The sequence below is a fragment of the Homo sapiens genome, chromosome 5, assembly GCF_000001405.40.
Source record: "Homo sapiens chromosome 5, GRCh38.p14 Primary Assembly".
NCBI lineage: Eukaryota > Metazoa > Chordata > Mammalia > Primates > Hominidae > Homo > Homo sapiens.
The window spans coordinates 83,933,164-84,509,879 of record NC_000005.10 but is presented as its reverse complement, the minus strand read 5'-3'; the positions used below and the strand labels follow the sequence as shown (position 1 = coordinate 84,509,879).

The following is a 576,716-nucleotide window of genomic DNA, read 5'->3' as shown; positions in this document are numbered from 1 at the left end:
TCCTATCAATCCAGAGGGACAAATTCCCTAGGATCTCAAGCAAGAGACACAAGGAAATGACATGGCAATGATGCTCATAATAGGCATGCAGAAACATGAGGTGGAAAAGGAATATACCTCTTTAGCCTCACAGAAGAGAAATCTACTTCTCCTAACTCTGCTGTGCAAAATGGGCCAATTTAAAGCAACTGGAATTTTTCCACAGCCATCCTCAAGACGGCAACCTTAGAGGAGTCACCTCTAAGAAATATGTTTTGATTTCTTTGGCTTCATGCTAAATAAGGTCCTTGCTTGCAAAGAATTCAGGTCATTTTCAGCAAATGCATCATGTTCTAGCTGACTTACCCTGAACTAAGGAAGAAGTGGTCTGTACCTCTTTAAAGGGAACATTACAAGAGGAATTTTAAGAAAAATGGCAGAGGTAGGAGATTAGATGGTGGAATAGATTTTGAAGCCCCTTTCCTAAAAAAAAGTAGCTATGTGACAAGCATCAAGATTTTCCTGGACTTGGCATTCCATCATTCTGTACACATTTAGTGGGAGAATACAAAGCAGGTTTGCTAACCGTCAATCCCAAAAGATGGCTCCCACTGTGGTAAAGACCATCACTATGCCAACCGCCATCACTATGCCCATTACTACCCAAGATGGATGGTGTCTTGACTGCACATGCTCCACTTTGCACCACAGCTGAAGGATCCCAGAAGGCAGCCCACCCCAGATTATGTATCTCAGGGGCCATGTGACACACTGGGCACAGCTTTGAAGAAGAACCTGCTTCTAGGGGAGAGAGGAACAAAGACCAGGCTATTCCCCCAAGACGTTACATTTCCTAGGAGGGACAGAAACAAAGCATGCACTGTTTGAGGCAGTTCCTCCCTGTCTCAGAATATCATATTCTCAGTAGGTTCTACAGTATTCTTAAGAATTACAAGCAAGAAAAGGGGAGAACTGGGTTGGTCCAAGGCTGCCAGGAAAGCTGTCTTCCAGACAGGGTGGGACACTTCTACATCTATTTTGCTATACCTATATTAAACCTATTGTTAAATCACAAGCCATGGAAAACCAGACTATTCAGGGTTTAAGATACCACTATTTTAAAGCAAAGTAATATGGTATAGTTCATTTCCACAAAACTTTAAGAAAATATCTTAAAGGCTATACACTTTTGCAAGTTTCTGAAAAGCAACCTTCTGGTAAGTTTAAATTTCCAAATCCTAAGTTTAAAATCTACTCAGTCATATATATATTCTCTGCAAAATAACTTATTTTACCTAAAGAGGTGTTACTGACATTAACAGAACAGCGAATCAAATTCTCAAGAAATATAAAAATTAGAAAAAAAGGCTTACATTGTCAAAGGGTATAGAATCCTAAAATATACAAAGTAAGCCTGCAATACTAAAAAGTATCCAATTTGCAGCATTTAAAAAGCATATATAATATGAAAGACACTTTCTGCCATCTCAAAAAAGATAAAGACTTTATCCACAAGAAGTGAGTTCTACTTTAGGGGGATCTTTTATATTTTGTAGAGGCAGGAGCTCAAATCTTTAACTCCTTTATATCATTAGGGAATAACTGATTTCTCAGATAAAGATTAATAACTCCCATTATAACTTTTTTAATGGGTAACAGTTTATTATCACATTTTAGAAGATTCTATTTATGTTTTATTATTTTATTTTCATTTTCCCCTGCAATTGTTTCTTGTCAACTATATCTCAGATATTATCCAGCGTGCTACTCACCCCTATAATTTGAATAGTTGAACTCAAGGTCTTTTCCAGGTGATTAGAACTGTTGAAGGATACTGAAATTTGAACTTGTAAGCTGTAATCCATTTGCTACCACTAAGTCTACAATTTATATGCAAACCATTCTACATAATTCCTAGTGGGAGATTTAATGACATCCTGGACTCCTCACCAAGTCACCTTTGTGAGCACAATGGCTCTTTACTGTATGCTAGTAATTAAATGTGCTGCCTCTGTAGTTATTCAATGTATGATGTTGAGTGCCATGCATGTTGCAAACATGCTACTAATGTTACAGGGGCTTAAAAATGATGATAATAGAACCTTTAACTCTAGTGACCAACCCTGAGAAGGAGATTGCCACATGTATTTTCATACCTTCACACCACAACCACCCCACCAGTGACGCCAACATATACACATCTAAGTAATTCAGACTTCCAAAGATGAAAAGAAATACCATCATTTTAAAAATGGGAATGCCTATCTCATGTTTATTGTTTACAACTATATTTAGAAATTAATTTGAATAGGAAATACATTAACTGTTAAAATTTGGAAAAAATGTAAGAAATAATTAATTAGAAAGCCTTGCTCCTTTCTTTGCTTCCAGGTACCCTGTTCCTTTCCTTACAGGCAGCTGACATTACTAATACCTTATGCATCTTCCTAGGGATATTCTGCATGTATACAAATAAGTCACTTTTTCTTACTCCAGTGGAAATGCTCTTCCCACACTGTTATGACACTTGTATCAGTCAGGCACCATACAAGTTTTGCTAAGAACTTCTTCATTCTTATTCTTTCTAGTGGATGTACTATGATTTAATTAAATAGTCTCTTACTGATGAGCATTTAGATGTTTTGGGTTCCTTTACCCCAACTTGTTACTATTAGAAATAATACTGAAAAAAATAAGTTTGTAAACACCTTATTTCACAAATACACTATCAGAATTACTACATTCAGGACATGTGTGTTAATAATTTTGATAGATATTGTCAAATTCCCCTCAGTGGAGGCTATACCCATTTAAATTTCTACCAGCAATGTAAGAAAATTAGTTTTCCCCACAACTTAGCCAAAGCAGTACATTATCAAATTTTTGATATTTGCAAATAAAGTAGGTGAAAAATGGATCATAAATGTAGTCTGAGTGTGCATTTTTCTTGAGTGAAGTTGAGTTTCTGTAACAGTGCTTTACAGCTACTGATATTCCTTTGCCAGTGAATTGTGTATTCATATCTTCTGCTCAGTTTTATTGAGTGGTATGTCTATTTTTTATTTCTTTGTAAATTTAGGTTGGGGAATCCAAACTCATTATAATATGTATTATGGAATATGTATATTCATATTCAAATTATGTGTATTCATAAGCCAGATAGATTTGTATTCAACTTTTTTTCCAGATGGCTACACAATTATACAAATGAGTGATTGAAAAATCCTTTTTCCACATTTAGTTCTTGGATGTATTAGTGTCTATTTCTGGACACCTGTTCTGATTTAGCAGATTAAATCATGATTTTAGTTATTGATAGTTTATAATTTATTTTAGTATTTGTAGAGTTAGTCCATTTTCATTATACCTTTTTTAATTTTCCTCATTTCCCTGGCTAATCTTGCTCTTTATTTATTTCTTAAAGTAAATTTTAGAATGAACTTGTTCAAAATAAAAATATAGTGATATTATATTTATTGAACTCACATTACCTTTGGAACTTAACTCGGAGATGATATCCTGATAATGTTAAAAATATCATATTCCTTTGCAACTAAATATCATATTCCTTTGCAATTGTTTGAATCTTCTAAGTCCCTTAATATGTTTTAGTGTTTTTTTTTCAGTTAATTATTTAATGGATTTCCATGTATCCTACCATACACTCTGCAAATAATTATAGTAATTTTCCTTTTATAAATAATTGTTATGCATTTAATTTTTTTCTTCTCTGATTATATTGGATATTACTTCCAGAACAGTTCTAAATCAATAATGGTGATAATGGAAACACTGGTCTTGGTCTAATTATACATTTTGGAAGATACTAGTTGTAGGTTAAGATAGATTTTTATTTTTATTATCATGTTATAAAATAGTCTTTAATAACTGCTTTATTAAAGATTTTAAAGAAAAGCAAACAAACATAAAAATAAAATGCCAAGAGCACTTTAAAATGAAATACATGAAAAATTGTAATAAGTTTATATCTCCCATCTTTTCTCCTTCTGATCCAAAGTTCATGTAGTTTTATAAATTTTTCCCAAAACACAAAAATCAATACACATCACTAGACAGTGATATCTCCAGTGGCTTCAATTATTGCAGAAAACTATCCAAACACTTCAGCACTTGAAGTACAATACCCTTCAAAATAAATATGTCCCCAATTAATCTTTACCCCTTATTTTCTAAATTTACATGCAAAAACTCCACAGTCTTGCTATGCCAGAGACTTCACCTTCCATTAGGTATTCTTACCACTGTTATGATTTTAAACCTGTGCTTTTTTTGTTTCTCCTGTCATAAAGCCTCTCTCATCCTTAAACCTATCAAACTTCTTCTTGGCTTGATTTCCTAGACAACCTTCAAAAATATACATACTTCTCTAGGATTCTACATTATTTCCATTTTCATACACTTATCCATAGAAAATGACTCATTCTCTTAGATATACTTTTATACCAGTTTTCCATCCTGCTGTAGTTTTTATAAAACTATAATGAGATATCATATTTAGCATATTTATCTTAGAATTGTGTTATATGCAAAAAATGATAATTGTTTTAGTCGTCTTTGTAATTCTAGTGCCTAGTACACTCCCTGGAACAGAGAAGGTACTCATTAAATAACAGTTTCGGCTTCAAAAATGGATTTCACAAAAGGTAATAATTGTAATGATTGAATATTGCCAAAAAGTTTCTCTAATTAAAAAAATTAAAGGTCAATTCAACCAATATTTATAATATATTATAATAATCAAACATATATTTTATGGAATAATTATAATGAATTTAGTTATATATTTTGAGAATCTTGATATACACTATCATTAACTGTTATGTGTGGATGAAAGGCTTTCTAAAATTGTATTTATAGACCATATATAGTCAAAACTAAATGCTTTAATTATTTTATATGTATGTGCTGTTAAAAGACTTTTAAAATGCATTTTGAATTTAATTTCTAAAATAGATAACTACTATCTCTGTTTTATCAATTTGCCTAGAAAAGTTTCTTAATAGATTTTACAAAGGCAAACTTTGTAAAACTATCAAGAATAGGCACCTGAAGTCTGAATAAGTGCAGCTTCCCTAAATTATGAAATATTGTTGTAGTGACTTATTGGAGTCGCCAATACACATATTAGATAGAATGTAGAAACATTGAAAAATGCACATACTAAGATAGAGTGTACAAATATTGAAAAGATACAGATGTGTCTTAGATACTCAAAGAAAGAAAAAATACAGATTTTATTTCATCTTGTGAACGCAAATACTCCTAGAGTTGAATGACATAAAATCACTCAGGGCTAAATATTTTTAATGCTGAAAAGTTCTATGACTAAGTTGACTAACCCTTGTTTTCGTCTTACCGTTAACTGAGAAACATGTTGGCATGATTATTATTTTAACTTATGACCTAGTTCTTAGCACAGGGCATGTTACAGTAGATTTTCAAAAAAGTTTACTGATGACATTTTAGCCAATCATATATTTTCTTTTTATTTTAGCCACTTGTGGTTAATAGCTTTCAATTCCAAATGCAACTTTAACTGCTAAATAAGTTTCAGCATCAATACAGAGTGTAAAGTTGCTAGAGAAAATAATTCAGCATCTTCATAATCACAAAAAGACAAATAGATGCTTAAATGCAGTGACCAGACAAAGTGAAAATGGAATAGTTTAGTCCCTTCCTGCCTTTCACGCATACCAGATATATTTTCCAAATCTACTAGCAACTGACCTAGACTAATAGGTAGCTGGTTTTTGGATAAAGTTTAATTTTCTTTCCTTTCCAATTTTCTGAATGAGTATGAATACATTACTTTATGTTTTTGTCTATATCTAGGAATTAAAAAAACCCTCTTTTTTATTGCTATGATAAAGTGAAGATTATTGTATTGCAGTGTAGGACTTTCAAGTGCTTATATATGAAAACAGCATGAAGGAATCCATACCCAAACTGATTAGCTTCTCCTATGCAGCGTAAATAGGTATCTGAGTTTGTTCAAAAGGCTAAATGTAGAATAAGAGATAAAAGTGAAGTGACAAAGTGGAAGATGAGCTGCAAGCAACAACCTTTAAAAATATATTTAAATGAATGCCTCCACAACTGAAAAAATAAAAATAAAACACAGTATCAAGTATCCTAGGAAAACTGAGAAACCAGCCTCCCTCTCCAAATCCTGTTTTGTGGGGAAAAAAGCAAGTATCTAGTAAAGTTAGACAGGGCCAACCTGTCCTACACATTAGTATTTAATGTAATTTGAGAAGCTCAATGTCAAGAATGGTGAAAGGTCTGACATTTTAGGCTACTTGCAAGCTAAAAACTCTCAATTTAATAAATACTGTCTGTGATCATTAATTTTATGTCAACTTGATTGAGCTAAGAGATGCCCAAATTACTGGTAAAACATGATTTTGGGGTGTGTCTGTGAGGGTGTTTTGGAAGAGATTAGTATTTGAATCAGTAAACTCAGTAAAGACTATCACCCTCATCAATGTGGTGGGCATCATTCACTCTATTTGTTCTAGTAGGTAATTAGGCAGACATGAGCAGAGTAGGAGAGGCCCCGACCTCCACCAACCAGGAATGTCAGGTGACAATCAGGTGATGGTCAGGTGGTTGTTAACTGTCTCTCTAAAATAAAAATTGGTCGCAGGTAGGGCCAGGAAAAGGTAGTCTTTCTACAGACAGTAAAACACTGAAACTGGTGTGATCAGTAGCTTCCTGATAAGATCTCAGGAGTTGCGTGAGTGGACTTGAGCATGTACACTAAGAGGCAAAATAGCGGAGTTTACTGTTACATGACCTATTAGGGACACTCAGCTGCTAAGTGGGGAAGGCCTCAACTGAGTATGCATACGACTCCAGTAAACACACTGGGCATGCTCACTTCCCAAGGGCTGGCAGGCCACTGTGCATTTGGACAGCTCACCCCAAGGATAAAATCCGAGAAGAGATGCAAGACCCCAAAAGTATGCCAGCATATAAAACTCCAGGTCTGAAGGTCAAACTGTGCACTTGTCTTTCTAGTCACCCGCTTGGCCTCTTCCCAGTGTACTTGCCTTCCTTTTGTTCCTACCTTAAAGCTTTTTAATAAACTATCACTCCTGCTCTAATAACTTGCCTCAGTCTGTACTTCTGCCTTCTGCCCCTCAGTCAAATTGTTTCTTCTGAGGAGGCAAGAATTGAGGTTGCTGACGACCCATATGGATTCACCACCACTAACATATTTTGGTGCCATGTGACTCAGATAACTTCCACCACTAACATACTTTGCTGCGTGACTTGGATACATTCCCTAGTGGTAAGAGATATCTATGCCTCACCTTTGGATAAATTTACTCTTTCTTCTTCAGCTAGGACATCCGTCTTCTTGTCTCTTGGACATTGGTGCTCCTGGTTCTTGGGCCTTTGGACTTAGACTGGGTCTCACAACATTGGCTCCCCTAGTCTTCAGGCATTTGGGCTTATATTAGAACTACACCACTGGCTTTCCTAGGCCTTCAGTTTGCAAACCTCTCAGCCTCCATAATCATGTGAGCCAGTCCCTCATAATGCATCTCTTTCTATATATCTATAGATATCCTATTGGCTCTGTTTCTCTGGAGAACCCTAACTATACGTTGGCAAAAGACAGGTTCCTGAGTCATGGGCAAATGTGTATTTCTCTCAAACAGTAAGCAGTGTATGTATTAGCATATTTGGCATCTATTATTTGAGTCCAAATCTTGAGGTGATAGAGAAAGAGACAGGTGACACCTGCATATGCAGTGGATGGTGTTATAGGAGAGGAACTCTGCACTTAAGGAACCTGAATCTTATCCTGAATAGTAAGCCCTACTTGCCCTTTGTTCCAGAGAGAGGTACCATTTATCTTTGTCTTCCAAGACATTTTGCTACAAAAATAGCCCTGAAAAGAAATTCTGGAACAAAGACATTCAGTCCTTCGTGTAAGACATCCAGAAGCACATGAGCCCCATGAAGAATTGTCTACCAATCTTTGGTATTAATAATTGACATATATATATTCATAGCATATTTAATGAATATATATGGAACTGTTTGACATTGAACTCTTACATATTACAACCTTTTAAAAATGTTGGCCGGGTGTAGTGGTTCACATCTGTAATCCCAGCATTTTGGGAGGCCGAGGCAGGTGGATCACCTGAAGTCAGGAATTTGAGATCAGCATGGCCAACACAGTGAAACCCCATCTCTACTAAAAATGCAAAAATTAGCTAGGCGTGCTGGTGCTTGCCTGTAATGCCAGCCTGCCAGCCACTTGGGAGGCTGAGGCAGGAGAATCGCTTGAACCCAGGAGTCGGAGGTTGCAGTGAGCTGAGATTGCACCACTGAGCTCCAGCCAGGGCGACAGAGCGAGACTCTGTCTCAAAAAAAAAAAAAGTTATCATACCGTATTCAACTTTTGTTAAAATACTATATTTCTTTTAATATTTATCTTGTTATATAGAAGGAACCAGTTTTTCCCAATTCCATGTCTGTATCATTTATTCACCTTTTTTCTTCCTCTTGTTATTAAAGAACATGAAATTCCTCCTGCTAAATAATATCCCAGATTTATTTATTTAGATCTGTTTTATTTTGCTTCTTGTTTCAAAAGTGTTAACTTTAAGGTCATCTGAACCCAGATTATTTCAATTTACAAATGAGAAAACTAAAACGAGAAATTCCTTCCCTAAGTCACTAATTTCTCATATTCTGAGCCACCATTGTAAATAAATATTCTAAAAGTTTAAAAAATGTTAGAATATATGCTCTTTAAAGCCTAAGGAAGAGAGATAAAATAAGGACAATGAAATTCTGTAAAAAATACCACATACGTATTTAACTCATATATTGTATTTATATAATTAAACACAAAACACATACACAGAGAAATATATGTACAAATTTATACATCTGGTAGAGTGGTTATGTATTTGGGTTCTGGAGTCAGATTACCCATGTTCATACCCGGGCTCTGCCACTCAGAGCAGAGGAAGCTCAGTTTCCTCCCATATAGTAATAGAAATAGTAGCAGTGATATATACCCATCATAGGATTGCTGTGAAAGTACATTAAATTAAATTACTGGTTTTTTTATTCCATTACTTAGACCTAGTAAGTGCACAATAAATTCTAGGTATTATTATAATGCAGAGTGATGTAGAAAAGAACTAGGTTTCCCGTCACCAATGGGTAGGTAGCACAGCCTTTCTTAATATCAGTATCTGTGTAAAATTGGTATTGCAGTAACTTGATTTTTGTGCTTAATCTAACAGCAATATTCTGTTGTTCTGTGGCTATAATTACATTTTATGTTTGCTCTAAAATGTCAGCAATATAGTGGCATTCAATCATGAACAAATATAAAAATTATTATTGTAATTTTATTATTATTGTGATTGCTATTATTCAGACAACTGTAATTATTACACACACAACTGTGTGATTGCTAGTGCTTATTTAGCTTTTTCTCACAACTAGGCCGTGGTGTTTCACAATCATCTTATTTCTTCCTCAGGAAAATTATTAAGTACTGTTATTATTTCTGCTTTACAAATGAGAAAACTGAAGCTTGGATAGCTTAATGAATTGACTAAGGTCACATAACTGGAAAGTGCAAAGAATGAAGCCTGAAGAGTGAAGGAACAGGAATGCAATCAAAGAAAAATTAAGATAATTTGGATGATGGGCATGAATTTAAAATCATGTTATTTATAGACCCTTGATCATAAATTTATGAACAAAATTTTAAGTTTTCAAAGACAAGGACCATTTATTTTGTTCCCCAGTTTTCTTTAGAACTTGTGTAAAAAGAATGTTATTGTAATGTTCTCAATAACAACATATTGGCTGAATCAATGAGCTAATCAGCCTATTCTCCTAAGCATATCTCAATAATATATTTGTTTCTTTAGGTGAGATATAAGCAGTCTCAAGTCATAAAGAGGCAGTATTTTTTTCTTTGTATCACTGAGTAAATATATAATAGCTACTCAGAATCTGGTATGTTGGAGGCAAAGGACACCTCAAGATCCCAGTGTATTGGTTTTGGAACCCAGAATAGTATGTGGATTTCTAGTTGAAACTGTTATTTTTTTAAAGGAAATTTTGGCATAGTGATCATTGACTTCCCATGTGAACATCAAGTGGTTGGCAAAAGATAGGCAAAATGAGATCAGCACTTAGTTCAGGAGATGGGTAGGCATTTGTCTTTACTAAAGACATACCATGTTTTGATAACATGTGGCAGGTAGAATGTCAACATCTCCCAGAGTTAAAAATCTAGCAATTATAGGTGATCTCTACCTTGGATAGAGGGATTTTTTTTATTATTATACTTTAAGTTTTAGGGTACTTGTGCACAACATGCAGGCTAGTTACGTATGTATACATGTGCCATGTTGGTGTGCTGCACCCATTAACGTGTCATCTAACATTAGGTATATCTCCTAATGCTATCCCTCCCCCCTCCCCCGACCCCACAACAGGCCCCGGTGTGTGATGTTCCCCTTCCTGTGTCCATGTGTTCTCATTGTTCAATTCCCACCTGTGAGTGAGAACATGCGATGTTTGGTTTTTTGTCCTTGCGATAGTTTGCTGAGAATGTTGGATTTTTTTTTTTTATTTGAAGTGATTAATTCTAAACAGTCTCAAAACCTCAATTACATGTAACTTTTTTTGTTGTTGTTGTTCCTCAAGCTTATAAAAAAAAAACACAAGTACTACTAAAATTAAAGGTTCACGAATCAGGAGTAGGTCATGTTGACATAATATAATTTTCCTTCCAGCTTTTAACATGAAGCTTTTGAAATGATGCCTATGCTTTCCAAATGACAGAAACAATGTAGAATATTATCAATATGGGGCTGACATGCAGATAGTTAAATAACACAGACCTTCACCTGTTTAACCAAGAGCATATCATGCCAAAACATGAACTCTTGTGTTGTTTTGTTTACACTGTTGTTACAATCTCTTCCAATGCTTCGTAAGGCAAGAGTAAAATTAGAGTCAAAAATTTCATTTTGATATTATCAGAAAATATAGGATGCTCATATTTTAATAAAAATATTAACCACTGCTTGCTCAGAATGTAATTTGTGTCTGATAATATGCTAATAATTTTTCATACCTCATTTCTATATTATATTACTTGAGTGACAAACTGACCTTCTGAAAGAGTAAATAACAAGCCAAGGTCACACCGTTGGCAAGAGGCTGTGCCTTTAAGTTCTGTCTGACTCCAAAGTCTGTGCTCAGACAGTATCATGTGGCTTTCTGCAAATTCATATTCATTTCAATAAACACTACTGCAAAAGGGGTTATGTACCTGGGGAAGAATTTTCTAAATAGTATTTGTTAATCTGATACAGCATGAAAATAATTTCTTACAGCCAGCCTTTACAAACTCTTGTACACATTTGATTCAGTAGAAATGTTAGAAGTCATTCCTAAAACATGAAAAGTTGTAAAAGTAAATAAATATAAAAGGTGCTAGAAATATCTTTCTTCTAAAGTTACTTTAGATAAATTTAAGAAAAGACTAATCTCATTATTTATTAATTGTTTGTTAATAGGTCTTAAAAAATAAGCAAACTGGAAGTTAAATGTTACATATAATTCATGAACAGAAGCCCCTGATGCTCTATTTGTGTATGGATGCAAGGGAACAATTCTAAATATCAAAATTATATATATGTATATATATATAATCTAATTATTGTTAATCTGTGTTATGTATATTTTTGTCATTTCAACATTTGTGAGTTTTATTATTGTATATTTTGTATTTATGTATAAAATTATATATATTTTTTGATCCAAGGCCCTACGTATTTTAAATGTAAAGTCTTATGGTTCTAAAACTGTATTTAAATAAAAAATACAGAAGTCAGAATATTTCAAATAAAACATGCAACTTTACACCCTCTGATTTTCTTTTTCTTTCTTTCTTTCTTTTTTTTTTTTTGAGAGGGAGTCTCGCTCTGTTGCCCAGGCTGGAGTGCAGTGGTGCGATCTTGGCTCACTGCAATCTCCTCCTCCAGATTCAAGTGATTCTCCTGCCTCAGCATCCCGAGTAGCTGGGATTACAGGCACCCACCACCATGCGTGGCTAATTTTTTGTATTTTTTTTAATAGAGATGGGGTTTCACCATGTTGGCCAGGTTGGTCTCAAACTCCTGACCTCAGGATCTGCCTGCCTTGGCCTCCCAAAATGCTAGGATTACAGGCATGAGCCACCACACCCAGCCTTTCCTCTTGATTTTCAATAAATGGGAGGTAAGAAGCCAAAGGTGAAACAATTAATGACTTTGGGAGTGGCTTAATTTCTGGCCATTGTAAGTTTCAGTTAAGAATGAAATTTGTTTCTTCCTACTGTGAAAATGTATTCATATGAAACAATTTTTGTTTTACTCCACAATGAAAGGAAAATATAAGAATAGTCTACTTTGGGAGGCTGAGGTGGACAGTTCACTTGAGCCCAGGAATCTGAGACCAGCCTGGGTAGCATGGCAAAACCCTGTCTCTATAAAAAATACAAAAATTAGCTGGGCATGGTGGCATTTGCTTGTAGTCCCAGCTACTCTGGAGGCTGAGGAGCACTTGAACTAGGGAGGTGGAGGTTGCAGTGAACCAAGATCATGCCACTGCACTCCAGCCTGGGAAAAAGAGCGACATCCTGTCTCAAAAAAAAAATAGTCTTACTGCTGTGCCTAAAAATTCAATTCACCAATGTTTTGCTACTTTAAAATAGGTATGTGAATAGGATATAACACATAAATACCTTTTCATAAAAATATTGTCATATTTTAATTTTTATACCAAAAATATAAAATGCATAATGTTGCAATATATTTTGACACTTTTTTCTAATTAAATGTCAATTGATTTAGTTTTTATATTTCTGAAGTTATAAAGTTTACTAAAAGTTTATTTTTAATATCAACTAATTTATCAGAGACGTATCAATTACTGTATAATTCTCTCCTGATGGTATTCTCTGTATCTATTAGTATTTGAAAATGATCCAGGTGGCAATAATCCTGGGGAAACCTTCTGTGTTAGGTAGAATTCTCCCTTTCCCTTGAGTGTGGGTGGGCCCAGTGAAAATGATGGGATATCATGCCCATGATTAGTTTATATGGCAAAGATGAAGAGATTTTGAAGATGTAATTGAGATGCTTAGACAGATGGCTTTAAGTTAATCAAAAGAGGGATTATCCTTACCTGATCAGGTGAGCCCACTGAAAGAGAGTCTAGAGATCAGGGACAGAAAAATAGATTCAAAATGGCAGAGTTGCTTTCCTATTGGTCTTGAAGAAGTAAACTGCCAAGCTTACTTCTAGAGTGTAACTTGTAGTGTAACTTGTACTTACTTGCAGAGTGGGCCACGAGACAGGGAACCACGGGAAACCTCTAGCAGTTGAGGGCCTCAGTCCTACAGCTCCGAGGAACTGAATTCTGCCAACAGCCAGTGAGCTTGGAAGAGAATCTCAAGCATTAGCTGAGATTGCAAACCTGGCTGACAACTTGATTTCAGCCTAGTGAAAACCCTGAGCAGAGGACCTAGTTAGCCTAGGCATAGATTCCTAATTCACGGAAACTGAGGGATAATACATTTATACTGACTTTAACCAATAAGTTTGTGATCATTTGTTACACAGCATTAAAAAGATCAATAGAGCTAACTATTATTTTTTTTCTGTTCTTAAACCATTAAGAATTATTGCTATGTTGATTGCGTTATATTAGGGAGAAAGTACAGATAAGCATTCATACTTCCTGTATTGCTATTAAATAGCCACCTTTTCTACCCATCAATACTACTTATTCTTTCTCAGTTCAAGCAGCAAAATTGAATAATCAAAACTTTGTTAACTTCCAATCAAGGCCTGAAGCAGCACAGAAAATAAATAAACAAATAACCATAAATTCAGTGGTTGTAAATCAGTAATACATCTGAGTTCTCTATCCTGCAGATTCAAGTCACAGTCCAATTTTCTTCTAAGAAATTGAACTTGAGTTTTATTTCATTTCCAAATTTTTTAAATTATGAAATATAATATCTAGAAATGCATTAATTTCCAACAATCCCATTTCAACTGGACCAACCAATTTAAATGTCCCATGGGACTGATTATATAGAGATATGTGATAAGCAAATGTGATAAGCAAAATATATGATGAAAATATGACTTATTTGCTGTCCTGAGAAAATTCTCTTGTCCTTTCAGTTTTTCCAATTATAGTATCTGTGACTTAGTCAACAGCATAATGAGGACTATTTCATTTATGATGATTTTCATGTTCCAAGGCAACTTCCAAAGTATTTTTAAATTATGCAACAGGATGTGTTTCTGAAAAGATTTCTTTTGTATGGTTGAATTTTATAAATCAAGTATTATTTCTTCATTGCTTTTCTAGAAGTGCATTTCCAAAGGGAAAAATGGCTATAAAATAATCGTACACTCTGTAAAGTTTAGATAGTATTCCTTTAAAACTATGTCTTAATTTTAATATAAATCAAAAATTTGAATGCAACTTTAAAATGACATTAGGTAAGTAGAATGTAATATGTAAATCATCATTTCAAAGTCATATTAAATTATCTAACATTAAAATTGAATCTCTGACAGAATCAACAAAATTAATTTAGCCAAGTGTAATTATAGCTCTATATATTAAATTATTTAACCTGAGAAAAAGTCCCTAGCCTAGGTCAGGCCCTCTGTTACAAATTCTCAAGCATCTTCCTCTATTTTCACAATTGGTTAATTGTATTTTAATGACTTTAATGCTTACCTCCTGATATAGTTTGCCTCTGTGTCCCCACCCAAATCTCATCTCCAATTGTAATCCCTACATGTTGAGGGGAGGAACCTGGCGGGAGGTGATTGGATTATGGGGGCTGCTTCCCACATGGTATTCTTGTGATAGTGAGTTCTCCTGAGAGCTGATAGTTTTAAAGTGTGGCACTTCCTTGCTCTTGCTCTCTCTCCTGCTGCCTTGTGAAAACGGTGCTTTCTTCTCCTTCACCTTCCTCCATAACTGTGAGTTTCCTGAGACTTCCCCAGCTATGCAGAACTGTGATTCAATTAAACCTCTTTTCTTTATAAATTACCCAGTCTCAGATAAAATCTTTATAGCAGTGTGAGAACAGACTAACACAGCTCCTCAATTCCCCACCACAAGCCCATGAGCTCACTAGGGAAAAACTGTATCTCTTATTCACCACATGATTTTCACTGGGATGACTAACACAGTGTGTAGTCCCACAGAAATACTTACTGGGATGACTATCTGACCAAAGGAAGGATAAAGGGAATGAGGGAAGAGAAGAAGAGACAAAGGGAGCCAGGGAGGCAAAGGCTGCAGAATAGGGAAGAAAGTCTGGAAGGTAAGGGAGTCAGGAAGGCAAGGAAGCAAGAGGGAGGAAAGATGATAGGAAAGAAGGAAGGGAAGAAAGGGGAGGAGGGAAGAAAGGGGAGGGAGGAAGGAAGGAGGGGAGGAAGGCAGGCAGGCAGGCAGGCAGGCTATTATTATGAATTTAAAGAACAATCTGTTTCCCTACAGTAATAAAATTATACCTACCTTTTAATAAATACCTACTAAGAGAGATTTATCTCTTCAAGATACCCATGATATACATTTTACATATTTACATAGTGTGTAATTAAAAATATATTCAAGAAATTCTAATATACAAATAGTTCTTGGGGACTATTATTAAAAAATTGGTGACAATTTTTTTCTGTAAAATGAGGATATTAATAATACTTATCTCATTGGATTTTGTGAGAATTAAAGGAATATAGAAAAGAACTTAGAATGATGCCTGGAACACAGTAAATGCTCAATAAATACTATTATTACTGTTTTGACTGTGCTACTACTACAAATTACTATTAAAGTGAAATAAAAAATTTTTGTCCAGCATTGTATGCCTGTGTTAAAAAGTCTCGTGTACTCCGTAAGTATATATCTATATATAGTATATAGATATATATCTATTATGTACCCATAAACATTAAAAATGAAAAAAAAATTTTTTTGCTTAAAGACTCACTCAAAGTGGCAGCACCTGAATTTGAATACAAGTAAGTCTGCCCCAAAGCCCACATTCATTTTATTACAATAAAATGTGACTGCTCTGATGTTGTAATGCTTCAAATTCTAACTGGCCATGTTCATAATATTATTTCTATAATTGACATGTATATTTAAGACATTTAAATATCAAATCCAGACTATTTGGAGACTATCTCTGCTCCCAGTCATTCTGTGCTGTGGCCATTCTCTAATAGCCAAGGATACTGAATGACATACAGTCAATATATGACTATAAAAAGAGAATGACGAGTTCCATTACTAACTTCTTCATATGGAAACATTTCTTTCATTTTCACCTGCATAAATATTTCACAAACAGCAAAGGATTTGGAGAAGGGATTCTTCTTTGCTGAAGCACTCTGTGTTCAAACTTCTAAAACATAAAGACTTGAAGGTTTTTCTTTTCTATATAACTACTTCAAAAGTTCACAATTTAAACCCATATAACTATTTTCTCCAGTGACTATTGATTAGAGCTAATATTAATTGAAATTTTGTATTTTAGCTTTTTCTACATAAGCTCTTAGATTACCTTATGATATCCTGGTTTGGTTTTACATTATTCCAAGTCAGTCTGCCCTGAGTTAAAGCTGGTTACTTTTCTAACATCAGTGAATTGACAGATCCTCCCCAGAAGGTCACAGTCTTCTATAGGACCCAGATGAAACAATTGCTAGCGTTTCTGCATGTAGTCATAGAGTCTGCTTAAATAAAAATGAAAATTAGATTCTCTCTAGCACCAAAACTAAAATATTCAGTTATTTTCCATAACATTGCTTTTTATTCCACTTTTTTTTCTTCTGAGATAGTAGTTAGAATAAAATATCCTGTAATAAGCAGCATTTACACCCTATAAACCATACCCAGTCCTGCCCTTCTTTTGGGTTCATCAAATATGATGTATAATCTAAGTTTTGTTCACATGATATTTTCTGATTTTAAAAAGTAGTATAAACTTAATTAGTACACTTTATATCAGCCTAAATGCATAATATTGAAATATTGCTTTTTATACTCTACTTATTTGATGTGTTATGGGGTTAAAAATTATAGTACAAAATTTAACTATTGTCTGAAAAAGGGATAACTTTTTAAGAACTTGTACAATAAATCAAGATTAACTGAACTGTGAATTGAGATAAGTCCCTTTAAACTAGAATAATAGCAAAATCTACAACATACAAAATAAAATCTGCCTAGAAAATAAAGATGATCAGTATCTACCTTATTGTGGCTTTTCTTACTCTGTGTTGTAGTACTTGCTTACAACTCCATGTTGGGTTGATCTCCTTCTAGGAGCTCCTTCTCAGTGCCTGAAAGCCTTCTCACAGTTCTCTGAGGCTGCAGTTTCTAAATGCTAATTCTCTTCTGAGACAACGAATGCCAAACTATGGTATGAAGTTAGTTGCTTTGGTGTCAAAACCTTTTAATCACTTGAATTTCACATTTAGTAACTTACCTGTTTCCAAAAGCTCTACCTCCAGTCGCTGAGTGAATTGATGTGCAGCCAGTCTTCAGTTTCTTACTGGAAGTGCCCGTTCTGTCACTGTTTCACCTCCAGCATGATTCTGGGGTCCCTTGTAACCACTTAGCACTTAGGACTTAGCACTTGCCCTTGAATAGTAACATTTATATTTGAGTAATTATTTGCTGATATTCTTTCAAACATCTCTAGAATTTTGAATTTTATTCTTTTCTTTAGAAGGATCACGCCTTGTTTCTTTAATTTTCTCAAGACATAAACAATACCAAAATGATACAATAATCTCTAGGTAATCATAGTTTATTAATTTCTTGACACTGTCACATACATTTCTCAGAATTCTATAGTGATCCTTTTATCTGTCTTGCATTTTCTCTTTTTGAGATTCCCCTCTATTTAGCAAGAACTTAGTTCGGTTGCCAAGGCTATCATAATCATATTCATCTTATTAATTCTTCTTCACTTGTTAGTGTTTCCATAAAAATCTTGATGAGCATATGCATGTATCCACAGTCACGCACCCACAGATGTGAAAGCTGCAATTAATGAGTTTTTTCCTATCTCCTCAGGAAAATGATCAACCATATTTTATTAAATATAACCTTATGGGCCTTCTATTTGGATATTTTTAGTGGTTATAAGTATCAGCTATTTCTCAACCCTCTTTACCCCATGCTTAATCCTAACACTGGTTCATCCCTGGTTCTGACCTCTTTTGGTCAGATGAGGGTGCTGATTTCCAGGAAACTGAGGGGTCTTTTAGGTTAATGTATACACTTAGCATTATCTCCTTTGTAAGCTATTTGAAAACAACGTGCACATTGTTTTGGATCGTTTATTCTGTACAAGGCATGGCAGTAGGCACTGTATATAATGACTTATCTGGATCATGAATATTTCCTCAAAACCCTCATGACTAAATCCTGTTTTATTAGCTCTGACTTTCCCCTGTCCATCTGGGAAAGATGAACAATGGAAGACGCAAACAATCTCTAGCACTCTGCCTTGCGTTCATTTTTTCATCAGGACATGCTTTGATGCAGAGAGGTAATCATTCTCTCAGTTACCTGCACTGTCACAAAGGAAAAGCATTCTTCAAACCACTCGTATCACTGATGCAGAAAGAAATCACTGGATTTCCACCCATGTTAAGACACTATACAGATACTATGCAGTTACTTCTGATGGGAGCACAATTCTGCCATTCCACATGAAACAAAAATGTATTTAGTAACTTATTAATGGATTTACTAATTTGCTGCAGAATTAGATTTGAGTGCCCTGAAGTAACAACCTGAACTAAAGAGGCAAGGTCACAATTTGTATTAAACTTTCTTGAAAGTGACAGCCAATAATTTTTTAAATAAATGAATGAATGAACAAATAAAAATAACTAGAAAATAAATATATCAGATGAGGGTGAGTGAGTTATGGAGAATTTAAACAAAGTTATGTGACAGGGTTGTGACTTCTGATTGTGTGGGAAGGGAAACCTTTCTGTGGGAGTGATATTTTACCTGGAATCTGAAGAATGAGAATCAGCCAGACTTTAAGGTTTCGTGACAGATCAATCTAAGCACAGGGCAGAGCTGCTGCAAAGGTCCTGAGGTAAAGTGAGCTTATTATCTCCTAGGAATAAAAAGAAAGTCAGTGTGTCCAAAGCCTAATGGTGGAGACAGGAAAATATGCAGTATAAGTTTGGAGCATGTGAGGAGTCATATGGTGCTCCCCCATAAACGATATGTCCATGTCTAAAGCCTTGAAATCTGAGAATATTACTTTATTGGGAAAAAGGATCTTTGCAGATACAAAGAATGAATGTCGAGATGAGATCATCCTGGATTATTCAGGTAGATTCTAAATCTAATGACAAGTATCCTTATAAAAGGCAGAAGAGGAGAAGACACAAACAAGGAAAGAGAAGACACAAACAAGAAAAGAGAAAACACACACAGAAAAGGAGAAGATAAAAGAAAACAGAGGCAGAGATTGAAAAGAGCTAGCCATAAGCCAAGGAGACCAAGGAATGTGAAGCAACTAAGATTTATCCCCTAGAGTCAGAGGGAGTGAGAACCTGCCATCAGGTTAATTTCAGAGTTCTGGCCTCCAGAACTGCTAGAGGAAAGTTTGTTATTTTAATCCACCTAGCTTGGGGTAATTTGTTGTGGCAGCTTTAGGAAACTAATACAGAGAGATAAGCAGAGGGCTGATCATTTGGAACATTGAAAGCAAGTATAAGAAGTTTGAAATTTTATCTACAAAGAACAACTTGGGGGCTTATGGGGGGATGGAGAATGAGGGGCTTAGTGTTAGAGGAACAAGATGGTCTGATTTTCCTGGAGGCAGATCAGTAATGGTTATCAGATTATGGTCAGGTACAATACACCTTTGGGCTGAATCTTGGATTCTCTCATATTAGCTATTGGCTATGTGACAAAGGATGATGTCTCTCAAGCATCTACACCTTAGTTTTCTCAAGTTAATGTGGATAATAATAATGCCCTAATTCATAGATTTGCTGTGAGAATTCAATGAGTTTAAAATTTAAAGTACTCTGGAACAGTTTGGCCCTTAATAAGTACTTAAAAAGCATTAGATATTGCATTTTGGAAAGTTTGGAAAATAGATTTTAAGAGGGCAAAAGGTGAGTCAGGGAGAAAACAGGGATGTAGAAGTCCCAATCAAGAGACTGGTTAAAGGTGGTCATCTGAGAAGTAAATGGATTTGAGAAATATTTTGAAAATAGAATCTACTCTACTTGGATCTGGGTGGTAAGGGGAAGAGAAATGAAGGAAGATGTGTAGCTTTTCAGTTTGAGTAACTCAGGACCTTGTAATATCATGAACTAATAAGGATAAGATACAGGGCTCTAAAAGGCACAGACTTTTTATAGGGAGAGTTCTGTTTTGAATATATTAAGTTTCAATGCCTCTTAAATGTTGAAGCCAAGAAGGCAATTATATAGATGATTGTGGGTGTAGAGAGATTTTTTTTTTTTTTTTTTTAGTTTGGAGCTTAAGGCTAGAGATATAGATTTTCAAATCCTTACTCTACTGATGGTGTTTAAACTGTGGACCTGAATTGGATCACCTATACAGAATGTTTAAAAATTTCAATGAATCTATTATTTAAAAATAAGAAGAAAAGGGGAAAACAATGGTAATAAGCTCAAAATTTATCATTTTCTAATAATTTATAACACTTAACTATTATTTATGCTGTATTATTCCACTCAGTTTCCTAAAACAGATCACCATAAATGGTATGACTTAAACAATAGACATTTCTTTCTCACCATTTTCAAAATTGGGAAGTTCAAGATCAAGGTGTCACGTTCTTGCTGTGTCCTCACATCGCAGAGAGAGAGCATGTGAGCACTCTGTCTATAAGAACATGAATATTCCATTGGGAGGGTCCTACCCTCATGCCCTCATCTAAACCTAATTACCTCTTAAAGGCCTGTCTCCAAATATTATCACATTAAGGGGTATGGCTTCAATATATGAATTTGGAGGTACACAAACATCCAGTCTGTCACATTTGCCCTTGTGGTCATCTACATCTATCGTTTCTGTATGGTGGGAAGATATAATGGTGTGCTACTGCACATTTCTTCCCAACTCTGTATTCAAAGACAGTGCACCAGTAACTTGAAATAGCCATCATTAGATAATTATAACATGGACATTGGAAAATGCTATAAACCAGCCTCCTTCCCTTCAAACCCCTGGAAAACTGGTGAGTTAACATTTGCTAGCAAACCATACCACTGAGTCTGGGGAGGTTTCGTTTGTTTGTTTTTAGGATTAAAAAATACTTTTTATTTATATGCCGATACTTGTAGAATAAGACTTTTCACATCACTGGAATAATTATATTTCTTAACAGTGTATTTATGTTAAGATACAACATAAGTTAATTCTCTGAGGATAAGATCTTTGAGAGGAAAAATCCATGGAAGTGAGGATTATTGCAAAAGCAGTAAAGCAGAGTTTTTAAAAAGGAAAGAGGGAATAGGATCCAGAACCCAAGAGAAAAAAATGGCCTGAGATAGATAAGAGTCATCTGTAATGACATCAGAAAATACCAATGCCAGTAGTTGTGTGTGCTGATGTGGGAGATGATGAGGACATTGCTTCTTTTCCTGCCAGAAGGAGAAGGAGAAGGCATCCTGCCAAGCCTGTGTCTGAGAAAGAAGTCTCATTTCACCCAGTTGCAACTACCACATCTGCCTCTAACTGGAATGAACACAGCCAACAACTTGCCAACCATTTTCTCTTATTTCACTGGGTCTGCAAAGATAAAACTATAAAAATTAAAAACTTAATTTCCAATTGTTTATGAAAGACCTATAAGTCTTAGAAATGAAATTCTAACCAACTGTATTTACCTGTACTACTTGCTTATACAAATTAACCTCTGGAATTATATACAAATCACAAGTCTCACAAATCCTTGAAATATCCGTAAGAAATAAACCCATGGTAAATTTCTAGAGTTTACATAAATCTCAAAATGCCTTCATTAGCTTATGGGTGGAATGTTTAGCCCTCAGTGCAGTCAACACTAAGATGTTCCATTAGTGTGTAGAGCACTTGATAAAATATTCTATTTCTAGTACCTAAATATAAAAATTAGAACTTGTTATCTCTAAAATAGAGCAATCTTCAGCCACTGTGTGGTCACTGAGAGGATACGTAATTTCTGAGATAATAAACCTCCAAATTCCTTAGAGTTTTAGCCTCATAACTATAACCAATTGTCAGTTGCCAATAACTCAATTGAGCTGAATATCTAGGGTAGCCGAAAAGCTTTTCTATTTCATTAAATTGCTTCCTCTTGCTGATGATTGAGACCTAACTTGTGTGTTGTGGTTTTATGATTGTGATATAAATTGCTACCAGGAAATATTCTGATGTTTCCAGATTGCACAGAAGATAATCAACATAGTCTGAACTGATTTTAAACTACTGGACTAGGGTAAATCTTTTCACATCACTAGAAAAATTTCATTTCTTTCTGGTTTAATACTGGGAAGAAAAATATCTCAGTTCTCTGAGGAGAAAGTTTTTTTAAGTGATCCTGTATCACAGATATTGTGACACAAGCCTCTAAGGGAGCAACTCATAAATTAAATAAGGTATTTCCAGTAGATAAGTTATGTTATTTGACTGAGTCTCATCCAGGTTAGCTGAAGAGGGAGAGATTACTATAGAGATTTATATGGAGCAAAAATGGAGGCAGAATCTCACAGAAATCAAGTACAAAATGGGTAATCAGTTTGAGTCTCATGCAAAAATAGTGTTCTGGGTTTTTTGCTAAGAGTATTTTTTTGTTAAGAACAGGAAATTATAAGCTCTCTTTCTTATGCACTAGCTTTAACCTGGGTCACATTTTCTTTGTATGTCCACGGAGTTCTCCACTCACTACCTACAGTCTTCTTCATCCTTCCATATATCTCTTAAATGTTTCATAGCCTGCTTTATTCATTAGTTACAGAGATTCTTTTATATGCCAGACACTGTGCTTGGTAACAGTAAAAAGATGGATATGGATTTTGCTCTCAGAAAGCATACCTTCTAGTAGAGGAGATGGACAGTAAACCAGGAACTCAAAGCAAGTCAGGTAAGCAGACTGGGAAAAGTACTAGGAAAGAATAAAAAAAGCCTTGGGATTAAGAGGGATCTGGGTGAGGTAAGGCAGGAGATGAGTGGTGGGCATGGACAGTACGTTGGATATAGTAATTCAAAAAAAGTTGGTCATTTAGAGAGTTGGAGAATGACTGATGAGGCCAAGGGTTTGAAGTGAGAAGAGTTTTGGTTAAATAATTGTAGCAATGGCTTAGTCGTAACTTCCAGCTAACAGATTGCCCATACTGGCAAAGTATATTGACCATTCATTCATTTTCCCTTTCATGTTTGGCAATGTGCTAGCTGACCCAGCCAGGGAGGCTCTACCCATTCCACTTAATTCCTTTTTAATTCTGCAATTTGCAGCTCCATAACAGATGAGGTTTTATGAAAGTGGAGACTTGTGTCTGTTTTGTTCACTGTGTATCTCTAATACCTAAAGCAGTGCTGAGCACACAGTAGGAACTCAAGAAACATTTATGGAATGAGGTAATTAATAAACGGGCCGTTGAAAAATAAGCAGATTAGAGGATGGATGAGGATTTTATTGATCTAGGATTTTATCAGTAATGCATTAGAATGTAACTCAAGAGCTTTTCACCTGAGCAAAATTTGCTAGAATTCTTAAAAATGGAAGTACTACTAACCTGTATCTTGCATGTCTTGGGTATGAAGTTTAGATTTGCATTTTCTTAAAGAAAAAAAATTGTTGCTTATATTTATTTAGGTACACATCTATGAAGCCATTAGGAGTCAAAAAAATACTATTAACATATAATCCATATTGATACCTCCCAAACACAAAATACAATGCCTATACTTCACTGACACTTTGTAAGTAGCTGTTGAGTAATTGAATTAATGTGCCTATACATTTTTATTTTCTCTATTTTAACGTTGTCTTGGGAAAAGTTATAATATGTGTATCTTTTCTACTAAAAATATATAGAAACATGAGATTATTTAATATTAAACATACAAAATGTCTTTACCCATAGAATTAGCAATGTTATTCAGTTTTAGAATATTTTTCCCTCAAACCATAACTTTTTAATGTAGCCTTCAAAACTTTTTGCAAAGTCATGTGTTCTATGAAATGAAAAATTAATTATTTTCACAAATGTCACCCACAGAAAAGCAGTCACAGAGCAGATGAACATTAATTAGGTTTTTAATATATTTCTTGCAACATATTTTTTATTCATTAATCAGTTAAAAATAGCTTTTTAATGCTACTCAAACCTTCACACAGTCAAATTGTGGTGGGGATTTATTTTTTTAGATTGAATCAGAAACAGACATCTATTATAAATATATAAAAAAATGATTTCCAACTCCAACAAATCAGATTTTCATTTCACAAGTTGGTATAGGTTTTCTCTACAGAATTTGAATTTTTTCAGGTTGTAAGTTGTAATAATATGAGGCAACTTCCTTCTCATTCTCTGGAGACATTGATGCTAATTGGACTAATGATATCCAGCATCTAATCACAAATAAGTTTGGGACTAAATGTGTATCATTGCAGCCACTGAGGGGGAAAGAGAAGATAGGAGCAAACAACAGCTCCTGTCTGAACAAAACCTTACTTTCTGGATTGTTGAACTGTAAGCACTTTGATACACGCTGCAGCTCCGAAAAGGGCACAACTGCATATTAACAGCTTAACCAGCATCAATCTCTGCCTAAAATGTCAGACTTTCAGCAGATTGTTTTAATAATAATTGAGATGATTTATATTCACTCATTTACTTTACAAACCTCTGTTTGGTGTTCACTCAATGTCAGACCCTGTTCTAGGGGCTAACTGGTTTATTTAGCAAAACAAAACAAAAAGTTGTGTTACATAGAACAGAACATTATGCAGTTATCATGTTTTAATATAAATTACAATAAACATGAATTTTGAATGTTATTATGTTAAATGTTATTGAACCTCAGATGAGAAAATAAATTGAGTCTAATAACGTGCTTACATCATTTGACTAAAGGTATGCTGAGGAACAAATTGCAGAGCAAGTGAGGACCAGTACTCTGGAGATAACCTCAGTTTTCCAGGACAGTCAAAATTTTATATAATTTTATCATTTAAAGTGAAAGCTTTTTCTTTTTTATTTTATTATAAATCTATGTTTCAAAAATAAAATTATGAAAAGATTCACATTTGAAAAATGTTCCTCTTCTATCTTAGTGGGACTGGTAAACAGCGAAAATTGTCAGTCTACTATCCCACCTGGCATTTTCCCTATCCAGAGGCAGCCAGTCTTCCCTGCTTGTCGAATATCTTTCCAGGAATACTTCTGTGAACACATAAGCATGTATCAATATGTAGGGTAATTCTTTTTTATTCTGAAATTTTGTGTTTTCTTTCTTATCGTAGCCTAAAGGAAACAGAAGGCTCTTGCAGAGATATTGATTAGCAGAAAGACACTAGGTTTTAGTGTAACCAGCAGGTTAGAAACATGTGTATTCACTGTTCTGTGATTCAATTTCAGATATACATAATCTATATAATAATAATTCCACTGACTTATATTAGGTCGACAGATAATGATTTCTTCCCTCTCCCTGTCTACAAATTGTTGAACTTACTCTAAACGAAACAAGTTTACCTTTATACCTGGACACAGAAATGATCCCAGGATGCACTAACATCACACCATCATCCAGAAATTTTCTTCTCCTATCTTCAGCATGAGATCTGCTTCTGGTATATAATGTCTCTCTCTCTCTCTCTCTCTCTCCACCCCCACCCCTGCCCCCCCACCCCACTTCCTCCCTCTCTCTTTTTTTTTTTTTTCTCTCTTTCCTTCTTTCTTCTTTTTGTCTTATTCCCTTAATGGTGGATCATATCCTTGGATAACTTCCTAAGAAAGTGCATGAGAGAAGCAGATTTTTTAAAATTCTAAATGTCTCATGTGGTTGGTAGTTTGTATGAGTATAGAAATCTAGGTTGCAAATATTTTCCTTCAAAATGTAAATGGCATTGCTCCTTTATCTTCTTGCTTCTGCTGTGGCTATTAAAAAATTCAGTCATTCTGATTTTGATCCTTTTGTTGTAGATCTTTTTATTTTTCATCTTGGAGAACTTTTCTTTGACTCCAGTAATCGAAAAGTCACAGTAATTTTTGTCTCATCAGGGTCTATTTTTAACTGTTTTGGTATACATGATATTTTGCATTTGCCATTTCTAATGCCCAGGTTGGTACATAAACTCTGCCCATGTTCCTTGCCCCAATGATCCTGGTTCTTGACTAAATGAGATACCAGAGAGAAATCTTAACAGACTGTAGAAGCAGAAAATTTTCCTTGGTCCCCAACCACTGTTCATTTCTATTTCTCATATCATGTGGGATGCTCACAGAGAACACAAAAAGGCAGCAATCAATTCCAGATTGTCTGATGCTACATGCAATTCAACCAATAGTTCATGTTATTATTAATAGCACTATGGCAGATTGCAAAAATGCCCACCAATCTTCACTCTCCCATAGAGGCAAAGTCTGTTTTCCTAACACTTGAATCTGAGCTGGCCAATAGATTGCTATGGAAGTAACCACATATCAGGTCTCAGGCCTTCCTCCTTTCTGTTCCTTTTCAGAACTGTACCATGCCATGTGAATTAAGACAAGAGCTGGCCTCCTGGAGCATGAGACAAGTGTGGCCATTTATTCCCCACCCCTTAAGCCAGACAGCCACTCACCAAACCCCAGAAGTGGAGCCACCTAACTTGCCTAACGCTGTGATGGAAAATAAAACTGATTTTAATATCTAGTTTCCACAATGTATAAAATATTCTTAAACATGGTCTGAGGCAATGTCAAAACCAAGGATATGGCTGTAAGATGCCTTCTTAGAACAACAGAGAGAATTCAGACAGTGTGTATTAGACCCTCTCAACTAGACAAAAGGGTTTCTAAAAATCGTAAGGGTATCCCACAGCAGCCTGGCATACCCAAGCAAAGTAGACAGTACTGTGGGTATGACTTTTGATGAATGGAATTGATATAATCAAATTTATTGAAAGCTATAAAATTTTAAAGGGAATTAGACTAACAAAGGCACTGCTTGCAAGGATGAAACGAGTACTTCAAAATTTAAAAAAAGATCTATGGGTCCCTATGTTTCTTTCAACAGGAATTGGAAGAAACATCCTAAAAGGTATATTTTCCAATAACATTTTCAGAAGTGGCCAAAAGAGTGGAAATAAAAGGACATCCAAGAGGATGGAGATGAAAGGCAAGAAATGCAATGAACCGTGGACTGATTTCTAGGGAGCAGAACTAAACCCTGACCAAGAAAATTCTCTGTTCCTAGAATAAGTAGACCTGGTGGCATTTACCTCACTGGATTTCAGAATTGTCATGAAGCAGTGACTGCAATGTTTCTCGGCTTTCCCCTCAAGATGAGAGTGTTTCTGCAGTTTTTCTGGTTCTGTCTCACAATTATCTGTTGGGATACAGAAGAAAGATAACTTTTCTTTCCTCCGTTTTTCAAAGGTCTCTGGAGCAAAGGGAGTGTATCCAAAGACCTGCATCTAGTGTTGATACAGATTCTCAATTTCATGGCTTTCAGCCTGGTGCCATGATTGGATGACGTTTTGCAAGATCCTGGGATGGATGTACCATATATTGCCTTTGGAGGTATGTAACTAAGTTCAGTTAGCTTTCCAGAAGATGAGAAACACATGACTCCATTGTTCTTGTCACCCCGGAGAACCTCCTAGCTGACGTGTAGACCACAGATGCATGAGGAAGTCAAGCTGAATTCAGAAGAACTTACCAGCAGACTATATCTAAAATTGTTAACCTATAACTTTTATCCGTGTGTTAGGCAAAATATTTTTGTATTAACCTATCATAATGCCCTGGTTGGCACATAAAACCTAGGCTGTGTTTTAATATGTGAGCCCCTTAACCCTGGAAGTCAATCTGATTGTCAGTCTTATGAGATAATAGGGAGGAATATTTTCAGTCAATACAGAACAAGGACCAGTGGTCCCAAATCAGTGTTTTGTTGTTGTTGTTGTTGTTTGTTTGTTGTTGTTGTTTCCTGTTCTCATAGGGTTAGCCTCTAAGATTAGAAAATGGCAGACAATTCTGGACTTTCTGACAGACAATCCCCGACTTTCTGAGCTTCATGAAGCTCAACGAATAGCTAATGTCACCTCTTTTGATATGTATTACCCCCTACCAATATCAGCCACTGTGTGAGAGGTGAAAGCCATTCTGAGTGCTAGCTCTTCATTGTATTGTAACCCTAAAGCTGCTCTTGTGTGTAGGTCCCTGTAATCAGGGGAAATGACTATGCTTGCTTATCTTAATAAAACAGTAAGGAAGAATCCAGGATATAATAAGGAAAACACATCATTTATCTAAACTCTTCTTCTCTGGATTATCGATAAAACCTCAATTTGATGGGGGAATGAAGAGGAGAAAGTGTTTGAAACTCACCTTCTGAACCATTAACAATGCCTGGAAGGGTTACTAAGAATGTAAGACTTAAGGTATTCCAACCTGTGCTTCACCGGAGCTTCTCATCTGATTCATTTGTAAATATTGCTATTGTTTTCTTAGTGGTAAAAGCTATGCTTCAGACTGCGCAAGCATTGTCTTACTTAATCTTCACAGCTACTCCATGAGGTAAGCTATTATTTGCACCATTTTACAAGTGAAGAGTCTCTAGTCTGGGGAACTGAATTACTAAGTCTTGCAGTTAGCAATTGGCAGGGCCCTTACTCAAACACAAACACATATTATGACATAAAAGAGAATGCTATTAAAACTACATTTCACCCCAAATTTATAAGTTGTATTAATTTTTTTTATTAAAAACTGCTAATAAAATGTTTGAGGACCACTGGATTTCCCATTATGGAAACTCTAACACAACTTTCATTCTATGTTGTTTCAAGGGTATGCAAAGTATTTTAAAAACACAATTTTTAGGGAAAGAATTAGAAGTAATGATTCACCCACACTTTATGTTCTAACATTTTTTTTGGTAACATGACAGGTTTTTGATATGTAGAACATACCACCAGATACCAACTCTTCTGGGGAGTGGAATATATATTTCCTGGCATCACTATAGAAAATTAAAGATTGCTGGTTATGTTATTAAGACATAAATATGTCAAAGTGAGATTTCCCAAAATAAAATCTTGAAGCACAGATGCTTCAAGCTTTCTTATAGTAAAATATCTTGAAACATCAATTCTTTTTTTTTTTTTTTTTTTTTTTGAGACGGAGTCTCGCTCTGTTGCCCAGGCTGGAGTGCAGTGGCACCATCCCGGCTCACTGCAAGCTCCACCTCCCAGGTTCACGCCATTCTCCCACCACGCCCGGCTAATTTTTGTATTTTTAGTAGAAACGGGGTTTCACCATGTTAGCCAGGATGGTCTCGATCTCCTGACTTCGTGATCCACCTGCCTTGGCCTCCAGAAATGCTGGGATTACAGGCATTAGTCACCCAGCCCGGCCCAAACATCAGTTCTTTAGAGCATCCTAAAGTGCTGATTTAAAATAAAATAGTGATAGTGATTGTATGCCAATGTAATAAAGTGCTAGGTTAACAGACAAAATTACTGGATATGGAAACACACTTTGTTCTTTATTTAAATGTGAGGTACACCTGTCAATTGTGTATAGAAAAACATGATCTAGCTAGATTTAGTGTTAATGGAAAGCATTTAAAATTTAATTTGCTGAAAATGTTTTAGGAAAAACCCTGGAAGAATGATGAAATAAGGGATAAAGCATATTCTCAGTAGGCATCAGACCATCTTAGATTTCTCATAACAGTTGGGGCTTTGCAACTACCTCATTAAATCACCTGGAGTAACTTACTTGCATTTTGTCATAGTTTTCAAATCTTTGCAATGTAATTGTAAGTTAGATCATGTTTATGAAGATGCTAGGTTAAAATCTAAGAAACTAATTTTTAAATTTGTAGAGAAACAGTATAATATGTAGTACAAATACAGTGCTGTAGTGAGAAATACATTCTCATATACTTTTCATTAACTGTACCTTTTTTGTTGCATTATAACCCAGTCAAAAAATGATTATATTCAAAAAAATCATCATCTATAGTCACTGGATTTTTTTCTAGAAGATGAGACAACCATCAGGCCAGAGGAGGAGTGATAAAGCTATGCCTTTTGATGGAACAATCCCTGGGGCTTTTAAGTTCTTAAAGCTATGAGTCAAAACTAATAATGATGATAATGGAAATAAATGATAATGATGATGATAATAAATGTATTATGTGAAAGAGACATTTAAAATATAAATAGACATTAGAAGTCTCTCTTCTAAGACTCTTCCTTGGCAAGAAATGAAACTGAGACCATGGAAGCTATTCAGATGTTGACACAGGGCAAGTTTAAAGTTGACACTTTCTTAGCTTTCTTTCTAAATTTCATGTTAATGTTATTTACAGTTATGTTAAAAATTGTGCAATCTATCATCCTCACCTTGAGTGGCTGCATTTAGTTATGTTGGAGTTACAATGACCATATTTTATGAGAAACAAAACCCCAGGAGGAATTTAATAGTAATTAAATTGACAAAATAATAGAGGTAATGTACTCTTTTACTAAACTACGAATAAATACAAGTCAAGAATGATAACACTTCAGTTTATATCACGTATGCTTTTTAATTCATTTTATCATGTATTTCTATTAAGAATTTCTTATGGTCAGGGATGTGAGTTTAGAAACCCTAAACTCATCTAAGAGTATATTTTTTTCATTTCTGCATTACCTGGTAAGTACATAGCCTATACAGGAATTATTTTGGTTAGCAGGAAATAGTGCCCATCTTAGGGAAAATGAGTCATAAACATAACTTAAGACCTACTCATATTTATGTGGGAATATAGCATGGTTATCAAAACCTCTGGTGAGCTGTATGTGGCAGGGATATGCATGTCATTACGCCTTGTAAAATTATGTTATCTAAATTATAAATCCAAAAAGTTACTGAATTTATTAATCAAAAGAGCTTTCAAAATTCTGGTTTTACATCAAATGAATGATGTAACATTATTGCGCCAAAACACTTTGTATATCTAATGAGATAATGTGCACTACATTTATGAATTGTAAATTCCTCAGGCCACTTGTATACAAATTCATCCATTCATGTGGTAAGCATTTACAGAGCTCCTGCTATCTGACAGACACAGGGACACAAAGCTAATCAAATGACATTGTCTTTTAAGGCATTAACCATCCTATTTAAGACACTTGTTTCAATTTGTATGTACCTGAAACAACCTGATTCATTATTGGTAGACAGCACAAAATATAATGTTTTTATATTTTATATATATAATGTTATATATAAATGTTATATTTTATATATATGTTTTTATATTTTATGCTACCAATAATGAATCATAACATAGTATAATTCTATCACAAGAAAGTTGTCCTTTCTCTGCATATTTGTATGTACTAAGCAATTATTATAGATTTATGTATGAAACCCTAGATTATGAATCATAATATATTTTTGGCTTTAACGTTGTTAAAATTTCAAGACTCAATTATATTGATTTTCTTATTAAGATAGAGATATATCGCTATGAAGAAATAAGCTGGAATTCCACCACTCACTATACTTCAAACCTAATAACTTAGTTTCAAGTAAAATTAAACATTCGTCATAGACTAAAAAATGTTTTTGCTCCAAATTTATTCAACCATAATTTTTTAAAAAACACATTCAATTATTTCAAAACATAAAAAGCAATAAGCATTCATTCAATCTTAAGAGTTCCACATTTTCTGAATTTTTACTGTAAACAAGACCAAATAAGTTCATATACTTATTTTACCATTTCTTGGTATTGTTTATGACTGCATGCCCATAAAGGTATGAAAACAGTATTCAGCAAAATGCCTAGAGCAGCAGAAACTAACCATAGCACATTGTCAAGGACACCCAGTTACTCCCGGGGACCCATTACCGAATGTAAAACTGAAAGTTTCTGAATTTCTTTTGAGTCTTGTGCACCTCATGTTTTGATGTTTGACAGGTGATATCATAACCTTGAACAATCCCTCAACTATAGCAAATCTTTTTAATGTGGCCCTTTGGTGACTAGGAGATTAACAAGTTCATGTTTTTTTCTTATGTTAAAAATGCTTCAAAGTGATCCTGCCAGATTTTCCCATAAGATAGTCATTCCAATGAACTTGACTCTTGTGGTAGGTTTATAGGGCTGCTGGGCTTGCCACTCGATGCCCTGGAATAGTTATTTCTTCTCATGGTAGTATTAAAATGATCATTTATCATTTCCTAGGGAACATATCTTAGTTCAACTGTTCTCAAACATTTATGGAGTAACATGTTAAAACTCATTCCAAATTAATATTGAGGACAATTGCAACAAAAAAGTCTGACAAAAAAGTAAGTGTGACCTGCTTTGAAAAGAAAACTGGAAATAATCATAACTGTCTCTAGACCAAATTTCAAATATCAACCTGCTACTAACCTAGAGAACACCAAGAAGTTAGCAGAAACCTGTCTTGCCTTTCACTGAACTGTCTTAAAGGCATACATAGATTGACTATGCCTCTGATTACCCACTGGGTATTGAAGTTGTTTTAGATTAATACTGTAATGATTTCCATTGGATTGCACTCATTCCTTTGAGAGCTAAGTATTATTCTAAGACTAGTTGGGAAAATAAGAAACAAATATGTAGAATACCCTTTGTTCTGGTTGATTAAACATAAAATGCTAGATTTTCCTGAGTGTCATAATCTAATACTCTTTCATGTGCTTAGGGAAGCACATCAACTCTGCTAGGTCACTTGGGTGTCGTTTAATGCACTGTAGCAGTAATGATTTAGGAAGATTTAAAAGTCATAACCTGGAAGTTAAAAAGGCCTCTGTTCCTATGGGCTATCTTTTTATCAGCCCTATAGATGATTCATTTTAGTTAAAATAAACTGTATCATAATGAACATAAATCACTGGCATCACATGTATAACAAATCATGGTATAAATGACTTTCTAACATCTGCATTGCAAGTATAATTTTATAGAGGAACCTGTTGTAAATGTATATAAAGAAATGTTTAGTGTTTGAAGGCATAGAAATGTGTGAAATCTAGACGTATCTTATTTACTTTAATGTCATTGGAAATTTTGTGTCATCAGATATTTCATTATGTGATAAAATATTTCCAGTGTTCTAAAATTTATTTTAACAAAAAATGCATAAACTGTGTATAGTTCCAGGATCAGTTGCTAGAACACAGCTCTTTCCTTTTTCCATATAGGCTGGCTTTGAAATCCTTTTCATAGTCAAAGAAAACATTAAGTTATTGCAAATTAGAGATGAAAGGGAAGTCATTAGATTATGAAGTAATATTTTTTGTTAGCTGACTTTTTTATTTGGTTTGGGTTTTATCAACTGCATCTTAGTAATGAAATAATGACCAAATCTAGGAAACAAAAACATTAATCTCAATAAACATGAATCAGATGAATAGCTTGAGCTCTCTATTTATTTTAGCCATAATTTCCTGGATTAAATTCTTTAAGACAGATAAGTCCTTACCTCATTAATGAATCTAGCGATGTTTGATGGATATCCCTAAACTTTTAAAGTTCTTTCTTAAATATTAACCCTGGAACAGAATGATGGGATACCTCAAAAATCAGTCTGATCTACTATTGCTTTCTCTACTATTCTATAAATGGATGATTTTCAGATATTTCTTTTCATATACGTATATAAAGAATATTTGAAAAACTGAAGTATTCTCAGAAAATGCTATAGTATTTCAAAGTAAAAATCAAAATCATAATTAAGCTAATTCAGTTGAGAATATACATGTTGTATTAAAACTTTTCAAGGATAATGAACACATTCTTATGTCATTATATTTATCATTGAGCAGCCCACTAATATAAAAGAATCCAGTTTGCCTAAATATGCAACAATCAGTTAAAATTGCCTCCCTCCCTTCCACTTCTTCCTTCTCTTCCATGTCATTCTCCTTAATCTCTAACCAAGTTAATGGCACAAAATATATAATCACTCAAAAGAAAAACCCAAGAATAATTATTCTTAATTCCTCAATCTGTCTCTATGCAACAGTTTTGCTAAATTTGTCTTCTAAATATTTTTTAAAATCTTTTCCCATACTTTCATCATTACTATCAGTGTTTTCATTTAGATTCAAAACACCTCTCTCTTAGACTACTTCAATAATCTCTTAACTACTTGATCTTCAGGCTCATAATTTTATCCTCTCAAATCTATTCTACACACCACTGCCAAGGTGTTCTATTTCAAACACAAAGCATCTCTTCAAACTCTTCAATGAGTCTTTTCTGTAGGATGAAGTTCAAACTGCCCTGTATGCCACAGCTAATATAACTTGACCAGGACTCTTTCTGTCTCTACAGGTGTATCTTTCCTCTTCTCTGTTTGAACTTTATAATCTAACAACACTGAGTTGCTTATAGCTTTTTATAGGCTTGGCTGTCTCTCCACCCAGATCTCATCTTGAAATGTAGTTCCCATAATCCCTACATGTCATGGGAGGTACCCAGTGGGAGGTAATTGAATCAGGGGGGAAGTTACCACCATGTTGTTCTCATGACAGTGAGTTCTCATGAGATCTGATGATTTTATAAGGGGCTTTTGTCTTTGTTCAGCACCTCTCTCTCCTGCTACCATGTGAAAGAAGGATATGTTTGTTTTCCTTTATGCCTTGATTATAAGTTTCCTGAGGCTCTCCCAGCCATGTAGAACTATAAGTCAATTAAACCTCTTTCCTTTATAAATTACCCAGTCATGGGCAGTTCTTTACAGCAGTGTGAGAACAGACTAATACAGCTCTCCACCCACACTATGTTGTTTTCTGTCTTCCTGGCTCTTCAAATGAAGTTCCCTATGATGGGAATGCCTTTACTCACACTCTTCACCTTGAAAATTCCTATATGGTTTTCTGTTTGTGTTTAAGATTCAAGTTACTTACGTCTCTCCATCCTTTTCCATTATTTAATAATGACTTGTATATGTGTTTTCTTTCCCACTGTATCTTATCTAACTTTAGCTCTGTAGACTCTAGCACAGCGACTAGAATACAGATTCTCTATACATTGTTATGAATAAATTGTAGATTTCAAATGAGTATAGCAATTTTAAAATGTTTATCCATGTTAACAGACAATATCAATAACTCAGCCTAATCTTCACAATTCAACCAGATCTTCCCTTAGTCATCTGTTGACATGCCAAAGTGGAGCCCAGGTATTATCATAACTCACTTAAAGCAATTCAAAATGTGGTTACCCTAGGATGGATAAAGGAAATATATTCCAAGAATGCGATGCTAATTTATTTACTTACGCATGAGAGCGTGCTCTTCTGTGCACCAAAACACAGTCCTTAAAAACTGTGGATCCTTTCGGGGATGAAAGCAAAGACCCTCACCCCTCTCAGTGGTCAAATGGTACATTGCTAGAGTCTTTTTAAACTCCATAAACATGGTTCTATACATGATTCTCATGTTTTAAAAAGTGCTGCAACTTTAATCATATTTATAAGCAAGAAAATTATATTCATTGAATTGTAGCTGAAGTATTTGCCATTTGCTTTCATTCTTGTATTTTTTATTGAAATTTAAGCTCTTTCCAAGATGAGCTTTAACATGTAAGAGAAAAATATTTATATATTTGAAGTTTCATTATACATTTAATTAATAGTCAATATTATTTTTAACATGTACAGCCTATCAATTCTCTGATTTCACCTCTTCACCTCTCCTGTGGCCTGGTAATGTGTAAAGCCTAATGCAATATTTGTTAACTGCCTGTGAATGTATCTTCCAGATAACGGTGATTTTTTTTTTTTTTTTAATGGCAGATGTCTTATCTTTTTAGATCTTAAAGGTAGTGGAGTTTTCATCAATAGAAAAATGAGGTTACATAAAATCTTCCTACCACTGTAACGGCTCAGATTCTATTCAAATTAAATAGCTCTTCAACAAGAAGTTAATATGTCAGCTGAAGTGTTAGCGAGACACAGTTTCAGCACAGAGCCTTTCTTTTCAGTTCACAGAATACCCTGTAGTGAAGGTGTTGATGTTGAAAATAAACTTATTTCAATTCAAAGAAAGATGTTTAATTCATATGGAATTTCTTTCCAAATTGTTAAGTTATGCTTTGTAGGAAACATGAATTGGAAGTCAAAGAACTAAACTCTATTCTCAGCTATGTCACTTTCTTGTTGCTTTAGGTTACGGGAAGTCACCAAAGCAATTATCTCTCTGTATTCCCACAGGTACAAATAGAGACTATTTTTCCCATAAATAACTGGAGAGAATCAGATTTCAAATGTATCTTTATTAGATGTCTGTTTTAAGAAGATAAAGGACATCCCACTGAAGTGCAGGGTTTTAAAGGAGTTGTAAGCAATATTTCATTTGATCAGTATATTTAATAACTTTGTTTTTTCTAGGGGTCAAGATGGGAGAATATAAATCTGAATGAAGCATATATCCTGTCCCAATGAGTTTACAAGTCTGAGAAGAGACACATGCAAAGGAGCGCATACTAAGACAGAAAGGAGACATTTTCAAGAAACCAAGATGAGTTCAACATGACTACAGCATAAAGCTAATTGGGACTGGGAAAGAGTTAAGGCTAGAAGTTTGAAGGAGTTGACATGAGAGAGCTGGTGTATGCCATGCTAAAATAATTCTTTTAGGGAATAGTGGGCACTTATCTGTGAAGGTGGTTTGGGTCTAGATTATGGAGAGTCTTGCACAGCAAACTAAAAGGTTTAGACTTTTCCTTGTGGAAATCAGGGAGCATATTTTGAAAAATTGTATATGAGAATGATTCATCTTGAATAAACTAGCAAATTTAGAGAATGAAGGCAAGTGGCTCAACTGACATTCTTATCAGTTTTCCCAGAATGTAATTATACCAGCCTCATATCTTGGGTTGAAAAAGGAAATTGTTAGTAGTGAGAAGTATTGAGAATAGGATTTGATGACTCACTGGATGAGGTAAAGAATTACCTTCTGACAGTAGGTAAATTTTCTGAAAGATGTAACTGAATAGGTAGCTTGAAATTGAGTCTGGAGAAATGTCTATATTTACAGGAGGTATAGTAGAAGGATATGAGCCTAGCTTAAATGATAGAGAAAATTTAGAGAAACCTAGGCAGTACCATTCAGGACATAGGCATGGGCAAGGACTTCATGTCTAAAACACCAAAAGCAATGGCAACAAAAGACAAAATTGACAAATGGGATCTAATTAAACTAAAGAGCTTCTGCACAGCAAAAGAAACTACCATCAGAGTGAACAGGTAACCTACAAAATGGGAGAAAATTTTTGCAACCTACTCATCTGACAAAGGGCTAATATCCAGAATCTACAATGAACTCAAACAAATCTACAAGAAAAAAACAAACCCATCAAAAAGTGGGCGAAGGACATGAACAGACACTTCTCAAAAGAAGACATTTATGCAGCCAAAAAACACATGAAAAAATGCTCATCATCACTGGCGATCAGAGAAATGCAAATCAAAACCACAATGAGATACCATCTCACACCAGTTAGAATGGCAATCATTAAAAAGTCAGGAAACAACAGGTGCTGGAGAGGATGTGGAGAAATAGGAACACTTTTACACTGTTGGTGGGACTGTAAACTAGTTCAACCATTGTGGAAGTCAGTGTGGCGATTCCTCAGGGATCTAGAACTAGAAATACCATTTGACCCAGCCATCCCATTACTGGGTATATACCCAAAGGACTATAAATCATGCTGCTATAAAGACACATGCACACGTTTGTTTATTGTGGCATTATTCACAATAGCAAAGACTTGGAACCAAGCCAAATGTCCAACAATGATAGACTGGATTAAGAAAATGTGGCACATATACACCATGGAATACTATGCAGCCATAAAAAATGATGAGTTCATGTCCTTTGTAGGGACATGGATGAAATTGGAAATCATCATTCTCAGTAAACTATCGCAAGAACAAAAAGCCAAACACCGCATATTCTCACTCATAGGTGGGAATTGAACAATGAGATCACATGGACACAGGAAGGGGAATATCACACTCTGGGGACTGTGGTGGGGTGGGGGGAGGGGGGAGGGATAGCATTGGGAGATATACCTAATGCTAGATGATGAGTTAGTGGGTGCAGCGCACCAGCATGGCACATGTATACATATGTAACTAACCTGCACAATGTGCACATGTACCCTAAAACTTAAAGTATAATAAAAAAAAATAATAAATAAAAAAATAAATAAAAAAAAGAAAAAGAAAAAAAAAAGAAAATTTAGAAGGCTAAAACTAGAAAACAGAATGCCAAGTGTGGCAGACACCAAGGAAACTGTCTTCTAAGAAACCCAGCCTCTCCCTTATGAGCTTCTTTTCCTCTCCCAGACCCAGTTCCAGAATAATCTCCTTTGAGGAACCTCCTTTGAATCTCCCTGCAGCCACCACTGTTCCACTTTTATAGAGGCGGTCAATCTCCTCTTTTAAGCCAACATACTACTTTTGCATATGTCTAGCATGTGTTTAGTAAAGCATGAATCTCATTCTGTTGTCATATTCATTTTCATGCCTAATGTACATATTAGGCTATGAGGTCATGAGGGCTGGCCTCAATTTTCTTATAGGAATAGTCAGAACATGAGGAAAATTACATGGGAAGATTCAAGCATTCATTGTTAACTGGAGAAATGAATGGACTGGGGGAGTTTGGAACTTGCAACCAGGGAAGTATGCTAGAAATCAGTAAGATAAAATAAGTAGTATGGGTAGTGGGCACAAGGTAGATTATCTGATTTTCTACAACCACATTCAGGTAATAAGGAAAAGAACTAAACCAAATACAGTTTCAGGGGATAATTCACAGTTGAATATTGCAATGGTTAAAATCAGTTTTTTTCAAAAGATTAGAGATTATGATATAGAAATTTCCAGTCAAGGAGAGATGGCTGGATATGGCTCAAGAACAAACAGAAGAGGGTTAGTGGTCTCTGTAAAGTTGGGTGAAAAGTATCATTAAAGGATTCTATGCTCCAGTGAAGATAAACAGTAGAGTCACAGTTAGGAGTGATAGAATAGAAAGGCAAGAAAACCATGTATGGAGAGAGAGAATATAAAGTTTAAAGCCTTGAAAAAAAAATCTTGCTGGCTAGAAAGATTCAAAGTGAGGTAATGCTTTTTGAAGACTGATATAAAGTAAGAATAAATACCACCAGATTATGTTGTGGATGCTAAAGACCACCTGTATTAGGGTTCTTTAGAGAAACAGAATCAATAGGTTTGTGTGTGTTTGTGTGCGTATGTGTGAAATAGAATCAATAGGGGTGTGTGTGTGTGTGTATGTGTACAGAGAGAGAGAGAGAGAGGAGAGAGATTTATTATAAAGAATTGGCTCATGCAATTATGGAGGCTGACTAGTTCAAAATCTGCTGTGTGTGCCAGTAGGCTGGAGATGCAGGGGAGTGAATGATGTAGTTCCAGTCCTAAGGACCGGCAGCCTGGAGACCTAGGAGAATTGATGGTGCAGATTAAGTCTCAAAACAGTCTGATGAAAAAATTTCACCCTTCTTGGAGAAGTTAGTCTTTTTGTTCTATTCAGGCCTTCAGCTGATTGGGTAAGACTCACCTACACAATGAAAGGCAGTCTGCTCTCCCCAGGGTTTACTAATTTAAATGTTAATCTTACCTGAAATCACCCTTCTAATTGACCACAGTCCCCATGCCAGAATGGCACCCAAGTCTGTTTCATGCACTGTGGTAATGTGCTTCATAATTTCTTCTTTCCTCCTTTGCTGTCACTACTTATATTTCACACATACTCAGTTACAAAGTGGGCTGCAGTATCAGCAGAGATCAAGAAGGATCTCCAAGAGAAAGTCAGAAATGAGTTGAGTCAAGGAGTATCCTGACCTAATAATTACCTTCCAAAGGGAGTGATCATCAGTTCAAATTACAGAAGACAGGAGAAGGATAAGCACAGACTTCAAAGATTGCATATTGTAATCCTAACAACCTGTGAATACTTCAGGTTGTAGAGCAAAGGAGACTTAATGTTTCATGTGGAATTAAGGCTACTAATCAGCTGATCTTAAAATAGGGAAATTAGTCTGGATTATCCAGGTGGGTTCAATGTAATGATAATAGTCTTTAAAAGTGGAAGAAAATGAGAAGGAGATGTGAGGATGGAAGTAGAGATTGGAGATGAAAGGTGACTTTAAAGCAAAGTTATTGGGCAGCCTTTACAAGCTGGAAGAGTCAAGTAAGTGAATTTTCCCCTAATGCCTCTAGAAAGAAACACCACCTGCCAACACCTTGATTTTAGCCCAATGAGACCTGCATTACACATCTGACTTTCAGAACTGTAAGATAACAAATTTGTTGCAATTTATCGTAGCAACAATAGAAAAATAACACAAATACTTCCAATGCAACAAAATTCCAGTTTCCTTGGCACATTGATCAAACTGAGTTTTAAAATGGAAACACTTTGGTATAGTGGAAATAGTATTTATCTTGAAGTCAAGAAAACCCGATTTTAGTCTTGACTTTTACAAAATAACCAAACAAATGAACTTGAGCAAGCCCTTCAATCTCTGCAAAGTACTTTGTTCCCCTACAAAACAAAGAGTGAGATTAGATTATGTCTAAGGCTCTTTGTAATTATAAATTATTATAAGCAGATAAATGGGTCCATTCAAACAAACATGTATTTTTTCACAGTTGTTTTATCAGTTGTTACCATCCTCTAAGGTTTTTGAAATTGTGTTTTCCCCCAGAAGAAATGGATTTCTGAATAGGAAATTCTAGGGAATTCTACAGGCAACTGTACAAGGGTGCATGGAATAAGGAACTTTCTTGACTTTTCTAAAATAGAAATAAATGGGAATTTTAACCGTCTGTATCACTGGTCTTAAATGGGAATTTTAACAATCTGTATCACTGATCCAAGAAAGTATGCTCCCAGGGTTATCTACCACTTTACCGAATTCTGTGTACCCCTTTCCATGTCATAATTCACTGGTGCTGGGGTGCTCAGCTAATGAAAGTGGCTGAATTTGCAACTCAGTTTCTACTTTGGCATTGCTAGGTCCTTAAACTAGAAGCTGTGTAAAAGACTTCACCAAGACAGCCATATTTGGGACATTGATGAGTAAATTTAAATGAGTTTATCTAGAAAGAGAAAGTAAAAGAGGCAGATATGCAGTGGTAACCAGAAATAAGACAGTATTTAGCCCAAGATAGGGTTGCAGAGGCAGGTGCGCCCCAGAGGAGGCGGGTGGGAGAGAAAGAGAGAAAGAGAATATGAATGAATGGCAATGAATGGCAACTGTCTAACTCTGGGCCTTAGGGAGACTCAGCTGCTTTTACTTGAGTAATATGGTATGCACCTGTCAAGTATCTTCCCTATTTCAGGAGCTAACTTGTGTTGCTTCTTTTCTTTGAAATCACATAATTTCTGCCTACAGTAATAGATATTCACCAATACAGTACTATTTTTTTCATGAAAATACCAAACTATTTCTAAAAGCTCAATTTAGAAAGATCTTATATCATTCAGTGAACAGAGCACCTAATTATAAACTAATGGATATTCAAGTATATAAACTAATAAAATTTAAGCTCACAGCATTTGAATTGAAAATTGACATGTGCTTCAAGCATTTTTTTCTCCTCTCTGCCTATTTCTTATTTATCATTTCCTATTGAGAAACCTAAGAAGGTATGGGAGAAAATACTAGCATTATTTATTATGGATTTAACCCTGTTTAGGAAAAAGTAAAAAGCAACATATGGCCTACTAAAATCCTCTGGGCTTCACAAGTACTTTTTATTTAAAAAAAATTTGTATGGACTTCTGAAGGTTATTTTGTTTATACCTAAAAATGATGAATGAGAGTATACCGCCCTGTGTTTTACATTATATTCAAATACATGAATGCTTTAAACATTAATATTCTCTCTTGGTTCTATAAGAGATTGTGTCCATTTCTATTGTACCCAGAGACTTTTTCATAGTTTTAGGTATAAATATACAAAAACTCATGAAAGGTGGAATTTACTGATGTATTGCTAGTGTTGTGGCATATGCTCAACAACATATGCCACAGTTTGTCATATGCTCTGCAAAGAAAGTCATTAGCCAAATGGAAATTTAGGTCAGCTAACATTTCTGAATGTTATTTAAGGGATCACTGAAATTATTGAAAATGTGTTTCATATTTCATCATGCAAATGTCAAACTCAATTTCTCATTTATTTATTTACAGTAATCTTCCCAATGTTACTTGAATATCTGTCATTTAATAAAGTTTTACTCCCCTCACATTTCTGGTTCTCAACAATTGAGGTAAATCACTATATCTCATGTCCTTGAATAAACTCTCACACACACAAATATGTATGCACATTATATATACATAAACACATATCGTGGGGACTAAATACATGTAAGTCTAAGTATTTATGACTTTTTTTCCCTCTCATGCCTTTTTAAAAAAATGTATGATCTACAATGCATTATGGGTGAAGATACAAATGGCAGAAGTACCGGAGCCCCCAACTGCCTTACAGCTTTGTCAGGGTGACCAAAGAGCAAAAGATGTTATACAATAAGAAAAAGGAGTGAACTAGCATAGATGGGAAAGGCAGTTAAGGGAAAAAAAATGAACAAAAATGTAATTTAAGGGAACTTTTAGAAACTTTTGATGAAGGTTGTGTGCTGTACTTCCTTTGATATAATATTCTTCAAGAAAACCTGGATTTAAAAGTTTCTGCATTCTTCAATGTTTTCAGAGTCAGAGTTTCTTTGCATGTGTCACCATGCTGACATTGGACATGGCATAAGAAAAAGACCATCTAGTATTATCTTGAATTCACACCTAAGTATATGCCCATGTATTAATATATTTGAATATCTAGTATGTTAGAATAGTCTTAAGTGCTTTAATTTTAAGGAAAAAGAATAATAAGCAAGATTATTTGAATATTCTCTCAAACTTTGGCCTTGGACCAGTGCGAATACCTTCTGATTAATTCAATTTCTCTGTAACCGACCTTCACAAAATTCTGGGTTTTGCTTTCTGATTCTCCTCATTTCTAATAATCTTAGTCTCCTTTCACAGCCAACCAATTATCATAATCAGTCTTTAGAGCTTGTTATTCCTAATAATTGTTCCCTGTCTATACTTAAAATTGTAAGCATCCAACTCTCCATTTATAACTTTGTGTCTTTTCAGCTCACTCTCTCTAGTATCCTAATTCAATAATTCCTTGACTCCACAAAAACCTTCAATTCATTGATCCTACCACATTCTCATTCTCCTGCAACTCCATCTTTGCCTCAGTCCCCTCCTTATCTGGCTTAGATTCCATGAGAACAATTATAATTATTTCTGCATAGATCCTCCCACCTTCCTTTATCTGCTCCATTAAATTTGCTGAGGAAAATCCCAACTAACTTTATATTTCACATCTGCTTTAAGAAATACATACAAGCAGCCTGGCATGGTGGCTCATGCCTGTAATTCCAGCACCTTGGGAGGCCGAGGCAGGCGGATCAACTGAGGTCAGGATTTCAAGACCAGCCTGGCCAACATGGCAAAACCACATCTCTACTAAAAATACAAAAATTAGCCAGGCGTGGTGGTGGCTGCCTGCAATCCCAGCTACTCAGGAGGCTGACGCAGGAGAATGGCGCGAACCCGGGAGGCGGAGGTTGCAGTGAGCCATGATCGCGCCACTGCACTCCAGCCTGGACCACAGAGCAAGACTCTGTCTCAAAAAAAATAAATAAAAAAAATAAAAAATAAAAATACAAGCATGCTCAAAGTCAATTTATGGTGACAGAGCTTTAATAGGTCTTTAGTGCTGTCAGTCAATCCTACAACCCTCTCTCCTACATCAGTATTTTGTACCTTTCTCTCTCTCTTCACACCACCAACAATCTTCTTCTACCACGTTCTCTTCTGATTATCTTAATTACTATTTCTCTGATAAAATAGAAGTGACTACAGGTGATATCCTTTATCTTCTCACTGTCAAATTAAGTCCTTTTCATGTAATGTCCTCTGATTCTTCCCTCAGCAATAGCTTTTGTCAAGGTAGTTTGTTCTGTTTTGCCTTTTTATATTGTTTCCTGCTATGCTTCCAGCACCCAGAATAATAACGAGCAAATAGTAGCTCATACATAATTGTGGAATGAATTCAGTCTAATTTCTGATGCCTTCTACTATATGCCTTCTACTACTATAGCACTGTCCTTCATTATCTGATAGTTTGTTCTTTATCTTGTTTTTTTAATACCTGGAACAGTACCAGCACATACTGCTTCTTCCCTAAATTTATAGAATATAAGCATGTTTCAAACTAAGGATATTTAATCTGAGTTACTTCAATAAAATCAACTACAGACAAATGTAATTATGCTTTGCCCATCTTATTAAGGTATTTTCTAATCATAGCTTAGGAAATTTGCAAAACATTAAGTTCATCTTCAATTAATCAGAAAACTCAAACCACAGCTTTCTCTTAGAATTCTAACACATTCTAGTTTAAAAATTACATGTTTGCTTATAATTGGTATTTATAGGAAAGCACTCTTTTTTCCAAGAGCTATATTATTTCATTTTTCATTTCTTATACCATAGACTTTGAAGTCTTTGTAGCATAGACAAACACAAAGCATATTTAATAAATTCCATTTAAACCTGCATATGTTCCTAAAGGGTTTGCTTCCTCATAATGGGTTCTTCTTATCTTAATGTAAACTCTATTTTTTCAGATTGAAGAATCACAAATGGAAGCTCAAAACACTTATCCAAATTCCTGAATTCAAACTTGGACTCGTAACTCAAGCTTTAAAGATAGTATGTAAACTTTTATCTGTTTGTGAGCATCACAACACAGATTAAAGTTTTGTTGTTGATTTCTTGTTGTTGTAAACTTTCTCATTTCTACAGTTGAAAGTTTCTGACTCTGATTGTTTCTGTATTAAGTTCATTGATGAAAATAGCAGAAAGAGAACAATCTCTGAGACTCTTCACATTTATCAACATAAATTATTCAACAGATTTTACTCAGTAACAATTTCCAATTTTCTAGTTTTCCTCATCTGTTCAGTCTGTAATGTTACAGACAATTGGCATCATGTTACTTTGCACATAAAACTAAGATCAAAGATGCACATTTTTAAGACACATATTAAACTGAGGTGGGCTTGATTTAAATTATGTGTATGTATATGTAAGAGCAACCTGTATTTTGATGGCAAATAATTCCTAAAAACTGTGTCAAAAAGTGGTATTCATAAAATGGCTCATTTCTCCAATAGCAATATAGTGTTTTAAAGTTTTGTATCTTACCAAAGCATTGGAATAAATCACAGACATAACCAACAATAGGTGATTTTAAAAAGAGAGATATGCCCTAGTCCTGCTGCCTAAAGCAACATAGCGTATCTATTTCCTCTTCTATATTATAGTCAGACACATATTTGAAGGGCACTAAAATGTGGTGTCATCTGAGTATTTCTTCTCCACATTAAAAATCCATGTATTCTTTCTATGCTGCTCTATCCTTTTTTATGCTAAGATTTATTCATCGTTAAATATTCAGGTTAATATTGCTATTTAAAAAAAAATCCTTAAAAGTCACTTCCCAAAAGAAAAATAAAAAGTAATAATGGTCTATCTGTAGTTTAATTGTACACCTCTAGAGTAGGGCTCATCCTAGACCAACTCTCTCTTTCACTTTCATTAAAATTTGTCATATCTCTATTGCTGCCTCCAGGATAGAAATTGCATCTCTCCATCTTTATTCAGGGCCTAGCATGGTACCTAGGACACATAATAGATGCTCACCAGGGTGTTCTAAGTTGAATCAAGTTAAGTTCAAGTAAATTCTAAAATCAATGAAATTTAAATGTTGACTTTAATAGAAAGAGGCAGCTCAGGTCTAATTCTGACTTGTTTGCATATGTTATTATCATAAGCAATTCTTGAACATTCTGAGATTTTTGACTATTTTTTAATTTTACATGAAACATACATACATTGTAGATAAAAATCAGAAATGCAAATGAACCAAAAGAAAAATAATAGAACCATGTAAAATTCTACCACCCAAGGGTAACTACTATTAAAATTCAGTGTATGTCTTTCCAGATGTTCTTCCCAAGGTATATTACACATGTGTTCTCAATGGAGAGAACAAGAGAAATGCTACCAGGTCAAGGTAGCTAAAGGAAAACTGTGATCAATTAGTCTAGAACTATTGTCTAGGTAGCACTATAGAAGGAGGATCTTAAAAATTTAATCTTTATTTTATCTTGTCTCCTACCAATTTTCCATCGATCATATATAGCAGTAAAAACAGTCAGCACAAGATTCTAATTTACTTTTATATTATTCTTATGATTATTCTAAAAATCCAATTACAGATATAGAATAATTTAGCTAAATGTTTTAAAATGTAAGTTATCTAGTTAATTTAGTAACATCAATATCATCAAATAATATTAATTATGAGTTGGCGTTTTATTTTCATTTTTATAATTAGTTTTTTATTTTGTTTAAGTAAGAAAATTTAATAGAATTATACATAATAGAATTAAAACTAGTGAAACTCATTTATGCAATCTTATCTATGATTTTTAACTATTTTACATTTTTCAAGTAGTATATAAAATTTATCTACAATTTTATATCTTGTCAGGTTTCTAGGGTAAAAACTATGTCATAATTAATGAGGTTAAATGATATATATTTTAGTAAAGTAACTAATTTCTCCATTGATAAGCTATGGTATAGCCAAGCATTGATGTTTAAGGAACATGCTGTTAGAATATAGAGAAATGCTTGGCATCCAACTAAAATCTGTAGTATGGAAGCCTTAGATTGTTTCAAATTACTTGACCATTTTTGCATCGCTTTCCTCTGATTAAAAAAAAAATAACAGCTTAATCATTCACTGATATTGTGCCATAGGCTTATGGCCTGTTTCTAGTCTAAAGCTTTCATTCACCAACTCACAGAAGTCCTCGTATCAAGCATCATTTTTCTTAAAGAAGAGTATTTGGGTTGGACTCGATTTTCAGAGTTCTATCTGTCATCATTGTTATGTAGCAATAAATTACCTTACTAAAGAGAAAAGAAGGCAATTCAGGTTGTATAGAGTTAAGAAAGAAATTCATGTTGTGAAAATATGCACAGTAGTATCCTAGTATCCCATCAGGTTTTAAAAGGGTTTATTTACAGGAAGAATAATTACAACTGCAGGAGCAGGTTTTGGGGAGCCATGACGAAACTCTTACCACTCCAAGAGGCTAAAGGCTGAGAGAACAGTAAAGAACCCTGGATGGATGTCAGAAAAACCAGGTTGCCTTGAAAGATGCAGTGAACCATAGTCAAAAGACATAGTAGCCTAAATTGACTTATCAAGATTTGAGGTAACGAATATTCCACTCCAATTTCTGTTTTCGTTATAATCTCCTTTTGACCAAACCTAAGTGACACCTGAGGGCTTGCAAACCCATTGGTATAATCCATTCATAGTGGAGAAGATTGAAGACTTGATCTGAAGAGGAAACAAAAAATAAGCAGAACAGTTGATGAATGTAAGATTTTAGAAAAACCACGAAACTAAAAAGCAAAATAATATCAAAAGAAAAAATGGTTGATTTTACTGTAAGAGAGCTGAGTACCTACTTAAGAACAAAGAAGTCAGAAATTGACAGAGATTAAAGACTATATGGAGAAAGAATAGCTGAGAAAACAAAGATCTAGAGTCAGGGCTGCCATATCAATGACAAATGTAACACCAAAATGACCAAGGGAATAAGGAATATACATACTTCATGTCAGCTCTTGAAAAAATTTAGGGATAACTCCCACTGTACTTCCTGTGGACCCTGCCTGGCTGTTCCCAAATTAATTCTTTCATTATGTTATTTATAAAAGCAGGTTGTCTCCCCTACCAAACATTAAATTTCTTTACAGTGTAGCTTATATATTTAATTCTAAAAATATATTAAATAACTATTATATACCAGGTACTGATATGTGACACAAAAATAAATAGAATAAGTTCCTGATCTCTGATAGTTAAAAACATCCTGGAGAAAGACAATATGTGAAACTCATGTAATTTGCATTACTCTGGATAGGCACTGTATGATAAGAAGAAAATATTTAGGAGAATAGAAAAGAGAGTAAAGAATTTTGAGGAAGAAGATGAAAAATGTTTTATAGAGAAGGTGTGGAGATGTACCTTCAAAAACAGTTGTGATTTCAACTGGTAGTAAATAGGACAGGCACATTTTAGTCTCAGGAAAGAGCAAAAAAGAAGCAAAGGCAGTGAAATATGAACATAATAGTGTACAAATGGTGAGAAACTCCAGTGCAATGAGCATGGAGTACATACGTAGAGGATGTAGTATGGACCTTTTCATTGCTTAGCTAATATCTGTTCTTGTTCGCTTCCTTATTAACTGGATTCCAATTTTATTTGCAGTGGAAATGCTCCCCAGTTAAAAACAATATTTCTTAGCCACCTTGAAGTAAGGATGGTTATGTGATATAGTTTAAATATTTGGCCCCTCCAAATTTCATGTTTAAATTTGATCCCCAATGTTGGGGTTGAGGCCTGACAGGAGGTTTGTGTCATGGGAGCAGATCCCTCATGAATGACTTGATGCTGTCCTCAAGGTAAAGAGTGAGTTCTTGCTCTATTAGTCCCCATGAGAATTGATTGTTAAAAAGAGCCTGCACCTCACTCCCCTTTCTCTCTCTCTTGCCTTCTCCTCTCTACCCATGTGATCTCTACACATACCAGCTCCTCTTCTCTTTCTACCACAAGTGGAAGAAGCTTCAGGCCCTCACCAGATGCTGCTGTCATGATTTTTGTACAATCTGCAAAAGTATGAGCCAAATAAACCTCTTTTCTTTATAAATTACCCAGCCTCAGGTATTCATTTATAGCAACACAAACAGATTAAGACACCATGTGATTATGTTCTGGCCAAATTTATTGAGTAGGCTCTAGGCAAAAGTTCTTTAAAAAGAGGCTGACATCTGGCAGGCAATTTTTGTCCTTTGCCATTTACCTTCCTCCTCCCTTGAATATAGCTGTGAAGAGTGTAGCTTCAGCTGCTCTCTTATAACTAAGAGGCAATAAGTATATCCTTAAAAAGGCTAAGTGTAAGAATAGAAGGATCCTGAGTCCTGATGATACAATAGACATGCTGTACCACTATGGGGAGCCTATTCCCAGATTTCACAGCATGCTTTCATATATTCTTTTGAAAAACTATTCCATCTTGTTAAGCTAATGTTGTGGGACTTTGTTCTCAGAGCTGACTGCAATTTTTTTTTCTTAATGTCATAACAATTTTTTATTTAAAAAGAATATCAAGCCAGTCACAGTGGCTCAGACTGTAATCCCAGCATTTTAAGAGGCCAAAGCAGGTGGATCTCTTGAGCCCAAGAGGTCAAGACCAGCCTGGGTAACATGGCAAAACCCCATCTCTACTAAAAATAAAGAAAAATTAGCTGTGCATGGTGGTGCACACCTATAGCCCCAGCTATTCGGGAGGCTGAGGTGAAAGGATGACTTGTGCCCAGGAGGCAGAGATTGTGAGCTGAGATCATGCCACTAAACTCCAGCCTGGATGTCAGATTGAGACCTTGTCTCAAAAAAAAAAAAAATCTGAAATTATTACCACAACATAATGGCAGAATTAAAATCCTATTGTAGCTCTGATTACTTAATTTTTAAAATGTATTATTCATATAATTTTAATTGACAAATCTATAATTATATATATTTGGGGGTAAAATATGATGTTTTGATATATATATATAATGTGGAATTATTAAATCAAGCTAGTTAACATGTCTATCCCCTCACTTACCTATCATTTTTTATGGTGAGATGTTTCAAAATACTCTTAGTTATTTTGAAATATACATTACTGTTGACTATAGCCACCCTGCTGTGATATAAATATTAAAACCAATTTCTCCTGTCAGTGGTAACTATCATTGTACTCTCTACTTCTATGAGTTCGACTTTATTACATTTCACATATAAGGGAGATCATAAAGTATTTGTCTTTCTGTGCCTGTCTTATTTCACTTTGCATAATTTCTTCCATATTCATCCATGTTCAGGATTTCCTCATTTTTAAAAGTGAAATAGCATTTTATTGTGTATATATATCACATTTTCTCTATCCATTCATCCACTGATAAACACTTGAGTCGACAGCATATCTTGGACATTGTGAATATGGCTACAATAAACAAGGGAGTGCAGTTATCCCTTCAATTTTCTGGTTTCAGTTGTTTGTGATATATACCCAGAAGTGAGATTACTAGATCATATGGTAGTTCTATTTTTAGTTTTTTCAGAAACCTCCATAGAGTTTTTCATAATAACTATACTAATTTGCATTCCCACTAACGATACACAGGGCTCCATTTTCTCCACACCCTTGCCAACACTTGCTATCTTTCATCATTTTTACAATAGCTATTCTAACAGATGTGAGGAACTATCTTTTTGTGGTTTTAATGTACATTTCAACGATTATCAATGATGATCATTTTTCTAAATATATTTGTTGGCTATTTGTATGTCTTATTTTGAGAGGTGTCTATTTAGGTAAATTATTCATTAGTTGATCGAGTTATTTGTTTTCTTGCTGTTCAGTTGTTTTAAATTCCTTGTATGTTTTGGATATTAGCTTCTTATCAGATGTATTATTTTCAAATATTTTCTCCCAATCCATGAATTATCTCCTCATTCTATTAATTGTTTCCTTTGCTGTGAAGAAGCTTTTTTAGTTTGATACAATTCCATTTGTTTGTTTTTGCCTTTGTTGCCTATGCTTTTGGGATTATAACCAAAAAATCTTTGCCCAGGCCAATGTTGTAGAGCACTTCCCCTATGTTTTCTTCTAGTAGTTATACAGTTACAGGGATTACATTTAACTCTTTAATCCATTTTGAGTTGATTATAATATATGGTGAGAGGTAAGGGTCCAGTTACATTCTTCTGCTTGTGGATATCCAGTTTTCCCAATGACATTTATTGAAGAGACTTTCCTTTCTCCAAGGGTATCAAAAACACTTCCATCAAAAATCAATTTACTAGAATTCTATGGGTTTATTTCTGGTATCTCTATCCTGTTTCACTGATCAATATGTTGGTTATTATGCCACTACCATTCATGCTGTTTTGATTGCAATTACTTTATAATATGTTTTTAAATGAGGGAGTGTGATGCCTTCAGTTTTATTGTTTTGGCTCACGACTCTTTACTATTTGGGGTCTTTTATAATTCCATACAAATGTAAAGATTGCTTTTTCTATTTCTGTGAATAAGGACATTGGCATTTTGATAGGAATTTCATTGAATCTGTATATTGCTTTGGATTTTTATACATATTTTCAAAATATTAATGTTTTCAACCCATGAACATTGGATATCTTTCTGTTTATTTGTGTTTTCTTCAGTGTCTTTCATCAATGTTTTGTAATTTTCAGTATACAAGTTTTTTTTATGTTATGATAAATCAGTTTGCAATTTCTTTTTTTTTTCATTATACTTTATGTTCTGGGGTACATGTGTAAAACGTGCAGGTTTGTTACACAGGTATACATGTGCCATGTTGGTTTGCTGCACCCATCAACTCATCATTTATACTAGGTATTTCTCCTAGTGCTATCCCTCCCCCAGCCCTCCACCCGCGACAGGCGCACCCAGCGGTGTGTGATGTTCCCCTCCCTGTGTCCATGTGTTCTCATTGTTCAGTATACAAGTTTTTTACCTCCTTGATTACATTTATACCAAAGTATTTAATTTTTTGTTGCTATTATAAATGGGATATTTTAAAAATTTCCTTTACAGATAAGATTCAACATGTAGAAATACTAATTTTTGTATGTTGATTTTGTGTTCTACTGAATTATTTTGTCAGCTCTAACAGTTTTCTGGTGGAGTCTTTAGAATTTTTTACATATGTGATCATGCCATCAGCAAATAAAGATGATCTCACTTCTTTTTATTAGGATGCCTCTTATTTCTTTCTTATCTAATTGCTCTAGCTAGAATTTTCAGTACTATATTGAAAAAAAAGTGGTGAGATTAAGCATCTTTCTTTTGTTCTTGGCCTTGAAATAAAAACTTTCAACTTTTCACCATTAGGAGTGTTAGCTACAGGTTTGTGATATATCTCCTTTATTGGGTTCAGGGACATTCCCTTTATACCTAATCTATTGAGTTTTTATTATGAAATGGTCCTAAATTTTGTCAAATGCTTTTTCTGCATCTGTTGAGATAATCATATGGTTTTTATCTTTTGTTTTTTAAAGGTATTACATCACATTTATTGATTTGCATGTGTTGAGCCATTCTTGCATCCAGGGACAAATTCCACTTAATCATGGTGAGTGATCCTGTAACTGTGTTCTTAAATTTGATTTGCTAATGTTATTTTAAGGAATTTTACATCTATGTTCAACAGAGATATTGGCCTATAACTTGTTTTTCTTGTGGATTTGCCTGGATTTGGTATTAGGGTAATGCTTGTTTCATAATATGCATTTGGAAATATTCCCTACACTTCAATTTTTTGAAAGAGTTTACAAAGAATTAATATTAGTTTTTCTTTAAATATTTGGTATAATTCAGCACTGAAGTCTGGGTTCTGGGCTTTTCTTTGATGGAAGACATTTTAAATTATTTAATCAATCACCTTACTTGTTATTGGTCTGTTCAGATATTCTGTGTATTCATAATTCATTCCTGGTAAATTATATGTGTCTAGATAATCATTTCTTCTGGACTGTACAATTTTTTGGTGTATACTTATTCGTGGTCATTTCTTAGAATTTTAGATTTCAGAGATATCAGTTGTAATGTCTCCTCATTCATTTCTGGTATCATTTATTTGAGTAGTTTCTCTTTTTTCCTAGTTTGTCTAGCTAAGGCTTTGTGAATTTTGTTTACCTTTTTAAAATCTCTTAGTTTTATTGATTTTCTTCTATTGTTTTTCTATTCTCCCTTTTATTTGTTTCTGTCATTTGTTATTTTCTTCCTTCTGCTAACTTTGGGTTCAGTTTGTTATTTTTTAGTTATTTGAGGTGTAACATTAGATTGTTTATTTGTTATCTTTTTTTGGATCTAGGCACCTGTTATTATAAATTTCTCTCAGGAATATTTTTGCACATACCATCAATTTTAGTATGTTGTGTTTCCATTTTCATTTGTCTCAATATAATTTTTATTCCTTTTTAATTTATTCTGTGACCCATTAGTTATTTAGGAATATGTGGTTTAATATCCAGATATTTTTGTATTTTCCTAGATTTCTCCTTTCGTTGATTTTTAGTTTCATGTCATTATTATCCAAAATGATACCTGATATAATTTCAATTCTTATAAATTTGTTAACCATTGTTTTGTAATCTAACATAAAGTCTACCCTATAAAATGTTCCCTATGCCCTTGAAAAGAATGTGTATTCTGCTGTTATTGTATGGAATGTCTTGTATATGCCTGTTAGGTCAATTTGGTCTAAAGCGTAATTCAAGCCCAACACTTCCTTACTGGTTTTCTATCTAGATGATCTGTTTATTGTTGAAAGTGGAGTACTGAAGTCCCCGGCTACTATGGTATTGCAGTCTATCCCTCCATTCAGATCACTTAATAATTGCTTTATTTATTTAGGTGCTCCAGTTTTGGGTCCATATATGAGGGTATTTAAAAAGTTCATGGAAATGTCTATTATGAAAAAACTGCAGGAGTTTCAAGGTGTTTTTTTCTCATTTTTATTTACTTTTTCCCATACTGCACAAAGAGGTTTCTAAGCTTTTTTTTTACACTAAAGTAAACTCATACTAATTTCTTATAACATGTCTGAACAGGATGTAGTTTGAGGCACTAAGTAAACATTAGGTATACATGGGCATAAAGATGGGAATAGACACTGGGGACTCCAAAAGGTGGGAGGACAGGAGGGGAGCAAGGGTTGAAAATCTACCCATTGGGTAATATGTTCACTATTTTAGTGACAGGTTCACTCAAAGTCCAAACCTCTGCACAATGCAATATGTCCATGGAACAAACATGCACATGTTCCCCTTGAAGCAAAATTTTTTTGTAAGTTATATGTTTTTGTAATATTGAAAACAAACTGTCAAAGTCATTAAAAATAAGTCTGAGAAACTGTCAAAGTCTACAGGAGCCTAGGGAGATACAATGATTAAAAGTAATATGGTATCCCGGATAGGATCCTGGAAGAGAAAAAGGACATTAAGTGAAAACTAGGAAAATTAAGTGAAAAAAGGACATTAAGTGAAAACTAGGAAACTAGGAAACTATGGGCTTCAGTTAATAATAATGCATTATTATTGGCTCATTAACCATGAAAAATATACCATACTAATGTAAGATGTTAATAATACAATACACTGAATGTGAGGTATATGAGAATCCTATGTACTATATTCTCAAATTTTCTGTAAATCTAAAACTCTTCTAAAATTTAAAATATATTTAAAAGGAAAAAAAAAGAAAAACAAATAATGCCAAAGAAAGCCTCACCAGAGTGCTTCTCCAACATGACAATGCTCCTGTTCATTTTTCTCTTTACAGAAGGAAAATTTTACAAGAGTTTCAGTGGGAAATAATCAGACATTTTCCCACAGTCCTGATTTCACAACTTCTGACTTGTGTTTGTTCCCTAATCTCAATAGTATTTAAAGGGCACCCATTTTTCTTCAGTTAATAATAACAAAAGACTGCATTAACTAGGTTAAATTTCCAGGACGCTCAGTTCTTTAGGGATGAATTAAATGGCTGGTATCATTGCTTACAAAAGTATTTTGAAGTTGATGAAGTTTATGTTGAGAAATAAAGTTTATATGTCATATTTTTATCTTCAATTCCCATTTTCCCATGAACTTGTTGAAGTCCCCTCATATTTACAATTATTATATCGTTTTGGTGAATTAACCCTTTTGTGATTATGTAATGACCTTCTTTGTCTTTTTTCATAATTTGTAGCTTCAAGACTGATATATGCATTATATTTTATCTGAGATACACATAGCTTTTCCTGTTTTCTTTCAGTTTCTGTTTGCATAGAATATCTTTCACTATGCCTCCATTTTCAGTCCATGTGTGTCCTTACTAGTAAAATGAGTTTTTTGTGTGCCACATATGGTTGGATCATGTTTTGTCATCCATTCAAATACTCTATGACTTTTTATTGGAGAATATAATCATGTACATCAAGGTAATTATTGATAGATAAGGACTTGCTACTGCCATGTTGTAATTTATTTTTTCATTGTTTTGTAGGTCCTGTCTATTTTTCTTGCTGTTTTCCTTTTTAGTCTGATGGGTTTATGTGGTGAAATGCTTTGACTCCATCCTTTTTATGTTTTGTGCAACTACTATATATTTTTGCTTTGTGGTTATTATGAGGTTTACATAAAATATCTTATTCTTAGGCTACTGTAAGCTGATAATAACTTACTTTAATCATGTACAAAACCTCTGCACTTTCATTCTCTATCCCCCATCTTTTATAATTTCCATGTCAAATTCTACATTTGCTTTTCTTTTGAACTTATATCCTTTACATTGTATTGTAAATGTATTTATTTTTAATAGTTTTGTCTTTTAATCCTCCTAGTATGCATAAAATTGATTTGTAACACTCATAAATATTTGATAATCCTATGACTGTGTATTACTTACACCAAACATAAAAAATTGTTTTTTCACTTTCTTTTTTGTTATTAATTAGCAGTCTTTTGTTTTATCTGAAAGACTTTCCTTTAACAATACTTGTGAAGCTAGCCCTAGTGGTGACAAACTCCCTTAGCTTTTGTTTGTCAGGGGAAGTTTTTATCTATCCTTCATTTCTGAATGACAGCATTGACAGGTAAAGTATTCTTGGTTGGCAGTATTTTTGGTTTTGTTTTTGTTCTTTAGCACTTTGAATATATCATCCCCCTATCCTCTGGCATGCAAGATTTCTGCTGAGAAATCTACTGAAATTGTATTGGGATACCCTTGAATGTGACTTTGCAAATTTCTTGTTACTTTTAATATTCTTTTTTTGCCTGTCATTTTTGATTATTTGATTATGCTGCACCTTGATGAACCCTTTTTGGGGCTGGATTGGCAACCTCTGAGCTCCCTGTATCTGGATATTGTCATCTTTCCCCAGATTTGGAAAATTTTTCAGCCATTATTCCCTTAAATGTACATGCTAGTGCTTTTTCTCCCTCTTCTCTTTCAGAAATTCCTGTTATGCAAAAGTTAGTTAATTTCATGGTACCTCATAATTTCTGTAGGATTTCTTTCTTTTTTATTTTGTTTTATTTTTGCTCATCTAATTAGATAATTTAAAATTTTCTAATTTCAAGCTCACTGATTCTGTTTAGTCATGTCTTCTGTTGAAGCTTTCTACTGAATTTTTCAAATCACTTATTACAGTCTTTATCATTATAAATTCTTATTCTTTTTTGGCCAGACTTTTCATTTTGTTCATAAATTGTTTCACAAATTTTATGTAATTTTCTCTCTGCATTTTCTTGGCTTTCTCTAAAACTCTTTAAGAGAGTTATTCAGAATTAATTGTCAGTCATTTCCTAGATCCCCATTTATTCTGGTTCTGTTATTGGAGCTTGATTAACTTCCTTTGGTAGTGTTACATTTCCCTGATTTTAAATAATCCTGTATACTTACATTGATACCTGTGCACTTGATAAGACAGGTACCTTTTCCAATATTTGCAGGTATTTTTTGGTGGTGAGAGAACTTTATTATTTTGTCTAGCCTATAATTGCAGGTAATTCCAGCTAGTAGCAGCTATAGACAGGCAGACTTTGGTGTCAGGTTCTTCCACTGGGCTGGGTCACTTCCTGTGCTCTGAGGTTGAATGGTAATGCTGGCTGAGCTCTGTGGTCTAGTAAGACCACTGAATGGACTCTGCCATCAAATTTGGCTGCTGCCTGGGCTCTGCAAATAATCTCTGGTTGGGCAAAGTTGCAGATTACCACTCTTGGCCTAGTGGAGATGTTGTTGTTTCGAACCTGTAGTTGGGCAAGGCCATGTGCTAAACTCCAAGGCTGAGTGAAGTATCTTGGGTTGCTGCTCGACCACACGGGATGGACAGGGCAGAGGCTATGTGGCACAGATATGCATGAACTTGAGTTTGTTTCCCAGCCTGGCATATGCTTAAGCAGAGCACCGAAGTTTGGTGAAGTCACCACTCAGCAACTGAGGTTGGGCAGAACAAGACACCCTCTCCCCTGGTAATCACTGACCTGCAATTGCCTTCAAGCATGGAGAATATTTACTAAGAAAACCAGGGCTTAGTTGGATCACTTCCTGCCTGCAGTGGCTGGTCAGGGCCAGATGCTGTATCCACTGGTAATATTTGAGTCTGGCTCTGTGGCCCAGGCTGGAGTGCAGTGGCGCGATCTCGGCTCACTGCAAGCTCCGCCTCCCGGGTTCACACCATTCTCCTGCCTCAGCCGCCCAAGTAGCTGGGACTACAAGCGCCCGCCACCATGCCCGGCTAATTTCTTTTGGTATTTTTAGTAGAGACGGGGCTTCACCGCGTTAGCAAGGATGGTCTCGATTTCCTGACCTCGTGATCCGCTCCCCTCGGCCTCCCAAAGTGCTGGGATTACAGGTGTGAGCCACTGTGCCTGGCACAGTTGCTTCTTAACTAAGAAAACCAACGAAAACATCCAGGATGTGTGAGGAAGCTGGCTAGAGATCCAAATCAGGAAGTCCCATGGACTGTGTTTCCTGCAGCATGGCACTGTTGGTTAGTCTCTCTGGTGTGGTACTTCCATTGACCAGAATGCAGAACAACTACCAAGATCCACATGCTAGTTGATGTGAGCCCCAGCCTCATTCTTTGTTTCTAACTGACCTCAGGTAATCTAGCTCTGCCAGTACTACCAGTGTTTCCCATGGGACAAGATGGAGGTGAGCCTCCTGTAGAGTCCCAGAATAGTAGGGAAGCTGAATGTCTACCTCCAAATCACTTTTTCCACAATAGAAATCATAGATATAGGGGCATTCTCCATGTCTGGTGCTGTGCCAGCTTGGGGAGGGGCAGCATGGTCAAAGAACTGTTATTACCATTAAATTACAGCTTTTTTCAGTTATGCGGTCCAAAGAGGTGTCTCAGCCTTATTCCCAGGTTCTGGGATATTCATGATAGTATTTTTGCCTGTGGATAATTGCTAGTTTAATTTTCACTGTAGGGGAAGAGTGAAGCCTAAGAACTCCTATTATGCCAGCTTGCTCTGAGTGCAATTCTTAACTGATACCTCTAGAGGTCAGATTAAAATATATCATTTATGTTGCATTCATATAATGCCTAAGTCAGTTTCTTCAATATTGTATATTCTGATATTTCAAATGATATTTATCAGTTGTATGAATGAATATATTAATTCATTAATGGTGGACTTTCCAAAAAGTCTGAATGGCTTAGGTATAAAAATCATAAAGAAAATTATTCTCGATATCCAAAAAGAGTTTGTACTGTATAAAAAGATGAACAGGCTTAAGGTAGATTAAATTCACTTCTCAGGAACATATTAAAGTGAAACTAAGAATACTTGAGTTACATTATTGTAAGGTGACTGTTGGGGAAGGAAACTACTACATTCTAGATATTTAGGTTACAGAAAAAGTAGCAGCTGAATAGACCACTGTTCTGATCTTGAATGACATTTCCTATGTTGCTTTTATGCTGTTATTAAGATGATGATTCATCTCATTTTTAAAGCCCTCTAATCTTCCCCTGTTATAACTTATTCCAATGTTTAACAGCTAACACTGTCAAGAACATTTTCATTATATCTAACTCACATTCATTGTACTGCTCTTAGAAGACACAGAGAAAAATATATACCTATTCTCTGAATAAAAATTCAAGCAGAGGCCAAAGTTATATTAACTTTCTTAGAAAAAGAGCCAAAAATTATGGTGGGACATTCAGGTGATATGCCTAAGAATTCCCCCCAAATACCTTAAAGAGCATAGGAAATGACTGGAAGAGGAGAACCGATCACCTTAATGATAAACTGATCACAGTATAATTCTACTCTCTTTAATGACTTTCCTTATTAAATTCTCCTTGTGCAAAAAGTATGGTAACGCACTAACATTATCCAATTAAGCATCTATTAACTGCCTAAAATGGATATATGGACTATTACCTTAGAAAATTGGCAGATCTATACTAATTCAGTGTAACTCTATACTCTTGACAACTTTTAAATATGTAATATACAGAATAGATACTTCACTTTATTATGTTTATATGCATATATGCACACACATAAATATATACATGCAGTAACATAAACCCAATGATTTACTCAGAAAACACATGTTAAATGCCCTCAAAACATGCTCAAATATGGAACCCTCTAGTAGGAAATATGCTTGGTTTAAAGAAAAAAACAGGTGTAAATTAATATTATCAGTGTAGTTGGTGCAATTTCATAAAACATTGAAATATATTGGAGAACTCAACAGACCATATCTACAAAAGTAATAGGTTATGAAATGAGTTCTAATTTTGCCTGTAAGAGTGGGAGGCTAATGTACTTTGCGCTGAAAAAGTCATTCTATTGCATGATTACTTTTTAGTTAAGTTAAATATTTAAAGCATGCAGGACACAAACTGGCATGAAGTGGTTACTAAAAATTATTAACTCAATTTTCTGTTAGTACACCATATATATCAAATTATAAGTAGCAAGTGATGATAAGACCTTAATCTTTCTTTAACATCTTTATCATTCTATTTCCCTAATCAAGAGCTTATTTGCTTATTTATTTCTTTTCTAAGATCAAAGTGTTTTGGTCAGAGCCCTCAGCCATTCATTCTGGCTCCTCCCTGGCTAACTAATATTGTCTCTACTCTGTCCTTCAATCCTGTCTTCTTGCTGCCTTCCTGAATGCCATACTAATTTCTACTTCTCCACATGTCTCTAGTTCTCCACATTTTGTTATTTTCCCCATCTAGAACCTGTTCATCAAATCTTAACTTTTACTCTTGCCAAATACAGCTATCATCACAATGGGAGAGCTTTTATTAACTGTCACACTACACAAACTTTTCATCCTAGACTCAATATTTTACTTGTAATCACCACCATATCATTTTTAAAATTTATCTTTAAATACATTCAAATGTTTGGGAAAGTAGAGAAAAGTAGATTAAATTGTTTACAGATCATCAAACATGATTTTTAAAGTTTTCATAAACAGAAGAAAATGGATGAGATACTCAGCCATCCATTCACTTATCAAGTATTGATTGAGTACCGGTTTGTATTCAGTTACTATTGTAGAGACTGGGGATTAAAATATATGTGGAAACCAAGATCTTTGCTTGTGTAAACTTACATCTAATGGGAGGAGACAGATATTAATCAAGAAATATGAAAATGATTGTATCGTCTAGTAGGTTCCAAATGAGAAGTACTATGCAAAAGAAAAAACAAGTAAAGTAGAATATAAATAATGGCTTTCTCAAAAAGAGAAAGCATGTGATTTTTTGAGAAATTTGAGCAATGAATGACAGTTATTTTTTAAAAAAAATTGAAGATAGAACAAACAGCTTTCTTGAAGAGTTATAAAGGCAGAGAGAATAAGATACTAGTTAGGAAAAAATAAAGCATACCTAGAACAAATCTAGTAGTAGTTTGGCAAGCTGTGAAATAACTGAAAGAACAGACTATATGCTCCATTGTCAATTGGAAACAGAGAGGAAATTATTTTTAGCAGTTGACAATGGGCTCTGAGACCATAATGGGAGCTAATCACATTTGAGTAAATGACTATTTGAGATTCCTTGGAGATAATCAAAGTCTGAGGACTCCATCTTGATTTGATCTTATCAACATCTGTCCATATACCTGAAAATTGTAGTTGTTTTCCTCCTTTGTTATGCTATAACAGGTTACAAAAGATAAATGAAGGAAATGGGTCTATGCACCACTACTCTGGTTTGCTGGCTTCAGGTAAAGGTAAAGAGGAACTACATGGACATGAATATTTCTCTCAAAGTGGTGATTTGAACACTGAAAAGCCTATAATGTATGAGATAACTGGGAGACAAAACTGACTCCTTTGACTATACTAAATGATGTGAACACAAGTTTGTCTAGAAGGAAAAAGTGCGATGCTTGAATCACTGTGGTGACTAGGGTCATGACTCTAACGGGAGGGTTCTTATGCTAATAGCTAGGTGTTACCAGATTAGCAAAAAGTCACCTATGATCCAAAGTTCAAGTGCCAAGAATATAAATATGTGTTGCTTCAAAAATATTTTTCAACCATGGCTGAAGAACCATGGCCCACTGAAAGCCTAATGAGGTACTAGATGAGCAATTACACATATTGTTAAAAAATCAATCAGCAATGAATATTTCTGCAATTTGAGTGGAAAATTCAAATTAAATTTAATGAATATCTTAATCTTTTTCTGGGAGCTGAAAGGAGGCTTACATCTGTTTAATGTTAAGAAGAAAGCCTACATGGGGAAAAGAATAGAGACTACACTGTTCTTAAAATATTCAGAAGTGGTTTCAAAAAGACTGTAGTGCATTCTATTTGTTACAATCAGACAGATTTGAAAACCAGTTCTGATTCTGCCACTTCACTGTAAGACATTGAATGAGTTAGTTGGTGTCTTTGAGCATCAGTTTCTTCATCTTATAATAGATGCCGATAGTAATGGCAATATATATTTATTGTGATAATTTAATGCAGATAAAATGAGTTATCTTTGTCTTTGACATAAAATACAAATACTGATACTTTAATTGTATTTTGTGCTGTCATTGGTATTGGTATCGTTACTGATGTCAATATTGCTATTCATGTTTGTAATGGTATATCAATATTAGTTATGTTAGTGTTCATATTGTTACTGATGTTGTACTAGCATTGGTGTTGATATTGATATCACCATAAGGTATAGTCTGAAGGCAAATATTAGCATAATAGGAAAAGAAATATTTGGACCAAATTTTAGTCAACTACAAGAGCTGGATCTACTAAGAAACAATATAAGAACAATCTCTCTTCAGTAACTTGTAAATTGAAGACCTTTACAGTGAAAGAGAAATAAGAGTTCCCAAAGTGTGGCAATAAACCTATATCAGATTGTTGCATGAATAAGCTGCTACCTGCTGTGTCAGGATGGGAGTATTATCTAAAAATTAGTCACTTATAAACACTGCTTAAAAGGATCACAGTGTAGATTAAATGAAAGACATGTCTACAATAATGCCCAGAATATGGTAGATAACTAAGAATTATTACTTCCCCATCAATCCACTTCTGCCCATATAAATTCATGTACTTTTGTCCCACCTACTTTTAAAGAAAAGAAATCAACTGCAGACCTTTCTTTTCTGAAACTCTTTCATTTTCTATGGAAAAAAGATTTTATTCATCCTTTTAAAACTAAAAAGAAGCCAATATATATGAACAAAGAATATGACAAATTCTGAAGTCAAGATAATTTTAGATATTTCTTTTAATATAAGTGAGTGGTCTTATAATAGGTACAGTCAGGAGAAATGGCTACTACAAAAATTCCACTTAATCTCCTTTCCTTCACTGGGATGCTGAGAAATAAGAGCATCTGTTAATTTTATAGCACCTTAAAACAAATTTGAAAGATGCAGAATAAAAATTGCAGCTGCTCAAAGATAAGTTGATTTCTATAAAAATATGGACTTAATGTTTTATATTTTTAGAAATTGGGAAAACAAGCTCATGGATTAAAACTTTAACGGATGTGTTCATTTCCTCCTGAAAGCTGAAAAAAGGATTATGGCTATGTAGTCCTGAGAAGAGAGCCCAAAAAGAAAACTGAAGTCATCTATTTGGCTAATATAGAATAACTGATAATTTTAGCAGCAGTTCTGCATAATTGATGTAAAAATTTTGACTATCAAATTTCTCAAGACCCATAAATTTCTGATTTCATCATGTCCCTTTTACTTTCATACATTTAATAGTTTACAACTGTTCATATGTGTTTGTATTAGTTGTTTATACCATCTAGATTATAAGTTTGGGCAGCAACAATGTTATTATTCATCTTTTTTTCTCTTGAGTGCTTAGAAAATAGTTGATATCAATATATATTTTTAATGAACTAATTGTGCAGATGGACTATGAAAATGAACTTGATCAACTTTTCCATTTATTATAATTTAAGCCCAAGTTCTATAACTTCTGTTTTAAATTTTCATTTATTGTTTTGAAAAATTGAATACAAAAAGTCTTTGTAATCCCAGCACTTTGGGAGGCCAAGGCAGGTGGATCACAAGGTCAGGAGTTCAAGACCAGCCTGTCCAATATGGTGAAACCCCGTCTCTACTAAAAATACAAAAATTAGCCAGTCATGGTGGCACTCACCTGTAGTCTCAGCTACTCAGGCGGCTGAGTCAGGAGAATCACTTGAACCCAGGAGGCGGAGGTTGCAGGGAGCTGAGATCGCGCCACTGCACTCCAGACTGGGAGACAGAACGAGACTCCATCAAAAAAAAAAAAAAAAAAAAAAAAACCTAAAAAAACCAAAACGGGTAACTTGTGGAATGAGTTTTGTGGAAAATTTTAAAAGAAAATAGATCAATTGCTTAAAGGAAAAAAGGAAGTTTTTGTTTGGTTTGTTTTGTTGTTTTAACAAGTGGCATGGCTGGAATAATGTTTGGAAATTCAGTAAAGATGGTAAGAAATAGGGAGTGCTGAGAATGTCTTCAGATAGGAAGTTACATCAAGGAAGATAACTGAATGATTTCATTGTGGAATGTGCAGTAAGCTGAAAACATCAGGACAAAGAATCAATGTTCAATGATTGCTATTGACTGCCACTATTCCTAAAAAGATTGCCAGGATGTGAAGGTATGTGGAAATGTGAATAGCTACTATTGACAGTATCCTTATACCTTAGTTACCCTACTCAGTTGTAGAAGTGTGGTAATAAAGGATAAAGAGATTTGTGAATCACTATGAAATCCCGGGTTCATGAACTACTTTTACTGGCACTATAAGTAGATGAGTGTCATTGGAATTTAGACACTGAAGTTTAGAGTAACTTTATTTGTAAGTTCCTTGCTCATAAGATTTATGAGAAGTGTCATATGCAACCTGGTTTTTAAGGAAAACAATTACAACATATTATTCATAATCATTAGTTGCCTCCCCACCCCACTGCCCCTCACATACACACATACTTTCTCTCTCTCTCTCTGTCTCTCTCTCTCTCTCATCTCTCTCTCTCTCTCATCTCTCTCTCTCTCTCTTTTTGAGGGTAGAATTCTGAGATTAGATCGTTAAGAAACCAAATAATAATTATGTGCTTGGAATTTCCTAGAATTCAAGGCAATATGCATCATTTACTGCATCTGCCAAATCCTCATCCAGGTACTAATCAATTTGACTTAGCTTGGTAAGTATACATATGAAATAAAATAGAGAGATTATTTTAGACTGCCTTCAAGTTAATAAATTCATAAAACAAGGAATTTTATAGAATTTCTAATGTATGCTAAATAAATACTAATGTGTCATTCGCTCTGACACAAACAGACCTGGAATTAATGTCTTAATTTGGATCGCAGGTATCAGTAGATTTCATGATCCCTTGCTCTCTCTCCGTTTCCCTATGCTAACATAACCTAGGCTACAAGGAGACTCTCTTCAGGTTAAGATATTAACAAAAGACAAAAGAAAAAGGTTTTGCTCTGCCTTTCTCATAGTGATATATTAATGCTTCTGATGGGCTGCACACTCAGATTTGTTAGATTTCTTTTGAAAGCGCATTATCAGTGTATCCATTGTTTTCATCTTTTAAAATAAAAGATTCAGCCAGAATTAAACTTTTATCATCTATAACAGAGATAAATATTCATTTTTGTTCAACTTTATAAATACATTTTTTCACTAATGGACTTTATTCTTTTCTTTCTTCCTTTCTTTTTTTTGTTTTTTCTTTTCTTGAGGCAGAGTTTTGCTCTTGTTGCCCAGGCTGGAGTGCAAGGCTGTGATGTTGGCTCACTGCAACCTCCACCTCCCGGGTTCAAGTGATTTTCCTGCCTCAGCCTCCCAAGTAGCTGGGATTACAGGCACCCACCACCATGCCCGGCTAATTTTTTGTATTTTTAGTAGAGATGGGGTTTCACTATGTTGGCCAGGCTGGCCTCGAACCCCTGGCCTTAAGTGATCCACCCACCTCGGCCTCCCAAAGTGCTTGGATTACAAGCGTGAGCCACCGCGCCTGGCTGACTTTAGAAGAGTTTAGATGTACATAAAATTTCTTTAGAAGAGTTTAGATGTACATAAAATTGGGCAGATAGAACAGAGATCTCAGATACCTGACCCTGATACACAGACAATTTTCCTTATTTTAACATCTTGCTTTAGTATAGTACATTTGTTACAATTAATGAACTAATATTGACATGTCATTAACTGAAGTCCATGGCTTAAATGGAGATTCACTCTTTGTTCCCTTGTACACTATTTGTATAGTTCTGTGGGGTTTGACCAATATATAATGTCATATATCTGCTAGTAGACCATTACACAAATCAGTTTTACTGCCCTAAAAGTTCTCTATGCTCCACCTATTATCTCTCCCATCACCACCACCATCGCCAGCAACAACTGACTTTTATTGTCTCTACTCTTTATCTTATCCAGACTCAAATAGTTGGAATCATACAGAATGTATTATTTTCAGACTGTTTTTTTTTTTTCACTTAAATGCCATATGCATTTAAAGCTCCTTCCTGTCATCTAATTGTCTTGATAGCTCCTTTCTTTTTGCTGCAGAACAACATTACATTTTATGGATATAGCATAATTTATCCATTCACTTATTGATGGATATCTTGGTTACTTCCAGTTCTGTGAAATTATGAATACATCTGCTATCAAGATGTTTGCAGGTTTTTATGTAGCTATAAGTTTCAACCCAACTGTGTAAATACTTAGGAACACCACTGCTGGATCATGTGGTAAGACCATGTTTAGCTTTGTAAGAAATTACCAAGCTGTCTTCCAAAGTGGCTGTATCATTTTTTAAAATTTTTCTTATCAATGGATGAGAGTTTCTGTTGTTCTACATCCTAGTCAGCATTTGATATACTCAGTGTATTTTTTTGGATTTTAGCCATTTTAATAGGTGTGTGGTATTATAGTGTTTTAATATGCAATTACCTTATGACATACAATGTTGGGCATCTTTTCATAGGCTTATTTGCAATTTGTATATCTTCTTTGGTGAAATGCCTGTTCAGATCTTTTGCTCAGTTTTTGTTTTTTTCTCATTATTAAGTTTTAAGGGATCCTTGTATTTTTAGACACACCTTCTTTATCAGAAATGTGTTTGGCAAACATTTTCTCCTAGTCTATGGCTTGCCTTTTTATTTTATTAACAGTGTTTTCCAAAGAGCAGAACTTTTTAATTTTGCTAAAGTCAAACTTACGATTTTTTTTTTCTTTCATGAATCGTACTTTTGGTGTTCAGTCTGAAAACTCATTGCCTAACCGATGGTTACCTACATTTTCTCCTTATGTTAGCACCTAGGAGTTTTAAACTTTGCATTTTACCTTTAGATCTATGACCCCTTTCAATTTTTGCAAAAAGTCTGTGTCTAGAGTTATATTTTTGCATAGAGATGTCCAATTTTCCAGGACATTTGTTGAAAAGATTATCATTTCTCCACTGAATTGCCTTTATTCTTTTATCAAAGATCACTTCACTGTATTTCTGAATCTATTTCTGGGCTCTCTATTCTGTTCCATTGATCTATTTGTCTTTTCTTTCATCAATATTACAATGTCTTGACACTGTAGTTTCATAGGAAATCTTAAAGTTCTGTAGTGTCAGTCCATGAACTTTTCTTATTCAGTATTGTGCTCTCTGTTCTGGGTCTTTAGAATTTTCATACAAATTTTAGAATCAGTTCGTCAATATCCACAAAATAACTTGCCTTGATTTTTACTGGGATTGAGTTGAATTTATAGATAAAGATGGGAATGCTTGACATCTTAATTATATTGAGTATTGTTATAAAAGAACATGAATTATCTTTCCATTTATTTATATCATCTTTGATTTTCTTCATAAGAGTTTAGTTTTCTTCATATTGATTCTATACATATTTTATTAGATTTATATCTAAGCATTTCATTTCTTTGGTGCTAATATAAATGGTACTGTGTTTTTAATTTCAAATTTCATTAATTTATTACTACCATATAGGAAACAACTGATTTTTGTTTTAACATTGTATCTGCAATCTTGCCATACATACTTATTAGTTCCAGGATATTTTTTGAGGAATGGTTGGTATTTTCTACACAGAAAATCAAGTTATCTATGAATATACACAGTTTTATTTTTCTTTCCAATCTATATAGTTTTATTTTCTTTCCTTGTCTTATTGAATTAGTTAGCTCTATTTCCAGTACAATATTTAATAAGAATGGGAAAAGAGGACATCTTTACTGTTCCCAGTTTTAGGGGAAAGCATCTAGCTTCTCACAATTAGTGAGGTAAACTTGTAAGATTTTTGTATATGGTCTTCATCAAATTGCAAATATTCCCCTCAACTCCTAGTGTACTGAGAGTTTTTAATCACAAATGAGTGTTGGGTTTTGTCAAAAGTTTTTATGTATCTATTGAAGTGTATAATTTTTATTCATTAGCTTGTTATTGTGATGGAATATCTTAATAATTTTTTAAAATGTTGAATCAGCATTGCATGCCTGGAATAAATCCCACTTTGTCATAGTATATAATGCTTTGCATACATTATTGAACTTGATTTGCAAATATTTGGTTAAAGTTCTTAAAAACTCTCTTGATGAGAATATTGGTCTGTAGTTTCCCTTTCTTGTAATATTTTGTTGGATTTTGGTATTAAGGTAATGCTGGCCTCACTGAATGAATTAGAAGGTGTTCTCTGCTCTCCATAAATGTTTACAGAATTTATCAGTGAACCATGTGGGCCTGGTGGTTTGGGATTTTTTGTAAGATTATTAATTATTTTTTAATTCCTTCTTAGATATAGGTCTATTCTTATTATCTGTCTCCTTATGTGAGTTTTGGTAGTTTATGTCTTTCAATGAATTAACCCATTTCATCTAGGTTATCAAATTTATAGACATAGAGTTTTTCATAACATCAACCCCCAAGGACCTTGAAAGGATTATAATGATGACTCCTCTTTCATTTCTGATAGTAGTAAATTGTATCTTCCCTTTTTATTTTGTCTTGGTTATCCTGGCAAGAGTTTTATCAATTGTATTTATTTTTTCAATGAATCAGCTTTTTGTTTTATGGATTTTCTTTATGGATTTTTTGTCTTCAATGTCAAGTTATACACTATTTTCTCCTTCTTTTATTCTGCTTCCTTTAGAATTATGTTTCTCTTATTACAGGTTTAAGGTGGAGGCTTAGATTAATGAGGCTTAGATCTTCATTTCTAATATATGAATTCAATGTTATTAATTTCCTGCTTAGCACTGCTTTTACTAAGTCCTACAAATTTTGATAAGTGGCATTTTAATTTTTATTTAATTGACAGTATTTTAAAATTTCTCTTGAGACTTCTTCTTTGATCTTATTTTTTAATTCACTCTGACAGTCTTTATTTTTTAATTGGTGTATTTTGACCATTTATGTTTATAGTGATTACTAGTGTACATAGTTGAATTAATATTTATCATGTTTGCAACAATTTTTTATTCTTTGTCATTTTTCTTGAATTTTTTACAGCTCCTTTTTCCTCCTTCTTTAGTTTTAATTGGGTAGTTTATATGATTCCATCTCATCTCCTCTCAGCATTTCCACCATACATTTTTAAATTGTTTTAGTGCTGACCCTAAGGTTTACAACATACATTTATGATTATTCTAAATCCACTTTCAAATAACACTATACCAATTCCTGAGTAGTGCAGATACCATATAGCAGAGTATTTTCAATTCCTTCTTGCTGTTTCTTAATTTCACTTATCCACACACTGTAATCACTCCATATATTATTGCTATAATTACTTTGAACAAACATTATCTATTTGGTTAATTATGAATCATAAAAATACATCATTTTATTTTATCTTCATACATTTCTTCTCTGATGCTCTTCCTTAATGTAGATCTCAGTTTATGACACATATTATTTTTCTTCTCTTTAAATAATTTCTTTTAAAATTTTTTGCAAAGTATGTCTACTTGTGACAAATTATCTCATTTTCTTTGTCTCAGAAAGTCTTTATTTCTCTGTGACTTATGAAGGGTAATTTCACTGGAGACAGATTTCTAGATGTTTGCAGCAGTTGTAGGTCCAAGAGACTTCAGTTTTCTCAAGTTTCCTCGTTTTGTTTACTTTAGTTTTTTCCATCTTCCTATCTTTGGATTTCCTAAGAATGACTTCTTTAATAGAATCTGCCTTCAGGTTCTCTCAGTTGTAATTCACTGTTGTTATTCTAGAGCTGTATTAATGTGCCAGTAAGATATTGAGGAGGGAAGCATTCTATAAACTTATGATTAAATCTTTCTTTTAGTGGCCAAAATCCCCCTTCTGTGACCTTCAGAAGTGCTTCTTAGACTTTTTTGCTCTTTACCTTATGAAAGACAAGAAGGCTAGAGGGTACTGGAGTTGGGTACTTGTCCCTTCCTCAGATTTCACAAGGCTCTGGTAAAGTAGTTTCCCTTGAAGGATGGGCCTTTGTTACAGAGAATAATCCAAGTTTATTTCAGTATAGTCACTTTTCACCTGAGCATTTTCGAAATGACTATTTCCCTCTAGACTACATAATCTGAACATAACTTTTATATGCACTGGGAAACAAAAAATTTATGTGAATCACTTTATTATGATATTTGTTTTCTTAAGGTGATCTGGAACAAAATTCACAATATTTCTAAGGTATGCCTGTTTAGTTGTGTCTCAGGGGATAGGGAGAGCTGAGAAGGAGAGAAATGAGTGAATAGCTGTTCAGTTGAGCAAATCAGAACACACACAGCACTTACCAATTACATATGCCTCCTTATATGGGTGTGAGTCGTGGTGGCCCAATACAATTACATTGGTAACATCAAAGATCATTGATCACAGAGCACCATGACAGACATGATACTAATAAAAAAGTTCCTGGAGGAAATTAAAAATGCTACTTCAGTAAACAAAGGAATGGTAAAAGAGTGAAACAGCCTTATTACTGATATGGAGAAAGTGTTAGCTGTCTGGATAGATCAAACCAGTCACAATATACCCTTAAACCAAACCCTAATTCAGAACAATGGTCTAACTCTCTTCAATTATATGAAGGCTGAGAGAGGTAAGGAAGCTGCAGAAGAAAAGTTTGAAGCTAGCAGAGGATGGTCCCTGAGGTTTAAGGAAAGAAGCCATATCCATAACTAAAAAGGCAAAGTGAAACAGTAAGTGCTAATATATAAGCTGTAGGAAGTTGTACAGAAGATCTAAGATCATTGATAAGGGTGGCTACGCTAAACAACAGATATTTCAGTGTAGACCAAACAGCCTTATATTGGAAGAAGATGCCATCTAGGGCTTTCACTGGTCACCCAAGAGCTCCAATGGAGATGTACAAGGACATGAATGTTTTCATACCCGCTAACACAACATCCAACATCCACTCTGTAGCCCTTGGATCAAGGAACCACTTCAGATTGGAGTCTTATTATTTAAGAAATACATTTTGTAAGGCTATAGCTGCCTTAGACAGTGATTTATCTGATGGAACTGGGCAAAGGAAATTGAAAACCTTCAGGAAAGGAGTCACCATTCTAGATACCACTAAGACCATTCTGGAGTCATGGTAGGAGGTTAAAATATCAACATTATCAGGAGTTTGAAAGAAGTTGATGCCAACCCTCATGAGTAACTTTGAGGAGTTCAAGACCTTCGGTGGAGGACATAACTGCAGATGTGATGAAAATAGCAAGAGAAAAAGAATTAGAAGTGGAGCTTACTGATGTGACTTAACTGCTGCAATCTGATTATAAAACTGGAATGGGTGAGGATTTGCATCTTGGAGATTAACAAAGATAGTGGTTTCTTGATGTGGAATCCACTCCTGGTAAAGATGCTGTGAGCATTGTTGAAATGACAACAAAGAGAATATTATATAATATTACATAATCTCAGAATACTACATAATATTAGAATATTACATAAAAGTTGGTAAAGGCAGCAGCAGGGTTTGAGAGCACTGACTCCAATTTTGAAAGAAATTATACTATGAGTAAAATGCTATCAAATAGCATTTCATGCCACAGAGAAATCATGCATGAAAGCATGAGTCAATCAATGCGGCAAATTTCATTGTTGTCTTATTTTTAAAACCACCACAACCACCCCAATCTTCACCATACACCACTCTGATCAGTCAGCAGCCATCAATATTGAGCAAGACCCTCCAGCAGCAAAAAGATTAAGGCTCACTGAGGGTTCTGATGATGATAAGCATTTCTAAGCAATAAAGTATTTTTAAATTAAGATATGCTCATTTTTTTTACCATAATGCTGTTGCACACTTAATAGACTACATTATAGTGTGAACATAACTTTTATATGTGTAGGGAAACCAAAATATTCATATGAGTCACCTTATTATGATATTCACTTTATTGTGGGTGGTCTGGAATCAAACCCACAATATCTCTGAGTCATGCTTGTAGTTAGTTACTGACTCTAACAGTTTATGATTCACATCAGTTGACCTGGGCTGTGCCTCTCTGTATTTAACTCTCTCTTCAGATTTTGGTATGGCCATTTGCCCCGTGACCTCAATTTTCTAATGAACCTAAGAAAAATTGTTGGTTTTCAGTTTGTACAACTGTTTTTTTTTTTTTTTTCTTTTGAGGATAGGATTGATAATCTCCAAACTTTGCTGAAACCTGAAGTGTTTCAAAAAATCTGAAGTCTTTATAATATATTTGAAAGTATTAAAATTATGTGCATACCAGTATTTAAAGAAAGAACTACAAATATATGCAGAAAAAATTTGTCTAGCTCATGCTTATTTTTAAATCAAAAATATATATTTTTTATTTTTAAAAAACATTGGAAAAATTTTTAGTGTTTCTCAAAATGTATATTTCTTCCACTTTTTAGGTCTATAAATGTTTATCAGTGAAACCTAAACATTTTTGTAAAAAGTTTTAGCCTGTTAAAAGATAGGTTTTTACTCATTTTTGGAACAGTTAATAACCTTTATATTAAAGTCTGTGGTCTCTTCAGTAGCCAAGGACATTTTACAGTGAAATAATTTTCTGGTTTCTGTATAAAAGAACTAAGAAGTCCTTGAAATGAAGTATTTTCATTTTTGTCTTCATGCAACTTACCCTGTCTGGATCTTTTTACATAGTCCTGGCTCACAGGTTTCCTTTCCTTTCATTACAGTTATTTGCATGTCTGACTAATCTGTAGCCTTATAAGCCTTTGGAGGTACAGAAGAAAGGACTTTATCATCAATGTCTCACTCATACACCGAGCATAAGCTTTTTGCCATAAACATAGAATCTTGAAATCTTAGATCATGCAAAAACAATTTTCTCTTCATTTTCCAGGGAGAAAATTAAAATAGAGCATAATCAAATTGATTAAATATATTAAATAAGCAAAATGGCAAGAACAATGGTGAAAGAATAAGTGTACTTTCCACTCACTCCCTACTGAAGCCATCATATTCTATATATTATACTTAAATTGCCATATTTATGAATTATTGAGTAATTCTCTTAATTGATTCCAGACTCAGAAAATAAAAAAGAAGTATTATTTTTTGACTTCTAAATTCTCAGCAGTGAATAACATCTGAGATAACAGGAGTCAGTTCACAGATGGGTAATTTCTTAAATAAATATATTTTATATTAATCGCTCTTGGGAAGATGTAATGCTACAGAAAGTGTTATTTTGGTTATTTAATTTAAAGATAAATTTATATAGGCCACTGTCTTAGCCCATTATAGCTTCTGTAACAAAATACTATAAACTGAGTAGCATATAAACAACAGACATTTATTTGGCACTGCTCTGTATCAAGGGAACCAGCCCCTAATATTTCAATGTAGGTTCTTTTCTATTTTCCCTAAGTGTCGGCCAGTCTGAGAAATAAAGAGAAAGAGTACAAAGAGAGAAATTTTACAGCTGGGCCTCCGGGGGTGACATCACATATTGGTAGGACCGTGATGCTGACTCCAAGCTGCAAAACCAGCAAGTTTTTATTAGGAGTTTTAAAAGCGGGGGAAGGTTTACCAACAGGGAGTAGGTCACAAGGATCACATGCTTCAAAGGGCAATAAAGATTACAAGGTGAAGGCAAAATTAGAATTACTGATGAGGGTCTATGTCCCGTTGTGTACGCATTGTCTTGATAAACATCTTAACAGGAGACAGGGTTCAAGAGCAGACAACCGGTCTGACTAGAATTTACCAGGCTGGAATTTCCCAATCCTAGCAAGCCTGAGGGTACTGCAGGAGACCAGGGCGTATTTCAGTCCTTATCTCAACCACATAAGATAGACACCTCCAGAGCAGCCCTCTATAGACCTACCCACAGGAATGCATTCCTTCCCTAGGGTTATTCCTTGCTGGGAAAAGAATTCAGCGATATTTCTTCTACTCACACATCTGTCTATAGGCTTTCTGCAAGAAGAAAAATATGGCTCTATTCTGCCCAACCCTGCAGGCAGTCAGACCTTAAGGTTATCTTCCCTTGTTCCCTGAAAAATCACTGTTATTCTGTTCTTTTTCAGGGTACACTGATTTCAAACACATATGTTTTACAATCCATTTGTACAATAGTGGTCCTGAGGTGATGTACATTCTCAGCTTACGAAGATAACAGGATTAAGAGATTAAAGTAAAGACAAGCATAAGAAATTATAAGAGTGTTAATTCGGGAAGAAGTGATAAATGTCCATGAAATCTTCACAGTTTATGTTCAGAGAATGCAGTAAAGAGAGGTGTAAGAAATTATAAAAGTATTAATTTTGGGAACTGATAAATGTCCATGAAATCTTCACAATTTATGTTCTTCTGCCTCGGCTCCAGCCGGTCCCTCTGTTCAGGGTCCCTGACTTCCCGCAACAGTTCTGGAGGCTAGGAAGTCCAAGATTAACGTGCCAGCAGATTTGGTGTCTGATGAGGGTCTGCTTCTTGGTTTGTAAATATCCATCTTCTCACTGCATGCTCACACAGTAGAAAGCACACAGCAGCTCTCTAGGACTTCTTTTATAAGGCCAATAATTCCATTCATTAGGGGTCTGCCTTCTTGGCCTAACTACCTCTCAACAACCCCAACTCCTAATACCATCACATTGATGATTAGATTTCAACATATGAATTTGGGGGAACAAAAACATTCAGAATATAACAGTAATCAAGTTATTGCCATTAAAATATTTGGTATATAGCTTTATTGACATTATTGGCTTTATATCTCCAAATTGTTCAGGCTATAGTATTGATGTTTCCTCTTTTGAATTGACCATAGGATTCAATGAGAAAGAAGCCACTACATCTGAAGTGACAGCACTGGTGGAAAAGGAGCAGAATGGGGAAAACCCTCTTTCTGATTCTTTGTGCAATCTGTTACCATTACATTGTTTAGGCCTTCACATAAATGTTGCCTCATAAGAGAAGCTGGCTCCAATAATATAACATAAAGTAGACTTCCAGTTTCTATATCTAACTGTTGAATTGTTACTGATGCTTCATAAATCCTGACTGATAATTTTGAACCCTAATACAATTCTTTAGAAGGTAAAACTCACTGACTTTGTGTTGGTTTGAAATTATAGAAAATATTGGGTACTTAATGAGTATTAGTCCTGTAAGAATGTTCTCCTTCCTTCTTCTGTACAATATATTCAGTTTCAGTACTAGTTCTTGGTGCTAGACAAAAAAGACCAAGACAGACAAAATTCTTGATTGCATAAAGCTTACATTATAAAAACGTGACTGAAACCTAACAACAAAAAATGATTTTTGGATAAGCAGAACGAGTACAGGGAGAAATGAGTAATTTAGGAATTTTTCCCCTTTCCCTTTGAAACATCTTCTCTATCCAATAAACACATATGGTACCAAGGTTAAAAGTCAGGTGTTGAGAGTTAGGGGTTTTTAATATCAACCCACATTATGGTAGACAAGAAATGAGACACATTATCCCCCCTACCTTTAGTTTCAATGCCAACTAACAAAGCATGTCCAAAGCATATGAAGAAGCAGAAATCCTAGGTGCAATCAAAGAGTTAGAAAATAATCATTTCTGAAATTCCTTCGAATTTGATGATTGACTATTGGACAGAGGTAAGTAGAAACCTGGAAAGTAAAAACTGACCACTTTCTTTTTACTTCATGGAAAAGGCACGAGAAATTTATGATGATGCCAAGCATCAAAAAATAGAAGATTTCCATATAAGTATATTTTTTATGTCAAAGAAAAATGAAACTACTTTAAAGTGAACATTTGACTGCATCCAAATGATATTTATGAGAAATCATAGTAATGTAATTTTAAAACTCATACTTTTAAAATCATTTATGTGCATTTAAGTAGCTTAAAATCCAATTATTTCCAAGTTAATTTTATGAATTTACCCATAATTTGGCCTTAAACATAACTAATTACAATATTTTCTAGACTTATAACTAGAGTTGAACCTCACGTATGGAGGATTATAGTCATTGCATAATTTATGAATAGTGATGCTGGCAAGCCTAGTTGTAGATATGTGAGGTCTCCCTCCAATAGAGATCCAGGGTCCATTGTCCAGTTTCCTAATCAGCTGTGGCATCAGCAATAGCAGCAGTAACTCCTACAACTTCCTAATTCCTGACTCATAATTATGGTGTTTCTTTCTCAAATCTACAGGGAGGTCAGGGGCAGAGACAGCAAAAACTAAAATAGGTTCTTATTCCAGTGTAACTCTAAGTACACTGATGGGATCTGAAGTAGTAGTTCTCATGATTGGACAGCTTTTCATTATTCTGGGAATCATTCTACATTTCAGCAGTGTTTCAAAAGATCCTATTCTGTTTTAAATATCTAAGAGTCTTTTGTTGCCTACACTGAACCTTGAACAGATAGCAATGGCAAAAAAAAAAAAACAAAAAACTCACTATTTTCTTTCAAATTTTTAAGTTATAGGAAAATAAATGTCATTTTCATAGACATTAAAATATTTGCTATATTGATAAGTATTGATAGGACATTTGAACATGAATGGATGTAGAAAAGATGCACAAATGTAGAGACAAAAGAAAAAAAGATGTATGTGATGTGAAAAGAAGTAAACTTTTATAAAACATACTAGAAAAAATTATTCTGCTAAAGCACACATTATAAATCAAGTCTCTGACATTATCTGCCAAAAATAGAAAGAAAAATACAATATACGCCCACATCATCCTTTTTAATAGATAAATGGCTTCCTATTTTGAGAAGTGAATATATCCTTCTCCTAAAAGAGTATTTTGAAAGCTTGAATTGCTTTTTTCTTTAACAAAAATACCAACCATCTAAAACTAAAAGTGGCCAAAAATATCTTTTCTTAGTAGTCCATTAGTACGTTTTCAGATATTAATTGTTCATATATTCTCAGCAACCCTTCATATGCTATAGATTATCAAGTGGATCACTCCTTCTTTAAGAGGTCAATTTAAGTATAACCTTTCTACATGTAAAGAAAACCTAGAGGATAAACTCAAATAATTAAACTGAATTATCAACCGGATACAACCACCAGAAAGAAAATATTGTGAATTATGTAGGGATAATCATTTAGGGCACAGCAGCCCCAAAATGTTATGTACAGAATGAGTTTACCAGCATGGCAAAGCAGGTGGTATATAGGTAGTCTCCACAAAGGCACTGTGCCATTTGATGTACGGGATGGCAGGTGACTGAGGATTTATTGTAGCCCAAGTACTTCTGATCTGGAGAATCAAGCAATTCTGACACAAAGAAAAATATGTTAGAGAACTAATCTGATAAGGAAAAGAATTTATGTCTGGTTTTTTAACAAGGAATCAGAACGACCTTACTTGCCTAAATATCTTAAGTTGAAAATCCGCAAGAGAGATATTTAAATATTAATATTTTACATCTGGCCAGGCACAGTGGTGCGTGCTTGTAGTTTCTGCTACTCAAGAGGCTGAGGTGGAAGAGTCACTTGAGCCCAGGAGTTTGAGTCAGCCTGGGCAACATAGAGAGACCCTGTCTCTAAAAACAATAAATATTTTTAGCCTCTAAGCCCTTTGAACTAAGTTAAGATGAAAATAAAATTTGTCAAAACTTACAGAATCCCTTTTTTTCCCCTAAGATGGTGGGTTAGAGGGATTATTAGCATGCCTCTACCACTTGGAAAGACAAAATAGTGTGTAGAGATTCACACTGTAAACTTTTTTTTTTTACGAAGAAGCAACACAAGAACTTAACAGAAAAGCTTAAAGAAACCACAGACTCTGAAAAAAGCAGTGGGAAACTGTCTATACCAGGAACCAGGAAGAAAACTGTGAGTTTCCAGAGCATGAGAGAAAGAAAGACTGCTTCTGTGACATAAACTCCCACTGGGGAGCCAGGCAATCTAGGCCATGGGGGAATGCCTAACCCTATCTAGTTCTGAGGCTGATTTAGTGAGTGGTGAAGAATATATGAGAAGGAGCAGCATCAGGATGTTCTTTGTGGAGACAGAGGGATGTCATTCCTGATTCTACCTCACAGATAACCTGGTGGAAGTCAACGAGGGAACTCAGACAGTGGTCACAGGTTGAAAGAAGTGCCTGAGATTTGCAATATAATCTTGAGTGGGAATAACCCCCTTGGCCAGAACCAAGGGGTGAGCAGGAGGTGTGTTATAGCCACAGGCACAGAAGCTGGATGCTCATGCTTTGCAGGTGGACCAGGAGGGGCATGGCCAGAAATTTGTGGTTTGTATCTTGGTTGGGAAGGCTTATGGCCTCAGGCAGTTTTGGATCTGAGCACAGGCTGCCTAGATCACAGCTTTCTGCTTCTAGCAGAACACTGTGGGTGTAAGACCGGCCTTGCCAAGTACATGGGAACTGAGTGGGGTTTACTGCCACCTGCTACCTCCTTTTCCCATGCAGAGTCTTTTGTGCTGCAGATACAGCTGTGCCCCTTCCTGGAACATTATTCTAGTGGCCAAGGAACTACCCTGAGATCCCTATTGGGGCTGCCTGCACTTGCTTGTGGGGAGCCAAGTGCAGACTTGCCTGACCCAGACCTCACTGGGCTTTGCCTCTCCATCCACCCTGGTAGCATTACACAACGCACAAGGACTTCTGAAAGGTCCACGGCCCAATCCACTGCCTGAGACACTAGAGTATCTCCCCTGGGTAACATAAGGCAAGCACAAACACCATTGCTACCATTGCAGCTGGTGCTCTTTTGTAAAAGCCACCTCCTGGCTGGAGGCCAATTGGCATAACCCATTAAGACATCTGCAAGTAGAATCATACAGTGCTCAGGAAGGAGAAAACTTTTGCACAACCTCACCTATCACCATTTCCTGCATCACCCTGGCTATCCATGGGGTCTTGACTTTGTCCATGTGACTAGTACATTACTACTACAGCTAGCATTTGAGAAAGCCAACACATTAAGGCTATTTATAACCAAGGAAATCTCAGATTCTACATTACTGTCCCTCCACTCTCACCAGAACTAGCGCTTGTACCCACTGCTTGGAGACTAGAGGACAGGTCACATAACTTGATCCCTTAGAGACATTCCCCAACACCAGCCTGGGGTACGGCATCCCTACTTAGTGGCTAGACCCAGAGAAGCAGAAGTATTTACAACATTCTGGCCCTCAGGGATAGTTACTTTTAGGGAAAAGGGGAGTGTACCACATGAAGGAAATGCCTTATGGACAAAAGCAAAATAAAACCAAAAGTAGCACAGACTATAGGCCCTGAGTTCCTGAACTTTCCACTTGTAGAAATTTTCTTTCAGTAGAGACACGTGCAGTACTAGGCTCAATGGGGAAAGTCTGCAGTTCTACCCCAACAGTCAGACAGCCCAAGTGCTTACAAAGGGTCTTGGAGAAGGGGACTTCTCCTTCTCAACCACCATTGCAGACACAGGTAGGGCTTCTCCAATGAGTGCTCCACATGGGTACATCTGTACACAGCCTCTCTGGAACACTTCATGGTGAATGCATCCCCATAGGAGGAATGCCCCACAGGTTTAGGCTTGCATGAGAGGTAGAGTCAAAATCCTTCTCTCCTTGGAACATTAGCATTCCTGCAGATAAAAAGAGGTGCCTGTCTGGTCTCAATAGCTGGCACACCAGGTCAGGAGAGTGAATAGGAAGCAGATTGCTTTCCTGCTGGCATGAAAGGAGACCTGTGGTAATTGCCTCCCTTTCCCCTGAAAAGACCTCAGCACATTTCACTGGCAGCTTCCTCAGCTGCCTCTGTCAAGGCTGGGACCTCTGCCCACAATTAGCGTATTGCATTTACCCACCTGCTTCAGCTACAGCAAGTTTTTGCACATGGGTATCTCCTACTGGCCTGAGGCCTGAACCGTTCAACCCAGTGAATAAAATACTGGGAAATAAATGTAAAGTGAACACCACTGGGGAATGAGATAAGCTTCATAAGATCTCTGCCATTCCAGCCCCACAGGAGAAAGTGATCCTGCTACTACAATCAGCATCTGAGAAAGCCATCACACAAAGATTCCCTAGAACCAAAGAACTTACACAAAGTCTTCACCACTGGAAGCACCCAGAGCCAAAGCTAGGTAACAATAAACTATAAACATTAAAGTCACATCCTCAAGGGGAAAGAAAGACATTTTTAAAAAATCTCAAATAAATAAATTAATTAAAAATAATTAATAAACGGTGCTGGGAAAACTGGCTAGCCATATGTAGAAAGCTGAAACTGGATCCCTTTCTTACACCTTATACAAAAATTAACTCAAGATGGATTAAAGACTTAAATGTAAGACCTAAAACCATAAAAACCCTGGAAAAAAACCTAGGCAATACCATTTAGGACATAGGCATGGGCAAGGACTTCATGACTAAAACACCAAAAGCAATGGCAACAAAAGCCAAAATAGACAAATGTGATCTATTTAAACTAAAGAGTTTCTGCACAGCAAAATAAACTATCAGCAGAATGAACAGGCAACCTACAGAATGGGAGAAATTTTTTGCAATCTACCCATCTGACAAAGGGCTAATATCCAGAATCTACAAAGAACTTAAACAAATTTACAAGAAAAAAACAAACAACCCCATCAAAAAGTGGGTGAAGGATATGAACAGACACTTCTCAAAAGAAGACATTTATGCAGCCAACAGACGAAAAAAATGCTCATCATCACTGGTCATCAGAGAAATGCAAATCAAAACCACAATGAGATACCATCTCATGCCACTTAGAATGGTAATCATTAAAAAGTCAGGAAATAGCAGATGCTGGAGAGGATGTGGAGAAATAGGAAAGCTTTTACACTGTTGGTGGAAGTGTAAATTAATTCAACCGTTGTGGAAGACAGCGTGGTGATTCCTCAAGGATCTAGAACTAGAAATACCATTTGACCCAGCCATTCCATTACTGGCTATATCCCAAAGGATTATAAATCATGCTACTAAAAAGACACATGCACACGTATGTTTATTGAGGCACTATTCACAATAGCAAAGACTTGGAACCAACCCAAATGTCATCAATGATAGACTGGATTAAGAAAATGTGGCACATATACACCATGGAATACTATGCAGTCATAAAAAAGGATGAGTTCTTGTCCTTTGCAGGCACATGGATGAAGCTGGAAACCATCATTCTCAGCAAACTATCACAAGGACAGAAAACCAAACACCGCATGTTCTCACTAATAAGTGGGAGTTGAACAATGAGAACACATGGACATAGGGAGGGAAACATCACACACTGGTGCCTGTCAGGGGGTGGGGGACTGGGAGAGGGATAGCATTAGGAGAAATACCTAAGGTAAATGACGAGTTAATGGGTGCAGCAAACCAACATGGCACATGTATACCTATGTAACAAACCTGCACGTTGTGCACATGTACCCTAGAACTTAAAGTATAACAAAAAAAAATTAGAATAGTCTAATCAAATGAGAGGGAACCAGAAAAATAATACTTGCAATATGAAAAAACAAGTTTCTATAACACTCCCAAAGATCCCACTTAATCTCTAGCAGTGGATCCAAACCAAGATGAAATCTTTTAAGTATCGGATAAAGAATTCAAAGAGTTGGTTATTAAGTTACTCAAGGAGATACAAGAGGAAGGTGAAAACCAACAAAGAAATTAAAAAACAATTCAGGATATGCATGAAAAATTTTCTAAGGAGATGGATACTTTAAAGAGAAACAATCATAATTTCTGGAAACAATAAAACACATTTAGGGAACTATAAAATTTCGTGGAAAGTTTTAATGGACTAGACCAAGTAGAAGAAAGAATTTCAGAGGTCAAAGACATCATACTGATCAGGCAAAATAAAGAAACAAAAGAAACAAAGTCTCCAGGAAATATGGGATTATGTAAAATGGCCAAACCTAAGAATTATATGTGTTCCCAAAGGAGAAGAAAAAGCAAAATGTTTGTAAAACCTATTTCAGAAATAATTGACAAAGTCTTCATTGGCATTGCTAGAGATTTAGACATTCAAAGCAAGAAGATAAAAGAACTCCTGGGAGATCCATTGCAAAAAAGGACAGCACCAAGGCATGTAGTCATCAGGCAATTGTCAACATGATGGAAAAAGTTATAAGAGCAGTAAGACAAAAGCATTAGATAACATATAAAGGAAAACCTATGAGACTAAAAGCAGACTTCTCAGCAGAAACCTACAGGCCTGAAGGGATTGAGGTCCTGTCTTCAGTCTCTTTAAACTGAATAACTGTCAGCTAAGCATTTTGTATTCAGCAAAACTAAATTTTATAAATGAAGGAGATATAAATGTTTCTCAGATAAGTAATTGCTGAGGGAATTTGTCAATACTGTACCAATATTGTGAGAAATTCTAAAAAGAGTTTTATAGGTCTTAAAAGGTCAATACACACTAGAACTTTTAGATAGATAAAGAAATGAAAGTTATTAATTTTAACATAACTTTTTATACTTTGATGTTATAATGTATTAAAATATATAATATCCTGTTATATTTGATTATGTAGCAATGATATTTTTGTATCTGCTTGGAATAAAACTGCTTATTTGATGACATTAATATGTGTACTATGCTCACTACCTGAGTGACAGGATCAATCATACCCCAAACCTCAGCATCATTCAATATACTCATGTAACAAACCTGCATGTTCCCTAAGCTGAGGGTTCCTCTCCTATAATGCAACCTACTGAAATCCTAAGAACTTGATCTGATTTCTTTTTCTCTTACTTTTTCCATCTTTTCAGTGAGAAATGCATATATAATGAATCTCTATTGATTCCAAAGTTCAGTTATACCATAATGATTTTGATTTATCAAAGTATTATATATCATGTATATCACATATACATGTGTATCATAATACTATGATAATATGTATCACAATAATAGCACATGTTAATAAACTTCTGCTTGTTTTTCTTTTGTTCATTTGACTTTTGTTTTCAGGAGACTATCTCAATAAAGAACCGAAAAATAGAATAATAGTATAAGATACTATGACACTACATATCATATTATTATGCTATCATGGTTTTGTTATTTCAACACAAGACCAAAGGATGTCCTCTAATTAATATGTAGGAAAATTACATATTTTCCTATACAAGAAAGCCACAAGTAACCCACATTCTTGTATGTTATTTTCAATTTACTATATTTTAATTTAAAAAATTCATAACGTGTGTTTGTTTTCCAATGTTAACTTTATTTGAAAGTACATATCTTGGCAAAAAGTCTTTGTTTCCTGGGATCCAATATAGATCATTACTGATGTAAAAGAATTTTATTTATTTATTTATTTATTTGAGACAGTCTCTGTCACCCAGGCTGGAGTGCAGTGAAAGTATCTCAGCTCACTGCAAACTCCGCTTCCCTGATTCGAGTGATTCTCCTGCCTCAGACTCCTGAGTAGCTGGGATTACAGGTACATGCCACCGCGCCCAGCTAATTTTTGTATTTTTAGTACAGATAGGGTTTCGTCCTGTTGGCCAGCTTGATCTTGAACTCCTGAACTCTGGTGATCCACCCACCTTGGCTTGCCAAAGTGCTGGGATTACAGGTGTGAGCCACTGTGCCCAACCCAAGAATTTTAAATATTAGATTCTCTTTATATATCTTTAGTTTGAAGAGATCATGCTTTTCTCTACATTTATAATTCCTCATTAGGCTCTGTGTTAATTAGTAAATAATACTATCTCTTACAAAGTTAACAGGTATTTGGAGACCTGAGAATTCCATCGTTAGGAAACAGCTAAAGTTTAAGTATCAAAATAGGAGTACCTTTTAATGTATATTATTCATTGAAAGAGTATTTTATTTGGGAACACCTTGGTGGGAAAATTCCTTGCTATGTTTTGTCTAATCAATTAACTCCAGGCAGAATTAGTCATTTAGGATTAAGTAGTGCTGGAGGGAGAAAACTTTTTCCTTTTCTTTTTTTTTTTTTCTCTCTTTTTAGGTTCTAAGTTGAGATACCCTCCTGAAAACAAAATTCAAATTAACAAAAGAAAAAACAGCAGAAGTTTATTAACATGCACTATACCCATCACAAGGGAGAGGCCTCAGTACAAAAGTATTTCTCTCTCAAGACAGTGGCTTAGGGGCCTTGTTTAAATAGTGTTTTAACAAAAAGCCATACATTCTATGTGACAAGACAAAAGAGAGAGCTGTTTTCAGTCTTTTAAGGGGTGGGAAAATAGTAAATCTGTTCCCAGTTTCCTCCAGTGCCGGCTGGTGCCTTCTCTGCACTGATAAGCAAGTTCTGTCTCTAGGAAGAAAGGATTTATGTGCTACCATAAGGCAAATAGAGGCTGAGGCAGAGTATTCCCTTGTGTGTTCACTGTCTTAACAATCCCCAATACTTTGGGAATAAGTATTTTGTTTTCCTTCAAGTGGTTTCTTCTTTCATGAACTAAACAGCATTCTTTGGTAAAGAATTTTCATAAAGATTGGATACTTGTTCCAAGTGTGTTTTGTTTTTGTCATAATTGCTATTGTTGATTTACTTTTTTGAACAAGAAATCTTCCTGAATGTTTTCAGCTTTGTCAATATCTCAAGTAAACATCTTTGTAGTTTGAACCCACTCAAATATAAGCAATCTTCATCTTGGAAATAATAGTCATTTTCCAAAGAGAAAATATGTCAGAGATTTTTAAAGTTAAAATAATAAATATAAGTTAAAAACACACAGAATCAGGCATGTGAAACTACACGCACAAAATCATAGAGATTAGAATGCAGGAACAGTGAAGAAACCAATTTGAGCAGAGGTTGTGTGCTATAGAACAGTTACATATAGGGCTGTAAAGATAATGTATGGAAATGGAATCATATTGGAGTTGTATGTTTCAGCCAATGGAATATTTGAACACTGGACATTCTGAGCAGGAAAGGCACAGGATAACTCATAAAAAGATGAGTTAGTGAAGGAAGAGAGAATGCAGATTTCCTGAGGGCAGATGCTGCATCTTACTTATCTTTTTATCTCTATAGCACAGTATAGTGCCAAGAATGCAATATGTTTTAAGAAATAGTGAATGACGTGCAGGAAAGAGATGGGAGCCAGTTGAATAAACTAAATATTGGTTGAAATGGCCTAATCCAAAATCAGAGTAGTATTTAGAATCTCAAGACAAAGTATCAGAAAAATAAGGAATCAAAAATGACATTGAGTTTTTAACCTAAAAAAGCACTGAAAGAAACAGGAATGTCAAAAAATTAGCTAGTTTGGGAAAAAGTACTTTAGAAGTTTCAAATTTGATAATGGAAATAAATCCAAGAAAAGCCATAATCAGCAGGAAATACAGAAGAGAATCCCTAATGAGAGGGGTCAGTCATGAAAATATGGATGTGGAGCTCGTCTTCCTAGAAGTCACAACTAAAATCCGGGACAACATGGATTGGTTCTTGATAGCTTCTTTCTTCTCTATAGCTCTGCTCTACAATATGGTAGCCATTAACCACATGTGGCTTTTGGGCACTTGAAATATGACCAGTCCAAATTGAGATGGATGGCAGGTATAAATTACAAACTAATTTATACTATACCTTAGTATGAAAACAAAGAATGTAAAAGAGCTCATTAATAATGTTTCTACTGATTACATGTTAAAATGATATTTTAGCTATATTTGGATAAATAAGATATATTATTACAATTGATTTTACTTATTTATTCTTCTTTAATATGGCTACTAGAATATTTAAAATTGTATTTTTGGCTCATATCCTATTTCTTTTGGACAGTACTTCTCTAGAAGGTCAAAGATTTTATCCTCATGATGGAAAATTAGGTTAAAAGCTTTGTCTAGATTTGATAGTCCTGATGCACATAGATTTTGTCTTTTTTAACCCTGTAATCTCTGATGCTGCAAGGCATGAGGGCTATATCTTTACTTCTACTTCCAGACAAATTTTTGTCTTTTTTGATTCATATTCGCCTTTGTTAAAACCGGCAGTGGCCGTAAGCAAATTATAAGTTGTTGGACTTTCCCCTTAGGGGGCAGTATGTTTACAATCATACTTATATCGAATTATATATAGTCAATAGCAGTATTCTCAATGTGTGTTGCTCCTATTGGCGTCATCAAAATCATCTGAGAGCATTTTAGAAATGTAAATTTTCAAGCCTCAACACAGACCTACTGAATTCAGAATAACACTGTAATCTCTGTCCCTAACATAATGCCTAAGAGATGATTAGTGAACAGATTCTGGTTGGTTAAGTTTTTGAATTACCAAAACTTTACATATAATCAGTAGTAGTGTTCTCAATGTGTGGTGTTCCTATTGGCATTATCAGAATCTTCTGAGAACATGTTAGAAATGTAAGTTTTCAAGCCTGAACACAGACCTACTGAATGAGAAATTGAGATTGCAGAGCAGCAATATCTGTTTTAACAAGCTCTCCAGTGATTCTAATTCTCTCTCAAGTCTGAGAACCATTGGACTAGAAAAAGTAAGCAAATTGAAAATATTGGGATAATTTGTTGGTTATCCCTAAGAAAAAATTAAAAATATTCATTTCAGTGAGAGATACTCAGAGATAAATCAGTATTATAGGTGACATCCGAGCAACGAAAGGAGGAGTGGGGTTTCAGTAGAAGAAACCTGAGAATTTAAAGCCTAGATTTTTGCCTATTGAGTTCTTAAAAATAAATATAACTTTCACAAAGTAAAGTAGACTTGTGTAAAAGTTTAAAACAGAAATAAAATAAAAATAAGATTTTTTACATTTATTATAATGTATAAAATGTATAAAGTTGTAAAGTCTATTGTCAGCATCCTGTTAAATTAAGGAACACTGTTATATTATCCACACATTCCCCACTTTTTAATCAGAACTTATGGATCTATCCAGGTACATCAAGGCTTCAGTTCACCCAGTGACTATCTTCATCATGCTTTTATCAAATCCTTACTATTCCACAGAAAGACTCAATCTTCAGAAAAATATTTTACTGGTGTATTGATGGATATACCCAAAGACAATTTCATATTTATCTATGACCTTCACTTCTTAAATAAGCTTTTGCTCTCTGCCATTGTGGATATTTTTTTTCTTTTTCCCATGATTATTATAAACCATTGTATATACTTGATTAAACAGTCTATTTTAATTTTATCACTATCTCTGAAGAAAAAAACACCCTTATTCCCACCTCTTTATCCTTGGTTTTACATAAAATACAAAATAAAACTATTTAGAACTATAGTTAACTTGTAGATTTACCCAAAAAAAGACTTCTTATATTAAAATTTGTGTTTTGACCATCATTAGTTATATCTCCAGCCCACCTTGCTTAAAATTCGGAATAACACTGTTTACTGCCTAATAGAAATGAAAATTAATTTATTTTTCTTATTATGAATATTAAGCTGTATTAGATTATTGAATATAATACTTAAAACCAATGATTGTAAACATACTTAGGGGAAAGTCCAACAATTTATAATTAACTTATGGCCACTGCTGGTTTTAATAAGAGTGAATATGAATCAAGACAGAAATAAATTTGTCTGAAAATAGAAGTCTCATGCCTTGCAACTTTAGGCAGTCAATAAATATGTCTTGAAAGGATAAATTCCAAAATTAAAATTTACAAAATAAAGATGAATTCACAATAAACTTCTCATTAGATCTGCCTTGAGGCAAATATTACTCTCTTATAGCATGTAAGAGAGAGGATTTTATTTTATATAACTTAATTTTATTTTTCAATGTTATTTGTATACATAGTATGAGGAATAAAATATTTACCTCACATGCATAATGAAAGACAGGAATCCCATGCACTCTACCATTCACTCTTTCTCACCCACATTTCCCATTGGCCAGCATAGTCAAACCTTTCACCAATCTGTTTGTGTATTATTCCGTCTCTCCATGGAAAATAATATTCTTTTTCTTTTCTTTTTTTTTTTTTTTTGAGACGGAGTCTTGTTTTGTCTCCCAGGCTGGAGTGCAGTGGCGCGATCTCAGCTCACTGCAAGCTCCGCCTCCCGGGTTCACGCCATTCTCCTGCCTCAGCCTCCCGAGTAGCTGGGACTACAGGCGCCCGCCACCAAGCCCGGCTAATTTTTTTGTATTTTTAGTAGAGATGGGGTTTCACTGTGTTAGCCAGGATGGTCTCGATCTCCTGACCTCGTGATCCACCCGCCTTGGCCTCCCAAAGTGCTGGTATTACAGGCGTAAGCCACCGTGTCCGGCTGGAAAATAATATTCTTATATTATTATTTTCTTCATTTACCAGTTTAGGGGTTATCTATTTCCACTAGAAAAGATAAGAATTTAGCTTTCTTTAAGGACCCTCGTCTCTTCTCACACAGCATTTATATAAACACCTTCTACTTTTCTATCATCCTAATATAGTTAAATAAAACATTTGGTTAAACCAATACTCAGTGTGTATATTATTAATATTATTTAAACTATTTTCATAACAAAGCATATAATAATCCACAGTCATTTTCCTACATAATTTTTGTATTTATAGATTAATAATTGCTTCATTTTGTCTTTGTTTTTAATCACTAATTCAATCTGCAACCCTCCCCCAGTTGTATAAATCTCCATCCAATATTTCTATAGATTAAGTATTCTTTTTTTTATCTTTTTGAGGAAATATCTCCTACCCATTTTTATTTGACCCAATTTAAATAAATTGATCTGTAGGTTTATTTCACAGGTATTATTTGACATTACTTCTTCACTATCATTTTGCAGAGTCCCATTACCTCTCTTAGATTAAAGCCATGATTTCTTGAATATCAGAATACTCCCTTTTCTTAGATTACTCCCTTATTTTAGTGAAGTATATTTTCTTATAATTTTCTTTAAAATGATGCATGGGAGATACATCTTTGAAACCAAGAATGTTCAGAAGTTATCTTTATTCTAGATTCACATGTATTCATAATTTTGCTGGGCATATAATTCTAAGTAGAAAATAATTTCTCCTCAGATTTTTGAAGGCATTTTTCTGTTCTTTTCAAGTTTAAATTATTTCTGTTAAGAACTCTAGTAGTCTCCTAATTCTCAGTTTGTTTGTATGAAATTATGTGATATCTTTTCTTCTTATTTTATAGAATGTTCTTATTGTTCCCAGTAATAAAATATGCCACAGTGATGTGTTGTGGTGAGTCCACTTCTTTCTTTCTCCTAGACCCTCGTGAGTACTAATAATTTGAAAATTGCTGACCTGAAGATTTGGAAATTTTCTTATAATTTTAAAATATTTTTCTCCTCTCTCTTCTCTTAAACTGCTGGAATTTTTAAAATTTAGATATGGAGAGAGTAACAAAGCAAGATGGTGGAATAGGAGATTTCACCAATTGCCCCTTCTACAAGGACACCAATTTAACAACTATCTACAAAAAAAAAAAAAAAAAAAAAAAACAAAGAGAAAAAAGTATTTAGAACCAAAAATCAGGTGAGCACTCATAGTACTCGGCTATAAGTTCGTATGATTGAAAAAGGCACTGAAGAAGTAGGACAAACAGTTTTGAATTGCCAATGCCATCCCTTTTTCATCCTCCAACAGTGGCCATGTGGCACAGAGAGATAATCTGTGCACTTGGGAGAGGGAGAATACTGTAATTGTGACATAGTGCATTGAATTTAGTACTTAGTGCTGCCTTGTTACAGAAGAAAGCAAAACTGGAACAAACTCAGCTGATGCCTGCCCATGGAGAGAGCATTTAAGCCAGTACTAGCAAGAAGGGAATCATCCATCCCAGCAGTCAGAATTTGAGTTCTGACAAGCCTCACCACCTTGGGCTGGAGTGCTCTGTGAAAGTGCTGAATAAACTGAAAGGCAGTCTAGGGCCACAACGACTGCATCTCCTAGGCAATTCCTAGGGCTGAACTGGGCTTAGAGCCAGTGGATTGTGTGGGGGATGGGGAGGAGCGGGCATGTGAGCTACTGAAACACCAACCAGGATGGCTGAGGAAGTGCTGGTGCCACCCCTCCATTAATCCCGGGCTGCATATCTTGCAGCTCCAAAGAAGACACCTTTTTTTTCCCACTTGATAGGAGAGTGAAGAGTGGAGAGGACTTTGTCTTGCATCTTGGATACCAGCTCAGCCATAGCAGGGTAAAGCACGCACTTGCTGCTCAATATATCCCCGTGTGGCAGAGCTGATAGCTATGGTGCAAGACAAAGTCCCCTATTCTTTTCCCTCTGCTTTTCTCAAGTAGAAGGAGTCTGTCTCCATAGCCACCACTGCTGGGAATGTACTGAGTTTCACCTGAAGCCAACAAGTTTCAGAGTCTCACCCAAAACCTGTGATACTTACCTATCACTGCTGGTTATTCAGGGTCAATAACACAAAAAGCTGGTTTTTTGAACAAACAACCCCATCATGAAGTGGGCGAAGGATATGAACAGACGCTTCTCAAAAGAAGACATTTATGAAGCCAACAGACACATGAAAAAATGCTCATCATCACTGGCCATTAGAGAAATGCAAATCAAAACCACAATGAGATAACCATCTCACACCAGTTAGAATGGTGATCATTAAAAAGTCAGGAAACAACAGGTGCTGGAGAGGATGTGGAGAAATAGGAACACTTTTACATTGTTGGTGGGACTGTAAACTAGTTCAGCCATCGTGGAAGACAGTGTGGCGATTCCTCAAGGATCTAGAACTAGAAATACCATTTGACCCAGCCATTCCATTACTGGATATATACCCAAAGGATTATAAATCATGCTGCTATAAAGACACATGCACACGTATGTTTATTGCGGCACTATTCACAATAGCAAAGACTTGGAACCAACCCAAATGTCCATCAATGATAGACTAGATTAAGAAAATGTGGCACATATACACCATGGAATACTATGCAGCCATAAAAAAGGATGAGTTCATGTCCTTTGTAGGGACATGGGTGAAGTTGGAAACCATCATTCTCAGCAAACTATCGCAAGGACAGAGAACCAAACACTGCGTGTTCTCACTCATAAGTGGGAATTGAACAATGAGAACACTTGGACACAGGAAGGGGAACATCACACACTGGGGCCTGTCATGGGGAGGGGGGAAGGGAGAGGGATAGCATTAGGAGATATACCTAATGTAAATGACGAGCTGCATGTATACATATGTAACAAACCTGTACGTTGTGCACATGTACCCTAGAACTTAAACTATAATAATAATAAAAAAGCTGGTTTTTTGAAAAGTTAAACAAAATTGAGAAAGCTAACTAACAAAAAAGAGAATACCCAAATAAATAAAATCAGAGATGAAAAATGAGTCTTTACAACTGATACTGTAGAAACTCAGAAGATCATTAGTGGATACTATGAGGAATTATACAGGCCAAAGAATTAGAAAATCTAGAAGAAATGAACAAATTCCTAGACACATACAACCTATCAACATTGAACCATGAAGAAATCCAAAGCCTGAGCAGACCAATAACAAGTAACAAGATTGAAGCTGTAATAAAATGTCTTCCAGTCAAGGAAAGCTGTGATTCCATGGCTTCACTGCTAAGTTCTACCAAACATTTAAAGAAGAATTAATCCCAATCCTATGCAAACTATCTCAAAAAATAGAGGAGGATGGCATACTTTCAAGCTCATTCTTCTATGAGGCCTGTATTACCCTGGTACCAAAACCAGTCAAAAACATATCAAAAAAGGGAAACTACAGGCCAATATCACTGATGAATATGGATCCAAAAATTCTCAACAAAATACTAGCAAACAAATTCAACAACATATTAAAAGTTTGATTCATCATGATGAAGTGACATTTATCTCAGGGGTGCAAGAATGGTTAAACATATGCAAATCAGTCAATGTGATAAATCATATCAACAGAATGAAGGACAAAAACCATATGATCATTTCAATTGATTCAACATCCCCCCATGATAAAAAAAAACAAAACCTAAGAAAACTAGGTATAGAAGTAACATACCTCAACATAATAAAAGCCATATATTACAGGTCCACAGCTCATATACTAAATGGGGAAAAAAACTGAAAGTCTTTTCTCTAAGATCTGGAACACAGCAAGGATGCCCACTGGTCATCACTGTTATTCAACATATTACCGGAAGCTCTAGCTAAAGCAATCATACAGGTGAAAGAAATAAAGGGAATCCAAATTGGAAAAGAAGAAGTTAAATTATTTATATTTCCGTTTACAGATAATACAATTTTTTTTTTAGACAGAGTCCCACTCTGTCACCCAGGCTGGAGTGCAGTGGCATGATCTCAGCTCACTGTAACCTCCACCTCCTGGGCTCAAGTCGTCCTCCCACCTCAGGCTCCCATGTAGCTGGGACTACTGGCACATGCCACCATACCCAGCTAATTTTTCTATTTATTTTGTAGAGATGGGGTTTCATCATGTTGCCCAGGCTGGTCTCAAACTTCTGGGCTCAAGTGATCCACCTGCCTTGGCCTCCCAAAGTGCTGGGATTCCAGGCATGAGCCACTATGTCTGGCCAATCAGTAGTACTTCTATATGTCAACAGTGAACAATCTGAAAAAAATCAAGAAAATAATCCCATTTACAATAGCTACCAATAAAATAAAATATTTAGGACTTAACCAAAGAAATGAAGTTTTTCTACAATGAAAACTATACAACATTGATGCAAGAAACTGAAGAGGACACAAAAAAATGAAAAGATAACCCATATTCATGGTTTCAAAAAATAATATTGTTAAAATATCCATACTTCTCAAAGGAATCTACAGATTGAATGCAATTTTTATCAAAATAGCAATGACATTCTTCACAGAAGTAGAAAAAACATTCCTAAAATTTACATGGAACCACAAAAGACCCAGAATATCCAAAACTGTTCTAAGGAAAAAGAACAAAACTGGAGAGATCACATTGCCTGACTTCAAATTATATTATAGAATTATAGGAACCAAAACAACATGGTACTGACACAAAATCAAACACACACACCAGTGGAACAGAATAAAGAACCTGGAAATAAATCCTTACATCTATGGTGAACTCATTTTTGATAAAAGTTCTAAGAACATACATTGGAAAAGGACAGCCACTTCAATAAATGGTACTAGGAAAACTGGATATCCATATGTGGAAGAATGAAACTTGAAATCTATCTCTTATCATATAAAAAAATCAAAATGGATTAAAGACTTAAATCTAAGACCTCAAACTATAAAACTACTAAAAGAAAACTGTGACAAAACTTTCTAGGACATCGGACTGGGCAATAATTTCTTGAGTAATACTCAACAGAAATAGGCAACCAAAGCAAAAATAGATGAATGAGATCACATCAAGTTAAACAGTTTCTTCACAGTTAAGGAAACAATCAACAAAGTGAAGAAATAACCACAGAATGGGAGAAAATATTTTCAAACTATCCATCTGACAAGGGATTAATAACCAGAATATATGTGTAGCTCAAACAACTCTATAGAAAAAAATCTAATAATCTGATTTAAAAATGGGCAGAAGATTTGAATAAACATTTCTCAATGGATGACATGCAGATGTCAAACAGGTATATGAAAAGTTGCTCAAAGTCATTGATAATCAGAGAAATGAAAGTCAAAACTACAATGAGATACCATCTCACTGCAGTTAAAATGGCTTATATCCAAAAGACAGGCAATAAAAAATGCTGTCAATAACATGGAGAAAAAGGAACCCTCATATACTGTTGGTGGGAATAAAAGTTAGTGCAACCACTATGGAGAACACTTTGTGAGTTCCTCAAGAAACTAAAAATAGAGGTATCCTATGATCCAGCAATCTCACTGCGGGATATATACCCAAAAGAAAGGAAGTCAGTTTGGAACCAACCCAAATGTCCATCGGTGATAGCCTGGGTTAAGAAAATGTGGCACATATACACCATGGAATACTATGCAGCCATAAAAAGGATGAGTTCATGTCCTTTGTAGGGACATGGATGAAGCTAGAAACCATCATTCTCAGCAAACTATCACAAGGACAGAAAACCAAACACCGCATGTTCTCACTCACAGGTGGGAACTGAACAATAAGAATACTTGGACACAGGGTGGGGAACATCACGCACTGGGGCCTGTCGTGGGGTGGGGGCAGGGGGGAGGGGTAGCATTAGGAGATATACCTAATGTAAATGAGTTAATGGGTACAGCACACCAACATGGCACATGTATACATATGTAACAACCCTGCATATTGTGCACATGTACTCTAGACTTAAAGTATAATTTAAAAAAAATAAAAAAAAATAGAAAAGAAGTCAGTATACCAAAGAGATATCTACACTCCTGTGTTTGTTGCATCACTGTACACAGAAGCCAAAATTTGGAAGCAACCTAACTATCCATCAAAGGATGAATGGATAAAGAAAATATGGTACTTATACACAATGGAGTACTATTCAGCCATAAAAAGAATGAGATCCTGTCATTTACAACAAAATGGATGGAACTAGAGGTCATTATGTTAAGTGAAATAAGCCAAGCACAGAAAGACAAACATCACGTGTTCTCACTTATCTGTGGGAGCTAAAAATTAAAATGGTTGGAACTCTTAGCAACAGAGAATAGAAGGATGGTTCAGCCCCTGGAAGGGTAGTCAGTGGGTGAAGTCTGGGAGAGGGGAGTGGAAATGGTTAATGGGTACAAACAATAGTCAGAAAGAATAAATAAGACCTACTATTTGATAGCACAGTGGGAGGATTCTAGTAAAAATAATTATTTTAAAATAACTAAAAGAGTATAACTGAATTGTTTTAAACACAAAGAATAAATGCTTGAGGTGATGGATATTCCATTTACCCAGATGTGATTATTATGCATTGCATGCCTGTATCAAAACATTTCATGTAATCACTAAATATATACATGCATTATGTACCAACAATTTTTTAAATTAGATATTGGAGCACTGGGCTAGTCCTTTCATTGTCTTGCCCTTTCTCTCCAATTTTTTTTTTTTTAATTCTTGGGTCTTATGTTCTATGGTCCAAGATTTATAATAAACTTTTCTGTTTCAATTTTCTTCCTTTCACTATTGCATTTTTTTTGCAGTTCAATTTTTTGTTCACTTCTTGTTCTTTATTTTATATAGCATCTTATTCTTCATTTATGGCTAGAATAAGTTACTTTGTCTTTTCAAATAATAATTATAGTTCTTTAAGAAGTTTTATTCTCTCTGCGTATTCTTTGTTTCTTAAACTGTCTTTTCTCTGTTTGCTATCTTGGTTTCTACCTCTCACAAGATAAGCTTTTCTCTCAAATTCCAATCATTGGATGGATGGCCCTTATGAGATATTTAAGAGTATTCCAGTATAAAACTGATTGAAAAATTTAGGGCCTTTGTGTGTGCTTTAGCACCATAAGCTTCACTTTAGAATGACCTGACTTCCATTTAATTTGGGGAAACCATGTTTTGAATTAGATACTTTATTTTACTCTGATCAGGTTCCCCAAAAAACACTTTTCCAATATTCTTCTTGAAAGCTTATAATTCTAAATGCCAGGGCTTGGGAAGCTGATAGAATAGGTCTAAGAGGTCTCATATGAACTTTCACCATGTTTTTGACATGGTATGTTTACTACTAACTATACGTGATGTCTTTCAAAGCAGAATCTTTATATTTATTCTCTCCAAAGGAAAACTTTTTAACCTGTAAGTAAGTGGTTATAGTATAGATATTTGGAGTTCTCCCACAAGTTTTGTGGTTTATTTATTTGATTTAGTAAAATCTACTTGCCAAAAGCCACATCCATAGCTTTTGCTAGACGTAGCTTATTAGACTTTTCCAGAGAAACAGAATTAACGTGGTGGGGCGGGGAGAAAAATTATTTTAAGAAACTGGTTCATATGATTGGGGAGGCTGGGTAAGCCCAAAATCTGCAGAGTAGTACAGCAAGCTGGAGACCCAAGAAAGAAGTACAATTCAAGTCCACAGGCGGTCGGCCAGCAGAATTCTTTCTTGCTCAGAGGAGGTCAGTCTTTGTTCTATGATGCCCTCAAATGATCTGATGAGACCCACTCATGTTATGGAGTGTAATTTGTTTTACTCGAAGTCCACAGGCATAAATGTTACTCTCATTTTTAAAAAAAAACCCTCACAGAAACATTCAGAATGATAATTGACTAAATATTTTGATCCCATGGTTCACCCAAGTTGACACATAAAATTAATCTTTATATATACCTACCTCTTTTGACTTATTTACAGGTACTTTGACCACATCAGCCTTCTCTGGGGCCATAACCTTAACCATTTTAGCCTTTTGGCCTAGCTTAAAAAATTAACTAGATATGACCTAAATATTTTTAGCAATCTTAGCAAACCTGCTACAACCACAGCCTTGATTTGGTATTTACCCTAAGGTCTTACTGGTAGCATCCTGGACTTGGTCTTTTTTTCTAGGACTCTGTTCTAATGGGTGGAGTGCAGTACATCCTTGATTTTGTAAGAAATAGCTCATATGTTCTAATCATGCAAGTTGGAAATTTGGGGCTGCCTATATTCCTTCTTTTTTGTTTGTTTGTTTGTTTGTTTGTTTGTTTTTAGATGGAGTCTTGCTCTGTTTCCAGGCTGAAATGCAGTGGTGTGATCTCCGCTGACTGCAACCTCCGCCTCCCAGGCTGAAGCGTTTCTCCTGCCTCAGCCTCCCAAGTACCTGGGACTACAGGTGTACGCCACCATGCCCAGCTAATTTTTGCATTTTTTAGTAGAGACAGGGTTTCACCATGTTAGCCAGGATGGTCTCGATCTCTTGACCTCGTGATCCGCCTGCCTCGGCCTCCCGAAGTGCTGGGATTACAGGCGTGAGCTACCACACCCGGCCATTCCTTCTTAATTCTGTTTGCAAAGTGACCTTTCTTTTTCTGATTTTGTCTCTTTTTTGTAATACCATAATTAACAATAACCAGCTCATACTTTCAACATTTTGACTTGAAATATCTTCATATTGCTCTAAAATTCATTAGGTATATTTTCTGTCTTTCTATCACGAAAGCGATGGAATGTACACCATTACATACAGTTTACCATCTTTCCAGCACCTATAACAGTTTCCTTAAAAATTTTCCAGGTTCCTGTAACTATTTTCTCACTGACCACCCATCCCCAAATACTTTTGTGGTATCACATCAGTGCTAATTTTGTGGTACTAACTATTTCTGTGCATTTTATAACATTTCATACTTTTGCTATAACAAATTACTGTTAACTGAATGTCTTAAAACAACACAAATGTATTGTCTTGTAACTCTAAAGGTCAGAAGTTTAAAATAAGTATCACTGGGCTAAAATCAGGTGTTATTAGGGCTCAATTCCTTCTGGAAGCTCCTGAGGATAATCCGTTTCCTTCTCCCAGAGACTGCCCACCCTCCTTGGCTCATGACTGCCTTTCTACACATTAAAATCCAGCAACAGCAGGCTGACTCTTTCTCAAGCTGCCATCTCGATGGTTCTCGATAATCAAATCTTTTTTTTTTTTCTTTAAGTGCCCTTGTGATTATATTGGGCCCAGCTGGAAAATCCAGATTAATCTCCCTATTTTAAGGTTAAATGATTAGTAATCTTAATTCCATCTACAAGCCTTAATTCCCATTTGCTATGTCATGTAACATTCACAGGTTCCAGGGATATGGAAATGAACCTCTTTGGTGGGCCATATGCTGCCTACCACACTGTGTCATAAGCAATTGCAAAATCTCACTGGTTTAAAACAACACACATTTATTTCTAGCTCCCACATATGCCAACTGGCTGGGGTTCAGCTAATGTAGGCTGGGTTTGTTGATCTTAGGTCTAAGCCTCAGGTCAAGTTGAGACATGCTTTACAAGCTTCTCATCTTCCTTGGGCTATAAGCGGTCCAAGACATGTTCTTATGGCAGAAGGTAGAAGCACAAGAGAGCAAGCCCAATCTTACAAACATTTTTCACACCATTACTTGCATCACATCCACTAACATCCTACTAACGAAAGAAAGTTGTGGATGGGCACAGTGGCTCACGCCTGTAATCCCAAATTTTACGAGGCCAACACAGGAAGACTGCTTGAGCCCAGGAGTTCCAGGCCCCCCTGGGTAACATAGTGAGAGCTCATCTCTACAAATACAAAAAATTAGCCAGGCATGGTGGTTCATGCCTGTAGTCGTGGCTACTTGGGAGGCTGAGGAGGGAGGATTAATTGAGTCTGGAAGATCTAGGCTGCAGTGAGCTGTGATGGTGCCACTGCACTAACAGCCTGGGTGATAAGGCAAGATCCCAGTTTCCTAACAGAAGGGAAGGAAGGAAGGAAGGAAGGAAGGAAGGAAGGAAGGAAGGAAGGAAGGAAGGGAGGGAGGGAGGGAGGGAGGGGGAGAGGGGAGGGAGGGACGGAGGGATTGTGTAGCCAAGCCCAGCATCGTTAGGATAGAAACATATACTCTCCCATGTAAATGTGGAGAAAAGGCATTGAATATTTACTAAAACAAACAAAACACTAACTTACCTTACTAAGCAGGGAATTACAGAAAATGGAAACAAACAGCTTAAAACTTCCCATTCACTTCACTTACATATATGAATGCTATTTAAATCCATAGTGTTGATTACATGCTTTAGCACAAATTTTATAATTCATCTCTTTTTACTCTCAGGTTAATTTCTTCGAGCAAATAATAAAGCTAAAAGCACTTTCGAAAAATAAGTTATTAAGCTCCCTACCAATTACTATATACATAAAACCATTTTAACTCTGAAAAAATATAAAATCCATAAGTAGGTTCATAACAAAAGTATAAGTAAGTGGTCAGACTCCTATGAAACTGCCTCATTTTTAGAAAGATTATAGAGTCGAGTTTACTTGTGAGGATAACTTCTTCTCAAATAAATACTGATATAGAAGTAAGATGCTTTTGTTCCTATAATACTTCAAAGTCAAGAGAAGATTATCCATGCTAAATACTCATTTTTGTAATTCATTTCACTGAAGACCATCATTTCACAGTACAATGATCTACTTTAAGCCATCTCTTAAGTCTTTAATCATTCTAACAGTTTTATTTCTGCATACAAAACACAAAGTGACTGTTAGAGAAAATAAGACTATCTAAAAGAAATAAACTTCTAAGCCAAAGGTTATCATTAGAATTTTCTCCCAAAAGATTGTGCCCTAACTAGACTTCTGAGTTGTGTTTTACATATTGAAAGTTAATAGTTTATGGTGTTCAGTAGGTCAGTATTTATTTGAACTGTTTACCAATCTTACTGTACAAGGATACAGAAAAATCCACAATCAATAGTGATTTCTGTCATCTTCACAGTATCTAAACAAGAATTTGTAACAGATTTTGAAAAAAATCACTTTGATGAGAAGTTTTATTGAGCGTATCCAATCTACAATCTAGGTAATAACTTGAAATTTTAAAATTTGATTGTTTTTTATTTTACTGTTATTAAAAAAGCACAAGTTTCTTTGCAATATTGTTTCTTCATTTTGAAACAATCTCAAACTTATAGAAGAGTTGCCAAGTACAGTACAAGGAACTTTCTTTTTCTGAAATATTTCAGTGTAAGCATGTTGTCCCCAGTACAGACAGCTTTATTACCTCGATTGAGCTTTGGTTCCCCCTATCAGGCTTCCCCTCCACAAGTAAACCTACCTTGCTCAGTCCATGTAATTACTGTAAGAATGAATTACCCAGGAAAAGAAGTAGAAGGAACAACCGTAATTATACTTCTGTATTTCTTCCACAGTCAGGTTGATTAAGGAGTACATGCTGTGTGATCAGGTATAGCATGATACTAAGGAATCTTAGAAAGCATTAATCCAGAAAATGGCAATTCAAAATGCCTTTGCTTTGCCTTATATATTTCAATACCCGATGCTGAAATTTCCTATATAAAAATGTTATATCTAACAAAAAACAAAATTAATCACATAACAGCAGACTCAATCACATTTGGCTGCTGTATATTTTTATTTTACTAAAATATGTAATAACATAAATATTTTAGATATTTGGCAATAAAATAAACTGATAAAGTCTACACAATAATCAAAGACTTTTTTTTTTTCTTTTTGAGATGGAGTTTTGCTCTTTGTTGCCCAGGCTGGAGTGCAATGGCGTGATCTCAGCTCACTGCAACCTCCGCCTCCCGGGTTCAAGCGATTCTCCTGCTTCAGCCTCCCGAGTGGCTAGGATTACAGGCATGTGCCACCAAGCCTGGCTGATTTTTTTGTATTTTTAGTAGAGATGGGTTTTCACCATGTTGGTCAGGCTGTTCTCAAACTCCTGACCTCCGGTGATCTGTTTGTCTTGGCCTCCCAAAATGCTGGGATTACAGGCATGAGCCACCACGCCCAGCCTTGAAGACATTTTGAATGCATATTTCAACTATCCTATGTCCAAATATTTGAAGATAATTTTTATATTTTTTGTTACAATTATCAATTATACTTAGTAATTTTCATTTTTACTACTATTATTCTTTTTGTTTATTTATTTTTAGTTTTTTAGCTTACAGGCTACTTTATTTTAAATAATAAAATGTAAAAGGTGGTAAGCCTCTAGCCAAAAATAAACACATGGGGAAAAAAAGAGAGCCTATTCTAAAATAAAAATATGTCTGTCTTTATTTCTGGAAAAAATGGTCTGTTTCTGTAACATCAGAGGCAAAGTTTAAGCATGCTATTAGTACTAAGTGCATTTTCTACAAGGAAACCACAAAGTACTTTTGAAAATCAATACACTCTGAAAAAAATATTTTAAAACTTATCCATTGGAGAAATCATTTCAAAGTCAAAGAACAGTGCAAGATAATGGGTTCCGTAAAGTTCTTCTTTCTCTCTGTTCAGTATGCCCCTGTGTTCTCTCATGCTGAAGACAAAGGAGTTAGGTACATGGACCATGCAAAGGAGGAATAAGAGCTCAGTAATCCTGAGACAGTGAGCATGGCCATGGAAAGTGCCACAGTAGTGGAAAAATATCTGGCTTCCCTTTAATCCGTTCCAGACTTTTTGCAAAGATTTTTCCACTGCAATGTAAGTGTTATACTTTACACACAATTTTCTACCATTTTTCTACTGATTCTCCTTTAATAATATAATTGTATGTCAGAATTTTGATAAACATAATGAGCACATGTACTTTGAAAATAATTTTTTCTTCAATGATTTTTATACAAAGGCAGTCATGTAATACATTCAACTTTGCCTAGGCAAACTGTGGGAGTCAACATTTTTCTTGTTATGCTATGGAAAAGACATAGGAGAGGACAGATCACATTAGTCCAGAATCATATAGCTACTAAGAATCTGAATTATAAAGATTCAGATTTACTACAGTCTTATAATCATTCATTCAACAGGACAACATTTATTGAAAAACTACCTTCTTCTACAGAACTGCAAAATGTTGGCCCCAAGGAACACAGTGATAAATGAGATTGCATCTGGACCTTAGAAATATTCAGTCTAATGGATGCTTCCATAGAGCAGCCTTCAAAATGTCTAGAAAATTGAAAGTGAAAGTCATTCTATCATGTTCTGTTAATATCCATGAGAAGAGAACACTTGAACACTTGCTTTAGAAAGAAGTAAATTGTAGGAGTCAATGTACCTGTAAAATATTGATTAAATATAAATAGTTTTCTATAATGCATGGAAAACAATAAATAGGAATCCACATTTGTTGTATTCAATCATCTAAGGACCTAAAATCTTCTAAAAGGGGGGTTATAAATTGTATTAGTATGGAGTTCTGTGCTTTAACCTAAGTCATTACAGTCCAGTTGTCAAAGAATTAGAGGATTAATTATGCTGTGATTGCAATCTTGACTCATTCTACACCTCTTCTCTTTCCTTAATTAAGGAGGTTTTGAACTATCTGTTTTAAAAGGATAATTGCCTTCACTCTTCAAATTTACTTTTTTTGTAGACATCCTGCACAGTTGTGTAAGATAATGGAATACTTCATTATATGTTTTATTCATTCAAGTATACCAACTAAATATATACGTTCAACAAGTCATAAAACTGTTCACATTCCATTTTGCTGATGGATAGCCTCTTTTTCACTTTTGCTATTGTGCATCTCAGTAGAGTTATATGTTTATGGTGTCATTCTAAAAATCAATAAATTCTGCATTTATTTTCAATGACTACAACTTCTTGTGCCCTATTATATGATCTAGTAAAATAAGGAAATGATCTAGTAAAATAAGGAAAATCAGTCATCTAATGCGATACAACTAACCACTCAAAGTTTTGGTGCCTTAAATCAATGATAATTTACTATTTCAACCAAATCTGTGGGTTGGTTGAGTAACTCCTCTTTTGGTTTTGCCTGGGCTCACCATGGGACTCCACTCAGCTGAAGGGGGCCTGGGCTGGATGGCCCATATGCCTAGAAATTAGTACAACTTCTCAGCTGGGGAATTTTGATTTTCCTGTCAACCTCACATAGGCCTGATTGAACTCCATTCCAACATGGTAGCCTTGAGGTTCTAAGATGTAGAGAGGAGAAGCTCCAAGGCTTCTTGTGCTAAACTCCAGAAATAACCCAACATCACATCTGTCACATTCTGTTCACTAAAGGAAGAAATCAAGATCATCCCAGGTACAAGAAGGTGAATAAATAGAATTCACTCCATTATGGCTGTATCAGCAAGGTCACATTGCAGAGTCATTAACCCAGGAAGGTCTTCTTCATTGTTGAATATTTTTAAAATTTTCTACTACAATATATAATAACTATATATTACCAGGTGTGAAAATATCTTTTGTGAGCATAAAGGCCATGAATTCATATGATTTGAATACATATTTAGGTCAAGTTAAACAATTGTTTTAATGCACACATTTCAAACTAAAATGGTTTTCAAGCCCAGAGATTGCATTATCAGTTAAAACATTGGTATCCAGTTATTTATCTTTTGGAAAAAGCTGGTATAAAATTAAGTCAGGGGACCCAATGAAGGAAAGCTCTATGAGGTCAGGAAGCTGGCTGTTTTGTTGTTGTCATTCATTTTTGTTATCTTTTAAAAAAATCACCGTATCCTCAGCACCAAGACACCAGACACATAGGATGAATTGAATTGACATAATAAGTACAGGAAGCTTTTTTGTTGTTTTGTTGTGACACATATAGTATATATTGATTTGGTATAATAAATATAGTAGACTTTTTTGTTTATTGTAAGATTTTCAGTTGTTTTGCTTTGGTTTATTTTTGTTTGTTGTTTGTTAGCTTGAAATTTCATCTGAAGGTTGAACATACTTGTTATAAAAATGAGGACACTGAACCCCAGAGAACTTATATTAATCATCCAGGTTTAAACATTTCAAGCACTACAACAATTTGATCTAAGCTCTCAGTATGTTATCTTACAGGGAAGTTATGTGTCCTGAATTTCCTTTCAAAATCCACTCCTGACTTCACTCCTCTTCATGTAATAATAATATGTTTTATAAGCAATATATGCAAATATTTTAATAAATATCAATTTAAATATTATTGTTTTTATTATTTTACTATTTTAAACCATTATTTTAATTGACAGAATTTTTCTGGAAATAATACAGTTAATTAAATAAGTATGCATCACAATTCTGTTTTATTACATTTTCCTTCTCTAAATCCTGTCATTATCTATGGAGCATTTCTTATATTTATTCAGTATCCAACTGCAAAATACACGTGCATGCATATATGTGCTCAACACAGAAAGATAAACATAAAGACTTGCATTGGATTTATTGGGCTTGCCACTAATTTAAGAAATTAGTTAAAGCTAATCTAATTAGCTAAAACTAAGAAATTAACAAACCTAAGAAATTAGTTAAAATATTATAATTGCTTTAATTGATTTAATTTTAAAATGTAATGGTTATTTTAATTTTAACACAATATCAGGTTAATGTCTACAAAAATCATGGTTTTAAAGATCATTGCACAGTCAAACTTAAAGCTATTTATTTTCTTGTACTAAATCAATAGCTGATTTTTGAAATACACGTTAAACAGTATTATATTTTAACATTGCAAATTACTTTTAATATCATAGTAAAGAGGATTTCAAAGTTCTTGTAATCTAAGAATCACTTTTAATACTATATTTTGTCATTTTTCCCTAAAATAAATTGAATAAGGAAATTTTTCATATTTTAGGGAAATGATGGAGCAGGTTTAAATATACCAATCTTTTCATGAAGAGCTGCGTGCCAAAGAATTCACCATTTCCTTGGCAGCGTTAAAAAGTTCTGAATATTTAAGTGTTCTTCATTTTACAGGCTGAAATCTGTTTCCTGGTAGCTTCTACTCAGTATTTCCCATCTAAGCACTTCCTAGAATGATCTATTCACAATGGAACCCACAGCTTTTTTCATCCCATTAAGTACTTCCCTTTCTATGCTAAAAGGGTACTCTTGGTGCTAAGGGGTTATTCTGGTGGTTTTTGAAAACCCTGATGATGGAACCTCATTATGATTTATTGGACTGTTGAAAATGCCTTTTGCTTTCAGCATTGTACTTTTAAGGTCTCTCTGAGGTTGTGTTCCATTTCCTTGATTCTAATGGGATATACAACCCTGAGGTGGTGGTTGGAGCCTGAGAGATACTACCTAAGCTATATAATAAACTTTTACTGATCAAAATGAGATCTTAAAATAGTTTAATCTCAAGAAATAGTATAAATAAGTCTCCCCAGATATTAATAATGATTAATCGCCTCTATAAGTAGAATATTACTATTAATTTATGTGTAGTTTTAAATAACGACAGTGAAACATACATTGTAGATAAACCGTCTTGAAGCAAATAGAAATTAAGCTAATTTAAATGATTAGGAAACCTGGCCGGGCATGGTGGCTTACACCTGTAAATCCCAGCACTTTGGAAGGCCGAGGTGGGCAGATCACTTGAGGTCAGGAGTTCAAGACCAGCCTGGCCAACATGGTGAAACCTTATCTCTACCAAAAATGCAAAAATTAGCCAGGCATGGTAGTGAGTGCCTGTAGTCCCAGCTACTTGGGAGGCTGAGGCAACAGAATCACTTGAACTGGGGAGGCAGAGGTTGTGGTGAGCCATGATTGCACCACCACACTCCAGCCTGGGTGACAGAGCGAGATTCTGTCTCAGAAAAAAGAAAAAAGAAAAAAGAAAAAAGATTCTGAAGCCTAATAAAAGAAATGCCCACATACATTATCTTCTAGAGTGAAAAGATGAAATGCACACTCTGGAAATTTAGACAAAACATGGTTGAAAGAATGTCTATGTTATCTCCCTTCCCATTGTAATAAAAAGTCAGATTGTCTTAAATAAAATAAAAGAGGCGACTAAATACAGTAAATGGAGAATTAAGAATCAGTTTCTTGTATCCTAGACAAAATTTAAGGGCCATCTAAAAAAGAATGCTGAAGGCAATTAGCTTATTAGTATTCTTAAGCTGACAGGTTGATCAGTTTTAGTTCTGTGCAAGATTGTCTGGTAAGACTGGAAATTGGCCAATCTGCTTTAAACCTGGTATATATGAGGTTCTCTTCATACATGTAATCTCCAAAACATAAAGGTTTCACAATATTTTTATGGAGATATTATTTAAATATTTAAAACATGAGGAAAGTGAGGCTCAGAGAGCTTAACTAATGTGTCCAAAGTTACATAGTTAATAAACTGTGAGAAAAGTAGTTTACTTGACTCAAAGGCTGTATCTATTATTTGACAGCACAAGCCAAATCATTGTTTCTCCAGACCCACAGGGAGGAAAATCCAAGGAGTACTGAGCTCATCTGTGGTTGCTTTAGCAGTGTAGCTTAACAACAAAACCAAAGACTGTGAGTCAGGCAATCTGGTCTTGAATTTTCCCTCAATGAGCTGCAGAACTTCAGGTGAGTCATTTTGCATCATGGTTTCCAGCTTGTCATATTTATAAAATGTAAGATTAAAACTAGATGATCTTTAGGACATTCCAGATTTGACATTCTGTGATTCCCTCATGCACCTCTTTATGTTTTCCTTTTAAATCAAAAGTTATTTGGATTTAGATAGTTGTATTCATTTTGTATGTCAGTTATTATAAATATTTGGAAACATGGTAGATTTTATTCCACAAGATACTGGCAATATCTTCCAATAAACCTTTCAAAGTCTTATTTTGCTTTCTTCAAGTGCTATATTTCAAAATGAGTGATGTGTGTTCAAGGGTCTTTTGAGACTAGCACTGTAATTCTCTTCTCACTCGGAACTGCAAGGTTCTTTGGCTCATGTATATTCCGGACGCACTATAGCTATGCTCCATTTTATACTTTTTATGTAATTCAGTGGCTTGGTAATTGGGAAAAAAGCTGGCATTTAGTTAAAACTAACTATAATGTAAAATCTGAAAAAAAACAAGGGGAGAGTTGTACACATACAATGTATATGTAAATATATGTGTATTCACATACATACACAAGCCTACACACACAGGTCACTTTTTTTTTCTTTTTCTAACTGATGTGTCATATTTTGCATATATTTTAAAGAAATAAACCTAAATTACTCAAACTATGCTAACACCCATTTATTTTTTACGTCACTGAAATTGTCTTTTACTTTGAAATGGAAAATCAAGAAATTTTCATTTCCCTCTATTATTAATTTTAAAATTACAATTTTTTATTTCGCAAAATAGAAAATGTAACTAAGCAAAAACAAAAATTGCCTCTAGCCCCACAATATAGACATAATCAATTTTAAAATATCTTAGTAAACAACCTTCCAAACTTTCTCTAAGAATTCATACATGTAAATATGATCATATTACATATACTATTTTTTAACTTTTTTTTGTGCAATAGTTTATTTTATAAAAACTCATTATAATATTTGCTTGTAATCCCAGCACTTTGGGAGGCCAAGATGGTCAGATCTCCTGAGGACAGGAATTCAAGACCAGCATGGCCAACATGGTGAGACCCCATCTCTACTGAAAAAATACAAAAATTACCCAGGCATGGTGGTGCATGCCTGTAATTCCAGTTACTCTGGAGACTGAGGCAGGAGAATCGCTTGAACCTCGGAGGCAGAGGTTGCAGTGAGCCGAGATCATGCCGCTGCACTTGAGCCCAAGTGACAGAGCAAGACTCTGTCTCAAAACAAACAGACAAGCAAACAAAAAACTAATTATAATATTCAATGCTTCCAAAGTATTTCAGTATGCGGGTTATTCAATTAATTCTTTATTTTTCATCATTTAGTGGTTTTCCCATGTTGATATTAAGCATATGCAATAAACATATATATTCATTTTTGCTTGACCAATTTTTCCCTTATGATGAATTTCAAGATATGACTGTGGGTAATATGTTGAAACAGTTATAAAAGTGTTGATATTTACTGTTAAATTTGCCTACTGATTTCTTTTAACACTTTACCTGTGTGCTTATTCCCCAACACTCCACCTAACATTGAAATTCTCTTTTTTAAACAACATTTAGATATGTTGGCCACCTTGTTAACATTCTATTCATATGTTCATACAAAACATACAAGTATGTGAACTATAAGTGTTAAAGATGAAGCCCCACAATCCCCTAACTGATAGTTATGTTGCTTCATAACATCATGCCTCCTGCTTGTAGATCATCTACAAACCATTTTGTTTTTTAAATTTTCCTTTCAGAAGTGGCAAACCCCACTTTCAGTGTGCTTGTTTTGGTGGAGCTGGTTAAATCCCCTATTTCAGCGGTATATATTTGACTCAGGCTTTAGCCATTTAGTGCATTCTGTTTTCCCATCAACAGAGGTTGGCTCAGAGATAGTCATGCTCCTCGATTTGAAGCATTGAATTGGGCTTTTTTCAACTTGACTTTAAAAAGATATCATCTATATATACTAAAACCCAGAATGATAGGAGGCTGAAACTTCCATAGCCTTCTTTGCACCACAATGGGGCATGCTTGTCTGGCCAGAGCCAAAACAGGGGCAGAGAGAACCAAGAGATGGAGAAAAGTCACTGCTTGTACCAATCTTTGGTCCTCTGAATCCAGCCATCGCTGAATCATGAAAGATCTCCATGTTCAATCACATAAACAATAATTTCCCATTTAGTTTTTGGAAACAACAATTTCCCAATTGAGTTTTTGGCTACCTGCAATTAAAGAGACCAATGCTAAATAATATATTTTAAATCAATTATTGGCATTTCAATAGCTTAGGCTTCACCAAATAGTTTCAGTAACAGATTTATTTCTGAGTCTTTCAGAATTTGTTTTTTTCTTCTTATTTTTCTATATACAGTCTATACCTACAACCATATTATAGACACACATATTATGTTATTCACTGCCCTATCACCTCTCTTATCTATGGGCACTAAAACATTTATATTTTATTCCAGGTAAAAACCTGTAAACAAGTAACAAAATGAAAACAAAATCTTCAATGTTAATTGTTGAAACACTTCTTATTAAATTATCTTAATTCTCTTTAAATATTATAGTCCTTCCACTCCCACACAGACTATGAGCTTTTAAAGGGCAGGTTGTAATTCCTATAATTCTTTGCCTTTTCCTTAGAGTCTTGCCTTTAACAAAACAGGAACTCAATAAAAGATGTGCTGATGGATTGGAAACAAGAAGTAAATGACAAAGGAGCAACAAAAGAGGACCTTTTCGTAGTATAGCTGATGGCTGTAAGAGCCCACAAATCCATATTAAAGATAAGATAAATTGAACAGCAAAACTCTGCAGGCTACCTTGGATACAATATCCCAAAGATTAGTAAAATGATGTTTCTAAACAACCACACATAACATAAACCATACAACAGAGAGAGATAATCAGCACTATACTAGCCCAATTCTATTTGAGATGTTATTTTTTTCTCTATTAATTTCAAAAGTGTATTGCTTTTCTTTATCTTTGAAAACAAACAAAATTCTTTTTCTAGAAGCCTTAATGTATACTTTACATTAAAATAAAGAAATGAGTAATTCACACAAATAATTAGTGTAATATGGTATTTTCCATTTAAAAAAGAGTTCCATTTATACACTCGACACATACTTTAGGTCTTGTGGAGATGAAGCCTTTATTACAAGCACAGAGGGATTTTCACAATATAGCAGGCGAGCCTCAGATTATCATCTGCTTCATCACGATTTAGCTCAAAAAAGTAGAAAACCTGTGGACTTATCAAGACATACAGAAATGCTGTATGAGTGATGCTGGAGTCAAATAACTGGTATAAAAATGAGCCTTGAATTACAGGAGGTTTATAAGAATAAAAATGGGTTTCTATTATATGGAATCTTTATATTGTTTTGTGACATACATGCTGATCATCATATCCTTTATTGCCTTTTAAGTAAAATTGTTATATAATTTTATAGCATAAAAAAGATACACGTATAAAATTTTAAATGAAAAAAATTTAAAATTCAATCTTAAAATACTCATTGTAATATTCCTTAGAAATAATCTTTCCTAACATTTTGATTACAACTTTCTGTGAAATTATGTAAAAAACAAATATTACAATAAAAAATGGGCATGGAATGTAAATAGATAATTCAGGTTGGACACAATGGCTCATGCCTGTAATCCCAGCACTTTGGGAGGCCAGGGTGGGCAGAGAGCTTGAGCCCAGGAGTTCATGACGAGCCTGGGCAACATGGTGAAATCTCTTCTCTATTAAAAAAAAACACAAAAATTAGCCAGGTATGGTGGTGCATGCCAGTACTCCCAGCTACTCGGGAAGCTGAGGTGGGAAAATCACTTGAGCCTAGGAGGTTGAGGCTGCAGTGAGCCATGATGGCACCACTGCTCTCCAGCCTGGGAGGAGTGAAACTGTCTCAAAAAAAAAAAAAAAAATTCATTTAAGATGAAAGTTATTGTCAAAAAGCAAAAGAAAAAAAAGAAGGTGTAACCTCACTAGCAGTCAAGATAACACAGTTACAATAATGAGGTTTTTTTGACTATCAGGTTTGCATAATTCAAAAAACTTTGCTAATATTTAGTATTGGGGAAAACATGTACTGTGGTACACTACTTGTAAAAATTTAACTTGGTCCTAACTTTACAGAAAATCTAAGAATATCTAGTAGAATTTTATACGTGTCTGCTTTTTGCCCAGTAACCTCTCAACTAGGAAACATTACAGAAAAAGTTGCTGGAGTTTATACAGGTATACTTACTAGTCTGTTTGTTACAGCATTGTCTATGACAGGAAGATCATCAACAACAACAAAAAACTGCAGATGACCTAAAAAGCAATAAATAAGGGATTAGATGCTTATGTTTGTAGTTGTTATACGAAGGAATGTTGCATACTCATCTCAAATTACACCAAAAAATGTAATGAACCACGAATGTATCTATGATACATTGCTTAGTGTATAATGAGAAAGAGAGATGAGGATCAAGGTAGGAAGGGAGGGATAAACAAAAGTGGTAAGATATACATATTCATGTGCTATGCTCGGAGGCATTCAGGAACATTACCAAAAGTTATACTCTAATCTGCAAACAGTCATTAAAAACCAGTGGTAGATTATAGGTGATTTTATATGATATTTTAAAAAGCTAAGTTAAACATCAGCATTTGCCTAATATCTTAAAAATTATTTAAAACCATCATGTTATGAAGATTATAAAATAATTTCTATTGAATTGGTTATGATTATTTATCCTTTTTAATGTTGGACATTAGCCTATTTCCAATATTTGATGTAATAAATAACATGAGAAATAATTTATGTGATATAATCAATATTCTAGAATAATCACCCACGTAACTAAAATTTTAATCATACATGAAACTATTTCAAGCAGTCTCCTTAGTATAAATTCTTAGAAATTGGTTCACTAGGTCAAAGCTTATATTATTTTTATCCTTCTTGATATATATTGTCAAATTGTTTCTTAGAAAGGTGGAGGCAATCAATAGTCTCACTGGTGGTGTATGAGAGTCAGATATCACTGGGAAATATTCTTTCTGCTTTGAAGTTTACCTTTTAATTCATGATTTTCTGACATACAGAAGTTTTGTGTTCATTTTATGTAGACAGAGAAATTAGTCACTAACTTATCTTATTATTTTCATTTTTAAAATGTTCTTATCCAAATTAGCTTAAAATATTGACATAAGTTTTTCTATTTTGTGCTATTTGATAGTAAGGATAATAGGCTTGTTGATCAATTTTTAATTTATTTTAGTCAATTATTGAAATGAAAGTTCTTTTTATGTAAAAAATACAATTACTATAAGTATATATACTTTATTTAATTTGTAGATGTATTGAATTATACCTGCACATTAAAAATTGAGAAATTATAAGTTAAATTTTGGGTTTCAAAAAACAAATCTGACCACGCTGCTTCCATAATCCTACAAGACAACAATTTGTCTACCTAACCGGGTAGCTTGCTGTTCCCTTTAAAGTGGGCGTGCATTTTCCAGTTTGCCGCCATCCATTATTATAGTCTACTAGGTCCACTTCTCTGCTGTATGTGGCTTGCCTGAGCACAGTAGGCATTTAGTGAGCATTTTTGTTTTAAATAATAGATAACACAGACGTTCACAGAGAAGGCTTAAAAGGATTGATCTGGGGTCTGGTTTCCTTATGATACTCTGTTGTCCCAGTTGTGTAAAGCTAAATAGATTCCCATATTTTTTTTAGTTTAAGTGGATGTGCAGTCCTGGGAGACCAGGATTTTTGGTATACGTATGGAGAATAAGGTTGTATGCAGGTGAATTTACTGAAGACTAGGAAATTACTGAAATGCTTGGGCTGCACAATAACACCACTGAAGAAAAATATTATCTTAGCATTTCGCAGACCTTGAATTTAGTGGCTTAAAACAAACAACTTTGTACAATTCCTGAGACATAGTATATGGTAAATGTACATTTTTGTAATGCATGAAAGAGTAGGTGAATGATTGAATGTCTCATGATAAGGTTTCATTACTAGTGAGTTGGAGATTAACTGAGAGTAAGGATCAAACTGCCTGAGAAAACTTAAATAGAGCTGAATATACAAAGAGGAAAACAGTATAAGATGACAGGAGCTGGCGGTGCTTATCATGGGTTTAACTTCACAGGTAAGACAAAATTCACTGTCAAACTGACCAAAGAGAATCACTGATCAGGAGATTTAGTTGATAAAAATGTTATCAGGTGATGTTCCCAGTAGAAACATAGGATATAATATTTAGACACTTATGTCATTCTAATACTGTGAGGTAGCTCAAGTCAAAGTGAAAACAGCTCCCTACTCATCATCTTGTCTATCTTTTCTTAAATGAAAGAAGCAAACTTTACTTGACACATTGACAATAAAGTTCAATAAAACAAATTGTACTAGACAGCCATCACTCCTGCTTGCAGAAATTCTTGAGATTTATTTCATAGAATGTTTAATAATAACAACACAGAATAATAAATAAAATCTTACATTTTCAGAAAGCAAGTAAAAATCAGACAATACTCACAACCTCACAACATCCCTTTTTGTTTTTGAGATGGAGTCTCGGTTTGTGCCCCAGGCTGGAGTGCAGTGGTGCAATCTTAGCTCACTGCAAGCTCCACCTTCCAGGCTCACGCCATTTTCCTGCCTCAGCCTCCCGAGTAGCTGGGACTACAGGCACCCTCCACCACGCCCAGGTAATTTTTTGTATTTTTAGTTGAGACGGGGTTTCACTGTGTTAGCCAGGGTGGTCTCGATCTCCTGACCTCGTGATCTGCCCGCCTTGGCCTCCCAAAGACAATTTCCCATTTTTTAAAGTTCTCTGCTGGTTGTAGAAGTGCCAGGGAGACTGAGGTCTCTACTTGTAATACTTTATCCAGGTGTTTGGCTTCCTGGTGGCTGCTGTGTTCCACTTCCAGCCTTTTCTAGGACCATGCCATCCATTCTTCCCAGCTTTCCAACCTCTTCCATTCCAAGTGTGTACTCTGAGCTCCAGTTAGCACTTATCCATCTAGATATCCTTAGCCTAAGTGAGAAACACTTCTCGCTCTCTTTCCTGGGAAGACATTGCTGCATTTTATGCCATCTACCTTTCTTTTCTACTTTGCCTATTTTTAAAGAGACAAAAATCAATCAGGCAACTAACCTTTTTGTTAGACCTTTTTAATCACAAAATTGTTTAAATGGTTCAGTATTCTTTTTTAGAAATATATACAAAAAGATACAATATAGTATATATTTCTTTGCAGCTCAGTACTTAGGAGAGTCCTGCTGGAGGCAGACACAAGCCTGCACATGATATGTTTCCATATGTTGCTCACATTTGCACACTTCTGAACTGTAGCCTGGAAACAACACCACAGAAGTCCACACCACTGAGAGTTACTTAGATTTGTTTCAGAAGTGCAACTAATAAAGTATACTTTATTAGAATTATAAATAAAATACTTTATTAGTTGCAACATTATGCAACTAATTGTAAAAGTAGTTGTTGTCACATTATACAACTAACAAAACAAAGTAAAATATAGATAAGGGAAAAGCAAAGGAGCCCACATTATTTGCATATATAATTATTTGCAAGAAAAAAAAGCAAGGACTCAGAAAATTTGGTAGAACTAAAGAACTTTGAATGGGGGTGATGCTATGATTTCAATGTTTGTCCACTCCAAAACTCATTTTGAAACTTAATCCCCAACGTGTCAGTATTGAAAGGTGGAGCCTTTAAGAGGTGATTGGGTCCTGATGGCTCTGCCCTCATGAATGGATTAATCCACTCATGGATTAATGGGTTATCATGAGAATAGGACTGGTGACTTTATAAGAAGGGTGAGAGAGACCTGAGCTAACACACAGCCCCCTCATCATGTGATACTCTAGGCAGCTTCGGAACTCTGTTGAAATTCCCCACCAGCAAGAAGGCTCTCACCATGCATGGCCCCTTAACTTTGGAGTACTTAGCCTCTATAACCGTAAAAAAGAAATTCTTTTTACTCATAAATTTCAGGTATTCTGTTCTGAGCAACAGAAAACAGAGTAAGACAAGTGACAAATTCTTTAATACAACAAAGAGTCACTTAGAAACATAATGGCAAAAAATGATATAATTCATAACAGAAACAAAAGAACATAATATTTTGAACAAACATAATGAAAAGCATTTAAGACAGAGAGACAGAGTAAGAAAGAGACATCTGCAAAATTTCATTAAAGGACATTCAAGAAGCTAATAGGCAGAGACGCATATTTAAGAACAAATAAAATAGTTCTATAAAGATAGAAGCTATTTTCAAATTGACCTGCATAATTGAAGCAAACCCAAGTTTCAATGGGATATATTTTAATGAAAAAAAAAGGCATCTAAGTTTATCAAGTACAATATATACTAGAAATTCATAAAAGTCAAACTATGAGGTCTTGGTACCAGAAAACACAAAAGAGAAAATGGAACTGTATGCAAGGGATCATGTTTGTATGAAAAGTAATATTTGAAAAAGGTGACATTTTAAGTCAGTAGATTTATTAAATATTTGGCCAGGGAAAATTAATTTGATATGTCTTGAAGAAAGAAAAAATATAAGAAAAATAACTAATAATAAAAAATTCAAAATAAAATAGAAATTACATTAGAATATTTGTAGCTTACAAAACATTTTATGGAGTGGTTATTTTTACATACATATATACAAAGGAATTATGATGGCTTCTGATTTTATTTTTACCCCATGCTATAGGCTAAATGGAAGGCTTAGCCACTGTCAGAAAATTACCTTAAATTTATGAACTCATTTACCAAGAACTGAACGGGCTTAGAAATTAGAAAGCAACAATACTCTAGTCTTTACCCTAAGCTGTCTGCGAGTTGGTGCTTATTGCTCCTGTGGGAAGAAATCCTTAGCCAAAAGTCTCAGTGACTGCCAGGAACAGTGATTTAGGGTCTATGCCATCCATTTCCTCCATAAGACTGTGTTTTAGGACAAAGGTGCCATTTGAGACCCAAAAAAGGATATCTGTTTCAAAGCATTAAAAGGATTTTACAGAACTAATTAGAAGCAAAGGGCTGTCTGTCTTCCTTATTAAAAATGCAAGTTATTCAGAGAATTCATAAGAGTATTCTTCTACATTTGAAAAAACTGAAATTAAGTATTAAAGAGCTAAAAGAAATATAATAATTAAAACTAAGTTCAGTAGAATGTAAAACAGATAAAACAATAAAACATTTTGCTGTGGCTAAAAAATATAAAAGGTAAAAGGCCTAGAAGCTCCTTTTAATTAAAGTAAACTGGCTAAAAGTTGTGGATCAATAGTCTCTGCATTTAGTTATCAAAACCATGGCTTTTCTTTTTCTTTTTATTTTTTATTTCACAATGGAGACTCACTTTGTCACCCAGTCTGGAGGGCTATGGTGCGATCTCAGCTCACTGCAACCTCCACCTTCCAGGTTCAAGCAATTCTCCTGCCTCAGCCTCCTGAGTAGCTGAGATTACAGGTGTCTGCCACGGTGCCTGGCTAATTTTTTGTAGTTTTAGTAGAGACAGGGTTTCACTGTGTTAGGATGGTGTCGATCTCATGACCTCGTGATCTGCCGGCCTCGGCCTCCCAAAGTGCTGTGATAACAGGTGTGAGCCACTGCGCCCAGCCAACCAGGGCTTTTCTAAGGGGAAAACTTCCTGTATTTTCAATCATTGCTTAAGATCCCTAGGCAGCGTCTTAGACAGAACTGAGTCACCACCTCAGGGCATAGCCAGAGTGACACATTATTTAGTAGAGGAAAGGAAAATGTTAAAATAATACAAGGATATTTTCAGCTGATGCTGAGTCAGATAGTTACAGGAAAAACTGCAAAAGTTTCCACCACTTACCCTAAATGCTATTATATCTCCTACTTATAAATAGAAAGACTAGAGGCCAGGTGTGGTAGCTCAGGCCTACAATCCCAGCACTTTTGGGAGGCTGAGGCAGGTGGAATGCTTGAGGCCGAGTTTGAGACCCCATCTCTACAAAAAAAAAAAAAAAAGGACTAGAAAATAGTTCATATATTAAATTCAATGTGGGATTTATTTTTAAAAGTAGACGAATGCAATTAAAAATTTTTTTAGCAGGGTCATCTATCTTCCATTTTGACGCCTTTTTAATTTATTCATCTCCACTATGAATGTTAAAGGGATTGGCCAGATTTATCAATTAAATATCATGCTTTTAAATTGACTTGTAGTATGTAGTTTCAATTTTATGTCTGATTATGTTTTGGAAAACATTCAAGAATGCATGCCTCATAATAAAAGATTAAATAATAATTCAGTTAAAGAATTTTTTTCAATTTTATTTGTTGATGACTGAGTGAAGGCTCTCAATTCAATTGGCTTTTACTATACAGTTTACAACTTGTCACATCAAAATGTACAGTTTTAAATATCTCAGGTCACAAATTGCTTTTCAAATCAAGTTGCATCCATATAAATGTTCTTGAGAAAAAAATGATTATGTGAATCAAACTAAAATCTCTGAATTTTAAAAATTAAGACAGGCAATTGTGCAATTTTGCATCATTGTCTGTTTTACATATGCTTTATAATTTTGTTTTTGAAACTAGAAGTTTACTAGAATTAAAGTCCCAGGATCATTAAGTAAATCAAGAAAGGAAAGATGTCCTTGTGTTTTCAAAAGGTTATACCTGGTTTGAATTCTTACTTTTGTATGAATCATCTCAAAAGCAAAAGATTAAGTTGTTATAATTTTCTTTTTTAATAATATCATCATCATGTATAAATGTAGGTTTTTGAGACGGACCAAAACAAAAATAAGAATTCAAACCAGGTGATTCTTTCTATACAATGTTTTGAAAACATAATGACATCATGCCTTTCTTAATTTATTTAATGTTTCTGGGACCTTAGCTTCGTATTGAAATCATGATATTTTCTTAATTTTTCCAATTTTAATATTAGCATTATGGTTTTTGAAGAAATGTATATATTTAAAATCTCTAATAAATTATTTTATATTATATTAATATAGTGATAAATTTAAGACAAATTACAATTGTGCTATGAGACATGCATGGGTATTTTATCTTATTTTAAGGAAATATATTAATTACTGTATATTTTAGGGAGAATGTACTACTAGACCCATTTTATCTACAGACAGAAAGAACAGAATCTGTATCAATATAAAACACATAAAATTAAATGATATTCTCCAATGGCTGAGAAACAAGCTATATTTTAAATTGCGGTTGCCCAAAATAACATATATTAAAATATATTCCATTTCCGTTTTATTTTTTAAATAAAACAGTGATTGTGAAAACAAATAATTTTTTATTGACAGATTTTTCTCTTTAAGTTGTAGCCCATGTTGGAACAAAGAAAACCCAAGAGGATCTTCTCTATTCATAACCCTTGACATTTATTTATAGATGGTGTACACATTATTTCTTTAGATTTCCTTTAGTTTCATATTTGGTCCAATTACTATGCTTGATGTATCAGGTATCTTTTATATCTTAAATAAATAAATCTCTGACTCAATTTTCAGCAATGTGATAAACGGAGGAAAAGAGAAGAATATGGCAATGAAAACTAGATAAAAGGGGAAATAGTCTAAGACGGTCCTTTGGCCTATTATAATACGTTTTTCCCTAGATAACCACATAACTCCTGCTATGGTGGGTGTGGAAGATTTTATCATCCCTTTCTTTTAAATCAAAAGACAATGAGTTCCAATTTTCTGTCAAATGCAACGTCAAAGCTTAAGACATCCAATTCTACCAATTCTTGATAAGCCTCTTTTTATTTACTGTAGAGAAAAGATAATTTCCCTCCTTTATCCTATCCTGCATATTCATGGACACTTATTTCCTTCCTACACTGATGTTAATGTCTTACTCTTTTTTTTTTTTTCTGAGCAAATGCTGGTATAGAGAAAATGGCTGTAGTGCATGCACTGGAAATGGGAGACAAGAGTCCTTGTGCTGTGCCTTGGAGGTCATTAGAGTGGTCCCATTAGAGTGAAAAATAGTCCAAGTGTGTCCATTTATTTAAAATCTATTACATAATACCAGTTATAACAATTTGATGGAAAAAATAAGCATGAAAATTCGAAGAGGAGGTAAGGAGGTAAAACTAAAGTTCTTTTCAGATGTGATGATTTTATGTCTAGAAAACCCAAAATAATAAACGAAAAAGCTAATAATGTAAATTATAAAAGACAATTTACAATTTATAAAGTAACTGGGTTTAACATTAGTGCACATATATAGACACACATACACACACACACACACACACACACACACACAAAGATAGCCTTCCTATAAATGTAGAAGAGCCAGTTACAAAATATAATGAAGAAATTTGCATTTAGGTAGGCATATAAAAATATAAAATATCTAAATAGAAACTTAACAAGAGAAACACAGAAGAAAATTGGATATATACATAGGTATACTAATACTATAAATATATTTATTATGTTTTTTTCAACTAGACAAGCTCACTCTAAAGTTCATGTAGGAAAAAAAATAAATGTACATTAGTCAGGGAGTATTTTTTAAAAAAGAAGTAGATGATGTTTACCCTAGTAGTTATTAAAAAAAAATTAAAACAACAATTAGGCATGTAGTACTGGCACACGAATAGATAACCCAATGGAACAGTCTATAAAAGCAAGCAGTAGAGCCAAATATATAGTGACTAAGTGAGTGAGTTGGCATGTCATATTAATTTGAAATATATGGATTTATTCAATATATGGTTTTGTTATTACTGGTAGTTTTTGAGAGAACAAGTAAGATAGTAACAAATACTATCTCTCAAATTTTAATTTGGTAAGAATTGTAAAAACACACATGAAATATTCATAAAACTACTATAAGACACTGTAAGATATGTTTATAAATTCAGAATACTGAAAGCCTATCTTAGCAAATATCAAAACCTAGAAATCTTAAAGCAAAGGTGGATAAATTTCATCACCCAAATATAAAATATTTTAGCAATTTTAGCACAATAAAATCAAACAAATAGGTGTAAACTAGGTTAAAGGACAAGAACCAGCTGGATAAATTTTTTGACATTAATGTGACCCCAAATGGATGAATTTCCTTATACAGATCTCCTACCAATCAATAAAAAGGTTAGCAAATCAGTAGAAATAAAAGCAAAATACATGAAATGCCAGTTCACATAAAGAAAATAATTATTTTTAAATATGCGAAAAGTTGCTCAAACCCAGTAAAAATAATAGGTGTTCAAAACCATGAGATACCTTTTTTTGTCTTTCAAAGACTGTTAAGAATCATATCAGCCACACTAAAGAGAGACAAGCTGTCTGATACAGTACAGGTGGAAGGGTGAACTCATAGATACCTTATGAATGGCAAATTGGTAATATCTATCACAATTTTATATGAACATTCCCCCCACCAACAATGTTACTTCAACAAATCTATTCTAATATGTTTATCTTGCACACATGTGCAAAATGTGTATTCATGTAATATTGCTTGCAATAGCAAAAGATTGGAAGCAACTTAAATGTCTATCAAAAAGGATTTACATATACAGATACTATGCAGTCCTTGATACAATTTCAAAACACAGAACGTTTGTGAAGAAAAGCAAGATCCATGATTGTATAATTTAGTAACTTTTGTAAAAAGTATGTGTGTACACATATACACACTATATATACACACATGTATGCACAAGTACATATAAACACACATATATAGGGGGGTGTGTTTGTGTATCTTTAGAAGGATACACAAGCATAGCTACTAGATATCAGCAGTAGGCCCTGAGGGAATAACCTTGTGTAAGAAGGGAATGTCATTAGGAGGAAAACTTTTATTTTCCTGCACACTCTTTTGTACCTTTGAACTTTTATTGTGTGTATATATTAATTATTCAAACATATTTCAGGAAGCTAAAAACCAAGTCACTGAAATGAGTTTGACTGGGAAACTGGAGGGAAAGAATTAGAAGCACCAGAAATTTCTCCTACCAGGGTCAAATTCTGAAAGCAAAGGTACACTCTTGCTTAATGACCCTACACATTTTCTGGAAAGAGCATCCATTAGGGAATCAGGCAGTGAAATATTAGGAAGTAGGGATTTGGTATCAAATCTGTAGTCTTAAAAATTAATTTTCCTTAGTGTTCACAGTGGAAAGACTGAAGAAATTTAAAACATAACACTCAGCTATGTCTAAGACATGCAGTTATCTAAATGGTAAGAACCATATAATTCTTTGGAAAGATAAGATTAACACAAGTGAAACAACTAGAAAAAAAATTAAAAGCACTGTTAATTCTAAGAAATGATGGTTCTCTGGTGCTAGAATAATTCGGGGAGGTCTTAAATGGAAACTGTAATTCAGCTAGTAGGATTTGTAAGAGGGCATTTCAGGTGGGGATAACAGCATGAGCAGAGGGTTGGAGGAAAGAATTATCTTGGTGCTTGTGGGAGCAATGAAGAAAAGTGTTATGAGTTATGCAAATATTGTAGAGAATTTAAAATGTGCTTGAAATTCTACATTTCAGCAATGTATATTCTAAAATGATGCATCAAGAAGATCAGGGAGAAATGCAAACTGTACTAAAAAATGACAATTATAATTATAACCATTGAAATTGAAAATGTCAATAAATAAAGTAAGTTAGACCACTGTCTAAATAGGCATTTTAACACAATGGCTGTGAAAATCACTACTGGAACCAGAGCAGGGCTCTGATACTAGCTCTTGGCTCCATTCCTCACCGCCACCTTGATCCTGGGCAATGTACTTAAAGGTTTTGATTCTTGGTTTCCTCAGTAGTCAAATGCAAATAATAATAATATTTACCTCATAAAGGTTGTTGAGGTAACCTATTTAGTAAAGCAATATATGTAAAAATGCATTAGAGCTTAGCATACAGTCGACCCTTCATAATTGTTGGCAGAAGTATGCAGTGGGCTTTAGATTCACGCTGTTTAGATTCACTTATCGGCTCCAACACTTACTAACTTGAGAGGATGGACAATTAACCTAACCGCTCCATGACTTATTCCTTCTCCCTGAAATTAGAATAACAATAGTAACCAACTATATTAGTCTTCATAGCAAACTACCACAGACTCAGCAGTTTAAAACAACACCAATTATTAACTCCCAGTTCTGTAGGTCAGAATTTGAGATGGTCTTGGCTGGGTTTTCTGCTTTGAGTCTCAGACGGTGAGAGCAAAATTTTAGTAGAAAGACATTTTAGATATTAAATAAAAAGTTTTGGAAATTCAAAACAAAGTTTTAAAATGCAAAATAATAAAAAATTCCATAATTACACGATAATAAAAAAGACTACCTTTAGTGTTATTCGTTGCTTGACAAACTGAAAGATGGACTAAAAAATTCCAGGTAATTTAATGGGGATGGGAGACGGGGAGTGAAGAGGATCACGTATTAAGAAAAATTCTTTTGGAATTATGTATATTAGTATTGTCTTCTTATTTATCAGTATCATTATCTTTCATCATCATCACCATGTGTCCAGTGCTGGACTAGGCCCTTTTGTGCACCACCACAACCTACCACTATCAGTTTGATACTATCACTACCTTCATTTTACAGATGAGAATACTGAGGTTTGGCACTTAACAGACTTTAACTTAGTTAAAGGAGTTAGAATGATAGAGACCATATTCCAGTTCAGATATGCCCAAATCCAATGTATACCTGAATCCAGGTATGCTCCAGAATCCAAATTGATAGTCAATGAGATTAATTTTTTTAAATTGTCTTAGTCAATTTCAGCTGCTATAACAAATTACTGTAGACTGGGTGGCTTCAACAATAAACATTTATTTCTCACAGTCCTGGAGGCTGAGAAGTCCAAGATCAATGCACCAGCAGATTTGGTGTCTGGTAAGGGCCTGCTTCTTGGTTCATAGCTGTCTTCTTACCTTGTCTTCACATAGCAGAGGGCAGAGAAAGATCACTTCCTTGGTGTCTCTTCTTATAAGGGAACTAATCCCATTCATGAGGGCTCTTCTCATGGCCCAATTCCTTCCAAAGGCTCTACATCAAAACATATCACAGTAGGTTCTTAGGCCTCAACAAATAAATTTGGGCGCAGGGGAGGGGGGTTGTGCAGAAACATTCAGCCCATAGCAAAACCCAGTGAACTTTTTACAGTCTTTTTTTTGTTTTGTTTTGCTGCTACTTTATTCTGCTTTGTTTCAAAGCATCATTTTCAAGTTATTTCCTTTGCAGCACTAAGTATTTAGTATACTAACAGGTGTTCTAAGAAAAAGTTTGTCATAGTACAAAAAAGAAAGTCTGCAAAATGCTGAATTAAATATTTTTGAAAAAAATTCTTAACCACAGGACCTTTCAAAGTATTTAATATACTAACATTCACCATGAATCTCTAAGAGGCTGCTTTGATATGCAATGTCTCCCCAAATTATTTTACCATGGATTTTTTCCTCCCAGAAACCTATTAACATCTTGGGGAAAAGGAGGCCTGCAGAAAATAACTTGAAAAGCACTGTCTTTGAGTGATGTACAGATTCATTTTTGGCACTGTAGGCTCCTATTAAGAGAAGCTATAAAACTGTAGGCTGGATCACAGTGATTAGTAAAGGTCCCTTAGCACTTTGTGTGAAGTACAAGCTTCACAATAGAGTTTCATCCTTTTACTTTTTAAATTTTATTTTATTTTAAATAATTCAATTTCTGCAGTCTTCTAACATATCTTATATTCCACTTCTGAAGAGGCTATGTGTGAGTGCAGTAACAGTGAAATGAGTCCTATCAAGGTAAATTAGGTAAAGTGCCTAGAATCTTCAAAATGAAAGGCTTATTGGTAGATGATCATTATCAATTAGTGGTTCAAAAAGAGGGGATGATTATGAATATGGAGCTGTGGATTTAAGACTATCAATTTTTTATTGGAAATGAGACGAGAAAGTAGAGATATTAAACTGGCAACATCTTTCATAAGTTGTCTATCAGGTAATACAGAATGTCATTTACTGTCTCCGCACCAAGTATTTGGGCATAGAATGTGCATTGTAATGTACTTTTATGCCCACTAGTTTTTAAAAACCCTTCTTTAAATTAAAAGAAAGATACATGTTTAGAAACACACACTGTTGGCAAAAATAATTTAACTTCTTAATATGCTCATTAAGGTCAAATACTATCAAAAAAGTGGAAATAAACAGGGAATAACATACAAAACTACACAAAATTCTTAACCCACTCTTTTTTTTCCCTTAAATATCACATCCCAGAGAGACTGGTTTCCAACTTTACATTTTTAGGATTTAGTACTATCCTTTAGAAATAAAACCTAAAACTAATATTAGACATCTCATTTCAAAAGTTAAAGTGTATTTTAGGATGAACATGCCACAGGGTGACTGAAAACATAGTTTCACAAGGAAGTAATGATGATGCACCAGAAAATTAGAATTTGATTGCTTGAAACATCTTTGCTACAACTCTGGACAATACTGTCTTATTCTAACATCTGTGACTTTAGGCATATAAATAGACAGTAAATAAATGAATCTCTCTCATTCTCTTAGCAAGGTGATTTTTTAAAAAATGTGTTTTAACCCTCCCACCAATCGTGAGATATGAACAAACCCTTTCTGAAAGGTGTTCTTTTTTTTCTTTCTTTCTTTCTTTTTTCCGTTGTTTGCTTGTCAGTTATACAATACCTTAAACCCTCCCTAGCAGTATTCAGCATTACGGTTCCATTCACCTCGCATTCTTCATTTCACTTAAAATTTGAAAAGGAAGGTAGAAATTTAAGTTTAAAGGACTCATCTCACCTTTAAAGGACTCATCCTTTAAAGGAGGCAGATGGAGATGTAGTTCCATGGCTAATTGCACTCTGTTATTCTTTTCTTAGTAGATTCACCTTTCAACTCTTTGCCTTCGAGAATGTTTCTCTTTCAATTTCTCTAGCTCTGTGTTTGTCTCTCTCCCTACCTCCCTCTCTAGAAGACAAAAAAAAAAAAAAAAGAAAAGAAAAAAGGAAAAGAAAAAAAAAAGAAAAAAAAGAAAAAAGAAGCCCTGTTTCATTTTGGTACCTGTAACTGCTGGAATTGGATCCATGTACAATAAGCAATCATTCTAACCGAAAAACAGAGAAGAAAGCACAATTGTAAGCCATGAGCTGTATTTTTGGTTCAATCACTTCCACTGCAAAAACCAGTCCATTTATTTTGGCGGATAGAAAGAAAATTTGATCCACCTTAGTGATGCTTCAAGGGTCTGTCTTTGCCTTTATGTTCTTGCACAGTTCCCAAACTTGCCCCACTTCTTCTCTGAAACAGATGTCCTGCTTAACGAGATGCATGTCTCCTACTCACTTCCACCCTTTTGCCCCCGTGAACAGATGAGCCCACAACCCTCTCTCCCCAGCCCTGGAGCTAACTAAATTGTAGACAGAGCAGCAGAGCAGCCCTGTCTTAGCTGATTAGGGTCTGGTTGCTGACTACGTTGCAGTTCCTGAGAAATACGGGGCAATTCACTTTGCAGGGTTCTGTCTCTCATGCAGTTTTGTGCCCCAAGAGTCACTTTTCAAAATCTCTTAACTTCTGTTCCTGGTTATACTGAGAAAGGAAGTTCAGGGGAATCCTTAACGTGGTTAATTATAAAGTCAGTGCTGGAATCCAAGGGACTCTCAGGCAGCAAGGGTGCAGCTCTTAACCCCACAGTCTCCAGCATGTGCGGAGAAGGTACAGGCAATGCAGGAACTTCAGAGGTGGTGGCAGGTGCTAGGTGCTAGGGTGTGGCTGCAGTTGTCTCCCTTTTCTCTTATAGCAGAAGGAGCTGAAAGAGGAGGGGAGGAGGGAGGAAGGAGAGAGAGAGCAAAAGAGAGACAGAGAGAGAGAGCAAAAGAGAGAGAGAGGAGGGGGAGACCCGGGGAGTGAATAACAGGGCGGGCGGAGGGCGGGCGGGCGCCGGGGGAGTGGGGAGCGCGCCTGCCAGGCTCAGACTCACACGCACGCCGCCTCTGTTTGTACACAGTGCGCTCCCGGCGGCCCGCTCGCTCCCCTCCAGCTCACGCTTCATTGTTCTCCAAGTCAGAAGCCCCGCAGCCGCCGCGCGGAGAACAGCGACAGCCGAGCGCCCGGTCCGCCTGTCTGCCGGTGGGTCTGCCTGCCCGCGCAGCAGACCCGGGGCGGCCGCGGGAGCCCGCGCCCCGCCCGCCGCGCCTCTGCCGGGACCCACCCGCAGCGGAGGGCTGAGCCCGCCGGCGGCTCCCCGGAGCTCACCCACCTCCGCGCGCCGGAGCGCAGGCAAAAGGGGAGGAAAGGCTCCTCTCTTTAGTCACCACTCTCGCCCTCTCCAAGAATTTGTTTAACAAAGCGCTGAGGAAAGAGAACGTCTTCTTGAATTCTTTAGTAGGGGCGGAGTCTGCTGCTGCCCTGCGCTGCCACCTCGGCTACACTGCCCTCCGCGACGACCCCTGACCAGCCGGGGTCACGTCCGGGAGACGGGATCATGAAGCGCTCGGTAGCCGTCTGGCTCTTGGTCGGGCTCAGCCTCGGTGTCCCCCAGTTCGGCAAAGGTAAGGCGTCGGGACCCGGACAGCTGGGTGAGGGATGGGCTGGGAGTCCCCTGAGAAACGCCGCGCAGGGGGCCGGAGGCGGTCCCTCCGGCGTGCCAAGGGTGGCGAGCGCCGCTGGCGGCGCGGAGGAGGCGTCGAGTCCTGGGTGCCCCGAGAAAGTGCTTGTAAAGTCTGAGCAGAGTGCGCGGGGCCGAGCGGGGAGAAGGGTGCGGGGTACCGGGGTGAGATACAGGAAAGAGGAGGACGGTGGGGAGCGGTAGAAGACAGCGTCCCCAGGACCAGCGACTCTGTGGCTCACTCGGCCACTGGGTCTCGGCGCAAACCCTCCCTAGGCAGTGCGGGCGATGCTGACTGCAGACGTCGGGCAGGGCTTTCGTGCGGGCGGGAGCGGGGGAAGCCAGTGCGCCCGGGCGTCAGCTAGTTGATGCGGGAAGAGGCTGGGGAGCTGCAGGGCCGTCCGCCCCCGGGTGCGGTGCTCTGGCGCAGGGCCTGGGCTGAGCCGTTCGCAAACCCAGACCCGGCGCTGGGCGTTTTGGCCGCGGGTGAGGTGGAGAGGAGTCTCACAGGTCACTTCAGCTTTCTCCTGCCTCCCCATCCCAGAGGAGCAGCATCGATTACAGCAAACCCCAGGAACCCGCCTCTCCTAGTCTGACCCCAGGGGCCTGGAGCTTAGCTGCGCACCCCCTCCGAGTACCAGTGTTAACTCTTGGTAATGGGGAATAGTGCGGGGCAAGCCACCCCTCGCGTCCCCGCACAGGAGCGGAAAAGTTGTGAGAGCTTGTAGGGTGATGCCTTCTGTGAATTGCACGAAAAAATAAAAACAGAAAAATAAAAATCAAATTAAATTAAAAAGAAAAAAGCATTTAAAAGAAAACGCAGGACTTCGACGAGTGTCCTGCTGGAGTAGTTTAGGCGACTTCCAGGTCCCCTGCGAGGTGCAGCTTGTCCATACAAACCCTTGTGCTGACCTGGGTCTCACCGCTGGCCGGGGCTGAAGTAGTCGCCGGAAAAGGGCAGCGGGGGCAGCAGGGTGTGTGGGGAGGCGAGTGGGAGCTGTGCCTGGGGGAGCTGTGCCACTCCTGCGCTCACAGATGCGGGCGGCCCCTTGTGAGGGATCCGCGGGTAATAGAATCCTCTGCAGGCAGCTTCAAGTGGAAAGCTGAGTGAACTACAGGGTTTTAAATGCTGTGCCTCTAAAAAAGGTAGATGGATTTAAAAATGCGTTGACTCCAGTCCACTTGAGATTAGACAGAGTATGAATATTCTGCACCATCCATCCATGCACCTATCCATCTATTTGAGTCACAAGAAAATTGTGGACTCTTGGGCGACTGTTCGCCCAAGAAGCCGGGTGTTGCTGGCCAGATGCCCTCGCAGCTCTGGCAGTAGAGATCCATGGCCGCGCCTTGCCTGGGCCTCCCTCCGTCCCCCAGAATGTGGTTATTTTCCCCCAGCGTGTAGGCGTGTGTGTAGGTGTGTGCCTCGCCTGCGTTTACAAAGTGCCCTTCCAGTTAATAGGCAAAGGCAGCCACTCCACTAAAGGTTAAGAAATGGTAATGGTTCCAGTAGTTGCTCGGCCGAGTCTCCAGCGATATAAAAAAGAGAGTGCTTCCACGGCTGCTGTTTTTCCTTTCTCTCATTTCCCGTCTGGATTTCCTCTGCACTTTGATCTCTTAGCAGGAAGGGAAGGGGGAAGGACTGCAGGCACTCCCCTCTCCTCCTTCTCTTCCCCGCCTACGTTTCCACCCCAAACACGAAAACACACTCACCCACTCACTCGCATTGTGTCACCGCCACCACCGTACGTCCCCGCTCCGAGGTGGAGGGCGGCGCGGGGTAGAGGAGAAGATAGTGCGTCTAGCCTATGTGGCCGCGCTTGCCTATGTGGCCGCGCTTGCCTGGCTGGGTCTGATTGAGGGAGCCCCGGGGCGCGGCAAGTCCCGGCTCGCTGCAGCCAGGAGCTCTGTCTCCTGAAGATACCCGCGCCGAGGGCACAGCTTACTCCGCCAGACAAGCCAACCATGGAGATGTTGCCTGGACTCTCCATCCTGGTTCTCTTAGACAATGCTCGGGAAGCTGGATGCTCCATATTCTTCAGGAGATTTCTCCCTTTTTCCCCCAGCTAGCTTGTGAGGACAGGGGAAAGGCTTGAGGAAAAATAAATAGACCATTTTGCATTAGCCCTTTCTGTTAAAACTTGCACCTCTCTAATTTTTTCTCCCTCACCTCTGCAGAAGGCAGAGTACAGCTTCCGTGACAGCTCCAAACAATTAAACTTCCGGCAAACTTATTGAAGCCAGTGCTAACACAGAATTTTCCTTGCACTCCTTCCCGCCCCCAATCATTAATCTCATGTCTCTTAGAAATTGGTGTTTTCCCTACGTATGGGTTGCAATTTACTTGCATTAATGCCTGGGATTTGATAAGGATATGTAACTCCTTTTATTAGTCGTCTTTATTTTAAAATTAAACCAATGGATCAGTCAGATTGAATATTTTATTAACTATTAAATTATTCACGGTATGGGTTGCTCTAAAAAATTCAATAACATGCATACAGTTGCAGCAAGCACGTGACATCTTATGCAATCTGTCCCTGTGCCTGCAGTTTGTGCCTGAAGTCTTTAAGCAAATGGCACTGTCTAAAAATGTCTAGACATGTCCTAAATACTATGAATCATTGGCATTTGCATTTTCTTTTTTTAATCAATGGCGATTTTTAGTTAATTTTACATGAGAATAAATTAATACCTGAACAGTCTCACTCCAGATAACAACACTAACCTTTTATGATTAGTATAGTTACATTTATACAGAAATAAGGAGTTTCTTTTATCTTATTATATTATTATTACACATTGATGTCTTCGTTGCCTAATTTACCTGACCATTAAATTTTATACCTTAAAAATAAATGCTAACTTCAGAGTCAAGGTAAAACATACAAAAATAATTCTGAAATATCAAATTAAAATAAGAATTAAGTGAAAATGAAGTATTCTCATGTGAAAGTTTGACAGTATTGCAATATTTTGGCCACTGTGGTGATACAACACACAATTTTTTCCTCTGGTTCTGAAAATGTTTTTCTGATTTTTCCTGAAATGTTTCCTTAGAATTAAAATGTATTTGTTTTAAATGTATATGGTTTTGGGAAAAGACTTAAAATAATTTTTAAAAATCAGGAAAAAATTGAGATGGTCTATTTTTCCTTCTTTGATCTTGAAGTTGCAAAAATCTTCAAAAGTAGGCAAATGTATTTCTGAATACTTTTCTAAATTAAAACTATGTCATAATTTTCTCAAATATATTGACATCAATGTTCATATAAATCATGTATTCAAAATCTAGGGTATTTTAAATAAATATTTAATAAAGTTTGCTTTTCTCTCTAGATACATGTGATTTTTTTCTTCTAATAAAATTATAGCAATGTAAAGGGAAGGAATAAGATATACATGACTAAAATAAAGTAGCATGGTCACTCGATACCATTAAAAGTAAAAGCTTGACAGTTTTTAGAGTTAAATTAGTAGTACCAGCTGTTAATTTTATTAATTTCAAGATAAAGTTTTAATTAGCTAAAACTTTTCATTTTTGAAGGATTTTGCATAATGGGATGAACTGTATATATTATCATTTAGTGTATAATTTTTTAAAAGTTGCCTCCTTTGAGAGTTTCTTGAAGCCTAAAAAAGTAATTCTGATATTTGTTGTTTACTGCACACACTTGCAGGTGCAATAGCTTTGAGTAAGATTAGGATGTAATAGGTTCATTGTATCTCTTCCAAAGAAACAGTGCAGGCTTCAGAACTCAGTTCAAGTCAGAAGTAAATCATAACATTTGGATACTGAGTAAAAAATAGCAAATTTTGCAAATATGTGTTGAGTGTTAATGGCTTCTGTCATAGTTAATCATTTACTTTTTATTTGCTAAGTAGGTTGAAAATTAACATTATTATTTTAAAAAGCAGAAAACCAAAGCTAAGCCATTCCTATTATTCAGTTCTTCTCTGTGTTTTAAGGAAGACGCTTAGCATCTTCCTTAGATGTTCTATAGTTATAGACTATATAAATATTCTTCTAAAATGATTTTTTTATTTTTATCATAGTCCATGTAATGATTATAATGTTGTTTGCTTAATCAAAGCAAACATGTATTTATAGACAGAGTCAAATGACTGCCAATGTGAAGTAATTATTAAAATATTTCTCATGGTTTCCTATGTGATACAGCAAGAATTTAAGTACTATAAATACTTAAACTGAATGTATTACCACTTGTCACTGAAAATACCCCTAAAAATCTTTGATTTGAGCAAGTTGTTGAAGGGAAAAGTAGACTAGAATCAACTGTGCCCTCACCAGCAGATGTCAGGATAATCAACGAAGATCTTTTAAAGGAAAAAATAAAATAAAAGGAAAAATAAAAGAAGTCAAGTCATAAATGTGAATCTGCAGATCCACATAAAGTAACTTTCTACTCTTTACGAAACTAATGTTATTAGTTAGTTTTCATTGCTTCCCTGAGGAAGAAAAAAAGAGGGCATTGTAAGGTAGAATCCTTCTACCATAGGATTTTAACTTGGAAACACAGACATTCAAGTGCACACTTAGGTTGAACTATTACTTTAGAGGGAGTCTTCTAAGTACCTTCCAAGGAAAAACACAGAGAGCTATGAGGTGTTTGTAGTAAAACAATTATTAATGAAATTTATACCACGATTTCTAAGCTTATTCTTCATATGAACTATAAGTTTCATAAATAGCAGTTCTGTTATATTGATTTACACAGACATACACACTCAACTATTCCTATGCATCTACTGCACTGGAAAGAGATGAATGCTTTTATTTACTCTTTTTGTCATTATGGTAAAGTGTATGTTTTTTAGATCTTGCAAGATTCTACATAAAACAAGTCATGTGGCCAAAAGAGACAAATGTCATGATAAATAAAGCTTTGTTATATCCCATTTAAGCCAGTTATTAATTTCTATATATGTGACTCCTCTGCATCAATTGATGTCAGGGACTTGAACTAATTTATTTTGATTGCAATTGACCTTTAACTGATAACTTGTAGTTCCAGCATCTGCTGATGTAGCCCTCAAAACTATGTTACAGATTCACCATTATACCCTTTTAAGGAGCTTTTTTATACAGTCACTGACATTGTGCCAAATAGTCGGTTTCCAGTGGCATTCTTTCTGTGTCAGAGTTCTCCTAGGATAAAAATTTCTCTCTCCTTCATTCCGTCTCTTTCTCCTCCTCTCCCCTCCTCCCTCATTTCCTTGTTATATGGCAAATAGGACACAACATCTACTGTAAAATTGATAGTGATATTTTGTCATCATTATTAAAAGATTGCAAACCTTTGAAACGTTGTGAAACTTGTAACTTATCTTTTTGTGAGGAAAGAAAAGGAAGATGATAATGTCAAACCTCTGCCTACCAAACCTGAAGTTTAAAACATAAGTGGAAATAAATTGGGATCTAAATCATGGAGCAACTCAGGATTTTACACCTTGATTTGATCACACTGTCCTGCCTAAAGCTATCAAGTATACAGTAATTTATATCCACTTCACTTGTGGAGAAGCCACTTGCCTTGAAGCTTCATCCACATACCACATAGCTGAGAACCTAGGATAAAGAATCAGAAACTTCTGACCACAAAAATAGATGTCATAGTTAGGTCTTAGATCATGTATCATAGAAAAGCTTATTTCTCTTGGCTTTCAAGTTTCTGGGTCCTCTATAAACTGAATCCAGAAAGTGAAAAGCATATGAAGTAATAGGTCAGGCTTAATCAGAGCAGTAAAACATGCCAACTTTTAGACAAAGAGGAGACTCGAATAGTATATGTAAAAGCAGTGATACTTTGCAGTACAAAAAACTGGGTACATGCAGTTGGGAGGGTTTGGGGTGGGGAGTGGTAAGTGTATCACCATATAAGAGAATGCAATAACTGGTGATAATGCTGGTTTTGCGACCTAGAGAAAGCCTCACTGCAAGATGTTCAACATTTTTTGGGTGCAAATGCAGTGAAATGTATACATTATTTAAAAAAAGACTTGGTCAAAAATGTTTAAGCTTGAAAACCTGCTTAATGGTGAAATAGCTAGATATCTGAACAATGTACTTATTTAAGACTTTTCCCGTTGTGTCAAATAAAATGTTGGTATTTTAAAATTATTTTTCTTCTAAGGTAATAAAGTTTTAGAAGACACAAAACTGAATTTTGTAAAAAAGAAGTAGACCTTACAATGTAGATAAAATGTCCTGCAATTATTTGGTTATATTTTAGAAAATGTGCTGCTATTTTGTTTTAAAATATGCATTATTATAGTGATAGTAACTGTGTAGGAATTGTTCAGATTTATAGTGTGTGACTTAGAATGGAGGATTTAAGTACAAGAATTTAGGTGACGGCTTTTTAAGCACTAAAGCACTTTTGAATGTGGTTGTTACTATGGAGAAAGAAGATTGACTTAGCTTTGCCTTTTATCTTTTCCAAAACAGGTTTGTATCAAAATGATTGATCTCTTAAAATAATTTAATATGATATAATATTTCATAAATGGGAAGACCAAGGTTTTAATCTCTTGTTAGATGATATATGCTTGATTTGAAGATGATAATCTCTAAATGGGGTTAGGCCACCATGCATTCCTTAAGGTTTGTGCTTGGTATTTAACAAAGTGGTATATTTTGGGAATGCAAAATAATCCTTTAAATCCCCTCTTGTATTTTAGGTCAGGGGAACCATTTAGATTTTACTGATTCTGGGGATTATTTGAGGTCAGCCAGGATGAAATGGGCTCATGACACAATCAGGAAAGTCCAAAACAATTGAGTGGAAACATTGGAGAATATTTTTTATTTGAAATAAATGGACAGATCCCTCTCTGTAATGTAGAGCAGTCTCCCACCTACAGGCCTGAGCCTTAGGTCTGTGCTCACATCTCTGCTTCACTCTTTTTTTTTTTTTTTTTTTGAGACGGAGTCTCGCTACCCAGGCTGCAGTGCAGTGGCGCGATCTCAACTCACTGCAAGCTCCGCCTCCCGGGTTCACACCATTCTCCTGCCTCAGCCTCCTGAATAGCTGGGACTACAGGCTCGGCTAATTTTTCTGTATTTTTAGTAGAGACGGGGTTTCACCGTGTTAGCCAGGGTGGTCTCAATCTCCTGACCTCGTGATCCACCCGCCTTGGCCTCCCAAAGTGCTGGGATTACAGGCGTGAGCCACCGCGCCCGGCCTCTGCTGCACTCTTTATCACATTTTCTTTCCAAATACTATATGAACTTTAATTTTAACTATGCTATTTTTTCTGTTTATTTATCTTTCTATAGTTTAACTTCTGTATTATAAACGCTAACTTTTCTGGAATGTTGTTTACAGACAAACAAAAACCAAATTACCATTCGCAGTGCTTTAATGTTTATATACCAAGTTCTTGTTTCATGTTTTGTGCTTTCTACTGAGCTAGGGCTTAGAATAGTACCAGGCAAAACAAACAAGAAGACCCAAACAGACACTTAATATATACTGAATTGAATGTAGCTACCCACCCCCATCAGTTTGCCTGTAAACGTACTTGCACATTTTAAACAGCAGTGTGTCTCTTATATATAAAAATAGGTCAAAGTAGTTTCAGGAACTTTAAAAGCTGTGTTTTTCACTTTCTTACATAACTATTCCTTATAATGTGTGTTGTAGAATGAGCCTACTTTGAAAATATTTCTCAACACTCCTGCAAGAGCACTGTTGATAATATAATATTCAAGTGCAGGCAGGATATAAAGTACTTAACTGTGTTTGTTATGAACCTTCAATTAAAAGAAAAGCTGCTTCTAAGTGATTTTTCCCTTTTTTAGGTGCAAGGTTCTGACATTTCTGACTAAATTTGATTTTGGCCTAGAAACAGTAATTTTTCAGGCATCATTTTGTGTTTTTATTTTTTTTGCTTTCTTTTCATTACTTAGGGACCACCATCATGTCAGCATTAAGAGTCTTAGATAAGTTAACAAGGTACATTCTTTCTAATATCTTTCAAGTCTAACATGTATTGACTGCATACTATGTGTTCCACTGTTCTAATTATCATCTTTAATTCTCAAAACTATTGAGGCAGGTGCTATTATTATTGAAATATAAATGAGAAAATGGAGATATAGAGATCATAGAGCTACTAAGTAGCATGTTAAAATTAGGATCTAGAGCTTGTCCTCTTAACTATTAGGCGATGCTCTGTCTCAGTGAGTGACACATCTTGTATATCATGGAGATATTTTGTTAAATGATTTTATTATTTGTAAAACACACATTATGTCTAACCATTATTTCACTAGTAATTATTTTAGAAGGATTAAATTATACTTATTCTCTTGGGACAATAATTTAAAAATTTCAAATTTAGGTTGGTAAAGTGTAAAGTTCTTTTTTCACATTCAGAAATAAAAGAGTATGCTCATTCATTTGGTCAGAAAGTGTTAATGTGTTAGAATGCATCACTGGTAAGAAGATGAGCACTTGGGAAGTGGTTTGAAATACATTTTCTTTAAATCTTGCCATTTAGTTTGATTTCAGCACAATTTTTTGATTTATTTTAATTTTCTAGGATTTCATTGCTCCTCTACATTGTTTCATTGCTATTCAATGTGATGTGTAGAAGCATGCTTTCTCTGTAATTTTCAGATACATCAGGTAGTACAAAGTGACTTTAGAGGTTAACAAGGTTTTTATTTCTCCTAGTGTAATGAAGATATTTAATTTGCCTTACATCTCATCCTCATTTAATTTTATTTCCACATAACCCCATTAAGAAGTTTTAGCCAAACAAAAGCACCAAATAATCTCAAACCACATCAATTAGAATATTTTTTTTTCTGGTTTATGTGAAGAATTATTCAACCAAAATATGGTTTATTTTTTTAAAAAAACTTCAAACTGCAATCATTTTAAGTATTTTACAAAACAATGAGAATTATGCTGTATTATTCCATTTTCACACTGCTATAAAGAAATACTCGAAGGCTGGGCGCAGTGGCACATGCCTGTAATCCCAGCACTTTGGGAGACTGAAGTGGGCGGGTCACGAGGTCAAGAGATCGAGACCATCCTGGCCAACATGATGAAACCCTTTCTCTACTAAAAATACAAAAAATAGCTGGGCGTGGTGGTGTGTGCCTGTAGTCCCAGCTACTCAGGAGGCTGAGGCAGCAGAATTGCTTGAACCTGGGAGGCAGAAGTTGCAGTGAGCCGAGATCATGCCATTGCACTTCAGCTTGGTGACAGAGAGAGACTCCGTCTGAAAAAAAGAAAAAAAAAAAAAAGAAATACCCGAGACTGGGTAATTTATAAAGGAAGGAGGTTTAATTTAATTGACTCACAGTTCCACATGGCTGGAGAGGCCTCAGGAATTTACAATCATGGTGGAAGCCGAAGGGGAAGCAAGGACCTTCTTCACGTGGCAGCAAGAGAGGGAATAGGGAAGGAGGAACTTCCAAACACTTATAAAACCATCTAATCTCCTGAGAACTTACTCACTATTCAAGAACAACACAGGGGAAACCACCTCCATGATTCAGTCACCTCCCTCCTTGGACACTTGGGGATTACAGGTCCCTCCCTCAACACATGGGGATTGCAATTTGGGATAATATTTGGGTGGGGACCCAGAGCCAAACCATATCATATGCCATCTAACATGAGCTCATCCTCGTCATTTTCTTCCTTGGTATAGCTGTAAATTGTTTAACTGTTGAAATTTACCTCCACATGCATTATTATATTTATTCCCCCAAAATAATAAAAGAGTGGTTAAAATTTCGTAAGCATTTTCCACTTTAGGAAACATAAGTATTTTCCACTTTAGGAAACATTTCTACTTTAGGGAACATAAGCAGAGAACATATTCTTAATCTAATTTAACAGATAAGGACTTGAGATTCAAAAAAGTTGTATGACCTGGAATTCAAGGAGTAAGTAGTTTCAATTTGAATCTATATGTTCTGATTCCAACTTATTTTTTACTCCTTTCTTCTGTACTACTTTACTTGAGGTAATTATAGTTGTGCTTTTTTTTTTTTTTCCAGTTCTTGGACTCAAGAGATAAAAAGGAGAGGTTGGCATACTGCTTGCTTTTTCAAAAACTATTTCAAATTGCTTCTCAACATTAACACTTTCTTTCTTTCCATTAGCACATAACACTTTCTTTCCCCTTTGGAGCCCATTACTAACCTTCATAACATGCTTTACTTCCTCAGTGGCTTCAGAACCTTGTTTCTTCTCCATCATTCGTCCCCTTAAAAACTTTCACATATGAGCTTGTAGCCCTTTTAACATTCTGATATTAAACTTCCTGGAAGATCCCAACATTAATGATTCCCATCTCTGTTTTTAAGTACCTACTGGCAATGCTATTTATTAGATTTTCGCATCACATGAAATTACTCAGCTACCAGTATTTTAAATTTCTCAGAGTTTCTGTCTCTTACCAGAATTTTCTAGCTTTTACCTTTCCTCACCCTTCATTCCTACTGACCCTACTCTTGGTCACTACTCTAATTTCTAATCCTTCTTATGTGTTTTTCCCAACCTGGTCTCTGTGGTTATGCATTTCCAGAAGTATTTACCCACTTACAAATTTCTCTGTTGATTACACCCATTTTTGCTTTATCTGGATGATTTCACCATTGTTGCTTTATGAAATCTCGAACTAAGATAATTTCTAAAGTCTTTTTTCCATCTCTGGCACTAAGAAAATGAGTACTATCAAAAAGTGATAGCATCTATAGATCCTGGAAGGGCTGAAAGGTTGAATTGGGTTTTAAAGGGAATGAATAAGAAGACAGGAAGTGATGGTTGGAGGAAAAAGATTTTGGAGGCATCGTAATAATTCCAATGTAATTAAAATTTTGGTAATTACAAACATGAGAGTATGGCTATAGAAGTTATGATTCAGGGAGGGTAGAAGACATGATGATTGGAAGAAAATTGGCACCGAATGGCCAGGTGTTGGAAAAATCATCTTTGTGGTTATTAAAATCCCAAAATCTTGTGCCCCAAGAAATGTTGGGGAGGATGACAGCAAACCAAAAACAGAAATCTTTAAGGAATGACGGGGTGTAGTTCAGAGATCAGGAGTACTTATACTAAGGAATGGTAGAGGAGCAAAGATGACATGAAATTAAAACTGGGCGTTTTTAGAGAGAGAGGAGGGAAAATGTTCTGGACATGGCCTGGAGCAGCAAAGGAACTGGTACCACATGTTCAGACCCAGAAGTTATATGAGGAAAAACAGTATCCAGTTAAGAGGGCTGCAAGGTATCCTGGAGGAGAGCCGATTTACTCTAAGCAGAATGCAGATATATAATTGCCTAGTCTCAGGCATTATTCTCTTTGACTGTCTTCATCCTACAGCTTTTGACACATTACAATCTTAATAATAATTGATGTATCTCATTAAGATCAATGCTTTTAAGTACATATAATATGTGTTCATAGAAACAGCTCTTTTAAAACCCACAACAACCTAAGGCGTTTTTATTATCCCTGTTGACAGATGAGGACATGGACTGAGAATAGAATAAGTAATCAGCACTCAAAACTAGGTCTTATAGATCCAAATCGAGGAATCTTTTCACTGTAGCACACTTACAGAGAAAAGCCCCAAATCCACGGAAGAATTCCTTCTAAATTTAAAACACAGCTGGGGGATAGGAAGATTTCTGCAGTTGTTCCCTGACCTACTTTATCTTGTTCAGATGGCCCTCTACGTATTTTGAAGTCTGCATAGTTTAGGTTACTAGGAATGTCGAATATGTCTGCTTGGCGGTTTTAATTCTTGCCCATCCATGGGTCATTTGTCCAAATGTTCTCACTGTAAAACAATTAACATTATTACCAGGGGAATAGTTTCATCTCTCCTTTTAATATACTCATAATTGTGTACCTTGTACACAAAGTTCTTGTTTTTCCTCAAGTTTACATGTTTCAAATATTTGTAAACCATAATGTTTCTTTTTTAGTTTCTGACATGCTGAAGTCGTACATATTTTTTCCTTTAATCTGTCCTTGTAAGCCATTCCTTTCATCATTTTAGTTGTTTCATTTGGAATCCGTCCAAGTAGCCTACATATTTATTCAACAGGCTTGCCAAAAACTCAAGAGAATTCCAAGGATGTGCTTCCCTAAAATACCGCCACATACGTTAGTCTGTATTTTTTAATTTTTGAAGCTACATTCTGAATTTTTAATCTTTAAATTAACATTAAATCTCAAACTAAGATAGTCTCTAAAGTTCTTTTCCCATCTCTGGCACTAATAAAATGAGTACTATCAAAAAGTGATGGGATCCATAGATCGTGGTGGGACTGAAAGTTTGAATTGGGGTTCTAAAGGGAATGAATAAGAAGATAGGAAGTGATGGTTTATTGTTTAATTTATTGTTTTGCTAGTTAATTTTTTCTGTCAGGCCACACATTTTCAAATGATATGTAGGTAGAATATATATTATTTTTCATAATTTTATGCTGCATTTGCCTTCACTGGAATTTTACTTATTTTTTTCATTCTTTATTTAGTATAATTCTTACTTCTATTATATGAGATATGCTTTCCCCTCAGATATGGAGTAACCTAACTTCATTTCTTACACATAATATTATTATGCTATTTATTGTTATTTTTTATCATGTACATATGTACTAAATAATAATGCAACACACAAATTTCTGCCCTTAGCTTTTTTTATTTCATATTGGTAGGGGGTCTTTAAGTATTCATGATCTTCTTGAAATTATTTTCTCTCTCTCTCTCTCTTTCTCTCTCTCTCTCTCTCTCTCTCTCTATATATATATATATATACACACACATATATATACACATATACACACATATATATACACACATATATATACACACATACATATATACACACATATATATACACACACACATATATATATATATATATATATACTTTTTATCTATATGTATCTCTTGCTATATGTTGCAGATTTTCTGTTTCTAACTCATCCCTCAGCTTAAACTGCACAGCCTGGGAGAATCTCTCTCTGGTCATCTTATCCAAGTAACTCATGCTCACACACACACTTACATACACATCATATTTCCCTGTTATTATTCTGTCACTGTACCATTATTAAATATATTATAACACTTTTCAAAAATCATAGTTATATAATCATTTATTTGCTCATTTATTTTTTATCTTATTTCCAATAGACTGTAAGCTTGATGAAGGCAGGAAGAATATCTCTGTTCCTTAATGTATACCCAGCTCCAAACGTGGTACCTTACATATAGTAGGCACTCAGTTAATATTTATTTTCTGACTTTATGCATGCATGCATGCATGCATGAAGAACAACTCTGCTGGTATATACATCTTTTTATCGTTAAAAATGTGTTCCTTTGATAGACCCATTAAGTTATTTAATAAATTGTTATCTACTTGATGCACTGATGCATTGACTTGTGAATCATGGTACAAATGGTACATTATTAAAAAGCAATAAATACTTTAGTAGTGGCAAACTCTAAGAGCTGAATAGATTAAGTGACCTACTGTTTCCATAGCTGTCTAATTTATAAACAGTTTAAAAGGAAGATTCAGGTTTTATCTGTGGTTGCCAAATTACAATAAAATACTTTTAATACTATATGGGAGCTAGACAGTAAACTTTATTTATTTTATTATCCAGGTTTGACAGGAAAAGTATGTGCAACAAAAACAAAGTACTTAGTGGTGTTTTTAATTATCATATGGAGGAGCTGCAGGTAGCCCTCTGATCTACTAATTGCCGCAGTGCCCTGACAGTTACTCCCATCAGCTCCAGCAGCAATAACTTTCCTCCAAGCATAACTTCTTTCCCTCCTCCCACCATGCAGTCACACCTGCTAAAAGCAGAAGTACTTGGCAGAGGGGAAGAGACAACACCTGGGAACTGTGTCTGCCGAGGAGCTGAGAACCTTCTAAACAGCTCTGTTTAGAGTTGTTTGTGTAATGACAATCTGTATGTCACTGCAAACTGCTATTTATTCCCCTTTAGGCAACTGTATTTCTACCTTTCTTAAATGCCTCAATAGTTCTGAAACAATTTACATGTTTGAGACCCTGGTAATTGTGTGATTTCCACTTCTAAATCTAAAAGTCTAAAATAGACATATCTTTCTAAAAAGGTATAGAATGGAAAAAGGTGTATAAAATAAAAACTGTAAAATCTAATACTTTGCTCCTGTTTATGTGTTAAGAAAAAGGCTTTGGCAATTATCGTTGTTTGGTTTGAGGAAAGGCAGTTAATTTCTAGTCTTTGTTTTAAAATTTCAAGTATTTTGTAACCCATAAGCAAGTATACACTCATTGATGAAAAGGTATAATGATGACATATTGGCGTCTGTACTTTGAGACTTGTTTAGCTAAATAAGTATCTTTAAGTATATGTTTAACCATAAAATGGATCATATCATACAGCGTTTGGGGGTTTAATTTTCAATTTAATTATTATAGTAAAATGCACATAACATGAAATTTACTATGTCAATCATGTTTTTAGGTGTACAGTTTAGTGATATTAAATACATTTATAATGTTGTGCAATCATTATGACCATCCATCTCCATAATTCTCTTTATATTGTAATGCAGAAACCCCATCCATACTCATTAAACAATAATTCCCCATTTCTCCCTCTTCCCAGCCCCTGACAACCACCATCCTACTTTCTGTTTCTGTGATTTTGACTACTCTAAGTCTCTAAGTACCTCATGTAAATGGAATCATACCTTATTTGTGAGACTGGCTTATTTCACTTAGCATAATGTCTTCAAGGTTCATTTGTTTTGTAGCATACGTTAGAATGTTCTTCCCTTTTAAGGCAAAATAGAATTCCTTTGTTTATATATGTATGTATGTGTATGTTGTGTTGTCGTTCCTTTTTAAGGCAAAATAGTATACTATTCCCTTGTGGTATGTATGTATATATGTATGCATATGTTGTGTGTGTATATTTATATGTGTGTGTATATTTATATGTGTGTGTATGTTTATATATATTATATATACATATATATTCTAAGTTTTTGCTATTGTGAATAATGCTGCTATGAACATGGCTTCACAAGTATCCCTTTCAGAGTCTGTTTTCAATTCCTTTGTTATATACCCAGAAATGTAATTGCTGGATTCTATGGTAATTCTATTTTTAATTTTTGGAGGAACTTTCATAGTGTTTTTCACAGCAGCTATAGCATTCTACATCCCCACCAAGAGTGCACATACTCTACAACACTTTTTATTTTATGCTTTTTAGGTTTTTATTTTTTCAGTAGTCATCTTAATTAGTGTAAAATGGTATCTCATTTTAGTTTTGACTTGCATTTTCCCAACTATTAGTGATGTTGAGCATCTTTTCATGTGTTTATTGGCCATTTGTATATCTTCTATGGGAAAACATCTGTTCAATTCCTTTGCCCATTTTTGAATCGAGTTGTTTTTGTTGTTGTTGAGTTTTAAAGTTCTCTATATATTCTGGATATTAATTCCTTATCAGATATGTTTTGCAAATTTTTTTTCTCATTCCGTGGGTTGCCTTTTTATTCTGTGGTAGTTTATTTGGATATACAAAACTTTTTAATGTTTATAAGTCCAATTTGCTTATTTTTTCTTTTGTTGCCTGTGCCTTTCGTGTCATATCAAAGAAATCATTGCCAAATCTAATGTTGTGAAATTTTTACCCTATTTTGTCTTCTCAGAGTTTTGAAGTTTTAGATCTTAGATTTATATTTGATCTATTTTGAGTTCATTTTTGTATACGATGTAGGTAAGTGCTCAACTTCATTCTTTTATATATGGATATTCAGTTCTACCAGCAACATTTGTTGAAGAACCTGTCCTTTCCCCATTGACAATCCATATCGAATGGCTTTGGCACGCTTGTCAAAAATCCTCTCACCATATATGTGAAACTTTATTTCTGAGCTTTCTATTCTATTCCATTTGTTTCTATGTCTCTCTTCGTGTCAGACCACACTGTTTTGATTACTGTAGCATTGCAGTAAGTTTTAAAATAAGGAAGTGTGAGTCCTCCAGATTGGTTCTTCTTTTTCAAGATTTCATATGGTCTTAGGATGGTCTTTAAAATTTTTTTGTAAAAAAGCATCCTCTGAAAGTTTCAAGCCCTCAATAGATTCCAGAGTTTCAAAATAGTTACATCAGACAAATTCTGCCAGTGCAATTTTTGCCTAGGTAGGGAGGCAGATTCTTGGTGCTTCCTACTTCAGAATCTTCTGGGAATCCATTCACCTTATAGTTGTACTTATTCAACAACATTTTATTAAACTCAGACAGATGTAAGAAGTGTTTTGAGTGCCAAAATTACAGTGATCAAAAAGCTGAAAATCTTTTCTCACATAGAGCTTATATTGTAATGGAGAGAAACGGAAAATAAACAAGCAAATTATCTAGTTGGTTGAAAGGATGGGGTAGAAATTTTTAGACAGAGTCTCGCTCCATCATCTACGGCTGGAGTGCACTGGAGCCATCTCGGCTCACTGAAATGTCTGCCTCCTGGATTCAAGGGATTCGCCTGTCTCAGCCTCCCAAGTAGCTCAGATTATAGGCATGTGCCACCATGCCCAGCTAATTTTTTGTATTCTTGGTAGAAACAGGGTTTCACCATGTTGGCCAGGCTAGTCTTGTACTCCTGACCATAAGTGATCCTCCTGCCTCAGCCTCCCAAAGTGCTGGGATTACAGGCATGAGCCACCGCTCCTAGCTCAGATTCCCTTTTTATATTGAGTGCTGAGATTCAGTCTCATTGCTCAAAAATATTAAGGAAGTGAGGTATTGCAAATATGTTTTCTCACATTTTATTTGCCTTTATATTGCACTTACTATGTTTGTTAAAAGTTGTTAAAGTTGGCTGCAATGAGCTGTGATCACACCACTGCATTCCAGCTTGGGAGGTGACAGAGCAAGACCCTGTCTCAAAAAAAAAAAGTCATTAAATTTAAAACAGATTTATTTTATAAAATATGCTTGTGTTTCCCTTTATGATTTCTGCTGTTGGCATTATATTTAAGAGTATAAGAAATGCTATTTGTTTTTCCTACCAAACTGTTATCTGTGCTTCCCCACATGACTTAAAACAACTGTTAGAAAAAGAAACATGTATTATACACTAAATGCTATGATATAATTTGCATCTTTTCAGGGACTTATTTATTAAGCTACTTCTCTATTAGTGTGTCAGTAGTACTTGGTTTTAACTATTGTATTTTGTTATATGTTTGTGCCATTGTGGATAATTATTTAAAATATATCTGAATGTAATTTGCTAATATTTTTGTTGGGACATTTGCATCTATTTTCATAAATGACATGTTATACTAACTTTATTAAGCTTGGTATTGGAAAAAATGCCAGACGGATAGAATTACTTGGGGAGCTTTTCTTCTCTGAAACACTTTAAATACTGCATGAGTTTTCTGTTCCTTAAGTTTTGAAATAACTCACCTACTAGCAGTCTGATCTGTTTGGTGGGTACTTTTGTGTATACTGTTTCTAGAGTCTTTCGTAGTTAGTGGAATACTTTCTTGTTATCCCCTTTCCGTTTTTGATAATTTATCATTTCTGATACAATAGAACAGTTTAACAATATTTTCTAATTTATTAGCACATATTATATGTACCATTAAAATGTTCATAGAGAGTTACATATTTATAGAATAATGTGAAAGAAAAATGTACAAAACAGATCACAGAAATCTACATAGAGAATGGTAACTATGAAGTAAAGAAGTAAGCATTAGACAAAGTAAAGCTCCTAGGTTTCAAGAGTCACATTTTCTGCTTCAACGGATTACTAACTTTGGTTTTCTCATGTGTAAAACGGGGATAATAATAGAGCCTGACTTGTAAGGTTATTTTAAGGGTTTAATAGAGGTTAAGTGCATAGAACCATATCTGTGGCCCATGATGGATATGATGATGATCATGATGATGATGGTGATGGTGACGGTGGTGGTGGTGCTGGTGGCGACAGTATAGTATCTCCAGTGCTGTAGCACAATACTTGGTACACATTCTGATTTTAGAAAAATAATTGGTTAATAAACTGTTGTTTTTCTTTATTTTATTTTATATATATTTTTTTACTTTTTGGCAAAATACTTATCAAAAAGACTTCAGTCTTTGAGCTATAACTTTCTGGCATGTTGGTGTATTGTATTGGTTAAGAGAAAGATTTTTCTAATCAGATAGACTAGGAATTGGATCCTGGATGAAACATTTATTTGCCCTGATACCTTTTAGAGGTTATATACATAACCTGTTTCCTCATTCCTCGAGTGTGGATAAAGCAATAGCAATCTAATAGAGCTGTTGTAGAGATTAAAAGAAATAACCCATGTAATGTGCTTACAAATGCTGGCACAATACAGGTCCTCAATAAACATCTGGTATTATTATTTTCTTAATTGTGGTCTGGCTGTTAAAAGGGGAAAGTTATTCTGAGACACAATCCAAAAGAGAATGGTATAGGCAAGATATAGGAACCTGGAATGTTCTGAAAAATTCACTGATTGGCAAAGGTTAGCAATCCTAGAATTGATATGATATATGTTTTTATTATGTTTCTGACTTTAAATTATTGCATTTGGGGAGTACTTGACTGTAACAGAATATTAATTAATGTCTCCTAAGTCATCAGGTGGTCTCTGCTTTCTTTTTACTCTTTCCACCTAGATGTGCTTACTTTCCATTCTGAAGATAGACTATAAGTTGTGTCTTGATTTATAACTTATAACAGAAACTACTAAAATATCTAAGGTTGTTTTTATTTTACATTTTGCTTTAGAGGTCTTAATTGTAAATATGGTATAAAAGGAAGATTTTTTAAAGGTGGAACTCAGGATGTTAAAATGAAAAACAATTGGAATATGTTCTTGTTTTAGAGCTAAGTTTCTATGCAACAGAACTGGATTTTAAAATGAAGGTGGCCATGAGCATGAAAGTTTTTTGTAATCTACTAGTTCATGGCTGGTTGTTTCTGTGTTCAGTACTTAGTATTCAGAAAACTCTTTACTACTTCCTATCTTTTAGCAGTTCAAATTTATTTAAATATCATATATACCTCAAAAATGAATAAAAAATAAGTGCATATTGCACTTAAGATTTTAATATACAATAATTGTTTGCATTTTAAATAATTTATTTTTGCTACCTCCTCCTCTCAAAACAAGCGAACAGCAACAACCCCTCAAAACCCAATACTTTCCATTAGAGAAGATATTTAAGTTAAGTATAAGACATAAATATACAAACATGTTTTAAGGATTGGTATAACACTCTATGGTTTCCCAAAGAACAGACCAAAAATATATATGAGATTAATTAAGTGGTTTGGATGAATTAAAAAATAGGTATTAAAGTTTCGGGTTAGAAAATTGCTAGGCTAATTTGTATCAATTTGTACCTATTTCTAAAGTAACAACATTTATAACTAAAATTAACCTGTTGCAGGATTCCATATGAAATTTATGTAGTGTGAGATTTATCATGTATATATAATATATTAATTTTTAAAAATAAAGTCATAATTTAAAACATTATTTGGGGTACTATATAAATGGCCCCATAAAAGAACAATTGTAATGTGCAGATTTAGGATTATCTTCTCATTTTAAGGTTAGCTGATTAGGAGTCTTACCTGTATTTGCTAAATCCCTTTTGCCAGGTAATGTGACATATTTAATGGGTATAACATCAAGGGATGAAGATCATGGAGATCTGGAATGCTACCTACTGCAATTGTTTATATACACAATCTCATGTAGGTATAGGATTGTATAACTCTGCATCTGTAGCATGTATCTGTGTAACAATTTCCAAAGCAATATGAATTCGTTTAGGTATCAAAAGACAATTCTGGCTCTAACAAGTACTTGCCTTGTGACTGGGCAAATTCTGAATTCCAAGCCTCAATTCCCTTATTTGGCAAAAATAGAGACCGTAGCTTCTCCACTACTTGTCTTTTTGGCATATGTAATGATCAAGATAAAAATGAAGCAATACACAGGAAATGATTTCAGAACCTGAAAACTGCCTTACATTGTCTGTTTTGGTTGTAGCTTCAAAATCTTAATTTGTCTTTTATACCTTTATAGAATCAGGCAAAATTGGAAGTAGTGACAATTTCACTTCTTCTATAATCTTCCCTTGGTTGTGTTTGTATATTTTACTGTACCCATTAAGATGTCATGAAAACGCTTGATGACAATTATTTTGAAAATGAACACAAGCACACTAAGAATTGATGACAAACCTGATATATAGTCAGTGATTTGTGAGAACCCAAGCGATGATCAAAATATGAACAATGCTTATATATTAAAATGAGTATATTTATATCTGATGTCCCCATATTTCCCTGATTTCTCCAATTTTTTTTATCTCCAGTTGAGATCTAGAAGTTGTTGGCTTAGAAAATTAATTTTTATCCATACAAATTTATACAGTCAAGAAGTTAAATTAGTCACTCACCATCATGAAAAAATTGTCACCTCTAAAAGAATAAGGCATCTTACCTCTTGCTATGTTTCTGTGACCCAAAATTTCAATTTTTTCAGGTTCCAATGCCTGTGCACAAAAATGAGATTAACTTAAATTTCCTTTAATACAGTATCAGTTGCACTATTTAAAATATTTTAGCCAATATTATGGAATTGTTTCTAGAAAAAACATGTTTGACTTTGTTTCTAAAAAGCTCAATTTCAAAATCATATATGGACTATAACTTATTTTTGAATTAGCTCTTTTTTTTTTTTTTTTGACAGAGTCTTGCTCAGTCACCAGGCTAGAGTGCAGTGGCGCGATCTCGGCTCACTGCAACCTCCACTTCCCGAGTTCAAGCGATTCTCCTGCCTCAGCCTCCCGAGTAGCTGGGACTACAGGCACACACCACAGCTAATTTTTGTATTTTTAGTAGAGACAGAGTTTCACCATGTTGGCCATGATGGTCTCAATCTCTTGACCTCCTGATCGACCTGCCTCAGCCTGAATTAGCAATTTTTTGGTTATACCTTTCAATACAAGAATTAACTAAGATTCCAACCCAAAATGCAATGACATTATTGAGATTTTCCCTCTAGGAACTGTAAATATATATTTATACAAAAGTTATTAATACTTTATTATAAAGGTATATACTTAAAGTAGAATAAATACATTAAATTACCTCTTCAGTTAGTAATATAGGTTACATACTCATTGCTATCAAAAAATAAATGCATTTGGAAGTCAAATTTACAAACAGAAAAACAAAAACATAAAATTGTTGCTAAAATAATTTCTGTCTGTTCTTTGGGAAGTGACATAGATCATCTTAAACTAATTTTTTATTATTATTTCTAAGCAAGTTATTTATTTTGTTTTGTATTTCCCATAATTCAAGAGTATCTTTTGAAATATTTAAAATGTTGCTACTGATAACAGCTACATAGTAAACCAATCTAGAGTTGGAGGTTTCAGGTTTCTGATTTAACTTTAATTGAGAATATGTTATAAATTATGTCAATTGATTTGGGGATAATAAGAGGCATGAAGAACTCTTCCAGGATGAATTGTTTGTGCAGTCAATTACTATGCACAAAGCCTTGAATATAAGCCCAGGCAATTGGAACATACCAACTTTAACAGGGACTTCTCAGGTTTGTTTATGTTGGCATTATCAATGTGAAAATATGCATTTTAATATGTAATTGCATTATAAAAATGATATTGAAGTCATTTGGACATATTAGGAATGTAAACCATCAGTCCATGCTAGTTAATAGGAGAACTTCATATTCATGCAATGTAGCATGAATCAGCCATTTTATTTGATTCAGAAAATCTTAGAAAGATACTGACAATGAGGAAGATACAATTTAAAAATGTAAGCCTTATTCACATGGTGTAATAGTTCCCTGACTCTCCTACTAAAGAAAATTAAAGCAAATTGAATAGATGACTCATTTGGTTGTACTCCAGGAATTTACACACTGTTCTTTCTTTTGTTGCACTAATAACAAAGGTGTGTAATAAAGCAAAAGATGCTGTTACATCTTTTAAATTTGCTATTCCAAAAGTTAAAATGGAAACCACTTTAGGAAACCTGTTAATATATGTTTATAATTAAAACTGGGTTTCTTTGGCATTACTGCTCTTTTGGGAAGTTGGCTTATATGTATTCTACATTAAGTTCATTTTATTATGTATCTGCATAAACTTGTTATTGTTACTCAGACTGCATCTATGAAGCCACATGCAGAAAACTCATGTGTAGTCAAAGAGTATTTATGGCTTGCATTTTGGGTTATTAGACTATTATGTTTAGATAATCGGTTGGTTCTTTTATAAAATATAAAGCATTATCACATTAGTTGTCTCTTTACTCATACATTACTTTGTTTTAAAACACAAAGTAAGTTATAAAGGATATAGATTGTTCAGCACTTTGGTATGCCTCACAGTGCTTACAAAAGTACTTTGTTTATACGGTATACTTGATAGACCAATTGAATTCCCAGAAAACTTTTATTAATGTTTTTATAACACACTAGATAATAGTATAAAAAAAAGTCAACATTTCAAATAATGACATTTACAAACTAAAATAAGTACAGTAAGATATGTAGGTTTCCAGAAAAATAAACAGATTTATAGCAATCTAACCTATTAAATCTAAAATAATAGAATCTTTTAAAGAATGGGCAATAGTTAATGGAATCCAAAAAAATTAGAGTACCTATGATCATCATATTCTTTTTGAAGTAAGGGTTGCACTTCAATCATTTTGCATAAATAAGTGCCTCTTCTATTTATAAAAATATTGATAGTTATAGTTATTCCCAGATTTTTATTGAATAGTCAGTTTCACAGTTCAAGAAAACATTGTATAGCAAGACATTCATCTTGCTTTAGAAATCTGAAGTGTGTGTGTGTGTGTGTGTGTGTGTGTGTGTGTTGTAATGACCTTAACCTAGAATGGTGGTATCATCAGAATCTTTTTGTTTAGACTGATTCCATTTTTGTTCACACTTGAAGCAAATCCAAACTAATGAGATTTTCTTTTAAATAGGTAAAACAAGAATCATCATCACAACCATCGCTTGTCTGTCTTTTTTTTATTAACGCTCACTTGCAGAATCAACTTAGGCAGGTGAATAAGTGACTTAGGGAACAGGCAAGATATATGTTTCTGAGCTACTCATTGCTAGCATCTTTTTAGCACATGGAAAAATATTTAATATGTTATATGGTGTCTAGAACATTTTAAGAAAAAATACCCCCAGAAGAATTTTGCTATATAATTATAAGACATTCTTTGAAAACATTTTTTGGTTATTTTGTAAGATAATTAAACACTTGCTTGGATTATTGGAAATGATATTTGCATTCTTTCTGTTTGAGATGCCAATACTAGCAATATATTTACACCCACTGTCTCCTCAGTTTGGATATATCACATATGATTAGAGTGAAATGAAATCAGAATTTCCTAAAGGACCACTTTTTGCCATGCCAATATGTGATAAGATTTCTTGGATGTATACCAGGTTCTACTTTCATATTTTCCTAGGTCTATTTTCCTTTCCATGTTTACTCCAGTTTTCATTTTGGTAATTACCATACTGGAGGTGATAACCTTCACAAGTGATGGCATTACTTATTCCTTATTTACTAATCTAATAGGAAATGATTGAAAAGGGCATTCAATTTGTTTGCTCACTTTTTATTAAGAGATGTTTTGGGGGGAATTGAATGTATTTCCAGGATTCAAACACCTTGGCCTTTAATTTGTCAAACTTCGGTATTTAAGTAAATGATCTACATTCTGACTGAATTAATTGAACTCAGGGAAGGCTGTACAAAAAGATTGTTCCTATATTTTCTCACATATTTCTGTAAGGTCCAAACTGTTGAAAAGCAATTAGATTCTGAATTACTCAGTGACCGCTGCAATACCTGTTCTTTGACCTCATAAAATCTCTCCTTTTCTCCTCCCACCTTCTCCTACCCTTCTATTCAGCAAACATAATTTTCCCCTTTCTTTAACCACTCTCCTTCAAATCTTCAACTCTCCTGATCCACTGGTTTTGAGCTGCTCCCACTCGGTAGTAGTTTCAGTGTGGTAGTAGTAGTTTAATCTTTAAGTCATAGAAACATGGTTTGGTCAGTGTACTGAGAACAGATTCATATCCTAGGTGTGACCTCCCAGGGATACATAATTCAAAAAGTATGATATGAGAATATAGATTTTTAATTCCATAATGGTAATTATAATCTTTAAGGATATGAAAAGAGACATGAGAATTCTAGTGAATTTATTCATGAATTGGAAAAGAGGAGTTTAGTTGCGTGAGTTGAATGTTGAATGGTAGGGAGCTAAAATGGTCTGACTGCAGTTGGCTACACCTGCCCCATAGACTGTGCTGCAGTTCCTATTCTCTCAGATAGTGTTTTGTCTGGGCAGTGCCATGGTTAGTCTTTCTACTTTTCAGATTTTGGTGCTTTAATGGCTGAATAACCCCGTTTCCTCATCCTGTTCATCCACCAAAACATTTTGATTGGCACATTCTTTCTTTAGATATAGTAATAGATTCCCTTAGTTTCAAGTCAATTCTAGCTAGTCTAAAAGTCAATCTTTTCAGTCTGTAGAGATTTTACAATTTAACCATCATCAGAAGGCAAATTTATTTTCAATTTACAGGTTGTTGGGATTCCCAACCCATTTAAAATTGCAATCATGCATGAACCATGTAAGCCATTAGAGGACCAAACTGTTAAAATTTAAGTCTTGTGTTTGTTATTTATTTCAGAATAAAATTGCATATTTTACAAATATTATTTGTACTTGTACATTTAATATTAGTAATATGTTGTAATAAATCATTTATCTAGTTAAATACTTATCTGACCAAATGTTGGGCAAATTTGGGCACTAGAGATGACATTTATCCAAAATTCTTGCTGTATTGGATATACCTGTTTTGCACAATTTATGACAATGCTATATAGGCAGATACGTGTGGTAATGTTTTCATCAAATAAATGGTTCATTTAAAACATTTCACTCCACATATTTAAACTATCTTAGACTGAAAACACAGACTATAAAATGTTTATCTTGATTTGTGGGTGGGACGGAGCAGTAATAACATTGATATATTGGTTTTTAATAAAACCAAATCCCCATAGCTACATGAGAGCTATCCTTAAAAGTACTTGCCCAGGGAGGCTTGTTACTTTCTTCCCCCCAAATGTACCACAGTTGTTGAAATGGTGTTTTAAATTCTTTTTGGAACTGCTTTTAAAACCATAGGATAGCTGGGTGCGGTGGCTTACGCCTGTAATCCCAGCATTTTGGAAGGCCGAGGTGGGTGGTTCATGAGGTCAGGAGATCAAGACCATCCTGGCTAACATGGAGAAACCCCGTCTCTACTAAAAAATACAAAAAATTAGCCGGGCCTTGTGGCAGGCGCCTGTAGTCCCAGCTACTCGGGAGGCTGAGGCAGGAGAATGGTGTGAACCTGAACCTAGGAGGCAGAGCTTGCAGTGAGCCGAGATTGTGCCACTGCACTCCAGCCTGGGTGATAGAGCAAGACTCTGTCTCAAAAAAAAAAAAAAAAAAAAAAAAAAAAAGGATAAAAATGAATACTGTCTTATGCTGTAGGTATCTTCTATCCCAAAACTGTTTGCTTAGCTTTATCTTTAGTTGACTGGGTATGACACTGAGAGATGTTTTACTCCTTCCAAAAATCATACATAACCTCAAATAACCAAAATCCACCACCATTTAGGTTCTTCAATATATCGTGGCACAATATATGAAAGCAATAGCAAAAAGGAATTTCTTGCTTTCAGGGCAACTTCTGTGTAGGCTGAATTACCTGATGTGGTGCAGGGTGCAGGTGACCTGGATTTAGTTATTTACAATCATGAACAGAACTGTTCTCTGGCCTTATAGATTACATATCCTTAGCAAAAACTGCTGCATTTGGAGTCTAAGGAAAGGAGAAGATGCATTAGTTAGAGAAAACCAGGTGTAATTTCAGAATTCACTGTCTCCATTTGTATTGCATTCACTGGAGCTGACCCTCTAAACCTACAAATTCTGGGGTTCCCATGTATTTTTTGGATGTGCAGAAGACTCCTTGGCTGTGTGGAGGATTCTTGTAATTGGTCTGAGTTTTCTGTGTCTGAGATTTCTGTATAAACCTTCATTTCTTGTGGCGACTACCACTAATTCTCTCCAGCAGCCTGGGAGAGAAAGAAATGGTTGGAGTATTTTACCAGGATTCCTAGCACTTCTGCATTTTGCACTTGCTTTTTTTTTTTTTTTTTTTTGAGACTGAGTCTCACTCCATCACCCAGGCTGGAGTGCAGTGGCACAATCTCAGCTTACAGCAACCTCTGTCTCCTGGGTTCAAGTGATTCTCATGCCTCAGCTTCCCAAGTAGCTGGAATTACAGGCACATGCTACCAAGCCTGGTTAATTTTGTATTTTTAGTAGAGATGGGGTTTCACCATGCCATCCAGGCTGGTTTCGAAGTCCTGACCTCAAGTGATCCACCTGCCTCAGCCTTCCCACGTGCTGGGATTACAGGCGTGAGCCACTGCACCCAGCCCTCGCTTGCATTTGATTCACAGAAAGGTAAGAACCTAATGGAAGTTCTGGGACAGAGATATGGAAAGGGGGTGCAGGGTTAAAAGTATATAGAACCTTAAAGGGTGTCTGTATAATTTCACAGTCCAAAATATCATTATGTTTAATATTGCTAGAGATAAATGGGCCATCTGCTTTGATGTGGGAGAATTTTCTTTCATATGCAGGTCCATATATTCATAGTATTCACTTTAACAGAATTTGAGAGGTTATTTTTAATGAGGTACTTAAAAAATATGAGGCAAACATGGACCACAGGTAGTACAATGGTATACAAATTAAGGAAATGGAAATTGTACAAATTAGAATTAATGTGGGGCAGACATTAGAAAGATTGTTTTCTCTGCCAGGCGTGGTGGCTCATGCCTGTAATCCAAACATTTTGGGAAGCCGAAGCAGGCAGATCACTTGAGGTCAGGTGTTCAACACTAGCCTGGCTAACATGGTGAAACCTTATCTCTGCTAAAAACACAAAAGTTAGCTTGGTGTGGTGGTGGGTGCCTGTAATCCCAGCTACTCAGGAGGCTGAGGCAGGAGAATCACTTGAACCTGGGAGGCAGAGGTTTCAGTGAGCCGAGATCGTGCCACTGTACTCCAGCCTGGGCAAGGAGACTATGTTTAAAAAAAAAAGAAAAGAGAGAGAGAGAGAGACCAAAAAAAAAAAAAAAAAAAAAAAAAAGAAAGAAAGATTGTTTTCTCAAGGTCCTGAAAGCCAAATAAATAGTATTTCAAGAATTAAACTCTGAATCATCAATTTAATGATTAGAAGAAAATGAGTATGGTTTGTTAGACCTAAGATTACATGAAAGAAGAAATAAGAGCACTGCATTTATCTGATTGTGGTAGGCAGAAAAATGGTCCTGCAAAGATGTCCATGTCCTTCCCCGAACCTGTTCTTCCCTGAATAAAAGGGACTGTGTAGATATGATTACGCTACAAATCTTGAAATGGGGAGATTATCCTGGATTATCTGCTGGGCTCAATGTAATTACAAGGATGCTTGTAAGTGAAAGAGGTAGGCAGGAGATTTGAAGGAGATGTGATGGAAGAAGAAGAGTCAGAGTGATCGTTATGCAGAATACTCAGCTGGTCACCACTGGATTTGTGGGCAGCTTCTAGCAGCTGCTGAAGGCAAGGTAACAGATTCTTTCCTAGAGCATCCAGAAAGGAGTGCAGTTCTGGAATAGGACACTGATGGAAAAGCATGTTCCCCACTTAGATAATCCTGGCCGTTCTTTTAATGTGGTTGGTTAAGATTTTTAAAACATTCGTGGAGTTTGTCTGAAAGAACAACTAAATTAGACAGCAATGTGTTTAAGCATATGTTTATCAGTTCATTTAAAAGACATAATAGTGGTGGTGAACTGAATCACAATTTCCTCCCAAAGGTTTGTTTCTTTTGCTGTTTTTTAATGTGAAGCTACACTTCCCAACACTCTTGCAACTTTGTTAAAAATGAACCTTGAAAGGTGCCTATATAATTTCATAGTAGTAAAATACCATTATGTTTAATATTGTTAGAGATAAATCGGCCATCTGCTCTGATTTGGAAGGTTTTTTAAAATAGAGATCCATATATTCATAGCATTCACTTTAACGGAATGAAAGGCAGCAGCCCAAGTCAGGGGCTTATAATTAAAACTCCCATCTCCCTGGGACAGAACAACTAGGGGAAGGGGTGGCTGTGGACACAGCTTTGCAGACTTAAACATTCCTGCCTGCTGGCTCTGAAGAGAGCAGTAGATCTCCCAGCACAGTGCTTGAGCTCTGCAAAGGGACAGACTGCTTCCTCAAGTGGGTCCCTGATGCCTGTGCCTCCTGATTGGAAACCACCTCCTGGCAGGGGTCGACAGACACCTCATACAGGAAAGCTCCAGCTGGCATCTGGTGGGTGGCCCTCTGGGACGAAGCTTCCAGAGGAAGGAACAGGCAGCAATATTTGCTGTTCTGCAGCCTCCGCTGGTGATACCTAGGCAAACAGGGTCTGGAGTGGACCTCCAGCAAACTCCAGCAGACCTGCAGCAGAGGGGCCTGATTGGTAAAAGGAAAACCAACAAACTGGATGGAGAATGAGTTTGACAAATTGTCAGAAGTAGGCTTCAGAAGGTGGGTAATAAACTCTTCTGAGCTAAAGGAGCATGTTGTAACCCAATGCAAGGAAGCTAAGAACCTTTAAAAAAGGTTAGAGGAATTGCTAACTAGAATAACCAGTTTAGAGAAGAACATAAATGACCTGATGGAGCTGAAAAACACAGCACGAGAACTTCGTGAAGCATACACAAGTACCAATAGCCGAATTAATCAAGCGGAAGAAAGGATATCAGAGATTGAAGATTAACTTAATGAAATAAAGCGTGAAGACAAGATTAGAGAAAAAAAATGAAAGGGAATGAACAAAGCCTCAAAGAAATATGGGACTGTGTGAAAAGACCAAACTTACGTTTGATTGGTGTACCTGAAAGTGACAGGGAGAATGGAATCAAGTTGGAAAGCACACTTCAGGATATTATCCAGGAGATCTTCCCTAGCCTAGCAAGACAGGCCAACATTCAAATTCAGGAAATATAGAGAACACCACAAAGATACTCCTCGAGAAGAGCAACCCAAAGACGCATAATCGTCAGATTCACCAAGGGTGAAATGAAGGAAAAAATAATAGGTGATTTTTAATGAGATGCTTAAAAAATATGAAGCAAACATAAACTACAGATACTAAAATGATTCTTATAAGGAAATTCTTATAAGGAAATGAAGATTGTTAAGGTATAAAAATTGTGTAAGATGTCAAATGGAATTTTATAGTACATAGATCTTGAATATATTTCAGTTATACATATTTGTGGAATTGTAACATGTGTAAGCTACAAAAAATTATAAAGTTAATTTTATTTTTTAGTGCTTTTTTTTTTTTTGAGATGGAGTCTCACTCTGTTGCCCAGGCTGGAGTGCAGTGGCGTGATCTCAGCTCAATGCAACCTCCTCCTCCCAGGTTCAAGCAATTCTCCTGCCTCAGCTTCCCGAGTAGCTGGTATTACAGGCATGCACCACCATACCCGGCTAATTTTTGTATTTTTAGTAGAGACAGGGTTTTGCCACATTGGCCAGTCTGGTCTCGAACTCCTGACCTCAAGAGATCTGCTTGCCTCGGCTTCCCAAAGTACTGGTATTAAAGGTGTGAGCCACCGTGCCTGGCCATAAAATGCCTTTGCATAGGATAGCTATTTATGGTCAAATGGCGAGGTATTAAAAAATTATTTTTAGCTGACTCATTGGCAGTTAGAGACATTGTCACCATAGAGAGGGCAAGAGAAGAGACACTCACATGGCTTTCTTCCTAGTGTTACTGTGCATTCTTGGTATTCAAAGACTGGTATCTACACAGTGAAATCAAATGGAAGATTACTAGCATGTGGCTTTTATTGCACTCTTACTGTGTTCTAATTCTAATTGATATTATTTTATTTGGTCCTCACTAGGTTCGCAAGTGATTTATCTACAAGATTCTTATTACATAAGTATTTGTTTTCCACATGCCTAGAGTTATGAAGTTTCTCATGGAGGCAAAAACTTTTAAAAGGATTGAAATGGTAACTAGTGAAGAGAGGACTAATAAAGTTAGTTTTCATTTAAACAGCACTCTCTGTTTAACACAATAGCTTGAACCTGTGTATTGTTGATTTTTCTAACCAATGATCAGATATAGTAAATTTTGAAAAATACAAAATAAATATAATGTTAATCCACAACAATAGGAATTCAAATGAGAATGATAAAAATGACAAAGAATTAAGAGCAGTCCTTGGAATAACTGATGAACATCTATAATACTGTTTTTCAAAATGACCTGTAGGTATGTGCTGTCAGACTCATCACTGAAGTGGAAAATATGTTATTGTACATTTTTGGTGGGCAAAATAACCCAAATTTCTTCCTCTTCAAGCAATCAATTATTTATTCTTTGTTCTGAATACTAGGGAAATTTTAATTTTCCTAAGTATTCGTTGAAATAAATGATTTCAGTTTTTCGTTCAAGATAAGTTCCAACCAAACTTATTTTTACCATAGATATCTTTGGTAGATTTATTGTTTAAAATGTCTTTATCCTAGAATTAGTTATCTTTGGGTAGTATCTATCTTGCAAACATACCCCATTTTACAGATGAGAATGTCACAATGTTGTGAGTTTAAGTTACGGATTCGATGTCACACATGAAATAAGTCTTCAGAGCTCAATCTTTGCCCTACCACCTGCCTTTCTGCCAGTGCTGATACTCATGCTGACACAAAAGTGTGTCTATAATAGGTGGTTCACATGGAACTTCCTTCCCTTTTGATTGGGCACAGCAGCTATTCACATTGGTTGGTGCCCATAATTTAACATGATTCACGTTGGTTGGCACCCATAATTTAACATAATTCACATTGGTTGGTGCTTATAATTTTGATTGGGTGCAGCAGCTATTCACATTGATTGGGTGCAGCAGCTATTCACATTGATTGATGCCCATAATTTAACAGTTGTTAAATATGTTGACTATCATCCCTGACTGTTGCCTCTAAGAAGTACCCTACTCAATGTCTGCCTGATACAAAAACCTGCTGTTCCTGCCCCAATACCTATGCTGTTTGTATACCCATCAAGGAAACAAAACTAACATGCCATCTCCTATGGTGAGAAGTGAGGGAGGAATTGTTAAAATCTTATTTATTTCATTTTTATTATTTTTTGGGCCATTGTATCACATCATATTTCTTTTTTTGAAATCACATTTTTTATTTTTATGGATTTAGGGCTATAAGTGCAGTTGTGTTATGTGGATATACTGTGTAGTGGTGAAATCTGGGCTTTTAGTGCACCTATCACTTGAATAATGTACATTGCTCCCAATAGATGGTATTTCTTCTATCACTCTCCTTCTACCCTCCCACCATTTGGAATCTCTAATATCTATTATTCTACTCTGTATGTCCGTGTGTACCCATTGTTTAGCTCCCAAGTGAGAACATGTGGTTTTTGAATTTTGGTTTGTGAGTCATTTCACTAAGGATAATGGCCCCGAGCTCCATCCATGTTGCTGCAAAGACATTATTTCATTTTTTATGGCTGCATAGAATCCCATGGTGTGTGTGTGTGTAACCTATGCACACCACATTCTGAATCTAATCATCCTCTGGCAGACACTCAGGTTGATTCCATGACTTTGCTATTGTGAATACTGTTGTCATGAACATAACAGGGCAGATGTCTTTTTGGTAAAATGATTTATTTTCCTTTGAGTAAATACCCGGTAATGAGATTGCTGGATCAAATGGTAGTTCTATCTTTGGCTCTTTAAGAAATCTCCATAGTGTCTTCCATAAAGGTTGTACTAATTTACATTTCACCAATGTATAAGAATTCCCCTTTCTCTGCATCCTCACCAACATCTGTTGTTTTTTTAATTTTTTTAATAGAAGTCATGCTGACTGATGTGAGATGTTATATCATTATGGTTTTAATTTGCATTTCTCTGTTGATTAGTGATATTGAGCATTTTTTCATATATTTGTTACCTGTTAGTATGTTTTCTTTTTAGATATGCCTGTTCATGTCCTTTGCCCACTTTTTAATGGGTTTTCTTTTTCTTGTTGAGCTCTGTTTGCATTCTTTATATATTCTGGATGTCAGCCTTCTTTTAGATATATAGATTGAAAATATTTTCTCCCATTCTGTAGGTTGTTGTTTATTGTGCTGATTATTTCTTTTGGTATGCAGAAGCTTTTTAGTTTTTTTTTAGATTAACTTCTATCATCCACATGCTATTGTTTCCATAAATTTTACTAAATTATTTAATGTTTTAATTGGAAAGGATCTTGGAGAGCATTCTAGTTCAAATCCAACACTCACTTTGCAGATGAAGAAATTTGCAGGCAATAATTCATAAATGATAAATGCAACTGAGTGTCCAATACTGAGTAAACATATATACTTCTGTTCTAACATCACCTTTAATAGGTTAGTATCATCTCCTTTTGATAGATGAGGAAAATGAGAACTTCAGTGACTTTCTCAGGGCCACCTAGCTTATCGTCAGCAATGATCCCTGAAAGGATCTTAGGAACTAAAGCCCAATTCACTGTTTTGCTTGGACTATGTATTTCCTACATAGATGAAAACAGGCAGCTTGGGTTGCTCAAGTATACACAGCTGGTTAGTGACATACCTAGGGCCATTACTTAGTGTTTTTCAATGAGAGGTCTTAAAAGAATGCCAAAGCTTGTATATAGATTTTGGAGCAGATAATACTGCAAGAAGAATGATGCTATAAATTTATTATCTCAAAACCCTGCCAAGAGTCAAAATAGATAAAAATGTGCAAACAGCACTAATAAGAGCATACAGTTTCCTGGAAACATCTGTCCTTGCTGACAAATAAACATCTTTTTAATACCCTAAAAAGCTAATTTAAAGGAAAATAATGAGGGATGGATGCTGGAGGTAAAAAGGACTAGAGCTGTGCTGTCCAATGCAATGTGATTGACCATACATGGCTATTGATTACTTAAAATGTGGCTAGTCCAAATAAATATGTGCCATGAGTGTAAAATACACACTGGATCCCAAAGACTCAGTACCAAAGAAGAAAAATATATCATTAATTTACATATTGGTTAAATGTTTATTTAAATAACTTAATTATATTGATTATATGTTTAAATGATAAGTAAATTATTTCATTAAAACTAACTTTACATGTCACTCTTCCTGTTTTTAATGTGGCTACTAGAAAATTTAAAATTGCCTATATAGTTCACTTTATATTTCTATTGAACAATGCTGGGCTAGAGTATGAGTGAACAGGGTGAATATTCAAATTAGAGGTAGAAAACATGTGTCCATGGAATATTTTTGTATGCAGATTTAAAAGTTGCATAATATGAGGATCACTATTTTTAAAAAAGCTAGATAATAGAATGCTATAATTTTAGTAATATTCTTTTTGTTATTTTAAGACTAAACTTTATTCATCTCTGTGGATCATCAAATAAATGATTGGCCTATGGTTGAACTATATGCAAGATTTAGAAGTTTAAGTATAGTTATATGCATATGATTGTACTAAATCTTTTAAGTGGATGCAAAACCATGCTACTGGTGCTCATTTATCTCAACAGCATACCCATCTAAAGTGACTACTAGATATATCAAAGAATACTCAACCTCACTAGAAAGTAAAAAAGTAGAAATTAAAATTGTATGAAGTAGCCTCTGCCACCAGTCAGTATGTCAAGAAATAAAAGTTTCATAATAAATATTAATGTTATTCTGGGCATGGATTGCTGGAGGCATTGTAAATTGGTTCAGATATTCTGGTGGAATGGTTGATAGTAGGCATAAGATTTTTAGGAATTTAATATAATAACTAAATGTAAAGCATAATATTGAGACATAAATACCTTAAGCTAACTTACTACAGTGGGTAAGAGAACAAATCTTGAGGTGAGGATGCCTGGGTTAGACAACAAGATCTTTCATATAGTACATGTGTAACTTTGAATTACTTACCTAGCCTCTCTGCAACTCAGTTTCTTCATTTGTAGAAATAAATAAAGAGTAGTATCTACCTCGTAGAGCTGTTATAAGGATTAAGCAAGTTAATATTGATAAAGTTTTTGGAACAGTTGCTGGCACATAGTAAATTACCTATCTATTTTTAAGTTAATCAAAAGTATTTGCTAAGATATTTGTACCTTTACAAATCTATAATATTGCATGCAATATAAACATCAAAAGTGAACATTTAAATGAATAAGGTATACCTATACTATGAAATAATATGCAGTCATTGAAATGATGTGAGCTGTATTTACTGACATGGAAGAGTGTTGGTGGTGTACGAAGAGAAAAAATTAGGTCAGATAACAACGTGGTGTTTAATATTATTCTATTTATCTATATTCACAGAAAGATGACTGGAGATATGTGAACAGAATTCCATTTAAAAATGGAATTTATATTTAAAGAAATATGCTTGCTTCATTTTTCAAAATGGCCCACAATTATGTTTGTCACCAAAAATGTATTTTAAAATGTGACTCACAAAACATTATTTTCTTCAATAATGAATCGTGTCCTACTTGAGTCAGCAGATGGTTAAGTGGATTACTACTGTTAGATTAGAGGGATAGCTGGTTGATCTATTAATACTTGCTAGATCAATTCATTACAATCCACCATAACCTCTAGCTCTTGGAAGGAGAAACAAGCTGCTTCAGGTCAAGCAGGGCCAGAGAACACACATGGAACGGCTATTGTCAATTAAACTCCTCTAGACCATGAAGTTTCTACAGCACAAGCCTGCGGAAAAATCCGATGCACTGTTGCCTCAAGAAGCCTGCTTGGGAAAGCAAGCTGTTATTCTTTATAAATAATTGTAGCAAGACATGTTTATAAATTTGGCAGTAGAAGTTAAGAATATTATTCAGCTCTTAAAAGGAATGTTACATTATATAGTAAAGAGAAGAGAAAAGGGGGCTATAATATAGTTAAAATGTCAGGCTATTATTAGCAATGTTCATTAGGATTATGGACTAGTGCTGTTAGGTATCTTAAGTAGGAATTATGTTTATTAAAATAATAATTGAATAAACTTCTTTATTTCCATAATCCAAGAGGTAATTAAATATGATTTTTATTTAACAAAGCACGAAAGAGGTTTCAAGTGTAACATTGCTCAACAAACACTAGATGTATGAATCTTGTACAAGTTTTGATGGTACTTTAAATAGTTTGAAAATATTATGATACTTATGCCTTCAGTAGAAATTGGAGACCTTCTGTGTGTTGGTGAATTCTCTGGGTACCATGGACAAGGAGAGAAACCTACCACATTGGAAAGTCACTAATATGTTTCAGTGTATGCTTCTTTAATCCAAACAGACATGCATCTGAAATTCGGTTATTTATTTTCGAACAGGTGTTTTTTTTTTTTTTTGCCACAGAGGAACATAGAAGACAAAAAAAGGATAATCCAGGGAAGATTTTAGATTTCATAAAACCAAAGTGAGACTCATTGAAGGTTTTTGAATAAGGAAGCTTAGTAAGTTAGATTTTTTAATAATTATTTTTTAGAATATTGCACAGCACAGGTGGAAAAAGGAGAGGCAAGATGGATACAGCAGGCCCTCTGTTAGTGCACCACCTGAATCCCTCAGGCCCAAGATTTTGGGGTGCCCAGGCTAATGCCCAGCTCCCATACCATTTCTATACTTAAAGGCTTTTCCTGGAACAAGGAGAGTAGAAATGAGAGGAAATTACCTCCCTATGGATCAGCCCTCAAGCAATGACTGCAGGGACTTGCTGTATAAATACTCTAGCTTCCATGCTTCAAGTGGTAAAATTCCCTGAAATGTATTTACCACCTTTTCCAAAGTTTGGCTCAGTGGAATTAAGCTCAGGTCACCCTCTTCATTAGCTTAATAATCACTCTGTTTACTGACTGTGTTTCCTTTCATGGACCACTTTTCTCCCTCACCATTGCTTTTTTTACATTTTCCTCTGTTTCACCATTGCTTCCAGTACCTGGAATTGAATCTAGACCATCTCTGGTCTATTACTGGGGAAACTGAATGAAACAGCAACATACTGGCAGGAGATAAGGAGGGTGTTTATCTCATTCATTTAAAATGGTTAGTGCTTGCCTTCCAAGTCTTTATAATATGGATGCAGGCAAAAAAAATATGAATGTGTCTCATAAAAAATAATTCAATTAAATGGATGCTGACTCCTTTCTACATGATAGAAACTATGATAGTTCCTGCAAGGGCAAAAACTAGTGATATACCTCTCTACCTTCAAGGAAAATACAGCTTAATATTGGGAAAGAAGATGAATATAATGGTTGTTAAAAGATAGACTTGTATAATATGTGAAATCAAATGCAAGAATTACTCCTATTAGATTTTAGACTTTAATGTGACTAGAATTTTTCTCCAAAATTAATCTTCATCCTGACTTGTCTATAGAAACTAATAGTATGTATCTGAGATTATCAGAGAAAAGCCAAAATATAGTTACGTATATTTATGTTAAGAAGTTCAATAGCAAAGTCAGCTGGGTTTAGTTACTGTAATAATGATGTGAGCACAAAGCATTATAATAAAATTAAAAGCAAAATTTGCTGGAAATGTTAATTAGGTATTCTCAAATGGACCATAGCATTTCTTTCCACTTATACATATTCAGTTTTTGTCTTCTCCTTCATAATGCAAGGTTTGAAATTATTTAGAGCAGTGTGAGATGAGTAACTTTTCCAATGGAAGAACAGATACAAACAGGGCATCATATTTGATGAGATGTGAATAGCTTTACAGTCTTACTGTTTTCCTTTTATTCATATAATTAACTCTGCCTAGGACAGAACATGTGGACAAAAGGACACAATGTTACTATCTCTGGCCTCCTAAATATATAGATGAAGAAGTCAAGGCTTACCTGGGAAGTTTGAATCCCAGAGCTAGGACTTAGAAGGCTTAAGATATTATGGTAATTTCTCAATTTTTTTTTAGTACTTGTTGCATGCAAGAGGCAGAAAAAAATTTAAACTAATTCAGACAAAAAGAGAATGCATTCTTTTATGCAATTGAAATGATTCTGACTTCAAACACAGGTGGATCCAGGAGATTAAGTAATATGCCATCAGGATTGAGTCTCAGTCCATCTCTTGGTTCTGTGTTGGACATTCTCATATAGGCTGTCCTGATACAGAAACATGATGATTATCGGTGGCTCTAGACATACATCTTATTAGTTTCTAGTAGAAAGAGGATGAACTTTTTCTCCAAAGAGTTTCACAAAAATCCTGCAGTTAGCATTACTGGTTCTGATGTCCTGGTTGCTTCATCTTGTCATCCCTGAGTTAACTCCAATAGCTATTTAAAATGGATAAAAGTTGAAAGCAGGATTCCCCAAGGAACATCTATTAACAGAAAAAAAGGAATGAAAGTCAAGCAGGCAAAACTAAAAATGTACACTGTACTCATCTACCTCAGGAGAATACTCAAGAAAATATTATGATAATAAAAATTAAATTGACAAGGTCAGTTGTTCAAAATATAGATCGGGGTGAGCCAGCTGTGACTCTAGGATCTGAACATCTCTCATAGTCCATTTTGTAAATAAAGTTTTATTGGGACACAGCCAAGCCCATTCTTTCATGTATCGTCACTGGCTGCATTTGTGCTATGATGGCAGAGGAGTAATATTAACAGAGACAATAAGAACCTCAAACCTAAAATGTTTATTATTTAAAAAAGTTTGCGGGAGGCTGAGGCAGGGGAATCGCTTGAACCCGGGAGGCGGAGGTTGCAGTGAGCCAAGATCGCAACACTGCACCACTGCACTCCAGCCTGGGAGACAGAGCGAGACTCCATTTCAAAAAAAAAAAAAAAAAAGAAAAAAAAAGTTTGATGACTCCTGATATAGAGATTTAAGGGAAAAGAGTAGAAATAAATGAATGAAATGAATGACTAAAAGAATAAACGAAATTTATATAAGCATCAGTTTTTAAAACAACAGCAAAACAAATATTGTTCTTTTAAAACCTGTGCCGGTAAGCAGTTTTCTTGACTCACCTGCTTCAGTAGTTTGGAAAACATTGTTGTGTTTTCATAGGGATCTACTGAGTGAGAGTCTCCCATATGTTTTATGTTGTTCAATCTGTACCTATTTTTAGAAGTTTTGAATTAGTTTTTGCTAGCATGAAATATATCCATTTCTTTTTGTACTTGCCTTTGACTACGTTTTCTTTTTTGAAAGTTTTGCAAAAATGCTTGGTTAATTTTCTAGACCTTTTAAAAAAACAAATTATCTTGATGCATAAATATACTTTTTCCTGGCATCTGTTCAGCTATTCATATAAATTAAAAATGGAGCATAAGCAATACATCATCTCTTTCTGAACCACCTTGTGTCTTGCCCAACTAGGGAGCAATTAATTGTGACATGAACTTTTTTTAAGGGGACCCTACTAAATCATCTGGAGGAGAGCTCAGATATTTTATTACTCCATTTCTCAAAGTCAGCATCTGGCAACATTGTATTTGGAGAGCTATTGCTATGCTTTAATTCAATTCTTAAATTCAACCTAAGTCATAGCTTTTAGATTGGAAGAGTATCTTATTTTTAAAATTATTGCTATTTATTTTTACCCACTATAAACTAATTTAAGGGTAATGAGTAGTTTGAAAAGAACATTTGAGCAATTTTCCATCTTTCTTTGTGGAAAATAGTGTGTTCAGATGACATTTCCTTGGCAGAATATGCTTAGGATGTCTCAAATCAGGAGGGTTCTATCTTTCTATAGGCAAGAGAACTAATGACATAGGTTACCTGATAATATAATTACAGAAGGATTTAAGTGGTTAAGTATGTCTTCCATGGTGAAATGGGAGATGTTACAAAATAGATTTGTGCTGTAGAGTTTGTAGAATTATGTCTGTGTAAGCCAACAAAATGAGCCATGGGAAAAGATGAGAGAATAACTAGGTCCCCCAAATGTTTATTTGAAAATACGTTAGCCTCCTAAAATGCTTTGTAAGCAATTACAAGAATTTTAGAAATTGAACCACCAATTTGCTTTGGTATAAGTGATCTAACTGACTGGTTGAAAGTGATATTATAATTTTGAACTAACATAAAATGTTTAAATCTGGAACTCTACCATTTGACAGAGTACATGATTTATTATTGTCTAAGGTGGCTCCATTTATTAGAAATATAACATAAACCACATGTTTAGTTTTAAAATTTCTAGTAGCTACACTAAAAAACATAAAAAGGAATTGTTTGGATTAATTTAAAAACATATTTTATTTAATCCAATATGTCAAAATTATTCTCATTTAAATGTTTAACAGTATAAAAACATTAATGACATATTACATTTTTGTTTTATTCTAAATATTTGTAAACTGGTATGTATTTTACATTAATGAACATTTAAATCTACATGCTAAATTGTCATCACAAATACTTTGTTTGTATTTAAATTTCATAAAATTTACATATGAAAAAGGAGACCACATACACAAATTGTTGGTAACGTGTTTAAAATTCTTCCAATAGCTAAATTATTATATTTATATTTAAATTAATTAAAAGTTTAAAAATACAATTTTAGTTCTTCATTCACACTTGCCACAATATATGTGCTCAGTCACATATGACTAGTGGTGAACATTGGACTATGCAGATGGAGGACATTAATAATCATACAGGTCAAAGTTTTCAAATGCTTGTGAGTTATTTGCTTATAATAAAATACATGAAAAGGAATTGGTAAATGGTGCCAATTGTAATAAATTATATAAACATAATTCTTCACAACTAAAAATTGACTGGCAGGTGTTCCGTGGGCATTTTGGATTTTTGCAAACTTTGTGTCTATACTGGGTGCCTTTCCTCTAAGCACTAGGTCCTCTTCCACAGCTACAGAACCTCTGCTACCATCGACTGTGTGTTTTCAGAGATAGGTAGGCAACATTTTTTAAAAGTAGAATTCTTCTATTGAGGGAACATTTCTCAGAAAAGTGGTGTTCTCCTTCACCAGATATTAAAAATATAACAGTTTCATGTCAAAATCCTAATGGGAACTCAACCTGAAACTACCTGAGCCTTGGAGTTTTTACCTAAAACTCCATTACTTTTTGGTAATGCAGACAGGAGTTTCTGAACATTCATGCTCAACCTTACAACTTCTTCTGTAGCAGAGAAGTGCATACTTCTTTCCCAGGTTCTATTCCAAGCCAGGGGATAGGCTTTGCTAGAGGCTATGAGTTAGAGTGAAACCAGAGTCCACAGAGAGCAATCTCTATTTGACGTCTCCTGTAGACACATCAGAATAAATACATGTATAGCCATCATCGAGTATATAAGAAGTATACCTTAATGTTTGTTTGGTTAGATTGGCTTTCTCATGTACCAGGGTAAGGAGTTCTCATGGAGATATTATATCACTCATTAATTCTCAGTTTTCTAAAATTAAGTTCAAGTATATTTCCTGCCCAAATATGGATGAGCTGGCCTGTCTTACAATAGATCAACTAGAAAATTTATTTCTCCCCTAAAAAAAGGCAATTCATTACTGACAAAGCATGAATGTCAAGAAACTATTTTTACTTCAGTTTAAAAGGACTTAAAGACCTGATCCATTGTTACAGAAGTTTGGGGACATAGCCAAGAACAGAAGTTATGCCAAGCACATGAAAAAAAAAGTTGTAAATGTACTGAACTCAGTGAGTATTAAATAAAAGAGAAACAAATAATTTCAAATTGCAGAATTTCAGCAAATGAAAATTTCCTACTTAAAAAAAAAAGGTATTAGCAGCTAAAGAAGGTGCACATTTCAAATCTTAGATGGTCCAAGTTTAAATGACTTCTCAATACTGTTTTCAGTTTCTCTCTAAAGAAGATATATAATGTAGGCACAAATATTTTATTGTCCCTTGACTTTTATCCATTGAAAATTATATTATGTATCCTAGTCTTGCTAAAAAGTACTATCAAAAATTGAAAGAAAACTTGATTACAAATGAATGGATAGATAATTTATAAGTTTACTTTCGGCTCTGAAAGTTAGAAAGTCTCTGAAACAAAGTGGAAACAATGAAAAATGAGTAATAAGGTTCTGGCAAAGAGCTTGATTTTAAGTCAGCATCTAACTTGTAACTGAAATGTAATACTGAGCAATCATGAAGGATAATCCATCAAATAAAGATTGACTTGCTGTTCTGTGTTCAAAAAATAGATGAAACAAACACTTATTCAGTTCCAGAAAACCATAAGTTTTATGGATAAAATTTTTTTCAAAGAAAAGTAATCAATTCACCTCTCATGGCCAAAACAAGACTCCTAGTGATTGTAAATCATCCTCATTTAATAATGAAGAGAAAGGCTGTTACGTTTAAATACTCAAGGATGGTATAAGGAAAAAAGCATGCATTAAGTTTTTTCTTTAATTTGTATAAATCTATGGGGGTACAACTGTAATTTTATTACATGGATATATTGTGTAGTGGTGAAGTCACGGCTTTCAGAGTATCCATCAGTGGAATAATGTATATTATACCTATTAAGGAATTTCCCATCATTCACTCCCTCCCATTCCCCCCACCTTTCTGAGTCTCCATTGTCTGTCATTCTAAATTCTATTAGGTTGGTGCAAACGTATTTGTCATTACAAAAACTGCAGTTACTTTTGCACCAACCAAATATGTCCATGTGTACACATTATTTAACTCCCACTTGTGAGAACATGCAGTATTTGTCTTTCTGTGTCTGACTCATTTTATTTAAAATAATGGCTTCCAATTCCACTCATGTATCTGCAAAAGACAAGATTTTATTCTTTTCCATGGCTGAAAAGCATTCTGTTGTCTATATACACTCTATTTTCTTTATCCAGTTATCCATTGATGGACACTTACATTGATTCCGTATCTTTGTTGTTGTGAATCGTGTGATAAACATCCAAATGTAGGTGTCTTTTTAAATATAATAATTCATTTTCCTTTGCATAGATACCCAGGGGAGGGTTTGTTGGATCAATGGTAGGTCTATGGCCATAGCACAGTGTGCCTGATCTCATGTGATAAGTTATTTAATGTGTATTGAACTTCTGGGAAGAAAGAATCTATATTAAAATAAACTATAATACTTGCATTATACTCCTAGCTAAAACATAGGGACATTCAGGTATATAAAAGAGATATTATATTTAGATAGTTGGGTTTTTGATATGAAATTTGACTGGACCAGTGGCACAAGGGACATTTTTAAAACTCCTCCACTATGAGTTAAAGGGTTTAAAAAAATAGTTGAAATGGGACAGATTTTCAGGTTTAGCCTATTTTAGGTTAGATTAATTTGCTCTGTTCATCAACAGTTTTTAGGGTCTGATCTCAAAAGGATTTGAGATGATTGTATGAAAATCCTGACCTATGAAATAATTACATGGGCAATGCAAGCAGTTCAAAAGTTTAACATTACACAGAAATATTTAACAAAACCTTATAGAAAGATTAGGAACACGTCTTTTTGTGTTAATCAGAAAAAGAATTGTCTTTACTTTTGTTTCTATGGGGCTGAGCTCTGTTTTGATTCTTGTAAATTTTTTCACTTATAGTCAGGCATAGTTGTCTGAGTATAAACTCTTCAACTAGAATGTAGTTCACAGAGCAGGGACTTCTGTGTCTTGTTGACTGCTCTGTTCCTAGTCTAGAACATTGCACACAGTAGGAGCTCATTCAGTGTTTTCTGAAACACGTTGAAAGCATGGTATCATTTGCAAAATATTGAGGATGTAGAAAATAAAAGGTCAGTGTATATCACTCCATAAATATTTGTGAGAGCCTATTTATGCAAAAGTTGTGTTTTGGTACAAAGCCTGATGGATCCATCAGGCAAGATAAACATTATTCAGGCAATAAATACAAGCTGGAAAGGAAATGTAGTTGGATGATTTGAGAGCATAGACCTATGTTGGAGGAGGGATGAGGGCAACTTTCTGTTAAGTCTTCCCTGAGCTGACTTTTAAACCAAGCCATGAAGGGTAAAAGAGTTCACTTAACAGGGATGATGCGGTGGTGGCAGGGGAGGAGTTTGGATTGGAGTTGAGGCATGTATGCAACAAAGCCCTGTGGCAGGAGGAAATACAGTGCCTTTGAGAAACTGAATGAAAATTTGTGAAGCTGGAGAACAGACCTAAACAGTCAGGAAAGCATTGAAATTTGATGGAGAATAGTGCAGGGGCCATATCATTTGATCTTTATCTCACTGGCAATGGAAAGACTGGAGATATTTTATGTTTATGTAATGCCTTTAAAGTATGTGCAGGTGTGAGGGAACAATGCAATGGGCATGCTATTAAAGTGGAATCTAAAAACTAGAGACATGCATTACTTGGTAATAGAGAGTTCAATTTTTATATACATACATACATATATATATGTAGACTAACATATATATATATATATATATATATATATATATATATAGAGAGAGAGAGAGAGAGAGAGAGAGAGAGAGTAATCTTCCCTTTGTGAAATTCCATGGGTAATAATAATAGCTACTAATTAAAATTCCCAGGCTCTGTTCTAATTATTTACATATGTCAACTAATTTAAACCTCATATCCTCCAAATAAGAAATGGATTATTATCATCCCTATTTTAGAGATAACTGAGGTACTGCAGGGTTAAATAACTTTTCAAGGTAGCAGAGCTTATAACTGGCAGAGCTGCTCAGTTCCAGAGTCAGTGCTCTGAGACACTGATTTTTTTTTCTTGTTGTTAATGTAAAAGTTATTTACATTTATGAAGACCATATTATAAATTTAGCAAGATTTGTTGTTCATAATTTACTTTAGAATTGGAAGTAGATGTTCTTTTATTCACAGGCAGTAATACTACCTATGCCATGATATTTGAATAACAAGGCAATAAAAGAAAACGACAACAAAAAAATCCCCTAATAGTCTAGAATGTTATAAAATTTAATATTTTTCTATGTAAAAATTACTATTGAAGAATAGTTTCTTCTATGCTAAAATATGTTTTTATTTTTAATGCTGTGCTTTCTGTTCTCTTCTGTACTTACAGATATTGTGATTATTTAAAACAATTAGAACAAGAATAAAATTCAATAATTAGGTATATTTTAACAGATTAAGGCTACTTAAGAAAGTGTCTCTAGGATAGCCTGCCCCTCATTTCTTTTCTTTTCTGAATTCTTAGACTTATCTTCTAGTGTTAGAGTTAGAAGTCCCTCTACTTATACATGTATTAAAGTATACTTTAGAGAGCATGAATAGGTCCATTTTAGAGTTGAGATTAATTACCATGTATATCAGACAGTAACATGTAGGATTTTTCTAAAGGTAGTTGTTAAAAGCAGCATATATAATGTTTCAAAAATTAAAAAAAAACACAGTATTTTAAAACACAGTATACCTCAGGGAATAAGTCACTCAACTATATAAGTAGATAGGAAAATATCCTTACACAAACTTCCTTAAGAGTTAAGCCAATGCATAGGCAGTGGGAGAACAGCCAGTAAAGAGGGAGAAACTAAATATAAAAAATACAGGATGATGGGTACAGTGCCTGAGAGGAGGTTAAAGGAGATAAAAGTAAGTATATTTTTTGAGAACAAAATAGTAACAATAGTGCTGATAATGCTGTCATTATTTATATTTTGCACACTGTGTGTCCAGCTCTGTATTATATTTATTAATGCATCCAACCCTTACTACTGCCCTATGAAGTAGAGGCTATAATTACATTATCCCTGTTATATTAACAGTAATCTAGAGCACAAAGAAGTTAAGTAAATTTCCCAATGTCACACAGGTGAAGAGTGACAGAAGGAAATTTAATCCCAGACAGCATGGCTCAAGAGTCGTTATTTTATCTGTGATGATAAATAGCATCTGGTACGTATAGAAAAGTGAAGTCCTTGTTAATCATTTTTACCATCTCCCCAGCACCAACCACAGAGCCCAGTACACAAAAGAGAAAGGGTGGACAGAAGGAAGGGGAGGGATGAATAGTGACAGATCTATTTACATTATTTGCAGGACTCAGCCCAAAATGATAAATTTAAGCTCCTTGATAAAAATGTTAAGACTTTAAAAATGGTGACAGCAGAGCATTAAACCAAGTGCAAGGCCCTTGAAAGTATGGGGGCCCTGTGTGATTTCACAGGTCATATGCCCACATATCTGGGCCTGGGGTGCTGCCTTAGCCTTGAAAAATGAGGCACAGTAATTTCTTTTCCTAGTAAAAGGTTTCAGTGGATTGTATGATGTTCTCAGTTATTTACTGCCTCCTATCATGTGACTTCACAATGTATGAAAGTGAGAGTTTCTATTTCCCCATCCCAGTGATGTTGAGTTTTGTTACAAGGCTTATTTAACCAAAGGGTGTAAGTGACAGCATGTTAGTTCCTAGTTAAAGTCCCAAGGCAGTACTAGCTTCAATTTCCACCCTTTTGGTCCATCATTAGAAAAGCACACTCTGATAGCAAAAGGAAGGAAGAGAGGGAGGGAGACAGAGAGGGAGGCAGCTTCTCTTTCTGCTATAGATTGTTTGGGCTTGACCTCAGGCTACAACTTGAGTTTATAGCTGCTTTATGCATTTTTATCTTACAAGGAATGGTCCTCTCATGGCAGATGGCAGAAGTGCAGGAAGTCCACCAAGTCGCATAAGCGCATTTTAAGATCCCTGCTCATATCACACCTGTTTGCATTCTATTGGCCAAAGCAAGTTAGAGGGACAGCCAAATTTAGTCAGGAGTGTGCTTCCTAAAGGATGGTCTCCTTAGTCCTTCTTATATTCCCAAGGATTAGTATAATTTCCAGTGGTGGTTGGTTATGGAGATTCTAGCCTAATTAGTATTAGTAAAGAGTATTAGTATTAGTAAAGAGAATATGAAAAATTTAAAATAGCATAAATCTAAAGTTTACATTTTAGGTGTATTTTTATGCCCAATTATTTGATCACTATGCATATTTATCTATGTGTATAGGTCAGTATTTAATAATAGTCATGAAAATTCGGAGAAACACAGAAGCGTGTCTTAAATAGAAAAGAAGATGCACATTCTTCTATAGTTGCATGACTGATAACCTCGGATTTTATTATGGTACAATAAAGGACAACCTCATAGCTTTTGCATAGTGTTGCATATGATTATGATTTCTTATTCAACATGAAATTGAAGATTATAGTTCTTCAGTAAAAATGAAATATTCACACCATTATAGAAGAAATCACTTTTCTCATTATGATTCATCATTTATCATGATGAAAAAGTTACAGGAAATATTGAAGGTCAGCCTAATATAGTCATTTAGTCATAAATTTATAGTAATATAAAATAAACCCTATATGGTGCCAGAAAAGGATTTTTTATTCTTTGTTATATCTGAATCATATTCTATGTATATGTGCTCTAGAGCCATGCTCTGGGTATGATTTTTTTAAATCTAGTTTCAGAACCAGTCCCCTGAAGATATACATGTATATAGTAATTAATTTTAGTCATACTAGGATGACTACAATTTTTATTATTAGTTACCTATACTCTCTAATTTGAGGATGTAACTACCATTTGTAACAGAGTACAGGAAATTTCTAGCTCAGTAGTCTCCCCACTCCCTCTCTTCACGCTTTCCATTTTGGGACAGTTTTCATTAGCTTTTTACCAAAAGCAGATCAACGTGTACCTAGATACAGCAAGTTCTTAAGATACAACAGATAAAGAGGGCCACCTCAAGATTTGGCTTTGTACCTTTCTACAAATTCTAACAATTCAATTCCTTTAAGGAGACAAAGTTCTGAGGGTGCAGAGCTTGGTTATCAGAGGACTTTTCAATGAATTTGGAAAAGGCACCTCTTCAAATTTTATATACAGACTTGGAACAGTGTTCAGGATGTGTTGGTGGAGCACAGGCTGGAATTTGATCCCCACTTAGTTGCTTGGCCTGGTGTACTCTTGTGCAGTGAACAACTTGTGCAACTCTATAACATCCATATAGTTAAAAGAACTGCCAGACTAGGCAAGAATTAGAATAGATTTTCAGTTTTACTACCTACTAGATAAGTGACTTTAAGCAAGTTCCTTTAACTTTCAAAGCTTTTTCCTTTTTTAAAAATTTGTCTCAGAGTTGTGAGATAAGATCTCACTTTAAGGAAGAACAGAGGAGATATATCCTTGGCATCACATTTTGAAACTCTATTTAATTATCTAAGATAAATAAACTTACCAGAAATTGTTATTTTATAGTGATATTTAGCATTCTCTCAATTATTACTGTAGATTAAATATGTCTTAGTTAAAGACACCACCATTCACCTTGTGGACAATGCCTGAATTCATTATGGATTACCTTCTTCAACCTCTTTCTCCTCCCAGTCATAGTTATTAAATACTGATGCCCTTTCCTAAACAATCTCTAATATTTTACTGTTTTTCCATCAACACTCTCACTGTCTTGGTCCAGAATCCCGTGATTTCTTCCCTGAATTATTGTAATTACTTCCCACTAATCCTGACTCATGTTTCAGCCTCCTCTAATCCATTCTCCATACTGTCTCAATAATTATCTTTACACTGCAGATATCCCCTCGACTTGAAATCTTTCAGTTACAGACCATAACTCACAAGAAGTAACCTAAGTCATAAGTATCTTGCAAGGCTTCTCATGACCTGATCCACATTTACCTTTGCAGTCTCACCTTCCACCCACCCTGTTCTTCAACTACATGTAGACTTGAATACACGCAGGTCTTTATACTTGTCATTGAACATGCTAGTTCCACTGTCATGAATGCTTTACTCACCTTCTATGTTCTCTTACCCATTCATTGTATATCAAGAGCCAGTTCAAATATGCCCTCTGCTATGCTCTGAATGTGTCCTCCTAAAATTCATGCATTGAAATTTAATCACCAATGTGATAGTATTAAGAGGTGGGACATATAGGAAGTGACTTAGTCATGATGGCAAAGCCCTCATAAATGTATTTAAAGATCTTGTGAAAGAGGTGTGAGGGAACTGTTTATCCCTTTTGCTTTTCCACCTTCCTCCATCTGAGGAAACAGTAAGTAGTGCTATCTTTGCAGAAGAGAGTGAGTCTTCACAAGACACTGAATATGCTGACATCTTGATCTTGGACTTCCCAGCCCCCAGAACTGTGACAAAAAAATTTCTGTTCTTTATAAACTACCCAGTCTTAGACGTTAATTATAGCAGCATAAACAGACTGAGACATCCTCCTCTAAGATATCTTCCATAACCCCTCTACCTTTTCTTCACTTCCTTCCCAAGGAATATACTTGTATTGTTTATAAAAATTAATGCCATTTGTATTTTAATTATTTATTTCACAAGCTGGGTTCTCCATTTGCTTATTCATACTTTGAGTTAGAGAATTGGGACGTAGTTTTCTTTATATCCTCAGATTCTTATTTAAGGCATGACTTAAAGTAGTTGCTTCACAAATGTTTTTGAATGAATAGTGCTACTCAACACATTCAGTGCCTAGGTTAGGGCTTGCCTTCCGATACAAATATATAACAAAATAAAAGGAGCAATAACCCTGGGGATAAAAATGGAGGATATGGTAATGCTGGTAAAAGGAGAATGAACAGAAGAAAGGAGATTCTAGTGATAAGAGAGCAGGAAGAGGAATATGTCTGGAAAGCAGGGACAAATTAAAGGGACAGCATGGCTATAAAGCCCTTGTGTCAGAAGATGAAGGGGAAAACTTGTAACAGTTTGAAAAATTGTTAAGGCAGACAAAGAAATATTGAATAGACAAGAAATTTCAGACTAAACCTCTTGAACATATGGTGGTTCAGCCGGGGGAAGGTATAAACAAAATCACAAACCAAAGACATAAGATTAAAAGTGACTTCAGGAATAAGTAATGAGAAGTCATCACTGTGTAAATTAAGACCAGTAATGAAAACATATGTAAAGCGTTTAGTGAAATATGTTAGCACTACAGGCAATTTGGAATTATAAGGAAAATGGGATTCTTTTAAAAAAAATAATATCTGTCTTCTAATTACAATTGCATAATTACTAACAAAATGGAATAAGAAAATAGTAAAGGATTTAAGAGACCTCTGACCCAAATTTAGTTTAAAATTTTATAGCACAAAACAGCACATGAACTAAATGCTCATCAATGTTTATTTAGAAAGTTTTTTTAAAAAATAGTATTTACTGAAAGATAATTTAAAAGAAGATATGACTTTAGGAAGATAGAAGAAAATAATATTTGAGGCAAAAGATGAAGAAAAAAATGTGACTTTGAGGGCATCATTAAAAGTTAATGGTATCTTTTGATGATGATACTTTAAGCTCAAATGAATGCAGAAACCAGGTTTGTTTTTATTGTTTTTGCCTAGCACATAAAATACTTTCAATAAATATCTAACAAAGTCATCAATAGGTATGTATCTCTGAAAGGGAGAATAAGAAATGGAAAGCCAAACACTGAAAAGTCACAATGAATCAAGGCAAATTGACAAAAAATTCTATATGGGGATGATTTGATTGAGTTTAAAATGAAGAATAATTTGATTTCTTGAATTTTAAGACAAACTTTTCATTTTTTCAGTTGCAGTATTTGAAGAATAAAATATTGCATCTCTTCTGGCCAGGCGCGGTGGCTCATGCCTGTAATCCCACCACTTTGGGGGGCCGAGGTGGGTGGATCACCTGAGGTCAGGAGTCTGAGACCAGCCTGCCCAACATGGTGAAACTCTGTCTCTACTAAAAATACAAAAAAATTAGGCGCGTGTGGTGGTGGGTGCCTGTAATCTCAGCTACGCAGGAGGCTAAGGCTCCCGCTTGAACCCGGGAGGCAGAGGTTGCAGTGAGCCGAGATAGCACCACTGCACTCCCACCTGAGTGACAAGAGCAAAATTCCATCTCAAAAAAAAAAAAAAAATCAACTCTTCCACATGGCCCCTGTGTAAGGGCATCGTTCTTACATACAAAGATTCTAGATCAATGAAATTCATTGGCTACTGGTACCTACTTTTGACCTTCTGGACAGGAAGACATATTTTGTACAATTATTGCACTTTTTAAATCATGGCCCTTGCTCTACTTCCCTAATCACCTAAAATGTTACACCCTTCATATCTTTGATTTTTCTCTATTCTGTCAGGCAGCACTAAAATTCTTCCAAATGTGAACTTTGAATATAATAAATTACTTATTTTTATTGATTATATGCTTTAGGAGAAAGTTTGACTCAATTATTTCACCTATTAAGTATGCTATAGTAGGAAATAGAACGTACTCATATAATATTTATGGATATTATTATTCTACTTGATTATTAATTTACTTTAAGGCCTTTTAGTCTAATTAATGAAAAGTGTATGCTTCCAAAATTTAAAAAATGAAAAACAAACTTTAGCATGAGATAATTTTATGCTCTAAAAATATACCTCGTCTCCTGTTATTTATTACTTTTGACATAGAAATTTATCTTTCACTTCCAAGTAACTCTTCCATTATGTTTGTGCTTTTGATCTTGTTAATTTGTTGTTTGTTCAGAAAACCAGGACTAATGACTTTATCATTTTGAATACTTCAGTTTCCCAGAACTATTTTTTAAGAATATTTTTCAGTGAAATGTTAAGAACCTTTCTTTTGTTACTCCCTAGGAAGCTCTGCTTCTTATTTGTATTATTTAATTTATTATTATCTCATTTGTTATATACAAAGTTCAATGTTCTTATGCAAATACTGTTTTACTTAGTGAAATTCGTATGTTCATAATTATTTCACTATTCAATTTTTGTGGTTTATAAATGTATGTAATTATTAATCTTCAAATGTCTCTATAGAAACAGTATTTAGTAGTCCGACTCTAAAAATTATACTTATCTTTTAGTTCTTTATGAAAGGGTGGGCATTTAAGAGTTTTGCACAAGTTTTCTCTTATTTTATCTATCTAGCTGTGTTATTAGCTTATCCATTTGAAATTAAACAAATAGAATGTGTTAGTGCACATTTTTGTTATTTGAGATCATGATTAGTTTTTCATTTAAATCAGTTTTTATTCTGGAATTTTTCCCCTGTCAAAAACTACTAATGTCTCTCAATCTCAATTTCAAAAGGTGGATTATTTGATTTTCAAGTGGGGACCTATTATGATATTAAACAAATGAAATACATTCATTGCTTTTTTTCTTTAATTATAGTTCCAGCTCTTTGTGATCAGCCATATTGTTTGCACCTTAAATATAAGACACTGATTTGCTAATTCACAGCCAGAAGTAAGAAGAAGTACCAAACCACACAACCATAATGTCAGCAGGAGTTTGGCTGCCAGCATAATGACAAATACTAGTAATGCTAATACAACCAGACTTGCCCTGGGCCCTCCTTTTGCAAGACCCTATGTCTCTACTAGTTAAGATCCTGACATGTCTTCTGCATACCTGAAAAGAAGGGAGATTCTTTTAAGTTCCTTAAAGAAAACAGTTACTTGAGTTCATGAAATCTTGCACTGAAAACAATCCTATAATTAGAACGTTATCTTGAAGCCTCTGAAATTGTTTTCAACTGAGTTAGGAAAATCAACCATCGCAGTATTCAGTTCCAATTATCCACCTCCTCAACTTTTTTTGGAGACAGATTTTCACTCTGTTGCCCAGGCTGGAGTGCAGTGGCACTATCATAGCTCACTATGGTTTCCAACCCCCGCGCTCAAGTGATCCTTCTGCCTCAGCCTGCTGAATAGATGTGACTACAAGCATGTGCCACCATGCCTGGCTAATTTTTTGTTTTATTTTTTGTAAAGAGGGGTCTAATTATATTGCCCAGGCTGGTCTCAAACTTCTAGCCTCAAGCGATCCTCCCACCTTGGACTCTCAAAGGGTTGTGATTATAGGCATGAGCCACCATGCCTGACCCACTTTATTTTCCTAGAATGAGTCTGATGTTAGATTTCAGACTGATCTTCCATCAGTCAGAAAATAATCCTTTCATAGATTGGCTGGAGAAGCTTACAGTGTGTTTTCTAACGGGATGAATGTATCCTGCCTCACAACATAATTGCCAATTTGCCCCTAACTCTAGGCACGAATAATTCAGTAGTTCCTTGGGACCATATAATGCATTTACTTCTTTTTTCATGAAGCATTGATTGAGATTATGTTGGTTTTGTTCTGAATATGTACATGAAGTGTTAAAAAGAACATAAATGAATAGGCTCTGTACTAAAGTTGATCCCAGTATTAAATTTAAAAATAGTATACAGAGAAACATTTAAATATTCATATAAAATATATTTTGAAGGTAAATCTCAGTGTATTAGTTCATCTCACGCTGCTGTGAAGAAATACCCGAGACTGGGTAATTTATAAAGGAAAGAGGTTTAATTGACTCGCAGTTCCACAGGGCTGGGGAGGCCTCAGGAAAATTACAGTCATGATGGAAGGGAAAGCAAACATGTCCTTTTACACATTGCAGCAGGAATGAGAAGTGCAGAGCAAAGGCAGGGCAAAGCCCCTTATAAAACCATCAGATCTTGTGAGAACTCACTATCATGAGAAAAGCATGAGGGTAATGTCCCCCATGATTCAATTACCTCCCACCAGGTCCCTCCCACAACATATGGGGATTATGGGAACTACAGTTCAAGATGAAATTCGGGTGGAACACAGCCAAACCATATCAGTCCATCCCTGGGCCCCTCCCAAATCTCATGTCTTCACATTTCAAAACACAATCATGCCTTCCCAACAGTCTCCCAAAGTCTTAACTTATTCCATCATTAACTCAAAAGTCCATGTCCGAAGTCTCAGCTGAGATAAGGCAAGTCCCTTCCACCTATGAGCCTGTAAAATCAAAAGCAAGTTAATTATTTCCTATATACAATGGGGGCACAGGCATTTGGTAAATACGCCCATTTCAAATAGGAGAAATTGGCCAAAACATAGGGGCTAGGGCCCCATGCAAGTCCAATATCCAATAGGACAGTCATTAAACCTTAAAGTTCCAAAATGATCTTCTTTGACTCCATGTCTCACATCCAGGTCACATTGATGCAAGAGGTAAGGTCTCACGGCCTTGGGCACTCAGTACAGAAATAAAAGGGAATAAACAACAGAGAAGTTGCTGTAAGGGCTGGAGTGCCAACCCTTTCCTAATTTGTTTTTCTGTGCCTCACAATATTCTAGGAGCATAGAACTGACAGTGTTCTCTATTGTATTTAGCTGAAGGCAGCACTGCTTGCTTTCCAGGGTGGTGAGTTTGACTGCAGGCATCCTTGCACCCTGCAGGAGCCTCCTTAGTGACCCTATCTACTTAAAAGATAAGCAGAACTGCAGGCTGGATTATAAATAAAACAAAAACAAATAGGGATTTTATTGATCATTTATCTCCCTACTGTAAATATTAACTATATTTTCTTATAAGTTTGTACCTTCATCAAGGTAATGTTTTTATTGACTCTGCTCAAGCTGAGTATGAGAAACCATCAATTAATAAGGATGACATTTCAAATATTTGTCCTTTTCAGTTATTCCTGCTGGGAATGGACATTACCAACTATATGCATATTCTGAATTTATTTTTTAAAAAGATGTTGAGTATACCTTTGAGATCTATAATTATACTAATTCTTCCATAATAATTGCATGGACTAACTTAACTTCATTTCTGTTTTTATTGTCACCTAAATGAAAGCAGGATGTACTCTTGCACATTTCTGAATCCCAAGCATTACAGAACAGTTTCAGAGCTAAACCTTTTCTCTTTACATTGAAAGGAGAAAGCAACCACTTACCTCAGGAGAAACTGGTAGTTTTTCTAAAAAACAATGTTAGTCTCTGTCTTACTTATTTTTCACATTTATTTGAGATGAATTGGTTATTTGAGGGTTATATTCGAACTTAATAACTATCTATAATATATGTCTCTGGAAAATTACATGCACATTTTCTGAAAAATGACTTCAGATATTTAGATATCTAGATATTTAAATTAGGCATTTGGAAATCAATGTGATGGTAATTTGGTGCTTTCTGAAGTGGAATTTCTCCTGCAAATCTGAGTATCCTGTATAAAAATTACAAATTATATAATATTGGACAGGTTGCCTGATAATTCTTAATCTATTTTTTCTTCTGTGCAAGGAAGATAATAGACCTTTCTTCTTATTTGACAGTATTGTTGTGAATACAATATGTGAAAATGCTTTGGAAAATGTTAATTATTATGTTTATCATCTTGTTCATTATTATTTTAAGAATTATCTTTATCATTATTGTAATAAAAGTGGTAAGTGGCATTTACTTAAAGAAATTGCTAAATAATTTATATAGTAGAACGAAGAAGCAAAATACCAATAGTAACTTATTAATTTTGACATAGCAACGAAATATCAAACACAGTAACAGAGATAAACAGTATACACAACAGGTGGTATATTCAACAGACTAACGTCCAACAAAATTGCATAAATTAATGATGTGGCACAGTGTCATATGATGTAGTCAAATGAGCTATACAACTGTGAGAGTCTTTCATAACAAGCACTGTGTAATAGGAACACATTTATTCTTCATAGCAAGGCATCTAAGGAGCATATATCTTACATGTGTAAAATTAGGAAATACAGTTAAATTGTTTATCTTGAAAAAAATCTCAGTATTACAGAAAAATATCAGCACACATTTAATGGAAACTGTCAAACTTTTACTTTACTTTTCCTGTTTTCCAGTCTTCCTTGTGGTATGGGATATTAATAACATTCAGCTATTAGATTTGGCATTAAGGTTTTCAAACCATGCAATTGCAATAGAAGATGAAAATAGTAGTCATTTTCTTTTTCATGCTTTTCTCCCTCAAAATGAGGAAAAACAAAAAAATAACAATTTTTTGTTCTCAAAGCAGATACACACTTTTGCATTTATTATAAGAAATAAATTTATAAAATGGGGATACTTTGCCTAAAATCATTTAATATGCAGATAATGAAGTTTAAGTGGTGGGAGAGATTCAGGGCTGCTTTTCAGCCTTGGTAAGACTGATGGTTCTGTGGCAAAAAACTGTGGTTCTTTTAGAAGATGAACTTTCTCTGAAGGGTCAAACAGACAGAAGAGTAGAAAGTTCCCAGAGAAAAATTGCAAGCGTTTGTAAAAAGCCTTACAAGTATCTTCTGCTACTTCTTTTCCCAATTGAAATAATCTTACAGATGCAGTGAGAGATAATATGAACCGCTGACAGTTACTTGAATTTTACCTCAGTTAGGGAACTGCACTTCTTTTACTGATGGAATGACACTAGGCATTTTACTTAAGCTAAATTCTGGTGTTCTTTGAACTGAAGAAATTTGCCATTTTTTGCATTGAAGCAGAGGCATGGTAAAGAGATAGCAGAGTGAACTTTGTGTTTCTGTAGAGCCATTTATAATAATATATATAAGGACACCCTAGGCATAGGACCCTTCTATCCATTTCAGAAATACTTGATTCAAGTTTTAGCAATCAAAAGTAACCTAAAGCATTATTGTTAGATGAATTATATCACTGAGTGTGGACATGCAAAGGTTTATTCAGATTGCTCATTCTCTCATGGTAAGAGTTAACATCTTTCTAGAGAATGTTGCAACACAGAGATTCAAGGAAGGCAGGTGGTAGTGACGGGGGGAAGCATTTTGGGTATAACCAACATCTTCATGGCCTAAGTGTTCCCAAAATGTGATGCACATAGATTGATTCCATCTTAAGGCACAACTTTAAGAAACAGTTTCCACATATAGAACATCTAGTTATATAGAATAGGATTGTGGACAAAGGCTCACATATTTAACTGCATATGACATGTTTATTTATGTTTCAGAAAATGTTTATGTTATTCAACTTTTTCTAAAAATCTCATTGGCTCCTTTCTTACTCTAATGAAGCAAAAGAAAATGTAACTTCTAAAGACCATTAATAAGCGCTGCTGAAGTGGTCAATTTAATATTGGAAATAACTTCTCTTTGAGAAGCACTTATTTATTCACTTAACAAAATGATACAGACTACCTTCTGTATGCTGGTAAGACTTCCATGGCCTGTCCCCATATAAAACTGAGATGAATTAGGACTGTTCTCTCAAGGGGCGAAGGAGGAAGAAATGTGGCTTTCTTAGTCTCACCAGTCAATAGCAAGAGGTAAATTAATAAAAAGAAAGTGTCTCCCTGGGATTTCCTAATCATGAGTCATCTTCCCTATGGCATTGGGGCGCTCATTCACACTAACTTGTATGGCTCCAAACGTAAACTTTAATGAAAAGTGGTCTTGGGAAGTTGGTGTCCTAAGTGTGTAACTGATGTAAATACCAAACTTCTCTGTGGGGAAAAAAATAAAATACACAACTTTAATTGTTCTCACAGAAAAAACAAACTCCAAAGAACATTAATTTTAACAAACAAATTAATACTACATGTGTAGAAATAAGACATTATAAAAAGGTTTAAAATGCAGATTAAATTTGTGAAGACTACATAGTAAAATCACTATATACAGATTATAAAATAATTACATTAATCTCTTTGAACAAACCAAAAAAGATGGAGTCAAAAGCATGAAAAAGGCACAAATGACTGTAAAAATTGGCCATTTATATTTGAAAGAGAAGAAAAATGAATTTCTGGCAAGGAAAATCATACCAATCAAATTTTTTTTTAAAAGAATGGTTTCATTAAGCTGAAAAAATGAACAGTAGGAACAATTAAAAAGGCATGGTGAGATTTGAGTCAATAGTTACAAAGTTTTGGTTAGTAAGGATGAATAAAGCATGGGATCTATTGTACCTCATTTTGGCTACAATTAATAATGATGTATTATATACTAGAAATTTGCTAGCAGGGTAGATCTTATGAGTTCTCACTACAAAATAATGGTAACTATATGAGATGATGGATATGTTAATTATCTTGATTGTAGTAATCGTTTCACAATGTATACATATATGAAAGCATCACAATGCACACCTTAAATATTTAACATTTTTGTTTGTTAATTATTTCTCAAAGAGCTAGGGAAAAAGACTTTTGCAGTAGAGGAGGGTACATCTAAAAATTAGATTGTAGCACAGAGAGAAAATGAGATGAAAAAATTTTTAAAAGGTTAAAAACAATGAAAGATAAATACAATTCAACATATATCTAATTGTATTTTCTCAAAGAGAGAATGTAGAAGGTGGTAAGAAAAAAAACAATATTAAAGATAAAAGTAGCTGAAATAGTGTATAGAAATGATGAAAGATTTGAGATACATTGGAAACAAAAGCAAGAAAAACAAGAATCACATTTGGATATAGCACAGTGAAAATACAGAATGCTAGAGACAAAGAGATCTCACAGACAGCCAGAGAGAAAATACAGATGATCAACAATGGAATAAAGATGAGATTTACATCCAACTTTTTTTTTCAAAACTTTTTATTGTGGTAAAATATACATACCATAAAAATTACCATCCTAACCATTTTTAAGTGTAGGGCTTGGTGGTATTAAATAATTTCATACTGTTTGTACAACCATGACCACAATCCATCTATAGAATTATTTTCTTCTTGTATGATGGGAACTGTATCTTTATTAAACAATAATTTTCCCTTCTCCCGTCAGCTCCTTGTAATTATAATTCTACTTTCTGTCTCTATCATTTTTGACTACTCTTAAGTACCTCATGTCTTAACCATTTTATATTGCTATAGCAGAATACCACAGTGTAGGTAATTTATAAAGGAAAAAATGTATTTCTTACAGTTTTGGAAGCTAGGAAGCCCAAGGTTGAGAGGACTTCATCTCGTGAGGACCCTCCTGATGGATCATCCCATGGTGGAAGGTGGAAGAGGAAGAGAGATCAAGAGAGGGCCAAACTGGGTTTTATAACAAGCTTACGCCTACAATAACTAACTCAATTCCATGATAATGACATTAAGAATTTCATGCAGGCAGAGCCCTGGTGACCTGGTAACCTAATCAGCCACTTAAAGGTCCCACTTCTGAAAACTGCTGCATTGGAGGTTAATGCAATTAATATCTCACATGAAATTTGTGGGACACATTCAAACCATAGCATCATCTAAGTGGAATCATACAGTAACCTATTTTTTATGACTAGCTTATTTCACTTAGCAAGATGTTCTCAAAGTTTATCCACATTTTAGCATACATTAGACTTTTCTTCCTTTTTAAGGCTGAATAATATTCCATTGTATTTATACACCACATTTTGATACTCATTCATCCAGTAAGGGACTGTTGTGATGCTTCCTAGTTTTAGCCATTGTGAATAATGCTGCTATGAACATGAATGTACACATATGTCTTTGAGAAACTGCCTTCAATATTTTGGGTACATTCTCAGAAGTGGAATTAACAGATCACATGATAAATCTACTTTAAATTTTTTGAGGAGCCACAATACGATTTTCCACAGTGGCAATACTATGTTATATTCCCACCAACAGTACACAAGGGTTGCAGTTACTCCACATCCTCACCAACATGTATTTTATTTTCTGTTTTTTTTATTATAATCATCCTAATGGTTGTGAGGTGATATCTCATTGAAGTTTTTCTTCACATTTTCCCATGGAGTAGCATTGTTGAGCATTGTTTCATGTGTTTGTTGGCCATTTGTATATCTTCTTTGAAGAAATGTCTACCCAGATCATTTGCTCATTTTAAAAATCAGATTATTAGATTTTTGCTGCTGTTGTTATTGAGATTTAAGAATTCACTATACATTCTGGATGTTAATTCCTTTTAGATATATGATTTATAATTATAGACTCCAATTCTGTGGATAAAATTCTCCGCTGATAGAATCTTTTGATGTACAATTAAAAAAAATCATGTAGTTCATTTTGTCTATTTTTTCTTTTGATGTCTGTGCCTTTCATGTCATGTCCAAGAAATCACTGCCAAATCCAATGTTGTGAAGCTTTTCTACTAAGAGTTGCTCCTTCCTCTTCGATTTTTTGGAAAATAATGGAAAATATTTGTATTAGTTTGTCATTAAACATTTGGTGGAAGTCACCAGTGAAGACACCAGGGATTTTTTTTTTTAATCAGGAGAATTTTGACTCCTGATTAAATCTTCTTACCAATTATAGGTCTATTCAGATTTCTTAATTCTCTGTCATTTAGTGATGACAGTGCTTTTGTTTCAAAAATTCATCCATTTTATCTAAGATATGTAATTTGTCGATGTAGAATTCTTAACTATAGTCTCATAAGCTTTATTATTTCTATAGAATTTGTAGTAATGTCACCACTCTGATTTCTGATTTTAATAATTTGATTTTTCTTTTTTTTCTTAGTTTGTCTAGTTAAAAATTCATTAAACTTCTTGATTTTTTTCATGGAATCAACTTTTTATTAGTTTTCTGTAGTGTTTTTCTATTCTCTATTTTGCTTATTTCTGCTATAACCTTTACTGTTTCCTGCTTTCTTCTAGCTTTGGGTTTAGTTTGATCTTCATTTTCTTGTTCCTTAAGTTGTAAAATCAGGTTGCTGATTGGAGATCTTCTTACTTCTAATATAAGCATTTGAAAGTATGTATTTACTCTTTAGCACTATACTCACTGTGTTCCCCAAATTTTGATGTGTGATTTCGTTTTTATTCATATCTAAGTATTTTTAAATTTCCATTGTGTTTGCTTATTTTATCCATTGGTTGTTTAAAAGTATGTTGTTTAATTTTTACAACTTTTTTGAGAATGTCAGTTTTCCTTCTTGTTATTTATTTTTAACTTCATTCCATTGTGGCTGGAGAAGACAGGTTGTATTATCTCTGTCTTTGTTAATCTATTGAGGCTTGATTTTTGTCTTAGCATATGGTCTATCCTGAAAATGTCCCATGTGGATGTGAGGAGAATGTACATGCTGTTGCTGTTGCTGTTGGGTAGAATGTTCTGTATATGTCTGTTAGATCTTTTTGGTGTATTCTGTTGATTAAGTCCTCTGATTTTTTACTAATATTCTGTCTAGTTGTGCTATCTATTATTCAGTATGGTGTATTGAAGTCTCTATTATTGTAGAACTGTCTATTTTTCCCTTCAAATCTGTCATTTTTTGCTTTATATATTTTGATGGTCTGTTATTTGGTTTGCAAATGTTTATAATTATTATACTTTTTTCCTCTATGAAAACTTATTGATATCTAATGTACTTTTGGCTCTTATGCCCTTTTTTAGTTAAAGTATATTTTATCTGATATTTGTGTATCCACCTCTGCTCTCTTTTGGTTACAATGTGCATGGACTATCTTATTTCATGCTTTTTCTTACAATCTATTTGTGTCTTTGGACTAAAGTGAGCATCTTCTAAGATCTCATTTAGTTGGAACATTTTGTTAAAACCCATTCTTCAAATCCCTGCTTTTTGAGTAGAGGATTCAATCCATTTGCATTTAAAGTGGTTACTGATAAAGAGGGATATATTTCTGTAATTTTTCTGTTTGTTTCCTTTATACCTTATACCTTTTGTCCCATATGTCCTGCATTAATATTTTCTTCTTTGTATAATTGATTTTTTATATTGAAACATTTAATTCCTTTCTCATTTCCTTATGTGTATATTCTATAGCTACTCTCTTTGGTTACTATGGGGACAGCATTTTAATGTCCTAAACTTACAGTACTCTAATTTGTTATACTAGCTTAACTTTGATCAACAAAAGCTGCCTATTTACAGTGTAGTCATCACCACTTTAGTTGTTTATGTCACAAAATTACGTCTTAATATATTGTGTGCCCCAAAACATACACTGATAATTCTTTAAATGCATTACTCTATTAAATTCTGTATAAAACAAACTGCTGAGTTACAAACCAAAGTTACAATAATACTAGCTTTTACATTAATAATTTAAAAAAGTGTATTAATATCTTAAATTATGTGGAAACAAATATTAAAGTTACAAACCATTACTAAAATAATAGATTTTATAGGTCTAGTCCTGATGAGGTCCCTCAGGTTTTGTTGATCTGGATATGTGTCAATTTTTCTTTTAGGTTTGAAGACAGTATTGCAGGATACAGGATTCTTGATTGACATTTTTTTTCTTGTAGCATTTTCAATATATCGCCCACTGCCTTCTGGTCTGTATAGTTTCTGATGAGAAATCTGCTGACAATCTTATTGAGAATCCCTTGTACGTGATGAAATGCTTTTTGCTGCCTTAAAAATTTTCTATTTGCCTTTTTCTTTTCAAAGTTTTATTATAATGTGTTTTGAAATTGTTCTCTTTGAATTCATTGTAATTGAAGTTCATCGACCTTTTGGATGTTTACATTTATGTCTGTTATCAAATTTGAGGAATATTCAGCCATTATTTCTTGAAATGTTATTTCTGCCTTCATCTAGGTCTCTTTTACTTCTAAGATTTCCACAATGTGTAAGTTAATATGCTTGACTCTGTTTCATAGGTTCTGTTCACCTTTCTTAAATTTTTTAAAAATTTTATTCAGACTCACTTATTTACATTGTCTTTTCCTCGACTTTGCTGATTCTTTTATCTGCCTACTTAACTCTGCCATTGGATACTTCTAATGAATTTTTCATTTCTGTTATTGTACTTTTCATTTCTAGAATGTATTTTTGGTTCTTTTTAGATTTCCCATCTCCTTGTTGATATTTCCATTTTTTAAATAAATTATTTTCTTGACTCCATATCTTAAAGATGCCATTTAGGATCTTTGAGGCAGTTGTCTTAGTCTTTGTCTAGTATATCTGCCATTAGATCTTTTTCAGGGTCAATTATTGTTGCTTTTTTCTTTTTTTTTGAGTGGGTCATACTTTTCTGCTTCTTTGAATATCTCGTGAAGTTTGTTGAAACTGGACATTTGAATCTAATTATGTAGTAAATTTGGAAATCACATTTCCCCCCTTTTCAGGGTGTTTTGCTTATTATTATTATTATTATTATATCATTATTATTGTTTAATTTTCATGCTGTCTTTATAACGAGAATTACTTCAAAGTGTAAACTTAAGGTCTTCTCAGGTCTTTTCTGAATCTGTGCCTTTTCCTCAGCATACATGGTCACTTTCTAATTTTCTTCATCTATGAAATTGCTTTTCAATGTCCTGTCCTTCTATGTCTTGCTGCAAAAATGGGAAAAATAGAAAAATGAGAAATGAGGAATGGATGGATGATGTTGTGGTCCTTTAAATATTCTGAAAGTCACTTCGTCTCAAGGGGAATTTATTGGCAACAATGGGGAAAGTGCAACAAAATGGCTGCCCATCATTTTTCTGCACCTCTGTGATCAGAAGCAGCAATCACTGACAGGATCACAGATTCCTAATATTTGGAGGACAGAGTGCTTTGAGGGTACCCTGCTTTCCACAAGCTGTGTGCAAGCTGCTCTTCTAATCCCTGCACATTTTTCCGTCAGAAGGATGAGGGTTGAGAATGAGGAGCTGCTATTGTGCTAAGAGCTGAAATTTACCATCGATGCGTTACCAGAATTTGCAAGCCTTTCATAGACTCAATAGTTCCAAAATAGTTCCATCAAACATTCTGAGAGTGCATTTGTTGTTTAAGTACAGAGACAGTTTCTTCATGCTTCCTACTCCACTATCTCCCCAGAATGCTGCTCTGCATCTAACGTTTTAATGGCAACAATTGAAGATGGAAGACACTAACTTGTGTTTTTCAAGAGCTTAGAGTACTTATATCCTGGAATTATATCCAGGAAAATTGCCCCTCACAAATAAAGACAAATGAAAGATATTTTCAAAATAACAGAAGCTGAGATAATTCAACACCAACAGATATACACCAGGGGTACTCCTAAATTATTTATTTCCAGAAGAAAAAAAATAATGTTAGGAAATTCTGCACAAAGGAATAGTGAACAAATAAAAAGGTAAACATGTAGGAAAATATCACTATGATTTCATTTTATGAATACAATGTAGCTCAAACTTTGAAAATCAGATCACAATATTAACATGTTAAAAAGAAAAAACATATCTAAAATCGTTGCAGAAAATCATCTAATAGCATTAAGTAATTATTTATAAACAAAATTCTCAGCACAAAGTAAAATCAAAGGGAATTCTTTCTTAAATTGATAAAGATTCTCTACCAAAATCTTCAGCAAACCTTACACTCACAAGAAATGTTGCAATTGCATATATAAACTGCCTTAACTTTTCTTCCTTTTAGCATCCCTGGGTGGAAGAAAGCTAGGCCCTTTGTTTGTTTGTTTTAGTCCTATATTTAGTATAAGATGGCTTGGAACCAGAACAGTTGCAGCAGTCTGAAGTGTAGATTGCTTTCCCTTCTTATACTATCTGTATGGAGGAACGGATTTGCTCTGGGGCAGTAAGTATCACACAATGCTCTAACATGGTATAGTATAGAGTTGGAATGCCTAAATTCTAACTTAGCCTCAGATCAGCTATGAGATCTTCATTAAGTGTGCAGGTCTCTAACTGACATGTTTGATCAATGAGGCCTGCTGACCAGATTGTATTTAATGTCCCTTTCCTTGGATGGGCTGGAGCTGGCTGCCATACTTCTCAAACTTGAGCGAATATACAGCTTCCCAGGGCTCCTGGGAAGCCGTTAAAATGTAGATACTGTTTAATTGGATTTAAGGTGCACCCTGACTTTCAGCTTTTCTAACAATCTTTTAGTGATGTCAATGCTGCTGGATCAAATATATTTAAGTAATACATTGTAAATAGCAACGTATTTTTCTAAAGCATCTTTAGAATACTTCTCTCAATCAGTATACTTTATTGAACTTAAAGGAGATCCAACCTACAAGAAAATGACTTGCAGGCAACATTTTTTTTGGGGGAGGGGTGTGCAGTATTCTTTTTTTATTATTATACTTTAAGTTCTGGTGTACATTTGCACAATGTGCAGGTTTGTTACATAGGTATACATGTGCCATGTTGGTTTGCTGCACCCATCAACTCGTCATTTACATTAGGTATTTCTCCTAATGCTTTCCCTCCCCCAGGCACCCACCCCCTGACAGGCCCTGGTGTGTGATGTTCCCCTCCCTGTGTCCATGTGTTTTCATTATTCAACTCCCATTTATGAGTGAAAACATGTGGTGTTTGGTTTTCTCTTCTTGTGTTACTTTGCTGAGAATGATGGTTTCCAGTTTGATCCATGTCCCTGCAAGGGACATGAACTCATCCTTTTTTATGGCTGCATAGTATTCTGTGGCATATATGTACCTCATTTTCTTTATCCAGTCTATCATTGATGGACATTTGAGTTGGTTCCAAGACTTTGCTATTGTGAACAGTGCTGCAGTAAACATATGTGTGCAATGTGTCTTTATAGTAGAATGATTTATAATCCTTGGGTATATACTAAATAATGGGATTGCTGGATCAAATGGTATTTCTAGTTCTAGATCATTTAGGAATCGCCACACTGTCTTCCATAATGGTTGAACTAATTTACACTCCCACCAACAGTGTAAAAGCATTCCTATTTCTTTTTTTTTTTTTTTTTTTTTTTTTTTTTGTTGTTTTTTGTTTTTTGTTTTTTTTTTTTTGAGACGGAGTCTCGTTCTGTCGCCCAGGCGGGAGTGCTGTGGCGCGATCTCCGCTCACTGCAAGCTCCGCCTTCTGGGTTCACGCCATTCTCCTGCCTCAGCCTCCCGAGTAGCTGGGACTACAGGCGCCCGCCACTGCGCCCGGCTAATTTTTTTTTTGTATTTTTAGTAGAGACGGGGTTTCACCGTGGTCTCGATCTCCTGACCTCGTGATCCGCCCGCCTCGGCCTCCCAAAGTGCTGGGATTACAGGCGTGAGCCACCGCGCCCGGCCAAGCATTCCTATTTCTTCACATCCTCTGCAGCATCTGTTGTTTCCTGACTTTTTAATGATCGCCATTCTAGCTGGTGTGAGATAGTATCTCATTGTGGTTTTGATTTGCATTTCTCTAATGACCAGTGATGATGAGCATTTCTTCATATGTCTGTTGGCTGCATAAATGTCTTCTTTTGAGTAGTGTCTGTTCATATCATTTGCTCATTTTTTGATGGGGTTGTTTTCTTCTTGTAAATTTTTTTAAGCTCTTTGTAGATTCTGGATATTAGCCTTTGTCAGATGGATAGATTACAAAAATTTTCTCCCAATCTGTAGGTTGTCTGTTCGCTCTGCTGATAGTTTCTTTTCCTGTGCAGAAGTTCTTTAGTTTAATTAGATCCCATTTGTCTATTTTGGCATTTGTTGCTGTTGCTTTTGGTGTTTTAGTCATGAAGTCTTTGCCCATGCCTATGTCCTGAATGGTATTGACTAGGTTTTCTTCTAGGGTTTTTATGGTTTTAGGTCTTACATTTAAATCTTTAATCCATCTTGAGTTAATTTTTGTATACAGTGTAAGGAAGGGGTCCAGTTTCAGCTTTCTGCATGTGGCTAACCAGTTTTCCCAGCACCAGTTATTAAATAGGGAATCTTTCCTGCATTTCTTGTTTTTGTCAGGTTTGTCAAAGATCAGATGGTTGTAGATGTGTGGTGTTTTTTCTGAGGCCTCTGTTCTGTTCCATTGGTCTATATATCTGTTTTGGTACCAGTACCTTGCTGTTTTGGTTTCTGTAGCCTTGTAGTATAGATTGAAGTCAGGTAGCATGATGCCTCCAGCTTTGTTCTTTTTGCTTAGGATTGTCTTGGCTATACAGGCTCTTTTTTGGTTCCATATGAAATTCAAAGTAGTTTTTTCCAATTCTGTGAGGAAAATTGTGGTAGCTTGATGGGGATAGCATTGAAACTGTAAATTAATTTGGGCAGTATGGCCATTTTCATGATATTGATTCTTCCTATCCATGAGCATGGAATATTCTTCCATTTGTTTGTGTCTTCTTTTATTTCCTTGAGCAGTCATTTTAGTCTCCTTGAAGAGGTCCTTCACATACCTTGTAAGTTGTATTCCTAGGTATTTTATTCTCTTAATAGCAATTGTGAATGGTACTTTACTCATGGTTTGGCTCTCTGTCTGTTATTGCTGTATAGGAATGTCTGTGGTTTTTGCACATTGATTTTTTATCCTGAGACTTTGCTGAGGTTGCTTATTAGCTTAAGGAGATTTTGGGCTGAGACGATGGAGTTTTCTAAATATACAGTCATGTCATCTGCAAACAGAGACAATTTGACTTATTCTTTTCCTAATCAAATACTCTTTATTTCTTTCTCTTGCCTGATTACCCTGAGCAGAACTTCCAAAACTATGTTGAATAGGAGTGGTGAGAGAGGGCATCCTTGTCTTGTGCCAGTTTTCGAAGGGAATGCTTCCAGTTTTTGCCCATTCAGTATGATATTGGCTTTGGGTTTGTCATAAATAGCTCTTTTTATTTTGAGATACTTTCTATCAAAATAGAAAGTATCTGGTCCTGGACTTTTTTTGGTTGGTAGGCTATTAATTATTGCCTCAATTTTAGAACCTGTTATTGGTCTATTCAGAGATTCGACTTCTTCCTAGTTTAGTCTTGGGAGGGTGTATGTGTCGAGGAATTTATCCATTTCTTCTAGATTTTCTAGTTTATTTGCTTACAGGTGTTTATAGTATTCTTTCTGTGGGATCAGTGGTAATATCCCCTTTATCATTTTTTATTTCATCCATTTGATTCTTCTCTCTTTCCTTCTTTATTAGTCTTGCTAGCAGTCTATCTATTTTGTTGATCTTTTCAAAAAATCAGCTCCTGGATTCATTGATTTGTTGAAGGGTTTTTTGTGTCTCTATCTCCTTCAGTTCTGCTCTGATCTTAGTTATTTCTTGTCTTCTGCTAGCTTTTGAATGTGTTTGCTCTTGATTTTCTAGTTCTTTTAATTGTGATTTTAGGGTGTCGATTTTAGATCTTTCCTCCTTTCTCTTGTGGGCATTTAGTGCTATAAATTTCCCTCTACACACTGCTTTAAAGGTGTCCCAGAGATTCTGGTATGTTTTGTCTTTGTTCTCATTGGTTTCAAAGAAAATCTTTATTTCTGCTTGCATTTCATTATTTACGCAATAGTCATTCAGGAGCAGGTTGTTCAGTTTCCATGTAGTTGTGCGGTTTTGAGTGAGTTTCTTAATCCTGAGTTCTAGTTTGATTGTACTGTGGTCTGAGAGACAGTTTGTTGTGATTTCTGCTCTTTTACATTTGGTGAGGAGTGTTTTGTTTCCAATTATGTGGTCAGTTTTAGAATAAGTGTGATGTGGTGCTGAGAAGAGTGTATATTCTGTTGATTTAGGGTGGAGAGTTCTGTAGATGTCTAGTAAGTCCACTTGGTCCAGAGCTGAGTTCAAGCCCTGGATATCCTTGTTAATTTTCTGTCTCGTTGATCTGTCTAATATTGACAGTGGGGTCTTAAAGTCTCCCACTATTATTGTGTGGGAGTCTAAGTCTCTTTGTAGGTCTCTAAGAACTTGCTTTATGAATCTGGGTGCTCCTGTATGGGGTGCATATATATTTAGGATAGTTAGCTCTTCTTGTTGCATTGATCCCTTTACCATTATGTAATGCCCTTCTTTGTCTCTTTTGATCTTTGTTGGTTTAAAGTCTGTTTTATCAGAGACTAGGATTGCAACCCCCGCTTTTTTTGCTTTTCATTTGCTTTGTAGATCTTCCTCCATCCCTTAATTTTGAGCCTATATGTGTCTTTGCATGTGAGATGGGTCTGCTCAATACAGCACACTGATGGGTCTTGACTCTTTATCCAGTTTGCCTGTCTGTATCTTTTAACTGGGGCATTTAGCCCAGTTACATTTAAAGTTAATATTGTTATGTGTGAATTTGATCCTGTCTTTATGATGCTAGCTGGCTATTTTGCCCATTAGTTGATGCAGTTTCTTCATAGTGTCTATGGTTATTACAATTTGGCATGTTTTTGTCGTGGATGGTACTGGTTGTATCTTTTCATGTTTAGTGCTTCCTTCAGGAGCTCTTGTAGGGCAGGCCTGGTGGTGACAACATCTCTCAGCATTTCCTTGTCTGTAAAGCCTTTTATTTCTCCTTCACTTATGAAGCTTAGTTTGGCTGGATATGAAATTCTGGGTTGAAAATTCTTTTCTTTAAGAATGTTGAATATTGGCCCCCACTCTCTTCTGGCATGTAGAGTTTCTGTTGAGAGATCTGCTGTTAGTCTGATGGGCTTCCCTTTGTGGGTAACTTGACCTTTCTCTCTGGCTGCCCTTAGCACTTTTTCCTTCATTTCAACCTGGGTGAATCTGACGATTATGTGTGTTGGGATTGCTCTTCTCGAGGAATGTCTTTGTGGTGTTCTCTGTATTTCCTGAATTTGAATATTGGCCTACCTTGCTAGGTTGGGGAAATTCTTCTGGATAGTATCCTGAAGAGTGTTTTCGGTGCTCTACACATTCAGGGAAACTTCCCTAGTAATGAACCATAGAAATGATCCCTGAAAGTATAGTCTTGCAGGCAACTTTTTAAAAAATATTAATTACATTAAATTCCTTTAATTAGCAATGTATCTGTTCAGTTTCACTGATACGCTAAAATCAATGAGGTGTTAAATCTTTTTTAAAAAAATTTTTAGCATGACTGAAGGTATCATGCTATAATATAAGAAACAACCACTGGATTTGTAAGCCTGAGACCTGGGTGCTAATCTCCTCTACCTCTAATTGGTTATGATTGAAAATTTAGGTTATCTAAATCTGTTTTTTCATCTGAGGAATTAAGAGTTGAATGAGCTACATGATTTCTCTGGATTGCTCTAGTTCTAAACTGATATGATTATAAAACTTTCATAATTATAGGAGCTTTGAGGTAGCTTATAGATGACATTTCAAATCATTTATACATAAGCTAAGCAGCAAAGTGCAGAGTTGAGTCCAGGCAATTATCTCAATCATTGAGAAACATAATGAGTATTTTCAATTGGATCATGGGTATTACATGCCTTAGTTCATAAAATTCACTGGAAATAGATCAATTTGTCTTTTATTTTTGTAGTCATCACTGTAACTTCTGTTAAACTAGAAGGATAATAAAATAAAAAATTGCAAAAGAAAAGCATTCATGTATTGTGAACACTTAGTAGCACACATTATGCTTCCTATTACCCTATTCCTACAACTACCATAAAAATAATAAAATTCAAAAAATATTTATATTTTAAATAGTTTTTGGGCTACTTAATAGGGTTAGCATAATAATTTTCTCAAGATTTCTTTGATTCCTGGGATTTATTCATTAAAAAATTGAATAAGCATACATATTTATTAACTTAGGCATGGAATTTAACGTTTGTTGTCTTGAAGATTTTGTAAGAATTTATAGGCTATAATTCTATTTTGGACAGTTTAGAAAAATTATATTTTAAATATTTCACATAATAGAACAGGGGAGCTATAATGGAAAGGATTAAATTATGACAATTTATCTTCAACGTGTTTTGGAAGGAAGATTGATGTTCTTTCCCGCAAAGGTAAATTGGCCCAATAATTTTAGCATGGTGAAATTTATGAAATCTAGGAAACCTTTTAACTTATATTTCTGTACATCTATATTAATAAAAGATTCTCCATAGCCTAAAATAGACTTTCCTTTGCATGCATTCATTTTATGAAAGTCAAATGCTAAATTAGAAAGGAAAAGGAATAAAGCAAATTGGGCATGAAGATAAAGCAGATGTTTCTGACACTGTAAAGACCTAGCAGAGTGATTCAAAGTCATGATGGGAGAGATTTGTCATTGGAGTTACTACATGCTGTTCCTACCCTCTTCTCCATGATCTGAGCCAAGTCATAGTACGGACTGCCTCCTGATTCCCACTGTGGTTTTGTGTTTCTTCTTCTTTCTTTCTTTTTTTCTTTTTTTGAGATGGAGTCTCACTGTTGTCACCCAGGCTGGATTTCAATGGCACAACCTTGGCTCACTGCAACCTCCGCCTCCCTGGTTCAAGCAATTCTCCTGCCTCAGCCTCCCATGTAGCTGGGATTACAGGCAGGTGCCACCCCACCTGGCTAATTTTTATATTTTTAGTAGAGACGGAGTTTTGCCATGTTGTCCAGGCTGGTCTGAAACTCCTGACTTCAGGTGATCTGCCCATCTTGGCCTCTTAAACTGCTGGGATTACAGGTGTGAGCCACCACACCTGGCTGGTTTTGCATTTCTTTCTCCACTACCGCACTCCACTAAATGGTATCTGCCCTATCTTCTCTATTTATACCTTTAGTATGTGGATCTCTTCTAAGTATACACAATTTGACTGCAAATTCAGAATTACCTGGGAGCTTTAAGAAATACTGGTGCCTGGGGTCCTACCCACAGAGATTCTGATTTAATTGGTCGGAGATGTGGCCTGGGCATTGGGATTTTTAAAAGCTTTCCAGGTGACTGATGTGTAATTGAAGCCCACTGAAATCTACCAGGTAGTCTAATGGCTCTTGGGAGTTACCACCTTACTTAATGCTCGCAATAGTCTTCTAGGTAGATATTATAATCCTTTGTAGAGGAAAAGAAGTGGAATATCAGGAAGACTTAATGACTAGCTTAATACCACTAGTACATGGTAGCTACAGGATTCTATCCATGTTCTCCATTATTGCACGTTTGCTCTTTTCCTTTACTTTAGAATCAGGCTGAGTTTTATGTTCTGTGACCCAGATTCTCAGCAAAGCCATAGTCTCTTTTCTTGCTGTATCAAGCTTTTGTTAAAACAATAGTCTTCATATAAACTTAAAGAAACATTTACTTATGTATGAAATTTTCTGCAACTATAATAGCAAGATGACTTAGGTTATTTTTCCCCTTAATGTAATGTGGAGCTGCAGTGGTCCATTTGAATTTAAATTGGCATGTTCTGTCTTTTAACCTGACCAGCAGTGCAAAGATCTTTATTTGGTGTTTTCTGTATTTTGTATGGTGACAAGAAATTTGAATCTGCCCTTACTTAATTTTAACTATGCATTTAAATATGTGGATGTATTTTCAATATTGTGGGCCCTGTCACAAAATCCAGACCATTTCTATTAGTAACTTACATAATTTTATGGCAGGACCAGAATGCCACTCAAAACACTTTTCTGAGATTTGTTAAAATTACATTTAAAAATATATTTATTCAATATATTCCAATATTACATTTGATAATCATGTTGAATTATGGATTTCCCACTCTTCATCTTATATGCTAAAATTGTGTTTATATTTAAGTCATTTATTTGATGAGGAAAGAGGCACCCTAACTTAAAAGAAGAGCACTTTGATGGATTATTTTATGTACAGCTGACAAAAATTGTAATTTAATTACAAAAAGGATCCAAAAATGCTAAATAGAAAATACATTGAATAGCCGCCCCGTCTGGGAGGTGAGGGGCGCCTCTGCCTGGCCACCCCTACTTGGAAGTGAGGAGCCCCTCTGCCCGGCCAGCCGCCCCGTCCGGGAAGGAGGTGGGGGGGTCAGCCCCCCGCCCGGCCAGCCGCCCCGTCCGGGAGGGTGGTGGGGGAGTCAGCCCCCCGCCAGGCCAGCCACCCCTGTCCGGGAGGGAGGTGGGGGGGTCAGCCCCCTGCCCGGCCAGCCGCCCTGTCCGGGAGGTGAGGAGCGCCTCTGCCCGGCCGCCCCTACTGGGAAGTGAGGAGCCCCTCTGCCCGGCCAGCCGCCCCGTCCGGGAGGGTGGTGGGGGAGTCAGCCCCCCGCCCGGCCAGCCGCCCCGTCCGGGAGGGAGGTGGGGGGGTCAGCCCCCCACCCGGCCAGCCGCCCCGTCGGGGAGGGAGGTGGGGGGGTCAGCCCCCGCCCGGCCAGCTGCCCCGTCCGGGAGGGAGGTGGGGGGGTCAGCCCCCCACCCGGCCAGCCGCCCCGTCGGGGAGGGAGGTGGGGGGGTCAGCCCCCGCCCGGCCAGCTGCCCGGTCCGGGAGGTGAGGGGCGCCTCTGCCCGGCCGCCCCTACTGGGAAGTGAGGAGCCCCGCTGCCCAGCCACCACCCCGTCTGGGAGGTGTACCCAACAGCTCATTGAGAACGGGCCATGATGACAATGGCGGTTTTGTGGAATAGAAAGTGGGGAAAGGCGGGGAAAGGATTGAGAAATCGGATGGTTGCCATGTCTGTGTAGAAAGAGGTAGACACGGGAGACTTTTCATTTTGTTCTGTACTAAGAAAAATTCTTCTGCCTTGTGATCCTGTTGATGGGTGACCCTACCCCCAACCCTGTGCTCTCTGAAACATGTGCTGTGTCCACTCAGGGTTAAATGGATTAAGGGTGGTGCAAGATGTGCTTTGTTAAACAGATGCTTGACGGCAGCATGCTCGTTAAGAGTCATCACCACTCCCTAATCTCAAGTACCCAGGGACACAAACACTGCGGAAGGCCGCAGGGTCCTCTGCATAGGAAAACCAGAGACCTTTGTTCACTTGTTTATCTGCTGACCATCCCTCCACTATTGTCCTATGACCCTGCCAAATCCCCCTCTGTGAGAAACACCCAAGAATGATCAATAAAAAAAAAATAAAAAAAAAAACTGGACACCCTACTACCCATAACCAGTTTAAGATACAGATTACAACCAACACGTTAAAGCCCTTTTGCATGCCCTTCTCCATCCCAGCCCCCTCCTAAATTTTGTTTATAATGATCTCGCTTTTCTTCATAATTTTACCTCCAAAATATGCATCTGTAAACAATATGCTGTTTTTGCAAGCTTTTGAACATTATATAAAATAAATCATACTGCATGTAAAAAAAAAAAAAAAGAAAAAAAAAAAGAAAATACATTGAATAGTGGGAGGGTACATTGGTACTACCAGTTGGGAAGCTGTGTGTTACCATCTTCTGAAGCTAATATAAGTTAACACACTAACTAACATACATGTAACCTAAAACTAAGCAATTAAAAATAAGTTGCTTATAAAAAATGTCTATAGTGGCATTATTTATATTAAAAAACCGGAAATAACCAAATGACCATCAGCCACAAGAAGAGTAAATAAATTGGCATATTCATCAAGAAAATACAGAAATGAAGGAAAACTACTTCATCCAATGATATTGATGAATCTCATGGACATAATGTTGGGTGGAAAAAAAAAACAGACATGATAGAATACATTCAATTCATGTGAAATCCAGGAGCAGGCAAAAGTGACCTGTGATGATGCTAGCTAGGAAAGTGGTTACCTTCAAGGGTTGATTTTTGACTGGGTAAGCGCACAGGAGAGCTTTGTGGAGTGTGAGAAATGACTTATGTTTTAATCTAGGAGGCTCTAGGGGTACATAGATATGTACACATGGAGCTCCATACGCGTGACTTGTGTACTTTACTGTATGTAAGTTATAACTCAACCAAAGTGAGGTTTGGGTGTGTATATCTATTTTAAAAAATGACCTACAAGGACAGAGGCTCTGGGTGAGCAAGACCTTAGGACACAGCAAATATTTGTATAAGGATAAAGAAAAATTAATTGTGATCTCAGAAGATTTAGAATTAGCGCTCCAGATGGTCATGTCACTCATAGTGCTTAGATGAGAAATTTATTTTTTCAACACTTGCCTGTCATCTAGGGCATACTAGAATTAATTTTTAAGATTACTATTTTTTTCTGTGAATTATTTAAATGACTTAAAAATTGCAGTCTTAACAAAAAGGAAAAGGAACATACTGTTCTTAGAATACATGGTTTTAACATAATGACAGCAGGGCTCGAAACTTAACATTGCCCTAAGGTAACCTCCCCCCACGTGTAAAAATATTTTTATTTTCTCTCACACTTTGGATAAATTACCTTCATTAATCTGAAGATTTCTAATCTGACCTCATTGTCATCATTAGCATTTTATGTAACAGTAACTATTTATTAAATGTTACTTTGAGCTGAAAAGTATTTTCTAAAAGAATGTGTAGATTTCAAGGTTCAGTTATTTTGTCAAGAGAATGACTTTAGAGTATCATTTTAAGATGTGTGGTAGCTTTGTCAGAATTGTTATTAATTTTTCATGAAAATTCTTCTCTCTTAACTGAGGTTTTCTATTTGGTATTTGTAAGGCATCTCTGGAATTGAGGGGAAGCAGTGATAACATGGAGTGAAACTGATGTGGAGAAATAGGAACACTTTCACACTGTTGGTGGGACTGTAAACTAGTTCAACCATTGTGGAAGTCAGTGTGGCAATTCTTCAGGGATCTAGAACTAGAAATACCATTTGACCCAGCCATCCCATTACTGGGTATATACCCAAAGGACTATAAATCATGCTGCTATAAAGACACATGCACACGTGTTTATTGCGGCACTATTCACAATAGCAAAGACTTGGAATCAACCCAAATGTCCAACAATGATCGACTGGATTAAGAAAATGTGGCACATATACACCATGGAATACTATGCAGCCATAAAAAATGATGAGTTCATGTCCTTTGTAGGGACATGGATGAAAGTGGAAATCATCATTCTCAGTAAACTATCGCAAGGACAAAAAACCAAACACCGTATATTCTCGCTCATAGGTGGGAATTGAACAATGAGAACACATGGACACAGGAAGGAGAACATCACACTCTGGGGACTGTTGTGGGGTGGGGGGACGGGGGAAGGGATAGCACTGGGAGATATACCTAATGCTAGATGAAGAGTTAGTGGGTACAGTGCACCAGCATGTCACATGTATACATATGTAACTAACTGGCATATTGTGCACATGTACCCTAAAACTTAAAGTATAATAATAAAAAAAAAGAAAAGAAATCGCCAAAAAAAAAAAAAAACAAAGAAAAAAAAAGAAAGAGGAAAAACATTTATCACTACCAAAGAAAGATAGCATTGTTGGCTTGAGAAACAAACAAAACCCCCAACAATTAATTACAAAAAGAAAAGTTTTATTTCTGTGGAGAAGAGAGGATAAATGGGGAAATTCTGTCATGAGATACTAATCTTCAACATAATTATGCCATAGGAGTTTGAGCTTTAAAGTTAAAAATCGTGTCCTCAATATGTAGCACCAGACTCACAGCTCATGAGAGGAAATGTAAGTACATTATACTGTATTGAGTTCTGTATCTTTATATAAACTTTGAAAAGAAATTCGACAGTATCCTTTAATATATCCTGTAAAAATCTAATCAACTATTTGTCATGGGTCCCAAATGAAGTAACTGAGTGATTGGTGATGGAATTTTCGCCACTTCCGTGATCATAAGGTTGCATTAAATCTCCTAAGGAATCTGTTTGAAAAATATACTGCTGTAAAAAGAAACATATTTAAATTTTAAAAATTACAATCAAATATGTATCAGACCAATTGATCTTTTTATACAAATGATATTATTTAAAAATGTTTTTAGTTTTACACATAACATTATGACTCATCTTGTTCAGATAGATTTTTGTTTTATAAAATTGAATCACAGATTAATAATTTACTGTCTGTTTTATTTTAATATTTCTAAAAATTACTTCCTGAGAAAGAGTACTAAATTTAATTTTGTACATGGCCAAGGAAATAACAATTCTTCCAAATGAAATTGAATTAACTTGAAATACAATAGATAGCATGTACCCATCATATAAAAGCCAATTACAATTAAGATGATCACTATTTTAAACTGCTGTACAGCAGACTAGGAAAATACTTTCTTTGGGTAACTAGACACATTAGGAATATTTATATGTGCATGTCACCTTAAGGTTTACAGTCTTTCCTACAAACAATCACTGCTTCTCTCTTCCAGATTCCAGATACCAGTTAGTATCTGCCTATTTGCATATCCTCCAGGCCATTCACACTCAGCGTTTTCAAAACAAATGCTTTGTAATCTTTCCTCTTTATGCCCAAACTGGATAATTTATTTGTAATAAAGACCAGCAATTAAGAGGACCTGTTAGCCACTAGATCATATCGATTCTACATCTCAGATTTTTCTTAAATTCCTCTTCTCTTCTTTCCTATGTCCACTTCTCTCACACTGAGTTTTGTAGGTGATCCCTTAAATATCTCCCTGCCTTCAACTTGCTTTGTCCTCATTATTTTCTTTATACTGTTGGGCAGAATTATATCTCTAAAATATAGACCCAATCATGATTGCTTCAGATTTTTTACTGAGTAAAAGGACAATGCAGGAATCCTACATTGATCTAGTTCTACATGATCTGGCATCAAGCTACCCTTCTGATTTCAGTTTTTACCCTAGTAACTATTTTCAAACCCAAATTTGCCTCCCCCTCCTTCTAATTCATATTCTTCTCAATTTTTTCATTGCTCTGTGCATTAGAGACCAGACTTTCTTCTGTACTTTATTATGCCCCTTCTTCTCATTTCTCCTCCTGTATTTTTTATATCTCTCTTGTACAGGCTGCAGCTAATTGTGGACTTTCATCAAGTTTGGCCTTGCTCTCTGCTTTTATTTCCTTTAATAACTCCCTCAGAGAGAGTTCGTTTGCTTGAAGAACTTCACCTGCCACCTCTGTGCTTCTGGTATTTCCTTGACCCAATGTATGCAGCCTACAGTTGCTGGCGCAATGTTTCAAATGTAATTTTTGACAAGTTATTTTTCTCTTCCCAGAAACTATACTGATTTTTATTGTTTATTTTTGTAGCAGTTGTCTAGTTTCTTTTTCCTAATTACTGCAGCTTATATAACATTCCTGCAAATGACCTCTCTGTTTCTGTTGGGCCTCTTTATTTTCTTCTATTTTTGTGGAGCATCTTTATTTTCTCTTATTTACATTACCTCAGCACCACACTTCCTCATCCCATGTTGTTAATTTTCTTCACTGTGACTTTTTTATTTGTCTTTGCCTAGAACATCTTCCCCAATTTTCATTAGCCTGCAGTCTTCATTTAACTTAAGATGCGGATTGGATTCACTTATTCCATGAAATCTTCTTTGACTAACCCTACTTCTCTCCTATCACTCACTTTGGAATGACTTATCTTTTATTTTCAGATGTGCACTTGCGTTTCTGTTCATTCTTCAATTGTACCTTCCTAACTAGATCATATATCTTTTGTGATAGTATCATTTATGTCTTTTCTGTCTCTAGCATCTTGTACACAAGAAATGGACACTTGGTAGTTAGTTGATTATACTGGAATAATAAATGAATAATAGTTAAGTTTTATTGAGTACTCACTGTGTATCAAGTATTGTGTGAAGCATTTTACATGAATCACTTTATATAAGGCCCAGTGAGGCAAAATGCTTGTTTAAGGTCACATAGCTGGTGAGTAGTGAAGGTGGGGTTTAAAGCCAGTGCACAAGCATAATCACCAGCTCAGTTTGGAAAGTGTGACTTTCCGTAAGATACAGCTGCTGATTAAATCATCTTAGGAAATGACTTATTCAGGGGGCATGCTTTACAACTCTAAAAGTTTTGGCTATCAATCTTCATATCACAAAATAATAAAACAGAGGCACTGGGACAGAATTGCTTTCACTAGAAATTGATTTGTGTTTGAAACTTGACTCATGATTTAGTACAAACCTGGTAAGCTCTAAAACTTACTGATACCATCTGAACAGTATTGGTCAAGAAACAGTGGTAGTTAATTCGCCTGTAGAATAGAATTCATCCACTTGCCATAATCCCAGATCCCAGGGAAAATTCTATTTAGTTCACAGAAGGTGGGAAAAAATCATCATTATTTATAACAATAATATTTACCAGTATGGTATTATTAATAAAGTGTGTCCTACTTTTAAAAATATATTATGAACATTAAACCTCAATTTGTTCCTTTTTCTAAAATTAACCAAATGTTATGACTTTAAAGGAATACACACCAAATGCATTTTCAGGCTGGTTGCAGCTGTGATTGGTCTCCTCTGTTTCAAGCCAGTGCTTAGTGCTTAGCTTAAGCCAATGACCTTCTTACCTGACAGTTGATTCTAATACTTCTCCACCAACAGTGAAAAAAATATAGCTAGAAGGCCTCATTCATGACTATTCCTAGGTTAATTTCCTGAGTATGCGTTGATGCTTTTACATAAAAAGTTAGAAACCTAGGCAGAATAGAACCCTCATCCCTAAAGGAGAGACTTTTTTTTTTCTCCTTAAGACTGAACAGGAATTTGTTCATTTGTAGATCAGAGAATCTGGGGGGACATGACATGAAAGTAAGGACAATATGCACACAGTGTATTTTATTTATTTATCTATCTATTTATTTATTTATTTATTTATTTATTTATTTATTTACTTTTAAGACCAAGTCTTGCTCTGTCGCTCAGGCTGGAGTGCAATGGCATGATTTTGGATCACTGCAACCTCTGCCTCCTGGGTTCAAGCAATTCTCCTGCCTCAGCCTCCCGAGTAGCTGGGATTACAGGCACGTGCCACCACGCCTGGCTAATTTTTTGTATTTTTAATAGAGACGGGGTTTCACCATGTTGGCCAGGATGGTTTCCGTCTCCTGATCTTGTGAGCCGCGCGTCTTGGCCTCCCAAAATGCCGGGATTACAGGCGTGAGCCACCGCACTCGGCCTGTATCTTAAAGTTAATTTTTAACTGATAAGCAGGAGAACTCACAGCTTGGAATTGTGCAACATAGCACCAAATCAAACTCTGCTGAGAGCTTTAGAGAAAACTTGCTTCGTTTAGCTAGTGGATTACAGCCTATATCTAAAAAGGCTCCTGGGATCAATGACAATAGAACTAACATGAGCCTTTGGGAGTGATTACAAAAAACCTGGTAAGAACTAAATTTTGTGGAACAAATGTTACACATGGTAGGTCCAGAAACTAGTTGCACAGTGGTCCAAAGAAACAGTTTTACCATTTGAGAGGAAAGAGATGGTTAATATATTTGTTCACATATGTATCCATGGAGAAATCAATGGAATTAAAAAAAGTGTTAATAGCATTTAAATGTACCTGTTCTATCACAAAAGGGTGAAATCTGGGTTATTTAATTACTGCTTAAGCCCTGGATTTGTTAATTCTAGATTTATTTTTATCTTTGGCTGCTAGATTTTATTTACCTTCTTATACCGAAGTTGATTTTATTCTGTTAGTTTGCAAAAAATGTTCCAAATCACTCTCTAATGCAGTGGTTTGCCCTCTCAAGAGCCTCACATTTACTTTTAGCTAAATAAATCACATTAAAATAACTATCTTCCTGTCTCTGGGATTATATTGATGAAGATTCTACTTACTTATTTTTATTGAGGGAGATCCTTGCTTTTTATATATTTCCAAAGCATTGCCATCACATATAAAGTGAGGGCTTTAGTTTTATATTTTAAAAAGTGAAAGTTTTCCTCTTGCTCAAGATTTCCTGGCTTGCATCCAATTGTTGTATTTGTCTGCTTAGATTTGTTCACCTTTAAGTAACTTTTTCAAAGGTTTAGTCATAAATATGTAAAACCAATTAATGGATTTTGATTAGGCTTATCCCAAGACAATATGTATCATTCATCAGATCCTTTATATGACATTCAAAACATAATTTCACCTCATATACTTAATTGATCTTTGTAACAATAAGTTCTAAAATTGACCTTCAAACACTCATTCAGGATGCATAGAACTAGAACTTTTTTCTCTAGAATTCTTGTGTCAACTTCATTAAAGCAAGAGAAGTGGAATAGAGGCTGCCTGTTCAAAACTACAAAATGCAAGCTGACATTCACCATTTTGTGGTCCGTCGTGCATGTCAGCTAAATGACAGAAATGCCCTAGATGTTCTGTAACACATTGAGAAAGCTCCATACTCCAGCTCACACAATTTTGGTGCACCCTAGGTGACTTTGAGTTGAAAACCCTAAGCTTGACATTCCTGTCAGTCTATTCACATATACCAAAAAATTTAATCAGACATGTTACATTATGTTAAAACCAGAGATTTTGTTACCAGTTCAGCTTTCACCTAGGAAACACCCCTGTTACTCAATGGTGAAGACAGGATATAGGATGAGCTATATTATTTACTATACCATCTACTTCTGTATCTTCATATATTTACCATTATAGTAAGTAGCTTTCTCAAAAACCATTTAAAGTCACAAACTGTTTAAATAAATTGTGGCTTGTGCACACCAATGAGTATATTACTCTGTAATCATTAAAAATAATATTATAAATTTATATGGATTGATATGGAAAGATTCTCGCAATATATTGTAGAATGGAAAAGTTAGCTGTAAAACGGTATATATAGCATGATCCACTTTAACCCAAATACTTATTCATAGACACATGTGTGGGCATGCATGCACACACACACACACACAAACACACACACACACACACACACACACACACACACACACACAGAGAGAGAGAGAGACATGCTGTTCAAGTTGATGCCTCCGGGAAGTGGAATTAAAGAGCTGGAAGAATAAAAGAGAATTCAAAATGTTGTATATACTGTTCTGTACTGTTAGAAAATTCACTATAATTTTTAACTATTAACTTTTGAAATTAAAAATTATTCAACACAAATGTAAAATATAATAATATAATGACTGTTTTCTATATGCCCACATTGCCTTTAATCTCTAAATTCATTGGGGAGTGCAGACTAGTACGCGTGAAATCAGAATGACTAATCCATGTAAATGACTAATCCATGAATGTAATTCAACTTGTTGGCAGATTAACAATTTGGAAAATGGAAAAGACAAAAAAGTCTACAGTACTATACTTCAAAAGTTGTTATCATGTTTATGCATGGCTAGAATGCAGGTTAGGAAAGCAAGGGGAGGATGAGTAGTGCAGTCAGCTTTGCAGGTGTGGTGGTAGCTCTCGGTTCTCTAGTTCTGCTAGTGTTTTACCCTCAAGTGGGATGTCATGACTGTGAAGCCAGAACATAAGTGACAGAAAGAATACTCCAAATATACTACAGCTATTTCTTAGCTATCACACATAGTAAAGAGAAGTCGGAGTGGAGGGCATTCTGGCCAAACAGCTAAGAAAGAAAGCAGAGAGTAGATAACTGAAACAAAATGGAAAATGACAACTTGGACAAAGGACAAGTGTACAGATCCACTCTCTGAGATTACACAAAGGATAGAACCAATGGCTCAAAGATATGTTCTAGATACAACAAGGAATGAGATCCCAAGTTAGGTGGAATGATTCTCTTTAGAACAGAAGCTACCTATCTCTCTCTGATTTTGATTCAATTAGGAACTTCTGAACTAAATTGTAAGCATCATGAAGACAATGCAAATCACATAGGAAGCAATGAATGAAATATTTTTACTATTTCTGCTAGATGATCTCAGTCTTCTCTATAAATTTTGAGGATTTTCCACATTCTACTTTGATTGAATACTTTAGTTTTTACTATTGTTTCCATGGGCCCCAAATCACCAGCAAGTAAGTCGATGATACTATCTGGAAAGAAAACATTTAATAGAGATAGATAATACAGGAAGTACTTTGGGAAATAACATTTCATGGACATTTTTGGGAAATGAAGAGGATAAACCCATGCCAAACCTTGTAAGGCTATAAGGGTTCCATTTAAAATAAAATAATTGGGGCTGGACGCAGTGGCTTACGCCTGTAATCTCAGCACTTTGCGAGGCCGAGGCAGGCGGATCACGAGGTCAGGAGATCGAGACCATCCTCGCTAACACAGTGAAACCCCGTCTTTACTAAAAATACAAAAAATTAGCTGGGTGTGGTGTCAGGCGCCTGTAGTCCCAGCTACTCGAGAGACTGAGGCAGGAGAATGGCGTGAACCCGGGAGGCAGAGCTTGCAGTGAGCCGAGATTGTGCCACTGCACTCTAGCCTGGGCGACAGAGTGAGACTCTGTCTCAAAATAATAATAATAACAATAAAATAAAATAATTGAGATCGTGAATTTAAAAAAGCATATCTAGTTATGAATGTGCTAATGTAAGCTGCAGAAAAAAAAGCAATAAAACATTAACATGGAGCTGATAAAAGAATAAATTGAAAGCTCCATGATAATACTAATTTTCTCAAGGCATTACCAGTAAGGTTTATAATTGCATTAAATGACTGATTTTTGAGACAGATTTGTATAAGATATACTTTCTATATACGTGTATAGTCAATACTCTTTATAAAGAAAAATATTTTTATCGGTTTTTAACATTATTTTAATGTTGGCCTCTGCAACAATTTAAAGTCAGCACAAGATAGATTTTAAGTTCCTGTGTCCCACAGGACTTTGATAATATGATGAAAACTCTGGAAGTTCTAGTCAGGAAAAAAAATCACGCAAAAATATAAACATCTGAACCTAGGTGAAGAAATACTTAGAATTCCTGTTTCTTTTTCATCTTCCTCTTTTCTATTTACTTTGGACCAGTCAGTTCTAAGGAATTACTGAGATATTCCTTAAAAGGAGAAGCAAAACTCATCACAAACAGAAGTGCTTGAATCTTGTTTTTTAAATTTATTTGATTAATGATTGCTTTCCAAAGTCATGAGTCACAGTGGCCTGCAGCATGATACTGTGCAGCCATAGTTTCATTCTTTACTAAAAGTATGACAGGCTTTTGACAAAATAAAGATAATTGTGATTATATAATAAGATGGAGGCTGACATACTTTAGCAAGAAGGAGCTGACCATTCCATTTCTGTATTTCGCCCATGATAGCAAGCAAATACTAAGGCTTAAAAGAATAAGAATATGCTCCATTACATAGGACTTGATTTAACAGGATTATTTTGAGATTGACAAGTCTAAAATTTGTCCTGTCATAATAACTATCTTTTATAGTACATGCAGTTGAATTCATTTTGCTTCAGGAGTTTGCATTTGACTTTTTTTTTAACTTCTGATTCCATATGATTCTATACATTTCTTTCTTTTTTTTTTTTCTTTTTTTTTTGAGACAGAATTTCGCTCTTGTTGCCCAGGCTGGAGTGCAATGGCATGATATGGGCTCACCGCAACCTCCGCCTCCAGGGTTCAAGCGATTCTCCCGCCTCAGCCTCCCGAGTAGCCGGGATTACAGGCATGAGCCACCACATCAGCTAATTTTGTATTTTTAATAGAGATGGGGTTTCTCCATATTGGTCAGGCTGGTCTTGAACTCTCGACCTCAGGTGATCCACCTGCCTCAGCCACCCAAAATGTTGGGATTACAGGCGTGAGCCACTGCGCCCAGCTGATTCTGTACAATTTTTAAAATATTTTATGAGACGTGTGTGTGTGTGTGTGTGTATGTGTCTGTGTGTGCATGTATATTTGGCTTGGAGTCAGCATACCTAAATTCTAGGTCTAGTTTAGCTTCTACCACTTAATGATGGTATACAAATATTGCAATCTAAGAATTCTGTGATTCTAATCATGTTACATAACCTTGTCTATTTCCTTGTTTATGTATGAAGATACAGTTTACCTAAGAGTGTAGTTTTGAGGCAATTATAAATGGAAGCACTTATATAATTATTATTTATAGTCATTCTTAACTAACAAATATTTCTTAAGGATGAATTTCTGTGCTATTTGTTAGAATATGCATTTCACTTTCTGTATCATCATAGTTGATTACTTATTATAGATGTTTGACTTAGGAAATAAAATAATTTTTCAGAGAATATAACATATCCAGTGTTGTTAAACATTTTTATAGATAAGATTGCAACATGATAGTAGATGTGGTAGGCAGAATAATGGTCTTTTAAAGATGTGCCCATCTTTCCTAATGCAGGGGAACTGCAAATAGTTATTTCCTTTGTCAAAAGACACTTTGCAGGTGTCGTTAAGGCTAAGGGGCCTTGAGATAAGAAGACCATCCTATAGTATCCAGGTGGAACCAACCTAAGCACCTGGGTATTTAAAATCAGAGAACCATTCCCACCTGAATTCAATTCAGAGGAGAGGGGATGTGATTATGGGAGAATAGTCAAAGAGATGCAAGGTTGCTGATGTAAGAGGGCCAAAAGCTAAGAAATGCAGGCAGCCTCTAGAAGATGGAAAGGCAATAAAACACATTCTTCCCCCTAGCCTCCAGAAGGGAATGCAGCCCTGCTGACACTTTGATATTAATCCAGTGAGTACTGTGCCAAACGTCAAGCCTATAGAACTGTAGTAAAATAAATGTTTGTTATTAGCCAGTCAGTTCATGATAATTTGATATGACAGCATTAGAAAACTAATACTTGGGAATGTTGGTAAATTCAGACTAGACATGGTAGATTTTTAAAATATACATATTTTATGTGGTAACACAAGTTTCAAATATGTTATGATACTCAGAATGTTCCACATTTATGGGCTGATAATGATTGCTCTACAGGCAAACAAAAATATTGGTACTTATTAGGTGGCTAACTGATCAGATATGTTCACCTCCTATCCATTCTAAGATCTAACTGAAATAGAGGTTATACATACATATGTACATACATACAAAGGTCATTAAGTACATTAAAACAAAGGCAATTACTAACTCCAAGAAAAATGAAACTTTGTACATATGAAAACTAGATCAAATTGAGACTACTTAGAAAAGGACAAAACAATAATTACAGTCACAAAAATGAAACAATTGAATATAAGTTTATGTTTATGTTGGGACAGTGGGGGATAAATTTAAAAGTTAGAGAAAAGATTTTTCCATTATAGGGGGAAAAAAGGTAATTTAAGGAGGTAGAACTGCTGGAGAAGCTTTAATGACAGTATAAAAGTTTGTAGGGATCTATGAGGAGTGGGGATCTCAGGAAAGAAAGCATTTTCAGAGTTTTATACTTGCATTAATTGGTTACATATATCTTCAAGTAATAATGCATGTTGCTTAAAGAAAATATAAAAAATAATGCTGAGAGTCCTAAAAGAGGGAACACTCCCATTCTGCTCTTTAGGTACTTCCAGTTCCATGCTCCTTCTTTCGATATTAGCCTATATCATTTTTTTAAAAAATGTGTATATACCACTATCTCTTAGCTCAACAACTTTGGTCATTGGATTCCTATTATGTTTAATGGGGATTATACCTGTCCTCGTGGTGTGTTCCAGAGGTAGTCCTCTCTTACCTACACTGCAACCTACTTACAGAATATTCTGTACCAAGTTGTCCTTCACAGTATTTCATTTCTCAGCACCAGGTCTTCAGTTTTAGCTGCGGGTTATGGCTCCCTTCTTTGCTGGAGATTAAAGATGTTAGAGCAGTCAGTAAGCAGCTCGCAAATGAGGCTATGTGAGGTGGCCTAGAGAGGATGTAGTAGAGGATGAAGAAGCAGCCACAGGGCTGATCCTTGATGCGCCCCAACCACAAAAGACCGAATCAGCATTGAATCAGATAAGAGAGGAACCCTGTGGATGGTGGCACCCAAGGGAACAGAGTGTTGTCAAGAATGGAGAAGTCAATTTTGTTCAATTTGAGAGGAGAACAAAGGTGTGACATCGCTTTCACAATAAGGAGATTATATATGATTTTGGCAAGAGCAGTTTCCCTGTAGTAATCTAGCCAGTTGCCACATTTAAGTGGGTGAGAAGGGAGGCTGGTGAGAAGTTTCTTTTTTATTTTATTAAGTTTCAGGGTACATGTGCAGGATTTGCAGGTTTGTTACATAGGTAAACGTGTGCCATGGTGGTTTACTGCACCTATCAACCTATCACCTTGGTATTAAGCCCAGTATGCATTAGCTGTTTTTCCTGATGCTCTCTGCCAAGCCTCTGACAGGCCCCAGTGTGTGTTGTTCCCCTCCCCGTGTCCATGTCTTCTCATTGTCAGCCCCCACTTATAAGTGAGAACATACAGTGTTTAGTTTTCTGTTCCTGTGGTAGTTTGCTGAGGATGACTTCCAGCTTCATCAGTGGCTCTGCAAAAGACATGATCTCATTCCTTTTTATGGCTGCATAGTATGCCATGGTGTGTACGTACCACATTTTCTTTATCCAGTCTATCATTGATGGGCATTTGGGTTGATTCCATGTCTTTGCTATTGTGAATAGTGCTGCAAGGAATACACGCGTGCATGTATCTTTATAATAGAATGATTTATACTCCTTTGGGTATGTACTCAGTAATGGGATTGCTGGTTCAAATGGTGTTGGAAAAAGCTGAGTGTTGGGAGAAGCTGAGGCAGGGCTTGCATGTCTGACATAATGTAAAAGAGTCTTGGAACATGTCTGGGGTCCGGGGTCTAAAACCCCTTGAGGGCTTTGGGAACACCAAGCTCTGTGTTAAAGGGTGGAAGGCTACCCTGATGCACCATAATCTAAGCCCAGGGCATAAAATCTGTAGTGGCTTGGATAGAATCCAGGGCTCGTGGCTCTGGAATGTGTCTAGACTTGCTGGCTCCTTGTTTCTTGCTCTCCCAGGATCGACTGTATCTTGAGTTAAAAGAACCTGCTCTCCATTATCTCAAGTAGCAGAGAAACTGCTAAACCATCACAGCTGTAAATCATGTCCTTAATGCAACAGGCCCTTTTGATTCCCACATTCTCACCACCTGTTTCTTTGTTGGATTACCAATAAATAGCATGGGCTCCCAGAGCTCGGGGGCTTCTCAGCCTCCTCAGCCTCCATAAACTCCCGATGGTCCCCTGGACCCACTTTTCTCTCTCAAACTGACTTTTTCTCATTCCTTTGACTCTGCCGGAATTCGTCACCCCCACGACCTGATGTTGGGTCTGTTCACCCCAAGAAATGGTATTTCTGGTTCTAAATCTTTGAAGAATTGCTGCACTGTTTTCCACAATGGTTGAACTAATTCCCACCAACAGTGTAAAAGCATTCCTATTTCTCTGAAACCTCATCAGCATCTGTTGTTTCTTGAAATTTTTTATAATTGTCATTCTGACTGGCATGAGATCATATATCATTGTGGTTTTGATTTGCATTTCTCTGATGATCAGTGATGTTAAGCTTTTTTCCATGTTTGTTGGTCGCATATATGTCCTCTTTAGAAAAGTGTCTGTTTATGTCCTCTACCCACTTTTTAATGGTGTCTTTTTTTTTTTTTTTTTTTTCGGAGTCTTGCTCTGTCGCCCAGGCTGGAGTGCAGTGGTGTAATCTCGGCTCACTGCAAGCTTTGCCTCCTGGGTTCACACCATTCTCCTGCCTCAGCCTCCTGAGTAGCTGGGACTATTGGCACCCCCTTCCATACCCAGCTAATTTTTTGTATATTTAGTGGAGACGGGGTTTCACCATATTAGCCAGGATGGTCTCGATCTCCTGACCTCGTGATCCGCCCGTCTCAGCCTCCCAAAGTGCTGGGATTGCAGGCGTGAGCCAGCGAACCTGACCTGTTTGGTTTTTTTTCTTAAAAATTTGCTTAAGTTCCTTGTAGATTCTGGATAATAGACCTTTGTCAGATGGGTAGATTGTAAAAATTTTCTCCCATTCTGTAGCTTGTCTGATCACTCTAATGATGGCTTCTTTTGCTCTAAGCAATACCATTCAGGACATAGGCATGGCAGAGATTTTATGATGAAGTTGCCAAAAACAATTGAAACAAATCAAAAATTGACAGATGGGATCTAATTAAACTAAAGAGCTTCTGCACCAGTTTCCTTTAGTTGTACACAAGTTTAGCTTGGTATAAAACATCAACCTGAACTTCTCTTCTGTTTTAAATTTAGGTAGCATAAAGAATAACTTGTATACTAGTTTGATCAGCTTAAAAACATATTTTCTCAAAATGAGTAATAAATATCTTGTGCATTTTAGATGGAAGATTTAGTTAGTTTCATTTTAATTTCCAAATATGTATTTAATATTTGCTGAGTATGTGCCACTCTCCTAGATCCTGTGGGAAATGCAGAATAGAACTGATTTATTCTAGAATATAACTTTTACTTACAAAATCATTAAAATACCTATCTAAAATTGAATGTTGATACAACAGTAATAAGGCACCTACTTAGCAAGTTGAACTTCTCTGCCTGGAGCTCCAAGTACTACATAGAACAGGAAAGAAAGAGGGGTTCCCTGGGGAGAGGAAAGAGGGAAAGACTTTAGTAACTTTTCTGTAACAACCTAAGCCTTCTTAGAGTTAGAAAAAAGTAGGTAACTGATGTGTACAAATCACCTACTATGTGTCAGATACAAAGTTTGTTGCTTTTGTGTAGTATACAATTATCTTTATAACAACAAATAGAGATAGTAACTCTAATTATCCCCATTTTGCCAATGCAGAAATCAAAGCTAGAAAAGGTAAAGTAACTACAAATTTGGCCAAAATACAAAGTGTTAGAACCAAACTCTGAAGGAAAAATATGGTAACTTCTGTCACATGCCTGTAATAACCTATAATTTCCTTCCTATATGATTGCTGACAACCTGAGTCACTGTTCATCAATTAAAAACATGTCTTTGGGTATTCAAAATGCTTCCATTAAAACATAGCAAATGGTGTGTGTATAACAGTTAAGCAACACAGAGAGAGAATTCAACCCAAGTTTTTGTATATAAACAATTGCAATTAATATCAGTATGCATTATTAAGTTGCAAGTTGTTTAGGAAAATCTTGTAGTTATGTTTTTTAAGAGTAATATGTTTAAATTAATATTATATATTATTACTCTGCTATTTTTGAAATGAAGCAGTGAACTCTGATTAGCTCTCAGAAGTCAGTCATTATATTTAGGAAAAGTCAGTAAGTTTGCCTGTTACTCATTTACAAATTAATTCTTGTTGAATATTCAAAAAATATCTAAATATAATTTAATTTAGTTAATTTTTATCATGGGTATTAATACTCCACTGTTATGATGATAGACTTTCCTGTTGCTTTGGTAATATTGATAAATTCATTTTTAAGTATAAGTACCATTGTCTGAAATATTTTAGACTTTTTTTGTGGTTCATATTATTAGTGCATAAATGTCATCTAACATTATTTTAGAGTGGGTAACATCCTTTCTTCTAATGACATATTAATCACTCATACAGGTTAACACACACATATTCACACCTACAGAATTATTATTTTTAAAAGTTATGTAATCAAAAATATTTTTCTTTAATTTCCTCTATATTATGATATATAGCATGGGAATAGAAAAAAGTACTAAAATTTTTCATTTTCTTATAACTGTTAAGTTTTCTGCCTTTTTCTTTTCTGGCTACTATTCTTATTATTGAATTCCCTGTACAACATCTATGGGAACAAGATAAATACTCCAGAAAACTTGCACTTTGCTGAAATGTGTAAGTAATAAAATAAATTATACTGTAATGTATATTGCATTCAGTTTACTGTCACACTTCAATTTTGCTATTGTTTCAAGTGTAGTTGTTGTTGATGAAGTAGGGCTTCTTACCAGCAGTGTAACTTGGGCAAGTTACTTACCTCTAGATTCTGTGAGATGAGAATCATAAGGCTGCTTAATTCATTGTTGGGATTTACAAACGTAATGCACATAATGTGTTACCACAGCACCTGACACTCAGTAAGTTCTTAATAAAGATTAACTAGTAAATGTTGGCCAATTTATTTCCTAACTGTGCAATCTACATAACTCTTTATAATGTTTTCCAACAATATGAATCAATTTTGGTTTATAATTATTATTTTTTAAATATAAAGAATCCCTTTAATTGGTATAATTCTTGAGTGTGATAAACATGTATGTATATATGTATATATGTATGCACATATATATGACTACATCTGCCAAAAAACTAAAATTTGTTAATAAGTATTCAAAATGTTTTATTTCTTATGAATATTTGTCTAGTATATCTGGCTAGTTGAAACTTTTCACAGCATTTCCATCTGGATGATGACTTAATTTTTTTTTTTTTTTTTTTTTTTTTTGAGACAGAGTCTCGCTCTGTCACCCAGGCTGGAGTGCAGTGGAATGATCTCAGCTCACTGAAAGCTCCACCTCCCGGGTTCATGCCATTCTCCTGCGTCAGCCTCCCGAGTAGCTGGGACTACAGGTGCCCGCCACAATGCCTGGCTAATTTTTTCTATTTTTTTAGTAGAGACGGGGTTTCACCATGTTAGCCAGGATGGTCTCGATCTCCTGACCTCGTGATCCACCCGTCTCGGCCTCCTGAAGTGCTGGGATTACAGGCGTGAGCCACCGCACCCGGCCGATGATGACTTAATTTATGGTCATTATGGTATATGCAATAATGAAGGGGAATCTGCAATTTTACAGTATGTAAGTTTGACTTACTTTTTTGGATGCTGCCATACTTCATGTATTTTATATAAACATTTGCAAATGGGATATATAATATTGTTCTGTTTCCAACAAACCTAAAATATGTATTTGTATGTCTATATAAATGTATTAAGACTTTTGTTGCAAGAAATTACATATAAACAGAAAAGTGAATAAAACAAACATACATCGTATTGAATTGTTTTCAAGAGAAAACTCATATAACATCATTTGGTCAAAAAAAAAAAAACAGTCTTAATCCAGATACATTCTGTGTAGTACTCTTTTCTAGCCACAATCCCCCCTCCCCCAGCCTCCCACAGCTGGCAAAGCAAAATACTGTATTTATTTTTATATTAATCACTTTCTTGCTTGTTTTACCACATTACAACCTGAAAATGTATCCCTAAATACTGTAGATTTGCCAGCTTTAATTTACCTTAATGTAGACATTTAACTGGGACACATGCGGATGGAACTTGACACGATTCATTTTTCCCTATGTTTGCCTCTACATGGGTAAGTCTACGCTTGAAAACAAGAGTTAGCAGAGCTACTCGCAGGTTAAGCTGTAGCACAGTGGTTAAGAGCACAGACTCCAAAGGCAGCAGCTTGGATTCAAACTGAGGCTGTGCCCCCAGTGTCTTTCAGGAAGTTATTCAACCTCTCTGCCATCTTACGTTACCCAACTTTAAAATTGGGTAATAATAGTGTTTATTCATAAGCTTTTTAGGAAAATTAAATTAATTAACTTTGTAAATTGCTCGTGTTTGTTAAAGAAATATATCAACGGCTTTGATTGTGTTGTTAGTGTGAGAAAACATTTTAAATGGTCCATTTTCAAGGCATGATAAATCTAAGTACTGGCAGCCAGGCTGCAAATGTAACAAACCACAGGGCTCTTGCACCTAGAAGGTCACAATAAGCAAACAGAATGTAGCGGAGGGGTCAGCCCATAAAAGGGAAGAAAGTTTCATTTTTGGGAAGTCGAAACTTAAGCAAGGAAGGGGATGGAGGTATAACCTTATAAGGGAGATAATGAAACTTTAGGCAACGTCTGGGAAGATTGTAACCCCATAGTACTCGACCAATGAGGAACTAGGGGAGGGACTTGCGTGCTAGGAGATAAATTACCTGTTGTGACTGCCCCAGATGTGCCTGCCTACCAGACACTCGATCTTGCAAGGCTGTTATTAAAAGTCTCACTTTCGCTGTTCTTTTTGCTTCTAAGTCCATCTTTGGGTTTGGGTGGGTGAGTGTGTTTCTCACATTAGCAATAACTCTGGGCTTATTCAATATACCCATGAGTTTCTGGTATCTGATAAATTCCTTAGTCTGTGAAATAAAGAAAAGTATATAGCATGAGAACCAAATATTTTAATGGTAGGATATATTCAAATCTTAAAAAAATAGGATATAATTATAGCATTACCACTTTTTATTTTCAAACATTAACAATAAACACTCATAATATCTCTTCTGCCATTGAGAGTTTGTATCATTGCTGTTGGTTGGATAATATGCTGCACAAATCTGTGCAATTCTCTGTCCTGTTTCTTCTGTGCACAGCTGAGAGAACTAAACAAAAGTGCATTTATAAAAAGTGAATGCTTTCCTGGCTCCGGGACACTATGTCTTATTCAGCATGAGATGGGTTCTGAAATTCTGAGTGCCTTTTAATATCTTATTCAGAAAACAACCTCTAAATTTTGAATGTCATAATTTTGTGATTTAAAAAAAATCATCAGTGTTATTGATATTTCCAATTATTGTTAGTAAGCAGGTATGAAAGAGAGTATGGTGTAAAAATATATCAAACCTGATGTGTTATTTGGCTGGAGCTGCAGTGACAAAGTACCACAGACAGGGTGGCTAAAAAAACAAAACAAACAAAAAAACAGAAATTTACTTTCACTGAATTTGTAATTGTAATTTTATTTAACTTTAAGTTAAATAAAATTTAACTTTAAGTTTATATAGCCACTTGTGGCTAGTGCTACTGTATTGGGCAGTAGAGATGTAGCACTGAGTTTTTTTTCTTTTTTAATGTATCTGGGTATATCAATGGCAAATGTGCTTTTATATGTTGGAGTTGGAGCTACAAAAATATAATTTGATGCTCTGTATATTGTCTGCTATACTTTTGTTAAAGTTATTACTTTCTATATATCCAGGGCCTGTAGGTATATATATATATATGTGTGTGTATATATATGTGTGTGTATATATATGTGTGTGTATATATCTGTATATGATATATAGATATATAGATATATAGATATATCTATATAGATAGATCTATATAGATATATAGATAGATCTACATAGATAGATATATAGATATATCTATATAGATAGATATATATATAGATATATAGATATAGATAGATATATACACACACATACATGATAATGAATGTTCTCACTTCCTGGTGGTTAGTCACCTATCTCTTATAATCTTTGTATCAATTTTTGTCTAAAATTCTATTCGGTTTGTTATTTACATTGCTTTTCTTTAAGTTAAATGTTTTGGCACACACACCGTCATATTATTTCCCACCTTTCAGGGTTGTTTTGTTTTTAGTGTACCTTTTTAAAAGGATATATACCTATATTTTCAAAAAATTCAATCTGATAACCTCTGTCTTAAAAAGTGCGATTGTTCCCTGATTCAAGTGTTCTTTATATTCAGGCAAACCGGTTGTGCATTCATGTGTGTGTAAATATAGCTAAAATAAAATTAAATGTCCTAATATCATTTGGCTGACATTCTCGTGCCGATCATGAAAATCAATTTAGTAAGGAGAAATGGTAAGCCTTAATTGATTTACCTGACTCTAAACCTATCAGCTCTTTTCTCACTTTAGTTTGGTTCAATTTGACAAGCAGCTACGAGTAACTTGCTTGATTCTGTCAACTAAACTCACTGTTGGGCAGGCACTACCTTGCATTTTTTTCTAGTACTACATATTGAAATTTTAAAGCAGGTTATCAAGGAGATTATAATGTGACCAACTTCTCTGGCTTAGTAGAGAATATTTTTAGTTTAAATGTTGCAGTGAGACTAAAGCTGAAATCACAAATGTTCAGTGGCATTCTGTTCAAGGGTTGAAACTGAGCCACTTGAAATGAAGTAGGGAAGGCAAAGCTCTACCTCTGCACTCTTAGGATCTTTGGCTAGGTTTGAGACTAGATTGACATAAGGCAGATTAATAGGAGAAAATCGTAGAGTTTATTTTACATGCACCTAGAAATCTCCACAAGAAAATGAAGACCGAAAGAAGTGGCAAAACCCAGATGTTTATACATTAGGTTGAACAAAGTCTGGTGATAGTGGATAAGTAACTAATATGTATGGGATAGCTAAGGAAGATAAAAATTATTTTTATAAGATCTGTTGGTACAGATACTTTTCAGCCTTGACTCACCATCTCTGGTAAGAAAAATATTTCTTTCTTCCTGGTACAGGGAGGAGAAAGAAGGTCAGACTCTTTTTTTCCTGCTATTTTTGAAATGCCTTATGCCAAAGTGGCTAATTTTGAGGTGGCATATTCTGCCAACGTTCGGTAGCACAGACACTCAGTATCTCAAGTATTAGAGATGACGTATGTCTAGATGGAATTTCCCAGGCACCAGAGTCTGAAATGGAGATTGATGTGCAAGAAGAGCTCTTAGAGGGAGTAAGGGCAGCAGCACTGGGAAGACGGGGAGGCTTACTGAGTGGTGGTTGTAAAAGAGCTCTCAGATAGTGTCATGGGGAGCTCTGAAGCTAGCATGGCTCTTCCACATTGTCTGGCATTGAGACAAGGGGGTTGTGCTTTTTCACCCCAGCATCAAGCAGTCCTTGGATATGGCTGTCCTCAGGGAAGACATGCAGATGAGGTAGTTTTATTGGGCAGGAGAATGAGTAGGGAGGTACTAACTTGTGAGCTTTCAGGATCCAACACTTGTGGCTGGGGAAATTAATGTTTTGTTCCTGAAGGAGGATCTGAGGGTCCCATTAAAGCATCCTCCACAATCTGTTACTTAGAAGTTAGGAAGTGTATGTGCTTAATTCTTTTCATTAGGCAGTGGGATATTAAAATGAAATTACTTAAGATTTATAGTCAGAATATGTCTGTGGAAGTATAGAACTAATTTATTAATGTTTTCATTTCATTAACATATTTTAGTGCTTAAACAATTTCTTAACTTAAAAGTTGGAAGTATCTGACCTTATTAGAAAAAACTTCAGTAAGCGTATTCATTTCTGATAAACAAATAATGTGAGAAAGAATACCCAGAGAGGTTAGTCAAAGGAATGGAAGGAGATAAATGAATGAATGCTATCAATAAGGAAAGTGTCCTAAGAATCAGATGTTAGTCATCTCAGTTGTTGACGGAAAGTCAGGTAGGATAAAGACCAAGGAATACCCACTAGATTCACAACCAAGGGGCTCTGGGTGTTCCTTTTTAGGTGAGGAATTGGGGACAGACTACAACTTGCAAGCAGTGAAGTGACTGAAGGAGTCATAAGGGAGGAAGTGTTTGTGATGATTTGAGCATTTATCAATGCTGAGCAGAAAGAGCTCGTTAAGAGAAAATGGAAATAATAAGAACTCAGAGGTAAAATCTCTCCTCATGGAGGAGCTGGGAAATAGTAAGTTCTGGGAAGAAGGCACAGTATATAAAACTCAAGCAGCTCTTTGTTACCCTGATTAAGCTGTTTTGCTAATTTAAGGGAAGGAAAAGTTAAACAAACACTCTTATTGTTATTGGGTGAGTTTAAGTAAGTTTATTTAGATAATGTCACGGAATGTTAAATGTGTAACATTATTAACACTAAAAAGCCAAACTCACATTGTAGACTTACTCTACTTATTTATTTGTTTGTTTGTTTATATATTCCCAGCTCCATTTAGAAATCTAGATGGAAACTATTGAATTTAGCAGTTCACCTAGAAATAACAAAAACAAAAACATTTTTTAAATGTGCCATTCTAGGATAAGACAGGTACAGTTACAATCCCCAAGCTTTGAGCTGCGTTTCTTAGCTCCACACTATACGTTGCTTTCATTTGTTCATTTATTTATTCAACTTTAATTCAACAAGTATTCTCGAGCACTTATTTTATGTAGACCTTGTTCTAAGTGATGGGTATAGGAGTAAAAAAAAAAAGTCTATTCTTGTGGGGATTCATTATAGTGGGGAAGAGAGACAATAAACAAGATATTTATGTAAAATGTGTAGTATGACATTTGGTGATCAGTGTTCCTAAGGAAGGCCAGGATTTGGGGTCAGGAAGACCTGCAATTTTAAGTTGAGTAGTCAGGGGAAAGCTTTCTGAGAAGATAATTTCTTAGTAAAGACTTAAGGAAGATGAGACTCTTGCTTGGAGCAAAAGCATTCCAAACAGAGGAAAGTGTTTAGATGGAAATATCCCGAGGTGACAGGACGATGTGAAGCCCTCTGAGTACAGTTGATATTTACTTGGTAGGTATTGGTCCAATCTTAGTAGGTGGATGTTAGCATGAATTTCAGTTGGTCAGGGCCTGCATTATACTCCCTGCTAAATTTTAGAATTTCATCATCACAATGAGAATTTTAACCAAAGGGGAAGCATAACCTGACATTTTTTAACAAAATCACTCTTGCTGCATGTTGAGAAGATAGTGAAAACATCAAAAATAAAAGCAAAGAAATGAGGTTATTGCAGTCACCCAGGCAAAAGAGGATTATGGATTGAACTCGGGTGTTAGAAGTGTAGGGGTGAGAAATGGTCACATTCTGGATGTATTTTAAAGGTAAAGGCAACATAAACTGCCCACAGAGAGGATGTGGGTATGAGAGAAAGTGATGAGTCATGAATGCCTCTAAGGGTTTTGGCCCAAGCCACTGGAAGAATGAAGTTGACGTTAACTGAGATGAGAAAGACAACGGGAAAAGTAGGTCTGGGGAAATTATCAGGAGTGTGGACATGTTAAATTTGAGATGCAGATTAGTCATCCAAGTGAGTTCGTGAGTATAAATCTGGGGTTTTTAGGGGATATAGCAAAAATGTTAGAGTCTTCAGTCTGTGGATGGTATTTAAAGCCAAGAAGACTATTTGAAGTTACAAAGGGAATGAGTATAGATAGAAAAGACAAGAGGTCCAGGGACTGAGCCCTGGAGCACTCTAAAATTAAGAGTTAGAGAGGAAGAGGAAGAGCCCGCTAAGAAGGAATGGCTAGAGAAGGAGGAGGGAAATCAAAGAAAATGTGTATTGGAAACCAAGTAAAGAAAATGTTTCACAGAGTAGACAGCATTCAACTCTGTCTAATGCTGCTCATTGGTCAAGTAAGAAGATGACTAAGATTTGACATTTGTATTTAGCAGCGTTTTTGATTTCAAGAATTCCCTTCATTTCCCCCTGTGATCTTGTAAAAAGCAGGCCTGTGCATGTGTCCTTCCATAGTACAGAAATTCTTGCATTTTAATCCCTAATGTTCATTAAGCTTGTGTAGTTTCATTAATTTCAAAATTCAACCTGAATTCCAAATTGTATTAGCAATCATTTTGACAGATATTTAAATGCTGATTTGATCTACAAATTTAATATTGCAAATTATTCAGAATCTGAAAAGCAATACTGTTGTTTTCTTCAATTTGTTCAACTCAGTCCTGCTGACGATGATCTGGAGATATGCTGCAGAGAAGACCAACACCTTTGGAAGAGAAATACCCACATCTTACTTTCTTAATAATAATAATTTCACATTTCTTATTACATCCAAAAATAAGCTCTCATTCTTGTATAAAGAATCCACATAGCACATTTTTCTTTAGAAATTAGATTACTATATATTCTTTATGAAAATAAGGCAAGTGGATAAATACAGCTTTAGCTCAATAGAACGTATGCATCTATTATACCATTCAACAATATTATATAAATAATCACCAACCCAGAGTCTCTGCATCTCCCATTATGTGGCTGTCTTCCTCTCTAATTGCCAGTGTTATTTTCTGGTTACAAGCATTTCAGGTAGAGGATTGTTTTTAGAAGAGCACCAATAGATTTTTATCTAAACCATGAAAGAGGTTTTTACCTACTAGACTTCTGCACTAGCATTGCTGAGATACTGTGTCTGGCCCAAAGACTGGGCACAATTCCAGAAGTTCAGCTTAAAACCTCAGTGGGGAGAGCAGGTACATACAGGCTGCCCCACTGGGAACCTTGAATGCTGAACAGCTGAGGATCAGCCTAATTGATTCCAACCTGAGGTGCAGAGCCTTATTTTATGAGGGCAAAAGAAAAACCATGAGAAATAATTGTATCCAAAACCTTCAGAAAGAACAAATAAACCCTGCATTATTCTATTTATTCTATTGCCCCATTTTACCTAATAAGTTATAAAGTATACAAAAAGTAAAATCATGGCTCCCTTATATAAAGACTCCAACTAAATATGTAATGTGGTCAAAGCCTGGCGAAAGTTTAACAAAATAAAAAAGCAAGCAAACGCAGAGTATATGCTAAATATATTGTCTTGATTCATAGTGTAACTGTCTACTGAATTCCTTCAGTATAGGCTTGATAAGACCTTAAGCACTGCATATCAGCCTGTACTGCAAGATTTATTGCTGAATAGTCTTTTTATACTTTAGAGAGTATTTTATTTATTTCATTTTCCATTAATAAATCTTCTGCTCTTTCACGTGGACATCTATGGCTTTTTCTTTTAAAATAACGACAGGCTCTATGACTCCCTACTCTCTTCCCTCTAAATATATAGAATGGGGAGAGTGTAGCAAGCTAAAGCACACATTGGTTTTTGTGAAAATGCATGCTATCACAAAATTAAAACATTTAAAAAATCCTTAACTGCAATCTACTGCCTATGCTATTCTCAGGAGAGTTTGGTGCAGAAAGCCAAAGCTCAGGAATATTTATGCAGCCTGACTACAGAGTTCACTGTAAGCCTAGAGCTAAAGCAAAAATTTAAAGATACAGGACAAGAGTTTCATCTTGGGTGAATCCATGAAAAAAATTCCCATGGAATTATATAGGTTGAGATTCTGGCCGCCAGCAATAATGTTCAAACAGGCAAAAGGAACTACACGTATAATATAATTTCAGTTCTGTGCTCTGCGTGTTTCCCCATTTCCATATAAAGCACTGGCACTGATATTAATCAGTGCCACTGGATCCCTCCTGCCACTGACAGAATAGTCACCATGACACTTTCTCTGTAAGAACTTTCTATCTGAGGCGTTCCACAGCCCATCCCTTCCCTTCATCAAATCCATGGCTAAAGCAGCCACTATCACTGAAAGTGCAGCAATGCATGCCAAGTGTGACCAAACATATTAGTAACTACATGTGAATTTATTTTCAGGAACCTAGAAGCCCAAGTCTGACATAAGATAATCTTTTTATTATGGTTTTCTTTCATGAATATATTTTGTCTCACTTAAGTATGAACAACATTAATTTTATAATATCCTACAGACAAAGTGTTTTGGTTTACTCATCTGGGCATTTATTGCATATCTATTGCTATTATACGTGCCAGACACCGTGCTACGCATGAGAATGCAAAACCCTCTAAGACATGGTTCCTGCTTTCTAACTAGTAATGCTTCTTAAATATGAGATACTGTAGCTCCCAACTGGCTTCAGATTAGCAAATCAATATGTAGGCAAAGTAGCATTTGAAGGCTAGATAAATATCATTCACACAAACATATGTAATATGGATTTGCATACACACCTATTTCTGTTGGAATTAGAAAATTTAAATGTACTTTACTTAATTAATGATAGCATTTTATCAGTAAGCTTTTCCTTAGAATCAATGAATATTAATAGTGCAATTCAGGTTATGTAAGTGTTCATGATTTTTTTGACACTTAAAAGGGGCCCACTTATTCAAGAACATTCAAATTTACTGTTATGCATATTTACGTATATGGTTCAAATATAATCATAGTGCTATTTAACACAGAATAACTTACACATGCCTTTAGAAACACTCTTGTAGGTACTGACTTCTTGTGACAGATGTTTGTTTTGTTTGTTAAACTAAACTTCAACCCATCACAGAGCATTCTCTGGTCACAGAATGTCACTGAAAATGATAGTTTTTATAGATTTTCCCCATTGTTTTCTGTATGCTGAATGTTACTTAACTACAAATAAAAAAAATGCATTTTAAGAAGTAATGGGATAGAATTTTCTTTTTTATACTGAAAACAAAGATAGCTTTCCAGCAGTTTGCTGCAGGGTCTATTTCCAAGTATGATCTTTGGTCTTTGAATTCCTCAGATCTTTTGTTTTTACTGCATCACTTTTAATTATGAGGTTAGGACAAAAGGATTTACAGATTTTTGGAAATTAACATTATCATTATTTCAAGCAGAAACATTACTTAGTCAAAAGCAACAAAAACAGAAAAGTAATCATGTAACCCTACCACTAGTTTCCTTGGAAATATCAATATCATGAGATTGATTATAACCAATTATTGCAGCCGAGATTTTTTGGACAGTGATGATGGCCTGTGTAGCATGCTAGGTGCTGGTGATAAAGTCAGGAAGAATGGGCCTTTGTCCTTAACAATTTCATGGTCTGGAGGCACAGGGGACCAGTAAATAGGACAAGTGCATGGGTATAGTAGCCATGCCGTAGGAGAAATGTCATGGGGCTTCTGGGAGGCATTGCTGCACCACTCATGAGTGCCAAAGAAGACAACTGGGACTTGGAAAGGTCACTTCACAATGAAGAGATAAAGACTAAAAGGAGCTAAAAGTAGAATAAACATATACATACAGAATATTTACAAATATTGACAATGCATTTTGTTTTAAAAATAGACAAATTAAACAACCCAAATGGCTAATGAATGTGACAAATCACAGACATGTATATTAAACAGACCTGGGGAGAAAATGAATAATAATGAGGGTGGGGATTCTTGGCAAAGGGAGCATCTGAAGTAAAGATGTGAGGTGCGATGATGGTGTTGAGAATGGAGGTGGAAGGAAGTGAATAGGTACCAGGATGTTTTAGGAGGTAGAATATGAAAAGGATTTGGTGATAGATTGAACTCTGGGAATGAGAGGAAGGGGCTCCTCTACCTGGTCCTGTACAGCTGGATGAGTGGTGTGCTTTTCACTGAAAAGTTTTGCGGGGTGGTTTGAGGGAGCTTATGTTCAATTTTGAACATAGTAAACTTGTGATCTCATAGAGACATATGACTTAAGATACCTGGTGGGCAAACAAAACAAACAAAAAAGCTTACAGAGGAGTAGAAAGAAAACTAGGAATATATGCTAGGACACAAGGAATATATGTAAAACATTACTTTTTTCCAGAAGGGATAATGCACTGTGGTGCCCAGTGATAATGAGAGATTGAGGAAGATTTGTGAATTATAAGTAGTCGTGTTCAATATGGTTAGAAATGTGGACAGGGATTTGTGTGCTGTTCTAAATAATTGAGATGATTGTTGCAAACTCAGTGTTGCACCACTGAAGGTTTTTAAGCTGTAGACTGGTTTCATTTAAAATGGCCTCTGAAGGAAAACCTAGAGTCACACTTTGCTTCAAAAATAGAAGACTTTAAAGATACCTCAGCAAATCCAGAGTTATCCTAGTTTTGTTCTTATGGAAAAAATTGAAGTTAGGGTGAAGAAAATTGTGCTTTTAAAAAGACAGCAGTCAACCATAATCACAGCAGTTTCTGAACCTAACTAAACATGAATAGTTAACTGATCTTATAATTATTATAATGATTATCACCATGATGTTATGATTATTGTATCATCAACAGCCATCTATTAAATACCAATATGGGATGGCACAATTGGGAATAAACCGTAGCCTTGCTTAGTGGACATTTATAGTCAGCTCTTTTATATGTTTCTTATGCTCTATATCTGCTCCTATATATGAATACTGAACACATCAGCCCAATATAAACTTTACCAGCTTACCTTCTTTCACAGTAACGTTGGTTAAAAAAAAAAAGAAATAGATGCATTTTATTTATACCCTTTTATATTTCCTACGTAACATTTGATCAGGTAATTTCAAGAACAAATCGAATGATAAAATGTGATCTCTCTGTACTAGTTTTTCAAAAAGTGTGTGAAACAGACTGAAAAAGAAATAACAGTTACTGAATATTAATATTATATACTTAACTACATATTTCACCTTCCTCAAAGTAAAAAAAAGAAAGCTGAACAGAAATCAGAGAAATGCAAGCTAAAACAATGCATTGATATGATACTATACTCATTGATTCACAGATAATAAAAAGCTGGGATATAAGCAGTAGAGACTTTAACCCACTGGTGGTGGGAATATAAGTAGATACCACTGCTTGAAAAACAATTTGAGAATAGTTTAGTAAATACACATCATTTCATGCAGCTACTTTATCTGTAGGTACATATCCAAAATAAATTTTTGCACAGGGTACAAGGAAAAATATATTAAAATGTAATTGCAAAAAACAGGAAAAACTTCAATCCCAAATATCTGTAAACAGGAGAATGAAGAAATAAATTATGGTAGATTTATACAATAAAATGCTATAAAGCAACTAAAGTGTATGAATTGAAGTTTTCTGGGTAAAACGGATAAATTTCAAAAACACTGTTTCAGGAAACAAAGCAACATATAGAAGGAAAGTTGATAACATATGTAAAATTTAGAGAGTAAAGTAGACCTCTAGATTGTTTTAAAAGTACAAATCATGCATTCATATTATAAATATAAAAATTGTATTAGTGGCTTCTGAAGAGGGTGCAAGAGAAAAGAATGTAATAAAAGAGGGGCACACAGAGACTTACAACTGTATCTTTAATGTTTTGTTTCTTTAAAAAATATGAGGCCGGGCACGGTGGCTCACGCCTGTAATCCCAGCACTTTGGGAGGCTGAGGTGGACAAATCACGAGCTCAGGAGTTCGAGACCAGCCTGGCCAACATGGTGAAACCCCATCTCTACTAAAAATGAAAAAAAAAAAATTAGCTGGGTGTAGTGGCCGGCACCTGTAATCCCAGCTACTTCAGAGGCTGAGGCAGCAGAATCACTTGAATCCGGGAGGCAGAGGTTGCAGCGAGCCGAGATCGCACCACTGCATTTATTCCAGTCCAGGTGACAGAGTGAGACTCCACCTCAAAAAAAAAAAAAAAAAAAAAAAAAGTGAAATAAAAGTTGAATATGCTGAAATCTGGCAGTTAGGTGGTAGATACATAGGTGTTCATTATACTATTCTTCATACTTCTTTTCACTCTTCAAATATCTCATAATTTAAAATAAGTATTTGGACTGCCTGGGGTTATAGTTTATTATTAGCAGAGCCAGGATTAGATTAGAGAGCATCTGGTTGTCATAATCAGAAGAGAACAAGCTGGAGTCAAGAGTATACACACAACTGCCCATGCAGAAAAAGAAAAAATGTGTACTTGCCATTTCCACACTGTGATCACAGATGTCACCCACAAACCATATTAACAGCTAACATTTTTAAGCACTGATTAGATACTTTGCTGAGTGTTTCATGTGGATTATGGCATTAGGATAAGATGGAAACATGAGTCAGATTTAAACAAGATCTAAAATGCACTATAGTGGAGTGCCCATTACTGAAAGGGAATGTGGGTTGCAAAAGGCATTCAAAAGGTAAATGAATAATGTGTTTGGGCTTGAAGTGATGTCAGACATGATAGAACCCACATTTCTCCATTTGTAGTCAAATTATTATTCTACTTTAAACTGATTTAGACAGTAGCCTATGAATAAAATATCAGAAATTATGAAAGTCATGTTTTGAATTCTGTTGATCACAGTAAAGGTAAGAAATAGAATTGAATGAGAACAAACTGGTAAGAAAAAGAGAATGCATTAGACTTCAGAAAACTTATAAGATTCCTTAAATAGGTCATGGAATACTTGTAGTTGATAATAATAATGGTCATTTATTGAACATTTAATATGTGCCAACCACTGTTCTCAGGGCTTTGCAAACATTAACTTATTTAATTTTCACAATGATCCTGTGAATTAGATGCCAAGGTTTTTATTTCCTTTTTTTTTTTTTTTTTTTTTTTGACAGAGTCTTGCTTTGTTGCCCAGGCTGGAGTGCAGGGGGTGATCTTCATTCACTGTAGCTTCAAACTCATGGGCTCAAGCAATCCTCCTACCTAAGCCCTCATCCTCCTGTGTAGATGGGACTATGGGCATGCACCACCACGCCTAGCTATTTTTTTAAATTTTTTGTAGAGATAGAGTCTCACCATGTTGCCCAGAACTCCTGGGCTCAAGCCATCCTACTGTGTCAGCTTTCCAAAGTGTTGAGATTTCAAGCGTGAACCACCACCCCTGGCCTAGGTTTTTCTCCTTTACAGAAGTGATCACCAAATTATAGATCTTCAGTGATTTTTCCAAACTTACAAAACTAGTCTATGACAAAGACAGAATTCCAGGGCTCACATTCTTAACCACAGTGCAGTGCCGACAGTCGTGGGATGAAAACGTGATTTTAAAAAATATATTCACAGATAGTGGCTCACAAGAAAGAAGTAAAGGCAACATCATACTTAATAGCCATAAGAATACTGTCTGATAAGAAAAACATACATACAGGTAGAGTAATTGTACAGAAAACACTGTAGACATGCTGGATCATTAGAATATACTAGTAAAATAGTCACCATTGAATGAATGCTTCTAGAGATCATGATCTGATTAAATTATATCAATTTCAAGGAGATGAAACTGAAGGCAGTACCAGTCATGGCCTGGGGGATGGGCACCCCTATTCTAAATGACACTCATTTCTACTCAGTAAAGTTAAAGAGAAGGGAAGGGCAATGAGGGATATGATTCCTGGGGCATCACAAGGAAACAATTCTTTGCTAGGCATTTTATAGAAAGCAAAGATGTAGAAACATTACATTTTGCCTCTCTTACTCAGCCATTGCCCTTTGGTGATACAAGTCATGTGAGAAGAGTGAAAAGCAAATGTGGCCAAAGTGTCAAGCACCATAAAGCAAAGGAAATGTTCAGTTTTCAGTCTTCTGTGAAAACTGGACAGCATCAATTCATGAGCAGTGGTACATTAAATAGCGGCAAAGAGACCCCAGGGATTAAGTACTGGGTGTATCAGTCCATTGGCAATAAAGGAATGCTTATTTTAGTACAGAATTCCTGGGTGTCTGGAGAGAATGTGCAGCAGTAAAATGATCAAACAATTTTGGAATGGAAGCTGGGAAAGGGAAAGTGTCAGCAGAGAGGGCGGAAGAAATATCTTATCGAAGCTTCTGCCCTATGATTTCACTCTGAGAAGTGGGTCACGGTAGTAAGGAGAGGACAAGGAAGAGTGATAGCAAAGGGCAAAGCTCTTTTTTAGACCAAGGCATCCATCCAAATTAGAACCTGAGAGGCAAGGTAACAAACAGCAAAGTATTATTATTCAAAGTAAATAATAGCTTTGTCTACAAATTAAAATGGAATAGTTTTAAGATATGTACATCATAGCATAATCTGTTCATAAAGCTTCAGCTATTTTGGGTTTAGCAAATACAGTGATTACAATCTTGGTAAGTACTATTGTGTACAAACCAAAAATGTATATGTAGAATGCAGATTACAGTATTTATGCTAATCTAGATGGCAGGACTCCCATAAGTAAATATAAGTAAACAGTTTTTAGCATGTCACTGGGATGTTGAGAAAACTTCTCTAGGAGAGTACAGGATTTATTTTTATTGATTGGGCTTACTAATAGTTAAGACACTACTTTGATGTGATTACCCACATATATTTGAATTATTCCTGCTTCCTGGAGGGAGTTGGACTTAATGACCTTTATAATATGGCAGCCTTCGAATAAATTTTCTTTCATGAAAAAGGATAAGGGAGGTAGGAAATTTACAGCCATTGATACCTATTGTACACTAGGAATTGTACCAGTTACTTTACAGGCATTATCATGGTATCCTATTTAAGTCTACTAATTTAAGAATGGAAAGGAAATTGAGGCATAGAAGGATTTTACCAAGGTAACAAGGCTAAAAGTAGTAAATCTAGGGGAGGGGGTGGTGAAAAAATATTGATATGGCTCCTAAAGCCTGTATCCCTTAAATTATACCACACTCTCCTTTGTGTGATCTCAAGAACAGCAGGAAACATGAGTAGGGACAATCTTTAGCCACTCCATGTCAGAAATATCAAAGAGAACAGGAGGAGTCAGGATGGGGAATACTTGGTCCTCTGGGAGAGGAGTCAGCACATCCACATTTACCTAAGCAAGGGCAATTCAGCAGGGTAAATGTGTTATGCATTGGCAATCTGCACTATTCTTTTTCATTACATGGAGAAAAGTTTGTTCTTCTCAAGATTACGTTAGAATCTAAGAAGTAACAGTGGACCCACACGAAATATGTTATTATTTCCTTTCTTCAATATGGGGGCATGTCAGACATTTTTTCTATACCTGATATAATATTGGGCACGTGGTAGGTCCTCAACATGCTGATTTGTGTTGCAAGAATGAAAATGAGAAGATCAGAAATCAGAGTTTTTAGCTATTACCATATAATGTGGTAGTTTGAGGAAGTATTTACTCATCTGATTCTGTAGAAGCCCAAATAATTTTTGAGTCTCTTACTTCATGCCAGGTTTGATGCTGGAAAAACAAAAAAAAATTCTCTCTATGTATGTTCAAGTTCATCTGCTATATTTAGTTACAGATGACGTAATTTGGAGGAATGAATGAAATATACAGTGAAACACAAGAGAGGAATAGACAGTCTGTAATGTTATGCTTTCATTCTTTTCCATATGTTGTTTGAAATGCTCTACTCTTCCATCTACTGTTGGTTCATACATAAACTCTTACTCATCCTTAAAATCTTGCTTAGACATTTGCCTTTTTGTCTGTTTGCGTCTAACTTTCCATTTATAAAATAGAGACAACAGACTAGACTACGTGATTGATATGAGCTGTGACTTAAAAAAAGATATTTACATAACCACTTTGAGTTATTTGGGGAAAATATGGTACACACAAACAGGTTTTATTAGATTTCCAGTGACATGGATGGAGAAATTAAAAGGTTGAATCTTCAGGGATTGTATGTTGGGGTATACTACGGTAAAAGGACCTTCATAATTTCCAATAATTACATTATCATGCGTATTAACTTTCAAAAAAAGGGGTTTATTTCCTGTATTGAAAAGGATTTCTACATTAAAAAAATCAATTTTGATTTGATTTTTATTAGCTCAATTTTTTGAGAAAAATATTTTACAAAGCCCCTGTGTAAATGATATAAATTTAAAATATATGTCTATGATAAGTTGGTATTTCACTATGTGAAGCAAAGGTAGGTTCTTAAAATATATGTTGAGTGAATGAATCAATGAAAAGTTATGGCACTCATACTGAATTATGTCTTATAAATGTTAGGCAGTAAACAGTATATTTCAAATACTGATCTTAACAACTGGTGTAGCTACACAAGTAGGCAAATGGCAAGATTTTTACAAATAAATGCAGTTCTTAATATAATATAAAATAGCAAATAATCAATATCTTATTTGGGCTGCTGTAACAAAATAATATAGACTGGGTGGCTTATTAGAAAACAGAAATTTATTTTTCACAGTACTGGAGGCTGGAAGTCCAAGATCAAGGTGTCCGCAGATTTTGTGTCTGTGAGGGTCTGCTTCCTCAGAGATCGGCTCTCTTCTCGGTATAACCTCACGTAGCAGAGAGGGCAAGGAAGTTTCTGGGGTCTCTGTTATAAGGACACTAATCACAGCCTAAAAGCCCCACCTCTTAATACCATCGCCTTGGGGGTTAAAATTTCAACATATGAATCTTGGGGGGATGTAAACATTCCATTCATTGCAGCCAATAATTAAAATGTTTAAGCAAAAGGTGACATCAGCTTTTTAACTTTTAAAATGGTTTACTTTATGTAATAAGTAGCATTTTATAGACTACTGGTGTTAAGGGGCTAAGATTACAGAATAACAATGTAGTGATTATTATGCGTAATATGTTTGAAAAGTTTAAATGGTTAAAAGATGCCTGATGTAGTTTATTTATTCTTTGAGTGTGCTATATATAACTAAAAATACTTGACATGAACATAAAGTCAAAAAGTAAGTATATCATCGGCAGGCGTGTTGTCTCAAGCCTGTAATCCCAGCACTTTGGGAGGCCTAGGCGGGTGGATCGCGAGGTCAGGAGTTTGAGACCAGCCTGGCCAACATGGTGAAACCCCATCTCTACTAAAAATAAAAAAAAAAATTTAGCCGAGCGTGGTGGTGTGCACCTGTAATTCCAGCTACTCCAGAGTCTGAGGCAGGAGAATTGCTTAAACCAGGGAGGGAGAGGTTGCAGTGAGCCAAGATCACGCCACTACACTCCAGCTTGGGTGACAGAGCAAGACTCCATCTCAATTAAAAAAAATAAGTATATAATCAAAGCAATGGCAAGAGAAAATAAAGACATTGGTAATCTAAATAAACAGATCAAAAAGCAAATGCTTGAGTAAGATTATGAAGGAAACGATTAAAAGTTACAGAAAAGCAATTACAGAATAGTTAGAGATTAAGTACTGTATATGGAGAAAGTTAACCAGAGCTGACAATTCTGAAAGCACATCTTGAATTTGTGTTCAAAATTTACAATCATCTAAAAAATGTAAATATTTTAAAAAATTCATCTGACTATAAATTTAGGCACACTCTCACACCAATCTTCTAAAACTGGATTGCAGCAAGAGGACCATATTTCTCATTTGGGGATTTTCTGTGTAATTTTAAGAAAACTGAAGTTCTACATACAAATGTATGTGAATAAGCAGCCAACAAAAGAATGAGATAAGATAGGATGAGATGGCAAAGAGCAGCCCAAAAAGACCCAGAAAGGTGTGTAGGAAGGAAAACAGTGGATGACTCCAGGGTGGCTTTGCAAGACTCAGGACTGTAAGAGAGATCCCAGCAACACAAGCAGAATATTTACTGAATAGTCATGCAATGAAAAATGTAAACTAGAAAATCTCCCTGCAGCAAATGTATAAATCCAGTGAATAAAAAGCAGTTCAGTCTTTCCATAATGAGACCCTGAACTAGTGTTAATAGATCTATGTGACAAGAAAAATGTTGATGCTCAACAATTACTTTTGCATTTTACCTATCAGGTCTTTGTTTTGGAGCATGCATTTGTCAAAATCATCCACTTCCTCCCTCTAGGGACTCAGTTAATATGGTTGCCTACTTGTTGCAATCCTTTCATATCCACTGTCTGTGAATAATGATGCTTCTTTAATCACTTATTTGAGCTGCAAGTATTCTAGATTATCACCTCTTTCGCTTGCCTTAAGAATAAAGCTAAAGAACTCCCAGAGAGTTCTTTTAAGATCTAGCACAGATATCCCACACTAAAACCAATTCAGTTGGAAATAAGAGAAAAATAGTCAGTAGAAATTCAGTTTGTAAATGAGACCAACACATGATAACTTATACATAATTGAGATTGATTGCTAAGGGAATGTTAATACATTTTATATAGCTACCTCTAATTTCCTTCTTGTGCTGCTAAAAGAACAAACTATTTTAAATAAGAGTGGCTTAGGTAAGACATCAAAAACTGGTACAAGATATTTGTGATAATTATTTTGCACATTTGACAATAATCATGTTCTACTATATGATTGTAGGAAAATGGATTTTGTGACACTCTCATATTTGTGGCTTAGCAGATAGGAGAAATAGTATGGGGCTTGACTCATTGAAACTGGTTTCTAGTCTTGCCTTAGCACTAGAGCCACAGTTTTTTCCACGCTTAACAGAAGAATAACTATGGAGTAGGTGGTTTGGTACAGTAAAAACACCAACAAACTAACAAACACTGATTTGGGGATCTGGAGATTAAGATTCCAATCCAAAAATGTGCCGCCACCTGGCTGTGTGACTTGTCATTACATTTCTAGACCTCCTTTTAAACATTTAAAGAGCAAAGAATTCATGAAGAATACAGTCTCTGGGGTCCTTTTTGTCTCTGAAATTTTATGAGTATATCTTATACTAAACTAAAGGGTTATTTTGCGAGACTGGCAGTAACATATACATTTATGAGCATACACTAAAAGAATTAAATTGCTATAAAATGCAATGAATTCTTTATTATTACCTCTCTGATTACTACTGTGCTCTGAAGGTCTTTCTCTCTTTGTGTGTGTGTGTGTCTGTGTGTGTCTGTATGTGTATGTGTGTCTGTGTGTGTCTGTGTGTGTGTGTATGTGTGTAGTTATCACTGTTTTTGGTGTTTCCAAAAATCAGTCATTTGTTCTGATAGCCAGAATTTTTTCTATGTCCATTTACCACCATTTTAAGTAAAAACTAACATTAAAAAAATTATTCCACATTTTACTAAAATGAAATTAGCAATAATATCCTTAAAATAGATTTCATATGCTGGTTTTATTTTTTCTGATGAATAGTGAAAGAAATACATAAAGCATTTTTTCAACTACTTAAAATCATCTCAATATTTGTGAAAATTGGTCTAGAATGTTACTGGGAAATAGTGACCATAGAGAGGTTAAATGTTGAAAGTAAAAATGATATTAAAATATATTAGGGCCTGGTGTGATATTAAGCCTGTGATCCCAGCACTTTTGGAGGCCAAGGTGGGAGGATTGCTTGAGTCCAGGAGTTCAAGACCAGCCTGAGCAACACAGTGGGACCCTGTCTTTACAAAAAATTTAAAAATTATCTGGGCGTGGTGGGCATACCTGTAGTGCTACCTACTTGGGAGGCTAAGGAGAATCACATGAGCCTGGAAGTTCGAGGCTGCAGTGAGCCATGATTGCACCACTGAACTCCAGCCTGGGTGACAGAGCAAGACGCTGTCTCTAAAAGAAATAAAAAATAAATAAATAAAATATTTTAGGATGCTCTAATTCAAATAGCACTTTTCAAATCAGAACTATAACAACTGGAGTAAAAGCAGATGGACAAAGATAGGGGAAAAATAGGTTAGATCATCCCCACCTGTGGTCAAAATCTTGACAGAATATTGACAACAAGGCATAGATGTACACACTGGGAAGAATATTAACAAGTACTGGGGTTATAATAAAGAGTTGTGCAGGTGTCAAAACAGGGTGGCCTAACTCCTTCTCATATTATAAAGGTATAGAAATACAAGGAGATAGATATGTAGAACTATTTAGAGGCGTGAAAGAATCCAGCACCATGAGAAGTAGACAAACCATGGTGCTGATTTCACCGTGTGTTTGAGGAGTGTGGTAGAAACATTAATGAAGTGAAAATAGACATTAAAAGGGACATTTGCATAGAGACTCTAAAACAAAAGATGTGTGGTTGAGAAGTTTTAGGCCACTGTGGCAATGCTGTGTTTCTCACTATTCAAGTAGATTTCATGGGTTTATTTAAGACCTAAGTAACACTTATTTTATGTGTGAGGCATTTTAAAAACATTTTTATGAATATTAACTTCTTTAATGCCTACCACCACCTTATCAGGCAGACGCTGTTATTATCCTCACTTTTTACACGTGGGAGCAAAACATGAAGAGATTAAGGGACTTAAGTATGTGGGAAAGCTAGGTGTGAACCCAGGAGTCTGACAGGGTTCATTATGAGCAGATTCATGTTGCTCTGCCTAAGGAGAGCAGAACAATTGTTCTAAAGGAAATCCCTTTCTCTTTGGCAGAGTGATTGATTCAGGAACTCAGGCTTGGGACCATTAGCGCCCTAAAGATAGGAATTGGGTCAGGAATCTGGCATTGTACATTGAGGGCCGAAATGTAGTGAGGGAAAAATTTCCAATTCTTTTGGAAAAGAAATTTCCTTGCTCTTACTAAAGGATGCTTATTACTCCCTGACTTCTTCTGGATATCATGGGGTTTGGATGTGAATCTGTAATTACTGCTTTTGTCTTTTTAGCCTTGTATGAAAAATGCCTCTGATCCTAACTAGATACTGGAGACAAGCAAAGCCGAGAAAACTGTAGAGAAACAGAGGTTGAGACACTGGCCACTCCCAAGTCAATACATTTCTAAAATAACACAACAATGTTGACACAATGTGGTAACCATACATTCCATTTTCTTTAGGAAATATTAATCAAGACATCCATCGTGGCAGCTTCCAGGAAAAAAAAAATAATTCATACTTCCATCTTATATTTGCAAAGATAATTAGGATTTTTATAGTGCTGTTTAAAAAATGTGTTCAGATAACAATTACAACTTCTCTCCAGCTGTCTAAATTCAGATTCTTTTGGGTTTCAAAGCAACTGGCACCCTAGCATAGAATATCAGATAGCTCGGTAAGCCTGGTGTTGAATTATACCATTTATGAGTTGCATTTATTAGGCAAAATTCTAAGCCTCTTAAACTACTTTCTCACTTGTGAAATGCTGATATTAAGGCCAACCTCATGTTTATTTTGTGTATTAAATGAATTATATATGTGCATATATATACCTACACATACATATGTGTAGTTACTAGATATGCTTCCTGGTACATAGGAAATATTCAATAAATTGCTTATTAATATCAACAAATCTTTGATAAATAAGTTAAAACCTCCTTAGACTTGAAAAAGGACTTTAGCGTATATTTTTATCTTTATGACAATTACGTGGAGGTTGGTGAGGTATTTATAATTATAATATATAATTATTTTTATCTTGTACATTAGGACAATGAAGTTAAAGAAATTATTTGGATTTGGAAAATTTGCCTAGGTAGTAACTAGAAGATTTTAAAATTTCAATTGATCTCATCAGTTTCTGGATTTTTAAGCCCTTATAGAAAAACACTATGTTTAGATTCAAAAATATAAATAATTATATTTCCTTCTTCACATTAACAAATAAAGAAGTTACAAGAAAGCCGATGAAGGCTAACCTAAGTGTGAGCGTTGTTATTGCATATGCTTGCATTCCTCTTGAGCTTTAACTCCACATTTTTAATCATTACATTGTCAGTAGTTCCAGATTTTCTTCCTGTAAAAGAACAAAACAAAACTTTTTAAAATTAAGCTAAGAAGAAGAAAAGCTCCGAGAAAATCTTCTGAGAAAAAAGCAGTAACTAAGTATCCAAAATGGAATCATTCCACAGTTGAGGATGTGGTCTGTAATTCCTTTGACTGCTATCAATTTATGCCATCCTGCCTGAGGAGTTTCTATATTGACCCTGGAAATGCTTTTAGATTTTATCACACCAATAAAGTTACTAAAATTGAATTTTATTCCTAATGGTATTGGATTGTAGCTGATTTAGTAATTAAGTAATTACTTGAAAAAGCATGAAACATAATTTCATTAATCAAAGTGAAAAACTTGATAAGGGGTTTTAAGTGAACATAAAATAGATTTTCTTTTCCAGAGGTAAGTAAATTTCAGTAGCTTACAAGCTTACAACATATCAGTGACTGGGGGCTTCATGGGGACAACCCAAGGCACATAAATCATTTATAAGGGATCCTGTGAACATCAGCATTAATTTTCCTTCTGCAATAGACTAAGTCTCTCCTTTATTTTATATTTATTTATTTATTTATTTATTTATTTATTTATTTATTTATTTGTAGAGACAGAGTCTCGCTCTGTCGCCCAGGCTGGAGTGCAGTGGCGCAATCTCGGCTCACTGCAAACTCTGCCTCCCGGGTTCACACCATTCTCCTGCCTCAGTCTCCCGAGTAGCTGGGACTACAGGCGCCCACCACCAAGCCCGGCTAATTTTTTGTATTTTTAGTGGAGACGGGGTTTCCCCGTGTTAGCCAGGTCTCTCCTTTATTTTAAGTGATAGTTAAACGGGCATTCTAATTTCACATCTAATTTCATATTACAATACTTATTAATAATGTGGTATTTTCAAATAGGGTCAATTAGGTCTATTTCTCTTCTTTTAGAAAGTCTCAGAAAAGATGAATTTTAAAATATTTAGATAAAATTTAAAGAATAAATTGGGTAGACCAGGACTGTGTCACAAATTCGTGGTATAACTCATACGAATTAACCCTGCACTTTGAATCCAGTAGGAGCACAATAAATGTTCTTTGAGTGAATGAAGGGATTGATGAATGACTAGGGATTTTTTTTCAGGTTTGGCTGTATAAGTAATCTAGACCGTTATTTATGTTTCTATGATATTTTCATGTCTGCCTTCTCCACGGATATCACTTCACTCTTTCTGTCAGGCTCTAGGTCGGAGAATAAGAAATTAAAGTTGTAAGTTACTTTTTATTAACTTTTTTTATTACAAAATGGTGACAATAGTAGCATTCATGGCCTATGATGATTGTGAAGTTCATGAGAGATAATATCTTATAAAGTGCTTAGAACTTAGAACGGTGCTTGCCACATGATTCGTTCTTAGTGGTTAGTATGTTGTTGGTGTTCGTTAAAGCAAATACAAATTTCACCCTCTCAGTATACATATTAATGAAAATAAGAATTGTTCTAGAATTAATTTATGCATTAGTTTTGTCAAAGAGGTGTTATAAGTTGACAAACCCCATGGTAAGGTAAGCAAATAATATCAATAAATTTACTGACAGATGTGTATATATCCTTAGGCTTATGAGTTAAACAGCTATGATAAACCTAAATATTTCACATCTGCAATGTATGTCTGATGAGAATGTGCTGGGCTCCTGAAGATCCCACGTTTAGTATTCGCTACATTAAGGAAACATTTAACATTCATGGCCCATCATGATACTCACTAACCTTTGTTTATTTCCATTCAACCTTAGTAGTTATCATTTCTGCTTCTACTTTGCTGCTAATTGGGTTTTTATAGGTTGTGAGTTTTTAAATTAAATTTTTTCTTATTATAAAAAATCAGTGCATATAATTGTAGAAAACATTACAAAATAAAGATAAACACAATGAAGAATATTTAAATACCCTTGTGATCTCACTATCTAGAGATAACTAACGTTGATATTTTTGCACATATCCTTCTAGATTTTTCTCTCGCTTACTCCAACTTTAGAGAGAGATCATAGAGCATACACTGCTTTTTCATTTAACAAAGGACTTGACAAGATCCAACAGCATTTGTTTAGTGACCCCATCTTTACAAATTCTCATCATTTGCTGTATAAAGAGTTATCCCAAACTTAAAGTGAAGAACGTTGGGGAGATTAGAGAAGATGGCAGGCCAGGTAGTTTGGAAACTCTTTAGTGTCTACTGATATGCCTCTTGAGCTTCCTAACCCTAGGTCTGGGAAAATTGCCAACAGTTGCATTAACTTTGGGGATAATGTCCAGAATAAAGCTCTAAGAGCCCCCAGATTTCTGTATCTTTTGGATTAGTTATGCAATAAAGTAGATCTGACTTTATTGTTTATTCCTAGATCATAAGAACTCAGAGTTCATCTTGTTAGAGCCAACCTTGCAAAATTACTATTGTGGAGAAACAGAAATCATATGAACATATTGCTTACACTAATATAAATTAATTTGGAGACAGTCCCAGCTGCAATGCCACCAACCATAACTAAAAGTGATATACTATTAGTAGTATTCTTTATTGAGATAATATTTCTGAAAGGATACTAGACAGAATAAAAATTTTGAATGATATGTCTATGTCTAAGGTTATATTTCCTGTACAAGTAAAAGTTCACAGAGATATTTGTACAAGGGTGATTGATTCATAAATACTTTGTAAAAGGAAAAAATTAAAGCCTCCTAAATGTCCAATAGTATAGAACTACATATAAATTTTGACATATTCATATTTTTGAATACCATATATTTGCTGAAAAAAGTGAAATGGCTTTGTGCTGACAATCTCTGAGACATATTGCAAAGCAAAAATTACTTGAAATGGAACAATGTGCCATTTCTGTCCATTCGTGTGAAAGAAACATAAAAGAGATCATATATAAATTTTCAGAAAGGATACATAAAATGAGCTAACAGTGGCTACATATATGATGAGGGAACAAAAAGAAGAGGGTGTTTAAAGTTCATGTAATAACTTTTTAAACTTTTTCAGGAAGATATGTCTTTATTTTTTATTAAAATGAAAATAATTGATTAGAATGAATAGAGCTAAACGGACAAAGATTTGTGGACTATAATTCAAATTAGTGATGGGATATGGGATGATAGAGAATTTGTGCTTTGTGCTTTCCCTATTACTGCATTATCTGAACTGTTTACAGTGAGCTTACACTATTTTTAGAATTAGAAAGATGTATTGAATTTTATAATGGAACAGTACGAAGTGGTGATTGATAATATATGCCCCTGAATTATACTGCCATGGTTAAAATCTTGTGAATATAGGTGATTTTCTTATTTTTTCTAACAATAAAAGTGCGTGAATCATCAAAGATGCTAAGTGAAACAGAGGTGTTATTTTTATCTAAAAACCTAAGGGAAAATCTTTATGTACAGAGCAGCTTCTTGTGCAACATTAATGAATTAAAAACTAATATCAATGTCAAATAAAGGTTAGCTGAAGGAAGTAGTTCATATCATTAGAAATATATTGATATCTATGTCTGAAATCCTTGCTGTGTCATTTTAAATATGTATGCTTTAAATTTTCAGTGATTAACCATTTTACTCTCGTGTAAATGGTTATAATCTTATTTTTCTAAGCATAACATGGATTCAGAAAGGACTGGTGTTTGCAGAAAGAATGCATAGTTGACTTTGTTGCTTAAAGTATCATTCACAACAGGAAAAAAAGCTCTTAAGCCATGTAGTCCAGAAGTTGCTCATTATTCTGCTAACAGCTCTATTTTATGTACACCTGCCATGAGATAGGATCATTATCAAAGGACAGTTAACTCTTTTTGGCCAAATTATTATTGTTATTTATTTATTTATTTATTTATTTATTGGAGACGAGATCTCACTCTGTCACCCAGCTTGGAGTGCAGTGGCGCGATCTTGGCTCACTGCAACCTCTGCCTCCCGGGTTCAAGCAATTCTCCTGCCTCAGCCTCCCGAGTAGCTGGGACTACAGGCACACGCAGCCATGCCCAGCTAACTTTTTGTATTTTAGTAGACATGGGGTTTCAACATGTTGCCCAGGCTGGCCTCGAACTCCTGAGCTCAGGTAGTCTGCCTGCTTCGGCCTCCCAAAGTGTTAGGATTACAGGCATGAGCCACAGAGCCTGGCCTTTGGCCAAATTATTACTGAGATGTGCAACCTCAGGCTTCCAAAGGCTCCATTACTGTCATTTTGTCATTTCATATATTTTATCATTTTCATGTGATTGTTTATTGTCATCATTGTCTTTTTTTTGGTAAGAGAGCATATACATAAATACATTCAAATGTATGTATGAAATCCCTTGTTCAGATACATATTGAACCTGCTTTGAAACAACTACTGTCCAAGACTTGTCACTCTCAACTCAAATGATGATTCATATGCTGTGGCCATTCAAAAAATTTTCCAAGGAAGATTGGAAGCCATAGATGGGTTCCTTTTGTAATACTCAAATAAAACTCAGTATGGAACCAATATATCTTTCTAGCATCTTTTTGAAAGCTGGTCTATTCTGGTATCTGCGCTACTATCATGTGTCTGCCATTACTTTCTAGAAACACTAAGCATTACCCACCTTAGGAGGATAAATTATCATACTAAGGGGCATAGCCATGTTAATAACTGCAAACTGAAACCCAGAATTATTCCTATTTTCACAAAAGGAAGATCACATATGCAAGTGATGAGAAGATTAATGCAAGAGGCCAAAGCTTTCCAAAAGATAAGAAGGGTGGGCAATACACAACAATATTAAATAATTGGCCACAGGGTAGAGAATGAAGAGACCTTGAAGAAGGTGAAGAACTTGAAGAGGTGAAGGGAGAAAGTGAAGACTAAAGGCAAGGGAAACCATTCCAACACACAGATTTCATTTCTGAAGCCATGTTGTTTGTATGTGAATACTACTTTACCATTTACTGTTCTGTGTCTTTGGATAAATTATACCAATTCATAAAATTTATTTTTTCCATAAGTAAAATGAGGTTTATCACATCAGAGAATTTTCCCACAGGGATATTATGAAGCTTAAATGTGATAATACCCATAAAACACTTAGTATAATTTTTGGTACATAGTGAAGGCACAAAAATAACTACTGTTACTATAAAATGATAAAATATACTAACAAATAGGCTACTAAATGGAATAGAAGAATCCAAGGGTATATGAAATTTGGGGATTTGTGCAAGCAGGTAATTTGTGCCAGAAAAATTTGTCAGGAACAGTTTGTGTGATTTTAGGCCTAAGGCTAGTTATAAGTAATAGGAATGTAGAGAGAGGAAGGTGGAAAAGAGGATTTATATACAAGTGGTTCAAGATCTTTTTTATCCTCCCAAACTCTGAGAGCATCAGAGGTATCCCCATTAGTTCCTTGCCAAGGCAGTCATGTCAAAACAGAGCTACATGGGACCTGGGATAGGAGTTCCCCAAGGTTTTATATAACTTGAAGCCCTGTACCCAAGATGATACTAAACTGCACGCATACCACCCCGTGAGAGTCTCTGACAAAACTGTGTAGAGAATTCAACCAATGAGAAAAGAGATAGACAGATAAGGTCAAAGCCTCTTCAATAGCAGAGATAAACCAGTGCTGGTTTCTGAGCTTTGGGTTAGAGCTGCATAAAGCCCTCCTCTTTCATGTTGGGGCTGGCTCAGGGTTTGGAAAGGATCTGATGGGACCAAATCATCACAAAAATGAGGACAGGAGGGATACAGAGACTGAATACCACTAAGTGGTCATGTTGTGTGACCCAATGCAGTGAGGCTATTGATAGAATAGAGGCAATGGGTTTTTGAATGTATTCAAGTTCTTAAAGAGTTGTCCCTTTCTGTGCTTAATGTCTTCTTTTCAGCAAGTCACATTTTATTTGGTAGCCCAGAGAGGTAACAAAACCCCACTTCCTAAATATTTATGTGGTTTACTTAGTGTAAAAGCATGTATTCTAAATGGAATTCCATTAAGGCAACTGTAACTCCTGAAGAAAGGGCACTTTGAGTTTCTCCTTACAATTAGGTTGTTCCCTATAAAGATGCAAATTGGAGTGTTAACAGCAATAACCTGACACCTGTTGGAAACCAAGAAAGTGGCAAAACACCCATAATTTCTGACTTCCACTGAGTTAATTGCTCAGTTGTCTTTCCTTGTCAAGAACTCCCATACATTAAGGAAACGCATTGGCCATATAGCCATTAAATCTGAATAACAGATTCCATGTTTGTTAAAGAATTCAAGAGCTCATTTGTTCTCATGTTTATCAGTAAGCTTGTCTACAGAGGGGTGCCTTATCAAAGTGATTTGTGTTTTTGCTCCCTAAGACTGTTGTGGCTGTGAATAAAAAGACTTACTTCATAGAACTTTAGAGATTCTTTGGAATTAGAACATATATCAACTCTTTTATAAAACGTTGTCTTCATGTGAAAACGTTGTAAAAGGTGTGTATGAAATCATTCACTTTTTACAAAATTTCGTCAAGATCTAAACCTGACTTTTAAAATATGATTTCTTTTCCAAAGTTAACTAGCTGTCTATTGACTATTTTCAGTTGAAAGAGTACCACTTTTAATTTTTGTGATGTCTCTGTATTTGCCAACCACTAAATAGATAAGCATATACAGTCAAGTTTGGCAACATAGTTTATAATGTTATGCAATGAGGTGACTTAAAACATCCTGGCAGTAAATAGTTGGGGCTGCAGTATAAGGTATAAATTCTCAACAGTAAAAGATACCCGTTTGGCTTTTACATGCTGTAACTTGAAACTAAGACATTCTACTGCTGTCTTAAATTATGACTTTTTAAACAAGATATAATTAAAGCATGAAATTAGGCTTTGCAATTTTTTTTCTGTAATTTTAACATTACATACCTTTCTGCCTGAAAAATTGATATAACAGTTTTATCTAGTGATTAGCAAAATGTTCTGTTCTTCTTTTAGGTGACTTTGCTTAATAAGTGATCAAGTTAACCAACTTGTGTTTGACTTGTTTTCCTTGGAGGTTATTTTTATATGTGACTGACCAGATTTACGCTTAGAAAAAGTAAGAATTCACAATCTAAGATCTAAATAAGAAGATTCTGTGAAACTTCTACAGCTGGACGTGGCACTGAATTTCATCTTTTTTGTAGCACTTGATTGTTTTTATAAAGTCAGTATGAGTTTGTGTTCTTGACAGAGATTGATGGACTAACTGTTGCCATCATGATGTGCTGCATTATTTATATACAGCAGCTAAATTCAATATTTTAGTTTGTCCTCTGCTGTCAACTGAAGAGCTGCAATCTTCTCTGAAAGAACAATTTTCTGGGTTTGTAATTGTTGCATAATTACAAAAATATATTATCTAAAAGCGTAAAGTTCAGTAAGCTATATTGTGTATTTTTCAACAAACATAAAGTGGTCAGGTGTCACTCCTTTGCTGTCGACCCTCATCACACCTATCTGGTAAAACCACAAGCCTGGATCCATCATCTGCTGCGTGCCTGCACTACCTCAGCTGTTGAGCTCTGACCAGATACACAGTGGGGTACATGTTGACATTTTAAGTTCTTGTGTGGGCCCTCAGTACTTTCCCTCCATCATTTTTCTATGTTTTCCCAGGCAACAACCTTCTATTTACTGCATGCGCATGTTACCTTCTATCCTTCTCAAACTTCTGGTCCTATCACATTCGCAGCAGCCTACTACACAGAAAACTTCAAATGGGAACTCCTTCAATTTATTTGTTTGTTTGTTTGGAGACATAGTCTGGCTCTGCCGCCCAGGCTGGAGTGCAGATGCACAGTCTCGGCTCGCTGCAACCTCCACCTCTTTGGTTCAAGGGATTCTCATGCCTCAGCCTCCCGAGTAGCTGGGACTACAGATGCACACCACCATGCCCAGCTAATTTTTGCATTTTTAGTATACCTCTAACTCAACAGGGTTTCACCATGTTGGCAAGGCTGATCTCAAACCCCTGGTCTCAATCTGCCTGCCTCAGCTTCCCAAAGTGCTAGGATTACAGGCATGAGCCATCATTCCTGGCCAGAACTCCTTCAGTTTGTGTCATCCAGGCTCAAACTTCCTGGTACATCTTCCTCCTTGAGTCAAAGCTGAATCCTTCCATATGTACTCCGAGGCTCATTCATCGTATTTGTACACATGCTCTCACCCTTCTGATTATTCCTTCTCCACTGTTTTCTTTAACCACTTCTTTCTAGTAGTTGCTTCTATCAGCACCTACATCATCAGGTTTCTGATGTTTTAAATATATTTCCAAAATGTGTCCCACTAGATTTCTATAGGTATTTGACTAACATTTATTGAGCACTTTCTATGGCAGGAACTTCACTAAACTTGTAACCTGCATTCTAACATTTAACCTTTACCATTACCATTTTTCAAAAAAGCAAACAATGATTTAGAAACACAGAATAATTAGAGAGTAGCAGAGTAGGATGCCAACTCTGCCCCGTGCGATTTTCTTAAATCACGGTGGTATATCCCGCATAACACACTGCCATGCTTTCATCTAACTCCTGAAAGAATTGCATCATTACTTCTAATACACCTACCCCTTTGATTCTTTAACCTACTTCAGGCTGGCACTGATGCCTACCACTCCTGTGGATGTGCCTTCATCTAGGTCATCAAGGAACATCACCTTTTCTAAAGCAAGACAGTACTTCTTGGCCCTTAGCTAAACTGAGCCCTCAGAACTGTGCAACACTGGTGCTCACTCTGGTCTCTAATGGAAGGTCACTTGCTCTCAGAAGGCTTCTTGACTCACAGTTCTGGGTTTGGTGGCCCTCTCTCATGCTTTCTTGGACCTAACAAGCAGTGGTAACTATTTATCAACTTATTTGTGTCTTTTTGTGAGAGTCTTTGAGAATAGGAATTTGTCCATCATGGGCCCTATAATATGTGCAGTAATTATGACTTAGTGGCATATAGATGGGCTTCAGTAAATATTAACTAATGATTGGATGGATATTCTTCATAGGTAGAAATAATATAGTCAAAAATGCTTGGGGCCAGGGGCGCGGTGGCTCATGCCTATAATCCTAGCACTTTGGGAGGCTGAGGCAGGCAGATTGTCTGAGCTCAGGAATTCAAGACCAGTCTGTACAACACAGTGAAACCCCATATCTACTAAACTACAAAAAATTAGCTGAGCATAAAGGCACATGCCTGTAATCCCAGCTAGTCAGGAGGCTGAGGCATGAGAATTGCCTGACCTGGGAGGCGGAGGTTGCAGTGAGCCAAGATCATACTACTGCACTCTAGCTTGGGTGACAGAGTGAGACTTCATCTCAAAAAAAAAAAAAAAAAAAAAAAAAAAAAACCAACCAACCTTGGGAATTGTAGTTTATGGTTGAATTTCCTGGTTATTTACAAAATTTTCGCTACTTATTTTGTAAGGATTACATGTTTGTAGGGAATGTATGTTAATATTAAATAGTAGCTATTCTATTTTCCCTAACATAGTGAGTGCCCTTATTTATGATTTGCTGATTGTAGCTTCCTGCAAATGATTTTTTTCTTAACTCAGTGAATTAACAAAGAAAGCTAGTCACATAAATACCTTCCTCATTTGCCTTTCTCCCAATTAAAGGCAAGAAAATACAAACTAACTTCCAAACTTCCTCTTTCCCTCCTTCCTTTTCTTCCTTGGTTTTTCCTATTCCTTTCTCCTTCTTCTTGAATAAATTGAGATATTTGGATTAGCTTTAAGAAACTGTGGAGGGCTGGGAACCATCCCCAGAGATTCTGATTTAACTGGACTGGGCATGAGATATTTGAAAAGCCTCCCCCGGCCCTGTGATTTTAATATGCAGTAAAGTCTGAGAACCACTGGATTAGTTCATTTCGAATGTCCTTTTCAATTCTAGAAACTGTAGGTTCTTTTAAGGGACTTTCCAGAGTGTTTTAAACTAAAACATATGCAAAAAGATTTTGTTTTTCAAAATGTTAGAGCCCAAAACATTTTTGTCTTTTTATCCAGTAGACCTTGATTGAAGCCTTATGTCATCAGCTGTGAAATTCAAATAGTCAACACTGAACAGCAGATTTTCTCCTTATTTTCTTCAGCCCAATATACCCTTAGCATTTGAAAACCTAGCTAAAAAGAAAAATGTCTTAAAAATAGTGAGGCAAACCACTGGATAACATCTAAGAGATGTCCTGCTTTAAATTAGCATTAATGTGGTTTTGAGTGAGTCTAAGTCTAAGAGGTTTCTTTGTTCATTTATTTGATTTTTGTCTTCTGTGGTTATTTTTGGATTCTGTGGACACTGAGGTGGAGAAATGGATGGTCTTTTATTGCAAGGATGTCTAATGATTTACCAGTAAAATAGCAGATTCTATCAATGAAGATATAATTATTCCTATTGACATTTGTATCTTATTTCCTTCTGTATACTTCCAAATTGCAAGGTGGTCTGCAATAATAACTAGAATTTACTTTTAAAGTACATATGAAGGTAAGAATCAGATTGCACCTTCTTAACAAATTTATTTGAAATTTAAATTGGCCACACTCATAAGCTTTAATTGTGAGAAAAAGCTTTAAATCAAAACCTATGCATCAAACTCATTAGAATGTTCAACAAGTGAAATATCAATATTCAACACAAATGGTCTCTAAAGAGGCACAAAAGCAAATTGTGAGGCTATTGTTGATTTTTAAAAATGACATTTATTTTGTTCCACACAATTTCACAGGTAGTAAGTCATAAGGGTGCTAACATTTTCTGTGAGTTTTACCAATTTGAGTATGCAAATTCTCATGAACTTTATCTAATTTTAACTAGAATTATTACTCACTTGTGTACTAGAGTTGGCTCATTTTGTCAAATATTCTGTCTATAGATTGGTTCAAAACTCTCGCTTCTACAATAGAAGGCAAAACCTTTATTTTCTTTCAGTTTTTAAGTGAAATGATAGTACAGTTCAACAAGAAAGCAATAGATTGAAGATGAGGTTGTAATGCACAGAGCTGCATTGTCACAGATGCAAAACATGAATTTAAATTGTCTCTGCATTTTACTTTTCCATATGTAAGTATGTATTGCAATGTTCTTCACATTTAGTTTGTTGAGATATTGAAGAAATTTAATAATGTCTTGTGTTAGTGAGGTAACATTCTGTGGTGATATATTACTACTTTTTTGCTTTTACTTCTATATCTGTATACAAATTTCTTTACAGAAATGGAGAGAGGGCAGGGATGATGGTGCAGACATATTCTAGGTGGCTGCCAGCACTTTGAAAAGAGCAGAGAAAATGGAGAAGCATGCATTCATCTAAATAAATTATTAGGATATTTATATAACTGTCAATACATAAATACATTAACAGTACTATGTAAATACATTAATATGTAAGAAAGAGTTCAACATGTAAATTCATAAGTACATTAGCCTGTAAATATTAATACAATAGTATATGTTCAGTAGATGTTTACTGCATATAAAGAGTAAGCTTAGTAGAATTGCCCTTGATTACCAGGAACACAGAGGATCAAATGTTGGGCTTTAAATTATCAATCAGTTTCTATTAAAAATGTGTTGCTGGCAATAAACACTTATTGAGAGTTTTTCCCCTGTCTTCCTTTCTGTTCCTGAAATCATCTCTGTCTTACCTATCATGAGGGCTGACCACTTCCTGTTCCCTGTGCCTAGAATGCTCTTCGTTAGGCTTTAACACCACTGATTCTAGTTCATTCTTCAGTTTGCAGCTCTTGTGAAGGCCTTGCTTCACTGTCTGTCATAAATAACCAGTTTTATTTGCTGTTTTTCTCATCAGCCTGTTTCTCCCTCCTCTCATGGCTTTTATTACAGTGAGTGCTACCTTATTTATTTGTGGCATATGAATATGTGATTAATGATTCAGTAATTCTCTGATATGTGTACTGGAGACAAACACTAACATATAAAGAAACCTGAACACAAACTATCCAAGAGTTTAATTATCAGTGAACAAAATCAGCTGTCCTTTCTACCTGATTCTCAGTAGTACCAACATAGAATTTTCTTCTTTGTATGGCATGAGAAGTTGTATAATTATATACTAAGCTCACAGAAAATGCACAACCACAATCATAAAGGTACCTATTTTAGGCTTTTCGGTTTTTTTTAACCATTGTCTTCTGCAATACCAAGTAGTATTTTATAGGTGCTCACACACTTTGCTGTTGAGGTTAAAAGGTCATGGATTGCAAATGGGTAATGAAGTAAAATAAGATAGTGCCTAAATCACCTTGAACATGAGGTGACTGGCAACAAGTAGGAGGTCAGTGAGAAGAATGAAGACAATGTTGATTTCATGCAGAATCATGCAGTCCGATCAGAACTCTGGAGAGTGGGTGGAAAGAGCAGGCAAACAGTAAGTTAAATTTAGCCTGCAATGATTTCTTGCCCCTGGGAAAAATAATTGCTTTATTCTGTTGCCAAAAAGCAAATCGGCATGAGCTTAATTTGCCTGAATCTGCCATAAACTGCAGATGGAACCATAAAACATGGTTAGAATCAAATTAAACACATCTGTCCTAATCTAAGCAGGTGAGGCCAGCCGGCCAAGAAACATCAAAGTATAATGCTACACACATTACAATATGCAGAAGTATATTTTAGGAGCCTGCTGACAGTAGGATAAATAACCATGAAATCTTATATTGCCCTGTTTTCCTTTCCTTAGCCTAACCTCTTCTACTGGTTGTCATTGCAGTTTTAAAAGACTTTACCAGACCAGGTGTGGTGGCTCACGCCTGTAATCTCAGTACTTTGGGAGGGCAAGGCAGGCAGATCATGAGGTCAGGAGATCGAGACCATCCTGGCTAACATGGTGAAACCCTGTCTCTACTAAAAATACAGAAAATTAGCTGGGCATGGTGGCGGGCGACTGTAGTCCCAGCCACTCTGGAGGCTGAGACAGGAGAATAGCGTGAACCTGGGAGACAGAGCTGGCAGTGAGCTGAGATCGCGCCACTGCACAGAGCGAGACTCTGTCTCAAAAAAAAAAAAAAAAAAAAAAGACTCTACGAACATATCCACTGGGAAACAAACAGAAAACAATTATTGATTTAAAGTCTAGGAACCTATTGCATTTTAGTCAGAATTTCTTACCTGAGGTGCTACTGCCTTGGATAAACTGACATTACAGAGGATCAGAAATCCCTACCGTGTATTTTAATTAGATGTGAAATTCTAGCCGAGAGAGTTTGTTTTCACTTAAGGTATCAACCCACATCTGTACTAACCACTGAGATTATGGCCGTATAAAGGAAATAGGCTGAGATATGATGGTTTTGACCTAAGTAACCGTATAACTCATTCAAATCAGGACAGTTTTGAGAGTGAGAGGGGTTTGTGGGTCCCCGTGGAGGTGCACGGCTCTAATCCTTCTTTAAGAAAGAATGTGCTGTCCAGCTACAAGTATGTAGTTAGCTGACAGCCTCCTGCAGAACTTTCAGGACCCTACTTGAGCCTTAGGCCCTCACTCTACCTGGATTGCCCTAGTGCCTGTCATTCCTGACCTAGGGGAATTCCTTCCAACAATAATCTTTGCTCTGGAGCTCCCTGTGTGATTGACTAAGACTTTCTCAAATCTGCATTATAGACTGAGGCTCTCCCTGGTCAATCCTGTCCCGACCATCCCCACCCTCATGTCTTTCATTTATTTTTATTGGTGTCATACCTATATCGCAAGTTGAAGCTTTTCCTGCTCATTTCTGCTTCCTCCTCATTTTGTCATTCGCAGACATTACTTCTCAATAAACTTGTTACGCTCTTAACTTCATCTTAGCATCTCCTTCTTGGAGAACCCATCTGATTAAAGCATGCTACTAATGATTATGTATAGAGAAACAGATTTTAAACAAAATCTATAATAACCCTAATTATGTTTGTTGTTTATCCTCTACTTTGTCCAAGATCAAAACTTTGGTTTCTATTGCCACTGTCCACCCAACACAGTTGCATGTGGGGCCCTTATTAATTTCAGAAAGACTTTGACATGGTAGACCACAGTTTAATAAACTGAACATTTATACCGGGCTACAATGGGCCAAGCATTAACTTCTTTCTTTTATGAAGAATCTTATATCTTTTCCTCACTTATTTGTTGGTATGCCTAAGGACCTCTCCTCTCTTCGTTTCTCTTTGCTCTCATCCCCTCCACTCCCTTCCCCTGCCCTCCCTTAATAGACTCAGTGAAATATAGTATTAACCTTCATACTTAACAAGTCATGTTTAAGCAGAGGCTCTTTAATTCTACATCTACTTATATAATAGCTTAATCGGACATTTTCATTTTAGATCTTCTACAGACTTTTCAAATACAATAATCCCTTTAAAACTGAATCTACTATATTTCCTTATAAAGGATGGCTACTCAATCATCCAGGCAGGAGCTCTGGAAATCAACCCAAATTTTTTGCTCTTCCTCAACCCCTGGATCAATTTGGTCAAAATATCATCTTGATTCTACCTTGTACATGTTTCTCAAATCTATTACCTGTTTTCTCCCTTTCAAAAGATAGTATGCTAATGATGGAAATAAGATGAAAATTTCGAGTGTATTAGAAATGTGTTTCCATAAGCAAAAAAGAAGAACAAAAATTACAAGGAGAAGAGAGAAAAACATGTCAGTTAAACAACAGTTGGCATCTCTAAGATATAATGAGACTTGAGCAGATAGTCCTGTCTCATTTTGACCACAGAAACATGATATGACTGGCCCACATGCCTGGTAGAAAATTGACTCGATTTAGCATTATCATCTAGAGAGGGCAGCAGAGGGGCCATGGAAGGTTTCTTAAGGCACCAGAAAGGATTCTTAAGGCACTCTCCATAATGATGGGATAATTGAAAGAACCTCCTTTGGCCCTGGGTATATCAGGACTGTAGGCCTACCTCAGTTACTATCTGATGCAAGAACTTGGTTATAGGACAGAGTGGGATCTGAAAGAAGGGTTCTTATTTTTAGGTAAATATGTAAATATGAGACTGTGTCCTTACACTGATTACTCCACATAGGTGGGTGGGTCTTGATTTGGGGGAACTTTTATTCTGGTTTCATTACCTAGTATTTATTAACTAGATTTGATATTAAATGATGCCTCTTTTGATTTCCCTGTCTGTAGCCACCTCTATGAAGGGTCAAGAGAATCTTCATCATTTTTTTTGAGACTACTTCAAACAATAAATGCATTTTCCTTTTTCCCTCGGCCCAACCTCCTCCATCTGATTCAACACATTGCTGCCTTAGTGATTCTTCCAAAGCACAAATGTGGTGATACACTTTCCCATATTTCAAGTTCTTTTATAATTTTCCAGTGCTTGAAGATAAACTCCAAAATTTTTGGCACAGCATACAAGACCTTGATTCATATGGCCTTCCTACCTTTTGGACCTCATCATTTTCTATTTCTAATACGTATTTATATTCTAGCTACAGTGGCCTACCTGAAGTTCCTGGAATGAGACATGACCTTTTTCCTTTAAGTGTGTTATTCCCTTTGCCTGGAATATTAAGCATACGCTCTCTCCTCTTCATCACCTGATAGCACTGAGTCTCCTTAAAAGTCTCCACTGGTCCCACAGTTTGGATCATGTATACCAGTTGCAGGTGTTACTACTGTGTAGTATAATTGTAATTGTTCCTGCATTTTTATCTCTCCCACTAAGCTCCATAGTCTGTTATTTAGTTTGGTATATACAGCACTTACCTCAGTGCCTGCCTACCATGCAATAGGTACTCAAGGACTAGAAGGACAGATAGACAAATTGATAGACAAATGGAAGGATAGCTAGCTAGCTATATGTGTGGATGGATAAATGGATAGATAGATAGATGATAGATAGATAGATAGATAGATAGATAGTTAGATGATAAGTATATAAATGATAGCAAGTCTACTGAAGTATCTTTATCAGTCATCAATCACCCCATTCAAAATGCTGCCAGGATTGTCTTCTTAATTTAGATCTGACCATGTCCAAACTTTAAAATACATGTTAAAAATGTTAGACACTCTCTCATTGATTCCTTATCTTAAAAATTACAATGGCACTTTTTAATCCTCCCTGATCTAACATATTTATACTTTCTTAGCCATTCCAGATTAAATACTCCATGGTCCAGCCACGCTAAATTCTTTGGTATTCCCCAAACATTAATTCATTCATTTTATGACTCTCTTTTCTAAGGTCTGCTCCAGCACTTAGGTACTGTTTTAATCTATCATCTTAGTGTGGCTAATGACTTGGTTTATATTTGACAGAAATCATAACCTGAATTTTCATTTTTCAAATATTTTTAAAGTGCTTCATCTGGAAAAGAGTTTAAATAATTCTCATGTGAAAAACCTTACAGAGAATAACATAACTAAGAAATACAAACTAGTAGGAAGTTGGTGCCCAGATGCTTTTTTATTTTGAAAAGTCCCTTACTCATTGAGTCCAGGAGGTGGCAGTTTCACCTACAAAGCTCCCTTTAAAACTGTATGGGTTTTTGTGCATCTGATTCAAATCCTGTGTGCAATAAAGCCACACCCATGATTCTGTCTGAAGCCTGCTTTTTACTCCAGACTTAATCAGTGCTACTTTGGGTGTGTCAGCCTTCTCAGGGACAATCCTTAAGGTCTCTAGAAGCCCTTTTATTTAGCTGAGAAGATCTTTCAGGCTCCACCTGAATTATTTGAAATGTTTTCACAGGGAGGTTTGTAGCCACATCCATGATTGATATTTATGTTGGGCCATGTCTTTCTGGCATTCGATAATTTACCACTTTGAGAGTTGGGAGTTTAGAAACAATTGTGTTTTCTAACACAAGTCCTGGTCCTTGTATACTACTTCCCTTTACTTTCAAATGGACTGGTTCTTTATTTAGCTCATCTCTTTATTGTAGCACCTTATCATATGCAGGCAGTAAGAGCCAACTGATGCTTTAACAGTCTGCCCGGAAATCTCCTTACTCATATGAAAAGTTCATCGCATACATGTTCTACCTCCCCAGTTACCTCAGATGACAGCTTTATCAATTGTTACACACTACATAAAATGGGTAGCCATTTTTCTAGCTTTTCATGGCCATGACTGCTTTTCCAGATACTATCTGCCACCCATTGCCACAGCCAAGGCCACGTATTGTGGGGTTTCTGTTATGTCATAAGTTATTTCTCTGTAGCAGTTTCTTTCTTATCCTTCCACATTTCTTTCACTCATCTCAAGCAAGCTAGCCTGAATTCATTCACATGACGATCTCAGCACTCCAAGAGAGGAAGTAGATGTCTTCAAGTGCTTTTCAAATCTCTGTTGTCTTCAAGTCTGTTAACGACCTACTGGCCAAAGCAAGTCACATGGACAAGCCCAGATTCTAGGGATCCAGAAATAAACTCCTGTCCTTTAAAGAGTTAAAGAGTAAACTGTGTGGATATAAAGAAGGTATTTATTAGAGTAATTAATGACACTAGTCTATTACAGATATTTAGGTTAATATTTATTAACCAATTAGACAACATTCTCTTTACATATTATGAAGGAACTCCAAACTGAACCAATAGCTTTCAGAGGCAGTGTTTGAATTATGCAGTTTAATTTTTGCCATGTTACATAGTATTTTTTTTTGAGTACATGGTTTGAAATGAGTCTTGCAGATCTTATGTGTGAATCTTAATATTACCCTGACTTTTGACTTTGCCAAGGGAACATCCATAGCAAAGTAAACTAGTATGTTTCAATGTCCAAGACAAAAAAAAAATGTCAATTTCGGTTTTTTTTTATGCCTTAGGTGATATTTGTGATCCCAATCCATGTGAAAATGGAGGTATCTGTTTGCCAGGATTGGCTGATGGTTCCTTTTCCTGTGAGTGTCCAGATGGCTTCACAGACCCCAACTGTTCTAGTGTTGTGGAGGTTGGTAAGTGCAAAATTTAAGTATTTCAGTAGTTATCTTTTTATTTCCATGAATAAATGGCAGTTTGGCTGTGGTGCATTATGGAGATTAGTTGTAAAATTGCTATATGTTGCTAATTAGTTTACTTTTGTGTAGGATTCTCAGTTGTATCATTTCCAGTTTATATTGAAATTATATTAATTGTGTTCTTTAAGTTTTAAAATATTTTTAGTAATTAACACTAAATTTAAAGACATTACAAATAATACATAAATATAACATTTCTTATATTTCTAATATTAATATAAATTTAACATTTTATTCTCAAATAAAATACATAACTCCAAAGTCAATTTATTCAAGTTAAATTATCACTGTAAATAAAACAGGATGTTTTTAGGGACTTCGAATATCCATCAGCATTTTGTAGCTGTTCTAATCATTACTTTTCTTAGGTGATAAATATATTTTATATTTCTAAGCATATAAAGAAGAGGATATTCCAGATGCAGTGCTCTTCAAAGTTTTCTAAAAAATTTGCTCTGCAAAAATTAATGTGTCATTGGTTACATTCAAATAGTTTTTTAAAAAATCTGCGAAATATGTATACTTATGGATTTAGAGTAACTTCTGTAATTTCCACATAGGTCCCCATTAAGGAAATAGCTGTACTTTAAAATAATTTAACACCATGTAAACTTGTGCAGAGATTTTCTCTCTAACTAAAGAGAGAAATAATTTTCAAAGTTAATAGCACAGGTAAGTTTGAAAAAAATTTATATTTTTCGCATTAGTACCACGAAGAGTACAAGATGGAATATATCTGTTCATTATAGGAAACCAAACATGTTTTGTCAACCTGCATAAACCTTAGAGAAACAGGACACTTCAATGGCTTTGGGGAAATAGTTTTGAAAAAGAAAAGTAATAGCGTCCAGGGATCAGTCTGAATTACCCATCATTGTACCCAGTGCACCTAACTTAATTACCTTATGCATAGTAAAAATCCAGTAACTATTGGTTGAATGAAAGAAAGAATAATTAAATAAAACCATTAATTTACCATCTTTGGCCATTAGTTACTGGATTGTAGTGTGCTTTATTTTTTTAATGAATTTTCCTTATTTTTTATATTGCATTATGAATATATGTTATCTAAAGAAGTTTATTATTGCTGAAAGGTACTTTGTTCATTTAATTCATCTTCAAAGATAATTCTCTTTTAATGCTTTTATTAACTCACTGATATTTTAGGAGGTTTGACACAGTGCCATCGAAATAAAACTGTTGTAACCACTTTGACCCAGGCTTCAAATATGTACATTTGAGTTTCAGAGTTTAATGTGAGAATCATATCCTCAGGAAAGTCTGTATATCTGAAGAAAATTAGAGTCATAAATACCCCTAGTAGAAATGTATGAATAGAGTAAAATTTTAGTGTTGTATTTTAAGCCCAACAACCCCAAATTGGCAGTGCCTTCGAGTTGTATAATAGTATATAATATTTTTGGCACTATTTGAAAGATCCAAATCTGGAATCAGAGAAACAAATGTAGGTAAATGATTAAGAAATCAGTATCTTAGCAGAATTTTTTTTTTTTTTTTTTTTTTTTTGAGACGGAGTCTCACTTTGTCGCACAGGCTGGGGTGCACTGGCACGATCTCAGCTCGCTGCAAGCTCCGCACCCCGGGTTCACACCGTTCTCCTGCCTCAGCCTCCGGAGAAGCTGGGACTACAGGCGCCTGCCGCCACGCCCGGCTAATTTCTTTTTGTATTTTTAGTACAGACGGGGTTTCACTGTGTTAGCCAGGATGATCTCGATTTCCTGAGCTCGTGATCCACCCACCTCGGCCTCCCAAAGTGTTGGGATTACAGGCGTGAGCGACCGCGCCCGGCCAGCCGAATTTTAAAGTAAATACTTGTATACTTTTGGGCTATACTTTTAAATATTAATCCAACATTCAACATTTTATCTGAAGACTGATACTATGGGCAGCAACACTTTAAAAACTAAGCACGCTGCCATATCCCACCTAGTTCAGTGTGACTTTGGGAAATTAAACGCTTATAGAATTAAATTCTACTCAGATTCATTATTACATATTAGTATACATCTCTGATATTCAGAAATTGGATAGTTATACTGTATTATTTTAAGCTATATTTTTTAATTATACATTTCATACAACCCTATTCTTCTCTGGGCTGTATTTAGGAGTTTTTGGAAGAAATGTATTTAGTTTGTATTTGTTTGATCATTTAGTATAGGATATTAGTTACACCAATTCTATTTTCATGTGCTGGTGTTCTAACATTAAAATACTAGGAAAAAACTTTCCTAAAGTCTTAAAGTGTTGACAGTTTCTTGAATACAACTTTCCTATATTATGACGTAATTTTTATAAAGGATCAGAAAATAATGAGAAATCAAGCACAGTTTTCAAGTTCAATACCTATTTATGACAGAAACATTACCCTATTGCCTTTCTACTGCTTTTTCTTAGCTTCATATTTTCTTGCATATGAAAGGTGTACTAAATATTGATTGCATAGTAATACTTGGTAGTAATGCCTTTAATATCTAGCTTACCTTGGGTCTTTTCATATTTTTAAAACTAATATTGGGATCAAATATTTCAAACATTAGATTACTAAAGACCATCCTGCGTTTTTGTTTCGAAAAAAAAAAAAAGGCCGGGCGTGGTGGCTCACGCTGGTCGGTAATCCCAGCACTTTGGAAGGCCGAGGTGGGCGGATCACGAAGTCAGGAGTTTGAGACCAGCCTGGCCAACATAGTGAAACCCTGTCTCTACCAAATATACAAAAATTAACCGGGCACAATAACAGGTTCCTGTAGTCCCAGCTACTAGGGAGGCTGAGGCAGGAGAATCACTTGAACCCAGGAGGCAGAGGTTGCAATGAGCTGAGATTGTGCCACTGCATTCCAGCCTAGGTGACAGAGAGAGACTCCATCTCAAATAAATAAATATATAAATAAAAATAAAAATAAATGGCTTGGCCAAGGCTTTTTTGTTATTGTTCTCCTGTTGTTATCTAGCACCAATGCAGGAAACAGAGTGTATTGGAATTTAAAAAACAAACAAACAAAAAACACATGTGGGTATTTTGAGGTAATATCTTAAAAGACAAAAAATATTTGAGCTGTCACTAGTCTGTATTTTTCCTTACATATTAGTTACCACAAAGATAGAGATGTGTCTAAGGTTTCTTCTATCCATTTCAGACCATATGAATTTTGAGCCATATATATTATGAAATTCTGAATCTTTATATTTTTAATTTCCAAAGGAAAGAAAATAATCTCATTTATATTTGCTTAGAAAAAGTTGTTTTTTGATCCCAGTTTTTAAAATTATGTTTATCCTGTTTATTCTACAGTCAGACACATACTCTTTTCATTGCAGTTCATCTGGAAAGGAGAATTTCAAATGCATGCTTAGAGAAAAACATTTCATGATTTTACCTCAAACCTTACTACTTTGCAGTAGCTTTGTTTCAGGTTGTTGATATTTATTTCAAGCGATCCTCATCCAGTTTTGTACTTTTATTCTTCCCTCACAAAGCATATAATGTCAGATAAGCACAAAACACTTAACACATTTGCAATCAATACTCACATCACTTGCATTCCTGTGTTACGTAGGATAGTTTGGCAGAATTGACTTTCTCAGATTTGTGAACTTCCTTCACTAGACAACATTGCTTTTCTCTGGACATTTTTTGATATTTCTGTATACTGCATTCTCATTCTCTCTCTCTCTCTGCCTCTCTGTATCCCCACACACAGCTATCACACACCTACACAACTCAATGTGCTCAGCCTCTTAGAGTTATTAAGATTCACTTCTGATATCTGAAAATGGCAGTAGGAAAACTTCTCTTCAAACAAAGCAAAGAAAAAGCCCTTGTTTTAAATTCTTGAATTCGAAGGCATTACCCAGATTAACCAGTGTTTGCACAGATGTGCACTGAATGCTGCCTCCCTCTCCAGAGGATTTGTGGACAGACCACCATGTGGCTAAGCCGCAAATTGCTTCCCAATTACTCACTCACATTCCTGGATGGCACTGTGTAATTGGGAGCTATATTATGACACATTCATTTCATGCAGAAATTTTCTATTATCTCTCTCTCTATATATATATAAATGTTCTATTATCTCTTTCCATATATATATATGGCCAGACTGGTCTCCAACTCCTGACCTCAGGTGATCCACCCACCTTGGCTCCCAAAGTGCTGGGATTACAGGCATGAGCCACCTCTCCCAGCCTATCAGTATATATTATACAGTTCATAAATGGAAATCTTGAGAATTTTTAAATTGTACAAGTTCTGTGGCATAACTATCCTATGTGTGTTATCAGAGTAATCCATTAAACTAGTAAAAAGTATAAACTTTTACAACTCAAATACATAGTATATTAACGTAATCAAAGGGAAAAAATAAGTGACTTTTTTTAAACAAATAAAATCTTAGTTTTCATTTATTTTCAAACAAATATTTATTGAGTGTTTACTAAGTAATAGTTACTTGAATGGTGGAGGGGCAATGATAAACAAGTTGCTGTTTAGATGATGAGACAAATAGATAGACAGACAGACATACATACAGACAGAAAGATGGAGATAGATAATAGATAGAAAAATAGATGATAGATAGATAGATAGATAGATAGATAGATAGATAGATAGATAGATAGATAGAAAGATATGTTGTTATGTGTTGTGATACAAGTACCTGGAGCCATAAAAATATAAAGCAGATGTCTTGCTTTAAGCTAAGTGTAAAGGAATGCATGCCAACCTGAAAAAGTAACATCTAGACATAAATCTAAAAAATAATTTCAATCTATTGCAGACTAAAAACTACAACAAACAACAAAACCTATTCCAGACAGAGAAAATAGTGTGTAGAATAACCAGGAGATTAAAAAAAAAGGTATAATGTCATAAACTGAAAGAAGTTAAATGTGGCTAAAACTTAGAGAGAAGGGACATGGTGGCCAGCACTGACTCTGAGGATGGTGACAAGTGGCAGATACTCTAGAGTTTGGTACAGTGTTTAAAAAAATTTCAACTTTTTACTAAGAAAAACAAGAGATTTTGTATTTCTGTTGGTGCAATATGGAAAACAAATTACAGCAAAATACAGCAGGGGGACAATTTGAAGGCAATTGCAGCAGATGAGGCTAGACATGATGATCTTGGCTTCTGTCAATGTGGTAACTAACGGGATGAAGAGGAGAGAGTCACTGAGTATTTAGATGATACCATAGACAATTATTGCTTATTTATGGGGTATGAAGAAAAAGAGTTTGGGAGAAACTAAGAGTAAAGAAAGGCATCCCCAGTTTCTGGCCTGAGCAACTGGGTATCATTTACTGAGATATTATAAATGACAATACACAGGATTGGGAGGCAGAAGGAGAGTTCAGTATTTCACATGTTGAATTTGACAAATTTGATAGACATTATCTAAGAAGTCAAGCATAGATGTAGAAGTCATAATTACATAGATGGTTATTGAAGCTTAGGGAATGGATGAGTCTGTCTAGAAACAGGATAATAGCAAAGAATAGAAGAGCTAGACATGGGAAAGAATAGAGGAATTAGAAATACAAAGCGGTAAGAGGCCATCAATATTTAAGTGATAGGCAGAGAAAGTGAAATCTGTAAAGGAGCCAGAGAGGCAGAGTAGTCAGGTAGAAGGAAAACCAGGAAAGTGTGGTGCACAGTAAGTTCAGGATTAACAATGTCTCAAGGAGTGGGTAATCAGCAGTGTCAAGTACTGTGGAGCAGTTAAGCAAGATAAGCATTTCCTTTGATTACATGTGATTGATGGATGATCTTGTTGGTTTACGGAAGATTAGTTTTGCTGGCGTTGTGGAGAAAGAGCTTGACTGTGGCACGTAGAAGAATTTGTAGAAAAAAATTAAATGGCTAAAACAAACATTTGTCTATTTATTTATTTGCTTACTCATTCATCTATCAAATATTTGAGTATCAGCTATGTGCCACTCTTCCTGGCACTGAGGATATAGCAGTTAAAAAATGGTCTTTGTCGTAAATATGTGTAAAATATTGTTAAAATGATCAGACAAAACAAAGAATATAAACATTGGAATTTGGTAGTAATATAAGATTCATTATCACTTGGAAAAAATTAAAAGTATGTGTATTATTGACAGTAGGTCAGTACAGGATAATAGTACTGTATATTATTTTATTTATAATTTCTTTTTATCTTCTCTGTAATTACATTGACATCTGGCCAGGCTTCTCATTTCCAAATATATATATGTATAGCATATCATGTAAAAAATACATATATATATTCAGGAAAAGTTATTTTATTCTGTTTTATCTTCTCTTATCCTCTTTTACCTATCATATTCCATAGAAACTTATTTCCCTTTGGTAATGATATCCCTTTTCTACCACAAATTCAGATTCTATTAAATGTGTTACCCTCCTATATTGTCACTAATAATCTGTTCCTCAGCTTTCATTTTATTATGAAAAATTGAATATATTTATCCCAGAAAATACAGACTGTCATACACATTTTTTAAAAAACTAGAAGTTGACTGTACATTTCACTCTATGAATAGCCATATTCATGTTTATCTTTCAGAAGGCAATCAGTGTCAGAATATCAAGTAGTATAATAGAGTCTGACGTTGTCCGAAAGACTTCTTGTTAGTGTTCATGAAATATCAGAAAGTTAACGAGCCTTAAGTAGCTCTCTTGGGTGGTGTAGGGTTATTTTAGATTTCGAGACTTTGGTTACCAAATGAGGGATTTGGTAAATTTCAGTTAAATTTTTCAGATAGTAGATGAAATTGTGAGTAGTTGTCGGGGTGGTTTATTTTCCCCTCTACTTAAGATTACTTCTTAGACTCATGATTGAATCCATTTTTCTAGAAGTTACCATAATGAGAGCTATGTTTCACGGACTAAAATACTTTCTCTAAAGCTGCTAGCCAATAGATGATTGCTAAGAAATTTTCCAGTCAACTAGGGTCAAAGGGATTTATTTTCACAGTTATGTTTACTTACTTTTCTAATAATAAGAAAGGGTAAATATAAGTTCATACAAACAAATATAATTGTGCAGTTAAGATGACAGATAATTAAGGGAAAGTTTTCGTACTAATTTTGCATATATTATGGAAAAGTAATTATATTTTATATGTGTAAAAATTCTGTAACATACCATATAAACTCATTAGCTTATTGATGTAAAAATATTTCTGCTTTATTAATAATGACAATGATTAGAATTTGTTAGTTTGCAATTCCAAGCTGTGACAATTATATGTTAACTTTCAGAAAGAAAAAAATGTATAACATCAAAGAACCTTAGATATTATTGAGTACCAAAAGCCACTCTAGCCCAGTCAAAGGGTAAAAGCCAGTTTGTGGTAAAGCTTTTATTTGTAAGAAAAGACAATGACCCATTAAGAAATTGATGTATGTCATTTAAACCACTGTCCTTTCTTCTAGGAGTATGTCCTTATTCATAGGGAATAACTGCTTTTGTATTTGAATGTATTTTACTGCCTAACAAATAATCACAGAGTTTAATGGATTTATTAAAAAATAATCATATTATCTCAGAAGTGTGTGAGACAGCTAAGTGGATATTCATCTCTGGAACATCTTTTACGTCTTTGTTGCACTCATATCTGCGTCTGCAGTCAGCTGGCGCTGGATAGAAGATGGTTAACTGATCTCTACTATTACGTAGTGGCAGTGGCAAAGGTGTCAAGAGTAGTAAGAAAGATCGAGTCCTAAAAGGCACTTTTCAAATCTCGGCTTGCCTCACAGTAGCTAACAACACTTTTGAGGGGAATATATGCAATTTCATTTTACAAATGTGCGGATGCAAGAAGGGGAGGAGTTTGTGGCTAGTTTTACAATCTGCTGTGGAATGTTGCTTCTCTTTTTAATTTTATTTTTGAAGAGTTTTATTGGCAAAGCAACAAGTTGATAAACACATAGGTATGTTTGCAGATATTTCTTTTTACGTTATACACAAATATATGGCCATGATTACACAAATCCTAATCACATTGGCTTTAGCAAAAGCTCTTCAATTATTTTTATAAGGAGTAAAAAGGTAAAATCTCTTAAGGAAAAACTTAGATTTTTTTTTTTTTTTTTTTACATTTTAGAAAAAATTATTGAAAAAATAGGAAGGTGAAAATTGAAGGTAATATCAAATTGCCCTTTTACTCCTAACCTGAAATCACTTGTGGCACAGCCAAAATATATAATTCTATACACTTATGAAAATGAAAATTACAAATTCAAAGTGATAGGCCACAGTGGCAAATTTAGCATTAATCTCTGGAAAGATTTTATCTTCCAGCTTTTCCCTTTCATGGAAAAGCAATCTATAGAAGACTCACAAATCACTTATATGATACTATGTAAAACATGCCAAAAATCTTTACAATCTTTCATTCTGTTACTTGATTTCATCTTCTTCATTGATTTTCAACATGAATCTATTTCTTTATTCTAGGAAATTATACCTATTGTTATTTCCTTTAGATTAAGTTATTTGCACCATAAACTATGGTATCCAAATAAAGCAAGTCATTTAAAAAACATTAACTTTTAAGCAGTTATGACAAGGTGTTGAAATGTTATCATCAGAGAAATTGAGATTTATAATGAAGAGGAAGCTTAATGGACTTATGCTCACTTATTCATAGTAATATAGATTTGGAGTTATTTGATTTGTATAATAGGAAAAGAAAAATACACATGAAGAGAAAAAGAAGAGATTGTTGTCCTATCAAATATATTTTTTAAATAATGTGATTATATCTCCTTTAATTTTCATTCAAACATTTGATTACTGTAGTAGGCCATAAAACATTTAAAAAAGGGTAAACTAGAACTAGGCGTATATAAAGAAGAGTGAAGAGTTTAGTTAATAAAAACTATAAAGAAAGGGACATTCTCTAAAATCAAGACCAATGAGAGAAGGAATAAGCATTTAATCAAAGAAAGCTTAAATCATGTTTTAGAGCATCTACAGCAGCAGTCCCCATCCTCTTTGGTACCAAGGACTGGGTTTCATGAAAGACAATTTTGCCACAGAAGGTGGGTTGGCATTAGATTCTCATAAGGAGCACGCAACCTACATCCCTTGCATATGCAGTTCACAATAGTTTGTGTTCTTATGAGAATTTAATGCTGCTGCTGATCTGACGGGAGGCGGAGCTCATGCAGTGATGCTCTTTCACCTACTGCCTGGTTCATAACAGGCCACGGACTGGTAGGACCCCAATCTAAAGTATGGAACAGGCTTAGGGTAAGTGGACAAAGAAAGCTTAGGGTAAGTGGACAAAGAAAGTAAAGGGCTAACGGATGAATGACACAGCCTTTGTTCTCATCTTTCCTCATACTACTAGTAACACAGAAGATAGAATGAAGACAAAGATATGACACTTTAAGAATTCATTGAAAATAAATGTTTTGGCCTGGAGCAGTGGCTCATGCCTGTAATCCCAGTACTTTGGGAGACCAAGGCGGGCAGTTCACTTGAGTTCAGGGGTTTAAGACCAGCCTGGCCAACATGGTAAAAGCTTTTCTCTACTAAAAATACAAAAAAAAAAAAAAAATAGCCAGGTGTGGTGGTGCACACCTGTAATCCCCGCTACTCAGGAGGCTGAAATGAGAATTGCTTGAACCTGGGAGGCAGAGGTTGCAGTGAGTTGAGATCATGCCACTGTACTCCAACCTGGCAAAAGAGAGAGACTGCTTCAAACTAACTAAATAAGTAAATAAATACATAAGTGTTTTGATAGGTTGGATTAATTTCTTGAAAATTTTACAGACTCCTGCTGTAACATCTAATACAAATCTTATTGGTATCTCCTATGTGCTAGAATCATGCTATTTGATATGAGGAATTACTACAATAAAGCATAAGGGTTACTGAGATGAAATAGAGGCATGGATTCTTTGTTAAAGAGCTTAAAGTAGATGTCATCGTTTCTGGAGTTTTGTTTGGCCACATTCCCCGGAGCCATAGAAAAACTAGGTTACATCTCAAGGTGACTTTGTACTGTAAGACAACTTATTGTTTAACATATATCAAAGTATTTATGTGAAGAAAATTCCATAATCCATATGCTTAAAGTACATGGGTAACAATTTTTAAATGAGTCATATAATGAGAGTAGAATTGGGCTGAATCATTTCCAGATTATATTTAATTTTGGCCTTTGAGAGTATAAAATTAACCAAGCTATGATTTAAAATAGACAACAATCAATATTTATTGTTATCTTCTTTTTATTTTAATCAAGGCCTGGAAAGAAAAATAGGGAGGGCAAAATTTCCATCTCTCAGCCAGAGATAGAACCCAGTAAAGATATTTGTTTTCTTACGTACTAATCCTTGGAAAATATAGCAAATTTCAAATAAGAATTAACACCTTTTTAATACAATGTGTTCATATAACCCCACAATGTCTTTATCTGCTAAGGTTTCATTGTGAAATCAAACCAGAAGTGCTTCATCCAAATCACAGGGAGCCACTGGACACAGAACTCATTATTGTTACTCATCTACACAAGGAGCTACAAACATTTTCAAGAACAAGACACATGCTGTTTGTGTCAACTTAGCTATCTTTTAACCAATGACTTTGGCTCTTCAGGCAATAGATAAATTGGAGTGCATCACAGCACAGCCTCTGGCTTCCAAGGTTAGATTTCATTACTTCTTAAATATGGAGGTCCAGCTGTATTACTTTCCACAATGCTTTCCTGTCCCACAACTACCGTAGTAAAGCTCACTTCTCAATGAGCCCTGCTGGTTATTAGGACATCAGGTGATAAACACTGAAGTGTGTGGGCAGATAGTCTTTGTATGCAGTTTATCGGTCACTGTAATGCCAAAGACAAAGACTTTTTTCCTCACCCTTTTCCCTTTAATTTTGCCTGTATTTTCAGAGTGCACCATTCATTTACACACACACACACACACATAAAATAACCTGAAAATAAACAAGGGAGCTAATATCAATGTCAGTGTTAAACGGGAAGGGGATTCTGTGATAAATGTAATGATTAGACCAAGGTCATTGATTCCTGCTCAGTGGAAGAACAGGTGTTAAACCTACAATTTTGTTCCATGCTTTTTGCACACTGCAGTGCTTGTGTTCAAATTAAGCTGTGCCTGTTACACATATGGGGAGGGTTACTTTCAAACTCGAAGAAATAATAATAATAATATTTCTTTGGAAGTTTTTTTTTTTTTTTTTTTAAGATAGGGTCTCTGTCGCCTATGCTGGAGTGCAATGATGCAATCATGGCTCACTGCAGCCTCAATGTCCGGGGCTCAAGTGATCTTCCCACCTCAGCCTCCCAAGTAGCTGGGACTACAGGTACACTCCACCAAGCCTGGTTAGTTTTTGTACTTTGTGTAGAGACAGGGTTTTGCCATGTCGCCCAGGCTGATCTTGAACTTCTGGGCTCAAGCAATCCGCCCACCTCAGCCTCCCGAAATGTTGAGATTACAGGCATGAGCCACAGCACCTAGCCAAAAATAATACTTCTAATTCCAGTGTTTCTTACATGCTGAGCATGCTCTACTGGAATTCTGTAGTGTGTAAATATCTGAAGGAACACATTCTTTCAAGGACAGCATCATGGGGGTGTGGTTAAGAAGCTAGCCAGGCTGAGTTGAAATCTTGGTACTTCTGTTTGCTAAGTCTGTGACTTTGAGCAAGTTACTTAATCTCTCTCCACCTTACTTTCCTCATCTGTAAAACTGGGGTTAACAGTACCAACTTCAAAGGGTTTTTGTGTAAATTTTTTTTTTTTTTGAGACAGAGTCTCGCTCTGCCGCGCAGGCTGGAGTGCAGTGGCGTGATCTCGGCTCACTGCAAGCTCCGCCTCCCAGGTTCACGCCATTCTCCTGCCTCAGCCTCCCGAGTAGCTGGGACTACAGGCGCCCACCACCACGCCTGGCTAATTTTTTTTTTTTTTTTTTGTACTTTTAGTAGAGACGGGGTTTCACTGTTTTAGCCAGGATGGTCTCGATCTCCTGACTTCGTGATCTGCCCACCTCGGCCTGTCAAAGTGCTGGGATTACAGGCGTGAGCCACCGCGCCCGGCTGCTTTTGTATAAATTAAATGATTCAATATATGTAAGGATCTTAAAACAGTGTCTGGCTCATAAGTGCCACCCAGGAGTTACTAATTAAGTGATATAAATAATTAAACCTTATATACTATTTTAAAGCTACATGCAGAAATCAAACATCTAGGCCTCTGACTATTCTTTCATCATTTTAGTCATTAATAAAATTATTGAAATGTCCAATAAGTACTGACTTATTATTTTTATGTCAGGTTGTTTTTTTTTTTTCCTGTTGGTGCATGAATACACAAACTGGGGGCAATTTAGTTGTCAGCTTTTAATTTTTCAAAAAATTTATTTCCTTCAACATATAATTTGACAAATCACTTCATTTCATATGGGAAAAAGAGAGCCCTATTTTTTATTATATGAAATTTATGAGTAATGTAGGTAAGGCTTGCATAATTAGGAATCAGTCCTTTAGGAATCTAGCCTTCCTTATGCTTAGAGCAAATAAGTTATGAATTGATTTTTTTATTTATAAGATTGCAAAATGGGAATCCTGTAAAGGTATAATAAATACCAAGTTGGAATTTATGATAGCACATTAATATTAGTTTCTTGGATATGATAGATCAACAATAAGCTTTTTGTGGTTTTGCATAAAGATAGAATCATAGGGAAAAAAGAACATTAGGATCTTCCATTTAACAAATGTGTATTGAGCCTTCATGGAGAGCCTGTGATCTACCCTTTCTCTATGACCTGATGATAAAGACTCTGCCTTTTAAATACTTACATTTGAGAAAGGGTAAGACAGGCATATCAGTAATCATTATACAATGCAGAAAATAATTATCATAAGAGGGGAACAAAGTGCTATGGGTATCAAGTGGGGAAAGATCACTTCCTGTCCTAGGAATCAGATTTTATGGTTGTGGTGGCTTTTGTGAGATGAGCTGAGATGGAAATTTATTTAATCTGTAGACATTATGATATTGGAACATTTTAAGCAAATATAGAATGATAAAAAATTAGAAAAACAGGAGACATGGGGAAACTTTCTAGAAGAATTAGCATTAGTGGTTGCTCAGTTTATAAGGTGTTTTAATAGGAGACATGGGGAAACTTTCTAGAAGAATTAGCATTAGTGGTTGCTCAGTTTATAAGGTGTTTATGGGGAGGATTGGGAGCAAGACCAGGAAGGTAATGTGGATCTGTATTCCATAGAGCTGCGGTCCCCAACCTTTTTGGCACCAGGAACCAGTTTCGTGGAAGACAATTTTTTCCATGGACCGGTGGTTGGGGAATAGTTTCAGGATGAAACTGTTCCACCTCAGATCATCAGGCATTAGATTAAGGAGGCCACACCCTAGATAACCCACATAGGCATGCTCACAATAGGGTTCCTGCTCCTATGAGAATCTAATGCTGCTGCTGATCTGAGAGGAGGCGGGGCTCAGGCTCATTTCCTGTTGTGCAGCCGGGTTTCTAACAGGCCAGGGACCCATACCGGTTCATGCCCCATGGAAGTTGGAGACCCTGGATATAGAGCCTCTATTCATCTCCTTGAACCAAAATATAGTCTTCAATGTTATTTCCAAAATTATCCCAGAAATATGACTCTATAACTTCCCTTGATAATATATTATTCAAGTGTGTAATCATAAAAACAAAAGAACACAAAGCTCTTATCTGAACAGCATTTAAGTACTACCTCAGGCTTTTCTTTTGAGGATTACATTGTTTAAATTGTACATTTTTCTATTACAGTTTTATTCTGCCTCCAAGATAAATTTATTTTTTGATTTATTAATTATTTTATTTTTGACAGGACTTGGTCTAATAGGTAGTTGATTTGGAAAGGGCTGAATGTGGCTCATTGACTGAAATTGATGCTAAGTTTTAATCTAGAATTTCTAACCAGAAATTAGTTATTGGAAGAAACAGCTGTAAACTTTTAAAGCTGGTTTCCAGGAGAAACATCTACAACTAGAAATGTCAGTTGACATGGAAAATTTCATGAGAAACTACAAAATATTTATATTCTGCTGGATGGACACTAGTTTTGGACACTAAGGAAATTGTTTCCATTAGAACAAATGTTTGGTTTTCCTGTCTGTGGACTTTAATCAACTACATGTGAAATATATGCAAACTAGATTCTTTGCTAGAGAGAAAGTGAAAGATTGAAAGTATGTCTTTAAGGCTTTTCTTTGTTGCAAAATTTTGCAATTCTTTCCCGTTGCAAAGATACCTTTGACATTGTTTGCATGCCAGTTATATTCTCCCTTGACTCAACCCCAAGCATGACCTCCTCTGACTAATCTTGCCTTTAGGCAGCAAGAAGATAAGATTACCAGTTCCCAGTACTCTAGGAATTGGTCCATAAGATGTAGCTGAAGGTTCCAAGTTTTTGCTATTGTGAATAGTGCCGCAATAAACATACATGTGCTGGCACATGTATACATATGTAACAAACCTGCACATTGTGCATATGTACCCCAGAACTTAAAATATAATTAAAAAAAAAAGATGTAGCTGAAGGAGGGAAGGAAAGGAAATTAATTCTTTACAATGTTGGATTGCTGGTTGTTATAAAGCCGCCTAAACAAGACAGGTAATAACACCATTGTATTTTGTGCTAGTTAGATCACATCTGGAGTACTGTTTCCATTCTCATTACTATATTTTAAAATACGTTATCAAATTTGAGTTTATCAAGAGTAGGTCAACAAAAATGATGACTAGGGTGTATATACCATAATATGTAAAATTAAGTAGGGATATTTATCTCAGTTAAGAAAAGAATTACAATAGCTTTTAAATATTTGAATGACTGGCCTGTCAAAGAATGGGCCTCATTAGTCCATTGTTTTCTAGAGGTGAGCTCTGGGAGAGAGATATGACATGTTCCTTGATGAGATTTTGAGTTCCCTGCCTCTAGAAATTTTGAAAGATATATAGATTTTTTGGTCCGCAGATTGGATCTGTTAGAAGGGTAGAAATTAATAGTTTGCATTCAAGACTTGAAAATATTCTAAAAGATTAGAAAAATGTGGTGTGGGCCCACCCTGAATAGTCCTGCACCTTTATTCAATTTTCATTGCCTTAAAGTTAGGCCTGTCTACTTTTTTATCAGTTGAGTTCTTTAAAGACATCCCAATTAAGGAGAAATTTAGCCTAGGGAGACAAGTTTTGCAGATAAGAAAATTACATTGTCAATGTTATATGATTAACACCCAAATGTGGATACACTATTTTCCTTTCAAGAAGGTCCTAATGATTCTGAAAAAAAAAAAAAAAAAACATTTAATTTTAGCTCCTGTTGTAACAGGAAGAAAAAAAATCCTCTAAAGCAGTCATTAACTCACTGTTACATAAAGGCAGTAGCACATTAGATTAGCTCTACGTAATCAAGCAGAAATTGTGCTTTATTTCTTATGGTTAGTGTCCTTGAGATGAGTTAAAACTACATGAAAAAGATAACTCCCCCTGACCAAAATGACACGTACAGATTTCACGGAAATATCTCATCTTTCTTCAAGTTAGACCTGCCCACTGTTTTTTTTTCTTCCCCCTTCATCTTTTGAATTTCAAAATATATTTTAATTAAGCCAAATGTGTCGATCTATATTTTGGGAACACATCATTTCAAAGCCATTGTAAAATTTCTGAATTATTTTGGAATATAAGCAATGAAAAGGCAATGATATTTTACTAAAAGACCTCACAGATATTAAAATGGTAAAAAGTCATGTTTGAAATAACTGTAACCATATGAAATACTTGGTTGTGACACACACACACATACACACACACACACACCGTTTGCCAAGATTCTACCATGAAGTAATTTTCTATCTTTAAATTCATCACCATTTATTTTTTAAAAGCATTGAAGTTTTATATTATTTATATCTCAGAAGACACAGAATATTCAGTATTCAGCCCTAAGCATCTCTACTGGGGTGGGATGATGGGCAGGGAAACCAGTAATTGGTCTAAGGCTGCATCTGCCAGGCACATGGATCAGTCATTTGTTTGTCTCTGTGTTTTGTGCTATTGGACATCAGACATTGGAAGTTTTACTATATCTCTGTTAATGGTAACTTTATTAAAGCAAGAGAGTAACATTCACAGGAAAATGGCAGAAATATAATATCATCCAATATATTTAAGAAGCATAGTCCTTTTTTTAAAAAATAGGCTGATGGCATCAAAAAGGATGGCATCAAAGAGGATCTTTTAAAAATCTTTCTTACAAAAAGCAAATATTTTACATTGTGTTTAGGATTATGGACTTTATTTAATAAAAGTATTAGATAATTTATTTTCTTTGTTTCTACCATGATTCAAATGAAATCTGATTATTCATTGAAACCTCATTTATAAGACAGAAGTCCTGGAATTCATCCAAGTATTATTCACTAAAGACTTAGTGAAACAAATTATGCCATATCCATTTACTTCAAAATTCTGCTTGTGGTGAATTTTAGTTAGTAATTTAGGTGATTTAATAAATATACTTCTATTTTCTAATGCAAACCTTAACCCATTGTACCAATGGATTTTTTTTTGACAACACTCTTAATCATTAAGTCTTGTCCAGCATTAACATTTTATGTGCAATGATTCTGTGGTTTTCTTAAGTGGATACTGTCACTGAGATTTGTGCCAGTATTGCTGATCAATTCATTACTTTTTAGTTTTCTGTTCTTTTGGTTTTAGCAGATTTGCTTTTTAGATTAGCTCATTTGTCCAGACTTAGGGAAATGAATTGAGGTTGAAGTGAGTAGTCTCCCACACATAAATAAAGCAGAAATCCATAGAACATAAAGGAGCCTGAGAGTATCAGCTTCCTGCTGTCAGGTGCTATGAAACAAAATAACATGGATGCTGTGACCATCTGAAATTCATATCTAGTGAGCTGGTAGCCTCGGCTTCATGGCTTCTCTAGTGACATTAAACAGCATTCTCATTGTAGAATTAATGATTCTCTCTTTCCTGTATTAAATTTTCAAAAAGATTATGAATTTATTAATTTTATTGAAAATGGATAAATCTGAGAAATCATTTATATTAACTTTTGATCTGCTTTATCCCTTACAAGTTTCTTCGTTTTATTTGCCCATGAATTTTCTTAGGTTTAATTTTCAATCCTCATTTTACAAAGCTAAAAAAAAAAAGGGTAAAAACAGTCATTAAATTTACTTTTGGACTTCATTTTCTCAATTTAAAATTGGACAACTTTCCAAAAATATTTACTCAGAACCAATTATATACACTGTGCAAAATTAAAACATTTGCCCTCCAAGGAAGAATAATGTCCAGCTTGGGAAACAAAGCTGGAAAATATTATGTACCATTCTGTTTAGAACTGGCTTTCGGTTATAGTTTAAAAGGTAGTGGGGTTAGAAGGGAATATCTGGAGACTGAAATAAATACTAAGGAGTTGAAGGTGGTGAAACTTGAATTCAGTCGACAAGGATGGTTTGGGTTTGGATAGGGAGGAAGGGCACATTTAATAAACAAAGGATATTTAAGGACAATTGAATAGATACACCAAAATATTGAATTGTAAGTCCCCTTATTATATCAAATCACCTAACTTAAAGATATTTACTACTTCCTTTAAGTAAGAGAATTTGTCCTAATTATGTTCTCAAAGACTAATAACAGCTGGGATATGAATGTAGGCTATTTGAGTCATATTACTTTCCAGCTTCCCAGTACTCTGGCTTACTTTTATAAAATACGTGTTTTTGTTCAGTTTAGTTTTAGTTTTCTTACTCAGTGGCAAAAATTGAACCCAAAGCTTGCATTCTTTTTTGTTATTTTTCTCATTTATACCTCTTTCTAAAATGAGAGAATCACAAATGCACTGGTAATTGCTGTTAAAATGATTCACTGTATAAATACATTGTAAAACCCATGTAAACTATATCACCACTAAACATTAAAAGTACATTTTGTGGTTCTGTTTAAATGAATCTACTTAATTAATAAATCATAGTTTCATGTTTTCTGAGTTAGTTTAAAAATCACAGATTTAATTTTTCATGAGATAATCTAATGGTCTTTAGAGCAACCATTGTCTTTATAATAATTATATTGTTTCCTTCCTACCCCAAGAAGGAAAATCTGATTTATATAATGACATATAGCTATAGAAACTATATATAATTATGTATATATTTATATGATGAAACATATACAGAGATGTAAGGCTTTCTTTGATTAATTTAATAATATTACAAAATGAAGCAGCTGAGCTTTATTTAATACAAATGACTGTATTAAACATTTGTGTATCTTTTCTTTCAACAAATATTTATTCAGTTCCTCCAGTGTTCCAGACACTGTTTTGAAAACTACGGATGTAATGGTGAGCAAAAAAATGCTACAGCCCTGTCCTCATGAAACTCTTAGTCTAATGGGAGAGACTAATAAAAATTCAATATATGTTTACATGCTAACTACATGTGTACAAAATTATGTTTTATGTGTTATATATTATCAATACTTCAATGGATGCCATTCTCCAAATTTTGCACAGGAATCACAATGCATGTAAAATGTTGATAGAATGGAAACATTTTGATTATTCAAGCATTTTCTATGCAAATCCAATGCTGTGCCTCACAGTGACCCAAATACTCTGCAGTTCTGAGATTGTGGAGTTGACCACATCATATGCTGTCTGAAATATTTGGCCAGAGGAAACTAATCATCTTTGTTATACTTTTCACAGGGAAGAAGTTAGTAATAGCAACCTTTAAGTACAAAGTCATATCCCAGTTGGGCCATTGGCCAAGGACAACAGATAAACAAATAATAAAACAAAAACCAAATTAACCCAAACCTCTCTCTCAGTACTTCTATGGATACGTCCGCAGGCAACTCCATATCCTTCTTTAATGACTGAGTTCACAAATTTAAATAATAGTTTACTCTAATTTTAGTAATGCCTCTGCTTCCCTCAACACACAAACATACACACACATGTAGAGCACTTGACATCTGGGTAGGCATAAATAATCAAGCATAAATATCATGATTGCTATTTTTGCATCACTGCAGTTGAATAAAACATTGTAAAATATTGTCAGAATACAATAATACATAGTTCTTGTTATGGAAATAACTAATGACTAGATAATTATATGCTTGAAAACATATTTGGTACATGCTTAACCAAATTTATGATATAGCCAACAAAAGGATCAATAAGTCACTCTGAATTAACATTCACATGTAAAATATGTTATAATATACTAAGAAATGTAGTTTTTATATTTCATAATGAGATTTTCCTATTTGATGGTAAGCCACACTGGGTGTAAAATTGTTTTTAATGGGTATAATTTCCAAGTTATAAAAGTTTACTTAAAACACTCAAAAATGAAACAGACAAAAACAGAATATGTAAGAATTGTTGAAACCACACAAAGAGACTGGAATCTGTCTAATGAATAAACTTAAGTGTTATAGTATCGTGTTGTATCAGGGTAATATACGGCCCACTGGGCCTGGGTAGTTGTACTTCACAGTTGATACTTGTGGGGAAAAAGAGAAAGAGAGTGAGGAAGAAAGGAAGGAAGTCAAGGAGAGTCTGTATGATGCCTTCCTGTCCTCCCAAGTACCACCACACTTCAGGAACATGGGAACATGTACACTGGTGGAATGTCCTGCAAAAGAGCGACTAACTTAAAAATCAAGGAATAGGTTTATTGTATCAAAGCATGGTGGTAAGCTCCCTGGAAAAATAAAGCACTGAAATCTCAGCTGCCCACTGAATGCATAGCCTGAGGCTGTGTGTACTTCTGGTCTCAGCTGCCTCAGATAATTAATTTCTTATGCATTCTAATATTTTTAAAAGGAACAACAAAACTGATTAGGATTGTAGCAGATTGCCATTTAGATGTAAATAACAAAAAGCTCAACTCAAATAATACACAGTATGTATTTTCCCTAGAACTAGAAGTCCAAAGAAAGGTCAGGATTCATGGTTGATATGATTCAGTGGCTCAACAATCTCATCAAGATTCTAAAATCTTTGTTTCTGCACTCTGCCTTTGAGCAGGATCAGCTTTCTTCCAGATCTGTCTCCCATCATGGTTGCAAGGTGCATGCCAATGACTTCTGGGGCCACAAGCCTCTGTGTCTACATCTAAAGGAGAGTGAGAAGGGGTTATTTCCAGACACTTTCTGAGAAGAGTGAGGAGGCCTTTTTTTTCCAAGAGCCTCTCCCCACCTAAATACACACAAATATCTCCTTACATATCCTTGTCCCCAAATGGGTCACATGCCTATATCTAGGCCAATAACTGTGGCCAAGAAAAGGGAACAGATTTAGTTAGTTCTGAGATACAGACCATTTATTAAATCCAAAGGGGATGTCATCTTTCCCTAAAGCATTGATATAGATACCCAATGAAATCTGAAGATGATACAAGAAAACAGTGTTGAAATCTCGTGAAACAACCGGAATATAAATTGCAAAGGGTTTTCTGTAAGCCTACTAATTTACTGCTGTGGTTCCAACAATGGTACCCATGGCTGTTTCCCAGTGAAATAAACTTTGATGGGTTAGAGTCAGAATTCTCAATATTTAGTGTTCGTGGCGATTATCTACAGAACTTATAAAAAATGCAGAAGCCTGGGCTAAAACCCAATATTCAAATTCAGTAGGTGTGGGGCATTTTAACAGACACCCAGGAAGATTCTGTTATGGGTGATAGGAGGATTACACTTACTTAAATTCTATATGTCTGATATATTTTTTTACCTCTGTTTTCCTACCATCATTATAATTTCAGTACATTCTTCTAAATGCTGACCAAGTGGAGCAATACACTTATTTGTTGGGTTGCTTATTTTTGGTTTTCTTGGTGAATGTGTTTAAATTCCCAGAATTAGAAGAGACTACATGTGCCATAGACTCTGATTTTTATTTTAATTGCTGATTTTATGACTTCTGAGAGGAAGAGAGAATAATCATTTGGGTAGCATGATAGTACCTTCTGTGATACTTGTTTCGCAGAAATGTCATTAATAAGGCAACTAATGCCCACTTTGAGGTTTATTTTTACTCTGGGGCTCTAGTTGCCACCTGTTAATAGTTGATGATGTTTTGTTCAGTAAAGCAGTTAGCCTGAAATGCTGCCTTTGTTACAGAGATAACTAAAGCTGGATTATTACCAATAGTAACCCTTGTGTATATGCCTTCATGAGTGTGAATAGTATGAATATTGGTTAATGACATCTACCCATATCAAGGAAGCACTGCTATGTAGATGTTACATAGAGAAATCTTTGCAAAGTTGTGTATTTGCTGGCTGTAATTCTGTTAATTTGTAACAAAGATACTTTCAGGTATTGCAAATTCAAGTGTAGATTGGTGCACAGCTTGCCCTGTGGGATTTGCTTTTTCAAAGGTTCTGATTACTATGACTCTTACTAAATTTGGAATTGTCTTCATTTCTGTACTTGCTAATTCCTTCCTAAAATTTCTTGCTTGTTCTTACATAATGGAAAAGTAAAATCTTAGCAACTTCCAGTCTTCCTTCTTAGACATCACTTCTTTAGGGTGCTTTGTTTAACCAGTCAGGATCTCAGCTGCCTATGTCTGTCCCTGGATTGTAAGGGAAATGGAGAAGCTTCCAAAGAACTCCATTTCTTGAAAGGATTTCTCTCCTCAGCCTCTGTATCAATTTTTCTTTCTTTTCTCCCCCAGTTTTATGCTTAAGTCCAGCTAACATTATTAGGAGCATAACTACTCCCATGACCCAACACTTTAAATAGTACCTAGTGAATTTCGGTAAACTCTGCCGTCTAGTTTTTATCTTTAAGTAGAAACGGAATCAGCACTTTGTGATACAATAAGGCACAGCAGAAGAAGTTCAGTTTTAAAGTCACACTGACATGAGCTCAAATTCAAATTGAACTCACACAGATTGTTCAGTCACTCTGAACCTCTGTACTTTCTTTTATCAAATGAGAAATATTTTCATCTCATTGGTTGCTTTGTGAATTAAATGAGTTCATACACATAAAGTGACCAGCCATAAGTGTAAGGATTTTTTTTCTTTTGAATCTCTAGATTTTGTTAACAATAACTCATCTAAGTCAGCACTTCTGCAAGCCCCTGTGGTATTTTCCTAAAAGGGAATTCCTGGAAGCTACCATTTTTTTTCCTCTTTGAACATGTTATGATATATTTTGGACATGATAAAGCGGCAAACAGCTTTTAAAATATTTATGTTCTCTGCGCCATGCATGCCAACTGTGTTTGCTCTCTCCATTTCTTTATGTGCCAAGGAGGCGAGCCAAACAGTGTGAGAAGAAAACACTGTCAGGACACAAAGTCAGCTTGTCTAATGTGTACTCTGCGCAGATGTAACCTTAACGGAAAAGAGTGGAGACCACTCCCTGGCTACACAGTGATACCTTGATTAACGAATCCGCTGGGAACAAAGTTCCTTTATAAGCAATTCAGCTGAGTAAATTTTTATTTTAAAACTTCATGAATCAAGTGAAATAGGACTGGCTTGTGTCATATAATTCAACGGTAATATTCTGGGTAAACTGCAGTTCTGTACAGAGCAGAAATACTTCTTCACAGAGTGTGTGTTGAAGTATAAAAGTGAATAGATGGATTCTAGGCAAAATTGTGAAGCTGCTTCAGACAAACTTCTTTTTCACTCTTGTAATTGCTGTGCTCCATCCTCCACATACACAGGGCAGTAGGTTATTGCCCTTGGAATCTTGCTGCTCTCAAACCTTCCTACCTCTTAAAACAGGAATCAACAAGATTCACACTTGTATGAGTTACAGTTAATGTTATCTTACATTGATATTGCCTAGTAATACCTCAATCCTGGCTACAAGTTAATACCATGTAAAGATTCTGACTTAATTGGTTCTATGTGGAGCCCAGAATTTGGAATTCTAATATACTTACAGGGTTGGTAACCACTACCCAAGGATAAAATTGTATTTTCGTATTGTGGCCTCCTCTTTTATAATGTCTATGTGTATCCATATGTGGGTTGCAGAACATAAGTCAGAACCACCTGGGGTCACTCTTTAAAATGCAGGTTCCGGTGTCCTTACCACAGAATCATCACTACTAAATTTTGAAGTGTGTGGTATATGTAAGTGTGTGTATGTCACACACACACACACACACACACACACACACACACATCACGTAGTGGGAGAGAGAGAGAGAGAACTGGAATCTTCATGTTTAAGAAAAGTCCAGGCCGGGTTCGGTGGCTCATGCCTGTAATCCCAGCACTTTGGGAGGCCCAGGCAGGCGGATCACCTGAGGTCAGGAGTTCAAGACCAGCCTGACCAACATGGAGAAACTCCATCTCTACTAAAAGTACAACATTAGCCAGGTGTGGTGGTACATGCCTGTAATCCCAGCTACTCAGGAGGCTGAGACAGGAGAATTGCTTGAACCCAGGAGGCGGAGGTTGCAGTGAGCCGAGATTGTGCCATTGCACTCCAGCCTGGGCAACAAGAGTGAAACTCCATCTAAAAAAAAAAAAAAAGAAAAGTCCAAAGTGATTTTGAGTCACCCTGAAGTTTAATTCTTCCTTTCTTATAACTTCTATCTCATGGAACACAATTTTTGACCATCAGCCATGACTTTTAATTCCTCTTTGCCAAATAGAAAATTGATGGTGGGGTAGCTCTATGTTATATACAATCCATATTTTTCAGCAGCAATATTTATAATAATTTATACTCAAATTAACTAAGGTTAATCTTATTTGCAAAGGAAAATCAAATTCAGACAATTCAATTTTTTTCTAACAAATATTAATAGATATTTTAAAGTATAGGAGCACATATGTTTTTATTTAATGTGAATACTCATTAATCTGTTATTAAATCATGACAATTTTCTAATGTATACACAAAATTACAAGTCAGGGGCTTGTAGTTAGTGTTTGGAAATGTGAAATATATTTATGTTCAATCTCAATATCTCTTTTTCTCTTTCTTTCTCTCTCCCCCCTTCTCCCTCCCTTCACTTCTACCCCACCCCCATTTCACCTTTTCCTCTTATCATAGCATCAGATGAAGAAGAACCAACTTCAGCAGGTAAAGTTCCTATGTTGTAAACATAATTCTTATTTAATGTCATGCCTTTAATAATAGAGAGTCAACCTTTTGAGTAATATTTTTTCAGATTTCAACCAGAAAATTGGCACAGGTTTGTTTATTTATTTACTTTTATATTTGCTGAGCTCACTATGCTGTGCCAGACTAAATGATGTTGGTTAAGAGTTTTGAATAAAAGGAGAAAAGTCTTGAAACGAACTAATACAGAGGAAAATACAATACAAAATAGCACATTGACATTAAAGAATAAGGAAAATTGGAAAATGAGAACATTGAGAAAAATACAGAAAAATAATACAGTGAGGAGAATGAATGATAAAATTAAGATTAAAAAGGAGGAAAATGGTAAAATAAACTTTCAGAAATACCTTTCATGAGAGCATACAGCACTATCACATGTATAACTAGCATCAAACATCATATTCACTAGGCTTAAGGGTACTGTGTCTGCCTCACTCATTTTATTTTAAAAATGTAATTTTTACAATTATAATTTAATAATCCTGCAACTTGGCATCATGACTTAGTTCCTTATCCAGCTAATTAGTATTTATCAAACACAGGCTGTGGCCTGAACCATGTGCAATGAAGAATGCAAATGTTAGAGATGGCATGGTATTTTCCACATGGTTCCAGGACAGTGAGAGAGGTCAGAGAAATGCCAGAGAGACTAAAGACCAGACACAATTATAAGAATATAATGGGAAGAAAAAGCTCACTTGATTAATTAATAAAAGACCAGACTAACATACCAGCAACATCAGAAAAAAAAATAGAGTCAAGTCCTGAGAGGTAGGCAGTTAGTGGTTGGTCTGAAGAGAAAAGACCTCGGCATTAGATGGATTCTTTTTAGTAACTGAGAAAAGGATTTAGGCCTGAGAGACAAGAGCAGGAAAGGGCTCCTGAAATTAATGGTCAGAATGGTGCTTGCTTATATGGAAGGAGGGAAAGTAGCCCAGTTATTGAAACTCATATACAAGATAGGGTCAGTTCAATTCATAGGCCTGACTTACTTCAACTAGCCTGGCTTCATGGCTTCTATCTCTGTGCAAAACTGGACAAGGATTTTACCTGTAGGAGTAAATTCAAAAGATCAAAGTTTCAGTGGAAGAAAACAAAATAAATATCTTACATTTCTTTGATAAATTCCAAGGATATATAAATGTCATGTTGCATGATACTCATTATAACTATAAACTGCCTTTGAAATGGAATCAGACATTCAGACAAACCCTCAATTGATGTTTCATTTTCATAATATTGTTAGATAGTCTATAGCCTGATTAGGATAGGAACTCCTATCATATTTCTCCCACTCTAGGCAGTATTGTGTAGCCTGTTTTAGGACCAGCCTAATCACATGACTCAATAGCAAACTCATCTGTTTGTGAGTTTCCTCTGCCTAGTTTCTGCTTTCTGTTTGCCCTGACTTTGAAGCTTTGCTGTTGATAGTGTTGCCCAAAGACTCTGTCTGTATGTCTGTCTATTGTGGTGTATTTTTTCTATACAGACAACCCATATACTTGACACATAATTCAAGCAATACAGAAGGGTTTGTGGTTAAAAGTAAGGTTGCTATCTCTTTTTACCCCTAGTCTCTTAGTTCTCTTCCTGAGAAGCAACCCCTGTTAACTTTTTTTTTGAGGCCTCTTCCAGAAAAACTCCAGGCCTGTGTTGTCCAATAGGGCAGCCACTAGCTACATGGGCTATTGAACACTCCACTATTCCAAATTGAAATGTAATGTAAGTATAAAATACACACTGGATTTCTTTATTATTCTTAATTTAACTTTTACTTTAGTTACAGGGGGCACATGTGCAGGTTGGTTACATGGGTATATTGCATCCAGGTAGGGAGGATAGTATCCAATAGGTAGATTTTCAACCTACACCCTCTTCCTCTCCTCCACTCTCTAGTAGTCTGCAGTGTTTATTGTTCCCAGGTTTACATCCATGTGTGCTCAATGTTTAGCTACCACTTGTAAGTGAGAATGTGTAGTATTTAGTATTCTGATCCTGCATTAATTTTTGAATCATGGCCTCCAGCTCCATCCATGTTGCTAAGAGGCATATAATTTCATTCTTTTTCATGACTGTATATTATTCTGTAGTTTATATGTACTACATTTTCTTTATCCAATCCACCATTAGCACATAATTTGATTCCATGTTTTTGCTATTGTGAATAGTGCAGCAATGAACTTATGAGTGCATGTGTCTTGTTGGTATAATGATCTGTCTTCCTTTGAGTACATACCCAGTAATGGGATTGCTGGATCTTACAGTAGCTCTGTTTTAAGTTCTTTGGGAAATCTCCAAACTGCCTTCTATAGTGGCTGAACTAGTTTACATTCCCACCAACAGTGAGTAAGTGTTCCCTTTTCTCCACAGCCTTGCCAGCATCTGTTGTTTTTTGATTTTTTAATAGTATCTGACTGGTGTGAGATGGTATCTCATTGTGGTTTTTGATTTGAATTTCTCTGTTAAGTGATGATGAGCATTTTTTTCACATGCTTGTTGGCTTCTTGTATATCTTCTTTTGATAAGTGTCTGTCCATGTCCTTTGCCCAATTTTTACTGGGGTTGTTTTTTTCCTTGTTGATTTAAGTTCCTTATAGATTCTGGATGTTAGACTTCTCTGGCTAGGACTTCTTCTGTCCATATTTCTTAACTTTAATTGGACTTTCTCTCTGGGTGTCAATCCTTGACAGCAGCCATCATTTTCTAGCCCAATTCATTTTCATTTCTCCTGTCTGCTGCCCACACCTTACTAAGTCATCTGCCAAGCAGTGTTGGTGCTTTAGCAAAATTATTGTTTTGTACGAAGAAAATGAATTGTAACCCAGTGTATGCTATATTTAAGTATAATATAGCTACTTGTGTACTTTTCTTATTCTAAATCTATTTTCATAACTTCTCTCCTCACTAAGAAGGCCTTTTTGTGAAATGCAACTGAACATTTTTTCTTCAAAATACTCATCTTCCTCCAGAGTGATGTGCACATCATAGAATTTAAATTATGTTTTAAAAATACTTTCATTTCTAGATATGAGCAGATGTTTTTGTTGTGATTTTAGCATAGATTTTTAAAATAGAACAAATGTGCTCTTAAGGAATATTTAGCTACATAATTTCACATATGGATTATATTAACATTGAGAAAATGTGTCATTTAGTAAAGTAGACACTCCTTTTGTATAAAAAGCAGACAATGGGAAACAAATGTTTTCCTTTTAATTTTATCAACCTATATAATAAAAAGAGTAAATTAAAACATTTGGCAAAATATTATCAGATTTGCAAATAATTGATTTCATAAGGAATACGAATAATTATGAAAATTGGATTGAGATTTTTGAGTTCATTTTAGTATCTCTTGCCCTGAATTTTTCAACACTTAATTTTTTAAAGGAATAGTTATTATCCTGTTCACTTATATTTTTCAGTAATCATATATATCAGATATATATCTTTAATTTATAGCTGTTATTCATGTTTGTTTATTACAGCATTAATATTCTGTTTTCACTCTCATCTCCTTTCACCAATAGAATTGATGCAGAATGGTATTTTCCAAGCTGAGATTTATTTTTGTGGTCCTCTTTTAACTTATGTCTCTTTCCTGTTATTTCACCATTTTGTTTCAGTTATCAGTGAAATGAAATCTTTTGTTTGCCAGAAAAAAATGTACGTTAATTCAGCTTTCACATATCCCCATATAATATCTTTACCAGGTTCATACTCTTCCAGATTGGACAGTGTCTTCTTCAAATATATATGTTAATTTCTTTAAATTAAATATTTATTTTTCTAATTGGAGATAAGCCACTTCTCAAAGTAAAGTAATAGAATAAATAATACAATAAATAGCGTTTTTTACTGCCAAAAATCACAGCATCCTGATTAATAGTTGTTAATGTATGAATTTTGAATTTTAAAAGCATAATTTTTTGAACAAATCTATACATGACTTATCTAAAAATGTAAGTTCCTAGTGGATATTACCACTCATACTATTTAGTAAACATTTTTAATGTATTGATATTGTATGACAAATCTAGGTTGTTTTAATTCTATAGGCACACAGAGTTGGGTCGATTATAATTCAATAGTTATGATCTATTCTCATTGTTTAGAACTATTTTTAAAGTAAATAATAGATGTTTATCTTCAATAACATATAGAATGAAAAAAATCAGGAAGACAAATAATAAACGAGAAAATTAGGGAGACATTAGATAGTGTTTTACTTGTGTTATAATGCTACAAAATAATATGGATTTTTTTCTTTACAATGGAATACAATTGATTTGCCTTATATTTTGAATTATTGAAAAACTGCCTCGTTAAAACAGATAAGTGATCCCTCCACTTTGTTCCCATGTAACTGAGATTATATTTAATAAAATAAATGTCAGAATGAAAATATTCTTATACTTTAGACAATCACATTCTGTCTTTGGTTATTTCTTCATACGTACCCACATTCTTTTATTCGAACTTCTAAATTGCCTTGCAAATAGCAAGTTCTTAATAAGTGTTTTAAAATGTTGACTCGTAGAGGGGATGCATGATACATCTTATCTGCATTTCTAATAGTAGGCATGCATCCCCTTATTGATTGGGAAGCATTGGCTTGTTAATCACTTTCAGTTCTGAATGTTCTGGTAGGATGTATTAGCCTAAAAGACCATATTTCATAACATCTGAGTTATCAGGGTAGATTCAGTTAACACCTGCTTCTTTAGCTACCAGAAGCTTCTTTTTATTTATCCTACTTGAATCTTAAATTCAGATATTTAAACATCTTGTTTTATTGAGTATAAAAACACATCAATGAACTATAGAGAAATTTCTTCAAGCTGAGTTATATTTTAAGATCTAATTACAAACTAATGAGATTCACATTTTTAAAGCAGATACTGTACCCCAAAATGAATCACTTTTAGAAGTGATATATTTAATCTAAGTATGTTGATATTGCACAAATAATTTTTGGAAACTATTTTTTTGAAACTTCCTTCTGAATCTGCTTATGGGATTACAATATAAACTATTATAGTCTCTGAACTGTGCTACTATATTTATCTGACTTTGGTCTAATATATATGCCTTTAAAAACAAAGCTTTGCAAATATGAAGAATGTGAGGGGGTATGAAATACAGATAAGATTACAACTTTGAAATTAACAACATTCACCTGAACATATGATATGTATTTTTGAAAGGTAAAATCAAATAACACCTTTTAACAAAGTTGTCAGTGATTGCTTTCCTTATGTTGCACAAATCCAATTTTCATTTAGCTTTTATTTAAGTTTCATAATAGATACTTCATAAACTGACTATAACAATACTTATTTCTATGTCCCTTGGAAAAAAAAGACATATAAATTTGAATATTGACTGCTAAAAATAAACTAATCCATATAAAATATAATTTAACTATAAGGTGTAGCAAATCAAGTTTATTCTCACAATTTCCTCATTGCTTTTAGTTTATTTGGTCTTATTAGCTATAATTTTAGATATTTAGAAATATTCATTTATCACAAGGAAATCATTCATTCATTCCTCAAGGAAATCATTTAATACAGGGCTGGGAATCTGAAATTAGTGGATGGGACCAAAATCACTTAGAAAATGATACAGTAGAGATCTTGCAGCTATACAATAAGTCGCTGGTTAAAATGAACTACAACCGTAACTTATTGTTTTGTTCATATCACCTCAAATATAAAGCTTTCATTTTATTTTTTCCTTCTCTTGCCTAAGAGGAGGTTTTTAATTACTTTGTCATTTTTTTTAATACTACAAGTGGAACTGAGTTTGGATTTCTATATAAGTAGCTATTAATATTAGATTAACTCATATAATAATGAAAATATTAAAAAGGGATTTTTCAGATATATGTAAATGGTAAAAATATTTTGTTCTTTTTTGTATAAATTTAAGGTATACAATGTGATGTGTTAAATACATATATATAGTAAAATGATTACTATAGTCAGATAGATTTACATATCCATCACCTCATATTGTTATCTTCATGTGTGTGGTAAGAGCACTGACAATCTACTCTCTCAGCAAATTTCTATTACGTAATACAATATTATTGCCATAGTACTCATACTGTACATTAGATCTCCAGGCTTATTCATCCTACATAAGAACTTTGTACCATTTGACTTATATTTCCCCCATTCCTTACACCCACCCCAGTAACCACTATTCTGCTCTATTTCTATGTATTCAAATTTTATTGTTTTAGATTTCATATGTAAGTGAGATCATTCAGTATTCTTCTTTCTGTGTCTGGCTTTTTAAACTTTGCATAATTCCTCCGGGTTCATCCACATTGTCACAAATGACAGAATCTCCTTCTTTTATAAGGCTTAATAATATTCCATTATATAAGTTTCTTATCTATTAATTAATCAATGGACACTCAGGTTGATTAAAAGTTGGTTCCTGTAAATAATGCTGCAGTGAACATGGGAGTGCAGATATCTGTATGATATTATTTCATCTGGGCATATACTGAAAAGAGGGGTTGCTAGGTCATATAGTTATTAGACTTTTAATTTTTTTTGAGGAACTTCCATACTATTTTCCATAATGGCTGCACCAGATTACATTCCCACAAAGAGTGTTCAAAGATTCCCTGGACCTTGTCTTATATAACATATAAAAATGAACTCAAAATAGATTGAAAACTTAAACATAAGCTCTGAAACCATAAAACTCCTAGAAGAAAAAAATGTAGAGGAATACCCCCTTGACTATGATTTTTTGGATGTCACAGCAAAAGCTCAGGTATCAAAAGCAAAAATAAACAAGTGGGGCCACATCAGTCTAAAAAGCTTCTGCACAACAAAGGAAACAATCAAGAAAATGAAATGATGGCCTGCAGATTGTGAGAAGATATTTGCCAACCATAAATCTTGTAAGGGATTAATATCCGAAATATATAGGTAACTCATATGAGTCAATCGCAAATAGTTAAATAAACCAATTAAAGAGAGGGCAAAGATCCTGAATAGACATTTCTCTAGAAGACATGAGAATGGCGAATAGATGTATGATAAGGTGCTCAACATCACTGAGTGAAATTCCAATGAAAACCATAATGAGATGGCATCTCACACATGTTAGGATATCAAAAAGATAATCCTTTTGACAATCATATTAAAACATCAAAATACAAAAGCCATACTGTTCTTCATATATTTATAAAGTTAAAATTATTGTAATTTACTTAAATGTAAAGCTGTGTATGTGACCTCTTATCAGTTGATTCCAACTGGTAGTGATGATAGAGGTCACTGGACATATAGCTTATAAAATATTTATTATGAACTCTGTGATGTCCATAGAGAAGAAGAAAATGGTGATTTGGCTTACCAATGCATCCATACATTCACCAGTTCCCTTTAAATCTTTTAATATTTTAATCATTTACATTACTAGCTTTGACATTGAAGAAGTACACCTAAGAAAAATACTATTTTCATATACAAAGGTTAATAATAGAATATGGGCTAGCAGTAGTAAAGAGTTGAAGCTGTGGTTTTATATTAGCAAGTTAAAAGTCATTCATAAAACAAATATGTATTTTGTGTATACATACAGGAAACAGAGTAATTAGATATTTTCTCTAGCTTTTGAAATATTTAATTTTAGTTACACAAAAACATCATTTCTGTTTATGGTGAATTTTTTATTTTCTTACCCATGCTACAGATATCTTTTAGATTTCTTTCTTGTTTTCTTGTGGAGTTTAATTCTGCATGGCTGACTATGCTCAATTTATTCTATAACTCACGCATTTTGAAAATAAATGATATTTTATCACATTATTTTCTAATGAACAAGGGTTGGTTGTGCATTCTGATTTTAGTATTTTATTTCCTTGGGGTCTGAAATAGAACTTCACATTCTCATTTTTGTTTACCTTACATTTGCTACAAATTTATCTCTTGTTTTATACATAAATACATATTTTCCCTCTAGTGCCTGGAGCAACTTTACTAATTGTTTTATCGAGTATATTCTTGTTCATAAATATACTTTAATCAGGCTCAAATATTAAAACCTAATATATAAAAACCAAAAAAATGCTACAATATTTAAAAATGAGATAGAAGTAATTATTTGTAGATTCTCAGAGGAACAGGGAAAAAACAATCACTGCTTCTAAAGATGTGGCTTTGGTCAGTTTACCAAGACATTAGTGGAAAGACCAAATAGTGCTTACGTTTCCTTTTTTTAAAAATTAAACTTCCTTTTTGATAGGTGTGTGATAGTGATGTTTAACTGTGAGACAAATAATTGTAATTTAAATTCCTGTTATATGGATGTGTTTTTTCATATTTTTACTAAAATAAACTTTGCTGTAGAACAGGATCATGGTGCCAGTAGGCACTTTGGAAAATTGTATACTCATCTTTCTCTTTAGACAGGTTTAAGAATTAAACTATCACAGGAGTGAAAAATAATATCTTTACATCTTGACATACATATCTATGAATGTAGTTGTATAATCTATCATCTTGCCCCCAGACTGTAAAATCAGACTTGGCATAAACAATTAAAATAATAAAATCTTATTGTTAAATAAAATTTTAATCTCTCATGGTACAGCCTTAAGACCATTATGTTTTCAGTTGCATGTGTTAATATCTATCAACACATATATTCAAAAATAGTTATTATGTATTGTGACCTGATTCCTTAGTTCTAGGTAACAGAAAATTCAATTTAATATAGATTAAATATCATTTAAATATAGATTAAATAACAACTCACACAGAGTTGAGAATGGTTGGCTCAATGATATTTCTAAAAGTCTGGTTTCTGTTATTCCTTTCCAATATTTCTGTTCTATCTTCTGTGGCGAAAATTTATCTTAGTATTAACACTGGTTTCTCCATGGCTGTAATATGTCTGCCAACAGCTACTGTGGCCATATGCATCCTTATGCATGACCAGAGAGGGCACAAAAATGCTTTCAAAGCAAGAGTCCCAAGATCACTCTGGCTGGACAGACTTAGATCCCTTCTGTTTTTGTTGAAAAACTCAGCCAATCAAGACTGTCCCATGGAGTATGAGATTTATTTTAGCTTTCTTTGAAGATTATGAGCTATGGGACTAAGGTGTTGATACATGAACAAAAATGAGGGTACTCCTTAAGAACAGAATCAAAGAAATGCATACTAGGTCACCAATCAATGAAGGTCACCAATCATCAATTGGAAATCATGGTCATAACATCTCTTTTTCACTTTAACTACCTTCATGGTTATTTTTCTATACTTTGCTATGTTTTTCATCCATTTTTATAAAAACTTCTATGAGACCCTGAAAATGTGATTATTGAGAACTAAATTTGGTGTACATCTCAATAATACTAAAATTTATATTCATATGTGCATTGTCATGCGTTGTAACTTTTAAAATCCCAACTACCCCATAGCCTTTATTTTATCCTGTTCTGTATAAACATATTTTCAAGTTTGTCAAAACTGGATGTGCACTGTCTGTACTGAACTGATCTTTTATTTCTTTTAAGTTTTAATTTTAGTGGGTTCATAGTAGGTGTATATATTCATGGCACATATGAGATATTTTCATTCAGGCATACAATGTGTAATAATCCCATCACAGAAAGTGGGGTATCCATCTTCTCAAGCATTTACCCTATGTGTTAGAAATGATCCAATTATACTCTTTTAGTTATTTTTAAATGTACAATAAATTATTGTTGACTGCAGTTACCCTGCTGTGCTATCCAACTTTAGATCTTATTCATTCTATCTACCTATATTTTTATGCTCATTAACCATCCCCACTCCCCACCCCACTACCCCCTGCACTACCCTTTTCAGCCTCTGGTAACCATCATTCTACTCTCTATCTCCGTAAATAAGTGCTCCTGTAAATAAGTGAGAATATGCAAAGTTTATCTTTCTGTGTCTGGCTTATTTCATTTAACATAATGATCTCCAGCTCCATCCATGTTATTGCAAATGACAGGATCTCATTCTTTTTTATGACTGAATAGTACTCCATTGTCCATATGTACCACACTTTAAAAATCCATTCATCTGTAGATGAACACTTAGTTTGCTTCCAAATCTTGGCTATTGTGAATTGTGCTGCAATAAACATGGGAGTGCAGCTGTCTCTTCGATATACTGATTTCCTTTCCTTTGGGTATATACCTAGCAGTGGGATTTCTGGATCATCTGGTAGTTCTATTTTAGTTTTTTGAGGAACCTCCAAATTGTTTTCCATAGTGGTTGTACTGATAAATACATTCCCACCAACAGTGTATAATACAAGGGTTGCCTTTCCTCCACGTCCTCACTGGCATTTGTAATAATATTGCCTATATTTTGTAATTTTGATTTGCATTTCTCTGATGATCAATGCTATGAGCACCTTTTCATAGACCTACTTGCCATTATCATTTTTCTCAAGAATTTTTTAAATTTCCTTCTTAATTTCTTCACTGACTCACTAGTCATTCACGAGCATTTTGTTTAAGTTCCATGTATTTGTGTAGTTTCCAAAATTCCCCTCATTATTGACTTGTATGGTCTTGGATAATATGCAGAAGAATTCTCAGGATCTCTTCCCCTACTTTCTCCCAAACAAACGCAGTCTCTCTCTCTCTGCTCTGAGCTGCCTGGAGCTGGGGGAGGGGGTGACACAAGCACCTCTGTGGCCACCAACACTGGGATAGCACTGGGTCAGACCTGAAGCCAGCACAGCACTGGATCTCACTCAAGGCCCACAGTAACCACTGCCTGGCTACCTTGTATGTTTGCTAAAGGCCTTAGGGGTCTACAATCAGCAGGTGACAAAGCCAGCCAGGCTTGTGTCGTTTGCTTCAGGGTGGCAAATTCCCTCCTGGTCCCGAGGTACTCTCTTCTGCTGTGGCTGAGCTGGCACAGAAGGCACAAGACAAAGTCCTTCCCACCCTTTCCTCCCCTTTCCACAACCAGTGGACTCTCTCCCCATGGCCACCACTGCCCCAGGCTCACAGTGAGTACTGCCTGGCTACAGCCAATGTTCATTCGAGGCCCCAGGGCCCTTGAGTCATCAACTTGTGGTGAGTGCTGCCAGGCCTGGGACTCTCCCTTCAGGGCAGCGGTCTCCCCTCTGGTCCAGTACAGGTCAAGAAACACCGTCCAAGAGCCAAGGCCTGGAATCGGGCTCTCAGGAGCCTGCTTGGTGCTCTACCCAACTGTGGCTGAGCTGCTACCTAAGCTGATTTTTGGTTCTTATGATGTTTGCTTTGTTGTGTGGATAGTTGTTCGGTCTGGTGTTCTTGCAGGGAGGACAATTGGTGGAGGCTTCTATTCAGCCACCTGGCTCTGCCTCCATCCCTGATCCTTTCTTTTTAAACTTTAATGATTGGTTTCTATAGGAACAACTAAATTTACTCAGCCTTATTTCTGAGGAACTGCTGACTATAATCCTTCTCTCTCACATTTTAAAAACTGACAAAATTGTTAAACTGCGTTGCCTAGAACATTCCTAAGAGTATTAAATACTGTCATTAGGTATGTTAGGTTGATATTATCTTATTAGAAATAAGAATGACATACAGCCAAAACACAAAATTTTATCTTTAGAGAATAACCATTCACATTTAGTCACATTTTTAAGCTTGGGGGAAAAAAAGTGACTTAATATTTGTTTATATGTTGCTACAGCGTTAGAAATTCAACTTTTTAAAACTTCTGTTATAATGTTGAAAGATAGTCCTAGAGGTGTAAATCAAATTTTGATTAAATGTCTTCTGAAATTTCATGATTTTCTTTTCATTTTGAATTATGAATACTTAGATTGTGTGCTGTTGACCTTTAGAATGTTAGGAGACAAGCCAGAAATTAAACCCAAAGTAACACCAAGCACTGGAAAAGCATCAAAGTTAAAAAAGTAATAAAAATACGGTTATTAAAGGGAATAAAATTATATAAATGGAAACTGATTTAAAAAGAAAAGGAGAGTTTATCTCTCAGGGTTCTACAGTTCTCCAGAGAAACAGAACCAGAAGGATGTGTGTGTGTGTGTGTGTGTGTGTGTGTGTGTGTGTGTGTGTTTGTGTGTATAATAGATAGATGGGTAAGTAGATTTATTTTGAGGAATTGGCTTATGTGATTTTGAGTGCTGGCAAGTCTAAAATGTGTAGGGCAAAGAGGCTGGAAATTCAGGGAGGATTTCTGTGTTAGACTCTTGAGGCTCCTCTTCTCAGGGAAATCAGTTTTTGCTCTTAAGGCTTTCAATTCACTGGATGAGACCCAACTCTATTATCAAGGGTCATCTTTTTTACTTAAAGTCAACTGATTGTAGATGTTAATCACATCGACAAAATATGTTCACAGCAATATCTATACTAGCATTTGACCAAGAAGTTGGGCACCGTAGCCTAGTCAAATTGACGTGTAAAATTTAACTATCTCAGAGAACCAGAAAAAATATAAACACAAACTGTTTTATTTACCAAAGAACCTATTTCAGAGAAAATAGATTGAACATTATTTCCAATGTTTAATCATAATTAATGTTGGCCCCTATCTGTGCAGACTTAGAGGTTTCTTTAATTTCTAATCCTCCCTGCATTAGCTGGATTCATCTTTAAGACCATCTCCATTTGCCTGAGTCATTTTTTTTTTTTTTTTTGGCTGTCCTTGGATTTACTCCAATGTTAAATATTATAAGAGTATGAAGAGGTATTTACTTACTGTTGTGGAGATTTCCTGGCTCAGGGAAGGCATTCAACTTTCTGGATAGGATGGATAAGATAAAATGCCATGGGCCTTCAGGTCTGAACTTCAGGGGCTTTTGTCTTGCGATAACTAGCTGTCTACTGCCTATGAAGTATTTTCTTTCTACAAGTTAACTTTTCCTCCTCTGTGAAATGGGACAATAAGGGCACCTACCTTAGAGGTATGCTGTAAAGATCGCACTCAACAATACATGTAAAGGGCTCACCACAATGTTGCTCATCCTGTAATAGGGACTGCACAGGAAATCTAAGCTGCTATTTTTACTTTCATTATTCTCTTTGCTGTTTGCCATATTAATATTGTGATTTCGATTATGATTTTTTTATTCAGTCAATATGCAGAGGCCTCTATGTAGAGTATTTTGCTTAATTTTCACAATTAACAAATACTGCCAAATGCTGCATATACATAATTTAAAGAGGAGAACACTAAATGTTAAAGTATATGAAGAAATGTGTACAAGGTTACATAATAAGCAAGTAACAGAATCAGGATTCAAGTTCAAGCTTCTCTGGAAAAACTTGTGCTTATCTTACAGCAGCAAACTCAGCCTTTTTATTCACTTATAAACAGTTTTAAATGTCATATATTTTTTGGAATTGTAAAAGTCATATAGAGTTATTCAACTTTTTTGTTATGCATATATTATAAAATTGTACATTCTAATATGTGTAAAACTTTATATATTATTTTAAATGCCTCTCTGATCACTACAGTAGTTTATGAATCACATAAACATTGTGGAAAAGAATAGAATCGGAAATGAAAATCTCCCTGACTGCCTTCATCCATTTTACATACTTGCATTAAAAATATATATTCTTCCTTAATCTAGCTCCTCTTACAGGCTTCCTGTCAATGGCTCAAACCAAAATCATTAAGGTCTATGTTGATGACACCCATCTCTACATTTAGTCCACCAGGTCTTTTTAGCTTCATTTAAAAAATATATCCAAACTGTAATCAGACAGTCCAAGGCAGCATCTTCTCACTCATGGATTTGCTGGTACTCCAGGCCCCTCTTCAGTCTCTTCTCAAAAGAGCCGGCAGCCTAATTCTTTTACAAGGCTGTGAGTGCCCATCACTCTTCTGCCCAGGCCCTCTAGTACCTCTCATCTGGCCCTACATTAAAATTAGGATAGAAACTTTATATATTTTGCAACTTCCACCATTGCCCTTCTGGCTTCAGTTTCTACTGCTGCCACCCTGTCCTTCCTTTTCTATAAAGCAAACACAAACATAAACCCTGGACACATTGTTCTTACAGGCAGGGCTTGGCACTCACAGGTGGATTGCCTGAAGGACTTCCCTTGCATGTGTCTGCATGACTACTCAGTCACATCCTTCATGTCTTCACATGAAGGTGCATTCTCAGAGAGGCCTTCCTTTGTCTCTAAAAAGTTCACACATTCTCCACTTTGTCAGTCTTTTGCCTGCGTATTTTTAATATTATTAATTTTTTTAAAAATATCTGCCCATCTTAACTGGGCGTGGTGGCTCACGCCTGTAATCCCAGCACTTTGGGAGGCCCAGGAGGGCGGATCACGAGGTCAGGAGATCGAGACCATCCTGGCTAACACAGTGAAGCCCCATCTCTACTAAAATACAAAAAATTAGCCAGGTGTGGTGGCGGGCGCCTGTAGTCCCAGCTACTCGGGAGGCTGAGGCAGGAGAATGGCCTGAACCCGGGAGGTGGATCTTGCAATGAGCCGAGATTGTGCCACTGCACTCCAGCCTGGGCGACAGAGCAAAACTCCGTCTCAAGAAAAAAAAAAATCTGCTCATCTTACTTATGTAGCTTATTTATTTCTGTCCAGGCTAAATATAAACTCCTAAGGGCTGGCATATTTTTTGTCTATTTTGTTCTCGACTGAATCCCCTCCTTCTAGAACAAGTGTTTGATACATAGTAGATGCTTCATAAATATTTGTTGTATGATCAAATTAATGAATATATTAAGCCATACAGATTTTATGCTGACTTTATTGCATTATTAATTCAAGAACACACATAGGGCCGGGTGCGGTGGCTCACGCCTATAATCCTGGCATTTTGGGAGGCCACGGTGGGCAGATTGCCTGAACTCAAGAAGTTCGAGACCACCCTGGGCAGCACAGTGAAACTCCATCTCTACTAAAACACAAAAAATTGGCCAGGTGTGGCAGCATGCGCCTGTAGTCCCAGCTACTCGGGAGGCTGAAGCAGGAAAATTGCTTGAACCCAGGAGGTGGAGGTTGCAGTGAAGCCGAAATTGCACCACTGCACTCCAGCCTGGGTGACATAGCAAGACTCTGTCTCTAAAAAAAAAAACAAACCACACTTAGTTCTTCCTTATAGGATGATACAAAGAGAGGGGTGATGATAGATGTATTTCCAAATAGAAGAAATAAATAAATAAAAGGAGAATCTCAATAATTTGATAAGAATATTAAAGATGCTGTAAATTACAGGCAACTCTCCTTGTCCACAGGTTTCACATCTAGGTATTCAAGCAACCAGATATTGAAAATATTTGAACAAGAAAGACAATAAAGTAATACAAAATATTAATAAGAAACAATAGAGTATAACAACTGTTTACATTGTATTCTGTATTAGAAGTAACCTAGAGATGATGTAAAGTGGCGGGGGGCGGGGGTTATACATAGGTTGTATGCAAATATCATGCCATTTTATATAAGATACTGGAACATCTGAGGATTTTTATCTCCCTGAGGGTTCCTGGAATCCATCCCCCACAAATACTGAGGGACAGTTGTATTATTTAAATTCCTTGGCAGAAAAAAATCCATTACATTGATCTTTGTTTTTCTGTTTTTGTTGCAGTAGAAGAAAATTACTTTTGCTTAGTAATTCTTTCAGTGTGGTGTTGTAACAGTGGCAATGATTTAGCCATTGTTAGTAATAACTGGTAGGAAACCACAGCAGTGATTTTAAGACATCTCAAATATGATAACCACCATCATCTAATGCTGGGTATGGGTAAAAGACTCGGAGAGGTTAAGGGAGGCAGTGGCTCAGAGGACAGCACTGGTCATGTAGGGGGAAGGGGCAAGCCTGCAAATCCACTTGGCTTCCTAAGTTTGAGGTCCACAAGGAATTAGGAAAGGACCTGCAATTTCTTTATGCAATAACTACCTCATTATTGCATTGTTATTCATGTCTCATTAAGCTCACAGACATCTTCAAGTAATTTATTTTCAAGATTACGTGGACAGAATTTTTTAAACCTTTAAGTAACATACTTAAAAATAAAATAAAACATACCTGGGTATAGTGTTCTTGTGAGATACCTTTTTTTAAGAAAATATATTTATTTGAAGCAGATCTTCAACTGCTAGAATTCAACAAGATTTAGATATGTTTCATATCTACTCACCTGTTTTTTCTTTCTCTAGACATAAATCTAAATAAGAAAATATCTAGAGTTTTAATCCAATATTTAAAATGTTACAACATTATTGGTTGCTTTTAAAGCTTTACTAGAAGCTCTTGAAAAAGAATGAGCTATACATTTCTCAATAGTAAAAACGAAGAATTAAAACCACTGTACAGATTGGCCATGGTTTTTGTCAAAGCTTGAGATGTTCTTTAAAGGACAGCTTAAGACTGAGGACCTTTGAAACTATTTCATTTCATAATTTAGTGTTTAAGTGTGTTGGGAGGAATTGTGCAAGTACTCAGCTACCAAGAAAAACAAAACTAAAATAAGACAAATTAGAAACAGAATGGTTAGGGATTTTTTTTTCCAGAAACATTTTAGCATTCTGCATCTTTGCCTATCTTAACACAATAAGTTAGTTATACTAAGTCTTATTTATAAGATCGTCAAAAAAAAAAAACCACTGAAAATACTGATCAATGTTAAGTTCCTACAGAGTGATAATCACCAGTCTGATATTCTGTAGCCAGAATGCTCAAGCAAGTTGTCGTACTTTTAAAATTTCTGAGAATTTATAGAGCTGTTAGAAGAGGAAGATTAGCATATTTTTAAGTTACTTGAATTTTCAGACTGTGATTTTTTTTTTTTTTTTTTAGTCTTCTCTGTTTGTTTCACCAAATGACTCTAGTGCTCTCTGACTCTTTGGTGGGTAGTGGTAGGTTAAGAGTTAAAACTATTAATTCACACTTAGTTGTATTCTTATTCTGGAAATGAGAGAACCAATGAAAACTGGTCCCGTAAGACATTCTTTCCTTTCCCTCCATGAAACCTGTGCCTGGGTTTAATATCCCATCACATCCATGCTTCTTCTCTCTAGGAGGCAGGGCGGTCTTCTCTATTCCAGGTCACACATGTTGTGCTTATTCTCACCCCAAAGCTTTAATCCAGGCTTGTCTGTCTAGAGTACGCTTTCCTTTCCCTTTCAGATCTCCAAAATGTATCCAGCCTTTTACACACCTCTGGTCTTAGATCTTGTGTTTCCTGTAACCCGTATTGATTTCTCACTTTGCAATTCTCACTTGTGTATCTGTTAGGAATGTTTTTCTGTGGTAGGTAACTGAGAAGTGACTGGGAAGGATTCCATTCTCTGTGAGATCCCAGAATCTCCACGAATTTCTTCCAAGTAAATCATGTTTCTGTGAGTATGAAAGAAGGAATAGAACAGAGGTTGGAGAAGCAGTAATTTCTATCCCTAAAGGGATTTGAATTCCTTTAGTATGTACTGGATGCAATTGGAATGGTTTCTTCACCGGTAATAGGAACTCATTCTCAACTGGACTCATCCTTCTCTCCACTTTTATCTGTGTCTTTTCTCCTGTTTCTTAGAAGGACACTTGTTATGGGATTTAGGGCCCATCTGGGTAATCTAGGATGATCCCATCTCAAGATCCTTTCCTTAGTTCATTTGTGTTGCATTTCCAGCAATGCTGAAGACAGAATGAGGGATCAATACCTGTATAGTATCAGTAGATAAATACCCATAAAAATAACATCATGCTCTTTGGGATCATACAGCAATAGAGAGCAAGAGAGCAAAGTGGGGGTGGAGAGAGAGAGAGGAAGGGAGAGAGAGAACGCAATCAAAACAGCACAGCAGTTTCAATTATACAAAATATGGAAACTATGTTGTAGGATCCTTATGTAGGCACCATACCCTCTTGGATTTGTGCAAATTGCAGTCATGTCAGTCACATTTCCTGATTTATATCATCCTCTAATCACTTTGACTGTCTACAGCTATATTCGTTTCCTGAGGCTGCTCTAACAAGTTTCCACAACCTCTGTGGCTTAAAACAACACTCTTTTAATTCTCACAGTTCTGGAGGCTAGAAGTCTGAAGTCAAGGCATAATCCAGGCCATGCTCTCTCTGAGGGTTCTAGAAGAGAATTTTTCCTTGTCTCTTTCAGTTTGTGTTGGCTGTGGGCATCCCTTGACTTCATTGACTTGTGACCACTTCACTGCAATTTCTGCCTCCGTCTTCACATCACCTGCTCCGCTTTTGTCTGTGTCTTTTCTCCTGTTTCTTAGAAGGACACTTGTTATGGGATTTAGGGCCCATCTGGGTAATCTAGGATGATCCCATCTCAAGATCCTTTCCATAGTTCATTTGTGTTGCTGTAAAGAAATACCTGAAGCTGGATAATTTATAAAGAGGTTTATTTGGCTCATAGTTCTGCAGGTTGTACAAGAAGCATAGTGCTGGCATCTGCATCTGGTAAGAGCCTCAGACTGCTTCCAGTTATGGTGACAGGCAGAGAGGAGCAGACATTACAGGGCGAGAAAGGAGAAGAGAGAGAGGAGGTGCTAGTCTCTTTTCAACAACCAGTTATCCCGGATACTAATAGTGAGGACTCACTCCTGCACACCAAGCTGTTCATGAGGGATCTGCTTCCACATCCCAGACACCTTCCACCAGGCCTCACCTCAACACTGGGAATCAATTTTAACATGAGACTTGGCATGGCCGAATAAACCATATCTAAACCATAGAAGTCCTTAAATTAAGTACATCTGTAATGAGACTTTTTCAAATAATGTAATATTCACAGGTTCCAGGGATTTGGACATGAATATATTTTGGTTGGGGGGCGGGGTGGCGGAGCACCATTCAACCTACTACAATAGTGACAGTAGATGTACTAAATAAATGTGCAATGAATTAGTTTGGCTCTTCCAAAAAAATTGTAACTAAATAAACATATTGTGTAATGAAATATTCATAAGGATGGTGGAATATTTACTTTTGCAGCTCTCATATTTTGCATTTCTGGATTAAAAAGTGGTTATAAAATATAATGATGAAATCATAGTCTATTCGATGAAAAAGGATAGATACCATACATACAGCCTGTAGATATTTTCAAAACCTCAGCCAATACAGTTCAGTAAACATGTAACTAACTTTGATTTCAGTGGTAACTCTGTGTGTTCTAAGAAGTGAGTTATGGGTAAAAATTTAGGCAGGAACTATAATTTATATTACTTTAAACTTATATATGCTTATATGTTTTTTTTTAATTCTGGAGAGAGAAAAACAGATAAGCAATATTTTAAGCATATTATAAAGTCATTCCTTTTTATTTTAAAGAAGCAAAAGTTATATTCACAAATTCATTCTTAAATATTTTAACATAGTTTTATAATTACTTGATGTTATACAGTTTGTCCAACTTTAATTCTAGATTTATTTATTTATAAAAGCAATAAAATATATAGAGCATGAGATTACAAAAAACTAAAATACACATATTTTATCCAGTCAGTTTAGTTAGAGTAACACATCATTGCAAAACGTAAAATTAAACCTTATTTATTTTCATTTCAGTATTATCAGTTATTAGCTGATAAAATCGACTTGTTTTGGATTATCTGTTTTGAATGAAAAACAAATATTTACTATAGTAGATTAAAACAATGCTTTGTCCAAATTCATTTTAGCAATTTGGAAGCCAAAGTTTAATTTTGTTTTGAACACATGAACTTTTAAACTATTACTATTTAAATTTTTGTTTTAATGCTAATTTTAACCTGTAAAACTTGTTGTTAAGTGAATATACTTTTTATACTTTGAAAACTTTCTTTAAAAAGGATAGTGATAAAGGGTAAATTAGAATGTGCTTTGACACAAGTCTAAGCTCTTTCCAGATTCAGGTAACAAGAGCCAAGTGTCTCAGTGTGATATAGAAATGACCCCTGGGAAATCATCATGTTTAGTAACTTAATGGATAGAACAGAAAATGCCAGTAGATTGCTATGAAAAATATGTCAAGAAAACATTTTTACAGAATTTCTTTCATTTTATTTACCAGTGAACTAGACACTCAATAAATTCGTGTGTCTCTGTTGCTCAGTGTTACCGCACTGCCAACTTTTCTACCCCATTATTGATATAAGTTGAGAATAGCCTTACTGTTCACCATCTGTCGTGAAAGAGTCAAGTTTTTCTTTTTTTTTTAATAAGTTTAGTTAATCCTTTATTTTTTCATTTAGCAGCTACATAGGCATAGTGTACTGTACAAAACCAGGATATACAGCAGAAACCAAGGCAAACACAGCCCTTCCATTATGGAGCTCACATCTTGTGGGATGGAGAAGGAAGGTATTAAATAATTAAGTATACATTTATTCATTCTTTCTTTTTTTAGTTATCAAGCAATATCTTTATTCAAACAGTAGTAGTGCAACCTAAACATTTGTAGAACTCTTTTTTTTATTATTATACTTTAAGTTTTAGGGTACATGTGCACCATGTACAGGTTAGTTACATATGTATACATGTGCCATGCTGGTGTGCTGCACCCATTAACTCGTCATTTAGCATTAGGTGTATCGCCTAATGCTATCCCTCCCCTCTCCCCCCACCCCACAACAGTCCCCAGAGTGTGATGTTCCCCTTCCTGTGTCCATGTGTTCTCATTGTTCAATTCCCATCTATGAGTGAGAACATGCGGTGTTTGGTTTTTTGTCCTTGCGATAGTTTACTGAGAATGATGATTTCCAATTTCATCCATGTCCCTACAAAGGACATGAGCTCATCATTTTTTATGGCTGCATAGTATTCCAAGGTGTATATGTGCCACATTTTCTTAATCCAGTCTATCATTGTTGGATATTTGCGTTGGTTCCAAGTCTTTGCTATTGTGAATAATGCCGCAATAAACATAGATGTGCATGTGTCTTTATAGCAGCATGATTTATAGTCCTTTGGGTATATACCCAGTAATGGGATGGCTGGGTCAAATGGTATTTCTAGTTCTAGATCCCTGAGGAATCGCCACACTGACTTCCACAATGGTTGAACTAGTTTACAGTCCCACCAACAGTGTAAAAGTGTTCCTATTTCTCCACATCCTCTCTAGCACCTGTTGTTTCCTGACTTTTTTTTTTTTTTTTTTTTTTTTTTTTGAGACGGAGTCTCGCTCTGTTGCCCAGGCCGGACTGCGGACTGCAGTGGCGCAATCTCGGCTCACTGCAAGCTCCGCTTCCCGGGTTCACGCCATTCTCCTGCCTCAGCCTCCCGAGTAGCTGGGACTACAGGCGCCCACCACCGCGCCCGGCTAATTTTTTGTATTTTTGGTAGAGACGGGGTTTCACCTTGTTAGCCAGGATGGTCTCGATCTCCTGACCTCATGATCCACCCGCCTCGGCCTCCCAAAGTGCTGGGATTACAGGCGTGAGCCACCGCGCCTGGCCTGTTTCCTGACTTTTTAATGATCGCCATTGTAACTGGTGTGAGATGGTATCTCATTGTGGTTTTGATTTGCATTTCTCTGATGGCCAGGGATGATGAGCATTTTTTCATGTGTCTTTTGGCTGCATAAATGTCTTCTTTTGAGAAGTGTCTGTTCATGTCCTTTGCCCACTTTTTGATGGGGTTGTTTGTTTTCTTCTTGTAAATTTGTTTGAGTTCATTGTAGATTCTGGATATTAGCCCTCTGTCAGATGAGTAGGTTGCGAAAATTTTCTCCCATTTTGTAGGTTGCCTGTTCACTCTGATGGTAGTTTCTTTTGCTGTGCAGAAGCTCTTTAGTTTAATTAGATCCCATTTGTCAATTTTGGCTTTTGTTGCCATTGCTTTTGGTGTTTTAGACATGAAGTCCTTGCCCATGCCTATGTCCTGAATGGTAATGCCTAGGTTTTCTTCTCGGGTTTTTATGGTTTTAGGTCTAACGTTTAAGTGTTTAATCCATCTTGAATTAATTTTTGTATAAGGTGTAAGGAAGGGATCCAGTTTCAGCTTTCTACATATGGCTAGCCAGTTTTCCCAGCACCATTTATTAAATAGGGAATCCTTTCCCCATTGCTTGTTTTTTTCAGGTTTGTCAAAGATCAGATAGTTGTAGATATGCGGCATTATTTCTGAGGGCTCTGTTCTGTTCCATTGATCTAGATCTCTGTTTTGGTACCAGTACCATGCTGTTTTGGTTACTGTAGCCTTGTAGTATAGTTTGAAGTCAGGTAGTGTGATGCCTCCAGCTTTGTTCTTTTGGCTTAGGATTGACTTGGCGATGCGGGCTCTTTTTTGGTTCCATATGAACTTTAAAGTAGTTTTTTCCAATTCTGTGAGGAAAGTCATTGGTAGCTTGATGGGGATGGCATTGAATCTATAAATTGCCTTGGGCAGTATGACCATTTTCACGATATTGATTCTTCCTACCCATGAGCATGGAATTTTCTTCCATTTGTTTGTATCCTCTTTTATTTCAATGAGCAGTGGTTTGTAGTTCTCCTTGAAGAGGTCCTTCACGTCCCTTGTAAGTTGGATTCCTAAGTATTTTATTCTCTTTGAAGTAATTGTGAATGGGAGTTCACTCATCATTTGGCTCTCTGTTTGTCTGTTATTGGTGTATAAGAATGCTTGTGATTTTTGTACTTTGATTTTGTATTCTGAGACTTTGCTGAAGTTGCTTCTCAGCTTAAGGAGATTTTGGGCTGAGACAGTGGGGTTTTCTGGATATACAATCATGTCATCTGCAAACAGGGACAATTTGACTCCCTCTTTTCCTAATTGAATACACTTTATTTCCTTCTCCTGCCTAATTGCCCTGGCCAGAACTTCCAACACTATGTTGAATAGGAGTGGTGAGAGAGGGCATCCCTGTCTTGTGCCAGTTTTCAAAGGGAAGGCTTCCAGTTTTTGCCCATTCAGTATGATATTGACTGTGGGTTTGTCATAGATAGCTCTTATTATTTGAGATATGTCCCATCAATACCTAATTTATTGAGAGTTTTTAGCGTGAAGAGTTATTGAATTTTGTCAAAGGCCTTTTCTGCATCTATTGAGATAATCATGTGGTTTTTGTCTTTGGTTCTGTTTATATGCTGGATTACATTTATTGATTTGTGTATATTGAACCAGTCTTGCATCCCAGGGATGAAGCCCACTTGATCATGGTGGATAAACTTTTTGATGTGCTGCTGGATTCGGTTTGCCAGTATTTTATTGAAGATTTTTGCATCAATGTTCATCAAGGATATTGGTCTAAAATTCTCTTTTTTGTTTGTGTCTCTGCCTGGCTTTGGTATCAGGATGATGCTGGCCTCATAAAATGAGTTAGGGAGGATTCCCTCTTTTTCTATTGATTGGAATAGTTTCAGAAGGAATGGTACCAGTTCCTCCTTAAGGATACCCAGGAATTGAACTCAGCTCTGCACCAAGTGGACCTAATAGACATCTACAGAACTCTCCACCCCAAATCAACAGAATATACATTTTTTTCAGCACCACACCACACCTATTCCAAAATTGACCACATACTTGGAAGTAAAGCTCTCCTCAGCAAATGTAAAAGAACAGAAATTATAACAAACTGTCTCTCAGACCACAGTGCACTCAAACTAGAACTCAGGATTAAGAAACTCACTCAAAACCACTCAACTACATGGAAACTGAACAACCTGCTCCTGAATGACTACTGGGTACCTAACGAAATGAAGGCAGAAATAAAGATGTTCTTTGAAACCAACGAGAACAAAGACACAACATACCAGAATCTCTGGGACACATTCAAAGCAGTGTGTAGAGGGAAATTTATAGCACTAAATGCCCACAAGAGAAAGCAGGAAAGATCCAAAATTGACACCCTAACATCACAATTACAAGAGCTAGAAAAGCAAGAGCAAACACATTCAAAAGCTAGCAGAAGGCAAGAAATAACTAAAATCAGAGCAGAACTGAAGGAAATAGAGACACAAAAAACCCTTCAAAAAATTAATGAATCCAGGAGCTGGTTTTTTGAAAGGATCAACAAAATTGATAGACCGCTAGCAAGACTAATAAAGAAAAAAAGAGAGAAGAATCAAATTGACGCAATAAAAAATGATAAAGGTGATATCACCACCGATCCCACAGAAATACAAACTACCATCAGAGAATACTACAAACACCTCTACGCAAATAAACTAGAAAATCTAGAAGAAATGGATAAATTCCTTGACACATACACTCTCCCAAGACTAAACCAGGAAGAAGTTGAATCTCTGAATAGACCAATAACAGGATCTGAAATTGTGGCAATAATCAATAGTTTACCAACCAAAAAGAGTCCAGGACCAGATGGATTCACAGCAAAAGAGTCAAGTTTTTCAAGTGGACACAGCTCACTTACATGATTTTAAATATTTTGGCTATTGCACATTTCATATTACTTCTGTCACGGAGATAAAGAGTCTTTCACAATGACACATCTGACTTCATTGTTTTTCTGGCTTATCACATGACTGTCCATCATTATTTTTATTTGTTATTTGAATGCTTCTAGTTTATTTAATGTATTTTAGGGGTGTCTAAAATCCACACAAAAAATGTGGAACATATATAGGTACAAACATATAGGTATATATATATATGTTATTAGAAAGTTACTATTTATTTTAGCCTGGCATGGTGGCTAACACCTGTAATCCCAACCCTTTTGGATGCCTAGGCGGGAGGATCAGTTGGGCCCAGGATTTTGAGACTAGCCTGGGCAACAAGGTGAGACCCTATCTCTACAAAAAAAAAAAAAAAATCTTCCAGGGCATGGTGGCATGTGCCTGTAGTCCCAGCTACATGGGAGGCTGAAGCTGGAGGATTGCTTGTGCCCGGGAGATCAAAGCTATGGTGAGCTGTGATTGCGTCACTGCACTCCAGCCTGGGCAACAGAGCAAGACTCTGTCTCAGAAACACACACAAAAGCGTTACTATTTTACGTATCAAGGCTGCTTACAGGAAACATTACATTTAAAAATTATAAAAAAGCAGCATTTCGTTTTTAGGTCATGTGGCCTTTTTTTTTTTTTTTTTTAAATATTGGCCTTGGGCCAATTAACTTATGCTTGTAAAGGGGCATAATAGAAAGAAAATTTTAAGAACTATTTTGAGATCACTAATATGTTACTTCAACGTGGAGCAGAAGACTTTGAAGGATACTGACATTGCAGTCATAAGGAGCCTGCTGAATTTCTGAGTTAATTGGAACTCAAGCAGAGAAGGGATGGGCAGGTTGTATGTATACCTAGATATGGAAAATAATTGGATAGTGCCTAAGAATGGGCGTTTGATAGGCATGAAAACTTTAAAATACAATTTTTAAAAAATGAAATAAATTTTTATTTAAATAAAGAACAGGTTGGATATCAATGACATGGAACTATATTATAAAATGTTAATTATCTTGATGGCAGAAATTCAGTTTTATTTTTAATCTACATTTGATGAGAATAAAGGAAAAGTAAATAACATCTGTGCTAATTATAATCAGAGTAGACAATGTTCAAAATATTTTAATTTTAAAATTGGCTGTGTCCTATATTGTTAGTTTTGAGGGTATGCAGTGGACATTATTCCCTGAAGTATATGAAAGTAAATTTGACTAACAGGGTTATATAAATGCATAGTTTTTGCTTGGAAACTGATAACAACTTTCTAATGAAAAAATTGAATTAATTCTTATTATGTTGGTTAAGTTTATTCACTAAATGACCATTAAATGTTGTAAACATTCTTCACTTAGGTGAAGTTGTATTTGAAGTTTTGCTTTCACTAGTTTTTTAAGAATAAAAGTAATACAAGTACAAAACAACAAAAGCGGAGACCCCTGTTGGACAAACAGGTAAATCAAAAGCTGTTTTCTAATAATAGAATCAGTATCTGCAAGAACCGTTGATCACTTCTAAGGATTGGCAAAAACATATAGTATTCCAAGTATTTTTTTAAAAAATGTTTCTACAGATGTGATATACGCCTTCCTTACCCTCTTCGGATATAGTTAATAGAAAAAGTGCAAATGTTTTCTCTTAAGTAATATAGTAATTTTTCCTTAGAGGAATGTTGACATTTTCTAAAAGTAAAGAGTATTGTCTTATTATGAGTCTAAAAATGAGATAAGCCCTTGACCTAAAGTTCTTAACTGCCACTTGTGCGAGTACAGTGCTTCCATTATATTATAGATTTTATAATAGTCACTCAGTTATGTGACCTTTCAATTAAATTATTGGAGCTGATTCTAATTCAGGATTTCCCTGAAGATCACTTGAATATTCATCCAATTCAGAGGTTCCCATGCATCTCATTAAACATTATGACCCATCAGGAACGTGTGTTGCTGGCACACCAACATCAGCCCTGAGATTCAGATTCCTTTTGAGAGCAATTTATGGGATTAATTTACCTGTATGACTTAGTCCTGTTAAGGGGTTCATTCAACATCAGTTGGGTCATCTTTGCTGGAGACTTTTTTTATCTGAAGAAATTTAAAAAGTATTCCTAATGATACTTAATTCTTATTTTAATTTAGGCAAACATGAGGTGTAGTGCTCATAAAATGCCTCATCTTTGAGATTTGTTCAGTTTGACAGCCTACAGAATATCAGTATATTAAAAACGAAGTAATTTTCAGCTTTTGCCTCTCAAGTTATCTATTTGGAAGCAAAATTCAATAGTTTGAAGATGATAAATCTAGTTAGTTTTCTCTGGAGCATTCGACATGAACAACAATCCATTACTTCTTGATATTTTCCCTGTTGGCCTCAGTGGCACCTATTCTCTGTCACTTGGTTGTAAAAGTGTCTGTTCCTATTTAGTGTCCTGTTTCTTTTGCCTGCCCCCTGAATATAGTCTTTCCAGTCTCCTTGCCTGTTTCCTCTATAATATCTCTCAGGCTTTATTTGTTCCTTTATGGATAGTACTGCCAAATCTGGGTAGCTTAATCTCTTAGAGTGCCTCATTTCTTCCAGTGGAATGGTAAAATTACAATCATTATAGGAGATATTATATTTAAAAGACTTAGAAGAATTACCAGTTCATAGTACGTGTGAGACTGCTTTCTCTTCTCTGTCTTCTCTATATCCCTGACTTCTCTTTTGAATTTCAGACTTTCATTTTCAGCCATCAGCTAGATACATCTAATGGCCTCAGGGCAAAAATAAATATTCTCAACTTTTCCCCTCTGCTCTCAAATATTCCCTCTCTAAATAAATGGCATTACAATTTATCTGCCAGGTATAAAACATCCAAGCCACCTTTATTTCCACTCTTTTCTTTAGCGTTACCTTCTACACCCATTTGTTTCTTGTCTGCAATATTATCAGGTCCACTCCCTGCTATGTACTCCTCACTGATATCCTATAGTACTAAAATTCTTTGTTTGCACAAACTTTGCTTAGCTCTTTTTAGTTTAAAAAGATGTTATGAAATGAATACATCACACTCCTATTAACCTTTTCTTGCTGAGTCAGTCAAGATGAACTTGTTTATGGCTCAGGAGAAAGCTCATCCAGAAGTTCTTGGAGTATATATCCAGTGTGAGTCAGTAGGGGCTCTCTGCTCATTGTAGATACCCAGGGTCTCGGGCTGACAAGGCTACATCTCAGCAGTTTCTCCCACAGTCACTAAAGCAGTGGGAAGAAAACATGATAAATTACAAACTGGCTCTTAAAATGTATGTAAGAAATGGCACATATTACTTCTTGCATTATTGGCCAAAGAAATTCACATAGACACTTATAACTTGAAAAGGGATGGAGAAGTGCAGTCCTACCATGTGTATTTAAGAACTGGAATATTTGTGAAGTCTTAATGACTAGACTAGCACACTGTTTTTCTTGCGTATGTTGACCTTCCCTTTTCTAAAACTCTTTACAACACAATTTTTTATTTTAATTCTATTTTTAAAATCTATGTACTTCTTCTAATGCCTGTCATTGTCTACATACCACGTTACTTAATCATAGCATGAAGTGCACTCTCTCTTTTTGCATTGAATAGAATTTCATGTGGATTTTGGCATGTAACTGATTATTTCACCTTTCAAAATATAGTTGGCAATATACTATTCTATTTCGCAGTTATGTTGTAGATGGCTTAACCATTCTTTAACTTCTGGGAATTTGGAACCTTTCAAGTTTTACTCTTAGTTTATACAACATTTATAGAAAGGACTATAAAGAGTTGCAATAATTCAAAAGATTAGACTGGCAAATCAGCCTTGCACAAATAAGAGATCTTACCCAGTATCAGTTTACTAATACTGGGTAAGACAAAGCAGTTTAGGGACATTGATGACAACTACCCAGTCCTTCTTTGCATTAGACACATGCTTTCTGACCCAGAAAAACAGATGAAGTCTCTAAGTATGGTACATGAGCTACCAAGCATACAAGGGAGTATTGAGGTAATAAACTGTCTTCATATAGCTGTATAGCTTACATAACATTTTCCATGGAGCTATACTTTATAAATCCATAGATTGTAAATACATTTATTTACCAGAAACAATCCTAAACTAGAGGCATCCTACTGAAAACATTCATAGATAAGGATTCTCATCCTAGCATCTATTTGGTAGCAGGTTTAGTTGTCAGCTTGTTTACAAGAAATTGATACCCCTACCTTTCTTTCTTTCCCTGGATCATACCCCTGATAACAGAAGAGAAATGGATTATAAGCCAGTTGTTTAACTGCTTTCTCCAAAAGACTCAAGTGGCATATATTTGTGAATTAGTATTTATGTTCACGATTATTTATTTGAGATTTAAGATACAAGAAATTAAATTGTATCATTAATTTTAAAAAGACCTGTTAAAATATTATAAAACATCTGATTTACCCTGCTCTATGCCTGAGTGACCTTAGCTTAGTTACATTGCTATGAAAATAAGTATGCTTATCTGTATGGAATTACTTGATAAATAATTTTCTTAGGCTTTCCTGTGAGGATAAATTTCACTGTAAATCATATAGACTTGAAGATTTCTCACTCTTTCTCCAGAAAGACATTTCTTTCCGTTTCTTTCCCATTATGCCAATGCGTTCCAAAGAAAGTGTTTACTTACTATCGATGTCTACATAGTAGTCATGTCTGTCTGTTACTAACATTGGCCAAATTTGGACTGAATATAAATTTGTCTCTTTAAAAATGAGTTTCAGTGCTATTAGAATAATTATATGACTAATTAGTTTTGTTAAAACAAATGTAATATATCACAAAATTGTGTAACAAGTTTAATAATTTGGATGTGTTATATAAAATAATGCTTCCCTGCTAAATTTGAAACCCCATCAAATATTATCACTTAAGATATGTAATAATTTAAGAAGACATGGTAAATTTTTTTTGGTATGTTATGATTCTTGTTTCAAAACTTATGGTGTTACTTTAGGTCTGGGGATAAAGCATGCTGTATTTATTCAATTAATAATTAATATTAATTATTTTTATGTCAAGTTTGGTTTATTGAAACAAATATGCTTCATTGCTTAAACTCTTTACATATAGTCATGATTGACCCCTAAGAAAATTTAAACTCATTAGACAGATTAATAAATTAATACTCTGCTTTTTTATTATACTTTAAGTTTTAGGGTACATGTGCACAACGTGCAGGTTTATTATGTATGTATACATGTGCCATGTTGGTGTTAATACTCTGCTTTTTAAGAAAGGTTTTAGAGTTATCTTTAAATTCATATATAAATCATACAATATCTATAACTCATATCCTAAATAAATTCACTTATGAAAATAAATCCCAGAACATAGTTCTGATTGCAATCACCTGGGTTTCCTTAATCCTTCAGCCTTCTGGGGGACTTGTACCAATACATTATTAGAAAATTTAAAAAACCCATAGACATGGGAAGGGCTTCTTTTCCTCAGTCATTAGATACTATTTGCTTTAGTTGCTCTCAGTTTGGCTATAAGCCCTTGCTAACTTTGCAGTTGGTTACAGAATAAATTTGCAAGGCTCCTGCTTTCCTCCATATACCACTGCTGATGGAGCTTTAAACGCAGCTGAGTTGTGATACATGGAAGCCTGTTTTTCCTTTTACTGCCCACCACTAAAGTCCCTTCAATCCCACGACATGAAAACTTTGTGTTGCAAAAATGTTTACGGGAGATTTGAGACTACCTGGAAGAAATAAGAATGATACAACAAATAAAAAATAAACTTGATCCTTAATATGACTGTTTTTAAAATCCAGGGTAAAAGAAACAAAGTTAAACCCCTCACATTATTTTCTCTTTGTTGGTATGCTCCATCCAAGCCCTGTGCTCTATCCTGGTCTCTATGTTTCTCTTCTTGCTTAGAAATCTGCATCTTAATTCAATTCTTCCATTACAGAGCTCCTGCTTTTGGTTAATAGTGACATCTACCTCAGTATAAGAGATGAAGTTCATTACAAAGTATTGTCAAGCAGAAAACCATCTCCCAGAAGGTGCTCACTTTGGGTTAGATCATGTTTTGAGGTCAGTTGTTTTCACTTTGCTGATGTTTAAACCTTCAAAGTATGCAAAAATAGTATAAATATTTTCCATCCTGCATCCATAAGTAGTTAGTAAAGGGGAGGATGGTTATATGTCACTGTAAAGGAAAATAGGACAAAGGCAAAAACAAATGAAAGTCAACAAACTAAGATGAAATTAGGGTGAAGTCTCGGTATAAAAGGTTTGCACAGTCCTAGCATAGGCCCTTCTGATAAAGATGAACCAGGATTTGGCTGTACATTTCTTTCTTAAGGGCTCATACTGTTTTCAAAATATAAAAGATCCTAATAAACTAGAAAACTTCATTACCTACCCACTAGAACAAAGTCTCCTTCAGAAGCAAAATCAATTAAAGTTGCAATTTGTTCTTTACACGGAGGTCTTAATCTCCTATCAAGCAAGCTAGGAATTGATTATTCTGGAAATCTTATAGCCCAGGCAATCTCATTCCATTTAGAAACCTTAATGTCTTTGGTGACCAATAAAACCAGAAAAGTTTTGGCTAGGGATCTTCATTACTAATTCCCATTCTCATACAGCTATTCTTGCTCTGGCCAGATCCAAATGTCTGCTGCTTACATTTTTTTATGACATGTGAGACCCCATTTCATAATATACAAATTCCATGACATGCTGCACATATTCTTAGGAATCTTCCTTTTCTTAACACAGTATTTCCAGAACTATGGTGCTAATTGCTTGTTGTCATGAGACAACTTTAGGTGGTAGACAAACAAGGCATCGATAACCTTGGATGACATAGTGAGAATTTTACTTCATTGCTAATTCTTCTTTACTCATTCTGATCACGTCAAGAACAATAGCTGAGTATGTTAATCCTTAAGACTTTTTAAGCTTGTTATAAATATATACACAAGATAATGTATATAGGCATATATATGGCTTCACTACAGCACTACTTTTTTTTCAGATCTAGATTTAATTAAGTTTCTTAAAATACATCTGTCTTGGATCTCAGACTTCCAAATCCTACTCTTTCAGTTCCTTAAAGGCTGACCTCTCTTCCCTTACTAGCCAAGACCAAGAATTCTATCATCAGAAGCACTATCTTGCACACATTTGCATGGTTTTTTTTTTTGCCTTGACCCACATACAACTAGAAAACATCTAACCTTGCATTAATGGTATCATCCTCTTTCTCTGCTAATCACAGTGGAAGAAATGCCACATTATGCAGAGATTGGTACCATTAGAGTTTCCTAGTCTTCAATGCTATCTAAATATTAACACTATCTACAAGTCCTCTGATTGCCTACTCAGATGTTGTGCCCCATAGTTGTATTTAAAATGTTTCTACCTCATTTCCTATTACACTACCTCCTACTATCCTTTCCACTGTTGAGGCAGACATATACTCTTTAGAGGAAATAGAATCTATCCCCAGTAATTCCATCAAGTAGCTAATCCTACACTTCTAGTTTATATGTATTCAATAGCCATTTCTTGCTTAAATGTCTTAAATGACCTCCCCTTACCCTTATCATAAAGTGTAACTTCTTAATCTGCCTAGTGAGGCTTGTTATAATCAGGCTATGCAAATCTTTCTGGCTTTCTCGCCTGCCACTTCCCCTCTTGCACTTCATGATGCAATTATATTGCATTTCTTTCAGTTCTACAAATTTAGCTATGCTTAACTTTTTTTTTGTTTGTTTGCTTTTTTTTTTTTGAGATGTAGTTTCGCTCTGTCACCAGACTGGAGTTCAGTGGCATGATCTCAGCTCACTGTAAACTCTGCCTCTTGGGTTCAAGCAATCCTCCTGCCTAAGCCTCCCAAGTAACTGGGAATACAGGCGCGTGCCACCACGCACTGCTAATTTTTGTATTTTAGTAGAGACGGGGTTTCACTATGTTGGCCAGATGGTCTCCATCTCCTGACTGCTTTACTTAACTTTGAGTCGTCATACATGTTATTTCCCTCTTCTGTCTGAAAACCTCTAACTCACCTTCCTAAACAGCCAACTTCTATTTGTTCTGTAAACCTCAACTTTGAGGTTAATTACTCTAGGATGTCATACCCAAGTTTCCAATATTGGATTAGGCATTCCTCTTATGTCCTCCCAGAACTCTCTGTATTCACTATACATTGACACTCATTTCATAATATTGAAGTTGCCTATTTATTTGTCTATAATCTCCCTTGGCACATAGGATTCTAGAGGCCATTGACTAAATATGTTGATATTGCTTATTATACTCAGTGCCTCACACATGGCATGTACTTAATGTTGTGCTGATGTTCAAATGATGTTATAAGACCATAATGTCTAACAGAATAAGCGGGACCTGTTGCTCATGATAAACAAAACTACTCTTGGCCTCAAATTTAGAGATCCTGATCCTTGGGTCCCAGTTGACATAATTCCTTACTTCCTTGTGTAGGAACCATACTAATATTCTCTGTATCATTCCAATCTTAGTATATGTGCATCCAAAGCCAGCACTTAATTCCTCAGGAAAAAAAGCATGGTATTGTTTCTAGTCTTATTTTATAGGTCAATGGGATAAGACAAAATACAGTGGTATAAAAGCATTTTCTTATGTGTTGAAATGATCCTGTGTACATGGCTAACTGCTGATCTGGAATAATGTAGGACTAATTCCAGATTTTGATCGATATTGAATAAGTTTAAAGTTTCATTCCTAGCAGAGATATATTTAATTAACAAAGATGTATTGGATGCATCATTACCAGGCACTTGAGATATATCAGTGAACAAAACAAAGTTCTATGTCCTCACATCAATTACATTCTAACAGGGGAGAGGGACAATAACAACACAACACAGGAGAGAAACACAAACAACACCACACAACACAAAACATGACAAATAAATTACATGCTATGTTAGAAGGCGTTAAAGCCATTGAGAAAACAAGATCACAATAAGAGAGAAATAGAAATATTGGGATTGGACTGTGGTTCCCAATTTTAAGTAGAACTTTTCTGGGTAATCATTGTTGTGAAAGTGATTTTGAGCAAAGGTTTAGTAGAGGTGAGAGTTAGAGGAAGAGCATCTCAGGGAGAGGAAACAGCCAGTTCCCTGTAATCAAAGTTTCTAATGCAGAAGCCTGATTGACATGTTCATCATAGCAACAAGGACTGTGGAGACCCAAATCATTTATATTTTTTTTGCAAAGTAATATCAATAAATCATTTATTGTGTATATTCATCTGTGTTTCCTGAGTTTATGGCCATACAGCATTTTGAAGGTAGAGGCAACAACATTTCTTAATGAGTTAGGTGCAGGGTGAATGCATATAGACCCTTATGCTCCAAGGGATAGCATAGGCACAGGTAGGAATGTCATGCTCTTATAAAAATTGAAGGGTCTGACAAGCACAGGTGTCTGAATCAAAGACTGCACTTTTTAGCCCAGAGGTGGGCTTAGGTAGCTCCTGTGAAAAGAGGTAAGTTTCTCCTTGAAATTTCCCAGGTTCCCCTCTAGCATATAGATCAAAGAGAATTTGGAACCTTCAAGTTCTATGACATAAATCTTCTTCAAAATTCTTTTATCTAGAAAAATATTACATCAAGTTTAATAGAATTCCTACTGTGGTCATGGGGGCAAGCCTCATTCTTCATCCAGAAGATATTTAATCTTCCACAATATGGTTATCCTTCTAAGCCCAAAGCACGGTCATTCTTTGCTGCTTGCCAATCTCCTGTTAGAATTCAGCACATCTGTAGAAACTATCAGAATGTCTTGTACAATCAGGCAAGGATATTGTTTAGCTGCTTCTTTGGAAATTACCAAGTGTACACGTTTATAACTGATTTTTAAAGACTGAATATACAATCCTAAATCCCTTTACTTCATTGTTTGTGACCTACTTCAATTAGGTCACACAAAAAAATCACATTAAAAACTTTACTGTACTGATCAGGTAGAAGACAAACATTCAGACACTTCTAGTAAAGTATTTGTTCATCTGAAAATCTTTTACACTTGATAACACCGATCTTAAAGAGGGACAGTTCAGACCTACTGTATTTAAGTAGCATAATAACTTCTCTAATATTTATAGTAACTTCCCTAATTATTTAAGATATTATATTTATTGACAAAAGACTTCTCTACTGCATATTATTTCTCTGTACACTAATGGGCTTTCATATAATAGAAATTGTATTGGTAATAAGAAAAGATAGTGGAAAGAAATAACTGAAGGTGTCTTATACTGAAGATGTGAACCTCAGCTTTTTTGTCCATTCAGATGGTGACATTGTGATCATTTTAATCAGCATATTTTACTTGTATCATGAAAACACTGTAAATATTAAATCACAGTGTAGTCAAACCTGGATTATTGTCACTTCTTTTAATGACTCTGTGACCGTATTCTGTATAGTATTAAATACAGTGTCAGTGTCCAAAGACAGTGATATTAAAGTGTAATTTTTTTATCATTTCAATCAAACTGAGGGGATCTAAAATGTCTAATAACTTTCGTGAAGGAAACCTTACTGTTTTATGAGCTACAGTCAATCTTTAACAAAATTTCCTACAAAATTGTCAGTAGGCATGATTTCTTTTATAGGAAATGTAGTGAAGTTGCCCATCTATATTCATGTGATTAATGTAACATAGAATTTACAAATTTAAATGCATAATGCTGGAAAAGTAGAAATAAAGATTTTTATAGTAACATAAATCTGTGCTACATACATTTAATATATTCATGGATTATAAAATGAATTGTGTTCAATAGCTCAACATTTTTAATTGGGTTTGCAATTATAATAAATTGTTACACACATTTCTCAAGTGGATTTTCAGACTTCTCAAATATTTGAGTCTACATTTTCATGTCTACTAGAAAGCATACAGAGAAGTTTTTTACACAAGTAATAATGTTATTTCTAAATGGCTTTTTGGTTTTTTCTTCCACACATTGTTTATCCCTGTGGGCAAATCTTTGTCGAGATTTTCTCATCCTAGGAGTAAAAGGGTTTAAACTGGCTTCTCTAGTCAGATTGATCTTACAGGAATCAGTTTTAGATGTGTAGTCAAGCAAATGGACTTCTAAGGACAGCAAAAATGAGAACACAACATTGATAGCACCACCAGCAAGACAGATCATGAAAAACAAAACAAGATGACCAAAAAGATGCTAGGTAAATATGAAAACATGTATAATTTCTCAGTGTACTCTTTTACTGTCTTTCCTTCATTTTGGCCAAATATCACGTATTTCATTCTCCATGTTTTTACTTTTACTTCTCCAGACCAAATAAGCCTTCTTTTGGAAGCAATAGGTATTGGCAGTTTCTCCAACTTGACTTTTTACTTTTTTAAAAAATGTGAAAGTGGTTCCCTATATAAGCAAAAAGATCAACTAGAATATTATTTGGTATAAAATAATGCCACTTAAAGGAGAACATTTTCTCCTAAAATGTGTTTTTCCTAAAACACTTTGCCAGTATATTCAATTCATGAAGTTATGAACATTTTCATTCAGCAAGTATCTGTTGGGTTCTGCAAGAAAACAGAGAGGTGTTACATAAGAAACATAAAACGGAAATCTCACATTTCCAGGAGCATAACATCATTCCAAATGATGCAATGTGTACATGTTAAATTGTTCATTAATACCACAAAGCAGTAATGTGCCAGAATGATACCACATCCCTACTAATGTTTTTCCTGCCTCTCTGTATGTTGCCTTTCCTAGACCATATCTAGCTATTAAATTGAGTCTTGATCCTGGATTCTTTGTTCTTTTCCTTATGTTACCTCTAAACTTTCAGTAGGCAACTATATCCTTACCCACTAATCGCCATCTATTTCCACAAACACTAACATTAAGTATCTCCAGGCCACACTCTCCTCTGCCTACTTCTTACCTCTTTTTGAATAATATATCCATAAAGATTACTCATGATCCTCTCTTTCAATCTAGACCCTCTTCCAGTGTTGCTGTTTCAGTGAATGGCACCAATATTCATCCACTGACACATGAAATCTAGAAACAGAATAGTCTTCTTCGACCCTTCTCTGTCCAATCTGTCCACTTCCATCCATACCTACCAGCCCACCACTCTAATCCAGGCGTCCTATCACACTTCGCCTGGACAAGTACAATGATTCTTAACTGCTCTATTTTCATCTTTGAAAATAGATCCTTTCAAAGTATTCTCCATATAGCAAACAAATCATCTTTAAAATTGAAATTTAGTCTAAATGTATTCATGTGTCCATAAAGCTGTTTTGTTTTGTTTTATTTTTCTTAAATACATGGCCTTTGAAGGCTGCCCGGTTTGGTCCCTGTTTCTTTATCCTTGCTGTGCCTGTTCTAGCTACACTAGTCTTACCACAGGCCCTTTTTCTTGCCCTCCTTCTCCTTCTACATCCTACAAATGAAATACTCATTTCTTTCTTACCTTAGCTGTTACTTGGTTTCCGGCTTCTAGTCTATGCTTCACTTCTTCAGAGACCCTCTTATTAATAGGTTATTGGGGCACAGGAGACCTTTCCTTCATGACATTCACTTTTTCTTATTTGATTATCACATTTCTTTACAATTTCATTTCTTTATGTGATTATTTGATTGGAGTCAGTCCTCTCGTTTACTGACGTTTCACAAGATTAGAAGGTGCACCTGTTTTGTTCACCTTTGTAACCCTGGTACTTAGCACTGTGGAACACAATAGAAGCTCTAAATATAAACTGAATAACTATATCAATAAGTGAACAAATGAACCAATGGATGGAAATAGTATGTAACATGGTAATAGAAAAACTTGTGAAGGGAATAAAAATAAACAATAGAGGAGAGTTGATATGAAACTTTGGGCTATCTAGGAAGGAAAAGGACATCAGGAAAAGAGGAGGTGAAGAAAGGCATTTGGCATTTAAGGCTGCAGAGTCATTTGAGCAAAGTTCTAGGAATGCAAATGATCTTTAGGTGGTAGAATGGTAAATTAACCAAGTGAAGCATATTGGTTCATTATCATGAACAGGGGAGGTAACACTGAAGACATAAGATTAGTTTAAATTTATGGACTTTGGATTAACAGGCTGTAGGAGCTAACAGAAGCTTTTTGATTAGGTTTGCATGGTGGGTAGCTATGGAGGATGTGTAAGAGCAGGAGATCAGTTAGGACACTATCCCAATAATATAGTTTATTGGATGCATCATTAAGCATCCATTCAAGGGTAAAAAAATCTTATGATTTTGCAATTATTAAGTGTTTATGAAGGAAAAGCTGCTTTCTTAGAATAAAATACTTCAATTAATCTTTTTAAAAACAACAGCAGAAAAAGTATTTTGACTAATGAGTAACTACTTGGTGTTGTTCTGGGAAACTATTTCGAAAAGCTTGAAGTTAATGGCTATAACCCTAAGTGCCTTAAATTTAGTTCAGTGTGATAAAGCCCCTCACATATTTTCTTAGTTTTAAAATTCTTATTTAGTTTGTCTATGTAAATTGATATACACATAATGAGACAGTAGAAACTTCAGTGTATTTACTTAGCTCCTTTGTACCATATTCACCCTCTGTGATTTGACATGGATTCAATATGATAAAAAGTAAAAATGAAAACAAAGTTAACTGTTGCTGTTTTGTGTCAATTTTGCTGTTCCTTTTTTTTAAAAAAAATATTGGTTTGCTTTGGTGACCTTTTCTGTGTTTGGGCAAGCATCCCTTAAGCTTTCATCCAGTGATTATAAGCAGTCATTATGTTCTGTTTGACATGGTCATTACTTAATGCTCACTTAACAGAATTCTACAAGACCAAATTATCACAGTAGGTGAAGGAACAGATGGCCAGCTGGCCAGAATCCACGCCTGCTTTGTTTTATGCCTCCTCAAATCTGCCACAAGGAAGCCACATGTGAGACCTGAGGAGGCAATCTAAACAGTAACTTGCCTGTCCAGCTGTGCTTCCAATGTTCTCAGCTGTGAAGTCTAGGTAGGTGCCATTCCCATATGAGTGCAGCAGGAACATCTCCTGCAGGAATCTCTCTGCTTCATGATTAACATGGCAGTCACGGAGGACAGATTCCAAAAGTAAAAATAGAAATCCTTTCCTCCACCTCCTGCCACTGCCTTCAAGATCAAAAATCACTATGCTATATTATAGGAGAAAGAACTGTAGCTTTGTGGAAATAGTATACTTATTTTTAACACACTTTGTTTATAATTATAAAATTATCCAAAATCTGATATTTTACAGATTGCTACAACATTCAACAAAGAGAATTAGGCTTGGCTGCAGCTTAACATTGAGTTGTTGAAACCTGCTAGTGTAAATGAAAAAGGGCTACTGATATTTATATCCAATCTCTAAATTTTTGGTTTCTGTTATAGATTATGATTTGCAGTTTGGGTTATATGCTGACATTTCTAAAATTAGTAATAATTTTAAGTCAATCATCACACATTTATGAAACAATATCAAAATATTTAGCTCTTCATTAGGGACTATGAGGGTACAAAAATATAAGGAGTGAAGGTTCCTATGCAAAACTAATTTATAATTCAGTGAGGGAGACAAAAGAGATCTATGGAATAATTAGAGGATGAAGCAATGAAAAGTGAGATGCTAATCATGCAGTATAGGTGGCAAGTTGAGTAGGAGCCTGAAAAAGGTGAAGCGCTGTCAGAGAAAGATTGATGAAGAACATGCAATTTTTGTAGTTGCTTAGAGACACTATGTGAAATAGTGAGATTGCTTGATGCCCCTGAAACTTGGGCTCAGATATTTGTTTATTATATATATATATATATATATATATACACACACACACACACACACACACACACATATATATATATATATGTAGAAATACTGGTCTCTGCTCTGTCTTTAACTTATGCCCTGTCTAATTGATATGTAGAAAATGAAACAAACTATGGTAGCTAATGGCAAACCTGGGTGATATCTTAGGACTTTGCACTGCAAGCTGATGTGTATTCTCAAACTTTAATTGTATTGTGTAATGAATGGCTTGTGAGTTCTGACAGATATACTTCTTAAAAAAGTGATTTGCAGGATTTTGTTTGGAAATAGCTCCCTGATCTAAAAAGAAAGACTTTTTAAGGAATTTTCTTAGCTTGAGGAAAATTGTTTGATGTGTGCTTTATGAGTTATGTTGGATTACATTTATGGTTTCTAAAGTTTTTACAAGAAATTTTGCATGGAAATCGTTGTTATTCTGAAGGCCATCAGGAAAAATAAAAATATGTTGATTATCAACATAGCCCATAGGTTTGCCATCTATGTTTCTCTTAGATTATAGGGGTGTTCATGTTTATCCCACTGGCCAAAGATTTCAAGGTGCACCTAGGCCTTATATTACTAAATTCAAAAATGATAACTTAATTTCATATGGTATTCACTAATTCACAAAAGGCTTCTGTATACTAGCTTTATTATTATTAAGTATATTATGTCAGCTTTAGTTTTCTTAGTCTTTGAAAGAAAACCAAGCAGCAACATTGTTTTTGTCATATGTTCATTACATATTTTTATGTAAGCCATAACATCACACAGTCAGCAAATATTATTGGCCAACTAAAAGATGCCCAAAATTAGACAGCATGTTTTGAAGGATAAAAAATGTATATGCAGAATAACTACAGAGTATTGATATAGAGTTCTCTTTGAGTAATAAAACATTCTGAGCTGAGAATTTCCATTATGCAAGTAGTGGTTTAAGGAGGTTGTTTTCGCAGCAGTGTGCAAGATGAATGTACGGGGGAAAGAAATGGGAGACTGCCTCTTAACAAAGTGTAGCTGTAACAATAGTTATCACTTTGTAAAATGATAGCTCTTTTGCTGTGATTGGTTATTAATTTTCTTTAAAGTCATATTAATATTTAATAAGATATTTATTTATTGAAGAAAAGGAGACATCAACTACTGTGCCACAATGATTACCTGTCATTGTGGAATTAATATATAAAGACTTTCTCAGAAAGTTGCTGAGTGCCTGAAAAACTACTGCCATCAGCAAGCCCAACTCTAAACAATAGTTTAAGTGGATGAAGATTAACCCCAGGAAATCTTCCTCCTTTCTTAATGTGTCCTCCTATCATGCAGTGCTAGGCTCTCCTTGATGTCCCCTGGCTACCCAATTCTGGATTCTACCTAGTTACTGCCCCAAATTTAGACTGCTCTCCTGATCTCCAGCACCATCAAAGCTTATCCACCACTACTCTGTGACGAGAACCAAGTAAAATTAATTTTAGCTAAGATTTTAATTACTGATAATATGAGTGCTTTGCCAGCCGATTCTAATACATAAAACTCTGGTTTACTTAATCAACTGCAATACTATAACAAAACAACTACACAGGAACCATAAGGCGGGTGAAATAGTGCTCCCTACCCCCAATTCAGGTATACCAGGAACCCTGAATACAACCTTATTTGTAAACAGGGTATTAGTTTGCTAGGGCTTCCATTACAAAATACCACAGACTGGGTAGATCAAACAACAGAAATTTGTTTTCTCACGGTTCTGGAGGCTCTGGAGATTTGGTTTCTTCTGAGACCTTTCTCCCTGGCTTACAAATAGCTGCCTTCTTGCTGTGGCTTCACTTGGCTTTTCCTCTGTGTGGCAGAATCACTGGTGTCTCTTTTGTGTGTTCAAATGCCCTATTCCTATAAGGACACCAGTCCAATTGGATTAAGGCCCACTTATATGACCTCATTTAACCTTAATTATCTCTTTTAAAAAGTCCTATCTCCGAATATAGTCACATTCCGAGGTCCTGAAGATCAGGGCTTCAACATATAAGTTCTCGGGGGGACACAGTTTAGCCCATCATAGGGCCTTTGTGCATAAAGATTGTTAAGGATCTAAAGATGAAGACGTATTAGATTTATGGTGAGTTCTTATAAGCAGAGGAGAGAAACAATTAGAAGAAGGCCTGTGAAGACAGGCAGGGATTCGTGTTTTGCTGCTATAAACCAAGGAATGCCAGGAGCCACCAGAATCTGGAATAGGCAAGGAAGGACTTTTTCCTGGAGCCTTCAAAGGGAGTCTGGCTCTGTTGATACCTTGATTTCAGACTTCTAGCTTCTAGAACTCTGAAGGAATAAAATTCTATTGTTTTAAACTACCATGTTTGTGGCATATTTTTACATTAGCCTGGGAATGTAAACAAGGACAAAGACCTCTAAAGCATCTCCACTGGTCATCTCAGTGCCTTCTTATAGACAGACGTATATAAAGATAGTCTAGTATTAATTCTTGAGAAGAAAATTTATCAACAGGTTTTAAGGGGGGGCGGGAAATCTCTATCTTCAGGTTTCCATTTTTATAATCTATCCAAATGCTTTTTTGTTCAATGAAAAATATATTAAATTTACTGATTCTCCACTACAATGAAATGTTTGAGATAGTATCATAAAATAGTTTACGTCTTTCTTCATATTCAAAATACTCATAGACGATTTTTATCCTCAAATGGCTGAATTTTGCACATTTACGTTTACAAAGGAGGAGGAGTACAAAGGAGAAGGAAAAAGAGCAGGATGAGAAGCAACAACTAGTGTTTAAAAAATAGCTTGCAAACGTCAATCATGTGAGCGTTCCCAGAATAATTTCTTTCTTTACAACTGGTTTTAAAATAGAGTGACAGTGGCTCAAAATGGCAACTGCCAAAATGTTAAAAAATTATTAAATGTAAAGGCAACACTGAAGATAACTTCGATATGTTCTTAACACCAGAATTTGGGGTGAAATTTGGGGTCATAGCTATTCCTATTTTATTCTAGTGGTAAACAACTAGTAAAAACTATGCTGTTGCAATTGCCTTACTGGCATTTCCTTACTACATAAAGTGTACATTTATTTTGATATCTAACTGGCAATGTTTTGGAGGCATATTTTTTAAAAATTGACCAAAGCCTAGTACATATTATCACAGGAGAATGTTAACCTATTCACTTTCTAATAATCTGCTTGTGTACTATAAGTTATTCATGATTTCGGGCACAGTCTCTAAGTGTGTAAGCAGCTAATCATATTACACATATGGAAATAACTCTAACTCTACTATTGGAATTGTGAGGAGATAGATGCAGAAAAGTAGCAAACCATATAGATCTACTGCTTTTGTGAGGAATTAATCTTGTTGACATACTTATATGAGCTTGCATAAAAAATGCCTGGAAAGCATGCTGTTGAATTCAGTTGTTCATTAATATTGATCATATGCTGTCCCCATTGTGTTAGGAGCTACTTAAAGATTACCTGCAAAAGTATTACAGCATTATTGATTTTAAAACTCCCTAAAGCCTCTTGTATCTTGAAAGTCCATTTATGCTTTCATTGTTAAGAGTGATATTACCATTGTTGTCTAATCAGATAATTTCGAATTTTATGAATACTAATCAGAACACAAGCTCCTAGTCACCACTCTGTATACTTCTTCTGTATGCCCTAATGCATAGAAAGACAAACTTCTTTACAAGGCTTTTGAAGTGACAAGCAATTGAGATTGCCCTTGTCTTCTATCTTTTTGTTTTACAAGCTCTGAGTGGTTGAATAATACTCATTTGTTCTCAAACTTTGATCTGCTATTAAACTGCTTCAAAGCTGTGTGAGAGTGATATACATGTGTGCTTGTATGTGTGCGTGTGTGCTGGTATGTTATAGAAACTATATGAGATGCCTCAAATGTACTATAGTTTTGGCTGCTAAAATTAAGAATATGGCCGATTCTTAATTTTCATGTTTTAATATGTTGCCACTAGGAAATCCTAGAATTAAATTTCCAGGAACCATTATATGAACAAAGAAATGTATTAATACCAAGCATAGTATATTCACAGTAAAAGAGAGCCATTGAAATTACCTTAAAAAATGAGATACCCAAACTGGATAACTAAGGATATTTTTCTGATGTGAGATTTGTCTTTCAGCTGCTGACAATTTTAATACCATACAAAGTGCTTATCCCAAATTACTAGCAGAGACCAGCACATAAGGAGTACTTAATGAATAAATGTTATTTAACCTGAAATTAGTGGGGGAAACACCTTCTGTAACATACTGGGCAGTGTCCATTTCTTTCTTATCCTCCCAGTATAAGCAACACTATATGCTCTAGGTGATTATTATTACTTATAGTGTTACAAGACCTTTACATATTACTTTAGTAATATTTTTTTTCAGTATCAAAATAGAGAAGACTATGGAATGGGGGTAACCACAAAGTCAAAACTTTTCCAGGATTTCTAATTCTCATATGAATAGCCTGCTTATTATCACTTGGGGCAATAAAACTGGAAACTGTTGCAATTGAGCATCAAACATAACTTTTGGCTAGGAAGCAACTTTTGTAAGTTGAGACCTTGGACTACATTTATTATGTTATCTTTATATACTAACTTGTATTCTGATCATTTTATCTTGCTCATACATGAAGTGAATGTTTTTATTTATATAGAAGTAGTTAAATTAAGTAACTCAAACAGTTAATGAGATTATACAAGTTACATTTTTCTTGATTATGTATTTGCCAAAGAATTAAGATACATGTAATCATTATGCAAAAGTACACATTCTAATGGTCTGTTATTTACAATTCAGTGTAATACATTTGAAGCTTAAACCATATTAGAGACAAAACACATTGGAATCTAATTATAAATTTAAAGGACTAGAAGCTTGAAAGGTGTAGAAAGGTTCCAGAAAATATCTAACTTAATTATTGAGTGAAAATCCAAAAGAAAATGATGTCATAAACCTAAAATTAGAATACAGTGTAGGCAGCAAATATAATTTTTAGAACTCATTATTGCCATATCCTTGTTTATTCAAAATGTATCAAACACCTACTGTGTGCCAACGTTAAGTCTTCCCACACAGAATTTATGGTCTAGTAGGGAAAAACAATAGGAAACCATTCATTTCAACACTCTGTCATGAGTACTTGAAAAAAAGTCTGTACAAGGCACATAACATCAGTCTCACATTATAATTACAGAGCCTACCTCTGTTCCTAATATCTAATACACTGTGACCCATTTCCTGAAAATATTCTGAAATGTTTCCATTTTGGAGTCCTGTATTATTTATAGGAATGTGCTTAGTGAATTCATGCTGATTCCGTTTACATCTGTGAAGACTAACATGAATACACAGATTTTCAACATGGTAGGAAATGTGGCTTAATGGAAAGGGCATAGACTTTATAGTTAGGCAGAGTGTGTTAAAATCTATGCTTTTTCAGATGGATATGATACTTATCCTCCCTGAGCCCATTTTATTGCCTCTAAAACAAGATTATAGTCTTACAAGGCATTATAAAGATAATATGTACACTCATATTGTCTAGCATGCATGCAAGGGACTCTAGAAAGGTTTAATCTTTGGCCCTTTTGCTTTACTCCATCCTCATCCATTAAATGAAAGTCACTGAATTTCTTGGAGTAGGAAAAATAACAGCAGCCATAACCTCTGAAACACATAATCTTTTTCTAAAATCCAGATGTCAGCCAAGGTCATGATGTCTTTTGGCGTGTAAATAAAATGAGCTCCAATGTACCAATTCACATCATCTAGAAATCCCAGAGGCTGCCCCAAGATTGCTGGACAGGCTTCACCTGTGCCCTCAGGAAGTGTCCAGAATGCTTGGGACTTAAGAAACCGCTGTTCACTCTATCTTCAGCTTCCTGAACCCATTGGATTCTTGAATCTCTTGGGCATCACATGCAGCAATACTTTTCCCCTTCTGCCAGGATAAGCCACATCAATAGTATAGCCCTTTCCCCTTGATTTCCCCAAGTACCACTCACAGGCTTGTGTGTTTAGCAGCTGTTATTATAGAGCTAGATGCTCCAGCAGAAGCAATTCACATAGCATCTGTGCAAACAACTTAAACCTGAATTTTGGACATCACAATTTCTTACTAGCTACTTTTCATCACATATTACAGCCTCCGAGCACATTGCTTGGATTCTGTCTCTCCTTGAAGACTATATTTCTGCCTTTCCTTTTAGAATTTCTGCTTCTCAGTTTTCTGCATCCATTCCCCAGCTCTTCCCTTTATTTCGCAGATCCATTTAGGTCATCTTGCTCTTCTCACCTTCTAGCCAAGTTTCACTTTTACAAAGACATAGTAGGCTTGAGTAAATAGCATCATAGATTCCAGGTTCCTATTTGCCCCATTTTTGTCAGAGAGACTTCCATTTACCTCCTTCCTTGGAATCACTTGTTGTTTTTTGTTGTTGTTGTTTTGTTGTTGTTGTTTCTGAGATGGAGTTTTGCTCTTGGAGCCCAGGCTGGAGTGCAATGGCACGATCTTGGCTCACTGCAACCACCATCTCCCGGGTTAAAGCAATTCTCCTGCCTCAGCCTCCGAAGTAGCTGGGATTATAGCCATGCGCCACTACACCCGGCTAATTTTGTATTTTTAGTAGAGACGGGGTTTCACCATGTTGGTCAGGCTTGTCTTGAACTCCTTGACCTCAGGTTATCCACCCACCTCTGCCTCCCAAGATGCTGGGATTACAGGCGTGAGCCACCGCACCTGCCCAGAATCACTGTTTTAACTGCTCTCAAGAACTCGCAGAGGACTTACTGTTTCAGTCATTTTCTATTCCTCCCTCGTCCAACCCTGTAAGTGTGAAGGAGCATGGAAGACTTATTTTCTCTGTGATATAAATTACTCCACTCTCTTCGGTAATTTCTTACCAGTTTTGGTTTAAATAACTATTTTTCCTCCTAGGAACAAGTCCTTAAACCTAATTTTTCTCATATTAAGTTGTTTCTAGGGAACATTTCTGAATTCGTATTTGGTTTTTTTCCTCACCTGCAAAACTGGAAAGTTGGATTAAGTGATCTCCAAGGACTCTTATTTGCTTAAAATTATATAATTTTTGACTGTAATTATTTATATATTTTTTTCTTTAGCGGTTATGTGCTTGGCTGTCAGTTATCAGTTAGTTTCAAAATCTATCATTTTTACTCTCATTTGAAGTGAATTGATGAGTCAAAACTCTAACATCACTATCATTTCATTCTCCCCTCCCCAGTTAGTTGATGCTCTGAGGGGTATAGGTTTTAGAATCCCAGATTCTTAGTCTGAGGCCTCAATCTGTCACTGGTAGATATTGATTGAGAAATATTATATAATCTTTCTGACCTTCAGTATTTAAAAAAAAACTGTAAAAGAGAATGATAATGACGAAGACCTAAGTTATAGTAAAGAATAAATGAGATGATTTATGTGAAAAGAGTTTATAAATTGTAAGGCACTATCAAATGTTAATTAATTTGTGAGGAGGGAGGAAGTGGAAACAGAGAGAGGAGAAGGAGAGATAGGTTCTGCAGCATGATTTTCATTTTGTAGCAATGAAAGAAAATGGTTCAAATTGTTCTATAACTAGTCATTGGTCATTCACCTTCTTTCCTGTCTCAAATATTGGCAATGTACCACCTCGAAGGCAGGTGTTAGATAATTTAATTGATATGTGCTTCACAGCACAAAACTGTCTACTTAAATAAATATATTGTTTTTAATTGGTGTGGTGCTGACAAAAAAAAAAAATCACAGAGCCCCTGAATCCTTTTTACTTTTTGAAAATCAGTCCTATCGGGAAGTCAAGGTCCGGGAACTGTACAGTTGCCACATTGTTTCCTGTTCCATGTGTTTCTTTGTTAGACTCCACAACCGTTGAATTTCATAACATTTTAAATGGAAAAAAATGGAGGGTCAAATACAGCTCTCAGAAGAAGAAATAGATTCATAAAATCTTGCCCCAGTGCATGACAAAGTTGCCCACCTTCTAAGTGCTTCCCACCCATGGTTGAGGTCCGATTGCAGTGCTTGAAGTGATGCTGGTGATTTTTTTTTTCCTATTCACAAGTTTGTTTGTTTGTTTTTTTTAAAGTTTAGTTTTTTGAGACAGGGTCTCATTCTGTCACACAGGCTGGCATGCAGTGGTGTGATCTTAACTCACTGCAGCCTCAACCTCCTAGGCTCAAGCAATTCTCCCACCTCAGCCTCCTAAGTAGCTGGGACTACAGGTGCACACCAGCATGCCTGGATTTGTGTGTGTGTGTGTGTGTGTGTGTGTGTGTGTGTGTATTTTTTGTAGAAGTGGAGTTTCACCATGTTGCCCAGGCTTGTCTCGAACTCCTGGGCTCAAGCAATCTGCCCGCCTCAGCCTCTGAAAGTGCTGGGATTACAGGCGTGCACCACCTCGTTCAGCTCTTGTTTTTATTAGTGGCTTTGACCCATGCAGGAGGAGTCATTCTCTATAGCACTCTCTGTTCAATACCCTTGCCCCAACCCAGTTGACTCAAGTTATTATTATTCATTTGTCCAGCTCTTCTACCTTGCTTCTTGTTTCAGCTGAACACACTCACTCCTTTTCTGAACAAATCCTCTAGGGCTCTCAAAATCACCTCTTCATACACAGTCAGATACTTAGTTTAATTACCCTTGCTTTCCTTTTCTAATATGTACATCTTAACTTCCTCTTCAGTGGCTTTTCTTTTCCTTATAAATATGTTCTACTCTCTCCAATTAAAATCAGTACAGACTAAATTAGAGAAAACTGTAGTTTTTTGTTTTTGTCTTTTTTCATCTCCCAGGGAGAGCTTTTCCTTCCTTCAACTTGACTCTTCCCTTCTTCACAATCTCAAGTCTGGATTCTGTCCTGAGTCAATTAACATCCTGCAGGAAGAAGACTGTAAGATAGAATTAAAAGTGTAAAAGATTTTTGGGGGGAATGTCTGTGATGCACAAAGGGGAGAGAGAGCAAGAGTAGATAGGATGAGCCTACAGACCGTGACATAGCCTGTCACTTTGAAGGGAGAAAAGGAAGGAGAGAACATGGCATAGAAAAAGTCTCAAACTGCTATGGTTTTAAGAAAAATCTCAGCCACACCATTGGGGCACCTCAGAGTACAGAATGTTTATTAGAGAAGTCTCAGGTCAGGCACGACTGGCCCAGCTAGCTCTATGCCCCTTTGGTATTTAGTTTTTGGCTGGGGAGCCTGGCCTTAAAATAAATGCTGCCACAGCAGATCCTGTGGTTCAGTAGCTGAATGTTGTCAGCTAACCACACTCCTGGCAGCTGGTTTTCTCCAAGAGAGCTCTGAGCAGCACCACACTTTCATTAGCAGCCACAGGTACTAAATAATCTGCTGTTACTTTCTCAAGTTTAAAAATGACCATCAGCCCCTCTTCTCTAAGTATGCAACTTTTGACGGACTGCTCGTTTTAGATTGGCAGAAAATGTGCTTCCCCAGAGGTATGCTCCACCATAAACTCATACTCTATAAAAGCTTTGCAGCCAGCTATCCAATTCACTTGGTTTATGTGGTTACAGCCATATGCTGCTTGTACCAGCAGGGGACAAAAATTGTGGAGTTGTGAATACAACTCCAGAAATTGCTATTCAATATTACTTTTTAAACACCCAGAAGGTATTCTACAATTCAGAAATTTTAATAATATCTAATTTAATGCTAATAATTTTTTGAGTACTTTACATGTGACAGACACTGTTCTGGGTATTTTATATGTATGAACTCTTTTCATCTGTATTATAACCTCTTAAGGCAAATTTTTTAGTATTGACATTTAACAGAAAAGGAAACAGGCATGGAGAAGGTAAGTAAATCTCTCAAGACTGCACGCCTGTGAAGTGGTGAAACCAAGATTCAAACCCAGGCCATTAGTCTCCAGAGCTCATACAACCAGTACATTTACTATGCCACTAATATCTAGAACACTTTTTTCTGTAAAATTATTAATTGCAAAATGTTGACCTAATGTCTACTTTTAAGAATATGCATCAAGCAGAAATATTTTTTTCTGTCTTTCAGGTCCCTGCACTCCTAATCCATGCCATAATGGAGGAACCTGTGAAATAAGTGAAGCATACCGAGGGGATACATTCATAGGCTATGTTTGTAAATGTCCCCGAGGATTTAATGGGATTCACTGTCAGCACAGTAAGTTATTCATAGTCATTGTACTTTTATTATTATTGATTACAAAGTATACAAGCCATCATCATTCTTGTTTGTAGTAGAATCATAGAATCTGAGAGCAGAAGAGAGCCCTGGCTTTGGCTAATGCTGCTTCTCTCCCATGGAATACACCATGTCCACAGTGGAGGACTCCTAGACTGTGTTTCAATCCTCCCAGTGGCATGGGAAGTTTGTAGTCTTCTGGTCATCCCTTTTTATTATTGCCCCACTATCCTTGCCAAAAGATGCACTTTACATTAAACTGATATCTGTCTCTTTCATATTTGTCCTAAAGCCACATCCTTTAAGTTTTCCAAAAATTACTCTGGTGATTAGGTTCAGAGATGATACCCAGAAAAAAAAAAACAAAACACAAAACTGCCACCCTGCCCTTAAGCCAGTTTTCTCCTTCTTACATGTTGGCATTTTTAGTGTGAAAATCTTTGAAAGCTCAATAAGTATGCTACCTGCACTTCTTTTTTAAATCCCAATTCTTATTTATCTTGGAAGGTTAAAGAAAGTAGATCCCACTAGTGATGATTTCTTCTTAGAAGGAGGGGTGAACATAAATGTCAAAGGAATGGTGTGGTGCCTTAGCACTGTAGGTGTTCAGCAAGCAGAGGGGCCACAGCCAACTCTAAGCTGTCAGGGAGATTCTCACAGAGGTTGCCACATGCAAGCTGAGTCTTGAAGGAGGGACAGAATGTTGATCAGAGACAGGGGAATGACACATAGTAGGAAGAGTGGGGAAGGAATAGGCAAGCCATGATTACTGTATTGATGGGTAAGACAATGGTATTAAGAACGATAAGGCAAAGCTGGATTTGTCAGCGAGAGCTGTATCCAAGCACCAGCAAAAAACAGAGTGCCTTCAGGCTCTGTGACTTTGGGAGCATCTTGTACTTTTCTGGAGACATGCCATGGCCAGAAGTTTGTAGAATTTCCGTAGAAACCTATTGTAGTGCATGGGCGTGTGTGCTTTGTACAACGGGCATCTAAACTACTTGGAATTGTCCCTAAAAGCTCAGATCACCAACAAAGCAATGAAAAGCTATTGATTTTTCTCAGGTTGGGCCCAGAGGTGCCAAGGCTAGGTCTCCCTGATGCTAGCTAGCATCACTGCTCAGCCTTCACACATGGACACTTCAAAACAGCCCTGGAAAGATAAAGATAGGAGCCCAGAATCTCAGGAGCCTTGATGTTCACTTAATCCCATGAAGACCATGTTACTTACCCTTACTTACCCTGTGATGTGGCATCAGAGGCAGTGCCCAGAGGGAAACAGACTGGCCACCCCAAGTCTTTTCTCTCATAGCTTCATACTATATTCAAACAAGCTTATAAATACTATATTCAAACTATAGCTTCATACTCTGTTCAAACAATATATAAAATATAGCTTCATACTATATTCAGACAAGCTTATAAATTAATATAATTTTGTTGAATTTCAAGACATTTCAAAGCACAAAGAAATCTTTCCCCTTAATACATCTGACCACCCCCACAACAAGATTTTAAACCCATGTTAGGAATTGCAGTGGGAATTGCAGTGGGAACTTGGATTTTGTTGTCTAAACCACCTAGTCCCTATTTTCTGCATTGCATTATTAGAAGCAACAGAAAACAGAGGAAAAAGGACTGGATTTGGAAGCAGAAACCCAGATTTGAGACCTGACCTTTACAGTTATTAAATAAGTGACCCTGAGTCAGTCATTTGATCTCTCTGTGATTTTTAGACGTACAAATTGGATAATTGAACTGGAAATAGATGGTCTTTGGTTCATATAAGCCATGAGTATTATGAATAAATGGATAGCTTACTCACTGTACAAAGGTTAGCAAGCTGTCCTCTTTATAGATGAAATTGAAAAGGGTGATATATTGAGAAAGCAGCTATAGAAGTGCTAGGGGCCCTGGAAGCTTCTTCAGCTAGGAAAAACAGAAAAAGAGCTCTTTAAACTCTTGCAAGGATTGCTAGGTATCTGGGTTTGTTTTTCATGGTGGTAATAGTTTTATGACCTAGATATTTAGAACCTTGCTACTCAAATGTGCTCGTGCATCAGGATCTTCAGGAAGTTTATTAGAAATGCAGATAAACAGGCATCACCTGAAATCAACTGAATCAGAATCTGTATTTTAAAATAATTCCCAGTTGACTCTCATATACACTGAAATTTGAGAAATACTACATAAGGCTTTGAATAGCCAAAAGTGATAATTTCATAGCTTAGCAACTATCACGTTCAGTTACATAATAATAAATATAGGCAAAATATTTAAGGTTTGTGAAAATCAAAACTATACTGAAAATCAATAAAAATGAGAGTTGTACAAATATGGCGTGAACATTTCATTTGGAAAAAGAAAATTAAACAATTTTTCAGACAGCTATATTGGGGGACTTTTAAATTTTGTCCTATATGACAGAATGTTAACTAAATGTCTTTTGGAAAATAGCTAGACATTTAAAGAACTTTAAATTTCATGATACAGGAGTGACAAATATATAGTTAATAGGTCTATTTTAACAACTATTTTATCAATATGTGACAAATTGGAAAAATTATTTCCAGCATCGGCATTATTACCTCCATATGCTTTTTAAAATGTTTTTGGGGTTTTATCATTAATAGACTTAATTTTTACAGCAGTTTTAGGTTTACCAAAAAATCAAGCAGAAAGTACAGAGTCCCATATATCCCTCCTCCTACATAATTTCTCTTATTAACATATCTCATTGCTGTGATACATTTGTTATAATTGATGAACCAATACTGTTACCTTATTACCAAAGTCCGTAGTTTAGAGTTCACTCTTTGTATTGTATAGTTCTGTGGGATTTGAAAAATGTATAATATCATGTATGTACTGTCACAGTATCATATAGAACAGATTCGCTAAACTAAAAATCCCCTGTACACCTATTTATCCTTTCCTACTTCTCTCAACCTTTGCCACGGATCTTTTTACTGTCTCTGTAGTTTTTCCTTTTCCAGAATGTCATGTAATTGAAATCACATAGTATGTAGCCTTTTAAGACTGATTTTTTTTCACTTATCAATGTATTTAAGGTTCCTCCGTGTGTTTTTAGGACTTAATAGTTTATTTACTTTTACCTCTGAGTAATAATCCATTTTATGGATGTACCATAGTTTGTTTATAAATTTGGCATTTGAAGAGTATCTTGGTTGCCTCTAGTTTTGGGCAATTATAAATAAAGCTGCTATAGACATTCATGGCAGGTTTTTGTGTGGACATAAGTTTTCAGCTCATTTGGGCAAATACCTAGTAGTGCAATTTCTAGATCTTATGGTAAAAGTACATTCAGTTTTGTAAAAGAAGCTTCAAAAGGTCTCCAACATGGCTGTTTTGTATCCTTAGCAGCAATGCATGAGAGTCCCTGTGTTCTACATCCTTACCAGCACTCGTTGTGTTTTGGATTTCAGCTATTAGATGTCCTTTTTATGGTAATGAAAGTAGCATGAGGTTATAACTTTATAAGAATAATGATTAGTATTGGATTTGGTATAGAATTATCAAATTTTATATATATATATATCATAGAAGAATGTGAAACACACGCATGCGCTCACACACAGGCACACACACACACACATATATACACACATACACACACCTCTGTGTGTGTAAATTATAGAATGAATTGAGCACCAAAATTGTCTACAGGTCAAACTTTTGAAAAGCATTTTTAAGCAAGCAGTTTTGTGCTGACAGCTGCATTTGGGACTGGCTAGAGTAATTGTATTTTATGTATTGCCTGGTAACAAATGTAATGCCATAGAGAAAGGTTATTTCTTCACTCCCAGAACTCCTTCCCATCTTCCCACAGAAGGCATTCTGTACATTCTTCTCTACCTGTGCACAGCTCCAGAGCCTTTGATTCCTTTTAAGAGCACATTTTCTTCTTTCCTACTTTTCAAGAAAAGAGGGCTGATCTGGGAGCCCACTGAGCCTGGAAAGAAACAGGACAGTTTAGGAGAAGTGGCCCATGTTATCACATTAGCTCAAGATAAAAGGCTCCCTAATATATATATATTATATATATATGGAAATATATTTTATATATAATATATTTTATACAATATATATAATATATATACAATATATTATACATACAATATATTATATATATATATATATATATATATATATTATATATATATATATATTTTTTACCACTGAGAAAGTTGGCCAGAAAAAAACAATCAAAAACTTCCCTCTTTGTATATTCTAACTACTTTAAGTCAGTTTGGTCTTAATTGTATATTAGTGATTAATGCAGTCCTACATTTAACCAATATTTATTGGGGTCATGAATCACTTTTGTAACTTCCATATTTCACTTTTCTCAAAGTTAGTCAATGATATTTGCTGTTTTCATGATCATTCTTAATTGCATTAATCACATATTTGGCAATTACGTGCTTTGTCTTCTATGTTACACTTGTTAAACATGTAGATTACTGGCCCCACTTCAGCCCTGTTGAATCAGAATTTTTGCTTGGTAGCCTGAATTTAGTTAAAAACATCCATATGATCCTTCAGTACACCAAACTTGAGGATTACTGACTTAAGGAATGACCACTACCTTCAATCACCAAATGATACTGGAGGAACCATGCTGTGAGGGGAGGAATTCTGGTTGGACCTGAGTTTCTGATACAACTCTATCTTGGTAAGTTGATGAAGCGTCATTCGGCATTTAATGGATCTGTGCCTAAGGTTTCTCATCCAGTAATTCAGTTCACTTCAACAAGCACTGAGACCTTGACACTGTTGAGTGTGGAAATAACACTTCTTTAAAAACTGTGATTAACAATCCTTTGTCCTGCTTCTCTAAACAGATGTGTGTTAAGATCAGATGAGGCGTTTCAGGACATACTTTACAAACTTTAAAAAGTTAGGTATGCCTAATGGACTAATACTTTAAAATATAATGGGGATTGCTATGGGTCTTTATTTTTTTCCCTTCCTTTAAAAACAATTATAATTTTTTAGGAAACATTTTGTGTAGTAAGGCAGGGGGAGGCTAAGGCTCACTATGTAGCTCCATACTTTTCTAGAATTCCTCTTATCATTAATTCTTACTTTAAGTTACTCTTTATAATTTTAACTTGATGGCTTCTTTTAGCTTTTTGTTGTGTTGGATTGCTATTAATGTCAGTGGGGATGGCACAAGGTTCGAGAGGCCAAAGAGACCCAGAACCAGGCAATGAGACATGGGGTTTATTGAAGTGGAGGTTACATACAGTGTGGTCCAGTAGCAGCGGGCTGGACAGAACTGCCACCGCCTACAGAAAGCATGCAGTTTAAATAGCATTTTCACTTAACACCCTCCACCTGGCAGTCTCCACCTAGCTTAAGACGTTATTGCTATCAGGTGGATTTACCATACACCTCAGCTCAGAATCTCCTTGAATGGCCCTAACATTTTTATCGTATCATTCTTCCGTGATTTCCCCAGGGCCAGGTATGCAGAGGAGCATTGCTGCCAGATGTGGCAGCAGCACTAAAAACTACAACAAAAAACAAATAACAATCACTCTGCAAAGATTGTTCTTCCAAGCACTTGGGAGTTGATCCTGTACATGCCACGGCAGGCCCATGGTGGAAAGCAGCAGCTCTCCATAGACCCAACAGTCCGTCTTGTTCTAGAGAGAGGCCACAGTCTGCGCCCAGTCAGTGAAGAGGTTCTCTGCCTAACATCTAACCAGATGACACCCAAGCACCTGACCAAAACGCTTGAACCTTGGACCCTCTCTGCATCAACCATCCATCCTCCATTTGCCTAGTGGGACAACAAGGTGGGGGCTGCAGCCTCCAGGCTGGAAAAAGACTTAGAAACCAGCATATCATTAATGCAATGGAAAATAGGTACCCCCTCCATTCCATAACCATCTATTGTTGTTATAGGCCCTTTGAACTGATGAATGTTACCATATATGAGAGTGTATTCCACTCTAGTATCCACTAGGGCAAGCACAGCCTATTCTTATTTGTCCAATATATAGTTAGTTCTACATATGGCCTCTGTCCTCAGACACCCTGGCCACCATTGCTCCCATCAGAATTTTGAAGCCTTGGCCTTCATCCAGGTCTAAAAGTGCCTGCCCTTGCCATCTCTCTGCAGGAGAGGCAGTGAACTGAGCCTGAGGCTCTTTAATGAAACTTTGTTCTGGCTTGAGCTTCTGCCATAGCCTGACCAAGACAGCATCAGGTTGTCTCCACCCTCACAGTAGGCATTCCTGCTAGCATGCCATGCCATGTCTTCAGCAGGCCACCCTGATGGGCCCCTCATCTGTCTCCTTTCCTTTGGCTCCTTTGTCTTTCATCCCAGCAGTGCACCACCACCCCCTCACAACCCCACGCACAGACGAGTGCACCATACCTTTGGTTTGGCAGGGACTCTTAGATGGCGTCTTTCATGCCAGCAAGAAAAGTTCATTGCTGGGACCTTGGCAATGCTCAGCATAGATAGCATGCTTCACTCCTAATTCCCGGAGGAGTGCCCTGCAATCCCTCCATAGTCTGTCATCACAAAGGCCACGTGGGGACATCTCCCTCACTTGGCCTGGCTATCTTGCAGCAACACTCACCCAGCTGAGGAGGGGGATGGCCCCGTCTCCATTACTGGCACCACAGAGGTGCTGCTTCCAGGCCGGGTGGTTTGTGATGGATGCCATTTTGCCATTTTACTCATCTCAAGTCTGGAGAGTATAATAGCCTCTGCCTGCATGTTCCACAGATGGAGAAGCCACCCCATGATTGACTCTCTACCCTTCTGTCCTAACCTGTTTTTAGCTCCACCAATTCTACAGTGGGGTCGTCCCATATTGTGGTGCGCTGCTGTCTTCCAGGGGGCGGGAGAGGGGGGCAGTCGTGCGAGTCTGCTTCCAGTGGGTGCAGGGGAGTTGGTGACTCTTCATACAGGCTACCTGAAAAGCCAGGGTCTCCATTTTGTCTGGCACCTCTTTGTAGTCACAGCTCGTCCTGCAACTGGCAGACCCTCACTTGCACCATGAGCTCAGCCTCTATGGCTGCTTGGAGCAGGGTCAGAAGCCGCCCACCAACTGTGGCTCCCACAGCTCAGGCATCTGACCCTCACTCAGTCAGATCCACCCCCTGCAACAACTCTTCCAGACCACTCAGTGTTTTCAAGGCACCTCCATACTCATGTGGTGGGCCCCATCCATCAAGTATAACAGCTACCAGGCCCCACACAGACATGCATGGCCAGCCTAGGATTTATCTCGCAGATTTCTCCTTCTCAGATCCTATCTTCTGGGCACTCATGGAGTTTTCTCTGACCTCCTGTTGTCATGCTGGACCTCTGTTTACTTCAGTAGGGATGGCACTAGGTTTGAGAGGCTGAAGAGCAGACCCAGAGCCAGCAAAGGAGACAGGGTTTATCAAGGGGGAATTACATACAGAGCTGCCCAGTGGCAGTAGGCTGGACAGGAGAGCCACCACTGCCTGCAGAAAGCATGCAGTTAATATAGCGTTTTTCACTTAATGCCCTCTACCTGGCAACCTCTACTTAGCTTATCATTGTTGTTGGGTGCATGTGCCATGCAGAGTCATTCTCAGGGTATGCTTAAGTTATTGCTATCAGGTGTATCTACCAAATACCTGGTGTACAGTACTGGTGGTTGTACAGTATACTTTTCCACTAGAAAACCAATATTCCCTAATAAAGAATTCACCTCATTCTTTCCTCTTTTTCTTTTATTTTTATTTTTTTGTTGTTGTTGTTGTTGTTTTGTTTTTTTGAGACAAGGTCTCACTCTGTCACCCAGTCTGGAGTGCAGTGGTGTGCAATCCTGGCTCACTGCAACCTTCATCTCCTGGGCTCAAATGATCTTCCCACCTCAGCCTCCCAAGTAGCTGGGACCATAGGCATGCCACCATGCTGAGCTAATTTTTGTATTTTTTATATAGTCAGAGTTTCGTCATGTTGCTCAGGCTGGTCTTGAGATCCTGGGCTCAAGCAATTCCCCCACCTTGGCCTCCCAACATGCTGGGATTACAGGTATGAATGACCATGCCAGGCCAAGAATTCACTTCAAAAACTGCGTAAATTTTTACCTGAAGTTATTACTGACACTTGCAAACTATATAAAAATATTGGTGAAATAAAGACCTCCAAAGAAACTTCCAAAATGGACTTGTCTCCAACCCTAGAAGATTTTCAGACTAGAATCGAGAAATTTTCCTGCTTTCCAATGGCTTTGCCGGTCAGTGTGAGACACCTTAACTCTGTAAACTAAGGGATCTCACACTTGCTGTGCATATGAATCATGTGGGGTCCAGATAAGTATACAGATTCCTCTTGCCAATCCATAGAGATTTGAAGTTAATAGTTTTGGAGCCATGTCTGATTATTTAATAAGGACCCCAATGAAAGTGATGCAAATGGGTCTGGAACTCTGGTTTTCAATCTTGGCTACACATTAGAGTCACCTGGGGCATTATAAAAAATACCAATGCCTGGCTCTCACCCCAGAGATTCTGACTTAATTTATCTGGAGTATGGCATAGGCATTAGGAGTTTCAAAACCTCCCCAGATAATTCTAATGTACAACTAAGACTGAAAATCAGTGTTCTAGAACCATATGTGAAGGGTTATAATGCCTTAAAGAAACTAAGCACAGAAATAGTCAAAGAGAAACCAAGCTTGGGATAGGTTATTATAATCCCACACTGAATGTGTAATCGCACAACCTTATTGAATTCAAACTTTGTTTACGATAATGGAAATTGTCTTATAACAAGAACCCCAAAATGATTAAAAGAATCAGGGCAGAAAAATATATTAGCTTACTGCTCTTAAAATCTGACCCTCACTTAATCGGATCCACCCCCTGCAACAACTTTTAGCCCATAACCTATCTATAGGAGCCAGAGTTCCAAGGCATTTTTATTTTCTTGTTTTTCTCCTTTGGCTGGAAACCAACAAAGACCACTGTCATGGCAGACATATATAATAGCTATTTGCACAAAGACACTATTCCAATATAGACACAAAGTTTGTGATTTTTGTGATACTCAGATATGTATAAAGTCCAAAATAGTTGAAAATTGCTACTTTAGATTAACAGTAAAACATTTTTTTCTTTTCTATTCTTTATTTTTTTAATATGATTGCCAGAAAAACAATAATCTCTGAACAAAAATGTTAGATGCATTTTGCCAGAAGATTATACTCATGAAGGTAGTATATTTATATTAATAGGCCTGAACTTCTAGAACTGATTCAGCCAGGTGCGGTGGCTCACAGCTATAATCCCAGCACTTTGGGAGGCTGAGGCAGACAGGTCACCTGAGGCCAGGAGTTCGAGACCAGACTGGCCAACATGGTGAAACTCCATCTCTCCTCAAAATACAAAAATTAACCAGCCATGGTAGTGGGCACCTGTAATCCCATCTACTCTGGAGGCTGAGGCAGGAGAATTGCTTGAACCCGGGAGGTGGAGGTTGCAGTGAGCCGAGATCACACCCCTGCACTCCAGCCCGGGCAACAAAACAAGACTCTGTCTGTAAATAAATAAATTAATTAATTAAAATAAAATAAAATAGAACCGATTCATAATTTTATAAAGATTGTTCCCAGAAATAGAAATAGTATTACAAATGCAGTTTTTAAAAAATTGCATGTAATTCAAATTTCCTAGGCCTTGTAGCCAAAGGTGATACTGATTTCTAAATTACTGTTGCTCTTAGTTATCATCTTCCAAGTAAGTTGCTTAGGTAGGATTTCATTCTCCCCTAAAGTCTTCCCCAGCCATGTGAGGAAATAACTTATTTATTTATCCATTTGATAAATATTTAATGAGAGCTTACTTACTATTTTTCAGAATACCACTGCTGTTGTTCTGACCTTGAACATAGTGATAAGGGAAGACTACTCCGTTCTCTGCTAATGGTCACCTAGCCAACTGAAACTGCACATGGTCTAAGGTCAAGGTCAAGCCTAGCCGTTTTAATGGCATTGGGTCTTACTATGTTCTTGGGAGTTGGAAAGACATGTGTCTTTTCCCAGAACCTTACAAATCTTTTTGTGAACACCGTTGCTCAGCCTTTCTTCCTTAACTTCTCTTTCATTCAGGGTTCAGATATCTCAGGCTATTTGGAGACAGATGCTATGGCCACACCTCTCTTATTCTCCTCTCTACTGTCTTTCCCAAGAAACCATTTTGCAATATCATTTCTCCTGTAAAGGCAGCTATAAACAAGAGAATAAATTTTCATGAGGATCTGAAGCTCACTTATACAACAAATATATTATTAACTCCCTACTCAGTGCAAAGCACTAATCTGGATAGTGGAATATAGCACTGAACCAAAATAACCAAGTCTCTGCTGTCATAGAACTTCATTAATGGAGAAAAAGATGATGAAAATGTGACACAGGCATTACCATACAGTCCAGCAATTACACTCTTGGGCATTTATCCCAGATAAGTAAAAAGTTAAAGTTCACACAAATACCTGTACCTGGATACTCATAGCAGCTTTATTTGTAATGCCTGAAATCTAGAATTGCACAGATGTCCTTCAACAGGCAAATGGTTAAACAAACTGTGGTACATACATACCATGGAATTGCTACTCAGCAATGCAAAGGAAGGACCTATTGATACATACAACAACTTAGATAAATCTCCAGGAAATTAAGCTGAGTGAAAAAAAAAAGCCAATCCCAAGAGAATACATACTAGATGACCCATTTAATTACATTTTTGAAATGACAAAGTTTTAGAAATGGAGGATAGATTAGTGGTTTCCAGATGTTAGGGACAGAGGGAAGTGAGTGTGGTTATAAAAGGGCAACATGAGGTGTCCTTGTGTTTGAACCATTTCGTATATTGACTGTGATGACACATACAGAAACCTACATATGTGATAAAATTCTATAGAGCCTAATTACATACACATATCAATATAAGTAAAACTGGAGAAATCTGAATAAGATTGGACTATCATAGTAATGTCAATATTTTGGTTCTGTTTTTATACTGTAGTTTGTAAAATGTTAACCATTGAGGATAACTGATTAAAATATATATGGTATTTCTTTGTATTATAGTTTTTCAAATGGATATGAATCTATAATTATCTCAACTAAAATTTCAATCAGAAATAACAGCACCACAATGCATAATAACAAGTTTTGTTATGTTTTGTAAGAATGGAGATTATGGAACAAAGGGGCGTGAGTGCTGTTTTAGAGCTTAGCCAAAGAAGCTTGCTCCTACCAAGTAACAAGCAGAGATGTGAATGAAGTCAGGGGGTCAAGTATGTGAATCACAAGGATTAGCAAGTATTGAATCCTAAGATGGGTATGTGTCTGGAGCATGGTGAGTGATTAAGAGAGTGGGCAGAAAGAGGACCTGAGCAATAGTCAAGGACGTGTAAGCCATAGAGAGGACTTTTAGTTTTATTGTAGTTGTGTAATTGTAATTGTGGAAGCACACTTTTGGAAGGTGGACAGCAAGGGAGTAAATGAACTAATTTCTATTTGGAGAATGATTCTGGCAGATGGCAAAGAATAGGTTCAGGTGGGGGTAAGCGTGGAACCTTGCAACCACCTGGGAGGTGATGGTGGCTTGGACCAAGGTAGTAATGAACACTTGGGAGGAGTTGAACAATGTTCGTATATGAAAAATAGTTTGAAGTCAATTACGACCAGCATCATAAATATTTATGGGATATTTTTGTTAATTTCAGTAGCATTATAATTATTTCTCTTTTTACCTCACTTTTTACTATAGATGTGGGCAGCGTAATATACTGTTCTTATGATTTCAAGTATGCATTGTGATTGCCACTCTTTCTATCTTTCAACAGCATCATTAAGATAGAATCTAGAAATTTAAAGAGAAATAATGTATATGTTCATACATATATAGGTATGTACAGGTACAAGGAAGGTCTTAAATATATTCAATGCTATTTAGGATGTTGAATTTTTAATTTTTGATATTTTTAAAAGACCCATAAAATTGGTTGTCTTTAGATATATTGTGTGTTATGTGTCATGATAGTGTAATGCAGTATATTTTAAAGAAAACATAACAGAAGTATGTAAATCAAGACTAATAATTACATGCTAAAATACAACAATGATTTTAAAAAATAGAACATCATTTACATTTGAATAGGAAATCTGGAAATCACAGTTGCATAGAGTGGATATTTACTAATGTCAGCCTTTAGAATGATTGATTTTGCTCTCAACATTTTAATTTATTTTGCAATTATGCCATAGCCTAGAAGTTTAGAGAAATTTAAGGCAATGCATCGTTTGGAAATAAGCAGACTTAGATATTCAGGAGATTTTAATCATTTTATATGATATATCTTAAATTGAAATATTTCCAAATGAGAATTATTCTCTCCTTGATCTGAAAATGCTTTTTTGGTTGATAAGTAAAGGAATTGTTTCTGACTTTTTCTAAATAAAATGAGTGCAGTTTATTTGGATAATGACAGCATGGTTGTTGAAAGAGCTGAGAATTTAAATGTAGAAAAGACTTAAACTTCCATTCCTTCTATACTCTTAACAAGTCATATCAACTTTAAGTAATGATAATAACAGGTCTTGGTTTCCTTGGTTTTAGAATAGAAATAACTGGGCCACTTGCCTATTCTCAGATCCCACTTGGTGATGCCCTGTCAATTTAGTATATGTGATAGTGTTTTGTACAATTAAATGTTCTGTATGCTGATAAACTATCATTCTTGGTATTATTGGTTTTCAGAATACTTATTCTTTCATCATAGTAAAAGAAATCGGTACTAAAATAAAACAGAAATAGATACTGATTTTATCTGTGCTAAATTAGGCAGTAGAGAGGATTGAAACACCAGGTGCCTCAATTTAAAAAGTAACATCTTATAATTGAGAGTGTACACCTTCTCAGTATGTGAGGTGAGAAGCAGGGAGAGAAGGAGGAAAAGAAGGGGAGAGAGAGGAGAGGTGTGGGAGTCTGAGGAAAGGAAGGGGCAAACTCATGAACGCTATTGTTCTGGTTCTACACTTTCCAATCAAACTCCTTAGAAGAGTTATCTATACTCAATGTCTCCTGCATGCTCTGAGATTAGTTTAAGAACACATTCAGATTTTAATCACCTCTTACCACCTTCACTTCTTCCTAAGGCAGCATTATGCACTATGACGTGCTCCTAATGATTTTGCTGACTCTACACTTGCTCCCAATTTATTCTCAAAAAAAATCCAGACCGATACCTTCAAATATACGTAGTAATAAGTCATTTCTGTGTTTAAAATCTCCCATGGTTTCATAGTTCACTTCAAGCAGAATCTAAAGTCTTTATAGTGAACAAAAATAACCTGGCATGCCCCGTTCCTGTTCGTCTCTCTTGATCTTATATCCAACTATACTCCACCTTGCTGATTCTACTTTGGCCACACAGTTCTCTGCTGACCTCAGATGTGTCAGTCCAGCTTCCAGTCTGGGGCCTTTGCATTGTGATCATTTACCTGGCCTCCTCTTTGCTAGATAACCATGATTCTTGCTCCCTTTCCTTTTCTTCTTAGATCTTAGCTCAAGTAAGAATTTTCCAGAGTGGCTTCCTCCAACTAACCCGAAGACAACAGCATTCTTTAACATCTTCCTCCACCATCTCTTTGCTGTTCCTCTCTTTTACTCATCTTTATTTTCTTAGCACTCATCACCATCTGCCACATTTTATATTTATGTTTTAATATTTTTCTTCTCTTTAGAGAGTAAGCATCTTTTCTAGAGCAAGGACTTGATTTGTTTACATTTTGCTGTAATTTGCTGTGCCTAAAAAGTGCCTAGCTCATCATAGGTGCTTGATAAATATTTGTTAAGTAAACAAATGAATGAATGAGCCTTGGTGTGTTAACCAATGAATCATTTAATGTATTGTCTAATAGCAGTCTATCTCCCATGATATTGGGCTTTGAAAAAGACAAACAAACAAACAAAACAAGGGAGAACAACAAGGGAGAACAAACAAACAAACAAAAACTCTTAAATAGTATGTGTCTTTAAGAGCTTATAAAATTAATGTGAAGAAAAATAATACTTCCTCTAACAAGAGGCCCATGGCCAAATAAGTTGAGGAACACGGTACCTCATCTCCTCCTTTTGGAGATTGTCAGATTGTCAGTGTTTATTAGATTTTTGGTGAATATGAGGAGCCATGTAGTATATAAAGATTGCTAAACAAATAATTGTTAGATAATTTTTAAAGCTTTTTAAGATTGTTTAAATCAATCACTTGGAAGACAGAGGAGTGACAGTGGCATGGAAATTTCAAAATGGAGAGTTTAGTATGCAAAGGAGAGAGGGCAGATGGAAACAAAGTGAGGCAGAAGCAAGAAAAGATGAAAGGGTTATTGTTAAATGATTGATAAATATGTAGGAGGCAAGGGTGGGTGGAATTGAAGTTTAATGCAGGGTTCTGTTGCATTTGCACATATACATGTTTTAATACAAATATACAGTAGAAGGAACAGCCACCCATGCATAACTGTCTACAAGCACTTATTCAGCACTTAGAATTGTCCCCACAAATAGTGATTATGTTAATGTTACCTTGCACGTGGTGCCATCCTTTGTCTAAAAGATGAAGGAGCCGTGAACAGTGCTTTCCATCAAGATTATCGAGAGAGCCATTTGCCTCTCTTGCTGCTGGAGGTTTTGTCATTATTTGTTGTTTACAGTGAGCACACTGTTTTTGTTGGAGTCACTTTGCTTCTCATACCTTTAGTCCATTGTCAGCTACTATTTCCCAGTTGTGTATGCCTTAATGCTACATTCTCACAGCCTAGGCAGTGAATCCTTCAAGAGCAATATTGGAAGGCAGGAGCTAGCAGCACTTAGAAGAGGAATGCAGCACAAGAGTTGCCGTTGTGAGAAATGATGCCTTGAGAAACGGTAGTCACAAGTAAAAGGTAAAACACAGGTAGAAGATGGTTTTGTCGTAGATGAGATGGCTCTAAATATGTGACCTTTCCTGAACTGTGTCAGGTGTGTAGTTTCTTTTCTTATAGAACTCTAAACATCATCTGGTAAAAGAAAGGAATATGGGAACAATTCAATGTGAGGATCTTGCATTTGTCCGGCCATGTACATATTAGATTATAAAGTTCCTAAGGACCAGAGTCTAGCTGTATGCTTTATTTACATTTTAATAGCAAGAAGCACAGTTAGGGACACCAGCTTCACAATCTGAACCTATTCTCTTGCCAAAAATCTGACCCTGATCTAACTTCCTTAATTTATTTTCATATTCCCCTTTACATACAAATGGTTCTCTAAAGTTAGCCACTTGCCATCCGTCCTTCAGGATCCTTAATTTCCCATTGTCCTGCCCTTGCTGATTTTCTTTCTGTGCCTGGAAAGCCCTTGCCCTTATCGCTCATCGATAATGCCAGGCCCAGATCCTCCAAAAACGCTCCTAGGATTTCTACTTCCTCAGGCAGGAAAGTCCCTCTGCTTTCAACCTTGTAAGACACTTACTTCTTCATTCTTTCTCCCTTGTTTTGTATTTATTTATATATTTCTCCTCACTCCAGGCAGCTTAAAGATAATTTCTGCCTGAGTCATCTATGATTCCTGATCAAAACCTAGAATTGTGATTTGCATGTAGTAGGTACTCAAAATATATTGGGTAAATGAATTTATAAATAAGTGAGTGATAAGAGCACACTAAACACTTGTTTATGGTTTGACTACCAAAGCAGAACGCTAGAGAACACCACGGTGAATTGCAACAGAGATCATTGCAATTATCTTGTCTTTTGAACTTGACCAGTTGGGGTTATTTACCACTACTTGGCAGGGATATATGGCTATTTTACATACGGATATTTCTCTTATATCTTTCAAGGGTGCCTGTCACATGGTAGCTGTACTATAAATATTTATTGAATGAATTAGTGCTGGCATATTTTACCAGTATATTTTTAAATATATTTTATTTAAATTCAAGGAAGCACATATTTATAATTTCTGAAGTATGAAGATACCCATGTCATCAAGTAATGAGAACTATAAAAGCTATTTTATCTACATAGACAAACTTAATGTTCAAATCCAGTAAGTATCCTAGTCTACGTTCCTATTCTTCCCAATCATTTAGGATACCTATTTTTATTTTTATATCTACGTCTCTTCATATGTAGGGATTTTACTGCAAACCGTTTTAACTGATTTGTGGAAAAAGCAGGGCATATATTAAAAAAAATATTTTTTCAGATCCCTCTCAGTTGTATCTGCATATATGATGAGAAAATCATAGCACAGCATATACAGCAGTAGTCCCTTATGGCCAGCTTCAGAGGTCTAAGTTGGCCTTCTTAAAAGCAGTCAATTATTACAAGCTTCTAAAGAGCTATGTATTAGTATAAATGATTCACCATATTTAAATACAGTAAAGCAATGGAATCCGTTTAGAAGTTTATAAGGTAGAATTTGATGACATCATACTTTTGATGACAGGATAGTATTTTGATGAAAATGGATAGCATTTTCTAGTATGGATAATCATTCTCAGTATCTTCATTTAAGATGAATTAAACTGCAAGTTTATACATGTGTTTTGTTTTGTTTTGCTAAAACTTTCCTTATGCATTTTTCTGTCTATAAAAGATGTCACAATGTCCATGTTAATACCTTACTACTAACATTATTCTAAGTTACGTAGATAGATTGACCTAGCATGGCTGATTTTGATCTTAAGTTGCACTGATTAGTCTTTTAAGTTTGATTAGATGAATTTCTGAGCTATCCATGACTTTTTTATTAATAAAGTCATCCAAGATATTTAGTGTATTTTTGCATTGATGGTCTTATATGTTAAAAAGTAAATAAACATGAAATTACCTTATTTCCTTAAAGTAACTTAATTCTTAGTGAGCTTTATTTTTTAATTGATATTTTAAACTCATAGGAATATAACGTATTTCAGTTTCTCTTTAAGGTATAGTCTCATAGGAATGTAAGTGACATTTTTGTCTGAGAACATAGTCTTTCTCTTTCCTCTTCAGAGCAACCAAATTGAGGAAAAATTTATTGCCAGCTATCTTTCTGCCATAGTTTATGGCCTGCAATTCTCAAATGGTTTAGAGAGTATATTTAAAATGAACTTCCTGGTCATTTTCTGTTTTTCAGGGACTTTAAACATGATTTGGGTTTGTCATCTAAAAGTAGAGTCACTCTTTGAGGTTCAAATTTCTTGCCCAACTTTTATTTTTAAAGCTTTCTCAAATACAAAGCTCAAGAGTCTTGGTCGATTTAAAAGCCCACTGTCTGTTTTCCCTAAATATTTACTTTTAAAAATATGATTGATATTAAGTATGTTATTACTGAAAAAGGAAGAAAAGGACTGTGGGAAGGTCAGAAAGAAATAAAACACTAAGCTTTTCCTTTTATTATGATGATGTCATATAATCAGTTACATATGGACTGCTGCTTCAGTGCCTTTCTTGGGAGGCCCAAAGACAAGGGGCTATGGCCTAAGCTGTCCTCACTGGATACAGATCAAGGACAGAGAAAGGTATGGGGAATGGAGTACAGTTCTAGAATATGGCAGGGAAAGAATATGTGTGGATTTCCTGTGGGCCAGATGTGGACTTCTCAAAACCAAGAAGCTCTGTTATCTTGGGAGCCCAAGAGGAAAATCCAGAGAAGGTCCCTGTGCAATCAACATGGTGCTCCAAGGGGATCCAGGGCACAGAGCATAAAGGCCCATAAAAGAAGGCAGCTAGAGGTAAAGAATTCCCAGTGATGAAATGTCATCACAGAACCTTCCATTGTCCCAGGAAAAAAAGAGCCCACAAAGCACATCTGCCAAATCCAGATCACCAAAGCCATGTTTCAACCTGACCATCAAGGATTTCATCTCATCCACTTTGGTACTGAAGATGTCAAAAGAAACTAGAGAATGGAGGATAAGGTGGAATGAGAGAAGAGAATATCGCCTTAACTCACTTCCCAGTTCCTTCCTTAGACACTGCCAGGAGGGACCCCTTGTCCTGGATCTCACATTGGAGATCTTGCTCTGGCTTTCTTCTGGAACCACTCCTCTCTATGGAGCAAGACATCCATGGGTACAAGGGAACATGCCCACCTGGAGACTTATTCCCCTTTCTAGACCATGCTGAAGATAATCCAGAACCCAGAATGGTCTGCCCAAATGGTACCCAGCATACTTCTAGGCCCCATGTGAGCCCCTTCTCCATATCTGTCCTCCCATGTGTCACTGTGTCACTAGTGGGCACACACCTGGGATCAGTGACATGCCATGGAATATCTGATTACTGCTTGGGAAAGACAGTGATCAGGTGCTTGGGCTTGGATATCTGTAGAGAAGAGTGGGTTGAAAGCTGTTTCTCTTATGGTCCTCAATTCTAAATTCTAAATTCCAACCTAGTTCTAAATTTAGAGTTCTAAATTCCAACCTAGTCTTCCACATTGTTAGAAAGATAGGTGACAAATGTTTTAAATAATTTATTAGCCTTATGATAACTTTTAATGATTTAGACCCATAAGAGAGTTTCCATTGTGACCCAGACTGTGAATTTTAGGTGAGGTCCCACTTCTCCACTGCAATTTTCCCAGGTAGGCCTAAGCTGGGAATGAGGAGTTCCAACTTGGATATCACTATGAATTTTTAGATGCTACAAAACTAGACTTATTTTAGTAAGGAAGGTACAGGCGATTGTCTAGTAGCTAAAAGTAAGCTTAGGGCATTTTTATTACCTAGAAATAATCAGAAAAACAATGGCAGCTTCCTCAAGATTTGATTCAGGATCAGGTAGAAACAAATATCTAGTATTAGGTAAAGGATGCTTTTGTTTTGTTTGAAATATTATAGACTGTGAAGCTCTTTTTTTAATGAGAAACCCCAGTGCTCATTCTTTGGTTGGGGTGAATCTTTATCTTACAGTTGTCCTGTAATCTTATTATTTGTCCAGATAACTAGACCCGAGTTAAGCATTAGTCATAACAAACCCAGGTTTTAAAAAGGCATTCGTCTTGAAGCTAGTCAAAGGAATATATTTTTTTCCTTCTTTATGTTGGGAACAGTTTATCTATTTAACACCTATCAATCAATGAGTAGATAAAGAAAATGTGGTATATACACACCATGGAATACTACTCAGACATAAAAAAGGAACAAAGTCATGGCATTCACAACAGCCTGGATGGTATTAGAGACCATTATTCTAAGTGTAGAAACTCAGGAATGGAAAACCAACTATTGTATGTTCTCATTTGTAAGTGGGAGCTAAGCTGTGAGGACACAAAAGCTTAAGAATGATATAATGAACCATAGGGGCTTGTGAAGAAGGGTGGGGAGTGAGGGACAAAAGACTACATAATGGGTACTGTACACCATGCAGTGATGGGTGCACCAAATCTCAGAAATCACCACTAAAGAACTTATCCATGTAACCAAAACCATTGGTTTCCCCAAAACTATTGAAAGAAAAGAAAAGAAAGGAAAGGAAAAGGAAAGGAAAAGGAAAGGGAAAGGAAAGGAAAGGAAAGGAAAGGAAAGGAAAGGAAAGGAAAGGAAAGGAAAGGAAAGGAAAGGAAAGGAAAGAAAAGAAAAGAAAAAAAAGAAGAAAATGAAAATGACACCTCTCAGGACTGTGGAGAGGATGTTGGAAAGTGCTGGGTAAACTGGGAATAACTGGGAGCAATGGAAAGAACCATTACCTGCAGCTGAATAAGCTTTGATTCATTTAAAAACTGCTTCACGTGCAGCTGCTGTTTGTCAGGCACTGTTCTGGAAGAGGGAATGTAGCAAAAAATAAAACACAAAATTCATGTTTTAATGTCGTTAATATTCCAGCAATAAAATAAAATAAAGTATTAAAATAAGAAAAATCAAGTTCTATCAACCATTCATTATTCTCTAGGAGTTATAAATAGTTGAACATGGTTTTATGCTTAAAAACAAATAGGTTATATTTTAAATCCCCAGATTCATCTTCCTAGACACTACTTATAGAGTAGTTGTTTCCATGTTGTGATGTATACACCCCAGAAAAGTTCAAGAGATAATCCCCTGAGAAGTGGAAAGAAAATAAGATAACTTGCTTGTATGTTTATTTATTGTTAACAAGTACATGTATTAAGTGCATTGCAGTTTACCTCATGTATTGACAGAGGCACCTCACTGGAGTTGTCTGTCAAAAAAACCAGTACAAAGGTTCTGAAGAAGGAGTAGTAGTTCTACAAAGCAGAACCCTTTTATCACAATGTGACTATTATGTTATCTATTAAATTAATTCTAACCAAATCCACAATTGGCCTGAAAAGAAATCTGCAGAGAAATGTCAGAATGAAGAAAATGCCAACAACACAAGCGGTGAGAAAATAGCTAGCATTTATTCTATTATGAACTAAATACAAAATATTATGAGATAAAGCAGTGCCAAAGTAATTATATGTAACAAGAGATTGGATCCCAAAGTTGAAATTATCAACATGATCTATAATATGTGTTTACGTCCACCATTATTGTTGATAAACTAACCCAGAGGGAATACTGTGTTTTATGCTTTTAGGTATTAGTTAATGATAACATGAAGCCATTGCAATTGGGAACATGCTTTAAAAATGTTTATTGTAACCATATCTCATTATTTTAAAATTTATGTTTCCTATATACAGTTTATTATGAACATAATTATTCATTTGTTAATTATTGTATATAATTTATAAATTCTTAAGTATATATTTATTGAAAGTGTGTGCCACAGTTAAAATTTTACTACTGGGATATATGATCAAGTGTTTTGAGACTATGGCTAGAAAGGACTAGAATGTGTATTTGTTGAATGAAAAAAATATACTTAACAATATATGGGGTCAGGTAAGCTTGAACTTATAAGAGTAACCAATAAATGAGTTTTATTACATTTATATAAATCATATTTTCTGATTCTAGCTAATTTAAAGACACCATTTTCTACCTACACACTTGGTCTACGTATGATTTTTGAAACACGATAAAATTTCAATCAGAATTTTATGCAGCAGGAAGAGAAATACCTGTAACAATGACTGTGCCTGGCTTTCATGTAGTGACCTAAGATGGATTAACTCATAAATGTACTGTTTATTTATAATAGATAGATATTGCCTTTTAACTTTTCTGTTAATGGATGTTTTCACCCGTGAATTTGTATTGCAGAGTGGCAAAAAGTGGATCTCTGGAAATGCCAGTGGCTAAAACGTTTCCACTTGGTTGTGTATGTACTGGCAATGGGGATATCGTTAAAACATAATAAAAATGTACATTGTTCCTTTTTATTGTTCAGTTTGTTCCTTTGTTATAGGCACCACAGGGAATAGTTTTATGGGTTTTATAATAAATGAGTTTGTGGGGACATAAAATGACTAGATATTTGGAGGAGTAGAGTATGATTATTAGATCAATATCCCTTATGCCGAGAATGGAACTGCAACACCAAAACATGAAATGACAGAATTTAATTTCTTAACCTCAGGTTTTAGAAGTTAAACACCCCATTACCAAAATTAAGAGAACTTATCACAAATACAGGTTTTGTTTTTTAAGTAAGCGTATTTCTAAACATCTTAGGATAAAGGTTTCCAGACATAAAGCCAATGATTTCTATATTTATGTGTTCTTCTATTTTTAACTATCCAATTTTACCATGTAATTGAGGGATAAGTAGTAAATAGATGCAAAGCTTACTTTATAATAAGGTAGTACTAGGCACTACACAACTGAGGAATATGAATGTATCTTGTATATGCTGGAAGCACTTTAAAATTATGTTTTAGAAATCGATGTATTTCTGTGCTGATGTTCTGAATGCTCTTTCATCTTTGATGTATTCTATTTTGTAGGATAATTCAGGGCATGTCTCTGAGAAAAAGCTGACATATTTAGATATGTAGGAATGCAGCTGAATTTGTGTGTGTATTGCTAGTGGGAATTGGATAAATTATTTTCTCAGTATTTACTTTAATTTCCTTCAGTGCAGATACCATTCTTTAAAATATCTGAGCAGTATTCACTTTCAGAGCTAAGAGGTAAATTGGTAAGACCCTTAAGGTTACCCATTTTTGTGAATTGCTGAATAAAGGTAACAAAGTGAAAATGCCAAAATATTACTTAACTCTATCCAATATAATTGATGGATTTATAAACCAGTCAGATGTCAAGTTATTTTTACTTTCAGTCATTTGGCACATCTGGTTTTACAATTTTTAAAGAATCTTTCCTCATATATAACAAAACTTGTTGTGCCTGTTTTGTCTGTATGCTATTTTAATGCTTTAATTATATGCAGCATGCTGCTTTGTTATAGCAACACTTCTTTGTTCTGTAATAGATTCCGGTTATCATTGTCTAGAAAATTTCAGAAAAATCTCCTTCGATTGGCACCCAAATAGGCAGTATTCTAATGCTGAAGTTGTGTTTTATTTTCTTTCTTCCAAATATTTATGCATTTAGTAAATTCTACATTTAGCGTTACGTTATTTTTTTAATTCATACTACATCTCTACAAGAAGTAATTAAAAGGGAAAAGCAAATTTACCAACAAGAATTTAGAGAGATTAAAAATCTTCTTCTTTTGTATCATTCTCTCCACAGGCTTCTTACATACAAAGGTGACACAGAATGGTAGCTTTAACACTGTTAGGAACAGAGTTATTTTATGTGGGCAAATGGAAATGGTCCAAGAAATTGATTTTGAGAAAACATAGAACCAGACTTTATCATTTTATAAGTTATGTTGACTATGCAGAATGAGATAATAATGTCAGAAACTATGTATACATTACATCCATAGGCAAATACATACATACATACATATTTTTAATTGAAAAAAGTAAATTTTTCAATTACACCATGGTCCCCAACCTCTTTATATTGATTCTTTATACTAGCTTAAATATTATTTACTGGATTGCTTACTTCACATCTGGAATATGTACAAAACTGTTTCAGAGTCAATGATTGAGTAAATCCCCCATTTTTTTAATTTTAAGTTCAGGGGTACATGTGCAGGTTTGTTATATAGGTAAACGTGTCTTGGGGGTTTGTTGTACAGATTATTTCATCACCCTGGTATTAAGCCTCGTACCCATTAGTTACTTTTCCTGATCCCACTTCTTTTTAAAGAGAAAACCAAAAGGTTGTATAGAGATTCTTATCAATTACTCTTGACATTTTTAATAGAAAAAAATGGTAAAAAAACATCCTTAGAGCTTTATTATTGATCTGCTATGTTTTTTTCTAAGACCTTTTGAAAGAAATTATGGATCATGGTTAATTTCTGGCATGAAAAAATGGATAAAGACATTACTAGAGAAGGAAGAAACTCAACTGTGTTTAACTTCTCTTTTTCTCTTTCGGTGTCTATGACGTGCTGATAGTACTCTGGTCTAGTGTCTCAAATGAATATATGTTGAAGAAAGATTTATTTCTGGTGGATGCTAAATTTTTAAAAAAGAATTACTTCTCCTGAGGCTTTCCTGAACAAACTCTGGGACCAAGATTATTGCTCTCTTAGGGAATATACTCTTCTGTAATTTGACTGCGCAGTCAGAAGAAATGATTTTATTTTGGGGGCTGCCACCCTCCCTAGAGAGCTGTATCTAAGCCAAGAGATAGTGATAGTGATAAGAGGTTGTTTTCAAAGTGCTAAAAAAGCCTCTTCATTAGCAACATTTAAACTTAGCCTTTTAAGATAGCAAACTGAGCATACATATTTAGCATCCCCTTATTCTCAAACCACATTGAAGTGACAGTGAAGATTAAATGAATTTTTAAAATTAAAGAATAAGTTTGTAATAGACTAAAAGTAGCGAGAGGGACTATTAGCACCCCAGTGAATTTTGGCATTTCTAGATGACAGCATACAGGAGGGAATTGTGTTGATAAAGAAGGAGTCCTTGAGCCTACATCCCTGATCTGGAAAAGTCTGAAATGGAAGTAGAAGCTATTCTCTGCCTAGTGGAAAGGGTCCAGGCTAGCTAGGGGTGAGCTGGTACAGAGAACAGAGTAGACAGACAGCAGGTAAATTAATTAAGAACTCTGGAACAGCTGTCCTGGTTGCCCTCCTCTTCCCTTCCCTATTCCTCCTTCATATAAAGCATGATTTCCAAGGCTAAACCTAGAAGACTACTGTCTCCAAAATTTCAGAGTTTACTAGGGGAAAACTTGGGTTCCTAAGGCAGAAATTGACAACACTGAATAAAACCTTATTTTGCAAGATGAGGATAGCCTTGCTACTTTCTCCCAGCCTATGCTCCCCCTCTAGAGGATACAGTCAGTCCTCCGTACAGGACAGAAGCTTGTTCAAAAATAAAACTATTAAAGTACTGAATAAACTACACTTGTATACAGTTAAGTATACAAGTCAATCTAGTCTTTCATTCGTGTAAGTAGGCAATCAAGGTTCACCAGACATTTGAAGTAAACTGCACAAAACAGAAGATCCAAAATGAACACATAAATAAATGATGCAAGAGGAAGAAAGTATGATTCATGGAACAGAGGGACCTTTTTAAACATCTTAATTAGGATCATAAAGAAAATATGATATACATAAAACAAGAATACTATATGTCACCTTGAAAAAGAGTTGATGGTTATAAAAGATATGATTGGAGAACTTATTTTTAAAAAGTGTAGTGAGAGGTTGAAGTCATAGAAATATTCCAAAACTTAGATAAAATAAAAAATAGAAGATATATGCTTAACGAACATGGAGAATGGATTTAAGATATTCAGCACGGGACTAATTCCAGAGAAAACACAGGAATGGAGTAACGAATAACGTTACGTTGGAATACTCCAATGTTATGAATGAGCCTTCATGTTGAAAAAATTAATGCATACCAACACAATGAATGAAAAACAATTCTAGACAGTCTAATAAAATCTGGATATAGAAAAAATGCCAAATCCCCTAAGAGATGTAACAGGTTAACTCAAAAGTAGCAAAAATTATATTGGCTTCAAATGTCTCTGGCAGCAACCATATATTAAAAGACGATGAAAAAATTAATGTACCTTTAACTTTCTGGGGATATATGAATTTGAACTTAGACTTCTATGACTAGCCAAATGTTATTCAAGTGTTGGGACAATTTTAAGGCTCAAAATAATGTTATACTTACTCCTTTCATGAAAATTACCTAAAGATGTTTTATTGCAAATGAAAAGAGGACACAAAAAATAGAAACCTAGGATCCAAGAAAGGGTAGAATAAGCCCAGGTGAGCAAGGAGAAGATATCCCAGGATGGAGCTTGCAGCAGACCTAGAAAGGAATCAGCTAAACTTAGAATAAGAAGCAGAGGCTAGGCGCGTGGCTCATGCCTGTAATCCCAGCACTTTGGGACGCCGAGGCAGGAGGATTGCCTGAAGTCAGGAGTTCAAGACCAGCCTGGTCAACATGGTGAAACTCCGTCTCTTCTAAAAATACGAAAATTAGCTGGGCGTGGTGGCGGGCGCTTGTAATCCCAGCTACTTGGGAGGCTGAGGCAGGAGAATCGCTTGAACCTGGGAGGCAGAGGTTGCGGTGAGCCGAGATCCGGCCACAGCACTTCAGCCTGGGCAACAGAGGGAGACTCTGTCTTTAAAAAAAAAAAAAAAAAAAAAAAGCAGAAGCAGAAGAGGGCTCCAGGAGGCCTCTTCAAGAAGTATGGAAGTACATTTCAATAAAAATACTGACATGGTGAATAAGTTTATACTTCTCCTAACAAGCAAAAAAAAAAATTAAATATTCCAGAAAAAAAAACTATAAATATGAAGCATTAAATGTGTCGTGATTTTAAACAATTGGTAGAATGCATCAGAAGGAAGTCCATTTGACTGTAATGCTAGAACAGCCTCCATAAAGTGGCACATTTTTAGTGAAGTGCAGTGACTTTTTTTTACTTGATTCTACAATAATTAACATATAATTATTGTATGGTAAGTATTCTCATTGTTCCACTTTTTACAACCAATTATAGACAAGATATTGAGGAATTAATGTAAAATGGTCATTATTGCCCCAATTCTTTGCCCCTCCCTATATTCTTACTCTTGTTTTATGACATTTAAATCCTCCTATAAGGAGAAATATATTTTTCTCACCCCTTAACTTTGGGTTTGGAGATATGGCTTGGTTTGGCCATTGACACGAAATGACAATAAGTTTCTTATGAGCCTAGGCTTTGCATGTTTCATTTTCTTTTCGGAACTTCTTCCATCATCACAGCAAAGGAGCAAAAGATAGCTGTTGTACCCTCAGCTTGGATCTCTGAATGATCACACAGGGAGCTGACTTCAGCCCAAACCTCAGCAAGGAACCAAGCCCAGCAGACCTTTATCTCAAAGTAGAGCTTAGTGTAGCCCACTCTAGATCTCTTGACACCACTCCCCAGCAACACTCAGATGTCTGAGAAATAAATACATGAGTATCGTATGCCATGGAGGTTTTGTGATTGTTATATCAATTAACTGTAGCTGTAGTTCACTGGAACATGACTACAGAACAGAATATGTTGTAAAATGTAAATCAAATTCTGATGTTAAAAATAATAACAAGGCCGGGTGCGGTGGCTCACTCCTGTAATCGCAGCACTTTGGGAGGCCGAGGTGGGTGGACCTCCTGAGGTCAGGAGCTCGAGACCAGCCTGACCAATATGGTGAAATCCCATCTCTACTAAAAATACAAAAATTAGCTGGGCATGGTGGCAGATGCCTGTAGTCCCAGCTACTCAGGAGGCTGAGACAGGAGAATTGCTTGAACCTGGGAGGTCAGGAGTTCGAGACCAGCCTGAGGTCAGGAGTTCAAGACCAGCCTGACCAATATGGTGAAACCCCGTCTCTATTAAAAATACAAAAATTAGCCGGGCGTGGTGGGGAGGTGCCTGTAGTCCCAGCTACTCAGGAGGAGACAGGAGAATTGCTTGAACCTGGGAGGCGGAGGTTGCAATGAGCCGAGGTCGTGCCACTGCACTCCAGCCTGGGTGACAGCATGAGACTCCATCTCAAAAAAATAATAATAATAAAAGAATAATAACAATAGGACTTTAAAGCCAAGAAAGAGATATGAAGGGTGTTGTAGCAGCCTTAATGGCTAAAACTGATGAACAAGTAGTAGGTTTAAATACATTATTTAACAAAATTCTATAGGGAGTATAAAGTAAGAGGTAGTTTTGAGGGGTTATTTTCCCGTTTGTATAATGAGAAATGTTAGCTATTGGTAATGAACAGAATAAAATAAAAGCCATGGGCTAAATAATTGTACACTCACAGAAATATATGGCTGATAGATAATAATAAGGTTCCAGTTGTGCTTATCTGTACAAAATTACAGTAACCTCTGTATTTTCATAACATATGAATTTAGTATAGTATATTAGTATCTATAGTGTTCTAAAGATTTCAAAAATATGTATTTTTATATTCAATAAAATAAATTCATCAATATATCTTAGTCTTTTTTCTACCTCTGCATGTCTTTACAAAAATATTTAAAATATTGCAGTACCTCAAGGATGGATTATAGTTTGGGAAGATATTAATATCACCTCTAAAGATAACTCTGTAGCTTATTTAATCAGAACTACATAAGCCCTCCTTTATTCTCTGAAACATGGCAGAAGGAGATTTAATGAGTGTAGGGAAGTAAGATGCTGCATAAACTCAAATCTTTATACTAAGGGCCAAATTAAACAACCAAATTAAGCAGACGATGTTACACTTACTATTTACTGACATTTAGTCCAGTTCACAAGTCATTGGATTTTATTAAAAGGAACTAAACATTTTTTCTGCATTAATCTTATAATAGCATAACAGAGCAATGCAGTTTCTAATAAGACCCATTCCTCTCTGACAGAATAGGACCATTTATCTAAGCACTTGTTATGGAGATAGCCCATTATTTTAATCAGGTTCATTGGATACCATGGAAATTGTTGTCTTGAAGGCTTCCTTTTTCAATGTAAAATTATGCAGTATGTAATTAATGGAATTGAAATTTCCATCTTAATGTATATTAAAAGAAATTAATAATGAAAATCTCCTTTAAACATACATTTTTATAAGTTTTTAAAGTTATATCCTTCACAGAAGCAAAGAGAGGGCTGGGAGCAGTGGCTCACGCCTGTAATCCCAGCACTTTAAGAGGCTGAGGCGGGTGGATCACGAGGTCAAGAGTTTAAGACCAGCCTGGCCAACATGGTGAAACCCCGCCTCTACTAAGAATACAAAAATTAGCTGGGCATGGTGGCTCATGCTTGTAATCCCAGCTACTCTGGAGGCTGAGGCAGGAGAATTGCTTGAACCGGGACCCAGGAGGCGGAGGTTGCAGTGAGCCTAGATCGTGCCACTGCTCTCCTGCGTGGGCTACAGATCTAGAGTCCATCTCAAAAAAAAGAAAAAAAAAAAAAAGAAGCAGCAAAGAGAACTAGAAAATTATTATTATTTCATAGTTCCTGTATGAAAATTACAATCTCTTGAATAGATCATAGGAGTACAGAAAACATACACATCAATGTACTTCATGAACTTCCATCAGAAAATTTTTCTGGAAAAGAACAGTTAGGGAAGGTATAGCTAACCCCCGTTATAGTTTTATATGCTTCAGATTTCTGATAGTCAATGATAACAAAAACAAATTCAACCTGAAACCAAAAATATAAGAGCAATAGAAAATCTTGCAATGATACTAATTTTTTCCAGTTACATTAATTTTTCCCCATTCATCTTTATTTAAAGCTTCTTGCAAAGACTTTCTTGAGTGGTGGAAACAACCTGCAAAGTAGGAAGTAAACTACCTTAAAAATCAGTATTTTTCTCATCTTTATGAATACAGCTCCTCCTATTACTATGTTTTATTAAACTACTCAGTCTCTCCCATAAGACCTGCCTCTTTTCATTTGGACTGCATGGTTCTCACATTGAAATAAAAGTATATTGTACAAAAACCTTTCTTTTGTGAATTTGAGAAGGCTAATGTTCCTCATTAGTTCTGTGGGCCTTTTATTGTCATGGAGTGTCGGGGTGTGTGTGTGTGTGTGTGTGTGTGTGTGTGTATGTGCGTGTGTGTGTATGCAGTTCTTAGTTTACAGACAAAAAATATGTGGATTATAAAAATCACTTTTTGAAGGTTTTATTGGAGTATAATTAGCGCAGAATAAAATACACAAATTTAAAATGTACAATATGATATGTTTTGACACATATATGAACCTGTGAATCCATCATCTTACTCAAGATACTAAACATTTGCATCACATCACCCTCAGAAGTTTCTTCCCCACTGTAATCCCTCCTTCCTGCCCCTTCAACTTCATCCCAATCACTGATTTACTTTCTGTGATGATAGATTAGTTGCATTTCTAGAAATTTGTATAAATAAAATAGACACTGTATATTATTTTTGCCTGATTTATTTCACTCAGCATAACTATTTTGAGATCAGGTTGTCTCAGGTTTGGGGTTATTACTATAGTAATAAAGCTGCTATGAACATCCATACAAGTCTTTGTGTGGACATACACTCTCATTTGTCTTGGATAAATATGTAGGAGTAGAATGGCTGAATCATATGGTAGACATGTGTTTAAGTATTTGAAAAACTGTCACATGGTTTTCCAAATGGATTGCATTATTTTATATCAGAACAGCAGTGTATGAGAGTTCAATTCCTCCACATCCTCACCAACACCATCTTTTTAATTTTAGCTGTTGTAATCGTTGGGTAGTGACATCTTATTCTGCTTTTAATTTATATACTCTAATGACAAATGAGGTTGAACATCTTTGTATATGTTTATTTACCACTCTTATGTATATTCTTTTAGGAACTGTCAGTTCAAATATTTTTCCCACTTTTTATTGAATTATTTGATTTCTTGTTGAGTTATGAGAGTTGTTTATATGTTGTATATACAAGTTCTTTATCATATTTTTGATTTGCAAATATGTTCTCCCAATCTGTGGTTTGTCTTTTAATTCTCTTAAAATTGACATTGGGGAGCAGGAGTTTATGGATTTGATATAGAAAAAATAGTTTTAAGTTTCACTTTGTAATCTACAATCTATTTTGAGTGATTTCTTATGTAGTTCTAAGTGTATTTTACATATATTCAATTATTTCAGCATCATTTTTTGAAAAGACTACATTTATCTACAGAATAATTTTGATGTCTTTTGTAATAACGATGTGCCTTTTTGTAGCTTTCTTCGTGTTTCTTACTCTTGGGATTTATTGAGCTGCTTAGATCTGTGAGTATAGTTTTCATCATATTTGGAAAATTTGGGCTATAATCTATTCAAATATTTTATACTTTCCATTTTCAAGGACTCCAATCACATCTATTTTAGACTAACTATATGTGTTCCACTGATCACTGATGCCCAGATTTTTTTCTGTATATTTTATTTTGTATATTTTCAATTGGTATGTCTTAAAACGTCTAAAATTTTTTTTTATTTTTGCATGTCTAATTTGCTATTATTCCTTTCTGGCATATTTTTCATCTCACACATTGTTAGTTTCATCTCTGGAAGTTCAATTAGGCTTTCTTTTTTCACATCTCTATTTAATATTTTCAATATATGGAATACAGTTTTAATAACTGTTTTAATTACTTCTCTGCTAATTTTAATATATACTGTCTTTTCAACTATATCTTTTTTGTTTCTTGAGTGTTAATCTTGATTGGATTCCAGACATGAATTTTATCTTGCTGAGTGCTCAGTACTTTGTAGTCCTATATATTCTCTTGAGCTTAGTTTTCTTATATAGTTAGGTTATTTGGAAACAGTTTGATCCTTCTAGGTCTTGCTTATAAGATTCGTTAGGTGGGACCAATAATTTATTTAATCCAGGTTTAATTATCCCCCACTACTAAGACAAAACCATTCTGGGTCCTCTGCCCAATGCCCCATGAAACAGTTTGCTTTCCAGTCTTAGTGGTGGGAATTGGCAGTTCTCTTGGCCTAGTGTGGGCTCCAAGTATTGCTCCCTCTGGTCTATTCAGATGACTCTTTCCCCAGGAGTTTGCTCCCCTGTGAATGCTAATCTACCCTCTGCTGAGTACTTTAGAGAGCACGGCAGTGTTCAGGACTGCAGATCTCTGTGGTGAACTGTCTCTGTGTAGTTCTCTCCTGTTGGGTATATTCTGTTCTACAAACACTAGCCTCCGTCGACTCTCCAGACTCCCAGCTCCCTCTCTTTCACTAGAGTTCACCAGGCTCTGCCTGGATTCTCCCTCCCTATGCCATGGCCCAAGAGGGAGAGTCCTTTGTGTCTTAATGTTCAGTATGTTCAACACTGTTGTCTCACGTATTTTGTCTGAGGTTTTTTTTTTTTTTTTTTTGTCGTTTTTGTTGTTTTTTAAAACAAGAGGGTCTGCCTGAAAATTCTGGTCCCTTTTACTATGTCTAGGCCAGAAGCAGAGTTCTCATGAATCCCAAAATTATCACTTTTAATGAAGAAAATATGCTGATTTGGCATACTTACCAATAAATATGGGATAAAAATATATAAAAAGTAATGGCTTGGAGACAGCATTTTTAGCACTGAGTAGTGAGTTTGTTGCTTGAAGCAGATTCTTCCATGGTGGCCTTGAGTGTAACAGATGTTTTGTTGCCTCTAGCTCTGCCAGGAACCCACAAAATATCCTATAATTTTGTAGATGAGATTCTGGAATGAGGGAAATCTAGCCACCCAGCTCTTTCACCTTGATGAGGACTGAAACTCCTAAGAATTTAAAAAAGGAGTCTTTTCTGTATTTACCAACCCCAATTTAAGTCTTTAAGCTACAGATGTCAGTGATCTATCAGCCAAAATTGATAAAGAGTTGGTGTGTTAGTTTAAAAAATAGTAAATGTCACCATTTTGGAAAGAAGTATATTAAGAGTATTTGTTGAATTATCCCATTCAGTGTATTAAAGTTTCCACATGCTTTGCAATTTTTTGGATAAATGCTGCCTTTCATTCCTCTCCAAGACAGGGCTACTCTTCTGTAGAATATTTATAAAAATTCTACCCATTTATTTACTCTGATGATAAACCCAAATGTAGAAGTATGTGTGTACAGAAAGCCTCATCAGAAATTCACCTATATTTTCCTCCATGGCCATAACCAAGAAACACTCTATCAAACAATATGAATATGGTTTAACTCATATAATAATAAGGACAGTTATATTTGCAGTCTTTAAAGTTTACAAGATATTTTTCTCATAATTTACCTCATTGAATCCTTACAGTAGCTTTAGAAGTATAATATAATCCTTACAATAGCTTTAGAAGTATAAGATAATTTAGAAATCTCATTTAGGACATCATTTTTGTTTAATTATGCCCATAATATAAAATTTCAAAGATATCAGAATATAGAAGCAGGAAGTATTCTTAATTTTATTATCTGAGTCTACATGTATCTGTGTATAATAGTTGATTTATTAGGTTCCTTTTAAGAAATTAATTCAAGGGTTAGGCAAAATTATCTTTCTGTATAACAAAATTTAACTGTGTATCAGTGCCTGTTATTGAAATGTAACATTACTTACAAGCTTTCAGTGGTTAGGCATTTTTAGTGTGAGGTGTTTTTTTTTTTAAGTTAAGGTCATTGAAGAAAAAAAATGTAATTGAACTTGGTGAACTGAAGGTTTTATTTCATTCCCTTAAAAGCCCCACTTGGTAAAAACGTATCTTAAAAAGATTTATTGGTGTTAAGCCTTTCCACTCTCCACTTCCACATAAAGTGAAATAGTGGTTACCTGCAAGTTTCATATAGTTTGTATCTTCAAAAGTGGTATTAATTGGTGATAAGAGTGCAAATTGGCATAACCACCTTAAAATCAGTTGGGTATTATCTATTAAAGTTAAATATATGCATTATTATGACTCCTCCATTTCACTCCTAAGTGTACCCAGAAAAAAAAATTCAACATACTTGTTTGTCAAGAGATATGTACATGCATGTTCCCTGATGCTTTTATTTCCAACACCACTACTAATGCCATTAGCCATAGAAAGAAAAAAGCATATGGTACATTTTATGGTAAAATACTCTAGAGCAATTTCTCTACTCTGCAGTGAAAATGAACTCACTGCAGTCACCTGCAACATTTTGAAAGATGCCACAAACAGAAGATCACATACAGAATTTTTTTTTTTACTATAAAGTTTAGATACAGGCAAAAATAAACTCTTTGGGAATAAATATTTAGGAGACGAAATTATAAACTATACAAAGAGCAAGTCTGTGACTTCCATACCAAGCAGGGGATCTGTCACCTTTATGTGGGTGTAGGGGAGGGTTTGAATGAATGTGGCACATGAAGGCTTTGGACTGCTGGCAGGATTCTGGTGTTTGCCCTTGGTGGTTGTTATATGGGTTGTCTCTTTATAATAATTCTTGTAACTTTACTGTTTTGTGTCCTTTTAAGTATATATGCTATTTTTCAAACATTTTTACATAAGGTGAATTGTGACCGAGAAAAAAAATGACAAAATTTTAATTCTATAGGTATGAAATATATCAATGCCCTCTAAAAAGGAAATTGTGTAACAAATGTAACTCCTTTCATCTGAGTGTAAAGTTAAAAGATATGTATAAAAGACTGTAGGAGGCAAGGAAATTCATTTTTACATAAGCAAGTGGTTGTGGATTTCAGGAATAAAAAGGGAACAAATGCCCATTAAACCCAAGCCACTTAGGATTTTGAGGAAATTACTAAGACGAATAAAGGGATTGGGGAAAAGTGTATTCCAAACTAACATTTTAGGACTGGAGTCTTTAACCTAGAGGAGAAATGCCAATATTAGGTTATTATCAACGTTTTGAGAACAAGGACTATGTGTTATCCTATATCTGTCCTTCTTAGCACATAAAATAATACCTTGAAGGCTGGTAAGAAGAGGTGATGAAGTGGGAGTACTAATATTCCCTAGTGATGGTGAAACATATGGGTGATTAGCATAGATTCTGGAGACAAATTAAATTATCTGGGCTTTAATCTCAGTTTGGCCACCTGTGTGACTCTGGGCAACTTATTTACACTTTCAGTTTATTGATTTCCTCATCTGTAAAACAGGCATAATAATAATAACATTTAGCTTGTAGACTGTGTTAATACATATAAAAGGCTTAGAACAGTGTTTGGTACATAATAAGTAATCTACAAGTGGAAGGATGTGCTAATTGTTATCCATTAACTGCCATCCTGTAGTGCTGTTTGGCTATACTTGTATTATTAAACCTTATGTAGAGGTAAACTGTAAAATTATAAACAGAATGCAAGCAACAAATTTTAATTTCAGCAAAAGCCTAAGGAAGATTCTTGGTCCATAATGATTTTCCACTGTAGGTAGTTTTTGTTAGGGTTTGCTGAATATACAAAATGTAAAGCATGACCATATGCTGAAAATTAAAATGCTCATAGGAAAGGGAAGAAAAAATAGGGAGAAATCACATCCAATTGACAATTCAGGTAGGGTTTCTAGATAAATGTGCCCAGGTAAATTTGAATTTCAGATAAACAAAGATTTTCTTATAAATATGTCTCAAATATTTGCATGGACACTCTCTGTTTTTATTTACCAAATCTAGCAACCGTAAATATTAGGAAGTCTATATACATTTCGAACCAAGCTAAGTATTTAAACATACCAAACGTGATTATAGCCATCCTACTACCTAGTCTGAGTGATATGGACTCAACATAAATTTCCCTTCTCACTTTTTGAATTATTTTTCCAAAATGATACCAGTAATGAAATTTTAGAGAATGTGAATGAGCTTCTAAAATGCAGATCTATTCAATCCCATGTCCCCTTCCACCCTTCTTGAGTTCTCTATTAACTCTCCAGTATCCAAGGACTAAAGTTCAAACTCCTTAAGTTGATTGATACGGCCATAAAAATCTGGTCCCAGACTACATGGTCGCCATTATGCAGAGTATCCCCTCGCACAGTCCCTGTGCATGCTTCAGAAATTCAAAGTGCTCAGCTCTCTCTGAAAATATGTTCTTTGTGTTTCTTCCTAATTTAATACAGCTATAAAAACTCCTGCTCATCCTTTAAGCACCAAATGTATTACCTCCTGCAAGCAATCTTCCATATCTCCTTTAGGCAAAACTACTGCTTTTTCTATAATCTTAGTACATTTTGTACATAATGCTCTAAAGCACATATTTCACCATATTGTATTATAATTGTCTGTCTCCTGTGTAGAAGAATAGAAAATGAATGATCTCTTAGAACAGGAGCTGCTTCTATTTACAGATATATCCAATTATGTATTTTAATGCCTGATTCATGGAAAGTGCTTCTCAGAATTCTAATGAATGAATGAGTGAACAAATGGTTAAAGTCAAGCTATGTGAATCATAGCTGAGCTTCTAATACAAATCCTATCTCACCTAAGCCAGTTTGGGGTTTCTGATAACTCACTATAGGAAAAACTCCAAAATGGTTGATTATTAAGATTGACTGCTAAAACCAGAGAGAGAACTAATTTGACATGCAGCTGAAAGAATAGAGTAGTTAATTTTAGATAAAACATTAAAATATGCAATTGTATAAATAATAATAAAAATAGGAAACCAGGAAATATATACCTTACACACTTGGAGAAAAGAACTATGGGACAATGAGGAGTCACTCTTAGATCTGCAGACAACTGATACCAGGAAAAATGAAATACACATTAATTTAGAAAAATAACTTTACAGAGTCAACTATTTATAACTCCATGTAATTCAAAAGCACTTTTCCCTAGTCAGCTAGACTCCTTCTCTAAAACTCAACATCCCCTAGTCTGCCAGACCAATTTAGTTTTGATATTTGGAGTTCCTTTGAGAGTCTGTGCATTTTCCTGTTATAGCCCTTGTTACCTTACACTGTAACTGATTGTTTCCTTGTCTATCTACTCTACTGTAAGAGCTTCAGAAACATTACAGATTGTGACATATTAATTGTTGCATTCTTAGTACCTAGTGTAGAACTAAGGATGGATGGATGCATGGAAAGAAGGGAGGAAGGGAGGAAGGAAGGAAGGAAGGAAGGAAAGGAGGAAGGGTGGGAGGGAGGAAGGGAGGCAAGGAAAGAAGGAAGGGTGGATGGATGGATGTGCTTCATAAGCAGAGGTTCTGTTCAGTGTTTGCAAACATTGGCTATGCTTCAGAGTCACTGGAATGCCTTTTAAAAAGTATATTACTCCCTTTGTCTCTCCCAAGACCATTTAAGTCACAATCTCTAAGTGCATGACTTGTGCATTGATATGCTTTAAGAGCTCCAACTTTTAAATGAAGCATTGCTCTAATTTCATTTTTCCTTAATAGAATCCCATTAGAAATAGGCTGGAGCACCTGCCCCAAGCAAGGGACTCACTGGTACAGTACATACATGATGATCCCAAGGTTACTAATATTCCCGGTTCTTTCTTACCAATTAACAAATATTTATTGCAGGGCCAGTGACTATGCTACATGCCACTGAGGTAACATCCCTTGTTGTGGTTTGCTCTTTTGTGAAAATGTTTACTGAAAGAGGCATCTGTTCTTACTGGCCTCTGCATATATATATATATTTAAAGTCATCAAATATTTGAGTTATAGAGACATAACACCCTCTTGATAACCCCTCCTCTACCTCCCCTCATTTTGGCTTTTATATCCCTTGGAATAGCTGTCTTGTCATACTGGCCAAATATCTGTGTAAATGCAAATAAAACTTTATTGGAATAATTAATATAAACAACCCAGATAATTGGGATGAATATTGCCTGCGTACTAGTATCAAAGGCATTTGCATCTAAATAAAGATCTTAAAATAAATACTAGGATGTCAGGATAGAGATGGACAGAGAATATGATCTTTATTAGATGGAGACAATGGATAAATATCTCTTGGATTTGGGGCTTTTGTTATGCTACTGTTCTTGTAAGTGAAGGTTATCAATAAATTATTATAAAAGGTTTGTGTGTGATACGTTCTGACTGAATAATGCTGATTTTAATTAGCCACTTTAAAATGAATTACTAGTAATATAGCAGAAAGCCACATCAAAAGGGAGTTCAAGAACAGAAGATTCAAATATATACTAAACTGGTCACAGAAGTGACTGGGAAATAAATTATCTAGATAATTCTGATTGTGACATAATTAAGTTCAGCATCTGAGTGGGAGAATCAAATTCCTAGAAATTCATCTTAAATAGAAATTCAATCTTTAAAGAGAAATTGAAAGATCATAGGCTTTAAATAAGGAAAAATATAAAAGGTCAAACTTTAAAAGGCAATCACTCATGGGAGGTCTGGAGAATATGTAATAGCTAATGGGGAGCCCAGGGAAGATGTGTTGTTAAGGATCAAAAAATAGCAGGCTCTGAAAAATAAGGTCTTGCCAAGCAATTAGCAGTCAATAACAATATTGCCGGAGGAAAGATAGCCCAAGGGAAAGACATAAAGAAGTTGAGAAATTTGTCTTCGCAAAAGAAAAAAAAGCTTGGGGGGGGGGGCACCGTCTATCATTGTCTCCTTTTAATATATCCAAAAAAGTATGTTCAGCCCAAGAACCATGTTCCTTCTTGATGTTCTTGGGGGCCTCAATGTACTTACTTATGAAGAGGAGATAGATTTATGGTTGAAATACATTGTCTTTGTCTTCTCTAGGAGGAGGTTAGATAGATATCTATCCCCAGAAGGATTAGATGTCCTGGTCCAAATGGTGGTCAGTATTCAAAATATCTAAGCCATGTTGGTGAATTAAATGTAGCTAAACTACTGAGGACAGATGGCATTTTCCTGAGGAGTTCTGAGAGAACTCAAGGATGAACTGGGATAATGATGTCCCAGAAGTGAAAACTGCTACCATTCCTACTCTGCAGATTGCAAAGGTGAGCCAGTTGAAAACAAACTAATTAATTACTTACTAATTAGTTTTAAAAGTCTCCAGAGATGGAGATTCCTGGGAATTAGACTCAAGAATTCTCTGTTTCATCTCTGGCCAACTAGCGGAATCTGTAATGAAGAATGAGATTATTGAATTTTTCAATATAATTCTCTGAGAAGAAGCCACACAGTTTCTGTGACAAGAAGTCATGCCCAGACAATGCATTGTTTTGAAGGCACCAATAAGGAATTAACAAATATAATTTCCATTTTAAAAACTCTTTGACAGCCTACCACTCCAAAGTCAATTTCATGGGCTTTTGGCTATAATCTGTACAATAATGGTTCTGACAAAGATCCAGGACAAAGAAGACCAGGTGTAACTGAGCATTTCTCAGGATGTGGATGTGCATAAGGTGAATTGCCTAAGGGAGGAGTGCTCAATATGATAGATAGATAGATAGATAGATAGATAGATAGATAGATAGATAGATCTATGTATATATATATATATATATATGTGTATATATATATATATATGAGTAGTTTGTCAATTACTGGAGTAGGCTTCTCACAGCGAAATCTCCAGAGTGTGCATTTCTGCTAGGAAAAAACCCAAGCCAAAGAGAAGGACGATCAAACACATTTACAAATCTGTAATGTGGGTTATGTATGACATACCGATAAAGAGTCTGAGTTATGCATATAAAATCAATGAATCTGTGTAATTAGTTATAACAGAGGCAAGGAACTGGGAATACTTGTAAAGTACTTTTTGGTTCAAAGTAATTTGTGTTTCCTTTCAGAGAAATTCAACTATTTACCTTTTATTATTTTCTGTCCTCTGTCTTCCTTCTTCTCCTTCTTTCTTCTTCTTTCTTCTTCCACCAAAAAATCAAAACAAAATGTAATACATATATATCGCATATATGTAATATATTATATATAATATATATAATTATGAAATATATATTTCATAATTTCATATATATGAAATTATATATATTATATATAATTTCAGGAAACAAGGGTGAGTCATGAGTTTATACCTGGAAACTCATGTGCAGCTCTCATCACTGTGCCTCAGTGACACAAGAAGGTTGGCAGCAAAGTTTTATAACTTCAGGACTCAGCTGACTGTCTTGATTATAAAGTCATATTTTGAAGCTGTTTTATGAAGCAAGACCTTATAAATGATATTATTATTATAAATAAACTATAAATCTGACCAAATATGGAAATTTCTATTTCATATGGGGGCTACTTTATCAGTTTTTTCTTCATTAATTAAATGGTATAACCTAGTAGTATATTTGGAATGGATGTGGACTTTTTTCTGGCAATGATAATGTCTTGATCTGTGACGAAGATAGGTGTATGTTATTTATTGCAAATATGTTTAAGTTTCATTTCATTGCACTATATTCTGTGAACGTTTTTATCTAGTCTTTAATTAAACATGATTTATACAAATTGAGGTCAGTTTCCATTTAGATTGCTTGCAGTGTTAATTACAGTGCAAATAGCCTTCACTGCTGAAAGAACTCCTGCATTATACAAATACGTAAATGCTTCTGTGTAATTTGCAACTGTCTTCTAAGCTTGTGTATTACTGGGTATGTACCTATGCAGAAATGTTTTACTAACTTAGCTACTGTATTAAAAAATATGGATAACTTAAGATAACATGTATATTTTTATGAATTTAGATTTAAGTAGTTTTTGAGTTTTAAAAACATTGAAAAATGCACATTTAAACAATGAAAAGGTCATTCTATCACAAATTGAGTGTGTCTACAAAGCATTTCCATTTCAGCAAATGCATTCCAATTCATTCCACTTCATCTTAACCTCTGGGTAAAGGTGTTAACTGTTGATTTTTTAGAATCGGATGTCCTTAATTATAACTTGCTTTGCTGATGATTTATAGATGGGGCCTGATGAGCCTATAACTGGAAGGTTTAAAGGTTGATTTGTCTCAATTAGATTTACGCTCACATATTTTAATTACTACTTACGGTGTAAAGACTTGGAAGATTTAAGGAGGCAAAAAACAGCAGTGTCTTTGTATCGTTAATAGTATGTATAATAATTATTGATTGTTCTCACACTGGCTATGAGAACTTCCTTCTATTAACATTACAAATCAGCAAGAGCTGGGTTTGATTTTACTCATGATATATTTCAATCTTAAAATGAGAAAATATATAGAGCCTCTTACATGAGACTTAAAATATATGTTGTACCTATTAACATCAAATCTTTTGTGGGTTTCTGTCCCATCTTCCTTTATTCATTTCTCAAGTCCATCTCACATATGGCTTCACTAGGTTCTTCTAAAGTAGAAGGGTGAAGGAAATACCCTTTAATCCTTCTCATCCTGCTCCAAATGTTCATTGCCAAAAAAATAAAACGCAGTTGCCTCAGCCTGCACTAAGGGTTCATCATAATCTGTTCCCTATCTACATTCTCTGACATGGGATTCTAGCACTCTCCTTCATCTTCTCTGCTCCAAAATGCTTTACTCCTGTACCTAAACACACGATCATATCATGAACATTCTTCTTCAAAGTTGTGATTCATTCTGGCTCCCTGCTTGGAAATTGACTGTCATCTATATCACATCCTTATTAGTCTTAATTAAACTTTTTCTTCTTGTCTAAGATCAAATTATCTTTTGCTTATGTGGGTCCTTCAGACATGACCACTTAGTTTCCTCTCTCTAAGTATATATGAGAATAAATTTTTGCATCTAACTTTACAAAATACGGCAGTGTTTTCTCTAAGATATGAAGACATTAACCAGTTACACGTTCTCATCTAAAACAAATTGTAGTAGAGAGGATACAGGTTAAGACATATTGGGCATGTTCCAAGGTAGCCAAACATTGTTATTGTCATGCATAATTGAGTTGGCAACAATAAGTAGCATTTCATGTGGCTTACAAAATTTAATGAAAATGGTTTGTGTGTTAGTCCAATATAAATATAGTTTAATATTAAGACTAAGTGAAATTTTGATAAGATCAAAGAGAGCTGAGATTTTATTATATTTTTAAAAAGGAAAGAAATGACTTATACTCACCTTTTCTTTCCCCTCCCTCCCTCCTTCCCTCCCTCACTGCCTCCCTCCCTCCCTCCCATCCATCCTTCATTTTTGTACAGGTTCAGTATCAAATATTTAGGAGTCTATCATACTTTTTTTCCCCCGAGACAGAGTCTAGCTCTGTTGCCCAGGCTGGAGTGAAGTAGCTCAGTCTTGGCTCACTGCAACCTCAGCCTTCAGGGTTCAAGCAATTCTCTTGCCTCAGTCTCCTGAGTAGCTGGGATTATAGGCACACGCCACCACACCAGCTAATTTTTGTATTTTTAGTAGAGACAAGGTTTCACCATGTTGGCCAGGCTGGTCTTGAACTACTGGCCTTGTGATCCACCCGCCTTGGCCTGCCAAAGTGCTGGGATGACAGGTGTGAGCCACCACGCCCGGCTGAGTCTATCATACTTTACAGCACACAGATCCATCTTTTTAGAGATTAGCAGATTCTGATTTTATCCTATTATTTGAAGTTATGAGGTACTCAAATTATTTTTATTTTTTCTGAACACAGTCATGAATTATCTCTGTTCTTAAGCTATGATTGTCAACCAGAAACCAAAAGGGCTGCTTTTTGAGAGAAAGTTATTACCTAAGGAAATTTAGACCAGGCTTTCTACAGTGAACTTAGAATGAGAAGTTGACCAACTCTGCTTTCTGGAGGGGATACTAATTAGAAAAAAAAAATGTCAAAAGAAAGGGCAAAATTGAGATTTTCAAATACTTTTTTCCTTGTTTCCTTTTAGAAGTAATTTAATGATCTTCTTGCTTTAAGCAACTGTAATAGCCCAAGACTTCAGAACTATCATTTGATATGTTATAGGGTATCAGAAGGCACATTACAAATCTGGAATAAAATGTTTTAAGATTGTGCACATGACTATTTCTATTGTTTTGGTAGAAAGTTGGTCAGGAAACATTTATTGAGCCTCAGTAGTTTTCCAGATGGAGTGTGGCATTTTCAGGAATACAAGGAACAGGGCAAGATAGGAACTTCATTTGTGGAGCTCACTTTCTGACAAGGTGAAAGGGGCTAAATATAAACAGACAATTTCCAAGTCTGTAATACAGTTAAAAACAACAACAACAAACTGTTATGGAAATGAAAGCAGATAGGGAGCTCAACTGGAATAGCTCATAGGATGAGGAAGAGATGGGGAGTGGTGTGTGCTCTCCAACTACTGTACTGGCTCCCACAGAATCCAGCATGGTGCTTTGCTAAAAGGGAATGATTTGTGAATATCTGTGATTGATTGAATTAGTCATTGTTTCTTTTGTGTTCAAAGTCATATTTGTTTTCTCTGTTGTCCAAAATTAGCAAGGAAAGTAGTATAATTTGCTCGATGTTTTATGTTTCATGTGATTTTGCATCAGATGTAATAGTAGTATATCAAAGGTAAGTCCCTTTAGTCATCCTCACTTTAGAAATCCTTGAATGAGATTAGGAAGTGATCACCATTTACATTTATTATACTTTGCATGTAACGAGCTTTAGCTATTAACTCTAATTTGCTTCTCATCGTATTCATCAAAGACGAACTATTTAGAAACTAAAACATCTCTGTCAGTTAGAATTGTAATGAATTAAGATGAAATGAGACAGTGTTAATTGGCAGTTGTTGCTGCAGGGGAGGTTTCTCGATCTTGTAAGTGAAACCAATTCATCTTTCTATCAGGGTTAATTTGTTTGATTTAATTCTAAGGATACACTGAATATTTCCCCAGACTACTCATATTTATTTTCAGAATGGGAGAGTGGTTTAGTTCCATTGGCCTTTCGTCTGTATTCTGAATTTTATTTGAAATTGATTAAATATAATGGTTATTAAATTGTTGGTTTTAAGCAGCATTTGTATTACTGACTAAACACACACATGCCTACACACACACAAAGGAATAGCATTACTAAGACATTTGTATTTCAAATGTTAAAACTTTCCAATATCTAATCATTTTTTACCAATAATTCTCTTCCTCTGTCCTTTCTGTTTTTCTTAGACATAAATGAATGCGAAGTTGAGCCTTGCAAAAATGGTGGAATATGTACAGATCTTGTTGCTAACTATTCCTGTGAGTGCCCAGGCGAATTTATGGGAAGAAATTGTCAATACAGTAAGTATTCACGTGTGTGTATGTGTGTGTGTGTGTGTGTGTGTGTGTGTGTGTGTATGTATACACACACACATATATGTATGCATATATATTTTTATGTACATCATCTAAATTTATTTTGAAATCTGGGCCAAAATCAATATTATTTGCCTTCAGAGTGCATAATCCATTGAAATGGCACTTTTCATATTTGTGGTATGTTATTAATGCACACATATTCTCTAGGGTGTCTCATTTAGTGCACAATATGCATAGAAATGGTATCTTGTGACCTGAAAAGAATGATAACATTTCCTCAGATACTCAAGTTCCACGAATCCCATTTTGGTTTATGATTATGCATATGACTGAAATTTCTACCACCAAAGTGACACTTTGGTTCTGAGAGTAAATTCAGGGCATTGAAACCAGATAGACAGGGCACACTGGCTCATGCCTGTAATCCCAGCACTTTTAGAGGCCTCAGCAAGAGGAGCCCAGGAGCTCAAGACCATCCTGGGCAACACAGTGAGAACCCATCTCTAAAAGAAACGAAATAAAAATAAAATAAATCAGTTAGCCTCTGTTATAAATAAAACGTAAAAATAAAGGAGGATGCATTTGGGCCGTCCCACACGCTAGCAAGAATGTTGCACACTATTTATTTGTCTTATTGGAAGCTGAAGAAAGTAGGGTCTTGAAATGATGCATCAAATGACAGGGCAGTTATTTGCCTTAAGTGTTTACAAAGAGGCAGAAAGCACCACTTACCTAAAAAAGAAAAAAAAAGCTGGGAAAAAAGTAGTAACAGGACTAAAGTCAATGGGATGGGGCCTAAAATGGGCCCAAACACAGGTTAGTAATACTAGTGCTATAGCCTTATAATTGTTGGACAATTAGAGGAAAGTTCATACTGCTACTGCTTCGATGTATATCGTATGATCTGAGCACCACAACAACATTATGCAAATTCCAAATGTAGATGCAGATGAGACTTCAGATGCACAAACTGAGACACACCTGATGTTGTTTGCCCAAGCTTTCACAGCTATTTAGTGAGAGAAGCAGTGCTACAGGTTTCTGATTCCCCACTCAGTGTATTTTCCTCAAGACTGAGATACCTGTTTAAATAGAGAGGTATAATATAAACATGAATATACATGACACGTCCATTCTTTATCACAGACACAGACACATACCACATAGTTCTTTCTCTTCAGCCATAGTAAGAAATGTATTTCTCATTTTCTTTTTCTTTCTTTCTCTTTGGCCATGGTATTTATAAAATAAAATAGGAAATATTGTTGAATGATATATAAGTATATATAAATAAAATAATGATATAAAATGGGATGCTCATTACTGTAGTCCTGACAAACCACACAAAATAATTAAACTCTGAATATCATAGAGAAATCTTGAATTGGGAAAAAAAAAACTTTCTAAGCTTAAAGTAATTGAGGAAGGACATTGAGCATGAGTTGATGAAGAAAGGTGCAGGGCACAGAAGGATGGAAAGGGAAGGCTGAGTAAGTAGGTTGACCATACAGCCAACTAGACCAATAGTCATCCAACCAACTAACCTAGAAACCTTCCCGTGAAGCATTTAACTAATCACCCACTAAGTTAACTCAAGCTCAGGTTCAGCTTCTCTTTGGCCTGTCCCAGGCACAGCACTTGCATCCATTTCTGTTTCATGGAATTTGAAGATGGCTGCTCAGTCAACACTGGAAGTTGTGCTAAAAAGCACCTCCAAGATGTCTGTCAGTGAACATCTTATTAATATTATGATGAACAAAAAAACTGATGTCAGTGACTATTTCACCTTCATTCAGCAAAAATAGAGAATTTGTACCTGAATAGAGAACCTTCCAGGAAGGAACTTCGGCATAGATTAAAACAATACCTGGATTAGAGCATGTCTAGGCAGGGTAAGACCACCTCTGACCCATAGGAGGCCTGACTAGGGGAACAATTGCGGGGGAGAAGCCTTCCCATTTTCCTAAAAGGAGGATTGAATGGGGGACATATCATAAGAACCCTGCCTAGGAATGAGTGTCACTCTGCAGTGATGAATGAGTCTAAGAAGTGGCACATGAGGGTGTGGATATCCTAGAAGAGGAGACCTAGAATGTGGAGCTCTAGGGCATGGAGGAATAGGGAAACAGGTCGAGTGGATAGGCTGGGGATGAAGGGTTTATGAGACAGACAGTAAGGCTATGAAAGAGGGAGAGAGGCCCCTGCCCTGTCATTAGTTTGTGCCTAGTGTCTTCCAACCAGTTTTTCATGTTGTGTTTAATGAAAACCTTTGCTTTTCTGTGAATTAACTTTATATTGATACAACATTTATATTTAAATTCAGACATCTCTTTGAAGATGCATGTGATAGTGGCATGCCTCCCTTCAACTGTCATATGATCTGGCATTCTAGCATTTCCTGTATTCTCCGTGTGCTGACAAAGAGATCAGAAAGAGTCACCTAGAGAGTTCCCTAAAATATTTTCCTATTGGGGTGTTTGCTTTTATTTTATTAAATTTTAAGGACATATAACAAATTAAGGATCTTTATTCTGTCTATTGTCTAGGTTTCTTAGGATATGGTTCTACTTTTTTCTGTAGTCTCTTAAGAGATTTTAGAAAATCTAGAGTAAAAAGGGGTAATGATTTAGTTTTGCACATGGAGAACTTAGAGAATTTGCTTACTGTGGGGTACATATAAGCACCTACAGGTTACAGGTGGTACCAGCTCTAAGCTGCTTGAAGGTAAGATCTTGGAAGTTGTTGACAATACATAGATGATAACTCCTGTGCTGGTTTCTACCCTGGAATATGATTGACAACCTTTCTTCTGGACTTTGTATCATGCATGTCCCAGAGGGCAGCCTTTCCCTCATTTTTTACCAGACTTTCAATTTTAAACTGTATATTAAGGCTGCCTTTGCCAATACAATTAAATGAAATATTTTCAAAACTAGTGATATACCACATTTTAAAAACTCAAATATATTTAAGTTAAACAATTAAAAGCAAGATGTTTTTGTTGAGATATTACCTTGATAAATATTACAAAAATAACTGTGAATTATTTACTGTAATGTGTGTCTTTAATTAATTTAGCTATTAAGCACCTTTACTTTGTAAGGAATAAATTTATATCTAACTCTATTATGACCTGTTGCAAAATTACATGGTAAAAATTATTATGCAAATCAATTACCTATTGAACATTTTCAATAACAATGAAATTATTTCATGTTAATAATAAACCTTTTAATACTAGGCAAAAAAAGTTTCCTGTAGTTTTTTAAGTAATTATTTTCTAATTATACTTATAGGGGAGTTAAGGCAATAATACATATTTCTGATTTAAATAATTTCAGTTTAGACTTCTAGATGTGATTCATACAATTTATTTACTTTGGAAGATCTCAATTCTTTTTTAGTTTATTTATTTATTTATTTATTACAAGGTTTGGTTAAGTTTTATTATTTTTATATTTTACATAAAATTACGTTTAATATGTGAAAATCATTTAGATGTTCCTGTAGTATTTATCACACCATTACATCAATTCTTCTAATTAAAGTCCTAATTTAATTCCCTTGTTCATTTTATTTATTTATTTCTTTATTTTGAGATGGAGTCTCACTCTGTCGCCCAGGCTGGAGTGTAGTGGCACAATCTCGGCTCACTGCCTCCTGGGTTCAAGTGATTCTCCTGCCTCAGCCTCCCTAGCAGCTGGCACTACAGGCACGCACCACCACTCCTGGCTATTTTTTTTTTTTTTTTTTTTTTTGTATTTTTAGTAGAGATGGGGTTTCAGCACTTTGGTCTGGTCTCAAACTCCTGACCTTGAATGATCTTCTCACCTCGGCCTCCCAAAGTAATGGGATTACAGGCATGAGCTACTGCGCGCAGACCCTCATTCCTTTTAAATGTTATAAGCTCAAGTGTTCTGACAGTTATTTCCATAAACAGCTTGAAAATGATGATGAATTGGAATGAGAAAACTATTCTCATAAGAACAGATAAGCTTTGTCATGTAAATTTAACTGAACATGATGTTTAAACTAGATTAAGTGCAATGAAAATTAATAACACTTTAGTTAACTAATCTAAAAATAACTAGGATTGTTCTCATTTATTGGACTATGTGGCCCACAATACCTGTATACATTTCCCTCCTGGTTGTTTAAATATGACATTATTAAATTTCAGGAATGCCACTCAAATTCATTTTTATCACTGGCACTACTTTGGGAAAGTAAGACAGATTTCAAGGGAGCTCTTATAATGCAACATCCACAAACAATTATGACAAACAAACAAACAAAAAAACACTTGGGTGATCTCAGAGGGTTTTACTAAAAATTAAAACTAAAATCTTCTAGTAAGGACTAAGTGATGTTTCCAAATATCATAATTATCCAGTTTTTGCAAATTTAATAAAATAATCTAGATAATTATATAGTTGTTTAAGAATTCTGTGATAAGGATATTAAAATAATACCTATGAATATATTTTGAAAGTGGTAAATTAATATTTTCTTATCTCATTATTTGAGCAGCTTTAACTGTTTTAGCCATAATTATAAATTAGCTAGTATTTCCAAGCACATAAACATAGACAATATATACTGTGTGTATATTTATATAATATATATTAAAAATATATAAAATATATATTATATATTAAAAATATATAAAATATATATTATATATAAAATATATAATATATATTAAAATATATATTATATATAAAATATATAATATATATTAAAATATATATTATATATAAAATACATAATATATGTTAAAATATATATTATATATAAAATATATAATATATGTTAAAATATATATTATATATAAAATATATTATATATAATATATATAATATATATTATGTATAAAATATATATAATATATATTATATAAAATATATATAATATATATTATATATAAAATATATACTATATATGAAAAAAAGATATATTATATATATATTTTTTCTTTTTTTTTAAAGACGGAGTCTCTCTCCGTCTCCCAGGTGGCTAGAGTGCTGTAGTGCGATGTCGGCTGGCTGCAACCTCCACCTCCCAGGTTCAAGCAATTCTCCTGCCTCAGCCTCCCAAGTAGCTGGGATTACAGGTGCCTGCCACCACGCCAGGCTATTTTTTTTGTATTTTTAGTAGAGACGGGGTTTCACCATATTAGCCAGGCTGATCTCAAACTCCTGACCTCAGGAGATCCGCCCACCTCAATCTCCCAAAGTGCTGGGATTAAAGGTGTGAGCCACGGTGCCCAGCCCCTATATTCTTTCTTTTGATATCAATGTGTACTACCAAGTATATTTGTTTAAGTACATACTTGTTCACTGAAAATTGCTGAAACATTGTAGAGATAAATACATGATGAGATTTGTATTGTTATGCTCAATATTTAATTATTGCTTTTTAAAAGACAAATTTATAAATAATGACAGGCAAATCTTTTTTGTTTACTAAACTGTATCTTTTCACCAGTTCATGTATGTTGATTTTAAGCATTACTATGTGTCAAGCACTTTCCTAAGTACTTTAAATATTGATTTTTTAATCCTCTCAGCATTCTTTGTACTAGATACTCTTTACTACTGATTCCATTTTATAGAGCAGACTGAGCTATTGAGTGATTAATTTGCATAGGTTGGCCTGGCTAGTAAACTTCAGAACCTGGCCTTAATCCCAGGCATTGCAGTTGCAGAGCCTGCAGCCCTAAGCATGATATGATCCTGTTTTTTGTAGGGTAAAGGGATGCTGTTATTATACTCTACATATTAAAAACACTTACACTTGATGAGTGGCCTTGGCAAGTGACAACAGCATAAGAGGAAAGAGTGCAGGCTTTACATTCAAATAGAACTGGAAGTTTAAACATTTTCTATTTGTAACTATATGTCCTGACAAGTACATTGCCCCTTCTGAGCCTCAGATTCTTTATCTGCAGATGGAATTGATACTATCTTTTGATGGATGTAGATTGATAGGCAGATTAAAATTCATAGCATATGTAAAATACCTAAAATACCTAGTAAAACACCTAGGTCAATAACTGTTATAAAGAAATAATTGCATAAATATATATACATAGGATTTTTTAGTTATTTGAAAAAAAAATACCTGTATATCTCACCTTTTCTTTTGTCATAATGTGTGATTTTAAGTTTTATTATTTATGCAAACAACTTGTCCTTCTTTAGTAAATTAGTGTATGTCCTTGAGAACAAGCAGTGTAGATGTTAGGTATAATGCCTACATACCATGTTTTACAGATACATAAGTTTAAAAATTCCTGTGGCATTAATATAAGTTTAAATAAATATTATTTACCCAAAATCATTATAGGAGATAGTTGCTGTGTTTTTTGTAAAAGGCTATCAAAACATATGAACTACAAATACCCAATTTGATTTATCTTTTTGTATGTTTGCAGTTATTGTAAGATGTCACTGTTATTTGATCAGGTATCTTAGCGAATGACAAGCAAATGAATGTTTGCAGTGATTTTAGTGAATTACAAGAGCAGAATTAATAATTCCAGTATTTTCTTAAAAAGTGGTCAGAGATTATAGTTTTATATAATATAATACTAAATTCCTACTCTTCCCTATCCAGCTGTGACAAGACAAAAGGAAAACATAGAGAAATTCTGAAGTAAATAATTTTTTTAAAAAAGGTGTCTATAAGGAAGTGAAAATTAGAATGAAAACACACATAAGTTTTACAAGAAAACTGCCTAAGTCTGATGTTGCAATATAGTGAATGTATTCAATTATATGATCAAATAAACTAGCCACAAATATTTACTGAGCTTTTCTTAGCGTAACTGTGTACAAGATTACAAGAACATACATGAATAAACTCATTCATTCAACAAATTGTTTCACCCTCTAAAGCCGGGACAACAATGGTAATTGAAATGAATTCAGTTCCTACTCTCATAGAATATACAGATTAATGAGAGAGAAAAAAGAATTATGTATTATTTAATGATAAGATATGGTAAGTGCCATGAGGGCAAAAAAGAGGGAGCCTATGACAGGGAAGCCTTTTGTTTGGGGGAGTTAGGAAAGTGGCATGAAAGCCGAGACCATAAGAATGTATAGTATATACTCAAACAGAAAGAGGAGGGGTGGTAGAGATGAGAATTTTACAAAGAAAATGATGAATAAATAGATCCTTTGAGAATCCTCAAGAATAAACACATCCTTTGTTTATCCTCAAGAATAAACAGATCCTTTGTCTTTAAGAATCTTAATATTTAGTGGATGAGTTAAGATTGTTATTTAACCAACATGTGATAGCACCTTTAGTATATCTTATCTTTTAGGCCTTAACAATATAGAGTCATGAAATTTCATTTGGGGTTGTGATCTGTCCATGCCAAACCATGTTTATATACTAAAAATTCATCTTATAAATATGTTTTTGTGCAATCACAAGGGATTTTTAAAACATCAGAATAGATTTTAACTTGTAAATGTAACAAGAAATCAAAGAGAAACAAAGAAAAATAAATATTTAATTTTAATCCTATTTTATTCCATATAACAAATATCTGCTCTGTTTTAGAAATTTGAACAGGGTACTTTGGTAATGATTTTTGTCTCTGAAAGCATTGGCTAATTTAACTTAAGATTGTTCTACTTTGCTTGAAATACATAAAATAAAAATTAATCCAAAACTCCAGTGGGACAGAAGGACAGTTTGCCTCAGGCTGATACCTTTTGTGAACATTAAAAATAAATAAATAAAGGAATTGACTATGGGTAAATCTGAGGTGCATAACATTTAAAATCTACCTATAAATATATAGAGATACATTTACAAATAACTGTAACCATATATACTTGAATATATAATTATTTTAACTTAATTTCTCACTTCTTTTAAAACATATTTTTGTGAGTTAAAAAAATCCAGAACTCTATGCAAGTATATCAATAAAGAAAGAAACAATTTCAACGTTACTGCAGGATGAAGTTTTTGAAACAATAAACACAAAAAATTGACTCAATAACAAAAGCAAATTGGATTATTTGTGCCTGACATGGAAGTTCTATCTTCCTTCAGATGCCTCTGATTTTCCAAATGTTACACAACAGTTTTGTACAGAATTATCACACTTTGAAGGTTCACCTACTGTACCTTAAAGTTATAATGTAGTAAAGGAAAGACAAACAAGTATCTGCAAAATGTTCAAATAGACCATGTGGGACTTGTTAAATACTTCCAACAAATGGAGTCGTATTCTCATTACCTGACAGTTTTGTATTTAATTGCAAATAATTACTGAAACATTCCGTAAGAAGTTTTTGTTTTCAAATTATTTCAACATTCCCCTTATGTGCTAAACTGTATATGTCCAGGGATTATAATTTAGTTTTGCATTTATTCTCCAGGCTAAAACTTGCTCTTATATTTTCCAGTTCAAAGACAAAGAAAGATGAAGTACTCAGACATCAAGAGAGTTTGAGAACGGCATAACTTGATTTAGTTCTCATAAAATTTAGAACTGTAGTGGATGATTGAAAAATATTGCATTTTTCTCAAACTGAAAATATCACTCTTTCAGCTATCACTCCAACCCTCACCCTTACAAAAGGAGCAGGGGGACAACCCAAATAAAATATATACAAAACAAAAAACACAAAAAAACCTCTCTGTTAGGAAACTACTAGAAAAGAAGTCATCCTGGGACTAGAAAGTTGGAACACTGTTAAATTGTTAATTTGTGGGCCAGACAGTATCTTCTACATGTTAATGTGGCGTTCTTGGGTACTTAGGTGAAATTTTGGGCCGACTGTCAGAGTGAGGTTCAATTGGTTATTTCACAATGGGGAAATTATAGCACAAACCACCGGGATTTCCGCTTTTATCACACTGCTGATAAAAGCAGAGACAAACGCCTTTCTCAGAAGAGAAGAAAGAATATAGATGGTTCCTGATCTTTCACCAAATGTGCACAATTTTTCAAACGATGGCATGATTTCCTGAGCTCTCAAGGGTTCCAAATGGTTGCAATAAAACTTGACTGGCAACTATGGAGCTGAGTTTGGCAGTGACAGCAACAGCTAGTGTGACCCTAGCCGCAGTTTTCAACTGAATCAGCACACTTGGAAGTAATGGTTTCCAGCAGCATGTAAGTCATAAAGCCAAATACATGTTTTGAGTTCCCACCTTCAAAGCAATCTTCTTCAACTGAAGAATGAGGGCACAGCAACCTTTTTCACTGCTTAGGCATATTGAATTTTAGGTGCAATTGGGACATCCTGATAAGATAGTACAGCTAGTTATTAAAAATGCATATTGTAGTTAAGGAAAGCATTGGTAACAAAGATTCAGATTTACAGGTCACATGAGAATGATGAAGTGATAAGATTAGATAGCATTGCCAAGGGAGAAAGTAAGAGAGTAAAAAGTATAAATGGCTAAGGATAAAATTTAAATCAGGCAAAAGAAGTTCTATTTGCAAAGGTACGAAAAAAATAAAATAAAAGGATAATCCAAGAAACAGAAGAGGAATACAGAATTAGAGCAAGGAAAAGAGTGTTTCCAGAATAGGAACTGGTCAAGAAAATGCAGGCCTAAGAAAAGATACTTTTAATGTGGAAGCTAAAACCATTAATGGCCCTTATATAATTGTGTGTCTGTAGAGAAGAATGCCAGATTGCAAGTGTTCCAGAATGAGCAGATGCTGAGTAGAAAATAATAGCCACAGGCTGCTCCTCCCAGGTTATGGTGCACTCTACTTTGAGCATATCTTAAACCCCAAAGAACCATTAAGGTGACTAAAGTCCTAAAAAGAAATTTCATAATAGTTACCTTAATAGCTTTATCTGGTCAATAATACACGTTCTTTTTAGAGCTCCAAAGGGAATGGAAACATAAAGTATCCAACTTAAAAATAAATTGAACTTGAGGAATATGGTTCTATAAAAAGAAGGAGAGCCAGAGCAAAGTCAGTAAATCCAATACTAAAATTCAAGGAAAACAGGAGCAGGGACAGAAAATAAACTATTCTGACAAGAAAAATGGATAGAACTATAGTTATATAAGGAAGCCTATAAATACTCAGCACTATTATCTAACTACGAAATCCCGAAAAATTGAAACCGCAGCTCTTAGCTCTGAAAAATCCAGAGATATTTGTGGTGGTTTGTTCAAAAGAAAATTTGCTTTATATTTTCTCTGGTACACTTGGGCAGACACAAAAATTTTTAAACATCCCCGAAATGACAATTTGGTATATAAGTGTTGCCTCATACTTACTTGGCAGTAACTTAATAATGCTATTTCCTTTTCCAATAGAATTATTTCTGGATTCTGCCACTGTTAATAGTTTTCCGTTTACCAGAACATTAGCACTTTCCTACAAGGATTAATATAAGGGCATTCTCAGTCCCACTCTGTGAGTGCTTAATGCAAGGTTTTTAACCCTAGGTAAGGATCGCAAAGGATAGGTGGACAGAAGTGTCCTTTGATGAGAAAATAAAAATCATCTGTTTATTTGTATTATTGGATGACTGAAATTTAAAATTTTCATCAACTACAAATATAGGCAACAACCAATCATAGTGTTAGCAGTACCTATGATTTTGTCACTAATAGAAATCACAGATATTTTCATTTCACATAATACATGTCACAAATGTAAAATAACATTGACATTTTTCACTAATATGAAACTATAGTAGATCTGCTACTACTTAATGTATTAATAGATCAGCATATACATTGATAAGTCACATATTTTTAAATATTTTGATGATTGCCTTCAATTTCTTTGTATTTCATTTTATATGTTTGAAGGCATTATTCTGAGAAGGGTCTTTAGGCTTCACCAGACTGACAAAAAGGTCCATACTATAAAAAAGGTTTAGAAACCTGAGTTAATGGTTTATCTGTTTCAAAAGATATTTTCTCCCAAAATAATGTAGATGAAGCTTTTGGAGATAAAAGCTGTCAATGAGCCATTTTCATTGAATGTCCAGTCCTGGCCTTTCTGCTGAATTTTGTTCTCTAGCTCCATGTATAAAAACATGTAAGTAAAATAGCAGACGATGAAATTGTAAGCAATATTTTTGTCATTGTATTTACAGAGGTCTTACTAGCAGGGTTGAGCTTTTATTGAATTCATTCCTGCTTCTCCTCAACTGTGCAGATTTAGTCACTTTGTAACCTGTAGAGAGATGATGTATTCTAAATTACCTACCCTATGGACTTGAACCCACATTTAAAAGACTAAGGAAAAGAGGTAAACTAAAGAGCAACCATCACCTGTTCACCCCCACATCCCCTTCCCCATCACCTGCTGCTCAGGGGCTGCTATCTGAAGTTGAGCATATTCAACCGAACCTTTTCAGTCTCCTTAAAAGTGATTATTATCCATGTAAAATTTCATAATCAATTTAGTTCTTTGGTTTTCCAATGCCTTATACACCATCACTTTAGAATAATGCAGCTGGTATAAGAGTTCACCAAAACATACCAGTTTTTCAGAATCATAGGATTATGTATAAAGTAATGGGGATCACTCCGTACTTGGGGCAGGGGGAGGGAGAATGTCCGCCTGTTAACTTAGTGAAATTTCTAGTTAATGTGCACATCAGTTTCAAATCATCAAGGTACTGCCACTAAACACACATGTAATTCTCTTTTTTGATTTAGTTCCTTTCTTGTATCAGAGTTCACTCACACCTAGAGTTATTTAAGGAAGTGTATGCTTCCCGGACATATATGACGCTATCATTGACATGACCTTCTTTCTTTAAGGAAGTTAAGCTTTTGCAGACTTCCAGGTGTCAAACTGGAATTTTAAAACAATAGAAATGACTTATCGTCTAAAAACTTAGACATTTTGCAAAATGGCTGTGGCAATAACATCATGCAAGTGATGAGACAAACATCAAAATAATTGACACATGATCCCTGATATTAAGTCACTGGAAATATTGCTCTGACATACATTTGTCTGGTATTTTTGATTCCAAGAAAACAGACCCATTCAGTTTACCTCTGTAAAATGAGGACTATTTTCAAGTTTGTATGTTAACCACATTACGATGAAGGTTTACATACTACTCGGGTTTCTGGCCCCTCTGTCTCATTCTCATTATTCCTATTTGTAGACCCTATAGTCTTTTAGAACTTTTGCTTCTCTCTGTTTTTACTCTGCATCCTTGTCTTCATGAATGATCAATTTAAATTTAATAATATTCCTCATATTAATTAATAATAAGTAGTTCAAGGGATTGTGCATGAAAAGGTTAACACCAAGAAAGCAGTCAGTTTATAAGTGTACCTGAGAAGGAAAACAATTCATTTAGTATTATTCAACTGTTCTTCATAGTATAGGAAAATGTCATCTATTTATACACATTTAACCTTTTGAGTAGTCAGGAGGATTTTGTCATAGGAGCTTTGGTGAGTTCATTCATTATGCAAAACACTACAAAAGTTCCCACAAAGCTATTAACCGTGTCCTTCTGGTATTTGGTCTAATCATAAAAAGTAAAACTATTTTTTTTTGTTCCTTGGGTAGCAGTATTATTAACCTAACAATATACAAAGTAACACATAAAATTCTGTCCAATGAAGTTGATAAGCCAATATGATAAGAATAAAGTAATTTTTCTAATGCACAATTATCTATCAATTAATTTCTAGTGGGCATCTCTGTGCCACTTAGCAGGTGACAATAGCATCTCCGATAGAGTTTTCACTTGGAAAACTGTTGACATTTCACCTGTTTTGAACAAAAGGTCCATTAAAATTTTCTTAAACATGTTTTCTGATTACAAAAGTATTCCATATCTGAACAGGAATACTTGGGAACCACAAAATTAATTATTCAATTTTATTTCATTCTAAAATGGAGTTCATTTAAATCGACACATGTAACATACCATCAGAGGCTATGCATATAATATTTACATATTGTTACTTGGTTCTTTCTACAACGTGTCTTCCCTTGTGTCTGGTTGGCCAAATCCCTTTTCCGATCTAAAATTTGTCGGTAAAATAGACATTGTTTCTTCAGTGTACTTAATTTTCTCTTTGGTAATACCTAAAATACCTGCATAAGTATTTTATGCATACCTGGATAAGTTGGGCATTTGATAAGTTCAGGCAGTCGAGTGGCTAAGATGTCTCTGAGTTTAGTAAGAATTCTCTAGGGAGAAAGTTACCTTCATCTATTTTGATTGGTGTAAAATTGGGAAGCAGATAAACACTTGTTTAAACATAATGAACAGGCAACTGGATACATTTAATCCAAGTTTAAACTGAATTTTATAAAAGAAAAAATAGTAGAAAACTGCATAGTATTGGTCTTATACTTTTTAACAACATGTAAGTAAAAAGGAACTACTGTTTTTCACTCTAGTCACACCTCCACTGCTTCCAAGAATATGACAGTACATACAGTTTTTGAAATTTTAGGAGCTGGATAGACAAGTAAATTGTCTACAAGGCTGCTTTTATTACTCATTGAAATGATGTTTTTTTAGTATTCTACCTTAACAATAAAGTACTAGAGAGAAGTAAAAACCTATAAAAATCATGTTTCAGTTAATAATTCATGTTATTAATTAGTCATGCTTTTGAGAAATGGGAGTTAAAACTAACTTTTCAAATGATTGCAAGGTGTGTGAAGTAAACATAATCAATTGATTTATTTTACTCAATTTACTTTCTAATCTGTTGACACAGATAATGAGCCTTGGCTCTACATTAACGTGAATATGATAGAAAAGAGAAATATACAGGCAAAATCCAAGTTTATGCATATATGAATGTTTAATTGGTATTTGCTTATTCATTTAAGGATTGTTGTGTACATACATGAAACACAAGACTATTAGAAACAAATTTAACCACAGCAACAAAAATGATCTGTGGTTGGGACACAAAATTCTTGATAAAATAATGCTTAAAATTTTGAAATTTATACATAAACTTTTACCTTTTAATGCTAAATCAGACTAATGTCATAATTGCCCAGATGCTGGTTTCATGTTTGAAGATGTTAGCATTGAAAATAATTGCCTCCACAATTTATCCTGAGGCATTTTCTTAAACAGAGAAAAATGCACTATGCTGTAATAGGCTTTCTTAAAAGAGGAAATGTGAAAATAGTTATTAAATTGTAGAGAGAAAATACACAGTGAGAGAGAGGAAAAATAAGGCTGTAGAAGTTCTTGAGGTAGGCAGTTCACCATGTTCCTAGTCTACAGATGTCTCATTATAAAATTATTCTGAATTTAGTTTCTAATAACCTGCTTCAGCTGTAAAATCACTTTCAATCTTAGAAAACTAAAGTATTAAATGTTATACCTCTGCTTTGCACAAAGAAGAGGCTCAATAAATATTAGTTAAATGTTGAATGAATAACAGTCCATGTTGAATCTTTAGTCCAACCACGGCAGAACAACGGTGACGGAGAACACAAAGTGAGTTAGATCACTGTCCTACATCTTCATAAACAAGACATCTAAGTGCCCTCCTCATCATTTTTTATAGTTTCTCCACACTCCTTAAGGCATATGCAGCAAACAGAACACCCCCAGCGTGTCATTACAATGTTTATCATGACCCATTGGTAATAGATGTACCTGGGTTCAAATCCTGGCTGTAAGACTTTAGGGGAGTTACTTAACCTCTCTGAGTCTCAATTGCCTCAATTACAATTGGAAATAAAGATACTCTCCATGAGGGATAGCATTAGGAGATATACCTAATGTAAACGACGAGTTAATGGGTGCAGCACACCAACATAGCACATGTATACATATGTAACAAACCTGCACGTTGTGCACATGTACCCTAGAACTTAAAGTATAATAATAATAATAAAAAGATACTCTCCATGGGGTTGTTTTAAGGCCAAAATGCCTGACATATTTTTCTCTGCAGTATGTATGTGCAGGCTCCATTTGTATTTTTTAGGAAGATCTGTGAGAGAAAAGATAAATCCATACCTTTGGAAGGGGAGCAGGAAAGAGTTATGGACAGTCCACCTAAACAAGGGAATCAACACATTTAGATATTACTTATCTTAGTTGCAGAAGAGAAAGATATTGGATGAGGAGATATACAAGAGTGAAGTGCACTTGAGGTGAGAATGGGTAAAATGCTGCAAGAGTTTGCATTGCAAGGTAGAGAACCATCCTAGAGGGAGATACTGTCTGTTATGTTTGCCTCAATTAAATTGATCAATGATGTTTTTGAGCAGCTGTTACTTCCAGGCTCTTTATAAGATGCGAGGAATAGGCCCATTTATCGGTCAGGACCCAGATATAACTGTTGTTTGGAAGAATTTACAATCTAATGTGGAAGACAAATTCTTAAATACATAAATGCCCATTAAAAGTATATTTAAATGCTCAGTGCTATGATACACATATGCTTAGAGTCTTTTTGTACCCCAGAATTGGCACAAATAACTCTGTTTGGGGGAACGCTGGGACAGCGAAGAAAAGGACAGAGGCATGAGCTGCAAAAATACTTCCTACACTGTCATCTAAGTAAAATTCAGTCTAAGGTTTGCAGTTTGATATTGCTAGAAGGTAAATTTCAAGCAGCCAAGAGGATGACCTTTTTTTTTTCTGACCAATGGGGACCTATTGAAAAAAAAATGTAGATAGATAGATAGATAGATAGATAGATAGATAGATAGATCGATCTAAGTTAGTGAACTGGTCAGATAATGGGGAAGTTTATTCTGAATGCAGTGTGTAGGATCAATAAAGGGGACGCCATTAAGAAGAAGGAGGCGGTAGTACTGGCAGTGAGATTCTGGGCTACAACAGAATTGGCTAGATGAGAAAAGAGAGGACAAATAGGAGAATGAGTTAAGCAGTGAAATTAGCACATAATTTAATAGCTGATATAACTAATACCATTTATTCACAACTTCACTTAAAATATTAATTTTTGTTGTTTTAAAATCTTTTCCAGATAGAAGCTTCTGAATTAGTTATCAGTATTTTGATTTCTCACTTTCAGCAACTAAGCAGATAGCAATGAAACTAAGTTGGAGGGGTTAGACCCAGATTCGTAAGGAATGCTCAACGTATGTACACCAGAGTATAATCACTAGAGAATATCCACCTCCTTAATAAACTAATTGTACAGATAACGTATACTGTAGACAATAGCACAATATAATTCTAAATCATTAAAACAGCCTGATTTACTTTTCATTTTATAGTAATCCCCTCCCTACTGTCACTGTTACCCATTGGCATGTATGAATGAGGACTCAGTGGCAATCTTTCTGCTGAAATTACAGACCTTTTAGGAACACAGGTGTTTAGTATTATCATTATTCCTTTTCATATTTTTTTTACTTAGTGCTTAGTATTTCTAACCCCAACAGGCTTCAGAGTGTGCAGTCAAACCTTAAAAAGATCATACTCAGCCCATGTCTTCATGAAAAAGAGACCTGTATAAAGACATTTTCCTTTGGTTTCATGTGATTAAACTATCTTTGTTTTCTAATGCTACTGATACACTTTCAAAATGCTGTCTTCCAGTCAGGATGATATTTGGATATACTCAAGAACAAAACTAATAGGAAGGTTAGGAATTTCTAATTTTATTTGTAAAACGGAATTTTTAGTCATGGACAAGTAATTAATAATGACAACGGAAAAAAATTGCTCTTTTTAGATGATTTTCATGCCACGGCATCTGTGTCATCTGAAGGAGTAAGGAAACAGAGTCCTAAACTCCAGGTGTTATATTAACAATCTTTATTAAAATGATAAAATATTTAAAGTAGTGTTTTATCAAGCTTCCTTCCATCCATCTCATCTTCAACCACTAGTCAGCCAAGTGCTAGGCAATGCTGAGGTTGATGACTGGAGAAGGAAGATGCAAATATATTAAGAATAATCACTCAGCTCTTTAGAGATTTTAAGTGGATATTGCCACCCACTTGACTTCTGTATCAAAATAAAAGCCACACTCCTATATATAGAACAAAAAAGCCAGAATATTTTATTGTACCACCTGAAATTTTTTATCATGTGCTTTTGACAACTCTTGTGCAAAGGTGTGCAATTCCTGAATTTACCATACTTTTTTTCTGAAACTGTCTCATTTTACTTTCTTTATGTGACACTTCATAAGAAATCAATAGTTATGCATAGTTTTTTTTAAAAATCTCAAAAACAGATTATGAAAAGAGTTGGCTGGGTACCAAGGGGCATTTTGTGAATTTTTTTCCCAAGACATCCCCTTTATGTCCTTAGAAATCAGAAACAATGAATATTAACATTCTTCTCAAATTTATTGCAAATATAAGTCATGATGAAACAAAAAAAAGGATATGCTGAAGATACAGAAATCAGGTATTATTCAATTTGGGGGGAAATGGTTTGTTACTTTACTCTCATTTGTGGAATTCAAGAAATGAGATTTTGTTGATTGCTCCAACAAAACTGCCAGCAGGTAAAACTTTATCTCCATTTATCCTAAAGATAAGATTACTCAGATATTAAAGTGGGGGAAAAACTCGATTATAAAAGTGCTTTTCAGAATTGTAATCTGATTTATCAAAGTGTTAATATGAAACTTTTCCGTAGGACATCCTCATTTTGTACCACAATGAAGAAAAGTGCTTGACAGACCCAGACCTATTTTAAACTAAGATTATTTAATTAGTAATTTTTATTTCCAGTGAGTCTGGCAATAAACTGTGGGGAATCATTTCATTTTCATTCATTACAAGAAGCCATAGTTTATATTTCCCCCAGGCAGAGATTTTTATCTGACAATTTGAATGCTTTGGTGACAGAAATATCTGATGATAAATATGGTATTAAGGAGATGCCAAGTGGCATGATAGTTTGAATCATTTTTGGTAACAGCTCATGATTAATAATCGTGCTTATGTATGTATTCACGTTTTTTATTATTGAATAACATTTTGCATGGGAAATGGGAGTAGATGTTCTACTCCATTTTCATTTCTGTGAAAAAAAAAAAAAAAAAAAAAAAACCAAATGCATGTAAAACATGGCTGAACTGGTAGCATATGTTTAAACCATGTGTCTCCAGGTAGTAAAAGAGGTCAGTCTCCTCCAACTACGACTTTTTATCTCTTATTTTTGTTTTATTGTGGTAAAACAACAACAATGTAAAAGCTACCATTTACTAAAGGTATATTGGTTGCCATATAATTTACTATGTGCTAACCATGTATTCTTTCAAACTTATGAAACAAACCTGTAAAATGGGTGTTATTCTCCCTGGAATACACATTATTAACCAGCACAGTTCCCATATTTTGGTGTATATTGGTATCACTGAGAACTTTAAAAATATATATGTCTGGCTCGTACCCCAAGGCATTCTAATTGAATTGGTACTGTATGAGATGTGGCCTGGCATTGGAATTTTTAAAGCTTCCTGTGTAATCCTAATGTGCATCAAAATTTGTACACCACTGGATTAATCTGGAGCTGCTGAAAGATTAAACAATTCCCCCAAGGCCACACAGCTGTTAAGTAGTGGGGTAGAAATTCCAACTCTAAACTTTCTGGCGTCACAACTGAAATGCTTCCATGAAGTAGGACACACTTTTTCTTTAGGGTTCTGTTCAGAGTAGAGATTTTTGCACCTGTATTTGCCTTCATATCCTTAACCAAAATTCCAATGAGGAACAGTTTTGATAAAATGATATAATAGAAAGTTTGTGAAGACTCAATGAGGTGCTTTATGTATATTATAAGTTACCACTACACTATACTTGTTACCGTAGTTATTTCCCAATTAAATTACCTGCATTTGTAAATTGTATGATCTGATGAAGTTGTGCACCTATAAATTAATCTAATTAATCTATAAATATAAACTGAGTGATTCTATTTTCTTTTTATCTTTTATCTATGTAGCTTTAGTTAGCTGAGCTGATAACTTTTCAAAATATGAAGGCACTAAGGATATATTACCATAACCCCCTGCCTGAGCAATTTTTAGCTCACTCACACAATCTTTCCTTTTTTTGTTTTTTTCGTTGTTGTAGTTTAAGAGGATTTTAGTAATTAAATAAAAATGTTCAATTAATGAGATACTTTCTTACTAATGTAAGGTAAAATTTATATTTCTGGTTTGCTTTGTGTATTTTTATGCAATTTATCTTCCCTGTATATTAAAAGAATGACTATATCCTGCTGTATCCATAAGACTATTAAGTTAAAAAATATCCATTTACTGTTTTTTGAAGCATTGGACTAAAAAATAATGATTTCTAAGAAAATTCAGTCACTATTCTCATTTGTACAAAATTTTTTAGAAATGAAATTAATTCTGTTATTTTTATTTTGTGGTAATGAATATGCATCATTTTATGTTTGTGACTTTATAGTCCCTACCTAGTTCCTGGTTCATCCCATAAATTAACCTACTAGAGTGGTGAGCTAGCCAACATTTGCAGGATGAAAGCTTCTGAAGAAATTAGTCTTTTTTATAAAGCCAAAATGAAAAAAAAAGTATTAAGTCCTCTTTTCTTTAAAAGCTTAAGGTAAGCAGGTAATTCTATTATGGGCTTTTTTTTTTTCAAAATTTACTACTTCATAATGGACAAGCATAGGATTATTTACAACTTTGCATTTGTCATATATTTTTAATATGTTTATAAGAAGTATATTTGTTTATTTACTTAATCACTAGGCCAAACTCTATAGCAATAATGTATTCTGCTGCAACATTTTAGAAAATAGTAATTTATCCCATTATGGATATTTTGTTGAACACAACTAATATTCCATACCCATTTCAGCAGCTAAAGATTTTAGTATGTATGTATGTATTATTGGGTAGTACTAGCAAATTCTGTATATTGTTTTTACTACAAATATTGTTCAACAAAAATAAGTACTTGGCCGGGCGCGGTGGCTCACGCTTGTAATCCCAGCACTTTGGGAGGCCAAGGCGGGTGGATCACGAGGTCAGGAGATCGAGACCATCCTGGCTAACACGGTGAAACCCCGTCTCTACTAAAAATACAAAAAAAAATTAGCCGGGCGTGATGGTGGGCGCCTGTAGTCCCAGCTACTCAGGAGGCTGAGGCGGGAGAATGGCGTGAACCCGGGAGGCGGAGCTTGCAGTGAGCCGAGATTGCGCCACTGCACTCCCGCCTGGGCCACAGAGCGAGACTCCGTCTCAAAAAAAAAAAAAAAAAAAAAAAAATAAGTACTTAACTTGGATACTACATAATGTCAGAGTATACTTTATTATTACGTACAATAAATTTGAAAAGAAACAGAAGTCAACTTTCATATTTCAATAGGCTGATCCATATTCATTACTGATAAAACACATCCAGTATGAATCTCTACTGAATAAGAGATAATGTATGAAAAGCTGGCTTAGCTTCAACAGGTTTATAATAAAATTGTTACTCTATTAAATCCTTCTCGATATTCTTTTATAAAATTGGTAAAGCATCCTTTGTTTTAGTAGCTTTACATTTGTTATGTTTAAAGTTCTATGTTGAATTATTCCTTTCAGGATTACCAAAGCCACTGTAAATACAATATTTAAAACATTTGTGGCAATTTTATTTGTAGGAAGGTTCAATTAGTAAATACATATTATCAAGAATTCATCCTCTATTTCAACTTTATACTGGAAATGTTGGCAATTTTTTTTTAATTTGGAAAGATGAAACACAGCACAGCTGAGGTTGTGACTTAGAGAGCAGGCTTTGAAATTAATTGCAAGAATGTTTAGGTCCCTGACCCAACCTAATACTTTTCTGATTATGCAGGTATTACCTATTATCTTCTAAATGAAAAATATTTTCTTACATTTTTAAAAGTAAATGCATAATATAGATGTCTCTAGAATTCAAATGAACAAATCATCTACTATACTTTTCTAGGCTCCATTTTGCTCTCTGTCATTTCTTCCACAACTTTTCGAAGTGTGCTAGTATTAGACAGAGCTCAGTATGTCTTTCCTTGGCACCTGCAATGGCCTCCTGTTTCATCTCTTGGGGTTTTTTTTTTTTTTTTTTGACCTCTGGAACACTAAAATTTCATACTAGACCTAAATTAACATCCAGTGTGAAGAAAAGATAACTACATTGTACAGAAAACAAAATAACTAGATATAGCTGGTAATTGGGTTTGGTACTATGATTTATCTCTCAAATAAAAATCAGTGCCTGACATGGCAGTAATATTGCTTTATAACCAAACATCAAAGGCAATGCCTTAGGGCACGTAGCCTGATGTGCATTTGCCAAAAAATCTTAAAACATATAAATAACTTAAAAGCATAGGAATCTGTCTTCTACAAGCACTGTATGGATGTTTACATTTTGTATTTGACTCATGTTTCTTCAAGCAACTCAGTCCCTCTTTTAGCATTTTAACCTTGGCATTATACCCTTCTTAGCTCTTTCCTATGTAGATATATGTTTTGTCAGAAAGCAAGAACAGGTGTACAGCTACAGGTTTTTGAATTTCAGGCTTTTGACTTTACAGACAAATGTTTCATCAATCCATATTGTTTTTACCACATGAAAAATCCAAATACTCTTCCATTTTAAAAGAATACATCTTAAGCAAACTACAATGAACTCTTCTGTTGTCCTACAGCAGAACTGTTTACTGTGATAAGAGGATAATCGTCTTAGATTTTGTCAACTTTTGTGAATTATCTCAATAAGAATTTTGGCCTTTGAATACTGGAGTTCATAGGCTCTACTATTTAAATAATAACCATTATTCTGCATCAATATGCTCACAAATCAATTTGAGAAATATTAATAGACAATTTTTATTATAGTTTAGCTTATTCATGGGCTTCATTTTTTTCTGAATTGAAAACAATTAATTTAAACTGATAATATATCATAATTGGCTTGAGATAACACACAGTGTGAAGAAAACATAGCCACATTTTAAAGGAAATAGCTAGATGGCTGATAATTGCATTTGTGACTTTATAAATGTGGTTTTCATTCCAAATATAGTATTTCCCCTACCTCCAAGAGCTGATTCTTATATATTTTTAAGCCTGCCAGTATATGAAGAAAGCATTTCCGATTTTAACACCCACCCAGTATGTTGAATCCTTAGAGTGATAATATCTACATTCAGAGGACTAATCCACCTTCAAAAAAGAAAGAAAAGTAATTCCAAAAAGCAATGATTTGTTTTAGTTTACTTTATCCCGTAATATTGAGAGCTGCCCATTTGTAAGCACTGTGCTAAGTGCTTTGAAAACCTAAATAATGCAAAAGGCATCGTCTCTACCTGTAAGAAGCATATTGTCTCAGAGGGAAAAAAAATGCACAAATTGCTGTTCATCTTCATTTAACCTGGACACCTTCTGAGCTTTCAATATGGAAAATAATAGAATATAGGTCGTAATAAAATTGAGAGAATGTTTTCCCAGCGAAATACCACAGAATCACAGTATTCACAATTGTGAGAAAAATTAGCATTTATCTAAGCTATGCTGCCCATCTGATAGGAAGAAACAGCCTTTTCTTTAAGGTACACGTGCAATTTATATGGAATCCAAGTAAGTTTAACTAATTTTTGAAAACAGTATTAAGGATTTCTCAATTACTAGTTTTCCTAAGGAAGGTTACTGTGACTGTATGTAATGTTTATACCCCAATACAAAGAAGCAATCTCAGTGTGGAGAGAGATGAACATCACCAAGTGGAATTTTCATTCTAATTCCTTTGAAGGTGATTATTCTCAGTGCCATAACCAGAGGCTGACACCCAGGGGGTGCTCTGCAGGAATTTGGGAATGAGTAAGTGAAGCTAAGGCTGTGTTGTGCATGTTTACCTTCACATTCTCACTCTGTATCCGGGAAACTTTTTGGCCATTTTTCCATCTCCTACACCTGAACTGGAATATTCAGGCCCTGTTCCCGAATCACCCTTTCTTAAACTTCTCATCTTCACTCCATCCCCTGACCTCTTTCTTCTGATACAACTTCCTAACACACCAGAAAAATGATAGCCTTGAGAGAAATCAAATCAAATGCATGGGGGCTTAGCTGACACGACTCATCAAAAAAAAAAAAAAAAAAAAAACTTTAGGGTTCCTTTAAACCCTCAGGCCACAGCGTGAGAAAGAGTAGCCTTGATCCCTCCCTCACCAATTAAAGCCTGGTCTCAAGACAACTCTAAAATAAAACAAATGCTAGGAATAAAAGAAAGGCTGTTGTCCAAGTGGCACAGAGGAAAGCTTACATTTGAATCAGCATTAATTTCTGCAGTACTGGAGGTCATCACTAATCCATTCACCAGTGCTTGCATTCAGCACAATTATCACGCTGTATTAAGCACAGCAGAGGACTCACTCGTATAAGATGAGATGCTCGGAGAAAGGGAGGACTGGAGATGTTTAAAGGAGATTTGTTTCTTACATGGTTTTAATTTGAAATCCTTTCATTCTGAAGATGTCTGGATATTGAGATAGAGCAAATGAAAGCAGTACATTCCTGTTGCGGATTCAGCTGTGCATCTCACTTATTTGAAAGGCTTAATCAGCACACTCAGGAACAAGATGCGAGACATCTTGAGGCACTGCTTACTTGTCAGCTGCAAGATCAATAAAATGCAGAAGCCATTCTTTGCCATACTCCAGAGAATGAATTTGCAGAGTGAGAAGGACTCCACTTTGAAGCTATTTTATTCACATCCCTCTTGGCCAAAGCAGAAAAGTTGCTATGGGGAGGCACTTGAAGTTTGGCCCCCAGCTAGCCCAGCTGCTCCTGCTCAACCTGCCAGGTGACTCACTTGCTCAGTATTAGTCTGAACAGCAGGGTGTCAGGTCAGAAGGCACTTCCAGTCTACTCAGACAATTCAGGCAGTGTAATTATTTTAAATGACTGTATAAAAGGTGCCTGAAATTCTCTGGTAGCCAATGTTGAATGGACTCATTAATTTAGGATTATTGTCGTACCTGACAAAAGCAAGCACAATACCAAGGATGCATAAACACAGATCTTACAGCCAGGAAATGCAGACTACCATATTCTACTACCGTATTCTATTTTTGTATTCAGCATTGATCGAATTGCCACTATGCCCTCTCTAGAGGTAACAATGGGGAATTTCAGAAATACCTGGTAATGCTGTGTGGCAGCGATTTGAAAGAGAAGAGACCCAGACAGACCACTATCAGTTACATTTTTTTTAAATAGTAAACAAGTGCTCTTCTTTACTCATCATAAAAAAAATTTCTAAAGAAGGCCTCTATATCTGTGTACCTTTGAGAGCATGTAAGTGTAAGTGTAAATGATTTTTAATTAAAAATGAAGTATACAAATAAAATGGTACCATATTACCTGCCATTTGTATTGTTTATTTACCTTTCATATTTATTTTTTAGAAGTAATTCCCTCTACCGACATTTATTAAATGTTCACTGAAATTGAAGCTTGCTGCTAGATACTGTGAGGAATATAATCTTTGCCTACAAAGGGGTTCTCTATCTTGTGAGAAAACAGATGGGCACACATAAACATGTGGATGAGTTGTGGACCAGGGAAGTACTGGACATGGTTTGAGCATAGAAGCAGATTTTTACATCTCAATCCTGTCCCTGCAGCCTGACTGATATGAGAGATGTTGAGAGTAGCCCACCAAAATCAGTATAGCAAGAGAAGGAAGGTAAGACAAGCAGATCCTCCCACATTCAATCCAACAGCAAGAATGATTTTTGATAAATTTTAAGAGAGGAATTTGGTCCAGTGATGTTATTTGTGAAACGTGGCCAATCTCAATGAAAGGAAACACCTATGTTTGCTCTCTGGACCCTTTGAAATTCAAACACTCCATTTCCCTCCTCTACCTTGCATCTAATCATTACTAGTTCTGCCTACTTTTACCTCTTAAATATTTTTGAACTCTTCCTCTTCTCCGCCCCTCTTTCAGATCTGCATTATTTTTCACATGGACAACTGTAGTAGCTTACTCTTTGGACATAGTTTTGTCCCGTCTTAAATCTACTCTTTATGGCACAGTGGGAATGATCTAAATTAAATGAAAATGTGGCCATAGAGTCCTTCAAAAACTCCCCATCACTAACAGAACCAAATTCTATCATCACCGTCTTCTGCAAAATAATCTAGCATTTTTCTACTTCTCCACTTCATCTCTTAACCATTCCCCCACCAACCCATCTTGATCTAGTGATACTGAACTGCCTCTAATTCCCTCATCATAGCAGCCTGTTCCCTGCCTGTGTCTATCCTGTCTCCTCTCTCCACTATGCAAGCTCCTATTCTTTTCCGGGAATCATTCCCAGAGCCCCAAGCTAGGTTATTATTCCCTCTTCTCTTCTCCCACTGAATCTTCTGCATTCACCAACACAATATCTGCCATATTATATAAAAATGTTCTTATTTCTCTGTGTCTCCCCATTACACTGAAGCCCCTTGAGGAAACCAGTACTGTAAACATAGCCAGCTCCTTCTTCCCATTCAGAGATGAGACTTGGTGTAACCTCTCAGAAAGGCCATCTCTGATCACCTGACACCCACACTTGATTCACCCTTCTTTTTTTCCTTCATAGCACATACCACTTCATGGTATTTTCTTGTTTAAGTGTTTGTTTATTATTTGTCTCTCCACTAGAATGTGAATCTTTTAAGAGCATAGACCTTTTCTGCCTTATTTATCCCTATGTCACTACTACCTAGAAAAGTGCCAAATATGTAGAAGGGCTTCAATAAACACGTATTTTCAAAACTGAATTAAATGAACGGATGGAGTGATGGGTGGATGAGCATATACTTAGAGGTCAATAAATTAATAAGAACAGAATTTGCCTATCCGTATTAGATAAGCAGAGTATAAGCCAATGATGGTATCAGGTTAATTTTAACACCTTAGGAGACAGACACACTATAAACTGTAGGTATTTAATTCTGTGACTGAATGCCTGTATTAGTTCATTCACACATTGTTATAAAGAACTACCTGAGACTGGGTAATTTATGAAGAAAATAGTTTAATTGACTCACCATTCCACAAGCTGTATAGGAAGCATGGCTGGGAGGCTTCAGGAAACTTACAATCATGGGGGAAGGGCAAAGGGGAAGCAAGCATGTCTTCCTATGGCAGCAGGAGTGAGTGTGAAGAGAGACGTGCCACACACTTTTAAACCACCAGATCTCATGAGAACTCACCATTATGAGAATAGCAAAGAGGAAGCCCGTCCCCATGATCCAGTCACCTCCCATCAGGTCCCTCCCCCAAGACTAGGGATTACAATTCAACATGAGATTTAGGTGGGGACACAGAGGCATACCATATCAGTGCCATACATTATGTACTGTTGCAGTGGATCCCAACTTGTGAAAACTCCATTACATCCTCAGTGTTACTAGTGATATCTTGTATGTTCATTCCATGTTAATGTTCCTGTTGCCTCCCCTAGGATGCATAAGTATGTATGCTTCACATAATATAGCAGAAGGAAAAGATCCGAGTCAAATTTTGAAGAATTACTGAACTCTCCACATTAAATTACACAGTCATCTTTTACAAGCTTAACTTCCATCCTCACAATTTTTCTAATTCATGAAATAGTCCTGAAAACATTTTTTTCTTGAAGTATTATTTCAAAGATTATATGAGAAAACACATGTGGGTACACTTTTCAAACTTCAGAGTTCTCATCTGACATTGATTACTTCATCAATTATCATTTCATATATCTTCTATCATTTGTTGATAGTAAAAGCAATGTATATTTTCATATTATCTTTCTTTTTAAGCATCCTGTTATTAATTGCTTAAGGTCACTTAATCTTAGGTGTATATTCATTTGCATTCTGAATTGTAATTCCTTCACTGGTTTTTATAACTGTTGAATTTAATAGGATATGGGGGAAGTGGATAGCACAGGCAAAAGGAAATTGGATTTTGAACTTTTTATTGTGATGACATCCATTTGATTGTGGTCCACATGATTAGTGAAGAAAATCTGCTGTTGTGACAACTTCGCAGAGTGAAATAAATCTAAGGCTTGGATTTGCTTATTACTTTACTGTTTAGAAGCAAAAAAAGCCCCCAATAACAACGTTCAGTGCATATTTATTGGGCTTTTCCTGTGTACAAGCCACCATGAGCATCTAAGGATATAACAGTGAGAAATACCTAGCTCCTACTCGAAAGGGGCTAAAAAGCCAGGATTACTTCAGTTGAGGTCCTCTAAAAAGAAGTATGAAAATAACCTTACAGAACCAAGCTCATTATTTTTTCAGCAATTTATAGCTCCAAAAGCAAAGCTTTCATTATCTTGTCTTCTTCACAACTGATAAGTTAAGTGTCATCATAACCCCGATTTTAAAAAGTAGGAAAATGCAGAATCACTAACTCAAGGCAGTACCTTGACAACTCACAGACTCACACTTCATTCAAGAATCCCCATCACAGTCATGCTTCCTTTGGTGGCCTTTTTTGACTATATGTAAGTGACAGAGTGTGGTATGCAACTGTTGGAAATTGGTTTTTGGGGGGTATTTTTGTTTGTTTTTGTTTGTTTAAAGCAACAATATAGAATCGAGGACTGGTGATACTTGTAAATTTGACATCATGGCAATGAAATAGCTCATGCAAAAATACTTTGTATAAGATATAACCCTATAATATATCATGTCAATATATATTATTTGAATTGTGGAGGGTTTTTTGTTTTGCTTTTTTGTTTTGTTTTGTTTTTTGAGATGAAGTCTCACTCTGTTACCCAGACTGGAGTGCAGTGGTGTGATCTCAGCTCACTGCAACCTCCGCCTCCTGGCTTCAAGTGATTCTCCTGCCTCAGCCTCCTGAGTAGCTGGGACTACAGGCACATGCTGCCATGCCCAGGTAATTTTTGTATTTTCAGTAGAGACAGGGTTTCACCATGTTGGTCAGTCTGGTCTCAAACTCCTGACCTCAGGTGATCCACCTGCCTCGGTCTCCCAAAGTGCTGGGATTACAGACATGAGCCACTGCGCCCAGCTTGAATTATGTTTTTTGAAAGAATTAATATGCAGGACTAAAGAGCATAGCAAAGATTTGGAACCTTATGGCAGAGTGAGTTGCACATATATATTTTCAAAATCGCTCATTGGTATTTGGCTTATCTGATAAATACAACAGTTCAAAGTCAATGAGTTTCCTGATATGTTAGCTACTAAAGGGAGGTTGATAGATTAAACAATGAAGTAGAATTATAGGATATTGTGATTTGAGATCTACTCTCTGCTTTAAAATAGTTACAAATTCTGTGAAGATATCTAATTCAGCATAAGGTCTTTAGAGGTATACAACTAAATGGCACAGAGTTATTTTTAAGTCTGCCATACAGCTCATTAATCAATTCTGGCTCTCTAGCTCTGCTAGTCTACTTACTGGCCTACAATAAATGGCCTGCAATAAAAGATCTCCCTGCCTGTTTCATTTTTCCATCCAAACATTGTACAAACTAAGGACAAGATGCTTGAGACCCCTTTGATGACAATATTATTAAAAAGCTAGGCTCCTGCCATTACTAAAGTCACAGTGTCATCATGAAAGTTTCTTAGTACGTTTATGAAGTCTGTAAAGATCTTGAAGTTTAAAATGGAAAGCAAAATAAGGGTCCAAAGAATTAATATCTGAACTTTTAACGTTAAGTTTTTGGGAATGTGAAAATCAGATTATCATCTGCAGCTCGTAAGACTTCAATTCTACTAATGAATGGCTTCTTAATTTAATGATTCTAAAGTGATATAGTATACTTTCATAAAGTGCTAAGCAGTCCTAATTACATGTTAAAAAAAGATCTTATTATCTAAATTTATCATACCAAGTAATTTTTTGTCAATGGCAAAGATGCAATTTTTACTGTATTAATGTTGTCTTTACTAATACAGTCTGATTAAGATGATTACTTATCCATATATTTTTATCTTCTTTATAAAAAAATTTAAAAATTTGAAAGCCATCAGAGCTACTTACCATGTTTATGACAATTAAAAATATGGTTAACAGTGAGAAATATCTTACTAAGTTTCAAAAATATTATAATTTGGCTCCTAATATTTTTTCTTATTTTCAACCTCAATCTAAGTGTAAACATTTAATTACTGACAAATGTTGGATTTTGACAGTAATTAAAATCTAAAATGTACTTGGTCATAATCACCAATCAAGTTGACTTTCATATACTGATATTTAGTAGTAGCAATGAACTTCTTTCTTATTTTCATAAATTCTGATAAATTATTGTAGTATATTTTTATAATACAATTATCGTATATATTATACAAATCTAAATTGGCAAAATATTCAGTATAGTATATGAAATGTTAATGAAATTAAGAACATCTTTTCCTTATATCATATCCCTACTTATTCTGAATTTTCAAAACTGAATTTAAAAGAAATGTACCTTCTGCTGAAATTTTATAACGCAATTAAGAATTTATATATAATTTTATATATAATACAAATATATATGTAATTTTTTAAGGATGGATTTATCTCCATTTCTAATTTGAAAAACTAAATACATTTGGTATCTGAGAACATATCATTTGAGCATAATGTGTTTTAATCTTAGTATTTTAAAATTTCATTGGAAAATTTTCTTAAGTTTCTCAGTTGCAAATGTGAAGATATACATGCAGAATCCCAATATGTAGAATTGTGAATTTGAAACTAAAGTGCTAATAAGTATTTTAATATCTTGATTTACTGAGTTGTACACATTGTCATGTATAATGTTGTCAGAGAGTTTACCTGCTCTCTTTATAAAAATAATTTGTCTACATATATTTTATAATTTATAATATATCATGGGGTATTATAATAATATTTTTAAATGTTAACAGATTTACCCATTTCCCTTTTGTTGTGGAAGCATAACTGATGGTGGGTATAAAAATTTAAGTTATAAAGTTTATAGTAGTGAGAAATGCTAAATTAGTACAAAAATAACTTTGAAAAAAAGCTCAGCTTTATGATAATAAAGAAATAATGGATGGAAAAATATTTGTTGAGAGCTTATAATTTGTGAGGCATGCTAATCTCCGGGAATATAAAATATGAGATAAGCCTTTTAAGAGCATTATGCTTTTGTTGACGTGATCAACAACCAGAAGCTATCAGTACAGAACCAGAATCATAATGCAGAAGGGAAGTGTCTATTAAGTGACTACTTTCAAAGCAAAGAAGGAAGAGAGGGTCATGAGAAGCAAGAATTATTTCCTTAATTTAGAGATCGATAACAGATCTGTAAAGGGGATGAAGAGTAAATAGCATGGTGGTGCAAATTCAAATCATTTAAAAAAATCCTATCAAATCGAACAGACACATGTTGTATATGCATTGTTTCTAATACATTCATATTTTTTCCTGTTTTTGTTTCCAGAATGCTCAGGCCCACTGGGAATTGAAGGTGGAATTATATCAAACCAGCAAATCACAGCTTCCTCTACTCACCGAGCTCTTTTTGGACTCCAAAAATGGTATCCCTACTATGCACGTCTTAATAAGAAGGGGCTTATAAATGCGTGGACAGCTGCAGAAAATGACAGATGGCCGTGGATTCAGGTAACAGATGGGATGGGACAAGGTTAATGTTATAAGTCATTTTTAAATGATTCTGGTCATTTTAAAAAGCAGACAAAAGGGAACTCAGTGTGACTCTTCCTTATGGTCAGAGGAAAGGGTAATTTAGTGAAGAGTTCAAATTAGCTCCCAATTCTGAGAAGTAAAAAACATGCACATTCCATTAAGAAGTTAGTTAAAGAGATCAAAAACGTTAAAAATATTCAGGTATAAATATCACTGTTTTAAGGTGCATATCAAAGCAGGAGACTTTCTGTATACTGTGTGTTCATTACCACTGTGATAACGTTTAGCAGCAACTTATGATACTTTAAGAACATAAAAATTATATCAATGTTTTCTATCTCTAAGAAGTGGGTCCACAAATGCAAGTATAAAATATACCATGCATCATAATAACAATACCTCAAATGCACCTTCTTTCAAGCTGAGGGTGTTTCATTTCATAGTGTTATTCACTCTCATCAACCAGCTATTTTTTAAAACAGGAGAAAACAACAATATACTGAAATATTAAGTGATTTCCCAGAGGGGGTAGCAAGGCCCAGAGCTTATATTTCTGTACATTTCAATGCTTTTTGAGCATTTAGATGAACTATGTACTAGGAGTACAGAAAGATGATCAAAACTGATGTCTGTGAAAGAGTAAACCTCTGTTGGGGAAAGCACATTAATAACCATCTAACAAGTCATTGATGTGTACTAAAGGGAGGAAGAATTCAGTATTCTGTGGTCAGAGGAAGAATTCATTAATTATCTTGAGAAACTCACCTGGGGCAGATAGCTTTTGAGCTAGGCCTGAGAAGGATGGCTTTCAGTAGAGACTGAACATCCAGGGAACAGCCTGATTAAAGATGCTACATGACAATCTGGGGAATATTGTAGAAAATCATGACTAGAGTAAAGGTTGCTGGAGGGATGTGTTCAAATTCATTGTACGAGTTTGCTGTGCTTCGGGAGTCATACTAAAAGGTATTAGCCTTATTTCAGTAGAGTAGGGAGATATTGCAGAGTTTTGATTAGTTTAGGTGATTGATCTGTTCTATCTGTTTACTACGTATTCTAAGTCAAAGAAACATGGAAATCCCTGATGTGACATAATTAGGTGTACTATACAAGAACTAGTTTACAGGCATTTGGTATAAACGAAAATTGATTTATGGCTAAGAGGCAAGACTTCCATACTTGAAAAACTGGGCCAAAATCTCCTTCAGATACTTTCTTTGTTCAGATTTCTTAGGCATTCTTATATGTCTCATAAACATTTCTTTTATCTATAGAGCTCTAATAAGGTTGCCTGAAGTTCTTGTTTTGTATTATGAATTTATATTTACATGAAGTTGTTAAAATTGCTTCTTAAGTTACACTTGACTTTTTCAATCTATAGCAACATGTGCAAAATGAACTCCAGATAGTGGAAATGGCACATCTATACAGTTTTATCACACTTGTGAAGGATCGATTAAGGTTTAAAATATGCACAGAATAATAGAAAATAATTATATCATATTTACTAATGAATAATCATTCCAGAGACATTTTTAATCACTCTAGTTGAAATGCATTTGTAGGACTGTGGTCATGATAAAACTTTAGACATTAATATTCATAGCCAAAATTCAGAACAGTTGAGAGATGATATCACCAGTTTACATCAGGGTTTCTGTTTGGCAAATTATGTTCGTGAGCTTCAATGATTGCCATCTTTCTATAAACCATAAGTAGCATGCTTTTCCAGTGTTTACTCTGAGAAACACCTTATTAATGTTTCATATCCGATTGTTCACTTTACTTTGTCCCAGTATTGCCTACTTAACACTATGCATCATTCTTCCTTTCAAAGTATTGTGTGAAGTTTTAATTCCCTTTATCCCAGTGGCTGTAGGCAGAAATAACCTTAATCGAACAGGACAGTGATCAACACTGAGAAAAATTTAGATTTATTCTCTTAAGAACAATAGTTAAAACTTATTTTACTTTTAAGGTCAGTGGGATGATGATAATTTGCTTTTGGTCTGAAGATGATAATGAACTCAGAGAAAAACAGCTAAAGTAAACATGAAAGGTTTTATATTAGAGTGAGAACCTCAAATATAATGGGTGAAAAACTAAAAATTATTGTTATTCAATAAATTTTTAGGAATTATATTCAATGTATTCATTTTATAATTGTGTTCTTTAATAATATATTTTTAATGTTATTTTTTACAAAACTTTACCAATTTTCTTTTTTTTTTTGAAACTTTTATTTTAGGTTCAGGGGTACATGTGCAGGTTTGTTATATAGGTATACTTCATGTCATGGGGTTTTTGTTGTACAGATTATTTTGTTACTCTGGTATTAAGCCTAGTATCCATTAGTTATATTTCCTAGTCCTTTCCCTCCTCCCATCCTTCACCCTCAGGTAAGTCCCACTATCTGTTATTTCATTCTATGTGTCCGTGTGTTCCCATCATTTAGCACCCACTGTAAGTGGTGCTAAGGGAAAACATGTAGTATTTGGTTTCCTGTTCCCACATTAGTTTGCTAAGGATAATTAGTTTGCTCCAGCTTCATTCATGTTCCTGCAAAAGACATGATCTGACTCTTTTGCAGCTGCATAGTATTCCATGGTGTCTATGTATCAGATTTTCTTTACCCAGTCTACAATTGATTGGCATTTCGGTTGATTCCATGTCTTTGTTATTGTGAATGGTGCTACAGTGAACATAGGCGTGCATGTGCCTTTATCATAGAACAATTTATATTCCTTTGGGTATATACCCAGTTATGCTGTGGCTGGGCTGAATGTTAGTTCTGTTTTTAGTTCTTTGCGGAATCTTCACACTGCTTTCCACAATCGTTGAAATAATTTACACTCCCACCAACAGTGTATAACCATTCCCTTTTCTCCTCAACCTTGCCAGCATCTATTATTATTTTACTTTTTAGTAATAGCCATTCTGACTGTTGTAAGATGGTATCTAATTGTGGTTTCATTTGCATTTCTCTAATGATAACTGATTTTGAGGGTTTTTTTCCTATGATTGTTGGCTGCATGTATGTCTTCTTTTGAAAATTGTCTGTTTATGTCCTTTGCCCACTTTTTAATGAAGTTGTTTGTTTTTTTTCTTGAAAATTTAAGTTTCTTATAGATGCTGAATATTAGACCTTTATCAGATGCATAGTTTGAAAAAGTTTTCTTCCATTCGGTAGGTTGTCTGTTCACTGTGTTGATAGTTCCTTTTTCTGTGCAGAAGCTCTTTAGTTTAATTAGATCCCATTTGTCATTTTTTGCTTTTGTTGCAATTGTTTTCCGTCTCTTTGTCATGAAATATTTGCCATTTCCTCTGTCCAGAATGGTATTGCCTAGGTTGTCTTTCAGGGATTTTATAGCTTTGGATTTTACATTTAAGTCTTTAATCCATCTTGAGTTGATTTGTGTATATAGTGTAAGGAAAGGGTCCAGTTTCAATCTTCTGCCTATGGCTAACCACTATCCCAGCATCATTTATTGATTAGGGAGTTCTTTCCCCATAGCTTGTTTTTGTCAGCTTTGTGGAGGATCAGATGGTTGTAGGTGTGCAACCTTATTTCTGGTCTCTCAATTCTGTTCCATTGGAATATATGTCTGTTTTTGTATCAGTATCAAAACAGTACTTTTGGTTACTGTAGCCCTATAGTATAGTTTGAAGTCAGGTAATGTGATACTTCTAGCTTTTGGGGGGTTTTATTTTTGTTGTTGTCTTCAGGATTGTCTTGGCTATTTTAAGATAGTATTTTCTAATTCTGTGAATAATGTCATTGGGAGTTTGATAGGATTAGCATTGAAATCTATAAATTGCTTTGGGCAGTATGGCCATTGTAATGATTTTGATTCTTCGTATCCACAAGCATGGAATGGTTTTTCCATTTGTTTGTGTTATCTCTGATTTCTTGGACCAGTGTTTTCTAGTTCCCATTGTAGAGATTGTTTATTTCCCTGATAAGCTGTATTCCTAGGAGGGTTTTTTCGTTTTTTTTTTGTTTTGTTTTGTTTTGTTTTAGCAATTGTAGGTGGGATGGCATTTCTGATTTGGCACTTGGCTTGACTGTGGTTGCTATATAGGAATGCCAGTAATTTTTGTATGTTGATTTTTTACCTTGAGACTTTGCTGAAGGTGTTTATCAGCTTAAGGATCATTCGGGCCTAGACTGTGGGGTTTCCTAGATCCTTCGGGCCTAGACTGTGGGGTTTTCTAGATATGGAATCATGTCCTCTGCAAACAGGGATACTTTGGCTTCCTCTCTGCCCGTTTTGGATGGCTTTTACTTTTTTCTCTTGCCTGATTGCCCTGGCCAGGACTTCCAATACTATGTTGAATAGGAGTGATGAGAAAGGGCATCCTTGTCTCATTTCTGTTTTCAAGAGGAATGCTTCCATCTTTTGCTCATTTAGTATGATGTTGGCTGTGGGTTTATCATAGGTGATTCATAATTTTGAGGTATGTTCTTTCAGTACCAAGTTTATTGAGAGTTTTTAATATGAGAGGTGTTAAATTTTATTGGAAGGCTTTTCTGAATCTATTGAGATGATCATGTGGTTTTTGTCTTTAGTTATGTTTATGTGATTATTCACTCTTATTGATTTACATATGTTGAACCTACCTTGCATCCTGGGGATAAAGCCTGCTTGATCATGGTGGATAAGCTTTTAGTTGTGCTATTGGATTCAATTTGCTTGTATTTTGTTGAGGATTTTTGAATTGATATTCATCAAAATATTGTCCTGAAGTTTTCTGTTTTTGTTTTGTCTCTGCCTGGTTTTGGTATCAGGATGATGTTAGCCTTGTAGAATGAGTTAGGAAGGAGTCCCTCTTCCTCGATTGTTTGGAGTAGTGTTAGTAGAAATGCTACCAGCTCTTCTTTGTATATCTGGTAGAATTCAGCTGTGAATCCATGTGGGCCTGGGCTCTTTTTGGTTGGTAGGCTATCTATTACTGATTCAATTTCAGAGATTCTTATTTGTCTACTCATTTGAATTTCATCCTGACTCAGTTTTGGGAGGGCGTATATTTCCAGGGATTTATCCATTTCTTCTAGACTTTCCAGTTTGTGTGCACAGAGGTGTTCACAGCAGTTGCTGATGGTTATTAGTAGTATCTCTTTTGTCATTTCTAATTGTGTTTATTTGGATCTTCTCCCTTTTCTCCTTTATTAATCTAGCTAGCAGTCTATCTATTTTATTAGTTTTTTCAGTAACAACCTCTTGAATTTTTTAATCTTCTTTGGGTGATTTTTAAATTTAATTCTCAGAATAATTCCATATAGTAGGTGTAATTATCATCACTTTATAAATTTAGACAGCTTGAATCAAACAGGTTAATTATCTTATCCAAGTTGTCAGAACTTTAAAGATTACAAAAAATATATAATTAGCCTAATTCACAGCTCTTACAATTTCTTTATGACCAGTATTTTTAAGCTCTCAAATACAAAAATATAGTATGTTTATTGCAACACAGGTCGGACTAGTAACTGTCATTAAATTACCATTGGAGGATATGTAGTGTTGTCCAATCAGCAATGTACTGAACTCAGATTGAATATTAATAATTCTAAAAGGATTACACAAATTAAAAATAAAACTATTGGTGTTGTAGGTTTGTTTTCAATTCAAGCTAAAAGTGAGATGACTTGGTTTCCACTAATTTTTTTTGGCGAAAGAAAAAGGGCCTTAAGTTCTCATGTTCTATAATTTTCTAATAGTAATAATATATTTAACAATTTAAATGGAATAGCATAACAGGACTATTTCCAAACTATCAGAGTAAATTGAGCTGAATTTTTCAGACTGAAATCAAAATTGGTGTATTTATTGAAAAACAAACACAATTTCTCAAAGAAATATAGGTATCGCTAAGAAATATTATCAGATGTTTTTTAATTTATTATACTTTAAGTTCTGGGATACATGTGCAAAACATGCAGGTTTATTACATATGTATACACATGCCATGGTGGTTTGCTACACCCATCAATCCATCATCTGCATTAGGTATTTCTCCTAATGCGATCCCTCCCCTAGCTGCCCCACTCAACAGTCCCCAGTGTGTGATGTTCCCCTGTCTGTTTCCATGTGGTCTCATTGTTCAGCTCCCACTTATGACTGAGAACATGTGGTGTTTGGTTTTCTTTTCCTGTGTTAGTTTGCTAAGAGTGATGGTTTCCAGCTTCATCCATGTCCCTGCCAAGGATGTGAACTCATCCTTCTTTGTGGCTGCATAGTATTCCATGGTGTATACGTGCCTCATTCTTTATCCAGTCTATCATTGATGGGCATTTGGGTTGGTTCCAAATCTTTGCTATTGTGAATAATGCTGCAATAAACACACATGTGCATGTGTCTTTATAGCAGCATGATTTCTAATCTTTTGGGTATATATCCAGTAATGGGATTGCTGGGTCAAATGGTATTTCTGGTTCTAGATCCTTAAGGAATCACCACACTGTCTTCCACAATGGTTGAACTAATTTACACTCCCACCAACAGCATAAAATTGTTCCTATTTCTCCACATCCACTCCAGCATCTGTTGTTTCCTGACTTTTTAATGATCGCCATTCTAACTGGTGTGAGATGGTATCATTGTGGTTTCGATTTCTACTTTTCTAATGACTAGTGATGATGAGCTTTTTTTTTCATATGATTTTTGGCTGCACAAATGTCTTCTTCTGAGAAGTGTCTGTTCATATCCCTTTGACCACTTTTTGATGGGTTTTTTTTTCTTGTAAATTTGTTTAAGTTCTTTGTAGATTCTGGATATTAGCCCTTTGTGAGATGGATAGATTGCAAAAATGTTCTCCCATTCTGTAGGTTTCCTGTTCACTCTGATAATAGTTTCTTTTGCTGTGCAGAAGCTCTTTAGTTTAATTAGATCCCATTTGTCAATTTTGGCTTTTGTTGTCATTGCTTTTTGTTGTTTTAGTCATGAAGTCTTTGCCCATGCCTATGTCCTGAATGGTATTGCCTAGGTTTTCTTCTAGGATTTTTATGGTTTTAAGGTCTTATGTTTAAGTCTTTAATCCATCTTGAGTTAATTTTTTTATAAGGTGTAAGGAAGGGGTCCAGTTTCAGTTTTCTGCATATGGCTAGCCCGTTTTCCCAACACCATTTATTAAATAGGGAATCCTTTCCCCATTGCTTGTTTTGGTCAGGTTTGTCAAAGATCAGATGGTTGTAGATGTGTGGCATTATTTCTGAGGCCTCTGTTCTGTTCCATTGGTCTATATATCTGTTTTGGTTACTGTAGCCTTGTAGTATAGTTTGAAGTCAGGTAGAGTGATGCCTCCAGTTTTGTTCTTTCTGCTTAGGATTGTCTTGACTATACAGGCTTTTTTTGGTTCTGTATGAAATTTAAAGTTGTTTATTCTAATTCTGTGAAGAAAGTCAGTGGTAGCTTGATGGGGATAGCATTGAATCTATGAATTACTTTGGACAGTATGGCCATTTTTACAATATTGATTCTTCCTATCCATGTGCATGGAATGTTTTTCCATTTGTTTGTGTCCTCTGTTATTTCCTTGAGGAGTGGTTTGTAGTTCTTCTTGAAAGGGTCCTTCACATCCCTTGTAAGTTATATCCCTAGGTATTTCCTATACACCAATAATAGACAAACAGAGAGCCAAATCATGAGTGAACTCCCATTCACAATTGTTGATCTTTTGAATGGCTTTTCATGTCTCAGACTTCAGTTCAGCTCTGAGTTTGTTACTTTTTGTCTTCTGATAGCTTTGGGAATGGTTTGCTCTTGGTTCCCTAGTTCTTTTAGTTGTGATGTTAGATTATTAAATGGAGATCTTTCTAACTTTTTGATGTGGGCATTTAGTGCTATAAATTTCCCTCTTAACACTGCATTAGCTGTGTCCAAGAGATTCTGAAGTGTTGTAGTTTTGTTCTCATTAGTTTCAAATAACTTCTTGATTTCTGCCTTACTTATTTACCCAAAAGTCATTCAGGAGTAGGTTATTTAATTTCCATGTGATCATATGGTTTTGAGTAATTTTCTTAGTCTCAACATTGTTATTCAGTAATTACTTACTGATTATGTTCAAATATATATATTTTGTTAATGCATTCTTTAATAACATATTTTCTAAGTTATTTTTTAGAAGAAAAAACTTTATCAATTTTGTAAGATTAAATCACCTATAAGACATTCTGTGAAATCAAATGATATACCAGAGTTTCTGTGTTGATCATTCATTGTTAATTTCCCTTGTCACCTAAGTCTATTATTTATATTCAGTCCTTCAAATGAAACCTTTGAGTACTTCGCTTAAACTCACTTATAATGAGCACAGTAACCCCCTAATCTTTCAGGTGTATGACAAACATGCACTAATTAGTATTCAATTTCATTTTCTTCATTGTCTTGATGAAACGAAAATTGAAATTGCCATTTTACATTTATATGTTCAGCATGCAATTATTAATAGTACCACAATGCTCATAACTGGTTCTGGATTTAAAGAGTTGGTAAATGCAGTTAAACAAGTTTTTTTTTTTTTTCAGATTTCTAGTTTTTTGGAGCTTTATTTCTTTATGTAGATTTTTTCCAACTAATAATTAACCACTACATTAAACATTAGCTCATCAGCATCCTAGAATATCAGTTTTTCTTTCTGATTAACATGTTAGAATTAGCAACTTTGCACAATTATAGAAATATGTCTTGGATTATAACAAGTGTATTTTAAATTCTGGGTGCTTTGCTAACTAACTGAGGGTCAGCCAGTATAACTATTTCTTATTTATTTTCAAGATATGCAGTGTCAATTTCTCTGTGTTTTTCTTTTCTTTTATAGCTATTTGTAGTAAAATATTAATTTTATTTTTTAAATTTATGGGTTGATTTTTATTTATATATATGTGTTTATGTGTGTTTTTCTAGAATACATATACATTGAATTTCCAGCTATTAATTTATTCATGTATTCCACAAACATTTACTCATGAATGTGTACTCTACACTCTATCCACTACTAGGCAGTAGAGAAAAGATAACACCTACTTTCAGGATGCTCTGAATCCAGAAAAGATAAAAGTAAGCTGGGTAAACATAACACAAAACATATGTGGCCTGGCCTTACATGGTTTGCTAACTACTCCATTTGAATTATATTATATCCAAACAGCCTATTTTTATTAGGACTTTTATTAAAGTAAAAACTACATTAACATAATATTTACATAATACAAGGAAAGAAATTTCCATTATACTATGTATTACCGTTGTGTGCTGATATATTTGATGTGTATGATATAGTATAATACTAGGGCAATGTCACAATTTTTCTTTCGAAAGTTAATTCACCAGTTGTTTTTTCAGTTCTAGTATTTTATCACTGAGAAAATTGGGTTTGGAACTCTCTTACCTTTTTAGAAATGTGGCTATGATCTTAATATGTTCCCTTTTTATGTGCCATAGAATTTGTGAGAGGAAAAACAGTTATTTCTCAAACTTCAATGTGCATTGAAACCATGGGTCACTTGGTGTATTAGTCTGTTTTTATGCTGCTGATAAAGACATACCCGAGGCTGGGCAATTTACAAAAGAAAGAGGTTTAATGGACTTACAGTTCCACATGGCTGGGGAGGCCTCACAATAATGGTGGAAGGCAAGGAGGAGCAAGTGACATTTACGTGGATGGTGGCAGGCAAAAAGAGAGAGAGCTTGTGCAGGGAAACTCCCGTTTTTAAAACTATCAGATCTTGTAACTTATTCACTATCATGAGAATAGCATGGGAAAGACCCGCTCCCATGATTCACTTATCTTTCACTGGGTCCCTCCCACACATGTGGAAATTATGGGAACTACAAGATGAGATTTGGATGGGGGCACAGAGCCAGACCTTGTCATTCTGCCTGTGTACTGTCCAAAATCTCATGTCTTCACATTTCAAAACCAATCATGCCTTCCCAACAGTCCCCCAGAGTCTTAACTCATTTCAGCATTAACTCAAAAGTCTGCAGTCCAAAGTCTCATCTGAAAAAAACCAAGTCCCTTCAGCCTATGAGCCTATAAAATCAAAAGCAACTTAGTTACTTCCTAGATACAGTGGTGATACAGGCATTAGTTAAATACGGCCATTCCAAATGGGAGAAATCGGCCAAAACAAAGGGGCTACTGGCCCCAGGCAAGTCCAAAATCCATTGGGGTAGTCAAATCTTAAAGCTCCAAAATGGTCTCCTTTGACTGCATGTCTCACATCCATGTCAAGCTGATGCAAGAGGTGGGTTCCCATGGTCTTGGGCATCTTCTCCTCTGTGGCTTTGCAGGGTACAGCCTCCCTCCTGGCTGCTTTCACAGGTTGCCTTTGAGCATCTGTGGCTTTTCCAGACACACGGTGCAAGCTGTTGGGGGATCTACCATTTTGGGGTCTCTAGGATGGTGGCCCTCTTCTCACAGCTCCACTAGGTGGTGCCCCAGTGGGGACTCTGTGTGGGGGCTCTTACCCCCCGTTTCCCTTCTGCACTGCCCTAGCAGAGGTTTTCCATGAGGGCCTCACCCCTGCAGCAAACTTCTGCCTGGGCATCCAGGCATTTCCATACATCTTCTGAAATCTAGGCAGTGTTTCCCAAACCCCAATTATTGACTTCATAAAAAAATCCGTATGTGAAATTTGTACTACAGAAATTTGTAACGATTTATTACCAAGTCCCTAGGCTGCACACAGCACCGGGGACCCTGGGCCCAGCCCACAAAACCACTGTTTCCTCCTAGGCCTTCAGGCCTATGATGGGAGGGGCTGCCATGAAGACCTCTAACATGCTGTGGAGACAATTCCCCCATTGTCTTGGGGATTAACATTCAGCTCCTCATTACTTATGCAAATTTCTGCAGCTGGCTTGAATTTCTCCTCAGAAAATGGGATTTTTCTTTTCTATTGCATTGTCAGGCTGCAAATTTTCCAAACTTTTATGCTTTGCTTCCCTTATAAAGCTGAATGCCTTTAACAGCACCCAATACAGCTCTTGAATGCTTTGCTGCTTAGAAATTTCTTCTGCCAGATACCCTAAATCATCTCTCTCAAGTTCAAAGTTCCACAAATTTCTAGAGCAGGAGCAAAATGCTGCCACTCACTTTAATAAAGCATAACAAGAGTCACCTTTGCTCCAGTTCCCAGCAAGTTCCTCATCTCCATCTGAGACCACCTCAGCCTGGATTTCATTGTCCATGTCATTATCAGCATTTTGGTCAAAGCCATTCAACCATTCTCTAGGGAGTTCCAAACTTACCTATGTTTTTCTGTCTTTTTCTGAGCCCTCCAAACTGTTCCAACCTCTGCCTGTTACCCCATTCCAAAGTTGCTTCCACATTTTCAGGTATTTTTTCAGCAGTGCCCCACTCTACTGGTACCAATTTACACTTGGTAAAAATAGAAACTTCTAAATTGCTCCACAGGCCTAGTGCAGGTCATGCTCAGACTTCACAGTAAAAATATGTCTCGTCTCCTTATAAATCTTAGGTTTGTACTGCCCTGAGTTACAGTAAAAATATAAATAAATAAAATAAAAAACACTTTTGCTTGATGATGTGGGAACCTTGTTGTTGGAACTGCAAGTAGTGATGACCACCTAGGCTGGAGGGAGAGGAAAGAACAGTGAAGAAAATGAGGAAAGATAATGGGAAATAAGTAACCCATGAAAATTCTCTGAACTTCAGGCAGACAGCCTTGGCAGCAACTCACAAGTAAGCATTATCCATCAGTCATGAAACAGTTAATGTTTCTAAATGGCTATTTGATTTTTCTTTGTTATAAAACTTAATATATTTAAATGCAAAACCATATACCTTCTGCATTTTTAAGAAAATTATAGTTAATGTAGAATATATCGGCCCAAAAGGGAATTAAGTGAGCATAAATTGTTATAAATTTCTGTAGTACAAATTTCACACATGGATTTTTTTAACAACTTTGTTAACAGTGGGATTGAGAATGCTACAAAAAAAGAACTAATCATCTATTTCATTTCATATGTCTGTATGTAATGTGTATAAAAACGTTTTTGATATTTATAGACACCTGGAGCTTTTTCAGATACAAAAATCATTTTCAAAAGACCAGGATTTAAGAAGTAGATTTTTTTTTTCATTTTCAGCCTTTTTTCTAGTTACAGAAGCTGAATTACATACAATCTAATTCGTTTTTAATACTGCCTTATTCAAGTGGAAAATATTTTAGCCTTTTCTGTTGAAGAAAAATACTACATGCCAATATATACTAAACTATATTCCCATTCTTACCATACACCTCTTTAAAGCTAATTATATCTGGACATTAATATATTTCTTTTTCTAATGATATTTTTTAAACTATGATCCCAGGTGGAAAATTATGATTTCTATTTGAATTGTTTATTAGAAATGAGTTTTTCATACATAGTTGTGTGTTTTTAAACAGATGTTTCTTTTTAAATTAAAAAAGCACTATGCATTAAGTAAAGATGTCTTAATGCTTCTGTCCTGAAAAGTATGTTTTGTCTGAAATTATTTGGTCATTTACCACAGTTATAGTAGTGGTAGTGCATATTGTATTGCTTGCCTTTTTTCTCTAAAAAGCTGTGTTTTAGATCTTAACTCTAGATTCTTTGGAATACATGATGAACCATATAGCAGTTGCTCTGTATTTTTAAAAAGCTGCATCTGGGACTGGGCATGGTGGCCCAAACCTGTAATCCCAGCAATTTGGGAGGCTGAGGCAGGTGGATCATGATGTTGGGAGCTCAAGTCCAGCCTGGCCAATATGGTGAAACCCCGTCTCTACTAAAAATACAGAAATTAGCCGGTTGTGGTGGCAGACACCTCTAGTCCCAGCTACTTGGGAGGCTGAGGCAGGAGAATCACTTGAATCTGGGGTACAGAAGTTGCAGTGAGCTGAGACTGTGCCACTGCACTCCAGCCTGGGCCACAGAGCGAGACCCCGTCTGAAAAAAAAAAAAAAAAAAAGGCTGCATCTGAAATCTCTTCTGCTTCCTCTCCCACTTTGAGTACCCAGTGCCTCACTAAACTGAATTTCTTGCTGTTCTTCAAATTAATCCAGCTTATTCTGCCTCTGCGCTTCAATACATGCACTGCATGGTTCATCTATTGACCAGCTTCCAGTCTTCTTTAGATTCAGCCCCATCATTCCCTTCTCTGTGAAGTAATCCCTGAAAGCCCTGCCTTTTATCTTCAAAGGTAGAAGTGACTACAATCCTTTTATCCCACTCGGTCAACTATATATCAAAATCATAGTAACTAAAATACCTTTATAGTCATTGTTTGCTTTTCCTTCTCCTCCTATACCATAAACAACTTGAGAGTAGGAATCAGAGTTAGTTTAAGTCTATTCCCATGGCACCTTTAAATAAAACTATGTTAAATAGATGTCAGTAATTGACTAATAGAAGAATAGGGAATACTGAACAAAAAAAAAAAAGGAGAAAGATAGTATTTGTTTTCACATGGCAATTATTCTGCACTGTGTGATACTAAGAATGCCCTGGCGACTCAGTTTACTATGTTCGGCTGTTATAGATTCACATTTTAATTGGCTAAGCATGATCCATTGGTACCACATGTGGTGCATTTATATTTATACGGGGAGTGCCTCACCAATCCAGAGAGCAGAGGAACCATACTTCCTGTAAATCCTAGTGACCCATACTTTACTCCATAATCACTGCAAACCACTTTTATAGGCAAGGCTAGATGGGCTTGGGCAGTATTTGTAGGATGTTTGCCAGGAAGTCTACCAGTTAAACCTTGTAAAACTTCTGCCTTCTCCTATCCCACTTCTGTTTTTTGTTTGTTTGTTTTTGTTTTTTTTTTCCTCAAATGTTAAAAGAATAAATGTTTGATTTAGCTTCTTGCACATTTTTATAAATGTATTATTATAATCACACCATGAGTTTAGAAACTTTAGATGTAATATTGTTAATGTAAAATTATCTTCTCCAAGATTAACTTATTTTAGAAAAGAAGCTCTAAAATACTAGTATATTTATAGCTTATGAAATTTGTAATATTTACCCTTGTAAAAATGTCAGATATACAAACTATTTTTATTACTGTTTCTCATAAAATACAGAACACAAAGAGTTATAGAGAATTACTTTAACACAGTTTTTAGCATCTACTAGCATGAGTTTAGCAGACTCTCAGTAGACAATTCAGTTTAACCAAGCTTATTATATAAAAGACTTTTTAAATATACTTGCTATACATTTTGACCATGAGGAAAACTTTTCTAATTTCGCTATTATATTTACAAAGTTTGAGATTTTAAATGCCTTCTTGTTCAGTTGGTTTCCATTTGTTTCATGAATATTACCAAAATACCTTCTTTTTATTTAGTTTATGATATGGTACAGTGAAATGGAGAAAATCTGAATTGATTGAAGGTAACAACTTGCTTTTATCATAAAAAAAATTCAAAATTGAGAACCTCTGGTTTTACAATCTACCTCAGTCACATTCATGGCAAATTCACTCTGGTTCCGTCTTGATATCTCTTCACATGACCAGTTAAATTGCCCCTGGACTCTGTATCCCTATTTCTGGCACTTAGGACTAAAGGAGTTAGCACGCTGAGTTCCTATCATTTTTGAGTTCCTATCATTTTTGAGAGTTTCTTATTGTAACTCTTCTCCTATGTTGGTAAATGCACTCTCCAGTATTCCCTTGCGAATCTGAAACTATCTCAACAAAAGGTATTAAAATTGCTTATGAGACCTGCCTATGGGAAATGCTATTTATGAATTAGATTCTCATATTGCCTCTAATGTAACAATTAGTTCTAATAGAACTGCATCAGGGCTTCTTGCAAGAGCATAGAAAGTTTACTGGCAGCCTGTTCTCAAGTCCCCAAAGGTGAGAAATTCAGAGAAGCAGAAGTAAGTGAGCATCTGAGCTAAAGGTTTCGTTGTCTCTTCATGTTTATCTTCTGGGAACTAGTGGGATTACTATTTGCATAGGGCTGAAGAAATCCCTTATGTCCACAGCAGACACTGTGCAAATTTGTTCTGCCCCAGTGCCTCACTGAAAACCTCCTTGTGTTGAAAATGTGACAGTACTAAGCCACGTGGTCTGATTCTGAAAGGTTTACTTTTTTGAAGAGGCTATTAATTTAAAACCATTTCTATTTAAGGGAGTTTGTTGTTGTTGCTTAAAACTAATTGAATGTAGTTAGACTTAATTGTAGAAAAAGTTATATATTTTCCATATTTAGGTTAGAAATTAGTTTCATTGTCCGTAGTGTTATGTATTAGCTTTAAGATCTAACAGTTAGCACTTCAGCACTATGTGCTGCAGTTTCAACTGCTCTGCATGTATTGACTGTAATTCCGTCTAACCAGTATTGTTCTTATCCCCATTATTCAGGTGGAGAAATCTAGGCACAGAAAGCTAAATAAATTGTCTATGTTTACTAAACTTAGTAAGTTGAAAAGTTGGGAGTCAAACCCAGGCAGCTAGTGTGAGGGGCAGCCCTAAAGCATTTGTAACCTCTTCACTATCCTCTCTTTGACAACTCTTGGTAGTTCCCTTTTATTTTGAGGGGGAGCAGTGGACACTGTTAGTGACTGTGGGGCAGTCTTGGATTTTCTTAAGGCTATATTAAGTAACTGTTATATCCCATAAAATTTTAATTTTCTTTTTTCTTTTTTTTTTTGTTTTTTTGAGACAGAGTCTGGCTCTGTCGCCAACCTGGAGTGCAGTGGTGCAATCTCAGCTCACTGCAACCTCCGCCTCCCGGGTTCAAGCGATTCTCCTGCCTCAGCTTCCCAAGTAGCTGGGACTACAGGCACGCACCACCACGCCCAGCTATTTTTTTTGTATTTTCAGTAGAGATAAGGTTTCACCATGTTGGCCAGGATGGTCTCGGTCTCTTGAGCTCGTGATCCACCCACCTCGACCTCCCAAAGTGCTGGGATAACAGGCATGAGCCACCATGCCTGGCCAAAATTTGAATTTTCCATAAACAAGCAGTTCATTCATCTCTAGCCTGGGGCAATGGTTCTCAAATTTTAACCACATAAAAATTATCTGAAGAGCTTTTTAAATATGGTTCCCAACCTTAAAGTTTCTTATTTAGGAGGTGAGATTTGGAACCCAGGGGAACACATAACGGGCAGATACCCCCAGCGAATTTTGATATTGGTTATCCCGAGAAAATGTAGAAATCACTACCGTGATGGAACTCATAGTCTAGCAAAAGAGACATACTTCACCTAAGATGTGTCCTTTTATTATTAGAAACAACTTCATTAAATAAGTCAAAATGCTGGAGAAAAGCATATTGCTCTTCAAAATGAGACATCAGTGTGAAACATTTTAAAGCAATGGATGGCATCAAGACATTACAAATCCAAAACATAACAATCTATGCTGCCTTGATGGTATTTTATTATTAACCTGCCTCTACTAGTGACATCCTTAGGTGGAATCCACATTCCTCCATGAACTAAAAATGGTAATAATGCTTAATTGTTTCCAAGGGATTGGATTTTTGCCTACAACATGAGGCCTTCAATAATTAAGTTATGACTAAATAGTAAAAGGGTTGTGAAAATATTCACAACCTCATAAGACCAGGCTTTAAATGTTTTACTGTTAAATTTTTAACTGGGTCCTAGGAGTTCTTAAGAAATACTTGTTTTCTGTGCAACTGGAATATAATGAAAACATCGAAAATCCATTTACATTTTAATTATTAAAGATGGTTTAGCATATTTAGCATCTTTGAGGATGACATTAAGGAAGTTATTCCAGACAGAGAGAATAGAATAAACAAAGTCGCACTGGGGATGGAGAAAGCTCAACGGACATCAGAGTAAAGTCTTATTATAGTGAAGAGTTGCATATCTGTAGGGGTAATAGGAGGATAAAAGATTGAAAAGGTAAGGAGATGCCAAAATGTGAAAATACATCACATTTAGACTAAGGTGGCACTTGATTATGGAAGGGTATTGATACTGTCAGAACTAGAGTTTAGGAAGATGACATGTAAGTGGTCCGTGTTCTGAATACCTAACACAATGCCTAGTGCTGATGAAGCTTTCAGTAAAATTTAATGGAATAATTGTTGAATTGTGCTTTAGAGAGAGGGGAACCTATGAGCAAGGATACCAGCTAGGAGGCTTTTACAGCTAACTGCCTGGAGGCAGATATAAGGAGGGCCTAAACTAGACTGGCAGCTGTTGAAATAAAAATAAAAGATGAAATACTAAGAGAGCTTGAGGATGCATCATTAACTACTAAGATATCTATCAAATTCAAGAAAAGGAGTTCATCGGCTTTTTGATTAACTTGGAGAAAAATCCTGATAAGGGTGTATAGCATTGAGTTGGAAAATTACTTGTTGCTCTGGATAGAGAGTGGAAGTGGATTAAATGGACACCACTGCCATGTGACACTTCTGCTTCTAAGCCGTTGGCCATTTATGAGTCCCATGGCCCCATCTAGTGGAGTGGGAGGTTGAGTGACATCCACTTAGAGTTGAAAGAGATAGTTAGGGAACATTTGGGAACTTCTAAATGAAGTTTCATCTTCTCCTATTTCCATTTTCATCAAAACAGTTTCTGAGACTATAGCTCACCTGAAAGTATCATTTTGCAGGACTCTAGAGAAGAGATACACTGAACTTTGAGGTTCTAAATGAGTGTATTTATTCTCCTTTAATGCCTTTTTCAGAACATTTCTTTTTTATATCATATGTTGGTTACATTTTCTCCATGTATTTGCTTTTGATGTTTTTGCTACCACTGCTGCTGTTTTCCCAAAACTGATATATTTAATTAAAGTGGTAGCTATTTCATCCTAATGCTAGTGTACTTGGTATAGATCACTTTATTTTGTTATGATTTTGGCTCTTGAAGAAAATAATCAAGCTCTCCTTTTTCCCCCCACAAATAGCCTGTCACATTTTCTTGCTTCTATTATATACTTAATGCTTCAATCACTTTGAAACATTTATTTCTCTGAATTCATAATACATGGGCTGTATTTTCATTTCTCAGATTAAAAAAAGAAAAACTATGTTCAATGCAGGTCTCCTTAGTTTATTACTATCATTAGTGTTGTTAAGAGATGAAGTACTGAATTTTAGAAGTATATGTGAATATTTTTATCTTACTTTTCTTTGCAGGGGCCCAGCCTAAGCCAGTATTTTTACATAATGTCAGCTTTCCAGAAGCTCTTAAACCAAAATGTGATTCTCACAGAACAAAACAAAACAAACAACAAACAAAAAACCCAGACATTTAAATAGAATTGCCAATGTATCTTAGCTTCTTTTTTTTAAGAGCATGCATTAGCCTGGATTTGGAAAGATGTACATAAATTTTGAAACATCAATGCATTATCTGATACTTTTTGGAATGTTTTTCTGAGTCTCAAATCTACAGTAGATGAATGAATATTTGTTGAGCAGCTACTATTTGTAGAGAGCTATTTGGACAATATATAAGTTTTCTCTGCCCATGTGGGCTTATTGGAGTGGAGAAAACATTTCAAATTATCTTATATGGAAGTTTTCTACTTCATTCTGTGGACATTTCAGAGAGAAAAAGCTATTTGATTTCATTCAACAAGCAATTATGTTCTGGGAAATGTGAGGAATTTACTCTGTGAGTTCCAGCCACATGGGACTTCTTGAAGGGTACTTCATTCTTTTTTTCCATGCTTAGAAAAAACATATTCCCAAGAGACCCCCAACTTCATTTAAATTAATGAATTTATTCATTCATTCAATATATTTATTATTTCCCATGTGCCAATTGCTGTATAGATGCCAGTTCCTCAGGGAAGCTTTCCCTAACCCTATCCCTCTCCTCAACTAGATTCCATTCTAATATATATTTTCACAGCTTCTTGTTCTTTTCTAGCACAGCCCTTGCCGCAGCTAGTAATTAGACTATGTAAGATATTGTTTATTAGGTAAGCTGCATGAGGGCAGGAATACTATTTGTTGGCTCTCTTTGTATTCTCGTCAATCTCAGTGACTGGTGACTAGTGACTAACCTTTCATAAAAAAATGAAACAGATATGCTATCATAATGTTTTCATATCCCCAAGACTGAGAATATTTTTTATTTGCTCAGTAAATATATTTGAATGCATTAATAAATAAAGTGAGGATAAACCACATTACCTGTTCTCTGGATGTTTAAATGTAATGCAAGTGAAGCACATTTACATAAGCAGTTATATTATATGGTGAAGGAAGAGGATGTTCAAGATCAGTGATCCTGGGTTCTACTGGCCATTGACTGTCACCTTGAACAAAGTTACTGGGCCACTCAAAGGTATGTCTTCTTTATATACAAAGAGTCAACAAAAATAGATGGCCTCTTAAAATTGTTGTGAAGATTATACAAAGGATGTTTAGTCATGTATTGGCCATAAAGCCAGTGATTAATAAATGCATGTTCTCAATAATTCAACAAATATTTATTAAGAGTTATAGTCAGGACTTTTAACTGTTACCCAACATCCTTTCCATCTGTTTTCATATTAAAGAGATTATTAGCTAAATATATTTCCCAACCTCTCATTCCCAACAATAGATGTGGCCAACTATTGTTGATGAGACTCTCAAATGGTCAAAGGCATATAAGCAAAAGTGTCACATGGTGGTTCCTAGGAATTTTTTTTTAACAGAGAGTATCCACACATCCTCTTCTCCCCTCTTCATCCCTGCCTCCATCCTTCCAGGAACTCAGAGGCTGCCATCTTGGACCGTGGGATCAGGTATATACACTGGGTAACGAGACAGAGGATACCTGGGGCCCTGATTTATCAGCACCTTCTGCGTAGTCACACATTTACCCAAATAAGAAGCCTCTTTCTATTTAAGACATAGTTAGTTTGGGTTTTCTGTCACTCACAACTGAACTGTCTCATACCTAATATGAGTCAGCAAAATACCATGTTCACGACTAGATTCAAGGCAGAATATGATAGTGCTAGTCCCTTAACAATTTCTTAAGTGTAAAAAAGGAAGCCCTTTTTGGAGGGGCCAAGATGGCCGAATAGAAACAGCTCTGGTCTGCAGCTCCCAGCGAGACCAACACAGAAGGTAGTTGATTTCTGCATTTCCAACTAAGGTACCCAGTTCATCTCACTGGATTGGTTAGGCAGTGGGTGCAACCCACAGAGAGCGAGCAGAAGCAGGGTGGGACGTCGCTTCTCCCAGAAAGCGCAAGGAGCCGGGGGACCTGCCCTCCCCCAAAACAAGGGAAGCCGTGAAGGACTGTGCTACCCATCCTGGGTACTACGCTTTTCCCACGGATTTTTGCAATCCGCAGATCAGGAGATTCCCTCATGAGCCTACACCACCAGAGCCCTGGGTGTCAAGCACACAACTGAGCGGCTGTTTGGGCAGACACTGAGCTAGCTGCAGGAGGTCCTTTTTTGTACCCTAGCGGTGCCTGGAATCCCAGTGAGACAGAAGAACCGGCCACTCCTCTGGAAAGGGGGCTGAAGCCAGAGAGCCAAGTGGTCTCACTCAGCAGGTCCCACTCCCATGGAGCCCAACAAGCTGAGAACCACTGGCTTGAAATTCTCACTGCCAGCACAGCAGCCTGAATGAAGTCCACCTGGGTTGATGAGCTTGGTGAAGGGATGAGTATCCGCCATTACTGAGGCTTTAGTAGGTGGTTTTCCCGTGACAGTGCCAAAGAGGCGCGGCAAAGCAGCTGTGGCCAGACTGTTTTTCTAGATTCCTCCTCACTGGGCAGGGCATCTCTGAAGGAAATGCAGCAGCCCCAGTCAGGGACTTACAGATAAAACCTTCATCTCCCTGGGACAGAGCACATGGAGGGAGGGGCAGCTGCAGGCACAGCTTCAGTGGACTTAATCTTTCCTGCCTGCTGGCTCTGAAGAGAGCAGCTGATCCTGACAAGGGGGATTCTCCCAGCACAGCGCACCAACTCTGCTAAGGGACAGACTGCCTCCTCAAGTGGGTCCTGACCCCCGTGCCTTCTGACTGGGAGAGACCTCCCAACAGGGGTCGACAGACACATCATACAGGAGAGCTCTGGCTGGCGTCAGGTTGGTGCCCCTCTGGGACAAAGCTTCCAGAGGAAGAAGCAGGCAGCAGTCTTTGCTGTTCTGCAGCCTCCAGTGATGATACCCAGGTGAACAGGGTCTGGGAGTGGACCTCCAGCAAACTGCAGCTGACCTGCAGAAGAAGGGCTTGGCAGAAGAGAAACTAACAAACAGAAAACAACAACAACAACATCAACAAAAAAGACCCCCACACAAAAACTCCAGCCAAAGGTCATCAGCCTCAAAGATCAAAGGTAGATAACTCCATGAAGATAAGGAAAAATCAGCGCAAAAATGCTGAAAATTTCAAAAGCCAGAATGCCTCTTCTCCTCTAAATGATCACAACAACTCTCCAGCAAGGGTGCAAAACTGGACAGAGAATGAGATTGACGAATTGACAGAAGAAGGCTTCAGAAGGTAGGTAATAACAAACTCCTCTTAGCTAAAGGAGCATGTTCTAACCCACATGTTTGTATGTTTCACACATTTACAGTTACAAATTATAAATCCCAAATCCTAAGACTCATATGATTTTTAAAATTATGTAAAATTTCTGCTAACAAAATACCCTGATTATGTTATTAGGACATTCAAAATAATTCAAGGTAAATTACAATGCAAGGTGAATTTTTTTAATTGAACTGTAGATTTTTTAAAAAATTGAACTGTAGATTTTCTCCATTCTTAGATTATTGTCTGTTTTCAAAACTTCAGTGGTTTCCACCTCTTACCAAAATAAAACACATACATTTTTCACTTTGGCAAAGCATTTGTTCCTCTATCATTTATAATGTTCTTGTGTTTCAATTTGTTGTTTATGCGTCTTTTCTTTTCTAGAATACATGTGACAAGTGCAAAGATCTCTCCTGTCTTTATAGATTTCCATGCATCTAGCATAGTGTTTGGACTCTGTAGACAGGCAAAAAAAATTGATGAATTAAATACTTTTAGTTGTTATTTAAAAGCAAAATGCACGTGTAATAATAATCAGAGATACAGCTGGAAAAATAAGTTGTAATGACCTTGAGGGAATTTGTGAATGCCAGAAACATATATATTGTTCTATTCACTCTTCATAAAATTAACTGTAAAACTTGTGTTACAGATGCAATTCTTTTATGAATGAATCTAGTCAGTGATGAGAATGAGGTAGCTTTTGATCATTAAAAATAATTTGTTTTCTAAATTTAGGTCAGAGTAATGAAATCAAAAAATAAAAGAATGATGTTCTCTCAATTTATAATAATTTATTCTTCAACGTTAGAAAACGTTAGATCAGATTATATTATGCTATTTAGAGGAAGTAGAAATAAAACTTTATAAAACATAGAATATGTGAGTTTTTAAAAGATTTCCTAACTGCCAACATCTGTTTGGCAAAATTACTATTTTTAACTGATGAGATATACTCTATATTTTCCCTCCTAAATTTCAAATAATTTATTTCTTGCTATATAGGAGTGTTTGAAACTTTATTTTTTGAAAACATATAAAGTATATTCCTACCTTATTAAGAAGTTGTGAGTTTGGTTTTTCTCTGTGTATTCTGCTCTTTACTTCCAAGGAAGCAGAGATGACCACAATTCCACATCTTCTTCCCCTACTTGTACCATACTGAAGACCAGAATCATCCAATTTATTTTTTAGGGTTAATATAAAGAACAAATGAAATACTCTATCATGTATATAAAAGTATTTCGAATGAAGTTAATTTTAAAAAGTCAAAAGGACTTGATCAGTGTGAATTGAAAAATCATTTAGTTCTTTGTTACTCATCTTTCTTCTATATTTGTAAATGATAAACTTAATTTCCCTCTTTTCTGAGAAGAATGGTAATGATAACAAACAACCAAAGGCTTAAAGATGCAGGGTACCTAACGGACAACTTTAAGACTCAGATAACCCTGTGAGTTGGATAGCATTTTACTACCATTGTATAGATGAAAAAATTTTGGCTTAAAAAGTTAAAAAAAAAAATGCCCAAGGTTATGTTAGCTAGTACCCTAGCATGGGTGGGTTACAAGCCTGGTTTTCAGAAGACAAACATCTTGCTCTTGGCTAGAGTCATCAACTGTTAGATCACAAAACTTTGCTTAGAAGAAACAAAACTTTTATTGTTCTTTCTTTTAACATCCTGGGGTCAAGACAGGAAATTTTGCCCTTCAGTGGTCATATTGTACTGATGAACACCTAGAAAGAAGGAGCCTCTTTGCATACCCTAAAGACAGTACAGGACTCCCAATTCCAGGCTTTTGCTTCTCATCTTTCCAGCATGCTCATAGCACCACCGTTATCCCTAAGAAGTCCCCAACCCAGTAAGTCCAGTCCCAAATCTTGATTTGTTGTGCAAAACACTGACTTCAAATTTCAGTATCTATTCACTCATAAAGTTATTCAGAGCATCAATACACTTTAAGCTATTTTATCTTTCCTATTTTATTTTTAAAATAATTAAATATTTAAACGTAGTACCCACATGCCCATGAAAATACAATGCAAATTAAAAATTCATCCCTGCTATAGAAATGTATAAGCAGCTGGAAGGATTAAAAGATATGACCTCTTCCAGGTAAACGTCATTACAGACTGCAATGAATCTTTTGTATCAGGGGACGTGTTAAGAGATTACGGAATATTGACAGTGTAGGTCTGATTTTGGACAACATATTAAAAACTTACTCCTAATATGTCTAATATTCAATAATCTGGTTAATTCAGCATAAAACATTCCTAGCAGCTACCTTTAGGTCTATAGTAACAACTCAATAAGAGAAACAACTAAGGAATATTTAGTTTATTGATACACATTTTTTGAATCATAAACTTAAATTCTCAAGAAAAACCATAATATAAAAGCCCTTTTGTTATTTCTCAGAACATATGTTAATGTATTTCAATGTGACAATGAGATTTAATTCCTAAAATGTATTTATTTTATTTTATTTTTGAAATGCAAATTTAAGATTGTATATATTTGGATTACAGTAATGCCAGAAAAACACAAAGAATGTAGAATGCTAAGTTGTCCCTTGATAATATCTATTGTGTATGTGTTCCAAAGGCAGCCACTCCTTCTGTTTAGCTCTCTCATTTCTTTTTTTGGTTAATTCATTCACATTCTACCATGCTAGAAATTAATATGCTAGAAAACATGTCGCCCTTTACACTAGAGTGTATGTTTGCTTTGTAGACTTCTTTTATCATCAGTGCATAAAAATAAAGAACATCACAGTTTTCTGTTTCCCAGAAGTACCTTTTAACTTTTTATTTGTGATATTTGTTTTTGTCTTGATGTTTAATTGATCCCAAGTCAGAATTTAAAATACCAGGACACTTGCTACCACTACCAATAATATTTCCACACATGGAAAGGTGTAGAGTATTATCATAGCAAAACTTGGAAACTGTTCTGTTGGCATTGTTGTTATTTGCATGCTGCAAATAATATACTGGATTAAGAAAAATCAGGGGCCATAACTGGCAATCCATTCTCATCTGCCTGCTAACCTTTTGCCATGCTGGATGGAGATATGATTATCAGAGAATTCTGTTTTCGGTTAGGACATACTTAAAGTAATTGGATATTCCATTTTTATTTTTCTTTCTTATTCACTCAGCACTGTACTCAGTTTGAAATCCACTCAGTGTGATGGCAAATGCCAAGGAGAGCATTCATATGGACCCTGTGGTGAGATTCTTGTCCATCATGCCTGGGTCAGCTCTTAGAAGTAATGCACCTCCCCATCTCTCTGTTAAAAAGTTTTTAACTAATAAACTCCTTAAAATGTTTCAACAGCAATTATTTTTCTGTTTTTTTTTCTTTTGGTTGAACAGGTTTGTGGTGATTATTTTGCTGTTTGCTTTTGTACAGCCCATTTCACAACAACTAAAGAGCCAATGCTTATTGGCATGAGCCACCTATAGAAATGTAAGAAAGTCAAGCCTCGCACACAGCATTCCTCTTCCCTCTCCCCTTCATAGCACACTTACTGCCCCTGAGATTGTGCATTAAAGACTTTTTTTTTTCTTTTTGGTAACACTCTGGCTTCTTTCAAAAATATTCATTAGCAAAGTGACCTTAATTTCATTGTTTCTAATGTGGTTTTTATTGGGATTAGCATTTCTACTCATGTGCTGACATCGTTTGCTCTTTTTATTCCTCTTGTTTCTTCTTCAACTTTATCTTTATTTACAAGAGTTCGAGACTACCTTAATATTTACAATTTCATCAAACTTGATATACAAGCTGTAGTTTTCAAAACCATGTAGCCCCAGTTCAGTTCACTCCTGAATGTGTAGCTGTGGGTGATGGAGGATGTGAAGAAACTCTAACAGCTGGTACCAAGAGAGGAGAGATGAGTACAATATAGTGGAAGCCCTTCAGAAACAGGTGGAAATTCAGATGAAATGGTTATACCTGGCCCCGACTCCTGGAAATGCCAACAGCTTTCACCCCTGGTGGTGTATTGCTCCTGTTACATGCTGTGTAATGAATGGGGTGTTTCACTTTAATTGGAAGTTTTACCAGGTGCAGAGAATCATAAAGAGATTATAGTTTTATGTTTATGCATATGTGTTCTTTTCCCATGGTTATTCAAAGAGGACAATTAAGTTAATTGAACACATGTCAAAGGCTAACCAGCATTCAGAACATGGAGGATAGTTTAAAGGTCCTTTTATCTGGAGCATCAGAACTAGTGTTTGGTTAGTTACTAAAAACCTTGATTAAAATAAAAAAGCATTTAAATTCCATACTATGTTTCTTAGATAAACTACGTCAAGAAATTTATAATTGATACTTCTTTTTATTTCATTGTTTAAACATATTGGTGAAGTTATTCAAGTATAGAATCCTAGATATCAATTAATTATCCCAATATTATAGACTCTTTAGTACTATGCCTTTTTGAGGTTTTTCAGAAAGCTTTTTCATGTTTTTATAGAAAAAAACCTTTTCTTTTCCAGTCACATTTTATCAATTGTGTTTAATTAGATTACATAAGTAGAATAACAATCACAACTTGAAAAGAAAACAGATTGGGGAACAAACACAAATGACCCTTGATGAGCGTGCAATTAATCTGCAAGAACAGAAGAGAGTTGGCTTAGCAGAGAACAGCCCAAAGTGCCAGATGTGTAGAGCAGCAATTATGTTTCACAGCGGCAGTGAAGAGTGTCAGTGCTCAGGTTGTTGCTGATTTGGAGGTGGTTTAAGAGAGACTCTACTGTAGCCACTAGGACTAGTTATATTTGAGTTAATTTTTTTTTTTTTTTTTTGAGACAGAGTCTCGCTCTGTCACCCAGGCTGGAGTGTAGTGGCAGCGCGATCTCGGCTCACTTCAAGCTCCGCCTCCCAGGTTCACGCCATTCTCCTGCCTCAGCCCACCGAGTAGCTGGGACTACAGGCGCCCGCCACCACGCCGGGCTATTTTTTTTTTTTTTTTTTTTTTTTTTTTTTTTGTATTTTTAGTAGAGACGGGGTTTCACCGTGTTAGCCAGGATGTTCTCGATCTCCTGACCTCATGATCCGCCCGCCTCGGCCTCCCAAAGTGCTGGGATTACAGGCGTGAACCAGAGTTACTCTTTTTATCCTTAAACACCTCCAAAGCCTTCCTCCTTAGGTGTGTTCATGATGCTTCTCACCACCCAAGCCTTCACAGAATGTGTTAATGATGCATTTGATAAAATACTTTATATTAATAAGATAATGTGAAAGAACAGGGGAGTTGCAAATCCCTGTAACTTTTTTAACTGTGCTTTTTAACTGGAAACTTTAGGTGATCATGCTTGTCTGTTTATTTTTTTAAATCCCTTAAGTGACATATTTGCAATCCAAATCATTGGAAGTCTATTTAGAACTGTCTGGGAAGCTCAAGTTATTTCTGGTATCACCCAAAACAGATGGTTACCTGTTCTTTTTGCCTGAGACACATTTGTATTGCCAGCTCCCAAGCAAAAGCCCTAGTAGGAGAATTGTTTTCACTGTGACCAGTTGAAAACATACTTGTTTGAGATAGAAAAAAAAAAATTTCCTACTCTTTCACTTAACACTTTACTTCTGGTCACAAAACGGTGATTCTCCCCACCAACAACCAGTTATTCAGTGGACACTGACTGAGTATTCTACAGTTACTGCACACTCTTACACTAACCCCAGTTACTGCACACGCCATAGGTTAAAGGCCCAGTCCCACAAGACTTCCTCAAGACAGTTCCACGAGACTTCAGACGCTAATTGCATCTGAATTGGGGTTCCCACTACACCCTCACTGGGTTCAAATAATTTGCTAGGATGCCTCACAGAACTCAGGGAAACACATTTACTTGTTTATTATAAAGGATATTACAAAGGATACAGATGAACAAGCAGATGAGAAGCATAGGGTGAGATATGGGAGAAGAGAAGAGGAACTTCCTTGCCCTCTCTGATGTGACACCCTACAGGATCCTCTGTGTATTCAGCAACCCGAAAGCTGTCTGAAACCTGTTCTTTGGAGGTTTTATAGAAGTTTCATTATTTAGGCCTGATTGATGAAATCATTGGCCAGTAATGGTGAACTCAACCTTCAGTCCCTCTCCTCTTCCTAGAGGACGGGGCAGGGGTGGGGCTGAAGTTCCAACCCTCCAATCACCTGATTGGTTCCCTTGGCCACCACTCTCATCCCAAGGCTATTCAGGAGCCTATCAAGAGTCACCACATTAGAACAAAAGAGGTTTCTATCACCCAAAAAATTCCAATGGATTTAGGACCTCTGTATTCAACATTCCTATCACTTTTGTAGGTAACTGTGCTATTGCATAATATGGCCATACTTAAGTCATTTTCCTTGAGAATAGAGAAGTAAAGGAGAAACCAATGATTTTTCCCCCACTTCAGATCTCACCTGCCAGCACTGATGTAAGACTTCACCTCCCTATTTCAAGGCACATTATTATCATCAGTCTGGGTAAGGTATCTTGCCATTTAATATTAAATTGTTATTCTCTTCCCACCTTCCTTCCTATTCCTCTTCCTCTATGTGAGCCCAACCTAGTAGCTGATGTGTAACCTTTCATTCTACCTTCTTTGTGTTGATTTGAAGTCAATTATTGGAGAGTACATGATGTTATATCATAAGGTGTGTTTTTAAATTTACATACATGGTACTGTGTGTATTTAATTATCTTGTTTCTTTTTCACATATTCTTATGTTTTTTAGATATCCGTATAAAAACCCAGTTCATCATTTCTGATTCTTAGAGAGTATATTTATTGTGTGAGAGCTCACACACACACACATACACACAGGTACACTTTATATTTTAATATTCGATTCCTCTGGGGATAGTCACCTAAGCTGCTCTCCTTTGCTAACATAAAAGTTATTACAATAGATATGTGTGTGGATTTCTTCTTGAGCACTTATGCAAAAGTTTTTCAGGGAAAAATACCCAGAAATAGGGTTGCTTAATTTTACTAACAACTAACAGATAGAAATGGCTATGCTAGTTTACATTCCCATCATCAGCATCAGAATACTTCACCAATACTTGATATTATTTGATATTTTTGTTTTGCCATTCTGTTGGCTGTAAATTGTTGTATCTTTTTTTAACAAAATTGCATTTCTTTAATAGTGAAGATTTTCTCTGAGTTACCTTTAATATCATTTGCTCCATTTTCTATTGATTTCCTCATCTCTTTGCATTGTGTGTGTGTCTATGTGATTTGCAAAAAAAAAAGAGGAAGAAAAAGAAAGAAGAAAAGAAGAAGTGGAAGAGAAAAGAAAGAGGAGGAGGAGGGGAAGAGGAAGAAAGAAGGGAGAAGATATGATTTGATATGATTTGGCTAGATATGATTTGGCTAGATCCCCACCCAAATCTCATCTTGAATTGTAGCTCCCATAATCCCCATGTGTCAGGGGAGGGTCCCGGTGGGAGGTAATTGAATCATGGGGACAGGTTTTCCCATGCTGTTCTCATGCTGTTCTCATGATAGTGGATAACTTTCATGAGATCTGATGGTTTTATAAAGGGCAGATCCCTGCATACATTCTCTTGCCTGCTACTATGTAAGATGGGACTTTGCCCCTCCTTCGCCTTCTGCCATGTGAGCCCTCCCCAGCCATGTGGAACTGTGAGTCCATTAAACCTCTTTTTCTTTATAATTAGTCAGTCTCAGGTATTTCTTCATAGCAGTATGAAAATGGACTCATACACCCTTGTATATTTTAGATCAGTTATTCTCACCTGAAAATGCAGTTCACATATCCCTTGAAGAAGCAGGGGATCCCAAAGACTCATTCAGGAGATTCACAAATCAACACAATTTTCATAATATTTCTAAGACGATATTTGCCACTTTTACTCTGTTAACGTTTGTACTGATGCCACAAACAGTGGTGAGTAAAACTGCTAGTGCCTTGGCACAAATCATGACGATAGCATCAAACTATACTAGTCATCATTGTATTTATCTCTATTTTACACACTTATGAGTAAAAAAAGAGAGTATCCAATTCATTTAAGAACATCCTTGATGAAGCAGTAATGATAACTAATTCTATTATTTTATTAAATGTCAATCCTTTTTAAGTCTATAGTATTCTGTGTGATGAAAAGGGGTTTATGCATAAAGCACTTTTGCTGAGTACTGAAATGTGACCATTGTCTACAGGAAAAGCCTTTGCAAGATTGTGTGAGTTTCAAGGTAAACAACTCCTTTCCCCTACTTTTTTGTATCATGTTTACTTCAAAGAACAACTGACAGACCAACTATAGTTATTCATACCTGGGTATCAGGCAGATATTGTCTTGAAAATGAATACAGCAATCCTGCCACATCAATGAAAACAGCTGACAGTCTTTGTTGCTAGTTATAAAATTGGAAATTTCAAGTGAAATTTATAATTTTGGAAAACTTGTAACTATCAATGTGAGTTTCATACATTCCAATAATTAAAAACTTTTCTGATGAAATTGGTGGTGATATTAATCAGTGCAAGTTTTTGTATTATATAGTGAAATGTGTCATCGCTTAGAAAATCTACGTAGCTCGGTGAGCCAGTATGTTGCAAATGACCAATGTATAATGTTACAAAACCATGCATGGGTGAAAAATCCATTCAAAGTGCAAAATAGACCAATGGATTTTAACACAAGGAATACAAAATCTTCATTGGTAGATTTCAGATTCCACAAAGCATCTAAAATTTAACAAACTACTTTTGTTAAAATTTAAAAAGCAAACTTTTCAAGTTTTGGTATGGTATCAAAGAATATCTACAGTTATCTGGAAAAGTTGCTAAGTCATCTCTTCTTTTCTAGCTGCATATTTGTATGAAGCTACATTTTCTTCCTATATTGCAACCAAAACAACATATTGCAATAGATTGAATATAGAAACAAATATGAGAACCTGTCTTCTCTTAAGCTAGATTTGAAAGAGATTTGATAAAATATAAAATAACTCTTTCTTAGTAAATTTTTGTTTGTTTTTGAACAATATAATTATTTTCATAAAAATGTAGTGTTAATGGTAATATTTAACCTGTTCATTATTGTCATTTTTAGGTGAATTAATATATTTTTAATTTGTCAGTATTAATTTCTAATATGATAAATATTTATATATATATATATATATATAAAACCCACAATGGCACGTGAGTGTGTGTCTGTGTGTGTGTGTGTGTGTGTGTGTGTGCGTGCACACTTTTGCACGTGTTTGTACTTTGGGGCTTTTGATAATTTGTACAAGGTTTAAAAAAGTACCGAGACCATATGGTTGAGAACTAGTGTACTTAGTAATAAGCCCCTGTGGGCCGGGCACAGTGGCTCACACCTGTAATCCCAGCACTCTGGGAGGCCGAGACGGGCAGATCACCTGAGGTTGAGAGTTTGAGATAAGCCTGACCAACATGGAGAAACTCCATCTCTACTAAAAATACAAAATTAGCCAGGAGTGGTGGCACACGCCTGGAATCCCAGCTATTCGAGAGGCTAAGGCAGGAGAATTGCTTGAACCTGGGAGGCGGAGTTTGCAGTGAGCTGAGATTGCACCATTGCACTCCTGCCTGGGTGACAGAGGAAGACTCCGTCTCAAAATAATAAGAAGAAGAAGAAGAAGAAGAAGCCCCTGTCAAATTTGGATGTTGCAAATATCTTCCCCCAGATTATCACCTTCCTGTGAACTTTACCTGTGATGTTCTTGTAATAAAAATGTTTACTTTTTTATTTTTATTTTTATTATACTTTAAGTTTTAGGGTACATGTGCACAATGTGCAGGTTAGTTACATATGTATACATGTGCCATGCTGGTGTGCTGCACCCATTAACTCGTCATTTAGCATTAGGTATATCTCCTAATGCTATCCCTCCCCACTCCCCCCACCCCACAACAGTACCCAGAGTGTGATGCTCCCATTCCTGTGTCCATGTGTTCTTATTGTTCAATTCCCACCTATGAGTGAGAACATGCGGTGTTTGGTCTTTTGTCCTTGCGATAGTTTGCTGAGAATGATAATTTCCAATTTCATCCATGTCCCTACAAAGAACATGAGCTCATCATTTTTTATGGCTGCATAGTATTCCATGGTATATATGTGCCACATTTTCTTAATCCAGTCTATCATTGTTGGACATTCGGGTTGGTTCCAAGTCTTTGCTATTGTGAATAGTGCCGCAATAAACATACGTGTGCATGTGTCTTTATAGCAGCATGATTTATAGTCCTTTGGGCATATACCCAGTAATGGGATGGCTGGGTCAAATGGTATTTCTAGTTCTAGATCCCTGAGGAATCGCCACACTGACTTCCACAATGGTTGAACTAGTTTACCGTCCCACCAACAGTGTAAAAGTGTTCCTATTTCTCCACATCCTCTCCAGCACCTGTTGTTTCCTGACTTTTGAATGATTGCCATTCTAACTGGTGTGAGATGGTATCTCATTGTGGTTTTGATTTGCATTTCGCTGATGGCCAGTGATGGTGAGCATTTTTTCATGTGTCTTTTGGCTGCATAAATGTCTTCTTTTGAGAAGTGTCTGTTCATGTCCTTTGCCCACTTTTTGATGGGGTTATTTGTTTTTTTCTTGTAAATTTGTTTGAGTTCATTGTAGATTCTGGATATTAGCCCTTTGTCAGATGAGTAGGTTGAGAAAATTTTCTCCCATTTTGTGGGTTGAATGTTCACTCTGATGGTAGTTTCTTTTGCTGTGCAGAAGCTCTTTAGTTTTATTAGATCCCATTTGTCAATTTTGGCTTTTGTTGCCATTGCTTTTGGTGTTTTAGACATGAAGTCCTTGCCCATGCCTATGTCCTGAATGGTAATGCCTAGGTTTTCTTCTCGGGTGTTTATGGTTTTAGGTCTAACATTTAAGTCTTTAATCCGTCTTGAATTAATTTTTGTATAAGGTGTAAGGAAGGGATCCAGTTTCCGCTTTCTACATATGGCTAGCCAGTTTTCCCAGCACCATTTATTAAATAGGGAATCCTTTCCCCATTGTTTGTTTTTCTCAGGTTTGTCAAAGATCAGATAGTTGTAGATATGCGGCATTATTTCTGAGGGCTCTGTTCTGTTCCATTGATCTAGATCTCTGTTTTGGTACCAGTACCATGCTGTTTTGGTTACTGTAGCCTTGTAGTATAGTTTGAAGTCAGGTAGCGTGATGCCTCCAGCTTTGTTCTTTTGGCTTAGGATTGACTTGGCAATGCAGGCTCTTTTTTGGTTCCATATGAACTTTAAAGTAGTTTTTTCCAATTCTGTGAGGAAAGTCATTGGTAGCTTGATGGGGATGACATTGAATCTATAAATTACCTTGGGCAGTATGGCCATTTTCACGATATTGATTCTTCCTACCCATGAGCATGGAATGTTCTTCCATTTGTTTGTATCCTCTTTTATTTCATTGAGCAGTGGTTTGTAGTTCTCCTTGAAGAGGTCCTTCACATCCCTTGTAAGTTGGATTCCTAGGTATTTTATTCTCTTTGAAGCAATTGTGAATGGGAGTTCACTCATCATTTGGCTCTCTTTTTGTCTGTTGTTGGTGTTTAAGAATGCTTGTGATGTTTGTACATTGATTTTGTATCCTGAGACTTTGCCGAAGTTGCTTATCAGCTTAAGGAGATTTTGGGCTGAGACAATGGGGTTTTCTAGGTATACAATCATGTCATCTGCAAACAGGGACAATTTGACTTCCTCTTTTCCTAATTGAATACACTTTATTTCCTTCTCCTTCCTAATTGCCCTGGCCAGAACTTCCAACACTATGTTGAATAGGAGTGGTGAGAGAGGGCATCCTTGTCTTGTGCCTGTTTTCAAAGGGAATGCTTCCAGTTTTTGCCCATTCAGTATGATATTGGCTGTGGGTTTGTCATAGATAGCCCTTATTATTTTGAGATACGTCCCATCAATACCTAATTTATTGAGAGTTTTTAGCATGAAGAGTTGTTGAATTTTGTCAAAGGCCTTTTCTGCATCTATTGAGATAATCATGTGGTTTTTGTCTTTGGTTCTGTTTACTTTTTAAGAAGAAGAAGAAGAAGCAGCCCCTGTCAAATCTAGACATGCAGATATCTTCTCCCAGATTGTCACCTTCCTGTGAACTTTACCTGTGGTGTTCTTGTAATAAAAGTGTTTACTTTTTAAAATTTTGGGGAGTATGCAATACACTGTCCTGTTGCTGAAGTCTTACTACTCTTTCCACAGCATTATGCTAAGATCTCTCTCTCTCCCTCCACCATCCCTCCATTCTTTTCTCACCCCCTCTGTTACTCCCTCCCTTCCTCCTTCATTCTTGTTCTTATGTTTTACAAGTAAATAGTATCTTCTTTTCTGTACTTTTTCATAATAAAATTACTTAGATGCCTATTTATAGATACTTTAAATTGTTTGAATTTGTGTTTTATTATATACAGTGCTGTAGGGAATAACTTTTTGCCAACATCAGTTTACTCATACTTGTAGGATACATTTTTTAAATAGAATTGCTGAGTTAAAGAGGATGTGTGTTTGTCATTGTTACATATAACCAAATTGTCTTTCATAAATATGATGTCATTACACTATCACATGAAAACTATGTCATTTATAGTCTCATAGATATAAACATGCCTAGTTCTCCATATTCTTGCTAATATTGTGTAGTCCAACATTTTTATTTTTGTTTTTGATAGGTGAATTATGATTACTTGGTGTAGATTTAATTTACTTTTTTATGAATATGATTATCTTTTCATATGTTTAAAATCCATATTCATTCCTTTTAATGGCTACTAATCAAATCCTTTGCTCATTTCTATTGGGTTAGTTGTGTTTTATCTATCAATATGTATAATCTAATATCTTTGATTGATCAACCATTTGCTATGATATAATTTGTAAAAGTTTAATCCCCATTTGTCATTTGTATTTATTTTGCTTTTAATCTTGCAGAAATTTTTACTTTAATTAATAACATTTTTAAATCTAGTGTCATGAATAGAAACCCATTTTTTTATCTCTGAGATTGTTTTTAATTCTGTGTTTTCCTCTGATAATTTTGTGGAACTTATTTTGGGATAGGATGATAGGCAATGATCTAAATTTATTTGAGAAATCTATCAAATTGTCCCAATTATTTAATACTCTGTCTTTTTTCCTCTCATTTAAATATTATTTATTTCATATACAAAAGTTTCCTGCATATTGGAGTCTATTGGTTTTCTATTCTGTTCTATTCATCTGTCTCCATGTGTGCCGGTATCACACTATTTTGATTATATTTTCAGTCGATAATTGCTGGTGTAGAATAGTTATATGTTGATCTTCTATTAAGCAAACTTGCAGAACTTTTAAATTAGTTTTTACTATTTCTTGCGTCTCTAGAATTTTCAAAGTAAATTGTTAGTTGCATCATCTCCCAATATGAGAAATCTCAGCAATCCATCCTCTTCCCTTCTGGAAAGGGTTTTATAACACTGTCTTGCTGCTTACTAGTTTATATTCTTCAGCTGTGTCTCTTTGCTTCTTTGCTATTGAAACCACTCCATTGGGAATTTTATTTAGACAATTATCTTTTTATGTCCAATTATCCAGTATCACCAATTGGTTCTTATTTATATGCTTGTTCCTGTCTTATGTTTCAGAAAATCTTCGTCTTTTCAGGGATTTCTTTTGAATTTTAAAGTCTGAATCTGTTCTCCATTAGACTACATTTTATTCTAGTATTAGTTCTGTTTTTTCCTTTTGATCATGGTGCTTACATTCCCTAGAGAATTTGTTATTAATACCTTAGCTAGTGATGTATCTAGAAGGAAGGGTAAAATTCATGTCCCAGCTTCAGCTACTACAAATGGATTGAGTTGATGTAGAGAGGATACCTTATAGCAGAATTATAATCTGTACTGACTCTACAGTCCCCTTTCCCACAAAATACTTCATCTGCCTTAGACACTGCTCTTACCAGGACCTCATCACTCTGATTTACCTCCTTAGTCCATAACCTGTGATGTGGAGGGCAGAGGGTACAACACTCAGGCCTGCTAGTGCCTGCAGACTCCTGTCTAAGCCTGGCCCACATTTTTCCACTGCTTCTCACTGGCAGTGGGCTGGAACTGGGTAGATCAGAAAGAGCTCAATAAGCAAAATGAGAATGAGAAAGAGAAATAGAACATTTAGAAAGTTCTTCCCAAGCCTGATAACCTTTATGAGCCCTTGGAGTTACCCTCAATAAACCCCAGCTACACAAACATACACTGGGATCTCAAATTTCCACTTACACTAAGGCTTTACCATAGTTTTTGTGTTCAAGTACGATAAATTTCAAAGCCTGCTCAGCAATGTTCTGTTCCAGGGCATCTTAAGTGCTGGATTCAGTAGAGAGGACCAGTAGCCCATGCTAGTTGCTGTCTTGTCAAGAACCCATTAATCCCACCCCCCATGGTAAGACTCATGATTAGATTTAAACACACACACACACACACACACACACACACACACACACACACTCTTAACCATAGTAGCCCTAAATGTCTTATTAGTATATAGCTTTGAAAGTTGTTTGCAAAATTATCTTTATATGCTTGTTATTGAAACGGGAAAAGTTCCCTTGTCCCCCTTGCAAGGTGTGTGATGGGATGTGGCTCCCTTCTTCAGTGTCTCACTGTGCAAAACCCTTAGGGGGAGGAGACAGATGGGCAGGTCATTGGGAGCGTGGGCTCTGACCCCACAGCAGCTTCTAGGGGTAAACGTTTACAGTTCCTGAAGCCCCACCGGGCATGTTACAGTGTGCTCTTTTAGTTTTGCCATCTGTAGGCAGCTTATGTTAATCAGCTCAATTAGACCTTCTACCTTGTCACAAGGACAGAGGGCTTTCTCTATCCCGGGGTTCTTGCCTTGGTGTACCGGAAAAATCAGATCACATGTTGGCTTGGAGAATGAGTGCAAGGTTTTGTTGAGTGGTGGAAGCAGCTCTCAGTGAGGTGGATGGGGAGCCAGGAGGGTATGGAGTGGGAAGGTGGTCTTCCTCTGGAGTTGGGCTGCTCAGCGGCAGGACTCTCCTCCAACTGTCCTGGCCAAATTCCCCTTGGTATCCACATCATTCCATGGGTCGATGGCCTGCTGGCGTCTACCGGTGCCTGTCGGTGGTGCTCTTCTGCTCCTCTGCTCCTCTCCACATCCAGCCACCTGTGTGCTCTTCTGCTGGTCTGTTCCTCTCAGTGCCCAGCTGCTTGTGTGTGTGCCCACTAGGGTCTGGGGGCTTTTACAGGCACAGGATGGGGTGTGGCGGGACAGGTGCTCTTGGAAAATGCAACATTTGGGCATGAAAACACTAGTGTTTGTCCTCACCTAGATCCGTGGGCACAGGCCCGAGGGTGGAACGCTCGCCAGGGTCCCTGCCCTTCTCCTCCCAGCACTTCCCTGTCGCCACCCCATATCGTTATGATTATCGGCTTTTATAATACACTTCTCAAAATCCAAATTTTCTGGCATTGAGTGGTTAAAGGCAGAAGATGTAAAGAAAATGCTTTTTTGCTCTTTTTCATGTAAAAAAAAACCAAAAACTTAAAATAAAAAACATGTTCTAAGTGCTTTCTAGGTGGCAGATGTTGTTAATGTTTTACATGCACATATCATATAATATTCACATATTTTATTAAAACCTCCTTTACAGGGAGGAAATTAAATTTCAAAAAGCTTAGACAAATTGTTCAAGATTATATAGGTCGGAAGTGACAAAACCAAGACTGAAACCCCCATTAGTCCATTCCTCCCTTCTGCATACCCTTAGCATATGTTCTAAGCATTCTAGATTCAGATTATCATTCTATTTATATTAATGTAGGAGGCTACCATTTGTTCAAAATACCTTAGAATGCACTTCTGCTTTTTAAGGATACACAGTGTTCCTACCACCCAGTGGAACAACAATTTCTCTGAAATCAGATACATAAATGAAAATATTTTATTTCCTTTTCAGGCATCCACCAAGCTCATAGAGAATAATTTAGGCATTTCTGATGCAATCCTCAATAGACCTTTTACATAGTATGTGGGATAGTTCATACAGGGAGAATAAAATTAAGATCACCTTTTAGCCATTGTTATTTTACAGAGATATCACAAAATAATGTTGGAATGGGATGGAAAGGAATTACTTGCAGATACTTGTAAGTGGAGGTGTTTCCAAAATCATACTATATATTTCCTCCAAGGCTTACTTAGTTTATTTCCTATAGCAACATAGTTTACTGGTATTAAATTTGAGTATGACTATGATGGTGACAGCTTAGCTTCCTTATATTGAATTATTTTCCAAGCTTAATAGTGCTAGATACATGAAAAGTCAAAAGTTTAAAACCTGTAATTACTAAAACTTAGTGAGCCTGAGCCTGTATTTTTATAAATTTTTTCATTTTAATTTTGTGTTTAATGGAAACAGTGCCAAAATTTAATTACAAATATCTACTAAAAGTTAGACACAACCCAAACTGGGTGATGCTTAACTAACTGCAGTTCCATCTTCCTAAAATATATATGCAGAGCTTCTAAATATTAGAGCAAAGAGAATTTTTACATGATTTTTAATGATTTAGAGAAAAATACAAACTATTATGCATCTACAATTAAAGCTTTAGAAAATTAGTGTCTATAGCTTATGAGCCAAAACTCTAGCAAAGATAATTTGGCTGTCTACAACAGGTATAAACAAGATAATTGAAATGAGATAAAAGATAATTGAAAAAGGAATGTTCAGCAACATCAGATGTGAAACTTGGCTTCCAAAATGGGAGAAAACATGATTCAAAGTGTCCACTGTGCATATTGTATGTATTGGAAATGTTTAAACTACAAAGAGTCTCAGATTAAAAAAAAAGAAAATGTCATGCATAAGATAATGAAAGAATATGACTCTTTCATAGCGATGTGCTAATTGACCTAACATACTGAAGTAAACATCTTTCAAACATTCCCTCTTTCAAGTTGCATAGTTAAAACTCCAAAATCAATCTTTAAAGGACTAATGGAGATAAATGTAGATAAATATTAAGAGTAGTAAGTAAAATTTACATTCATGAGGGATATTGTCTTTTTGAACCTCCAAAGAGGAATGGGACTTAAAATGTACTCATGGTTATAGTTGTTGTGTGATGTCTGAACATCAAAATGAGAAAACCTAACTTGGATATCTGAGTCCATCCACTTAGCATTGTTCAAGGAAAAAAGGGACCATCGGCCCAGAATTTTAACACAAAAAATTGTACTCATCAAAACTCCAGATTTTCTTTATATATGAACAAGACTGAGAATCACCTTGTGGGAAATAGTTGAGGGAAGGATTTTATGAGGTTTCAACGGGGAAGATGAGACTTTGGGAGACTCAGAAACAATGGCGATAGGGTGGCAGTTTTCATCATGCACACCGTGGACCATTTCAAATGCTAACTCTCAAAGTCTCCTCCTACAGTGGAAAACTCTAATCACTTACATGAATCTGAAGATTTTCTGATTTTCTTTGGAAAATAATATCTGAATCATTAACTTAATATTATGGTATGACATATTTAAATTTTTCCAATTTATATTTTTGGAGAGGGTGATTTATAGCAATTTATCAAGAACATTTAAAAGATTTTATAGACATCATAAAGGCATTTTAATTTTAATGTTTACAATATGTGAAATTTTAATGTTTACTATATATGAATAAGGCACTTTTCTACATTGTAGCATTTGATTTAGTTATTAAGTGTTAAGTGTCAAAAAGATATCTCTATTAAACATGAGAAGAATATTAACAATTTTATTTGATGTATGTTACTCCTGAAGCAAACTGTTGTAAAGGGATTTGGAATGGGGAGAAAATATGGAGACAGAAAATTCCAGTTAGAAATTTTACTTATAATAAAATGAAGAAAAAAGCAATCATTTAATTTTTTTAAAAAATGCTCCACAGACTACAGTGTAAAGATCCAGAAACTTAAGGGATACTTGTTTGTTTTTGGTTTGGACATCATTTTTGTCTTTACTTTTTAAAATTCTGGTATTCAAAGATCTCAGTGAAATTGTCATGTTTTATTGTAAATGGAAATTTCTAGAAGCTTAAATCAGTTTATACACATTAATAGTTATGTTGACAATAGAGTTTTATAGTAATGACACTGAGATTATTTTGACAAGAGAATATTCCAAGTTTTCAGTTTATTAAGTTACATCTGCATATCGTGAGAACGCAGATGCTTTCTATACTTATGTTTTTGGGGCACATTGCCCTTTTCAAAGCCTGTTCACAAATATTTGTTTACTTAAAAATAGTATTCCATTACAGAAAGGGATTTTGAAGCTAAATTTAATATATGCCTATTGTAAACATTTATCCATGAAAATTATTAGCTTTTTATGTTATTATTAATCTGCATTAACAATGTTTCATTTCTAAAATTCGTATTTTCAGTATTGTTATCCTGAAAACAATAAGATTATTGTTGGTTGTGCTCGTCTTTTCAGATAAATTTGCAAAGGAAAATGAGAGTTACTGGTGTGATTACCCAAGGAGCCAAGAGGATTGGAAGCCCAGAGTATATAAAATCCTACAAAATTGCCTACAGTAATGATGGAAAGACTTGGGCAATGTACAAAGTGAAAGGCACCAATGAAGACATGGTAAGAATAATTTAACCTACTTAATTTAAAAGAAAAATGTCATTGATAATTATTGATTATCAAATGACAAGGTCTTCAGGAGAAGACTTATGTTGATGAAAATAAATTACCAATGCGTCTTGTTTTTAATTGGGCTAGTGTGATGAAGGAAGTAGTAATTCTCCAGTTTATAAACTTAAAATGGCTGACATTTAAGATTTTCACAGATTTTAATTGGTGGTGCTACAAATACTTTGACACAGGTGGACACAGTCTTTTGTATGACAATTAAGCTTTATTTTAATGATACATTTTTATTGCTTTCGTGATTAACGCACTTTTTTTTTTTTTTTTTTTGAGACAAAGTCTCACTCTGTTGCCCAGGCTGGAGTGCAGTGGCGCGATCTCGGCTCACTATAAACTCTGCCTCCCAGGTTCACCCCATTCTCCTGCCTCAGCCTTCTGAGTAGCTGGGACTACAGGTGCCCACCACCACGCCCGGCTAATTTTTTGTATTTTTAGTAGAGATGGGGTTTCACCGTGTTAGCCAGGATGATCTCGATCTCCTGACCTCCTTATCCACCGGTCTCAGCCTCCCAAAGTGCTGGGATTACAGGCGTGAGCCACCGCGCCCGGCTGATTAACGCACTCCTTAATGAGATAACTATTATATTAATGAAAACTATTTTCTTAAAAGCAAAAAAGCACTAAGTGATAGAAGAGATATATATCTTTATATGCTTCATATTGGAAGAAAGATTTGTTACTTAGCAAAATAAAATATTTTAGAGGTATTGAATATTATATTCAATACTTCCTTTTCTTTTCTTATGATATTCTCAATTCTTTTGTTAGTTCTTCATCGAAAATTTTAATTTTAAAAATATCAGGACTGGAGATCATTCCATTTAATCAGGCATTATACCAGACTCTAATAAATTATATAAAATATTTTTAAAATTACCCCCTTAAATGAATTTAAATAAGGTTTTTGGATTATCAGGTTTACATAAAAGGTAAAATAAGAATAAGCCTTAATGAATTTACAATGACACATTATAGTACTTGAATTTTAGAGGCAAACATAGTTTTTAGCTGGAAATTTTAATAAGGAATTCTATTATCCAAGTACATGGGACTGGTTGATGAAGACATAATCTTCATGAGTCAAACCTTAAAGCATCATAAATCTAATCATAGCATTAGAGAGACTGGATGATCCGGAAGCAGTAGCAAAGACTGGATTCTACCCCCAAAAGTATGAATACTAAGTAGGAAAATGAGCAGACAGTCCCAGATTAAATTGAAGGATTTAAGGTGTCCATTTCTCAAAAAAAGAGAAGAGCGCTGCCCTGGTTCTGAAAGACTGGCCTTAAAATTGACAAGACCATCACAGTGGAATATAGATCATGTCATGAGCCACAGTGGTTTATGGCTTTAATTAGGAGTTTATGGTTGGGTTTTATATTCAGTGCTCATGGCAAGGCACTTCTCAAATGCTCCATGCTCCCAAATAATGTAATCTGTTCTTCGAACAATTATTTTCGATAAGGTATAGATAGGGTAAATATGTAAAAATAGGTAAATAAGCTGTTGCAGTGAATAATTTTAAACTGTTTTTACACAGGTGTTTCGTGGAAACATTGATAACAACACTCCATATGCTAACTCTTTCACACCCCCCATAAAAGCTCAGTATGTAAGACTCTATCCCCAAGTTTGTCGAAGACATTGCACTTTGCGAATGGAACTTCTTGGCTGTGAACTGTCGGGTAAGTCTCAAATTAACTATTTCTGTATTCTATTTAAAGAAAACAAAAAGCATATTTGTATGTAGCCTGTTACTAACCTACAAATTCAACAACCATAGAAATTTTTTTCTGGGGAAAAATGTCTACAACATGGTTCAGGGAAAACCAGTGTGTGTTTATGTATAGAATAAACAAGTTCTAAAACATGCTACAGGGTAGAATTAATGTAGAAAGAGTAATGTGTTTTGTTGAGTGGTCAAAGAAAGCACAGGGAATTCTCACGGGAAAATTGTCACTTTTAAATGTGTCTCATTGTTTTGCATAATAACTGTGATCTATGTTTTCCGACAAAAAGTTTAGTAAAAACTGGAATCTGTCCCACCTCATAAATTGCAGTAAAGGTTAAGCTATGTAACACAGAAAAGTAAGCTTTATCTTTGTCCATCTATCATAAGAACTTTATCTTTGTCTGTCTACCATAAGAACTTTTTTTTAGGTTTTATGAAACATTTAATTTCTCATTCCTCAATACTTCAATACCAAGATTGCTAATATAAATTCATTCTTGGATCATTCTTAGCTAGCAACCTGTTTATTGTAAAAATAGTGGTTATCCAACTCAAGGATAACCTATCAAAGGACTCAGAGTTAAATAATTCTTGTCCCCCAGGAACATCAATATTAGCTATAAAGATGAGGACTTAATGTGTGAATCTTACAGTGGCCCCATTTCAATATAGCTAGATTCTGAATGAAATAGAAAATTGTATCTAGGCATTTCACTTGTTATATTTTTGGTAGTTGTTCTTACATTTCTGGCATCACAATTTACAAACTATCTTTGCTGCAGTGGCCTGAAATTATTTTGTTCAAATAACTGTGAAGAAAACTAAAAGTGCGTGTGTGCTCCGCTTTTTAGTGTAACCCTGAAGTGAGGAAAAACCTTTACCAAATCTAAAACAATACCACTTAATTAAAAATAGGAGAACAAGTCCCTGCAAAGAGACAACTGTGAGCTTTTTATTCATTTCAAGAGGTTGCCTATAGGTTAAAGCGCATACTTTATATCTGTTTCTCTTCCTAAATTTATTTGTGTTGCCTAAAAAAGGATTGATTTTCAAGCAAATAAAATTTACTATTAAATAGCCAATTTTTAATAAGCCCAATACATTTTAAGAATTAAAGTAATTTGTACAGTCAAGTGAGCCTATTTTAAGAATCACATTTTCATATTCTATGTTGGTGTATTTTTTGAAGCAACCAACATTTGCTTTAGTACCATTAATTTTCCTAACAGAGATATTTTCCTTATTTTGGCAATTTAATCCAGTTTGTTTACTCCAGTTATTAAGATCCAGTAAATCTTAGCAGACTTATTGCTATACAGTGTTTGTATTGCATCTCACTATATCACCACAGACCAGTGTCATCCCTAAGCCATTTATCATAAAGCAATCAAGAGGAAGCCACAATATGATGAGATCTGCTGCAAGCCACATGGTTTTTAGTTGCTTAACATCACCTTCCACAATTTTTCAGTCTTTTGATTCATGAGAGTCAGTCTTTCACACATGGCACGGTTACACCCCTAAGATGTGAATATATTTTACTCCCAAGTTTGACAAGACATTGCACCTGACACTTTACAGGTTTTATTTTCTCAAAAAGAAGCAGTGCTGCATCTCCCAGCACAGCAAATTGATTTTGAACTTGCATGCAGAGAGTAATATCTCTCAATGGATGCTTTAAAAAACTAGAGCACTTCATTATAGAAATACCCATTTCATTGTTAATACTTCATTTTGTTCAAGTGCTGGCCACACTGGTAAGAGAGTTAATTAATTTATATGCTTGAAATCATATGGATAAGAAGTAAAATTTGTGGCATGAGGCACATTGGCAGAGAGGTTAGCTGTAACACCTGGAAATAAACACTAATGTAATGTACCAAACTACTCCCCACAATCCAGTGGAACACTGTAAAGCCTTATTGTATTCAGTAAATTGCTATTAAAATCTTTCACCCTGCCTAGAAGATGAGCAGGTAATCTCTTCTCAAACACTTTTGAAGATCATCTCCTAAATACACTGAAAGAAGTATGACTTAAGATATTTGGAATAAAATAGATTATGACCCTAATTAGAGGAGGAATACTCATTCATTCATTCTATGAACCAATAATTTGGCAATTCTGAGATAAATACTAGACAACAGAATGGATATAAAGTGAATTTTTTGGCTAAGCAGAAGTGGTCAAAGTAAAGCCATTCCTTTTCTATCCAGTACTTCAATACTATGTTATATCACAAAAGGAGGGAAACAACTATCTTTCCTCTTCCCTTGTATCTCCTGCAAACTGAGCAAAGTTTTCAAAGACTTGGGGGGTGGGATGCAGGTAGAGGCAAAGATGGGGATAAAAGAACAAGTCAGAATTTTTCAATGTAGACAATGCATGCCACTATGAAACTAACTTCCTGAAGATAAACAGCTTGCCATTAAGCCTGTTAGAATTTTCTAGACTCTTAGAGAATTGTTATGACTTTTTTTTCACCCAGAATATACAGGTAGGCATTACAGCTATCTTTAATATGAGGCTTCAGATACTTATCTCCTATACCAAAATGTACTCGTGTTAAGACACACAGCCCTCCATGTCATGTTTTCCATGTTTTCATAGGATATGCATTTCCTAGATGGTGGAGGTGAAGGGAAATATGGGGAGCCTCAAGAAGGTAGAAGTAATCTAGATAGACCAGGACAGAAGGCAATTAGTTATAGCTAAGAGTTATTGATCAATGAAGAGTTCTAAAGCACCTCTTTTATAGTTTAGACTCCAAAAAAGGTCTAGTTTTAGAAACTGTACCCAATAATTAAATATTATTGAGTACTTGTTGATATGCTGATATTTGGGGACTTACCATTGCCATCTGTTGGGATGAGTTTTACAGAAATCATACAAATAGTTAACATTGACTGAATGCTGTGTGCCAGCACTGTTTCTAAGTACTTTATGTTTATTAAGTAATTTCTTAGAATACTTCCTTGAGGTAGTTTCTATTATTATCACCATCTTACAGATGAGAAAATTTAGGTAGAAAGTTGTTAAATAACAGGGCAAGGCTACACAGCTGGGAAATGGGAGACAGTAGAGTGTGAGGAGAAAGTATTGGGTTGGAGGAGTGTCCTCTTGTCATCTTTGTTTCTTTGATGATCAAACTTACCTTGTGAGTTACTTGACCAAAATTTAACAGTTTCACATAAAGAAGACTCAGCCCCGGGCTCATATGATGATAGAATCATGCTTTCTATTACAAAAATTGTAAAGAGCATTTTGTCACAGTTGCAATCCAAGACTGGGAAATTTTGTGTCTATGTATACACACACAAACATATGTGCATGCATATAATTTTTCAAGGACAAGCAAGCCAAAATTTTTACCGTATTAAACTCAAAAATACATGTGGTAGATTTGAGAATCTTACAAAAATATCTAAACTTTATAGGTTATTGAATATGATTGAAATAAAATAATGTATTAAAAGGTTTGTTCAGTGGTGGTTATTGCTAGAATTATCTTATTATCTTCTGTTATCTATTAGTTTAAATTATGCTTGCACAATGCCTGGCACATGGCATACCCTCAGTAAATACTAGATTCCTCTCTTACAGAAGAAGCCATGTTGGTGCTATAAGAATCAGTGATGAAGATTAACATATTTCTTGAAAAACAAAATGCTGTCCGGTTTAGAATACAGCAGTAGAGCAGCTTGTGAAAATGACTTTGTACTGAGGGAATTTTCATTTGCAGTAATTTGAAAACAAATAAAAGAAAAACAATACTTTGTGAGAAAATGTCCCATTTTTAAAGACACAATGAAACTGTTGAAAACTGGGGAGCAGTCAGGAGGCCTCCAGTAATGAGACAGGAGAGAGCATTTCAGCATTGTTTTCATTTTGCAGAATCATCTATCACAGAAAAGTAGTTTAAATTGTCTGTCTTGTTTTCAATTTTTCCAAAATATATTCAGACAAAATAGCTTGAATTGACTATCTTGTTTTTCGATTTTGTTTCAGATTTATTTCTGATTATAGCTTTTTTTTGGATTTAGATGTTTTCTCTTTGGAGGAATGAATAGCATTATGTTTAATCTTCTCTTGCCTATCCAAAATGAATGCAGAAAAGTTCCAGGTGATCAATTATTTTTCTCATGGAGCCCTTCTCATTTTCTTTCAGGTTGTTCTGAGCCTCTGGGTATGAAATCAGGACATATACAAGACTATCAGATCACTGCCTCCAGCATCTTCAGAACGCTCAACATGGACATGTTCACTTGGGAACCAAGGAAAGCTCGGCTGGACAAGCAAGGCAAAGTGAATGCCTGGACCTCTGGCCACAATGACCAGTCACAATGGTTACAGGTAAAGTTTTCCAAAACTGTTTCACTACCCACTGTTCCTCTTTCTTAGAAGATTTCCTGTTGATTAGGTGAGTGTCAGAGTCGTTACCTTCACGCTAATTTAAATGTGCCTTCATCTTCGGTTTAACTAAATTGGTAAAACACAAATTCCTTATGAAACCATGTCTGTGGGCTATTTTTACGCTGGTGTTGGTTTATAGATGCTAGTGTAAGCTTGATGCAGGAGACTGTACCAGATCACACTATGTGTATGTCAATTGATTGATTAGGAGAGCATTTGCATCTTAACTCTCATCCATTCTAATACTTTGTATTAATATTGGCTTTGAAAGCATGACAGCAAGAATCCAAAGGGCATTGAAATCATGCCACTGACCTGCAAACTGTTCACGTAGAATCATGACTCATGACATATTAGCTCCTTACCTGTGGTTGCTAAGCAATGAAGATATTTGATTACATTCTCAAAACAGATCTTGCTTATAGAAGGAAACCATAGATACTGCAGAGTTTATCATTTGCAAATGAAGTAAGGTTACAGTCAGTGCTTTTTAAAACAATCTTCATGAAATTCTCTTATTTGTGGAGCACGTTTAAATATGCACAGGTTTGTTAGTGGCTTCTGTGGCAAAAAGTAAGACAACTCAATTCGATAATGAGATCACTTTATAGTGAAAGATACGAGTTCTGTTCTTGTTGATTTTTATGCTGTATTCATGAGTTTAAAAACTATAGTAGTTCATTGCATTCCCAGAAATCATGAAAACAATTTAAAATAGCAAATTCCACCCCTATCAAACAAGATTTGCCAAATCTGTAACTGTTCTTACCAGGTTACCTGAAATTTGCAATAGTTCCTCTTCTCTTCTCTCCTCTCTGCTCCACTCCTCTCCTTTTTTGAGACAGGGCTCACTCTGTTGCCCAGGCTAGAGAGCAGTAGTGCAATCATAGCTCACTGTTGCCTTAAATTCCTGGGCTCCAGCAGTCCTCCTGCCTCAGCCTACCAAATAGCTAGGACTACAGGTGCACATCACTATACCCCGCTAATTTTTTTTTTCTTTTGTGCAGACAGGTGTCTCACTGTGTTGCTCAAGCCAATCTCGAACTCCTAGCCTCCACCAATCCTCCTGCCTCAGCCTCCCAAAGTCTTGGGATTACAGGCATAAGCCCCCACATCAGGCTTCTTTTTTCAGTTTTTTCTTCAGTTGGCCTTACTTTTTCTTATACTCACAAGTAGAAATACTCACTTTTTTCTTTACTTTCCCTTAACATTTTTTATTGATCTAGAGCTTTATTCAGCTCTCATTAGCTAGCACATGCTATAGGTAATAATGTAAGTCTTTCTCCTATTACCGTTCTATGAACTTTTTGAAGATAAGGAGTATGTTTTCTAATATATCATCCCAGCACCCAACCTTATAAGTAGCAGTGCTTACTAAATTAAATTATTTATTTAACAAATGTTTGTGATGAACCTAGAAAGCATCATATAACATGATAAGTAGTGATGACATATAAGTGAGCAACACACTGTTGCTTAAGACATTAAGATATTACCCCTTGCTTAAAATATTCCTGTTATCTGACTTAGCTTACACCATTTTCTATTTTCCTCCATCCTCGTAGCAGATGTTTCCCAATGTCCTTTCCTGGTCACACTTCTTCTCCCAATTATCTTCCTGCTAACATCTCTTTCACCAGCTCCACACACTAACATTAACTGATTTAGCAAGTATTGGTAATTTCAACTATGAAAAAATGACTCAAATATCTGAAAATCATTTCCCATCTTACCATCCCCACTGCTACTTCTATCACCAGTGCTACCACCCTCTTTCACCTGGGTTTCACAGAAGCTTCTTAACCAGCTTTTCCGTTTCTAGTTTTACTCTTTAAAAATTCATTTCTAAAGTTGTAACTCGTGTGTGTGTGTGTGTTTGTGTGTCTGTGTTTTCCTAAAAGGTAAATATGATTCTCTTACTCTCCTGTTTAAAACCCTTCATTACTCCCTCTGTTTCAGAATAATGTGCAAGTTCCTTAATATAACCTAAGAGTTTTTTGCATGATTTGGCCCCAGTTCGTTTCTTACCCTACTCTTCTAAATTTGCTTGTACTCAAACCAAGTACTATCTCCTTCTTCCCATTCCTTTATAAATGTCCTCTTGCTATAAGAAATGAATGGAAAGAGCCTCTACCCACAGCATTATCTGCCTTCTGTTATATTTAAATCCTTCAGCTTCAGTTCGGATATACCTTTCTCTGGGAATATTTTGCTGCCAAATCCATTCTGCCCACGTCTGACTTAAATCTTTATCATGTATACTACTACATCGTCTGTAATTTTGTCACTATACCATTTTCTTACTGTATTGGAAATTGTGTTTTTATGCTAGGCTGTTTGTTTCAAGAGGCTGAGACCATGCCTGTCCTGACTTTCTTAACTTGTTGTTCAGCATCTAACTAACCTAACACATGGTGGGCATTCCATAAAGATTTGTTGAATGAATAAATGAATGATTCATTCAAAAAATAATTCAAGTTATTGGTTTGAGCCAACATAGCATATAAGTTTGATACCCAATTTAAGAGGCCAACTGGTACATATTCTCAATTTTTCAATATTTAAAAGATACATTTAAAATTTCTTGTTGAAGAGCTGACTTTTTTTTAAATAAGGAAACTAAATTTTTATAATATATAGCCATCATTGAAGTTTTCAGGTTCTTACTTTGAAGAAAATCTCCTTTCCACTTGTTAGACTTGACAATGATCAACTTAAAATTTTTCATTGCTGTATATTCTAAAATTGTAAATATTCCAGTCATGTATCAGATTGGCTGCGTATCGCTAATGTTATTTGTGAGTCATAATGCTGTGTGGAATAAGGCAAACTATTTTACACCCCATAAGTAGCTCAGGAGGTTGGTAGACTCTAGAAACATCCACATAAAGGGATTGCAAATGGCATATTTCTTTGGAAAGATAAAAATTAAACAAATATTTTTACATGAATCAGGGCATAATCTTCAGTGTGAGCCTCCATCTATCACTTTGTTCAAGATGATTTTTCAACTATCTTCTTAAAATCACTTGCATGCTAAAATTGATTCATTGTGTTCATAATAGACTTTGTGTTAATTCAAGGAGTAGTTCTTCTAATATATGTCTAATTTTTGTTGTATCAAAACATATTCAGAATCTCCAAGGCAAAGTAAATTGACATCTTTTCCTTTTATTTATTTATTTTGTGACATCATGCAAGAAAAAGGCCCAGAATTGTGACTATTTTTTAGTGTTTTCCCCTCAAGAGAATATAATCTGTTCAACTGTATATTGTTATGCTTGTTAGTGTTTCTGTTGAAAATAAGATTAACATTTTCATAGATAACAATGTATGGGGTGATTTTCTTTTTCAGTTGTTTATATAGAGGTAACATAGAGGTCAATTTTTATCCTGAATGTATTTATAAAATCAGACGCCTCTGAATTAGGTATATTTTTAACTAAAATGCATCAGTTCTGAGCAGTAGCTCTTCAGAAGAAAAGCCATGTCTGCCACTTAAATTCCCTTCCTTCATTATCAATCTCTTGCTATTTTTTTAAAAAATGTCTTTTATATACCAGCTAAAAATGTGACGCTCTAATGGAGTTTTATTTCTGTTTAATAGGTTTTTCTAAAACCTAATCAGATATCTGGCAATACAATTGTAAATTCAGCCCCCCAAAATACCCTCATGCCTAATTGTCATATAGTTTAAGAAATTCTTATGTGTCCTTTGGGAATTCGTATGTATTCAAATCTCATTTTAACATTCTTTATATTTTTTTATTATACTTTATAAGTTCTAGGATACATGTGCACAATGTGAAGGTTTGTTACATATGTATACATGTGCCATGTTGGTGTGCTGCACCCATTAACTCGTCATTTACCTTAGGTATGTCTCCTAATGGTATACCTCCCCCCTCACCCCACCCCACAACAGGCCCCGGTATATGATGTACCCCTTCCTGTGTCCAAGTGTGCTCATTGTTCAATTCCCACCTATGAGTGAGAACATGCGGTGTTTGGTTTTTTGTCCTTGCGATAGTTTGCTGAGAATGATGTTTCCAGCTTCATCCATGTCCCTACAAAGGACATGAACTCATCATTTTTTATGGCTGCCTAGTATTCCATGGTGTATTCCTAGTATTCCATGTGCCACATTTTCCTAATCCAGTCTACCATTGTTGGACATTTGGGTTGGTTCCAAGTCTTTGCTATTGTGAGGAGTGCTGCAATAAACATACGTGTGCATGTGTCTTTATAGCAGCATGATTTATATTCCTTTGGGTATATATCCAGTAATGGGATGGCTGGGTCAAATGATATTTGTAGTTCTAGATCCCTGAGGAATCGCCACACTGACTTCCACAATGGTTGAACTAGTTTACAGTCCCACCAACAGTGTAAAAGTGTTCCTATGTCTTCACATCCTCTCCAGCACCTGTTGTTTCCTGACTTTTGAATGATTGCCATTCTAACTGGTGTGAGATGGTATCTCATTGTGGTTTTGATTTGCATTTCTCTGATGGCCAGTGATGGTGAGCCATTTTTTCATGTGTTTTTTGTCTGCATAAATGTCTTCTTTTGAGAAGTGTCCATTCATATCCTTTGCCCACTTTTTGATGGGGTTGTTTGTTTTTTTCTTGTAAATTTGTTTGAGTTCTTTGTAGATTCTGGATATTAGCCCTTTGTCAGATGACTAGATTGCAAAAATTTTCTCCCATTCTGTAGGTTGCCTGTTCACTCTGATGGTAGTTTCTTTTGCTGTGCAGAAGCTCTTTAGTTTAATTAGATCCCATTTGTCAATTTTGGCTTTTATTGCCATTGCTTTTGGTGTTTTAGACATGAAGTCCTTGCCCATGCCTATGTCCTGAATGGTATAGCCTAGGTTTTCTTCTCGGGTTTTTATGGTTTTAGGTCTAACATTTAAGTCTTTAATCCATCTTGAATTAATTTTTTATAAGGTGCGAGGAAGGGATCCAGTTTCAGCTTTCTACATATGGCTAGCCAGTTTTCCCAGCACCATTTGTTAAACAGGGAATCCTTTCCCCATTTCTTGTTTTTGCCAGGTTTGTCAAAGATCAGATAGTTGTAGATGTGTGTTATTATTTCTGAGGGCTCTGTTCTGTTCCATTGGTCGGTATCTCTGTTTTGGTACCAGTACCATGCTGTTTTGGTTACTGTAGCCTTGTAGTACAGTTTGAAGTCAGGTAGCGTGATGTCTCCAGCTTTGTTCTTTTGGCTTAGGATTGATTTGCAATGCAGGCTATTTTTTGGTTCCATATGAACTTTAAAGTAGTTTTTTCCAATTCTGTGAAGAAAGTCATTGGTAGCTTGATGGGGATGGCATTGAATCTATAAATTACCTTGGGCAGTATGGCCATTTTCACGATATTGATTCTTCCTATCCATGAGCATGGAATGTTCTTCCATTTGTTTGTGTCCTCTTTTATTTCATTGAGCAGTGGTTTGTAGTTCTCCTTGAAGAGGTCCTTCACATCCCTTGTAAGTTGGATTCCTAGGTATTTTGTTCTCTTTGAAGCAATTGTGAATGGGAGTTCACTCATCATTTGGCTCTCTGTTTGTCTGTTATTGGTGTGTAAGAATGCTTGTGATTTTTGCACATTGATTTTGTATCCTGAGACTTTGCTGAAGTTGCTTATCAGCTTAAGGAGATTTTGGGCTGAGATGATAGGGTTTTCTAGATATACAATCATGTCATCTGCAAACAGGGACAATTTGACTTCCTCTTCTCCTAATTGAATACCCTTTATTTCTTTCTCCTGCCTGATTGCCCTGGTCAGAATTTCCAACACTATGTTGAATAGGAGTGGTGAGAGAGGGCATCCCTGTCTTGTGGCAGTTTTCAAAGGGAATGCTTCCAGTTTTTGCCCATTCAGTATGATATTGGCTGTGAGTTTGTCATAAATAGCTCTTATTATTTTTAGATACATCCCATCAATACCTAATTTATTGAGAGTTTTTAGCATGAAGAGTTGTTGAAATTTGTCAAAGGCCTTTTCTGCATCTATTGAGAAAATCATGTGGTTTTTGTCTTTGGTTCTGTTTATATGCTGGATTACATTTACTGATTTGCATATGTTGAACCAGCCTTGCATCCCAGGGATGAAGCCCACTTGATCATGGTGGATAAGGTTTTTGATGTGCTGCTGGATTTGGTTTGCCAGTATTTTATTGAGGATTTTTGCATCGATGTTCATCAGGGATATTGGTCTAAAATTCTCTTTTTTTGTTGTGTCTCTGCCAGGCTTTGGTATCAGGATGATGCTGGCCTCATAAAATGAGTTAGGGAGGATTCCCTCTTTTTCTATTGATTGGAATAGTTTCAGAAGGAATGGTACCATCTCCTCCTTGTACCTCTGGTAGAATTCAGCTGTGAATCCATCTGGTCCTGGACTTTTTTTGGTTGGTAAGCTATTAATTCTTGCCTCAATTTCAGAGCCTGTTATTGTTCTATTCAGAGATTCAACTTCTTCCTGGTTTAGTCTTGGGAGAGTGTATGTGTTGAGGAATTTATCCATTTCTTCTAGATTTTCTAGTTTATTTGCATAGAGGTGTTTATAGTATTCTCTGATGGTAGTTTGTATTTCTGTGGGATCAGTGGTGATATCCCCTTTATCATTTTTATTGGATCTATTTGATTCTTCTCTCTTTTCTTCTTTATTAGTCTTGCTAGCGGTCTATCAATTTTGTTGATCTTTTCAAAAAACCAGCTCCTGGATTCATTGATTTTTTGAAGGGTTTTTTGTGTCTCTGTCTCCTTCAGTTCTGCTCTGATCTTAGTTATTTCTTGCCTTCTCCTAGCTTTTGAATGTGTTTGCTCTTGCTTTTCTAGTTCTTTTATTTGTGATGTTAGGGTGTCAATTTTAGATCTTTCCTGCTTTCTCTTGTGGGCATTTAGTGCTATAAATTTCCCTCTACCCACTGCTTTGAATGTGTCCCAGAGATCCTGGTAAGTTGTGTCTTTGTTCTCATTGGTTTCAAAGAACATCTTTATTTCTGCCTTCATTTCGTTATGTACCCAGTAGTCATTCAGGAGCAGGTTATTCAGTTCCCATGTAGTTGAGTGGTTTTGAGTGAGTTTATTAATCCTGAGTTCTAGTTTGATTGCACTGTGGTCTGAGAGACAGTTTGTTATAATTTCTGTTCTTTTACATTTGCTGAGGAGTGCTTTACTTCCAACTGTGTGGTCAATTTTGGAGTAGGTGTGGTGTGGTGCTGAGAAGAATGTATATTCTGTTGATTTGGGGTGGAGAGTTCTGTAGATATCTATTAGGTCCACTTGGTGCAGAGCTGAATTCAATTCCTGGATATCCTTCTTAACTGTCTGTCTTGTTGATCTGTCTAATGTTGACAGTGGGGTATTAAAGTCTCCCATTATTATTGTGTGGGAGTCTAAGTCTCTTTGTAGGTCCTAAGGACTTGCTTTATGAATCTGGGTGCTCCTGTATTGGGTGCATATATATTTAGAATAGTTAGCTCTTCTTGTTGAATTGATTCCTTCACCGTTATGTAATGGCCTTCTTTGTCTCTTTTGCTCTTTGTTGGTTTAAAGTCTGTTTTATCAGAGACTAGGATTGCAACCCCTGCCTTTTTTTGTTTTCCATTTGCTTGGTACATCTTCCTCCATCCCTTTATTTTGAGCCTATGTGTGTCTCTGCACGTGAGATGGGTTTCCTGAATACAGCACACTGATGGGTCTTGACTCTTTATCCAATTTGCCAGTCTGTGTCTTTTAATTGGAGCATTTAGCCCATTTATATTTAAGGTTAATATTGTATGTGTGAATTTGATCCTGTCATTATGATGTTAGCTGGCTATTTTGCTCATTAGTTGATGCAGTTTCTTCCTAGCATTGATGGTCTTTACAATTTGGCATGTTTTTGCAGTGGCTGGTACTGGTTGTTCCTTTCCATGTTCATTGCTTCCTTCAGGAGCTCTTGTAAGGCAGGCCTGATGGTGACAAAATCTCTCAGCATTTGCTTGTCTGTAAAGGATTTTATTTCTCCTTCACTTATGAAGCTTAGTTTGGCTGGATATGAAATTCTGGGTTGAAAATTCTTTTCTTTAAGAATGTTAAATATTGGCCCCCACTCTCTTCTGGCTTGTAGAGTTTCTGCCGAGAGATCCGCTGTTAGTCTGATGGGCTTCCCTTTGTGGGTAACCCCACCTTTCTCTCTGGCTGCCCTTAACGTTTTTTCCTTCATTTCATCTTTGGTGAATCTGACAATTATGTGTCTTGTAGTTGCTCTTCTCGAGGAGTATCTTTGTGGCATTCTCTGTATTTCCTGAATTTGAATGTTGGTCTGCTTTGCTAGGTTGGGGAAGTTCTCCTGGATGATATCCTGCAGACTGTTTTCCAACTTGGTTCCATTCTCCCCGTCACTTTCAGGTACACCAATCAGACGTAGATTTGGTCTTTTCACATAGTCCCATATTTCTTGGAGGCTTTGTTCGTTTCTTTTTATTCTTTTTTCTCTAAACTTCTCTTCTCGCTTCATTTCATTCATTTGATCTTCAGTCACTGATACCCTTTCTTCCAGTTGATCAAATCGGCTAGTGAAGCTTGTGCATTTGTCACGTAGTTCTCATGCCATGGTATTCAGCTCCATCAGGTCCTTTAAGGACTTCTTTGCATTGGTTATTCTAGTTAGCCATTTGTTTAATCATTTTTCAAGGTTTTTAGCTTCTTTGCAATGGGTTCGAACTTCCTCCTTTAGTTCGGAGAAGTTTGATCATCTGAAGCCTTCTTCTCTCAACTCGTCAAAGTCGTTCTCTGTCCAGCTTTGTTCCGTTGCTGGTGAGGAGCTGCGTTCCTTTGCAGGAGGAGAGGTGCTCTGATTTTTAGAATTTTCAATTTTTCTATTCTGTTTTTTCCCCATCTTTGTGGTTTTATCTACCTTTGGTCTTTGATGATGGTGACATATGGGGTTTTGGTGTGGATGTCCTTTCTGTTTGTTAGTTTTCCTTTTAACATTCAGGACCCTCAGCTGCAGGTCTGTTGGAGTTTGCTGGAGGTCTGCTCCAGACCCTGTTTGCCTGGGTATCAGCAGCGGAGGCTGCAGAACAGTGGATATTGGTGAACAGCAAATGTTGCTGTCTGATCGTTCCTCTGGAGGTTTTGTCTCAGAGGGGTACCCAGCTGTGTGAGGTGTCAGTCTGCCCCTACTGGGGGGTGCCTCCCAGATAGGCTACTCAGGGGTCAGCAACCCACTTGAGGAAGCAGTCTGTCCGTTCTCAGATCTCAAAGTCCATGCTGGGAGAACCACTACTCTCTTCAAAGCTGTCAGACAGGGACATTTAGGTCTGCAGAGGTTTCTACTGCCTTTTGTTCGGCTATGCCCTGCCCCCAGAGGTGGAGTCTACAGAGGCAGGCAGGCCTCCTTGAGCTGCGGTGGGCTTCACCCAGTTCAAGCTTCCTGGCTGCTTTGTTTACCTTCTCAAGCCTCAGCAATGGGGAACACCCCTCCCCCAGCCTCACTGCTGCCTTGCAGTTTGATCTCAGGCTGCTGGGCTAGCAATGAGCGAGGCTCTGTGGGCGTGGGACCCTCTGAGCCAGGCGCAGGATATAATCTCCTGGTGTGCCGTTTGCTAAGACCACTGGAAAAGCACAATATTAGGGTGGGAGTGACCGGATTTTCCAGGTGCCGTCTGTCACAGCTTTGCTTGGCTATGAAAGGGAATTCCCTGACCCCTTGCACTTCCCAGGTGAGGCGATGCCTCGCCCTGCTTCAGCTCACGCTCAGTGCACTGCACCCACTGTCCTGTACCCACTGTCTGACACTCCCCAGTGAGATGAACCTGGTACCTCAGTTGGAAATGCAGAAATCACTCGTCTTCTGTGTCGCTCACACTGGGAGCTGTAGACTGGAGCTGTTCCTATTCTGCCATGTTGGAACTGCCTCAAATCTCATTTTAACATTCTATTGTTTTTATTACTCTAATGTTTCATCTACTCACTTCTATAAGATCAAAATGTCTGGAACTTCTCAAGCAAATATTCTTGTGTGATTTTTTTTTTTTTTTTTTTTTTTTTGAGATGGAGTTTCGCTCTGTCGCCCAGGCTGGAGTGCAGTGGCGCCATCTCGACTCACTGCAAGCTCCGCCTCCCGGGTTCACACCATTCTCCTGCCTCAGCCTCCCATGTAGCTGGGACTACAGGCGTGCGCCACCATGCCCGGCTAATTTTTGTATTTTTAGTAGAGACGGGGTTTCACCGTGTTAGCCAGGATGGTCTCGATCTCCTGACCTCATGATCCACCCGTCTCGGCCTCCCAAAGTGCTGGGATTACAGGCGTGAGCCACCGCGCCCGGCCGTGTGATTTTTTTTAAGAGGTGATCCTACCTAATTGGTTAGCTTTCTTGAGTTGCTGCTAATCATAAAATTGTTATGCTATTTCTATCGGGACATGGCAAAAATGTGTGAGGGCCTCAGGCAGCCCTAAACAGAGGCATTTCTCAGACCTCTGTGTATGATGGTTTGTAAAACTTTAAAATTCAACTAATACTTTGAGCAATAAAGCTTACCAATGTGTTATCTGAAAGCCTCCCAAAGGTCAAATTTTAGTTTTTAACTTTCAAAATTCTTACCAATGTTGAAATTGGAACATTCTGAGCCAATTATTCCATACTCCTAATTGGACATTCCTAACTCATGGTTAGGATAGATATTAATCTTTGTTATAAAAATAAAGTAACATTTAACTCACAGAGATGTTTTTAGGTTAAGACTATTAGCTTCCATAGGTAGTTTCCAAACAAAGAAGTCAGAAATTGTGATGACTCTTAAAGTGGATTAAATAAAACAAATAACAGAACAGTGGAAGCATGCAGTAGGTACTCAGTATTGGATAGATCCCTTCTTTTCCTTTCTGGTGGATTGTGTACCTCAGGAGAACAGAATTTGACACCACCAATTTTAATCAAAAGTGAAGATTTGCATATATATTCCTCCAAAATGGAATTTCCAATAAAATAATGAAATGTAAAATAATACATTGTTAAATCATTGCAAACTGTAGGTTGTGTTGATAAATTATATATATTGGCATTGGCACATAAAAACTTTGAAATGTCTATATCTAGGTAGCATCAGATTTTTCAGCTTCTTTACCCAGTAGTAATAATTTAAAGTGAGTAATTTATCATTTGCCAATCTTCTCTACTGAAACTGTATTTTTACTAAAGCAGTTATGTGTTTTTGTGTCTGTTATCACTGGCTTTCAACAGAAAGATTAATTTCTTTTTTACTTCTGCTCAGATTAGACAAATTGAAATTAAACATTGTTAAGATGCTTAAAGACATTCTATGAGGAGCAGGGACATTGCTAATGATCATGCTATTAATTGTGAAGAAATATGCTGATTCATTTTGGTTTTGTTCACGGAACTAAACAAACTGCACTCAAAGAATTAACTTGGATTAACTAAAAACTTATTTTAAAGTAAAATACTACAAATTTTGTTATAATGAATACATTGTGTATGTATTCATTGCCGTATTGGTGGTGACTATAGAAAATGGATAATTTACTATTCATAATTAAATCTACTAAACGTTTTTCAGATTTCATAAAGGGTAACATAATATAAAGGACTAACAGGAAGGAAAATGTCACAATCCCACCTAAGAAATGATCTTTTGGTCTATTTCATAAGACATTTGCTAATTTAAGGTAGTCTGCATAGTATTTCAACCAAATTAGTAGAATTAATAGAGTTGTTAGACTGAACATTTTAGTGTTGACCTTTATCAAAATTGCGTCTGACCCTACAGATTTTCATTTCAATACTAATTTTGTGAAAATGTATAAGAAATCAATTGAATTTAAGCTTTCAAATTAAATAAGCCTTATTTAATTTAGTCCATGTCAGATTTTTAAAAGGGAGTATTCTAGACATAAAATTTATAACTTCATTAAAGCATTAACTTATTTTGCCTTCTGAACAATTTATTTACAGGAGAACTAAAGGAAAGGTTTTCAAAATTAAGTGACCACCAGGCCACTGGAAACATTTGTCAATATGAAGGATTATTCTGATTTCCAAATCACAGTTCCAATATTTCTCATTTATGAAGGTTCACCTATAAAGAAGATCTAAAAGAGGTCAAGTAATGAAACTTGTATATGATTGTGAGACAGCTTCCGTTCTTCTATAGTATTGACATATGTTGGAGTGTGCTAAGTGAATCGAAGGATGCTCACACTTTCCTAGGACTATAAGTCATCTTTATGTATTTTTTCATTTTTTTAAACCACATACCATGAATAAGAAATCTTTTTGATTTTTATAATTTTATGATGTCAAAGGGAATCCCCACTATCCAATTAGAAAAAAGAACTTTTTATAAACAAAACAAAATTGAAAGGACATTTGTACAGAAAATACTTAAGTGCAAACAAAAGTGCAGCCAATATCAATGTAGTATAAGGAGTGCATAATTTGAGGTACAAAATATAGATGTGAGGGCTGACAAATTATATCAATACTCTGAGACTTCAATATTCTTTCTTTTTTTATGTAAAATGGAGATACTACAAAAAAAGATCAGCCCCAGCCTATCTTCTCCTTTTAAAATTCCTCACACAAGTAAAATTCTGGTGTCTAAATCATGACTGGACGAATCCAAAGAAATCAGAAAATTATCAAGACACCAGCTAATTTCTTCACAAGGTAGCACAAGTATGAAGCTAATAAAAAGTCATGTAACAATTATTGATACAGATATAGCCATCTAACCTTCAAATAGACCTATAAAAAGTTAACTTTTATACAATGAATAACACATCTACTTAATACTCAAAATATTGCCCCTACCTTTCCATCCCTTCTAATTTTGAGTCATTTATTTGGTTTAGTATCTTACATCTCTCTAAAAACAGCTTAGAAAACAAAAACTTCCATAAGACAAGGAAGTAAGATATAGTAAGTGATTATTAAATACTTACTTAATATTTAATAAGTAAGTGCTTGCATATAGAAAATCATGAAAAAGGCCCAAAGTAATAGTTTCTGGTGCCAAAGAGAAGGAAATAGATTAACCCCAGATACAGGGTACAATCTCAGAAAGACAAGCTCTAGTGGTACATTAAAAAATGCATGGAACCTTTATGGTTTGGAGGTTATTTTAAATGACTTTATACTTTTTGAATTAAAATAAGTATATTTGGGGCACCTGTTATAACAAAACACAATGTCAGGTGCAAGGAACTGAAAGACATATTCAGTATTATGTCTGCCTGCATGTATGATTACTGATGCCATAATTGTCATTAATTCAAAATTCCAAAAGCAAGAAACAGAAGTGTAGGATGTTGAATGCTTCTGCTTAGAAGTGGTATTGAAACCATTGAAAAACCACGACAGAAATTAAAAGAATTTCATGTGCACAGCAGACCTGCTCCTGTTTTATGATAATGCAAATTAGATGACTTCTGATTCCTGTGTGTGCAAATGAATTTTCGTTTGTGGCGTATTAGTTATCTTTGTAGCAACAAAGCATAGCTGTAAGAATGGTAACCATTCTCTTCTAAAAATATGAACTGAAAATATGCCAATGAGTAAAATTTAGAACTTGGGAATACTGTTTCAAATATTATGAGCATTTGTAAAGGCTTTTAAATAAAATTAGAATCAATTGTAATCAGTAATCTCATTTTGTCTTTAAAGCAGCCCTCTCCGTGAGCTAAGTTATGTTTGCTTTATAATGAAGAGTCAGAGAAGCTTGTTAAAGATTGCAGAGCCAGTCAGTGGTCTAAAGGGGATTCAGCACTTGTCAGGAAGCCTATGAGATGATTTTTACCACAGTATTTTCTAGACTATTATAATGATTGAAGTGACTCATTTTTTTCAGGGGATATCTGTTGGATTAGGAAGCCTCTCCAATGCCCAGTCCTGACCAGCATAGCTCTGGTCACTTATCTTGTCTTGAATAAGAGCTCCTGGTGGGTCCAGCCAGGCTCTGCAGATTCTGTGGATTCAGCTTGCCCTCTAAATTTGTGGTGCCACATTGTAACAATCGTATATCCCTTCCAGTGCTCCTGAGCATTGGATACACACACATACACATGTATGAAATATTTGGAAAATGCAATTCCTACATTTTTGGTTTAAAATAAAACAAATAGGAAATAGGAATGTAAACTCTAATATTTTCTGCCCACAACCCAACGATATGTTTGTTATTCATACATTATGTTTTAGAGAACCCTGCTCTGTCCAGCGAGCTTGCTCATAGTTAAGCTCACCTGGCTCAATTGCTTTGGTTTATCCTAGAGACTTTTGTAATATTTCCTCAAAGCCAGTAATGCTATAATAATAGGTAGTTCACTTTTTGTTTACATTTATGATTGTAAATGTCTCTCATTTATGAAGTATTGATTTGCTGGCTGATATCAAAATAAAATTTATTTATAGAAAATTTTGCATTCATTTCTTTTTAATTAATACAATTAGCATTTGTGCAAGGAAAACATGCCTCAGTGAAGTGACTTTCAAATGTCTAATGTCTTTGTTCGTTTTATGCCGCTATTATAATTCTTTAGCATAGTGTGTCTTCTGGACCTAGACAAAGCCTTTTCTGTATTGATCTTTGGTAAAATTCTTTTCTGAGATTATTTAAGATGTGACTAAGGACACATTTATCTGCTTGCAGCTTCTAGGTAATAACTTTCTGGAATTAGTTTATATTTTAAAAAATAGATGTACATTTTTTTTTCACTAGAAGAGATTGTGACCTTAGTATTAAAGCCAACCAAAGTTTTGACTTCTGAACTAATTGCTTAGGTTCCTTGCCCAGGCCCAGTCAAAGAATCTTTATGCTGCTCTTGCCATTTGACCTGCCCTCTACTTCTGACAGTTTCTGATATGTGTCTTACTGCTCTCCTCCCCTGACTTCTTCTCCACCTGAGCTTTGCTGGTTGCTTGTTGATTGGTTTATCTACTGATATGGTTTGGCTGTGTCCTCACCCAAATCTCATCTTGAATTGTAGCTCCCATAATTCCTATGCATTGTGGGAGGGACCTAGAGGGAGATAATTAAATCATGGGGGCAGTTTCCCTCATACCTCTCTCATGGTAATGAATAAGTCTCATGAGATCTGATGGTTTTATAAGGGTTTTCCTCTTTCTCTTGGCCCTCATTCTCTCATTCTCCCCATGGCCATCTAAGACATGTCTTTTGCCTCCACTGTGATTGTGAGGTCTCCTTAGCCATGTGGAACTGTGAGTCCATTAAACCTTTTTTTCTTTGTAAATTACCCAGTCTTGAGTATGTCTTTATCAGCAGTGTGAAAATGGACTAATGTATCTACTCTTTGGCTTTACACTCCAGCTCTGGCCTGCCCCCTGAAGGGTAATTGGTTGTTTCTCGGCAGCCCACCCTCATCTCTGTTGAAGTTTCAGGAACTGCCCTGGCTCTTATGGTGCCAACTGCTGCCACTTCGACTTCTGGCTTCTTAGTACACATGGGTCTAGCTTGCTGCCATAGCTGACATCCACCTTAGGCTTTCTACCGCCCGCAGAGCTCTTGGTTCCTAGTCCTTTTTGTGAATCCAAAACTACTAGCCCAACACAAAATTTCCATTATCCAGATGACCCTTTCTTCAGATAGTTCCACTACGAGATTTGGGTTCTTCTGACGACAGACCCAGTTTTCAAAATGACCTTCTTTTCCTGCTTTGATTTTGAACTGATCTAATTAGGAAAATTTCGTCCTAAAAATGCAGTCCTTTAAAACAAATTACATTCTCTTTCTCTCCGAATAACAAATTGTATCAGCATTTTCCAAGATGTATCCTGAAAATCACTACTCCCATAAGGTAAGCAGTAATTCCAAAAAAAAAATGGTTCTGGGCTGAAATACATTTTGTAAATTCTATATCCTCTTTTATGTTCTTAATTTCTCACATGCATATTAACATAGTAAAGACTCTTAAGAGTCCTGTAGGAAAGGGAGTTGTTTAACTCTTTTTAGTTGATGATTTTCTAACTTATTTTTCATGGAGTGCTTTTTAACATGGATGCAGCTGGAAACCATCATTCTCAGCAAACTAACACAGGAACAGGAAACCAAACACCGCATATTCTCACTCATAAGTGGGATTTAAACAATGAGAACACATGGACACAGGGAGGGGGACATCACACACAGGGGCCTGTCGAGGGGTGGGGTCAAGGAGAGGGATAGCATTAGGACAAATACCTAACACATGTGGGGCTTAAAACCTAGATGACGGGTTGATAGGTGCAGCGAACTACCCTGGCACATGTATCCCTATGTTACAAACCTGCACATTCTGCACATGTATCCCAGAACTTAAAGTAAAATAAAAAATAAAAATAAAAATAACTACCCTAATATCCTATAGGAACCGCTTTGGAATATCATGTAATAATTAAATTGTATTTCTATAGCACTTTGTTGTTTTCAAAGGGCTTTTCTATTTTTTTTACTGTATCTTTCTAATAATATGTGTACATATGTATACACATGTATAATGTGTACATATTATTTGTATAAATTACCCTGTCTCAAAACATGAAAAATACAATTTGCTGACATTACATGACTTAATCCTGCAAATGGCAGAACTTGACCCAAAAATCCAGTTTCTCCCTTTTCTGTTGAGTTCCATTTTTTCATGGCTGCCTGTGGCTGACATCACATAGAATGTGGTTTAACCTTAACAGCCTTTTTTTGCATCAACATGATTTTTTCAGTACAGCACAATATATACAACATATGTGTATCCGCAAACTTGGTTTTCCAGTTCACTGCGTGCCTCTGTTCCTACTTCATATAACAAACAATTTCATCAATTTTTTGTTCATATCTGTGTAAACCAAGCATTTGAAATTATCTAAATGAATCCAAAGCATTGTTATCAATTTCATCTTCAGAATGGTGCACATAAGCTAAAGTTAACCCAGATATACCTGAGGAATAGTCGACCCCTGTCATGAATAAAATGAGTCATATGCATGGACCACTCTAAGCAAGGAAAGTAACAAGTGAACACTTTTACTTTCTGAGAAACAGTTCCTCAAAGAAGTTTACAACAGTACACAAATACTTATTTGTCACTCAAGTTGTAAAAATTTTGTCCCGTTTCTTAAACTGCATTTAACTTTCTTTAAAACTGTTTTCTCTTGCTTAAAATGACAGAGGATCATCGCTACTACTTGTCTTTATGTTAACTTTAGTTTGTCCTTCTGCAGATATTCACATGCTTTGGTTTTGCCTCCTCTGTGTTCATTTCTATGTTCATTTCTCTATGTTAATAAGTAAATTTCTGTCTGCTGGTTCCAATGAAAGGTTCTGACATACATTAAACTTTAATGTAGAATACATATTAGGATATTCACCGTTTTAAAATGGGACACCAAACATAAGCAGTAGACATTTTGTAGGCTTTCCCACGTGTTGAGTAATAGGAACTCTGCTATGAAAGCATCATTATTTTTTGCGTTACAGATTTTCCTCATTTAACAAGCCATACTATAGGCTCTTTGAATAACAAGATATCTGTATCCAATATATTTTCTCCTCTCATGCTTTGTGTCCTCTAAATAAAAAAAATTTAAAGGAAGCAGGGGTGTGCCTGTTTACTTTTACTCAGTAGAATAGGTTCAATTAAAAAAATAGTGTCAGGCCAGGAGCAGTGGCTCATGCCTGTAATCCGAACACTTTGAGAGGCCGAGGCAGGCAGATCACCTGAAGTCAGGAGTTCAAGACCAGCCTGGCCAATGTGGTGAAACCCCATGTCTACTAAAAATACAAAAATTAACCAGGCATGGTGGCGGGCACCTGTAATCTCAACTACTCGGGGGGCTGAGGCAGGAGAATCACTTGAACCCAGAAGGCAGAGGTTGCAGTGAGCCGAGATCAAGCCACTGCACTGAAGCCTGGGCGACAAATAAGACTCCGTCTCAAAAAAAAAAAAATTTCCATTTGCACTATTTTTTAATGCTATTGAAAATGATAAGAAGGTTTTTGTACAAGGTTACCCATCATAAGAAAAAAAAGCAAAGTGATATTTATAGCCATTATTAATTACATTATTAATTTCTATTTTTATGATACCTTGTCCTATAGTTTTAAAATAAAATATGGAACAAAATTTGATAGCAGTTACATTCAGGGTTGTATTATCATTATGGCATTGGGTGTATATGATTACTATTGCTATTCTATATGCAACATAATTAGCAAAACCAAATGTGGTTAAGAGGGTTTAAGGTAAATGAGTGGAACAACTATTATTTGAGTTAAACTCTGAGTCACTTTTCACCCCATTCTTAACATCCTACCACCTATTAAAGGTTCAATCTTTGTTTATTTCATGAAAAAGCACTGTAGGGTTTTAATCCCCAAAGCTGTAGGATTTGATGGCCCTTTGTTAAATACCACAGGACCCATCTGTTCTGTTAGGCATATGCCTTACGATGTGGGAAAATCTGTAATACACGGTAATGAATCCAAAGTCCTTTAGACTGCAACACTAAATTTTATATATATCTATATATATATATAGGTAGAGATATACACAAATATAAGTATATAAGTATATACATATAAGTATATATGTAAGTATATGTATATGTGTGTGTGCATATATATGTGTGTATATACATATATACATATATAGTATATACATATATATACTATATATGTATATATATATGCACACACACACATTTTCTACAAGCTGTCTTAAAGCTCTGTAATGAGAAATAGGGAAAATTCTAAAAATAAAGCAGCTTTAAAGATCTCAGTGGGAAAAAGCACACCACCAGCTGCCTGTATCTTCTTACATGTTGGTGTCAAAGTCATTTTCTCAAAGCATGGTTTGGAGACCTCCTGCATCAGAATCAGCTGGTGGCATGGGCTGGCTGAAAACGGAGATTCTTAAATTTTATCCCCAGAGATTCTGATGTTATTAGGTCTGTGTTGGGCATAGAAATGTGCATTTTTGGACAAATATATTTGGGTTCTTGTGCAAGGTGATGTTCAAGAAAAAAGGAATTGGATATTTATTATTTGAAACATGTTCGTTTAAAGGCAACCTCTTGGTTTGTTTTGTGTTTTTTTTTTTTATTTTGAGACATTGTTTTGCTCTGTCTCCCAGGCTGGAGTGTAGTGGCACAATCCTGCCTCACTGCAAACCCCACTTCCCGGACTCAAGCGATCCTCCTACCTCAGACTCCCAGGTAGCTGGGGCCACAGGCACACACCACCAAGGTTGGCTAATTTTTGTATTTTTGTAGAGATAGGGTTTTGCCATGTTGCCCAGGCTGGTCTCGAACTCTTGAGCTCAAGCGATCCATCGGCCTTGGCCTCCCAAAGTGTTGGGATTACAGGCGTGAGCCGCTGTGCCTGGCCTGAAGTCCCATTCTAATGGGACTTACTTAGATATACTGACTTTTGAAGATTACTTAAGCATTAATCTAATTGCAATTTAAGATTAAAGTATCAGGACACTCCAAATTAAAGAAATTCTGTGGTACCAGTATCCAAAGGATAAAAATTCCAGCTTATATTGATCTTTTATTAAATGAATAAATCCAACAACAAATCTTTAATTTCTCTTATCTCTGTAGGAAATAAAGTGTATTAAACATCCATATATAGAATCAAATCTAAAATTTATGAGAAAGAAGATCTGTTTTCGTATCTGTAATTTAAGTGTTCTCTGGCTAGAATATATATATATATAATTATATATCTATATATACCCTTTATATATATAATTAAATTATGAAATTTAAATCAATTTTTTTATTTTGCCCTTTGATATATGTAACACAATAACAGATATTCTGAACAATGACCATGAGGTATTACCAATTTCTGAAGTACCATTTGAAGAGAGAAAATATGATCAGTGAAGATGGAATATTAAGTTTACTGTTGCTGTCTGTTAAAGAGGCCTTGGGTAAAGTAAGTGCATGATGCACGTTAATATGGTGTTGAATACTATTTTCAAGAGTTATCAATCTATGTGCAATTTGTAGGATTTTGAATTCACTGATACATTTCATAGGAGACAGTATCTGAAGTGGTTAGAGTGTTAAACTCTATAACAGGACCTTCTGGGTTCAAACCCCTTCTCTGCCACTAGTTGCATGACAATGGGCAAATCCATCTGTTACTATCTCAATATTCTTATTTGCTAAATAGGAATAATAGTACCTATTTTATAGGGTTGTGTAAATAAATTAGCATTTATAAAGTGCTTAAAGGATAACTGATATGAAAATGTTAGCTATTATTTTATTGATTAGAATGACTAAGTTCCCTGTAAAACTGTATATAGCATTTGCTTTAAGACTACCAGATAAAAATACAGTTAAACTTAGTTAAATTTAAATTTATTATAAATGGTGAATATTTTATTTTATTTTATTTTATTATTATTATACTTTAAGTTTTAGGGTACATGTGCACAATGTGCAGGTTTGTGCTTACTAAATATTACATGGGATGTACTTATACTTTTAAAAAATGTAGTTTATCTGAAATTCAAAGTTGATAGACATTTCTTGTTTTATTTTGCCAAATTCAGCAATCCTATTTTCACTTCATCTCATTTGCTTTCATTTCCCTGGTACATTTAATTGATCTAAGTTATGATGCTGATATAATGATGATTTTCGGTCAATAGATAATGATTTTAGCAGACTGCTCATCTGTAATTGTTTTGCATTGTGCCTCTATTCCTGGTGAATAGATACTGAAAAGTCTAATAGTTTATTAACTTTCAAGCAAATATGCTTAAATTGACTTCCACATCAAAAGTTTTAATCTCTATTTCGTTCTGGTGGTAAAGATGCTATTTTGTATTCTGGCTCTCCTGTGTTTAGTGGATTGCTGGGAATCAGATGAATCCTTTGGATCCACAGATAAATTCAGGTGATCAACTCAGTAGCCTTTATTATATAGGAACTCAGCATAATATTTTCTATTTGGGGAATGGGTTAAAGTTACCAGGAATGCCCCTGAATGACTCTAAATGACATTTGGGATCTTTTGTCTACAGTTTGTAGAAATTGTCACTGGATGGCATTTAAAATCCTCAAAGCTGTTTTTAGCTCAATGGATTCATATAATTAAAAAAAAAAAACACAGTCTTTAGGATTTGAACTCAAATCTTAATCCCCATAGCTACTACCTATGTGAAATTGGGAATAGCATTTTACCCCTGGGCAACAATTTCTTCATCTGAGAAATATAGTAAATGCCCATTCCAGAGGGCTGTTGAAAGGCTGAATGGTATCAGGCCTATAAAATATGCTGCATGTGCCTGGAAGGATGTTAAGTGCCATGTGAGTTATTTTCCCTGCCTCTTTCTTAGCATTAACATAGAAACTAGAGATTAGTAGTACTGGAGCCAAGTTTTATCCAAAATCATGTGGCTCTGTTATTTTAAATCAAAAGACAAATAAGAAAACAGGACACTTTGTGTCCCTAGCTTTGAATCTGATTATTTTGTATATTCCAAAAAACACCTAGACCCCTGGATTTTTCCACAGCAGCTCTACTTAACTATCAGTGAAAAACGCTGGGACATCCCACCACCAACAACAGCACCCCTTATGAGATTATCCATTGTTTTAAAAGCCCAGCTTTCCTTCTTTTGAAAGGTACTCCCTTGGGGGAGCTATCCTGGTCTAACAAGGTATTTGTAATGGATGCAAATACATAGTCAGGCATCTGCTGGCCACAGCTGAGCTCTTCAGTGAAGAGTCCAGAAGTTCCATGTAAAAAGGATTTAAGAAGTACATCTTGTCGGAATTGTCTTGGAGAAGGTAGAGGCAGAGGTAGGACATATTCCTTTAAGCTGTGTTTGTAGAGCAAGCACACCATAATTTATGACAAAATGATCATTTAGAGAGGCTTTGTGGGAAATAGAAGTAGGGACCAAGAACTCCCAGCTCCCTATTACTTGGAGTCTACATTTGGAACACAGGTGGGAAATTGGGAGATAGGCTGGGTGCAGACTGGCCCTGACCTACCGCGTAAGGAGAGCCACTCAGGAGCATGAAATGGAGAAGAGAATTCCATAGCCTGGCATGCTGGCACACACCTGTGATCCCAGCTGTGTAGGAGGCTGAAGCACGAGAATTGCTTGAACCCGGGAGGCAGAGTTTGCAGTGAGCTGAGATCATGCCACTGCACTCCAGCCTGAGTGACCTGAGTGACAGAGTGAGACCCTGTCTCAAAAAAAAAAAAAAAAAAAAAAACAAGAAAGAAAGAAAAGAAAAGAGAATCCCAGCACCTTTTGCTGTTTCTAAGCTCACTGCTCACATTAATGGACAACTTTTAATCCATCTGTCAGATCATACAAATCAACAAGAGGCAGAGAATGACAAATAATTTTTTTTAATTCATGGTGAAAGACTTTGTTTTAGAAAAGTCTATCCACTATTTGGTGATTGTTTTGTTTGTTCAGCCATGGAAGTTTACAGAAACATAACCATGGAATTACAGTGTTCTTCCCGTTATTCAACTCTTAGGGGAAAAAATGCAACAGGAAAATACAGCATTTAACAGTGTTTGCTTATAAATAACGTCATTAATTAAAATGCTAATAAGATTTAAATATGGAAAGTATAAAATCTCTTTAGGAAGTTTTATTCTTTGTTTTTTTAAAAAATATACTGAAATCTGTTTATATATCACATAAATATATTAACTTTCCAGGTGGTTTTTAAAAATGGGTCGAATAAATGCAAAACATATTAGAGAAATCTATTTTATTTTGTAGTATTTTCTTTATGATTTGAAAACAGTTTACCTACTTTTTTATGTCTCCAAAATAAAGTAGAAGCAATTTTCTAACCAAAGATGAGTAAATCAAACTTACTATTTTTTCTGCTGGTAAACAAAATGTGCATAGAACTACAAAGAAAATGGGGAGATCAGCAATAGCATTAAAGTTACCAATTAATGCTTTTTAGGACACAGCTTTATTTAGGAACTTTCAGGTCCAATCATAGTAGCTGAGTAGGGAGAAAGAAGGGAATATCCCAGCCCAAGATAATGAGTGAGTGTGGGTCACTTCATACCCATAGGGTGCATTTGTGCAAAAGTGCTCTTTCCTCTGGTGTATCAGTGATGCTGGGGCATACCTTGATGAGTGCAGCCCAGGATGCTTTTCAGTCAGTCTCATCCTCTCAGCTGGGTACCCTTATGCAAACAGAACCCATACAGCCTTGCAGCGCAGCCCTGAAGTTACCTCTTGTGAGGCCCTGGCAGTTGGGAAGTGGAGCACAGTAAATGCCTCCTGCTTCACATTTAGCTTGATCTGTTTTTGAATGAGATGGAGCTCACTCAGAGGAGCTGAGGAAAACAAAATCTTCTTGGCCAACCCTGTCACCTTCTCTGTCCAAAACATTGATCTTTTACTTGACAAGCAGAAAGTAAACATAGGAAAGAGAAAAATGCAGTTTAATACGAATACAGTGACTATTAAAACTCAGCAGCTCTAAATGAGAACAGTTCTCTCACAGAGCTAAGGTTTTACAATTTTGCAATTGTATTGTGCTAGAATCCCTCAAGTCCCTAGTGACTTGTTGAATCACCTCTATATCAATGCTCAATGCGGGACTTCTTAAAATTCCCACCTGCTTGAGGTTTGTTGGCAGAGGCGACAAGGTACTACTGGGCTTCAACAAAATGTCTTAAAATATGCTGTTTAGAAAGGTTTGACTTTGCTGTTTAGAAAGGTTCAACTTTGTCACTAACTTATTGTAAGCCCTCGGGCAAAAGATCTGTCTTTTCTGGAGCACAATTTTCTTATTTTCAAAGTGAAAAGGATGTCACACAAATGGAAACAAATATGACTGTCTTTCTTATTGATACTTGCCAGGAATCCAGAGAAGGAGAGTATGGTGTCTACAGTTGTGCATTAAGACCTTAAATCTTATTAAGATCTAATCTAGATACAGTGCAGAATAATCCTTCATAGTGAGAAGCACTGAATCTGCCCATACCTGCCCCAAGAACCGGACATGCCATGTTCCCTGTTGCCATCCCTAGAAGAGACAGGTCTCCTGGATGTTCAGCATCATTACACATCATCATTCAGGTTACTCAGGAGGGAATGGCACAAATAGTGGTCATTGGTTCTGATTTCAATGATTTTGTTACACTATCCTATGAGATTTTTAACCAAACTTGCACGTTTGCAATATAACTCAGTATCACTTACCACTCATGCAACAGATGTTTATCACATGAATTCTAGGACTAGATTCTGGTGTCCAGAAATGAAGACAGAAGAATAGTTTCCTGCCCTTAAAAAGTTTATAGCCAATAAACACAGAGCTATAAACAAGAAATAAAATTAAAATGTGTATACTGGTAAATTAGAAGACTTACTTAGAACATAAACCAGAGATCTGGTCTGAGAATTCAGAAAGATATACTGAGAAAGGATATTTGAGCAGAAACCTAAAATATGATCAGGACTTAGTTGTGTCTACAAGTAGGAATAGGAAGATTGAGTTAAAAAATAAGTTCCAGAAAGAACTTATGTGAAGTCCAAGAAGTAAAAGAAAGTATAATATGTTTGAGAAACTGAAAGAAGTTTAGTTTCTTACAATTTGATAGGAACTTTTGTTACATTAACCCACATACTCCGCATACCATTTTAAATAAAGTGATTGCATAATAGTAAAATGAAATGTAGAATATTAATACAATAGTTATACCAATGAGTGACCCCATTTCAAGAAATATTCACATAACTATTTACAATGGATTAAATGAATCTAATTTTAAGGGATCACCATTATTTTTAAAACTGTAACTGGTTTTATTGCTTAATCCACTAGCTAAAAAAGTTTAAAATACATTATTTAATATTAAAACTGAAAAGTTTGTGCAATAAGAATTGGAAAGAAGGGAAATGAAATTATGATCCTACCATGAGAAAACTGAATTAATCAGCAGGATCTTTGCTAAGATTTAGTCATTATAATGACATAAGGATGAACTTTGCTCCCTGGTACCGCTAAAGTTGCATCAAGTCTAGAATAAAAAGCTTTATTCATATATATATATACTCCAATGAATTATTTTTACTAGGACTAATACTAGTGAGAATTCTGATGTGGAATTCAGTTTAATCATTCCCAAAGTCGTATTAGCTTGAAAAACATTCTAAGTTTTTAATCTCAATTTTAAAAAAACATCAGTATGGTCTTACAGTCTATGACAAAAAATGTCCCAGAAAAATTTATTTAAGATAAATCATCATAAAATTTGTCTTCTAAAAGTCCAAATACTAGAAGAAATGTACTCACTTAGGCCTACAGGATTTATACCGTGAGACTCGATATCAGTGACATGGCCAGCCTGGCTTAGACTAGAGAAAACGTATCTCCCAGGGGTGAGGAGGTAAAATACCAAACTAGATCCAAATTACTGCAATTCAAATTTCTAGCTCTGCATTTTACTATCCTTATTAGCTGGATCTATGAATTCACCATCCCAGGACTCCTCATCTTAAAAAATGGAGCCAACATTACCTCAAGGGATTATTGTAGAACTGAAATAAGATGGCATCTATGAAAGGTGTAACCATACTGCTAGGCTCATAACCAATGAATGAACACCCTCCCTTGTCTTTTTCCCCACTTGGATATGGTAGGTAAAATTATAGCAAGGGCCATTCTAAGATGGGTCGAAGACAGATTTGTTTTTTGCAGTGTCTACTATGTAGAGTTGACTGTGATATAGTGATTATTTTCATGACTACACTGAAGGAAGCCTAGCCTACTGTTGCATAAAGTTTCCATTATTCTAGAATAACCTCATCACTAATTCCCACCTAAAATGTGGACAAAATAAAAAAAAATCACACACAGCATATCCTTCAGTCTTTGAGAAAAATCAAAGCTTAGTTTAATTTTTTAAATAAAAACTGTGGAATGAGAAAGGAGTGGCATTCTTTTCTCAATGAAATGATTGCATCTAATTTTGTTGTGTGCATCTGTGTTTGTGTTTAATGGCAAGTGTAATTATGCACCTGCAATGTGTGGCTCTTCTAATTTTAGTAAAATTGATGCAACTATTTAGGAAATACATGACAAATTACTCTTTTAAAATGAGTAAATTTGAATGCCAAAGCCTTTTTATCTACCAAAATTTTGGTCTTCTAATTACATGCAGTAGCTACACACAGATATTATGTCCACCAGTTCAATCTGGAGTTTTTCCTGTGAGCTCAGAATCTTGCCCTGCTTTGTCCTGGATTGATCACAGCCACTGGCCAGCTAGTGCCCCCTATTCCCTCCCTGAAGAGTTTCCTATCTTTGTTGTCTAACTGTCATATTAAAGTGTAACGTCACATACAACTCAGAGTCCAGATCACTAACTTAATATATCCCACAGAGTGTAACTATCAGGTGATAGCTGGCAGCTCACAGAGAAGTGTGCCAGAACTCCAGAAACACACCAGATTCTTTGAATTTCTTTTCCAAATCTTTTCTTTTTTCCATTTTTTTTTTTTTTTTTTTTTTAGAGACAATGTCTGGCTCTGTCGCCCAGGTTGGAGTACAATGGCAGGATCTTGGCTCACTGCAACCTCCGCCTCCTGGGTCCAGACCATCCTCCCACCTCAACCTCACAAGTAGCTGGGACTACAGGCGTGTGCCACCACACCCAGCTAATTTTATTGTTCTTTTAGGTAGAGACGGGGTTTTGTCATGCTGGTCTTGAACTCCTGAGCTCAAGCAATCTGCCTGCCTTGGCCTCCCAAAATGCTGGGATTACAGGCATGAGCCACTATGCCTGGCCTAGTATTTTAATATCTTTGAATTCTATGTGTCTTGTAGATTGTCTAGAACAATTTTGAAGTTACGTTAGAAAAAAAATTTAAGTATGGCAAAGATGAAGAAAATAAATTACTAATCCTCAGTGGTCAAGTGATTTGATTTCTCATGTGTAAAGTTATTTTCTTGATCAGGAAATAATCAAGTTGAAATTAATGACCAAACTAGCAAGAGGCAGAGCCATGCAACATGGAAGTAGTAGAGAAAGCATAGGAGTTAGGAGTTGTCATCTCCAGAGAAGCATCCTACACTGGAATAGTGGATCAGAGAAGCAAATTATGTAAAGCAGAGAGTCTGAAGGACAACTTGGAAATTCCTTGATGGGTATACCTGTTGGGCTGACAGCCAGAAGACTTGAAAATACGGCCTTTGAAACCAACAGAGGGGCCATTCAAACGTGAGGACCCTGAAGCTCTACCATGCCTTGGTGAGCATGCCCAAGGCCAAACTTCTTGGAAGTCCCTGAGCACTGTTGGATGTTACATTTGCACATCTTCTCAACCACTCTCTGGTCATATAGAGCATATTTCAAAATATTTTATTTTTGATGGGAGAAACATAACAGCATATTGGCAAATATTGCCAAATATTGGTAGCAAATGATATCATGTATAATTCTGAAAGTGTAAGGCATACTTTAAAAAGTCCCATTAGTAATCACCATATCACAAAGTAGCAGTGGCCAAAGGTCATGTTAATATTATTTTTTCTGTTTCTTCAGATTTTCCTGGATGTTTCAGAACAGTGCTTGAAAATGAAAGCTTTTCTTCCAAACTATTATTGGCATTAACAAAATTTTGCTATGTCTACATAAGCTGTGTGACTCATAAATTAAGGCAAATATTTAAAAACCCTGACAGGAAACTTAGTTTATTTAAAAAAAAAGAATGTGATGATTCAAATTCATCTTATATTTGCTCTGTATGCCAGTTCACTAATTTAAGATCTAATTTTCCTATTTCACCTATTGGAACCTATTTTTCATGCAGAACTCTCAAGTAACTCAGAAATACCAGTTGTCAAATAAGATTTAATAGTTCTATTTTATGAATAGTTTTAATTTTAAAATGAGCACTAACATTAAACTTAGTATGTGGTTTTATGATTTAGCTGTTTGGATTTTTAAGGAAATGCCACATATGTTTTAAAGACCAAGCAAGTTTTAAAGGTTATGCCAGTGGATTACAAGAATTGCCATTCTAATTATGTTCAATATGGAAGAGAATGTTAATTGATCTTACTGGAGTGATCCTCTTAAAGGTTTTGGGTTTAATTAAACAGAGTTGTGTTTAATTCATTTCAGATAAAACTTTATTTTTAATTAAATGGGGAATGGCATTTAGCTATCTTACCTGAATTCTTTTCTGAGAAACTCTTCCATAAGAAAATGAAAACACTGATTTTGTCCTGTCTCGAGAACAAGTATGCTTTTCAAATACTACTTTTGTGCTTCTCTTCATTATGGCTCATGGAGCCTTCAACGAGATTCTGTGGTAACATATCCAGCATATTGGAAATTACACTGAAATCCCTCTGTATTATTTCAAGTTATTAAAAAAGCTTTTGTGTCATTTTTAGTTAGAGCTTGTCTGGTGTCTTTGTCAGTTTGGGCTGCTATAACAAAAATACTACAGACTGGGTGACTTAAAAAAAGGAAATTTACTTTTCACTCTTCTAGATCCTGGAAAACCTGAGATCAGAGTGCCAGCATGGTAGGGTTCTGGTGAGGACACTCTTCGTGGTTCCTAGATGACCATCTTCTTGATGTGTCCTCACATGGTAGACAGCAGAGAAAGAGGAACCTCTCGTGTCTCTTCTTGCATGGATACCAGTTCCATTCATGAAGACTCCACATTCATGACCGAATTACCTTCCAAAGAAAACTAAGCATTTAGTCCTTAACATCTGGTGATAAGTGTTGCATGGGTAGATTTACCAACTAAGTCACAGCCACAAAAATGTATCCAAAATTTGTCTGAAAATACAATTTTCTAAAGTAAAAAATTATTATCCATCTTTTTGAATTTAGCAAAATTTCTTAATGCCAAAACATCCAGTCAAAGCTTGAAAAATATGTCAAACAATTACTTATTTCATATTTTAAAAAATCAGCTTAGTGTATTACTATTTGTTACTGTTATGGGCTGAATTGTGTCGCCCCAAAATTTATATATTTAAGTCCTAACCCCAACTATCTCAGAATGTGATTATATTTGGAGATAGCATCTTTAAATAGGTAATTGGGGTAAAATGATGTCATAAGGTTAAGCCCAAGTCTAATATGACCAGTGTCCTTAAAAGAAGAGGAGATTAGGACACAGACACCCACACAGGAAAGACCATGTGAAGACATGGAGAGAAGATGGCCATTCACAAGCCAGTAACAGGCCTGAAAAGAAACCAACCTTGGCAACACCTTGATCTTGGACTACCAGCCTCCATCCAGCACTGTGAGAAAAAAAAATGTTGTTTTTTTAAGCCAAGGAGTTGGTGGCACTTTGTTATGGCAGCCCTAGCACACTAGTACAATGACTGACTCTAGTCAAGCATACAGAAGTGTACTGAAGCCAGAAGACGTGGGAGAATCTGAAAACGGTCAAGGTTGTGTGAGAAGTTGAGAGGAAGGCAGTCAGGAGGTGTAGGCTAACACCACTCACTAGGCTGTGATTGCTTCCCAGCCCTTAGGTCCCCTGTGAGTCTGCTATTATAGAATTCAGAATTGATACTAGGATACCAATTCTGAAAATGTATAGCATTGCAGCATAATCTGTCAGTTACTTTAAGATACACATTTAAATTAGTATGTTTGAAATTCTTCTATATTATGACAGTATAAATACAGCCCTAGGAATAAACAGAAATTCAGTATACATGTTCTTGTGCGATTTTTTCATATCCCAACTGTATCTTGGAAAATTGCTTTGCTTAGTAGACAAGACATTTTTAGAATAACTCCTGATGCATTTACTCCTTAAGGAACACCATTTAACCTCATGTTTAACGTTTGTGAAGTAAAGGTTACAAGGTTGAACATGAAAAAAATGTAGATCAATGCTTTGATCTTTCTGAGAAACGTAATTAATTTTTAAAGAACTTATGTTTTAGATACACAAAGATATGTGTAATTATAAAGTGTGCTACATAGGAGATTTAAAAACCACTTCTGAACTAAAAGTGCACAAATAAACACAAAAGAAAAACAAAAGTATCTTTGTACCATAACTAGTGTTGCACTGCATTTATCTTTTTGTCTGAAAATTACATCATTGTTTTAGAAAGGGACTTTTAGGTCATTCAAATCCGAGTAAGTCCTGATGTTTGGAGTCATTTAAGCATGACCTTTAGAGATATATGATCATCGAGCCTGTACCCAGATAATTTCAATCAGATAACTCCATTCATTGCTGGATTATTCTAATTATTAGATTTATCTTCCTTAAACAAAGTTTTTCTGAGTTTCTTGCCACTTTCTTGTACTTGCATTTGAAATAGAATATGGTATCATTAGCAAACTTATTTATCTTTCCCTGGGTGCAATTTTTTAAATAGATCTTTTAAAGTGTTGTCTCCAGAATTGTATACAATGCTCCATAAATGTTCTAATCATTTTGAGTAGAGTGCCCTGTGAGGATGTCCCTGCCTCTGACTTGTAGATACAGACTTTAATTAATGCAGCCTGCCATAATAGAAGTTTTTCTTGCTGTTATTTCAGTATTATCCGCTTAATCTTAACCCTTTTGAGGGTTAAATTTCTCAAAGTGAACGTATAACTTAGCCTTATGAAAGTTTAATACTCCCTTTGATAAAAGCATTGAGGGAATTTTCATTTTTATGCTTTTATTTCTATTATTTTTCATGAAAGGTAAATATGTATATATCTACACTTAGGACTTCAATATGGATGGATTGTATTAGTTCTTTTTCACACTGCTGATAAAGACATACTCAAGACTGAGCAATTTACAAAATAAAGAGGTTTAATGGACTTAGAGTTCCACATGGCTGGGGAGGCCTCACAATCGTTGCGGAAGGCAAGGAGGAGCAAGTCATGTTTTACATGGATGGCAGCAGGCAAAGAGAGAGAACTTGTGCAGAGGAACTCCTCTTTATTTGTTTTGTTTTGTTTTGTTTTGTTTGTGAGATGGAGTATCCCTCTGTCCCCCAGGCTGGAGTGCAGTGGCGCAATTGGCTCACTGCAAACTCCACCTCCCAGGTTCATGCCATTCTCTTGCTTCAGCCTCCAGAGTAGCTGGGACTACAGGCACCTGCCACCACACCTGGCTAATTTTTTGTATTTTTAGTAGAGATGGGGTTTCACCATGTTAGCCAGGATGGTCTCGATCTCCTGACCTCGTGATCCACCTGCCTCAGCCTCCCAAAGTGCTGGGATTACAGGCATGAGCCACCACATCCAGCTGGAACTCCTCTTCTTGTGAGATTTATTCACTGTCATGAGAACAACATGGGAAAGACTTGCCCCCATGATTCAATTACCTCCCACCAGGTCCCTCCCACAACACGTGGGAATTCAAGATGAAATTTGGGTGGGGACACAGCCAAACCATATCATGAATCTTATTCAAGTTTGAGATTGTACAAAGCAATATTATATATACTAGTATATCTATGTATATATATATATTTAAGACTCCGTGTTTACATGAATATATACATGTGTGTGACTGTATATTTTACACACATATACATACATATATGTGTTTGTATGTTTAGATTATCAGAAAACTTTGGACTTTTTTTGAAGTTTAAACATTTTCTAATAAAGTATCCATTGATTATGTCACGTGTGTGTGTGTCTGTGTGTATGTGTGTATAATTTCACTTAATTTTCAGAATAGTCTTAGATAAAGTAAATTTTTTGAAACTGAGGGTCAGATAAAGAGCTTGCTCAAGGCCATATGACTAACGTATGGTAGAATCAAGACTTAAGTTTACATGTCTGATTCTAAATCATATTGCCTTTTCAATAATAACTCACTACGTTTCCTGAAAGCAAGATTTAGGAACCATTGGAAGATTTTAAGTCAAAGGGTGACATGGTTAGATTTGCAATCCAGAATGATTAATCTGGCTACTATGTGAAGAATGGACTTGGAGGATGGAGACACTAGACAGGAAGACCAGTTAGGAAAATACTATAAAGGCAGACGGGAAATAATAAGCCCCTGAGTAAAGCAAGGAAAGTAGGAATAGGCAGGAAAAAAATGGGGGAGGGAATTACATGATAAAATTGATAGTCCTGCATGGATAGTAGTGTATGAGGCCGATTATTACATTTCACAATGCAGTCACCAAAAAAAGAAATCTTAATTTAGGAAAAAACGTGGAGGATTATTCTTGGGACACTGGAGTTCATATAAAATATGGTAGTAGAAATGCCCAGGAGTCAGTCTTAAGTGAATTCAGTGTTGTCCACAGTTCAGGAAAGAGTAGACAAATACTTTGAGGAAAGGTTAAATTCCTCAGAGACAACATACAGCATGGAAACAAGAGGCCCAAGGGTCAGGGGCACCAATATTACAAAGTGTCTTCAGGATCCACCCTTTTTATTTCACTTCAGATTTTCTTTTTTGAGTTCAGACTCATATTGCCTCTGCAATATCATTTATACTAATTACACTATCAGTTTTTTACCACTTCCCTCTCTCATCCCACTCCCTGCTGTCTATCCTGTATAATAAGCACTTCGCTACCAGATCAATTATCTCACTGATCAGCATGCTCAGATTCCCCTTCAAAGTGTCCCTATTTTCCCAAATTTACATTTCAAGGCTATCTCATAAGAATTTTACACTTAATAAAATAAAATAAAATAAAATAAAATAAAAATGGATGGTGTCCCATAAAAAGCACTAGACATTTCCATCTCCATCTTTGAACTATGCTATACCTTCCAGAAGGGATGCCAACTAGTACATGAAAACTATCTAGAAACACAGATAGGACCAAGCTTCCCTTCTCTGAATTCTTACAGCATATGTTTGAAGACTGCTGTGTTTGTAATCTCTCTCTGCAACTCAAATGTTTTGAACACTTGTGATGCACCACAGATTCTTACAGGGGGATAAACATGAATGAGATATAGATTACCCTTTTGGGGCTTATACTTCAGTAGTATTTTAACTTGTAGACACTCTTATAGTAAGCGACACATGCTGTTCTCCATGGTAATGTCTTTATATTGTATATAACATAGCTAATGTAATCTAGCTTGAGCTCAAAGGACACCAGAGCTAAAGCAAGATATGTCCCTTTATATTTACTTATTTCTTTGTTTATTGAGACAGGGTCTCAGCCCACCACCCAGGCTGGAGTGCAGTGGCACCACCACAACTTACTGTAGGTTCTGCCTCTTGGGCTCAGGTGATCCTCCCACCTCAGCCTCCCAAGCAGCTCAGAGTACAGGCGCATGTCACCATACCTGGCTAATTTTTTGTATTTTTTATTTTTTTAAGTAGAGACGGGTTTTGCCATGTTGCCAGGCTGGTCTCAAACTCCTGGGCTCAAGTGATCAGCCTGCCTTGGTTTCCCAAAGTGCTGGACAAGATACATTCTTACATGAGACATTTTGAGCCTAATGAAGATAAGGCGTGGTTTTTCTGTTTAAGAACTTAGTAGATGATGTATCAAAATAGTTGCAGCTATTTAAATGATTTGAAGCAGATTTTATTTAGTTCACGGTGAAAATTACAGTTGGAAATAATCAAGTGAAAATAAGATTGGCTTTGACTAAATCCAGAGATAGCAAAATTTTGTACTGACTGAATATTAAAAGAATAATCAAATATTTTGAAAAAAGTTAGACCTAATAAATTTAATCCAAGAAAATTGAACTTGGTAGAAATGCCCACAAGAAAAATGCAGAGGCAGAAGGTTAAATAGTAAAACTCCATGAAAAAAAATGATGACTGAACTGAATCTCTGTTGTAAAATTGAAACATGGAATAAATAATTTTATGAAGATAAAAAAGAAAGATGGAAACAAATATTCTCTGAAAAGGAAATTGATTAAATAATTAAATTGGCTCAGTGCTATTTGCTTCAGAAAATGCTCTTTTCATAAAGCATCAATGTTAGCATAATTCTAATGAAATAGTGAGATTTAAAATATCTGTGGGATCAAAACAGAAATCTTATATTCTCCAACAGTGGTGTCCTACAAAAGTCAGTGTGCATATGAATTACCTGGACATCTTGTTAAAATGCAGATTCTGAGTCAGTACATCCTTTAGTGAGATCATCTTGGATATTCCTGGAGTGAGAAAGAAATCCATATATTCTGCATTTCTAACCAGTCCCCAGGTCATGCCAGTGCTGCCCATCCAGAGACCACACGTTGAGTAGCAAGGTAACAGAATTTTTTTTATGAAACCAAATTTATGTCATATTTTTTCAGGCAAGAAACCCAAACCCAATGAGCCATTGTTCAGTCCCAATTAATTCCTTTAAGAAAATATGATTTGCCCATTTTTAGTGATGTGGCAAAGGCTGCAAGGAACACACTTTAAACTCACTGTGGCAAAGGCCCACTCTTGTGTGTACATGGTTTTAGAGTATCCCTAAAATAATATCCTATTACATATAATCATATTACATACAATCATGATGCCAAATATTTGCCTAATACATTATGCTGGCATAATTGCTTTCATATAATTTATCTTTGATTCTGTTGGCAAGTGCATGACTTCAGTAGCATGGGTGCATAGAGGTAGTACTAGAAGCAGAGCAGTGGACCCCAACCTTTTTGGTACCAGGGACCAATTTAGTGGAAGACAATTTTTCCACAGACTGGGTTGGGAATAGTTTCAGGATGATTCAAGTGCATTACATTTATTTTGCACTATATTTTTATTATTATTACATTGTAATATATAATGAAATAATTATACAACTCACCATAATATAGAGTCAGTGGGAGCCCTGAGCTTGTTTTCCTGCCACTAGACAGTTTTATCTGGGGGTGATGGGAGATAGTGACAGTCTGATGATCTGCTGATCTGACAGGAGGTGGAGCTCAGGCGGTAATGGGAGTGATGTGGAGTGGCTATAAATACAGATGAAGCTTCGCTCCCTTGCCTGACATTCACATCCTGCTGTTGCAACCCAAGTCCTAACAGGCCACTGACCAGTACTGGTTCATGGCCCAGGGGTTGGGGACCCCTGGACTAGAGGAAAATGCTGTAGAGAAAGAAGCTGATGTTTAGAGAGATTGAGTTGCTTAGCCGAGGTCACTGCAGCAAGTCAAGTCCTTCAAGGTAAACTCATTTCAAGGGATACATTTAAGGGTGGGGACATAATCCATTTCTTGCCAACAGGACACAAAAATATCTACTGGAGGGCTTCTGGGAAAGGTTTCCTTGCTAAAAGTTGGAGTTCCAAAGGAAAAAAAGGGAGAGAGAGAGAGATAGCTCTTCTTTAGGTAAATGTCATTTTGTTGAATACTAAAGGTTGAGCGTTGTCATGTTGGCTCTTAATGCCCCAAATTTTGTCAGTCATCTTGGAATATTGAAGGAAGCTACTTAGAGAGATAAAAGTCAATACTCAAAAGGTAATAGAGTGAAAAAAAAAATAGAAAGAAGTTGTGTTCTTAAGGGTGCTAATGGGCCCCTGAATTAAGCAACCCTAGAGCTACCGTATTTTGATATTTCATGTTGTGTGAAATACTAATTTTCACTAAATATTTGAACTATTATGGACTGAGGTTTTCTTCTACTTGGACCCCAAGTCAGAGATTCATGATAGAAACTCCTGGATTCTGATTCCTTGTCAGTGCCCTTTCTCCCTACTCCAGCTTTTACCACGCTGCCTGCCTTATACCATGTCACCCTTACTGTGGGGTCAATGACAACAGGACTAGGTTTTGCACTTACACATTTATACCCTGAAACAAACCTGGGGCAGGGCCCTATATATAATGGGTGCTCAGCAAATAGTAATTAAATGAATTAATAAATGATTGAAAACTTGATGTATTACTAGACAGAAGGAAAGAGCAAATGAGGCACTTGATGCTAAAGGAAGCTTATTAAAACATTTTTCTTGGTTGTTCTAAATGATGTTTGATTTTAAGATAGGCTATTAACAGTAATGTCAAAGTACCAGGTTGTATTTAAAAAGTGATTGAAATTTAATGAACAAAGAATATTTTCCAGAAAATAAATACAATAACTTGGAGAGCGATTTTCTATGAATGGTCTGCTTAGTCATAGCATGCTGCATCAGGCCAATTAAGAATGAAGTATACTTACAAATTTTGCATTGCCTCTGATAAGGTTTGCCTGGTATAAATACCAAAGCTAATCTGTGCTGAAATAATCTCTAAATCCTAGAAATTGAGTTACAGTCCATGGTTAATGGCTCAGAGTAAGTAAAATTTTAATGCACTACATATAAATGAAAACATTAAAATTAATTATTCAAATTTAATCTGCTTTTCAGCTTTACAGAAAGGTTTGAGTTTAAATTGTGCAGTGCTATTGTGTCATTTGAACTGTAATCTTGCAAGTGATTTAAATATGGAAATAATTTTATGGGTTTTTTCATTAATAATGAGATAATTTGTCATTTTACCCCATGTCAGTTAGTAAATGGGTCCACAGTATACAGTGCAGAGGAAAAGTCTAATAAGACTAATGGGAACCTTGATACCCAGTTGTTTCTTGAAAAGAACAAATCTCTTCAGCTTCAAATTTCAATGCAATCTGAGTAGCCAAATGCATTTTTTTCATTTACACTAAGCATGCTCTTACAGGGTGGGAGGGACAATACACAAGCAAATAGCCTATACTTAAACTTTTGTTCAGTTTTGAAATTGTTAAATTAGTAGAAACATATATGCTAAAATATTACTCAGTAGCTATACTCTTGCAAAAGACAAGTTGCTATAATACATTATAGGGTTTCGACTAAATTTGTGCTGTCCAATATCTATTTGTTCCTCGAAATATATAAAGTTAAATTAATTTAAAGATGTGTCAAAGGTAATTTGTGTACTACTCTGTACATTGTTTATGATGTATACATCATAAGTAATTCTTACAATTAAGTAGATCTTCAAATGCAAAGAATGCATTTGTCAGTCATCTCTTTTTTGTTTGCTTTTTGTTTATATTTTAAAATATTTAATTGAGAAGTAAAAATTGTATCTATTCAAGATATACCACACGATAATTCCATATATACATGTATTTTGTAATCATTATGATAATCCAGTTTAGTAACACATCCATCATCATCACTCGTGTTGTACGTTAGCTCCCCAGAACTTGTGTCAGACACTTCTTTAGACTCATTTTTAAATAAGTTATTATTTTTGTCTTTAGTTGTTTTCATTTATTGATACATAGTATTTTACATATTTATGGTGTACTTGTATTTGTTACAAGCATAGAATGAATAATAATGAAGTCATAGTTTTGAGTTGTCCATTACTTTGAGTGTTTATCATTTCTATGTGTTGGTAACAATTCAAGTTCTCTCTTCTAGCTATTTTGAAATATATAGTACATTGTTGCTAACTATAGTCACTGCTATTGAACTTTAGTATTTATTTCTTCTATATAACTGTATGTACTCATTTCCCAACCTCTCTTCATTTCTTTCTCCTAGCCTCACACCTTCCCAACCTCTAGTATCTATTATTCTATTACTATAGTATGTTGATGAGATAAAGTATTTTAGATGCCATATATGAGTGAGAACATGTGGCAATTTGTCTGTCTGTCTGTCTGTGCCTGGCTTATTTCACTTGACATCATGACCTCCAGTTCTATCCATGTTGCTGCAAATGACATGATTTCATTTGTATTATGATCAAATAGTATTCCATTAGTATTCCATTATGTATACTGAAATTGTTTATCAGTTCTAATAATTTTTTGGTAGAGTCTTTTAGTTTTCCTAAATATTAAATTTGTGTAGCTGTGGCTTAATCATATATGACCTTTACTATTTCAAGGTATGGTCTTTTAATGCCTAGTTTCTTGAGAGTTTTTATTATGAAAGGATATGAAATTTTATCAAATACTTTCTCTGCATCTATTGAGATTATCATATGGTTTTTGTCCATCTTTCTGTTTATGTGATGTATCATGTTGATTGATTCACACATCCTCATTATAAATCTTTGCATCCCTGGTATAAATCTCAATTGGTTATGGTGTATTGTATTTTTGTTGTGTTATTGAATATGTTTTGGTAGTATTTTCTTGAGGATTTTTGCATCTATATTCATCATGAATTTGGGCCTATAGTTTTCTTTTTTTATTGTGCCCTTGTTTGGTTTTGGTATCAGGATAATACTGGCCTCATAGAATGCCTCATAGAATTAGTTAGGAAGAATTTCCTCGTCTTCAATTATTTGGAATAACTTGGGGAGGATTGGTATTAGTTCTTCTTTATACATTTGGTAGAATTAGGCAATGATTTCATCTAATCCTGGGCTTTTTGTTGTTGGGAGACTTTTTATTACTGGTTCAATCTCACTATTCATTATTGGTCTGTGCAGGTTTTCTATTTCTTCTAAATTCAATCTTGGTAGGTTGTATGTTTTTAGGAATGTATCCATTTTCTTTAGGCCTTCGAGTTTGTTAGCATGTAGTTGTTACTAGTAGTCTCTGGTGATCTTTTGTATTTCTGTTTAGCTGACTTAGGCCAAATGGACCTAACAAACCTTTACAGAACATTTTAGCCAACAACTGCCAAATATACAACGTTCTCATCAGCGCATAGAACATTCTTGATAGACCATATGTTAGCCCACAAAACAAGTCTCAACAAATTTTTAAAAGTTGAAATTATATCAAGTATCTTCTCAAACTACAGTGGAATGAAACTAGAAATCAATACCAAGAGGAACTTTGGAAACTATATATACATGGAAACTAAACAGTATGCTCCTGAACAATCATTAGGTCAATGAAGAAATTAAGATGGAAATCAAAACATTTCTTGAAATAGTGAAAATGGAAACGTGTGAGATACGGCAAAAGCAATACTAAGAAGGAAGTATATATCAGTAAATGTTTACCTTAAAAAGTAGAAAGGTTTTAAATAAACAATCTAATGTTGTACCACAAATAACTAGAAAATCAAGAAATAACAAGCCCCAAATTAGCAGAAAGAAAGACATGATGAAGATAAAAGCAGAACTAAACAAAATGGAAATTGAAAAAAAAGGATCACAAAATGAAGAATTTTTTTGAAAAGATAACAGAATTGGTAAATCACTAACCAGACTAACCAAGAAAAGAAGAAAGAAGATCCAAATAAACAACATCAGAAATAAAAAAGGAGACATTACAACTGTCTTTAGTTTTAATGTATTTCTTTTCGATTGGACATTTTCTTTCTCTGACTGACTTTGAATTCTTTTTAAAAGTATGTGTAATTTTTTCTTGAATCTAACTAAAAGTAGAAACTCTCTCTCTGACTTACTTTTACTTCTTTTGAAAGATGCATATAACTTTTTTTCTTTATTCTACCTAAGAGTAGGAACTGTTGGTATATGTATGTGTATGTGAGATTCTTTAGTAAGTTACTTTTGTAGCCTTTTCAGTTAGGTAAGGAAATGTAAAGGAGAATTAAAAAGCATAACTATGCTAACTATGCTCTGAAGAGGAAAATGATTGATGTATATATTTATAACTTTTCCATTATGTATACTGTTCTTTTTGGGAGGAACAGCTTGCTATGTAGATAGATAAATCACTAAAATAGATCTCAATACCAAAGTGTGTATGTGTGTGTGTGTCGGCGGGAGGGGTGGCTATACCTAGGGTCAAAGTTACTTTAAAAAGAGGTGACCACTTTAATCTAGTAAAAATTATTCCCCTGAAAGTTAAAGAGATGCGAAGAAGAATTGATTATTAAGTAGTCAATAAAGGTGTTCCCTTGATTAGAAATCTGAATGTAACCCTCTCTGGACTCATCTCAACAGCTGCCATTTAGATTGCTAGATTGTAATAAGAAATGAGTTTGACCTGACATTTTCATCCTTAATTCAGACAACTATCTCTGGAGAAAAGGCCCATAAGAAAGCAATCTTCTTAATCCATATTTCCTTTGGGTGAATATAAATTTGAGCCCTTCCCAATTCATCCAAGCCTCCTAAATTATTAAAGTAATTAGTAGATGAATTCTAAGACTCAGATGAAGGGAGAATTTATTTAAAGCATCTAAGAAATGTTTTCGATATGTATCCCAGTACTTTATAAAGCATGCCTTTAGAATGCTGGAGGATTTGCATAAGATTAGAAAAGGAAAGTGTTTTGTTTGTTGCGTTTTTTTTTTTTTTTGTACAAAAGATAATCTACGTCTTAATGCACTGATATTCATTATTAATCTTTAGGAAAGGACCATTAATTGCAACGTTCCGCTAACTGATTTGGTAGGTGTTGAAGCTGTTTGGTGCCCTATCACTTTCCTAGGACCATTGCACTGTGGGGCGACAGTCCAGGACCTCTCAGGACAGTTTTACTGGGAAGATAGAACTAAATTAGAATGCAAGTTCCAGCAACTCAGGAGCTAAACCAAAGATTCAGCTAGAACCAGCGAGATTAGCTCATTTTGGGCTTTTTCAAATTTACCTAATTAGAAAACAGGTCTTGCCTATCAACTCTTCACAAGCAAATTATATCAAAGCCCAAGGACAATATGTTAAATAACCTGTGTCATTTCCCTCTTTTACATTTTTAAGAGAGGAATGAAGATCTTTGCAATGTGTATTATGAGCAGCCTCAGGCTGAAAGGTTGATCTTTGGGGCTTTTTGTTTTCTTTGTTTGGTTTGGGTTTCTGTGGTTGTTATTTTTATTTTATTTTTTTATTTTTATTATACTTTAAGTTTTAGGGTACATGTGCAGAACGTGCAGGTTTGTTACATATGTATACATGTGCCATGTTGGTGTGCTGCACCCATTAACTTGTCATTTAGCATTAGATATATCTCCTAATGCTATCCCTCCCCACTCCCCCCACCCCACAACAGTCCTGAGTGTGATGTTCCCCTTCCTGTGTCCATGTGTTCTCATTGTTCAATTCCCACCTATGAGTGAGAACATGTGGTGTTTGGTTTTTTGTCCTTGTGATAGTTTGCTGAGAATGATGGTTTCCAGCTTCATCCATGTCCCTACAAAGGATATGAATTCATCATTTTTTATGGCTGCATAGTATTCCATGGTGTATATGTGCCACATTTTCTTAATCCAGTCTATCATTGTTGGACATTTGGGTTGGTTCCAAGTCTTTGCTGTTCTGAATAGTGCCGCAATAAACATATGTGTGCATGTGTCTTTATAGCAGCATGATTTATAATCCTTTGGGCATATACCCAGTAATGGGATGGCTGGGTCAAATGGTATTTCTAGTTCTAGATCCCTAAGGAATTGCCACACCGACTTCCACAGTGGTTGAACTAGTTTACAGTCCCACCAACAGTGTAAAAGTGTTCCTATTTCTCCACATCCTCTCCAGCACCTGTTGTTTCCTGACTTTTTAATGATCGCCATTCTAACTGGTGTGAGATGGTATCTTATTGTGGTTTTGATTTGCATTTCTCTGATGGCCAGTGATGATGAGCATTTTTTCATATGTTTTTTGGCTGCATTCTGTGGTTGTTATTGTTGCCCTTTGGGGATTTGGTGTTTCGTAATTCCAAAGTTAATTACTTGCTAACAGGAGTAGAGAAAGGCAGGCCTCATAAGATCTTATCAGTTACTTGAAAAGGGAAATATATGAGCTTTCCTAATTGATTGCTCCAACTGAAGACAGGGACCATCACAAGGAGGTAGAGGAGCCAGGTGCCGATGGCACTTTTTGACTCTTGATAGTAGAATAAGGTTGAGTGTGAGGGCAAATGTGAGAGCGAGGACAGCTATGGAGAGATTTATTAAACAATTTCTTCCTGTCCCTCTGGTCTATCAGTGTGTTAAACTGAAGAAATTAGAGGAATCAAAACACCTTCCCTGTCGTGAAAGGAGTGAATCTGTTCAGGGAAGCAAGAGTTAAATTATCAGGAAGGTTTCTTAACCGTCAGTTCTTCATTAATTTCCTCAAGGATTTGTATGTTGGCCCAATTAGGTGGTTACTATGCTGAGACAAAAGTTGCAGAGAAGTATCAGATGTAAGAGAATCACACCTAGATGTAGTCAGAATTTATATTTAGAAAGATGCAAAGCAAGGTAAGTTAATATATGCTTTTGATCAACTATGTACTTTAGACAACCATGCCACAAGAGTTCCCGGAACAAGAAGATGGTTACAGATTTGTGTAGCCAGACTTCAGAGCTGAGGAGGGATTTAGCTGGATGTGGAAGTGCAGAGCCAATATCTGCACATCTTTTCATACGATGGCGAAAGAAAGGTCATGTCCATGATGACTCACTGTGGAGTAAAACAAGCTTTCATTGGGAGAGTGTTATTTGTTCCTCTGGATTTATTAGGGAACCTTTCCTGGAAGTGACACAATTTATGATCAATATTAACAGAAGACAGAATAAGTAATCATTGAAAAGAAAACAACAGAATGAATTCACTTTGTAATTAGAGAAACTTTCCTGGAAGTGACACAATTTATGATCAGTATTAACAGATGACAGAATAAGTAATCATTGAAAAAGAAAACAACAGAATGAATTCACTTTGTAATATTTGTAATTCATGTCATATTGCCCAATGGGTGCGCATGCTGTAATTTTTCCAAAGTCATGTTTCATTATACATTTCCTGTCCAATCAGTGCAGATCCCACAGTTATTATACATTTATTTTTAAAATGTAGCTTTTAAAAACTGATAATGTGCACTGGTGTGCCAAATTTGTGTTTCTATTCTTACAGTTACAGTAAGTCATAAACTTTTCAGTGACTTTGGTCCTCACATAGTTTCACCAGAATAATTATATTTGCTCATGAAAGATACTTTTAAATTCATAAACAAAGTTCAGGTTATTGTGATCCTAGTGAAGTCACAGAGTGTTGGTTACATGTTTCACAAGTGAAACTGTCTTTAAAATGAATAAAAATAATAATCATTGACATTGTGGAACCTCTCTGTGTACCAAACTGAATAAAAGGAAAAGCTCGCCAGTAGCAAAGCCCTGCATAGCAGCCTGGCACATTGCCGGATAGAATAACACTACCCTATGTTTCTACAGCAATTTAGATTTTACAAAAAGATGTGTAAATCTTGACAATAGAACTAGGTTGAATGTGGGGGGAAATATGAGAGTGAGAACATCAACAGAAAGATTTATTAAGCACTTTCTGCATTGATCTTCATTAAAAACGTTATAAAACTTGTAGGACAGATATCTTCCTCACTTATTCTTGCCACTTTGTACACGAGGAAACTGAGACTCATGATGGCAAAAAGGACTAGCTCTAAGGTTACAGAGCTACCAAGTAGCACAGGAAAAATTTAAGTGTCTAGTCTCAGGCTTCCAGCCCTAGCAATCAGTGCACTTCAGATGTCATCCCACAGGGCCTGCCATCTGTGATCTCTTGTGTCTCTTTATACAAAGACTTTACACTCAATTAAGCCAGGCAGAGTAAGTATCCCTTATCCAAAACACTTGGAACCAGGAGTGTTTCATATTTTTATATTTTTCTGGATTTTGGAATGTTTACATATATATGTATTGAAATCCCTTGAGAATGAGGCCCAGGAGTAACCAGGGATGCATTTGTTTTATATACAGTTATGAACATAGCATGAAGATGATTTATACAATATTTTTTAATAGTTTTGTGCATTACACAAAGTTTTGACTGCATTTTAACTGTGACCCATCATGTGAGATCAGGTGTGGAATTTTCCACATCATATCAGCACTCAAAAAGTTGTTATTTTGGAGCATTTTGGATTTGGGATTATCAGATTAGGGATGCACAACCTGTATTGTGTTGAAAACTAGATGAATTACAGCATATACAAAACACAATAGGGAATATGAATTTAGAACATTAATTTTTGCAACACTGGGATCAAAATGACGCTTTAGAGGAAGAAAAGAAAGAAGTGAGATGAGTGTTATCAGAGCTAGGCAGTGTTTTGATATGCATGACGATAAACTAGATTTACTCAACTTTACTTTAAACATTCCCTTTTGGCAAGAAACCACATCACACGGCATTCAGAGGAAATTTGCTCTAAGAACTGTAACACACAATATAATAAAACAGATTTACAACATGACAAAGGTATAGAAGAAATGTAGTTCCCTAGAAAACCAAGTACCACATGTTCTCATTTATAAATGGAAGCTAAATGATGAGAACTCATGAACACAAAGAAGGAAACAGCAGACACTTGGGTCTACTTGAGGGTGGGTGGTGGGAGGAGGGAGAGGAGCAGAAAAGATAGCTGTTAGGTACTAGGCTGGAGACCGGGGTGATGAGAGGATCTGTACTACAGACCCCCATGCCAGTAAGTTGACCTGTGTAACAAACCTTCACATGCACCCCTGAACCTGAAATAAAAGTTTTTAAAATAAAGAAAAGAAAAGCTTTAATTCTAAGTGAAAACTCTAAGGGATATTGCCATAATTTTAACATTTACTTCTCAAGAGAGTTTCTGCTATTTAACTTCTTAAAGGCTTCTCAGCATGGTTTATTTTCAGAGAGAAGTTCCATGAGTTTTAGAGCTGATGAAAACCATTATTTTTCTCACTCTGTTTAAATAACGGACAGAGTTATTTAAACACACTCTTATATATATAACACACTCTTGTTATATCTCTTAATGTAAATTGATAGTATACATTTTTATCTTTCATCCCTGCTAAGTGATTTTCTTAATATAATACTGAGAGTTTTGTTGAGGAAATATGCACTTTTGTACAAAACTATCTTTCTTTTAATTTCTGTTTTAGGAATCAAATATTTTTATTTAATTGATACTAAGCTTTTATTTGCAATCTTTGAAAAATGATAAAGCAATGTCTAGCAAATAAACTTACAAATAAATTGCAGAATGAAATTATGAGTCTGGGCCTAAAATATTTGCCTGAGAACCAGAGCAGCATTTCATTTCTAACTCTGCCACCTACTGTGCAATAACCTTTCTCATTCTTCCTTTGAACTAGATGACTTTTATCATTTAATCAGTTCTAAGGTACCATTGTGTTATTGTGATATAGCTGCTCTTTTCTTAACTTAGATACTGTCCTTCAGAGCCCACATTGCATCACAGTGTTTTCCACTTCCCAGACAGCTATGTTTACAGAGCAGTCACTAGCTATACCCTGTTATGTCCCAAGTGGACCACATACTTAAATTACTCCTCAACCCATCTAAGTGTCCTGGAGTATTTGTGGGTTTATTCATCATAGAATAAGAGCAGTTTATTTTATCATCAACAGGAGAAGCAAGCCTACAAAATTGATCTATAGTAGAGAGATCACTGTGCACTCTGTCCAACCTTCTTTTGTTTCTATGTGCTAATATGATTATAGCCAAAATGCAGTTCGTATCAATTCATGCTATGGTTCAGTATTCCAGAGTTCTGTATCTGCTCTTCAGTTAGCCAGGACCCACTGCCAACTACCCTTTAAGATACAAAGAATTAATTTTCTTAGTCAGTTAGCTAGTTTTTCTTTTATTTTCTTTTTATACTGGGTTATTTGTTAAAGTGGTATTTTCATGTTTCATTTCATTTTATATCACATTAGAGTCTTTAATTTTTAGTTACAAATATGATCAAAGACTTTTTGTTTGTTTGTTTGTTTGTTTGTTTGAGACGGAGTCTCGCTCTGTCTCCAGGCTGGAGTGCAGTGGCATGATCTCGGCTGACTGCAACCTCTGCCTCTTGGGTTCAAGCGATTCTTCTGCCTCAGCCTCCCAAGTAGCTGGATCTACAGGCGCGTGTCATCATGCCTGGCTAATTTTTGTATTTTTAGTAGACACGGGGTTTCACCACATTGGCCTGGCTGGTCTCAAACTCCTGAGTTTGTAATCCGCCTGCCTTGGCCTCCCAAAATGCTGGGATTACAGGCCTGAGCCACCGCGCCCAGCAGATCAAAGACTTTTTAAAAGTGGCTTAACAGTCCTATACAACTGATACAACACTTCCATGCTACCAGAAGTTGAGTAGCTTACAAGTGTTTGAAGTTAATGACAATGATATAAATTTCTGTGACTATCAGTTCATTTCTCAAGCTAACCAAACAGCCAGAATCAGCGGTATGTGACTATTTTCATATTTATACAATGCCAGCTCCAAAATATAATGTATTGAAAAATCCTGTTAAGCATAGGAGAGTCAAGATTTATTTAAACTGAATAAAACATTAATATCATCCTACATAGGAGTAAGTTTATAGAACTGGTCCAATTGTTAGGGTACCAGATTTGAAGCTTGGAAAGTCAAACATGATATAAGTAGCTGATGACCAAATCTAAGGTGCACCATGTCCCATTAAAAATAAAACAAAAAAACTAGCTTTCAATTTATCTACAATTCAATCTATATGATATAATATAATTGGATGACCAACTTTTCAACCAAATTAATTTAAATGACTCCATATTTTGGTACTTTGTTAATTTAGCTTTAGCTTAAGGGTTATCCCCTGGAAGACAGGTTTGATATGCAAAATGTTTTGTGTTCTGAGAGGTATATTTGTATATCATACACCATTCAATGTGAGCTCGACATGTTCTTTAGACTTGAATAGGAACATCTACTTATGCATACCACCATCTTCTTTCTTCATTGCTATATCCCATTCTTTAGAGCCATGGTGAACACATAGCTGTCACTCAATAAATATGTAGCAAATAAACAATAGAATGAATGAATACATGAATGATGTGCATATCTCATATTCTCCGAAATGACTTCATTTAATATATTAACAAACATCACTCACAAAGGAGGAATCTGTGTGTTTGGCAGCAGAATATTCCTGAAGCCTTTTGATAAATATCAAATAGTTTCAGTCTTCATAATAAGATAATTATTTACAAAAACTAAATTCTAAATCTTTCTAGCTATAAATCACTCTTGCTCTAAACTACAAATGACATTTATTACATAGACCAAGTTAGCCTAATAAAATAGCACTTTTGTAAGGAACAATGTTTCTTATTGTTTTTAGATTGAAGAATTTAAAATTAATTTTTGAGTTGCCTTAATGTGTCCTATACATACATATATATGTACAGGATACGTTATATCATATATATATACACACATATGTATATGATTATTTAAAAATGGGAGATGCATTCTTTTAGCCTCTGTTCCTAGAAATAAAATAAGTGTAATAGGTGTAAAATCCTTGTTTGAAAGCTTAGAAAGTTTTTATTATTTAAAAATTATATGTCTGAAACAAAACATTTTAAATTATTTGAATCTGCCAGCGATATGTTTATTTAATTAGGAGGAAATTCTAGTAAGATTGGAAGTGCACATTTTATCTGAACACAATAAAATTTTCATATAAATGATAATATACCTAATAGATTTTATATATTCAGTTAGAGTCTTCTAAAGTGAAAGCTATTTGTAGAGTAATAAGTTTGGCTTCTTGAGTCAGGAAAAAAAGACTAAATCATTTCTGGAGGGATTTGGAATTTCTTTGATTCCTTTATCATCTCTTTCAATAGTTTAGTATAGATTATAATTAATAAATGTCTTAACCTATGGAGAATAGTAAATTGAGAACGTGTGTTTACAGTTAAAAATGGAATGTTTTTAATTCAATGAGAAAGTGCTCCACTATGCTCAAACTTTACTGAGTAATTTACTAAAATACAAAGTTTAACAAAGCTTAGATAGAGTAATATTAAGCAGGCATTTTTCCAAATGCTACTGGACCCTTTTTCTAATGTGAACATCAACATTTCCTGAAATGAAAAGAGTTTGTTTTATTAAATTGATATTTGTCATTTGAACTCAAACTGAGGTTAATTTCCTCACCCTAGGACTGTGTCCTGAATGATGATAGCCCTGAAGGAATTGATCAGTTGCAGTGACATGCATAATGCCAATATTTCCATATGAATTATTTTTGTCATTACAAAAGCTTTGAAAAATAGGTATTATCATTCCTATTTATAAATCAAACAAACAAACCAAAAACAGATTTAGAGAGGTAAGCAACTTTTCAAAAATCAAATGGTTAAATAGTTAAGGGCAAACTTACTGTTTCAGCCAGTCTAAGTTGAACTCTGTCTAACTCTGTATCACGTCTTCTTTTCACCATCTATCATGCTATTAGGACACCTCCCTGTTATGCTGTCCTCCTTCAAAATGTTCCTGTAAAGGTGGATGTAAATAGTAATAGTTTATTCAACAAACATTTATTGAGCACATTCCATGTAACAAGAATCATTCTAGTCACTGGAATTAGAGAAGACAGAAACAGACCAAATTCCTGCCTTTGTGGAATTTATAATCTAGTGGAGAAGGTGCCAGTCAACAAACCAGTGAAATTAATGATAATATCAAGTAGTGAAAAGTGCCATAAAGTAAATGCAAAATAAGGCAAAATCGATAGAGAGAGAGTATGTAAATGGGATTGCTGTTTTAGATAGAGTAGTCAGAGGGGCCACCTCTCTAAAGACTTGTTGAATATTGAATAAAGTGAGAAAGCAAGCCACACAATATAAGTTTTGGGGAGAAAGGCAAAAGTCAAGACCCTAAAGAAGGAATAAGCTTAGTGTATTAGAGAAAAAGAAGACCACTGTGACCAGAGCAGTGCGAGAAAGTCAGAGATGCTGTAGATGACATTGGAGAGGTATGCAGGACCCAGACCATTCTTAGCCACCTTTGATTTGTGTGTGATAAAAAGATATTTGAGACTTTGAGCAAGGAAGAAGTAACCTGAACTTGTTTGTAGTTTTAAAAGGTAATGTTGGCATATATGAAGAGAATTGACTGTAGGAAAGCAAGAGTAGAAACGGCAAGATCAGTTAGGGTCATCTAAGAAAATATTGCAATACTCAGGTGAAAAATAAGAAAGGATTTTGAACTTGGGTGATAGTAATGGAGATAAGAAGAAATGCACAGTCAGTATAAATTTTAAAGATGGACTTACATGATTTGGCAGAATGAATGTAGGCTTTGAGGGCCAGGAGAAATCAAGTATGATTTCAAGTTTTTTGGCCGATTGCTAAGATACAGAAGATTAGAGAAAGAGCAGGTCTAGGATCCTGTGGGTTTGCAGTGGACAGTGATGTAGCTACTAAAAATGTGTAAAGACACAGATAATGTGAAATGTCATTAACAGAGAAGGATATGGAAACAGAAGGCAATGTTATATAAAGCAATAGATAACACAGTATGCTATAGTCAGAGGTTTAGCTTTAAAAGTTCTCACTGGAGCATAGATGGTACCTTACACGCTGAGATGTGACATGGAGCCATTTTTATAAGGACTTGTTTCATCCCATTTTACATACAATCCCTGACTTTGTTCAGGATGCTCTTGATATATACTACCTGATCATTGGGGTGAATTTACTTTGTACTGGGTGAAGTCTAGGTCTGTTTTCCAGAAGCACTCTTCAGCTGTCCTAGGCTTCATGCCTATCTGAAATTCTCTCCTGTAGGGGAGAATGTGATTGAACATACGTGTGAACTGCCTGGTTGACATTCATTTACAAAACAGCCAGTGCTAGCAGATCCCAGATTTATTTAATTCACAAAGAACATGATAGAATTTGTAATTCAATTAGGGTGATTGTGTATATGAAAAAGGATAATTAGTTGAGATAATACCTAGGCTTTGTAAAATGGGAAGCACAAAACAGTATACAGTATTATGCACATTAAATAACACCTGTAAAACTGGACAGAAACATAATAGAAACTGTACCTTACATTTATAAAAACTACAACTAAATATTAAAAAATTGGAGGAAATAGAACCTGTACTGGAAAGATAATTTGGAAAAATAATAATTTTGGAAGAGAATAGAACAGAGTGAAATAAATAGAACAAAACTGGAGAAAATTAGCAGCCTTGCACAGTATGATAGGGAAGTACACAAGCAAAATGTTATAAAGAATCAGATTTTTTAAAAAGAATGAGATAAAATGAGTAAAATGGATCATGGTTATAAAGTTCTCAAATTATAGAGTAAAAATTTTATGTGAGGTAATTGTAAGAAAAGGTTACTTGATATAAACAATGCTCAGAAAGATAAGCTCTAGGAATAAGAAAGATGAAGAAACGAGAGATGTCAATGTGAAACATTAAACTCCAAACACAACCCCAAACACAAGCCTGAAATGTAAGTACTAATGAGTTCCTAGGAGGTGGTACTTTACTGTTGTAGGCACGAATGTTGGCATCTGCCACACTGTGCTTTGAGTCCGCTAGCTGTGTGACTTGCATAAGTTGCCTGACTTCACTTTGCTCAGTTTCAGCCTTTATGAAGTGAGGAAGTTACACCTGCTCTATCGAGTCATTACCAATGAAACATAAAGAACTTTTGCAGGCAACTTGCCTTAATTGGTGGTAGTGGTCTCCCATCTGGGACAGGGACAGGGATGTAGGGTGGAGGGAAAGAAGAATTGTGCGTAGTATATGATGACCATCTGCCTGGTCTGTGGAAAGTTCTTTCTTCCCACAACCAGCAATATTTCAAATGTCAGGTTTTGACCATGGTTTCCAGTCATGCTTAGAGACCTTCTGGTCTCGAGTCATCCATTTCTCCATTATAAAGGCTCAGTGTGATGTTTGTGTAGCAGCGACTCATGACAGGGCTCTTCACTCTTGACAGCTCTCGATATCATTAATGTCACAAGATCTTAATTCAAATGTTAGCTCATTAAATTAAACATTAATCTACCTGGAATTTTGTTTAATTGCCTGACAATAATGTTAGCACGTGTAGGTTTTTTTTCTATAGTTAATTATATCATAGATAGATGGTGACTTTAATATGTTAAACATATTTGTTATTCAAAACAAAGGCTTACTAAGTCCCAGGGAGTGAAAATACCATTTTGTCATATTGCAGGCTGGATTTTCCAAGTTTGGAAAGAATGTCAGGAGATCCCACCGGCTCCATCTGTTCTTGGCCCTATAGCAAAATGGTCATCAGGTTAATGATGATCACTTCCACAATTTCGCAGTTTTGATGTTTGCATAACATGCTACAAACTTAAACAGAAATAAACCTCATTAAGCAGGATTTTATAAAGAAAGTGGCTGTTTTTATTTTTTTTTATTTTGGGAAAATACTTTAAAATGAAACAAAACAACTTGGGCAGGCCCACCAAGTTTAGATTTCTGTATTTAAAAATTCCTGAAGTGGCCATGTGCGGTGGCTCACGCCTGTAATCCCAGCACTTTGGGAGGCTGAGGCAGGCAGATCACTGGAAACCAGGAGTTTAAGACCAGCTGGGCAACATAGTGAGACTCCCATCTTTACTAAAAATACAAAATTAGCCAGATGTGGTGGTGCATACCTGTAATCCCAGCTACTCGGGAGGCTGAGGCAGGAGAATTGCTTGAGCCTGGGAGGCGGAGGTTGCAGTGAGCTGAGATCCCATCACTGCATTCTAGCCTGGGTGACAGAGCGAGACCCTGTTTCCCCCCACAAACAAAACAAAACAAAACAAAACAAAAATCCTTAAGATATTCCCTCTCTCGTTCATTAGCAGTCAACTGATTATTATCCTCACTTATTTTTAACCTTCCTCCCACCTCCTACTCACTTTTTTATCCCATCATTTCTGTGAAACTGCTTTTAGCAAGGTCACATCAGCAATAAAGATTTTACATTATTAAAACATTACTTCTTCTTTAATAATATATCATTTTTCTCCTAACCCTCTGGCTAATCCTTTCTGGTATGTTTTTAGTGCTGTTTTTCCTCTGCCCATCAAAGGAGGGTGTTACCCAATATTCCATCTTATTTTTCCATTCAAATTGAATGCTCTCCCTGGGTGATGTAATCCACTCTGTTTCCCATCTAATATTTTTTTCATTTTTGTGGGTACATAGTAGGTGTGTATATGAGATATATGTGAGGTATTTTGATACAGGCATACAATGTTTAATAATCACCTAAGAGTAAATGGGGTATCCTTCACCTCAAGCATTTATCCTTTCTTGGTATTATGAACATTCCAATGATAATCTTTTAGTTATTTTTAAATGTACAATAAATTATTGTTGACTGTAGTCACCCTGTTGTGCTATCAAATACTAGATCTTATTTCTTCTTTCTAACCATATGTTTGTACCCATTAACCATCCTCACTTTACTCCTGCAACCCCTACTACCCTTTCCAGCCTCTGGTAACCCTCATTCTATTCTCTGTCTCCAGGAGTCCAATTGTTTTAGTTTTTAGCTCCCACAAATGAGTGAAAATATGTGAAGTTTGTCTTTCTGTGCCTAGCTTCTTTCATTTGACGTGATGTCCTCCAGTTTTATCCATGCTAATGCAAATGACAGGGTATCCATTTTTTATGGCTGAATGGTACTCCATTGTGGATATATACCACATTTTCTTTATCCATTTATCTGCTGATGGACACTTAGGTTGATTCCAAATCTTGGCTCTTGTGAATAATACTGCAATAAACCTGGGAGTAGGAATATCTTTTTGATATACTGAGATTCTTTATTTTTGGTATGTATACAAAAGCAGTAGGATTGCTGGATCATATGGTAGTTCTATTTTAGTTTTTTGAAGAATCTCCATACTGTTCTCCAAAGTGGCTGTACTAATTTACATTCCCACCAATAGTGTATGAGGGTTCCCTTTTCTCCACAACCTTGCCAGCATTTGCTACTGCTGGTCTTTTAGATAAAAGCCATTTTAACTGGAATGACATGATATCTAACTGTAGTTTTTATTTGCATTTCTGTAATGATCAATTAATGATATTGAGAACCTTTTTATATACCTGTTTGCCATTTGTATGTCTTCTTTTGAGAAATGTCATTCAGATTTCTGCCCATTTTCTGATCAGATTATTAGGTTTTTTTCCTACTGAGTTGTTTGAACTCCTTATGTATTCTGGTTATTAATCCCTTGTCAGATGGATAGTTTGCTATTTTTTTCCCCATTCTGTGGGTTGTCTCTTCACTTCGTTGATTGCTTCCTTTGCTGTACAGAAGCTTTTTAACTCAATGGGATCCAATTTGTCCACTTTTGCTTTGGTTACATGTACTTGTGGGGTATCACTCAAGAAATCTTTGCCCAGATCAATGCTTTCCCAATATTTGCTTTTAGTAGTTTCATAGTTTCAGATCTTAGATTTAAATCTTGTATCTTTGGATTTTATTTTTGTAGATGGCAAGAGATGGTGGTCTAGTCTTATTCTTCTGCATATGGATATCCAGTTTTCCAAGCATCATTTATTAAAAACACTCTTTTCTCCAATGTAGGTTCTTGGTGCCTTGTCAAAAATGAGTTTACTGTAGATGTATGGATTTATTTCTTAGTTCTCTATTCTATTCTATTGGTCTATATGTCTGTTTTTTGCCAGTACCATGATGTTGTGGTTACTGTGGTTCTGTAGTATAATTCTTTTTTTATATAAGTTTCTTTGCTTTAAATAAGCTTAAAAAAGACAGGAGAACAATTATATATTTAAAATTTTATAATGTTAAACGTTTTATTTCCCATGTGTGCTTCACTTTGTGGATTCAAGTAATTAACTGGAAACATTTTCCTTTTAACTTTTATTTTAGGTTCAGGTGTTACCTGTTTAGGTTTGTTCCATAGATAAATTGTGTGTCACAGGGGTTGGTGTACAGATTATTTCATCATCCAGGTAATGAGCATAGTACCTGTTAAGTACTTTTTTAAATCCTTGCCTTCCTTCCAACCTCTGCTCTCAAGTAGGCCCTGGTATCTATTGTTGCCTTTTTTGTGTCCATGTGTACTCAATGTTTAGCTTGCACTTACAAGTGGGAACATACAGTATTTGGTTTGTTACACAGTATGTTCCTGTGTTAGTTTGCATAGCATAATGGCCTCCAGCCCCAACCATATTGCTGCAAGGGACATGATTCTGTTATGTTTTGTTTTGTTTTGTTTTGTTTTGTTTTGTTTTGTTTTGTTTTATGGCTGCATAGTGTTCTAATTCTGTGAAGAATGTCATGGAAGTTTCATAGGAATAGCATTGAATCTTTCAGTTACTTTGTAGAGTACGGTCATTTTAACAATATTTATTCTTCCTATTCTTGAGCATGGAATGTTTTTTCATTGGTTTGTGACAATGTCTGACTTCCTTCAATAGTGTTTTGTAATTTTCAGTGTAGTGATCTTTCACCTCCCTTATTCCTAGATATTTTACTATTATTATTATTATTATTATTATTATTATTAATGCTATTGTGAGTGGAATTATATTCTTGATCTGACTTTCAGCTTGGACATTACTGGTGTGTAGAAATGCTACTGATATTTGTACATTGATTTTGTGTCCTGAAACATTGCTAAAGTTGTTTATCACATCTAGGAGCTAGTAAGCAGAGACTCTGGGAGTATTCTAGATATAAAATCATATCATCTGCGAGGAGAGATAGTTTAACTTCCTGTCTTCTTATTTGGATGCTTTTTTTCTTTCTCTTGCCTGATTGCTCTGGCTAGGACTTCCAATAATATGTTGAATTCAATAGGTGAGAGTGGGCATCCTTGTCTCATTCCAGTTCTCAAGGGTAATGCTTCCAGCTTTTGCCCATTCAGTATGATATTGGATATGGGTTTGTCATTTATCGTTCTTATTATTTGAGGTATGTCGCTTTGATGCCTAATTTGTTGTGGGTTTTAACAAGAAGGGATGCTGAATTTTATCAAACCCTTTTCTGCATCTATTGAGGTGATCATGTGGTTTTCACTTTTAGTTCTGTGTATGTGATGAAACACATTTATTGATATGTGTATGTTGAACCAACCTTGTATCCCAGGAATAAGACCTACTTGATTGTGAAGGATTCGCTTTTAAATGTGCTGCTAGAGTCAATTTGCTAGTATTTTGTTGAGGATTTTCACATCTATGTTCGTCAGGGATATTGACCTGAAGTTTTCTTTTTTTGTTGTGTCTCTGCCAGGTTTTGATATCAGAATGATACTGTCCTCATAGAATTAGATAGGAGTCCCTCCTTCTTGATTTTTTGGAATAATATCAGTGGGATTGGCAGTGGCTTTTCTTTATAAGTCTGGAAGAAATCAGCTGTTAATCCATCTGATCTTGGGCTTTTTGTTTTGTAGGTATTTTATTACTGATTCAATTTCAAAACTCATTATTGATCTGTTCAGGGTTTCAATTTCTTCCAGGTTTAATCTTGGGAGATTGAATGTATTTATCCATTCCTTCTAGGTTTTCTAGTTTGTGTGTATAGAAGTGTTCATAATAGTATATGAGGGTTCTTAGTATTTCTGCGGAATCAATTGTAATGGCATCGTTGTCATTTCTGATTGTGTTTATTTGGATCTTATCTCATTTTTTTTCCTTATTAGTCTAGCTAGCACTTTATCAATCTTATTTATTATTTTAAGCAACAAACTTTTGAATTTATTAGTCTTTTGTATGGTTTCTCTCATCTCTACTTAATTCAGTTGAGCACTGATTTTGGTTATCTCTTTTCTTCTGCTAGCTTTGGGGTTGGTTTGCTCTTGTTGTTCTAGTTCCTCTAGATGTGATGTTAGGTTGTTAATTTGAGAACATTCTCACTTTTTGATGTGGGCATTACTGCTCTAAACTTTCATCTTAACACTACCTTAGCTGTGTCCCAGAGATTCTGGTATGATTTTTATTGTTTTCATTAGTTTCAAATAATTACTTGATTTCTGTCTTTATTTTATTGTTTACCCAAATGTCATTCAGCAGCCAATTGTTTAATTTCCATGTAATTTTATGGTTTTAAGAGATATTCTTCATATTGATTTATTGTACTTCATATTGATTTTATTACACTTTGATCTGAGAGTATGTTTGGTATAATTTTGGATTTTTTTTTAATTTATTAAGAATTGCTTTATGGCCGAGTGTGTGGTTATTTTAGACTATGTGCCATGTGGAGATGAGAAGAATGTATGTTCTATTCTCTTTGGGTGGCATGTTCTACAGTTGTCTGTTAGGTCCATTTGGTCAAGTTTCAAGTTTAGGCCCCAAGTATCTTTGATAGTATTCTATGTCAATAATCTAATATCATCAGTGGGTTGTTGAAATTCTCACACTATTATTTTGTGGTTATTTAAGTCTCTTCGTAAGTCTCTAAGAACTTGTTTTACTAATTAAGATACTCCAGTGTTATGTGCCTGTATATTTAGGATAGTTATGTCTTCTTGTTGAATTGAACCATTTATCATTATATAGTGTACTTCTTTGTCCTTTTTGATTGTTGTTGGTTTAATGTCTGTTTTGTCTGAAATAAGAATAGCAACCCCTCTTCTTTTTTTTTTTTCTTTTTGCTTGATAGATCTTTCTCCATTCTTTTACCTTGAGTTTATGGTATCTCTCATTGCATGTGAGATGGATCTCTTGAAGACAGCGTACATTTGGGTCCTCGCCTTTATCCAACTTGCCATTCTGTGCCTTTGACATGGGACATTTAACCTGTTTAAATTTATGGGTAATACTGATATATGCAGGTTCAATCTTGTCATCATGTTGTTAGCTGATTGTTAGGTAGACTCGATCATGTAGTTGCTTTATAGTGTCAATGGTCTATGTACCTAAGTATATTTTGTAGTGGCCAATAGCAGTTTTTTGTTATCATATTTAGCACTCCCTTAAGTACTTCTTGTAATAGAGGTCTGGTGGTAATGATTTTCCTTAGCATTTGCAAAGGGGAGTAAAATCTGAAAAGGATTTTATTTCTCCATCACATGTGAAGCTTAGTTTGGCTAGATATGGAATTCTTGCTTAGAATTTGTTTTCTTTAAGGATTTGCAGCTTCTCTATATTTCCTCGCATTTGCAGCCATGCACTCTCTCAGTGCTCTGAGAGTGTGAGCTTCCCTCTCACTTGAGTTTTGGCCATAGACCTTAGCTTGGCACCCTGGGCTATATGCTGCCACCTTGGGGATAGCTCAGGCTTTTTGTTCCCTCCTCACTTTGTGGCAGCAGGGACAGGGCCCTTGGCAGTGGCAATGGCAGAGGCCTGCCACTTCCCTCTTGAAGTTACACCCCATGGAAATACAGAACCACTGCCAATCAAAATCATCAGCCAGGTGTGGAGTGGCTACACTACAGGCCTAAGCTAGGACCCTGCCTGTTGAAGAGCGGGGACCTGGGGGATTCACAGTGAAAACAGTCTGGCCTCCTTTCTATAGTGTGGCTGCGGTGTCCTGGAGGTGCAAATAAAACATTTGGGCTTTTTGTTTCTTCCCAAGCCTGGTGGCAGCCAAGATGGGTAGCACTACAACAGCAGTGGCAGAGGGGCTGTCAGTTGCCTCCAGGAACTCCACCCCAGAGAGACACAAAGCCTCTGTCAGTGGAAATGTTCAGCCACTGGTAGAGTGACTGTGCTGTGGGCCCAAACCAGGGGCCCTGCCTAGAGAAGAGCAGGGGTTGAAGGGTTCACAGGGAAGAGAAACTGGCCTTCTCTCCATAGAGAGTACCTTTGGCCTACTAGAGGTGCAAATAACCAATCAGGGTCTTTCTCTGGTTCACTGACCAAAGGCAGCAATGGCAAGTACCTCTGCAGTTGCAATGTCAGAGAGCCTGTTGGTTATCTCTGGGAATTCCATCCAGGATTTTATTTTCTTTGTAGCTATCATAAATGTGATTACTTTCTTGATTTCTTTTTCAGGTATTTCACTGTTGGCATATAGAAATGCAACTGATTTTTGTTTGTTGATTTTGCATCCTGCAACTTTACTGAATTTGTTTATAAGTTCTAATAGCTTTTTGGTGGAGTCTTTAGGGTTTTCCAAAAATAACATATCATTTGCAAACAAGGATAATTTGACTTCTTCCTTCCCATTTGGATGCTGTGTATTTCTTTGTTTTGGCTAGCTTCTCTAGCTAGGACTGCTAGTACTGTGTTGAATAACAGTGATAAAAGTGGGCATCCTTATCTTCTCCCAGATCTTAGAGAAAATACTTTCAGTTTTTTTTCCCATTTAGTGTGATACTAGTTGTGAGTGTGTCACGTATGGCTTTTATTATTATATGTTGAGGTATGTTCCTTCTATCCCCAGTTATTTGAGGGGTTTTATCATGAAGGGATGTTAAATTTTATAAAATACCTTTTTAGCATTAATTGAACTAATCATATGGTTTTTGTCCTTCAATCTGTTGATATGATGCATCACATTGTTTGATTTGTGTATGTTAAACCATCCTTGCATTCTTGGGAAAAATCCCACTTGGTCATTATGAATGATCTTTTTAAGGTGTTTTAATTCATTTTGCTAATATTTTTTGAAGATTTTTGTATCAGTTCACCAGAGATATTGGCTTATAGTTTTCTTTCTTTCTTTTTCTTTCTTTATATTTATTTATTTTTTTGATGTGTCTTTGGTTTTGGTGTCTGGGTAATACAGGCCTCATAGAATGAGTTTAGAAGTATTCCTTCCTCCTCTATTTTTCAGAATGATTTGAGTAGGATTAGTATTAGCTCTTCTTTAAATGTTTGGTAGAATCCAGCAGTGAAGCCATTAAGTCCCCTTTGATGGGAGATTTTTTTATTATGGCTTCAATCTATTCAGGTTTTGGATTTCTTCATGGTTCAATTTTAAGCATTACTATGTTTAATTCATTCCTTTCTAGGTTTTCCAATTTGCTGGCATATAGTTGATATTAATGGTCTCTAGTAATCCTTTGAATTTCTGCAGTGGCAGTTGTAATGTCTTCTTTTCCATTTCTGACTTTATTTATTTGGGTCTTGTCTCTTTTTTTTTGGCAGTGGGGGAGTAAGGCTAAAAGTTTGTAGATTTTATCTTTTGAAACACCAGCTTTTTGTTTCATTGATTTTTTTTTAAGTTTGGTTTATTTCTACTGTGATCTTTATCTTCTTCTACTAATTTTATGTTTGGTTTGCTCTTGGTTTTCTAGTTTTTTAGAAAGCATTTTTAGGTTGTTTATTTGAAGTTTTGGCCAGGTGCGGTGGCTCACAGCCACCCAGCATTTTGTGAGTCCCAGCGTTTTGTGAGTCCAAGGCAGGCAGATCACCTGAGGTCTGAAGTTTGAGACCAGCTGGGCCTACATGGTGAAACCTCATCTTTACTAAAAATACAAAAAAATTAGCCAGGTGTGGTGGCAGGCACCTGTAATCCCAGCTACTTAGGAGGCTGAGGCAGGAGAATTGCTTGAACCTGGGAGGCAGAGGTTGCAGTGAGCTGAGATGGTGCCACTGCACTCCAGCCTGGGCAACAGAGATTCTGTCTCAAAAATAAATAAATAAAAATAAAAATGTGGTTTTTCTGCTTTTTTGATGTAAGTGCTTATTGCTATAAACTTTCCTCTTAGTACCACTTCTGCTGTATCCCCTGTGTTTTGGTATGTTGTGTTTCCATTTTCTTTTGTTTCAAAAAATTTTTAAATTTTATTTTTAAATAAATAAAATTTATTTATTTATTTATTACTGGTCATTGAGGAGCATATTGTTTAATTTCCATGTGTTAGTATAATTTCCAAAGTACATCTTATTATTAATTTCTAGTTTTATTCCATTGTGCTTAGTGAAGATGTCTGAAATGATTTCAATTTGTTCAGTTTTTTAAGACTTGTTTTGTGGATTAACATATGGTCTATTCTGGAATACTGTCACCTTGGATTTTTCTGGTTATTTTGTGGATTTATCTTTTTTCCTTTCTTTCTTCCTCTTTTACATTTTGTGAGTGATTTTCTTTTTGTTGGTGGTATGTTTTTATTTCTTGCTCTTTTTTTTTGTAGGTGTTTTGATTTGAGATTACCAAGCAGCTTGCAAGTAACATCTTACAACCTATTATTTTTCAACAGATGACAATTTAACTTTGATTGCAAAAGCGAACAATCTAACAAACAAGTAAAGAGAAAACTAATAAAAACTCTACATTTTAACTTTATCCCCCGCTTTTTCACTTTTTGTTGTTTCGATTCATATTTTATTATGCTGTCTAAATCTTTAAAAGTGGTCATAGGTATTATTTTTGAGAGGTTTATTTTTTAGTTTTCCTACTCAAGATATAAGTAGTTTATACACTACAATTACAGTGTTATAATATTCTGTAGTTGCCTGTGTACTTACTATTACCAGTGAGTTTTGTACCTTCAGATGATTTCTTGTTGCTCATTAATATCATTTTTTTCTGGTTGAAGAACTACTTTTAACATTTATTGCAGGAGAGGTCTGGTATTGATAAAATCCCTCACTTTTTGTTTGCCTGGGAAAGTCTTTATTTCTCCTTCATGTTTGAAGGATATTCTTGCTGAATATAATATTCTAGAATAAAAGTTTTTTTTTTTTTCCTTTAGCACTTGAAATATGTCATGCTACTCTCTTCTGGCCTGTAAAGTTTCCACTGAAAAGTCTGCTGCCAGATGTTTTGGAGCTCCACTGTGTGTTGTTTCTTTTCACTTGCTGCTTTCAGGATCCTTTCTTTATCATTGACCTTTGGAATTTTGATTATTAAATGTCTTGAGATAGTTTTCTTTGGTTTCAATCTGTTTGGTGTTCTATAACCTTCATATACTTGGTTATTGATATCATTCTCTAGGTTTGGAAAGTTCTCTGCTATTATCCCTTTGAATAAACTTTCTACTCCTATCTCCTTTACTTTCTCTTTAAGGCCATCAACCCTTAGATTGGCCACTTTGAGGCTATTTTCTAGATCTTTTAAGTATATTTCATTATTTTTATTCTATTTTCTTTTGTCTCCCCTGACTGTGTATCTTCATAAAGCCTGTCTTCAAGTTCACTAATTTTTTCTTCTGCTTGATCAATTCTGCTGCTAAAAAACTCTGATGCATTCCATTGAATTTTGTAGCTTCAGAATTTCCGCTTGATATTTAAGAATTATTTCATTCTGTTTATTAACTTTATGTGATAAGATTCTGAATTCCTTCTTCATGTTATCTTGAATTTCATTGAGCTTCCCCAAAATAGCTATTTTGAATTTTCTGTCTGAAAGTTTGATTATCTCTGTCACTCCAGGTTTGGTCACTGGTGCCTTATTTATTTCAGTTGATGAGGTCATGTTTGTCTAGATAGCCTTAATGATGGTGGATGTTCATCGATTTCTGGGCATTGAAGACTTACGTAGTTATTCTAAACTTTGCAATCTGGGCTTGTTTGTATCTATCCTTCTTAGGAAGGTTTTCCAATTATTCAAAGAACATTAAGTGTTGTGATCTACATCTTTGGTCATTGCAGCCACATGTGCATTAGGGGGCATCTCAAGCCTAGTAACCCTGTGACTCTTGCAGACTTGTAGAGGTACCACCTTGATGGTCCTGGATGAGATCCAGGAGAATTCTATGGATTACCAGCAATCTCTTATTCTCTTCCCTTACTGTCTCCCAAACAAATGGAGTCACTGTCTGTGCTGAGCTGCCCAGAACTGGGGAAAAGATTATGCAAGCACTCCCATAACCACCACTGGGACAGTGCTGGGTCACACCTGAAGCTGGCACAGTACTCAGTGCCAGGTCTTGCCGAAGGCCTGTAGCAACTATTGCCTGGTACCACTGAGGTTTATTCAAGGACCAAGGGCTCTTTAGTCAGCAGATGGTGAATCCTGCCAAATGTGTGTCTTTCCCTTCATGGCAGCAGGTTGCCTTCTTGCCCCAGGGCTGGTTTAGAAATGCCATTTGGGAACTAGGGCCTGGAATTAGAGAAATTGGGAGTCTCTGATGCTTTATTTTACAGTGCCTGAGCAGGTATCCACATTGCAAGACAAAGTGCTTTTCACTCTTCTCTCTCCTTCCCTCAAGCAGGAGTCTCTCCCTATAGCCACCACAACTGGGAATGTGCTGGATCACACCAAAAGCCATCATGGTACTAGGTATCACCCAATGCCCATGGCAACTACTGCCTGTCTCCTGCTGATATTTATTCTAGACCTAAGGGTTCTTTAGTCAGCAGGTGATAAATCCTGCCAGAACTGCTTCTTTCCCTTCAACGTAGCGAGTTCCCTTCTGTTCCAGGTTGAGTCTTGAGATATCTGGGTGCTAGGGCCTGAAATGAGAGCATCAGGACTCTGCTCCATGATTTATTTTACTATGTCCAAGTTGCAAGACCAAGTCCTCTTTACTTTCCTGGAGCTTTGAGCTGCACTGCCTGGAGTTGGAGGAGGGGTGACACAAGCAGTCCCTTGGCTGCCCTAGCTAGTGTCTCACTGGGCCGTGTGTGCCCCATATCCACGGGCTCCCAGCCTAGCACAGCATCTAGACTTTTCCATAAATTAAAGTCCTTGTGGCCTAGACTGCTTTTCAAGTTTTTTTAGGATCCCAGAGTACTTTAGCTTGCAGTGTTGGGTCTAACAGGAACTCAGGTTCCTACTGCTGGATGGGCGATTTCCCTCTGGCTAGGGCTGGTCTAAATGCTTCCTCCATGGGCGCAGGCTGAGTTCTGCCTGGTGTTGCATTCCACTGTGACAGGGCAGTACTGAGTTCCAATGCACAGTCCCACAATCACTTCATTCTCCCTCCCCCAGTTACTCTGATCACTCACCTGATTTTTGGTTCTTATGAAGGTGCTTTCTTGTATGGATAGTTGTTCAATTTGGTGTTCCTGCGGGAGGATGATCAATACAGGCTTCTATTTGGCCATCTTTCTCCACCTCTGACTATAATCCACTCTTAAGTCTTTGTTAACAACTCAGTGTGGACGACTTTCGTATTTATAGCTCTAGACTTATGTAGTAAACGGTTACTAGATATTACCATTTGGACATTCTACAGATATTTCAAACTCAACGTGTTCCACATGGCTTACCTTTTCTATCTAAATTCCATCTTTATTCTCAGGGATTGGTCACACCAACTACTTTCATGCCTAAACCAGAAATCTGGAGGTATCCTGAATTTCTCTTTTCACTGCCAAACCCTCTTAACCCTCTTTACTCAATTGCTCACCAAGTCTTCTCAAATTTTTAATGTTACTATTTCTTCAATTTGTGCATTTCTTTCCATCCTCATTGCCACTATCTAGTTTAGTTCATCATTTTCATTTCTTTAACTACTGCATGTTCTTCCTGCTATCAGATCTCCATTTAGCAGTTAATCTTACTAAAATACAAAATTGGTTCTATTAATCATTACCTTGTAGAAAGTCCAACTGCTTAATATAGCATTATCTGATTATCAACTTAATATTATCCAACTACTGCACATTTCCCCTACCTCATTTCCAGCCACCTTTCCCATTAAACCCTGTTCTTCTGCCATACCAACCAGTATATGCCTGCATTTCTCAGTACAGGACAAGTTTTTTTCTCCCTCTATCCCCTAGCCAGTATTGTTCCCTCTGCCTAGAAGGCTGTCTTCCTGCCTGTTCACTTGGCTATGTACCAGTTATCTTCCAGAACAGTGCTTCTCAAACTTAAATGTATGTATGAATTACCTAGAGATCTGGTTAAAATACACATTTATTCCAGTAGGCCTAGGCTGGGCATAATATTCTGTATTTATATCAGTTGCTCCTAGACAATGCTAATGCTTTTGGTCAGTACAGTAGGATGGTTCTAGAATTTATGTCACATATCACCTTTTCTAGGAAGACGTGTCTGACCTCCCAAGGTTGAATAGCTGCTTTTATTGCATCCTGTGGAATATTCCCCCACATCATAGCACTCATTACCTTGCATTGTTACTTCCTGTTTATTGGGATGTTACCTCTGACTAATGGACTGATGATATCATCACACAAAATGGTACCCAGAACCTAGCAAAAGCCCAGTAACTCATGCTGGTTCCTCTCCAGTATGTGCTATACCAACATTCCTCCATACTGTCACTGTTGCTATGTCTGCTTCTTGCTCAAAGAACAAATAAATCTTCACCTGGCAATGGTGGCTCTTAATTTGAGAATACAGGGTGAGTGCATTTTTTGGCACCATCAATGTCTCCTGCTGCATTGGCAGCCTTGTTCCTTCTGCTGCTCAGTATTCTTCCACATATTGGGATAAAGAGAGGGGTACTTTAACATCCTTTTAGTAAGAACAGATTCTTTCTGTTTGAATACCAAAGTGGAAAACATAACTATAATTATCCAGAAATATAGGCACCATGAAAATTCTACTCAACACTGTAATGAGTCTTTACTATTTAATTGCTTTGTGTCCAATATTATTATAAAGGTTTGCATTTGTTCAATGGCACTTACATAATGTATTGACTGCCATGCTTATAGGAACAACCACAGTTAATCAGAAACACCGTGCTCTCCTTTTCACCTAGATTATTCATCTCAAAATGTCTTCCGATTTACCAGGGATCATTAAATTTGACTACTGAAATGAAAGAAGCTTAAGATTACTCATAAACAGGTCAGGAAAAAATATGAAGATAGTGGCTATACTTTATGCTTCCTAATTGATCAATTACAGAAGCCAAGGTAAATTTAGAGTGCACATTGTCTTAGCTCATTATAGATAAAAAATATGTCTGTCAAGAATGTAATCAGATTCAGAGCCTTGCTTACTGGATAGGAGGAGGATTCAGCCTTCATGAAAGTTAAAGCATTTCTTTTCTCAGTTGGAAATTTTAAGCAGGAGAGGAATAGGCAGATGAATAAAACATGGTAATGGAATGTAATAAAGCAGAAATTGAGATATATCCACTAAGTAAGATCACAGATAGCATACAAATTCACTGACCATTAAAATGACTTGTCAGGAGAGATTATGATATTTTTAATCCCTAAAGTAATTATGTGATATGTCTGACCGAGTTTGAATTTTATTAAAAATTTTAAGAGTATATGAAAATGGATTAAAGTTTCAGCTTCCTAGATTCAATATTCATTTTTAGTATGCAACGACTCAGCAGTTTTAATGATTATTGCTGGATAATTCTACTCTATAGACTGATACAGAGATCACTTCTTCAATAGTTCATCAGTTGAATGCCCAGTACCATGTGGGGACATTACAGAAGTGACCCTCGTGGAATAAATGCCTTCGCTTAGTTCTTCAGCCTTCTCCTCCAAAATGTGTGTTTATGTACAAATGTGATGAATCTCCGCTAGGGTCCTGCAAACCCCCTGGTGTTAGGGGAGCTGAGAAGAGGGCTGGATGGTCTGTAGGGTATCATAGATTTCTAACATAATGAAGTGTTGTCTCTAGAATAAAATGTGTGTGTGTGTGTGTGTGTGTGTATGTGTGTGTGCGTGTGTATACTGCTTTCGGGAATTAAATAAAAATGTTTTTTCAAGTGTCACTGAATTCTTAAAACCTTAATTTGTCATTAAGTCTTTTACAAAAAACAGATAAGTAAAACTGCTGCTATAAAGGAAGGGAAAATACACAAAATTTATACACACTACACACATATGTATTTAATCATAATTGCTCTTACAATGGAAAAGAGCATTTTTCACATACTGTTTGTCTATTGAAATATATATGAGGAAGAAAGAAATAAAAAGGAGATAAGCTAAGAAGTTAGAATTTGCAGAATAAAAACCCTGGCACATAATGATATTTTCTAATTTATCTTAATTTTGATCAAGCAATTCCAATGGGAAACAAGTTTCCTTAAAAAACAAACTGAAGAATGTTTTTCTGTGCACATAATTTAGGTGGAAATACACCTAGTATATCCATGTTTTCTCTCCAGGCAAGAAGTAATTTGGAAAGAACTAAGCAATGTGGTGTTGGTAAACAGTGTTTCTCTCTGATAAAATGCCAGCCAAAAAGAGAATCTGTAACAATTACCAAACTATACATCTTACATCTTTTATTCAGATCTTTCTCTTGTTCAGCCATTATAGGAAAAACAGCTTATTAAATGAGTGATTTTAATGCAACTTATTTTTGTTGCCTGAGTTTAGAGAAAAAATAGATTTTTGAAAAAGCAATTTTTTTTTTTGCTAAATAAAAACCTTTACATAGTAGCCTAAATTGGTAGAATAATTGAAATGAAAAAAAAAAAAGCCTTGTGAAATTGTTCCCATTGGATTTCTGTAAGTTTGGTTTTAAATCCTCTTCCAAAAAGTAACTTGATAAAGTAATCAAAATCTCTTCTATTTAACTTAGTCTACTGAGGATAGAGGAATAACATATAGTAATTATTGAAACAGAGTATAGTTATCTGAAAGTACCTTATAAATTAAGTTTCATAACCCTAGCTTTATGGGAGGATCTTAGAACTGTTTGCATCATAAAGGAAGCGTAAAATGCCTATGTACACAAAAACAATGGAGAAATATAAACAATTGCAAGGTTTTCAATGACCGTTTAACATAACCATGTTGGAGCATACTACTAAGACATTCCCCTTAAGAGCACTGCACATAGTTGTGGAAAGCATTAGGGACCACAGTGGCCAAAAAATGAAGCAGGATAAGAAGGTGGGTGTAATATAAGCAACAGTAGAATTGGTAACATATTTTAAATTGGTTGTTTCCCAGTTATATTTCTCAGAGGCTTAGGATTGCCTTGGAAGACCTGGGTATACAGAGTGGGTGCTAGGGAGGGCAGAGAGGAAGACTCAACAAATGAATTTGGAACACACTCACTCCCTTATCAGTCAGTCTGAGTGGTCAGCTCTCACTATTTTACACATTTAAATTCCTTGGAAGATGATCTGTGTTTACAAAAACAGGCCATAACTAAAGCATTCTCAAATACCACCGGTTTAGAATTTAAGAAGGGTATCTTGTGGTAGGGAGACCAAGAGATTCAGTAGCTATTCTCTAAAATTCTATTCAATCTTTCCTTGATGTGATTAAAGGCTGTCATTTATAGAGCAAAGGTAAGGATGCAGATAGGGAATATGGTGCACCCCAAGGGCTTCTTATTTTAATGGAGAATGGAAGAAAATATGTGTGGTTTATAAATAAAATATCACTTTGTCAAATACTTTGATTTTTTAAGTCATGAGATTTATTTACATTTCTAAATAATATGAAGGGTGTACAATCTCTATATTCAACAAAGGGAGCATGCCTTTTATAAAGTCAAGAAATATTGCCTTGGCCAGGCACAGTGGCTTTTGTCTGTAATCCCAGCTACTCAGGAGGCTGAGGTAGGATGATCAACTGAGCCGAGGAGGTCGAGGGTGCAGTGAGCTGTGTTTGGGCAACTGTACACTATCCTGGATGACAGAGCAAGACCCTGTCTCAATAAATAAATAAAATAAAGAAATATTGCCTTACAATAATTAAGGTTTTGTTTAAAGTGCAGTTTATTACTAATTAGGCTCTTTTATTCCTTCCTTGCTGGAATTATTTATTCTAATGTTTCGTATTGACTATTTTAAGATTTTCTCTTATTTAGGTAAGTTGAATCTTCCTCAATAGCAACTTGTACTTCCGCAGGTACTTCAGCAGTATCTTGGATAGGCACTAAATCTGAACCAAAAATTTAAAACATTGTAGCTTCATATTACTTATCCAGAAGATAAAACTAAAGTCTTTAATTAATAAAAAGATTTAAAAATATTTTTAATATTTTTAAATAGAGTATATAAAAATAACTCTATGGCCATAACTCTCAGACTATAATACATTATAATAATATACTAGTTTACAATGATATTTCTATAACATTAAAATTAATAGATTTACATAAAATGTCTTTCATTACTTCGTGCTGTGATTAGTTTGAAATAGTGAAATATTGAAATATATGCAGATATCTCATTGTAAATATCTCAGTGTTTTCACTGATACGGTAACTTAAAGCTGGAATTGACTATGAACACAATTTTAATAATATGATAATAAGCATAATTTAAACCATTGGTGCTTGTAAAGATTTTGTTTCCAACTGTTTATTTGCTTGCCTTCTTCTCTTCCTCGCTGCTTTGTTAATTAGTATCTATACAGCAATATTTTGAACCATTCATTGACGTAATTGTAGTAGGCCATGTATTATATAGCTGCTTTTGAAAATTAAGGGAGTATTTAGTTTTAGTTACAAAGATCCATGAAGTATATTGTCTAAATCAACCTGATAATTGCTGGATCAGTATTTTCTTTATTGTTGTCTGTGGATTGAACATAGATTTTTAATCTAAAGAGTTCATGAAATAGACTTTTGAACACAATTGTTATACTCTTTCAATTCTTCACCATTATGAACTACAATAGAGTTACACTGTCTACCTTTAAGTGGTTTTATAGTCCATTGTGGGAATTCCACCTGGAAATGTAGCACAGTGACAATAGCTCTTAATATCCACTATTGTTCTTGCATGATTGAATCACTGGAAGATGATGTATGTTTACAAAAATGGGCCATAACTAAGGCATTCTTGAATACCACTGGTTTAGAATTTAAGAAGAATATCTAACCACATCAGTATGTGCAGCACATACTGAGGTTTGAAACCTCCAGTGGCCAACTGATTGATTCCAGGGCATAACATTGAAATTATCTGAATCCACAAATCTACCAAACGTAGACGGCAAATAGGTTCATCAAGACAGAGGATCTGAGTATATTCACATTCTGCCAGGGGAGCTTTAGGGAGATAGGTGCCTCTCACCAAGGTAGCAGGAGGAAAAACGGTAGGAAGGAAATTCCGCGGTCGGCCTGTGATAAGGGTGGCATGTAGTCCATGGATATGTCAACATCCTGCCAAAACCTAAAAGATGCTCTTTCTAATGGTGAGTGATTACATACAACCACAATGTTTCCCCTGGCTCCCCAATGCCATCAGTACCAAGTCGCCACGATACTTACTATGTTCTCTATGCTGCTTAAATTATGGCCAAGACTAATTTGCAATGAATGGCCTAGCGAGTAAGATTGTGGGTACAGTGTTGAGGAAATGAATGTGTTAACTTTCAAAAAGTTCATGTGGAATTGAATAAAAGTGAGAAAGTAAGAGGTGTGATCATAGAAAGAAAACATGTTGTTGGATGAAGTTTGGAAGTAGATGGTGAATCGATGAGGCAGAATCAGTAAGATAGAGTGATTGGTTACCAGAAAGTACATCTAGCTTATTCTAATTAAAAAAGATTTAACTATTTCATTATATGCTTCCTCTTTATAAAAGAGGACTTTTACAATGTCAGATCTTACTATTTATGTTGTTGGAAAAAAAGAGTTTCTTGCAGTTCAACCAGGTAAGGAAAAGATGTGGGAACGGGCCAGTTGATGTAGGGATTCTAAACAAAGCTGTGAAAATGAAACATGCAGTACAGGGATAAACAGTTAAGAAGCAAAGAATATACATGTTTAATAGGAAGAAAAGTTTCAGGATCTAAAAAGTACAGCATAACTTGAAATTACTTTGTACCCTAAAGATATTGCTGTACAGCAGTGTGCTTCACCTTTCATTGACAAATACAGTCCTTTACATTTTGTAAATAATGCAAAAACTCTTACACTATCCATTCCTCATGTTGCCCTGTGCTCTGCACTTAACTCTTTTATTTTATTTATTTATTTATTTATTTATTTATTTATTTATTTATTTATTTATTGAGACAGAGTCTTTCTCTGTTGCCCAGGCTGGAGTGCAGTGGTGCAATCTCATCTCACTGCAACCTCCACCTCTCGGGTTCAAGCAATTCTCCTGTTTCAGCCTCCTGAGTAGCTGAGATTACAGGTGCCCGCTACCATGCCCAGCTAATTTTCGTATTTTCAGTAGAGATGGGTTTCACCATGTTGGGCAGGCTGGTCTCGAACTCCTGACCTCAATTAATCCACCCACCTCAGCCTCCCAAAATGCTGGGATTACAGGCGTGAGCCACCGTGCCCGGCCAACCCATTTTCTTTACCTCTCTGTTACTGATAATCATTTCACCAAGTCTTCTTTCTGACTTCCACTTGTAATCTGGTTTGTTAGGTTTCTTTTCTTTCTTTTTTTTTTTTTTTGTGATGGAGTCTCACTCGGTCGGCAGACTGGAGTGCAGTGGCCCAATCTCGGCTCACTGCAACCTCCACCTCCCAGGTTCAAGTGATTCTTCTGCCTCAGCCTCCCAAGTAGCTGGGATTACAGGCGCATGCCACCACGCCCAGCTAATTTTTATATTTTCAGTAGAGACGGGATTTCACCAGGTTGGCCAAAATGGTCTCAATCTTTTGACTTTGTGATCTGCCTGCCTTGGCCTCCCAAAGTGCTGGGATTATGGTCATGAGCCACTGTGCCTGGCCGGTTTGTTAGTTTTCTAATGCTGCATAACAAATTATTACAAATTAAAAGAATACCTATGTATCACAGTTTCTGTGACTCAGGAGTCCAGACCTGGCTTTATTGGGTTCTCTGCTCAGGGCCTCAGAAGGTTGCAATTAAGTTGTTGACTGGGCTGTATTCTCATCTGGAAGATTGCACAGGGAAAAATCTGCTTCCAAGCACATTCAAGTGTTGGCAAAATTTATTTATTTGTTTCTGTGTGAGAGCAGCCCAGCCCTTTTGCTAGTTGCCAGCTGGATGCTACCCCTCAAGACCTAGAGGTCACTCACAGTTCTTTGCCATGTAGCTTCTCAACATGGTCACTGACTGTATCAAGCCAGCTAGGAGAAACTCTAGCTCCAGTCTGCTCAGATGGAGGCTTAATAACATGATCAAGGGAATGACATCTCTAATCTTTGCTATTCCCTGTTGGTTAGAAGCAAATCACAGGTCTCACCTGCATTCAGGAAAGGCGAATATACAAGTACGAGAATACCAGGCAAGTGGAGATCATGGGAGCCACCTCAATCTCTGTCCACCACACCTAAAGTCCATACTTTAGTCAAATATCTCTTACAATATTTACTTATCCCTTTAGCCATCCTGTATTCTCCTCAGTCTTTGTCCCCTTTCATTCAAATGATGCATTCTACAAAGACCCAAAGGAACCATCAGGGATACTCCATATTCACTTCCCAGGAGATAAGGAGCAATGCATATTTTGAGACAGAACCAGCAAAGCGAAAATCACAACATTCTCCTGGACAAACTATCTCTGCTATCTGGGAGCCTTCTCTGTTGTGTAGCACTGATAGCAAAGCCTCACATTTGGACATTGGGAAGAGAAGTAGCCTTAGCTCATGGGGGTGGGGGCAGGGGACAATAAGACATCAGGGAGATTCCAGACCTTTATCTAATGGGATGAATCTTTTCTTTTACATGGAAGAGCAGATAGGGAGGAGTGGCTATTTCTCTTTGTTCAGCATTTATTAAAATGAAGCAGGAATTATATTTTGCCATAGGCTTAGTTCCCAGAGTTTACATTTCTGAGGAACCATGATTCCACTTCTAGGGATTTATTCAATTATCCTGAACTACATGAAAGCTAAAGTAAACAATCAGAAATTTACTTTATAACTTTGCCAACAAAAAACTTAATATTTGATTTTGTTTTTCCTTAAAAATCATCTTTCAATGGTGTAAAAATACTACTTTTCAGAGTGTTAAAGAACTGAAAGGTTGAGCAATTCTACAAGTAGTGGTACTTGTTCTTGGTCTGGGACTGAGAAATGTTATCCTTATTGGCCATTATATAACGGCTTATTACTCTTTATTGCATTTTTGTATTGAGATTTGTAATGGTATCATTTTATTTCCAGGAGACTTGGCTTATGTTGCTCTTTAGGAACAAACATGTTTTGACTAGATATAAAGGAAAATTAATTTAAAATATATTTTAGTGTAGCATTTCACCTGTACAGAAGTATTTTCATACCGCTCTCATTTGACACTGCAAGCAGTTGTATAAGGAGGTCAGGGGCAGTTGTTATGAAGGCTACTTTACAGTAGAAGAAACAGCTCAGAGAGGGCACAGGATTTTCCAGGAATACCCAGGCAATAAATGACTAAGAAACCATTGAATCTACCTGTGCCAGCTCTACAGAGAGAGCTCTTCCACTCCATTCCTGGCTAGAACAGATGAGCTTTGTGCAAAATGGGACAAACACCAAATATAGAGAAAAGCATGAAAGGAGGACTGTTTTCCTCTAGCACTTATGGAAGCAAAATTTTAATTATTTTTAAAATTTCAAATGAAAATGTATTTACATTTAATAAATATAAAACTGACTTGCATTTGTCTTTCAAAAAGAAGTTGCCTGAATCACAAAAGTATGATTAGTTTTCTTTTATGTGTCAGTAGATTTTGTAATTATGCATTATTGTATTGAGCAGTCTGATAAGCACATAAATCACTTGAAATGTCAGCACACAGATGTGTTGATTTTGGCTGCCTTAATGCTGTCAAGTTACTTTTCACGTTATGTTATGAGAAAGAACTTACAAAGCTACCTTTATGATCAATTTTAGTGTGGATTTGAAATGGAAGGTTATTTGCAATGGGAAAAGGCAAGTACAGACAAGTACATCCTGTGTAGTCAGAAAACGATTCCATATCTAAGAGACATTAACTGTACTCCCGTTGGATGCCTCAGCTCAGGTTCCATTTTGCTTTCTAGTAGACATTGATTGATATAATAACTAATGTTGAGACTTCTAAAAATAAACTATTAAGCTATATATATATATATATATATATACATACACACACACACCCTATCAGCTGCAAAATGATTTTCTAACCCAAAGAAATGTGAAAAAGAATTTTTACATTATCTTTCTCAGTCTCTGTTGAATATGTAACTATACCTCCTCAGAGACTATAGCAAAGATACAGAGGTTTGGACACAAATGATGAGTCTGCATATAATGGACATATATATGGATAATGAGGCAAAGTTGCAGTGACCATTTAAAAGATTAAGCTGTAAGCAGCAAATGCTGTTTGAAATATAAGCCGCAGATACACAAGGATCTGCACTTTTCAGAAATGGAAAATTGATTTTTAGCAGCTGCATTTTCTAGCACACCTAAAAGGTGATGTAGGAGATTTCTCCTGCTGGTGAAAAATTGGCTACATATTTTGACAAATAGTAAACATTAAAAAGTCAGCATACTAATGTCACCAGAAATTAAAGATAGAACACTATTTGGTAGTCTGGCTAAATCAAAATATTTAAATTTACATTATACCATATGAAGGCATGCCACTTTTTAAAAAGTTATAAAATGTTACCAGAATGCATTCTTTCAGACTCACAAATTATGTATTGGTAATAGACTTTTATGTTATTTGAGGTTGAAACAAGGAGAAACCAAGCTATTTGCAAATGGAGTAGCCTGCACAGCAATTTATAACCAGAAACTGCAGTTTTAGAGATAAACATAAGAAGACTGAAAAACAGAAGCATGGTGCTAGAGGGAAGGCCTGGGAAAGTCTAATGATCACATTTTACAGAGAACCTAAAGTCCAGAGAGGTTAAAGGATTTGCTCAAGTGGAGTACATGGTGAAAACCTAATTACCTTTATTTTTAATATGGCACATTTAAGTTAAAATCTCCATTCCTTAGACTGTAACTTTCTTAGCTTCCTGATCATGGCTCGTTACTAAGAAAGTCCCTTCCCAAATTCACTCAAACCTTCCATTCCAGCCTCCTGCTCCCATGGTTATTCTCTTGTGTGCTCCAGCCACATGGAAATTCTCCTTTTCCAAACCATAAAGCCCCTTCAAGATATTTCACATTTGCAAGTGCACTTCTCCTGGTCTAGAATGCCCTTTCCTCTTTTCTCCACTGTCTAACTCCTACTAATCCTTCAATGTTCAGGTTCACCTGGACTCTGCTGGCTGTCCCTTCTACAGGTATTTTGTTCTTACGCCTGCAGGGGACCCACCTCTGTGCTACAATATATATATACACAAGTCTGCTTGTCCCACTATACTCAGACCCCACAAGGGAATTTTAGTAACCCGAGTGCCTAGCACAGAGTAGACACTCAATAAATATTGGATTGATGCTTGGATAAATACAGTATAAAAACGGAGTAAACAGAGATAGTTGCTACCAATTAACATGCAGCATAATGAAGTGCCAAGATTTTCAAATGGAAAAGAGCCTCAAAACTCTTCTAAGTAATGCCTCTCATTTTAGAACTGAAGTTCAGGAAAGTTAGTTAATTTAAGGTCACCAAGCTAATGCATAACAAATTCAAGTTTATATCTATATCTGCTAGTTTTAGTTCTACACCATAAAGCATATGATGGAAGACACTTGGTAATATAAACTACATCTTGGTTATTTGGAATTTTATCAATATGCAAGAGTTTAAGAAATTTTGCAAGTATTGGGGATTGCTTGATGACTGCGCTCTTTTAAACTAGCTATTGCTTTAACTTTTATTGTTGAAGTGGTTTGTTAATTATATCCTTTTTATTTATTAGATTAAAAAAAGTGGTGCTGAACACTTTGTATACATGCTTATTTCTAAATCAAGATATTTAACCACTCCTTCACTTTTCCCAGTAAGAATTAACCTTGTTTTTCAGGTTTTATTTTTGTGTTCTACATTGCAGCCCTGTACTTCGTAATAGGAAATTTTATGTTTCACTGTAAACCTTTAAAGTAAAAAATGCATGAATTCCAACATCAGAATGACCCAAAGCAAGTTGGAACTTGATATATGAAATAACAATACAAACCTATTCACACAACTATGAAAAGCAGATTTAAAATTGTGTAAATAAAAATAGTGAATTTAAAAATATTTTTACCTATTATTTTATATTTTACCTATTAAAATTATATATAGGTAATTATATATTTTACCTATTAAAAATAATTTTACCTAGTATAGCTGGTGCTAGGCAAAATGAATAAAACAATCAACAAGAGAGTTCAGACAGACATAAAATCAAGGCCAATTTACTTATTTTACAAAGGTAAGTTGTGAATTTTTCTTCTTTGTACCCAAATTTGATTTCAGGAACAGAGATAAGCAAGAAATTTTAGAACAGAGGGTGTTTGGCCCTATTTGTTACTCTAGTATACAAACAGCACCCATTTCCCACAGCTTTCCAAGCACTGCACCAACATACAGACACCACAATTCAATTCAATTAAATTCTGTCACCAAAAAATATTAAGTGTAAACACTTCATATTTATAAGCAAGAGCAAAGAAAAGAATTAGAGTCTTTAAAAAAATTTGTCCAAACAAAATTTGATACAAAAATATACATTTTTTTTCCAGCAGTTATGCCTCACCAAGACTTGCTAAACTAGAGAAATCATTATGCTAGAACAGAAATCTAGTGCAATGCCTCATATTGATCATGAGCAGTTTTAATTATACTTATTTGTGATTTTTTTCCTCTGGTGTAATCAATTTGCAAGGAAATATAGCATACGATTAGCATGAAAAAGAATCTAGAGGCACCAAGCAGAAAAAGTCTTCTCCATTCTCCTACATTTTTCCTTTTATTTAGGCTGGAATGGGAAAAAGAAGGAATCCAGGGAGTGTTTGAAAAGAGAATCGAGGAAATTTAAAAATTGTAGAAATCATATCATGCTTGTTCAGCGTGCATGTTTATGGGGTGTGTGTGTGTGTGTGTGTGTGTGTGGTGTATGTTTGCATACGTGTGTGTGCATGCATGTAGCATACCTGGCTTAATGCTATAATGTATTATACATGAAAGTAAGCTCTGCATTCCCCCTCTCCTTCAACAAAACACCTAAGCTGTCCTAGGCAGAGCTGAGTGTGAATGGATTGTATTTTATGCCAGGAACAGTGGTGAAGCAGACGACATCCCGTGCACCCTGTCTTTCGGGACCCTCAGATCTTGGTTCACATAGATAGAATTCAACATAATGATCTGCCTGGCTTCCTGCTCTGCAAACTTCCAGCTCCAATGCTGAGGGTACTTCATGCATACTTTCAGGTTCACCTCCCAGAGTCCTAGACAGTGGACATTTAAAGCCCTGCCATATAAACTCTGAGCCAAGCATTATTAGAACTGCTGTTTCTCTTTGTCACCGTATGTAGCTTTTAATTGCTGCACTATTGATTTGTTTCTTTGGACCACAATCCTACTTGGTTTTCCAGTTGATTCCCCGGATGATATTCCACCATTTCCCAAATTTAACCTCACCAGTGTTTGCTGAGAAAAGAATCCAACTACTGGCAAGACATACTCTTATGCCCAGGTCTCTGCTCTATGATATAGAGAGTCTGTGTACTTAGAGCTTTACCTGTTGTTTTTTGCCAGATATTTCCAGAACCCCTTATATTCCCTATCCCACAACCTCACTTTCACACACACTGTATTCTATTTTACACATACTCCATATAGTATGCCTTGCTCGACTTGTCTCATTTCTGCAACTTTCCGTAGCATCTCTTCTGACTTTTTTCACTCTTGGGTCCCTGAAATTTAATCAGACATTCTTAACTTCCTGTTTCCCAAGACGCTCTGAACCAACTGCCCTGACTTAGCCTCCCTTTCTTACCCTGTGTCCATTGTTCCTCTGTCCTGGCCTCTTAAGTCAATGCTGAGTTCAGATTTGCATAGACTACCTTTCCAGCCCTAGCAAGAGAATCTAATCTATACCCCTTCTTAGTCTCCTGATTCTGACGCTTACTTGGCAAATTGGCATCAGACTTTATATTCTACTAGTTTCCTCTACTTGCCCCTAGATCCTTATCTATCCATTTCTTACCTGGCTGTGTTAACCCATTCCTATTCCTGTATGCTGCCATTGGCTGTCACTTCCATGCTCTTTATCTTGATTTAAACTCAGATTGAATGAACAGTGAAAAAAAAAAAAAAAAAGAAAGTCCCTGTCCTCCCACCTGTCAGATTGTCCCTGAGTTTTTGGTTCTCATTACTACTCTTTGAATCTGGGGACCTTTCCCCCATTGTGCATTACTGAAAAGGCATTAAAGTCATTCTCATTAAGTTTTATCTTTTCCTGACAAAGTTTGTATTGCACAATGCTGCCAAATTCACAGTGCCATGGAGTATAACATGAAGTTCTTAATACTCCACCTTAAAACTTTGGTCTCAAGAGATCTTTTTCTTCACTCAAACATTTCTTTGGCTATTTACACGTAATTTTTCCTTGCTGTTTATGAAGAAAAATTGATCTTGCTATATTTTAAAAACAAACTTCAACTTCTGTTCCTGATCCAATCTCTTTCATTTCATCCGTCGACCTATCTAATTAATAAGCATGTTCCTCAATACCTAATATACACAGACTTTGCAGTAAGTTTTAAAAATGCAAAGATTACAGAAACATGATTGGAGCACTCAAGGAGCACGAAATCTAGCAGCGGACAAGCATTTGTAAACAGATTACTGCAAACCCAATGCGATACGTACTATAGTGGAAGGATATACTAAAGAGACTATAAACTGATCGTTGGGAGCAAAGGTTCTAGAACCTGACTAAAACCCATACTAGTTCATATGGTTCCTTCAAAGCAATTATAAAAAGGCTTTTCACTCGAGCAAATAAGTTACAAAAAAGTACCTCCACTGGGGGAGACCCATGAGAAAAATGAATCTCTTTCCTCCGGGCTGCTGTTGCAGCCACTCAAGAGTGTACAATTTGGGAAACAGAATACAGACTGAGGCTTGGCTTCCACTTGTGCCCCATCTACCAGGAGCCCTTTTGTAGGGTCCAACCTGAACAATTCAGCACAGTGGCCAAACATGCATCAGATAGATTGAGTGGAAAATCTTTATTCTGTCACCTACAAGCCCTTGAAAAAGTCACATAGCTTCTTTGAGGCTCCCTGAATTGTAACACTGTACAGTAATAGAAACTAACTCAGAGGATGAGTAGATAAATCATGTGAATACTTATTTCACTTCCTAGTGATGAATAAGCACTCAATAAAATTATTATTATACACGAAATTACTATTAATCTTATTCTAGAGATATAAAAAGAAGTCAACTCTACTACAAAGAGAATGCCAGGGAAGGAGTTACAAAAATATGTGATCCTCATGCTATGCCCTTAAATATGAGTTAGAAATCTCAGAAAAAGGAGGAAATATTTACAGACAACAGCCAAAATTCTCAACAAAGACAGGAGTATTCAGGAAAGCCTGGGAGGAGAAATTGGAGAGATTTGCCATGGAATAATTGAGGAAATAGAAAGAGGCTATTTAATGAAATGCTTAGAGCCCTTACATTTGAGTTTCAAATTAATATGAAATATAGATCTATTAATTTTAAGTTATTAATTGATATATTAATTTTGGCCTCATTCAGTAATGGAAAAATAAGAGCAAAATAAAATTTGTTGAAGATCTAGCTCTGACCTAGGCATTATGCCATATAAGAAAAGCTGGGAGGGAGTGGAAGAACATATTGGGAAGCCAATAAATATTTTTTAATTAGTTTCATCAAATTTTGATACTGTTATTCATAGTTTTAAGAAATCTTTAAATCACATGTGTTAGATTTTTTTTGGTAAAACTTAAGAACATGATAGCATTGATGGGAGATAACTTAATTATATATAGTTTCTATACCGGAGCAGGTCTATCTGCCATTTTGGAAAACCTAATTTTGTTATATAAATTATGAAATATTGTAGCTTAAATTGTTATTTCATGTTTTTTTGCCATATTTATTTTGTGCCAGATGCAGCAGAAATGTAGAAATTTGAAAACAAGTAATACAAAATGAATTCGGCTAGCAGATGGCAAAGTCTTCTTTAAAATGAATGACTTAATGTTAGTTATATGGCTGTAGTAATAATAAAAAATGATAATAAAAAGAGGTCATGTGAAATACAAAAAGTAAAAATAAAGATATTTGATTTTAAACAGTCCTGTTATTAGTTTCTGCTTGACCTAAAGTTACAATACTCTGGGGTAGCAGAATTGTTTAAAAATATTCAGAAGTTGGCTAATCATCGGTTACTTTGCATTCACGGATTTAGTGTTTTTGAGTCATACACAAAAACTAAATATATAGTGTCAGTGTTAACTGGAAAAATTTAGGCTGACACCTTAAAATACTCTATCCTTCCTCACCCCTACTGAATATTTAAGAAGCAAAAACAAATACAAAGATTATTTCATTCCATCCCTGGAGTTCACAATATACTGTTTTATTAAATTACAAAAATATTGTAATCATACACAGAGAATGATATAATACTCAAATTTAACAAAAGTTAACATTATCCCATTTTTAGTTCAAATACATACTTATTTCCAAGTATGTATACACATGTACATACATATGTACATACACATATATTTATATTTAAATGCCAGTACCACAGTGTGTTGATTTTTCTAGCTTCCTAGTGAGTTTTGAAATTAAAAAGTAGGAATCCTCAAACTTTGTGGAGTTTTCTTGAGATTGTTTTGGCTATTTGGGGCCTCTTGAATTTCCATATGAATTTCAGGATCAGTTTGTCAGCTTCTGCAAAGAAGCCAGTTGAGATTTTGTTAGGGATATGTTGAACCTGTAGATCAATTTGGAGAGTATTGCCATTTAACAATACTAAGTCTTCCGATCCATAACCATGAGATATCTTTTCATTTATTTGTCTTCCTTAATTTCTTTCAACAATGTTTTGTAGTTTTTACTGTATGAGTCTTGCATTTCCTTTGTTGAATTTATCCTCACATATTTTATTCTTTTTAGTGGTACTGTAAGTAGAATTGTTTTCTTAATTTCATTTTTAGATCGTTCATCACTAGGATATAGAAAACCAGTTGACTTTTATATAGTGATCTTGTTTCCTACAAACTCATTGAATTTGTTTATTAGTTCTAATATTTCTTAGTGGATTCTTTGGGATTTTCTTTTTTATTAATTTTTATTTATGTATTTATTATATATAAATATATATATATATATATATATTTCAATCTTTCACCAGGCTTCAGTGCAGTGGCGCAATCTCAGCTCACTTTAACCTCCGCCTCCCAGGTTCAAGCAATTGTTCTGCCTCAGACTCCCGAGTAGCTGGGACTGCAAGTGTGCGCCACCAGGCCCAGCTAATTTTTGTATTTTTAGAGACAGAGTTTCACCATGTTGGCCAGGATGGTCTTGATCTCTTGGCCTTGTGATCTGCTCATCTCAGCCTCCCAAAGTACTGGGATTACAGGGATTTTCTATATACAAGATCATGCCATCTGAATAAAGATAGATTTACTTTTTTCCAATCCAGATACCTTTTATTTAATTTTCTTACCTAATTGCCTTAGCTTCTGTTGCCGTTTTATAGTAAATAATAAACAATACTCTATAAATGGTTGTTTCAGCCAAAGGGCCCATAAAAAACAAAAACAAAAAAAAAACACACACCTCAAGTTAAGCTGACACTTTTAGATGGTACAATCTCAGGACAGCAAGAACGCAGAACTAAAGAAAGGAAAATAGGTAAAATGTTTGTAAGTAATTGAACTAACTACAGTTTCACCAGAAAACATAGGTGCTGAGTTGCTCAGAGTCTCCAGAGGGTCTCAAGAGTTTCATTGTGCATTGATGTTATTGGTTACAGTGAGAGGTGGGAAGGGAGCAGAATGTTATCTATTAGGTTTTTTCCAATTTCTTTTCTCAGTGATCAGAGTCTGCCCTACAAGACATTGATGTCATCAAATTTCTGAGCTGTGTTACCCGGCCCATTAGGGCTACTGCATAGGAACCTATGGTTCATGTATTCATTAGAATCATAAATGGTAAGAGAATTCTTGACCTCCGAAGAGTCAAATTGAGGCAATAGAGCCCCTATATGTCCAATCTAGACCTCACCCTAGCCTTCATTCCAGGAGGTCCTGGGACAGTTGGTGGCTGTGTCAGAAGAAAAAGGTAATGATGGCAATGTCTATGCAGCTACCATGGGTACCTTTCTATGCTACCTTAAAGTTAAAAAATATAAACGTTCATATTCATCTGCAATGTATTATCTCATTTATATTAATGTTTTCATATTTGTTCAATAATATATTTTTGAGATTTTTCCAAGTTGATACATATAATTCTATTGTATTCCCATTTTAATCCCATTTAGTTATCAATTCTGTTCATAGACTTTATAACTTTTCATAATTATTTGCTAAAACAGTAATGCTACAGATAAGTTTATTATATATGTCTCCTTGTGATAATTTATCTCAGAAATATGTCTAGGAGTGCAATTCCTGAATCAATGGCTGTGTACATTTTCAATGTCACTAAATATTATTAATTTGTCCTACGAAGTTGTTAAGCCAATTTGGATTTTCATCAGCAGTGCCTGGGAGTTATTCTTGCTCTATCTACTCGCCAGCACCTAACACTTAGTATTGTTGAACTTTTAAGTTTGGGATGTGAAATAGAATCTAAGTGCTGTTGTAATTTGTATTTCCGTGATTACTAATGAAACTTCTCATCTTTTCATTTATGTCTCATCCTACAAAGAGTTTCAGACTCTCTGAGTTACCTATGTCTCTCTTGTCTGTAATTTTTCTATGGGTTTGTTTGCCTTTGTAACAATTTATCATAGTTCTTAGGACTTTTGTAAGAATATCTTCTCTCAGACTCTATGTTTTCTTTTGATTTTGTTTACTATGTTTTAGTTGTATGGAAATTTTCATTTTAATATAGTAAAATGTGTCATTTTTATGTTTTGCTTAAAAATTACTTTCTACTTCATGTCACAAATGCTAGCTTTCATATTTTCTCCTGAAATACTTGAAGTTTCACTTTTTACATTTAAGAGATTTAGCCTATGGGGATTTAATTTGGGATACTGTGAAAAGAAGGACTCATTTTCTGTATAAACAGCCAATTTCTGTAGCATCTTTTATTGAGTCCAACTTCCGTTGGGTTGTTCTCATTTCCAATCCATACCAAGCTTTCAGATGACCCTGTTTCTGTCTTTGTTTTGTTATGATTTTCTGCTTGTCTATCCTTATAACAGTATCACTGTTTAATTGTATAGCTTTACTTATTTTAAGGGTTAATCTTAGGCGGCAATAGTACCTCACCCTATTACCACCACTAGCCATGCAGCAAATTATCTAGGTTTTTCCTGGTCCCTCATTTTTTCACATAGATTTTCAAATCAGTTTAGCACATTTCTCCAAAATTCTGAAGGAATTTTGTTTTTAAATGTGCTGACTTTTAGAGTAAATTGATATCTTTTTTACATTGAGGCTTCTCATTTATGACATATGTTATATCTTTTCATTTATTTAGGTATTCTGTTGAGTTATTCAAAGGTGTTAAAATTGTTTTTTATTAAGGACTTCAATCTCTGTGTAGATGCCCATTCTGTAATACCATAAAAACATTTGTCGTTGTAGTGAATGGGTTTCTAAAATTTACATTTTCTATTTGGATGAGCCTAGTGGATAGAAATGTTACAGATTTCCAATAACAATCTTGTATCAACTAACCTTGCTAAACTATCTTATTCATTGTAAAGTGTGTTTGTAGTCTTTTCCTTTTCTATTATATCATATGCTTACAGCAGCAATTTTGTATCTCCTATTTCATTTTATATGCTTATTTCTTTTCTCTTGTTATTGTTTTATATAAAGTCTTCAGTATAGCGTTTAAGACAAGAGGTTGTTGGAACATGATACCTGCTATCTGATTTGAAGGAGATTCTTCCAGAATTTCACCCTGCATTTAATTTTGCTGTAAAAGTGAATAGGAAATCTGTTATTCATTAAAAGAAATCGCCTTTTATTTCTAGGTTTAGAAGGTGGTTCTTTGAAGAAAACTAATGAAATGGTTAAAATGTTGACAAAATTATCCAAGAGAATAAAGAAAGAAAAAATATTCACTATGAAAAAGTAGGCTGAAATATGGACTAAGTAGAAAAAATTTAATATAAACATCTTTATGCCAATGCATTTAAAATGTAGTAAAAATTGTTATAGTAAAAGAAACATTACCAAAACTTACTCAGAGAAGTTGAAAACCCATATATATGTTCAAGAGAAAAAGCAAGGGAAAAAGAAAAGGAATCTTGAATAGACTTATAATTAAAGATATTGAATTAGACTTTATAGCTTTCAGAAAACATATATTCTCTGTGTTACACAAACTACTCCACAGAAGACAGAGAGTGAAGCTTCGCAAATTCTTTTGTTAAACCATGACTTCCTGGCACCAAAAGTGGATAAAGAGAGTACAAGAAAAAAAATTGATTGAGAATCTTCCTTGTGAACAATGATGTAGAAGTCTTTAATAGAATATTAGCAAATAGAATACATCAACATTTAAATATGTTTTCTAGTAAAGGAAAATTTATTTCAGAAATGCATAAAATGTTTTCACTTGAAAAAAATCTTCTAATGGTAATCACCAAGTTAGGAAATTAAAGCTGAAGGATGTAGATATCTTGATGGTGGTAGCACAAATTGGCAAAACCATATTTGAAAATTGTTCTTATCTTGTAAAGTTAAACATTCGTATACTCATCAACCAAAAACATCTTACTCCTAGATATATTTTCAAGTAAAAATTTTGAGTATCTTTACCAAGCGATAAGTATAAGAACGTTCCTCACACTGATTTTAAAAGCCAAAAACTGGAAACAATCAAATACTAATGACAGGAGAAGAGATAAATATATTGTCATTTATGCATATATGGAATGTTATGGTGCAGTAAAAATAAAGTAACTTTATAAACAAACATTTAGTTGAACCTTAGTAATATAATATTGAGTTTTAGAAACAAGTTCCAGAAGATTCCTGTATGAAATTCTTTATAAATTTTATGACAAGACTAAATATTATTATTTAGGAGTACATTCATAATTATAAAATTATATTTTAAAAAGCAAGGGCACAATAAACAATTTAGGATTGAGTATACTTGGTGGGGAGAAGTAAAGGACAGGCTAAACAGGGTTAACATAGGTATTGTCGATGTCACAGTTCTCGGGTTGGTTGGGTGATGGTTTTGTATTAATTAATTAAAAAAGAAACCTGCATGATTATCTTAATATGAAAAGAGATATAATTTCATAGAATCTGATAGAGTCATTCATGATTTAAAATTTTCATTGCAAATAAATAGATTAGGGAAAGTTCTTGATTTAATAAAATGTGTCTGCTAAAAAGTCTATGGCAAAAAGCATTCTCAGTGTACAAATGTTTGACACATTCATTAATGCCTGGGCTGTATTAATGAATTGTTATTATTATTTCCCTCTTGAAAATACAGCACATTAGTTGTTTGACATGAAAGCTTTCCAGAAAAAAAGTGTTATTTCAGAATTAGTCTTGACAGTTTACCTTTCAATCTCCCAAACAACAAGGATATTTCTCGTTCCTGAAGCATATTGTCAACATGACAACTTATGTCATTGTCTGTTACTTTTTAAAGAAAATGCTACTCTACAAAAGAGTTGGAAGCAATGCATCCCAACACAAGGCCATGTTTTTCAAAATACAGAGTATTAATCTGGCAGTATAAATATATATGTGTGTGACCTCTGTTCTTAGTGTCTTAGGAAGACTTTCAGGAGTCATTTGTGTTGGGCCTATAGTGATTCTGTTTAACATAAATTTTATGTCATAGCTTATATTCTAATTCCTAAGGTAATAGATATTTTAGCATTTCTTGAAATGTAACAGATTTATTCATAATTGGAAAGGCATGTCAAAATAACCTCTTTTAATACAATAAGCCAGAAGCTTGAGACGTATCTGGTGAGTTGTTTATGAGGATAGTTTTTTTATTTGTTTTTGTTCTGATGCCTCCATGTTGATTGTTTCCACTGTAAGTTAATTTTCTGATATTATACTTTTAGTGTCATTCTAATAATTTTTACAAGATTCCTCTTTTGTTTAAAACAGTGTTTCAACTTCATTAAAAATATCTTTGGAATTCAGGATCCTTAAACACTTATAATATATAAAAAAGGAATTATACATCTATTTCCTGTTGATGTCACATCTGATTTTTTTCAAATTATGTTTAAAATGTCAGCAGCTTTGAGCCTGAAGCCTTCCATCAAATATCAAAGACAGTTATGTAAAAAATGTTCAACAGATGGAGGTGTCTTATAAAATTCTTTATTTAAATCTACAAATGAGTCCTCAGTTAAGTGAACTATAACTTGAGAAGTTTTTAAAATCTTGAATACATATGCAAAAAAATAAGTTTAATATAATGAGTTTGTTTCAAGTGATTTATTAATTCTATACCTAATTTAAGATTGTGGTTTATGAGCTATTTTATAGTAATAGAAAGTACAGTGCATGAATAGTTTTAGAGCTTAAGACTGTGATTTTTAAAATATAAGGTTATTTGGTGCTGAGTGCAGAAAGAAATTAGCCCTTGTGTAATTTCTGAGAGAGGCATATATATGAGTCCCTTAAATGTAGGCCATTTCTCAAAAGAAGTAAAGTCTAAGCATCTTATTGCTCACATGCAGTCAAGAACAAAATATTTTATGAAAGTTATATACCTTACATTCAAGCCAGAACTTTATAACTATAGCCATATATGTTTTTTGGGCTTCATCATAGAAATACTCAGGCCACATCGTACTGTAGGACTTAATTAAAATATACTCATTAAATCATATTCAGATTTTATCAGCATTCAACATCTGGTTCTATACTTTACCATTTATTAAGCTCAAAAGACCTTGGTAACTATATTAAGGAAATAGATATTAGGACCTAAAGGAAAAGATTGATGAGATTGGAGTTTTAAGAATACAACAGCTGCTCCTTATTTCTACAGAGAACAAAGCAAATGGAAATTAGCATCAATAACAGAAGAAGAATATACATAAGATATATATACACAATAAATAAATTAATATAAATATGAGTAGATAAAACATGTTGATTTTATGGGTATTCAGTGAGAAAGTCTATAATCATGACTTTTAATGAGGCTCTCTAAGACTACAAGTATAATTTATGGTGACTGAAATGCTGAGGAACTAGATAGCCCTGCCAGATCTGCTGGAGGCTCTTTGCCCTTGTTATACAAATATAATGCTCACAGTGTTACGGACCATGCATTTGAATGGAAATAATTCGTATCCCTTTTATTCCTACTATATGTATACTCTGATCTTTGAACAAAAAAATTTTTTTTTTAATTGTCATCCTTTGGGGCAGTCCACTTTCTGTGTCAGTGGCTCTTAACCCCAGAATCCGCAGGCAATTCTGTTCCTGCTGAGTCATCTCCCTCTTCTCTCCCCTCCAATCTTTTCCAAACTCTCTGCTGACCTGGGCTGTTTTTCGACTGCTAACGTTGATGGCACATTTTCCCAAAGCGATTTGAAGCATTTACCTTCTGCTTGATTTCTAAGAGGCCATGCCCCTTCCACTTCCTTTGATAAGGTCAAAGGGAAAAAAGTTACATCTGGGTTTCTTTGGATTGTTGTTTTTGTTTTAGCCTAAAAAGCAATCACCATAAAACATGCACATACCCAACTAAGACTAAAAAAATCTAGAATTCAGGCTCACATGGTCTGATGAAACAAAATGATGTAAAGGACTCTGTGGACGATTTACAAATTGTAAGAATGGTTAAATTTTATATCAACATAAAATGCATAGCTCCTCCAGCAAGCACAAAGCACAAAAATACATTGTGTGTTCTGTCAGTTTTCCAAACTTTCAAGGACCTCCTAATACTTAGTTATGCAATGTGATTTGCTATTACAATATACTTTACTCTGCGGATGTTTTATTAAGTTGGTCCAAAAGTAATTGTGGTTTTTCCAATTACTTTTAATGGTCAAAACCACAATTACTTTTGCACCAACCTATATTTTCAGTTCTTATGGTATTTGCCACAGAATAAGATGCATGTAGTTCTACATATTGACACACAAATTTGTATATAGATGTTTTGTGTTTGGAAACACCAGTCTTTATATAATGGCTTTACATAATACAACACTTTGCATAAAATTATATTCAGTAAAGTAATTGTCAAAGATATATTCAGATAGTTTTTACACGTGTAAACAATCAACTAAATTGTAGCTACTTGAAGTACCTGCAAGTCTGATCACCAGCTCACTGAGTCTTTAGCTATCCAAAAGATCCTGACACAATGCTGACCTATACAACGTTCACACTGTGCTATCAAAAAATACTAAATAACAAACTCTTTCAGGTCCTACTTAAAAGTATGTAATTGTTTTCTAAATCACATGCAAATTATTTACTGATAATTGTCTGTGTTTTCTACTTTATTTGTGCAGTCACTGCTGTAATTAAAGTACCTGAAAAATCTTTATTGGATATCATTATGCTCTTTGATCAAAAACTTGTATTAAATCTCCATTAATCAATTAATAATGACCCTATCAATTATAGACTAATTCAATTAACCACCACCCTGAATTTTTTATTCATGTAATAAGTCAAAGTCCCCAGACTAATCAAAATCAGGCTTGAAAGGCAAATAAGGAAGATATGTTAATTCTGCTCACCCAGGGTGATTTTATTTTTGATGAACTCAGCAGAAAGTCACTTTCAGTAATCCAGTAAGAAAAGGGTGATTCTTTTTCCTAAAACTTTCCAATGTTTTATATTTTTCTTCAAATATGCTTTAATCTCTCTGACACAGGTCTTGAAGAAATTGGATAATTAGCCTAACTTGATGTCAATTTTAGTTACTTATAACTAAAATTATTTGAGAATTATTTTTTCAGAACAATTTCAAAATAAAATGCATACAGGATATTATAAAGATCTGCTCATTTTAAAAGACAGAAATTCAAGTTTTAAAAAATATGTCATGACTTAATACAAGAACATTATATTTAATCTTTATAATATCATTTTATTAACTCCAAATGTGCTTGTTAATAAGGTTTATAATTTTGGCTGTTTTTATCTTTTAAACTCACTTGAAATTTAATGAGATCTTGATGGATGGACTTTCATTCGTATACATGGAGTCTTAGTGAAGCCTGGTTGAGTTTTTTCAAACACTGCTGACAACTATATTTGGAAAGTTTCCCTGGAGCTGATAAAGTATACCTGATTTTTAGTGTTCCTGTATTATGGTTATGAGTAAATCACATACATTATTTTACTCATTCCACTTATGAGTCATGACTGCTGCAGGCTTTCATTCCCTTCCCATCATCCTGTTGATGATGGGCACAAATTTATGTGCATTGGGATGCCTGTTGGTAACTTTGCAGTCTCTGGGCAGTGTCTTCCTGTCACTACAGTGTGTGAACTGTGACATCTGAATCAGGGCAGCAGTGGCCAAGACTCAGAGCCTGCACAGCAGGCTAGAGGCTCAGTGGTCATGTTGCCACAACCAGAAACATCTTGCTGTAGTCAGTACTTGACTTCCTAACACCCCACCATTCCCATTTGCAGACAGAGTAAACCTTCAGTAATACAAATGTGACAAAGATGAATAGAATACACATTGGATGCATTAGCTTACTTAATCCTAAAATATGAAACTGTTCATTCAGTAGATATTTCATGAAACATATAGGCCAGGCACATGCCAAATAACATAGACCAAGTTGTCTGCCCCTGTGATTTTACATTTTGACAAGAGAAGATTGACAACATTGTGATAATACATAAATTATATAATAGAGAAATAAACAATGGATGTTCAGTTATCTCAGCAAAATCTCCATTGAATAAAAAATAACAGAAAGCTTTGGATTTTGGATTATTAAGAAAATAAATAACTTTTCTATATTCAGAGGAAAACAGCAAGAGGAGGAGAGTCTTGTGCTTTAGACCAGATAAACTGTACTGCCTAAATGTCTGCTGGGCATTGGTAGAAAGTCTAAGAAATTCTTGCAACTGCTTGATAGATGGTAAGGGACAAAGAGGAGCTTATATGACTGGCATGTGACAAACACCAGGACTCTTCTCTGTCATTTCAAGTTAAGTAAAGGAAGGGAAAACAAGATAATATAGGTCCTATTTTTTAAATGTGCAGAACAAGAAAAGAATAGGGATTTTTCTAAATGTATGAAAAAAAAATTTTAAGTGGGAAATATTCTACGGATAAAAAAAACAACCAAATTTCAAGAGCATATATAAAAATATTTTTGGAGGCTAAGGGTGGAGGATTGCTTGAGGTCAGGAGTTCAACACCAACCTGGACAAAATAGCAAGGCACTTTCTGCAAAAAATAAAAGGTTAACCAGGCATGGAGGTGCATGCCCCTAGCTACTCAGGAGGCTGAGACAAGAGGATGGCTTGAGCCTAGGAGTTTGAGGCTGCAATGACCTATGATCATGCACTTCACTCTAACTTGGGTGACAGAGCAAGGCCCTGTCTCTTTAAAAAAAAAAAAAAGAAAAAAGGATATTTTTTTCTTTATGACATAATAGAGGAGTAATAGAGAAGGTAAGATTAATGCTGAGAAAATAAGAGAGGTGCTATATTTTTCCAATTTCCCTGAAATATATTTCAAAATATAGATTAAAATATATGTTAAAATTGCATTACCAAAAATAAATCTATAATATTAAGGACAGAATGGAGAAACTCTCTGAGAATGCAGAGGAAAATAATAAATAAATGAAAAGGATGAGTGAGAAAATATTACAAAAAAAAACCTCAGAAATAAAAACTCAGCTTTTGGACAACTGGCCTTCTAGAATGAGACACCAAAAAGAAGCAGAAGCAATATTTTAAAATATAACTCAAGAAAACCTTTTGAGCATGTCTTCTCCTAGAAAACAGTCTGCAGCTTGAATGCACCAACTTTGTTCTGTCCAAAGCAATACAAGAAACCTTTATCAAGATATATACTGGTGGATGATGATGATTAATACTATTAATTTCTAGAAGAAAGTGCAAACCTTGTAAGAATCACTCAGGTAGGGGGATAGAACAAAGAAGAAATAGATTATAAAACAAATAGTGTTGAAAAAATTATGTTCTTAAATATATATATATATATATATATATATATATATATATATATACTGTGATCCTATGTCACATTATGTATACACATAAAACCAAGATGGTTCAGTAAGGGCAAGAAAGAATAAAATAAAACTTGAAAGGAAAACTCAGAGAAAATTGTAGATTTAACTGATCTAATCAAGTAAATTATCTTTTTAGCCATACAAAAATATGCAATCATGAAAACAGTAATTGATACATTTGAGTATAGTAAAATTGAAAACTTGTGCTAAAAATAAAATTAAGTGACATAGCAAATTAGAAAAAAAATGCAACAAATATAACAGAAACCACATATGATACTATATAAATAATTCTTAAAAATCAGCAGGAACATTTCTAATCCAATAGGTAATAGACAAAGAACATGAAAGAGACTATATATATATATATATATATATATAATTAGTGACACTGAACAATTAAGAAAATATAAATTAAATGCCACTTAGTGACATTTATGTAGATTAAAGGTAAAAATGCCACTTTTCAATTGTCAAAAATATACAGAAAGTTAAGCACACGTGTTCTCACTTGTGTAGAAGCTAAAAAAAGTTGATCTCATAGAAGTAAAAAGTAGAACAGAGGATACTACAGACTGGGAAGTTAGAGGGCATGGGAAGTTAGGTAGAGATTTGATAAAGGAAATAAGATTACAGCTAGATAGGAGAAATAATTTCTAGTTTTCTATACCACTGTCAGATGACTATAGTTGACTGTAATATATTATATGGTTTCAAATAGTTACAAGGAGGATTCTGAACAAAAAGAAATAATAAATGTTTGAAATGATAGACATGATAATTACCCTGATCTGATCATTAGACATTGCAGTATGGAAACATCACTAGATACCTCATAAATATGTACAATTATTATGTATCAATTTTTTAAAAAATAAAATGTATTTAAATGTAAAATTTTATTTAAAAATGGGATTGGTGTGTAAAGAGTTATTTTATATAGCAGATGGAAGAGTGTAATTTTCCTGAAGATAAATGAAACAATGTGTATCACATTTCAAATGCCAGGTTCTTAGTGTCTATAAGGAAACAGTTGCACCAGTGGGCAAATAAATACACATGAGAGTTGAGTCTGTTTTTCTTCTGATAGTAAAAGAATTGGAAACAAATTAAATGAACATCAACAAGGGATTGGTTAAAAATTTTCATATTCATTCATGCACGCACAATACGGAATGTTATATAGTCATTAGGAATTACTATTATTTGTATGTTTCTTTTATGTTTAAAAGGCCTTTTTTGTTTATTTTTAAAATCATTTCCTTTGACCAAGTAGCCTTAATTATTTGAATTTGTGCTGTAGGAATGAAGAGATATGTGGCCCAGGATGAAAGGACTATGATTGTGTGGGAATGTTAATTTTAATAGAAAAATTGAGGATAGAGGGAGTAAATGTTTAATAGTAAGTTAATGATTGTAATAACTCCTTAAAATGACATACTAGGTATAAATAAGTACATATATATTGAAAATAGACAATATAAAAATATTTTAATAACATAATTACTATTGAAATATTAAGAAATAAAGAGTAAACTAATTGCCTGCAAATATGGATGAAAAGTGTAACCAACGTCTGGTAACCAATAATATTTTTTAAAATGCCAAGAACAACAAATTTGTCTGAAAACATGTTTGAATTGGGAAGGAAAGCATTGATTATATCTCATGGTAACAGACTTGTTTTTAAAGTTTTCTAATAATAAATTTTTCTACAGATCATATATCTTATTCATAATGAAAAAGATAATTAAAATTTAAAATGTTAAATATAAAATATTCATAATTATCATGTTACCTCCCATTCTCAGTGAAAAACGTGCAGTTGAACTACTTGCATGATTCTAAATAAATTCTTTTAAAAATTAATAGTTATAAGCTGACAACAATCATAAGTTGTAGTTCAGATTGACATATGGCACTGTTCATGTTGTAATTGCAGGTAATTGTTAAGTACAAAATTATCTCAATTTTGTATTCAGGCAGATGATGCCTGTATATTTGGAATGTCTACAATATGCCAGGTGTCCTACAAAACTCACAGCTGAATGATCACTTGAGCTTAGAACATTTGTTTATTGCACCATACATGTGTCGTACATGGTTTTACATGTGAAAAAAATACCATAACACACCAATACAACAGAAAACTTCATCCTTTGACAGATTATTTCATGGTATGAGTTTTTGGTTTTAGTTATTGTATTTTTAATATATTACATGAAAAAAGCAATTGCTATGTTAAGTGTCTTAAAATGTTGTTGAAAATTAAAATTTTTTTAGTAAAGGGGAAAATGCAATAATGAGTGCTAGAATGCTTATGTTATCTGGCCTTAATCATATTTTAAGGATTCCAAACTTTAGATCAGAACTAGATCAAATCAGATACAGGAGCTGAATATTTCAGATTATTAATCACATTAACTAGTTGCCCTGCAAATATGGACTACAAGTGTAGCCAACATCTAATAACTAGCAATATTGTCCAAATACCAAGTACCATTAATTATGTGCCTTAAATATAACTGGGACTAGCTACAATTGTTTTGTGTAATGTTAAGATAAAACATTCTGTATCGAAACCAAATGTTATTAAATACGTTGCCTATAAGTCAGTTTTCAAATACTGTGCTAGTTAACCATATTAGCTTCAAAGTCATTTCCGTTTAATGAGTTAATTTTACAAACTCTATGAAGTCATAAAATACACAATTCAGAATAAATGATATGAAGGCACAAACAAGAGCATTTTAGATGTAGCTGAGTGGCACAATTCTGTGATGAAACTGGCCTGTGTTCACATTTCTTGCACACTTATTTATCTGTATCACTTTTCATTGTCCTCACCCCTTCAAGAATGTCTTCACGAAAATCAACTTAATTTTCCAGTCTGCCCCATCTTCTTCCAGGGAGCTGTGATCAGGGTGCTGTGCAGATGTCTGAAATGAAGTTTATCTTTAACTTCCTCAAACAAATGCTCACAGAATTCTATGCCATTTGTCTAAGTTAGACACACTCTAAAAATATTTATGCTTTGCCAAAACATTACAGGATGTTTTACAACAAAAAAGTTTATATTCCCACAGAACTCTCATGCCATACTTTTTTGTTTACTGTTGAATCATTTAATCCTCTCTCCTTAAGTATCCTCCCTCTTGTTTTCATTCTTAGAGTGAAATAAGTAACTCAATAAGATTTGGAATCTATTTTCTCTTTTAATATTACTTTAAAGCTATATCTCCATTGCATCACAATCAGTATTAAAATAGAGATGCATAATATATAAAATTTGTTGTTTTATTTATTTTATTTATTTTGAGATGATGTCTGGCTCTGTTGCCCAGGCTGGAGTACAGTGGCACAGTCTCAGCTTGCTGAAACCTCCACCTCCCAGGCTCAAGCCCTCCTGCCACCTCAACCTCCCAAGTAGCTGGGACTACAGGTGTATGCCACCACACCCAGCTAGTTTTTGTAATTTTTGTAGAGGTGGGGTTTTACCAGGTAGCCCAGGCTGGTCTTGAACTCCTAAGCTCAAACCATCTGCCTCTCGGCCTCCCAAAGTGCTGGGATTACAAGCGTGAGCCACCATACCCAGAACGTTACATTGTTTTTAGTTAACCATTTCACTCATAAATGGGAATTTCAGGTTTTTCAAAATTTGTCTACTTTAAGTAAAGGTAAAATAACTATTTTTGTATATATCCTGAGATGGTGAGCGAAATATTTTATGATCCAGAACTTGTTGCTAGAACAAGCTAGTCACCCATTTCTCTGTATCCATTTCCTTCTAACAAGATATTCTGAAACATATATTAAATTTTTCCCTCAGATTTCTTAATTTCATGATGTTACCAAAGTCTTCCATAGTACTTACTATATAGTGTTTATATATTGCTATACCTACTTCTGTACACACGATAAATATTACCTCATCTTATTCTCATAAAGTCCTATGAGAATTGTTATCCTCATTTCTCAGATCAGGAAGTTGGGAGGTAGAGAGGTAAAGTAGCATGTCCAAGATCCTTGAACCAACTTGGTACCCCAAACCACCCAGTTCCGTTAGAGTAGGCTGACTCTTAGCATCAAATTCCTTAAGATTGGAGAGGATTTTTTGCTACTTGCCTTCTTCAGTATAAATTGATGGATACCACATTGACACTGTGTTTCCTTGACACTGTGTCAAGGAAAAATCCTCATAGAAAAACTAGAGAAAGGTAGCTAGAATTTTCTGCTCTGATACATAGTGACATTCATAGCCATGAACTGGTTCTTGTCCATGGAACATACTTAAGAAGGAGTCCCAACTCAATTCAGCAAAACGTTTGTTGAGCACCTGTTATATATAAGACACATTTAAGGCAGATCCAGACATGAAGTGCATGCAGTGCATGAAGCCAAATGTCTACCCATGAGCCAGCTCAGTGCCCTAAATAGTCTGCCCTATTTTAGCCAAACTTTGGGGAGGTGAGGATCTGAAAGACCAGAAGGTATTTTGTCCAGCATATTTGCAGCTCAACTTTCACCCTGAAGATCTTCAAGAGGGCAGAGCGGTCCTAGACCAGGGTCAAGAATTAGGTCCTAAGGAATGGGCTTTTCTAGAATCATTCTACATGGCGAATTCTGGAGTTATGTGGTCTGAGTGCCTCTCAGGGTGAGTTCTATACATGCCCTCTGTCAGCAACCTCATGTTCAGTGTGAGTTGCTGATTATTTTTGTACTGAAAGAAGGTTTGCTTAGGCCTCGTACTCTAAGTTTAATGTCGCAAATTTTAGGACAAAATCCAGCTTTAAACAGATTGCTGACTATTTAAGTGGAGAAGGTGGCTTAACTGGAACAAAAAAGAAAAACATTTCTAGATAGAAAAAAAAAATGTTGCAGAAGGGGAGCCGTTAGAGTGGGAGAAAAACGTATCTGTTGGAAAGTGCCAAGACACACAACTTGGGGAGAAAACATCTCCACCCAGCAGGAAACCCAGCTGACTTTTAAAAGTACCGCAGAAAAGGGGATGTTAGAAAACTCCTCAATGCATCATCTTAGCTAAGGACTTATAGAAGTTTAGGACCTGAGGAAATTCAGCCTGGAGGTTTTCATATTCTTGGTGACACTGTTTGAGTTCCTGTATGTTGACTGCCTGTGATAGCAAAACACCAACTCTGTTCTTTAAGACTTTTTTTTCCATGTATTGAGTGCCAGCAACATTAAGAACACTTTGAAGAAGAGCAGCTTTGCCCTGCTGTCTCTGCTCAGTTAGGTTTGGATTTAGGACAACAAAAGCAATCTATATTTTAAAGCCCAGACAGCTGAAGAACAGAGAAGAAATTCATGATAAAACACAGGGCTTTACTAATACTATGAATCCAGGATTGTTTTTGTTTGACTTAAATTGCTGTCAGTTTGACGAGTGTGGTGATGCTTTAGAAATTTCTGAAGGAGTCACAGAGAGTGGAAAGAAATCATTGAGAGAAAATATAAATGATCAATGGTAATCACTTACTGCAAAAATCAATGACTGATCCGTTATGCTAAGAATCTCTATGGTGCACCTTTGATTTGAATCTGTGATATTTCTCTATTCACTGTTTATTTTTGGATCACACACCATATTATGTTACATCTCTTGATATTAAATTATTCATCTGTAAAGTGGAATTAATATCCTACCTTGGTTGGTTATTGGGAGGATTAAATGAGGACCCAGAAGAAAACATTTGCACAATGTGAGACAGCAACCATTTCCTTCCCAGGATATCATAGTTTTGCCATCCTGCATTACTGCTGGACACACAAGACATTTTAGATAATATAATACATGTTTAGAAAAATAGCCAAAAAATTTGATTTTTGAAAATGTTTAAATAGAGCATTAAAGGTGGTCTTTTGTCCTAATCCATCACGCAACTTGAGTCTAAAGGCTTTAACACATGCTCCAAAAAGTTAACAAAAAGCTCATGTGAATTCAAAAATATTGAATATTCACAGGCTGTGACACATTGGAAACTGTTTCACACCTTTGCTGATGGGCATCTGTGTCACTAAATATGGCCTTATTCTATGCATTCTCTCTAGCTCTCTCTTCTCATTCATGGCCTGTATCTGACCCATGACTATCTATTTGTGGCTACCTTACATCTCACAGGATAGAGGACCTGAAATAGAAACAAAAGGACATAGTGGTTGAAAGCACCAAGATCACACATGGGATCATGACAGTTAAAGATGATAAGATCAAGGATGTAGCAAGGCACTTAGTCATAGGAAATAGGTGGAAGTAAGTGGCTATTGCAGGAAGAGAGAGGAAGCCGTAGATCAAGGAACATAAACATAAAAGGCAAAGATCTTACAAGAGTTGTCTGCATAAAAAACAAAGTATTCTAGATTTTTAAAAAATTAACATTATATAAGATGTGAAAAAATGCAGGAATGAATTAAAGAAAAAAAGGGAAAATACCGAACTATTCTATATTACGTATTCTTGATGAAAATGTTTCCTATCTTTTGCATGTCAATTACATTTTGATGATTTTAAATCTTACTAAATTTTCATGGGTCTCATGCTCTTTAAAGTATGTGTTTTGCAGAAAAGAACACATTATGAGCATAGACTCTACAAGTCAGGAATGCATATATTTAATCCTTCTTCATTTTTGAAGAATATTTGCCTTCCTCCTCAACCATTTTAGAATTGTAATTTTCTAAAAGGGGGTTTTCACTGGACAATGATTACTATTACTCAATTATATATTATTGAATTGATTAAAATTTATGGAAACAGGATTGACTAATGTTCCATTGTGAAAATCTAATACTATTTTTGTCCCTGATGTGGACACAGCTACAGTGCTATTTTTATTTTCATTGAAATGACCAATAAAATCAGAAAATTGAACTATAAGTAAAGTTCTGGCAGGTAGTGATCAATCTCAAGAAGGTCACCCCAACCACATCTGTTCTATCTCAGTTACAAAAAAAAAAAAAAAAACCTGCACAAATAGATGAATCCACCTAATATAAAATTAATTGGTGGACTGAAATCACCATGATTTGACTTCAAAATGGTAAAAATGGTTGTTCAAGGAGTCTTGCACTACATTAACCCAGTGGCAATATCAAAATTATAAGCCAATAATAGACTCAGTCATTGGTTTCAAAATACAAATAACTAGACAGATTTTTGATTTTAGGATATATATAGTTTTATTCTCTTGACATCAAAAGACTTGGAAGTTTACAACTTGGTTGTCGCATTTAAAGCCTGTATTTTTCTTTTTTTTAAGGTGGATCTTCTTGTTCCAACCAAAGTGACTGGCATCATTACACAAGGAGCTAAAGATTTTGGTCATGTACAGTTTGTTGGCTCCTACAAACTGGCTTACAGCAATGATGGAGAACACTGGACTGTATACCAGGATGAAAAGCAAAGAAAAGATAAGGTAAGTCAGCCAAATCGGTTTATAAAGTTCAGAAGTGGAGGATCAAATTACACCCAAGTTTGATTGAATTAACTGCTTATACATCTGTACTGAAAATAGTATCCATATATACTGAAAATATATGTTAAATAAAAAGCTTTAAAGAATAGTACTGTAAAGGGGTTGCAGTCTGGTATGCAATGGTGCAACCTAGAGGAAAAAAATTGCTTTACTGATAATATTTTTCATACTATTAATTGCCTAAGATCTGACTATCTAAGATTCACCTAATAGTTTATAAAGGTGATAGAATCTTGAATAGTTTCTCATAATACATATGTAAATAGTTATTGCTAGAATATATGCCACTGTCATTTTCATTATTAAAATAAATTCCTGATGTTAGATAAAATGTTCTTTGGAGAAAAATATTTCAAAGATTAATGAAATTATTTTTAAACATTTATATTTTCTTAATTATTGTAACAAGTAGGAATTTTAGAAATAGAACAATTTTGATTACACAGCTCAACAACAAAAAACTCAGATGTTTTTCTGCTCCGTTTCCTTCATTGTATTTTAATTCATAGGTTTGTTTTATTTTTCTTTTAAATTTATGATCTACTTTGAATTTTATATATACATACCTCTATACACACACACTGTACAAATCAATGCCATACAATTTTTATCTTTTTTAATGTTTAGCATTTTGAGCATCTTTTCATAGTATCTATTGGTTTCAGTATCTGTGAGACCCTGGAGAATGAAAGTGCTCAAGGCCTTATCAATGACTAATTGGGATCAGATGTTTAAATATGGCCTCAGTTGGATTAGTGAAATCAAGTTAATTCGTTGCTTAGAGTCACTGTGCAAGGAATGCTAGCTTTCTGAAGACATCAACAAAAACTCTCAGATGAAGGATTTGGAGGAGAATATAACACTGCTTTATACATGTTAAATATTTGAGTTAATAATTATTTTTATGTTATGTAATCCTTTTACTTCCTTATGGTTATTGCATTATTAACTGACAGAGGGGTTGAAACTATCTTTCTTTCTTCAAATATTCAAGGCAGAGAATTTATAAATTTCCCCAGAAACACTAGGGCTGTAATGGCTGTTTAAGTGATTCAACAGTCTACATTTAGTTCACACAAAATTTATTTTAGAAGAGATGTGTTTTTAGCTTTAGATTTGAAAAGCCACATCTAGTCACATGTTAACATCTCAGAACACACCCATGTAACATCTCAGGACACATGCACATTTCACATGTTAACATCTTAGAAATTGGTGTATCTTACATCACAATTTAATTGAGAGCACTTATTCTTTCGTAGATGAACATAAAATAATGGCATGATTTATAATCAATGACGTCTTAAACTGAATAAATATTAGATATTTTGTAAAATTATTTTCAAACTTATTTTGTGAGCTATAGACAAGTGTTTGCCATGATTTATTGCAAATAACTATTTCACTTCCTGTCTTTTACCTTTTACAGTAAGCATTCTGATTCAGTGTATGTTTCATAAGATGAATTTTTTTAAACTTCATAAGTTATACAGGCTTGAAATTAATTTTAAGACAGATGAGTATTTACTTATCCATGTGTAAGATTCAGTAAACAGCACGTCTATTATAGTGAAATCTTTATATAGATTAGTTTAGGGAAGAAGCATAAAGAAAATTATGGTTAAACCGTTAAACTGTTGAGATACTTTTTTGTCTCCATTTATGTAAAAAAGTGATTTCATATGTGAGTAATTTAATTTTTCTTATAGACTAGACATTTTCTTGTTAATGTGTTTTATTTCATTATCTCAATCTGAAACTTACATAAAATTTTTGTGTCGTTTGATAGAGTTACTCAGGTTTTCTATATCTTTGCTGATTTTCTGTCTACTTGTACTATCTGTTACTGAGAAAGGAATGTGGAAATTTTCAACTGTCATTATGGATTTGTCTCTTCTTGCCATTATATCAGTGTTTGCTTGATGTATTTTGAAGCTCTGTTGATATGTACATAAACAGATTTTTAATGTCCTTTTGATCAAATCAACCCTTTTTCATTAGAAAATGAACTTCTGTACCCCTGGTACTATTTTTTGCTCTGAAATCTATTTTGTGTGATATTAATAGATATCGATTAACTCCAGCTTTCTTTTTATGAATGCTACCTTAGCATATGATTTTTTAGTATTTTTTCATCCTTTTACTTTTAACCTATTTGTACTCAATATTTGAAAAGTATTCCTTCTATGCAGCATATAATTTGATCTTCTTTTGTCCAGTCTATCTCTGCTTTTCAAGTGGAGCATTTAAACAATTTATATTTGATGGGAGTATTAATGTAATTGGATTTAAATTTATCATCTTACTATTTAGTGCCTATTTGTCACATCTATTTTTGTTATTCCTATTTTTGCACTCTTTTAGATTAATCAAATTTTCAGTGATTCCATTTTAATCGTGTTTATTGAATCATCAGCCATAACGTTTTGCTATTTTTGTGATTGCTTCAGGATTTGTGATACATATTTTAAACTTTTGAAATCCACCTTCAAATGAATGTTAAGGCCCAGAAACTTACCTCCATAAACACAAGCAAAATAGATTATAGCTACATATTTAGGAACTATAATTATTATAACATACAATTTGGACATGACCAAAATAAATCTTTTTTAAATTGATGTATCATACTTGTGCATATTTGGGGTGCTACATATGATATTTTAATACATGCATACAGTGTGTAATGATCACATCAGCGTTATTGGGATATCCATCACCTCAAACATCGAACCAAAATAAATATTATTGTTAAGAAAAAATAGACTCTACTAGGCAAGTTGGAAAATTGTGAAAGTAGATTGATGCATACTATTTACTAAAAATAATGTGAGCTGGAATTCTCCTGTGAGACCATAAAGCACACTATTATTCGTATAATGTAAAATTTTTTAATGAAACCATTTTTATGTTATAAATGTATGATAATTGGCTAAACTTAGCCAATTTAACTGGTAGTTTTAAGAAGAAATCTAACCAGTTTGCTTTTAATATTGTAACTAATTAGGCATAATGAAGAAAAGCCTAAGATAAAAGCCTAAGTTTATTATTTACTATTGAAGAAGACAACTGACACCAATAAACTGTAGATAAAAATTCAGTAATTAGTATTATCATAAGGAAATCTTTTATGGGGAAGAAGGAATTACAGAGCATTAGGTCTCTCCATTTTTACATAGAAAAGAATTTTATAAAACAAATGAGAAAATGTATTGCCTAAGTTATTTAAACACTTGAAAATGTAGTCATTTTATATGTAAATATACATATATATCAATGAAATATGTTTTTGATAGGTATCAAAATAACTCTTTTGCTTTATTATTACTAGTTCTACTAGATATTTTATGTATCATTTCATACATCCTTTATAGATGTCCTCTTCTGTTTAAAAGGGCTCAATACTACTTAGCAATTAATTTTTTCTAACATTGAGTAAGCCATCTCCTATTGATTCTTAACATTATTTTTGTCTTGTTTTCCATGATTACTCTCCATAAGAGGAAAAAAAAGTCTTCAATATTTACAAGTGCCAATTCAACCACAAGCTTTCATCCAGACAAATATAATAGATGAATTGAATGTTTCAGGGCAAAACATGTGTCTGTGAGATGTTTTATAGATGCACTTTTCAAACAGAAATATGTATAAACAAAAGCTTCTAAGTCTTCTTTTGTGCTGTTTGTTTTTATTGACTGCTTGCTTTAATAGATTTTTGGAGGGTGGGTGTGGAAGTCTAATGTAGATCCAGACACAAGATTACTTCAGAAAAGTAATCTGAAAATAAATGCAGTTTTCTAGGTTTACAGTAAGTGGTATAAAACTCGAAAAATGTATCAATGGCCTTTTTGTTTTTTATTAATCAGAGTGACTAAGCCTCAGAAAAGCAATGCCGTATATATATATACGTATATATATTATATGTATATAATGTATATATATATATACACACCCACACACACACAGGAGTATTTAAATATATGTAATAAATATACATGTGTACACACACATGCCAAAAGTCAACTGAAGAAAAATAATACTCTGTTCTCCTAATTGAGATGTCAGTTTTTGAATACCCTCCTATAGCATTCACAAGAATTGCAGTTTACTTTAGTATTGTTTTTTAGCTAATTTCCACATTAAATCTCTTGTAATTGAGCCTGTGATGACACTCTCATTACAGTCCATACATTTTTATTTTCCCCTTACTAGTCTACAGCATTTTCTAACATTTAACTAACTTTTATATTTCTCTACAGCATTAATTCAGGTACATTTTTATTTGAAAGTCAAATGTTCCTTTGCTCTTATGAAAGTGACATTTGTTTTATACACTTGGAGCTGTTTTTTACTGCATTTAGCAGGAAAACTGCAAAACTTGACAAACACTTTCAGTATTTAATTTTTCAGGTTATAAGCCAAAGTAAAGCAATAATAAATTTCAGGAAGAGTACTTATATGGAAAAATTAGAAATAAAAATGGGTTTTCTCATCCAGTATATTAGTCATAACATCGTAGTGTTTAAATAAGTCTGAATTCACAGCATAGGAGCTTTCTTTTTTCAGGAATAAAGAAGCTGGTAATACTCTATTTCATCTCCCTCCCTAAAATTATCCAGGGTTTTGTAAAAGCATAAGTTGAAAAGTTGAAACTTTACCTGGATTTTCCAAAACAGAAAACAAAATCCCCTGTTTCCAATAATACTTTCTTGGTCCTTAAAGAGGAATCACACGTATATTCATCAAGAAATAAACTGCAATATCTTGGTGAACTCTCTAATTCAGTAGTTACCATAATTGTCTGATTATGGCACTCATGAGGAGAGCTTGTTTAAAAATACATATTTCTGGGCCCTGCTTCAGACTCTCTGGAGATGAGCTGGAAATCTAAATGTTTACAGAGGCCCCAGCTAATAATAAGCAAGTGTGTGAAAAATGGCTAATTGATGCCAAAAACAAAATTAAATTTTTGAAACTAAGTGTAGTTTTCTGTTTTTCTAGTGAGAATGGAATTTATTATTATTCTTTAGGACTTTGGCCTCTAATTGGTCAGAGGAAGTCAATATGAATCAATGTTTCTAAAAATAAGATTAAATTTTAATAAGTTTGCCAATTCCCTTATGAAAATCACAAAGTAAACACTAGCTTTAAACAAATTTTAAATTGAAATAATATATTTAAGTAGCTTAGGATGCAGATTAGATGGGGGGATCATCTAGAAGGAGGTGAAATTTATATTCATCCAACTGTGTATTCAGTTGGCAGATTCCATGTGAGAAAAAAATCTGAATATGACACAGTCTCCCAGTCTAATGAGAAGCTCAGTAAAGGTGGAAAAATTTTGATTTAATCCGTTTATTTGGGAAAGTCAAAATATAACCTACTAGGTATATTATTTGATAAAACAACTCTAGGGAAGAAGTAGCACATAGATTATGTCAGTTTCATAAAAGTCCATCACTCTCCAATAGAAGAAAAGAGTCCCTGGTCCTTTTCAACCTCCTTCCCTTTCTCAACATGGGTGTGAAAAATAGAAGCAGCAATATCATCAGTCCCCATTAATAAAGCTGCCAGCCATGGTCTGCATTGAAGGATATATTCAAATTCAACAGTAATTACAGATGTCACAGAGCATCCTGTCATTTCTGCTGAAGTGAGTAGTTTTGGAGAGCTGAAATTAAATTTGAATGTTTAATACCTTGAAAGTCCAACTCATGGGTAAGGCAGAGGTCAGATGAGTAGTCAATAATACTCATGCTGTTCTTTTGAAATTTGATCTGGGTGAGAAACTTAGAACCTGAAGAATCCCTTAGGGAGTAAATAAAATGGAATTGTCAGTGGCAATCACAGAGGAAGATGATAGCAGGGGGAAAAGCAAAGGGAGTGAATTGTCTTTCAAGAGGGAGCAGCTGCATGTTTCTGAGCAGCAGGATCAAGGACGGTTTCACTCCATATTGCATGGAGACCATTAGTTTCATCCATTCAGAGTCCTGTTACTCTTTTCAAATAAGGCAGAGAAGGAAGGAACGGAGGCTGCTTTCCAAAAAGCAATTTCCAAAAAATACATGACTTTATACAAAACACTAGGATTCAGTAATAGCAAGTGAAGTGTGCCCCTACATGATAGAAATTCATGTAGTCACTTTATTTTACTTATTCAGTGGCTGAGTGACTTAATTGAAACTAAAGTTAAGAAGACCATTATATTATTTCAAATCGTCTAAAAATAAGAACATTGTTATTTATTTATTTATTTTAATTTGCATATTTTTAACTTGTGTGTGTACATAGACAGGTATGTATATTTATGGGGTACATGAGATGTTTTAATACAGGCATGCAATGTGTAATAAGCACATCATGGATATTGTTATTTAAATAAATACCATTTGGTATCAACTGTTATTCAGAAGTTTCTCTGCTTTTCTACTTGTAATTTAATATTATGAGACCTGACTAGGATATGTGCTGGTATGCCCAAAATAGAATGGGATGCTTGTAAATTTTGCTAAGGCCTCTGACCAAGAATGAAATGTATCAGGAAATATCTAAGTACAGAATAATTGACTTAGCAAAGTGAAAGTGGTTTGCAGGCCTAGATCTGCCTGCTGAGTTGGGAAAGGACAATCTAGTTAAATAAACTGAATTCAGAAAGCAGCATATTGTCATCAATGAGTAGTGTGATAGCAGTTGTTAAGGTACACAGAGAACATAATAGGGACCCACTTATCAGAATCAGTTGTGAAGTGGAGGCCTGGGGTCAAAAACAAGACAGAAAAAAATGGATGCAAGTCCACAAGCAAATAGCCCTGGGTCTCCTAAAAAAGTATTATGCTTCCATTTCCATGTTTAACATAAGCTGCAAGTGTCCTACCTAGATCCAAGAACAACTAAGATGTTTGTTCTTGGATGCAGGGTAAAGAAGGGTTTAAGAGCAGGAAAGGAAGGGGACAACAGGAGGTGCGGCTTATGGGATAGAGATGAGCAGAGAGAGGGCTAGTGCCCAATGTAAGTGCAACTGTAGAATGGAACAACTAGCTACATGCTGGAAATGAAAGACAAACCAGAGTGACTCATTAGCCACAGGAACAACCAGAAGCCATTCTGTCTGAAGGAGCTCAGTGATTTTTTAAGAAGTCATTCAGTTTATTTGGAAACATCAATTGAAAGCCAGTTGTCCTTCTTTAAGGATTAATTTTGAGGTTTCTAAGAAAATCCTTTGTATATTAGTTCACATTTTCTAATATTAAACACTGTCAATGTGAAATATGCAGTTAATTTTGGACAATGAATCATTTACTTTTCTTGTTGGCATTTGGATGTTTTAACCTTCATCGTTAAAAGACAAAAGAGCAAAAGCAGAAAGCTGTCTAACAACAATTAGGTGGTAGAAACAAATATACATCAGGCAGAAAATTCATAAAATTCACCAATATTAGGGTGGGTTGGGGGCAAGGAGCAGGAAGAATGTCCCTACTGGTGTGACTGTTATTTAATGACAGATAACCACCTAGTACAGATGCTATGAAACATCGTTCTCAATAAATTTATGGAGAAAGCAGAAAACAAGTCAGGATAATATGATAATAAGGAGTAAATACATGCTTATTGTTTTTTCTTGCTAATTATCTTTTTTCTCCAAAACTCAGAGTTACATTTTCAGGGAGTTTGATAAACTCCCTTAAAGTTTGAAACAATATAGTTTTTCTAGTTAGCACGTTTCTGCAAAAAAGGAAAAAATATGTGTGAAAACATAAGGAATATGTTACATAGCAGTATTATCAAAGTAAAATATTCATAAATGAAAAATAATTTAAATGTTGTTTATTATTACATGCTTTATCACCTTACTTTTCCCAGTGCTCAAATGCCAAAAAAGTTAAAATCTTCCTATTTTTATCTTCTCAATCTTCCACCACTCATCAGAAATCACTAAAAACGTGTACACTTAAAATTCTGAATATCTCATGTTTGTGTGTGACTTATTTATTAATAGACCTAATTGCATAATGACAATATTTCTCAGTGAAAAAAGTTACTCATGCTTTTATTTAAGTCATTCTTATACAACTACTAAGAAAAATCATCAAGTGTTAGCCCAACTGTGACTCTATGCATTGATTAAAAATGCTAACATGTTAAAAATATTGATTAGCGATTAGCTCCCCAGTAGAATGATCAAGACTATCAAACTTTAATAAATTGTTTAAAATTCAGTGATGTTATCATTCATTAAGAGGTAGTGATGAACCTGATGAAAGCAGGAGATGTTAGCTGAGAGAAAATTAGCATTTTGAATAGAAAAAACTACGATGCTATTTTAGGTGAATCTGATAGTTTTCTTTCCTACTAGGAAAACAAGTACTCGATCAATCTGAGTATGATAGAAACTATGTCATTATTTTGATAGTTTAAGTATGCAGTAACCATTGACTAGTGGTGTTAGTCCATTTTGTGTTACGATTAAGGAATGCCTAAGACTGGGTAATTTATAAAGAAAGGAGGTTTATTTGGCTCATGGTTCTACAGGCTGTGCAAGAATGGCAACAGAATCTGCTTGGCTTCTGGTGAGGCATCAGGAAGCTTTTTTTACTCATGATGGAAGTCAAGGAGGGAGAAGGCTCATCACGTGGCAAGAGAGGGAGCAAGAGAGAGAGGATAAGGTGACACATTATTTTTTAACAACCAGCTCTTCTGTGAACTAATAGAGCAAGAACTCATTCAATACAATAGGGAGGGCACCAAGCCATACAAGAGGGATCTGCCCCCATGACCCAGCACCTCCCCCTAGGCTACAGCTCCAACATTGAGGATCGCATTTTGACATGAGATTTGGAGGGGACAAATATCCAAACTATATCAATTAGAATATAGCAAAAATTTCAACCCATTTTATTTCTAAATAATCACCAAACAACTAATATTTTGATTGTTTATTATATGATAAAAAAAAATGCTCAAGGACTTTAGTTCTACATGATACATATTGCCATTTTTACTATCCACCATCACACCATCAGCTGCAATATGTTAAGCAATTAAAAGTCTCCCCCTTAACAGTTTCACAATGTCTTAATTAATGTGGCAGTATTTTTCTACTTTTTCACAGTTTAAATCTGAAAAAGAACAAATGATACCTGTCATATATCCATGTTTATGGGAAACTATAAAAAGATTTCTGAATCTGCCACTCCCTATAAAGTTAATCATTTGGCAATGATTTTTACGTAGTTCCTTTGGTTGAATCTCAAAGAGAAAGTGTGTTAATATGAATAGAGCACTCTTGGGACAAATACACCTGTAATAAGCCGTGTGGGGACACTTATTACAGAGGCAACACATTTCTCATCATCAAAAAACTTCTGGCATAATTTGAGACACAAAACTGCTTAAAAAATAACTTTAACCAAAGATGGATTCAGTTATTATACCTGTGTGAAGAGGCAGTCCTCTCGGTTTTTCTGAAGCTGTGAGCAGAGGACCAAACTCAGAAAACTGAACACAAGAACTAATTTCCTCATTTCCAGTAAAGTTAGAAACAACATCAATTTTGAACAGATAAATGAAATGTCTGATATTTAATAATAATTAAAGGAAGACATTCCTCATATATGAGTGAAAATAATATAACTTTTACATAACAAAATTGCACTTTTATTTCTTTTCTTCTTTTTGGTAATACCCCAATAGCCATAAGTAATAGCAAAGTTTACTTTTCTCTTCTGAGATCAAGCATATTTTAATAATAATATGCCCTCAACTCATTAAGAAAAGAAAAAAGACCCAAAATTTAGCTTATCCCAAAGAAGAGTTAGTGACTGCTCAGCTTAGGTCTAGCATTCCTCATGTTCTTCATATAGTGTTGCCAGATTTGGCAAATAAAAATACTGACACCTAGTTAAACTTAAATTCAGATAAATGATACATTCTTTAGTATAAGTATATTCAAAATATTTGATCTTGCAACCTTGTTTCCAGTTAAGATCTTCTATGTCTTGTAGCTGGACCAGATGGTCTACTGAGGATACTCAGGAGAGAGGATAAAGGAGAATGACTACTTTCTGTGCCTAGGCAATACATGCTTACGCTCACACCTAGGCACCCTGCTTCAGCTGTACGATTCCACTTTGCCACCCCTGCATCCATCTCCAGGATTGTCTCCTCTCCCTAATACTCTTTTCCCCTCATCATGAGTCTGGCTTAGAAGTCACATGGCTGAGTGCTTAAATCACTTCTGTGTTCATACATAGAGCTCGATATTAAGTCATTTCTGACAAGGATAGGGTGAAACTCTTCAATGAGACTTGAAGTGAGGAAAAGTCTCCTAATGCGGGAAGAATTACCAAATACACCAATTTCTCTACTGCCACATCATTTATATATCTACCATGAAGGGTAGAGTCAGGGGTAGAGTCTCAAATTGTTCTGATGAGATGGAAAATACATAGTGTGATTTCAGATGAGAGTTTGAGAGATGAGTTTTGAGCTTCAATAGAGAGGCAAGTTGCTCTGTACTTTTATAGAAAAGAGGAAAGGCATTTCTACATTTCTCATGTTCTACTAAAAAGAAAAAAGTAGATGCCCTTACTTTCCAACTATTCCTGGTAATATCTCCTGGAGATGTCTTTGAAAAGCAGATGGTTTCCCAATTCTACTTTTTCTGTGGGAATATTTCTTATGGCAGTCAAAATCTGAGTAGTGGAAGGCAGATAGTTTAAATATATAGCCACAGTTTAGAATGGCATATTTTATGTTTCATAAATCTTTATAGGCAATCATCCTATGTGATATATTTCCTAAGATATTGTCATTACTTAAGGAGACTTTCATCATAAAAGAAGTTAAATATGGTGGTGTATCCTACCTACTGGCTTTTAGACTCTACATTCTAAATGACAGCAAGCTTGGGGAAAGGAAGGTAACAGTCAAGGAGGATGGACTCTTTTGCTTTGATTTTTCACTACGTCTTTTTCCCAAGGTCAAGACCTAATAACAAAAGGTAACATGAACTTCTTAGTGAGGCTCTTGGGGCTCTTTCTAAAGAGCTACCAGCTCTCCAGCTACTTAAAGCCAAAGTTATGCAAGAAAACAGTCCGTAGAATGAATGGAGATGGCCACTCTGCCCCAGTCCCTTTGGTCTCTCATCGGGCTGACTGGGATGTTGGCAATTCCTAGCTCAACTTGTCACTCTCACAGTGGACTAGGGAATCACAAGTATTGCCTATGCCAGCTTGCCAGTAATAGACAAGTTGATACTACTGGGCAGAATAGGATTCCCTAATCCCATATCTTTTTAGGAGCAGTTGAACTCTTCTACGAAAAGCCAGAAGTTAAATGTTCTAAAAAAAATACTATCAAAAATGTGCTATTTCCTCCTCTTTTCCAATACTCTCAAATTCCAGAGGATCTAAGAAATAATGAATTTTAGAAAGCTATCACACAGTTCTCTTTCCCAATGAAGAAATATGTTCCCAAACCAGCTTTCATGTCAACTACATGGAAACCAAAGAGAATCTGGCAATTTGAGAAGCAATGAAGGGCCGGAAATGTGGACTTTTATTGCCAGGGTAGGGAAAAAAACACCTTTGCCTATGTTTTGGCCAATTATTATTGGAATCTTTCATTTGTGCATTTTCAGAAAAAAAAAATCTAACAGAAGGAGCAGTAGAGTGCAAATCATGCTACAAGAATTGTAAGTGAACATCAAATTTGTGGTGTAGTAAAGAATTTCTTGGGCTATAATCAGAGATTTATATACATGAGGAACATGAAGCAAAGCCAGATTCATTCAGTAAAGTATAGTATTTCTTGAAGCCAAAAATCTACTTTTTTACATAGTTACAATAGAAAGCAAACTTTAGAGCCACAAGAAATTTCTTGAGAGCAACAATGGGAATGGAAATAATTTTTTTAGAGAACCCATATATTCATTTTAATGGTTTAAATGGATCATGCCCGTGTGAAAGAGAGACTATGGAACCTGCCCCATGTTTTGTTTTTCACTTCTCCCATCAAGCAAAAATGTTCTATAATTAGATTTTTGAAGTTAAATAAGCAGTTTGAAAGCCTCAGGTAGTTTCATGGAGAAATCTTGGGAAGCAAAGAAGTCTCTGAAGCAAACAGGGTCTAGATTTTTCAAAGGGTTTATGGAACAAAACATCATTTTAAAAAGAACATAGATAAAATTAATATCCAATATGAATTATGGTGCAGAATTATTATATATATGACCATGCACGATAGCTTTAAGAAAATCTGACTGCAGTTTCTTAAGGGATTTCAAAAGAAACCCAAGTAGATGGACAAAGTAGTATTTCTCAAAGGACCTATAAGCTTTTATGGAAATGATATTAAAGAAATACAGGAGAATAAAGAAGTTGGATTTTTTGTTACTGAAATATGCAAGAGGACAAGTAACACTGGTTGTTTGATATGCTTATTAGGTTTATGCCCATGAGAATAAATATCATCCAGAAATTGAAAATAAGAACAGCAAGTAAAATAGAGAGAGTAGAACCTAACAGTAGAAAGTTTAGAAAGTATACTTATGGGCCAAAATAAACAAATTTCAATGGATTGTCCTTTGAGGATTTATTCAAAGAATCAGAATAGAAAGTAAGTTCACAATCAACTTTAAAGCCTGAATGTCTGTCACACGCTGGCGCATGATGTTGGGGAAGTTGTAGATACAACCCTTTCAGACAATTGAGGTTCCTTTTCCAACTGTCAATGTTTCAGACAACAAAACTTAGATGAAACCTGTAGCCCTTCAATACCAATTACTCATCACAAATTCAGGATTCCCTAAACCCACCCTCACTTTTGACATCAATTGCACATTCACAGTTCCCCAAGATCATTCTCAGGTTTGATAATTCAATAGAAAAACTCACAAACACAACTAAAATTATCATACAGTTATCGTTTATCACGATGAAAGGATATGGATACAGATCATCTAAGGGAAGAGACATATGGGGCAGAGTCCAGGAGAGTCCAGGAATGAGCTTTCAGTTGTCTTGGAGACTTCTGGAGAGTAGTAAGTTCTCTCAGCAATGTTACGTGACAGTAAGCCCAGAGTATTGCCAACTAGGAAGCTCACCTTAGCGTTGGTATTCAGAGTTTTTGTGGAAGCTCCTACATTTAGACATGGTTGACCATCTGTATGGCTAACCTTAGTTTCCTCCTTTTCAGTGGTCAAGCTGACCTGAAGACCCCACTGTAAACCACAATGTTAGCATAGGCTATCTGGTGTGGCCCAGAGCCCCCTGGGAAACAAAAATACTCTTCTCAGACAGGCCATTCCAAGGGCTTAGAGATTACCTTCAAGTTGCTGAGGGTGAAAAACAGACTCCTCCTTGGGTAAGGTTAACATCTACTGCACACTCGTATTACACACGGTTTTGTAGACTGTACACTGATCACTGGAATGACATGTGTCTGTAAACGCTATGCTTACACTAGATTTGACACATCCTAAACTCTGCAGAAGAACTGTTCAATAGAAAAAAGATATGATGGTCAGCAATTTACTTCAAGATAGTACACACAAGCAAACTCAAGATTAAGATGTGTCTAGATATGTTTCTTGCAAAGAAGACAAGATGATCAACTCCTTTTGGATACAGAAAAATAAAGTGATTGTCTAATATGTTACAATTAGTGGTTGATATGAAAACAAGTCCTCTTCGCATTTGATCTCTTATCTGTAGATTACACACATTATATTTTCACAAACTGGGACATGTAACTTTATCATTGTCTTTGGCTCTACTTTAAGGTCTTATGTATACATTTTGGTTGAATTTTTTTTCATTTGACTTTCACCTGCTGATAAATTGTTTCGGTTAGTTATGACCTTATTTCAGCTTTGGAGGGTAATGGTTCCACTCAGGATGCTATGGGATGGAAGACACTGTGGTAGCTCTCTGTTCCTTTCTGTCAATGACAATTTGTGCTGTAGTGTTGTTGGGCTGCCCTGTAGTGAAGGCTGATCCCCCAGCTCATTCTGCAGACTGATGATCAATATAGACACTTATTAACAAAGTCTACTGGCTCCAACAGAAACCCCTACTTTTTTGGTGACCCTCTTAGAATATAATTCTCAATATCACTATTTTCCAAAGAAACATTTCTTAGAATATTGAAATTTATCTGGAAATGAATTTCTTGTTTCCTTATTACATCCGGAAGAATGTACTCATATTGAGGCTAATTTTGTTACAGAGTTTCATTGGTTTAGTGGAATTGATTGCAGAGAAAAACATCAAGAATAATATACTAGCCATTCAATCATGAAATGGTTTCAGGATGCTGGTAAATTTTCCTAGAAAATTGAATTCACAGAATGATAGCTGCAGTCTATTTTGGCTAAAAGAATTAAACTTTGGTTTCAGACTTTTTATAGCCAATCACTTATAGAAGTTTCATACATGCAAAGCTTCCAATAAGATTTGTTTAATATGATATAGATGTATACCACTAACTAAAATGTTTAAAAATAATTTTCTATATATTTTGATATTTTTTTCCTTTTTAATAAAAAAAATTTGATTTTTGGAATGCTTGCATATAGGGCAAAGTAGAACATAAATTTTAGATTATCCTAAAATATTACTGAAAATCTAGCCCTAGAATTAGAAACAAAGAAAGCTCTTTCCCAAACTGTTCAAATGGAAAAATGTTATGTTTGACGTGATTCATGCATACTAATTCCGTGAAAATTTTCATAAGACTTTACATCACTTAAAGCGTTGATTCAAGTTGTAACTCTGAAATTTTTGACAGTCAAAAAAATTGAAGTAATGTTGACACTAAGTATATAAAAATAAATTTTATGATCCTGAACTATAAATTAATAAGCATCTGTCCCTTATGTCAGCCACAAAAATCAGAATTATATACTTATATAATATATAAATGGTTGCTTTATAAAACAGATACAAGTAAAAAAAATTGGAAAACCCTCACTGAGGAGAAATTATGAAAATATCCAAAATCTATTTGACCATAAATCAATCAACTATAACCCAAAATGCAATATAATTATTCTACATTTTAGACTGCATTGATAGAAATATTGCATCTACAACAAAGGCGCACTCTATCTTTTGAGTTATTCACAGTATGTCTACATTCTGTGTCCCAATAAATACCACGCTTTCACTGAGCCATAGTTAAAACAGATGTTAGTCAATGGAATGCAATCAAGATTATAAGTCTGAAAATCATGCAACATGAGGAACTTTTTAAGGAACTATGAATGTTTAGCCTAGAGCGCTGAAGTTGAGTTTTTGAGAGGTTTGTGTCAATTATTGTTAAGTATGTCAAAAGTTCTTTTGATGAGCTAAGTTTGTTCTATATTCATTGAGAATTAAGCACTAGATTCAATAGACTGAAGTGAGAGATACACATTTTAGTCTTCTAAAAAGATAGACTTTCAAACTGTCTAAATACATACCTGTCCTATTGTATTGAGGCATGCCATGAATAGGCTGAAAGTTCCATGTTAGAAATATTAGAGGGAAAAGTTATTGATAGCAGATCTCTGAGTTCTCTTCCAGATCTCAGATTCTTTCATTATATGGGTAGAATTAGATAAAAACAGGGTTTCTGAGGATCAGAGCTACCAAAGACTGTTCTTATTTAACTTCTCCATTAGTGCTCTGGATGAAAGCTCAAAGGATTGAAATTATGTATGTTAAATAAAGAATTCTGAGCTTTCAGCCCAGCACCTCTGCACACACACACACACACACACACACACACACACACAGACACAGACACAGACACATACATGCTGCCCTAGGAAAATGGATCTTTACCTTTGTCCTCTATCCCTTAAGAACAGCAGGTCAGTGTACAGATACAGTCAGTAAGGCCAGTGGTATGCTTGATACCATAAACAAAGCAAATACAATCAATAGAAAAAACTTTAGAAAGTCTCACTCAACCTTTATATTTCCACAATATCTGAAATCCCAGATGCGGTTCGACTATAGTCTCCAAATAGCAGAAGAAAAATAATGAAATCTATAAGGGGGCAACAAAAACCCAGAGGGATGAAGTGATGGTCACTTGAAATCTTAATAAAATACTGGTGTTTAATACTGATGTAAAATGCTGATGTTTAGCCATAGGGAATCTATCTAAAAATGCTTAGAACCACTCGCTATTTGAATGATGTGAACAGCAATTCCAAAAAGTTAGAACAATGGTAATCTCTTTAAAACTTTTAATCAGTTAAGTTTAGGACAAATGAAAAGAAGCACATTTTTACAAACTAGATAATTTTCTAAAGAAATCATATGTGCAAGAAGTCCCCAAGGGATTCTTTGATATTTAGAGTCCTATTCGATGACTGCTAAAAGAAACTGAAATATGCCCCACCTCTCTGACTACATCGTGGAGGATAATGTTACTTTGTTCCATGATCCCTGGAGGCCTCCTATTGATGTCTATACCGGCCTGAATAGACCGTAGTCCTAACAAAGAATGGTAGCTCGTCTTATAAAAAATGTATTAATGCTGCTAGAAACAAGATTTTATTGTTTTATTTTATCTGATATTCTCTCCGTGCTGAGATTTGAATCCTCTGAAGAATCTGATTTGTATTTTCAACCAGCATCACAAGAGAGTTAACCTTAGGAAAAAGAAAATCAAGATAGCTACATTGAGGGAGTTGTATTTTTCTTTCTCTTATCTTCTCTTAGGTTGTAATTATGGAAGCTTCTGCAAAGTACCTTGAGTGTTTTTTGATCAAGGCCCCATATGTTAGAAAAAGCCTGAGAGACCTCTAAGCAATATCATGTTTGAATATATCAGCAAATTTGTGATCAGCCAATTAGCCTCCTTCCTGAACTGGAACTTGTGCATAGTTTTTCTAAAAAATTCTAAATTGAACTGTGTCTTTCTCATGTAAAATATTTTCACTCCTATATAGAGATTTAATGTTCTCTATCAGTCTTTTCAGACTTCAGTTTTAGTTCAGATGCTTATGTCTCTAAAATGTGCCTGTGAAAGCACTTTCTAGAAATCTTAGAGATTTTATGAAGTTAACTAAAAATACTGTGTTTGCATTCCTTTGCAAGGTGAAATATTTAGGTGGCATTCTTAAGCAGGGGCTTCCTAGTGCTTGAGATAAGAAAACAGCACATGTGCCACATGTTTACACAACAAGTACAAAATATCATCCTGGAATTAGCAAGTGGGTGCTTTGTGTTCTGTACGTGTCATTACTGAGAGGCCTCTGAAAATAAAAATATATTTTCAGTACTTTGAGGCTGTAAATTCTGTGATTCTAGTATAGATTTCGGCTGTTTTTCTGTGAACGTTATTGTTTTATTAATCATCCTGTTTCGTGAAACTTCACTTTTTTTAAGTGAACATGCAAATATCCATGACTTTCACATATTAAATCAGAAATTTCATAGTTGTTTTCAGTTCCAGAGCTGATATAGTTTCTCTGTATGTATTCTTCATTATAAAGAAATAAGTATAATTAATAATTCAACTAATACTTTCTGGGTTGATAGTTCGCATCAAAACCTGTGCTGGAGAGCAGACACTTAAGAGAAAATTGTTTCTTTCTGTATTTCCTTCCCAAGAAGTGGTATAAAACTATATTTCGGGCTGTTATAAATCTTGCAATGAAAGTTAATGAATTTAAACTCTATTATCCCAGAGATATACATTAAGTTCACTAGCAGGGCTACAAAATTGGATTTTAGATTCCGTATTAAATTGTAATACCACAATCTCAGTGAAATATTTGAATCCAACATCATATGTCAGAGAGGATGTCAGTAAACCAGGGCTTATTTTCTGCTGTTGCAGTAGCAACAGTCTCTCAAGATTTTTGGTGAGTGTTTATGATATGTCCTGTACCTGTGAGTTTTGCTAACAGAGACATTGTAACATAGTAGTAGCACATTTCAGTCCAGAATGAATTATTCCTTTGTGCAAGACAGGGCATTACTAAGCATAAAATGCCTGCTAAATGAATATGAATTTAGATATGCCAGCAGAACCAGCAGAGAGACTTTTCAGTCTTGTCTATTGCTCCTATTAATCAGTGCCGTACTGCCTAATGCTTTTGAGGAGAATATGATTTTTTTCTTTCCAGGAGAACATTTGTGGCCGTATAAGACTGAACCAATCTAGCCTAGAAGGCTTTTAAAACATTCCCTTTAATTTCAGAATGCTGAAAGATGTGGGTTAAGTATCCTGTCATGTGATGATGGAGTTTGGTTGTTTTTTGTTTTCTACTTTAAGGATTTTATCTTCAGGTGTCTCTGGCCACATAGTTATGTTTTGATGCCAAACAAGAAAGAAATTTGATGTCAAACAAGAAAGAAAATTATCTTCTAATTATAAGATGCTTCATAAAGCAAAAACAGAAAGCGTTGAAGAGATTTTTACTCTAAAAATTTAAACTAAATCTAAAAATCTAAACTAAATCTAAATTTTTAAAAATGTAGATATAAAATAGTTAGAAATCACTTTAATAAGAAATGTTCAGAATCTATAAGAAAAAAAGGATAAAATCTTCAGATAAAGACTAAATAATATAAATACCTCAGTTTACCCCAACATAATTTATAATTTAATGCCATTCCTATCAGGGACCCAGTGTTTTAAATTTGTTTTGTTTTCTGAAGCAGACATTTGTCCAAGTTATTATGAAAGTCTTTTGGGGAAGAGCAAGTGGCCATAGTAATAGTAAAGCTCCAAAAAAAAAAAAAAAAAAGCATTTTTACAAAAGAAGAAAGAAGAATAGACGTGCAATGCAAAGGGTCAGGATATTATAAGTCATATTCATCCCAATAGTATTGTATGGATCCAGGAATTAATAGATGAAGCCAAAAAAGAAGAGAAAAACAGTTCAAAAACAGCATTGATTGTGTTGTCTCATTTGGAGATGGGCTAGTTTTATTCTCTATGTGAGAAGAAGTGGGCAAAAGGCACTGTGATAGAGGCCGTTAGTGCTCACCAGATAGCCTTGTGCTTCTCTCCAGTGCCCAGCCTCCTTTGCTGTTAGGCTGGAGTCATATAATTAGGTAAGGTGAAACAGATATATACAGAAGTGATATAAGCTGCTTCCATGCTTGTTCTCTTAAACACTCTGCACAGTCTGCTAACTCTCCCTCCCCTTGCCCCTTGTGAATGTGGAGGCCGCCTGCTCCAGATGATAGCTGTACTTTGCAAGCAGCTTGGATCTCTGAGTCACCCCGTGGAAGAGAGCATCTTCAGCAAGCTACATGACTAACGTCAGCCTGTGACATAAGCAAAAAATGAATACCTGTTGTATTTTTTTTAATTGAGAGAAACAAGTAGAGGAAAATGATAGACCTATGAATGTCTGCATTAAACAATAAAGGTTTAACTCTTTAAACATTAATTGACCATTTAATTTAAAATAATTATTATTAAAAAGAAGCTGCAATATATTTTGAAGAAAAGAAAATGAATAGTTATCAAATATCATGTTTGGGGAAAATGTTCCAAACAGGAACATAAAAATAATTTCAAAGAAAGAAGGCTGTGTGACTGACATTTTTCTGCTCTTCTTTATTAGGTTTTCCAGGGAAATTTTGACAATGACACTCACAGAAAAAATGTCATCGACCCTCCCATCTATGCACGACACATAAGAATCCTTCCTTGGTCCTGGTACGGGAGGATCACATTGCGGTCAGAGCTGCTGGGCTGCACAGAGGAGGAATGAGGGGAGGCTACATTTCACAACCCTCTTCCCTATTTCCCTAAAAGTATCTCCATGGAATGAACTGTGCAAAATCTGTAGGAAACTGAATGGTTTTTTTTTTTTTTTCATGAAAAAGTGCTCAAATTATGGTAGGCAACTAACGGTGTTTTTAAGGGGGTCTAAGCCTGCCTTTTCAATGATTTAATTTGATTTTATTTTATCCGTCAAATCTCTTAAGTAACAACACATTAAGTGTGAATTACTTTTCTCTCATTGTTTCCTGAATTATTCGCATTGGTAGAAATATATTAGGGAAAGAAAGTAGCCTTCTTTTTATAGCAAGAGTAAAAAAGTCTCAAAGTCATCAAATAAGAGCAAGAGTTGATAGAGCTTTTACAATCAATACTCACCTAATTCTGATAAAAGGAATACTGCAATGTTAGCAATAAGTTTTTTTCTTCTGTAATGACTCTACGTTATCCTGTTTCCCTGTGCCTACCAAACACTGTCAATGTTTATTACAAAATTTTAAAGAAGAATATGTAACATGCAGTACTGATATTATAATTCTCATTTTACTTTCATTATTTCTAATAAGAGATTATGTGACTTCTTTTTCTTTTAGTTCTATTCTACATTCTTAATATTGTATATTACCTGAATAATTCAATTTTTTTCTAATTGAATTTCCTATTAGTTGACTAAAAGAAGTGTCATGTTTACTCATATATGTAGAACATGACTGCCTATCAGTAGATTGATCTGTATTTAATATTCGTTAATTAAATCTGCAGTTTTATTTTTGAAGGAAGCCATAACTATTTAATTTCCAAATAATTGCTTCATAAAGAATCCCATACTCTCAGTTTGCACAAAAGAACAAAAAATATATATGTCTCTTTAAATTTAAATCTTCATTTAGATGGTAATTACATATCCTTATATTTACTTTAAAAAATCGGCTTATTTGTTTATTTTATAAAAAATTTAGCAAAGAAATATTAATATAGTGCTGCATAGTTTGGCCAAGCATACTCATCATTTCTTTGTTCAGCTCCACATTTCCTGTGAAACTAACATCTTATTGAGATTTGAAACTGGTGGTAGTTTCCCAGGAAGGCACAGGTGGAGTTATTTGTGAGAAGCAAAGTGTTTACTAATGACAAAGTAGTAAACCATTTTCAAGATGAAAACTGATTTCTATTTATTTTGCTTCAAAGGTCCTGAAAAAATAAGCAATTATCATAACAATTTGTTATTGATACTGGAGGTTTCATTGACATGTCTCTCAAATTAAAGCTCACACTGCCTCCATAAAAGTCTTCAACATCTAATTTATAAGCTTTACAAGTATTTATTTTATAAGGCTTAGACAGAATTATTGGAGTTTTAAATTAAGTGTATTGGAAAAGAAAGGATGGTATGTGTATGAAATGTTAAGATCCTACGCAACACTGCTATTTTTTTCCTTTAATATTTGTGCTGCATAACAAAAGCCACTAGACTGTTACTGTCTTGTCTGTCCATGTGTTAACAGCATTTCTTAATGATGTATATATGGAGTGGTCTTCAATCATAGTGAAGAATTTAAAGAGAAAGTCAATTGTATTGGCATTTTTAATAAGAACAAAATTAGTTCGTCTAAGGGGACTGGCTGGCCACATATTTGTTCCTTGCCCATATGCTTTCTACTTCTTGTTCTTATTATGAAATTATGAATTTGAAGCCTCTGAAATGGTGATCAGTTTTCAACATCTTTCAAAAACAAAATTACTATTTCCTCCATATTGCCTTTTTTAGATAACTTTAAAGTTAGGATTTTAAAATATTTGTAACTGGCTAAATTTTAAAGTCGTGACAAATAATTACTTAGGTTCAGAAATATACACACACTTACTCTTTAGCCAGTTTCTTTCAAGGTTTACTGTCCCATCAGATATCTAGCCATTTTCCTTTGCAAATTACATACCTTCTTAAGAGTGTATTTTTAAGATTATTACTTACGCTTTATGATGATATAGTTTTTCAAAATTATTTATAGCTTCATATGATGTTTTGTAATTTTTTCTATTGATACCTGTTTTAAAAATATTTTCCAAGGAAGTTGATTAAAATTATATTTGTTACCTTTTAGAAAAAGCATTGAAATGAGTTTCTCTTGCTTTTTCATTTTCCCTCTGCTTTATATGCTCTTCGCAATACATCATGTCCAACGGGATACCTATTGTTCTCATGACACCCAAAATTGATGAGAGCAAAGGGGTCGCACCATATGGAAATGTTGAAAACTATTGTAAAGTAGTATTATGAAGTAGCTTTTGTGTCATTCATGTCGATGACATGAAAGTGAAGTAAATTTATTCTATGTAAATTCACACTAAAACCAGTACAGTACCATAAGTAGAATACATGTAAGAATCACCTAGTCTTCACTATATTGAGTAAATATAACATGCTAATTTTACAATTAATGAAACTAAACTTTTAAACATCTCCATTATATCTACATCCTTTTGAAGGTATTTATCATAGTTGCCAATTTTAATTTTAGGATTGACTTTCTCTTTCTGAATGACTTCATAAAGTTTGGTGTGAATTTTGAAGACTTGGGTTACTAATGATTGTATCTTTGCTAGTCAACAACTTATGAAATATACTCAATGCGTCTGATGTGTCATTAAGTGCAGAAATAACTAAGACACAAATAACCTTTGCAAACCTTCAAGCTGTGTAATATTCCAATGTTGTTTTTTTCTTTGTATATATACTTATATCACGTAGGATGTAAAACCAGTATGACCTTGTCTAGTCTCCAAACTTAAAATAAACTTTTGAAAAGCTGGGATTCTTTTGAAGCAGTTGTAATTAAACACATTTATAAGAATACACAAATTGTCTGAATGTGAATGCCCACTACTCTTGACCACATACTTGGTTCATTTTTGCCTTGCACAGGACAGTTGAACGGATACAGAAAAAATAGAAATTACAACAACCTCTAAATATATATTGATATTAGCTAAACTGGTCTTTTGAAGATTATTAAAATGTATGCATTCTTCCTGCTCCTTTTAGATGCAGAAGTTTTACTAGAATATTCTTAATCCAAAGTCATTTTTGGCCTCATGTATAAAGCATTGTGCACCAGGACTGATCTGCCCATTGTTAATCAGATGATATTGCTATCATTTCTATAGTTTTTTCAGTTCATGATGCTCAGGAGTATGATGAAGAAATCCAGTCAGTAGTAAGCAATAATATAACAGTAATAATGTATTTATCCATGTAACATTAGCTATTGAATAATGAAAATCATAACGTGGATTCTTCATAAATCCTGTTTCTAGCTCTCTGGAAGTCACTGGTGAAATACTAAATCTGTGTACTTGCTATTGTTTTGACATTTTCTTAGGATGCAAACAATTTAGGGAGGAATTAAGATATGAAAGGTTACTACTTATTTGAGCTTCAGTGAGTTTCTGATAGCTCCCAGAACTGACTAATCACGTTTATGTACTCATACACATTCCCATTTAAATGCATTTTAATATCAGCAGATCAATGGGATTCCGTTGTTTGCCTAATTTTTGCACATACTCATAAACAAACAATAAATGTGCTTTTATTAAATAAGAGAAATTATACATATAAATTTTCAGTAGCGCTAATAAGGAATCATGACAACATCTATACAGGGTACAATTTTATTGTGACAGCAAAATATTTAATAATTATCCAACAGAAAATTTTCAAGTATAAAACTTTTAAGACTACTGATTCTAGATTCAAAAATAATAAAAGCATTTCAAATTCCAAGAAGAAAAGTCTGCATAGGCTGAAATTTGTGTTTTTTATAAAGTATTACTAATAACTTCATGAATGGAAAATATTATCTCTATATAACCTGAATTTTAAAACATCTATCAGCTTTGCACACATGACTTTAAGATTTTGATAAAGAAACATTAATGTTTACTGTCAGAAATTCAGTGCTCTCTATCTCTTTTCAAAAGGCTAATTTTTAAAAAATTAACAATCACTTTAGTATGCTATTTATTTGTGAAAAATATTGCCTCTAGCCTTTGAGATGCAAAAGGATCCTTTTATCTGCACAGGTAAAATAGAAGACCAAACAACTTTGCCAGTTGAGAAATGTTTCAACTACCCTGAAATTGAATGCACTGTCATTTGTCTTTACAAAGACAAAGAATACCTAGTGGAAGTAGCAATTTTTCTATTGATTTTGAAGGGGGAAATAGGTTTCTTGATTCTATTGCAATAAATGCCTATAATTCATATTGGCTGTTTCAACATTGCCACCAAATAAAGTGTTTTCCACAGTAGGCAAGTGCACTTACTCAAAGAGTTATTTCTATTAAATGAATTTGGTAGCAGAAATAGGAAAACATAAAAGGCTCCATGTTCAACAATTTTTGCATAACTTCGCAGAAGCTGATTGAGTCATGTGAAAGCACTAATACTTTGGAAATATGGTGTCGAACCATCAGCAAATGGCCACCGTATTACATGATTAAGCATTGCATATGGTGACTGCTTCCGATTGAATTTTATTTTAATGTCCTTAAAGGCATGAACCACGCTGCTCCATATTTATGTAAAATCCCCATAGTGCCCTTCATATATCCACACATATGTTAACGATGATAAATTACAATGTAACCTCAACCTGCTGCCACCTGTAAAGGGAGTGGTGGCAGTGAGACCAATGATGCGTCTAAACAATATATCTCTGGCCAGGCACGGTGGCTCATGCCTGTAATCCCAGCACTTTGGGAGGCCGACGTGAGCAGATAATTTGAGGTCAGGAGTTTGAGATCAACCTGGCCAACATGGTGAAACCCAGTCTCTACTAAAATACAAAAATAAGCCGGGCATCGTGGCACATGTCCATAATCCCAGCTACTGGGGATGCTAGGCAGCAGAATCCCTTGAATCCAGGAAGTGGAGGTTGCAATGAGCCGAGATCGCGCCACTGCACTCCAGCCTGGGTGACAGAGCAAGACTCCATTTAAAAACAAACAAACAAGCAAACAGTATATCCCCCATGGCCAATATGGAAACAGCTTGTGATAACTTACATAAGCATCAGGCAGAAACATTCCTGAGAATTCGAAGGAAGACAACTGTGCATATGAGAAAGAGATAGATAAGGAATGTTTTCAGTGATGAATAAGTGACAAATTAAACATGGATTTACACATATTTTATCATTTTTCCACTTTTTAGTGATTGTATAGTTGGGATTTGAAGAAACATTAATAATAAAAAAGGCTTTGCCTTTCAGGAAGAGAAACCTTAGCAGGCCAGTGGCCCTAGGGAACATGAGAAGCACAGTGCTTTTCAAGGCTAAAGGCATTTTCTGCCTGGACCCAGGAAAGAGGAACTGGGCAAAGAGGTTAAAAATAGCATATCTCAAAGGAAGCACTAAATAATCAATATTAGGCAGCTTTATTTCCTCTGTTGTCAAGTTTCTTAGGTAATAATATTTTTTAAATGCTACTTTTTAATAGTAGAAGCATCCTCCCTACCCACTCCCCGCTCAAAATCCCTGTTTGTAGTGGTATAAACACCTTGATAAGATGCTTGAGATGTGGACTGAGAGTCTGAAAACCACGTGTAAACAATAGTAAAACACTGTTTTCAAACTGCTAATATAGAGAAACTGCTGGGTCCAGACTAGTAGTATCTTTTTAAAAACATTAAACACTTCAGGACAAGAGAAGAGACGAGAAGGAAGGAGTTAGAATAGGAGGAGAGAAAAATATAAGTCCATTGTAAAAATTATTTTACAAAGATTTTATTTCAATTATATTCCTGAGTATATATGTGTTCTTGATCACAGTGTAAATTATTTTTCTAACTCAGAGACAGATGTAAAAGTTGAAAACCACGGCAACGCAGTCTCTTTAACTGCTTTCTAAATCAGTGGTGTCTGCTAGCTTCCAGGTGTTGGTATGTTGGGTGGCCAGCGTGAGTTTAGAGCCAGATTTGTATGGCTCCTGTAAATAGAAGATTGCTAGAGTCTTGGTGGGAAGAGAGAAGAGGTGTGCTGACAGAAGCCTGAGAGGCTTTTTAAAACAAAAAGTGTATAACACAGAACTGTGTGCATTTTTTCTATATGGTAGGTAAAGCCCTTTGCCCTTCTCCCCATAAAATATTCTAACAAAATACCAGTGTCTTCCCATCACATTTCGTTGTTCAGCTAAAGAAGATTCACCCAAGTGTTGAATATGGCCTGAAGGTGGGCTTGCAGCATGAGTCAAGGCTGCCTGCGAGGGACCTGCCACTTTGGGTTAATCATAATGCAGATCCATATGTTGGGTGTTTGTTTGTTTGTTTTAATAAACCATGATGCATTTTAGGTAGATTTTTCTAAAGCGACCTCTGGCTTAAAAATTCATAATCAAATGCCCTCCACACCCTCGTTCTAACCTTCTAATTCCATACTTCAGAAGGTCATAACACTAATTCCTTTCTTGAGTGTTTTCTCACCCAAGCTTAATATAACAGATACTTGTACCTCCAGACTGTAGCATTACGCTGTAATATAAGTACTGCAAAATTTTAAAATATGTTTTCATTTTCACTGGAGATATAAAGAAAAGCTAATTTCTTTCATAAATAATACACTTGGAGAAACTACTGTATTTGTCTTAAGAAAATATTGAGATTGTCCAACTTCTTTTGTTGTTAATCATTTTTTTTTCAGTAGAATCTAAGCATCTATTTTGTACCAGCCACTGTATGATGACCTGGAAATACAGAGATGAAAATACAGTGATTTTTGGAACTCACAGTATAGAGGGTGAAGCTGGGGGTAGACAAGAAAGCAAATGATTATGATGGATGTTATGACAAAAATATGCCCCATGTGCAAAGAGAAGATAGAGTAGAGGCACCTATACCAATCAATGAAGCAGATCAGGGAAGGCATCCTACGAGGGTGACATCTAAAATAGGCCTAAAACCATCAAATTTAATATTCATAACACCTAAAACATCCACTTTACTACTCATGATAACTATGGATTTGCATGTCCGTTTTATAAGAGGACAAAGAAAAGCCAAAAGAAATGAGGAGATCTGCCCAGGTTGCAGGGCTATAATTTGCACATAGATCTAAGGACATCCTTCACCCCTGTTCAATACTCTTTCTTCTTTTAAGTCAAGGTGTACTGAAAATGGATTTCATTACATACTAATACGAGAACAACAAGAAGGACCTGCCTCCAGCCAAGCAGTTGCAAATTGTTTATTCTACAATTTCTCATATTGTCCTATTAGTAAAAATAATTTAACACACTGGTATTACCTGATAACTTGTATTTTAAATAATTTGTCTGTGGATGAAGTGTTGACCATCGCATAAATATATTTTAAAAAATCCACAAGTGACTGAACAGCTAATGAACACTTTGAGATTATATGATGGCATTAATTTTTTTAAAAGTGAGTAATAATCCCAAGATGTCAAAGCTTCTGCTATTCCAAGGCACAGTAAATGGACTATCTGCATTTGAAGAGCGTGAAATCTTTAATACAGTAATCAAACATATTTCTATTTAAGAAAAATCTGAAAGCAGTGCTCTATAGATAAGAAAAACCACAAGTATTTCCATTAACAAAAAACTCCAAAGAATACAAAGAAAATTCAAGAACACTCTGTCTTGAGTTCCAGTTTCCAATATTTAAGAGTTACCATAATCTCATGGAGGCAGAGAGTATAATGATAGTTACTAGAGGCTGGGAATGGCGTGAAGTGGGAAGAAGGGATGAAGACAGGTTGGTTAATGGGCACAAACACACAGCCAAATAGAAGAGATACAGTCTGATGTTTGATAGCACAATAGGGTGCTGATAGTCAACAATAATGTATATTTCAAAATAGCTAAAAGAGAGGACTTGAAATGTTCCCAACACAAAGAAATGATAAATGTTTGAGGTGGTAGATACCCTAAATCCCTGACTTGATTGCTACACATTCTATTTGTATATCAAAATATCACATGTACCCAATAATAATGGGTATATAAATATCATGTATTTAAAAAGTTTTAGCAAAACAAAGAATTATACTCTTAACTAGAAGAGAGGTTGAATAGCAAATAATATCTTAGAAAATAAAGTATAGTAACAGCACAATTTAAGGAACCAGCTTCTTAACAATAAATAGATAGGGCATTGTCTTTTTCATTCTCTGGTGACTTTTAATTTAGTAGAATTAGGACCTTAATTGGTTACAGATAACCCTATATAACCTAATGTATTGAGTACATTAAATTTATATAACTTGATTTAAATAGTCCATTCTCTGTTAGTTATTCATCAGCAAACAAGAAGAAACTGAAAAAATGTTAGCCAACTGGAATTAAGGGACCACCAACCCTGAGATACGTTTGTTTAAATATTTAATTCCCTAGGTCATTATTCATCCAGTATTTAAGAAAGGATAGCATAGCCAAGTCTTTACCAATTCTAACGGCCAATGACTGTACTAATATTTGAATTATATCTTTAGTGAAACTGAATCCATGGTATTTCACTAAAGTCTGAAAACTGGTTGTTATTGTCTCTTTACAATTACTTTGTTCTTGTCCTTTTCTGAAAAAAGAAAATATCCTTGCTCTTTTGTCTATTTTTTCATACCCACTCAATGTTCAATAATCTTCCAAAAATATAAGGCATGAAACTGGTAAGGCATGTTGAATGTGGTGAAAAGATCATTTAAGATCCTTAACTGTTTGTAGGCTTATTTATCAGCAGCACCTATAAGGTTAATGAATGTTCAATCTGTAGTCTACTGTGAGTACTTGATTTCTATACGGTAAGTTATTCTAGGTCTTGGTTTGGGCCAATATCCTTTTCCTTTGGCCAAAATCCTTTTCCTTCTTAAAAGTATGTTGTCATATATGTGCATTTACTTCTTTTTAAAGCCATTTAACAGTAAATAATGATTAGAAACATGTGTTGCAGGCACTCTATCAACTGAGAAATTTATTGAGTGTCTACTAATGGCCAAAACAAAAATATTCCTTCAAATATAAAGGATAAAATTTCTGTCCAGGGCACCTGTATAAGGCTGAACTGGTTATGTCATGCACAAAGTAGCTAGGCCAAGGGGCATGAGTGCAAATCGAAATCCAACGTTTTTTGATATGGCAAGCTAAAAGTCCTGAGAAAGGTCTGTCTAGAGACAGTGCCTTTGTGTATATCATATTTGCAAAAGAGCCCCCTTTTTCTAATACAAATCTTACGTGCTAAGGCTGGAGTCTTGATAAATTCCAATACCTGTCTACTGTTTTTATTAAAGGCAAACTTCCAGCATGGGAGACTATGGGTATTTGACAGTCATGCAATGCATTTAACATAGCCTGCAAATTTCCTATCTTAGTTAAACCTTAAGCATAAAAGTAATACTTCCAACTTTTGCTCTCATCTCTTCTCCACTGGTTGTGCTAAGGATTACACATTACATTTGAAATGAGTATGAAAGCCCTCTCTTTCTCACTCTTATTCCTACAAAAGTGGCTAGACTAGTTATTGTAAGAATGTATCAGCTGAATCCTATATCAGATAAAAAAGAAAACAAAAATTCTAGGATCTTCTTCATTCATTCAATAAATTTATGTGGAGTTGGGTATCCAGATAACCAAACTGACATTCAGCCTACACTCAGAAAATTTGCTAATAATGATGGTAGAATTTTAGGCAGGAGCTGATGCCAGTTTCCCCCTAACAGATGAAAAAGCTCTTTTATTGCGTTGATGACTTTATATAACTGCCTTAATTTCATTATTTACCCAAAAGTCATTCAGGAGCAGGTTGTTTAATTTTCAGGTAATTGTATGGTTTTGAGTAATTTTCTTAGTCTTGAATACTATTTTAATGTTTGGTATTATTTCAGTTCTTTTGCATTTGCTGAGGATTGTTTTATGTCCAATTGTGTGGTTTATTTTAGAGTATGTGCCATGTGGCAATGAGAAGAACCTATATTCTATTGTTTTAGGGTGGAGAGTTCTGTAGATATCTATCAGGTCCATTTGGTTCAGTGTTAATTTCAGGTTCTGAATATCTTTGTTAATTTTCCACCTTGATAATCTATCTAATACTGTCCATGGGGTGTTGAAGTCTCCCACTATAATTGTGTGGGAGACTGAGTCTCTTTGAAGGTCTCTAATAACTTGCTTTACAAATGTATTAGTCCATTCTCATGTTGCTATAAGGACATACCCAAGACCGGGTAATTTATAAATAA

The 576,716-nt window shown here is 35.3% G+C and overlaps 1 protein-coding gene, 1 long non-coding RNA gene and 2 pseudogenes across 5 annotated transcripts, besides 3 other annotated features; 1 reads left to right on the top strand and 3 right to left on the bottom strand.

Moving 5' to 3' along the window:
- Positions 28,037-28,632: an enhancer, noted in NCBI's record as "OCT4-NANOG hESC enhancer chr5:83777066-83777661 (GRCh37/hg19 assembly coordinates)". NCBI's record gives its function as "activates a minimal SCP1, AML or CMV promoter by ChIP-STARR-seq in naive and primed H9 embryonic stem cells {active_cell/tissue: H9 hESC(naive and primed)}" and the evidence as "EXISTENCE:reporter gene assay evidence [ECO:0000049][PMID:30033119]".
- Positions 28,633-29,229: an enhancer, noted in NCBI's record as "OCT4-NANOG hESC enhancer chr5:83776469-83777065 (GRCh37/hg19 assembly coordinates)". NCBI's record gives its function as "activates a minimal SCP1, AML or CMV promoter by ChIP-STARR-seq in naive and primed H9 embryonic stem cells {active_cell/tissue: H9 hESC(naive and primed)}" and the evidence as "EXISTENCE:reporter gene assay evidence [ECO:0000049][PMID:30033119]".
- EDIL3-DT (EDIL3 divergent transcript) lies at positions 92,222-127,458 on the bottom strand. Of its 3 annotated transcripts, none has more exons than NR_183295.1 (4): positions 127,342-127,458; positions 121,944-122,058; positions 110,228-110,295; positions 92,222-92,601 (listed from the first exon to the last, which is right to left on the bottom strand). It is a non-coding gene; the product is annotated as an EDIL3 divergent transcript (long non-coding RNA). The 3 variants fall into 3 exon arrangements; NR_183296.1 differs by lacking the exon at positions 127,342-127,458 and adding an exon at positions 125,002-125,366; NR_183297.1 differs by lacking the exon at positions 127,342-127,458 and adding an exon at positions 125,281-125,366.
- Positions 125,000-569,326, top strand: EDIL3 (EGF like repeats and discoidin domains 3). 2 transcript variants are annotated; one of them, NM_005711.5, is made up of 11 exons: positions 125,000-125,572; positions 255,668-255,796; positions 279,996-280,025; positions 329,359-329,487; positions 372,526-372,639; positions 403,050-403,231; positions 443,274-443,429; positions 445,036-445,180; positions 449,396-449,580; positions 546,520-546,675; positions 566,312-569,326. In NM_005711.5, exons 1-11 carry the CDS (start codon positions 125,506-125,508, stop codon positions 566,459-566,461), a joined length of 1,443 nt encoding a protein of 480 aa, NP_005702.3. In that variant the 5' UTR covers positions 125,000-125,505; the 3' UTR covers positions 566,462-569,326. The 2 variants fall into 2 exon arrangements, with proteins under 2 accessions (NP_005702.3, NP_001265571.1); NM_001278642.1 differs by lacking the exon at positions 279,996-280,025 and having other exon boundaries at positions 125,013-125,572; positions 566,312-569,285.
- LOC124901223 (uncharacterized) lies at positions 194,190-194,275 on the bottom strand (annotated as a pseudogene).
- Positions 243,585-244,268: an enhancer, noted in NCBI's record as "OCT4-NANOG-H3K4me1 hESC enhancer chr5:83561430-83562113 (GRCh37/hg19 assembly coordinates)". NCBI's record gives its function as "activates a minimal SCP1, AML or CMV promoter by ChIP-STARR-seq in primed H9 embryonic stem cells {active_cell/tissue: H9 hESC(primed)}" and the evidence as "EXISTENCE:reporter gene assay evidence [ECO:0000049][PMID:30033119]".
- Positions 312,891-312,997, bottom strand: RNU6-448P (RNA, U6 small nuclear 448, pseudogene; annotated as a pseudogene).
- Positions 569,327-576,716: the final 7,390 nt, after the last annotated feature.

Excerpts from the sequence above, each read along its gene's own strand:
- EDIL3 (NM_005711.5), top strand. The coding sequence starts at position 125,506 with ATGAAGCGCTCGGTAGCCGTCTGGCTCTTGGTCGGGCTCAGCCTCGGT. Across the intron at positions 255,797-279,995 it reads TTCTAGTGTTGTGGAGGTTG|CATCAGATGAAGAAGAACCA; the intron begins GTAAGTGCAAAA and ends CTCTTATCATAG. Across the intron at positions 280,026-329,358 it reads AGAAGAACCAACTTCAGCAG|GTCCCTGCACTCCTAATCCA; the intron begins GTAAAGTTCCTA and ends TCTGTCTTTCAG.